The 565,088-nt window shown below is 40.1% G+C and overlaps 1 protein-coding gene across 2 annotated transcripts; it reads right to left on the reverse strand.

Annotated features, from left to right (window-relative positions):
* Positions 1-224,438: 224,438 nt before the first annotated feature.
* LOC127617337 (protocadherin-11 X-linked-like) lies at positions 224,439-458,094 on the reverse strand. 2 transcript variants are annotated; one of them, XM_052089326.1, is made up of 8 exons: positions 457,823-458,094; positions 450,621-451,202; positions 433,281-435,767; positions 352,742-352,801; positions 339,750-339,771; positions 317,044-317,054; positions 311,928-312,129; positions 224,439-224,836 (listed from the first exon to the last, which is right to left on the reverse strand). In XM_052089326.1, exons 2-8 carry the CDS (start codon positions 451,158-451,160, stop codon positions 224,439-224,441), a joined length of 3,720 nt encoding a protein of 1,239 aa, XP_051945286.1. In that variant the 5' UTR covers positions 451,161-451,202; positions 457,823-458,094. The 2 variants fall into 2 exon arrangements, with proteins under 2 accessions (XP_051945286.1, XP_051945287.1); XM_052089327.1 differs by lacking the exons at positions 224,439-224,836; positions 311,928-312,129; positions 317,044-317,054; positions 339,750-339,771; positions 352,742-352,801 and adding an exon at positions 424,246-425,956.
* Positions 458,095-565,088: the final 106,994 nt, after the last annotated feature.

Here is a 565,088-nt window from a genome sequence, read left to right on the forward strand (position 1 = left end):
CATTTAACCTCGTGCGACCACTGCCTCCTCATGCATACACTTCATTATGTTTTGTATTCACTATTAGTTATGCGTTAATTTAATTTAATTTAATTTAAACAGACTGCTCTCAGTTCAGGACACTCAAGGCTGTCTTTAAAGGGTTAAACTTTTGCTGCATAAGAAATGTGACAAAGCAACATGGCGTCGATCACAGCGGAGTTTGTCTTTGGGAGAAATGCCAACAAAACCAAATCTGGTAAGAACTGAAACATGTTTGAGTCAGAAGATTCTAGTTTTATGCAATAATGCCATTTTGAATATGTAATTGATTTATCGCGAAATGGCACACTGACCGTAGATGAGGACTACAGGGCTATTTTTCCTTTAGAAATTCTATATTCAACGTTCATTATTACAATGAGAATCAATGGGTGCATTCAAAAGATGGAAAATTTTGCTTTCAGAGGCTGAATGCGGAGTTAGGATGAAAATACGGCGCATTTCAAACTGTTCTGAGACCAGCGCAGACAGAAAGCACACTGGAGGTTAAGTCATTCAATAGATAGGGAACAAGGAAGTATCCTATAACTTTTCAAACTTTAAAAAAAAATAAAACTTGTGTTTATTTTCTGGCTGCAGATGATGTCTGCACCAATCAACATGTTTGGAAGACATGGGAAAGTGGTAATCTGTACACAGATTTATAATTTATAATGATAACCTTTATTTTAACATGTTTCGCAGTGATTGGATTATGACCATTACTTTGAATCAGAATAAATGATGCAAATTTCTAATAGGTAAAATGCTTCAGAAGTGGCTATAACTAGTTTGTTTTACTGTGTAAACTGAGAAAATTTAGAGTTGCCAAAGTAGAAAAGTAAAATCAAGTAAAATAATTTTGTTATATAATAAATTGTTTTTTTATTTGTGCTTTTCCTAATACACATTGTTCCAAAGCAGCATTACAGAAAATTTGCTGTAACGTCTCAAAATCTTGACTAACTCTCCTGGAAACATCATAAACTATTTGAAAAAAATAGACTTTCTATAGTTTGGTATTATTTAAAATTCCTCAACTTAGTCCTGCTGTCCCCATATGTGTACATACATTTTTAGGAAAACGATTTGCTCTTGAATTTATCATTTCTTTTGCATGTTTATTAGGGGCTGGTTACAAATCAAAAAGGGAAATAAAAAATGCACATAGCAGTCATGCAGGTCTCAGGAGGTTAAGAAAGCTATTTTATTTTCATATTTGGTCTTATAAAGCATTCATTTGAAAAACATACATTCATGCTATACAGAATTATCTGTACTTAATGCACAAAACATAAACAATTGTGGAATAAAAATGAAAAGGAATGGATCTAAAGAAAGGATCTAGATATGGGGTGTACAATTTCCCTTACACATTCATATGAATTTTAACCTAAAATCTAAGACTGTCACTATCAATTATTTTTGTAATTGAATATCCATCCATCCATCCATCTTCAACCGCTTATCCGAAGTCGGGTCGCGGGGGCAGCTGCTCCAGCAGGGGGCCCCAAACTTCCCTATCCCGAGCCACATTAACCAACTCTGACTGGGGGACCCCGAGGCGTTCCCAGGCCAGTGTGGAGATGTAATCTCTCCACCTAGTCCTTGGTCTTCCCCGAGGCCTCCTCCCAGCTGGATGTGCCTGAAACACCTCCCTAGGGAGGCGGCCAGGGGGCATCCTTACCAGATGCCCAAACCACCTCAACTGACTCCTTTCAACGCAAAGGAGCAGCGGCTCTACTCCGAGCTCCTCACGGATGATTGAGCTCCTCACCCTATCTCTAAGGGAGAAGCCCGCCACCCTTCTGAGGAAGCCCATTTCGGCCGCTTGTACTCGCAACCTAGTTCTTTCGGTCATGACCCAACCTTCATGACCATAGGTGAGGGTAGGAACAAAAATTGGCCGGTAGATCGAGAGCTTTGCCTTCGGCTCAGCTCTCTTTTCGTGACAACGGTGCGATAGAGCGAGTGCAATACCGCCCCGCTGCCCCGATTCTCCGGCCAACCTCCCGCTCCATTGTCCCCTCACTTGAGAACAAGACCCCGAGGTACTTGAACTCCTTCACTTGGGGCAAAACTTCATTCCCTACCTGAGTACGCACTCCATCGGTTTCCTGCTGAGAACCATGGCCTCAGATTTAGAGGTGCTAATCCTCATCCCAGCTGCTTCACACTCGACTGCCAAGCTGATCCAGTGAGAGCTGAAGGTCACGGACCGATGATGACATGAAGACAACATCATCTGCAAAAAGCAGAAATGAGATCCCCAGCCCACCGAACCACGACGCCTTCCCCACCTCGACTACGCTCGATATCCTGTCCATGAATATCACAAACAGGATTGGTGACAAAGCGCAGCCTTGGCGGAGACCAACCCCACATGGAATGAACTCGACTGCGTGCGAGGACCCGGACACAGCTTCGCTTTGGACGTACAGGGATTGGATCGCCCTAAGAAGGGACCCCCCACCCCGTACTCCCAGCAGCACCTCCCACAGTCTCTCCCGGGGACCCGGTCATACGCCTTCTGCAGATCCACAAAACACATGTAGACCGGATGGGCATACTCCCAGGCCCCCTCCAGGATCCTTGCAAGAGTAAAGATCTGGTCCGTCGTTCCACGGCCAGGACGAAAACTGCATTGTTCCTCTTCAATCCGAGGTTCGACAATCGGCCGAACCCTCCTCTCCAGCACCTTGGAGTAAACTTTACCAGGGAGGCTGAGAAGTGTGATACCCCTGTAGTTGGCACACACTCTCTGATCCCCCTTTTGAAGAGGGGAACCACCACCCGTTCTGCCACTCCTTAGGCACTGTCCCAGATTTCCACGCTAATGTTGAAGAGGCGTGTCATCCATGACACCCCTCCACGTCCAAAGCTTTCAGCATTTCTGGTCGGATCTCATCAATCCCCGGGCTTTGCCACTGCGGAGTTGTTTGACTACCTCAGTGACCTCCCCAGGGAAATAGAATCTGATCCCCCATCATCCTCCGGCTCTGCCTCTACCATAGAGGGCGTGTTTGGATTTAGGAGTTCTTCAAAGTGTTCCTTCCACTGCCTAATAACCTCCTCAGTTGAGGTCAACAGCGTCCCATCTTTGCTGTATACAGCTTGAATGGTTCCCCGCTTCCCCTCCTAAGGTGGCGGATGGTTTTCCAGAAGCACTTTGGTGCGGACCGAAAGTCCTTCTCCATGGCTTCTCCGAACTTTTCCCACACCCACTGCTTTGCCTCCCTCACGGCCGAGGCCGCAGCCCTTCGGGCCTGTCGGTACCTTGCAACTGCCTCTGGAGACCTCCGGTACAACAAATCCCAGAAGGCCTCTTTCTTCAGTCGGACGGCTTCCCTGACCACCAGTGTCCACCATGGTGTTCGAGGGTTACCACCCCTTGTGGCACCTAAAACCTTGAGGCCGCAGCTCTCCACCGCGGCTTCGGCAATGGAAGCTTTGAACGTCGCCCACTCGGTTCAATGTCCCCAACCTCCGCGAGGGATGCCTGAAAAACTCCGCCGGATGTGTGAGTTGAAGATCTCATGGACAGGGACCTCCTCCAAACGCTCCCAGTTCACCCAGCACTACTCGCTTGGGCTTCCCAGGTCTGTCCAGAGTCTTTCCCCACCCCTGACCCAGCTCACCACCAGATGGTGATCGGTTGACAGCTCTGCCCCTCTCTTTACCCGAAGTGTCCAGAACATATGGCCTCAGATCCGATGACACTATTACAAAATCGATCATCGACCTTCGGCCTAGGGTGCTCTGGTACCACGTACACTTATGAGCATCCTTATGTTCGAACATGGTGTTTGTTATAGATAATCCATGACTAGCACAGAAGTCTAATAACAAACATCCACTTGAGTTCAGATCAGGGAGGCCGTTCCTCCCAATGACGCCTTTCCAGGTGTCCCTGTCATTTCCCACGTGTGCGTTGAAGTCACCCAGCATCACTATGGAGTCCCCCAACGGGGCCCTATTCAGGACTCCATTCAGGGTCTCCAAGAAGGCCGAATACTCTGAACTGCTGTTCGGTGCATATGCACAGACAACAGTCAGAGTTTTCCCCCCCCCACAACCTGTAGGCGTAGGGAGGCTGACCCTCTCGCCCACCGGGTAAACTCCAACGTAGTGGCGCTCAGCCGGGGACTCGTGAGTATCCCCACACCCACCCGTCACCTCACATCCTGGGAAACTCCAGAGAAGAATAGAGTCCATCCCCTATCCAGGAGTACGGATCCAGAGCCAAAACTGTGCGTCAATGTAAGCCCCACCAGATCCAACTGGTAACGCTCCACCTCCCTCACTAGTTCCGGCTCTTCCCCCCCAGTGAGGTGACATTCCACGTCCCCAGAGCAAGCCTTTGCTGCCCGGGTCTGGTCCGTCGAGGCCCACAGCCTTCACTGCCGCCCATATGGCAGCGCACCCGACTCCCGCGGTTCCTCCAATGGGTGGTGGGCCCAAGGGATGTAGAGGGGGTTCCACGCCGCTCGGGCTGTGCCCGGCCGGGCTCCGTGACAAGCCCGGCCACCAGGCGCTTGCCGACGAGCCCTCCATCTGGGCCTGGCTCCAGACGGGGGCCCCGGGCTTCCTCCGGGCAGGGTTACTCCTCCTCTTGCCGTTTTATTCATGAGTCATTGTGAACCATTCTTAGTCTGGCCCCTCACCTGAGACCACTTTGCCTTGGGAGACCCTACCAGGAGCACATGGCTCCAGACAACACAACCCTCAGGATCATAAGGGCACACAAACCTCTCCACCACAATAAGATGCTGGTTCCCGGAGAGGCAATTGAATAATCTAACAATTTTTCTGATGATTAATTGAGTAATCAGAACAATTATTTAATAACTCATATTACATAAGGTTGTGGGGGTGAAGTCACGTTTGGCTAAAATGCATTTATTAGCATACGTTTTGATTTATTTTACGATTGAATAACCACAAAACTATTTTTACAAACAATATCTAAAGCCAACAGACACCCAAAGCATATCTAAACTGTAAGATGTATGTGGCAACTCATAATGTAATAACAAAGCATAATGTAACTGCACAAGCAAAAATTTTAATAAACATTCATAATGTAATAATTTTATCAAAACTGAATAATATTCTGGATGCATAATGTAATAAAGTTTTTTGCATAATGTAATTGGCTATTTTATGGGAAATCTATTACATTGTGAACACACTGTAACAACTCATAATGTAATCACAGTACATAATGGAAAAACAGCACCCAATGTACAAGTGAAATATAATGTTTATAAAATAATAATTTTCTCTCAACATAATAACATTATGAGCAAAAAAATTAACAATATTTTATTTGATGTAGTTGCAAAATATAATTGGTAATTACCTTAAGATAAATTTGTGCATATAAGGCTACACTGGCCTTTTCATTCCATCCAAACAGTTTTTAATTTAATTGATCACATTTTGTGTCATCGGAAAATAGTAATCTGTGACACTGTGACACAAAAATCTGTGAATTTTGAAGTGACAACATAAAGTTAGACCCTTGGTGTAAGATGACCCACTAAGAATTAGTCATAATCCTTTAATTTAATAATTATTATAACTTTATTATTATATATATTGTTAAATACTTCCATGCATTAGATGTACTTTTCAAACATCATCTCTTCTCAAAATTTAAAATCATGAAAAGTGGCCATCTTACACCACTACTGGGGCAGGATGGCCCCTATTAATAATTTTTCTTTTTATGCTATGACAACTAAATTAGGAAATATTTATATTTATTTCACTTGATAATATATTGGAAGATACATAATCATCTTGTACATGCTAAACTTATATCAATATTTGTTACAATTATATACAATAAAAGTAAATGAACATTGTTCTTAACCCCATCTTTCCCCAATAATATTCTGCATATTAATAATGTATTTTTAATTTGAACAATATGCTACTCTGTAGAGCTAAAGACATTATAGACCTAACTTTCCCGAGGTATACATAATGTTAGGTAACACAAGCTGTCTTGTAATCAGTGTGTGTGTGTGTGTGTGTGTGTGTTTTTAATGAAGGCTATACATTGTACACATTATTATTTTCTCACTCTGTTTTTCATTTATCAGTATTTACACCTTTAGTTATCAAATTGAAACAAAATTAATATCCTCTTTTTACTGAAGACTACAAGTGTCTTTGGCTTATGTATAAATACAAACATAAACATAGCTGAAACAGTGATAACGGTCCCAAGCACATCTGGTCCATTTCCATCCAGTGGCTTTTGGAAAACAATGCAAGGTGGATACATGCATTTGGCATTTGACATCATTCTAAACAATTATGAAGCAATTTGAGTACATATGAGATAAATATTTGAAAGTCTATTGTAAGAGCCACACTTCCTGCTGCCAGGTGGTGGTGCTATGACCTTGACCCAGAATAGTCTAATCCATGTGACAATCTAAATTATTATATAAATCGCACATTTCACATAGAAGGTATGAGACACTTCCTGTATCCCATTTTTCACCATTAATTTAACTGTTCAATATATACAAATCTGTTTCGCATCTTCAATGTCTTGGCTTAATGTTGTCTAAATGTGGTGACAATCTTATGAATCACCTAGGAGGAGTATTTTCAAGTTCAGAGACTGCAATATTAAAAAATACAAAATGTCCAACTTCCTGTTGGTCGGATCTAATGATTTTTATTATGAAAGTTGTCCGGCTTGATGAGAACTATATATGTACCAATTTTGGTGACTGTAGGCGAAAATGGGGTGCAACAGAGCCCTCCTACATGCCCATGAGTGAACATTTTCAGGGATATCCTGCCAGATCACTGGGGAGGCCCCTGTGATGGGCCGTTGCAGACCCCACCAACACGATCCAATGAAGGGCTCTCCCGTGTGAATGCAGAGGGATCTATTCACGTTTATCTGTATCGTGGGCTCTCCCGTTTGCGGCCCGGACCACTCCCCCATCAAATGCAGTGAGGGCCCCTCCCGTTCGAGCATAACAATCCCTCCAGAGCACAACTGCTCTCGCAGAGCTCATTTCCTTGCAGCCACAGATACCGCTACTGTTCCTTCAGAGTTTGAAACTGCATTCACTCTCAGATCTCTATATATCTTACACATCCCAGTTTCCTATCCCCTGGAACGGACCCTAGCGCGAGGCTGCCTCAGCATTTTGTCCATTTCCGGTTCATCTTTTGGGGGATAAGAGATTTCGTATAATTTCACATCTCCTAAATTTAAAGGCACGGTAGCTAAAGACTGTCCTGTTTACAGGCTTCTTTTAGGGGGTATTTGAGCTCGGGTCAAGTCTTGATCCTTGAGCCCTTCACCCCGGACAGCGAGCCACACGTTTACACTATCCTTCATACAGGATTACAATAACTTGCAAACAACTGAAACGTAGTTTCATTAACAAGGTTTGGGAGGAGCAAGTTCATTTATTCTGACCAGTCACACAGCCAGAGTAAGAGTATATAAACAGCTGCTTAACTATAAGTGGCATCAAGTGTTTCCGGCATCCCTCCACCTCCCCATCTCCTCCTATGAAGAAAGTTTGCATTACATTCAATTGATAATTCATTTACACAGAACAGAACTCAAATGATAATTTGCTGAATATAACCTTCTGAGTGTGTAACTTTAATCAAGTCCAATGGACATCTTTTTTGCAACATTATTTTGTGTTGCTTCTTACATTTACATTTATTCATTTGGCAGACGCTTTTATCCAAAGCGAATAACAAAAGAGGAAAACATATGTGAATCATCTTAAGGAGACAGTGGTACAAAAAGTGCTAAACTACAAAGATTCATAAGAATCAGAATAGTATTCAAAACAGATTAACGTGCAACAATAATTATTATATATATTTTTTTTGTGACTGGTTAAGTGCTCATTTTAAGTTGCAAGCATTCTTAAAAGCCTATATTGCACAACAATTGTGTAGATAAGTAGGTTTAGATTGCATTAAAATATGTTTTTTGCTGAGATCAGTGTGTCCCACATGATGATGAAGGGCTCAACTTTTCTCATGCATCAGGACACACAGCACCACGGTTGCAAGCATGTAGATGAGCTTACCGTGTGTGTGTGTCTGGTGGGTTTGTGAAAACTGGACGTCATCTGAAGTGATGTTTTTAGGTCCTGCGTTGTTTTTCAAATCTAAAGTGAAGCACTGTCACACAGCTGACACCACTTGTCGTTATGTGTTTGCACCCTCGTCTATGGACTGCATTACTTCCTCCTTATTTATGATTTGTAGGTGAGGATCTTTTTAATCGAGTATACAAATTAAATCAAGTAATCATGACAGCCCTACAAAAATCAGAATATTTCAGAATATTTATCATTATGTGTCAACTACCCCTTTACAATACTTTTAATGATTGGAATGGAAGTTGAGGGAAAGGTCTGAGAAAGATATTCCATAGTCTTGCTAAGAGATATATATAAAACCTATAGTATTGGTCCAGCATTTTTTTCCAGTATGCAAAATAAATAAACCTTTAAAATACTTAAAAAATGTTGTTTGTTACTCTTCAACAAATAGAACACTTTGAAGTTTGTTTACATGCAGGAGACATATTGTAGAACAAACAATCCAACAAAAAGGCAAAAATACAGTGTACATGATATGATATTAAAAACTGTATATCTGACAAAAGATAATGAGTAATTGCTGTCAAAAATGTCATAAGGGATTTGGTAAGAAAGGGAAGAGGCAGAGAAATAAGATTTGCTGAGCCGTCTCATTTGAAAATATCTTAATTGCTATTCATACAGAGTCTCAAAGGTACAGTATTTTCGGCAGTGCCAGAAAATGACATGCCGCATAAGAGGGAACTGCAAGCTTGCGATGCTCGTCAGATGTTTCAAGCCTGAAATAGCAGGTACTGTAGCTGTACTGAGATGATGCACTGATTGTCTTTAATTTTAACAAGATATGATGGGAGGAATGAACAGATAAACAGGCTTTAGCGAAGAAGAATTGAACCCATCCACTGATTGCATGTAGTGGCTTTGTGCTGTCTTTGAAATTCTGCATGTTAGACCTGTCCACTGACTTAAGATTATATAGACCCATCTTTTCATTGTCAAAATTAACATTTTTGTTTGTCTTCCTCAAAGGCAGGCTTCTGTTGTCAGGTAGACTGCTGCCAACTCGCTTGAGAGCCTAGGTTCAGCGTGCTTGTGGATTTTTCACTAGAATGAATGCAATTAGACTGCGTTGTGGGTGTAAATTGTCCCTAAACATAAACTATGACACGATTGAACTACTACACAATCAATCATTTTAATGGGCTTCAAATTCAAGGGGAAGCATTCTGTTATTCAGCAACTATATACACTACTACAAACATAGGAGAACTTCTACAAATATGAATGCTAGTTTCCTAGATGAGATCAAAACTGAACTTTTAACAGTGTTATGACTGACAAGCACATCAAATGCACCTGCATTATTTTCCAAGCATTTCTACTCATCCACAAAATCTGAACTGAAAATTCAACTTCAATGAAGAGTGAAAAAAATATGTCAACTTTGTCTTAACAAAACAGTGTTTTCATCTGAAGTGAAATATTAGACTGTCTTTCAATATCCTTTTAGGAATTAACGCGATGGAAAAAAAAATCACATTGAAAGTGATGACATTGGAGACAATGAAATCGAAAGACAATAAAAGCCTTTCAAACATAAGTTTTGTGTGAATTAATAATAGGCTGCAATTAAATCGGAAATGCTCCCCGGGCTGGAGTCATGAAACAGATATTATTAATTAAACAGCCTTCTAAATTGATACATTTTTGGTGTCTTACTCCAGTTTTAGAAACAGTGACAAGCCATGTGCTAGGATAATGTCTCAGGTTTTCAGAGCAGCCAAAAGTTTAAATAGCCTGAAAAAGGGATAAGCTAACAATTTATATTTATGTTGTAAGGTCAAGGTATGAGGTAAGAGCAAACCTAAAACAAAATTTAAGTTTACAATTTCTGCTTAAAACACATTCAAAAGGCTTTCATAAAGACAAATATAACATTGCTGTCTGGCACACTGAAGGTTAATCAATGCCAGAGTTGCAAATTAATTAAATATGATCTTTTACATTATTGAATCAGTTGATGGATCACACATAATATCATCTGAGCAGTTTTTCTGTTCTATAGAGCTACAAAAAGTGGAGAGAGCTTAATCACCAAATGTATAAGCATTCTTCTGAGACCTCATTGTTAGCTGCTTTTGTTGGTGAAGATGAACTACCCATGACAATGAAAGTTCTAGGCCATTAATTTGCCTGAATAAACGGTTACCTGCAATGTTTAACTGTTCTAAAATGACCTCTGGCTGGGTTTGTCTAGTTCCTCATAAATTCCCAGAGATATTCTGTTATTCTTGAGTTTTTCTGCCCTTGGCCTCCAATAGCCAGAGTTTTGACAATCAAAATAAAGTCTGATCAAGATTGCAGGTTATTCTGGTAAAACACCATCCACTAAGAGAATGACATGAAATGCAACCAATCACAGTTTGTCTTGTGTTTGGATGTGGTTTAGATGCAGGTTTATCTGAAATAGCTAATACCACAATAATAGACAGGTCTGGAAAAACTTAATGGAAGTTTATCAAGATTTATTATGATAGATAAGATGGAATCGTGAATGCTATAGAGGGCAACAGTCTAGTTCCGCAAGTAAAAATCACATTCAGTGTTTCCATAGGCGAATTGATTTTCAGCGATAACTTATAAACATTTCAAGACAGACCAAACTTGAGCTTTGAGGTTGTTCATTTATGGTATTTACTTCTGTTGAAGCCATCCATCTGCTTTATTTCAACTTCATTGTTTAAATAGCGTTTGGTAGCGGAATTCCATGAACCATGGCCAACAAAGCCTGCAAAATTTGCCTTTACCTTTAAACTACTTATCTAATTGTACATATCGGAATATTTTGCAATAAACATTATATATATTGTTTCTAATATAATAAACAATTATATTATATAATAATATATAATAATATAATTTATAATCAACAACCTAAAATCAATAGTTTGATTGTGGAGGCAAGAGCGTGGTCGAGTGTTTGTCTGGGGAGAGAGGAAGCGGTAAATAATTGCTGGTAATTGCTACTTCTATGTTCGCAGTGAAAGACTGGGAAATAAAAGGTGCCCAGTCCATAGTGTGTGAGAAAGAGAAACAGACACTGCAAAGCTGTGTGTGCACGTGACTGGGAGAGACACCTGAAGCTATTTTGTTTGTTGGCAATTGCCGTATTTGAATTGCCTTTGAAGCTTCACTGTTACACCTTATGCAAACAGGTTTATGTTTATGAGAATAAAGAGTTTTAGTGTAAGAGTGTCCTTAGTTGGAATCACCATTTCCTGCTTCCTCTTTCATTGAACCTTGTGACTAGGGATGCATGGATCGGTATCGGCTCCGATAATGACGTTTTTAAACGGATCGGGTATCGGTCCGACTAAAATGATCCAAATCCGATACAGAGTGTTAGTCATGTTCGTTGCAGTCAAGCTCAAAAAATGACATAAAAGAACCATTAAAACACAATTAAAGTAGTTCATATGATTTGTGCATTTTATTCAAAGCCACTTGAAGATGTGAGATAGCTCTGTGAATAACAAAAGACTGTGTTTTATAAGTAAATACATAAAATGCCAGTGCGTTATTGAATGGCGCTGCTCTGTTTACACACACACGCATCTATTTTTAGCCTTCAAGCAGTGCGCAATATATCACGAACAACATCTCAGATATAGATGCTCAATAGTTTGGTTCACTTATATGCATTTAGAAAGGCACCGGAGGTGATTTTTTACCAGAATTTGAATAAGAAGCTAATTATACTACTGTGAACTTTCATACAAATACACAAATACAGGACTTCCTGGAGAGTTCAGAATGGCAAAATAAAAGCACGAGAGTTTAAAATATAAAGGTGTCACAGTGGCAGAGATATGAACTCAGTAGCAGGGTTTAACATTGATGTAAACATTGTGAGTAAATCCAGTTGTGCAGAGTGGCAAACAGCAGGTGAGTATATCTAGATAGGGTATAGACACGATGAACAGATAACTCACAACAGTCTTATGGTACTTGCAGGCAATAATAAAGACAATGGTATGTTTGACATAAAAGAATATAGATATACTATCGATGAGAACAGACAAAGAGCGTGTGTAAAAGCAGGGTTATATGCAGTCAGGGCTAGACTGGTAATCTTGCATACCAGGGCTAGATGCCATGTAAAATCCAGGGCCGATTTCTCTTCCCAGTCCAGCCCTGTATGCAGTCCTTGATTAGCCACTAATGATATGCAGGTGCATGTAATAAAAACTCTGGTGAGATTGAGCGCTGACGGCAGTGAGGAAGGAAGCGAGACAGACCGGTGGATCCGTGACAAAAGGTGCACAATTGAGATATCTTACTGTTATTATATTTTATTATTATCATCATTTGTTTACAATTTCTAACACTATTTACAGTAAGTTGAATGAGTTCCAAAAAATAACTGTGTGAATGAAAAGTGAGCTAATATCTTACAACTAAATAAAAAATGTAAGTTGAAAAATTTTACAAAAAAAAAATACATAAAAAAATTGCTTCTTTCTACTGATGACTTATACTGGAATTACTGTTAATTTTGCTGCAACATTATCCAGTATACTAGTTAACAATAAAGTTTTTCTTAATATGCTACATTTATATTGAAATAATGTGTAGTTAGAGGTTTGTGTTTCTTTACATATTAAAGAGCACACCCAATTAGTTTCACATAATAATGTAAAGATATTCTAAACTGATTATGCAAAAAAACAACACTGGTATCGGATCAGGATCGAATCGGCCAATAATGATATTTCCAATATCGAAATCGGATTGGAAGAGAAAAAGTGGTATTGGTGCATCCCTACTTGTAACATTGATACATTCCCATTGTTGTTTATTCAATTACATCATTCGCAATGCTTCATGGGATTGTAGTTTATACTCTCATGAAAGACAGTAAACAGCCTTGTACCTTTGCTTTTTATCTGATTTTTAAATACTTTTTGCCTAAAAACAAAGTTTGTGATGTTGTGATTCACCTCGGAATCTGGTTCATGGCTTAGAACTCTTTTATGGATGATTTTATGAAAAGCCTATATGGAAAACAAAAAAGAATGGAAAAAATACTTACGGAACCCAGATGCTAAATAAGTGGGTGGGGAACTGTTGCACTCTACTGCCGGGTATTCATGCCACCATATTGTCTGCATTGCAATGCAGCATGGGATACTGAGTTTGTCATAGAAGCATACAAGGAGGAGCATAGAAGGCTCTAAAAACCTAGCACTTTCACTTTCCCAACACAGGAAGTGGTGAGAATGAGTGACAGACAGAATGGGAGAAGGCTCAAGTGAACTAACAAGTTTGTATATTCTTTGTTTGATGTCAGAAAACAGAGCTGATTCGCTTCATAAAAATAGCCAGCTCTGACGGTAGCGGCTTTATTCTTTTATTTTGTGATTATTTGAATGTTTGTAACATAAAAAATAAAGATATTGTGATGTTAAAAAGACTTTGAGCAGCTGATGCATTATGACAACAGCTTCAGTCCCTCTCTGTTACGAATGAGGACGGAGGCAGACAAAGGTTGAGGATCCAAATGCGGGTTTACTGATGAACAGACACAACAGGAGCAAACAAAACAACCACGATGGGTAAAATGAAAGCAAAACACAAAAACGCTGGAACACTGGAAACACGGGCATGGGAGCGAACATCAACATTCAACAAACGACCGAGAGTGGAAGGCAAACAGGGTTAATATGCACATGAGGCAGGATAATTACAAACAAGACACAGGTGAGAACAATGACAGTGAACACGAACGCTAACAAGGAGACTATGGAATTAAATAATGGACAAAAGTGAAAACTAAGGAGCAAGGTGAAACACGACAGGGTAATACATGACATAGCCCCCCCTCAAAGGATCGGATCCCAGACGATCCTAAAAACAAACATACAAAAAAACCAAAAAAACAAAACAGAATCGTCCAAGGAATGAGGGGGGGACTGGCAGACCACGGAGGGCACAAGGGGACACCAGACAATCCAGGGGGGGACAAGGGGCAGATAGGTAGACCAAGGGGGGCACAGAGGGCAGACAGGCAGTCCAAGGGGGCACAAGGGGCAGACAGACAGTCCAAGGGGGTACAGAGGGCAGGCGAGCAGTCCACGGGGGCACAAGGGGCAGACAGACAGTCCAAGGGGAGCACAAGACGGGGACTGGGTCAGGTGGCCTGGGAGCTGGCCACAGGACAGGGACCGGGTCAGGAGGCCTGGGAGGAGGCCACTGGACAGGGACTGGGTCAGGGGGCCTGGGAGGAGGCCACAGGACAGGGACCGGGTCAGGAGGCCTGGGAGCTGGCCACAGGGCAAGGACAGGTTCAGGAGGCCGAACCGTGGGAGGTGGAGCCGTTGCAGGCGGAGGCGTGGAAGTAGGTGCCGTAGGAGGTTCTAGAGGCGGAGACCTGGAAGGCTCTGGAGGCGGAGCCAATGGAGGTGGTGCCGTAGGAGGTTCTAGAGGCGGAGACCTGGAAGGCTCTGGAGGCGGAGCCGATGGAGGTGGTGCCGTAGGAGGTTCTAGAGGCGGAGACCTGGAAGGCTCGGGAGGCGGAGCCGAGGAAGGTGGCGCCGTAGGAGGCTCGAGAGGCTCAGGGTGCTCGAGAGGCGGAGGCCTGGAAGGCTCTGGAGGCGGAGCCGTAGGAGGCTCTGGAGGCTCAGAGGCCTCAGGGGGCGAAGCCGTGGGAGGCTCAGGAGGCAGAGCCGAGGAGGGTCGGGAGTCTTTGGGAGAGGAGCCGTAGAAAGCTCGGGAGGCGAAGCTCTGGAAAGCTCGGGAGGCGGAGCTCTGGAAAGCTCGGGAGGCGGAGCTCTGGAAAGCTCGGGGGGGTACTGGCTCTTGGACGGTCGAGGCTACAGGCGCTGGCTCAGGGACGGTCGAGGCCACAGGCGCTGGCTCACTGACATCGGAGGCTACAGGCTCTGGCTCACTGACATCGGGGGCTACAGGCGCTGGCTCACTGACATCGGGGGCTACAGGCGCTGGCTCACTGACATCGGGGGCTACAGGCGCTGGCTCACTGACATCGGGGGCTACAGGCGCTGGCTCACTGACATCGGGGGCTAAAGGCGCTGGCTCACTGACATCGGGGGCTACAGGCGCTGGCTCGCTGACATCGGGGGCTACAGGCGCTGGTTCACTGAACTTCGGGGCTGCAGGCATTGGCTGGTTGGCCGTGGTTAGCGGAGGCTGGAGAGCAGAGGCCTTTCTTCTCCTCCTCCTCCGGGCGGATGAAGTTAGCAGCGCTGGTTCGTTGACCACGGCAGGCGTGGGGGTTGGCTCACTCACCGTGGCTGGAGAGGAAAGCCCAGAGGCGGGAGCTGGGATCTGGAGAGGTGGTTCCCCAGCAGCGAACTCCTCCAAGATGAGTCCCAAGTACTCCCGCCAGGTGCAGTCTCCGGGAGTTCCCACCACCGGTGTTTGGGAACACCGAACCGGTACGCCACCTTCAGAGTGTGGTCATCCCAGCCGGTGCAACTGGCCACGTTGGTGAAAAAGTAGGAGAACTCCCGGACAGTCAAGTCCGCCTGTGTCAGCTCCATGAGGAACCCTGCTAGATCCATAGTTGGTCGTTCGTTCTGTTAGGAATGAGGCAGCAAGGAGAGAGGATCTAAATGCAGGCTTCTTTATTATTAACAAAATACAAAACAAACACAAAGGAAAAACCCTCGATGGGGAAACAAACATAAACTAAGAACTCAGGCAGGGAAACACAGATCAGGCTTGACAACATTCAACGAATGACCAGGAGTGAACAAAAAGCAGGGCTTAAATAACCAGGGAGTGATGACTGAATTAGACACAGGTGAGAACAATGAACAAAATGGCAGTGGTGATGGCAGGTGGATTCTGGGAATTGTAGTACATTTAACAATGACAAGTGAAACCCAGGGCAGACAACAAGGGAATCGTGACACTCTCTGCTGGTAAACAGCAGCATGAATGCAGATCACACCGGTTTGATCGAATGTGCGAAAGGGTTAATAGTTATAAAATACTTCAACAAATATCCTGCACATCTTTCAAACATTTCATGCCACAGAGCTGGCAAACTATGGCAAACTGAGTGATTAGTTTCTCCTCAAATGTGCTCATTCTATCAACCCATGTACCTTATAAACATTTACAAGCTTAATTTCCATGCAGATTAGCGCATCTGGCATAACACCAGGACTGTGAGAGGTTTGCGAACGTGCAATCTGAGGCTTAAACTTTTCTACAACAAATTTGTAAATGCCTTAAACAACAGCCCCCACATAAAAGGGGCCAAATTAGCTGTGTATACATTATTGGAAAAACACACAAAAAGATTATTATCACTCTTTATTGCATAATTTAATGCTAAACTGTATTAAACCACAGGACCACTCATTCAACCCCACTCATAATTGTGGGCCAAACCGCTTTGATATCTTTGAATCTTACCAAACACTCCAAGCACTGTACACCTGCACATCCAGGTGCAATGCAGGCCACTAACAGTAATTCACATTAACCACTGCCTCAAAATATTCATTAGATAAACACAGAAACCAGGGCAGAGGTGGCAGTGCTTAACCTTCGGATCATGGTCTATAGCTGCCAGCCAAGGGACATAAGTACTGCAGCACACCCAGTTAATTTAATCCCTTTTGGAACATTTTGTAGGTTACTTCACTGTGGGGGACTGCTTCACACAGTCTAAGCCCAAAACTTGCATGCACTGCCAAAAGGTCTGCCCACAGCAGCACATACTGCACCTGCCCGATCCAGGTTCTGAGACTGGATTTGAGCCTACTGCTGTTAACAACTTTTAAAGATGAATTCGATCTTGCCATGAAGTTCACAAGAACTCTGTGTGCTTTGCAAACTATGACATAGTATAGCCTACAGTTTAAGAATATGAGAAGGCAGATTCTCTTTAAATTCAGCCTCGGAGTGTATTTCCAAACCTGTCTTTTTTATGCATTTAACAAGCTTTACATCATTTAGAGATCCAAGTCATTGTGTGGATATTCAAAGCTGGACATTTTAATGATCAGACATTTTTGGTAAGGCAGTAATTCTAAACATCCCATTCAGTGGGTTCCAACTATCTGAGGGTTCCAGAGGTGGGCAGAACAGCCAAAATCAAAAGAACAATTACTTCAAAAACTTAATTACTCAAGTAGAAGTAAAAGTACTACCATAAATAATTACTTGAGTAGGAGTAAGAAAGTATCAAATTAAAAGAGTACTCAAGTAGAAGTAACTTTCACAAATGACATAATAGATGTTTACTCCCCAATATTCCATTACTTAATACACATTGAACATGCACTACAGGATTAATATTATTATTATTAATGGAAATATATATATATATATATATATATATATATATATATATATAAAGTGAATGTTTAGGGACTGTCAATGCATAGGGTTATCCAGTTAGGGATGTCCAGATAGATCAATAAATAAACTTCAATTGGTTCTAAATGCAGCAGCCAGAGTAACCAAGAAATATGATCATATAGCCCCATTTTATCATCGTTACATTGGCTACCTGTTAAATTCCGTATTAATTTTAACATTCTGTTAACTACGTACAAAGCTTTGAATGGTCTAGCTCCACAGTACTTAAGTGACCTTCTACCACACTATAATCAATCATGTCCATTACGATCGTAAAATTCTGGCCTGTTAATAGTTCCTAGAATATCAAAATCCCCAAAAGGAGATAGATCCTTTTCATATTTGGCTCCTAAACTATGGAATAGTCTCCCTAACACTGTTCGAGATGCAGACAAATTCTCTCAGTTTAAGTCTAGACTAAAGACTCATCTATTTAGCCAGGCATACACCTAATTTATCCTCCAACCCACAATTAGGCTGCTTTAGTTTAGTCTGCCGGAACCAGAAACCAGAAACTTTGATCATGATTTATAACTCTGCAATAAATTGAATGGCATCTATGCTTATTTTATTTTATTTGTTTCCCTGTCTCAACCTCGGGACTCCTATCCTTAGGTCACTAGAACCGTCTGGATCCAGCTCCATTCCTGCTTGATACCAGACTGCACTGCTACGTGTCGCTGAAGGATGATGACTAAATGCAGCCGGTGCCAGCCAAACATCACTTCAGACTTCAGAGGGTGAACTGATGCCAACTCCAACCATAAGACAAGGGATACTTCATATGCCATTGTCTGAACCTTAGATTTAGGATGGACAACACCTAACCTCACCGAAATTACCGGCCGGGTTGAACTGCGTTTCACATCCCTGATCTCTGCCTGCATCACCTCGGTCTATTGATGGGCTACGATCTTGAAATTGAATGCATAGACTATCAATTGCCAACAAAAGCCTTCGTCAGCCAATTAACAAGGACAATTGCACCTATGTGAACTTCTGCAGTTAATCCAGGCTGGACTTCAAAGACATTGGTCATTAATCTTACAGTTCAAACAAAATCGATGTTTAAACACAGCTTACTCACTGGGGTTATTAATACAATTATTATTTAATTATTTATTTTTAAACACGATTAACAATCGTATTTGATCTAATTACACAATAATGATTCATCGACATTATAGACATTAGTTTTATCGTCTGTTAATGTCTGATCTTCTGTAAAGCTGCTTTAAAACGATGTGTGCTGTGAAAGGCGCTATACAAATAAAACTGACTTGACTTGTCTACTGGTTTGGAACAACATGAAAAAATAGATAGTTTACCCAAAAATGAAAATTCTCTCATCATTTACTCTCCCTCATGCCATTCCAGATGTGGATGACTTCCTTTCATCTGCAGAACACAAATTCAGATTTTTAAAAGAATATTTTAGCTCCGTAGGCCAAAGATTTGATGCTCCAAAAAGCACATAAAGGCAGTATAAAAGTAATCCATAAGACTCCAGTGGTTAAAACCATGTCTTCAGAAGTGATATGATAGGTGTGTGAGAAACAGATCAATATTTGTCATTTTTTGCTAGACATCAGGGGGCTATATGCAGAGAATAATGTGAATCAACAAAAACACAAGAAGAATGTTAAAGTGATCTGTTTCTCTGTTTCTCATCCACACCTGTCACATCACTTCTGAAGATACTGATTTAACCACTAAAGTCTTATGGATTATTTTTATGATGATTTATGTTTGTTTGTTTAGCTTTGAAATGTTGCCACCCATTCACTTGCATTGTATGGACCTACAAAGCTAAGAAATTCTTCTAAAAATCTTCATTTACATTCAGCAGATGAAAGAAAGTCATACACATCTGGCTTTTCATAAGGATGAGTAAATAATGAGAATTGTAATTTTTGGGTGAACTATCCATTTAAGGGCTCTTGTCAGATCTGGATGAAACGAAGAGAGGCTTGGAAACATTCCTAGTAAATATTACAATGAAAACGTGAAAATGTCCCACAAAGACATTAAATATAATGCCTTCTTTTGCTATTTCATAGCTTTTAAAGTCCTGTGTGGATTCTTGTATCAGTGTAGTTACAGTTTTCAGTGTCGTAAGTATTTAGATCGTTAGTTCTGTACAGCAGTACAGCTGCTCTCTAAATGCAGAGTACGCAGACTATGTAGGACACCGACCCTGATCGTGGAACACTCGCTGTGTCTGAAACCGCCCCATCCACTACATAGTGCACTATTTTGAGTTTTCGCTATTTTGTAGGAGTGTCTGAATTCTGAGTGAGCCAATCGTTCCCAACTTTTGTTCACTCATTCTTACCCACAATGCACCATAAATTCAAGTGTACATTTCAAGTACACTCGATGATGGTTAATTTCCCACAATCCACCACGGGGAAGATGTACGAGCTGGGAGTTTACTGCTTCCTTCATGCTGAATGTCTTAAATTACTTTTTGACAAATCATTACTGGATTAAAATAACATAATAACATATAGATACAAAACATACAGATACATTTTAAAATGTACTCTTTATTTGATCAAATGTGTTTACTCTTTACATTAACTCACAGTATATATTAAAAGTGACAAACAGAATGAAGATTTATTGTATTAATATATTATTTAATAAGAATAACAAATAAGGCCCAAGTATTTTAAAATGTCATATGAGACGTTTCTGCATCAGCCCCAGAGCTCCGACACTCTAGTTCGAATTCGCTCATTTATTTCACTTACTGCTGAGATATAGTGCACTAACTGCCATTCACTCAATAGGAAATAGTGAATGAGTGAACGATTGCAGACAGCCATTCTCGTCACCAAGATTGCCTCATGCCCGCACATCTCACACGTGCGCACCTCACTGTGCACGCACAGAAATGCTGTCTGTTCGCGCTCCAGTTGTCGATCATGTGAATGGCAGTGATTTACGCTCAATTTGGATGTTTACATGGATTTATACAGTTAATCCGCCTGAAGTAGCTGTGATAGTTTCCGGTACCCCCGCAAGGGTGCAGAGTAAATTCATAAATACTGCTTATGGCATGCTGAACAAAGCGCATTGCAAAGCGTACTTATTTAGAAATGTACACTTAAAAACTGATGTCATAAGAGCCCAGTTACATTATCACCCTGAAAATGACCATCTCATTACACAGAAAAGATTGCGTTAGAATTAGAGCCAAAATTTACCTCAGTGTGCTGCCTGAAGTTGGAGCTGTGACTTTAATCTTGAAATATCAGTTTGTCTTGGTGTTAATTGAAGGCATTGCATGACAAAACTATTTTTTTTTTTTCACTGTGCAGCGCTAAGATAGTGTTTCACTTTGAAGAGTTTGATGCTGCTGCAGTGATTGAGTCTGTGACATCGGCTCAGCACACAACTGTGTGAACTGCTCTCATAAAAGTCCCATTCAATATTCTCTCAATAAATTACACATCAATTCAAATTAAACCCAGTAATGTAATGACAGTAACGCCACACATTGTAAAGAAGTAAAAGTAAAAAAATTATTAGAAATTGACTTGATTGAGAGTAAACAGTACCCACTTTTAAACCTCTAAAAGTAAAGTTTTCCCAAAAATTTTACTCAAGTAAATGTAACAAGTTACTACCCAACTCTCCTTTTTGTAATATACATGCATGGTAATTCAGTTAAGCAGTAATTCTCTGCTTAACTTGTCCAGAATTAAAGGGTTTATCAAAGCACAATGGAAATGTCTATGAACTGTCAGTTGTCAAAATCAATGTAAATATTACATGTTACTAATAACAAAATTTAATTAAAAACCATTAACCCTCACGTTCTGCTTGGCATCTGAGAGATCCAAAGGCCCTTTCAATCAGTTAACATTTTTGTAATACCAGCCTGCTGGGTTTAGATAGATCATATTACCATATTACAAGAATTTGAAGAGAAAAAAATAGGTACATTTTGATTTTACTATTATTACTTTTACATGTAGGCTACATGGGGTCTCTGGGTCTCCAAACATAAAGACATAAAGTAAATCTCAACAGAACATGAGGGTTAAGTGTTTATGTAGAAATATAATAAATTATAATACCCAAATGTATACACATTTTTGTGTGCGCGCGCAGTTTGTAGCTTATGTAAGCAAACAGCATGTTTCATTTTATGCACTGTGTATTCAGGATCACGACTATTTTCTTGACTGAATGTTCTTACACCACACATGCTTGTCCTTGAATGTAAACTGCCCACCATGGTTCTCACATGATCTTCATAAAACATCTCACAGCTACAGTCTCCCTCGACCTTTGCCCATTCGTTGCCCTTCGCAAAACACAAACCTGTATGCACATTAATCTTTTGCCCCACACAAACTAGAATTCTCTAGTAGCCCTTTCACTTAAACAAACTGAGACAATTCTCTGAAAGTCTGTAGAACCTTCAACAAGGACAACAAATACAGTATGTTTACTTCTGCATTATATTCAGTTTGGCACCTGAAAAGGGTGAATATGTCTAGTGCGCTAGAATTTTTGTATTAAAAAACCTATTGAAAGAATGAAAATTTCTACCCCAATAGCACATGTCTCTGAGAAGAAGTAGGACACCACTTTTTACCCTGACCATCTTTGTTCTAACAGTCCTGGGGTTGACTTCACATAGCCTCACACAGCAGTTCACGTGACACAAAAACAACCTTTGTGCATGCAATACTGGCAAATTTCAGATGGTCAATTATAATACAAAATCAAGTTGTTCTGAAAGTCCATAATTCCAAAAAATAATTAAACAGCTTTTACACATCAGCATAAGGACGTATTACTCAAGTGCCACCTCAACTTATTGGACCCCATGCATAAAACACTAAACAACCACACTATAAAAATAAAAGAGAAGGCATTAGAAGATGCAAATAAACTCAGAGAGAATGATTAGGTATGATGCTGTGGAGAGGGACAAATTCAAAGGCAAGCTGTGCCAGCCAATAGGGTACACTTTTTCCTGTCAATGCCTTTGGATTTTTCAGTAACGGTCCTATCACAGGGAGTTGAGCAAGAGCAACCATCACCCTCTGTGGCAGAAAAGATACTTTCATTGTGTTTCAAGCTCTAACAATCTCCCAGAACATGCCCTTCACACTGTTTTCAGGAAAAGCACCTGGATCACGCATAGACACTCGGTGAATGGGATACATAAAAGGTGTATCCTCAGCGTGGCATGTTAAGCTTTGATAATCTGCCACAGTACACACGAAACACCACTGCATAACTAAGCATCACAATCACACAGTACCTGGTTGGAATTTCAGATGGGCATGTAAGTGCAAAGCAGCAAACCTCTAAGCCTTTCTTCTGTTTCGGTTAAGGCACCTACACACTAGTTTACCCTGCAAATCCACTGATGTCTATAGGGATGGTGCATTGTGAGAAAAATTAAATCCTGTTTGTGAAAGTGAAGCTCCGTCACCCTGACCAAGTTGTGACAAAGTTAAGTTTTTACATAGGCATCCGTTGACCAACAGGAATCACAAAAAGGCCAGTTTTGCTTATGGAAATTAAATTTGCTGTACTTCCTGTCAGGATGACCTACCCATACAATATGTGAATTTTTTAAGGGTTGGGGTTTGGGGTATGGTTTTGGGTTAATCTAGCCCCCAAGGTGGTGACATATCTTGATAGATATATTCTGCCTCATGAAATGTGTGTTGTATTATTAAATATGACTACTTTAATCTACTAGTAGGTCATCCAGAGCAGGCAGGTCAGATTTTGAGAACACTGTCTCTTTACACACCCTCAAAGCACATCTTATACTGTACAGTATATTCATATCCATCAAACACTGTCAGAGCTATCTTTTGCGTGTAGGCGCCCTTAGAAATCATGCCTGTTGACAATGCCAACTCATGTCATTAACATCATATTCAAAGGCATCACAGCAATGTGTGTCATATCAATGCTAAGAACGTTCTTGGCACTCCAGAACAGCGCATAAATTACATTCAACATCTTGCGCTGGGTTGATCGGCAAGTGATCCATCTGTGCTTGTAACAACAGAAGCTCAATGCAACAACAAAATTCAGGGCAAGGCTTTCATCCAGCCTGCTCCCATAAGCTTAATAATATGCCATGAGAACTATGATGTAACATAAAGACACAGCAGTGAGATGTGCTGTGGCTTAGAAGGACAGACTCAACAGAGCTGATTACAGTGGATCATCTTGAATTCAACAAGCACCACCCAAATCTCCAGCGAGACTCTAAATAGCGTTTGACGATGGTCACAGAAACTAGAGAAGGTTTAAACCCTCTGTGTGCAGCAAACTCACAATGGCACTGATTGTGATCATTACAGCAGCTCCATAAGGCAAACCCACGGCAATTGGACATGATAAAAGTTTTCTTGTTTTTAAATGGAGTTGTCATGGCTGGCATTTATTAGAATACCACATTTATCATTGCCTTTCAACTTCACATACTGTGCTCTTTAATATTGAAAATAAACCATGGAGAGAAAGTACTCTTTTAATTGTAATATTTAAATATAATGTGATATTAATTTCTTGATTTTAGAACTGTTTACAAGCAATATCACACTTACAGTCATGCCACTGAATATCAGCACAGCTGTGAAAACAGCATTCCAAAATATCAACAATTTTGGAACTCAGCTTGTCCAATCAAATTGCAGAAGCGGAACTAGCTTCTAATCTAAAAAAGATTCTACTGTTGTGCTGAGAATGGATGCTGGGGATACTTTTGGATGGATACTTCTGTTATAACATGAACTGCACTTTTCACTACTGCAAGTCCTCTGCAAAACAACTTAATAATAGTAATTACACTACTACTCTATCAGTACATTACCGCAAATAGTCATTTTGCACTAGAATTCTGCTACATAACTGAAAAATAATGTAACTTTTCATTCAACATTTCTTACTAAGAATAGTGAGCCTTATCATTCACAATGTACACAATGTGTAGGGTTTTTATACCCCAACCATTGATCCCTATTGTTTTTGTATTTAGTGATTATAGCAGTGTTGTAGCACTCGAGATCGGTCTTGGTCTCAAGACTTTTTGAAGGTCTCAGTCTTGTATCAACCACATTTTTACTCTGAATTTTATTTCAAGACTGGTCAAGACCACAGCTGCGGGGATATCACTAAATGACCTGTGCATTATCTGATTTATTTGTTAACATCCTTACTGTGATTGGATGTATAACTTCCTGCTACAATTTTTGTTACTCTTAAAGGATTTCCCCCCTTCCCATCCCCCTTCACATGCATGCAGAAAACGGGAGAAGAAACTGTGGATGTCTGAGAGATGTCAGACAAATCTTCTGAAATACAATTTAGCTACCTAAACCAGTTTTTCCCAACATATGTGCCCACTAGTGTGCCATGAAAAATTATAAAAATCCTCAAAATAAATAAATACTGTTCCCCCCAGTATTTTAGTGAAGGCATAGTGACAGTAAAAGAGTTTTAAAGTTGCCAATTCAGTATATTTTCCATTAAAAAGTATATATTTAAAAGTATATAAAAAGTTTGAATATTTTGACCATCATAACATTATTGTTCTAACAATCTCTTGTCTGCTGTCAAACTCAACTCCTCACAAGCCCACAAAATAATGCTTCATCATCAAGTAGGTAAAACATTCAGTCAGTGAACCGAATGAATGAATAGAATACAACAGGTATATTGTTTTACTCAAAGACTAAAAGCTGTTTATTTGTGCACAGCATAGAGTTACAGATGTTAACAACAGATGAGGCTTACTTGACGTGTTTCTCTCATGAAACAAAAAAGAATATGATAAACTGTTGCATTCGATTTCTAAAAGCAAATTGTCCTGTTTTAAACAAGTCCAAAAACAGTTATTCGATGTGTAGTTTCTGAGATACTGTCATCTTCACGGATCGCGTTTGACATCTGAACCAGTGAATGGAGGCCGCGCGGATGCTCCCGGGTCCCAGTGCCTGCCGAATCCAATCGTCAGTGCGATTTATGTCCGTTTTTCTTTTTTCATTCAGTAATTCAGTAAATAAGTATTATAAAATGTATTTTCTGTGCCGTTGCAAGAATTAATTAGGAAGAACAAAATTGGAAAAGACACATTTTAGTTGTTGTTTTTTTTTTTCATTATCCAATTAGTGCTTTTGGCATCTGCAACCTCATTATACAGAGTATGTTACTTGCATTTTTTGCATAGCCGAATTTCAAACATTACGAGTTAACGCTACTAATACAGACAGAAAACATGGTCAAGTTCTTGAAAATGAAAACTATCGACGATGGATATGTGTGATAGTGGTGTGCCATGGGAGTTTTTAATCGTAAAAAGTGTGCCATGGCAGAAAAAATGTTGGGAAACACTGACCTAAACCACAAATAATGCGAAAAAAAAAAAAACGTCCAGAAGAAAACACAGAGCAGTATTTAAATTCTGCAATGTAGTGTTACCGAGACAGCTGGGACCACGTCAAACGTTGGCACTGAGAAAGCGAGTACAAAGAAAGGTACGCTAAGTGTAAGTGATGCTAGCAAAGCTAGCTTGCTAACGTTTGCAATCTGCCTCTTGCTGCATTCCATTAAAATCGGAAAGTTACTATATTGTTTAAAAAAGACAGAGAAAAGTAAAGACTTGAGTATAGAATAATTGTTTGATATATGCTGTATGATGGTTTCACACCATCATTGTGAACCACATTTCATCCAGAAAACCTAATGTGATGCTTGCACAAAAATTTTGTTTTAGATTGATGGTAAAACTTGGAAAAGGAGTGTTTAATAACGACGGTTAAGTTATGGTGACCATACGGCCTCTTTTTCGGAGCTTAAAAAGCCGGCCGGAATTTCTAAATGTGCGAAAATGTCCTGGATTCGGCTTTGGTTGCATTATGTTGTGCATCTGGTCTAATGCTTCATTGTGTGTGCATATGTATTTGTAAGTTTAACCACTCTTTGTAAGTCCCGCCTTCTCGCACACCAATTGTTCGATTATAAGAGGCTTGCAGCAACTATATTGGCCAAATTCCTGCCTGTCAATCTCTCCGTGAACCTGCGAAGCGCTGTTGTGTTCGGCATTAAACAGTTGCTTGACAGCAAATGACAGCTGTGTGAAAACAATGCCCAAACGAAAGTGCGTATGTATGCGTAGAATGTTTGATATGTAAAGCTGGTACTTATGTGTCAGTTGCTAATAAATGTGCTACTGATTTAGAAGCAAACACGTTCTCTGCGAAGTATAAAGGGTCAGCAAAAGGTAAAAGTTCATCAGGTAAATTCGGACTACTTTTTTTCGACCAGGTAAAATTGTTATCACATTGCTTCATTTTCCATGGCCATTCAAAATAATAGTGAATGAATAAAATTCATCTCTGCAATGTCTTTTGATTAAAACACATTTTTCATTGCATACACACACACACACACACACACACACACACACACACACACACACACACACACACACACACACACACACACACAAAACAATAATTATGGGTATGTAGATCTTTCAGATCAATTTGAAAAGTGCCTATGTTTTGCGTGTTCCACATTTAAGTGTGTCACGCATTGTGGGTCTAGCACTGGTCTGGTCTTGGCCTTGACTTGGTCTCAACCCCTCGTAGTCTTGGTCTTGTCTCAGTACACTCTGGTCTTGGTCTTGACTTGGTGTCGGTTTATGTGGTTTTGACAACAACACTGATTTATAGTATACAGTGTTTATTGTTTGCAGTATGAAATCTTGCTGTAAGTTGCAAGACTTAGACTTGGTGAAACAACATTTTGTTCCAACGTGTATTTGTATGTGGCTGAAATGACAATGAACTTGATATGTAATGTTCCCCTGAACACTGATTATATTAATCTAAAAAGCTATATCATGTCCTGAATTTCAAATGTGTCAGTTGCTAATTGGGAGTGGGTTGTGATTTTAATTAACCTTAATTTATACTTTAACATAGTCATCTTGTTTAAACAAAGATATATTTTCTCATTTACAGTTATTCTAAAAAGAACTATTTTTCTGTGGGCTAGGATGAGTAACATCATTACTTAGAAGGAAGCTGAACATGTCAATGGATATTTGCTTTCCACAAGATGGCAACATTGACTCATCTTGGAGCTTTTTATAATGTGCTAGTCTCAACGGAAGCCAAACCCTGACGAACCCTGTGAGTTTATGTTGCTATTCCACCTACTGTGAGAGCAGAAAGAAAAAGTGTTTGGTGTTGTTACTTTTCATATGTCCTTTATCACTTCAGGCTGCCAATATTTGCTAAGTTATTTTTATTCTGTTAAAGAAAGTAAAGCATTATTTAGATGTGAGTAAATCAAAGCAAAAGGAGTGATACAAGCAGCAAAATGTTACCACATGAATCTCCAGAGTACCTTGGTATCTAAATTGACGGCCTTAAAAAAATTAAATCAGATGTAAATTTCTTTCCTGTATTCTTCTCTTTCTCCAATCAATATTGAGCCAAGAATAAATGTTTCTTAGAATATATGGCAGACAGAATTAAACATGAATATTTCATATTTGAACTGCATGGGCTTCCCATAAATCATTAAAAAAAACACACACATGTAGTTTCACATCAGAATCACCTCAAAACTGCTGTGATGGGTCAAGTCTGGCTAATGTTAATATTTATTAATTTTACAATTTGCTTTTAATTCAGTATTCATCAGTATTTTTTGAAAGTGCTGGGTTAATAATTAATACAAATTTAGCTTGTATACCTCTGCTTAAAATTATATTGATCAACGCAGACTCCTTGAAACTTTTAAACTTTTAAATATTTCAGCCTCAGGCAAACTTTAACAGCATCTGGATCTACCAGTAGTAAAGGACATTTAGCATAGATGAATTTCTAAATTATTCAAACCAAAAATAATTAAATAAGTACATTTATAAAATCCTTGCAGGATGAAAGATCTGAAGACTTTAACAGTCAACACTGCAATCTGGCATGAAAATGTTCACATTTACAGAGCACAAAATGTTTCTTTCAAATATCAGACACCTCCCTCACAATCTTTTAAATATAGTCATATATAAAACTCCTCACACACGTATTGCTCATGTCATACTAATATTTTTAGTGTCTGAAACATTTCCTGAGCATGTCTTTTCATACAACTGAATGATACTATAATACAGAGTTCATATTACTTAGCTTAACAAAGATTATTCAGGGTTATTATTACATCGGAGTGATAAACAATGTTTTACATTGGCCATGGGCATTTCAAAGAGGGTCTTTTAGATAAAAAGGCTAAGGCAGTGAACAATGACTGCTCTGGAGGACTTTGAGGAATGTTGTTTTAGCAAAGTATTAAATGTAGCGAATGCATATAAGTTCATATATTATATTGTGAGTAATATACAATGCAGTGAATTGGTGGGTGATGACACTGAAACACAGACAAGCATTTCCAAAGTTTCTGCAAAATGAAGCACTTTATGATATGAGCAGGGTGGGTGGGGAGGTTGCAAGGATGGTGGCTTTGCAAGAAAACATTTCTACAAAACTATTTTATTTTCAATAGGGCTGGGATAAACGATTATTTTTTAGACGATTAATCTAGCGATTATTTTTCCGATGCATCGATTAATCTAACGATTCGTTTTTTTCAGTCCGATTCGATTTCGATTCGATTAATCGACTTGTGACAACACCGGTAATACCGGTTTCATCGGGGGTGGGGGTGTATAAAATGTTAAAAAAAAACATTTGCCGGGAGTTTGATTGACTGGCGATCTGATCAATCAGTCATAATACGCCATTTTTGTCCGACAAAGTAGTCAGGAGAGAGAAGATTAACTTCGGTGGATTTGAATTTGAATAATGGATTGTAGGCTACTGTACTGACATCTTTCCGCGGTTAATACAACAGTCCTTCTGATGTAGGCTACATTCATGTTTAGCCTATTTGATGCTATAAATTAATCAAGGAAAAGATGATCGGTTCACGAGCAGCTTTAACTGAGGCAATTTGTCTCGACACATTAAAGAGCCACAAAATAGTAGGCCTATTTATGGTTTAATTTTCTTTGAATGACCAAATTTGAAAGTTGAGACTTTATTAAATGTTACCTGCTTGGTCCTGTCTGTCAGCGCGTTGTCAGTGTCCTCTATGTATTTTTCACGACATTCATAGCTATAAGCGCATTATTAATAGCTATAAGCGAAAACTTTAGGTGTCGACAACGTATTATAGCCTACTCCAACATCGAGTGCAAAGTGGGGAGTTGAAAATAACTTACGGCGCTCTGTCATCTGCAGCTGCAACCGGGTGGCGCCTCTTAAGGTGCTGGTGCATTGCCGTGGTGCTAGAATGGAAGGCCATCTCCATTTTGCAAAGACGACATATCACGGAATTGTTTCCTTTTAAATTAAAGAATTCCCAAACTTTAGAGGAACGAGTGCATGCCGCCTTGCACTTCTGATAGTCTGAGGAGCCACTCGTGTTGCTACTACTTGCCGGCGCCGCCATCTTTGTTTTGGGTCTGACGAATCGACGCGCATATTTTGCGTCGACGTATTTGTCCCAGCCCTAATTTTCAATCATCAACCTGTTTTGCTGGATCCCTAAACATACAGTATGATGCTAAATAATCAACACTATTTTTATACTATTAACATTTTAACTATCTACATTTTATCGATAGAAGATCATGATTAGAGCACAGACATCAGATAGCAAAAAAATTGCTGCCAATTTCCTTATGGCATGACATTACATTTCATTACCTTTGGTCACCAGGACACAAGGCAAAGTGAGGATGCCAAGACATTTCATTTTATGCTCCATCTCATAACCTCCAGATGTTTACCTCTAAAACATTTCCACAGATACATGTAGAACTTAATGATCCAAAAATCGCCAGGAGTCTCACTCATGTAGAACAAGCCCTGCTCAGTTTTAATTGGGACTTTGAATTGCGATTGCAAGTTGAAGCGCTCCATGCATCAAAAGCTTAAAGAACAAGAATCTGACAACACATATTTTGTTTGCATGAAGACAGACCCTATTCACAAACCACACTTCATATAATTGTGAGTGGAGACAGACTGTGTCAAAGAGGTGAGTTTGCAGAGACCACACATCATCCACAAAATGTCATCCAGACTCCATAATTATTCAGTGCACTAAAATTAGACATCAGGATTGTCGCGACAAGGACTGAGGACTAAGGGCTCTTTGGGCAATATCATAATGCACTATTCCCTTGGATCATGCTTGTTATTGCTCTGACTATTGATTGCTTTTTTGATAATGCTGTATTCCAGTTATTATTAATATTAAATGCACCAATACAAAAATTCTGAGTTCTGGCAAACTTGCTGCAAATTAGCCACTCATTATTAACACATGCAAATGAGCTTTGCTGCAAACTCTTCACTGTTGCCAAAGGTTTGCTGCAGGTTCACCACTACCCGTGAAGAGCTGCAAACTTCTGGCAAACATTTGTGGCAAATGAAAATAATGAGTGGGAAATTTGCGGCAAGTTTGCAGCAAGATTGTCAGAACTCTAAATTTTATTTAGTTTCTTTCATTATTTTGCCACACAAGTTCAGTGATTTTATGACCTGAAACATACTCTACGGCATGTTTCCCAACCTTTTTCTGCCACAGCACTCATTTCACAAATGAAACATACCATGGCACATCACTCTCAAGTCATGCAGGTATGCTGTGTAATGAGGTCACAAGAGTGTTTATTGGCTAATGAAAAAACAACAAATTTGCTTCTTTTCTAATTTGTAGATTTGTTCTTGCAAATTAATTATTGCAGAGCCACAGCAAATTACAGATATGCAAACTCATGAAAGTTGAGAGAATCACTGGTCCACAAAATTGTTTTCCGGGGATTGTTTTTAAAAATTTTTTAGATTTAGATAAAAGCACCAATTCCAGCCATTTTAATGATTGAAGTAGAGCAAATTAACTTCAAAATTATGCAGAATTAGCTGCAAAAATAAAAGAGTATTTCTATGTCACAATTTTTCATTAAAATTTTCATTAAAAATGAAAATTTAAAAGTTAAAAAAAACTTATAATTGTTACAATTATTTTCTTTTTTATAAAAGTTATAATTGCCTTTTCCTTACACAAACTTAAATTGGCCTTACCCTGTTTTGTAGATGAGAAAAGTCAGCTGAATTACATTCTCAGAATGTTCTACACTTTTTTCAAGACTATAAACTATCAGAACTATTGGTGCAGTGTTCACTTTCAGAAAACGAGCTGTTAAACATTTTCCATCCATCCATCCATCGTCAACCGCTTATCCTGTGTACAGGGTCGCGGGGGGCTGGAGCCTATCCCAGCTAACATTGGGCGAAAGGCGGGGGACACCCTGGACAGCTCGCCCTGTTAAACATTTTAAAACTTTTAAATATTTTAAATCGAACTCTCTTTACCTCAGATCGCATTTGCTGCGCTTCTTCAGAAAATGTAAATTGCATTATGATGCTAAAATACATTTTAGATGACAATCAATTCAGTTGGTCATTAAAAGTTGCTGGACAAATATGCAAGACATAATGCAGTTGTGATGGCAATGCTTTATATTAGATGATTGAATAACCTTTTGAAAATCAAGAATGTATAATTTATGTAATCCCTGATATTACACAGCATCAGTTTTCGTCACTTTAATAGCTGTGCAGACAGCATATACACATCGATGGATGGTCCTTATACTAAGACTGAAAGTTTCTGCCAGTACTTGGTGCAGGTTGCCAGCTTGAACAGGGCAATGACGATTCGCTTTCGGTTCGGAACCGGTGGTAACCTGCGATAGGTACAACATCAGGACCAATATTACAGTGCTACCAGAAGGGCAACTGCTCCCTTTTGATTGCAATTCCTTCTCTTCTGAGTGCATTTATTTGTGAAATTAAAATGACAGTAAGATGGCTAATTTCAATGAATTGTCTCAATACTCTCCCCATTTTACCAAAACTTTGGTGGAAAAAAATTAGGGACATCTGGGAGGTGAATGGTACACAATTAGTGATATACACACATTTCTGTATGGAAACGGTTTAAGGTCAAATTTATTTTGCGATAGACCAAAACATATGCGAAGTGTTTTTTAAGCATGACGTCATCACGCATACAATTTTTATAGAAATAAGGCCATTTGAATGGAAACAGCAATTTTTGCTAAATTTGTTTTACACATTTTCACTTTGTCGACAACTAAACAGCACGAAAAGTGGATGGAAACTAGGTTATTGAATCATTTTGAGTTTATGAACAAAATCTGCCAAGAGACTAGTGTTTAAGCATTAAAAAAACAAAGCAGATCTATAGTTTTCCTTCAGTTTGAGCATAATTTTTAAGCAAAAAGACAACAATAATAGTAATCTATAAATCTAATAATAGTACGTTTCAATAATGTCTTTCTCTTTCAATAAACCTTGACTACAAATCTACTGACTTCAGTAGAATTTTTAAGAATTATCAACACAAAGCAGATCTATGGTATAATTGTCCAGATGTTTGTTTGTTTGTTTTGTTTCTCCCCAATTTTGAATGCTCAATTCCCAATGTGCTCTAAGTCTTCGTGGTGGTTTAGTGATTCATCTCAATCTGGGTGGCAGAGGACGGATCTCAGTTGCCTCTGTGTCTGAGACCATCAATCCTCGCATCTTATCACATGGCTTGTTGAGCGCATTGCCACAGAGACGTAGTGCGTGCCCACGCTATTCTCCGGCATCCACGTACAACTCACCACATGCCCCACCGAGAACTAGAACCACACATTATAGCAACCATAAGGAGGTTGCTCCATGTGACTCTGCCCTCCTTAGCAACCAGGACAATTTGGCTTCTTAGGAGACCTGGCTTGAGTCACTCAGCATGCCCTGGATTCAAACTTATGACTCCAGGGGTGTTCCTACAGATTTAAATAGCTGAGCATGAGTTTTATCAAAAAAGAGAACAATAATATCCTAATAATAATAATTTTGAGTTTCAATAATATTTTTTCATCATTGTACAGCACATTTAACAGGCGTCAACGCTCTGTTCAACTCCAGCGTCACGCTCTGCATTGCTTTGATTCCAAATGTATTTGGAAGAGAGAGAGATAAAAATGACAGTTGCTTTGATAGCAGAAAGTTATAAAAGGACTCGTTTATGTTTAGGTCTTAGCATTTTCTTGGTGAATGTAATTACTGTAGTTTAATAACTGGTCTCTGATACTCGAAAATGATAAGGTAATATTTAATTAAATTAAATTATGAGACATTCAATATCTTTTCACAAATTTTGACAGTTTTTAAATATTTCTTGTTGCTTTGTACTCTCAAAGACATTATTTGGGAAGCAAAAACTTGTGTGGATAAACACTTTGGTGTAAAGTTTTGCCACTTCATAGACTTCAATGCTGACATGAGTCATGTGAAAGCCCCTTAACGTATATAAACATCACTCACTTTTACACATTAATCCCAGCTCTTCTGCCCTTTTCTCTCCTTGATAAACAAGAAAGACGAAAGATGCCGAAGTGAACAAACAATATGCCCTTCTCATTCAGTCATTCGATACATGTCCCAGGTCATTCAGCTTGTTTACAAATGTGAAGTTTCACGAGTACCTCTTCTTCAGAGTATAAGCTTCATTCCTGTCAGACATAGATTCACGTTGCATGCGCTGCTGTAGCCAAGGGCATGATTGGCTGTGGCTGTAACCAATCAAGTGATCTGCCTCGGTAGGACAGCGGTTGCCAAGCACGCGATTGACTACTGCTGTAATCAATCAAGTGGAAGTCCGACCACTGATTATTTTATTTTATTTTTTTATGCATTTATTTATTTTGTGGAATTTTATAGTTTTCCAGGACACACCTGAAAATCTTTTGGCACAGTGGCTGCTCTACGCAGTACCTGAACACACATGCTAATAGCTACACAAGCTAGCTGTCTACGTTTTCACTAGTCACTGTGTTGTGTTTAGCATTACAAAACTGTCATCTTCTAGTTCAAGTTTTAGATTTTAGACAAACTACTGTCATGACAGACCAACAGGAAATCTTGCTAAGGAAGTTAGATTTACTACTTGAGAGTTAGGAAGTTAGAGTTAGAAGTACAAAGCTAGCTAGAGTATTTTAATAAACCTGATAGCACAAGTACATCTCCCAGTCTATTAGATGTGTGTGTTTAGATCTGGAAGATGTCTATTTTACATTCAGCAGATGTCTTTGAGACATATGGAAGACGTCTTTTTTTACATTGTTTGCTTATCTGCAATACGTCTATTAGACATATTGTATCTGTTTCCTCTCAGATGTCTATTAGACATTAGGAATGTTCATGAATCTGATCTTTTTAAGATGTCTAGCAGATGTTTATTAGATTGTGATGCTTTCCAGATCAAAATATATAAAACAGACATCTCGGGGATGTATGTGTGCTATCTGGGAATATCATATGTAGTTTAATGTCAAAGACATTGAAGATAACATGATTACCACCTTGAGCATTAAGCATTGAGACAAGATAAAAACATAGGATAGGTGTCCCAAAAATTATAATGACCTGGCTGGTCATGACCTCATATTTTTTTCTTCTGCAGAATGCAAACTAAGATATTTTGAAGGATATGCATGAGTATAATGCATGTACAGTTTATGTACATATAGGAAGTGTGAACAAGCTTCACTCATGAAAGTGCCAAGGAGACTGCGGATGTCAAGATATATAGTGAATAAGCACATGGATTAAACTGTTTGAGTCATATGAATTACCTCTATTTTGCCTTTATGTCCTTTTTGGAACTAAACGATTTTGTACCCCATTGACTTACACTGTATGGACAATACCATATCATATCCTTCAATATACCTTTGTTTGTGTTTCACAGAAGAAAGAAAGTCATACAAGTTTGAGATTGCATAAGGAATTGTACAAGTATATGATGAGAGAGTGAAAAAGTTTGGGTGAATTATGGCTTTAAGAATGTTTCACAGGATGGATGCTTGCAATGTGTTGGCCAAGCATTCAAACCTGCTTTTTAATACTTGCAAGTTTTCTAGCCTACCATGTGGTAAAATCACTGCAATGAATGGCCTGCTGTGGCTTTTTTTTTAAAGCACCTGTATGATTGCTTGGATTGGATTATAGTTCATCCATGTTTTCCAAAATGAGATAAAACTGCTCAGGTCCAAGGAAAATTAATGTTCAATAATTAAGGGAAAAAAGAACACCATTAATCAAACTGAGAATTTCACAGCAGCATCACATGACCTTGAAGCCCACCAGTCTTACCTTCTGTTTGTCAGTCCTCTAAAGACATAATGATTATTCCTCTTCAGCAAGCTCATGATGCTGGATGGAGTGGGTTTCGCTTGCTAAAGAAAGATTGCATGACTGGTAGCTGATGACAACCTAAAGCCCATATGCTACTGCCCCACCTCTGTTCAGCTGTTCACAATGGAGTTGGCTTTGAACAGCCTATTACATCCATACTGCAACAGGGAAAGCATTAAGCACCACCGGAGCACTTATTTTCAGATGGTGTGAGAGATGAATCATGCCATTATATTAGAGCTTAATAATTTCTCAGATGAAACTAATTAAGCCAGCTCACTTTCCTCCCTTCATTCACCAAACATGGCTGATAGCAAGGCCATTCCTTCAATACGTTTTGAAATACTAATGCTTCCACATGGAGGATGGAGAAGGGTTTGACCTCAGGCCCTTGCAGCATTAGATTACTAATGCTAATGAGAATCCTGCATTCAAGTTTTGCCCGTGTGTTCATCAAACACATCACACTGGCTTTAGTTCTTTAACGGAGTCATTCATCTTAGTCAGAAACTTTGGGCCTTATAGGTAAAAAAACTTGCTTGTCGCAAGGGAAGTTTGAATCAGTCCTTGTAAAAGGTGTCACTTTTTCATGTTAAAATATAATAATGTCCTATCCCTGATTGATTTGCAGAGATAACTATAATTTGGCCATTCGTCAGTTGGTTTTACGAAAAATGTAATCACTGTGTTGCAATCAAAACATTGCTCTGTTTGTTTTAGAATCTTTAACATTCTGACCAACATAATCACAAGTCAAGTTGGCAACGAGTATTCCAATATTTTGTCAGGAAGTCGGTAGAATGAGGCCGATGTCAATCAAACTTTCCCAGCAGACATTTTTCCATCAGTTCAAGTGTGTTTACCTTCTTCTGTGGTGCACCCGCTAGTGTGTTGCATCAGGAGGTTTGGAGACTTGGGTCCTCTCCATACGTTAAAACCAGGTAGTAATAGTTTATGCATAATCAGTGATGACCGCAATTCGAAAGTTCCATTTTCCTAAGATTAAATTTTTTCTTCACTGACTGTTAAGGTTGAAGGTAGAGATAATACAATATGCATTTCTCTTCACCGGATTACCTCATTTACAAATAAAAATTAACTTAACAACTCGCTTTTGGCACCACTCTGTGGGCATTTCACCTGGAAACTGGCGCTCACGCATGCCCTTGCACTCAATACACTTCCTACTTTGGCTGCTGGGGGCAGAGTTGAAGAAAAGTCAACCTACTGTTTCCAAATTTTACAGTGAGATCAGGTTACAACCGGTTCCGTCCCAAAAGCTGTCCCAGGATAGCAACAATGGCTCAACCAATGGTGTGACTTTGGGGCGGGACTGTTTAGAAACCGTGCTTGAAAATTTTTTTTGCAATTCTGTCTGGTGATGCTAGTGGTACAGAAATCACACTCTTCACCTTTGCATGTGGATCAACTGAGATTTTCATAAGGAAAGGTTGAATTAGTCCTCTTATAAATCTAATTTCATAATGAAAACAATACTTGAGATTGTATGTTATAAAACAAATCTACTTGAAATATCGAACCTGGTCTGCAGCACAATCTGTCATATCCTAATTAGAGCCAAGAGTTGAAAATATTATTATTTACACTCGCAGTTAGGTAGTAACTGTTCTCACAGCACCCACGCTTGTAACACGAACAGCGATTGCCAACATAGGTCCTGGTAAAGATTAAGACTGCTCAGTTAATTGATTCCAACACAGAACTGTAAGCATTTTCAAAAGTACCAAACACAACAACATTTATTTTGTTATGCACATATTAAAGTAACAAATATCTGCCCTACCATCCTACTCATATTGGGAGCACTGAGCCAAATGTATGACAGACTGCTTGAAGGAATGAATGCCTACTTAATTTTTCACAAGAAATGTCCACATCTTCTGATGGACATACACTTGGCTTGACCTTTCTCCAGCAGGAAGCATGGTTGTTATAATGTATGGAAAACAAAGAATAGGTGAGCATACCTGAGATATTTCCAACTTGTGCCTCTTGTTCTGTTGGCATAAAATCTCCTAATACTGCACAGCAATAAGCAGACATTTTCATAAGTGAGGTATTAACACTGAGGAAAAAAATGGTTGCAAATACAGACACAAACACTAATAATAATGTATTAGTTCTTAAGTTGTAAGAAGATATATTCATTTGCATGGCACTGTGAAAGAGAAATGGCAATTTTCATCCCACTTTTTAACACAATTTTGATGATACTTCTTCATTTCGGATCTGAATCACTGAATCAATCTTTATAATCTTCCCTGGTATAAAGAGAAGTAAAACACAGGATGGTTTGACTGTACTGCCACTGGATATAATTCAACATTGGTAAAAGGACAATAGTAATCACATTTTCACATTTGCCATATTTGCAAGTCACACTTGTGTTGAATGGATTTACAATAAATACTATTTGTCAAAAGCATCATAAAAATGTTGTGTGTCATATTGCAAGTCATTTGAAAACAGTTCAAATTCTACTGGCCCATTAAGCCCAAATAAGTGCTGTGTTTGTGCTGAAAAGTATGACTTAATGAATTAATGAATTAATTTCATTAATTCATTAAGAATTAATTAAATATTTACAGAGCACTGCTAATTTAGCACAATTAGTGCCTGGTTTAATTGGATTGCAGGTGCTTGGTAAATAAGATGCAGAATTTTGTGCTGTAATATTGCCTGAGTGTGTTTCAAGTTAGATATTTTTTGCAATATAATAAAAGTGGATTCTACAGATTTGAGGAGAAGTCTTCAGTTGTAATTACTTTCTCTGACATTCAAGATAAAGATAAGGATGCTTATTAGTTCAAAAGCAAAACATTTCTTATTAACTGATACCGTATCGCCATTGTCTTCTTGCCGAAATATACATACGTGGGCGGGCAATTGATTTTTTTAGGCATGACCATGAAACGGTGCTGCGTCCATTGCCATTTTATAGCTCCATGACCAAAACCAGGATAATGCTGCCTTCGGAGGAAGGATGAAAATATGGTGCTTTTCATACAGTTCGGTGACCAGTTCCTTAAGAGTTCCATTCATTCAAAACAGCTTCCAGTTAAGCCATTAACTGATTAGGCAGCAAGTCAGCTGCCTACGTTTTTGGATGTAGCCCGGATGTGGTTGAGGAGTCAATAGTGGAGGAGTGGGGAGAGACACTGAAAAAAAAAAAAAACGTTTGTTTGAATGGACTGGGGACAAAACGTTGTATATATTTTTTTGAAAAGATTCAACTGAATTTATCACTTACACTTTTGGTGTGAGATTTTCATGGTACGATAACGTCTCAGAAAATATCACGGTTTCACAGTATACGGTATTGCACAATTATTGTTATCAGCAACAATGACCCTTAAAGGAGTAAAAACTGAAGGTTTTTTTTTTTGGTTGAAAAAATGCTTTATTATAATTGAAATTTGAAAAAAAATTTTTTTATTGAAGTATGTGTAAAAAAAAAGTTTTCCCTTTTGAAAATATATAGAATAAATAAGAAATAAGAAATAAGTTATTATATTATTATAATAATTATTATAATAATACATTGAATCTGAAACATGATAAAAAACAGCATGTAACTATACCATGTTATGTAACTAAAGCATGAAAACTTGTTTGAGGCTATAAATGACCATTGAGGTGGGCAAGGTACAAGCTATTTTCACTTAAAATACTTAAGACATACTACTGCAGAAAATAATTACATGGCTGTAACTAATAATTACGTAGACCACATTGTATATAATCTATACATTCTATAACTACCTTAAGAAAAGAAAAACAAACCCACGTCTTGGAATGTGGTTCTGATTAGGTCAGGGAATTAATTTCAGTTGAACACTGTACCACAAGCTCTAACCTCTGGGGAAAGAAGTACTAAATGACACTAGATGATGTGATTATTTTTCTTGTAGCACAGTGTACCTCTAATCATAAAGCCCACTACAAACCATCTCAAATGAATCTTTTGGACAGGTGGCTAAACTTAAGGCCAGGTCCTGTTGTATTCTCTCTGGGGAAATTCTTGGACATGTAACAAAAGTCCTGAACACAATGTCAAAAATTACAACCATGACACATTACACTGGTCCAATACATTTTACATGCAACTCATTACTCAATGTTGCATGAACATATAGAATAATGCAAAACAGAACAGCTAAAATGCATTACTTCAGGAAAAGTAATGTAAGTAAAGGTAATGGGAAAAGAACACTGTAAAACCAAACAGTACAACTTAGATAAATAAAATGGGTTGTAATTACTCAAAAAAATAAAAACGTTCATTCGCCTTTAATTTTTTGTGTAATTAAAACGAAAGTGAAATTTTATGTTTACAGCACTTAAATGCTTTAATTTGTTTTTGTCAGTGCACTCAAATAGTTTTACTATACTCCCGTATGACGTCACGCACGTGCGTACGTGCTCCCCCTTCAACGTTAGCAGTTGCAAGTGCGCGAAAACACGCCATATTTTGTTTTGCGCGCCTCTGATGAAAATTTGTCAAGCTAAGTTTGCAACACGTGAAAAACTCGATCACATTTTATAAAAATAGAATAGGTGGTGATATTTTTCGATCGGTAATTTGCAGTGGTGTTGCCTGTGAGGACCTTTGATGAGAAACGTGGCATGCAGTTTTCTGAACCTGCTGGTGACAAACTTTTCTTCATTGTGCTGCCTTCCATTTTATTCCTCTTCTCTTTGGGCACGCTAATCTGGTAAGTTCCCTGTTTTATTTTCTGCAAATAGTTTTAATGTCTTAGCAGTTAATGTATTTTATGCATTTGCAAAGAGAATAAGAATGTCTCGAGACATTTTACTTGTTGAAGCAACTGTATTTAGTTATTTTGTTTTAGATATCAAACTTAAGTCTGTCTTTTTGTATCGGTTAATGTGCATCGGTTTGCACATTAAAACGTTCTCTTACGAGAGGTTCTCTCGTATTGCGTAAGCTAGCTTACGCTACGGGAAAGATTAATTTTTTCTGAGATATTGAAGCCAAAAAATTATCCTTAATTTTTGTATCCATTGTCAACGCAGTGCGGCAGCTGCAGACCTTGAGCGGGCTAGCTAGCGAGCTCATAGGTTGCTCTGCGGCAACTGCTGCAGCCTATAGACGAGCTTGGGCGAACTCGCATCCAATGAGAGGCGTCCGCGCGCTCACTGCATCAAAGCCCGCCAAAATGGCCGTGACTAGAGTGTATATAAGGTAGTTCGTAGGCTGGAACCCTGATTTTCATCTCTTCAGCGAAGCTCTTCGCATCGCTGACCTGGAAGCCGCGTCGCCGTTCGAGGGGCATCAAGCAAGCGTGGACAGCGCTAGAAGAAGCCGGCCGTCTCAGCCACCTTCAGCCATCCTGCGAGCTACGCCATCCGACGACGTATCCTTTTTATTCAGCAAGCTAGTTCTTACGAACTATTCACAAAAGAGTACGAGCGTCTTTTTCAAGATGCCTCGTTCCACTTGCACCTCATGTCGCGCCCTTCTCAGCACCGGAGACCGCCACATCATCTGCGCTCTCTGCCTGGGACTGGGACACGCAGAGCTCGCCCTCACTGAGGGCGGATGCGATTTCTGCCAGGAGCTACCGATGTCGACCCTGTGGGCTCGACTCGAAGCGCTCAAAGCAGAAGCCGCCACGCCGCCTTACATTCCAGCCGCGCAGAAAGAAGCGCCGCTCCCAAAGGCTGCCGGAAACTGTGGTTGAAGCGACTGCCTCGCCGGAGCCTCTCCCTCGAGCATCGTTTTCACCCTCCCCGCCCCCCCGGGACGCGCAGTTGCTGCCGAGCGGCCGCACTGCTGCCATCTCGGATGACGAGGTGGAGGATAAGGGCTGCTGTTCCATCATGGCTTCGGACAGCGAGGAGTGGTCAGGCTCCCAAGCCTCCTCCTCGGCCCAGGAATCCAGCAGGACCCGCGCCGGGTCGAAGGGGAGTTAACACGCCTCCTCACACAGGCCGTCGACCACCTCGGGCTCGAGTGGTCACCGCCCCTGAGCAGGCACCCAACAGACTCGACGGCTGCTTTCTTCAAAGCCATCGCCGCTCTACACCCGCGGCCCGGGCCGCTCCCTTCCTGCCGGAACTACACACGGAGCTTGCAAAGTCGTGGAACGCTCCTTTGTCGGCCAGGTCCCATTCCCACATCTCCACCTCTCTCGCGTCGGTGGACGGCGCCACCGAGAGAGGCTACTCCTCCATCCCCCCGGTCGAGGACTCGGTAGCAGCACACCTTTGCCCGCCCTCCTCGAGATGGCGATCTAAGCCTGTGCTCCCGTCTAAGGCCTGCAGAGCGACTTCCGCCGCCGGCCAAGCCGCATCTGCTCTGCACTCCATGGCCGTTTTACAGATCCTACAAGCGGACCTTCTTCGGGAGTGGGAGGTGAAAGGCAGACACCCAGAGGCTGTTACTGATCTACGAAGCGCGACAGACCTCGCCCTTCGCGCTACCAAAGCTGCAGCTGAAGCTCTAGGGAAGTGCATGGCCTCGCTGACTCTGACCGAGAGACACCTGTGGCTAACGCTAGCCGACATGGGAGAAGCAGAGCGCTCCACGTTCCTCAACGCACCGCTCTCTCCGACCGGTCTCTTCGGCTCCGCGGTGAGTGGCATTGTTGACCGCTTCTCAGAAGTCCAGAAAGCCACTCAAGCCATGAACCTCTTCCTGCCGCGTCGCGCTAGCTCCTCTGCAGGCCGCTCACGTGATCAGCCTCCTGCACGAGCCTCTTCACAGCGCCCAGCTCAACAAACTCAGACTTCTCAGCGTCGACAGGGCGGCCGCCCTCGATCGCGCTCAGACAGCCGCCGCAGACCGCCGCCCCCCCGCGGGCCTCGATTTAAGGTAACGCTGAAACCAGAGCAACCGAAGTCTTCCTAACTTTGTTGAACAAACGACGGCTCAGTCCCGCCGCGGCCGGACCACCGTCAAAGCTTTGCCCCCTGTCAGTCCCCTTCTCTCAGGCTACTACAGTGGTGAATTTAGCAGCCAACAAGCCGGTGACACTGCCCGCTTGCCTGCACTCAAACGCCGTTTTTATGGCGACCCAAATAAATCTTGTAAAGAGCAAACATGTCTTATGTGTAGAACATGTGCCCACAACCCAGTGTTCACCTCTACACACAAGCATAACACATTCCGTGCCCCTATCAGAGCACACTCGCATAAAGCAGTTACGAACCGCTCGAGCGTCAGAGTCAATGAAGGCGCCCACGAATGCGTGCGCGCGCCCATTCTCTGGCCGCTCTGTCACACGACCAGCCCTATGTGTAGAAAATGTGCCCACAATCCAGTGTTCACCTCTACACACAAGCACTACATGTCTCGTGTCCCCACCAGAGCACGCTCACATAAAGCGGTTATGAACCGCTCGAGTGTTAGAGTCAATAAATGCGCCCACGAATACGTGCGCGCGCCCATTCTCTGCCCGCTCTGTTACACGGCCAGCAAACATTCCTCTGTGTGTAAGTCCCGTGTCCATGACTATGCTTGCGCATCAAGTAACAGATGTGACTCTTTCCCCATTCATTCCAATCGGGAAGTCACTCACAAAACAGCCTGTTCATGCTGTCTGCGAGCAATCATGCATAAACACACTAAACGCGCTCACACATTTTGTTCAGCGCTCTGTGTGCGGCAATCAGAGCGAATTGGCCATTCACCCTCTAGCATTACGCTTCAAAGCGTGGGAAGCTATTCCAGGGATATCCAAGTGGGTGTTAAGCACAATACAACAGGGCTATTTGCTACAGTTCGATCGCCGCCCTCCTCGCTTCAGAGCGCGGCTCGAAACCACTGTGAACACGGAAGCAGCGTGCATGCTTCGTTCAGAAATAGCAAGCCTTCTGTGCAAAAGGGCCATAGAGAAAGTGCCACCCTCTCTGAGCGAGTCGGGGCTTTACAGCCGTTATTTTCTTGTTCCCAAGAAAGATGGCGGCCTCAGACCCATATTAGATCTCAGGGTTTTGAACAAGGTGCTTGCAAAAAGACCATTCAAAATGCTTACAATCAGGAAACTCCTCGCGCATGTGCACCAGGGGGACTGGTTTATTTCTCTCGATCTGAAAGATGCATACTTTCAGATTCAGGTAAATCCCCGTCACAGGCCATTCTTGAGATTCGCCTTCGACGGCCAGGTTTATCAATACACCGTCCTCCCGTTCGGCCTGTCCTTAGCACCCCGTACTTTCACGAAGTGCATGGATGCGGCGCTCGCACCCCTGCGGAGTCAGGGTTTGCGAATTTTGAACTATTTGGACGACTGGCTGATTATGGCACAGTCACATATGGAGCTTCTGTCTCTCAGAGCAGTTCTCCTCAGCCATCTGAACAGTTTGAGTCTTGCAGTCAATTGGACCAAGAGCTCACTACAGCCCAGTCAGACAATTTCCTTCCTTGGAATAGAACTAGACTCCGTGGCAATGACGGCTCGCTTATCTACACAGCGCGCGCGCCGTGTTCAGCGACTAGCCGCATCTTTTCAGATGAACAGCCTCACGCCTCTGAAGAAATTCCAGAGAGTGCTAGGTTACATGGCCTCAGCCGCAGCAGTACTTCAGCTGGGTTTACTGCACATGCGCCCGCTTCAGCATTGGCTAAACACCCGCGCATCTCGCCGGGCTTGGGCCACAGGCCGCCAGCCCATCAAGGTGACTCAGACCTGTATATCAGCTCTGCAGCCCTGGACAGTGGCCGAATGGTATCAGCGGGGAGTGACAATGGTCCGTTCGGACAACAGATCTGTGGTATCCTACCTAAACCGTCAGGGCGGTGTCAGATCCAGGAACCTCTTCCATCTGACGAAACGCATACTGAGTTGGTCCCAGTGCCACCTGCGCTCGCTGAGGGCGACGCACGTGCCAGGCCACCTGAACGACGGCCCGGACAGACTGTCCAGAGACAATATTCCCCCAGGGGAATGGTCCCTGCACGCTCAAACAGTCCAGACGTTATGGCACCTATTCGGCAGAGCAGAGATAGACCTCTTTGCGTCCAAAGAGAACTCTCACTGCCCAATATTTTTCTCAAAAAGCGAGGACGCGCTGGCCCAGGACTGGCCCAGACGCCCGCTTTACGCCTTCCCTCCCGTCTCGCTATTGCCACAGGTAATGCAGAGGATCAGGGAAACGCGTCACTCGGTGCTCCTCATAGCCCCGCGTTGGGAGAATCAGACATGGTTCCCGGAGCTTACGCAGCTTTCACTGACAGCGCCGTGGCCCATCCCAGTGAGAGCAGATCTCGGCACAATCTGGCATCCCCACCCAGAGCGCTGGGCGCTGCATGCGTGGGTGATCAACGACTACCCGTCGCTCTGCCAGAAGGAGTAATAAACACCATCATACACGCTAGAGCCCCTTCCACGAGAAGACTCTATGCGTCAAAATGGTCTGTGTTCTCAAAATGGTGCACCGACAGAGGCCTGGACCCGCGGACATGTGGGGTGTCGTCGCTGCTCGTATTTCTACAAGAGCTGCTGGATAAGGGCAGATCCCCATCCACGCTCAAAGTGTATGTGGTGGCCGTTGCGGCGTTCGCTGAACCCCTGCACGGCCAGTCATGGGGTAAAACGAGCTGGTCATCCGCTTCCTCAGGGGAGCTAGAAGGATGAACCCCCGCGCCCCCATCGGTTCCTATCTGGGATCTTTCTATAGTTCTCGAAACTATGAAAGCCCCCCCTTTCGAACCACTTCAGTCCGTGGATTTGAAATACCTTTCACTCAAAACCGTTTTTCTGACTGCCCTGTCATCAGTCAAACGTGTGGGAGACCTTCACGCGCTGTCTGTCAGCGCTGCATGTCTTGAGTTTGGACCAAGTGACTCCAAGGTCATTTTAAAGCCTAGACACGGCTATGTTCCCAAGGTGATCGGTACTCCTTTCAGAGCACAGGTCATTTCCCTATCGGCGCTGCCAGCACCCGATAGCGAACGCAACGGCAATCTCCTTTGCCCGGTCAGAGCACTGAGATTGTATACTGCGCGCTCCGCCGCTTTCAGACACTCTGAGCAGCTTTTCGTTTCGTTCGGAGGGCGCACCAAAGGTCTCGCCAGCTCGAAACAGACACTATCTAGATGGATAGTGGACGCTATTGCTGCTGCATACGCATCAAAAGACCTGCCATGCCCGTTGGGCATTAGGGCTCACTCCACTAGAGGCATGGCATCCTCGTGGGCATGGTCCAGCGGGATTTCCATTCACGACATATGTGTGGCAGCGGGATAGACTTCCCCCTCCACCTTTGTCAGATTTTACAATATGGAAGTGCCCGCTCTGCAGGCAAAACTACTAGCGGTTTAATACGCTACAGCTCCCCTGGTGAGCTGCACTGATGGGACACATTCCACACAGACGGCACCGCTGCTCTGTCGTTCCCTTCCCACTATGTGCTTATGTATTACACAATCAATGACCCGCATTCTTGCCGGCCAAATATTATTTCCCCACTCATAAGGGCTCCCCGGGTCCCCCTTAATTCCCTGGGGCTCATACAGTGGATGCTTGGCGCGACGGCGTTGACAATGGGTTCCCGTAGCGTAAGCTAGCTTACGCAATACGAGAGAACCTCTCGTAAGAGAACGTATCGGTTACCTAACGTAACCTCGGTTCTCTCTAGATGAGGGAGCAGTATTGCGTAGCCGGCCGTGCTCGCGCCACGAGCGACTTTTCGCTTCAGTCAATGAAAACCAGGGTTCCAGCCTACGAACTACGCTTATATGCACTCTAGTCACGCCCATTTTGGCGGGCTTTGATGCAGTGAGCGCGCGGACGCCTCTCATTGGATGCGAGTTCGCCCAAGCTCGTCTATAGGCTGCAGCAGTTGCCACAGAGCAACCTATGAGCTCGCTAGCTAGCCCGCTCAAGGTCTGCAGCTGCCGCACTGCGTTGACAATGGATACAAAAATTAAGGATAATTTTTTGGCTTCAATATCTCAGAAAAGATGAATCTTTCCCGTAGGGTAAGCTAGCTTACGCAACACTCGTTCCCTCATCTAGAGAGAACCGAGGTTACGTTAGGTAACTGATAAGTTTTCGGGCAACACATTTTAATTAATGACCTCAAAATGGTGGGCTGTGACTCAATTTAACTGGCACGCATGAATAGACAAGTAAATTGGTGGTTTTCATAGAGGTTTGACAATAATTTGATGCACTTTGTTCCATGTGTTGTACATTTTTTGTTAGGACAGGCATTTATAAAATTGTATTTAAATAGTTTGCCAAAGACATAGGCCTACCAGTACCTTGTATTATTTTTTGCCATTTTTGTTCTTGCTTAAAATGTGACATTTCAAAAAGCAAATTGTGCTGTATAAAAATATTTAAATTAAATGTTTAAGGTTTGAGAGTGACTGAGCATAATGCCTATTAAGTTACATAACTGATTAACGTCGTGTATTCACATATTTTTACTAGTATTTTGGCAAATATTACAACCTGATTAATTTTTCAATCTCTCTTTTTTCAGGCTAAAAGTGAAGCAGCTGGCAGTTAATTTTGGTATGTTTATGTCCAATTATTAATACACATTCATTGCATAGAGATGCTAAAAGGTGAATGAATATTGAGTGCACAACACAAATTGAAAAAAAAAAAAACAAATGGCATGGAAGTGCAAACTTTGTGCTGCAGTCTTTGATAAAAGGGTACAGGTGCTTGAACACTATCGTTTGCATCATGGCAATGTTTCCTCAATCAGCCCATTGCCATGTCTCTATGATGACTGTATCTGCACATTTCAGTCAATAAATGCGTTGAAAATTCACTTAACACGGTTGCATACTCAGTGAGACAGAAATCTTGAGCTCCAGACTCTCGTTTTCCTGATAATAATGTTATAATTTGATGTCTATATCTTCTTTTTTACTCACAAAGTGGTGGCACCCGTTGACTTGTATTTTATGAATCACCAAGGACCACAGGTTCAGCTAAAAATAATTTTTAGTGTTCAGCTGAAGAAAGTAACCTACATCTTGGGTGGTTGAAGGGTAAGTAAACTGACAGCACATTTTTATTTGTGGTTATTTTTCAGTGTGTCAGGTTTACACTTGTAGCTGACAGGTGAAGTTCAAAATGTTATTTTGCAGCACGTTTTTTTTTTCTCTACAGGATCACAAATGTAAACTGTATACATACCTTGGCTTAATCACTTATTCATTTGTGCAGATCTGTTCAGAGTTTCATAAAATTACAAACATCAACCTGAAGAACCACTTTTATGCCGTGTTGGACCAGCATGCTCCCCGTCTTCAGAGCTTGTTCAGAAAGAAAGCTGCTCACACAGGGAAAGTGTCTGAAGTACTGACCTCCAGGTCAGTTGGTTACACTTCTTGATGCCTGATATAGAAACTGCAGTGGATTTTTAAATATTTTGCTTACAGACATTTGAGAGATGCATAGTATTGTGTAGCTCTGCAGATTATATTCCATGTTAAATCAAGATTCTCATACTCGTGTCTCTAATTCTCACACTGAAGGAAAATGTGGACGTCCATGTAGGACGAGCTGCCGTCCTCCGTGCTCTCCCCGCCAATCTGCAAGAGGATGACTCCAACTTTCTCAAGACGTGGGATGTAAGTGTTGCACTGTTTGATTACCAACAATCTCACATCGCCATTCAGATGTCATCCTGGTTCTAGTTCCATGTTTTTTATATATTAATTACAATTGTAGTTACTGTATGGGATAGAATGGTTTGAAATAGATGTAAATATTTGTCACTTATTAGCAGTCATCCTTTGGAAGTTTAGAGTAACAGTTCTTTGTTCTTGTCTTCAGGTTGAACAATCTAATGAACCAGGCATTGATGACGTACCACTCGGTCTCCTCTCCGTTTGTGGCAATTCAACAGATGCCACATTCTTCTGCCCAGAGAAGATTGCAGTTGTACTTGAGGGTAACATGGTTATCGATTTTCCCACATTGGCTGATGCATTTGTCATGCTTTTTGGACTAACTTACGCCTTGGATCTAAGTTACCCAAAAGAGTTGGCCAACACATTTGACTTTACCCAGAAAGTCTTGATGGGTCTGGAGGATGGGAAGCTAAGGCCCAGAGTGTTGAGTCTTAAAAATGAGCTTTTTGCAGTGGAGTAACCTCAGTGTTTGAACAACTATTACAAAGTTATTTGACATTTCATTCTGTCACTTTTATTGCACACCATAGTGCAAGGAAATTATGATTGTTCAACATACAGTTTAAATGTGTTGCTGTTCAAGTTGTCAGGTTTGCACTGTATTGATGTGATACAGTACAACAGACAATGCAGTGCATTGCAGTTTACACTGTAGTATTCATATCTTTGATTTTATGTATGCTAATACACAGTACATTACATAGTACATAGATCATTATGTGCAGTTTAGTAAATCATTGAGCAAAATGTTTATGGCAATATTGGATTTTTACACTATTTTTCTATTGTGTAATTTGCAGAACAGTTTCTCAGTTGACTTTTGTAAAAAATTACTACCACAGTAGAAGTTCTATATACCACTCAGAGATGACGGTTAAAAAGCTTTTTTTTTTTTATATTTTTTTTTTATACTGTAATAATATAACTTGTATTAATATATAACTTTTATATTGTTAAGGTTACTGCTATGTGTGAATTTTGAATAGTGTTTCTACTTGACAGAAGTGTTTACAGCTGGGAGATATCCAGATATCCATATTGTCCACTTCTAAAAGTGATAGTTATCTCAGACCATTTCTGAAGGGCCTTGCACTGTATTGGAGTATTTCCAGTTGACAAACAATTTATTGTTGATGTTTTGTGGTTACTTTAATAAAAGAGTAACATGCATTTAAATTGTCTGTGTTAACCTGTTTTTATTTTATTTTATTTCAGAATGTGTTATAGTTAGTAATTTAGTTATTTGATGACGTAAATCTAAAATCATACAAAAAATTAATAAATTGAGTACTTTGTTTGAGAAATTAAAACTAAAATGTTTTTATGAAGGTAAAATAAATTGTATTGTTACAAAGAAATAAGTTCTTTAATTAATTTTAATAGGTTATGTGAACCCAAAAACTCCTTGTAAAATTACTTGATTAATAATGTTAAATTAACTTGTAATATCAAGTTAGTATCAGTTTACATTACCTAGTACCATTTACTTAAAAAATTATGTTTCTTTAACTTATAAAATTTAGTTAGTATCACTTAAAATTTTCGATGTAATCAGTTTCAACTATTTTTTTGAGTTATATTAACTTATCCGGTTTTACAGTGAACCTTTAAGTATTATGTGTGTTTGCAACAACACAAAATATCTCTGACAATCTCCAGCAGGAAGCACTGTTTGTTAGGAATTAGGAATTGCTTTGTCACTGAAAATGTATGTAATTATTTATTCGCTCACATGTAAGGGAGCATGAGACATTTTCTGTGTAAGCATGTCTGTCACATGCTAAGAAACTTTAGAAAAGACAAAAGAGAGCTTGAAAACTTTCTTTGGAATGATTCCTAAAAACTTGTTATTTTCTAACATCTCCAAAAGCACAACATTTTTCTTGTTTTTTTTTTTTACAATGTATATACATATATTATGAAATATCTAATGCATAATAAACTAATGCACAGTTTATTTTTGATAGTAATAATTCATCCTATGCAAATGATTATAGCCTGATGTAGGGAACTAAATTTATGACTAAAGTCTTTGAAGCATAAAAGCATGGTGAATTGATCTAATCAAAACACTGTATTAAGTGATTGCATTTAAAAGCGTTGTATTTATAGCGCTTGCATTTCCGGAGGCTGAAATTTAACATTTAGTATTTTTAAGCATTGAATATTTCATTTGGAAACATTTCACAACTAATTTCATTATTAAAAATTAAAAAAATATATATTCACCTTCCAAAGACAATGTCCAAAATATTAATTTCCTTTGAAAATACCATCAAGATTTTTCTAGATGGTGTTAATTCAGCCTGTTCTATTTCGCGTAACAAAACCTCCTCAAATTCAGTGGTTCAAATTTGGTTGGAAATTCAAACTTCCACATCCGAGAACTGCAGGAAAAGGGGAGTACTGATGCACAATCGCAACCTGGTGCTATTCGTTCTCACTAGTAGGTGGTGCAATGCGATTGGGTGTTGACTGCCGAAGACTAAAGCTACAGGTAGAGAGAACAGCCGTGTACGTTTTGATATATTTTTTTTCCTCAAAATTGTTCATGACTAGAAAACAGACATACATTTGATTTGCACATGTGAGTGGGCATGAAACGCGCCTTTCCACTGATTGGTCAACCCGCATCATTATCAGTTCTTAAATGCCGTGCAACAGAATAATTATCCACCGCTGCTCAACTTTTAATGCAACCACATATTATCTCTCTCATTAAGCAACTGGACTAATGAATGCCTGTGACACAAACCATACTAGTTTGGGAAGGTTCTAGACAGGGATTCATTCCAACTTTCTTCTGATTAGGCATGGGTTCTGCAAACCTTCATGTGCCAGATAATTATTAGTTATATGTTTTAGAAATGGCCTATTGATGTCCCTCGCATCTGCTTGCAACATTTCTTATCCTACTTCTTAGATACTCAGCCTGTTTTATTTAGCAGCTATCAAAATCTCTATCAAAAGTTGTGGCGAAGCTGCGCACAGGACCATGCAGAGCAGATGCATTTACTTTGTAGTGAAGCACAGACCAGTATGTGGAATACATTGGCTTTTAAATAAGATTGCGATACATTGTCCAGGTTATTACATAACTAAGATATTTGAATAGCTGAATGCTGAAGACATTACATACAATGTAGTAGGGTGATCAGTCCCGAATTGGAAACTTTTTTGTCTCATTTCACTTATTTGTCCATGGCTGGGTTTCCCGAGGCACTAAGTAGAATGTTAGTACCACTAAAGTAGTTAATTAATCAATGTAGGTACTTAATCTCTTTGCCGCATTTCCCAAAAAGCATCAAAGTAAAGTAAAAACTTTGTAAATTAAAGAGGGCTTTGAACCGCTCTAAAGCCATAAGTGCAACTTAGATGTATCTTTCTCTAATTTTTACAGTTTATCAGAGAATAAGGAACATTTAATAACTTTTATTGATATATTTGGATCATTGGAAAGCCATAGCCCGAAACAAGGTTTTGGGTGTGCCAAAATATGGGTTACATCAACAGTCTTTGCTCTTCCTTGCATTCCCAGATGTCATCCTCAAATTTTACCACCTGAATTTCTCAACCTGTATTCAACCACCTGAATATTGTGACCTGAATTTCACAACCTGAAATCCACCACTTGAATAATAAAAACTTGAATTTCACAACCTGAACTTTTTGGAGGTGAATTCACACAAAATACACAAGTATTTAAGATTAACAGCAAACATTTTCGATAATATCAAATTACACCCAGTCTTTTTCAAGATCATGAATTCTGAGGCTTTTTCAGATTCAAGTTCTGGTGATATAAAAATTATACCATACAATACATTAATATACTGTTGGCCTACAATTATTTGAATTTTTAAATCTAAATCTAACCAAAAGTCAAGTAGTTTTTGACTATAGTTCTTCCACAGAGGTGCTCATTGCTGTAGATTGGTAACATCTAAACAACATTTTGTTATCTGATAAAGTGGTAAAAACCTGTGCACCTCATGAGAGCTGCCAGCCAATCAGAATGGATTTTCTTACAGCTCTTGTAATTTATGTTGCAATTTACATCATGCTTGCTGTGAATGATTTGTGTCCATTTCCTGCTGTCTGAGACTGAGACTAACCCCAAGCACTGACCAAATTAAATTCTCAAATATTTTTGACAAAATTGTGTAGTATTTTACAAGTACAGAAACTAAAATATAGAGAGTGTAAAATAATCAATCCCATATCCATACCATACCTCTTTTTGAATCAATAATGACATACTTATATTACTATTAATATTCATGTTCCGATCAATTCTAGCCATTCCGATCAATTCTAATTCATTTCTGTAAGAATATGCATTTTCTTATTTCCTGCTTTGTAGTAAACACTACAAGAATAAATACAACCATTTTAATAAACAGTTTTATTAACATTCATTATTCATAATATTCATTATAATGTTGTTATATTAATTATACATTATCTGTCAACAACTATGAATAGTCTATTAGAGGAACACATGGCACAGTGTTTCTTCAAGAAACATGTTGAATTCAGTGTTACTGTGTCAAAGTTCAACATCTTGATAAAGGACTCGCATGCATGACTTGTTGGACAAACAAAATAATATTTTGCATTTTATTTGATTGCCTCTCAATTTCTTCTGCTCTTTTTTTGTGTACAGCTCATTAAATTATGGACTGCGTCTCTTGAGCGCTGCTACGTTATACAGAGCAGAGGGAAAATTACCTCCACCCAGAAGACATGTCCGAGATTTTGCAATAGTAAAGACGACATCAGACACATTTTACAAGTTCTTTTTGTTGCAACGCTGTCAATTTGCTATATTTGTGGATTTTCCAAGATAGACACAAAGCTTATTGCTCACATGTGAATGGGTTCAAATTTCTGATGGCAAGTTTTTAATTGCAGATGTGAGCGCACTGCGCAGCTCTGGGCTTTGTTTCACAAAAGCATCGTAAGTCTATCGCAGAAAACTTCTTACGATTCATCTTAGTGTTGCCTCCTGTTTCCCAAAGCCATCATAAATTAAGTCAGTGTTTCCCAACCTTTTTTCTGCCACGGCACACTTTTTGCAACTAAACAATTATTCGGCACTCCGCTATCCCACACAGGCTAACCATCTTCAATATTATTTATTTTCAAGAGTAGTGTTTCTTAGTAGTGTTTACTTGTAATGTTTGAAATTCGGTTTTGAAAAAAACATAAAATAAAACAAATAAGTCACATAGGTAGGCTACACTGTGTGCTGTCACAGGTGGCAAGAGCGCTAAATGGGTAATGAAAAAACAACAAATTTGCTTATTTTCTAATTTGTAGAATTTATTCTTGCAATGCCACAACAAATTACAGGGATGCAAACTCATGAGGGGGGAAAAGGTAAGACATTCACTGGTCCACAACATTTTTTTCTGGGATATGTTTTTTTAAAGATTAAGCTAAAAGCACCAATTCCAGCTATTTTAATGATTCAAGTTTATTCAAGTTTACAATTGAGCAGAATTAGATGCAAAATCAAGAGTATTTTGGTGAGGCTTGCTTCTGTTTCACAAATTTGTTCAATTTTATTAACTGATTAGTTCAGTGACCGCTTCTGGAAATGTCACTAGGTGGTGACAAATGAGCGTCTTATGTGCTATGAGTGAGTCAGTGAATCATTTTGAGTCGTTCATGACCTACATGAATCTACAAAGTGACTTATATAGTGTTTAAGCATTATTAGAACAAAGCAGATCTATAGTCTTCCTTCAGTCTGAGCATTATTTTTCATCCAAAAAGACCATAATAGTCTAATATTAATGAGTTTCAATAATGTCCTTCCTTCTCCTTAATTTGCATGGCTACAAATCTACTGCTGAGCACGGCTTTTATCAGAAAAGACCACAATAATACACAAATACTAATCATTTTGAGTTTCAATTATGTTTTTTCATCAATGTAAAGCATATGTAAAGAGTCGAGGCGTCAACGCTCTGTTCATCGCCAGCATCAAGCGCTGCTTTGCCCTCTACATGAAAAGAGTTGCAGAAAGCATCACAGAGGGGTGATTTTATGAGTTTGCCATGTAAAAAAGTGGGAGGTGTGCACAATAAACATTGAAAACATGTATTTGGAAGAGAGAAAAATATCTTATTGCTTTGATAGCAGAAAGTAATAAAAGGACTCGTTTATGTTTATGTTTAAGCATTTTCTTGGTGAATTTAAACAAGTTAATTTACTGGGGTCTCTAATATTCGTATATTATTAGGTAATATTTAATTAAAAGAAATTATGAGAGATTCAGTGTCTCTTCACAAATTTGGACAGTTTTTAAATATTTCTTGTTGCTTAGTTCTCTCAAAGACATTATTGGTGAAGTAAAAACGTGTGTGTGTGAAAAACACTTTTGTGTAAAGTGACATCAATTCATAGACTTCAATGTATTCTGCAGTGCTGACGCGAGTCATGTGAAAGACCCTTAACACGTATAAACATCAGTCACTTTTGCACATTAATCATTGTTCTTCACAATCACAAAAGTGACCGATTATGGTTTCAAAATGGCAGATTTCTCCAAAAGGTGAGGAGTTTGGATCCCTGAAATTGTTATTTTTTTTCATACATTTATTTATTTTGTGGAATTTGATCAGTGGCACACCTGACAATCTACACCTAGTGTGCCGTGGCACAGTGGTTGGGAAACACTGACTTTAGTAGGCTACTTGATAATGCTTGTTGATTTAGAGCTAAGTGTTCTGGGTTTCTCGATAACGTTGAAACTTAAATTTTTACGATCATCTTAATCGATGTCATTTGTTATTTTATGATAGATTAACACCTGTTTCCCAAACCAGCATGTAGATCGCTTGTTATAAAGTAGAACTTTCGTAGCAGGAGCTGTCCAGTCCAAAGGTGCTGATCACTTTGGCCAGTATATCCAGGTGTTTGTCTTCTCAAAATGAAAATAAGGTGGAAATGCTGACAAACATGCAGTTGTTTGTAACCTTAGTCGAGGTGCATTTTTTTTTTTTACCAAACCATTTCATTATTTCATTCAAGAAATGAGGCATCATTATGCATCATGCAATTTGTTACTGCCTTGTAAAAAGATTTGAACCAGCCATTGGAGGAAGGAAGAAGAGGAGAATGAAGAGAGTGAATCTCTCATTGCACACTTTCTCTCTAATCTCTTCTGTTAACTATATTTTAATAATTTATTAAGGCATATTTATTTAATTTTTAAACTACGTGGTCACATTACTCACATGTCTTCTTAAATCATCTGTTGAATACGAACATATACCGTAATTTCCGGACTATAAGCCGCAACTTTTTTCCCACGCTTGGAACCTCGCGGCTTAAACAACGACGCGGCTAATATACAGATTTTTCCCGCTTTCAAAAAAAAAAAAACATTCTGTGACGTGCTCAGTTTTTTGGCGGCATGAAGCTTTCATTAGACCAATGAAATTGCCGAACGAGTTAAGGTCAAACAACTTTTTGTTTACTGTTTAGATTAAATCGAGCGCGCTCAAACTTCCCATCATTCTGATTACGGTAGTCATTTTGTCACCCTCAAGACACGGAGAAATGCATATGATGCAGCTTTCAAGTTGAATGCGATTGATCTGGCTGTTGGAAAAGGAAATAGAGCTGCTGCACGGGAGACGTTGGAAACAGCAGCGTGATGAATTGACTCAGAAAGACAACTAAAGCTGAGGCTATTCAACTCCGACACCGAAGGAGATGACTTCAATGGTTTCATGCGCACAAGAGGAGGAAGATAGTGACCAATGACTTTCTTGCTAGGCTACTGTTTACTGCTAATTTTTTATTTTTTGTTACAAGCCGTGTGTGGCAGCGGGGTCGTGGTCAAGTGCCCGTCCGGGAGAGAAAAGCGGTAAGGGCGCTTACACCTGAGCTAATGTCTAACACCTGTGTCTAATTTCAGTAAGTGTGGGAGAGCGGCATAAAAAGGCAGCAGAGAGAGTGTGAGAGAGTGAGTGACAGACACACGTCAGTCTAGTGTTGGCGCATAGAAGACCAAGAATTGAGAAACTTTATAAAATTGATTGTAAACATTGCTGTGGCCATTAAAAGCCTTACCTGGAACGTCAAGTGCCCTGCTTCATGTGTCCTTCTTGGGAAAACTGTCACACTGGCACCAGTGTGACAGTTTTCAGCACTTGATGTAAGCGCCCTTACCGCTTTTCTTTCCCGGACGGGCGCTTGACCATGCCCCCGCTGCCACACCGTGTTTCGTTAAAGCCTATTTATTTTTGTTACAAGCCGTGTTTCGTTAAAGCCTGTGTAAAGTTAATTTGTTTCAATGTACCGGTAGGCACCTGTGGCTTATAGACAGGTGCGGCTTATTTATGTTCAAAATAATAATTTTTTTTTTAAATTCAGTGGGTGCGGCTTATATTCAGGTGCGCTCAATAGTCCGGAAATTACGGTAGTATTTCTATTGCCATTAAAATGATGTCAATTAAGACTAATATAATATTGTACTGTATTATGTTTCTTGTAAATTTATACCTATCACGTTGCACAGACTTCAGAGACTGCCTATTGATTTCATAGCGATTTTTCAACAATTTCTATCCTCTGAAATAATTTCCAATGTATTTCCAATGATCAAAATATATTAATCCAATGTGTTAAATGTCCCATTGTCTTTGAAAAACTGTGAAAGGCCAGAAAGATATTATTAAGTTGCACTTAATGGACTTAAGAGCGGTTCAAGAGCATTCATTTATTAAACCTTTTTACAAACTACTTAGATAACGATGCTTTTGGGAAATGTGCCTTAGAGATTAAAAAATACTTATGTTCTGCTAACATTCTACTTAGTGCTTCGGGAAACCCAGCCAAGGTTAATAATAATAATAATAATGCATAAAATAGATATATAAACAGATGAATAGATAAAATAAAATCAGAGAAAGCAGAAAAATGTCAATGACTTTTCTCATCATCTCCTCTTCATTTCTGACACCCAAGGGAGCACTGTTGTGCAGAGCCACATTTTTGTCACTGTTATCACCTCTAAGAGTAAAGAGCAGACCTCTCAATTGGTGAATGTCTCTAAAGCGCAGGTTCAACGTGTCTCCTTGTCTGGTGCACCGCAATAACAAAGTGAGTTATAATCAATGTCATTGGCAGGACTATACGGTCTCCACTGTGTTCATTGATCCTGGAAGCTTTCATCTGGACCCACAGAGCAATTTGTGAAAACTAAACATTACAAATGCACATAAATGCACACCTGATGAATGAAGCATTGATTGTGTAAAGAAATACACAATCATTCTGCACAAAACTATTGCAAAACAAAATGTAAATATGTAGGTAATTATGATGAATATACCTTTAAACATTTCCACAGAGGTAAATTACAAATGTTTATAAAGTTATGCACAAATATAGTGACGTTACTATGACGAGCAGCATTTCAATGGGTGACGTGTCATCAATGCTAATCACAAATGGTTTTGGTGGTGTAGTGGTCTAAGCACATAACTGGTAATCAGAAGAACGCTGGTTCGAGCCCCACAGCCACCACCATTGTGTCCTTGAACAAGGCACTTAACTCCAGGTTGCTCCGGGGGGATTGTCCCTGTAATAAGTGCACTGTAAGTCTCTTTGGATAAAAGCATCTGCCAAATGCATAAATGTAAATGTAAATAAACATTAATACATTTTTAAATATTTAAATTATTATAAACAACACATAAAAATAAATGCTGCACTAAATTTGCATCACGCTTTCTCATAGGCAAATCAAAGACAAACAAGTCAACAATAAACTAAAATGCTGTTTTTATTTTATAAACTGTCTATCTGCAGTTTAAAATCTGTGGTCAACTGCATCTTAATTAACAGGGCACTGACAGGGCACTTTCCCATGAGGTAAGGTTAAAGAGATCCAAAACGACTTTGTATAATGAAATTTGTGTTTATACACAATATACAAATATATTTGTGTGTGTATGTGACTTGGTGCAATGGAGTTCTTGTTCATTGCAAATATGGTAACGGCTGCCCCAGAAACCGCGACCCGAGCACTGCCTACACTGCACAAAACGTATGTGTAATGAGGGAGCGAGAGCTTTATATCTCTTGACATTTCTCTTAATATATGTACGTTGTTTTGCATTATTTTCTTTTCATGACATTGCTTTCTAAGCTGCAATTGCATTTAAGCACATAAAACTGTGCATTGATCATTTTAACAAAAAGTAAAGGTTAGAGTGGGCAAAGAAACACCGACACTGGACAACAGATAATTGTAAAAGAGTGCTTTTCTGATAACTATGGATCTTAGCTCTTAAGAGCATTCTCTACATGCGATTGTGAACATTCTTTCCTTTTTCTTGTGCATTTCCCAAACCTGCAATTAACACAAATGTGCAACTTTTAAGTGCTTCTTTGCTTTCCATTGTGAAGTGCTGACCATATAGTGCCGCCCATTCATAGATTTGTGCATAACTTTATAAATACTTGTAATTTAGCTAGCTGAGAAATTTTCAAAGTTATATTCTTAAATAATTAAACTAATTAACTGCATAATTAAATACATAGTTATGTAATTATTTTTGTGCTGGAAGCTACGATCTACTGTTTTTACACAATCACTGCTTTGTTCATCAAATATGCTTTTACAATATTTCATTTATCATCTGTGGGTCGACCATTGGGGTGCAAGCTTTCTTGGTTCAGTGAAGACTGTATAAAAAATACAAAGCGGTTATAACAATTATGGAAAGGAAAAAGCTGGGGCCGGCTTGACAAAACATGTAGACATTTATTGTTGCACCTTTCAGTTGCACACAATAAGGCCACTTTTTAGCAGTTCACAAAAGGTTTTCTTTTTAGCAACACCACACTAACACACAGATACACACAGACAGCTTCATTCATCTCTCTCTCAGGGGTCAGACGTGAAGATTCTGGTCTGTCTGCCTCTACTCTCTCTGTGAACTGGCCATCATTTTATTTCATCCGACTCTCACTGTGAACATAGAGATTGTAATTTGTCACAATATATCTCAGGTGGATGTCCTTACCTCTCTCTCCCCAGACGGACGCTCGACCACGCCCTCACCTCCACAGAGGTTAACATGTTAACAGCTGATACAGTTCTACACAGCAGTCATTGAGTCTGTCCTCTGCACTTCAATAACTGTCTGGTTTGGTGCAGCTACGAAATCAGACATAAGAAGACTACAAAGGACAGTTCAGTCTGCTGAGAGGATTATTAGTTGCTCCCTGCCTCCCTTCAAGAACTATACACTTCCAGAGTGAGGAAAAAGGCTGGTAAACTCACTCTGGACACCACTCACCCAACCCAGTACCTTTTTGAACTGTTGCCTTCTGGCCGACACTTCAGAGCACTGAACACCAGAACTGTCAGACACAGGAACCGTTTTTTTCCCTCAGGCTATCCATCTCATGAACAGTTAAATTGCCACATTGAGCAATAATTATGTGCAATACACAGTTTAAGTCTATTTATATTATCTAACATATCCTCTTCTGCCATTACATATAAAGGAAAAAAAAACTTTTTGCACTGTACATAACATATTGTATTTTATACTTTATATAACGGATTGTTTTAGATTTGCACTATGTATATGTGTGTGTGTATGTATGAAGGTGTGTGTCTGTGTGTATGTACGTATATGTATAATTATATATATATAATTATCTATGTCTTGCTGCTGTTTTTGTATTGTTTTGTATTGTTGTGCACTGGAAGGTCCTGTCACCAAGACAAATTCCTTGTATGTGTAAGCATACTTGCAATAAAGCGGATTCTGACTCTGATGTTGGCAGGCCTATTTCATGTGCACAACAAGGTGGTGGAAGCACTAACATAGGGTAAATGTACATACATTAACTGATTAAGCTTTACGTTTCTGCTTATTTCTTTTCAAATTGAAAAAAAGATGATCAAAACTGGGCTGTTCTCTCTACCTATAGCTTTGGTCTTCATCAGTCAACACCTAATTGCATTACACCACCTACTGGTGAGAAAAAAAAGCACCCGGTTGAGATTGTGCATCGGTACTGGAATTTGAATCACTGAATTTGAAGAGAATTTTGTCAAGCGAAATAGAACAGGCTGAAAAGTCGAAAAATCGAGATTATATTTTCAAATGAACTGAATATTTTGGAAACAAACTTTGGAAGGTGATATATATATTATAATTTTTTTTATATATATATTTTATTAGTTGTGAAATGTTTCCAAATGAAATATTCAAAGCTTAAATATACAACCATGTTAAATTTCAGCCTCCCAAAATGCAAGCACTGCACTTATAATAAAATGCATTTATTTTTTCAATTGGAGCAATTCACCATGCTTTTATGCTTCAAAGACTTTAGTCATAAATTTAGCTCCATACTGATGTAACCATTATAGGGGCAGTGGTGGCTCAGTGGTTGAGGCTCAGAGTTACTGACCAGAAGGTTGGGGGTTCAAGCGCCAGCACCACCAAGATGCCACTGTTGGGCCCTTGAGCAAGGCCCTTAACCCTATCTGCTCCAGGGGCGCCGTATCATGGCTGACCCTGCACTCTGACCCCAGCTTAGCTGGGATATGTGAAAACTAATAAATTTCACTGTATATATGCAAAAAACTGTGTGTATAATGTGTGACCAAAATAAAGGATTCTATTTCTATTTCATATATGTGATGACTTATATATATGTGTATGATTAATAATTTCTATAACTGATGATTATGATCTTTAATCTTGTATTATCCATGTTTAAATAGTTAGTCAACTAATATTCAGAGCAGTTATATTGTGTTTGAAATGTAAACGTTTGCCTTTCCATGAGTAAAACAATAGGTGAATTAATTTTATCATTATAATCTTTTGTATTTAAGATATAAAGATCATGACTAAAACAATGGCCTTTTTTGAGGTAGAAACAGAACCTTTATACACACAAAGAACTCATAAATCACCTTTAAAAAGGTGGTGAGAATGGACCACATGCCACTTCTGATTGCCTTAGAACCTTTTCAGCGTTGGACTAAACAGAGAGTGTTAAATGGCTGTGCCTGACCACCTCTCTCTCTCTCTCTCTCTCTCTCTCTCTCTCTCTCTCTCTCTCTCTCTCTCGCTCTCTCTCCTCCGTTCCTCCTTCCATCCTCTCTTCCACGCTGTCCTGCTCATCTCCAAAATGTAACCTCTCACACTTCGGCACTCAGAGTTCCGCGAGTTATCATCATCTTTCATTAACAATCCAGCATGCATAGTCCCAACATCTTCAGAACTTCAAGACCAACGAAGCACAAACTTCCACAAGCCAAGCCATAGGACATTAATGACTTCAAAAACAAACAAAAGTAAAATATATTATGTTTAGCTGAAAATGCTTGTGTTTCTTTAAAATAATTTTGGTGAACCATCCCTTTAAGGGTCTGTGGCAGGGCGGAGGGCGGGGCCGGGTTGTGATACTACACACCCGGTCTCGTCCTCCGCCCTGCCACAGGGTCCTAAAGCCATGGTGTAAGGACTCCATAAAGTTCATTTTCCTGTTACAGATCATTTCATTCATTCTGTCAAAACTCATTCATTAATCTGTGTTCATATTTGTCTGTATGTTAATTTAGTTTATGTTTTAGATTAGTCAATAAAGTGTATCTGTATTCAAAGAGATAACTGTTGTATATTTTGATAAATAACTCATCACTTAATTCTTAAGATCTACGCTCTGTGCTCAAACAATATTTCAACATATTTGTGATATTATTTTCAATGGCTATGAGAATAGTATTACTCTAATGAGTTAACCGATATGTCATACCTCTGTGGGTCACAGAGTGATCAGACATAAACCTTAATAATTTCAATATTCCCTGAATTAATCATAATTTACTGAGTTAAATTACTGACATAAATTATGAGCAGGTATGATGAGCATGTTGTATTACATATTTAATTGTGGAGAATTTTTTATCAGATTTCTAATCTGATAATTTGTCACTTATCCTACATTTATTGGTGGCCGAACGCAGTCCAGGTTCATAAAATAATTATTTACATAAAAATTCCTACAAAATGTAAAAATGTCATGTATTACATCAATAAATATCATGGCTTGATATATGTGTACACTGGCGGACAAAAGTTTGGAATAAAGTACAGATTTTGCTCTTATGGAAATAAATCGTTTCTTTTATTCACCAAAGTGCATTCAACTGATCTCAATGTATAGTCAGGATATTAATAACATGAAAAATTACTATTAAATAAAAAAAATGTTTTAGTACTTCAAAGCGATCTCATTCAAACATCCTCCATGTGCAGCAATGACTGCTTTGCAGATCCTTGGCATTCTAGATGTCAGTTTGTCCAGATACTCAGGTGACATTTCACCCCACACATCCTGTAGCACTTGTCATAGTTGTGGTTGTCTTTTCAGGCACTTCTCACGCACCTTACAGTCTAGCTGATCCCACAAATGCTCAATGGATTTAAGATCCATAACACTCTTTTCCAATTATCTGTTGTCCAATATCTGTGTTTCTTTGCCCACTCTTACCTTTTTGTTTTTCAGTTTCAAAAGTACAATTGGAGTGGTGGTGAAGGTTGTCAGAAGGTTGCTGGTTCAATCCCCACCACCAGCTCCAGGTTGCTCCGGGGGGATTGTCCCTATAATAAGTGCACTATAAGTTGCTTTGGATAAAAGCGTCTGTCAAATGCATAAAATGTAAACTGTAAATGTAAAAGTGGCTTTTTCTTTGCAATTCTTCCCATAAGGCCTACATCCCTGAGTCTTCTCTTTACTGTTGTACATGAAACTGGTGTTGAGCGGGTATAATTCAATGAAGCTGTCAGCTGAGGACATGTAAGGCGTCTATTTCTCAAACTAGAGACTCTGATGTACTTATCCTCATGTTTAGTTGTACATCTGGCCTTCCACATCTCTTTCTGTTCATACTGCTTATGAGTATTTACATCAATAGCAACGGTTCAGCAAGTGTCTCACAAAAGTGTTGTGGTTGAGCGTTTAATGAGAGTAGGCAAGGCAAGGCAAGTTTATTTATATAGCACATTTCATACACAATGGTAATTCAAAGTGCTTTACATAGAAGAGATTAAAATAAGAATAAAAAAAAAAAATAAGACTAATTGAAACAGTCGGACACACAGTGGCACAGTGCTCATTCAGTAAATGCACAGGTAAACAGATGTGTTTTGAGTCTGGATTTGAATGTGACTACTGTAGGAGCACATCTGATCTCTTCTGGAAGCTGGTTCCAGCTGCGGCTGGCATAATAGCTAAAAGCAGACTCTCCATGCTTAGAGTGAACCCTTGGTATTTCTAGCTGATGTGATCCTAATGATCTGAGTGATCTGTTGGGTTTATATTCAGTGAGCATATCTGCAATATATTGAGGTCCTAGCCCATTGAGTGATTTATATACCAGTAATAATACTTTAAAATCAATCCTAAATGTAACTGGGAGCCAGAGTAGAGTTGCATGGTTTCATTACCACAATGTGCAGTTACAATTAAGTGTTTTTTTTTTTTTATTAATCAACAAATGACTGTAGAGAACAGAAAAGTTATTAATAGAGATATTATTTAATGAAAAATGAATTGTGTGGATGTTGTCATTGGACACACAGTGCAAAATTTACACAGTGCAAAATTTTTACCCACCTCTACATTTAATAACAGTTCATTGTGACCAGAGTTGTCAAGCTACAAAAAGGACCATACAAGTTGTCCTAACAAGTCATGAGCCATATTCTGAGTCTTCTGAAGCCCTACTATAGCTTTCTGCTCTTAAATATCATGCTGTCAGTATATGGATTTGGAACTAAATGAGGCTTATGTAAATAATTAAAGAATTTTCACACATCTTTAAGTTGATGCAACCATTAGCTTAGCTGAAGTGCTTTTGCATCGCAAATGACAAAGAAGTGCCAAGCAGGACAAGAGTTTACTTACCTTCATTTTTCTTCAAAACATGTTTGTAGCCATTTCCTTTCTATTAAGGAGATGGTATCTAATAATCTATTGACAGAGAACACAGTATGAGAGTCTTACAATTCCAGTATTGCTTAATGAAATATCAGCAGGAGACAGAGAAAGCCTGCAGTGTTATGGTCATTTGATCAAAAGGAAGCGAGGGTATATGTATGATACAGCAAAGAACATTCTGTGCACATAATTTGGTTACACAATAAACCTCTGCGTAGTTATTATGATGTGTGAAAACCAAAGACAATAATGATGGCTAACAACTATAACAACTGTGTTTTTATAAAAATTCAAGATATTTAAATGCTTGCAATACACTAAGATTTAAAGCACACACACACACACAAAAAAACATTATTATACTCTGAGATGACCTATTTATTTATTTAGGTTCAGTAATGCCCTAACAGGTTTGACTGCTCGCTCACTCAAAAGACTAAATGATCTTCAAATATTCATAGAATATTGATTAGCTGGCAAAGTCAAACACGATATCTAAGATCACAGAGACGTGGGGTGAGATGCTCTATCAGCTAGAAATAGTTGTGTCACACAGAGTACATAACAGAGCTTCAAATGAGACATGGATGAGGCCAAGTCAATGGAATCCGCCATCTCTCTGGATTTAGGAGGCCATCCGTAGGCTGATTAAATGACTGAACGAACAACAACTCACTGGATGACTAATGTAAAGATGCAAATTATGAAAAATATCTCTAGCTAACAAAGAGACAAAATGGGTACATTGAGTACCATTTGGGGAGGCTTAGATTCACTAAATATATTCACCTTTAATCATTTACAACTACTTTTTTACAACTTTGTTAGGTGAATGGCTTATTTCCGGCATGACACATTTGTAACCTTCTCTGAGCTGTGGGACTCACAATGTGCTTGATTTGTTCCTCAACAGCAAGCTTGCACTTTAACTGCATCACTATAATTTTGAATGGATTTCCTCAATAGCTGTAAGAAAAAAAAAAAAAAAGATGCATTATTTTGCAGTTGCAAAATACATTTTGCAGAATGGATAAAAAATGTCAATTTTTTTTGACACAAAAAAAAATATTGTGTCAATATCAAGCATGTGAAAACACTCAACTGGCTTTAGATTACAACACTCCATATGTTATCAGCAACTGTGCAAAGTGAAAGATGTTGGATACATGCAAAACACACAATCAGTGCAAAAGTAATTCATGAATCAGCTAGACACTTCCAGGAGGGTGTAATTTCCATTTCAATATGTGATTGCAAAGGCTGTTGAGTGAATTGGATTGTTATTTTGTCTTTTTAGTGTTGTAGCAGACATTCTTCTCCCGACCAACTGTTGGGGAATAAAGACAATCTCAAACCTCTGAAAAGTGGAACAGTGGAAGTGGTTTGTTGATGGCACGATTGCAATAATTGATTAGGAACAGTACCTTTCATAAGACAATACATGGACAATATATTTTTTTTGTCTACTGAAATAGGGTATCTATTTTGTTTTGTTTTTCCTTCATCTGACTAATAATGCTTTACAAAATTCTCATTAAAGCTGTCTGACATTTGATAAAAATAATTCCAATCAGTCTCTAAAAAGGGGTTAGAAAGCTCATCCAAACTGTATCAATTTAAATGTATTTATACTGTATTTACAAAGTTTGAGAAAACTACTTTGTATTTCCAAAGTTGGTTTGGAAGTCAAAAGGTCGTTACCTTGACATAATCACACAATTTGAATGCAAATTCTTTCAATGTTTTATAACAAGTTATTTTTATGTTTCAGACAAATAATTTAAAAAAAAAAACTGCTATGTTGATTTTGTAAACTACAGATGTATTGTTTTTCTTGATCAAAATTTATATAATAAAAACATGATGTTATCTCTTTTGCAGACAAATGATGTACAATTTAGCTGGTACTTAAACAGATAAGAATCCCTGAATAGGGGCTTATTTATCTCAATGGTATGTACAACAAATAGGAGGCAGTGGTGGCTCAGTGGTTGAGGCTCATGGTTACTGACCAGAAGGTCGGGGGTTCAAGCCCCAGCACCACCAAGATGCCACTGTTGGGCTCTTGAGCAAGGCACTTAACTCCGGGTTGCTCTGGGGGGATTGTCCCTGTAATAAGTGCACTGTAAGTGGCTTTGGATAAAAAGCGTCTGCTAAATGTAAATGTAACAATCAAGACAGACAAATTTGCAAATAGCTTCAAAATAAACTAACAATAGTAAGAAAATTTTAATTGGAAATAATGAGATTTTAAAAGCAAAATGATACCAAGTGATTTGAATTAAAGGCTTCATATGTAAATATAATGCATGTGAAATACATTATAGAACACACGTGAAGCTAGCATGTAAAATATGAGCAAAACTGTTCTCTCTGAACCTAATGTCCCCCTTTGGAAAGTGAGCTTGAGCTTTCAAGCTTGAGGACAGAAGGTCTTTCAAGCCACACATGCACAGAGGCTTTCATGCAAAGCAGAGATTTTTGCATGCATTGTATAACTCGGGGCACTTGAAATGTTTAAAACTTCCCTTGATGTACACAAGACAACTATTGTCCCATTGGAAAGAACCAAAGGTGTACCTTTGTCACGTTGCTGTCAGAGCGAAATAAAGGGCTGTTTGATTTGGTTGTTGTGCTTATGTAAATGAACAGGTTTCTTTGAAGTGGCTTTTATCTTACTCCCTATAGCAGATGGGGATGAGAGACTTGACTCATTTGAGGATTACATGCAATGCATAAGAAAGCAAAGAGGAGGGGCAGTTGACACAGCAATGCCAGCCCAATTAAAAAGTATTTGTTAGATATTCATCATAAGTTGAGATACAAACTGTCATCATAACAAAAAGAAAGCCTGAAGAGTTTTCATACAAACGTAACAATCTGATACAAAAGTTGTTGACGGGGTGGGGGGTTAGCTGTCCTTTTCTGCATATCGCGGCGAAATTTTGTGCTCATTTCTGCATAATGCAGCGGCTCAATTTTGATTATCGTGGCCCATTTATCACGTTTCGCAGCCGACCCACTGGCCCGCTCGGTCCTCCTGCAGACCAGTCTGCCCCTGATAGGCCCAAAAGTGCATCGGCCCACAGGGAAAATGCCCAGTATGCCAGATTGCCAGTCCAGCCCTGACTACAGTAAGAGTGCGATCACCGTAGATACACTTAAAACTTCAGGTCTCACAAGATCAACCAACACACTTATCGCAACGAAATCGTCAGAATTCGTATGACTTTTCTAAATTTGGCTAATTTATATGATATCATGTGACTGCAATCATTTGAATTCACTACAGCAAATGTAGTCGCTGGACATCGTTTTCATCTAATACACGACAATGACTTGCTTCTGTCACACACAACAGCTTCCTATCATGTTTACACAGTCTACTGATTGGTTAAGTTTAGATAAGGACATTGGGTAAGGGCATAATATTAATAAGTCCTTAATGCCTTGCGCACGGAACTAGCACTCACTTCCTTATTAGAGATCCGGAATTTTCTTGTGATGAAGTCGTCTCAGTTTATGTGACCACATCATACGAGACCATATAAAATAGCCAACTCGTAAATTATGTACGACTTTTCGTGTGATTGGATTGTGATCAACATAAAAGCCTTCATTCATCCAACTTGAGCTAGAATGAAAAATGTTAAATGCATTATCCTCAGAACTTGTTCTCAAGCTACTTGGTCATCTTAAAATAGAATAGAGACATTTGGTCTTCAAGCAATTATTTATATGTTTTCTTCTGATATACTCAAGGCATTCAAAGACAGTCAATGATGTAATATTAAAGACCATGTAATTTAGCAGAAGGTGAATGAGGCCTGACGACAGTACCATGGCTGTGCTGTCTCTTCCATTTAATTTTCCATACCACTTCCTCCATCTAGTTAGGAGAAGTGAGTTTTGTTCTGGTTTGATACACCGTCTAATGAGAGGTACTAAGAGCTTGTTGAAATTGTTCTATGGTAATGCATTCTGAAGTCTTAGAATGTTGAATATTTTTGCTATCTTGTACAGTGTTTAATATATTCCAGAGCTTCTGACTTCTGCTCTCTTTCAACTTTTTAAATCAGTGCAGTCTAACAAGTGCAATAAATTTGACTATAAATTCCTTTTGAAGGCTCAGATGTTGAGCTGGGTATTTGGGCTCTTTCCTTCAATGTATTGTTATTTGGGTTAAAAGCTGTGCAGTATGGCAATATCATGAATGTGACAAATAGAATATTTCTGATAATGTGGATGAAATAAGTTATCCATGAAATAATTTGATCATTATTTTATACAAAATATGTTGCGTGGGAATATGTTTCATTTGAACCTTTTGTGTACAAAGTCTCTCTAATTTGTATTTAATTAAATGACAACAATGCTGTTCATTTCCATTACAAAGTTGACTTCGCACCAGTTAAATAAGTGAGTAATTCACAAAGAATAACAAAATGGTCCATTCATTGTGCCAAAGCATCTGTCAACAAGAAGTGGTGATTCGTCTCATTAGCCCACGTTATTATAGATGGTTGATGGTGAAACGGCACAAGAAAGCTTGTGAACAAGATCTGTGTCAGTGTTGGGGAGTAACTAAAAGTAGAGATGCAACTAACTTTAAAACTCCCTGAAAGAGCTTTGCGTCCTGTGTTGACACATAATGAGGGGAGGTTTGGGCAGGACATCTCAAATTGCTGATCCATATTCTTTTTGAATAACCAATGCTACAGTTCGAAGTGGCCTCCCAAAACTGATCTAAAAAGTTCTTTTTTTTTTTTAATAAGGTAACGTTATTAGCTAGATCCAGTTAGCTGCTTTATCTGCTCCCCCACCACCCCAGGCTATGTGCATTTGTTTCATTGAGCTCTGTCTTAGCATTCAATTCTGAAATTGTGTTTGCACCTTGATGTCTGATTGGATCTTTACAAATGCATATGCAAATGCAGCAATATCAGTCTTTGCTCCAGGCAAAATAAACGTGGTTGCATACAGAGGAAGGTGTGCCAACTATGTTCTCGCTGAGAAAACAGCACTCGGTGCAAGTTAAATCTCTTTATTTCTACACCTGACATGTTGGACCAAACACTGTGTATTTTCTCAGAGGGAAAATCAATAATGTGTGGCAATTTCATGAAATGTATATCCACAAGAGCCTATATCTTATTCACAGTGTTACAGAGAGTGGAGGATTTGAGAAGATATTTCCTAAAAAATGTCTCGAAAATGGTACCATGTATCACTCCGTGGCTGTGGACTTATGCATTAAGTGTAATCTGTGAATTTAAAAGTGAAATAGTTCACCCAAAATTCTTTCATTATTTACTTGTTACCCACATTTTGTTCAAAATTCACATACTGTTATATTTTCTGTGGAACACAAAAGGAGAATTATGAAGAGCACTTTTGTGGTTCTTTTATAGTTTTGGAGCATGGAAGAACTATAGGTGTATGGAAAACATTAAAATTAGTAATCATTTTCCTTTTGTTTTCCAAAGTAAGAAGTAAATCTTTTGGACAGATTTGTAAATAATAACTGATATTTATTTCTCAATTTTGAGAGACGATATTGAAACCTTATGAGTGTTCTAAACAGAAATACCTCTTAATTGACGTGTTTTTGACAAATCTGAGCAATGATGAGCATAACTTATCAATAGTTAGTGGATCAGCATGCAGTGTTCTCAAAAGTGTGCAGAAACATTCCATTTTCATTGCAGGTAGAGAAACTTTTGCAGAAAGAAGTCAAAATTTGTTAAATTACAGTTAAGCTATACAGTCAAGCTGTAAAGCTCTCAGATCTAGGCACAAATGCAAATGCATTTAATAAGACTGATCCTTCAAACTTTCATTTGTAGTCTCTGATCTGCACATCCAGAAACCCGATCACCATGATGTGCAAACTTACTTGCCCTTTATATCAGAGCTCACTCAGTGTGCACAGGGAAGACTGATCTGTAGGATCTTAAAATTTGTCACCAATGTCTTTTGTGTTGAAAGTAGTAATGATTATTTAATAACACAAGCTATTAATCTACAGTACCTTGACATGATCATTTGTTTCTCCTCTGTTTGGGGTTTTTAAGTGAATCTTGCCTGAGCATGGTATCAGTGTAGCTCATGATGACTAGTGCTAGGTGGTATGTGAAAAATATTTTAGCGATAATTGCCTTAAAAAATATAGCAATATCCGGTTACATCGTCAACCCACCAGCCGAGGGTCGTGAATTTTTTTTTTTGCTTTATGATTTTGCTTAAAAATTAAACAAAAGACATTTCTAAATTCAAATTGCACTTTAAACTAAATGAAAAAAGCATTAAAATAACAAAGTGATCAAAAAATCTTATTTAACCATCGCACAAGCCAGTGGCGCCTGCAGCTGTACGCACTGCAATCCGACTGACCTGAGAAATATTTACTCTCAGAATATTTCATCAATCATGAAATGTGTCCCGTATTTCTGTTGGCTGTTTAAAAGAACTAGCAATACCCAATTTGCAAATGAATCTTTCTTTTTAGTCAGTTCTTTTCAGTGAATTGGCCAAACAGGCTTGCAAAACGGTCTGAATCGATTCGTGATTCAGTATAATTCGAGAGAGCACTCTCTCACTAAATCATTTGGAGTGGTTTTTAACACAGTAAAACTGTATTATGATATTTATGAATACAACACTGGTTACAGTGTAAATTAACCTACAGTCAACTGAAACAAAAGGCTCTTTTTGAGAGGTAACTTTGAGAAACTTCAGCTAGTACTGTGTCACGTGAACTCAAACTGAACGTGTTTTTGCATCCGCCAGCACGGTTTTTCCAATAGTTTTCCATATTAGTATTCGCTAAATAGATAGATGTTTTTTGACAACAGTGTCCCGTTTCACTATGTTTTTAGAATATCAGTGGTATCACGGCCCTCTTGGAATAATAATAGATATGTTAACGAGGCATTTCCGTCAACCCCGAACTATCCAGACCACAGGTGAACCAGCTCACGTAACATCTTGGGAAGCCGCTTCTCTCCTCTCCTTCTCTTACGCCCCGTAGTTTTTGCATCAAAACTACGGGGCGTAAACGATCAGCAAATCAGATCTCAGTCATATAAGAGCCCTCCCTCAGTTGAGCCACTGCATCTACCACATCAGGAAAGCATGACCCAGTGCTGGAAGGCCATCAAAAGCATTGTCTCAAGGCAGCAGCTGATCCCCATAAGAATTAGCCTATGCTAAGTTCTCTATCATATTCATCAATTCATATTTAGAGGATGTTTTAAGGTCTTGGGCTTTCTGCTGCCAATATTGTCTGTTAATCACAACCCTCATTTGCATCAGTATCACATTCAAGCACCAATATTTAATTTTTTAGAGCAATCGGCTCCCATAGTTCATGGTTGGCGATCACGTGTTTCACAGCGTGACGGCCGTGGCATGGCGGGTAACTCACAATGCACGATTCAGTCTACGTGTTGCATCCCTATCTGGGAATCAACATCTATTATTCATGCATGTCGTGATGCACAAGTACATATCATCGAGGTCTATTACTCCATTCAGTTATGTTAAGATGATACATTGTTTTGTTGGTCGGTCCTATCACACGTAAATCACAAAATGTTTCTTGCTTCATACATCTACCAAATATGTTGTTGCACGCCTCTGACACCTAGCGGCAGGCTCCGCTCATAATATTCTGTTCTTTAATAGTTCATTTCACTACCAGCGCAATGCATTTGGCTGCCATTATGATCAGTCAAACAAAGGTGTGATTCATATCCACAGTAGGGATGGGTGGATCGATACTAAAGTATCGGTACTCTGATACTGATGCAGTATCAAGAATATCGACCCTCACACAAAAAAGATTGATTCCGAAGTTTTGTTTGTTTTTAACTAGTGAAGTTATTATTTAGATAACATGAATATTTATACACCTCATAATCTTCAAAGTGGAAATTTATATTAGCTATCGTTGCATTGCACCGGAACTCTTTTCTTTGCTCATCTTGACACACAGATATTCTAAAATACACTTTCAGCCACAGGCAGTGCTAACCCTTTCAGGCATAGTGCTCGTTCAAAGAGGTAGCAGTGCTTTGCTGATGTAATGACAAAAAAACAGCTACTGGAGTTATTCACACAAAGTAATGACAAACTTAGACGTGACACGTATTATTATGTGCTTGTTTGACCATTTCTACAGGTTATTTAATCTCAGAGTTGTTATAACATTGATAACGATCTATAATCCTCATGATACCCTTACAAAAACTTACCATGGATTGACTGTATTAATATTGTATTACCATATAAACCACAACTGTAGTAAACATGTTTTTTTCTTCTTTTTGCAGTAACTAAGGTTTTGATACTATTAACCAATGTTTTACTACAGGATTACTGTATATGGTAACTTGGTTTTAGTAATAGTAACCATATAATAATTTCTATGGTTAATTTGTAGGTTTTTTATGTAGCAAGTAAGTAAGGTTTATTTACTCATTGGATAAACCTGTGCCGGATTAATTTTTCACAGGCTCAAAATTTCAAAAGCATATTATTTGAATTCCGCTACAGTTCATTTTCCATATCGGCTGGTAAGACAAACCTCCTCATAATGCTTCCTACATTATTTCTACAACTATGTTTGCCAAAACTCATTATTTAAAAATCTATGTTTTAAGTTAAAATGCCTTTTGCTCTCCGATCCTTTCTCTGTTAATATATTTGTGGTCAGGGCAGCTTCCATTTAGCAGCAGGTAAGTAAGATTTGTTCTCTCTTGATAAACCATAGCTGATTAGCATTCTTGCAAAGCAGATACCGAATATTCAGTCGAATGAAGCTTTACATGTCATGGACTATGCGTAGTGCTGGTTTTTACAGGGTTTATCAGAGCTTCGAATTCTAACATCACATACCTTTTGCTTCACATATTTTAACCCCATTCAAAGCTGGGCATGGCGTCCTCCTCACCAAAGCAAACATCTAGATGCTTCAAAATTATACCCACTCACCCCTCTGACTGGCCCATTTCAGCATCATGTGAAATCAAAAATTCTCTGTCCAGCTTACAACTGAGTGTAGAAGTAGTCCTCACTTTTAATTCTTTGTCGGGAGGCTTAACTGGATCATTCCTATATTTTTAGCTTCTGTCCATACGCACCTGCGCTATTCTCTGCTCCTCTATTCCTGTCCTTTCACAGCTCCACATTGTATGTTTAAACCTTTTTGCCCCTACTAGATTCTGCTAAAGATTTAATAAGGGATGGTATTGCCCTGTCTTTGCTCAAAGCTTACGATTCCACTTGGTCTCAATATTCTTCATTTTGCAACTCTCACAAGACCCCGTTATTCCCAGTGTTGGTGTCAACTGTCTGTGCTTTTATTGCTTTCTGTTTTAATGTCTGATTATCGAAACCTCATCCATTAATAAAATGGTGGTGGGTATTAAGTTTCATGCTAGATGTCATTCACCTGAATTCCCCAGTCTTTTCTCCTTTCCTTACAGTTAATTCTAAGAGGTATCAGAAATTTCCTCTACCATTCCCGATAAATGGCTTCCTATCACTTTAGAAATCTATATATTATTTTCACTCTCAGAGCAGGTTGTTTTTCTAAATTCAATGACATTCTTTTAGAAGCAGTTTTTTTTCCCTCATGGCATTTCAAGGCTTTTTGAGGTGTGGGGAATTCACATCATATTTTCTATTTTTCCTGCCTTCTTGACTTTTAACCTTTCCTGATATATCTTTTTCTCCCCATAACAAAATAATAAAATAAAAAAAATACAATTTATTCTTAAACATTAAAATTCAATAGTTTAGATAATGGTTGCCGATATCAATATCTTAAATTTCTGATAATTACTTTTGTCCACACGCCTCGATGATAAATTATCTTCAGTCGCAGCCTAACGTTTCAGCTGCCTCCCCCTTATTTATTAATTCTTCGGAGGCCTCATGACTCGCCACTGGTTCACATCTCATCTTTCCGACACACTAATATGCTGCAGTCTCTCCCCTCGAGCATATTCTGACCATTCCTTCAGGATAGGAGCTTCTACAGCAGCTGCTACACGAGAAATCCCTGAGTTTTCCATTAAGACACAGGAATAATGGTCTTTTTTTGCATATGCATATGTCCTAACCTGCATTCAATCAACCAAGCTCAGCTCATAGTAAGCAATGCATCAAAGGAACAATTTTCTTACAATTCTGGTGATGGTAGAATCACACACACACACATGCATGCACCACGCACGCACGCACACACACACACACACACACACACACACACACACACACACACACACACACACACACACACACACACACAAACTGTATTCAATCAACCAATCTCAGCTCATATCATGCAAAGCATCAAATGTACAATTTTCTCTGGTGATGGTAGAATGACAAAAAAAAAAAAAGGTTTTCAACCCCTTCCTCATACTCCTCGAAGCATTGTTATCCTTTTCAAGGGTATTGCACAACAATGCTCCCCTCCCTCATTTCCCCCCAGCATTGTTGTCCTTTTCAAGTGTATTGCACAACAATGCTCCATTTCATACATTTCAAGCTTTGGTTATTCTTTTCAAGAATTTTGCATGACCAAATGCTTTCATTATCCTTTCAAAGGTTTTGCACAACCAATGCCCCCTTTCCCTTCATGTGTCATAAACATTGGTTACTCTTTACACAACCAAATATTTGCCCAATTCAGGGCTCATACATATCATAATCTTTGGTTAATCTTGTCAAGGATATTGCACAACCAAATGTTCACCCAAAATCATGGCTCTAAGCATTAGACTTCAAAACAATGCTCCCCTCCCTCTTTTCCTCGTAGCATTGTTATCCTTTCAAGGGTATTTCACAAACGATATCTCCAACCAACCACCCACAACATGGCAAAAAAAAAAAAAAAAAATTTTCCAACTTCTCAGCTATCTTTAACAGATTGTTTACTGCCAACATGAAGACCCGGTCGGTATTCCTTATTTTATTTTTCTCTCTCTTTTGGGCGTCCTAATATTAAAAGTATTTTTGGGATATCTCCTTGCCCCTGCCATCTTCCCCGGCATGATTTGATGGTTCTGTATAATGTGCCTGGACCATCAGATAGGGGCTTATACCAAAGTGACTTTACTTTATTATTTTATTGTTCAACAATAAATTGTTATTCCCATTATGCTATGCTGTCCTGAGTCTTTCTGGTAGAAATGGAAGCGTAAGCGGTAGTTCTGTTAGGGAGACTCGTGCGGTACATGTCATCGGTTCACTCATAATATCCTTTAACCAATCCCAGATCACCTCTTGTTTAAAAGGTCTGCCAACCACTCTGTTGCTGTCAGGTATCACTGTGGCAACCGCCTCCTCCCTACCACCATCAGCAAGGCTTCGTCTGATTCTTAAATTTGCCTGGACCGACAGACGGGGGATTACTCCAAATAGACTTTTAATAATTTATTGTTAATCAATTAATTGTTATTCCCTTTATGCTATGCTGTTCCGAGTCTTTCTTATATAAATGTATTACTGAACATGCAGAGTTTATTTCAAAATGCATGCTAACTGCATGGAAATAAAGTGAACTGAAGTCAAAGCACATCCTACGATGATCAGAGAACATTTACAGCATTCTCTTAGACATCATTATTCTTGCAACAGTTTTCAGATGAATGAAACAGAGAAAAAAAGAGTGAAAACTCTTTACATGCGCTGTTACCTGTTACAGCTCGCACGTGTGAACAAACAGCGAATCAGACACAAGCAGTATCTATGTTTTCATCCAAGTTGTGAATTTTATTTATTTCCAAATAAAATCTGAATATTACAAAAACAATGGGCAGATAAAGCCGTGTTTCCATTCCTTGAGTTCAAAAGAGAAAATCGTCACTTTTAGCGACTGTGTGACTCTTTTATTAATAAAATGCTCACGGTTTAGGACGCGCAGACAAAACACTTTAATAACTTGTTTCATGACTGGAAATGACAGGGTGTCACACAGTTCTGGGAGCACTTTATTTGTGTGCGTTCCTCCCTCATGAATTTGTGGTGTGGATCTATAAGTTATTATTAAAAGTATCAATAAACCTGCTCTTTGGGAAAAAGTGCAAGTTTGTGTTTAACTTATTTGCTCTGCTAACTCTATGCAGGCTTTGGATTTTTAGGACACCAGTATTTCAGAATGACCAGTTCAAAAATTCAGATGTGATGATTGGTCTGATGGTTCATTCAGTTATTAATGAATTATTCAGCCACATGATTTTTTAAATTTACATTTTGTATTCCTGTTAAATTCAACAGGAGTTTATTCTGTGTTTCCATCATAGTTTATGTGTATTTCTTCTTCTAAAAAATTTATCCACCTCAAGCGAGAGTATACGTTTTCCATGTGCATTTTATTTGCATCTTGATGTTTCCATCCATCAGATTTTATGCGATATCCTAAAATGCGCATAAAAAGCGTTGATGGAAACAGAGCTATTGATGGCTTTTCTTTTGTCTGTTCTAAAAATATAATACAGTGTCAAGCACATGTCTTTGTGACTAACAGCATTTCTTGTCATGTGTCACCTCAAGAACCTTGCAGCAGGTTGCCCGCCTGTTGCGGGTAGATGAGAAAAAATACCCACGCATGAAATACATTTGGACGAGGAGCTTGCAAACTGGATTCAGCCTTGTCACTTGGTGGGAGCTAGTTTCATATCCTGGTCACTGTTTAACATGTTTGCCAACTTCCCAGATCCATGGTTTTGCCATTTCCTGATATTGTCGATCATGGCTGTTCGGAATTGGCATCAGCATCTTTGTAAGACATCGTCGATATCCGATTACATTGTCCTATCGCCCAGATCTAGTGATTACCAAACGAACAAGAGGCAGCTGCTTCTCTGTCATAACAATAGCGCAGTTAACAAAGCTGAGGGGGCTTCATGCATAGTGCAAAAGCATTGCTTTTGACAAGTCAAGGAAAATTATTTGATTGATGAATAAAGTAATTTCCCACTTCTAATTAATACTAGTACTTGTGAAGTCATTTTGAGAGCAGGCAGGGATTTTATATTAATTCAGGGTTTCAGAAGAGGACAGGAATCCCACCAGACAGAGGGGGCAGGATCTCATTTATCAAAGTACACTCTAAATATCCATGACATTATTAATGGGTTCTTTGTTAAAATGAGGCAAAATGATTAAAGAGGTAGAGGAGGAATTATATCTGTTTGTACTTTACCATTTCCATTGATGTCTAGAGTCATGCTCAACATATCTTTGTGCCTCTCGCTTTCCACATCATTTTCTCGCCATTATAGGGCTTTTTTGCTGCTCATTACAATGGCAAAGAATAGGGATATAATGGCCTAAATTGAATCCGTACTGACACAGTTGACCTGATTCAATTTACGAGACTAAATCTGACTTTCTCTCTCTCTCTCTCTCTCTCTCTCTCTCTCTCTCTCGCACGCACACACGCACGCACACACACTTCACACACACATGCTGGTGTGGCTATCCTTATGAGGACTCTCCATAGGCGTAATGATTTTTATACTGTAAAAACTATAGATTCTATCCCCTAACCTTACCCCCAAACCTAACCCTCACAAAACACATGTTTTTACAATGAATTATGGGACTAGCAATGTCTCATAACACATTTGCATATACCTTGTAATACAGTTTTTGACACAACAACTTTTTTCAATTACTGTTCTCCCACACAAGTAGCTGAAATAAGATGAACTGAGTTTTCATCCTCAAGGACACTTCTATTTTCTATATAGATATTTGTAGCTCTGCCAAGTGTCAGAACTCACACTAAAGACTTTTTATCTGTATAAATCACCATCTGAAAATTGTCTTATTGGAGACCTTGAGAACAGTGTAGTCTACAAGAATTAGACAGACAGACAGACAGATCGATCTGATAGATAGATAGATAGATAGATAGATAGATAGATAGATAGATAGATAGATAGATAGATAGATAGATAGATAGATAGATAGATAGATAGATAGATAGATAGATAGATAGATAACATTCACTCCTAATCAAGTTATTTTTTTCATTCACTCCTAAACAAGTTATTTTTTCATTCATCCTTGAGGTCTAACAAACATGTGAAATGCATTTACTTCCCCATTAATATGAAATGTATACTATGAAAAAAATGTATATTGAATGATTTGACAAAATATTGTGATAATATTTTTGGCTATATCACCCATATCTAGTTACAGCTGGGGCTTTTCATTTTAAATGAACTATCAGTATTTTACATCAGCCTTGTTTTGTCAAGCTTTTTATGATATCCAGTCTCTCAGCAGCATCCATACTGGAAAACCGCACACAGAGTACACTCACCCACCTTGCTTTTTCTTCACCCCTTTTACTTACTGTATACCATTGCTTAACATGGGACGAGAATCAAATTTTGTCCACCTTTTGCTAGTGGTCTTTTCAGCATGAGGTGCCGATTGTACGGTATAATTTTGATGGCTTTGCACAAGCCAGGTTGGTGCAATGAATCATTGATTAAACATAATTTTAGTATGCCGCACTGCAGACCCCACATTGGGTTCAAATGGAGGAAAGGCAACTTGAAGTCCCAGATCAATATGAGCAAACCTGGGAGAAAGCTGTCAGGTTCAGGCAAAGGACTCCCTCCTGCTCCTTTGGGCTGAAGACTAACCTTTTCAAAAACAAGGTGATGAAGAACCTCATCACTTTTAATGAGGAATTAGTGATCCATAGCAAAGATGTCTGCTTCCTTTTGAGAAGTGCCAAAAGTACCAATGTATGTGTTAAAAGGTTATGTTTATTGTTTAGATATCTGTATTGTATGTCTAATTCATTAGAGTTGGTTTTGCTTTTTGAACAAGATTGCAAAGAAAATGCAATTTAGTCTGAGGAAATCCAATTTTTACCTACTACTGTAAGAAACCCTTGAAGCGAGTGCAGCTAAAACACACAAGGACATATTACATTTTTTACTGTCATGGTTAAAGGAAAATCTAAAGCGATCTGAGGAAATAGATATGTTATTTAATTTGATTCACATCATACTGAATATTTCATAAGAAAATGACAAATTGCTGTAATTGACAGAAACAGATTCATGGTTAATTAAAAATATAATTACATACACTTAGAGTAGCCATTTAGATTAAGATGAATTTGAAATCATTAGGCACACTTTGAAAACCAGATGTTCATTAAATCACTTTGTACTGGCAACATGGTACAATAGATCACGGTGATATGTGTGCTTAAGGTGCATCCGATCCCACAATATGCGATCTATTTTGTTAGCAAAAATAGCCAACTCTAGCTTTGAAAATGTAACATGTTTCCTGAGTGATACCAGTGTTTTTATAATTTAAACTTATTTATTTATTATTTATTCTTCTGTTAAAACTTGTGTATTTGTTAAGCTGTAAAGTTGTTTAAATTGTTGTTTATATGGCTGTATTAGGGTTTACAGCATTACAATGTAATGGCAACAAAGTTGCAACATTTGGTGTAGCTTTACACATAAAAGGTTAGTAAATTATTTTATTAAACTAAAATCATGTTAACATGCATGTTGTTTATGTCTTGTGGCTATACCTTTGAAACTGTGAGTATTCTAACATTAATCCCCATTGTAATTTTTTTAAGAAAAGGAGGGAAAGATCAAATTTGATTTTCTTTTTTTGTGGTACTCAACCTTATGCCACAAATGCTTTAATTGAGCTTAACATGTATTGAACACAGAATGTTCCTTCAATGCCATGCACTAAGTTTGCCATTATTTTTGTTCCAGATGAACAGTGCTCTGATAGCAATAATTAATTCATATCTTTCAGTAGATATTTATATTCTTTATAGTTTTACATAAAGAGCTTTCCTTAGCTTCAGTACAGTTAGCTTTGTTAGTATCTTGTAATTTAACAACTATTCTACCAAAAACCAGCTTGTATTTTAACAACTTTAAATTATGAGGAGCTTATAGCTTGACAAACTGCAGTTTCAAAATAGCTTTCCCAACCCTAAGTTTAACACAATACAAGACCAGCTACATTGGACATGCTTCTATTTGTCAAGCAACAGAGCATTTGACATCTGTCCTCAGACATGTGTCTCTGGTGGATGCTAATAATAATGGGGCATCTTCAATTAGCACCTGCTATTTAATTTATAAGGATGATTTAACAACTGCACAAAAGTATGACGTCCGAGCATAAATTCTATTATTTCCATGGAGACAAACAAGGACATGCAGAGATAGAGATTAACAACAACTTTACCCTCTTGCCGTGGGTGGTGTCACCAAGTTTAACATTCAGAGATCATTTATTTTCACCCATTTGGTTACCGTTAAAAAGGCAAGCGAGTCAGAGTGCTTGCATGCTGAAACCTGGACATTCCTCAGAGAAAAGTAAGCAGCGATCTGTGCAAATACTCCACAGAGGTTACTAAAAATATGATTACCTCTGTGCTTTCTTTAAAGGGCCTGTGCTGGTGTGGTGCTAAAGATCCATTATCAATTAATTTACATGCAGCACAAGTCTTGCTAGCATTCTATTTCTGTAGTACACCCAACTCTTCCGTTCTTGCTCTGACATTTTAGCTGCCGACACTGAGCTCATTGACACCTGTGTTATTATTCTCAATCAAACACACAGGGAGTCTGACTCATACTGCTTTATTTCCTTCATAAAAGCCAAAACTAAGTAATTTCAATTTTCCTGCTTTTATGATAAGTCCTAACGACAGGCTGCAATTTCCCATGTTTCACATTCACTGGCACCCACATCAATAAAGCAAATCTGTGTTCTGGTATTGATGTAGCCTCGCCACCTTCTGTACACAGGATGATGACTGCATTATTAAAGTGGAAGTGCTTATTAGCACACTGCTACAGCTTCTCAGTTAATACCGGTCCTCTAATTTAAATGGTTCAAGTAGCATTCCAACAATAGGTTTCTACGCTTGTCTTGTTTGCGCTGTTCACACAATGGTTGATGCTACTTCATTTAGAACTTTTCCTGTTAACAGTACAAAAGTAACCAACTCAATTTGAACTTATTTATAGTATGTTTGTATAAAGCAAAATCACACTTGCATTGTGCAATTGTACTGAATATCAACATAGCTGTGATTCGGCCATAGGCACACTCGCTCATGTAATCTTGTTAAATGGACAGAGATGGCAGAATATATGTGTTTTTTGCAGTGTTCAGTAATCCATTTAATTTTGAGTGTTTATGAATAATGAATGTACTTTAATATATTGGTGCCTAATATAAGCACATGAGTCATATACATTTTTAATTTGTGTTGTTAGTTATCCTATTACATTTAATAAATGAGAGCACGTCAATTAAGCACAGAGCGGTAGGTATTTTGGATGCCGTTTTAAAGCATGTACCTTTTCTCAACTCATCTGTAACCCAAGGTGTAATAACATTTGTTGCAGCACTGTTACACTTCTTCCATTAATAGCTGAATTTCAGCTCACACAAACAGGTGCAATTCTAGAGTCTGTTAGGGCCCTAGTCAAAAATTCCCAGGGGGCCACTCCAACAAGTGTTCATCACTATAATGTTTTAAATAATCTGACACCAACCAAAAATGTACAAAATCAAAAAAATATATATTTTTATTTCAAATGTTCACATTAGTAGAATTTCCAAACTATAAATATAAAGAACAATAAAAACCTAAATAAATAACTAAATGACTCCAGGTCAAAAGACCATTGAAATTGCTCTCTACTGAAAAAGAGCCAGTGTTCACATTAGTAGATTTATGTAATAAGTTGGCACAATATAAATATATAGAACAATAACACATCGTAAAACACTTAAAATAAAAACAATATAAACATAGTACAAAATATATATCTCAAAATGTAATCCTTTTCTTAGGGAACTTTACCAACATTATAAGGCCAGTGCTCATCAACACCCTTTCAGCATTGATTCTACAAATACTGCTTATGGGCCTGAAAGGACTCTCCTGGGACAAGGTTGACCTGAGATTTATGAGTTTTAAAGCTGAGAAGTTTCTCTATCCAGAGGCAAGAGTAACTGGAAGAGTTAATAGCAGACAAAGGGCAATGCTGAGGTTTCCATAGAGATCCAGAAGCTGTTCCTTGTAAATGTAATCAAGCATCTCTCTTGGGTAGGAAGATACATGATGAGGAAAAGCATGGACAGCAGCCCTGACCTCCAGAACCAAATCCTCAGAATCTATGTTATGTGGTGTTTTCTCCAGTTTCTTACAGTTTTCTGCAAGTTTGTCACTCTGAAAAGTCTCTGACATATTTTCTTTTGAGAACACAAAACCAAAAAGGCCATAAACATCTTCCAGTTTTGAAAATCTGTCATTCAAGCTGTACAGGGCTGTGTCCACTAGTGGCAGAAAAAACTCTCTGTTAAAGTGCTCATCTGGGGTGGATTGCGTTTCTTCCCTGCCCTCACACAGGAACAGCAGGGTTGTTTTCTGCTGTCTTTTTTCGGGAAATTTCCTGTCAATCTCTAGGTTTTCTGCTACCTCTTTAGCACCCGTTTCAGAATCAGCAAGTCCACTTTCTCTGAAAATTTTGAGATGTACACTCACTGCACTTATTTCAAGAGAAACACTGGGGCTCTGCAGAATCTTGCTGACGTGGTTGATCTGATACGATATATTTTACCAGATTACAGTGCACAGTACAAAACTCCAAGTCATGAGTTCACCCTTTATGCTGGTTGCTGTGGACATTGTCGCAGAGTCCTTCTTCTGCACTGAGAGGGTTTGGAGAGCAGACAATGCTTGTATGATCTCTAGCAGGAAGTAACGCACCACTTTCACACTGTCAATCCTGGCCTCTTATCTGGTCATTGACAAAGATTTTACTGTTAAGTGCTTTACATGTTCCTGTAAAACCTCCCAGCGTTGCACAGAGGAGCTAAAAAGATTTTACAATCTCTGGAGAACACCAGGGAAGGAGATGGAGACTACTTAATATTTGGCTGCATCTGCTACAAACAGATTAAGAGTGTGACTGCTGCATGTAACACAGTGCCTTCTCATTCACTTACAATATTCTATGTCTATGTCCCATCATGTTGCTCCCATTATCGTTGGACTGTCCACGGCAGTCTGCAATGTTCAAGTTGAGCTTGTCCAACTTCTCTAGAAGTGTCACACAGACCTTTTCCAGTGGTGTCTTGAACATCAACAAATTCTACGAAATGTTCAGAGATAGATGCACCAACTGATGGCTCGCAGTTCACTATTATCAGGATAACAAAAAGTTGTTCAGTGTGGCTAATATCAGGAGTACAGTCCATTATGATGGAAAAGTACTTTTTTTCACCTTTCTGACTATCTCTTCAATTATTTTGTCTCCAATTAGTGCTGTTATTTCATTTAGATTTTGACTGCTGAGGTAGTGCACCTTTGTATTTTTTGTTTTGAATCCTCCTCACATGTTCGTTCATCACTGGATCAAATTATGATATCAATTCCACCTGGGATAGGAAATTGCCATTATGTGGGTCAAATAGGACATTTGTACACCCACTCAAACGTAGTTCATTTTAGCTAGGAGACATATTATGGCACTCTGTGTATTACACTTTTCCAGTGCTGCACCTCAAGGTGTATCAATTCCCGGTTGATCTGATCAATGGCTGTCTTTGTTTTGAGCCTCGTCTGGAGTTCATGCCAACGCGTCATATTGGTAATGTGTGTTTTTGAATTCTCATGTTCCTTTACATGACTAACTAGGTTCCTCTAAAAAGTGCATTGTTCAGTTTTCCAAAATGTTTGCACGCAAAACAGAAGACTGAGTCTGTGCTAACTGAATACAGAAGCCTGAATGTATCCATGTTTGCTGAATCTTCTCCCCATTTTTCATGACCATTTCCTTTGTGAATCTAAGTGGATTTTTCTCAGAATTCTGGGGGAAAACTATATCTTTGACCTGTATAGGTCCTCTTGTTACTAATACGCATTGTTCAGTACGGCCTAGGACAGTTGGCCATAGTGCAGGGTTGTCTGATGTGGTCAAACCTTTTGTAGTGGTGGTAATACTGCTGCTTGAGGTAGGGGGTGAAGTATCATCTTCATGATGGGCAGGTGTTGCTGTCTCGCTGGTGGTTGACGTTGACAGAACTGATATGACAAAAAAAATCAGGGTATATATTGTCATAAAGTATGTTTAGAGGGCATGTGCCATCAATTAAAGTGAAATTTATTGAACTAAAAGTTATCAGTATCAGCACTCGGAAAAGGGCGCTTGATCTGCCTGTGTTGATGTATCTTCCTTCTCATGATAGACAGGAGGAAGAGTGGCCATTATACTGCTGGAGGTGGACATTGATGGAACTGATATGACCAAAAACAACAACAACAAACAAACAGGGTATATATTGTCATAAAGAATCTTTACAGGGCATTTGGAGAGGGCACTTTATCCTTCTCTTTTGCTGCTCTTAGAAACTTACATAATGATCCTGAGGATAGATAAGAAAGTGATATAATATCATGATACTTACAGTATTAGAGGAGCATACTTATAAAGTTAATTCCAAAGACTTTCACATTACATAATTAGAATTACTCAAGTTCTTACTTTTAAATGTTCTTCTTGGACATAGCTTTCACTATTCATAGCTTTCATAGCATTTATTGCTCAGCTCGGACACAGCTTTTATCAGTTACAGAAAAAGATATCGTCTAGCAGTTTTTTTTCCGCTCAAATCACTCCATTACATTTTGAGCCTTCAATAATGGCAATTACTGGTGTACCATACGAAAAGCCTGATCTAGAGATGGTAGATTATTAACAATGTTAATAATTATGGTCACATTCTTTCATCTTGTTAACTAGCAAGTTAACTTAGTCGAGTGCAGCACTAGACTCAGTCACTGCCAGGCCAGCAGAGCTGGACCCGCACTCCAAACCTCTCAGCTTTCATCAGTTACAGAATAAGGTATTGTCTAGCTGTTTTTATCCTAGGTAAGTAAACTAACAAATTCTTGAAAGAATAAATGCCATTAGTCCGCTAATGTTAGCTGAATGAATTGAAGTGTCTCCCCCATTAGTTAAGGCTAGACTAAATAACAGCATTCAGTTATTTATTGTTATACTTAGGGTGTGTTCAGATTTGGCAGGTTTGGTTCGATTAAAACAAACTCTGGTGCGATTGCTCTGTTAGTGCGGTTCATTTAATCAAGTGTGAACGTTGCCATCCGAACCTTGGTGCGCACCAAACAGGTGGAATGAGACCACCTGAATAGTGGGTCTCGGTCTGCTTCCAAATGAACTCTGGTGCGGTTCGATTGATATATGAATGCAACATGAACCATAGACGTCTAAACGGACCAATAACAGAAAGTAGTTTGCCTAATACTGACCTCAAGCATACCTGGTTCTTCTCATCATAGGAGCTACACACAGTTTGTGTGTACAACGGAGGAATTACTGCTGCTGTTTTGACTCCTTTTTACATTTTATTAGCTCTTCGTTTGTTCTCAGCTGGTAGAAATACCACCATATATACATATGCAAATCCAACAAGTGCATTTAGCCCAGCAGCCAGCATTGTTTTTGATGTTCGCCAAGTTCCGCCTCAAAATATAAAAGCTGTCCAATCGGGTTATGAATTTTTCCTGCTGCCTTCTGTTTCATATCTTTAGGTTCGGTGTTAAAAATGCCAGTGTGAAAGCTGAGCGAATCAGGACTAAATCTATCATTTTCTTTTTTGGTCCAGACCAAGAGAACCAAACTACAAGTGTGAACACACCCTTAAACTTAATTGTCATTATCTGCTCCACTTACAACTTGCTTTCTTTTTTCCTCATTCTCTTTTTCTCTTTCTTTTTTCACTTCCTGATGGATAAGACCTCTTAATTTCCTTCATTGATGTTGTTTTCTGACTTTGAAAATATTACGGCCGAAAATCATCCAAGTCGACGGGAATGACATGCAACGCCGTAACCAGGATTTTTCAAATACCGAGGTGTGTGTGTGTGTGTGTTTTCCGGTATCAAGGTGTGAACTGTTGAACTATAACCTATAGGTAGTTGTGGCTTCTTGTGCAATCTCTGAAACAGTGGAGATCCATTTGTAGTGTATGCATCCTCTGAAATGGACTTGGGTTCTCATCACTAACTGTAAATGATAGAAAAATAGAAATTACATTATCAGTTCAGTTGACTCAACTGTCAGTTGATACAACACCTGTACTGCAATGCATACATACAATACATAAAATAATACAGAATACCTTTAGCTTTCAGTAATTCAGTCTCACCTTTTATCAAAACAAGTAACCATTCTTCTGTGGCCAGAAGCATCCCACCTTTGCAGGACTCTTTTGGGATCCACTTCCACGTTTCTGTGGACATTCATGAGAGCAAAACCAGACAGCCTCTCGTCACCTGTAGTAGATCGAAGCCAGATTTTGAGACGACTTAATGCCGAAAAAGACCTTTCACAAGAGCAATTGGTGATGCAAAGTTCATCAGAGTAGTGGCTTCTGCATTTATATATTGCAGGGTCATTGGCTGCAAAACTTGAAACTTCTGACACAGTGAGTGTCACATCTTGACTGTCTTGGGAGGGCCCTTCACCTATGATTTCCCTCTTTTCTCCTTCTAACTCTTTATCCTCCTCAACTGCCTGACTTCTCTCTCCTGTCTCCTCTGTTGAATTTAACATAATAATAATAATAATAATAATAATAATAATAATAATAATAATAAAACAAGTCTAAATAACTGACAAATAAGTTATTGGTCAGTTATTTAGACTTGTTTATTATTATTATTATTACTTGTTTATTATTATTATTATACTGGCAATAACTGACCATAATATCATTCAACAATAGGTTATGTTTGGGCCATGCTTATTTAAAGGATAATATCCATCACTTTACAACACATTAATTATCCATATAATATTTAGCTTAATTGTCAGTGCAGATTAGCTAGCTGCAACTCCACTGGATTTCAGAATTTCAGTAGGATATAGGTTTGAATCTCATTGGTAGCCCTATTGCATCTCATATTGTAGGCTATTTGCTGCATAACCATTAACTTTCTCACTTTCCCTCCTTCTCTTGTCTGCTTATCTTCTGCTGGCTTTCCAAACGATAATTTAGTTTGTTGCAGCCTTTTCATTTTCGGTCATTGAATGAAAATCTCAGGCAGAAATTAACATGGCGTCAAGTTTATTTTGAACAATGGATTTGTGGGTATTGAAGTTTATGTGAGCTGTGCGAGACACTGCGTTGCGTTCTTTTATTTGGTTTAGGAAACACTCCGCTACAGCGTATCGGAGTATCTGCAAGTAGGTGTCACGTGACGGTCTGTTGATGCAAGGATAATTGTCTCGTTGGCTATTTTCACTTCACAATGAAACGACACTTCAAGGAAAAAATACCGAGGACATGACCTTGGTGTCCTCAATGGTAGTTACAGCCATGATGACATGGAGCCCCTTTAGGGAGGTTTCCTACTGAGACGTCCATTGTAAGTCGTCCACTGTCACTGTGGTTGCCACATTTTGAGACATAGCTTTGGAGTAAAGTTTGCCAGCCCTTGGGCCCCCCCCTAACAGCCTGGGCCCCCAAGCAGTTGCCTGAGTTGCCTGTTCGCAAGCTGCGCCTCTGCATACAAAGTTGTCCAAATAGGCTATTTAGTCTGCTCATCCAATTCAGTCTGAAGAAACAAAGGAAAACGTTTCCTAGTATTTTTAACATAATGTAATGCACTGTTCATTTATCAATGAACCCTTTTCACAATATCAGGTTTGAAACATAGATGTACTCTATATTGAGGTAAGCTTTTTTCCATTTTTAACATAGCAGTGAATGGGAGACCACAGAAAATATTGTTCGCTACAGTCCCATTTGCTATGACAACAAAATAAAACATTCATCATGTTTCCATGAGTTTCCAAAAGAGAAAGAGAGAGATAGATATGAGAGAGAGAGAGAGAGAGAGAGAGAGAGAGAGAGAGAGAGAGAGAGAGAGAGAGAGAGAGAGAGAGAGAGAATCAGATAGTGGTGGATAACAAAGATTAGAAGAGAGAAAGATGCCAAATGTTCTGTCTCTCAGTACATGTATTTATAACATAGTCACAGCAGCTGTGAGTTTTTTTTAATGCCAGGGTAATATAAGACAAAGAATACTGTTATAAAATGACACTAAATAATGAAAAATTTAAATATATAAAAAGTTTGCTCGATTAATACTGCTAAGAAGGTGAAAATGTGCCATCACAGTCTTTGAAATGTTTCCATAACATTGGAATAAAATAACGATTACTGTGCAGTTACAGTATATAAAAAGTAACACTGTATTATTCCATTAGCACTTCTATTCTTTTTTTAGTTAAAAACATAATGATACCATACATTGACATTCCTTATTAGCCAGAGAGCTGTGTTTTCCAGAAAACTAGACACACCAGTTTTTTTTTTTTTTTTTATATGGTGACTAACTTGGTCTTGTGCATGTTAACTTGTATCTTGCAATCATAGCAACATCTAATAGCTTGATCTGATTTCTAACCTAAGATTTCCAGCTGCTGTGACATCGCAATTGAAATCATGTGTAGAGCCAGTAAATAAAGTAAACAAATAAATAAAAATACAACATTATGCTGGTCACTTTTTCAATCTGAAAACTTAAAATGGTTACAGACTTTGTCGTGAAAGAAGCATACCTAATCAGGACCATCATCAGGGGGATGAGGCATTGTCCCATGCCCTGTGACAATTAGATTTTGGACCCAGATTTTCAGTACACAACAATTCATCACACACACACACAAACACACGCACGTGCACACCCATACATTTTTATCAGTATCTTCATGTCCAGAAAACATTCATAAAATCTAACTTTTAACAAATACTTCTCTCATTCAACTTTGCATCAGAGTTCATAAGTTTTTAAATAAAGAGTGACAATTTGCACTAGGTGCAAATAGCACCTGCCACACAGTGCAGCTCTTTGCACTCCAATAGTCTGGTGGAAACAAAGAAATTGAGACAATCTGTGTCTGTAGTCTCACTGCAGTGGCATGTGGTGTAATGACAGTGTGGATGTGCTTTTTTGTGCAGACGAACCCGGTATGATTCAGCCTTTTGCCTCACTTTCTCCCATTCCTGTCTCCACTCTTAATATTTCCTTTAATACTACTTATAATAATAAATAAAAATGTGTATAAAGGTTGATTTCCTCACAGTGATTTGGTCATGGTGAAGTGAGTTGAGGGAAAGGTTTTTCCAGCATACCATTAAAATTAAAATAAACCATTTTACTTGTAATAGTGTAGTAACCATGTTTTTTCACTGCAGTGCAAATTTGATCAAAAAGTGTAAATAGCATATTTTGCTTTTGAATACATATTGAGAGGTCCTAGTTAACAACTACATTTTTCATTCTGATCATCATTCATAATGCATTATTAATATTAACATCAGATTATTGTTATACGTTTCAGGATTAATGCATGCAAACATTTTAAAAATGAATGTTGGTCAAGAAATAACCTTTGTGTCAAGTAATACACTGTGGAGATTAAAAATGTATTTCAATATCTCTACTGATTCTGTTTTCTTTACTGTGTATCTTCAGGAGCGCTGCAAAGAAAACAAGTCTATCAGTGCTGTTTATTACAGCGAGTTATTCAAATAACTGCAGGTGAATATTTTCACAATATCCTATCTTCTTATTTTAATCATCTCAATAAAAAGTTTCTGCTCCTCCACATAAATTCACTACTTCTAATGCTGAGTAGCAACTGTTATATGCAATGTTTTGCAGCAAGTTTTTTTTTTCTTGATCACAGTCTCAGATCTTTTATGATATTTTCTAGCAAAAGCAAGAGTGGCCATCACTAGGTGGCAATGTAGTGACACAGGGAAATGAAGAGTGCACATCCTCCAGACCAAATGTATGTCTAGAGATTGGCAATTTACATCACCATACCATCTACATCATCTCCTCTAATTTTCTTAATCTAATTTGAGGCATTTCAAAACCATTTGTCAAATCACTTGACAGGTTCCTGAAAATGTTGAAAGAGCTTCCAGAATCGAAGATGCATTCATACACATTTACAAATAGCCTACATAACTTACATAAATGGATGTGCAACGTGTAATTTTCGCCTACATTAATCCATAGCTATCTAATGGTTAACTATCCTTTAATCACATGCAAAAAGTAGATATTTTAAAATAAAATGTAATCAGTGTCTTTCATTTGTGACTTCACAGGGAATATAGCTAAAATTCTCATCTCTGCATGGATCCTTTAAGAAATACCCATGGACAGCTGGTCTAATATATGCATGATGTTCTCACACTTCAAGCTTTTCCAATGTCTCACCAAGCTCTTCCCCTGTCAACATCAGGAACAGTGACAGGTCTCGGTAAGAGAGCTGAACAGGCAATGCATGTCAGACCTTGTAGTGATTTCTCAGGGAGCTCTTTCACATTAGCATTAAAGTGGTCCTAGACAAAAAGGTACAAACAGCCTGAAAAATATCTACTTGAAAAATGCATTATATGCCGTAAAAAGTATTTTGAGTCTTTTAGTGGTTGTTCAAATATATAGAAGGTAAAAGTTTCTAAATGTCATTTTCAGAAATGTGCACTATATCAGTGGAGTGTCTGGACGTTTATGATTCTAAAGGTAAGGAATTGCTACATAAAAATGAGCATACAGCAATGTCACTGTGCCACGCACACTTGCGGCATTAGAACTAAAGCCTTTTTGTGATCTGTGCATAGATGTCAATGTTGACAAGGGCCATAGACAGAAAATCCTTCCCCTGAGGGAATGCAAGCTTGGAACTATCATAAAGTGATCTGGCATAAAGCAAAATAAGGGGTTTGAGAAGGTTATCTGGATTACGTCCTCCTTCCGTTCACTTGCATTTCCTTATGTTCTATTTCACAGATGGCACCTCTGTGATGTCTAGAGAGTAAAGCATCCTCTCCCTCTGTTTTGGTTAGAGGCTTGTGGTGGCTTTTAACATATCTGTGCTACTTTACCCCTCGCACACTATGGGATAACACATTCTCCGGAATGAAAACAAGTAAAGCACATCAAAGTGCTTTAATAATGCAAATCCCATGGGACACTTTCTCCTATACAAAAGGAGCTCACAAAATATGAGGTGGCAGGGGAAGTTACTTCACATATCTGTGAACTGTGCTGCTGAATATTATTGGAGCTTGTAACCCGCACAAGAAGAGACAGTCACAATGTAAGTCAAACTGCGTTTTATTGCAGGCAGGCAAAAGTACAATCAAGGGGCAAATCCAGTGAAGAATGGTCAGGGTGAGCGTTAAATCGAAGCCGGGGAATCAAGATAGGGTAAAGGGGCAAATCCAGGAGAGAGTGGTCAACGAGAGCGTAGGGGGTCAAAGCCGGGGTAATCAGAATCAGCGAGACGGGACTAGAGGGAGCAAAAGACAGGGGAACAAGGGGAGCTCGAAAGCCGGGGAATCAAGAGGAAAATGACGAGACTAGTGGGAGCAAAAGACAGGGGAACAAGGGGAGCTGGCAAGCTAAGAGGTGAACAAGAGGAGGTCAAAACTAGACGAGACTAGCGGGGGGCAAAGACACGGGAAACTAAATACAATAACCAACAACCGTGAGACGAAAGGGTAGTGATATATATAGGGGCGAGTGCAGGTGTAAACCATGACAGGTGATGAGACGAGTGCAGGTGAAACTAATGTGCAGGAGTGCAGATGACGCGAGTGCAGGTGGTCATAATGTTCTGGGGGATTGGAAACGCGTGAGAAACTCGAGGAAGGGAGATTGCCTACGAGCATGTGAGCGAGTAGGAGCAAAGTGGGCGTGAGGGCTTGAGCGAGCAAAAAGAGCGTGCGAGCTCGAGGGGGCGGAACGAGTGTGGAAGCTCGAGGGGGCGGAGCGAGGGAGCGGGGTTCGTGACAGAGCTAAAACACCTTAGCTCCCCTCCATAAAATGGTTTGAACAGGATTTAATCAGCATGCAGTTATTTATAGCATATATACAGTACATTTATATAGAAATAAATTACAAATTTGTATGAATAAAAAATTTTTTGGGGAAAAACTAAGGACTGTCACAAAAAAAAACAAAAACAAAAAACGCATTTATGAATGGAACTACTTTCTTATGCCATGGATCAGGATTTTCCATTGCTCGTTCAAAAGATGCAAACAAGCCTCCGTTACGAATTCAAAAACGTCACTTCAGAACTAACAGCAAACGGCTTGGGCTGTTTCTAACAAGTCATTGGAGAAACAAGGATTTATGTGTGTGTTTGAGAGAGAGCGATTGAGCTTATGCGACTACCTGCATTTGTCACAACTCCCAAGCAGTAGCGAAGTGTTAATCATCTTGCTAAAGATAAAAGAATTCTGGTCAAATACATCCTATTTTCTCTGTGTAAAAATGGCCATCCGAGCAGGTTTGCTCGTGAGTATTTCGCGGTAGACTTTGCGCAAGAGGCACTTTAGAAACCGTTCTCTCCTCTGCCATTTTGAATATTTATATCTCCTTCCAACATGGAAACTCTTCTAAAAAGAAAGCGCCTTGAGTATGTTTTTATTTACTCCATATGTTTTGTCTCTCAGCTGTGATAAGTCTAAATGCTGAAGTTGTGTAGAACTGTATTTCCCAGCTGTAGTAGTGTAGTAGTAGTCCGATCGATCATGGAGTGAGAGGCAATGCCGTACACTTTAGTTTAGAAGGTCATGAAAACAAGCGGTATATATATTAACCATCCAAAAAATTACAAAATATAGAAAGTTCATTATGATTAGCCTATTAGGCTGTTTATCAGGGATTCAAAATCAACTTTTTGCCACACTTAAATTTACCATGCAATGATATTTCTTACCAGCTATGAAATGGGCATTCCAACATTTTTAATCAACAATATACTGTTGTCCCTATAACAATGGAATATTTTTGGATAATATTTCCTTGCATATTTGCTACAAACAGCACAGATCACCGTAACTCAGCATCATACATTAGCCAGAGTAGATATGAAACTACAGCTCTCCTACAAACACCAATACAATAGTTCACCAAAAAATTTTAAATTCTCTCATCATTTACCCTCATGCTATCCCAGATGTTTATGACTTTTGTCTGCAGAATTGTACATCTTACAATTGTAGATCTAGCCATTGATGATTTCAAGTTCGATTACACTTCCTAGTGCTTGATGCATTCGCAGAGCGCTAGTAAGTGTAACAAGCTTAAATTCATGATTGCCAAGGAGACTGTAGATGTCTAAATTTTTTGTAAAAAAAGGAGTTACATTTTGGTCTGTTCTCACTTAAAACCAATTGGATAGCTTCAGAAGACATGGATTAAACCCCTGGAGTCTTATGGATTATTTTATGCTGTGTTTATGGTTTATTGGTCACCATTCATTTGCTTTGTATGAACCTAAAAGGCAGAGATATATAAAAGATAAATATAAAAATGTTCTGCCAAAAGAACGTCATAAACATCTAGGATGGCATGAGAGTGAAAATTCATTTTTGGGTGTGCTATTCCTTTAATGTAAATGCCTCCAGGCTATGAGTTCAGTTGATGTCAGTAACTTTGTGGTAAAAAAAAAAAAAAAAAAAAAAAAATGAAATGTCTATAAAAGAAAGAGGAAGAAGAGGAGAAATATGTGAAAGAAAGAGAAAACAGTGGGAATGAGAGAGCCACTGATGCAAAGACAGAGCTTGTACTTGAATGATTGAGGTTATACAGGTGACCTCATAAACTAAAATCCATGGCAGCTTCCCAAGGTGAACGCTGAATTATGCTGTCATTAAAGGACAGGCTCTGGCAGCCAAGGTTAGTATGTAAAACATAATAATCTTCCTCCCTCTACCAGTCCGTCATTAGTTGTTCTGGAGTAGCAACATTTATCAAACCTTTGTGATAGCAATCTAGTAGTAGTAGTAGCTGGATAATAGATTCTAGCAAAGCTGATGGAATTGGATCTGCAGCTGCCAGTCATATTAGATCTACATTGGCATAAAGAATGATATCCAATGAGAGAATAATTTTCTCTTGAAATATCAACAACTCAGTGATAAAAAATTGACTTCTGTTCAACTCTCGAGTCATAGCTTTAACCATAGGGGACGTTCCCATCAAATCATTACTAGAGAAACCTGATGCTCATCACCCAATGAAGTGCTGGAATGTATATGAACCTCTCTGTAGTGTATAAGGCAAAATATTCAGAGCTTACAGAGCTGATCTAATGTTACAAGCAATGCAAGAGGGAATGTACCTCTCAGTCCCAACCACTAAAGGCTCTTGTCCTTCATTGATCTTCCCTGCTGACTGCACTGGCGGCACACTGCTGCTTTTCTCTGTCCCAAAGGCTTGCAAATGTGCTAATGGTATTGCCAACCCTAAATCTGCAGTGACTGGGAATGTGCCGACATGTTAAGCAATAATTCTTTCTGAGACATTTCAGAGGTCACACAGTATGTGAGAAATTATTACACACAAGATTTCCATAACAGCTGCAACACTCTTTATTTCATACACCAATTAGTACACATACAAAACTTATGTCTAAAAATCAAATTTGACATATTAGTTGGAGATGTGTGCATGGTTAAGAAAGCATTATAAATAGGTTAAACAGCTTTTTAAAAAGTGGAGAAAATGCTTCCAATATCTTTTGTTCACAACAACAGCTGTGTTCAATCAAAGTCTTCAGCATTTTGATGCAAATCCATCTGTCACTTGAAGCCAACATGCCGACAGGTAGCTTGAAATCCCCTCATTGAAAACCATGAACAAAATTATACAAGGTAAATATCTGACACAGAAAACATGAACTTGGGTTCACTTGCAACCAGGATAAGCATGATTTATTCCAACCACTATGCTGCAGTGAATTCATGGCTGCTGAACATGAAACCATCAAAATTCAAGAGATATGGGAATCCATGCAATCGTGAATTACATGCTATGGACTTTCAATGGTAGAGAATATCCCCTCATGGATTTCGCATGGAGTTCAAGTTTGGGGAATTGGCAGGCGAATTCGCCGCCTTGACCAATAGGAAGTTGCTTGGTTTTGCAGTGACCTCCATGTTGGTGGTGCTCCGTACACAGCTATACTGCATATTCGCAGTGGCGAGTTTCTTTTTAACTTCACTCTCCCAGAGTATAAAGGGCAGCATTAAAAAGAGGCTGCTTGGCAATAAGTTGTTTGATGGTTTCACATGTGCTAAACATCTGTTCACCATGATATAAGAGGTTGTTAGACTAATTGATGATGTATGCTTCTGCTGAAGCCATCAGTCAATGTTATTTTATCTTCATTTAAAAATTTGTGTTTGACAGTGGAACTTCTGGTGAAGAACTACACTACCCATGATTCTGAAGGTAAAGGATCTACCAATCAGAGTCTCAGTAAACATATAGAACTCAGCAACAATCACCTACTCACATGATATACTGTAAATGACGCAATCAAGTCAGTCTACCAACACTCTCAAACAACTTGTATATTTGCAAATATCTAAATACTGTACTTTGCAATAAAATCAAAATATACTGCTTTTATACTTATAATCAAACTTTATATCAATACTTTAATATTTTTTGCATCATCATTTTAAATTTCATCTTTTGTAATTCATAAGATTGTAGTTCATGGTTTGTGTGTTTTTGTCTGATTTTCAAATGTTTTTTTTTTTTTAACATTAAATCAAAGTTTGAAAATGTTGTTTTTAACCTCAGAGACGGTTGGTTATGTTCATGGCTTAAAATTCTCTCTCTTTTTTAAGGATTTTAGGAAATCACTAATGAAGTAATTAATTGGAAAAATACTTCTGGAACCAGGATGACTTAAAAAGTGGGTGGGCACTGTTGTGCTCTATTGTATTGTGTAGCAAAAACATTGCAATGTGAAATAAAGCAAAGGTCAAGACAACTTTGCCTTCTAACATTCATTATTTCCTTATAACAGCTGTTTGCACCATTTATATGTCACTGAGCATATGGAAATAATACAGCCTGGCAGATACAACCATGGCCTTTGAAGACAAATTTGATTTAACAATAAGTTTGATTGGAAGTTACATTCTAAAACAGGAGCCTCTACAGAACATTTATATAAAAAAAAAAATGTCTTATTGTTTTTAATGAATACAGTTTGGACCATTTTTGAACTACTACAACTATTAGAATTGATAATCGCCTTAATTAGCAGACCATCTCCAGTGCCAATTCAGTAATAATAATAATAATAATAATACATTCTGATCTGGAGGTTCCCAAAGGGGAAAACACATGATCTGTCGGCCACAATAGTTCTAGTTTACCACTACATACAGTGCATCTGGAAAGTATTCACAGCGCTTCACTTTTTACACATTTTGTTATGTTTAGTCTTATTCCAAAATGGATTAAATTCATTATTTTCCTCAAAATTCTACAAACAATAACCCATAATTACAATGTGAAAGAAGTTTGTTTGAAATATTTGCAAATTTATTACAAATAATAAAAAAAAACACATGTAAATAAGTATTCACAGACTTTGCCCAATACTTTATTAAAGCACCTTTGGTACCTATTACAGCCTCTGGTCTTTTTGTGGATGATGCTACAAGCTTGGCACACTTATTTTTGGGCAGTCTCTCCCATTCTTCTTTGCAGGACCTCTCAAGCTTCATCAGGTTGAATGGGGAGCATCGGTGCACAGCCATTTTCAGATCTCTCCAGAGATGTTCAATCTGGTTCAAGTCTGGGCTCTGGCTGGGCCACTCAAGGACATTCACATAGTTGTGCTGTAGCCACTCCTTTGTTTTCTTGGCTGTGTGCTTAGGGTCGTTGTCCTGTTGGAAGATGAACCTTCGCCCCAGTCTGAGGTCCAGATCGCTCTGGAGCAGGTTTTCATCAAGGATGAAAGATTAATTGCTGCATTCATCTTTCCCTCAATCGTGACTAGTCTCCCAGTTCCTGCCACTGAAAAACATCCCCATAGCATGATGCTACCACCACCATGCTTCACTGTAGGGATGGTATTGGCCAGGTGATGAGCCGTGCCTGATTTCCTCCAGACATGACGCTTGCCATTCAGGCCAAAGAGTTCATCTTTGTTTCATCAGACCAGAACATTTTGTTTCTCATGGTCTGAGAGTCCTTCAGGTGCCTTTTGGAAAACTCCAGGTGGGCTGTCATGTGCCTTTTACTAAGGAGTGGCTTCCGTCTGGCCACTCTACCATACAGGCCTGATTGGTGGAGTGCTGCAGAGATGGTTGTTCTTCTGGAATGTTCTCCTCTCTCCACAGAGAAACGCTGGAGCTCTGTCAGAGTGACCATCGGGTTCTTGGTCACCTCCCTGACTAAGGCCCTTCTCCCCGATCGCTCAGTTTGGCCGGGCGGCCAGCTTTAGGAAGAGTCCTGGTGGTTCCAACTTCCAATTACGGATGATTTAGGCCACTCATTGGGACCTTCAATGCTGCAGAAATGTTCTGTACCCTTCCTCAGATCTGTGCCTCGATACAATCCTGTATCAGAGGTTTACAGACAATTACTTTGACTTCATAGCTTGGTTAGTGCTATGACAGGTACTGTTAACTGTGGGATCTTATATAAAGACAGGTGTGTGCCTTTCCAAATCATGTCCAATCAACTGAATTTACCACAGGTGGACTCCAATCAAGTTGTAGAAACATCTCAAGGATGATCCGTGGAAACAGGATGCACCAGAGCTCAATTTTAAGTGTCATGGCAAAGGCTGTGAATACTTATGTACATGTTATTTTTTTATTTCTTTATTTTTTATAAATTTGCAAAGCTTTCAAACAAACTTCTTTCACGTTGTCATTATGGGGTATTGTTGGTAGAATATTGAGGAACATAATGAATTTAATCAATTTTGGAATAAGGCTGTAACATAACAAAATGTGTAAAAAGTGAAGCACTGTGAATACTTTCCGGATGAACTGTATATGCACATTAGGGTCATCCCACATAAAAGATAAAAATGCATCTCCCAAGAAGAGAATTGAACAATGTGCCATGAGTCATGCACACAATTAATTTTTTTTTTTTCATTCAGAGTGCTTAATTGATAATCACAATTTGGAATTCCCTGTGTAGCGGGAGCAAGCTGGTAGATCGCTGTGCAGTGTGTAAACCTCACTCTCCTGACCTCAAGAGGTGCGCTAGTGACTAAAACTAAATGCTGTAGCCATTAGCCTCCTTGTTAGCGCACCCGCCTCCCACGTTGGAGACGGTAGTTTGAGTCCCATTCAGAGTGTTGCGACCAGGGCTGGTTACACCTACATTTAACAAACTCTGCGTAAAAGAACTGATGACATCATTTTATTAAAGAATTAGTGCTGAACTATGCATTGTGCTGACACCTGGGATGAAATAGCTAAGCTGTGAATTAAGTCCCAAATCCCTTTGATTCCTCAAAGCTGCCTGCACATCATCATAACTGATTTTTGCAGGGACTGCCACCGCTGAAGTCGTACTATGTGAGAGTCCGGCTACTTGTTATAATCTGGTAAATTGGAAAGTGGAATGTCACCTTGTCTTTAGGTACCAGATAGCCTTCTGTAAAAATGTCATTTAGCTCAAGTAGAGATCACATTTAATTAGAAGAAGGGATTTAATGGCCATGCATCAAACGCTGAAAAAATAGGCTTTGGGCCAGACTCCATGAGCTCTTCACAACTCATCAAAATCCCCTGTGCCTTGGAGGTCAATAAGCCAACACAGAGCAGGCTTAATTAATGATGACCAAAGCGAACAAGAGAGGAGAATAGTAATGATCAGTCAGAATAACCTGAAAGAAACGGAAGAAATTGATTCAAGAAGGAAACAAAGTGTGTCAAATGTGTCAAAACATTGAGCTAATTGAGCTGAAATGTACCACACCCACTATTTATCTCATAAACTCATGCTGCAGTTCTGTAGGTTTCCCATGTTAATACATCCTTTGCTCGCTTCACTGATTTACTTGAAATGTTTCTGTGTATCAATTCGGGGGGGGTTCAAGGCATCTGTCAAAAAGTGGCAGCTAATTTCTTGATCCTTGTTAACCTGTCAGACAGAGTGCATATTTTTTTATCACTTTTATACCAGCTTTTGATGTAGAGTAAATTGGCTTTCATTAAGTTTCACAGTACAATCAATAACAACTACATACTGTAGGTGTCAAAATCAGTTAACACATGTCTACTTAAAAAAAAAAGTCACAAGAAATATCTCCTTCACAATGGCCTAGAAAGAATGGATTAAACAAACAGGAGGAAAATCTGATTGAGATGCAGTTAAATAGCTTTAATTTTAATACTTGATCGCTATCACTGTGTTTACTGCTGAAAGATTTGTGTGATTATGCAGCCACAACCAAAACACATTGATGTATGTTATCAAAGTAATAATAGTAGACATCTGAAAGCCTTAAATCAAGAATTGGATTAAAGAATCCCCTGCTGGGCCCAACACTCCAATACTTTACTCATAGCACTCTGAAGGACATTTCAAACATATAATATTACAGTAAAGTTATAACTTGCAAACAGAAGCAAAGACAATATCATAATCATGAAAACCTTTAGAAAGATAGCTAGCAAAACATTCTGAAATATACTGATTAGTTTCATCTCTACAAGACTACTAAAGATACCCAAAATAGTTCTCCAGAAAAAAACAAATCTAAATAAGGTAATTTCTCAAAAGTCTTAAAAATAATTCACCTAATTCATTTGATGCAAGGGCATTTTTACTCACAAACCACATAGCTTTTTTCATTTGCTTTGTTTGCCAATGAAGTGTCAATTACAGCAACCCTCTCCTGCAGGTTTATTGGTTGTTGGAATTGTGCCAGTTTAACCACATTGATTTTCAGTGCAAATTTTAACCGTGAAAAAAATGGATGAAGTATAATAAATAGCATCTTTGCAGGTTAGTGACAAGCTGAATGGATATTTTCAGTTCAGAACCACAGCAGTGTTGCCTGCTTTTGAAAACCAAAAGTTGTTCTTATATTGTTATGCCATATAAATTAAAACTAATAATAAACTTATCGTAAACCTAAAGCTTTATTATAAAACAGAAAGTTCCAATGTTAAAATCAGACAGAAGAAGCCATTTTTGATGCTGAAGTGAAATAGCTGTGTAACGAAGTTCAATGGAAAGGAGGAGGCGAGAACCGGCTTAGCAATATAAATTATATTTTAATTATAAACTGAAACAAAAGACACAAACACACACATGTCGGACATGTCCGTAAACGATCTCTCTCTCCCGCACAATCCTCCGCAGTCGGCCTTTATCCCTATCGGAGGCTTGATTAGCCTGATAAGGGACCGGGTGTGTAGAACCCCTCTTTCCCTGGGGGAGGGCGTGCCCGAAGCCCCGTTTGCCGGCAGGTCACCCCTGTCCGCCTGGATGAGGGAGGGGACATGGGGAGGGAAACAGAAATAATAAAAATGTGGGAGGTACTTCCTGTAACAGTGTAGTACCCCCCCAAAAAACACTGTCAAATTTAAACAAGACGGAAAAAGGCCAACACGAGTGGCAATGAGAGAGAAAGAGGAGAGAGAGATGAAAAAAAAATTACTTGCCAGTTCTCCGATACGCCATAGCTTTTTCCTCGGCCACATCCCCACCCTCTAATGGATGACAATCGCGCCTCTCCGGGCGGATCGGAGGCATTCCTCCAGCCCCTGGCGGATGGAACGCCCCACCGCATTCTTAGGGAACAGAAGGGGTCTCCCCCACCCCTGGCAGCGGTTCTCCCGCGCCAGGCGGCCGGGCTCCTCGTCCCCCGGCAGATTGCCACGGCTGCTCCATTGGGGTGGACGGTAGTGGTGAGAACTCTACTACGGTGTATCCCTCCTCCTTCCTGGGTTTTGGCACCAGTGTAACGTAGTTCAATGGAAAGGAGGAGGCGAGAACCGGCTAGGCAATATAAATGATATTTTAATTATAAACTGAAACAAAAGACACAAACACACACATGACGGAACACAACTCTCTCTCCCGTACAATCCTCCGCAGTCGGCCTTTATCCCTATCGGAGGCTTGATTAGCATGATAAGGGACCGTGTGTGTAGAACCACGACCCGGCCTCGCCCTCCACCCTGCCACAAGCTGATATTGTAACAGACAATAATGAGACAAACAGACCCAAGAGCAGAGGAACAATTCAAAGGATTTATTAACTGTAATAATGAACAGTCACTTGGTTGAGCAATGTAGAAAATCCTGACACCATCTGCAAACAGTGGGATGCGATCTCCAATGGCTTGCGCCTTGTAGTCGTGCAAGGGGCAATCCATGAAGAGAGTGTTCATAGGATGAGTGTGTGCATTGTGGAAGTCTGAAACAGATTTGACGTATCCTGCGTTGAAGCTTAGTGAGATGCAGAACAACATCCAGCAGAGAAGATTGAACTTAACTCCCGACATGCTGGTAGAGACTAGGTATCCTCCGTGGAAGTGCATGATCAGCGTTTTCCATGGAACTATCAGTGTTCCCACAGAATGGGGCAAGCAGCTACGAATCAACATACTGTACGTCCTGCATTAATGATAACCACCAGAATCACTGTCTAATGTGTGTCTGAGTGGGAGTTGCCCTTGGATGACAAGTGAGGTTGGAGGAGTGACCCCACATTAGGACGTGCGTCTGGGCAGATTGTGGAACATATAACCGGCCTGCTGGGCACATGGCGGGGGCACGGTGTTTTGTAGTGCCACACAGACTCCATCTCCCAAGATACCATGTCCACCATGCAAGTGGTGGGTAGAATGGTATCCAGTGGGTCAGTGGTGGTCTCGACCTTAAAACATCGAGATAGGGAGTGGAGCTTGACGTTTTTAGTGCCCAGCGAGCCTATCTCGATTTGAGGCGTTATGAATATACTCTAGGTTCTTATTATTTATCCAGACCACAAAAGGTAACGCTGAATCCTCTAACCAATGACACCACTCGCAATTCCGTTCAGCTGATTTTAAGTGGTGCGTAAAAAACACACGGATGCATCTTTCTGTCTGAGGGGGAGCACTGCGACAAGACTGCTCCGACGCCAACCTCAGACGCATCCACCTCCACCACAAGCTGACTTGCAGGATCGGGAGTAAGGAGGATGGGTGCGGTAGAGAACCTCTCCTTTAATTTTGAAAACATGGCCTCAGCTTGCGTGTGGATGTGAGGTCCGTCAGAGGTGTAGCGAGCTGACTGTGGTTCCTTATAAACCTCAGATAAAAATGAGCAAACCCCAGAAACCTCTGCAATGCATTGCAAGAATCTGGGGTTGGCCAATCAGAGACGGCTTTAACCTTAGTCGGGTTTGTGGTCACTCCCTCAGACATAACAATGAGCCCCCGGAACAGACTGACTGTGCATGAAAAGCACACTTCTCCACCATGAAGATCAGAATATCATCAAGATAGATGAGCACAAATCGTTGCATAAGTACAACTCCGTAAATAAGTTTGAAGTCTGAGGACATCAACTGTAAAGGATAGCAATTCACTGTGATGCAATTTTGTCCCTGATAATCTATGCAGGGTCTAAGCAAGACATCCTTCTTCTCCACAAAGAAGAACCCCACCCCTGCCTGCAAAGAGGAAGGGCAAATAAGACCGGTGCCAGAGAATCATTGATATACCTCTTCATGGCCTCCCTCTCAGGAGCCAAAATCGAATATAGCCATCCCTGAGGTGGTGAAGTGCCAGGAAGCAGTTCAATCGCACAATTGTATGGGTGAGAAGGAGGAAGGGTCACGGCGTGGGACTGGCTGAACACCACCCTCAAGTCATGGTATGTCAACAGTACTCCAGATAAGTCTGCCGGTTCATCCTGCAATGAAACACAAGACTGGACAGGGGGAACAGCAAAGTTAAGACAAACAATAAGGACTCCAAGCAAGAACAGTGTAGGTTTACCAATCTATGTGTGGGTTGTGCTTTACCAACCAAGGATACCCCAACACTACCAGTGCCTATGGAGATTGAATAATGTATTAGGACAACTGTTCCATATGATTCCCAGAGACGAAGGTGACCGGCTTTGTGGATTGAGTGATGACGGACAGCGGCGTGCCACTTAGGGTGTGTGTGGTGATGGGTCTTTCCATCTGGACCATAGGAAGTTGCCACTTAGAAGCCAAATCTAAATCCATAAAGTTCCCTTCAGCTCTGGAATCAACCAAGGCGGAAACCGAGTGACAGGCAGATCCAATCTGTAGCCGGGCTGGGAGAAGTGTCCGAAGTCCAGGGGGTTTTGTCCAAAGGTGTTGTGCTCGCCAGTATCCACTCTCCTACCGATGAGCGATGTCTTTTACCAGACAGGAAGCAGAGAGATGATCAGAAGCAGCATAGTAATAACACAGTCCATTAACGTAATGTCGCTGTTTCTCCCTGAGTAAGATTATAGTTATAGTGACTTGTATAAATATCGTCTAGAATGCTGTCGGAAAGACCATGCAGAAATCGATCCCACATAGCTTGATCATTTCACTCACAAGAAGCAGCTAGGGTGTGAAATTCAATCATATAATCTGATACACGTCGATCTCGAGGTAGTCCAGATAAAACCCTTGCCGCCTCCCGAACTTGAGCTGAGTGATCAAACACAAAGTCATGATAGGAAGCGCAGCAGGGATGTCTGTTGTTCCATATGGTAGTGCCCCATTCGCCAGCCCTTTTGGTGTGGAGTGTAATAAAACAGGCCACCTTCATCATATCCAAAACGTAAGTGGAGTGCTGTAACGCGAAGAAAAGGAATATTGCAAAAGGAATATGCCGCAGGTTTCAGCCTCACCTGAATACAGGTCTGGAGTGGGAATACGGGCTTCAAAGCATCCAGGAGCCAATGGATCTGCTAGAGCCGGTATTATTAACAGTTATTAACAAAGGATTTATTAACAGTTGAGGAATATAGAAAATCTCGACACCAGCTGCAGCAGCGGGAAGCGATCTCCAATGGCGTGCATGTTGTAGTTGCGCAAGGGGCAATCTGTGAAAAGTGTGTTCGTAGGATGAGTGTGTGCGTTGTGGAAGTCAGGAACATATTCTTAGAATCCTCTGTTGAAGCTTAGTGAGATGCAGAACAATGTCCAGCAGAGAAAGGGAACTTAACTCCAGACATGGGCAGAGACAAGGATTCTTCCATGGAAAACCAGCTGACACACAGCAATACTGGAAAACAAAATCACACCAGACACGTGGGCAACCAACAGATACATGAGACAGGACCAACTAGGCAGAGAGAAACAACAAATCAAACAACAATCTTGCAAAGATACTGAGAACATGACGGGCTTAAGAAGGGAGTGAATGAGGGGAGAACAGTTGTTGCTCGGCATGCTAATCAGTGGCATGATCAGCGTTCCACCGGGAACAATCAGCGTTCCCACGGAAACGTGATCATGTATGGTGGCTGCGTCTGCAAGACATGAGGGAGAGAAAATGACAGACATACATAATAAACCAACAAACTCACCAGAGCCATGACAGATATACTCGCACATGTGACTCCACATCGGTAGACGTGTATATTAGGGCAGTATATTGTATATTTTTATTTGTTATTAAGTTTTACACAACAAATACAGGAACATGTCTGGTTTTGAAATTTGATTGCCATGGTTGAATGATGTTGCTATTAATTTACTGTAATTAATATATATATATAAATATATATATATACACACACACACATACACTACCGGTCAAAAGTTTAGAAACATGTACCCCTTAGTTATTATATTTTTCTTTTTTTCACATTTTAGAATAATAGTAAAGTCATCAAAACTATGGAATAACATAAATTGAACTATGGGAATTATGCTGTGATGAAAAAAAATCCAAAATAAATAAAAACTGTGTTGTATTTTAGCACCTTCAAAGTAGTCACTCTTTGCCTAGAATTAGCAGAAATGTACTCTTGACATTTTCTCAAACACCTTCTTGAGGTATCACCCTGGGATGCTTTTTAAACAGTATTGAATGAGTTACCATCTATGATGGGCACTTATTGGCTGCTTTTCTTTATTATTTGGTACAAGTCATCATTTTACAAAACATTTTTATTTTAATTACATTTTAGTTTTATAATGAAATACATTAATATGGTGGCACAATTATATTTTTGTCTACAAAACAAATTTCAAACATTTATGCGTATGCCTTCAGATCAAAAGATTTTTAGGATTTTTAAGTTTCAAAGTTTTGACCAGTAGTGCACATATATATGTATATATTGGAATAATGTACAGATTTTGTTGTTTCAGAAGGAAATTGGTACTTTAATTCACCCAAGTTGAATTCAACTGATCACAAAGTACATTCAGGACATTACTGGTGTAAAAAAAACAGCACAATCACTATTTGAAAAAAGGAATTTTTGATCAAAGCTAGACAGGCCTCATTTCCAGCTGCCATCACTCCACACATTATCTTTGAGTAATCATGCTAAATTGCTAATTTGGTACTAGAAAATCACTTGCCATTATATCAAACACAGATCAAAGCTTGTTAAATGAAGCTTAACATTGTCTTTGTTTTTGTTTTGAGTTGCCACAGTATGCACTAGACTGACATTTCTTAAGGTCAATATAAGGTCAAAAATGGCAAAAATAAATAAATAAAAGAACCAGCTTTCTCTAGAAACTTGTCAGTCAATCATTGTTTTGAGGAATGAGGGCTATACAATGCTTGAAATGGCCAAAAAAACCCTGAAGATTTCACACAAAGGTGTACATGTCAGTCTTCAAAGACAAAGGACAACTGGCTATAACAAGGACAGAAAGAGATGTGGAAGGCCAGATGTACAACTAAACAAGAGGATAAGTACATCAGAGTCTCTAGTTTGAGAAATAGTCACTTGTCCTCAGCTGACAGCTTCATTGAATTCTACCCGCTCAACACCAGTTTCATGTACAACAGTAAAGAGAACACTCAGGGGTGTAGGCCTTATGGGAAGATTTGCAAAGAAAAAGCCATGTTTGAAACAGAAAAACAAAAAGAAAATGTTAGAGTGGACAAAGAAATAGACATTGGACAACAGATAATTGGAAAAGAGTGTTATGGATCTTAACCCCATTGAACTTTTGTGGGATCAGCTAGACTGCAAGGTGCGTGAGAAGTGCCTGACAAGACAACCACAACTATGACAAGTGCTACAGGAAGTGTCACCTGAGTATCTGGACAAACTGACAGCTAGAATGCCAAGGATCTGCAAAGTTTAAGAGCAAAATATTTACATTATTCCAAAATTTTGTATATTTTAATATATATATATATATATATATATATATATATATATATATATATATATATATATATATATTTGCTCTCTGTGAATTTCTGAAATATTAAAATTTGTTGCTAACAGAGAACTACAACTGCAATGTGAGGTTTTATTGCTTTAAAAGTCAGGCCGTAATAATTTTAAATGCCAATATTTCTAATAATATGTGTACTAATGACAAAAAGTATTTTGTCTTTAGTTTGAAAAAAACACCAAGTATTTAGTCCCCTTCTGTAAACGGAGGCTGTTCCTTGGTAAAAATTTCCCTTTTTTTTTCATTCAAAATGATGTCACTCAGCAATCAATGTGATGAGCTCCAACAATTGAGTACAAGTAACTCCGCTGGCTGTCAGGAGCATTAGTAATTGCAAGTTATGTAACATCAGTGGCCTCAAAGATAAAAATAAGACAATTCCTACTTTGATATTGAATTGTATTTTCTATAGCTTTAAGTGTTCAGATGAAATAAACAGTGTTCAAACATTAATAAGATAAATAAAATTACGTATTTGCCAGACATACTGTAAATGGAATACTTACAATCCAAACCAGGCCCTTACTCAAGACTGTGTGAACCAACCTGGGGTGTGTTTCATGTACAACAACATTACTCACAGCTTAACCACCATAGAACGATGCATCGTTAGATAAATTATTTGACTGTTTCCTGAAACCGTAGTAACTACTGTACATCGCACATCCATTGTTCGACCCACATAGAGCTGTTGTTAATGACTCTAAACATGGGGTGGAGTAATACGTTATATCAAATACGGATATCAAATTATAATAGCTCTTTTATACGTACACCAGAAAGCTGTTTAATGTATGAAAGCTGCCGAAGACACGCTAGCTGTGTACACTGTGTAACGGGAGCTGCAATAGTGGGGTTTCTCTCCACATCAGATTTCGCGGTTCCCCCGACACACTTGAGCACATGCACACTCTTCCAAAATATATAAAAGGCACTTCTGTGTAAACATAAACACATAAAAACTGTGTTCTCTGACAGAAACTGTATGTGAAAAAGTGGTTTCTCTTAACATCCTTTAATTCCTTAAATGGCTTGCATTCCCATTTACATTACATTTTAGAAAGCCACTCTCTGCCAAACCCCGGAATAAGCCATTTTCTTAAAAGCAAAGTCAAATGATGTGCACACAGCAGACTAACAAGAAAATATGGTATACTTCTAACCACAGGTAAAGATGCTGTTTGCAAATGTTTGTTGGAATTACAGATTCAGAAAACATCATCGTTGAAGGTAACGATAAAACCTGCTTCGATATTTGGCTAATGATGCTTTTGGGAAACGCACCACCGATTGGCACTTTTAAGCCCAAACCGACCCGAATCCGAAATCGCACACTCTCTTTATAATTTCTTCTCAAAGCAAGTCAATTTGTTGTAATATGCTGTATTTTATCTAACTGATGTAAGCAACATTTGTAACAGTATAGTAACAGTAAACATTTAAACAACAATTTTAACAAGGCACCGCAGCCCCTCAGCTCACCAGAGCAAAAGGGAAAAAACATTGCTGTGTGATGAATAATCAGTAATCATGTGTAAAAGTTCCACAAAACCCTCTTTACAACCATTGCAACTATTCAGAATGTCAAATCTTTGTGACCCCTGCATTAGATGCAGCACAACGAATAGAAGAACAAAATTCAAATGTCTCGAGAAGTTCTTGAAAACTAATTTTTAGCAGATAGAAAAATTTAAATTTTACAGTCTTTCTCTTATGGGAAAAAGGACTAAAATATAAGAGTCATGTTGCATTACACTGATTTTTGTCCAATCAAATAGTCTCTAGAATGAGATGGTCCCTCTCCCTTAATACTATCAGCAACTGCCTAGCAAGTTATATATCATGGTTCATTGCTGTGACATAACTAAAGCCAATTGGCAATTAAAAAAGGGTCCTTCGATATGTCCCACCCAAACATCCCTTTTAAATATGAAATAGGACAAAAAACTGCACTCATCAAGAAATGTTATGGGTCCTTTCAAAAGCTAACAGTATAAATAATAAAGTGAGGAAAATAGATAAAACAATACTTGCTTACAGTGTTTAAAAGTGGTTAATTCTGCATGGGAAGAAAGATATTTAAACTTTCCAGTTTGCCTTTTGGGTATTTTAAAATGACATTGAATCAAATGGTATTAAGCACATAAAGGGTGCTCTTTAAGATTTGGACAAGCACAAATAAGTGACAATAGAGTAGGGTCAGTGTAAAGGTTTCCATGGTAACTAACAACTCAAGACACCTTTCATAACAACAAATACAGGAACATGTCTGGTTTTGAAATTTGATTGCCATGGTTGAATGATGTTGCAACCTTGCAACAAGAGAATTAAATCTCTGCTTATTTATCTGAATGTCCATAACTAAGTTTATGTATTTTTCTGATGTTTCCAGGCCTCGCTTTCTTTAAGAAATTCCCTTTTTTTCAATAGATCAATACACAGAGCAATGCGAGGCTTTATTGCTTGAAAAGTCAGACCGTAATAAATTCAATGCCAATATTTCTAATAATATGTGCTGTAATGCCAATGAATTGTATGCCACTGTACCCTTCAGGATTTGTTTATATAGCTGTTCAAAAATAGAGAAAAGAAGCTAGGGCAATGTCTTTTAAACTATAACATGTCCACTGGACTCATTTAGAGTGTGTCATCGTTCAGCTCATATATTTTCCACATGTTGCATAAAAGAATAAAGAGGCTAGATATTTGCGGGTATGAATAAAGGAGCCCATGGCTGCTGAATTATGCAATAAACACAGGGTTTAACTCAACATCTCATAATATCTCCCTTTAATTCTAAAGGATCAAGATTTTCCATAATATAAAGCCAAACAGAGTTAGACAGAAATTTAAACTGTGAAAAAATTACTTTCATGTACATTAGATATACAGTTTTTCAAAACACAAGGCTGCCATCAAGGACGTTTTCATAACTCACCATGGCGTCTGCTCCTCACCGAGACACCACTTGTATCTGTAGTGATTGCAAGACTGCAGTAACTTACACACAGGATTCAGATACCACATATCCACTAGGTGCTTCAATTCTATTTTGCATTAGACATTGAGAGTAATATAAAATAACTTAATCAAATAGCTTTCTTATTTGCAGCCACCAAAACAATTTTTAGTTCTCATTTAACAATAGAATATTACAGCAATAGTTTACTCCAAAATGCATTTCTTTCATAATTGACTTTCCCTCGTGTCATTCCAAACCCGTCTGATTTTCTTTCTTATGGTGAATATAAAAGGATACATTTTAGAAGGAGAAATATGCAGGTCCACATTTTTAACACAATGACAGCTTAGGGACTCGCTTTAAAGATTGAAAAAAAAGAACCCAAAAGTATAAATAAAATGTAGTCCATGCAATCCATGCAATTGATGTGTCATATTCCAAGTCTTCTGAAGACATTCAATAGGTTTTGGTGAGAAACAACCTGAAATGTAAAAAAACTTTCAGTGAAAATCTTGACATCTGTTGCATGGTCACGAGCGAAGCTTATTACAGTGACATGCATCCTCACATGAGAGCTTGCGTCATTGTTGATGCTGGACCATGCAAGATCTCGTGTAAACACTCCCAGTGCCCAGGAACGTGCAATGCTGTTAATGCTTTTGTCATTCGCATAAGTCACATAGGTTTCTCTATTAACCCTTACTGAAGGTAATAGTGTAAATAACAGTAGTATTACCAGTTACTATAATATAATAAAACAGTATTTAACTGTAAGATGCATTGCATCATGGGCAATTTCGGTGACATCTCTCATTAATATCAGTAAATTACTATTTATCAAATTAATACAGTAAAAAACTGTAACTAAATATAGCAAATTACTGTCAATGTATATTGGGGCAAAACCCACTGCGTCTTTTCCTGAGGGGTGTACATCTGTCTGTGTTCACACTTGTTTTTATTAGCGTTATTTTTTTATTCATAAATCTAGGTAATTATTAGCATTAACACGCACAGGCAGACTCCGTTTGATCTCGGAGCATTTCGGAAAAATGCTCTTTCAGCATCTGGTGTAATGCTCAGTTTATAATGGATGACACATAGAGACAACTGCAGGTAAATTAATCGATGAAACTTGCCTCTATAATATTCAAAATTCTAACATTTGGTATTGGTAATAAGATAAACGTCTAGGTTACTAGTGTAACCCCCATTCCCTTGATGGAGGGAACGAGACGTTGTGTTGATTGTAATGACACAAGGGGCTTCTTTCGGGAGCCTCGGATACCTTTGAATATGAAAAATGCCAATGCCAAATTGGCGAACAGAATTTGCATGTCCCACCCCCAGACATACGGGTATAAAAGGCAGGATGTGCCTCTGTTCAGTCAGGCTCTGCACTGTGGAGCCTAGAACAAGGTTCGGCCATTATAGCGGCTTGGTACAGTGTTGTGGCCTAGACGTTCCCCTTCTGTCACTCACTCAACTTTATGTTGAATGTAGTTACACAAGGGGTCCCTTTTCAATAGCGCCAACTACACTGCCTGTGTTACGTGATCTGCTGATGCTGGTGCAGCAAGATGTAGCGTGCCAAAGGCACATCAGCATTAGACTGCATGTAACCCTCCCCAACGCCCCACTAAGACGTCATATTGTTTTTATTAGGTTTCCAGCATCTGACCAAGGATTCCCTTGAGGGGTGGGAACAAGCGAAGTGGTGAGCATGGGAGCAGGCCGTGCCTGCCTTTTCGACTCTATGTTTCTCCTCACAGAGTGTTAGATGTGGCTGGGGGCATCTAGCTATAATATGCATGTGTTCATTTCCAGTCCTATTCTTTCAGGGGGAAAAGACCCTGCGGAGACCACATCCTGCCCAGGCTGGGGGGAGGTGAAAAATGTGGCAAATACGTCACATGGATTTTCAGGCCACATGTGGAAGAGGCGCGGTGGTAGATCCTACCTAGCAGGGGAGGATTTGCTACAAACATGGCGACCAGGGGGCAGAGGGAACTGCCCAAAGGAGACTCGGGTCCTCTGGCGGGGGAGCACCTGTTCCGGTACAGAGTAGTTAATACCCGTAGTGGTTCTGGTTGGGAATTCCTCCACTGAATTCGTGGACCAGATGGCAAGGGAGGAAAAACTTTTTCAGTTCTGCCCACAATTATACCATTGATGTCAGGGCTTTGTGATGGCCACTCCAATACCTTGACTTTGTTGTCCTTTTTGCCATAGATTTGGAGGTATGCTTGGGGTCATTGCCAACTTGGAAGACCCATTTGTGACCAAGTATTAACTTCCTTGCTGATGTCTTGAGATTTTGCTTTAATATATCCAGATAATTTTCCATTTTCATGATGCCATCCGTTTTGTGAAGTGCACCAGTCCATCCTAAAGCAAAGCACATGATGCTGCCACCCCCATGCTTCACGGTAGGGATGGTGTTCTTCAGCTTGCAAGCCTCACCCTTTTTCCTCTAACATAATGATGGCCATTATGGCAAGACAGTAACATTTTTGTTTCATAAGACCAGAGGACACTTCACCAAATAGTTAAGATCTTTGTCCCCATATGCACTTGCAAACTGTAGTCTGACTTTTGTATGGTGGTTTAGAAGCAGTGGCTTCTTCCTTGCTGAGCAGCCTTTCAGGTTATTTCAATATAGGACTTGTTTTACTGTGGATATAGATACTTGTCTACCTGTTTCCTCCAGCATCTTCACAAGGTCCTTTGCTGTTGCTCTGGCATTGATTTGCACTTTTCACACCAAACTATGTTCCTCTCTTGGAGACAGAATGCTTCTCTTTTCTCCATTGTTCCTCATGATGGCTGCGTGGTCCAGTGGTGTTTATACTTGTATACTATTGTGTGTACAGATGAACGTTGTATCTTCAGGCATTTGAACATTGCTCCCAAGGATAAACCAGACTTCTGGATGTCCACAATTTGTTTTCTGAGGTCTTGTCTGATTTCTTTTGATTTTACCATGATGTCAAGCAAAGGCACAGACATTTACTTCTGACCCACAAGAAATTCTGTGGAGTGGTTAAAAAAATTTGTTTCAAACTAAGTGTATGTAATTTTCTGACTTCAACTGTACTATACAATAGTAATAATAATAATAATAATAATAATAATAATAATAATAATAATAATAATAATAAAATATAAATAAATAATAAGTGTGCAAAATTTGAAGTTAGTTACTGTACATTTTATATTTTTACAGTAATCTACTTTAGCTACCAATTACAGTAATCAGTAAATTACTGTACACAGCAATTGATAACTCAGCCATCTAATATGTTACTATATATGGTAAGGTCTAACAGTGTTGGAACAACATGAGGGTGAGTAAATTGTGACTGATTCTTTTTTTTGGGTGAACTTTTTCAAAGAACTGCCTCTTGGATTAGAGGCACATTGCCATTGTTTTGACAGAGTAGTTTTAAAGCCTAAATGGTTGCCTGATTTTCATTTAATCTACCTGTGATGCTTCATTGCATATCCTTTATGATCTCATTTTGTTTTAGAGTTCATGAATTGTGCCTCTCTGGTGGTATTTTCATTTACTGTGATCATCAAGAAATAAAATGAGCATGGTTTAATACACAACCTTGTGCTATTTCTTACTCATAACAAAATAGATTAGGCATGCGCAAAGTCTACCTTAATTAAAGCTAGACTTGCTAGAGTATATTTGGCATTTTGTGACTCAGAAGATAAAATATGCCTTTTAAAGCATGCACTCAGAACTACACACAAAAAAAAAAGAAAAATACAGGCGAAAGCAAAACTCTGTCTTACAAACAAAAACCTGTTGTGCTGCTCAACAAAGTCAAGTTACTCACTGAGTGAAGAGTATAATCTAAATGCAGTCCTGACAAATACAAATTTATCAAACTCTTTTGTGTTTCTACCTTAATCTCTGCCTGAGCTAAGTCACACACTTTTTTCCCCTAAACTCATCTGTCACCTCCTCAAAGTGCATATAAAATAACTTCACCACATTCTTGATCATGCGCTCATGAAGTATGTAAAGTGCACATTCCTGTCTGTCATGGACAACAAAGAGAAGCACTATAGCTAACTATAGATACTTTGTTTCTGAATTATAATTTAATAATAATATAGCCAACATGTGTTCAAATAGGGCATGTGTTTACCCTAAAATTTCCCCCATTCATTTTCTCCATTGCCATTTTAACATGAACAGCCTTGGTGATTACATGAGAGAAGACTCATTTCAGTAAATTGTGCTGTATCTTTCAACATACCCTCTGATGTTCATTTTTTTTTTTTGTTGTTTTGTTTTGGAGAGCGAGAGCATTGTGCCCTGCTATGTTTGGATTTCTACTGCAGTCTGTCATAGCATTAAAGAGCATGAATAAAACATTTATTGCTTGAATTTTGTGATAAAAGTGACAAATTGAAAGCTGAAGTTAAAATCATGTTTCTCATAAATCTACTTCTCACTCAAATGATGGAGCATGTCACATTTGTGGATATGTTGCTGTAACTGGTTATGTGCTTCCAATCTCCGTTAAGTGTGTGCAGATAATAATGAGACCAGATGCCGGATTATGAAGTCAAATTTGGCTTGTTTATTGGCTGCAGATCTGTGTGGGTTCCTAATGGATTGTCCCGTGAACTGTCTGAAGTTCAGCGTGGACTGACAACATGCAAAACCAGTGTTGCTAACTATTTCTCATGGGATGTGGTCAAAGGCTTGATATGTTCGCTAAAATAGCTAAATCACATGATGACGTAATTTAATTTGTAAGATGTCAAATTTACCTATGTGAACGAAATGGTGTATGAGCTACCGCAATTTTTTAAAGGTGTTGACTTAACAATTATTATTTAACTACTTATCATTTAGCTATCACTATTTGAACTTGTCAAACATTTGGACAGTAGGGAATTTCTTTTTTATTTATTTTATTTTGTTATTAAAATGCATTATTGAACAATGACAAAGTCCAAAATTATCCTAGCAATAGCAACCAGGGATAGGCAGCAGTGTAGGGGAGAGTGTGGCACAAACTAACGCAGGGCTAGTTGTAACACAAGTGGTTTAAACTTTAATGAGTGGTTGCTGAGATGAGATATTGGATATATGTGCAGGCTTTAATAAAAATTATTACAGTCAAACAACTAACAGTAACTCAAAACAACAACAAGAACTGACAAAGGAATGCAAAAACTAAATGGTATTTATACAAACAAAAGCTAATGAGGGAATGGAAAACAGGTGAGAGCAATCAGGAGGGGATGGTAGTGATGAAGGCAGTGCATACAGGGATATGTATTCTGGGAAAACACTTCAAAATAAGAGTCACAAGAAACATGAGGGAGGGACTGTGACAAACGTTTTCACACACTCTGGTTAGACAAAACTTAATTTGTTCACTTGTTGCCATATCAACACTGTGTAGATTTAAAAAAACAATGTGCCCCAATTACAAAACTATATGCAATTCCATACAGTCAGATATGTAATTTACAAAATTCCCCCGCACGCATGTGAGTGTGTGTGTGTCGGGAGTCCATGTGTGAGTTTTGTCATCAATCCATGCATTATTTTGGTCAATGCTGTGGCTTTGTCATGCATATATTGTCAAGTGTCAAAATTATTGCTATATTATATATGGAAGCTGTCCCCTTTTCCCCCCTATTATGGGCAGCCCTGTGCCCATGCACTGATGGTTTGAACTTTATCACTATGTAGAGAAGTTCACAACAGAGGATGCCATGTAAGTTAATTAGTAGTTTATTAGCCTATATTTAGCCTAAAATGATCCTTTTTGTCTTTGATTTTCCATATTTTTAGTTTAAGTTTGTTTATTTAATTACATTTTAGTCTGTTTTGTAGCTAAGCGGTGCTTACCTAGAAGATTGAAATATAAAAAAGGACAAAAAGAATATTCAAATTAAACAGTGCTCTTTCTGAAATTGTGGCCCCCTCAGAAATGACAAATGATAATTCAAGATGTTAATCATGGCTGATTTTACTTATGATCCATTTTTTTCAAGTGAAGCCAAGTGCATTTCATTATGTATCATTTTATGGGATACAGTACTTCACAGTGTGATTTACTGTATACTACAGATTTTGGAAAGCAGCATCAAGTATTCCATGCCTAAAGGGTAGTTCTATGTCAACTCAACCAATGTTTGGTGATGTTTTTTTTTTTAGAGGTATATATATATATATATATATATATATATATACCTCAAGTGTGCTGATGATTTTTGTTATTTTTTTATAACTGACTGACTAGAAATTTAGTGAAGCCTAATTGACCCTTTGCTAAGCTCCACCCCCCTTGGTTACGGTTGCTCACTCTGACAGGTTATGCCGATCTATAAAAGGTGATTTGTTCTTTTACCTAAAGGTGGGACTTCCTTTCTACGTCTGTTGAGAATTGGGCGTACCAATTTCTCCCAATGAGTTTCATAGAAGTGACCTGTCTCTGATAAATAGTTTCTGGCATAAGTGAAAAGAACTGATTATCATAGCACACTATTTTTGACACTGTGAACTGTATATTTACTATTACTATGACTTGAATCAATAAATAAATGAATGTTCAGTTATTAGCTTTAATTTTCCTTGGAGCAAATGTAGGTGTCGTTACAGATGTTATATGTTCATTTGATAAAAACATATATATATCTTTTTTTAAAGAAAGTAAAACACTGCAGGTATCCTCAGGGCGTTCCATCCGCTGGGGGTCAGTCTGACTCTGGTCTGCCCGGGGAGGAGCGGCTGCCGTCTGCCTGAGAGGATGGAGGAGTGATCAGGGACCAAGTGACGGCTCATCAGAGAACAGGTGAGTGAGTTTTTTTTTCTTCTCCCTCTCCTCTCTCTCTCTCTTTCGCTCCATGTTGGCCTTTATCCCTTGCCTATATTATTTAGTTGTTTTTACCCTCCTGCCTCGTCCAAAGTTGAGCAAGGTGGGGATGACCCGCCGGCTGACGGGGCTGGAGGGAGGGTGTACATCATGCCAGGGGCTCCTACTACTCCTGGCCTACTATGGCCTTCATCAGCTCAAGAGAGTGCCACAAGCCCCAGCTATCAGATTTCTGCACCAATTCCTGACAGTGGAAGAGCCTTTGCTGCTGGAGAGTTTGTCAAAGAGTGCCTTGCTGTGGTGCAGAAGCGATGTGTCCCTCTCAGATCTGGATCTTCTTGCAAATCAGCTTGTCAAGGTATAAATTTACCCGAATTATAGAGGAGATGGCACAAGATATCCATGATAAAATCAAGGCAAAAGCAACTACCTTTTCTGCCTTTTCAATAGCTTGCAACGAGAGCACTGATGATAACTGTTGATATTTATATGCGGAGAAAGTGAACATTTTGAAGTGACACAAGAAATGTAAGCACAGCGTAGTTCTTGCAGGGAGACTCAGGGCTGTACATCATTGCACCATTAGCTGGGTAATTCCTTGTCAATCACATTTAAGCAATTGCTTTAAATATCTGCTCACAATCTATTACATTGCTGTTTCAGAGTGCTAACATGGCAACCTCCACCACCACCAGTTGAGTCTCGTCCTGCACAGGGGTAGGCTCCTCGCCCCTGCCTCCTATCTCTGGCAGGATATGATGGTTCTGAGTACAACATCTTCGGACTGCCAGATGGAGCCTACACCAAAGAGAGACATAACTTTCTGTTTTATATTCATCAAATAAATCTTAATTTTCACTCAAGTCTGTGAGTCTTCCTGATAGAACTGGCTGGCAAGGAGACACTTTCTGGTACTACAAAAGGAGAGTATTAGATTATGGCTGTTGAGAGTGTGCTGAAAAATAATTAATTGAAGTGGGAGAATATGGCTGGTGGAGCCCCGGCAATGGTAAGGAGGAAATCTGGCCTTGCTATGTTGATGTCTCAGAAAGTCAATGAATGTGGTGGAAAAGTGGTGAGGTACCACTGCATTTTACATCAAGAGCAGCTATGTGCCAAATTTATCAGGCTTCTGGATGTGATGTGCGACGTTGCCAAAATGGTCAATAATATATGCTCCAAGGTGCTGTCTCACCAGCAGTTAAAGGTCCTGTTGGATGAGATGGATGCACAATATGGTGATGTGCTGTACCACCAGGAGGTTAGATGGCTGAGCCGAGGACAAGTTCTCAGATTTTTTGATCTGCATGATGAGATCAGAGATTTTCAGGCCAGCAAGAATGGAAATATTCAGGTGCCCATGGATAAGAATATGCACTGCTAAAGGATAATAAACTAATAACCAAAAAGAAAGTAATGAATTAAACAGTAAAACAAATAAATGATTTGTGACAGAATGGATAAATGCAATGCTGTTGAATTGAATGTTGCAATGGGAGAGAATTGTATGGGAATGCTCCTTACGGGAAACCACCTAATGGCTCTAGCAAAATGGTGATGAACAATGCTTATTTATCATTAAACAAATAATATACCTATTCTTTGTAACAAGCTGACCCCATGTAACTGTTATCTAAGCAAGTTAGAAAAACATGTGCTGCATGTATAAACTAATGCCAAGGTCTCTAGAAAGAGGTTTGGTAAGTTTATATTTATGTTCCACACTGTTGGGTGACCAGTCCGGCAGTAGAGATGTCTTACACTGGTGATGTGGTAGCGTGCAGTGGGAAGGGCAGAGTTGTGATCCAGTAGTCGTTGCCATGCTGGGCTGGAGGATGCTGAACTTTGGTTGCGCCAAGGGAGTCCTAAAAGAGTGGACTGGTCAGCTGGGTCAGTTGAATCTTCAGCAGTCCTTTGCAGGCTGGCTGTGTCACTGAGGAGCCATGTGGAACAGGCAATGTCTGCCGATGCAGAGGACCTTAGTGTACTGGGCTACGCTGCTGGAGGAGCCGTTAGGGTCAGATAAGGTCCCTCAATGCTGGGGCCCTTTTTCAGTTAAAGTGCAGCCGAAAGCAATATAAAAGGTTTTGCTCACAAAAGCCTAACCTCAAATATCTTGTAGTCGCTTTCCTCGTCAGGTCAGAAACTCAGGACGTGGTGTGTCTGTTGGTGTCTCTTTCCCCGTCGAGTTGGCAGAAAAAGGGTGTGTCTACCTGGGGGGCATATTTATCCCTTTCTGATGAGGAGGAGATTGATATCTGGCAACTTTCCGATCCTGGAGTGTGATTGGCCAGTGGTGTCTGAAGTAGCCAGGGTGTTGCCAACCCTAGTGTGGAGCTCATTTGCATAGCATAAAGTACAGTGTTAAAACAGTGTCTTTAATGTTTTACCCATGCATTATTTCTTTACCAAACCTCTTTCAAATTATTAAAGGCATTGTATGGAACAAATACCAAACACAATAAGAAATGGTTAAGTTATCATCCATGCATTCGTTTATCTGTTAATAAGTCTGTCCCATGAACTGTTGTATTAACAGTCAATAAACATTAACATAAACTGTGTTTTGCATGAAGATGGAGTGGATGTGTTGCAGTTTATATTAATTTAAGACCTCCAAACATGGCCCTCCACTGCTGCTGCATTCAGGATGTCCTGATGGAATTTTTAAGGCAGTTCATGCCTAAATCTTAGAAATGAGTTTGATGAGTTAAAGTCAACATTTAGTTAATTCACCAAGGATCCAATCACAGTGTGGCACATCTTTTTCCACACCGGCTGTTAGAGAGGGGCCCTGCCATAAACTGGTCCCTTGAATGTCATCTTAACTGATGTTCACCACACCATTTAGATGTCACAGAGTTGATCATGTCAGAGCCTTCAAACAAAAACTTTTGCCACTCAGAAGACATATCTTAACAGGTAACATTAAAAATTATATTCAAATATTCACAGTATTATTATGTCCAGTCATCTTATAATATTGTGTTAAAATTTCCTTATGATCATGGATTAATTTCCTCCTTTGGCCATTCATTTCTTCTGATTGACTCTCTCTCTGCTCATATATACATTCTTTCACTCCCAGTTTCACACTGTTCCTCCCTCTTTCTTACTCGCTCTCTCATCCCCACATACAGGTATTTAGCCCATTCACCCAGTCTTAGAGAGGCAGGCATGATGAGAGAAAATGTACCTGAGTGTGATGAGATTCTCAGCAACCTTGTCCAGGAGTTTGACAGGCACTTTGAGGACTTCAGACTCAATTCTGCTGACTTTGATTTATTTGCTCAGCCCTTCAACATCAGTGTGGACACAGTCAGTGATGAGCTTCAGATGGAACTGATTGAGCTTCAGTGTGAGTTCAGGTCTCTTCCTTTGACAGACATCTACAAATGTGTCTCAGCAAACAGGTACCCAAAGATGTGTAAACAGGCACAAGCACAAGTGATGCTGTCTCTTTTTGGCAGTACCTATCTATGCGAGCAGGATTTCAGTCTGATGAACTTAAACAAGTGTAAGCTGAGAAGCCAAATAACTGACTCTCACCTACTTTAAATCCTGACTTTGTCAGTAAGTCAGCTCCAGCCCAATTTGGAAAAACTTTTGAAAAATAAGGACCAGTTTCATGTCTCTCATTCGTGGTCAATGATATTGCAAACACTCAATACAGGTATGATATAACATTTACTTTTGCCCACAGCCCTCAATCATATTTTTGTCCGTTCATAGGGAAAAGTTTGGGTACCTCTGTCTTAGGGTTTCTTTTTTTATAGTCTGAATGAAAACGAGAATTAACAAAAATGTATTAACTAAATAAATAATAATAATAATAATAATAACAAATTAGACACTGGCTGGCTTCACAGCCTGACAATGGAGTTATGGTTGTATATGCTATTAGTTGTATGCTCTCGTTATTTTGCAGACAATGCAATTTTTTTTCAAAGCAACAAGTGTATTTGCATGGACTACCTTTTGACAAACTGGAGCGGGAAAGTGAAGTGGTAATGAGCACAGAAATTGTCCTGATTTTGTCTCCACCATTGCCGTTTTCGCGGCATTGGCTGATTATCCTGTCAATACAAAAATGCCTGCCTCTCACAAAGCCTGCACAGCCAAACAATAATAAGCAGTAACAAATAAATCTATTCAACATTTTTTTTTCACCTTTATTACTGTATTATTTTTAAGTAATGTGCACTATTTTAAAAACCCATCAACTTAAAGATATTTTGATATGACTTGATTTAAATAAATAGTGTAATAAACACTAAAAAATATTTAAAAGTATTGGTTGCTTGTTGAAAAGTGAAGTGGTGTTCTATAAGCTGTGTAAACATCAAATGGAAATGGAACATACATTTATATTGGACAAAATAATAATAATAATAATAATAATACAAATAATAATAATAATAATACAGATTGGGTACTTCACTTCCAAATGTATTTAGTCCATCACACACCACTGGTCTCCCTCAGATTTAACTAGCGAATTTTATAAGAGATTAGAGCCTTTTAGTTTCCACCAATTTACTCCACAATCTTTTAAAGGGATAGTACATCCAAAATTCAGTAAATGTTTACTCACCCCTGTGTTGTTTAAATAACCCCATATGACCTTCTTACTTTTTCTTAACACAAAACATAATTTTTTAATAAATGTTGTGCCTAGTGATGTCATACGGTGACCACATCTTCAAGCATCATTAAGGTTAAAAACTGTTTGATTTTGGCCAAGGGTGTTACACTTACTACTGTTCTGCTGAGGTCTCGCTCTCTTCAGTCTGAGGTCTGTCACTCATTCACACTGTTTCAGAATGGAAAAGACATGGCACATACTGCCACCATTCATCTTTCTCTTTGATTTTTCCAGTTCACTTTAGGTAAGCGATACCTCCAAAACACTGCAGTCTCCTGTACTCTCTGTCTGCCGGCTCCTTCAACTTCAAACTCTTCTGTCAGGGTTTGGAAGTTCTATTCTCTGGTTTGTGTGCAGCTGTGTTGTGCTTTGTTGTTCCTATCACTGCGGTGGACCTGTTTTTAGACAAAATGAGTTTTCGCTTGAACAGCCCATCTCGTGATGATCTTGGGAAGTATCACATTTCTCATGAAAGTGCACAGGAGTGCAATGGTCGGTGCAGATTTTCACTAAATAATTTGATTTCATTTTTTGACTTTACCAAATTTTAAATTTTAAATTTCAAGCATATATATATATATACACTCACCTAAAGGATTATTAGGAATACCTGTTCAATTTCTCATTAATGCAATTATCTAATTAACCAATCACAATGCAGTTGCTTCAATGCATTTAGGAGTGTGGTCCTGGTCAAGACAATCTCCTGAACTCCAAACTGAATGTCAGAATGGGAAAGAAAGGTGATTTAAGCAATTTTGAGGGTGGCATGGTTGTTGGTGCCAGATGGGCCGGTCTGAGTATTTCACAATCTGCTCAGTTACTGGGATTTTCACGCACAACCATTTCTAGGGTTTACAAAGAATGGTGTGAAAAGGGAAAAACATCCAGTATGCGGCAGTCCTGTGGGCTGAAAATGCCTTGTTGATGCTAGAGGTCAGAGGAGAATGGGCCGACTGATTCAAGCTGATAGAAGAGCAACTTTGCCTGAAATAACCACTCGTTACAACCGAGGTATGCAGCAAAGCATTTGTGAAGCCACTACACGCACAACCTTGAGGCGGATGGGCTACAACAGCAGAAGACCCCACCAGGTACCACTCATCTCCACTACAAATAGGAAAAAGAGGCTACAATTTGCAAGAGCTCACCAAAATTGGACAGTTGAAGACTGGAAAAATGTTGCCTGGTCTGATGAGTCTCGATTTCTGTTGAGACATTCAGATGGTAGAGTCAGAATTTGGCGTAAACAGAGTGAGAACATGGATCCATCATGCCTTGTTACCACTGTGCAGGCTGGTGGTGTAATGGTGTGGGGGATGTTTTCTTGGCACACTTTAGGCCCCTTAGTGCCAATTGGGCATCGTTTAAATGCCACAGCCTACCTGAGCATTGTTTCTGACCATGTCCATCCCTTTATGGCCACCATGTACCCATCCTCTGATGGCTACTTCCAGCAGGATAATGCACCATATCACAAAGCTCAAATCATTTCAAATTGGTTTCTTGAACATGACAATGAGTTCACTGTACTAAAATGGCCCCCACAGTCACCAGATCTCAACCCAATAGAGCATCTCTGGGATGTGGTGGAATGGGAGCTTCGTGCCCTGGATGTGCATCCCACAAATCTCCATCAACTGCAAGATGCTATCCTATCAATATGGGCCAACATTTCTAAAGAATGCTTTCAGCACCTTGTTGAATCAATGCCACGTAGAATTAAGGCAGTTCTGAAGGCGAAAGGGGGTCAAACACAGTATTAGTATGGTGTTCCTAATAATCCTTTAGGTGAGTGTATAAGAGATTATTAAAGCCTTTTAGTGTCCACCAATATACTACACAAACTTTTAAAGGGATAGTACACCAAAAAAGTAAACTTCAGTCAATGTTATAATCTATGCTTGACTTTTGGGTGAAATTTGGTGTGTGTATATATATTATACACTTTTACTTTCTTAAGTTGGAGATTAGCCCTTTTTCCACCATCAGGCCGAACGGTTGCATGGTACAGAACATTTACAGTAGCATTTCCATTGGAGCACGGTTTGGCATGGCAAGATTACAAATGTTCTTGGCCTGGAATTCTTGGCACGGTTAGCTAACCATACTCAACCGTGCTCTACGATGCTGGTATAATGGGTTCAGTACGTGCCGACTCAGTACGAATGCATCTTCATGATTTTATTATGATGGTTTAACTAGTAATGTAGCCTACATTTATTTTTATACACACCTTTATTATCAGGGAAGTAGATTACTAGCTCATTTAAACTAATAAAAAACGAAATGAATACATCAATATATTCTCATATTCTATTTTCATATAATACTTTGTCAATAAATATCATTTTAATCTAGTCTGGGAAATTTTACCTTTCTGCATGTTCGTGTCCTGTGGTGAACAAAAGCCTTTTTCTCTTTCCTTTCCTTTTTGTGACATGGTCTGTGTCTTTGCTGATTGTTAGCAGAGTAAAACAAAGGAAAAAGGCAGTCCTAAAAACTGGATATGCAATCACACTCCATAGCACAACACACTAGCTCCAATTTGTACCTCTCACACAGATCTGTTACGTACATTCTACTTATTTCAAGGCACCAGGGGGGAAAAAGAAAGCGTAACCATGCTAACTGACCTGAATCGGCATGGAACAGTACAGTTTTGTGACGAGAACCATTTGGCCTGATGGTGGAAAAGATGCCATTGATTGTAAAAAAGGACTTAAATATTGATCTGTTTTTCATCCACACCTATCATATTGCTTCAGAAGACATGTATTTAACCACTGGAGTCACATGGATTACTTTTATGCCTCCTTTCTGTAATTCTGAGTTCTGGTCACAATTCACTTGCATTGTGAGGACCTAAAGAGCTGAATAATTCTTAAACTAATTCTTAATTTGTGCATTGCAGAGGAAAGAAAGTCATACACATCTGGGATGGCATGAGGGTGAGTAAATGATGAGAACATTTTCATTTTCAGTGAACTATCCCTTTGACTAGAAAAACTGTCAATTACTTCAATGGTGAGGGCTGTTTTTTTTTTCAATTAAAAGACAGAAACTGGTAATTCAATGTCTGCCATTTAAATGTAAATAGTGAAAATGCTCTTTAAATTGACGGTGTTGTCTCCCTAATCAATGAAATAAATTGGATGATTTTCAACTTGTTTATGTATCGTTCGAGGCAAACTCTTTTTTAATACATCTTTAATAGCCTTGGGCAAAACTTGGTTTCTTTGATCCTCTGTAAGACTTTGCATAAAGGATCATAAGGAATTGTGCGATTAGGGTGATGGGAACCACTGCTTTTATCAAGTACATCAAAGTTCTTTTGGTCCCTATTAAACATATACAGTATATCTGTTTTTCTGGATAGACAAAATAAGGTAATGTTTGAAAGGACAGTTTTTGTATTATAAAATGTATTTGGTCATGTATTGTACATGCATATATTAATCAATATGTATATCTGAGCCGCATTTCAGTTAATCCTCAGATCATTATGCTTGTTAGTGTACTAGCTTCAGGCTAAAAGCTGATATGTACCACTCTAGGGGTGTTAAGATCCAGAACTCTCCTCAAAGATTGGATAAAAGCACGAGTTTAAAACTGCTAAAATGTTATGAATGTGTGAGGTTATACTTATTTCACATTATGCATTGTATTTAAACAGAATATGTTATATTAATTGTAGGATACTTCTGCTAAATCATGGTAAACTTTAATAATAAAATGCCCTTGGGGCCTGGGTAGCTCAGCGAGTAAAGACACTGACCTCCACCCCTGGAGTTGCAAGTTCGAATCCAGGGCATGCTGAGTGACTCCAGCCAGGTCTCCTAAGCAACCAAATTGGACTGGTTGCTATGGAGGGTAGTGTCACATGGGGTAACCTCCTCGTGGACGCTATAATGCAGTTCTCACTCTCTGTTCGGCTTGTGGTGAGTTATGAATTAATGCCGCAGAGAAACGTGTGAAGCCTCCACACGCATGTCTCAGCAGTAACGATCAACAAGATAAGATGAACGGATTGATGGTCTCAGACACTGATGCAACTCAGATTCGAGGCAAGTCACTACGCCACCACAAGGACTTAATAATGGTGGGGGGGGTGTGACAAGAGCAATGACAAAAAGTTCACCTCCCCAGAAACTGTTCATGTGTGGGTGGCTCTCAAAAGCCCAGAACTGTTGAGCGAACAACAGCAGAGATACCCTATGAAATGACACATGGCCCCACCAGCTCTTTAGAAGAGCATCCACATGAGTTTCTGTGTCTGCTCTTTAATTATTCTGGCAGCTGTGCTGAAAAAGATCACCATGAATTAATCCTCTATCACCTGGCCTGCCTATATCCCTCCTCATATGTGATATCACTTAAGGGCCTTTGATGAGCCACACTTTACACTCCAGAACCAAACAAGAGAAGAGCCCCCAGATGAAATGCTTTGTTTGTGTTGGTTTTTGCCTGGTCCTGGAGGATCACATTGATTCAGAAGACCCTGTCGCTCTCGGCAACAACATCTGCCTTGTGAGTGTGGGGCAAGTCCCTTTAGAGCAGAAATGGCATTTAACAAGACATGAGAGATTTGATTCAATGAGTGCACAATGTGGTGAACTTCATCACAGCAATGAATCTTTCCAAAGAGCTTATGGTGATGGCATTTTTTATTTCGGCTTGCTGTCATGCTCTCATTATGGTGTGATAACTATCGACAGAACCACTGTGTCTATATATATGTAAATGTTAAGCCTTTGAAGATTTATCTCAATGTGTATCATATGTATTTGTTCTGAAATTATTTAAAAGGGTGATTTTTTTCTTTCATTTTTTTTTTATAGGAAATTTGAACTGTGTATTAAAATCCAACATTGCGTTCACATTAACAATGGTGTGCATGTTTCTGACTGAGATTGTGTTTTTGCTCTAAAATGACATTTTTTTTACTCCTCTGATGGTTAGTTTTAGGTTTGGGGTTTGAGTTAGGGGTTAGAGTTTATAAAACCTGCACTCCACTTGACGGTATAACATCATTTACAACTAAAATTACAACTCAGTTTTGGCACCACTCTGTGAACATTTCATCTGGAAACAAGAGCTCACACATGCCTATTCATTCAACAACACTTCCATCTTCGGCCACTGGGGCAGAGTTTTGAATTTCGGTAAGCGAAGATCAATTTCAGGAGCAGAATTTTTGATATATTGTTGCTGAATTCAACTCATTGTGAATATATTTTAAATATCACCCAGCCCAAATAACAATATAGTATATAATAGGAATGTCCCGATACCAAGTTTTTGAGAAAAACAAATTCCTTAACTCCATATAAACATTTTATTTCAATTTTACCATCATAATGGTGTTTAAATAAATAAATAACAATTATAATCAAATGAAAGTATAACAATTAATTTTCAACGTGATATTGTATTATTTTTATCAAATTAAGTTATTTTATACAGAACCTCACATCACAATATTAGTAGTATAGTGAATTTTACATAATTATACAGTAGTGCTATATTTCTGTCATACATTAAATTGAGCTTTTATTTTTGGTGGAGATTTTATTTTGAAGTGTTTCTGTGTTGTTACGACCAAGGAGCTCTGACATTATGGTGGTAGCTTTCCACTCCGGAAAAGCTGGTCGCTACGTGACTCAAAGTGATTATTTAACCGCAAAGACTGCTATTTAATACATAAATATGTAGTCTGTATGTGCCTCATGTTAAAAAGTGAATAAGCGTTCTGCCAGCTGTCATCTGCTACAATTAGGGCATGCAATGCTCATGATGGTGTTTTCCGTGTATGAGACAAGGATCTCTAAAAGGTATAAGCACTTTGTGTCTTTATGCCTGCACAACACCGGCTCCACACTTTCACGAGCACTCACATTTAAAATGCTGCTCATGCAAATGATATATTTATCACATTAAAGCACAGCTTTTGCTGTTGAATAATCTCACAAGGACATGACATGATTTTAATTTGTGTGCTGAATGTTTATATAACAACCTTTGTAAATTAGATAGTAACGGAGCATTTTTTACCAGTATTGGTATCGGGACATCCCTAACATACCCCTAATACTTTCCAATGTGTTGTAGTTTATTATTCAATATAATGATCTAGTGATGAACAAAATGTCAAAGCATTTAATTTTCTGATATCACTATTCATTAAAAAAAACTAAAAAAGCTATGTTGTACCTGGTTTATGTGTAAAAAGAAAGATACTGGGAAGTATGCATGTTTTGCCAGAGAAACCAGACCTCAGATTTACTTTAGCTGTGTTAAGTCCAGAGCCCAAGAGAGCTGGAGTTTGAATGTATACTAGCATGTATAATTACAAGCTCTGCAACCATGTGAGTACACTACTAAATGCTGCTCGTGAAAGCCTGTCCTCTTGCATGACATCACAACAGTACACATGTCACAAGAGGGACTTTGAGACTTTCCTCAACTTAATGAGCCCCCTGACAGTCTTAACCTCATTTTTGTTAAATTGGCTAATTAAAAAGACATTTACGACACAAATAAAACCAGTGTGCATTAAATGAATACTGCTTCACTTGATAGACCTTTTTTTAAACAGAATAAATCCACTTCTTTGGACTCACAATTTCACAATAAATAGCAACCAGAGAGCACATTAACCATTGCAAAGGTGTAATAAAACAGAAAAACCAAGTTTCTTAAAGAACAAAGTAAATACATTTTAATGGGACATTAAACATGTTGACCAGTCCCAATGTGTTCAAACATTGCGGCACATGGGCATTAAGTGGTGGCATAAAACCAGCAAAGTTAGCTAGGTTACAACAAGGGTACACTATTGACAATAACACAAATATAATCATTGATTAAACGGAAACATGACACATAGCCATCATAAATACAGAAATATTATTTTCTTTACTATTATATGAGTTAATAACATACCTGTAATAAAATGTTTGCTGCAAAAACTGTGAATTGGAAACAATCTCCTCAGTCCAGTCAGCTCTGTTGATGGCTTGCAGCCACAGCCGTCTATGAGAGGCCTCAAATGAGTTTTTCAATTATGAAATCCAATAAAAGTGAAGCCCTTGGTTTTTGCCATTGTGATTTTGACAGCCAACCAAGCTTAACCAAACAGTTTAAAGATAACAGCTAACTTTTTGATGACTGTTGGGTCAGCTACGGTTATGGTTTACTGTTCGTGCCAGACTTTTTTTCGCCTGTGATGTTGGTGGTTATCAAATTATTGATCTATGTCAAAGGTTACAGTTTGATCTGTTGTGCTTTGGTAGTGTTTGTAATGCTTGTAATTTTGGCAACACCAAACTAAATTCCCTAAATTATTATTGTTTTTAAACAGGTTTCCCCTGGCCTGCCCTAACTCATAACATTGGTTAAGCCAATGTTGCTTTGTAGCAATGCTCAAACAAACAGAGTAATGCGTTGATAGTACTAGAGGCCCAATGTGTTAACACTTTCCGGGGAAATCTACCCACGAATGGTTTATATACATAGTTGTCTGTGCATATTAACGTTGATGGGATTTTAATTTTAACATAAAAAAACTATACATATCACCTTTACACCCTTGTTCCAGTACTTAGAAGTTGTCTTGTTTTGTAACTTATGTCAATCAACACATGTAGACCTGATCACATTAATTAAACTTGAAATGGTTGGAATGCTGTGAAATTTTCGTTTTAATACTCCTTTCTATTGTATGATCTTTTAGCAAGAGACCATTTACATTATGTGGCATTAGTGAAGGGATTAGGGAAGATGATTTATGCCAGCAAGACATTCTTCATTTTCACAAATTATTTTCCATTCCCAGTTGAACAATGGAGCACTGTCTGACCCTCCCTTAATCTCAGTGAACAAAAATGGCTTGCTAAACCATAACTTTGGGACCTTGTTATTCAGACCGTGATTAAACCAGTGCTCCTAAATTAACATGAGCTTGGATCTCTATTAATTCTCTGTATTAGCAGAGTTAATCACAATTTATCAGCCAATCAGTAAGCAATGACTAAAGGAAACACGATGGATATCCCTGATTGCTAATTTTCTCCAAAAAAAAAACATGAACACAAAAGAGGTAAATTACTGCACATACCCAGGCAATTATCCTTTCAGAATTTACTGTGTCCTCAAACAATACAGAACTCTTTAGGCTGCGCCACTAATTTCCCTGTACAAAAATAATATTAATTAATTAAATCTAATTCATATTTTATTTTATTTTTTTGGGCCCAGGGGATGTCACAAGCCAGACTAGAACTTGTGCTGTGTAACTTAAGCTGCATTCTCCAAACATTTTTATATTTTTATTATTTGGAATGCCCATTTCCCACTACTTTGTTGGTCCTCATGGTGGCACAGTTACTTGCCTACGTTTCCGAGACAGTTAAGCCGTGCATCTTATCACGTGGCTCATCGTGCATGACACCGCAGAGACTCCACATGTGGAGGCTTCACGATCCATGCTCAACTTACCATGACCTTCAGAGGGTTCTGGCTTAGTGTGCTATGTCTTTTAAAACTGGTCAGACTTAAGGTTTTCCACAGTGGACGATGAAAAATTGGGAAAAATCCCATAGACTTACATTGACGAAATGTTAAAACAGTTAAAATGGGCCAATAGAATGCTCTTTAATTCAAACTCCATAAACAAATTTTAAACAAACACACAAAATTACTTTGATATGCTATAAGTTGCTCTCTAACTCTCTCTCTCTCTCTCTCTCTCTCTCTCTCTGCATGATGGTTTATCTGACTATCTAATGACAGTCTGTCTGACTATATAGCTAGCTAGCAAGCTGGTTTTAGTCAAACTTCAAACTTTTAAAACTGTTTAATCGTTTATACACAGTTTTGTCAAGCCAAAGTTAATCTTGACCAATGTTAACTATCTCATTTTTGTTTAATTGTTTTCTTTTTTTTATTATCAACCTTTTGTTGTTTGCTGGTTTGTTAAGTGCAATCAATAAGCAAGGATAGGCATGATGAGAAGTCAGAATGACTGGCAAGGCCCTGACTACACTGGCCAGGTGTAGAGTGAGTAGGGACCTCCCTGTTAACACATGGCACACCACTTAGCCAGGGAGATTAATGGGTCTGACTGCTTGGCAGTGGAACGGCCAAGGATCAGGGAGTGTAATTGCGCAGGGGCAAGTATGGACATGGACAGCTGCGCATAGCAGGTGCCAATCACATCTCTTCATCCTTGCCATACCTCCAGTTGTTCACCCTAGGTAAGAGTATTGCAGTTCAAGCCATGATAGGATACCAAGATGAATATTCTGGGTGAAGGAAAGGGTGTTTTATCATCTATACCAAAAACAATTCAATGTAATAAAAGTTATATTTTGGTTAAATGTGGCAGAACACTTTTGGGAGTCCAGGCCATGTGTTAAGTCTAAGAGAATGTGTCTCTGCCACGTAAAATAACAAAAACTTCAGCATAAGCAATATTTTTATATTAGACCACTGCATATACATTTTAATATATGTTTTGAGATTGTTCCATGTGTGATAATAATGTTTTGTGTACACAAACCCACAAACTTTATTTAATACATAACTTCTTCACATTCAAAATGAATACATCATAATAGATATGAGATATTCACAATGAATATCTCATATCTGTATTCATGAAATCACATTTCTGCCTCTATAATGGAAATATAACACCCTGCTCATGACAATCTGCTTCTTGCTCTGGATAAACTGTTTTGATACCCAAATGCACGTATACAATAATATCACTGAAGTCCTTGTTTCCGTGACAGATGTTTAAGACAATATAAATTCATTGGTGACATTGAGATGGTACTTTGCTATTCAAATGAGCTCTGTCTCCTTTAATGCTAAACAGTTCTTGGATTGGCTGGAAATATCAGTGCCTCCATAAACAGCTGTGACCCCACGCAGGAAGTCAGACATCCCACTTCCTGTGGCAAGCTGTGCTGTTGGATCTCCTGGCCAGAGATGGCTTTCTAATTGGTGTCCTCTCACCTCTTTATACTGAGATGCTCCTGTTTGACAGTTCTTGGCAGCAGGAGCATTGTCCTTGAAGAACAAAAAAGTTGAATCAGAAACCTGTTAAAGTAAAATACTTTACCCTGAAGGTTTTTCAAAAGAGACACTGAAAAGGACAAGGAATAAAGCTGGTTGCCTTCTTCAAAGGAACAGAATCAATTTCAATTTTAAGAGATGGTTCCCCCCAAAATCGAATTCTGTCATTATTTAACCAAACTCATGTTGCTCCAAACCCATCTGATATGATCTCATCAGTGGAACACAAAAGGAGATGTTACATGCAATGTAGAAATAAATAAAGAGAGAAAATGCATAGCAGCACAGCACATTTCAACACATACTATCCCCAACTGTGTGGAGTGCTTGTAGTGCTCATTGCTAACCTGGATACAAAAAACTAATATTCTAATAAAGAACGTTGTCTTACTATTAAAGTTTTTTTTTTTTTTTACTAAATAATTGCTAAAAATACATTATTATTTTTAAAGAATGTTGTTTCTAGAGTAGCGACAGTAATGTCAACAACAGCAAAGTCACTATATAAACTCAATATCTCACTAGAAACAAATCTAAAATGTCAATAAAATAATTGTATCCAAAGGCTGTGAAGAAAGCAGGGAAGGTTGTCATCAAGGGGCTGTGTTTGATGTCAATCAAACTGCCCACACGTGGGTCAAGTGCAGGTGGAACTATCACCGTCTTTGCTGCCTAATAGGGGTGTAACGGTATGATCACAAAAATGACCACGATATTACGGTTTCACTGTATTTAGGTGCATTGATAATATTAAAAGCAGTTCGGTATTTGGTTATAAAATAGGCTATTTCTGATAAATACACCGATAAATATTTCAGTTTTAACCAATTCTTGAACATCAGGACACTCTCTTAATCCGACAAGTTAAAAAAAGAAACAAGTCAGATGATTACAACAAAAAATATTTTGTAATTTTTATTTTATTATTTATTAAATTGAATGGTAATCATTTGTGATGATTATTGCCCAGGTTAACACTTCAAATATGCATTTGCATGCATTCAGTAATTTGTTGCATTTGTGATTTAGTTCAATTCCACAATACCGACTGCAAATATATTATTCATGTGCAATTTATTTATTTTTTTGGCATTTTGTCCAGTACTGTCAATTTCTTGCATTCATATGGTCAATGTCAATTTCCTGAACACAAAACAACATGCATTTTGTAAACTATTTAGTACAATGTTTTACAAATAAAACATATTATTAGTATTATCAAACACATTGGCCTGCTGTTGCGTTGCATTTAGGCAAAAGAACAAACAGTTGGCACATCGTAATGTTGAACAAGGTTTTAAATCCGTTTGCTGCATTTGTGAATGTGACAGAAAGCATAAACATAACTTAAGCCTAACTAGTCATTACAAATCATGTAAAACTACATTGAATCTTGTGTTTTTATGAAACGGGCTATAATTTATTATACTGTATTTCCACATACATTCATCTCTGCAAATTCCATGGGATGGTGCTCACGGAGATTGTGCTTAAGGTTTGAAGTTTTTCCTGCCTGAGCCGATAATTTTTGCGGCAAACTTTACAGACTGGGTAGCCATCAACATTGATGGTGCTTCGTGGGTCTTTTACAAGTAATCCCAGACAGCGGAAATAAAGGTTCAGGCTCGCCCGGACATATCTGTAAATGTTGTGCTCATGCTGAACTTCTGATGTGCTCATGATGTGTAGTGCTCGCGACATTTGAGTGACAGTCTAATGAAATATGAGGAAAGCGCAATTTAAAGATTTATTTTATCTAGCTGTGCTGTGTAAATGTCACAGATTCTGTCTTAATTAAACTGATTAGGATTTTAGAAAAGTTCTGAAAAAATCTGTCTTTATCTTCGTGCAATACTGTCAATGAGAAGATTTCAACGGTATAATTACCATCCATTTTAAAACCGAGGTATAGTGAAACCTTGAAACAGCGATTAAAATGTTTTTAATTAGGTATATGGTGAGGCATTCTGAGTCAGTTCCCGCTTTACATTAGCTGCACAATGCACATCGTGTGTGTTCCGCTCATCTGATTGGCCAGGTATTTCGACTGCACCATTTACACAGCGGGGGGGATGGGGATCAGAATCAGATGACAAGGTGAAATGTGTTTTAATGATAACAATTAATGGATTATAATGTAAATGCATATACATACTATTTTCGGTGATATAAGTCAATAAGAAAATTGTTGTACTTGATCCCATTAAGGGTCCCCCCTGATGGCGGGCCTGCCTGTCAACACTCCCGTTTTTCACGGGAGTCTCCCGTATTTCACACCCATCTCCTGCCCCCCTCCCGTTTTGTTATATGAATAATCACATCAATTCCAAGGTTGTCCAAATGCCAGATCTTGTATGAAACGCATCCTACTCACACAATCGACACAGCATACAAAATTCAACCTATTAGTGACCTCAACCTGCCAACCTACAAACCATTTGCGCTTTTGATATTTGTGCAGGTAGTAGACGCGGGAAGTTGAATCAAGCATCACTGGTAGATGGGAGGAGAAGACTCAGGTGGTGCTCTGCCGAAAAAAACAAAATATAATGTAAATTTAACAAAAGCTGGACGGAATAATTTTATTTGTCATCTCAAAGTCATATCGACATTTTGCAATGTGTGTTGCACTGATTTTAATTTAGGACACGGTGGGAAAAATGACGTTACTCAGCACATTAAATCAAAACGGCTCTGCCATCCATTACGCATACATCACGGCTCTTCTGAAATCAACCTGCAGGGACACTTATGAGAAGCGTGAACATCTGCAGCACAGGTTAATACAGGTAATCCACTAAAATAATCAATAATCCTGCTCCAAATTGTGTGGTTTTTTTTTTTTTTGCACTTTCTTTGTCTTTTAAGACTTGTTGTGGTTTATTATCATGCAGTAGCACACTGACATAGTGATTGATGTATGTTGTCATGAAATCAGAGACCATCGCCTCCAAATCTGAGCACAAGTGATCACATGAGACACATTTAAGTGACAAGGTGTAAACAGCGATGTGTCTTGTCTGACCACATGTGATAGGATCACCTGAGTCTCATCTTAAAACCAGGTGTAAATAGGGTCTATGTCACCCCTCACTTTAATAATATGGAAAAAAAGAGGGTGGGATGTTGTTTACGCTTCACTTTGAGTTGTAAGACTCAAGATACCATTACTTACATGCCACAAACAAATAATTACTGATGACTATAATTATCACATAATTATCTATTAATTAACGTAATTGTCTGATCATGAAAAGACCAGGAGTAAATGCACTCCAAGAGAAGGATAGCAATCCATAAAACCTAGAAACTACCATGAAATAAAAATGTCATGGTTACTGTTGTAACCTCCATCCCCGAGGGAAGGAACGAGACATTGCGTCGAAGTAAGTGACACAAGGGGTCTTCCTGGGATGCCAAACGTACCTCTGAACCTGAGAAAAGGCCAGTGTGAAGTTGGCAGACAGAATTTGCATGCCCCGCCCCGGACATACGGGTATAAAGGGAAGCGGGGCAGCAAGTGCCAGTCAGGATTTTGCACTGAGGAGCCAATCTAGTGCTGTGGCAGGAGGGACAAAACGTCTCATTCCTTCCCTCGGGGAACGAAGGTTACAAGAGTAACCATGATGTTCCCCTTCTGTCACTCATTCGACGTTGTGTCGAAGTAAGTGACACAAGGGGTCCCATATAAAAACGCCACACACTGACCGTGTTAAGTGAACTGCTGAGACAGGTGCAAGCAAGCTACTGCGTGCTAGAGGCAACTGTGTCGCCTGCACGTAGCCCTCCCCAACGCTCCCAAAGAGGTGTCACATACAGACCTTAGGGGGGGAACAGGCACTACATGACTAGCATGGGAGCCAGCCCGGCAGCCGCGCCTCTCACATAGGATGTGAAGCGGCTTCCTCTTAACGCTATGAAATGTGTCGGGGAAGGCAGTCTTTCCCGGTCCTATTCTTTCAGGGGGAAAAGACACTGCGGAGGCCACATCCTGCCCAGTCTAGGGGGAGGTAACATGTGGCAAATACACCATGAGGGTTGTGAAGCCGTACGTGGGAAATGGCGCGGTGGTAGGTCCAGCCTAATGAGGGGGGACTCTACAAGCATGGTGACCATGAGGCTTGGTTGATCATGTCTACAACTGCAGGTGGTAGATCCACTAGATCTTCCGCATCCTGCCCAGGGGCCAGACATGGAGGTTTCAGAGGTCTGAGTGCGGATGCCAGAGGGTGCCCCATCCCTGAGAAAGAAGGTTCTTCCTCAGGGGAATTTTCCAGGGAGGTGCTGTCGCGAGGAGCGTAAGATCCGAGAACCAGGCCCGGGTGGGCCAGTAAGGTGCCACCAGGATGACCTGTTCCTCGTCCTCCCTAAACCTGGGGGAAATGCGTACTTGCGCAGCACCCGGGGCCAGCTGTGTGCCAGCGCGTCTGTCCCGAGAGGAGCTCCTGTCAAGAAGTACCAAGGCGGGCAGTGTGAGTTGTCTTGGGAGGCAAAGAGATCTATCTGTGCCTTGCCGAATTGGTCCCATATCAGCTGGACCACCTGGGGGTGGAGCCTCCACTTGAAGCAGTCTCATATGCTGAGGATGCCATATGTCTAAGTAGCCTCTGGAATTGTTTTAGAGCCCCGCTGTGCCGGTCTCGAAGAGAGCGAGGCACCTGAGCACTGACTGAGCGCGCTTGTTGGTGAGACGTGCTGTCATTGAGACTGAGTCTAACTCCATACCGAGAAAAGAGATGCTCTGAACCAGCACAAGCTTCCACTTTTCCCAGTTGACCTGAAGCCCTAGATGGCTGAGGTGCCTGAGCACCTGGTCCCTGTGAGCGCACAGTAACTCTCGAGAGTGAGCCAGGATGAGCCAGTCGTCGAGGTAGTTGAGTATGTGGATGCCCACTTCCCGGCGGGGCAAGAGCTGCCTCTGTGATCTTCGTGAAGACGCGAGGGGACAGGGACAGGCCGAAGGGGAGGACCTTGTACTGATACGCCTGGCCGTAAGAAGGGTCGGTGCCAAGGTAGAATGGAGACGAGGAAGTACGCGTCCTTCAGGTCTACCGCGCAAACCAATCTAGCTGTCGAACACAGGTAAGAATCTGTTTCTGCGTGAGCATTTTGAACGGGAGTCTGTGTAAGGCCCGGATGAGAACTCGCAGGTACAAGATTGGTCGCAACCTGTCGCTTTCTTTTTTTTTTGGGGGGGGTATGAAGTAAGGGCTGTAGAAACTCTTCTCCGTCTCGGCTGGAGGGACGGGCTCTATCGCATCTTTGAGGAGCAGGCTTGTGATCTCTGCTCATAAGGCGCTGGCTTTCTCGCTACGCACGGAAGTGGAGCGAACACCGCTGAAACGAGGCGGGAGCCGGACGAACTGAATCGCGTAGCCAAGTCGGATGGTTCTGGTCAGCCAGCGCGACGGATTGGAAGTGAAAGCCACACATCCAAACTCCACGCAAGGGGCACTAACGGGACGATTGCTTTTGACGTACCGTGGGGATGACGTAGCGCGTTGGGATGCAGAAGAGCGTCCTGAGGCTTGGGTGCTGAGAAAAGTCTCAAAGCACTTACCTTGCTCCGCACACCTGGCAGGGGGCGGGTTAGAGATTGAGGAATAGGTCCTAGAGAGGTGTCTTCAGAACTTGTCGCGGAGCAGTCGTGGGGCAGTCGCGGGGTCAGAGGCAAGGAAACTGCATCCAGGGAGCCGGGACTGTAGAGTTTTGGGGTGACTAAGGGAGTGAGGAAATCACTCTTTATTGAGTATATGGGTGCCGCAGCCCGAAGGTGGTGTGGCATATGAAACAAGGATTCTCCTCCCGGCCCTCCACTGGGGGACGGAGTGGTCTTGGTACCAGCTCCGGAGTGAACGTCTGACTGCCTGGGTCGCCCATCTCAGGAGCGCTTTGGAGCTTTCCTGGTCCTGGGCTGGGCCCAAGTGGAGGCGGAGCTACCTGTTGCTTAGCCTCAGGGGGACGCCCTCAGCAAGCAGGCATGGCGCGCTGGTTTGGCTGGTTTCACTGCCGAAAACTGCTAAGCAAAGTCTTTGACGGTGTCACCGAAGAGGCCAAGCTGGGAGACGGGGGCACTGAGAAAGCGTGCCTTGTTAACGTTGCGCATCTCAACCATGTTCAGTCAGAAGTTACGCTCCTGGACCACGAGGGTGGCTCTGAGAGCGAGGTCGGTGGCAGAGCGCCATTTCTGCAGCACGTCGGGGCATGCAGGGCGGAGGCGGCCTGTCCGGTGGCGCTTTAGACTTTCGAGGTCAGTGATGACGTCATTCTACAGGCTCTGGAGGAGAGAACCGGGCCGCCCAGCGATCCAGGGTAGTTAGAGTGGACGAGCAGAGGGGTCGGTTGCGGGCAGTAAAAGGTGCCCTCCACAACCACGTCAGCTCGTCATGCACTTCCAGGAAGAACGGAACCGGGGTAGCTATGAGCGGTGCCCTGACCCGAGGAACCGCTCGAGTAACCGTGAGGGGGGGACTTAGTTTTACAGTCCTGCCTCGCCGGCTGGCCGCGAGGCGAGCTGCACTCATCCCGAGCTCGGAAGGAAGCAAGCAAGCATGCCGAGGGGCAGGTGGTTCGTGGGGATTTACCCTGCAAAACCGAGCCCTACCAATACACATTTGTAATGAATACTGCAAAGATGACACTTTCTAAATATGCCAAATGTAAACATAAATACTCTGAAATAGTGTTCTATGGACATAGCAGTTATTGAGGTAGCAGCCAGGTGAAGTGACAATGACTTAAAGTGCAACTCTGGACATGTGCAAAAGTTGGATGGTGAACAGGTGTGTGTGTGTGTGTGTGTGTGTGTGTCAGTCCAGTTTCTGAGTATTGAGGAGTCTGATGGCTTGGAAAGAAGCTGTTACACAGTCTGGCCGTGAAGGACCGAATGCTTTGGTACCTCTTGCCAGATGGCAGAAGGGAGAAGAGATTGTGTGTTGGGTCATCCACAATCCTGGTTGCTTTACAGATGCAGCGTTTTGTGTAAATGTCTTTGATGGAGGGAAGAGAGACCTCGATGATCTTCCCAGCTGTCCTCACTATTCCTCTGCAGGGCTTTGTGTTCCGAAACGGTGCAAGTCCCAGGCAGTGATGCAGCTGCTCAGTATGCTCTCAATAGTTCCTCTATAGAATGTAGTGAGGATGGGGGTGTGGGAGATGTGCTTTTCTCAGCCTTCGAGGAAAGTAGAGATGCTGCTGGGCTTTCTTGGTAATAGAGCTGGTGTTGAGGGACCAAGTGAGGTTCTCCGCCAGGTGAACACCAAGGAATTTGGTGCTTTTGATGATCTCCACAGAAGAGCCGTCGATGTTCAGAGGAGAGTGGTCATTCTATGCTCTCCTAAAGTCAACAACTTTTTTTTTTTCCACATTCAGAGTCAGGTTGTTGGGTCTACACAAGTCCATTAGCCGCTGCACCTCCTCTCTGTATGCTGACTTGTCGTTCTTGCTGATGAGACCCACCACGGTCATGTCATCGGTGTACTTGATGATGTGGTTCGAGCTGTGCTTTGCTGCACAGTCGTGAGTCAGCAGAGGGAACAGCAGTGGACTGAGCACACAGCCCTGGGGGGCCCCAGTGCTCAGTGTGGTGGTGGTGGAGATGCTGTTCCTGATCCAGACTGACTGAGGTCTCCCAATCAGGAAGTCCAGGATCCAGTTGCAGAGGAAGGTGTCCAGGCCCAGTAGGTTCAGATTTCCAATCAGGTGCTGAGGAATTATTGTGTTGAATGCTGAGCTGAAGTCTATGAACAGCATCTGAATGTATGAGTCCTTTTTATCTAGGTGGATGAGAGCAAGATGGAGGGTGGTGGCGATGGCATCGTCTGTTGAACGGTTTGGACGATACACCTGTTTATACCCAATCGGATAGCAATCCCATTGATCAAAATGCATCATGTGAATTATCTCGTCTACAATAGGGGTTTTAAAATCCATGACCAGTGTTGCCTTGTTGTTTAAGATGTAGCTGAACATAATCACTCAAAACCCTGTCTGTTATGTCCCAAATATTTTTCTCAATTTTTTCTGTCATTTTTTCATCTGTTTATTCAAAGGTTTAAACCATCTGCTTCAACTGCCTTTGTCATCACCCTGTTTTCCTCTGAGAAAGTCCACTTGCACTACATTGTCTCACCTGTTTTATACTATCACATGGTGGATGGTGTCGTCCATTGATTGCTTCAGCCTTTTTTTTCAGGAATGAAACAATCTGTTCATTCTCAGTAGAATACTTTTTTAATGAAACACATAATACTGCTGCATTAAGTGTCTGGCAAAGTTTCAGTGTGTGGGTGCCAGAAGCTGCATTATGCTCCATTTTATACTTAAACAGTATTTTCTTGGCATGGGCTTGGTTGAAGGCATCGACTCAAATGTACACTGACATCAAATATGTCAAGTTCACAAAAAATTGGTAACATTTTTCTAACAATATATCATGTATCATTGGTTTCTTTATGAGTTGCCAAAAAAAAAAAATGCCTTCAGGTACAATGTGGTGATTTATAAAATGAAAATAATTGTTATTCTTTTATTACTTATAAGTATTTTAACTTAGATGGACTGTGTCTGTCAAAAATAGTCACTTGACTCATACAGTACATATAGTCTGGGACAGTATACCTCAGAGCTAGAAAATGGGTGAATGCATCTGTTAAACTGACAATAGTGAATAAATAAAACAAACTTTTTACTTACTCATGTGTGGGTGAGAGTGGCCACCTTTTTCTATTAAGACAAATCATTAGCAATTCCCATTGAAGTCCCTTCAGACTTTCACTACGATGGTACAGTAAAAATGTACAGTTTTATTATTCTTGACAGGCACACAGATTAGTTTTAATAAAGCTGAATTCTCGTATTGTTGTTATTAATGTATTGTTAACTACCCCCGCAAAGAGAGTAAGAGACTTTGTGAAAACTCTGTGAGATTTTCTTAGCCTGAGAATGCTTAAACCAAGATAATTCATTTTGTTGTGAGTCAGGCTGACTGTCAGGAAGACTTTGATAAGGAAACCTGACCTTCAATTAGACCCTAGAATGGTAATGCTGTGGGGAGAGAGTAGAAAGTAGAAAAAATGCGATAGAGCAAAAATCAATAGCTCATTTTCTCCTTTTTGTATAGGGATTTTGATGTTTGCCGAGATACAGGCTGACAAGACTAAAGAATAGAGTGTCCAATGAACTTGAACTAGGCATACAATTTGTCACCATCTCCAAAGCATGGAACTCAATACATTTCATTCACAATTTATAATTATGTGCAGTATTTTGCAAAGGTTTTAGATTTTTTTGTGAACAATCAAACAATACTACTACCTGCCAAAGAACACTAATCATTTTTGAAGTGAGTTCACTGATGTATTATTTCAAATATGTAGTCCATCTTTTTGAATCTTAAAAAGGACCATATTCTTGGTACAGTACCTGCATGAGCTTGTGTACAAGTATTATGCTGTTTTTTGGAAGACCATTGAAGAATGTATCCTGTAAAAAACAACAACAACAAAAATGTAAAGGTCTGTTATTTTTGTCCAATATAAGCCCACTAAGAGTGCAATAAAAATATATATTTAAGCAATATCTCATGAGGAAGAGTGCGATATGGCCCTATATCAGCACTGCTGTGATTCGGCCACTGCGTAGGTAAAAATAACAGACCTTTAGTTTTTTGGATACGTTTTTGGATAGACAATCCAATCCAACCCAAGACAATCCAAGTTATTGGATAAACAAGGATGTGTGTGTGTGTGTGTGTGTGTGAGAGAGAGAGAGAGAGAGAGAGGAGTAAGAGATGGAGTGTGTGTGATCACCTTTTGCCACACCCAATAGAGATGCTGTCAGCTTTCTGAAGATCAGCTTTCTCAGTGGAAAAATAGCTATCCAAGCGGTGGTAATTCTCCCTATTTCGCAGTAGCCGGTGCGCAAGAGTTATTCACTACAAAAACCGTTGTTCCTCTCCAATGTGGAAATGTCAGTAAGAAGTAGGCGCCTTGAATTCTGTAATTAATCAGTCTGTTGTGTTTTTCAGTTTTGATGAGCCTTAATGCTGAAGTCATTTAAAGTGTTTTAAAGCTATTTTCTAGCTTTAGTTGTGTAGTGGTAATTGGGTAATGGAGTGCGGTTGTATGTTATCACTGACTTTTGCGGATTCACTTCACATGACCTAACTGGCTCAATAGCTCATATTACACACAAAAATCAACTTTTGCCACCACCTGATGGCTAACATATGTAATGTAAAAAAAAAGACGGCATTTTGGACACGTGTGTGTAACGAATGGAGGCAGCGAAGACAGACGAGGAGAGTGGATCTAAATGCAGCTTACTTTATTAAACAAACAAACAAATAAACACAAAGGAAAAAAACCCACAATGGGAAAACAGGAACCTTAAACACGATGAAAATCACACTGAGAACTCAGGCAGGGAACACATACCAGGCCTAACAACATTCAACGATTGACAGCGGGGAGTGAAAACAACCGGGTTAAAATACATGGACATGGGAAAACGGGGGCCAATGAACAAACAGAACTCAAACAAGATGACAGGGTAATAAACAGAAACCAATGGCAAACTAACGAGGGCAGGTGAAAACAATGAACAGAGAACACGAAAGCTAACAAGGAAACTATGGAGCTACAAGGGTGACAAAAGTGAAAACTAAGGAACTACAAAAGTGACAAAAATGACAAACAAAGGGCAACAGTGAGACAAGACAAGGTATACCTAACAGAGCCCCCCCCCTTAAAGGAGCGGATTCCAGACGCTCAAAAGTAATAACACATAAAACAAGAAGAACCAATGTCCATTGACTGGGGGGGAAGCTGGTGGTGGGCAGACAGACCAAGACAGGCAGTCCAGGGGGCAACGAGGGGCAGACAGGCAGACCAGGGGGCAACGAGGGGCAGACAAGGGAAAGGGGCCGGTTCAGGAGGTCTGGGAGAAGGCCACTGGGCGAAGACTGGTTTGGGGGGCCTGGGAGGTAGTCGAAGGACAGGGGCCAGTCCTGGGGGCCAGGAAGTTGACCACGGGATGTGGGTTGGCTTGGGGGACCTGGGAGGTGGCCGCAGGATAGGGAACGGTCCGGGGGGGCGGAGCTGTAGAAGGCGTAGCCGGGGGAAGCCTTGGAGCCGTGGGGGGCGGAGAAGCCGCAGGAGGCGGAGCTGAGGGAAGCTCTGGAGGCTCAGGAGGTGGAGCTGCGGGAGGCTCTGGAGGCTCAAGAGGTGGAGCTGAGGGAGGCTCTGGAGGCTCAGGGGGCGGAGCCATGGGAGGCTCAGGAGGCAGAGCAGAGGGAGGTGGTGCCGCAGGAGGCTCTAGAGGTGGAGACCCGGAAGGCTCTGGTGGTGGAGCCGATGGAGGTGGTGCCGTAGGAGGCTCTAGAGGCGGAGGCCTGGAAGGCTCAGGAGGGGGAGCCGAGGAAGGTTTGGGAGTCTCGGGGGGCAGAGCCGTAGGAGGCTCGGGAGGCGGAGCCGTAGGAGGCTTGGGAGGCGGAGCCGTAGGAGGCTCGGGAGGCAGATCTCTAGAAGGTTGGAGAGGTGGAGCCCTGGGAGGCTCAATAGGCTTGAGGGGCGGGGCCCTAGAAGGCTCGAGAGACTTGAGAGGCGGAGCCCTGGGAGGCTCGGGAAGCTTGAGAGGCGGAGCCCTGGGAGGCTCGAGAGGCTTGATAGGTGGAGCCCTGGGAGGCTCGAGGGGCGGAGTCCTAGAAGGCTCGAGAGACTTGAGAGGCAGAGCCCTGGGAGGCTCGGGAAGCTTGAGAGGCGGAGCCCTGGGAGGCTCGGGAGGCGGAGCTCTGTAAAGCTCGGAAGGCGGAGCTCTGGAAAGCTCAGGAAGCTCGGAAGGCAGAGTTCTGGAAAGCTCGGAAGGCGGAGCTCTGGAAAGCTCGGAAGGCGGAGCTCTGGAAAGCTCGGAAGGCGGAGCTCTGGGAGGCTCGGAAGGAGGAGCCCTGGGAGGCTCAGGAGGAGGAGCCCTGGGAGGCTCGAGAGGCGCTGACTCTTGAACGGTCATGGCTACTGGCACTGGCTCTTGGATGGTCATGGCTACTGGCACTGGGACAGTCGAGACCACTGGTGCTGGCTCAGGGACGGTCGAGGCTACAGGCGCTGGCTCTTGGACGGTCATGGCTACTGGCACTAGGACGGTCGAGACCACTGGTGCTGGCTCAGGGACGGTCGAGGCTACAGGCGCTGGCTCGGGGACGGTCGAGGCTACAGGCGCTGGCTCGGGGACGGTCGAGGCTACAGGCGCTGGCTCACTGCTGGCGGTGGCGACAGGCACTGGCTCACTGCTGGTGGTGGCGACTGGCGCTGGCTCACTGACGGCTGAGGCGACAGGCGCTGGCTCACTGACATCGGGGGCTAATGCTCTGGCTAGTTGACCGGGGCTGACGCGGGCGCAGGCTCGCTCACAGTGACAGGCGTGGGCTCTGGCTTGCAGACCGGGGCAGGCGTGGGCTCTGACTCGCAGACCGGGGCAGGCATGGACCGGGAGGCGGAAGCCCGTCTTCTCCTCCTCCTCCGGGCAGACGATGTTGAGCACGCTGGCTCGAGGATCGCAGATGCGGGGCACACCGGCTCTGAAGCGGACGAGGTTGGCAGCGTGTAGGTCAGGACGGGCGTGGAGAGACGAATCGTGGCGGACGGGGGGAGTATCCTCGTGGGAGGAGCGTCATCCTCCAGAACGCCCACAGTGAGCGGCGATCCGCTGACCCGCAGGGTCTCTTCCACGAAACCGAGGAGCGTCCCGCAACGACTCGCCGGCGGCAACCACTCCCTCAGAGACTCGTTCAAGTTACCCCGGAAGAATGCCACCAGGGCGTGGTCGGGGAAGTCAGAGATGTGTGCCAGCTCCAGAAAATCCTGGATGTGGTCCTCCAAAGGGCGGTCCCCCTGCTTGAGGCAAAGGAGCCAGTAATTCGCCGAATGGGCTGCTAGATCCATGTGTGTTGGTCAGTCGTTCTGTAACGAATGGAGGCAGCGAAGGCAGACGAGGAGAGTGGATCTAAATGCAGCTTACTTTATTAAACAAACAAACAAATAAACACAAAGGAAAAAACCCACAATGGGAAAACAGGAAACTTAAACACGATGAAAATCACACTGAGAACTCGGGCAGGGAACACATACCAGGCCTAACAACATTCAACGATTGACAGCGGGGAGTGAAAACAACCGGGTTAAAATACATGGACATGGGAAAACAGGGGCCAATGAACAAACAGAACTCAAACAAGATGACAGGGTAATAAACAGAAACCAATGGCAAACTAACGAGGGCAGGTGAAAACAATGAACAGAGAACACGAAAGCTAACAAGGAAACTATGGAGCTACAAGGGTGACAAAAGTGAAAACTAAGGAACTACAAAAGTGACAAAAATGACAAACAAAGGGCAACAGTGAGCCAAGACAAGGTATACCTAACAGTGTGTAAGAGACGCACATACAGTAGCTCTTAACACATATGCACTGCTTAACACAAGCGAAGTGATACACACAGTGAAGCGTCCGAGTGCTGATGATGTCAGACCATAAGTGCTTGTGGAACGTCTCTCGTCCAATCAGATTTGAGGGCCGGAACTAACTGTTGTATATATATATATATATATATATATATATATATATATATATATATATATATATACAGAGGAAAAGCAACTTTAGGAAAGGCAAATATAATTAAGCTAATCAGTTTTAAGCACAGTGTTAAACACAGTGGCTCTGTAGCACAACATTGTCTTAACCAATGGCAGGGCCGGAGTGGCAATCGGGAAGCTCGGGAGAATTCCTGCTGGGCCGATAAAAAATTGGGCCGGTTTTGTCCGCATGTTGATTGATAAACTTTCATCGTATATCGCATAATAATTGCCAACAGTCCGTATATCCGGTATTTAAATGATCTGAATTGCGTTCCATATTATAGCGGATGCAGTCTTTATTTTATCATCTCACACCCAAACAAATGAGAAAGTAGCATGTGAGAGACGAAACTGATGTTGTTGATGTTGCACTGCTTCACTTGATTGCGAGGGAAGGATCATGGAAGATCCGTCGAGAACAGATACGCTAACTGAATGGATGAACATGCTTCAGCTACAAGATCATCACCATTTTAATACTCACTGCAGTCTCACAATCTCAATCAATTAATCTTTGAAATCTTCTTCCCTAGCAGTGCAGAATGAAAATAGCTAAATTATTATTTTTTTGTCACAAAATAACAGAATACTTAAAGTAAATGAATACAGATGCAACAGCACGACATATAAATGGGAAAATAATGGGACTTAAACTCAACGAAACACACTGCACATGAATTCCTTCAATATTGTTTCATGCGATAAAACCCTCTTAAAGAGACTTTGCCTTTGTCCTGAACTTTTACATTCCAAGTAAATGAAAAGTACAAATGTGTCATTTTTAGACCTTTATTTCACTCTTGTAGTTGTAAAATGGCACGTTTTTGAATGGCATGTAAAAATGTAAAAACAATCAGTCAACAGTGGATCTGTTACTATTTTAATGATCTAAAATACAAAGCAATGACCATTTAAAGTGTGAGCATGTACATCTTGAAATAGTTATAAACAGTTACAGTTCTACCGTGTTATTATGTGGCTAGATAGTCTTTCAAATAAACGTAATTTCTCTCAACATTTACTCACCCTCATGCCATCCCAGATGTGTGTGACTTTCTTTCTTCTGCTGAACACAAATTATGCTTTTTAGAAGAATTGCTCAGTTATGTTGGTCTTTTCAATGCAAGTGAATGGCGATCAGAACTCAGAAAGTACAAAAATCACATAAATCCAGCATAAAAGTAATCATACAACTCCAGTGGGTTAATCTGTCTTCAGAAGCGATATGACAGGTGTGTGTGAGAAGCAGATCAATATGTAAGTCCTTTTTTTACTATAAATTCTCCTCCCTGCCCAGTTGGGTGTGATAATATGTAAATCACCAACAACAGAAGAACTCTAAAGAGAGAAAAGGACTGAAAATGAAAATGAAAGTGGCGATTTATAGTAAAAAATGACTTGTTGAAAATGATCTGTTTCTCACCACTTCTCCTTTACGTACATTGAATGGACCAACAAAGCTGAGATATTCTTCTAAACATCTTCATTCATGTTCTGCAGAAGAAAGTCATACACATCTGGGATGGCATGAGGGTGAGGAAATAGCCCTTTAATATTCACTTATTTTGACAACACATACAATGAAGTCTTATGTCAACGTGAAAATCTTAGTGAATGCCGTATGTGGTATAATGACATGGAGACCTTAAATCATTTTCAAGTAATTGCATATCTCACATATTTTTGCTGTGTTATCAATGTTATCATCTTCACCTCCAAACCCCCATTTGGGTGTGGGCTGACTTGGACATGACATCCCAATCTGAATATGAATCCCACTCTGGCCCTGACCAATGGCGTTTAGATTTGTGTGAGATTATCAGTTTGACCTAACATGGAAGACGGTGAACAGTGAAACCTGAAAAGAGTAATTCTTTTTGGAATTTATTTTTTTAACCACCAGTGAAATTACACACTGTGGCTTTAAAGTTAGAGATCCATATTGTGTATGTACAGACACATGAAGTCTCTCAAGCATGCTTTCCCAATTTCCCTGCTGTGTCTGTCTTATGCTCTTCTGACTGTGTTGCCTGCTTAAACTCTACCCAAGAGAGCCAATGATGGAGATTGGTGTGTGATGTGTGTGTGTGTGTTTATGAAAAAAAAAAAAGCAGCAAAAACACTTAAATCTCTCGCAGAATGTACAATTGCAGGACATAGCAACACGTAAATTGTACTGCAATCATACCTCACTTTGCCCATGGCAATCAATTTCTCTTTATCTCCATAGAACCTGGGTGTTTTATTTATTTATTTATTTACTTGTTCTATCTTTAGGTGCATAAGCACACTGTATTAAAAGAGAATGGTTGCAAAGAAGTGAGGTAGAGAAAAAGATGTAGAGAGAGTCTCAGAGACACAGGTTCTGGTTCCATGGAAACCAAGAAGTAATCACGTTCACATAAACAATGATGTGTGATTGAAAGGTTGTGTTTTTGCCCTAACATTACGTTTTTACTCCACTGTTGGTTATCTTCAGGATTGGGGTTTGGGTTAGGGGGTTGAGTTATTTATGGTAAATATGCATTTATGGAAGTAAATTCATGACTAAAGTGTTTGAAGCATAAAAGCATTTTGAATTGCTCTAATCGAAAACATAAATGCATTGGATTTTCAGTGCTTGCATTTGAATGTTTCATTTACAGTGCATTTTGGGAGGCTGAAATTGAACATGGTTGTATATTTGAGCATTTTCATTTGGAAACATTTTACAATTCATTTCATTATATAAAAAATTCAACAATAAACATTCACCTTCCAAAGTTCATTTTCAAAATATTCAGTTCATTTAAAAAATAAATTCAGAAGGAATGATGTCGATGTTATACTATATCTACAGGTAAATTGTCTATCTTGGCATGTCTTCCGCATTCCTTCTCTTTATAAACTCTCATCTTCCTCTCTGACACCGAAGGGCGCTGTCACGCACACATAATTATGCATTGATGATCAGTTTGGGTGCTAAGTGCAGATCTCCACTTAATCTGTTAATGTTTGTATATTCACCTTATGTTAGTGCTTCCACCGCCTATTGTGCACATCAAATAGGTCTGCCAACACATTTGGGAAACGCACAAGAAACAGGAAAAAACATTAGCAACTTTGCATGTAGAGAACGCTCTTAAGAGCTAATGTCCATAGTAATCAGAAAAGCATGCAGTCTTTGTTTTTAATGATCAATGCACTTGGCTGGGAGCGCTCTCCTTTTCACTTTTAAGAGCTTAGAAGCAATGGAAAGAAATGGCATTCATTGAAAATGGTAAACAATTCCCAATATAGAATACATCCATCCATCTTCAACCGCTTATCCAAAGTCGGGTCGTGGTGATAGCAGCTCCAGCAGGGGGCCCCAATCTTCCCTATCCCAAACCACATTAACCAGCATTGACTGGGGGACCCTGAGGCGTTCCCAGGCCAGTGTGGAGATGTAACCTCTCCACCTAGTCCTGGGTCTTCCATGAGGCCTCCTCCCAGCTGGATGTGCCTGAAACACCTCCCTAGGGGGGTGCCCAGGGGGCATCCTTACCGATGCCCAAACCACCTCAACTGGCTCCTTTCGACGCAAAGGAGTAGCGGCTCTACTCCGAGCTCCTCACGGAAGACTGAGCTCCTTACCCTATCTCTATATCTAAAGGAGAAGCCCGACACCCTTCTGAGGAAACCCATTTCGGCCGCTTGTACTCGTGGCCTACTTCTTTCAGTCATGACCCAGCCTTCATGACCATAGGTGAGGGTTAGAGTGAAAATTGACCGGTAGATCGAGAGCTTTGCCTTCTGGCTCAGCTCTCTTTTCGTGACAACGGTGCAATAGAGCAAGTGCAATACCGCCACCGCTGCCCCGATTCTCCGGCCAACCTCCCGCTCCATTGTCCCCTCACTCGTGAGCAAGACCCCGAGGTACTTGAACTCCTTCACTTGGGGCAATACCTCCTTCCCTACCCAGAGTACGCCCTCCATCAGTTTCCTGCTGAGAACCATGGCCTCAAATTTAGTGGCGCTAATTCTCATCCCAGCCGCTTCACACTCTGAGAGCTGAAGGTCACGGCCCGATGATGACATGAAGACTACATAATTTGCAAAAAGCAGCGATGAGATCCCTAGCCACCGAACCGTACACCTTCCCCACCCTGACTACGCCTCGATATCCTGTCCATGAATCCACAGACACAGCTCTCGCTTTGGACATACAGGGATTGGATCGTCCTAAGAAGGGATCCCCCCACCCCGTATTCCTGCAGCACCTCCCACAGTCTCTCCCGGGGGACCCGGTCATACGATCCCGGTCATACGATGGGTATACTCCCATGTCCCTTCCAGGATCCTTGTACTTGTAGTGGACTTTAGGAGGAAAGACAGAGAACACAGCCCCATCACCATTAATGGAGCACAGGAGGAACTTGAAGCTGCTGACTCTCTCCACCTGTGCTCCATTGATGGTGATGGGGCTGTGTTCTCTGTTTTTCCTCCTAAAGTCCACTACAAGTTCCTTGGTCTTACTGACATTGAGGGAGAGGTTGTGCTCCTGACACCAGCATGTCAGAGTGTTCACCTCCTCTCTGTAGGCTGTTTCATCATTGTCAGTGATCAGACCTACCACCGTCGTATCGTCAGCAAACTTAATGATGGCATTGGAGCTGTGTTGCCACACAGTCATGTGTGTACAGGGAATACTGGGGTGTAGTGTTGTCAAAAATACCGGTACTCCTGTACCAAGTTGGTACTCAAACCTAAAAACATTTATGATACCAGAATTTCTGAAGGTACCGGAGTACTGGGTCTACCCGGTTCCCAATCAGAGTCGGGAACTTTCGAACGCTCACAACAAGCAAAAGATGACGACAAGCAAAGTAGCTGCTGCTGCGGAGTCTCAAATTGATCTTGTCGAAAAGTAAAGTGGAAAAAGCCAGGTTTGGAAATTCTTTGGATTTGAGGCTGATGAAAAGGGAAACATCATAGATCAGCAAAAACCTATTTGTAAACGCTGCTTTCACAATTTTCTGACGAAAGCAGGAAACACATCAAACTTAATAAAGCACCTGAAAGACAGACACCCAGATTTATTCATTTACGTGGAAAATAAAAAATTGTCGAGAAAATTTTTCATTGTCTAATAGTCGTTTGATCTCATTTAACGTAACATGAAATCACATTAAACTGTAATGATGAAGCGTGAGAGCAGCACTGCAGTTCACGCCTGACGAAGGAGAAGAATTACACAGATCACAGTCCAGATGCACTCTAAACTTTCACAGCTTCATCTTATGTAGATCCCAAAGTATTAGGGAATTATAAAAAAATAAATAAAAAAATTCAGAAGCACTCTCATTGTGGAATAAGCTCTTTAAAGGAAACATGCGTTACATCTTAAATGCGGTTATTTTAATGTGTTATATAACAAATTATAAAATAAAATGGCATTTGTGTTTGATTTGCCTACGAGAACACCTGAAGCAAATTTAGCGCAGCATTTATTTTTATTTGTTATATTATTATTATTATTTAGGTGACCTTGAGTGTCCAGAAAGGCGCCAAATAAATAAAATGTATTATTATTATTATTTCATATATTGTGCCACTAACAAAGCCACCTAAGATTTGCCGTTTTCCACATACCTCTCGTCGAAAATGAACTAGATACTCGTGCTTGCCGCATCCCGTGTGTAACGGCCTGTAGAACGTTCGCTTTCACTTGTCCAGTGTTGACAGCCTCAAGCCGTCGCAGCGCACTGCACACCCTGTGTAGACAAGGAGTGAGGTTTCCTTAGACAGCAACATTGATGATGCCAGACAATCGCCCAGAAGTCTGAAAAAAGGACAGGCTTGGGTAAAAGAGGATGGAGTCAGCTTATTACTGCTCATATGTGGCTCTTGTTTGTGTGTTGTATGTTAGCCTACTTCGATAGAGACAAAACATGATCAATTATCTGCTGAGCAGAACAAACAGATTCAGAGAGAAGCGTGACACCACCCATTTCAATTCAACAAAACCTTATCAATTTTCCATCCATCCATCCATCTTCAACCGCTTATCCGAAGTCGGGTCGCGGGGGCAGCTGCTCCAGCAGGGGGCCCCAAACTTCCCTATCCCGAACCACATTAACCAGCTCTGACTGGGCGACCCCGAGGCGTTCCCAGGCCGGTGTGGAGATGTAATCTCTCCACCTAGTCCTGGGTCTTCCCCGAGGCCTCCTCCCAGCTGGACGTGCCTGAAACACCTCCCTAGGGAGGTTTCATCCTTACCAGATGCCCAAACCACCTCAACTGACTCCTTTCAATGCAAAGGAGCAGCGGCTCTACTCCGAGCTCCTCACGGATGACTGAGCTCCTCACCCTATCTCTAAGGGCCGCTTGTACTCGCGACCTAGTTCTTTCGGTCATGACCCAACCTTCATGACCATAGGTGAGGGTAGGAACAAAAATTGACCGGTAGATCGAGAGCTTTGCCTTCGGCTCAGCTCTCTTTTCGTGACAACGGTGCGATAGAGCGAGTGCAATACCGCCCCTGCTGCCCCGACTCTCCGGCCAACCTCCCGCTCCATTGTCCCCTCACTCGTGAACAAGACCCCGAGGTACTTGAACTCCTTCACTTGGGGCAAAACCTCATTCCCTACCTGGAGTACGCACTCCATCGGTTTCCTCACACCTTATCAATTTTCTTATTTGAAATTTAACAGGAATATGATGATTATCCAAATTAGCTATTTGGCCTGTGACAAAATGCAGTTTATTATTTATTTTTTTGCAAACTATTTGTATTCTGGCAGATTTGATTGGGTTGACCAACCACCAATCCTGGTGGACCAGTGCTATTTGTCACAGTAACATCATTATATTTGTGCATAACTTTATTAAAAAAAAATTATTTACTTCCCTGGAGATCTTTAAAGAAATATACATCCTAATTAACTACAGTTGAAGTCAGAAGTTTACATACATATTAGCCAAATACATGTAAACTTAGGTATTCACAATTCCTGACATTTAATCTTAGAAACCTTCCCTGTCTTAGGTCAGTTAGGATCACTACTTTATTTTAAGAATGTGAAATGACAGAATAATAGTAGAGAGAATGATTTATTTAAGCTTTCATTTTCTTTCATCATATTCCGAGTGGGTCAGGAGTTTACATACACTTTGTAAGTATTTGATAGCATTGCCTTTAAATTGTTTAACTTGGGTCAAATGTTTTGGGTAGCCTTCCACAAGCTTCTCACAATAAGTTGCTGGAATTTTGGCCCATTCCTCCAGACAGAACTGGTGTAACTGAGTCAGGTTTGTAGGCCTCCTTGCTCACACATGCTTTTTCAGTTCTGCCCACACATTTTCTATCAGAATGAGGTCAGGGATTTTTGATGGCTACTCCACTTCCTTGACTTTGATAAGCCATTTTGCCACAGCTTTGGAGGTATGCTTGGGGTCATTGACCATTTGTAAGACCCATTTGCGACCAAGCTTAAACTTCCTGGATGATGTCTTTAGATGTTGCTTCAATATATGCACACCATTTTCCTTACTCATGATTCCATCTATTTTGTGAAGTGCACCAGTCCTTCCTGTAGCAAAGCACCCTCACAACATGATGCTTCACATTTGGGATGGTGTTATTTGGCTTGCAAGCCTCACTCTTATCCTCAAAACATAATGATGGTCATTATGGCCAAACAGTTCAATATTTGTTTCAATTGACCACAGAAGTAAGATCTTTGTCCCCATGTGCACTTGCAAGCTGTAGTCTGGCTTTTTTATGGCAGTTTTGGAGCAGTGGTTTCTTCCTTGCTGAGCAGCCTTTCAGGTTATGTTGATAAAGGACTTGTTTTAGTGTGGATATAGATACGTGTCTACATGTTTACTCCAGCATCTTCACAAGGTCATCATCCAGAGCGGTATGATGGCTGCATGGTCCCATGGTGTTAATACTTGTGTACTATTGTTTGTACAGATGAACTTGGTACCTTCAAGCGTTTGAAATTTGCTCCCAAAGATAAACAAGACTTGTGGAGTTCCAATTGTTTTTTTTTTTTTTTGGCTGATTTCTTTTTATTTTTCAATGATATCAAACAAAGAGACACTGACTTTTAAGATAGGTCTTAAAATACATCCACAGGTACACCTCCAATTCAGTACATCTCCTATCAGAAGCTAATTGGCTAAATTGACATAATTTTCTGGACTTCTCCAAGCTTCTTAAAGGCACAGTTAAATTAGTGTATGTAAACGTCTGACCCACTGGAATTGTGATATAGTCAATTAAAAGTGAAACAATCTGCCTGTAAACAATTGTTGGAAAAATTACTCAAGTAGATGTCCTAAACAACTTTCCAAAACTATAGTTTGATAATATTAAATCTTTAGAGTGTTTAAAAATTAGTTTGAATGACTTCAACCTAAGTGAATGTAAACTTCTGACTTCAACTGTACATAATTAAAAAAAATTGCAATAGTTTTTGTGCAGAACAATTTATTTTATACAGTCAATGCTTTGTTCATCATATGTGCATTTATGTGAATTTGTAATGTTTAGTTTTCACAAATTGCTCTCTGGGTCAAGATGAAAACATCTAGGTTATTCCAGGGTTATTGCGGTGCGCCAAACAAGGAGACATGTGGAACCTGCACTTTAGGGACACTCACCAATTGAGAGGTCTGCTCTTTACAACTAGAGGGGATAACGATGACATAAATGTGGTACTGCACAATGCATGGTGAGGGCGAGAGCGCCCTTGGGAGTCAGAAAGGAAGAGGAGACGATGAGAAAATTAATTCAAATTTTTCTTCTCTCTCTGATTTTATTTAATCTATTCATCTGTTTATATATATATATATAATTTCATTAATATTATTATTATTAACCTTGGCTGGGTTTCCTAAACCACTACGTTGGACGTTTGTAGCACTTAAGTACTTAAGTAGTACTTAAGGCACATTTCCCAAGAGCATCGTTATCTAGTTAGTAAAAACATTCATAAATGAATGCTCTTGAACCGCTCTTAAGCCCATTAAGTGCAACTTAAAATATCTTTCTGGCATCTGTCACAGTTTATCAAAGACAATGGGAAATTTAATAAATTGTTTTATTGTATATTTGGATCGGTGGAAAGCCATTGTAAACTATTTCAGAGGTTAAAAAAGCTGTATCGCAGCAGCGCTCAAGAGACACAATCCATAATTTAAGGAGCTGTAGGCCTACGCAAAATCAAGAGCAGGAGAAATTGAGAGGTGATCAAATAAAATGCTAAATGTTATTCTGTTTGCCTTTATCTAGATGAGTGACTTGAAGAGAACAAGCTTAAAGATGTTGATCTTTGACACAGTAACACAGAATATTTATTGTAGAAACACTGTGCCTTGTGTTCCTATAATAGATTATTCATGTCAGTAGTTGACAGATAATGTAACATCATAATGAATATAATATATAATGAATGTTAATACAAATATTTATTAAAATGGTTGTATTTATTCTTGTATTCTTTACTACAAAGCAGGAAATAAGAAAATGCATATTCTTTGGTGTGTTGGAGTTTCAGAAATGGCTAGAATTGATCTGAACATGAATATTATTAGTAATACAAGTATGTCATTATTATTTCAAAATGTGGTATGGTATGGATATGGAACTGATTATTTTGCACTCTCTATACTTTAGTTTCTGTACTTGTAAAATACTAAACAATTTAGTCAAGAATATTTGAGAATTTAATTTGGTCAGTGCTTGGGGTTAGTCTCAGTCTCAGACAGCAGGAAATGGCCGCAAACCATTCACAGCAAGCATGATGTAAATTGCATCATAAATTGCAAAAGCTGTCAGAAAATGCATTCTGATTGGCTGGCAGCTCTCATGAGGTCAAATAACAAAATGTTGTTTAGAAGTTACCAGGCTACAGCAATGAGCACCCATGTAGAAGAACTATATCTTGACTTTTGATTAGATTTACCAAAGCTTGCAAAAAACAACAACAAGACAAAACAAACAAACAACAACAACAACAAAAAAAAAAAAACACTTCAGAGTACTGCTTTAAACAGATTGTTAAAGTGATTATTTGTATGAGCTACCACTTTGTTGTATGTCACTCCACATTAAATAATAAAAAACATTTGTTGTGCCCCCAAAAGAAATAGCCTAGGGCCTCTCAATGTATAGAACCAGCCCTAAATCACTGATTTATGTATAGGTAGACATAGGCATTATTAAATTAATATGTAAGATCCAAATATTCCATTAATATGATTTGCTGGAACATATATTTTTTTTAATTAACCTTGTACCATGGTGAAAACTGAGCCTTGTTTATTTATTTATTTGTGTTTCCTGAACTATGTCAGTATCTGTGTATTAATGTCCAGTGCTGAAGTAAATAATAATAATAAAACATTTTTTTAAAAACACACTTCTACACAGTCGAAGATTTTTTAAATCAGAAATGTAAATGACAGACATAAAACATTTATAAACATTCAAATAATCGTATCTAGGCTAACAGTATATTCATTTCTAGCAGATATTATATAGAAATATCTTAATTTCTTAAAGTCAAAGCTCAGTTTTCAGCTTTTATTATGTTAGATAAAAAAAAAAAGAGCCTGAGATTGGATCCAGTAGCTTTGCGACCTTTGGCCACAATTTACACCGCTCGTTATTTTACATAGAGAACGTCTGTTTCCCAAAACAGCACTTAGATTGCTCATTATAAAGTAGAACTTAAATGCTTCGTTACGGGAGCTGTCCGGTCCAATGCTGAAACCTTGGCCAATATGTCTAGGAGTTTGTCTTCTCAACATGACAATAATGCAGAAATACAGACAAGCATGGAAATGATATGTAACCTTGTCACGACTCCGTAAATTAATGATGTTCACAGCATTTAATTAAATAAATAACGATGACTTTGGTAAGATGGGGTTTCAGATTAATGCTCAGTTTTATTGAAATTAGTGCATGTATGTGAATCCTAATGCTGCCAAAAAAAAATTTATTTTGCTGGAAACTAAATGCACACAGTATTGTCATTTTTATATTTCATATAATGCATCACACATTTATTTATTTTCCTGAATTAAGTTTTTTAATCAGTGAATGTAAAACTTGTGTAGTACTTTTTTTGTCAGATAGTGCAAATTGTCCCTTCATTTACCTGTGCATTTGTCTTCTGGATTTTGGAAAATAATTATGTAACATTCTAAAGAAATTTAATCACATTATATGACTAAATATTAAGCCCAATATTTGGATATATGAATAGGCCTACCAACTCCATTGATAAAAGTGTCATTAATTTGTTTAGACTAATAAATTAATTATAAATTAATGATTATGTAACACAGGGCTAAATAGAAAATAAATTTAGCGCTTCAAAATTTTTTCATTTGTGAATGGCATTTGTTGTTACAAAAAATATTACTTTTTTGTGTTTCAGTTTTTGACCACAGTTTTGACTTGGCACACCCAAAGCCTTGTTTCTGGCTATGGCTTTACAATGATCCAAATATATAAATACAAGTTGTATTGTACAAGTAAACGTTCATTATTCTCTGATAAATTGTGAAAATGTGAGAAAGATACATTTAAGTTGCGCTTATGACTTTAAAGCGGTTCAAAGCCCTCGTTAATTTATGAAGTTTTTTATTCACTACTTTGATGGGAAACGTGCTGTAGAGATTAAGTACTACTTTAGTTATACTAATGTTCTGGGAGCACAGTGGAGAAAATGTCTGAAATATGCGAGGCGAGGGGGTCTGACATGTGTTTGTGTATGTGTTAAAGCAGTGTTTCTCAACTGGTCTATTCGGACTGGGTCACGGACAGCAGGGAAAGAGCAATGCCATGGTTCTCCCATTGAAGATATTTCGCCGCCCGCCCAAGTGATAGACTATTTAGGACTGCCGACGCAGATTTAATGATAATCTCGCAAACAGCTAAAGCAGACATGGGCAACATACGGCCCGTGGCTCATTTATCGTAAAAGTGTTTTTATTTTTCATTGGATATTTCAGGTAACTTGCATTGGGACCTATCGCGTCTCCACAAGCGTTTGCCATGCTCATGGTTGCCAGATAAGAGACGAAACACCCCCAGTTTGAGATTTATACTTGCACAAATTGGAAATATTCCGCCTAATGTTATACTTATTTTGTGCAATCTGGCAACCATGCACGTCTTGCTTTCTCCTTTGAGCAAACTTGGCGATCTGTAGTGCAATATTCTGCTCAAGGAAAAGTGTTATACAGCTACTCTGTCCATTCTTGAGGCTGTTTGTGATGTTTGGTGCTACTAATTTTGCAGGTAAACCTTCTCAGTGATTAAATTAAATAGAAAAGTAGATATCGGCATCATTGACACATGGAGGGGTAATCATTGACATGTGAGCAAAAGCAAGCCAGAGATGAATATGTAAGTGTATTTTTTCAAAAACCAAATCAATGCAGAACATTGTATCTCAGAAGTAATGTGGCCCCTTCATGCACTACTTCAAGCCCTATGTGGGCCCCTTTACCAAAATAGTTAAAAATATTAATAATTACACACATCACCTTTACAAATTTGTTTCAGGATTTTACATGAGTAAAAGAAACTGTTATATTTTGACAAAATGTTTCAGTTTTATTTGAAATAATCTAAAGGTAGAATCTATTAGACCTCATTTTATATCAACAGTGGCAGTTTTAGTTAAAGATTCAAGATGTGTTTCAGCTAGTATTTCTTTTTCATAAATACATTAATTTATTATTATTATTACTATTATTTAAGACTAGCTACACTGACCAAACCATTGTAATGTTTCCATCTGTGTAATATATGTATATGTAATATTAGGTGACAAATGGGATAATAATGGGCTCATATAAGTGAATATGCTCTTTAATTTTAAAAAGGGGGAGAGAAAACATCCTGTACATTTTGTTATTGACATCAACAACAAAAATAATGTCACTTGATGCATGTCCTTGTACTGGAAATCCATGAACAAAACTATGCAACATAAAAGGAAATGCAACCCAGGATACATTAAGTACAGGTTATGTTTAATCTATGGCAGGTCGACACTTGATTTCAAATGTAAAATCTGTCCTGAAGCAAAACAAGTTGAGAAGCACTGAGTTAAAGGTACAGACAGGAGAAGTTTGGCCTCACTGTTGCGCTCCTACAGTATATGTTAACTGAAAATAATCATAGGACATTACTTTAAAAGCTCACACAGCTGATGTTATTTTTCATTTAGTAGTTAATTTAACATGTAAAATAACATTATTTATTTATAGAACGTTATAGTTACATGATATTTTTTATTATGTTTATAATTCTGTTAGCTTTCTTATTTTTTCTATTTATTTTATTTTCAAAAGGGAGACTTTTTCACATACTTCAATAAAATAAATGGTTTCAAGTTTCAATTATAATAAAGTGTTTGCTCAAAAATAAATAAATAACTAAAATAACCCTTCTGTTTTCACTGATAATAGTAATTGTGTAATACCGTATGCCGTGATACCTTGAAACCGTGATATTTTCTGAGACAGTTATCATACCGTGAAAATCTCATACTGTTGCAACCCTAGTTGTGACTGGATATTTTGAGGAGATTTAGGGAACGTCAACGTGGTGTTCATAAGCTGTAACAGCAAAGGTGTTACTGTTTTCACAGCCTTGCTTAGCCACCAACCACCTCCATAAAACTTCCCACAGCACATTAATGCACTGCAGCTAAGAACTGCACTGCTGAACTTAAGGCAAAGTTTCTTCTTGTGGCCCTCTGAAGGTGTGGTTTCACAACCTGCAGCAATTAAAGGATCTTGGTCCTTGGAATCCAGAATTTTCTTATGATGTCATCATCAGATAGAGAGTCAAGTGGGGAGAAATGTGCCTTTTGTTACACTACCTGACTTCTGTGTCACCTACTGTGCTCAAGCTGTAAGATTCTTTGTAAAACCGCCATTGTTGAGCATTTGATACACACAGATACTGTATTTATTAGGAGAGTCATTAACACACCTGCTCCTTATGCACCTGAGGAATGGATAGAAACAACTTGCTAATAATGTGCAAGTTTGGCTAATAATAATCTAAATTAACTAGTTAAATTTGAGTGTTTCATCAATGATTTGTGACAGTGATAGGGCACAGCTTAATTTGATTATCAAATTATTGTAGTAATCTGTTAATGGGTTTTTGGTTTTAAAATAGGCTGGTTTCATTCTGTTTTTAGTTTTCATGCTGTGGATTGGGAAAAATGAGAAGTGAGGCCTCTCTTGAGAATTCTCTGAGGATTTAAGTAAAGGATGTGTTTTATGTCATGTTTGGCTTTTATTATCATGGAAATTATCTTGTGTATTGAGAAAATCTTTACGTATCCAGCTTTAGTTACTTGACTGTTGAAGTGTATGTGAAGGTGGGTCATCACCACAGCAAAACATAAAGGTTTGTATTTCATTCATTACATAGTATTCTTAATCACACTAACAGTTTTTAGTTTATTAATGACATTATTCTTGCAGTCACGTCTAGCTAGTTAGCTTCTCTAACGATGCATTGTACTATGGTGGTAAAGCAGTGAGTTACATCATTGTATGGCATTTGCAGGGTAAACTTCAATAGTGGTGAATGAGAATGAATGGTAGATCACAGCAAATAATATTTTAATTTACCCATTTTATTCAAGAGCAAAATATAAAATCCACTATTACGTTTGAATGACTTTCCAGAAAAGGAAAAAAGCAGAGAGCGGTGGATTAAGACAGTAAAATGGGAGAAAATGCCATATTTACTGTCACTCACTCAGCAGCTGTAATATAAACCCCCTTGCAGCAGTGGTAATTCGTTTTTTAAAACAAATACCAGGGTAATATAACACAAAGCATAATGTTATAAATTGACAGTCAATATTTAAAAAAAATAGAACATAAACAAATAACGTGATTTACGCTGCGTCATTAAGGCGTCATCACATTCTGTGAAAAGGTCTATTTGAACCACTGAATTAGAGGAACGGGCTGAATTTTACCTGTCGAAAAATCTGGATGGTATTTTCAAATTAACTGAATATTTTGGGTTAAATTTCAGCTTCCCAAAATGCAAGCACTGCAAATGCAATGCATTTAAATGCAATCACTGATAATACAATACATTTATTTTTTCGATTAGAGCAATTCAACATGTTTTTATACTTGAATTTACCTCCATATGCATTCCTCTTTACTGTATTACATCATTTACACATAAAAAATACAACTCAATTGTGGTGCCTCTCTGTGGACATTTCACTGGAAAACTGAAGCACACAGGTGCCCAAACATTCAACAACACTTCATATTTCAGCCACTGGGGGGCAGTGATAAAAATTTCAGTGAATACAGAATGATTTTCAGCAGTAGAACCTACTGTTGCAGAATTCACAGAACATGATTAGTCTGTTTAAACATTGACATGTTTATTTGAGCATCCTAAATAGCCTAACAGAGCAACGTTGTCTCAACCAATGGCATGAGTTTGGGACAAGACTATTTTGCTATATATTCCGTATGTTCTAATGTGGCAGAAATCACACACTTCAGCTTTAAATAAAACTCAATTTCTCATTTATAGTGAAATGGAGTTGCAGCATTGGATCTCAGACATTGTTGCCATAAATATTAGAACCATGCTAGAGATGCTACAGCCCCTAACCAGGCTGCTGGATCTGTAATGAGTACTGAACCATGTGAATGTTATGTGGCATGTGTTTCGTCCCAGGATACAGTTGTTTGCAGTCAGAGGAATAGAGCTGAACTCCCTAAACACCTGCTTCATGACAGTTCTGCACCTCCCATCCAACTGGAGGAAGCTGTCTTGTGTGTTGCCAGATCCGTAGTGAGCAGGTTGCACTGCATCTTAAAATAAAGCAACACGAAGCACCACAACAACGTGAAAAATTAATCAGCCGCTACAAGGCTATGAATTTAAATGAAAAAGATGGTAAGATCTTTGCTGCTGAAGATAAAGAAGAAGAGGATAGGCTTATTGTGCAACAATTGCCCATTCCAATGGAGTATTTGTGGTGTTTTAACCAGCAAGTGGTGTTTTTAGATGGTCATTTTGATTTAATCAAATCAAAATACATTTTGAAGAACAAGTCAACCAGTGTTAGGAAGCAACTAACTTAACTTCTTTTTCAGTGGCGTGACATTAGCTCAACGGTTTCAAGATAGTGTAGCTTTTCCAGGAACTTGCTAATTCTAAAGGCTAGATTATTCTTCTGAATCAAACCTGTGGCGTAGGCTACACGCAGTGGCCAACGTGTTGGTGTGCCTGCGACATTCTGCCAAAAACTAAATGCTGTATAACTATGGATGGCATAGGCAGGCTAAATGCATGCAAATTGTGCCGTTGTGATTTAATGTGCTGAGTAACGTTATTTTCCCCCCCATGTACGATATTCAAATCAGTTTGCAAAAGGCATGGGCATTGTCAATATGGCTTCGAGATATGAAATTAAATTCTTCCATCCAGCTGTTGTTATATTTACATACACTCACCTAAAGGATTATTAGGAACACCATACTAATACTGTGTTTGATCCCTTTTCGCCTTCAGAACTGCCTTAATTCTACGTGGCATTGATTCAACAAGGTGCTGAAAGCATTCTTTAGAAATGTTGGCCCATATTGATAGGATAGCATCTTGCAGTTGATGGAGATTTGTGGGATGCACATCCAGGGCACGAAGCTCCCGTTCCACCACATCCCAAAGATGCTCTATTGGGTTGAGATCTGGTGACTGTGGGGGCCATTTTAGTACAGTGAACTCATTGTCATGTTCAAGAAACCAATTTGAAATGATTCGAGCTTTGTGACATGCTGTATTATCCTGCTGGATGTAGCCATCAAAGAATGGGTACATGGTGGCCATAAAGGGATGGACATGGTCAGAAACAATGCTCAGGTAGGCTGTGGCATTTAAACAATGCCCAATTGGCACTAAGGGGCCTAAAGTGTGCCAAGAAAACATCCCCCACACCATTACACCACCAGCCTGCACAGTGGTAACAAGGCATGATGGATCCATGTTCTCATTCTGTTTACGCCAAATTCTGACTCTACCATCTGAATGTCTCAACAGAAATCGAGACTCATCAGACCCGGCAACATTTTTCCAGTCTTCAACTGTCCAATTTTGGTGAGCTCTTGCAAATTGTAGCCTCTTTTTCCTATTTGTAGTGGAGATGAGTGGTACCCGGTGGGGTCTTCTGCTGTTGTAGCCCATCCGCCTCAAGGTTGTGCGTGTTGTGGCTTCACAAATGCTTTGCTGCATACCTCGGTTGTAACGAGTGGTTATTTCAGGCAAAGTTGCTCTTCTATCAGCTTGAATCAGTCGGCCCATTCTCCTCTGACCTCTAGCATCAACAAGGCATTTTCGCCCACAGGACTGCCACATACTGGATGTTTTTCCCTTTTCACACCATTCTTTGTAAACCCTAGAAATGGTTGTGCGTGAAAAGCCCAGTAACTGAGCAGATTGTGAAATACTCAGACCTGCCCGTCTGGCACCAACAACCATGCCACGCTCAAAATTGCTAAAATCACCTTTCTTTCCCATTCTGACATTCAGTTTGGAGTTCAGGAGATTGTCTTGACCAGGACCACACCCCTAAATGCATTGAAGCAACTGCCATGTGATTGGTTGATTAGATAATTGCATTAATGAGAAATTGAACAGGTGTTCCTAATAATCCTTTAGGTGAGTGTATATTCACCATCTTCTCCTACCATCTACCAGTGATGCTTGCTTCAACAGATATAATCTGCGCAACTGGGTTGTAGGTTGCCAGGTTAAGGTCACAATTGGGTTGAAATTTGTATGATGTGTCGATTGTGTGAGTAGGATGTGTTTCATACAAGATCTGGCAACTGGATAACCTTGGAATAATATATTGATGTGATTATTCATATAACGATGTTTGGGCCATACAAATTACTGAGTTTTCCGGGAGAAATAACAAAACGTGAAGGGGTGGGAGATGGGTGTGAAATACAGGAACTGTTGACAGGTATAATGGTAATGTCTTCACAAGGGCATAATAATGATCACTTCTGAATTTAATGCACCTTCACAAAAACAAAAGTCATCATAGATGTTTAACGTTACACATGTTGAAGATTGCCTTTTAGTTCCAATTTCACATAAATTATTGAACATGTTAATATATTACAAAACATTTAGTTAAATCTTAACTCATGTCTCCCATTGTGCAATATTACAAGTTATGAAGTAAATTCCCCAAGGAAAACCTAAGTAAGGTAGCACAAGCTGTTCATGTTAAAACCTTTGACTAAATACCATTCTACAAAATACAGTAAACAGTTTATTGTCTGAAAATATGAGTAAAGTTAAATAAAACTTAAGCGTTATGTATTTATTTGTTACAATAATATGTAGATTATTGAAGAACAGCTTGCTTCTGTAGTTAGGAACAACTTAGTTGCAGGACACTTATGACCTATCAGCAGTAAAAACATTGTTACAAGCCTGTCAAAACAATAAAAATTTTAACAGAGGCAAAAAAAAAAAAATTGTCCTTGGTTGTTGGCTGATATGATGTTCCAAGCTTCTTGGATAGTTTGCTACAGTTCTTCTATCTATTTAGGCTGTCTCAATTGCTTCTGTCTCTTCATATAATCTCAGACTGACACAATGTTCAGTGGGGGGCTTTGTGGGGGCCATGACATCTGTTGATCCCTTTTCTTCTGTTCTAATCTTTTCTCTTTGCAAAAGTAATGTTTCGGAGTCTAACATTTATATTTCCTATTGACACACTAAAGCTGAAGATATAAATAACCATCTTAAGCCAAATAACGTTTGCACAGTAATGTATATATTTGAAAACTTTTACCAACTTTTTTTGGAACTATTGTAAGAGACAGAATACAGTAGTGTTGTGGACTAGTTGCGCATATAGTACTTCTGTAACCCAAACACACACACATATGACGAGACAGTCACAATGTAAGTCAAGATACTGTTTTAATAAGTAAAAAGCAGGCGAAGGTACAGTGGGGAAAATCCAGAGGGGAGAAAGGTCGAGGAATGCGAAGTCGAGAGCCGGGGAATCAGGATAAGACAAAAGGGCAAAACTTTAGAGTGGTCACGGAAAGCAAGGGGTCTAAGCCGGGGGATACGATATCGAAAGCAGTGAATATCTACGAATAGAATAAACAAGGGGGAGCTAGGGGAACACTAGTGCTGGCAAAGTGAAGGGGTAACTAGACAATAACCAACGGGTGTGAAACGAATGTGCTGTGATATAAATAAGGGAACAAACGAGTGGTGCGGGTGAAGCGAATGAAGGGGTGATTGAGGCGAGTGCAGGTGTATTCAATACTCTGGCGATTGGGAGCGGGTATATGAGCCCGGGGGGAGAGATTGCGTGCGAGCGGGAGATCTCGAGGCATGAGATCGAGCGTGAAAGCTCGCGGGCTCCGAACGAGCAGGGTTCGTTACAACTTCATTATTTCAATCTAGGAGTAGATCGAGGATAGTTTCAAGAATAAAAACAATGGTGAGAACTGAGCTGAATGAATAAAACTTAGCCATTAATTTGACAAACTGTAGAGCTATAGTAGCAGTCCATAGAACAAAATACAGAAAATTCTTGATTTGAATAGAAGGCAGAGAACACCCCCTTCTTTCCATGTCCACAGTAGCCAACTGTGCTTTTGTAAAGCTCTCCACATTCAGCACAATTGGTCAGCTTGTATTCATCTCTGTACTCAGTTTTCACATTGATGGGGATAGACTTCCAGTCAACATTACCTGTAGAGGAAATAAAATAGATTAGAATATACACACGAGAGAGAGAGAGAGAGAGAGAAGGCACATCTTGCTGCCCAATATGTAGCAACATGCCACAACCTGAGGTACAGTGAAAGATCTGGAGACACACACACACACACACACACACACACACACATACACATACGCACAATGTGTTGTGATATGGTAAAGTAAATAATAATGGTAATTTATATATCATTGTTATTTATATATTACTAATAATTGTATTATATACTGTCCAAGTTATTGGACAAATTGCTTTATTTTATATGTATTTTGCTACATATATAGGATGCTTTGGCAACATTGTTTTTGAAACTTTCATGCCAATAAAGCCCATTTAATTGAATTGATATATATATATATATATATATATATATATATATATATATATATATAGAGAGAGAGAGAGAGAGAGAGAGAGAGAGAGAGAGAGAGAGAGAGAGAGAGAGAGAGAGAACAATAACATCCTATTTATTAAACCAGACAAATCTAAAAAAAAAAAAAAAGAACCCACCCCAAGTATACAAGATCATATATATCAAATTTGTACATACTGTCCAGCCAGGCAAAGTCAGCTTTTCTTTGAAAACATTGTTGACTAATGTTGTTGAATAACTAACTGTTGATACATTTTTTGTGAGAGTGAAAGAAGGGCTCCTCCATCTTCTTCTTCATACACAACATCAAGAAGAATCATCTGAAGCAACTCTGGCTACATCATGATAGACTACACTGAAAAAAGTCAGCAAACTGAGGTAACAATATTAATAAAATAAAACAGAGAATTCATACATCTGCTGTGACTTTTTTGTGATTCATTGCAGATGTATGAATTCTCTGTTTTATTTTATTATTATTATTATTACCTCAGTTTTGCTGTGACTTTTTTCATCTTGTAGATTTCGGACCAAAAAAACCCCCAAATTATTTCACTTATCGTTAAGGTGTGGATTTGACTTTGGGAAACTTGACCAGCAGTTATGTGCCACTTTATCCCGAAGCAGAAGTCGAAAGCAAAAGGCGGTCGACTAAGCAAGATAATTGTGCTATGAAATGTTTTATGCCAGAGCAGACATTTTTACTAACGAAATGCTCAATTGTACAATGGAGGCATGAAAGCAGAATGCTCTGCCTGCAAATTAGGACACACTGATCTGCAAGATCATACATGTTTATTGGTTTTGATGCAGGGAAATTTTTGTGTGCACAACTGGGCCTGCATCTAGCTGGCAGCTGCACTGACATGATGGAAAAACAACAAGAGACATTACTTATCTATTAATTTATTATCGAATAGTAGTGTAGCCTACTAGCTCATCTTGTGCTGCCAATTTCGAGTAGCACATCCTCCTGCTCTCTGGCAATGTTATGCGTACAATTCCAAAAGGAATATTTGCTAATTCTCACGGTCTCTCCACATTCCCTTTCGATTTCCTCATTCTTAACTTTATTTTTACTTTGCATTTATTAAGGCTATAAGGTTTGTAACTTCACTAAAACAATGTTTGAGCTTCATAACCTCAGGCCTATTGTTTATTTCGCAGATACCCAAACCAGCATATCACGAAGCGCGTTCTAAGTTGAGCGAGTGGCACTGAATGGCCTGAGAGAACAGAGTGAAATCTTCAAAAAGGTGCTCTCCGGTCAGGTGGAATTATCACCACTCCACTCAACACTCTGCTCCACTCCTCTCACATGGTCTGACTGGCACACAGATTTAGGCTGAGCTTCAGACACAAGGTACAACAAATTGAACTCCCACCATCCACCACCATCTCGATGAAAGGATGTTATATGGTAAGAGACCTAAGAGGACCCCACTGCATAGAGAAAGATATAATACATTTGGCCAAACCCTTCTGGGAGAATATCTAGTAAATAGATTAGCTTTTTGGTAAATCACACCATCTCAATATATACAGAAAACGAAATTAAGCTTTCAAAGAAAAGAACACATTCCCTACAATCAAACATGTAGGAGGTTCAGTGACGTTTCAGGATTCCTTTGCTGCTTCTGGCACTGGGTGCCTTGAATATGTAAATGACATCATGAAATCAGGTGAATAGCAAAGTATTTTGGAGTGGAATATCAGATTCAGTGTCAGAAAGCTAGATCTCCAAAGGTCATGGGGCGGCTGTGAATCAGTAAGCTTATCTATGGTTATAGGAAACACTTGATTGCAGTTAGTGCAACAATACTATGTTTTTGGCCATGACTGTACATTCGCTTGTATTAAGTTGTGCGGAATTCCGATGACTCACCCCTGAAAGGATACATTTCCCCTCCAGCATATTGTAGAAAGTGTAAATTAGTTGTAAAACAGTTTATAAGAATTTTTGTTGATATGCTTGAAAAATGAAAAGGAATATTTTGTTCAAAAACTCACCATGAGCATGAAGACAGCACAGTTATTGGAGGAATGCTGCATTGGAATTCCATGAGAAATGATGAATTAAGGAATGACAGTTAACCTACGCACAATATGCAAAACATTTATTTGTAAAATGTTTGTGTGATCTTTGATGAATTATCAACTTACCTTAAGATACTTACAGTACACCTCTGTCCAATGTCCAGGCATAATTATCTGAGCAATATTCCTATTAGATTAACTTAAATATGCAAAATTAACAACACACCACAACAATATATTTAACAACAACTAAGAATGTCTAGGTTACGAATGTAACCTCCGTTCCCCGATGGAAGGAACGAGACGTTGTGTCAGAGAAGCGCTACTAGGGGTCTCTCTTGAGCACCGAATATACCTCTGATCTATGAAAAAAAGCCAATGAGAAGTTGGCAGCTAGTATTTGCATACCCCGCCCCCGGACATACGGGTATAAAGGCGAGGCAAATACTAGAGTTCATTCAGGATTTTTCTGAGGAGCCGGAAATGGTCCGCCACTACAGCTGCTCGGCTCAGCGACGTGGCCGGAAGGACACAACGCCTCGCTCCTCCATCAGGGAGCCGGAGGTTACATTCAGTAACCTAGACGCTCCCTTCTGTGCTCTCTCTACGTTGTGTCGGAGAAGCGACACTAGGGGTCCAATTTAAATTACGCCATGCGCTGAGCCGTGTACGTGGTCTGACACAGGAGCGGGCAGGTGTTTTTTACGTGCCAGACGACCAGCTGTATTAGATTATAAGTACCATTCCCCAATGCCCCACAAAAGTCAGCGGAATCCTTTTGGTTACCCTGACAGGTGAACAAGGCGACGCTTGCCAACCTGGGAACGGGCCAAGCCTGGCTGGGCCTCTTTTCTCTCTATGTTTCTCGCATAGAGCAATAGAGAGCCGGGGCCCTTACACGCACTGAGGGAAGGGGGTCTTACCCAATTTCCTATTCTTTCAGAGGGAAAAGACCCTGCGGAGACCACCCCTACCAAGCCGGGGAGGTAAGGTGGTGAATACATCACATGTGTTTTTAGGCGACACGTGGAAGTGGCGCAGTGGTAGATCCAGCTTCAGCGAGGGGGGAGTTGCTACACACGGCGACCAGTGGGCAGCCGAAACTTACCCAAGGAAACCACGGGTCTGCTCGTAAGTGGACCGTATCGTGGAAAACACACACAGGGGGAGTCCGCGTGGGAGTCCTCACCCTGTGGAACACCTATTCCAGTACAGGGTAGATTTGAGTACCCGCAGTGGATTGGGTCGGCAAGTTCCTCCGCCGAACTGTGGACCCATGAGGGCTAGGGAGGAATCGACCAGGGATTCGGAGTTGAGTGGAATCTCCTGGGAAAAAAGACGCACAGTTTTACCTCAAGCGAGGGAAAGGGCGCTATATGCAAGCGATTCACCCGGCCAGCCCATCAGCGTGTTACCGCGTTCTACTGGCTCAGACCTGAGAAAACACGTGATGAAACTGACTCAGGATCGATCCCTGAGATTGTAGTATCTCGTAAAGGTGTTGGGTGTCGCCCAACCCGCTGCTCTACAAATGTCTGCCAGGGAGGTACCCCTGGCCAGTGCCCACGAGGACACAACACTCCTTGTCGAGTGAGCTCCGACCCGCAAGGGGAGGGGGGGAGGGGGGGGGGGGCACGGACTGAGTGTGATAAGCCAATTAAATGGCATCTACTACCCAGTGGGAAAGCCTCTGTTTGGAGAAAGCGTTTCCTTTCCGCTGTCCCCCAAAGCATACAAAGAGCTGCTCAGAGTGTCTAAAGCCCTGCGCATTACTCTTTTAAATAAAATCACTCTTTTAAGAAAACTCTTTCGAGTTTTATCTGTGCAGTCGAAGCACCCAGGGGCAACAATGCACAGCCGTGCACAGGAAAGGGGAAAGCCGCTGTTATGCGCTGTCAAATCCAACAGCATGCAGATCGTCAGAGGAGTACACGGAAACTTGGTGTGTGTGTAACTCGCAGCAGACTGCATACATGACCATCGGCTCCGAAGAAAATTTCTGAATGAACTCTAATATTTGCCTCGCCTTTATACCCGTATGTCCGGGGGCGGGGTATGCAAATACTAGCTGCCAACTTCTCATTGGCTTTTGTTCATAGATCAGAGGTATATTCGGTGCTCAAGAGAGACCCCTAGTGTCGCTTCTCCGACACAACGTGGAGAGAGCGACAGAAGGGGAACTAAAGTGCAACTAGCAATTTTTTTCATAAACAGTAGTGTACATGATTTTTGGAGAATAAAGATGTTAATTTCTTTTCCACTTCAATTTACTTTTACCAGTAACATTCTGCTTATTCTTTTTGTCACCTCAAACATAAAACATCATTATTCTCAAAATAACCATAATGATGGAGAAATGCAGAAGAATGCTGAATGGTTCTGAACAGAACTACCAACAGAAGAACTGTGGAACTTGAACAAATTTTTTACGTAAAGACCTGTACACTTGACTGTATATGGGATCACTTAGATCAGTCTTGCAAAGTGAATCAAGCTAATAAAGATGTTCCAGCTTTGGCCTAAATATCTGGAAGATGTTAACAAAACACAGAAAATACAGACACCTCTTCAACTGGCAATTATCTTAGAAGTCATGACTTCACGCAAATCATCCAACATGTTTTTCATTCTGCATCAACCTTATGCGAAATAAAGAAAACTAATTTTTGTCATAATCATACTTGTTTAAGGAAGAAAGAAAGATAGAATCTTTTTTTTTTTTTGGACAGATGGAGATACATTTTATAGATATAGGCAGAGACAGTTAGTCATATTAATTAATATATGAAAACACCATTTCTATTCATGTGATACATTTTTAAAAAGGTACATTTTTATATTATATTATATTATTAATATTATATTATAGCATTTATTCATAATTATAATAAACATTTTATATTTTAAAACTACATAATATATATGTAATTAATAATATAATATTATAATAAACTGACTTAATTGCGATGTGAATAGATGGCAGCATCCAAGCCTTTAAATTATTCTGAGAGACTTCTAAGCTGACGTGTGTTTAGGAGCTTTACTTTTACCATTAAATGTTCCATGAAATATTCATAAATGAAAAACATACAAGTCCTAAAATTAGAAACGATACGCTCATAATATTTCAAGAGTTGCACCTAATATTCTGTGTTAGGAGCCACGTTTAGCCATAAAATGTTTTTATGTGAATACGGGCCCAGGTTGTGTTGGAGCAGTGTTGGAGTTAAACTTTGCAGGGAAGAGGCTCTCTTGAAACAGGAATGAGTAACACTGATGACAGAATGATGACATTGTGGCTTACATTTGTATTGTTGTTCTTGGCAAATACTTTTAAGAATATTTTACCAGGTACTTAAAAGGATAATTCCCACAAATATGAATATTCTGATGTCATTCCTCGACCAAATAGGAATTTCTTGTTTTGATGAACACAGAAGATTCATTCACCCATTTCAGTCATCTTTGTTCTATACAGTGTAAATTAATGGTGACTGAGACAAACATTCTCACAAACATCTCATATGGCTAACCCTTGAACAGTTCAATGGTACCTCTTCAGTTTAAAGTTGACAAATTGCACTTAAGCTTAATAGATGAAATCCAGAAAGAGAGGACCTTGCTGCCAAATTAATTATAACATATATTGAAAATAGATATTACTATGGATAAAATCAAGATAGATAAGATAATATTTTGAATATTATGTATGTAGATTCTTAATATTATATTATGTATATTGTTACACAGGACCACATGTTATGAAAATTGACTTTTAAAATTCAGTTTTAAGTGTTTATCTTTACTCTGCAGGTCAGTAATTCCACTAGCATTTAACACAAATTATTTTTTTCCATTTCTGTTCTGTTATCAAGGATGCTGTAATGAGTGTGTGCCACGATGTGACGAGGCAAATCTAGATCACTCCAATGTCACACACTTCCAACATAGACTGTTTTGTTGATTATAAACAGAAGCAATTGTTTTATCATATCGCTCACTTATAGAAACACATTATAAAACTATTTGAATATTGCGCTAAAAGTTTTATACATCTTTAAATTCAGCAAATATGTGACAATGCACTTCCCTGGCTCACTGTGACTGACAAGAATCCAGTGAGCTGCGTGAGTTTAATACTACAAATATTATTACTGTTATTAATTGTTACTATTGAAAAGTAAAAAAAATAATAATAAATTGTTAAATGTTTTATGTGCATTTTTGGATTTTAGAAATGTTTGAGGGATTTGTTTTTCTTCACGGCACCCCTGATCTCTTCAGATGGCACCCCAGTTGGGAAACATCGATCTAGAACAACAAACCATAAAGAAAATATTAGAGTTGAAAGTTTTCAACATTTTCACTATACATTTATCAAATAAACACTCACAGGCAAATGAGCCATTGGCTCACCACAAAGAGGAGGAGTCCAAGTCGCTATGACATAAGTATTGGATCTCCACACTGATCCCCTAATGACAAAAACATACAGTGTTCACAGTATATGCAAGTGAAACTTTAAAAGTTTTGTATAGTTTTTTTATATGTACATTTCACCTGCAATTTCCCAATTTCTTCCACAAACTTTATGCAGCAATTCAAAATCTGTTGAGACACCAGTTCATATGAGACTGGAAATGGACGATTAAGAGAATTTAATTTAAAAGGCATTAAATATACTCAGTGTTGCTTCATCATCAAGTCCCAGTCCTAATGTTTGAAAATCATCTCTCATCAGTGTGGTGGAGAAATCACACATGCTACAGGGTTTTTCCGTGTGTCCAAAACAAATAAGATCTATTGAAAAAAAAATGTAATCTATATTCAGATATAGAAAATTGCATTCTTATTGTATTCAACTCTTATTGAACCAAAAACACTTTATCTTTTCCTCCACTGTTGTATTGAATGGGGCTTTCCACCAAGTTCTGTTTACCACATCTTCCAGTTGTGACACAGCTAGTTTTTTAATGTCATGGACTGGTAGATCTGCTGCCTCACTTGTGAAAATATTTTCACATGAGGTACCTATAAATAAAATAAAAAAATATAAAAACAATCACCTCAATTTACAGTTGGCAAAATAATAATAATAATTATTATTATTAAAATGCTAAATTAATAAATTAAACAAAACAAAGTTAAAATAATTTTGAAATACAAATAAAAAATCTTTACCTGAATGTGCTTGCCCAAGTATGTCCAAGAGGATCTGACTACTCTGAATGTCCTTTGTTAGCTGTTCTGACAATGTGTCATTTCTTTTAACATTCTAGTGGTGCAGCAGATTTCTCATAAAGAAAAGGTGGTGTGCTGGCTTCATGATATTTAAAAAGTAGTTCTCATTTGTGAAAACTGTTCAGCACACTGAGAATTTATATGTTCAGCCATATTTGGCATTAACTTTATCTCCTTTAATTTGTCACAAGAATCCTTTGTGTTCATCTTATGGAACTTATCATACAGGACATAGTGATGAGCCAGTTAAAGGATGCCCATTTGAGTCAGGTGCTGTCTTTTATTTGAGCCACTTTAAATGTACTTTGAGCTTTTCTAATGTTAGCCTCAGTTGGCTCCAGAAGTTGACCCTCGTGTGGACTGAAGGGAATCATGTCTGGCTTTCTGAGATTTGCATGTGTGGCTAATCCCCTTGCAAAATCATAAATGGTTACATTAGGAATATGTTTCCATGACAGGAGTATGTCTGTGAAATCCCTTGGACTTTCAGCTCTCATAAGGAACATTATGCTGTACACCACACCGCAGGGGCACATAACAGCCCACCCACCTAATTGAAAAAAATAAAAATTATCTGCATTTAAATGCTGCTTTAAACTAATTCCAATTATTATCATTTTGTGACTTGCACAATATTGAATCTTCCCCAAACCTTATGGAAGTTTTTTTTTCATACGATGACCTGCTTTTACATTACATGTCTTAATTTCATAATACAATCCATCTCAGACCCCTTGGCATTAAACCCACAAGACCGACACAGTCTCCAGACAGCAGCTACCTGATAATAAAAGTGTATCTTTAAAAACGACATGCTGTTCTTTGAAATTAGTTTAGGGTTTTGTCCTTATAACTCTCATGTGTATAGAACTACTTTCTTACAATGCTGATAGTTCAAAAACTTGACTGTTTCATAAGAGTAAAGAAGGTGGTCTCTCTCACATACATTGTACAGAGGGAGGATCTGTAATTATTACCATCATCTGTCCCTTCTCTCAGCACTATTGGGCAGTAGAGGCATGTGAAACTACTTTTGTAGCAGTGCGATAATTGAAAATTTAACAACACTTTGGAACGTCTGTCAACCTATCAGAATCAAGCACTTAGATGGCCCGTGGTACAGAAGAATGTAAAGCTTATAAGCAACAATACTAAAAATATACACAATCAGGAACAATCTTCTCACCTTCAGTGTCAGCAGCTCATCTACATGCTGTTCTTCATTGATGGGAAGTTCAGATGCAGATATGAGAATATGATGTATGGACCTTCTCTCCTTCTGTGTTTGGGTTGGACCGTAAATGGATTGGGGCTTCCACCTACCAAAAGGAGAGTTATAAATCTGCCATTTTTAAAGGAAATTGCAGAATACATTTTCTTTAACATACTTACTTTGAACTTGCAATAATTTAAAAACTATAAAGGCCTCCACATCCACTTATCAATTGAAGTTTGTTGGGGGTTCTTCGATTTCACTAGCTACAAACTTTAAAATATGGTTACAAATATGGTTAAAGAAGGCTTCAATATGTACACTGTGCAACATAATTGTTCCACATAGGTTGGCTGTTATGTAAAAACATACTGTAACTATTAGAAGAACACCTGGTGAGACAGGGCGTGGGAACAGGGCAAAGCCAATGGAAAGTTAGGGCCCTGAGAGGCTCGAGGGGTGGAGCCAATGGGGATGAGGACCAAGGCAGAGCCCCAGGGATGGAGGTCCCCGGTGGAGCAGAGGTGGGCCAGGACCATGGAGCAGAGGCGGGCCTGGACCATTGAGCAGAGGCGGGTCTGGACTGTGGAGCAGAGGTGGGCCTGGACTGTGGAGCAGTGGCGAGCTTGTGACATGGCATGGATCAGTCTGGGGCTTGGCTGAGACATGGCATGGAGCAGGCTGAGGCGTGGCTGTGACATGGCATGGAGCAGACTCAGGCATGGTGGTGACATTGCTTGGAGCAGGCAGAGGTGTGACATGGCATGCAGCACACTCAGGCATGGCTTTGACATGGCCTGAAGCTGACTCTGGCGTGGCTGTGACATGGCCTGGAGATGGCTCTGGCGTGGCTGTGACATGGAGCTGACTCTGGCATGGCTGTTAAATGGCCTGGAGATGACTCTGGCGTGGCTGTGACATGGAGCTGACTCTGGCATGGCTGTTAAATGGCCTGGAGATGACTCTGGCGTGGCTGTGACATGGCCTGGAGATGACTCTGGTGTGGCTGTGACATGGCCTGTAGATGACACTGGCATGGCTGTTATATGGAGCTGACTCTGGCATGGCTGTTAAATGGCCTGGAGATGACTCTGGCGTGGCTGTGACATGGCCTGAAGATAAATTTGCCGTGGCTGTGACATGGCCTGGAGCTGGCTGAGGCATGGTTGTGACATGGCATGGAGCAGGCTGAGGCGTTGCTGTGATTTTGACTCTTCTGAACAGCTGCCTGTTGGTTTGAAACAGGAACCATTTGGAAACTGCCTTGTGAATGCAGGACTGCCTTGATTCAGTACAAGGGCAATGCAAATGTAAACAACCACAATCCTTTCTTATCTACTATAGAATGATATCTTTGGCAAAAAAACTCCAAAAAGGTATAGTGCATGTATGATGGATCACCAAGGTTTACTTGACAGGTAAATGGGACACCCGGTTCATCTGATTTAGTCTGTTGATTTAAACATTGTGTTTTCTTTCTTCTGAAAACCATTACTGACGAAACATTTCTGTAAGGTTCTTTTTTCACAGAACCTAATTTCTCGCAGCAGATGAGCAATAATCTTCTGATTTCATATGACTACACTGATAAGTATGCAAGCAACTTCATTTAAAGTCCAAGACGAGACTGCACACATCTAGCTCACATGTCACCTGGTATGAATTTCCCCAAGTCTTTTTGATGATGTGCATTGGAATACAATGGCCTCTACATGATTTTGCCATGGCAAAGACTCCATTGGATGGGTCAATGCACTGACTCTGAAGATGGGACTGAGCAGTGATGTCAAAATCAATATTTGAATGAGCTCTGTGTATATGTCTTCGCAGATTGTTTTTTAAAATGCGTAGATTACAATTTGGAAAATTTTACTTTTGTCCTTGTTTGAATGTAACACATTGAAAGCTGGTTGATGCTGATGGAGCTGGCACCGTGCACTGAGGTGATGTCTGATCACATTGCAGGGGTGATTTCATGCACTGAGGCGCTGTCTGATCACATTGCTTGGGTGATTTCATGCACTGAGGTGACGCCTGATCACATTGTGTGGGTGATTTCATGCACTGGGGCACTGTCTGATCACATTGTGGGGGTGATTTCATGCAATGAGGCGCTATCTGATCATATTGAGGTGCTGATTTCATGCATTGAGGTGATATCTGATCACATTGTGGAGGTGATTTCATCATGTACTGAGGTGCTCTCTGATCACTTTGGGGGGCTGATTTTATGCACTAAAATCAGTGACAGTAGTTGTCGTTTGATTGCACACATGTATGTGCTTGATGAAATCTGATCTATTAATTATTGTTTGGGGCAGTAGCAGCAGAATATAACTACTATTTATATTTATAGTAATATTAATATTACTATTTTTTATAATTTGTGCTGTACATTTTTAATTTGTGCTGTACATTTTATTATATTCTGGCAAGTGTCAAAAAAGAAAATTTTATGTAATCTATACAGCTGTGTGACAGATATTTCCATATTTTCTAGGACCCACATATGCCTTAGTACTAATACACCTTTTCCTATAGTTGAAATATAATATTCAACTGATGATAAAAAAGCCAGTTCACATGGTCAAATACATCTTAAATGGGAAATACTTGGAGCTGCAGAGCAAAAGGCCACCTTATGATTTGTTTTAAAAACAAATAATAAGGTAAAAATGAACCCAGTTTTGACCTGCATAAGTGTTCTAGGATTAATGCCTCATTTAACATGCATATATTCCATGCACTAGCAATTAGCCATCACAATACAATACACATAGATCACAACTTAATATTAACTTGCCTTTAAAATGAACCCAGTGAAGCCTGTGGCTTTGTATGTGACTGAGAACCTTGTGTCTCTCAAATGGTCTGAAAACACTTTTTGTACAAAACAGACAATGGTACAACATTCCCACTTTGAAGGTGTCAATGTAAATGGAATCATTATGTCTTCTCATGGTTACGTGTGTTTTTAAATGTTTACAATTTTAATGAACATATCAAGACAAATACTTAACTTCATCATGTAACATTGCAGAAAATCTTACCGCATGTCCTACCTTCATGTTCGCGTACAAAATAACAATCAAAGGAAACGACTTATCTAAAATGGTCACGTGATTTTCAGCTCAATGTTTCATAACAGGTCCCAGCGAGAATCTAATTCCACCAATAAGACAACATTTCAACATGCCCCCTACCTGTCGACATGACCCCACCTTTTGATCTGCCTACTTCTCCGACCTGCAGAGACCCATGCTAGACAGGTAACAACCATCACTACGTGTAGCCTACGCCGTATGTTTGATGCAGAAATATAAATCGATCTTAACTAGTAGCGGTGTGGCTTGACAAAACACATCATCGTTGCTGCTTATCACATTGTATTGCGCTGTCAGCGTGAAAGCCAAGTGAGCCAAGACTATAATCGAATGCATTTTACTGGAATGTCCTCCCTCTTTCTCTTTGCACTGGGATGTCTGATTCATTTTAGTGAATTTTTTGTTCAAACAGTTAATAAATTATTCATTTTAACCTCAAAATGTTATATCATGTAACCTAAAAAATTTGCTTTATGTGGTATCTAAATTAACAGTTTTTATTAAAATAATTAAACAATAATGAGGGGGTTAGATCAAGGGGTTATATCAAATGTTAATAGATACTTGAGGTAATAATTTCAGCACCACTTTTTCAGTAAACCTGAAATATGTGCTTCATATGGAACATTTAAATAAAATTGTTTTATTTAACAACGCATTGTGATGTCACACTGTGGTAAACATTTGCATCTGATGGCCTCCACAACAGCACATCAACACCTAATCTCCCTGTGTCTCAATCAGTATATCGTGAACATGAATTCGGGCACTGGCAAGGGTGTTCATCCACTGAACATTGGGACGCTTATGACTCCATCACCTGCAACATGATAATTAGCTTGCACATTCAAGTGCAGCTGTAATTAATCAACAACATCACTGAATAAATGACAATATCATTCATTTTAATTGAAGATATTCAAATGTACAATATTAGTACAACAGATGAATGGCATAAATAAATCAATACAAATATATAGGAGTGTATTTTAAACCTTATTTTAACAACTCAAATATTAAAAATATTGTTTCACTTTCATGATAATTATGAAAGAAAGATTCAAACAACATCTCTTTTAAAGAGAAATTAAGGCTTGTACTTCATAGTTTTACACTTGTGCTCATCGCTTGAGAGACTTCAGAAGACATGATGACATTTCCGGTAAGGGAACATATTGAGCAGTGATGTTCCTGGCTTTTACGGTGCATTGTGGGATTTTTTTAGGGATTGAAGGTTTCAGTGCACTGGAACGATTTTGCAATTGAGGCAGCCCTAAAAATGACCGACTCCCTGATCGGTCCCCTGACTACTGAACTAGCGAGCTGATTGAGATGCACCCTTTATCTTATTACTTCCGTAGCCCCACCCAGTAATGGTGAGCAGTGAGATGACAAAAAGAAAGCAGGTTAGTCAAGAGCAGAGAGACAATCATAACAGTGGGGAGGATTTTCTCCACCTTTCTCCCCAATTTGGCGTGCCCAAATCCCAATACACTCTAGGTCCTCATGGTTGTGTAGTGACTCACCTCAATCCGAGTGGCAGAGGATGAATCTCAGTTGCCTCCACGTCAGAGGCCATCAATCTTATCACGTGGCTTGTTGCGCGCGTTACCGTGGAGACCTAGCACATGTGGAGGCTTCACGCTATTCTCCGTGGCATCCACGCACATCTCACCACGGGCCCCAACGAGAGCAAAAACCACATTATAGTGACATTGAGGAGGCTATACCAACGTGACTCTACCCACCCTAGCAACAAGGCCAATTGGTTGCTTAAGAAGCCTGACTGAAGTCATTCAGAACGCCCTGGATTTGAACTCGCGACTCCAGGTGCGGAAGTCAGCACTTTACTTGCTGAGCTACCCAGGCCCCCCGAATCACTCCAACAGTAAACAAACAGGTGTCCCGTTCCATTTTGGGCTGGCACTACTTCTGCCATAAACTCAAAGAAATGTTTCAGAAAGTTTGTGTTGACCTGCCTGGCGTAGACAGCCTCAAGCCATTATGTTGTTTCAATGGATGTGCTTGGTGTAGACAGCATGTCAGCATCATAAACAGTCATGACATTTGAAATATTAATGAATGGACCTGTTAACTTATGTTTTTTATTGAGTCCAATAGTGTTTTTTACTGTCCCATATCCTTTAGTGACAATTACTTGGCAAAGACTAATTTTATGACACTCGCCTTAATCACAAGACATACACATCCAGTTTATCATACTGCCATGGGTGCGATGATTTTAATATAGGCATTGATGTTGTTGCTGTAGATGCTGTCTTGAATTAATGAGTACCCCAAGTGATGTAGGATTATTGCGGAAGTAAATAATGGGGAGTTTACTACTTTTACTACTGAAATGGACATGGCTTTCAAACATCTACGTAACAGCCTCAGCTCTCCACCAGCCCTAGGCTTACCGAATTATGGTGAACCCTTTCATCTGTACGTGCACAAGGCAGCAAGCACAGCAGCAGTCCCATGGTGGAACATCAGACCAGTGGCATACTTTTCAAAAACCTTAGATGCAGTCGTCAAAGGCCTCCCTGCATGTTTGGGAGCGGTTGCTGCTACCGGCGTTGATGGTACAAGAGTTGTGGATGAACTACTGTACTATCTGTCCTAAGCCCTTATGTATCTCATATCAAATATGAATGCCACGTCCAGATAAGGTAAATAACTATTTTATTGTTTAGTCTAGTGGAAGTGTTAATTTGCTGAACAGTATATAATGATGTGTTGAACAATAAACGTGGAGGAAGGATATTATATACTCTGGTGTATGTGTGTCATGTCATTTCTCCCCTCATGAGGATCTGGATCGAGAACAGTGAATGCAGACCTGAATTGATGTAACCCTAGGCACCCCTAAAAATTCCTTACAGGTATATAATACACTTTGTAATACAAATCTAAATAAATCTATGATGCGTCATTTATTTAGTAAACTAAAACATCTCACTAACTTTTGTCTCAGATACGCTTGAAGATCAGAAATTGCATGCTTTTAACATCTATACTTTAAAACGGGTTTTAAGAAGAGAAGAATGAATCATAAACACGGGACGTGATGGTAAACTGTCCATTGTGCCAATGGATGGTATGCACATGAGGTTTGCCTTGATGTTGAGAGTGGCGTGGGAGCTGTACCTCAGTCATGGGAAAGATGTAAATTTCGGGACACATCATCAATAATGTACCTTTGAATCAGGGGGTGTTTCAGCCTTTCAACACTAGAAACCCTCATCAAAGGTGGCCAGCTACAGGGTGATCAAACCTGAGCTTGTGTCCCATGCCCAATCATGAAAATTAGGACTATGCAAGGCAGGAGGCGTCCTCTTCCCTGAGTCAAGCATAAGGCTGACCGCATACCTTCAGCCTCCTCATGGAGGGTTGTGACCTGGGTTTTCAAGTGGGTTATAGGGTGGGGGGATTAGTGAGTGGGTCATGTTGATGCTCTTTGAGCCCAATAAGGGTCCTTCCTTTTAATCCATATCCACTGACTGCTTCTTTCGGCCGCTTCAGAGACTGATCTAATTGTTTGTCGCAGAGCCTGTCCATGGATGCCAAGGTCTTTCAGCAGTCTGATGGTAGAAAAAGCCACAAAACCTCTGCATCCCACTTCAACCGGATAGACTTTCGCTTTCCATCCTCGTTGTCGAGCGTCTGCTGCCAGTTCTATATAGCGCAGTTTCTTGCGTTCATAGGCCTCATCTGTTGAATTCTCCCATGGGACTGTGAGCTCAGTGATGTAAACAGAATTCAATGAAGGGGACCAGAGAACCAAGTCTGGCCTAAGGGTGGTGACTGCAATTTCAGGTGGAAAGATTAGTTGCTGGCCTATATCGACTAGCATCTTCCAGTCCCGGGCCATCGCTAGCTGTCCAGCCTTTGGTTTGGTAGGGGGATGGTTGGGCTTTTTCTGTCCCTCTCGGATGAAGGTTGGGGCCATGATGGACTTGATTGCTCTCAGGGGCAAGGAGTTGGTGGCATTCCGCTGGCTCTCAAGAGCTGCTGCCAGACTCTTGAGGACCTGGTTGTGTCTCCAGGTGTAACGACCTTGTGTGAGGCTGGTCTTACAACCGACCAAGATGTGCTTAAGAGTCGCTGGAGTTGGGCAGAGGGCACAGGTTGGGTCCTCGCCATACCACTGATGGAGGTTTTTTGGAGATGGGAGCACATCATAGGTGGCTCTGATGATTAAGCTGATGTTGCTTGCCTTTATTTCCCAGAGCTCCCTCCAGCTAAGCTTTCTCCTCTCCAGGCCTTCCCACCTTATCCATTGTCCCTGCTTGGCAAGACAGACAGCCTTTGCACTTCTTTCCGCCTCCTCCTGATGGCGCACCTCCTCGACCACCATGTTCCTCCTCTCTGATGTTGAGGCACTACGCCAAGTTGGCTTGCTTGTCGTAAGGCCAAGGCCTCCTCTTCCCAACTGGACGTGCCCTACAATATCGCTGTGCCTCAGGGCTGACGTAGCTTGCTGCACCGCATCGGATGGTGTCCATTTCCATCCAGTTAACAGAGGTGGAACGGCATTGCTGATGGTCTGGTCTCTGGAGTCCTTCAAAGTCATCTGGAGTCTCACTTTAGAGCACTTGTACTCTTCGGTGAGGCTTGTGATAGGAAGTTCAAGGACCCCTTTGCCGTAGAGGCTGATGTTAGTCAGACAGCGTGGGACGCCGAGCTATTTCTTCACGTATGAAGTCATGGTTCGCTCCATCTTCTCCACAGTTGTTATTGGGAGCTCGTAAATAGTGAGTGGCCACATTACCCGAGGGAGAAGTCCAAATTCCTATGTTGTCCAATTGAGCTTCCCTGGCAGAAGGGTACTGTTGATGTTTTTTAGACTGTTGGTAATGTCCTGCCTTACTTGCTGCACTTGGTCTTTGTCCCTGAGGCTTGCATTGTACCATCTACCCAAGCTTTTGACAGGTTGCTCAGACACGTTTGGTATTGGGTCATCACCAATGCAGAACTTCACATCTTTAAGCTGTCCCTTAACTATTGAGATGCTTCGTGACTTGTTCGGTTTGATTTTCATCCGGGTCCACTTGATGTTCTCCTGCAGTTTTCCAAGTAGCCGCCTGGCACATGCTGCAGTAGTGGTCAGGGTGGTCATGTCATCCATGCATGCTCGGATAGGTGGAAGGCGAATCCCGTTCTTAGTTCGCTCACCCCCCACCACCCATCTTGAGGTCCTGATGATGACCTCCATGGCCATTGTGAAGGCCAGGGGTGAGATTGTACAGCCTGCCATGATGCCTACTTCTACGCGCTGCCATGATGTTGTAAAGTCAGCTGTTGTAAAGCACAGTTGCAGGTCTTCGAAGTAGGCTTTTACTAGACTAGTGACGGATGATGGAACATGGAAGAATTTGAAGGATTCCCAGAGGAGGTTATGGGGAACTGATCCAAAGGCATTGGCCAGGTCAAGGAAGATGACATGGATGTCTCTCTTGTCTTTCTTCGCCGCTTGGATCTGGTGCCAGATCATGCTGGTATGCTCCAAGCAACCAGAGAACTCAGGAATGCCGGCCTTCTGTACGGATGTGTCAATGTACTTGTTCTTCTCCAGGTAGGTGGATAACCTCCGTGCTATCACGCTGAAAAAGGTTTTTCCCTCAACGCTGAGAAGGCAGATTGGCCGGAATTGACTAATGTCTGTTGCATCCTTCTCCTTGGGAATTAGCACCCCTCCAGCCCTTCGCCACACCTTAGGTATTATTCCCTTCTGCCACACTATCCTCATGAGCCTCCAAAGATAGCGTAGAACATCTGGTGCGTTCTTGTAGAGCTTATACGGTACTCCATTCGGCCCGGGGGCTGATGCTGATCTTGCGTGCCGTACTGTACTCTCTACTTCCTTCCATTTTGGAGGACCAGTCTCCAGATTGAATTCAGGAGGTTGAATAGGTGGGATGTCATGTGGGATAACTATTTGTTCTTGCCTTTTTGGGTCATGGTTGACCTTTTCCAGATGTTCTTCCAGTTCCTGCTTTGGAATTTTCAGGATTCCGCTTTTTTCCTTAGCGAAGAGATCTTTAACAAACTTGAAGGGGTTTTTGTAGAACCTTGTTCTTGTGTGTTCCTTCTTCTTGCGAAGTTTCCTCAGGTTCTCTGCTCTTCGCAAGGTTGCCAACCGACACTTAATGTCCCCCTGGAGTAGCATGAGACCCTCTCTCTCTGCATCAGAGGCCTTCTTCCACTGCTTTCTCAGGTGCCTTCTATCTCTGACCAGCATTTCTATCTCCTGCTGCCTCCTGGATTTGACTGGTGCTGGTATTGCTTTGTCACCTCTCCTTGTGTTTACTCCAAAGCGCTCTTCTCCGTAGTGGTAGATGATGTCACCCATCCTTTCCAGCTTTTTCTCTGCTGTGCCCACTTGTTGCTCCAGGATTTTTGACAGATCGTTGTTGACTATCTCCCACTCTCTCTTTTCAACAGCTTTGGGCCACTTCACACTCGGTCTGTGCCCTTTGATCTTTGCCTCCTTGAAAAGTCTCTGTGGTTGAGTGGGTTCCTCCACCGGCATTTCTGTGCTTGTTTTATCATCCTCAGTGACAATGGTGCTGATGCTCTGCGAACTTTGGTTTTTATCCCATCGCTGTGCTTCAATCGACTGATTTGACTGGTTGCTTCATAAGAAGTACTGGTCAATGCGAGGCCATTGTTTCTGCTCTCTCAAGCACCCTCTCTGTCCTTGGTGGGTCCTCAACCCCCTGTATGATGTTTGTTTTGCCCAGCCACAGGTGCACACTTGAAGAGAGTGTCCAGCTGCTGCTGTGGTTGTCTCATGTGCCGTGTTCTTGCTCAAAGTCATGTCCGTTCCAGGGTCTGTAACCATGCTGTCAGTCAATGAGCCATCTTGCGCCCCTGCTCTCGCAGGCTCTGGGGGTATGTTCCTTTGTTCACCTTCTGTAGCATTTGGCGGGTGTCTCCAACAAACTGAAGCAGTGTCGGAGACTGCCGCCATGGGTAGCTAGCCCATGACAGCCCCAGTGGGGACTATTCCCTCCAGTCAGCTGTCTCTCCAAGCTGTCACACAGACTTTCCTATGTTGTCAGCTGTCCTTTCACAGCAGTCACTGGACAAGTCCAGATACTCAGAATCATAAACACGGGACGTGATGGTAAACTGTCCATTGTGCCAATGGATGGTATGCACATGAAGTTTGCCTTGACGTTGAGAGTGGCATGGGAGCTGTACCTCAGTCATGGGAAAGATGTAAATTTCGGGACACATCATCAGTAATGTACCTTTGAATCAGGGGACACCCTCATCAAAGGTGGCCAGCTACAGGGTGATCAAACCTGAGCTTGTGTCCCATGCCCAATCATGAAAATTGGGCATGGGACACAAGAAAAATAAACACTATTTTGTCCATTTTGGATTTCCGTAGTTTGACAACATTGTATCAAGCTGTATACAGTTTTCATTGATTCGTTGAGTTCTTAAGTTAGTTTTACAAGAAAGCAGGTTGTAAACAGGCTAAATATGTACTAGAAATGAAAAATAATAGCTTGATCAGCTAAAGTTTGCTATGCTTATTGTATCGTGTCTTAATAAAGAGTTTTGCTAGACACGCAAATTTCCTGGTTCGTGACTTTAAAGTTAGCAAATTTCTCAAATACATCTGCATATATTACTCCTTGTTTTCAGGGTTATACATATAAATATTTGGTACTTACTGCATCTGGATGGACCAACTCAACAATGTTTCAAATACACAGCCGCAATCACGTGCCTCCAGCTCTCTACTTCCATGTGCACACAAAGGTTACATGAGAGCTGGAAAGCAGCTGCTGACAAGACAGCTCAGGGGTACTGAATTGAGCCTGTATTTGGTGTTGTCAATACCATAGAAAGACAGGAATCATTCAGTTATATACAGTGTATTATCCTAACTTTAAAATGTAATGTTAAAATATTAAAATGTAATATGTTTTCATATCAACTTGAAACCCAAGCACTGGTACTTCTGACATTACAAAAAAAACTGATTTTTATGGCTGCTGGGTATCTTGATTATGTGTTAGCGTTTGGGATTTACAGAAAAGACAGACACAATAAATCAGCTTTTTAGTTGACTGTGGAGGTGGATGTGGTCGTGTGTCTGTCAGTGGGGAGAGAGGAAGCAGCAGGAGCCATCACCTGGTGATCATTGACTTTAAACACCTATGTCTCATTTCAGTGATGGCGGAGACAGGTTTTAAAAGGCTGGCAGAATGCCAGACCGGGAGACAGAGTTTAAGACCACACACACACACACACACACACACACACACACACACACACACACACACACACACACACACACAGAGACTGAAGCTGTATGCTGAAAAGCTGTTTGATTAATACAATTATTGAGGTTACGTTTGGTAACCTCACAAATACTCACATTTGGTGAGTAGATAACTTGGTGATAAATCTCAGCTTTGTTCCTAAGTTATCATTCAAGTGGAGACACAAGATAAACGGGCAAACACCATTAACCAGTCTCTCTCCGCCCACATCCGCGGCCATATTCTCTGGCCAGAAACCTCTCATGACGTACCCTCCACAAGAGCTACATCCACCATTTTGTGTGCACCACTCCTTACACACACACACACACACACACACACACACACACACACACACACACACACACACACTACCTTACTTTCATGTATTATAGGCTTATTTGTTACTATATCTAATCATGTTACTGTTTAGTTTGTAGTTGGAAGTCGGAAGTTTATTGACTGCATTGTATTGATTATTAATTGATATTACTGCATCAATAAACTTTGCTATACTTTAAAGAGAAGTGTTTTGGTATTGCTTTACACGCACCTGTGTCAAGGGCTGGCAGGGGATGTCAGTGCTCGGATTCAAGCCTTCATTTTTTTCCCTTTGAATGTCGATGTTTTCCGGATGTCGAATTTCCTTTGGAAATGACATGAGGGTGTTGTATATAATCCCTTAGACACTTCTATTAGCCAAGGGAAGCCATTAAGGGTTTTACTACAGTGAGCAAGGTTTTACTGTAATAACATTTTACTGTTACCATGAATACAACATGTCCCTACCAACTTTCAGAAGATCAGAAATGTCCGACCAACATTTGGGAAATTTTAATAGAAAATACTTTAACTTTATACTATGTTTTTATTTTAATATAAATGACTATTAAACTTTCTCTCTATAATTATTAATATATAAATTATAATCTGACGACTTCTGAAGCAGCGAATAAATGCATGAGGGGAGCGTTGTCACGTGACAACTGTTCTTTATTTCAGCAATTTTCATGCTGCACAAATCACAGTCCTTTGTGATTACTGCCTAAATGTTTCTTTCAAACTAATTTCTGGAGGAAACATGGGCAGATATCTAATTGTATGATTAATTAATAGAGTTAAACATTATTTGAGTTCAAATCTTTCCCGTGAAAGTAAAAAAAAACTGTCCTGAGTTTTGCATGTGGACCAGTTAATGAAGGATTCTGCTTTTATAGCCGATAAGTGCCCTCACATTTGAATTTCAATGACTGTGTCAGGTAAGGGGTAGATGGTGGGGCAAGATGTTTCTGTGCAGAGAACTGATTGTCATCCTAAATTAAGAATATTAGTGGTGGTTAGTAGATATAATGCCTATGTACATATTTGCGATATATATTGCAAATGAACTTGCATCAAGATTTTAATGCATCCATTTATACAGTTTAAAAATATGCAGAGTGCAGAAAATACTAGGCACATTTCTGTGTGTGAGTTCCGATTAGATCGACCTCCAGCTTGATGGCAATTTCTCATATTATGTTATGGTCAAATATGTACTTCTGCAATTTTTCTATATTGCAATAAATCTATGGTATCAAAATTCCGTCAAAAGTATTGTGGTCAAGGATCCAAAAATAATAAGCGTGAATCAAAAATTAATAAACGCAGATAAAAAAATTATAAGCGCAAATATAAATTAAAAACACTGATCAAAATAATATGCACAGATAAAAATAATTAGCACAGATAAAAAAATAATCTAAAAAATATCTAAACACTTTAAACAAACAGCAGAAAAATTAAAGCAAAGTAATCAGATTTGCAAACAATTCATGTTTTACTTGGTTATGTTATTGTTTTATGTGATCTCTGACAATTTTGCTTATTATTTTCATTTTATTGTACGCTTACACTTTATTTTTTTTTTGCTTTTGGTTCCAAGATCTGTGCTTGGTTTTCCAAAACTTGAGTAGAGTTTCATGTAAATCAGGGTGTTTTTACTAGCTGTACCAATGTAGCTGCAAGATCAACTTAATTCACTTTTCCATTAAATAAAATCCAAATCCTGACACCAAGGCCAATTAAAAGTTAAGCACTAAAAGGTGCACATTATTGCTGACACCAATATGCACACTTTGGAGTTAAGTAATTTACTTACTTACTTGAAGGTGTATATTCTGTTATGGAAATGTTTGTAAATGTTTCCTCCAATGTTGCCTGTATCTTTAGAGACACTCCCTAAATATGCAACTATTTGTGAATAAAAAACGTCAACTTTATTGCATTATTTATTGACTTGGGGACGCTTTGTCACTTGTTTCTGATTTCGCTGCAGTATTGTCAAAAAATAAACTATATGCAGCCATGTCAACCATACCAATGTAGGATCAGTACATAATGGCACATTCAGCAACATAGAAAAGTGGACCAAGTTGGGTTCTGAACTCGCAACTACATTGGTTACAGCTAGTAAAAACATGCATCAATCATCCACAACAACCCAGCCTTGCTTTTTTTATTTTTTAAATATGCAGCCAATAACCTACAAACAAGGACGTCTTAAATAATGCCTAAACTAAAGATTCTATTATCTAAAATCAGCTGACTCGATACATATGTTAACGGACTATGATAATGGCCTACTCAGACAACACATTGTTTGGTAGAGCTGGCAGAAAATACTCAAACAGACACAAGCAGCCAATCTATCAACCACAAATAAAAATATTTAGCAGCAGCCATCGGAGTTGCATTGCAGTGATGTCATCTTCCATTTTTTAATGACTGGCTAGAGGAGGAGCTGTCGATCAATAACTAGTGGACCAATAGGGCTGCAAAACGCCCCCTGATTTAAATGAAACTCTGCTCACAAGTTTTGGAAAACCAAGTGCAGAACTTGAAAACAAAACCAAAGAAAAATACAGTGTAAGCGTACAAAAAATATATAAATATGAGCAAAATTTTCAGAGAGCACAAAAAACAGTAACATAACCAAGTAAAACATGAATTGTTTGCAAATCTGATGACTTTGCTTAAATTTTTCTGCTGTTTTCTGCTGTTTTTCTTTTACCATGAGAGAAAGCCCGCCTGCCCCAATCCCACGGGATTGGGGCAGGCGCCGCGGGCGATGAAGGCGATTTGGGGACAATGACGGGCTCTGTTCACCGGGTAAATCCCCTCGAACCACCCGCCTCCCCGGCATGCTTGCTCCCATCTGAGCTCGGGATGAGTGCGGCCCGCTTCATGGCCGGCCTGCTGGTCCCTTGATGACGACAATCGATGCTGCATCAGAGAGCGTTACAGCGGCATCTGATGCTGATGACTCGTCTGGGCCGCCACCTTTGGGTCTGATGCACAGAGGTCCACTATGCTTTCCCGGGTACCGCGAGTGCGAGGCTGGACCGGAAACCCCCCCCCCCACGGCTACTTGATTGGTTCCGCGGGCATGTGCGCCGCGCACAAAAGGGCACCTTTTACTGCCTGGAACCGGCTTCCTCGCTCCTCCGCTCTCACTACCCTCGATGGTGGAGCGGTCCCAGACACCTTCCACATTGCATGCCACGGCCCCTCCTGCAACCAACACCAGGCCAAGGCACTTCAAACTTGCACTTGGGTAGGCCTGTTTTTGATGTGCTGCAGGAACTATGCTCAGGTCAGAAGCGCCAGCACTCGAACGGGCGATGGCCACCCCTGTGGTCCAGAAACGCAACCATGGACTGGAGCGGGTCGAAATACAGGCGACTTCTCGAACGCCCCCATCTCCCAGCTCCGTCCATTCGGCGGCACCATTGACGACTCCGCCCAGCAGTTCTCAGCGGTGAAGAAGCAGACGGAATCCATTTTACACATCCTGCCGCAAACCTGCCGCCAGGGGCCATGCCCGTCTGCTGCTGAGGGTGTCCTAAAACGTCTAAATGTGCTTTAAATATGCTAAAAAAAAACATGCTGCTCCGCCTCAACCAAGAGCTACATAAATCGCCAAGTCGGTGTGCAGTCTCGTCATACGTCACAACTCGTCCACCATCTCCTCCTTTGTAATCAAGGCAGGTTTCGCCCAGCGGAAAGTGGAGGCTCCACCCCCAGGTGGTCCAGCTGATATGGGACCAATTCGACAAGGCACAGATAGATCTCTTTGCCTCCCAAGACAACTCCCACTGCCCGTTCGAGCACACTCTTTGAGAAGAGCATCCTCGTGGGCACTGTCCCATGGTACCTCCTTAGCAGACACCTACAGACCAGCGGGCTGGGCAACACCCAGTACCTTTGCCAGATTTTACAATCTCAGGGTTGAGTCTGTCTCGTCCTGTTTTTTGTCAGTCTGAGCCGGTAGAACTTGGTAACGCGACACAACCGACCGGGTGTTCCGCTTGCACACAGCGCCCTTCATCAAGTGTATCCAGTGCGCCTTCTATCCTAGGTTCCCTGGATGTTCTCCTCCCTAGCCCTCTGGCCTTTGAATTCAGCAGAGCAATTTACGTCCAGACCCACTACGAGTCACAGGTGCTCTGTACTGGGGTTGTGCTCCACAGGCTTAGTTCCCTTTTCAGGAAAACTTCCTGTGATGTATTTCTCGCAGTACGGTCCCCCTGTCGGCAGACCCGCGTTTCCCTTGTGCAGCCCCGCTGCCCGGTCGCCGTGCATGTAGAGTTTCCCCTTATTAGGCTGGACCTACCACCATGCCATTTCCCACATACGGCTTCACAACCCTCGTGGTGTATTTGCCACTTGTTACCTCCCCCTAGACTGGGCAGGATGTGGCCTCCGCAGGGTCTTTTCACCCTGAAAGAATAGGACGGTAAAGACCACCTTCCCCGACGCATTTCATAGCGTTAAGATAGCCCCAGCCGCTTCACGACCTATGTAAGAGACATAGTGAGAGAAAAGGAGCAGCTGGCGGGCTTGCTCCCATGCTAGCCATGTAGCACCCCTCAGGGGTGCGGGGAACCTAAGGTCTGTATGTGACATCTCTTTGGGGGCGTTGAGAAGGGCTACGTGCAGCCGACACAGTTGCCTCTAGCACTCAGTAGCCTGCTCGCACAGCGACAGTTCACATAACACGGTCAGTGTGTGGCGTTTTTATATGGGAGCCCTTGTGTCACTTCATTCGACACAACATAAAGTGAGTGACAGAATGGTTACTGTTGTAACCTCCGTTCCCCGAGGGAAGGAATGAGACGATGTGTCCCTCCTGCCACCGCACTAGACCTACCACTGTTATTGGCCGTACCTTATTTTTCGGCTCCTCAGTGCAAAATCCTGACTGGCACTCACTGCCCCGCTTCCCTTTATACCTGTATATCCGGCAAATTCTGCAAATTCTGTCTGCCAACTTGACATTGGCCTTTTCTCAGGAAAACCCCTTATGTCACTTCATTCGACACAACGTCTCGTTCCTTCCCTTGGGGAATGGAGGTTACAACAGTAACCATGATGTTTTTTGAAACCCTTGAACTTCTAAACCTTAAGGTTTACTTAGAAAAAATGGCTATTAAGGGGCTTTATGCAACACTTAACTTGTTTTTCTGTTTAACTTATTTTTCTTCTGTAAAAACAATTATACTTAAGGTAAACTGAAAGGGATTATGATGTTTTACTTACAAACCCCTTAAATAACACTTTATGGTTATTTTCTGCAACTCACAAGGGTGTTCTTAAGGGAAAATTACACTTAAGGTGCTTTATGCAACTTGGCCCAAGTATTTTGAAAGTTCATATGTGACATTGTTTCTGCAACAGACCCAGAGCTTCGACGTTCGGTGTATGCGTCAGCGTCAAAATTCACTCACTCATTTAGTTCACTCACTGCTGAGATAGAGTGCGCTCACTGCCAATCACTATATAGGAAATAGTGAAAATGCCTCTCCTTGCCTCTCCAGAGCAGGCTGGTGCAGTGTGGGGAGGAGTGAAATAAGAGCTGTCAATTAGGACAGTTTTTATTTCTCGTTGTGGATCAGCTAATATGAGATCAAAGGCAGATATTGCGTGATTCACGTTCATGTTCTTTGTTGTTAATAAAGTGGATGCAATTTAAATTCTGTTGCTTTTAAATTAAAATAAATATAATGAACAAAACACTCAATGTACCTGTTATTAAATTCCCCAATAAGACGTGTCTTTCCATACAGTTTAATAAAGACAAGTATTTTAGATATTTCAGATATATGATACCAATCACATATCCCATACAGAGATTGCACTGTCAGAATGTTGGGAATATTCCAATATAATTTATACATATAAAAACATGATATTATAGATAAAACATATATAATAATATTTAATAATATTGTGTACTTACAGTTCACACAACTCGGTAAAAGCAACTGCACTGCCTCCCTGCTATAACTGAGGCTGTGTCGCTCTCGCAGGAGTATTTTTGATGTACGTGGTCATGATATTACAGCAAGTCAGATAGATTTCTAACCAGCATGCACCTGTCGGTGATCACTGGTGATCGGTTCTGTGCAGAACTTGCTCATCTCAAACGAGCCTAATGAAATTCTTGCTGTTTTTTTGTTCAAACATTGAATTGGATCATAAGCAGAGAACATGAAACACAAGTAGCTTACGGTCGCTCGCATGTTTTAAAAATGCTCTCTTTCAACAATTTTAAAATGTGTTTTTCACTGTGAAGTTCTAATTGCAAAATAGACTACAGAAGATGAAAGATTTTAAGCTTTAATTTGATACCAATTATGTGAACATTGATTAAGTTTTTGATATAATACAAAGCATTTGGTTTTAAGCCACACTCAAATGGCCCTCCTGTTGGCCAGTGACAGATAACAAGTTTAAAAGGGGCGTGTAAGACGGCATCTGTAAAACCCCAATTTTCACATACAGTCAACAAAATTGGCACACATATATTTCTTATCAAGCCGGACAACTTTCATAATTATAGTCATTAGGTCCGCCCAACAGGAAGTCGGACATTTTTTTATTGCAGTCTCTGAACTTTTAAATACTCCTCCTAGGGAATTTATGTGACTGTCAACATATTTAGCCAACATTATGCCAAGACATTGAAGATTCTAAATTGTGAACATATTTGTGATATATCGAAAGTTGTTGCGATGGCGAGGCATTCAATTATTGGTGAAAATGGGAAACTGGTGGCCAAAATTTGCTCATTAAGCGAAACCTTTTAACATACTTTGAAATAACCCTCTTGTGTTTACATTAATTTCTTCAAAACTCTTTAGAGTAATGTCAAGACACTGCTGATGGAAAATTGTCAAGGAATATTTGATATCGTAAATACTGTTGCCATGAAAATGCCTTAGTTGTTATTATTCCTTTCTTCATATATTTGGGTGTTTTTGAGGCTCTTGGCATGCTTAAAATTTCATGAAATTTTGAACACACCACAGCGTCATCAGCATTGGTGGGTTGGGAGGCTCTGTAGCACCCGCTTGAAAATGGGCATGTAAAGGGGGCTCTATAGCACCCCCATTTTCACCTACAGTCACCAAAATTGGCTCATTAAGCTAAACATTTTCAAAGACTTTTAACTAGCCCTCTTGTGTTTACATGAATTGCTGATGGAAAATTGTCAAGGAATATTTGATATCTTAAATAATGTCGACATGAAAAGGCTTAAATTGATATTATTCCTTTCTTCCTATGTTTGTTTTGTTTTTTTAATTTCATGAAATTTTGCACACACAACAGAGTCATCAGCATTTGTGGGTTGGGAGGCCCTGTAGCACCCCCTTGAAAATGGGCATGTATCAGGGTCTCTGTAGTACCCCCCTTTTCACCTAGAATCACTAAACTTGGTACATATTTTGTTCTCATCAAGCCAAACAACTTTCATACTCACAGTCATTAGCTTGCCCAACAGGAAGTCTGCCATTTTGGATTTTCTGAAAATTGCAGGCTCAGAACTTTTAAATAATTCTCCCATGTGATTCATGTGAGTGGCGCAATATTTGTGCAACATCATGCCAAGACACTGTAGATGCTAAATTACAAATGGATTGCTGATATTTCAATCCATAGCACCTTCTTTAAAATGGGCATGTAAGATGGCCTCTGTAGCACCACCATTTTCAGCTACAGTCCCCAAAGTTGGTATGTATCTATATTCTCAATACGTTCTCATCAAGCTGGACAACTTTCATAATTTTTGTTATAAACTCTGTCCAACAGGAAGTCGGCTATTTTGGATTTTTGGAATATTGCAGTCTCTGATCTTTTAAATACTCCTCCTAGGGGATTCATGAAACTGCCACCACATTTAGACAACATTATGCCAAGACATTGAAGATGCAAAATTGTGAAAAAAAAATGTATATATCAAACAGTGTTGCCATGTCAAGGCATTAAATTAATGGCGGAAAATGGGAAACAGGAAGTGTCTCACATCTTCTGTGTGCAATGTGTGATTTAGATCAAAATTGAGATGTATGTTTAGTCTTTAGTCTAATCACATGGATGTGACTATTTTGTGTCATGGTCATAGCGCCACCACCTGGCAGCAGAAAGAGTGGCTCTTACAACTGACTTTAAAATAATCCTTTTATATTAACCCAAATTTGATTTTTTTTTAATATAGTTTAGAATAATATAAAATGCCAAATGCATTTGTCCACCTTAGATTGTTTTCTGAAAGCCACCGGGTGGAAATGGAACCATGGTGCTTGGGCTCATCATCGCTGCTTGCAGTTGTATTTATTTTTGTAGTTTGTGTCAAAAAGCCTGTTATTGTTTTTTTTCCTCAGATTTCATAGATTTATCTCATCAAATTATGATATGTTGTTAATATTTTTTTATTCTTTTCTCATCTGTTTTACTTTTACAAGAAACTATTTTTCATATGTCCTCTTATTTAAGGGGAACTTCACCCCAAAATGAAAATTCGGTAACACTTTATTTTACGTAGTCCTTGCTACAGAGTAATTACTTAGTTAATTACTTAGTAATAAATGTTGTAATTACATGTACCAAAATGTAATTAACATGTAACTAAGTTATGGTACAGCCTGTACTTACAGATTGTAATTACACACATGTAATAGGCAGCTACTGTTACACATGTGTAACAAGCCGAGTCTGTTACATACGTGTTACAAACTTGGTACACTGTAATTATGTAAGAAAGTACTTAGTACCACACAATGTAACAAGAAGTACTTAAATATATTAGGCTACTTAGGTCTGCAGTTACACATGGCAAATGTGTACGTTTTGTAGCATTACATGTATGTAACATAAAATAAAGTGTATCAAGATTGTACTTGAGTGCAATTCATGTGTATCTACATACCTTATCCATCTTAAATAACCCACTAGTTCACCACTAGAATACATGCATTAGCTTCTTTATTACATTAAAATTACAGAAAATTACACAGGTATAAGCCATGTAAAATAAAGTGTATCAAGACTGTACTTAAGTGGACTTCATGTGTATCTACATACCTTGTCCATATGTACCTTAGTTTGAATTAACTCTCTAGTTCACAGCTTAAATACATGCATTAGCTTCCTAATTACATTGCTAATTATATGTTGTATTTGAAGGGGGAAAATAAATTTACAATTTGACTTGTCATTTTGATAATGTCACCTTTTGTGTGCAGGCAGGTGGATGGAAAGGGTAACCACATCAATTCAGCTCTACACTATTGAGTTAAAATACAGTATTCTGTAATTGTAATGTAGTTGGGAAGCTACTGCTTGTATTTATGCTCTGAACTAGTGAGTTTACCCAAACTAAGGTACATATGGACAAGGTATGTAGATACACATGAAGTCCACTTAAGTACAGTCTTGATACACTTTATTTTACGTAGCTTATACCTGTGTAATATTCTGTAGTTGCAATGTAATTAAGAAGCTAATGCATGTATTTATGCTGTGAACTAGTGAGTTTACCCAAACTAAGGCACATATGAATAAGGTAAGATAGAAATGAAGTCCACTTAAGTACAGTCTTGATACACTTTATTTTACGTAGCTTATACCTGCGTAATATTCTGTAGTTGCAATGTAATTAGGAAGCTAATGCATGTATTTAAGCTGTGAACTAGTGAGTTAATTCAAACTAAGGTACATATGGACAAGGTATGTAGATACACATGAATTGCACTCAAGTACAATCTTGATACACTTTATTTTATGTTACATACATGTAATGCTACAAAACGTACACATTTGCCATGTGTAACTGCAGACCTTAGTAGCCTAATATATTTAAGTACTTCTTGTTACATTGTGTGGTACTAAGTACTTTCTTACATAATTACAGTGTACCAAGTTTGTAACACGTATGTAACAGACTCGGCTTGTTACACATGTGTAACAGTAGCTGCCTATTACATGTGTGTAATTACAATCTGTAAGTACAGGCTGTACCATAACTTAGTTACATGTTAATTACATTTTGGTACATGTAATTACAACGTTTATTACTAAGTAATTAACTAAGTAATTACTCTGTAGCAAGGACTACGTAAAATAAAGTGCTATCGAAAATTCTGCTGTTCTACTGTAAATTCATATGACTTTCTTACATCCATGGAATTCAATGATATCAGGCAAAAATATTGCATTTTTGGGTGAACTGTTCCATTAAGTCTTCTTTGAAACTGGAAAAAAGCTAATTATAAAAATTATTATTATTATCATTTAGTTTTTAAACAATATTCTCATTATCATAATCCCTTTGAAACCCATTAGAGAATGTGCACCCAAAACATGTGCTTACATGCCTGTACATTGTACATTTACATGCCTGCTCTATGTACACTATAGATATGTATGTGATACACTAGATTGATTCTATAATAGGACTCTCTGACACATTTAACCATAACTTCATCATCATCAAAGAAATATTACTCCCTTATCTCTATGTCTTTGGAGGACTTCTCTGACATTTCAAAGGCTTTTGTCCAAGTACACCACACAAGTCAACTTAAACAACAAATCTCCAAGCCTCAGGATACATCAGGACTGAAAGCTGCCTAGATCTGCTGTTTTGTCCTCCTTGGAATTGCTGCTTCTCCCTACTGATCCAAAAAGGCAGCTTTTGGAGACTGTGGCACAAAGGCACTTGTGTTGCCAGGGAACAATAATAGAAAACTCTATTCCAAGTTCAAAGGACCTCAAGTCTGATATACTGTAGCAGTTTTTTGAAGGACTACACTCTATTTGCAGATATTGTAACACATATTTCATGGGCTGACAGGATGGGGTTAGAGCCCAAAGCTCTTTGCTGATAATCAGATGTTCCTGGCTCTATAGTGGACATTATTTCTTGTTTGTTTCTTTGGAGAGGGCATAATATTTCAGTCTGTAATTCAAAAGCATTTTTAATGTGTTTATATCAACTATTCAAAACTCGCCCTGCTAAAAATATCCAGTTTAACCAGCATGCAATTCCCATGCTGGTCTACTCTGGTTAGACTGGTCTAGGCAAAACCCAGCTGGTGAAGTTGATTGACCAGAAGTTGGGGGACCAGCATACAAAACACAACTTAAGCTGGTGACTAGCAATGCTGGATTTTTTAGCAGGGTGATTTGCATTACATGGTTTTGTATTCATGTCTGCCACTAACATCACTGTGTATTTGGTCAGGGAAGCACTGAAAAAAATAAAGAATTGTTTCGAAATTTAAAAAAAAAAAAAAAAATCTTCTTACCTAATTTGGGCCTGTGTTCTTGTAGCTCAACTGCACTAGCAATGACAAGGTCATGGATTCCATTCAGGTAACCAAAATAATGAAAAATGTGTACCCTGAATGAAATGAATGTTTAGGGGAAAAAAGTATCTGCTAAATGCTTTGCGATCTTTCAATTATAAATGAACTGCATCTTTTTGTTTCCTTTCTCCTGCTTTCTTGCAAAGTGTAAGATTTCAGGTAACTTGTTTGTAACTCTCATCTGTCAATGTGCTTTTGAATTTGTGTCCTTGGACTTTTTTTCTCTGCAGTTAAGAATGAAATTCCACTGGGTGAGAAAACTGTCTGTCTTTGGTCTTCACATTCTAATCATATCTAACTATTTAGACAATTGTATTATAAACATGTAATGGTTAAAACAACACTTTGAAAACAACACATTAAAGCAATAATGGGTATTGTTGTTGCTCAGAGTCCTCGCTGAAAAGATTCCTATTGTATATCATTTGAAAATGTACCCAACTGCTGACTCCCTTGTTGATTTTCCACAAGAAGAGAACGTTCGCACTCCATCTGGACCTGTTTCTGAGCCAACCAGATTTTTCGGAACTCAGAGGGAGGAATTGACGTTTCAAAAATGATGCTAAGCAAATACATGATTAGTCAAATGTGATTGTTAAACTATGCTCAGGGACAAAACTGATCTCTTTTATGACCCTCCCATGAGCAATTGAGGACAATATTTGGCAAGAGAAATATTATAGGTAATGAACTTTTCACACCCCTGAATTAAGTTCTATTGTGCATTGGCTGATACAATTAATACACATTTTAGTGGAACAATTTAAAACTAATTCCCCATTAATTAAAATTATTTTAATTGGTGTTCGTTTTATTGATACTGTTCTCTCTGTTTATTACTTTTTTCATGGCGATCTAAAATTGAAGATTTGTCTCTACACTTACATCAGTAAAAGCAATTATACCCCATATGAAACCACCTCTTTATTCCGTCTGAGGCCTGCTGCTGTTCTTTAAACTCTTAAGCGGTAATTAAATTTGCATGCAAGTGGGAAATTTCCAAACTCAAATTTGTGCACTTCAACCAAAATTGAGCATCCAATGCATATATTCAGAAATGTATTTATAAGAAAATATTTGAGAGCTGTTTTCTTAATTTTCTCACTCACCAATTTAAAAGCCCTTGCCACTGTGAGAAACGCTAAGTTGTGTACTCTTCACCATGTTCCTAGAAGATGAATCATTCTAGCTGATGCTATTTTCTCAGCAGCAGGCAATGAGCCCATCATTCAGACGGAGCTTAGTCTACATAGTACCATGGCAACAAGCCATGGGCCTGCACGGCGAGTTATGTGCTTCACAAAGGTTATACAAGAGGGTCATCCTCCTTTAGGCCCATGGAGACAGCACTGCAATATCACAACTGTCTACTCCCCCCCCCACCCCATTCTTCTCAACTCTCCTGCCAAATCAGTTATTCGAAGACTGGCTTGAAAATGTTTGAAAATACTACATTTGGAGGTCAGAGGGTGCATTGCTGTTGAAGCATTAGGATAATGTAATGAGATTATGTTCTTAGGATGTGCACACTGATTTACATGCACTTTTACCTTAGTGAAGAAATGGAATGACTAAATTATTTGCATCTTTACCTTTAGTCGTGTGCTGTTGTCATGCACAGTTGTACTTATAATAACTTGTACTTTTAGAGATGCTTAGAGAATAAGAGCATGCATATAGAGTGTTTATATATCATTCATATCTAATTTATCATTTATAATTGCATTTTATAAACAGATAAAACCCTTCAGGATCATTGTCTCCAAATGGCTTGATTAAATAAATATCTGCATGATATTTAATCATTTATTCTGCAATTATCTTTGGAATTGAACTGCACTATTAAAATTATATTTAACAGAAGACATTGAATTAATTATATATATTAATTCATTAGTTCATTTGACCACAATTCAGTTAATACTGTACAAACTATTTGCAATTGGATGTGATGATAATATATCCAATTTTAGTGTAAATTATGCTTTTGTTTTATTTTAAGAAGTATACTTCTTAACGACAGTGAAAATAGTAAATAATAATAATAATAAAATATATTTGTGGCAGGGCGGAGGGCGGGGCCAGGTCGTGATTATACACACCCGGTCCCTTATCAGGCTAATCAAGCCTCCGAGAGGGATAAAGGCCGACTGCGGAGGATTGTGCGGGAGAGAGAGATAGTTTACGAACATGTCCTTCATTTGTGTGTTTGTGTCTTCTGTTTGTTTATTATTAAAACATTATTTATATTGAAAAGCCGGTTCTCACCTCCTACTTTCCATTGACTTCTTTACAGTATTATAGTAAATTATTTAGCAATTTATGTTTTTTTATGTTAAATTTTATTTTGTTTATTTTAAGTTTATTGGATTGTTTTAGCATCATGTCTATTACCCTGATATTTTGTATGTGTGTGAGTAGTAATGTGCATTATTTTTCGTATGTTTACTAGCCATGATTGATGGAAATGCCAGCAATTATGAATTTTGAAGTCACCATGTGACCTATATTACCATCTTTATTATTTAGAAGGCAATCAATATATTTAAGGTACAATGCAGATTTAAGTAGTTAATGTCATGGTTACAAAAATACAGTTATGAAATTTAAAATAAAATTCCTGAAACATCTAGAATGTACTGTGAATGTCTGGCAACCACAACTGCCAGGTTATTTCTATTCTTTTCTTTTCATTTCTTTCCTTTTCTTTTTTATCACAAAAAAGGGTCAGGATAAAAAAGAAAAAAAAGAAAGAAAAGAAAATGTGCTTTTTTGATCTTCACATTTTCAGAGCTTCAAATTCATTGTATGTACCTACAAAGCTGAGATATTCCTCTAAAAATATTTAGGAAAAAATAAATATATATAAAAAGTCATCTGGAATGGCATAAGGGTGAATTAATTTTCATATTTTGGTGAACTATTCCTTTAATATTCATTTACCTTTAGTCCACATAATGTTGCCAAGTGCACTGCAGCTGCAGGGAAACACATTCCTGTTCAAACCCTCCCATCAACACCATAACAAAGGGATCTGCTGTCTCTAATTAGAGGAAATGTACGGATCATTATCCCATTGGCCAATTAGCATTATTTAAATCAGCCATTGCAATTGTCAGTCATTAATCAGCACATACCAAGGTCTTTCTAAATTATATCAAGCCTGTCAGCCCTCGCAGAGCTGATTTTGTAGCCCATTATGTCTACATCATTCAAACACCTGACCCGGTCCAGTTCAGTCTTTCTGAATGGATAAGACTTGCTAATTTATTGTTTTTTCCATCAATTCTGCTAACAACATTTAAAAGACTCTGTTATCTGAGCAAGGGCTTTTGTTAGGTTTCCTAGACATATCAAGCCACCAATTCATGAACATGTGAAATTGAGTGGCAGTAATATTGGACAACTAGGTGTTATTTTTGAAATGGAAATAACAAAATGTTGACAAGAAATATTGTGTGTGTGTCTATATATAATTAAAGATGTTACCATGTGTTACAAATGTAGAATTATTAAGATGTTACGATACAAAGCACATTTTGTTTTAACAGTGTACAAATATCTAACATATGCAAAGTTCTCAGAGCTTAACTTAATGTGTAATAAAATAATAAGAAACTTGAATTTCTGGAGCAAGAGGGGAAACAGCAGAAGAATATTACTGTACCTTTCATATAAGAAAATCAAATCTTCCCATCTCAAGACACATGTACTTCAAAACCACTGTGAACTTGATGAGCTCTTGCTGGTTTCTGGTCACAGTGCACCCCTTTACTTCTAGAAAACCGAATTGGCCGATGGCAAGACTGAGAAAATTGAATCCCATGTGTGAAGTAAGAGAAATTGAATCCTCTGTGTGAAGTAAGAGAGACTGGACAACAGAATACTATCACTGTATTGGGGGCAAGATCCAATGTACATTGAGCCTAATGATTGAATTAGTTTGACCTGTTTATATATATATATATATATATATATATATATATATATATATATATATATATATATATATATATATATATATAAAATATATCAAACCTAGTGTCAGGACGTAAAGACGAAATCTAGTTATACTGGTGCAGGTACTCTGTTCAGGGTTAAAGTTGCAATGCAAATAAATAAAACCCCAACATCTCTCTTTGAATAGAAATAAAATGATTTCTCTTTTAAGAAATTTTTTGTTAAAATGATTTATTAGAAAATGCATATGTGGGGTTCAATTAGCATAAATGCATATGTTTTCTCAATTGTATTTATTTGGTAAAAGCATACATCAGGCAATCATATTCTACTGTATAATGAGACTGTTGATGACACTGGGGGTTGGTCTTGGATGCCCCAAACACCTCTGATCTTTGAGAAAAGGCCAATGGGAATTGGCGCGTGGAATTTGCATGCTACTCCCCCGGACATATGGGTATAAAAGGAGCTGGTTCGCAACCAATCATTCAGGTTTTGCAAGGAGCCGAGACAGGGTCCCAGATATTTCAGTGGTAGTACAGCGTTGTGGCAAGAGGGATACAACGTCACGTTCCCTCCATCAGGGAACGGAGGTTACAAAAGTAGCCAAGACTTTCCCTATCTATCACACACTCGACATTGTGTGAATGTAGTGACACTAGGGGTCCCTATATGAAATGCCACAACTAGCTGAAATGTGTTACGTTGACTGCAGGTGCAAGCAAGCCGCTGCATGCCTAAAAGCAGGTGCAATCAGTCTACATGTAGCCTCCCCCAATGCCCCAAAAACGCTGTGTAGTTCCTCCCATCCCTGGTTGGGAGACGTATATACTATGGGAACAGGCCGCGCCAGCCACATCATCTCTTTTTTCTCCCCATAGAGTGAAACATTTTGGCTGGGGCCAAATGTATTCGTGTGGGGGAAGGTGTTCTTTCCCAGGAGGAAAAGACACCGCGGAGACCACATCCTGTCCGAAGGGTAGGTTAACATGTGGCAATATGTCACATGGGCTTACCAGCCTCACGTGGAAGAGGCGCCATGGTAGGTCCTACCCATAGGGGAGGAGCTCTAAAAATGCAGGGACCAGTGGAAAAGGAGCTCTGCCTAAGGGAGACATGGATCTACCGACAGGGAAACCGTACCAAGGAAAATACATCACAGGGGGTTACCACAGTTAACCAGCACAGGTGGAGCACCTACCCCAGTACAAGGCACCCTAGCACACGTACTGGGCCTGGCTACGAATTCCTCCAGCGAAATCGCCAGCCACAGGGCTAGGGAGGAAGGACACCAGGGTCCACGGACTCATGAACTCGCATAGAGGGAAAAAGGCACTGTAAGCAAGCGGTACACCCGGCCAGCTGCACCGGATAATTACCTGTTAGTACCTGACAACACAAGGGACGAAACTGGCTCATCCCGGAGATTATAAAATCTTGCGAGGTATTGGGTGTTTCCCAGCCCACTGCCCTGCAGATGTCTTCTAGAGAGGTGCAATTGGCTAGTGCCCAAGAGGACGTTACACTCCTCGTGAAGTGTCCTCATAATTCCAAAGGGCTGGCATGCCCAGGGCCTGATATGTCAACATGACATCCACAATCCAGTGGGCAAGCCTCTGTTTGGAGACAGCGTTCCCTTTCCGCTCTCCACCAAAGCTGACAAAGAGCTCTTCAGAGGGTCTAAAGCTCTCCGTGCAATCCAATTAGATGCGCAAAGCACGCACCGGACACAGCAATGATAAGGCTGGGTCTGCCTCCTCCCGGGGCAGTGCTTGCAGGCTCACCACCTGATCCCTAAAAGGGGTTGTGGGAACCTTGGGGACATAGCCCGGTTGGGGTCTCAAGACCACGAGATAGTACTCCAGACTGAACTCCAGGCAGCTGTCACTGACAGAGAATGCCTGTAGGTCCCCAACCCTCTTGATGGACGCAAGCGTAGTCAGGAGGGCAGCCTTCAATGAGAACACCTTTAGCTCAACTGATTCTAGGGGCTCAAACGGGGCTCTCCAAAGGCCCAGAAGGACCACAGAGAAATCCCACCAGGGGAAAGAGGTGCAGCTTAGGAGGATTCAGCCTCCTGGTGCCTCTTTTAGGAACCTGATGATTAGGTTGTGCTTCCCCAGGGACTTGCCGTCCACAGCGTTGTGGTGTGCCCCTATAGCGGCCACATACACCTTCAAGGTGGAGGGGGACAGCTGCCCCTCCAGCCTCTCCTGCAGGAAGGAAAGCACTGACCTGTCTACCTGTGCTTTGCTGAATTGACTCCAAATCAGCTGGACAACCTGGAAGTGGAGTCTCCTCTCTCCCCTGAGCATCATCCTCCACGACAGTGTGTCTGCTGTACGGTTGAGGTCGCCCGGGTTGTGATTGGAAGCCGCAAATTTTTTGAACAATTTGGATACCGCAGCTCCTTAGGCCTGCGGCGAAAACAAAACAAAAGGAAACACAAGATTCTCCTCCCAGAGGTAATTCTGGATACCAGCTCCAGAGTTCCAGCGGATATCTTCCTCCCTGGGTCATCCATCTCAGGGGTGCTTGGGGGCCTTCCTTGGACTCTTAGCGCCAGACAGTGAGGCAGGGGGTGTCAGCTTCCTGCGGGGGGCTCTACGCCGGGGCCAAACGGTTGGATTGGGCTGCAGATGCAGGGGGACGCCCTTGGCCGTGAGCAGACGGGTTGTGGGACCTTGAACCATGCTGGGGCAGGATATGTTGTATGGCCTCCATCTGCTTCATCACAGCTGAGAACTGCTGGGTAGGTAACTCAAGTCCTCAATGATGTTGCTGAATAGGCCAATCTGGAAGATGGGTCATTAAGGAAGTAGACCTTCTTGGTGTTCTTCATCTCATAAAAGTTCAGCCATAGGTAGCGTTCCTGAACCAAGCCTGCTCGAGTGCCCGCGCAATGAACTTCATTGCCCGGAGGGTGAGATTGGTCGCTGAGCGCAGTTCCAGCATCAATTTGGGTTCAGGACTTCCCAAGTGTAGCTCTTTCAATGCCTTGGCCTGATGTACTTGCAGGAGGGCCATGGCATACAGGGCGGAGGCAGCCTGTCCAGCGGCACCGTAGGATGGAGGGTGGAGCATTCAACTCCAGCCCGACACACGCAGTGAGAACACGAACATCCACGAAAGCTGCCTCAACGTGAATATGGCCCAGATATGTGACGCAGTGCTCGTGGCCATCAGAGGCGGAGAGATAGTGACCGCATCCAGGAATTACATACATGGAAAGGCATCTTTAAAAATACACTGTCCATCAGTGCAAACACTTTTAAAGGAAATATACTCTTTTATCTGCAAGAAAATATACTCTTCTAGCTGTCGAAGCATCCAGCGTCAATTGAGCAGAGGGGGAGAAAGCCGCTGAAATACGCCATATATACAAAAGCATACGCTTCTAGTTGTGAGGTGAATGGAATGGCAGTGGAACTCGCTGCTCAACACTGCTCGGCTCCGAAGAAAAAATCTTTATTAGTGGTTATGATCAAACTCCTTTTATCTTTTTTTTGTCCGGAGGAGTGGCATGCAAATTCCTCTCGACAATTCCCATTGGCCTTTTCTCAAAGATCAGAGGAGTTTGCGGCTCCCAAGAGTGACCCCCAGTGTCACTACATCGACACAACTTTGAGTGAGTGATAGATAGGGAAATAAGGCTTCAATTAATGTAATCTTAAAGACTGTAGACTTGCCCCACTAACAATGGCAGCAGAGACAGCATGGCCCTTTGTTCGATGATCGAAGGGGAGACATTGAACTCAGTTTCCCAGAATGCTTCACAGCCGAACAGGAAGTCCCGCCCATGGACTCAATCTCAAACGTCATTGGTCAAAATCAGCCTATGGCCGATGACGTCATCTTCTTAACAAAACTAGCGCTCATATTTGAGATCGCTCTCTCTGCATCCAGCCTGACTGCTACCTGACAGCTGCCTTGCTCCGCTCTAAAGAGACATATCTACACAAAGGAATTTCCCTCCTTCTGGACAAAGAGAGACCACGTTTTTCTAAACCTCACCATTTGGCCACGGTAGAGTAATATTAACTTAGCTTTGTTCCAGTCGTGTAGTGTACTTAACCGGTTCATTTCATCTTCACTGTGAGACAACAGTGAATTTATTTAGAAAACGGAAAAGGCCTTCTCAATCGTTTTCTCTCAACGTTGACTACCTCCCGCGTTTCTCTCGATCACCGGACCCGAGAAACAATGCAGAGACGCGTTTTTTCGCTGGCGAGCGTGAGACAAAGGACCGAATCCAGATTGTTTTCTCCTGACCGCTCAATGCAACAGGAATTCAACAGACAACCCTGCTGAAATCACACTGGATTTCACAAGTAAGGCTTGATATCTGGGCAGATTTAGTTTAGAAACTGTGACTTTTCTTATAAACCTAAATCATATATTTGATCGCTGAATGTTTGATGTTTTGTTTACATTTGTATGCTAACTACGATCGCTGAACGTTTGATGTTTTGTTTACAACTGTACATTTAACTACGATCGCTGATTGCTGTTTGGAGTTATGAGATCGTCATTTTTGGGGAAATTTTATTTTATTGAGTGATCTGAATCAACGATTCAATCACGCTGTTACCAGCGTGTCTCCTCTGTTAAATTGCATGTTTGTTCGCTCTCTCTCTCTCTCACACACACACTGAAATTCACGGAGCGAGCAGCACCGTGGTTTATGTATGAATCAGGCTGGTGTTTTTCAAATTCTCCTGCCTGTTTCGTTCAGTTGCTTTGTGTGCCTGCTCATTATCACCTACACGTGGTATTAGCTCTGTTGTGCTGGATCTGATCCAGCCATCTTGCTTTCCCTACAACTTCACATAATCGTTGGCTCCGCCCTTTCCTGCCTAGCCCTCCATTTTGAATTATCTCCACACGAGGAGTTTTGTCCGCCATTTTGTGTCTTTGTTACCGACTCGACACACACACACACACACACACACACACACACACACACACACACACACACACACACACACACACACACACACACACATACACTAGCATATAACTCCACCATTTAGTTAGGATTTCCACCTTATGTTTTTGTGTTATATTCATTTAGTATTGGCAGTGTTCATTACTGTTTAATTATAATAAATCTTGTTATAATATAACAAGTACCCCTGGTTTGTTTGTTTGAATTTTGTGTTGAAGCCAGCCTCTGCCATGTCAAGAACTCCTGTATTACTTCAGTATTGTTAAATTGTTGTTGTTAGAAGCCAACCGTAACCAGATTACTGTTGGATTCGTATGGCACTAGTTCGACTACCTTCTTCCCCTTTTTGATTATTTTGATTAACAATCAAAATACTCAATCTTCAGGGTAGAAATTTATGAGACTTGATCAGTCACTTACTATAATTTTTCTCTTGTCAAAGAATGGTGCCCCGAGGATAGAATTTAACGAATTAAATTATATTATTTAATTTAATTAATAATTAATAAACATTAATTATTAATTTATATCTGATAGTAAAACTGATCTAACCAACCTGTGAGCCCTACATAAATTGGTGCCCTTGTGAGGATAACATTGATTCTAATCAATGTTCTGTTTATTTTAATAATTGATAGTTATCTATGATAATTATTATTTATTGCTAATAAACACACCCGCTCCAAAACTGTGAGCCCTACAAGACAATAAAAAATAAATTGGTATTAAAAAAAATTATATATATTCCTGAGACAGTCTTGTTGAAATGCAGTGCAACATATATCTTTTTACTCAGCTTAAATGAAACCTCAGCATAGGAAAACTAATTTTCCGCATACTGTACTGCTTGAGTACTGAATTGGAGGGTTTACTTTAAAAATATAATTAAAATGTTTCTTAGCATACAAAGTTCACATGGATGGAGATCAGATGCCTCCAAAGCAATCTCTTCCATTTTGAATTCATTTCCTACATACTGTACAGCTTGATTACTGAATTGGTGGGTTTGATTTGAAAATTCATGGAGATCAGATGCCTCCGAAGCAATCTCTTCAATTCTGAATTATTCACCAGATATTATTCCAAAGGTCATCTTATAGTAATTAGTATCCTGTTGTAGACTAAACAGCCGCAAGGTACCTGATGGCCATTTTAATTACAATTTAAAATGAGCATGCTGTTTGACACTCTACCACGTTCAACCAATGGCCTTTGCAGATGGCACTTTGAAAACTAAGAGAGTCTCCACTAAAGGAACATATTTGCAAAGTTAACAACTGATCCTGAATTCAGATAGGAATGTAAAATAAGGTGTGACTTGTGTGCAAATGGGTACTTCAATCAATTTGAATTTGAGGCATTTTTCAACATCACAGTGGTTTGTCTCATACCAGTGCTGTGAAATTTATTGTATTTTTTGGCTTTTGCCAGGGAGAAATTACAAATGGCTTGCACAGTGTTTCAACGGTAACTTATTATTTGTCACCGCATGACTATACAAGTTTAAACTCTGTCTTCCAGTTATTTAGTTCTACTTTATAAAACAAAAAAACACAAACGTAGGGTCAACATGGCAATGAGACACTGCCACACTGCTGCAATGCCTTGGGCAACACACTTGAGCAGAGGAAAAAGTTTTGAGCAAGAGATCTTCAGTGATGATGTGATGACCCTACACGACCTGGATGAGATACTTTCTCTGTACACATTAGCCCCCACTTGTCAACCAAGGTGTCACCACATAGTAACCTCAAATCTAGCAACTCATTTAGCTTTTGCACTCAGATCACTGCATCCGTGTGGACTTACCCTGAACATGAGTTGACAGTCCATTGGACTCAATCAGTGTGGGCTATGGCATTAGAACCATCTAATGGTAAATAATAAAATAACCATGGTTTAAAAAGGCTGCTACAAGTGGTTGAAGCACACTAGTCCTCCATTTGAACTGCTATAACAAAACCAGGCTGATTAGCTCTACTGTGTGCTGGCCAGTCATGATTCATTCATCGAATAAAATGGCCACAGGGAATAATGCTGGCGAAGTGTGGAAGGGCTCACTTCATGTGTGACTGTAAGACCGCATCCATAGCCTCTTGGCCATCACCTTTTCTCATGTTCCCCCATGCATATCAGCCCATCGTCACAGCCACTCAGTGTCCCCACATGCTCTCTTTGTTCGCATACTCAAGAAATACAGTTTTTAAATATTTCAGTATTGACATAATTGTATTTTAAATCCCCTCTATAAAGTAGTTTTTGCACACAGATTCATGTTGCATAATTGTAATTCCACAATAATTTATTGTTATATTCTATTTGCATTGCAGTCTGAATGAAAGTATTTTTTTATTAATGAGAAAATTAAAGAAACTGACTTACCATATACAGTGAAAATTGCTATAAACAGGAGAATACGTATAATTTTGCTGTAACATACTGTAAAAACTGTATTTTTTAATGAAAAAATATGAAGTACCCTACAATTTAATGTGAAAATCAACAGTCACTACATGTATTTAACAGTAAAATAATGATTAAAATTATGTATTTAAAAAAAAAAATTTGTATTCATAAACAATGATTCACCTCCTAATGTATGGCAAGAAACTGTAAAAGGATCTTGCCAGAAGTCCCTGTGTGAAATGGGTGGCTGCTGTTTTGGTGGGTTATGTGCTTGTGTCATTCCAGCATACTGCTGTCTTTTATTTATGAAGGTCTAAGTGCAGCTTTTATTCAATAAAGGAAAAGTAACCAGAATCCACAAACATGACAATAAAATTGAGAAACCAAGAATACCAGGAACAAGAACAATCACTATCATTTCAAGTCATTAAAGGACAAGATCTGGCATAATGTAGAACAGCTGATAAATCGGGCTTGAATACAGACAAGACTCACTGGGTAATGAGACTATAACAAGACATACCTGGGAACTAATTGAGGCACATTGAACAAAGACATGCCATGAACTTGGAAATAAACTTCAAATTAAAAGACATGACACTAAACAGGTAAGACAAATGAACACAGCCAACCAAAAGTCATGAACCCGTTATTTGATCATATTTCATATAAATAGTTATGTAACTCTTTATTTTTATTATCATGTTTGTACATTATGGTGTTTTATGTTACATTTCATGTGTTTTTATAGTGTTGGTGGTGTAGTGGGCTAAAGCACATAAGTATTAATCAGAAGGTCGCTGGTTCGATCCCCATGGCCACCACCTTTGTGGCCTTGAGCAAGGCACTTAACTTCAGGTTGCTCTGGGGGGATTTTCCCTGTAATAAGTGCACTATAAGTCGCTTTGGATAAAATCGCCTGTCAAATGCATAAATGTAATTGTAAATGTTTGTGTTATTGTTCATACTGTAGCATTATTTTAGTGTCTATTATTTTGTTTTTCTGTGTGTACTGTCTTTAAACGTTTATTTGCCATTGTTCATGGAAAGGCCATTTTTGATAATTAAAATGTATTATTTCTATTATTATTATTATTATTTTTATTTTTTTACTTATACATTTATTTTACCAGGTAAATTCTTGAGATTACAAATCTCTTTTTTGAGAGAGACCTGACCAAAATGGCAACATAAAACCTTTAATAACATAAACATAAAATAAAATTAATATTAAATACACACATGTAAACAAACAAACAACATTTCTTAAAACAATATAAAATACAATATATATGGTCTTCAATTTAAAAAACCTTTATTTTTATGGTGGGCAGAGGTGGGTAGAGTAGCAAAAAACTGTACACAAAGAAAAGTGCAATTACTTTAAAAAATATTTACTCAAGTAGAAGTAAAAGTACTAACATAAATAAATACTTAAGTAAGAGTTAGAAAGTATCCAATTAAAAGAGTACTCAAGTAGTGAGTAACTCATAACTTTCACAATAATAGACGTTACATAAATTACATAATAGATGTTGACTCCCCTATATTCCAATACATAATACACACTGAACATGTGTTATAGAATTATTATTATTATTATTAATGAAAATTCTTTCATGATTCACCATCATGTTGTTCCAAACCCATATGACTTTCTTTCTTCCATGCAACAAAATAAGGAGATATTAGACAGAATGTTTGCCTGAATCACTACTTGCGTTCAGTGAATGTTTTTTCTCCATATTTTGAAAGTGAATGGTGACCGAGACTGTCAGTCCCTAACATTCTGTCTAGCATATTTTGTGATCCACATCATACAAAGCGTCACACTGGTTTGGAACAACATAATGGTAGGGAATTTATGACAGAATGTTAAATTATGGCTGAGCTATCATTTTAAAGAGATAGTTTACCCAAAAATGAAAATTCTCTCCCTCATGCCATCCCAGATGTGTATGACTTACTTTCTTCAGCAGAACACAAATTCAGATTTTTAGAAGAATATAGGCCAAAGGCTGTATATAGGCTGTAGTCCAAACTTTTGATGCTCCATAAAGTACATAAAGGCAGCATAAAATTAATCCACAAGGCAGAAGTAATATGATAGGTGTGGGTGACAAAAATATAAATACTTGTAATTTTTTGCAGCAGGGGGCTATATGCAGTGAATAATGTGAATCACCAAAAACACAAGAGGAAGAATGTGAAAGTGATCTGTTTCTCTGTTTCTCATCCACACTTATCACATCTCTTCTAAAGATACTGATTTAACCACTGGAGTCTAATGTATTACCTTTATGCTGATTTATGTTTATTTGTTTAGCTTTAAAATGTTGCCACCCATTCAATTGTATGGACCTACAGAGCTGAGAAATTATTCAAAAAATCTTAATTTGAGTTCAGCAGATGAAGGAAAGTCATACACATCTGGGGTGGCATGAAGGTGAGTAAATAATGAGAACTGTAATTTTTGGGTGAACTATCTCTTTAAGGGCTCTTTGTCAGGTCTGAATGAATTTGGACTGAATGGAATAATTTCTAGTAATTATTACAGTGAAAACATGAAAATGTCTCACAAGTACATTATTTATAATGTTCGAATTCGGTGTATACGTCAGCATCCGAATTCACTCACTCATTTAATTCACTCACTGCGACCGATGAACGAGTGAATGATTTCGGACACAGCCACTCTCTTCGCTATGCGATCGCCTCAAGCCCGCACATCTCACATGCACCTCGCTGTGCATGCACAGAAATGCTGTCTGTTCATGCTCCAGTTGTCGATCACGCAAATGGCAGAGCAAAAGGCATTTATTTACACTCAACTGTTTACATGGATTAATACAGTTAATCCACCTGAAGTAGCAAACATAGCTCTGCTGTGTGAACTTCCACTCTCTTAAAAGTCCTATTCAATAATATCTCAGTAAATTACACAGTAATTCAAATTAAAACCAGTAATATTACGACAGGAACACCACCCATTGTAAAGAAGTAAAAGTAAAAAAAAAATTATTAGAAATGTACTTGAGTGAGAGTAAAAAGAAGATACTTTTAAACCTACTCTAAAAGTATTTTATTTTCAAAAAGTTACTCAAGTAAATGTAGCATGTTACAACTCACCTCTGATGGTGGGTATTAGTATATTTTGAGGTACAAAGCAGAATGTATTATTTTTAAGTAAGTTGGTATATTAACAATACTAGTTTATGAAACAAACAGCACCAACATTTACATTTACGAATTTGGCAGACACTTTTATCCAAAGCGACTTACAATGCACTTATTACAGGGAAAAAAACCCCGGAGCAACCTGGACTTAAGTGACTTGCTCAAAGACACAATGGTGGAGGCTGTGGGGATCGATCTGACAACCTTCTGCTTACCATTTCAGTGCATTAGCCCAATACGCCACCACCACCATTAACATGGCAATCTTTTATGCCTGAAGCAATGTCACACATTTTTACAGCAGATTTCTGGCAACCACAGATGCAATTTTTTTAACCATAAATTTAAAATAACTTTTTTCCCCCAGTGAAGGTTAATTGAGCATAATCTTTTAAAGGGGTCATATAATGGTACATGCACTTTTTCAAGTTGATTGTACTGAAATGTGTGTTGGCTGTGCCCGTACACAACCATCCTATTATGATAAAAATCCATCCAGTGTTTTTGTTTTAATCTCCTTATATATTTTCCCCTGCCTCAAATCGAGCCGTTCGACCGTGTGACGTCACACGGTCGGACGCCCCTCCCAGGATTGTTGATTGACAGCAGTGTTTCAACACAGACCCGCCCTCGCTCGTGAGCGAGCTGTCAATCATAGTCTGTCATCATTGTTGATACACTGGAGCAGAATGGCGCCTAAGCGATTGTGGGTGTTCTGTTCTTCGGTGTAATAACGAACACAGCAGTCATTTTGATGTTCCTAAATCTGAACCGCTGAAGACGCAGTGGCTGAGTTTTGTTTACGATGGGAATATTCCCCACGAGCAACGTTAATGCGTTCATTTTTCACCAGACTGCTTTATAAACGAGGGTCAGTATAAAGCTGGTTTTGCTAAGAAGCTGCTGAAAAAAAGATTCGGTACCAACTATTTATATTCCCTCTGCACCTCCAGAAGAAGTAAGTGTAACGTTTTATTAACCTTTATATTAATCTTTGCAAATCGCTTGGACGCTTCACAATGAATGTGGCTAATGTTTACACTCAGGGTACATTACGGCATGTTTTCCATAACGTTACGACGTTCTCAATATAATTCATAATCCCACGTTTATAATGAACAACGCGTTATGGTTATTGTGTTATTAAAAACTGTGTACGCAGGTGTTACAGTTAACATGGTAACACTAAGTTACACCTGGTTTACTTGTATGTTACTGATTAAGAAGTAATGTCAAAAAAACAGTTATAACTGCATTAAGATGAATGGAACACAATACTAGCAAAATACTGTTTACATCTTGCAAATGCATATGATTCAAGACTATTAATACTCTAATTGATGTTATCTGATCACTTATTTTTGCTTTCGTATAGGCAACGGAGAGGCGGGGTGACCAAAACGCATTATCATTTAAAGTCATATGCACTGAAACGGCGTGCTGAAAACAGAGCTGTTTTTGAGCAGGTAAAATTAGTGTTTTCTTAAAATACTAATGAGAATTTTTAATAAAAGTATATTACAAAGTTTTCATTTAGACCCTAAAGATTCATATTAACTTGTACAAAAATGGCATTATATGACCCCTTTAAGAACACACTCACACATAGTGTACATGCTCATCAAGCATCAAAAATGTAAAGTCAGCAGAAAAAGATTATAACTAGGCAGTTCAGCAAACTGTTCAGGAACCTTTTGCTTGGATAATCTATTCATTTGCTTCACAAGGCTCCTTTCTTGCTCCCACCTCTATTTATCTTTGGTCCATTCCAGAGTTGCAGAACTGGCACATTTGAAGAGCACATAATGATGGTTATATGCACAGACTCACTATTTATTCTTGAGGCCACCTATGCGGCCTCTTCTCTGTCTCCTAAAATCTCTCAGGTGTGTTGCCTAACTCCTCTGAATAAATGCCTCTAACAGCTGTGTAACTGCTATTGTCTGTGCAGACAGACTTAATAAGAGTTCCCTCCACCTTTTCCTGCAAATAGACAGTATTTTATATGCACAATGTCCCTAATGGAGGCTGGTCTAGAAGGTTCATAACTGCATTTCTTTCTTCTTTTTTGTAAGTATTTTGCACCACCACCTGTTTTCCACATCAAGGCTTTTCAGTCCATAAGAATAGAATAGAATTAAAGAGGAATTCTCAAATGATAGGACAGACAACAGAATGTCTAAAGGTACACAATATTTAATGGCTCAAGAAATAGACAAGAAAAAACATTACACCAAATGTAAATTAGTGTTTTCTTTTTCTTTTTTATATTCTAGGAGTATTTTACAGGGTTATGTCAAGGTATACTTTAATTGTTCAACAGTGTTCTATACTGCTGGCACACAAAAGCTCACTTCTGAAGAAAGAAAGAAAGTGTGAACTACAACAAATGATGTTTAGATTACAAGCAGATTTTTTAATATATCAGCAGTATCATATTCTTTTCAGATTCTATACAAGATACATAGTGAGTACATACATTATCTGGCCAGTTCTGTCCCAGAATACATACATGCACACAAACACAAATGCACACATATAATAATATACAGTATGCATACAGTATGTATTAAATACATTACAACAGAGATTGTCCTCTCATTTTTCAGACATTTCATCGTTGTTGTCTTTTAGCAATAAATTCAACTATTTTCAGCAATTATTAACCACATTTCCTTTTGTTTACATATCCGGTATTTTAAAATCTGTTCCCCGGGGTAACTGCTAAGTATGTCTATGTACAATTTGCTCTTTCAGTCTTTTGTCATGATGAGAATTGATTTAATTTGTGTATTGAGGTATTGGCATTGTAATGCATTCCTCTCAGTGCAGGGTTCTAACTATAATGCAACCCAAGGGAGGTGACCATATGACAGCATAAAGCTACTGATTAGTGTCAGAACATGGGTTGAGTGCTCCACAACACAATCAGCAAGTAGAGGTCAACCAGAACCATATGCAAATGAATAGGCGTGACTGCTGAGAGGCTTTGTCATACTATTTTCCAATAATCTGATTTGGTAAATCCAAAAATATCAAAAGGAAAAGGAACACTTAATTAACAAGGTTGCTTACATTATACATTGGGAAACACACTTTTTAGAAAAGTAAGTGCGTGCTAGAGGGGCAGAATATCTAAGCATATTGAGACCTTTTATGCATTTATTTATCATGAATGCTCTTGTTTTCATTCTCTTTTTCTTTCTACTCACTCATTACTTGGTATAACTTTGGCACTAATGTAGTTGTTCCACTATACAAAAACATCCTTCAATCACATGGGGTAACCTCCTCATGTTCACGATTAGGTTATTGATCTCAATGGGGCATGTGGTAAGTTGTGCGTGGATCATGGAGAGTAGCATGAGCTTCCACATGCTGGGAGTCTCCGGGGTGTCATGCACAACGAACCACGTGATAAGATGTGTGGATTGACTGTCTCAGAAGCAGAGGCAACAGAGAATTGTCTTCCACCACCCCGATTGAGGTGAGTAACTGTGCCACCACGAGGACCTACTAAGAAGTGAGAATTGGGCATTCGATATTGGGGAGAAAGGGGGATAATTTTTTATTTACTTTTTAAGTATCCTTCAAGAACATCAATCAGTTAATGTGAAACCTTGAAATCCTTGCAGTTCTTAAAGAATTCAGAAATATATAATTTCTTAATTTACTAAACAGTTTTGTCACTTTTGCGTGCATATTTTAAACTATGTTTTATTACACTAACCACCTGCAATCCCAATCCAAAACATACAATCACGGTACTATACCTTCATTTTTGCAAAATGATTTTTACATTGCTCTTTGTACATATTGCAGCACTTTCTAATTGAAATTAACTGTAGTGTTTATTTCACCTACTAAAACAGATTTATTACCTCACACAAAATCACAAATAAAGATTATTATTTCATAAACACTTTACCCTGCTCCTCACAAAATGCTATCTTTGACATCTATACATTTTAATATAGTGCATGACTTGTAAGACCATACATTTTAACATTTCCATTATTAATTTTGCTCTTTCCTTTTTCAAACACTATCGGTTATGTTTAGGCTTAATTTAAAGGTTTAGGGTAGGGAGAGATCTTTGATGATTTAAAACTCGATGGAGCATTAACCTCAAAAACTTCATCTGTTTTTCATCTCACATTTGCTTTTAATGACATTATAGGTTAAATTTAGTTTTAAAGTAGAGGGGTAGGTTTTTTACTTATAACTTTATAGGCAGAAATGTAACTTGCTTTTAGCACTACACAGTGGAAATTATACCATTGAACAGAAAGGAACCATAAAATATAATTGAGCAAAAAGTATGCCACAGTCATGTCATTTCCAAGCAAAGTATAACAGATCATGCCAATCTTCCACAACCTTTAAAAAGACACAGGAATGCACACCTGTAGAGGTGCAAGTTATGGCATAAATAATGTATATAAATGTAAAACATAAAGAAAAAACATAATTACACATATTTTGTGGGTATGTTTGCATCGTTACACGATTCTCACGGTTCCTTTAGTGAATCGGGTGCTAAAACTATGCAAACTGCTTGTGCAAATATATAGTGCTATCAGTTGCTGCAATTCAATAGAAAATTCCCCTATTGTCTTTAATCATTGAAAGCTCAAAAGACATCCAAAATCAGTTTTTAGAACTTTGTAACTTTTAGTTTTTTTATGAGATTAATGAACAAAAGCAGATATTTTCAAGCTGTGGTAAGCAATACAGATACTAATAGTCCATGTTATATTGTCTATCAGTGTGTATTGATCTATTACATAGATAGTTACTGTTCATTCATTGTCACTAAATACACTTGTCCAATTGATACTGTCATATAGCAGACATGCAAGTGCTTTAGTGTCAGACCAGGGCACAGACCTTATTCCCACACTGCAAGTATTACTCTTAATCAAGTATCTTCAACATAATTTATATTGTTGTTAAGCGAACAGCTGCTGGAGTAATTATCAGTTATCTTGCATCAAAGAGCATCACACCAAGAGATGTCTCACATCGCACAGTTCTTTTCACTGGCACGTACACTTAACTAATGTTTTGGATCACTGGCCAAATTATTTCTGTCATCAGTATATAATGTACTAAAGGTAATGGTATTTGAAACCAAATAATGAACTGGTGTGATAATTTCACACAAAATCTGGCCAAAACAAAGGTGTTTTGAGATACTTTTGGTGGTTTGAAACAGCCCGCTAGCACATACTCTTTGGAAAACTTTGTAGCAGCTGCTAAACACCTTCATACTGCTATTGGTCCACATCATGGGTGGGTGTGACCAGGTGCTCCACATAATTTATTTCAGATATTTGATCCAGATCAGTTTTTCCATTCAGTCAAGATCAATCAAGAAGAACACACTGCACAGACTACCACCCCTGGAGTTGCAACTTTGAAGTGCTGACTGACTGACTGACGAAGTCTCTGAGTGAGGCAAGTCTCTTAAGCAACCAAATTAGCCCGGTTACTAGGGAGGGTAGAGTCACATGGTATTACCTCCTCGTGGGTGCTGTAATGTGTGGTGTGCTCTCAATGGGGTGAGTGGTGAGTTGTGTGTGGATGCCACGGAGAATAGTGTGGGTCTCCACACGCTACGTCTCCGCAGTAACACGATCAACAAGCCACGTTATAAGGTGCGTTTATTGACGGTCTCAGACCCGGATTGAGGCGAGTAAGTACACCACCACGAGTACTTACAACGCATTGGGAATTGGGCATTCCAAATTGGGGAGAAAAGGGGAGAAAATTAAAATAAATCTATAAAAAAAAGAACAACAAACTGATGTTCAGCATTGCCGAGCTGGTGCAAAGTACCTACATTTGTACTATCGTTAACACAGAGACATTTTCCAAGAACATTTTGTGTAATTAGCCTATAAAAGGAACCAAATCTACTCAAATATTTTTTAGTGCCCATTCACTTTGTTTGACATGCTGCTACATTCATGTTTTACATGTAGTCTTGTGCATCCTTATATTTTAATGCTCCTCTAAATACCTCCCCTAACGGTGTGGCTGATGTCTGAATTGTCACAGACCGTATACCGTTGCTTGGCTGTTTCAAACTTCTTTCTAGCTCTGAGCGAAGAACAAAGAAGAACTTTGTCACATGTATATTGGAGCCTTAAGGCAAAATGTTGCGGATTTCTCAACCTCTCAAGCCTCTTTGTGGGATCAAAATTTTTTCTGAAAGAAGCTGGTAATTGTTATAGTCAAACGTTTTTACAAAAATGTGGCACAATTCTATCCCGACCTGAAAACAATGTTCTACCTCACTTAGCAGTCATTTCATTTCATCCATTCGATACAGATCTAAACCTTAAGGCTGTTTCTTTGACATCATTACATAAATGTTGTGAAAGCTTATGCATCTTAAAAAGTTTTCAAAGAAGTATGCACCATTTAGGTAGCAAGCACACACTACATGCAAACACAAACAGTAGCTCATTATACTATTATAGAGCAGGGTTCTGCTTCTATAGCTGTTCTGGTGATTACTGATCAAAATAATTATACTATTGGGAGATTCTCATAATTGGTTCCATAGCACTTATTATGGTGCATAAATTATATATATAAAGAGAAAATCTTATTAGCAGAAAGAAAGAAAGAAAGAAACAAACAAAACGTCTCGGGTTATGACTATAACCCTTGTTCCCTGAGAAGGGAACGAGACACTGCGTCGTTGAAAACGACTCTTTGGGGAACGCTCCTTAGCGTGCGCCTCTGAAGTATGAATGAAACTATTCCAATCTTGATTGGTGTTGCGTCATGACGTAACATGTGACGGCATAACCGGATGCATAAAAGTGACGCCGGCACACATACACATTAGCCTAGCGATGAAGCAAGCCGCTCTCAGGCCTTGAGGGGCGTGGCAGGACGACGCAGTGTCTCGTTCCCTTCTCAGGGAACAAGGGTTATAGTCATAACCCGAGACGTTCCCTCCGAGGGAACTCGCGACTGCGTCGTTGAAAACGACTCTTTGGGGAACGAATGCCCACTAGGCCACGCGACCGAAAAAAGGCCTGCCCTAGGGTGAAACTGAACTCAGGCACTCAGCTAGGACGAGAGCACACGTGCGCCAGGCGTACTAGGGAGGTGCAGACTGTAAAAACCTGATGAAAGTGTGCGGGGTAGCCCAACCGGCTGCCTCACAGATCTCCTGGAGGGGTACTCCCGATAAGAGAGCCCTAGAGGACGCCATGCCTCTAGTTGAATGAGCCCTCACGGCCAAAGGTGAAGGCAAATTATGCACCTTGTAGGCCGAGATAATAGCCTGAACAATACAATTACTAATGGTTTGTTTTGAGGCAGGGAGCCCCTTCTTAGGTGACCCAAAACACACTAACAGTTGGTCCGACCTCCTCCAAGAAGAGGACCTCTCGAGGTAACGCTCAAAGCTCTGACAGGGCAGAGCAAATGGAGCCTCTCTTCTTCTGCCGACACATAAGGTGGAGGATGAAAAGCCTGCAGGACCGTGAGACCGTGCCGTGTTAGACGGCACCTTAGGCACATAGCCAGGTCTCGGGTGTAAAATGGCTTTAACTCCGCCAGGGGCAAACTCCAAGCAAGCTGGCGTCACTGCCAGGGCTTGAAGATCACCCACCCTCTTTAGAGAGGTAATAGCTAAGAGAAAAGCCATCTTGAACGCCAGGTCCTTGGGCGAAGCCGACTGAAGGGGTTCGAAGGGGGCCAGGGATAACCCTTCGAGAACCACCGCCAGGTCCCAGGCAGGAACCCTGGACCTGGTTGTCGGTCTCATCCTCCATGTACCACGGAGAAAACGAATGACCAGCTGGTGCCTCCCCAGAGGCCCATCACTCAGTGGTGCATGGAACGCCGAAATGGCAGCCACGCACACCTTGAGTGTGGAAGGGAGAGACCCGCAGAGAAACGATCTTGAAGAAACTCCAGAACTGAAGCCACCGGGCAGTTAACTGGATCTACTTCATGTTCTCTACACCAAGTGGAGAACACATTCCACTTGAGGCCATATAATCTCCTAGTAGACGGAGCCCTAGAGCTAAGTATGGTTTCAACCACCCCCACTGATAGACCAGCATTTAGGTACTGAACCCCCTCAGGGGCCAGACCCACAGTTTCCACAGCTCTGGACGAGGGTGGAAGACTGTGCCCCCGCCTGAGACAACAGATCCCTCCTCAGAGGAATCTGCCATGGCGGAGCTATCAGGAGTGAAATTATGTCTGAGAACCATACTCGGGCCGGCCACATGGGGGCAACCAGAAGTAGACTGATGCCCTCTTGGCGGACCCTTTCCAGGACTCCCGGGAGCAGAGCGATCGGGGAAATGCGTACAGGCGAAGCCTCGGCCAAGCCTGTACCATGGCGTCCAACCCCAGTGGGGCTGGATGTGAGAGGGAGAACCAAAGTGGACAGTGGGACGTCTCTCGAGACGCGAACAGATCCACTTCTGATGGTCCAAATTTGTCCCATATCAACTTCACCACCTCTGGATGAAGTCTCCATTCCCCGGGCCTCAGCCCCTGCCTCGACAGGATGTCTGCTCCCTGATTCTGAACCCCGGAATATACATTGCTCTGATAGACAGTATTTTCCCTTGGGACCAAAGAATTATCTGATGCGCCAGTCTGCACAGAGGGCGCGATCTGAGTCCTCCTTGTCGGTTCAGATAAGCTACCACTGATGTATTGTCCGAACGTACTAGGACATGGTAACCCTTGATGTCTGGAAGGAAGCTCCTCAGAGCCCTGAACACAGCCAACATCTCTAGACAGTTTATGTGCCAAGAATGATGATGGTCCTGCCACAGACCCCTGGCAAAGCGGCCGTCCATGACCGCGCCTCAGCCAGTGAGGGAGGCGTCTGTCGAAACGGTTTTCCGGCGACATGACGCTCCCAACACTGGCCCTTGGGACAGGAACCAAGGTTTCTTCCATATTAGCAGAGAACGAAGGCACCTGCGCGCTACTCTGATTATACTGAAATGGATTCCCGCTGGGGAAAACCCCTTGGCTTTCGGCCACCACTGGAGGGGCCTCATGTGTAGAAGGCCCAACGGTACAATGTTGGATGCCGCTGCCATGAGGCCCAGCAGTCTTTGAAATTGCTTTACAGTGATGGCCTGGCCTAGCTCTAACCCGGACACCATCGCCATAAGGGACTCGATACGCGCAGGAGACATGCGTGCCTGCATCGTAATCGAGTCCCACACAACACCCAGAAATGTTGTGCACTGGGATGGTTGTAACACACTCTTTTTGTGTTGAGTCTCAACCCCAAACTTCGAATATGGCCAAGGACGACATCTCGATGCCGAACCGCCATTTCTCGAGACTGGGCCAGAATGAGCCAGTCATCGATATAATTCAGTATGCGGATGCCCTGAAGTCTCAGAGGAGCAGGAGCTGCATCCATACATTTGGTGAATGTGCGGGAGAGAGTGCTAGGCCGAACGGAAGAACCCGATATTGGTAAGCTTCACCCCGAAGCGTAACCTCAGGAACCTCCTGTGACATGGAAGGATGGGTACATGAAAATAGGCGTATTTTAGATCTATCGTGACAAATCAGTCCTCGGATCTGATCTGACTCACGATGACAGGAATGGTAAGCATTTTGAACCTGAACCTCCTCAAAGGCCGGTTCAAAACTCTGAGATCTAAAATCGGCCTCAACCCCCATCCTTTTTGGAACTATAAAGTACCGGCTGTAAAGACCGGACTCCTTGTCTGAATGAGGAACACGTTCTATGGCCTCCTTCAGCAGCAGAGATTGCACTTCTTGTTCCATCACCTGAGCCTGCTCCGAACCACTGTAGTCTGCACCACCCCAGAGAATTTGGGGGGTGGTGCCCGAACTGCAGTCTGTACCCTGATTTTATTATATGCAGGACCCATGCAGATATGTTGGGAAGATGATTCCATGCCTCAACAAAATCTACTAAGGGAACCAGCCTCTCGAGGCTGATCTCGGTGTTTTTCGAGCACTGTTCTCGACTTCCTGAAGCGAGATACCGGCAGGGTTTAGTCGATACAGTTCTTGTGACCACAATTGATGTGTGTTTTTTATTTTTTGACGCTGAACGGCACGGTGTGCGTTCGCTGGAAATTGATGTGGCCCGAGCGTCAGAGACGGCGGGAACCGACACCGATTTCCTGAGGACTCCGCTGCGAGAGCAACCTCGGTTGCTCTGCAGCGGGGACAGCCCTCCGAGGTTCTACCACCTCGGTAGAACCTCTTTCCGAAGCTTCTACTAAGGGAACCAGCCTCTCGAGGCTGGTCTCGGTGTTTTTCAAGCACTGTTCTCGACTTCCTGAAGCGAAAGACCGGCAGGATTTAGTCGATATGGTTCTTGTGACCACCATTAATGCTTGTTTTTTTTTTTTTGACACGTAACGGCACGGTGTGCGTTCGCTGGAAATTGATGTGGCCCGGCGTCAAAGACGGCGGGAACCGACACCGATTTCCTGAGGACTCCGCTGCAGAGCAACCTCGGTTGCTCTGCAGTGGGGGCAGCCCTCCGAGGTTCTACCACCTCGGTAGGACCTCTTTCCGAAGCTTCAACTAAGGGAACCAGCCTCCCGGTGTTTTTCAAGCACTGTTCTCGACTTCCTGAAGCGAGAGACCGGCAGGATTTAGTCGATATGGTTCTTGTGACCACAATTGATGCTTGTTGTTTTTTTTTTTTTATATATATTTTTTTTTTTTTTTTGACACGAACATACAGTGTGCGTTCGGTGGAAATTGATGTGGCCCAAGCGCCAGAGACGGCGGAAACCTACACCGCTTGTGTGCCGCCATGTAAGCCCTACTTATTAAAGCAGATGTATCTCTGCAGGGCTTACTAGGCAGCGCCGGGTTTTAGCCCATATCCCGTGCCCCCAAAACATCGTTCTGTAATCAAACACTGGGGCTGGAGATACGGGACGAATCGCGGTTTACCCCACGATCTCGTTCTGTGGAGATCGGGAAAACGGCAAACCCCGGCGCTGAGGTTGTGATCTGTGCCGCAGGAAACGCACGTCTAATTTGCTTTCAACTTGCGTTCCCTGCTCATTTTGTGGCCAGCTGATATTCAGTCTGGCCACGGCACGCGTCATAACCTCAATCAGCTCCTCATAAGCTTGGCCAAAAACCGGCGTGCTTGGCTCACGGTCGATCCGCATCGATGCTGAGCATATCCACTTCCTCGGAAGCAGTGAGCTCAAGCATCGGGACCTGATCATGGGCAGAAGAAGCCGCGACGCGGGCTTCTGCACCACACACAGTAGGCTCGGGATCCTCAAACGAAGAATGAGAAAGTGCCGCAGCAGTCTCATTCTCATCTGCAAAATCCGCTGCGAACCCCGCGATCTCAATCGCCGCGCTGCCTCAACAGACGCGGGACCAAAACCGTGGGGAACGCGAGCCTGACCGTGCTCATCAAAGCACGCCAACCGGAGCGCAGCACTCTCATGGGTAGTGCTTCACAACTTTCACAGGCAGATCCCTCGAGAGCTGCCTGTGCGTGCTGCGCTCCCAAACAGTTCACACATAAAGCGTGCGTGTCCCTACCCGTAATGAAACGAGGGCAGGGGTGCACGCACTTCTTGAACTGTTCGGTGGCCATAATATTTTTAAATCAGACAAACAACACCAAATAAGACAAACAATTTCAACATAGAGCTTTGCTGAAGAGCTGAAAGCTAATGTGTATGTGTGCCGGCGTCACTTTTATGCATCCGGTTATGCCGTCACATGTTACGTCATGACGCAACACCAATCAAGATTGGAATAGTTTCATTCATACTTCAGAGGCGCACGCTAAGGAGCGTTCCCCAAAGAGTCGTTTTCAACGACGCAGTGCGAGTTCCCTCGGAAGGGAACTAAAACAAAGGATGTCTTTTTAGCCGTATCTGTGCCTTCCCTGGTTCGGCAAATGAGCTAAAGTTGAAAACAAGTTTGTTCATCATAATGGGGAGAGAAAGGGTGTCAGATGAATGGAAGCTACCAAAACACTGAACATAGAGGAAGGCCCTAAGCTCATGAGGGAGAGAGGAGCTAATATCAAAGTTCAAGAAGAAAATAAAACGAATACATAAAAGTTTCCACGTGTTAACACCGAGCAAGACTAATATTTGCAGAGAGGTTTAGCAGTGTCTGTGGTCTTGACAGAGTGTAAGCAGCACATTCAGGGGCTGGGAACTGGGAACTCTCAAAAATCACCAGAATAAAACAGAGTCAGGTGGAAATTCAACTGGAAACGATGCACCTCACCAAGCCAAAAGAAATATTGCAGTCACCCAGCGCTCACGCACAACACTTAACCTTAATGACTGTTTACATGCATCATAATATTCCAAATGTGGTTCGTAACCCGGAGTCAGTTTTACTGAGAATTAACTTTTATTGTTCTGTTTATGAATGCGAGTCTGTATTTGTGTGCAAAGCATGTAGACAATGACTAATGCTGCTAGTGAGCACCAAGTAAACTTGCTAACACCACAAGTGCCAGAATTTAAAGGAGTATGCACATATTCAAAATTATACCAAATAATTTCTGGAATATGCACATTAACAGTAGTTTTCTTCTTTTATCCTTTGGATAATCTAAAACATGATGTTTACATAAGTTCTTTACATAAATTTACATATGAATATTTGTGTGCATGTAAATGTATACAATTATTTCTTAAAATAGAGTACATTTAAAAGTAATTTGCTATGTCAAGTTGCATTCAAGAGGTGCAAAAAAAACTAAATAAAAGCTAAGATCATATATCATCCTTTTTGATCAACAATAAAAATTCATTAATTGGCCATTAACCTGTCATAAAAAAGACACATTCAGCATTTTTTTTTCTTTCTTTCCTTTCATTTCCTATTTTTAAATTTTTTAATTTTATACTTGAGGAGCTACTTTGGTCTATATCTACCGTTTGTCTACTTTACTTGTATTCAGCATTATAGAGGATAATGAAAGCTACTGTCCTTCACTTTAAACTGCCTTTAATCCTTCTCCAATATTTAAAAAACATCCAGCTTTCACGAAAGGTATCATAAATGCTAAAAATCATCCCAATCCATCAGTTTCTTTTTTTTTTTGTAGGCACTCTCTTTATGTCATGTTCTGAAGCCTACCCTTGCCTGGTGCTCATATCATGGTGACGTGGTGCTTTTACAGTTGATGCTCATGCAGGAAGGTGGAGGAGACTCCGCTCACTGACGTTTGTGGGCTGGATGTAGCAGAAAAGCTGGCTAGAGGGATGACCTTGATGGGATCCTCTTTCTTGCTGCAGTGTCTCTCAAGAGTGTTGTAGAATTGGGGCCGGTTGCTCCCTTTGTCCAGATCATCTTTGGGCACTGACCTGCCAAGGGTGTGATGCCCATCTGGAATGGTCCCCCGCACCCAGCTTTGTTGAAATCCAAAGGAAGGCAGAGTGGCGGCACCGGATGTCTGGAACTGGGTCAGCGCTGGCGGCATCCAGCAGCTGTCAGAATGACCCAGGATCAGACATTCCTGGGTACAGGTCTCTGAGGCTTCGGCGAGAGCCTTCTGCAGGTTAACTTCAATAGCTGTGGATAATGAAATGACATGTAGAGACTCAGTCAACAGCTCAGCACAGAAGAAAACTAAATCCTCTTTTCTCTTTTAAAGCACTTAGAAAGAAAGACAGATTTGTTGCAGTTATCGAACACTGACCTGTAAATGTCTGCTTTTTAGAGAAATAAAAGGCAGCGATAGATGTTTAATTAATCTAGTTTCTTTTCATTTAAATGGTATTCCCATGGCCTTATGTGTTTACCTACAATATGCAGTGAATTCCCTGTAGCTTAATTAAATCTCAAAAAAGCCTCTGCAGTTTGTGTCTAAGATTGGCTTTTACTTATTAAAGAATTAATGAACAGCTCAAAAACAATTACTTATTTTATCACTGCCTTTGTGACGTACCTTTTGTACGTTTGCATCCTTGCCTATTTGTTAGCATATTTGACACATATTAGGCAAAAAAAAAGAGGAACAAAATGTGATTTGCAAGAAGGAAAAGGACAGTAAACTACAGTCCTCAAACTTTCTTATTTCATTAAACCTGCTCTGACATCACATGTAAGATTTGCCAAGGAAAAGGCCTCACCATTGAGCCCCAGTCATAAAACCTGTCAACTCCAAAAATTTGAATGTAAAACAGTGCTCGAGGAGGTAACCAGGAGCCCTGCAGTGTCATATGTATATCTAAGAAAAGGAAAGCTTTGCCAGAACATTACTTCAGTCCTTCAGGCCCCCACGCCAAGCTGTGATGTAGAAATAATTTTGCATATTTGCGTAAGTAAAGATGTTAGCAACGATGTTAGGACGAGGTCTGGGTTTCCAGCACTACCTATTTGCCATGCTCGGGTTATTTATTTGATTCTATTTTTATTTATTTTTTTACAATAGTGAGGCAGTAGATTTAAAGCTTTTTAGTGTTCAGTATTACTTTTCAGCATATATATATATATATATATATATATATATATATATATATATATATATGCTGAAAAGTAATACTTATTATAAATACAGTATAAGCATAGTGAGCATCTTAATGTCACTGACCAAAAAAGTATCATGGAATTACCAGGATGTTTTTATATGTATCATGGTAATGCTATTGTATTTGTATAAATGTATAATGCCATGGTACCATGTTTTGTGGAAAAGTCTACCATTCAGTAGAGTGTAGCATGGTTTGACATGCTACACTCCATATAAAACCTTTTTAAATGGATTTATGCAATTTTTTTATTTTTATTATTATGTACTATGTGTAGTTTATTTAAAAGATTACATGGAATATTTGTACTTTACTTCTTAAATTCTTAACAGAACATTTAAAATGATCTGTTGTAGATAAAGGGTGATAAAAAATAGACCAGTCAAAGTACATTAAATGTACACATTACCGTATACATTCAAATATTTTACTGAATGTTGTAATCTAGCATCGTTGATGACAATATAATATAATAATTTTATTAATATTATACTGTTATAACATAACACAACATAACATTCTGTGTATTATATAATATTATATTACTGTTTTTGTAAGAGATACTTTGAATTTTGTGTGTCAGTAATTAATATCAGGGGACTGTACAGATACTGTAGGTACAAATTAAGAAACCTAGAAACAGACAGAGAGGAAAAGAAGTAGAGAACAGACTAGACATAAATAAAAAAAAGAGATGTGGCCATATCTTTCTGGTCGTACTCTGCTACAGTCTGCCTCAGAGCATTAGTGCATAAATCAGTGAAGCGGTAAACGTGTCACCTTTCAAAGGGTCACTAACTTCATTAAGGAAAAATGATGCTGCTCACTCACTCTCTGAGCAAACAGAATGAGCGCTGGCCGGGTTGCTCTCTGAGCCTGCTGTAAATCATCCCAGAGCTGCTTTGGAAATTGGAGGTGTCTTTCTAAACCATTGTTCTTTTGAGGTCCAAGCGCATCAAGCCACAGTGGATAGATTAATGCATGGAGGCAGACACAGTCCTAACACATTCACTCAGCACCATGTAAACACCTTTAGTGCATTTGCACAGCAGGAGAATGTGTGTGTGTGTGTGTGTGTGTGTGTGTGTGTGTGTGTGTGTGTGTGTGTGTGTGTGTGTGTGTGTGTGGTGGGTAATCAGCACAAACAGTGGAGAGTGTGTAATTACATTATGTTTGAAAGGTGCTTTGGAGTCACACTGCTTTCCAGTGTGCAGAGACACAGCACGAGCTGTCAGCGGCGCTATGTCAACAGCCAGGAGAGCTACTATTTTTGCATGTGATATTTCATATTAAACAGCTCCAAAGATGTCCATATCAGTTTCTTCTCCACAGGGACTTGTATTGCTTGACTGATGTGGGTGACAGCACTGAATGCTTTCGTCAGCCAGAGGCAGAAACTCACTCTGATGCTGTTTAAGTGCTTTTTGTATTCAGGGGGAATCACTAGTCTCCCGTCAACCTTTAAAAAAAGAATCAGACCCCACGTGCTCCAGTCTCCATATCCATAAATGTTTGTTGGAAAACCTAGCTCTTGGGGGAAATAATTTTAATTTCAACACAAAGGTCTCCTGCAGATGGCTATTTAAAACTGAATGTTGTATAGGGTAATTATATTTACATTATCAAAATAAATACTTTTAAAATGTCAAATCCATTTTCTCTGAGATTAATAGGGATTCTAATAACAGCTCACATTTAAAGCAAATTGTCTGTAGATCGAAACATTTCAAGAAATGGCCAGTGTTTATTGATTGAGGCTCCAGCTGATTCAGAATAGTAATTATGTCACGAACCCCGCTCCCTCGCTCCGCCCCCTCGAGCTTCCACGCTCGTTCCACCCCCTCGAGCTCCCACGCTCGTTCCGCCCCCTCGAGCTCGCACGCTCTTTTTGCTCGCTCGAGCCCTCACGCCCACTTGCTCCTTCTCGCTCACATGCTCGTAGGCAATCTCCCTTCCTCGAGTTTCTCACGCGTTTCCAATCCCCCAGAACATTATGACCACCTGCACTCGCGTCATCTGCACTCCTGCACATTAGTTTCACCTGCACTCGTCTCATCACCTGTCATGGTTTACACCTGCACTCGCCCCTATATATATCACTACCCTTTCGTCTCACGGTGGTTGGTTATTGTATTTAGTTTCCCGTGTCTTTGCCCCCGCTAGTCTCGTCTAGTTTTGATCTCCTCTTGAACTCCTCTTCAAGTTTCCCTAGTACCCCTGTCTACTCCCTTTGTTAGTTTACCCGCCTCCTGATTCTGATTACCCCGGCTTTGACCCTACGCTTTCCACGACCTCTCTCTTTGGATTTGCCCCTTTTATATTCTCCGATTCCCCGGCTTCGACCTCTCGCTCCCCTTGACTACTCTTCACTGGATTTGCCCCTTGATTGTACTTTTGCCTGCCTGCAATAAAACGTAGTTTGACTTACATTGTGACTGTCTCTTCTTGTGCGGGTTACAAATTACAGCGGTGCAAGACCTTGAACATATTTTCCATCTTCCCCAGCAAAACTTTTCCAGCATTGTCATCAGAAATTGGGCCGCTGGAATTCAGACAGCTCCCGTATGACAAACTGCTTATGTCTTGCCTTTTGTTCGCAGATCTCAGTTTAATTTTGCCAACTAAAAAAAACTAAAAGTGTGTCAATCTTTTTCCAACCTATTAAGATAACACAATAAAGAGTGAGCATTTGAAAGCTAGGTTGTGGAGATTGTTAAATGTGAAATCTCACTGTATACAAAGAGATACCAGATTGAATGAATACTGTCGGGGAACAATAAACAACAACAAATCTCCTGAAGTGTCCTGCAAAACAAACTATTAACACAATTAACAGTAAAGGCCATCTTAAGACATAGCTGGATTAAAGTGGCATTTGTGCAAAAAACAAACCCCAAACAAACCAACAACTGAAAACAATGTTTTTGACAGTATGGGGCACTTGTGGATGGAAATTCAAAATGAAACAGTACTTGCAATGCAAGGACAAGCTGAAGTCTGACAATGAACACAAATGACAGTTTGTGACGGGGCTGTTTAGCAAAGCAGCATGACCTGAATACAGTATATGTTGATGGGATTTACATCAAGGATGGCAGAGAGATGATTACTCAAGTCATTATGTTAACATGTGCAAACCCATTAATACAAATTAGATAGCTAATTGCATAAATATAATACATAATTTCTCTCACTTGCTCTCTCCTGCCTAAACATTATCTGGTTGACAATAGAGCTAAAGAAATCAGGCTCTGTACCACCTACAACACGTTTCTGCATGAAGCAGTGAGCTTTATGTCACAAGAGGGAATTCTGCCTTGAATTTTAATGAACACTTTGTAATTTTGCTACAAAAGTGTATTACAGGTTTCGATGTAGCTTTATTGCATGCAGAAATAGAAATGTCTCTGTGTTCTGTGTGAACAATCTTTGTTGAAGAGCACAAATGAAAGTTGCATGAGAGTCCGTGGCATCGGTTTAAGTGTTGTGCTTTTCCAAATGCAAATGATCAAGTAATGAGTCTTCGTTAAGTTCACTGAGCCAAAACATACCCTCGAAAGGGGGTACACGGTGGCATAATTGATCAAAGTTTAGCATCGTTTCAGCCATGTATGCAAATTTTACATATATTTAATTACTGCTCTTGATGTCAGTACAGCTGGAACCCTTGGGAACGGGAAAAGAACAAGACTAGAGAAAATATCAACGCAAAGTTAAGGATATTATTACAGTTTTATCATTTGACAACCTTCAGCAGTGCTGTACTTTTTTGCTCCACACAAAACAAATATGCAGATGCTATTTGCACCCTGGTGCAAATAATGGTATATGCTATTTACATCCCAGTACAAATAGTGGCAGATATTATTTGCACCCCAACCCTGGTGCAAATAATGGTAGATAGTAATTGCAGCCTGGTGCAAATAGTGTCAGATTTATATGAATACCCTGTCTTGTTCCACCGTTGCCCTTTTGTTTACCATTTTTGTCACGTTTGTACTCCTTAGATTTCACTTTTGGCCCTTTTGTAACTCCATAGTCTCTCTGTTAGCTTTCGTGTTCACGTTCATTGTTTGCACCTGCCCTCGTTAATTTGCCATTTTGCTTCTGTTTATCACCTTGTTATCTTGTTTGAGTTCTGTTTGTTCATTTGCCCCTTTTTCCTATGTTCATGTATTTATACCCTGGTTTTTGGTTCAGTCCTTGTCTATCGTTTTTTGTAGTTAGTGTTCCCTGCCCGAGTTCTCTGTTTGTTTTCATCGTGTCTAATTTTCAGTTTTATGTTTTATTTCCCCATTGAGGGTTGTTCCTTTGTGTTTACCTGTTTGTTTATTTAATAAAGTCAACACTGCATTTGGATCCGCATCTCCTCGTCTGCCTCGTTGCTCAAGCGTTACACAGATTCTATTTGTACCCATATTTAAATACTAACCTACATTATGTGGGCTTCAGTGCAGTGTGATTATTGTAATTATTTAGAGTCCCACAGACACACTACATTAATCCATAACCCTAAGCCTAACCCTAACCTTACCTTATGAAAAATAACCTTGGTTTTAATACAGTGACCATAGCTTCACCATGGTATTTTGTTGTACATTTACAGTAACCAAAAAAGATTATTAACAATGGTTCCTATGTTACCACCATATTACTTTAGTAACACCATGGTTATGTGCATTAAAACTATGGTTTCTGCATATATATGAATGCAAAAACCTAGATGAAACAAAGGACATTTGCTCCAAACCAATTCGATTATGTCAACCAAAACAAAATTTGAAAGACAATAATTGAGTTTGTAATTACACAGACTTTATCATTTCATTACACACCCTCTCCAACTCAACATCTAGATTGGCAAATGGATGGTCATTAATAATAATGGAGCTATTTGACCCCATGGGTGTTTTACAAGGGGAATTTTTCACTCAAGGGTGGGACACAACCATCATGCGAAATAAGAGGCCCACTTTCATTCTCATGAATCAAGGAAAGGCCACTTACTGCAGGCTAGATGCATTTCATCACCAGCTCCACTCCAGCACCACTCTCATATTTCATTGCTGCTTATGAGTGATTTACACTTTTACTTTTGCAGAGGAGATCCATATGATTTCATGGTGCTCTTTCACTGTTATATATTCAAGTCCCAAATGTACAGATGTACTGTTGGATGTAAACTGTGACATGCGTCGCAAAAATAAATTACAACTGGAGGCCAGGGGCATGCAACACTCCAGCAACTGCAATATGTTAAAGAAATTCCAGGACCCATGGAGCCATATAACACATTTTATGTACGTAATGGAGGGTAGAAGCATCTTTTAAGGTTCTGAGTGCTACTTTGTGCATTTGAGCAAATGAAGATTTCATATGCTAAAGCTTACTATCTGATAACTTGGTAACATGTGGTAACATTGATTCAAATACAATATGTATAAACACATTGGGACATTATTGTAACATTCTATGACACTTCAAAAATATCTGAATGAAACTCAATTAATAATTTATTCATATTTTTATTAAGCATTACATTTGAGGAAAATCACATTCACAATCGTGTTATTCTTATTAATATCAACCTAGATGTGATTTGGCTGTAGGTAAGGTGGCTGCAGAGTGAGTTTTTTTTTAAACAGTTTGTTTATAATGCATAACTGGCATTTCAAATACAAAATAGCCTGCTATTTTTTATGCTGGCAATGAAAATTGCTTGGTTACATTGTTGCAAACAACTGAATTGGTATTTCATGCAGAGAAAACTACAAAGCACAGTAATACAAACAGTGAAACGTGCTCTTACAAAATATAAACACTGTTGGAGTTTTTGTGTTTCTTGCCACAGTCGCCTTCGGCTTGCACACTGGGGTTATAAATAAAATGTATATTTTTAAATGTAATATTTAATTACTTATTTTTAAACACAATTCACAGTCGCTATAGATATTACAGTTTTATCTTCTATTAATGCCTGATCTTCTTTAAAGCTGCTTTGAAATGATGTGTGTTGTGAAAGGCACTATACACAAAAAATTACTTGACTTGAATGCTGCTTGTCCAATCAAATGACTGGACCGTAACACACTGTTTTATTAACAAATGTTAGCTAATGACTTTTTAATAAAGATAATTGTGGCAGCGGGGGTGTGGTCAAGCGTTCATCCGGAGAGAGAGAAAGCGGTAAGGGCGCTTAAATGCAAAATAAAAACTTCAGGGCAACACATGTGCAGTTCCTGTATTTGAATGAAAATCTGGCACAAAAGATGGAATGTTTCCACATGGAAAAGAGCAAGTTACAAATTGAAGCATCGGTTTTATGCCTGAGAATTGTTCACACTTCTATCTTCCCAATTCTCTATACTGTTTTATCATCTTTCACACCTGTGCAAAAGATGTAGTGTACAACAAGAGCATATTTGCAGTACTGTATCGAAGCCTGCACAAGAGTATGGCATTCAAACTAAGACTGTTGTCATACTTTCAGATGTATTCATCACAACAACAGTGACCTGTCTTTGTGAATAAAGATAATGAATACATTTCCTATTTTACTTGTTCAGTTATAATGTCTGCTAAAATTATGTAGAATTAAGACATCTAAATCAATGTAAAATACTGTGAAATGATTTATAGTAATTTATAAACCAATTTATTCCAGCTTTTCAAACCAAATCTAATTGACATAATCCTATATATATATATATATATATATATATATATATATATATATATATATATATATATATAAGAATGCTATGTTTTTCATGAGCCGGCTAGTATGAAATATGCCTACACTCTCAATAGGGTAGAGTCTGCTGACAGCAACTCCATATATTACATTGCAGCAAGGACAAAAATGTATTTGTTCAATCATAGCAGTCACAACAACTGAATCATAATAGAGAGTTTGCAGCTTTACACTTTACATATATCAAGCTGAGCTCTAAACAGTGAAAGCTAGGTAGTGCCCACATACAGTTGGGTCCAAAAGTCTAGACCACTAGTGAAAATGCTTATATTTAGATTTTTATTTCTTTCTATTGTTAATACACAATTTTTTATGAGAAACTAGTATTATTTAAATTATCAACATAGCAATCTGTGTGAAAAGTTATCATTGAAAAAGTGACATGAATTTAAGTATTTGGTGGACTTTGATTTAATGTTAGAATGCAATTCACATGTTTGTGCAAAACCTTTTGATCCATGTTTCCCTAGCATGATTTGATAAGACCTTGTACTCTGTAAAAAGTTGTAACATGCAATTGTTACCTTTAAGATCTATATCTACTTGATCTAACCCTTAAAAAGGTATTTCATTAGTATAACCTAATGCATTCAGGTTGGTTTTGTCATGTTAAATAACAGTTCGGATATTAATTAAACCACATAACTAAACGCTTTAGGTTGCCTGACAAAATAAATGTCAGTGTGCAGGGGACATTAACACGATCAATGTCACAATTTTGCTTTCTTTTGATTAGAGATTTAAAAACACTGTAGATCTGAATCAGAAATACTTCTTATCGATCTTGCTTTATAATTAAATATTAAAAATCATGAAACTTTGCTCATTTTAATGTTTAAGTGAAAAACATCCCATATTTTGTGGCATCCAAGACGATAAGACTCACACTTTTCTGTCTCTTCTTCCTCCCCCTCCATTCAATCACACTCTCTTCTCTATCCATGTTGTGTTTGACCCAATGCAACAAATAGTAATTGCGGGCAAAAAACAACATTTATTTATTACTTTATCCCCAAGTCTGCAGGAGAGGGTAGCCACAGGTAGGTAATTCCAACAAAAGATGGAGACCTTTTTTCCGACAACCATTTTCAGATAACAAAGAATATTATTGACTTGGCTAAGATTAAAACAGCAAAACAAATAACAGAACAAAATCAAGGACAAAGTGAACACAGAAAGAGGTTGTCCCCCGAACATGGCAGGTCAAACTCTCTCCACTGTCTTTTCTTTTGTTAGAGTTGATTAAAAACAAGCAATGGATGAAAGATTCCATTCGGTGCCTGATCTGGAAATAAATAAATAAAAACTAAAATCTCCACACTGCCACTCAAGCACTCAAAGATGCTGATGCATTATCTACACAACCCTCTCTTTTGGTTTTAAGGTGGGAATAAGAGGTAAAGGAAATGTAAGATTTCTTTTTTTTTTCGAGGGGAGAAAAGATTGGCCATGCTGAACTCTTCTTGCTACTTGACTTTTTCTCTCTTTTTTCCCCTCCCTTGTGGACTGATGGTCTTGATTGTCTGGTGTTCATTATGTCTTGTGCGGCCCTGCCTCTCATCTCCTCTCCTGTGTTCAGTCCTCCCCTCCATTAGGAAGACAAGAGGAGGGGGCTGCTAGCATCAACACAATCAGCACTGCCCAAACACCCAGCATGGGCTGAATAGAGGAGAGGTGCAAATACCATAACAATCAGCAATCAGCACTGATCATGATAATAACACAGAGAGTGCTACAAGATCCATGCTGCGCTTGCCCAGCCTGCCAAGAGGACTTATTGTGTACATGGACCGGCATGCGAAGAGAAATGATCAATTCAGCCACAAGCAAAAAGCAAAAATAAATAAACAAACATAAATAAATGATAAAACTTTTTTTTAAGCTTGCATATTAATTCTTAATTTATTATAATGCTGACTTAAAATCAGCTTTTTTCCATCAACATCAAGATTTTAGGATCGGATTGTTTGAATGTACAGCATATGACATTAATGTATAAGGGGACATGCATATTGTTGGTTCCGTGACTGGTCACCATTTCTTTTAGGTGTTTATCCATTTTTAATAAAATTTTTTGCCATCACTAGGTCATTTCAAATGGTCCTGCAGTGTTTTTAGGAGTGAATATGTGCACCCTGCCACACAGTGCAACTATTTGCACCCCAAATTGTCTGGTGAAACCACAGAAATATACGACAAACTAGTCAATAGGTGTCGCTGCAGTGGCATGGGGTGTAAAGATGGTGTGATTGTGTGCTGTTATAGTGACCTCGGTTTAAATACGCTTTTTGTCCCATTCTTTTTCCTTTTTTACACTCTTAATATTTGCTTTAATTCTACTTAAAATATTAGATAAAAATTAATATAAATGTTGAGGTCACAGTGAATGTCGAGGAGTGCAGAGAAGGGTTTGTTCTTGAGGCGGGGTCTGTCGATCGCATTCGTGGCTCCGCATCGCTTTTGTGTACATTGCATTACTGTATTACTGTAGTAATATTGTAGTAACCATGTTCTTTGGCAGAAAGCATAGTTTTCATAAAATTAACCATGGTGTTATTATTGTAATATGTTGTTAATAAAGTAACCATGGCTAATTTTAAGATTACTGTAAATTAACAAAATACCATGGTGAAACTGGTTACTGTCCAAAGTTATTTTTTTCTATGGTAGGTTAGCGTTAGATTTAGGGGAAGGGGTTAATGGATTGTGTATGTGGGAATAAACACAATAAACACACTGAAGTGATGCCCATAAACTGTATGTTAGTATTTACATGTGGGTGCAAACGATATCGGACACTATTTGCACTGGTGTGTAAATAGCATACACCAGGATTCAAATAGCATCTGCTTTATTTTTTTCACATAGACTCTCAATTAATATTAGTCAATGAAATGAACTAATGAAAATGCATGCATACTAATGATAAAATAATAAGAAATATCCTGTTGAAATAGATTTAGATGTAGTATATCGCGAGTGGTGGTGGCGTAGTGGCTAAAGCACAGGGCTGTTAATCAGAAGGTCGTTGATTTGAACCCCATGGCCACCACCATTGTGCCCTTGAGCAAGGCACTTAACTCCAGGTTGTTCCAGGGGGATTGTCCCTGTAATAATTGCACTGTAAGTCGCTTTGGATAAAAGAGTCTGCCAAATGCATTAATGTAATGTCAATGTAATATTGCACATCACACCAAACAAGAATATATCAATCTTTCTGTAACCTCAGTTATAAAACATTAGAATTTATATTCCAGGTTATGTCTTTCAGTATTCTAAAGTGGAACACTTTAAAGAATATAAGGCATTCAAATACATGATCAATACAAAATTTAATGTTATAGTATGTGTGATAATACATTATACACTTTCAATATTTGAAAAGGAAAATATAAGTATATTACAGTATACCCATGGTTACAATTATTTATGAAAAATATATAACAAATTATAATTTGAAATTAATGGCATTAATACTATAATTTTAATGCATTATATACAGTATACAGGCTCCATATCAATAAATAAATAAATACATAAATAAATAAATAGATTGACTAATTAATTAATTCATTGTTTTAACTTCCACCCACCAAACAAGCAATAAAAACGGAATAATTTACATATGCAGAGAAATCTCTCAGTACAATGAAATGTTCAATGGATAATGCTTTTTGAAATGTAAAAGGAAGGAAACAATTTCCTTGGGGTAAAATTTCCACCTTGTAGACGTTTCTCTTTTGAAGAGATAACAAAGATGGATGAAGCAATATGTGTGAGAGATTATGGGAAGCTTTGGAGGTAAGGGCACAGATAGAGCCATGCACTGCCTACTCAGAAACTCACTCGCCATTCATATCAGTTTGTAAAGCTGGGATGTTCTCCATGGTGGCTTATTTGAACTCAGTTACCATTGGTAGCCCTCGAAAATATGTTTTCAGACTTGACAAGAACACCTGCAAGGTATAGGATAATGATTTAGGGTGTTTTTGATATGTTTACTACAACACAGTTTCTGTGGGGAAATAAGATATCAAAAATGAGGATAACAGAAAAGATCCAAAAACTATGTTAGATGTCAAATACATGCATAATGGTTTGGTGTAATGTGCAGATGTACTGCTTTGAAAGGCTTTCCAACTGCAGCAAGAGTAGACTCACAAACAGGCAGACCACAGTTGGACTTTGACTCATAGAACAGTCTAGTACCTTCAGTGAATTCCTTTGGGATGGTATGGAATAAACTATGCCTCCGGATCTGCAATATATCTGTTAGTCACATGTGATTTGTTCTTTTCCCCTCAGCAATATATTTTAGTAACTGCCTCTATGGTCAGGCAGAGAGTGAGTACATGACATCAAAGGTGGGCCATCTTTCACGCCTATACTAACAGGACAGAAAGCCAGTTGCTGCCAGTGCTCATGGCCACGGAGGCCGTTCTCTAGTCGCTGCCAGCACTCACGAACATGGAGGCTGTTTCCCAGTCGCTGCCAGCACTCATGGCCATGGAGGCCGTTCCCCAGTTGCTGCTTTCGCTCACAGACATGGAGGCAATTTCCCAGTCACTGCCAGCGCTCACAGCCATAGAGGCCGTTCCCCAATTGCTGCCAGCACTCCTGACATGGAGGCCACAGAGTGGGCCTTTGACTCATGGAACAGTCTAGTACCTTCAATTAATTCCTTTGTGATGGTAAGGAATAAACTATGCCTCTGGATCTGCAATATATCTGTTAGTCATTTGTGATTAGCTCTTTTCCCTTCAGCAGTATATTTTGGTAACTACCTCTATGGTCAGGCAGATAGTGAGTACATGGCATCAAAAGTGCCATCTTTCAAGCCTTTACTGGCAGGACAGAAATCTTGGAAAATCATCTATCCTGGAAAAGAAATGTACCTGCAAATTATTGAATCTTTAACAATGGCAATGCCTGAGAAGTTGGGAGAGAGGGGATTAGCTGTAAGAAATATTTAATAAACAACCTTCAGGTTTTCTTTGTGTCCATGATATATCAATCAATCAAAGTTTATTTTTATAGCACACTTAAAAACAACAAATGTTGACCAAAGTGCTGTGCAAAACTGACCAACATGTAATAAATAGTATAAATAAAATAACACCATAAAATGACAGTGCACAATATATTACAATGACTCATAAGCAAGGGAGAACAGGTGGGTCTTTAGATTAGACTTAAAAAGATCTAAGGTTGGACAAGACCTAATCAATATTGGCAAATCATTCCAGAAGCGAGGGCCCATGACAGAAAAAGACCGATCACCCATAGTTTTAAGACAAGTCCTTGGAACACACAACAGTAGACTCTGAGACGATCTTAAAGTCCTTGGAGTCTGATATTGATAGAGAAGTTCGGAAATATAAAGTGGTGCCAGCCAATGGAGGCCCTTATATACCAACAATAAAACCTTAAACTGAATCCTGTATGAGACAGGTAACCAGTGCAGAGAAGCCAGGACCGGAGAAACACTGTCATATTTCCTAGTTCCAGTCAGGAGCCTTGCAGCTGCATTTTGCAATGTCTGAAGACGAGATAGTGATGCTTGAGATACACCTAAACACAGTGCATTACAATAATCCAGTCTAGAAGAAATAAAAGCATGGATTACAATCTCCATATCCTTTAAAGGGGTCATATAATGGTACATGCACTTTTTCAAGTTGATTGTACTGAAATGTGTGTTGGCTGTGCCTGTACACAACCATCCTATTATGATAAAAATCCATCCAGTGTTTTTGTTTTAATCTCCTTATATATTTTCCCCTGCCTCAAATCGAGCCGTTCGACCGTGTGACATCACACAGTCGGACACCCTCCCAGGATTGTTGATTGACAGCAGTGTTTCAACACAGACCCGCCCTCGCTCGTGAGCGAGCTGTCAATCATAGTCTGTCATCATTGTTGATACACTGGAGCAGAATGGTGCCTAAGCGATTGTGGGTGTTCTGTTCTTCGGTGTAATAACGAACACAGCAGTCATTTTGATGTTCCTAAATCTGAACCGCTGAAGACGCAGTGGCTGAGTTTTGTTTACGATGGGAATATTCCCCACGAGCAACGTCAATGCGTTCATGTTTGCGCGAATCATTTTTCACCAGACTGCTTTATAAACGAGGGTCAGTATAAAGCTGGTTTTGCTAAGAAGCTGCTGCTGAAAAAAGATTCGGTACCAACTATTTATATTCCCTCTGCACCTCCAGAAGAAGTAAGTGTAACGTTTTTATTAACCTTTATATTAATCTTTGCAAATCGCTTGCACGCTTCACAATGAATGTGGCTAATGTTTACACTCAGGGTACATTACGGCATGTTTTCCATAACGTTACGACGTTCTCAATATAATTCATAATCCCACGTTTATAATGAACAACGCGTTATGGTTATTGTGTTATTAAAAACTGTGTACGCAGGTGTTACAGTTAACATGGTAACACTAAGTTACACCTGGTTTACTTGTATGTTACTGATTAAGAAGTAATGTCAAAAAAACAGTTATAACTGCATGAAGATGAATGGAACACAATACTAGCAAAATACTGTTTACATCTTGCAAATGCATATGATTCAAGACTATTAATACTCTAATTGATGTTATCTGATCACTTATTTTTGCTTTCGTATAGGCAAGCACATCTGACGGAGGGGCGGGGTGACCAAAGCTCATTATCATTTAAAGTCATATGCACTGAAACAGCGTGCTGAAAACAGAGCTGTTTTTGAGCAGGTAAAATTAGTGTTTTCTTAAAATACTAATGAGAATTTTTAATAAAAGTATATTACAAAGTTTTCATTTAGACCCTAAAGATTCATATTAACTTCTACAAAAATGGCATTATATGACACCTTTAAAGATAAAAAAGGTTTTAATTTTGATATTTGTCGGAAAAATATTGCAGGATATTTTATTTTTTCCAAAAAATAAAACTTCTGTCTTAGAATCATTTACTTGGAGAAAATTAGACACCATCCATCTTTTAATATCTTTAAGACAACCCATCAAAGATTCTATTGCTGAATTATCAGTGGATTTCTAAGGCAGATTGTGGCATGGGGGGGTGTGGTCGTGTGTCGGACTGTGGGAGAGAGAGAGAGCGGTAAGGCTTGTCACCTTTTTTTAATTATCTCTAACACCTGTGTCTTGTTGTAGTGATACGGAGAGAGACATTTAAAGGGATGCCAAGTGTCGAGAGGGAGAGAGAGAATGAACCAGGAAGGTCGACAGACTGAGTGTGCTATTGTTGGAATATTAAAGGAACTAAGTCAGGAGTAGTGATGGCAGATTTAATGGCATCTGTCTTTGAAGTTAAAAACTGCAGAAAACCCCAAATCACAAACTCCCAAAGAAGCTTCAGGAAATGTAGGTTTTAATACTGCAATAATTGTATTAAATGGAAATTTCTTGAAATTAAATCAGATAAAAACTTATGTTTAGATGGCTTGAATGTTGATATTCAATCATGCAGTCTCTCAAAATTTCATATGACACTTGAAGCCTATCTTTTTTCCACTTTCTTTCTGCTTTCCTCCATTTCTGTCTGATCACCTGAGTATGTTCGTTTATCCAGGGCTGAACCCTGGGTTTAGGATTGTGACATTTATAAGGAGCTACAACGTCCAGCCTGGAGGTGGAGTCTCAATGGTGCAAAAGAAAGGACAAGAACGATAAGCAGTTGAAAATTGGCTAGATGAGGTAGAATTGAAAGAACGAACACAGCAACCTGATGATTTATGATTAGAGGCAATACCAAAAACAGTAATATTGAACATAATAGGCTTGTGGTCTGAAAGACAAACTTCTTCAATAACCACATTTGAAACTGGAAACCTGATGACAAAAACAATGTGTGACCTTGCCTATGTGGGGAACTTAAAACAGACTTAAGTAAAATTAAACGACTCAATGAGATACAAAATTTCTTTAACCAGGGGCTTACTCAGACAGCAAACATATTAAAATCACCAAGGATTAAGAGACAGTCAGAATGAGGCACCATACAAGATAAAAAATCTGAAAATTCAGCAATAAAATCCTTAGTGTACTTAGGAGGTCTATATATAAGAGCACAGAGAACTAGACTACACAGGTCCACTTTAAACAGCTGAACCTCAAAAGTAGAATATTGATTTGCCGGTAGCAAACAGCAATTTAAATCATTTCAAAAAATTAAGGCTACAACTCCACCTCGACCTGTGCTACTTGGAGAGCTCATAAATTTACAGTGACCAGGGGATGCTTCTGCTAAAGGAATCAAATCGCGAACACTTAACCAAGTCTCAGTCATAAAGAGAAAGTCAATGTAAAGGGATCAATGCAAAGGAGGAGGCGAGAACTGGCTTTTCAATATAAATAATATTTTAATGAGAAACTTAAAAGACAACATAAACACACACATGCGGACATGTCCGCTAATGATCTCTCTCTCCCGCACGACACCCTGCAGTCGACCTTTATACCTCGGAGGCTTGATTAGCCTAATACGGGACCGGGTGTGTATGATCACAACCCGGCCCCGCCCTCCGCCCTGCCACAGTCAAACTTATGGGCTGACATAAATTCATTGATTAAGAAAGTCTTGTTAAGGAGAGATCTTACATTTAATAAAGCCATCTTCATAGTGGTAGAATCATTGAAGGAAAACTGTAAGATTGAGATGACAACAGCGGGACATAACCCAGTGAACAGTGATTGGCGAAACTCACCCCCTCCTACTATGACTGTAAAATCTCTCTGATTTGGACTTCAGTGTTTGTTCTGAAAGCTCTGGAAAAACAGGAACAAGACAAACATTTCTCACAGCAAAAGCACGGTGCGATCTCCTCAAACGAACCAAGACACCACCACGTTTCCCTCTTCTCCTTTTTCATTTCCTTTTATACAATGAGCAGTCTGGAATGCAGCCAATATCCGCCGGCAGCAATGTCAAAGCCGGAGCATTTTGGCCTCTGGAATTCAAACTGCAGAGAACTGTCGTAGAGTGTTGAATATTGAGAATGATCTTGCGATCATGAACTAAATGCGAGGTAATTCCTTGAGCAAACACAAAGTAAATGAGAAACTATAAACAATACATGAAACATAAACACGACGGCTGCCTGCTGACAAGCACAATGGCGCCATCTTGGACCAATCTGCCCAATACCCTGTATCCCCTGTATATACCATAAACCCTGAAGTGATGCACTTTCTATTCAACATATGATTCAAGGAAGGTCCAGATTAAATTCTTTGAAAAAGAAGCTAAGAATAACTGTCACAACATCGGTCTGACAGCCCTCACCATTCTGATGTCTGTTAATGTGTTTTTTTCTGTCTTGTGTTTGAGCGCATGGATTTGTTGCATTTTCTGTCTGTCATTCACTCCTTATCCAGCCTGCTTGTTTCTTCTTGTCATGCCTCCTTGTTTAGTCCTCGTCATGTTGATTGTCTGCTCCTGTCCCTCATGTATGTTCATCTATATATTGTGCCTTCTTTCCTCTTGTCTTTTTAAAATCATTTTGTTTGTAAGTTTGATTGTTCCTATTCCAGTTTTGTTCCTCTTCCAGTCTTGTTCCTGTTTGCGGTTGGTCCTAGTTATTTTTCTTTATTCTAGTTTATGTCTTAAGTTTGTTTGTTCCTATTCCAGTTTTGTTCCTGTTCCAGTCTTGTTCCTGTTCACGGTCGGTCCTGGTTATTTGTCTTTATTCTAGTTTATGTATTGGTATGTTTTCTTTCCCTTGTGAGAATTTTGTGTTGCCTGTTTTTTTTTTTGTGTTGGTTTAATAAATATAAGTTTACTTTCACTCATACTTGTGCTTGGGTCTTTCTTCCTGCTAAGCATTCTGTGGCAGAGTGATTTGACCACAAATGGACCAACCAGAAATTCATTTTTTTAACATATTCTCTGGTTCGCCAAGAGCTGCCAAAAACAAAAATCTCTTTGGTCTCCGTCAGGGGAACCAGCTGGTGAGGGAGTATTCGCTGGAATTTCTAGTGTTGGCCTTGGGTTTGGGCTTCAACCAGGAATGCCTCAATGATCTCTTTGTGGCAGGCCTGGTTTAGCCCATCAAATCTTGTATTCCAGTTGAGGATGAAGAGGGGAGTCTTACCAAAACCATACAATTGGCTTTAAAGTGGGATTATTTTATCTCAGCCTGTGTCTTGGAAGGATCTGCCTCTTCATCGCAGCCCGAGGAAAATGATGCCCCTCACTGATGGTGGGTGCTGCAGCCCCTTTTCCCATCACTTGTAAGAGGAGGAGGAAGAGACGGAGCTCCACACCTGAGTCCATGGCTGCCTGCCAGGAGGCGATGGCCATTCCCCCTGCAGTGCTTCCGACCATCTGTAGGAGGAGAAGGAATCAGAGTAAGTCAACTGATCCCTAGTCGCTGCCAGCGCTCATGGCCACTGAGGTCGTTCACCAGTCTCTGCCAGCGTTGCCGACCATGGAGGCTATTCCACAGTAGCTGTCATCATGAACGACCACAGAGGCTATTCCACTGTCCTGTTCTCTGTGGCCATCAACGAGTCTATCCTGTTTTCTATGGTTTTCGATGGGCCTGTCCTGCTCCCTGTGGCTATCTAGGAGCCTGTCCTATTCCCTGTGGCCTTCAACGAGCCTGTCCAGTTCCCTTTGGCCGTCGATGAGCCTGTCCTGTTCCCTGTGGCTGTTGAAAAGTCTGTCCAGTCCCTTGTGACCATCGACAATTCTGTCCAGCCCCGGTGACCTCTGATGAGCCTGTCCTGTTCCCTGTGACCATTGATGAGCCTGTCCAGTTTCCCGTGGCCGTTGACGAGACTGTTCATTCCCTTGTGACTGTCGACAATCCTGTCCAGTCTGCAAGCAGCCTTTTGCTCAGTTCAATGGCCAGGATCTGTCAGACACAATCGACCAGTCTGTTGCTCAGCCCAGTAGACAGCACCTGTCAGACACCAGCCACCAGTCTGTTGCTCATCCCAGTAAACAGTACCCATCAGAAACCAGCCTCCAGTCTGTTGCTCAGCCCAGTAACCAGCACCCATCAGACACCAGCCACCAGTCTGTTGCTCAGCCCAGTAACCAGCACCTGTCAGACACCAGCTAGCAGTCTGTTTCTCAGCCCAGTAACCAACACCCATCAGACACCAGCTACCAGTCTGTTGCTCAGTCTGTTCAGACCTGTGAGGTCCCTGCTCAGTCTGATCAGCCCTCTGCGATCCTCACTAGGTCTGACCCAGTCTTGTCCCCAGCAGTTGTCGACCTGTCTGAACCAGTCCTGTCCCCAATGACTACCGACCAGTCGGTCTAGTCCTCTGTGACCGCCACTGACCGCACCAGCTGCTCAGTGACTTGGACTTTGCTTTGGTCTCTGGTTTCCCCTCAGGTTCCTCCCTGGTCCATCCAGGCCTCCAGATATTTCTTTGGCCCCGCTATGCCCTGCCGGTCCACATACAAACTGGCCCAGACCATCCCCCTGGTCTCCTCCACCCACCCTACCTGGTCTGTCATCTGTTCCTCGGCCTGGTCTGTCTGGTGTGGATGCCAAGGGGTGTCAGTTTTGTGTGTGTGTGTGGGGGGGGGGGGGGTTATTGTGTTTGTTTCTGTCTTGGCTCTGTTGTGTTTTCTGCCTTCCATGTGCTCTCCTTACCCTGCCTGCTTGTTTCCTCTTGCCACACCTCCTCATTTAGTCCTCATGTTGATTGTCTGCACCTGTCCCTCATGTATGTTCCTCTATATATTGTTCCTTCTTACCTCTTGTCTTTGTCAAATCATTTTGTTAGTAAGTGTATTTGTTCCTATTCCAGTATTGTTCCTGGTCCCAGTTGGTCCAAGTTATTTGTCTTTTGTGTTTATGTTTTGGTTTGTTTTCTCTCCCTTGAGAGTTTTGTGTTGCCTGTTTGTTTTCTGTTGTTTAAATAAATATATTTACTTTCACTCATTCCTGTTTTTGGGTGCTTCTTCCTGAAAAGCATTCCAATAACTTCATGGCTGTGGGAGAAATCTGTACAAGATTGCTATATTTTCCAACATTTTGTCTATGTAACCAAACATATTCACTATTCATCATAACAAACACATTACAAATAACACCTGCTTTCTTCAGACAAAAAGAATGTTAATTGCACCTGAAAATTTTGCTGACTTTTGTGAATAAAGCACAATCTATAACACACCCAATTTCCATGAAAAAAAGAAGGTGAGTTTGAGCTGATTTTTTTTTTTTATAGTGACTGAATTTAAATATGCACGGTGTAGCACTATGCCTGTGTAACGTTAGCCAGATGGTACGTGCTGTGCAGTGTGTGTGTGTGTGTGTAAACCTCACTCCCCTGACCTCAACAGGTGCACTAGCGACTAGAGACTGTAGCCTTTAGCCTCCTCGTTAGTGCACCCATCTCCCATGCCGGAGATGCCGGTTCGAATCCCGTTCGGAGCAGTTTTAGCCTGACCGGTTACAGCTGCACAGACCGCGGCTGGTTAAACTGAATTGCAGGTGGTTCAGAAGTGGTGCAACTGTAAAGTGAAATCACACCATATTTTCATTGAGATAAAGCTCTGATGGATTTGTGAATCATTTGTCAGTGTTGCTGTAAAACAAATACTTTTTAATGACTTACAATAATTTGTGACAGTAGCCTGGAGTTTGAAGCTTGAATTATTAAAGATGGTTTGAGGTTCCTCAGCGGGTGTGATGATTTCAATAAATCAAATTGTATAAAATGATTTTTTTTTTATTGAAGTTCATAATCTGTCATAAAATATTAACATTTCTTCTTCTCTGAGTTTCATCAAAAGTAAAAGAGACAATTGTTCTCACTTTCTTGTAAACAGAAAGAAAAAAAAATACTCATCCCTGCTCTTGATTCAACAGTCTTTTATGTCTCTGTGCATGCCTCCACTCTCCAGGGAATATAAGCTCTTTCAGGCATCAAGGGGACATGCCATCAGCTTTGAACATCTGAATATGTTGTGCCTTTGTCATTTATCATCTCTTTTTATTTTGAGGTAGTCCACAACAATATATGTGTCCTATTTCACTTTGTTGTTTGAGAGAGGAAGATAAGCTCATGTGCAAATATTTAATACCACAAAAATAACCTTTCCAAACACAAACATACACAAACATGTTAACCTATGCCCCTTACTTATGTTAGTACATTTTCTATTGTGCATTTTAATTTGGTTTTATTGTGCATTTGAAGATTGCAAGTGTACAATTATCATATCTCTGGTAACACATTATACTACCTTTCATTAATAAGTAATTGACAAACATTATATAATGCTTAAGCAAACAGTAGTTGTACATATAAAAATGAATATCCTAAATATGAAATGTATTAGTTACATTTTCATGACACTTGAAACAATTTGAAAATACAATTACTAATTAAGCATTGTATGAAGTAATATATCATGTTTGTTGATAAATTATAAATGAAAGATATTTTAAAGCATAACTAAAAATATTAAAGGGCACCTATTATGGAATTTTGAAAATTACTTTTCACGTAGTGTGTAACATAGATTTAAGTGAACAAAAACATCCTGCAAAGTTTTATATATGAAAGTTCACCATAAAAAAAGTTATTGTCTCTCAAAATTAGGAGTCGACTCTGAGTCAATGTAATGAATCATTTTTCCAATGAGTCATTTTCTTTTTCGTTGTGACGTCAAGACGAAAAATTATCAAATTGGCAGCTCCACTCATTGCGCACGCGAGACACCAGGGAAAACTTGAAAACATCATGTCGACAACAAGACGCTGTGTTCTGAAGTGCATATCAAAAGCGACCTTTTTTCACTGCCCAGGGACGAGCATGTGAAGAATCAGTGGCTAGAGTTTATATTTACAACTATACCACACAAGTATAGCCCGAACCTTGTGCTGTGTTCGCGTCATTTTAATGATGATTGCTTTATGAACATGAATGCTTTCAAGTGTGGATTCATGAGCGGTTGATACTGAAGGAAGGTTCAGTACCAAGTTTATTTGGATCAGCTTCCTCCTCGAATCACAACCTGTAAGTATTATTAATAATTGTTGCTTTTATGTGTTTTTTAGCATGCTTAATAAGTATTTTTGTGTGTTGTGTAAGTTACGCTCAGCGCAGCTTCTGGGTCTCCAATGTCAATTTTTTTTTAAATATGTGAAATGTTTGTCGATGTTATTGGAGTTGTCATAAAGAATATAGCAATAACTTGTAGTAATGCAGTGCTTTACCAATATGTTTATGCGTTGGGCTAACGCAAACAATAACTGATTGGGTGTTTACCACCGAACTTTGGGCTATGATCGCTAACATAAATCAACTCAAATTCCTTCTCTGATTTTGATTTTTTTACTACAAAGCGGTGATGGGCGTTCCGTTTCCGACAATCTCTGCACAGAATATACCAATCACAACTGACTGGGTCATCTGACCAATCACTGCAGATTAGCGTCACGCAAAGGAGGGGTTTGGAAAAATGAGTCGTTGAACGAATCATTTGGGAGTCGGTGAGCAAATCAGGTAAACATAAATGCATATTATAAGACAAGAAAAGTGTTTTTTGTCATTGCATGCATGTAAAACTGTTGTTGGGGACTCCCAAAACAATATTAGGAACATTTTAAATGCCAAAATAGGTGTTTTATTTTTAATATTTCACAATACAGTCACATTCTTCATTTGCACAATAGAACAATTATACAGTACAACACAAGCTTATACATAAAACACTTGATATCTTGGGATGACTGTATTATGGTATATGCATGCCTTCATATGAATATATTTAGCGTGTCCATATAGCAGACAGTTCCAGGGTTTCCTCTTCCAAAGACATGTTATTCCTCCACTCTCACTCCCTACACTGCACTGTCAACCTGTCAGACACCTGTCACCAGCACTTCTGCAAGGCCAGGAATATAGAAAGGATGCATGTTAGACCAGCATCTGATTTTGCACAAATAATCACACGATGCCTAGCAAGTGAAATAACATTCTTATTTTTGAAATATGCCATTAAAGCTTTGTTTTTAGATTCTGTGCTCAGTGCCATGTAACATATTTATATGGCAACGGTAAACATGTGCACAAGCAAATGCTCACACACAAATTCATAAAGAGTGTGACTGTGTAGACAGGTGTGGTAGAAACATATTAAAGCTATAAAAATATATTTTAGAGGGTCCACTTTGGGGTATGTAGTTATTTTAGCAACATCCAACCTAAATTTAGGTCAGAAGTGGGATTAAACAATATTTTATAGCTAATCAAAATGCCTCAAGCTATTGTTGACCCAAATGAATTAGAGCTAAAATAAATCTGTGTATCTGTTTTATTCACTGCAATGCAAGAGTAGCTACGTTGAAGCAATGAGTTAAAAATGGGCAGGGTGTGATTTATGGATTTTATTAAAACTGGACGATCATGTTTATAAAAGAATCAACAACTGTAGAACTAAATCATGTACAGGCTCTAAGATACATAGCTGCAAGAATGGGGAAATATTTTATCTGCCTGTTGTTTTGGTCCGATTCCAAAGGCAAATAAGAGAAATTTCATGGATTTAGCGTACATAAACCCTGACAGGATGATCATGACGCTGATGCAAAACCTGGCCATTTACCAAATAAATAAATAAATTAACAAGAAATGTTGATTTAAGTTGAAATGATTTGAACAAGTGAAAAGGAACAGACCTTGGAGTGCTAAAAGAGACATGACACTAGCACAGCAATAAAAAATTGGCTGTCAAGGGCAACAGCAAATATACAGATTAGCGGTCATTCTAAAAAAAAAATTATTTAGTGCAGAACCAGAGTGATCTGAATCAAGCATTCCAGAGAGTCCTATAATAGCTTAATTTATTTTGAGTATTAACAAAATTACAGGACAATTTGACCTCTCTGAAATACTTTGAACATTTACAATGTAGCTTTAAGGGTTGACTGAATGATACAACATTTAGGTATGTCCTTTGAAAGGCTGAAATATAAATATAATATTGCGATCAATACTTAAGCTAATTCAAAAGAGGCCGATGTACACCATGGTTCTGGGACTCAAAAGAAGCAGACACTCCATGTTTTTAGGAAAAGACACCCAGTCAGGATGAAGAGGGCTCAGAAGGACAAAATGTCCAGAGATTGTGAGGAATAGAAAATAGCCACAGGGCTGTGTTCAATAGACTGCCCAAAACCTATTGACCTCATTGCCTTGAGTTTTTGTGTATGGCCTGAGGCAACAGCTATCAAACATTAACACCATACACACCGGATTGTGTCTCTATCTACCCCAAGATAAGCCCTGGTAATTTGTCCTGCAATGCCAGAGGACTCTTAATGCACAGGGAGGGGGAGGGTGTCATCCGGTTCAAGGTATTTTCCTTTCCCCAGTTAACCCTTTTTCTGTCACATTTTATGGTTGGCATCTCTTACAGCTGTTCTGTCAAGACCCATTAGCGTGTCTTAGTAATGGCATGGAAAGACAGAAACTCCATCCACCAAATGCCATATGCTTTTGTCTTCATGTTGCGAAGCCAGGGACAGGGCTGAGCGTTGCTGCTTGTCATCAAAGCCAATTACATGGCATCAGCGTTCTCAAGGTCTCCACACAAGTCTATAGCGAAACCAATACCATGTGTATGATAATGACATTTCCCCCATATCAGGAAACCAAGACAATGTGCCCTATCCTCAGGCTCAAGGAGCAGGCAATTCTGAACAGACGGCTACTTTTCTATTACATTCATTATTTTATGGGATTTGTATTCCTGGTTTGAGAGCCGAGAGCACAGGCTTTAATTTGGAGGAAAGATTAGTTGCCATTGGTCAGCAAGACCAATGTAATTGACAAACTGTAATTTTCAAGGTGATCCCTTCATAATTTCTCACTTTTTTGATCTGTGCTCTCCAGTCTAATATTTCATAATTAGGTGAACCCATCAGGTAGACAATTTAATTTTCAATTAAAACTCTTCACCTCTCGTGACCTTGAGCATAACTGCATATAGACCAGTGCTTAGTATGGACCAGTCTAGGCACGATTTAAAAATACCTTTTTAATTTAGGTTGAACCCCTTAGCATCTTATTTGAATTCTTCTTCACCTTCATGGAGAGTGGGGGGTAAATTAAGGTGGACTGAGTAATATGTTAACATGATTTGGCTACAAGCAATATGAGTGAACTCATGATTTTGTTTTGGCTGTATATCACAAAACCCTTTTTCAAGTGTTTATTTTTAGTGTAGTAAAATTTCTATGTGTGCAATGGAATACAGTTCATTCATGTACACAACAGCTGTAATTTTTGAGATATTTGAGAGGATCACATCACCACAAAAACAAAAGTACTGAGTAACATTTAACAATAATTAGGTTATTTGAAATTTTATGAAATAATTAACAATAATTAATTTAATAAATTAATTAAAAAAATTTTTTAGAACGAGTATGAATACCGATACTTCCAACAGTGTCGGTACAGACACCTGACTTTACCGTTTACTATTTTTTTTATTATATATTTATATATTATTTATTTATTTTCAGAATTCCATATCAACAGTTCATTTAATTTTCATCTTCAACATTGTGTGTAAATACATTAATTTGTTAACACTTTAATCAAATTAAAATAGAACAATTATTGTTTATACAGTATACAATGCATATATTAATATCATGCCACAGTCGAAATCACTGAGATCAAATTTTTTCCCTATTCTGATGGTTGATGTGAACATTAACTGAAGACCCTGACCTGTATCTGCATTCAATTTATGACACACAATTGGCTGATAAGATAATTGCATGAATATTGTGTTCACTGAGTGTGTGTATATATATATATATATATATATATATATATATATATATACAGTATATTCTTTATATATACTGAATGTTATTGGTCAGCTGCCCACCAAAAATACAAGAAATTGTATAAAAGCATGTCACTTTACTTGATACCTCAAATACACAGGGGGAATTCACCAAGAATTAGCATTTTTTTTTTGTGGACAATACACTAACCGAATTACGCATATTGCGTCTGTTTGCACAATCTGATCTTAATTTGCATGGGGCAATTTGTGAAGCGACAAATGCATAAATGGACGCAAAGTCAAATATACAAAGTCAAATATACAAAGACATGTACGTGCAAGAGTGAGTGTATGTGAAAATTTTTTATATATTTGTTGTGATAAAAATAATCTCCATTAGGTTTAATTATGTAATAAATTAATCTACAGTACAACATCCTAATAAATGGTATCTGGATAAATATGGAATATACTGTATATTACGGAAGCGTATTGCATTCACTTGAGAAAAAAAAAAATCTACTCTGTTTTTCTGAATTAACCAGTTAATTATCTCAGAATTACGAGATAATTTTTCATGGAAAAAAGTTTTTGCTCTGTTTATCTGAATTAACGAGTTAATTATCTCAGAATTACGAGATAATTTTTCATGGAAAAAAAGTTTTTGCTCTGTTTTTCTGAATTAACGAGTTAATTATCTCAGAATTATGAGATAATTTTTCATTAAAAAAAATATTTTGTTCTGTTTTTCTGAATTAAATGAGATCCCTCAAAATCCTGCCAGGAGCTCTATTTTAGCTGGATTGCATGGAAGTAAACATGTCCCGCCTTTCAAGTTTAATCCGGTTTTATTTTACTTTGGGTCTGAGACATTGGGAGATACGAGAAACTATCGCGTGCGCACGAGATACTTTCGCGTGCGCACGCGTTACAGTTTCCGGTGTGTGTAGCCTATAGCTCTTTTCCGATTGCGTCATTGCCATCGTTCATTTACTCAAAGATACTGAGGATGCGCATGAATTTATAGAGATATATTTTAAACTTGGCCTTCAAAGACATTACTGTCTATGACATTTGTAATACTGTCATGGCTGAGACACGCTTTGATCTTCCAAAGGACACTAATCAAGCAATAGACTTGTACTTGCATTTAACACGAGAACTACCGGAATTCTATAACTACTAGAATGGCCATAGTGGTCATTCTGACCGTTCATACTAGACTGTACCAAAATGTCATGTCATATTTACATTCGAAACTTCTATTGAGGTTTAATATAAATAATCAAATTTGTATCTGTAATTAGCTATAATAGCAAGTTCTGTGGTTGTCGATGAACTAATATATTTTCACATTCATTAGAATTAAAATTTCGTGTCCTGGTGTTTATTATTAATATAACAGATTCATTTATTCATGGATTTTGATGCCAGTGGTGGCTGCATAGGATTGTTTCCAATTTCCAATAACTCCAGAGCGTTGTAAAGTCCAAAAGTCAACATGTTTTGAAAAAGGATAGATGTAATAATTTCCAAAATTCACAACATGTTTTTTTTCTAACGAAATATTCCGCCTCAATCCATGTTTGTTGGCGTTTAGACTTTCAAAACCCTTTTCACTGCGGCGGAAAAAACTTGCCGTACACAAAGCGAGGCACGCACCTTCCGGGGCAGTCTAGCAGCTAATATATAATATATAGGCCTATGTATGTGTATAGTCCAGCACTATTATATATTACAAAAAAAGATCGTATTATGTAGGACTATCTCATGTCAGCTTGACGCTCCATTTAATCCATATTATTCTATTTTATTCAATACATTTTTAGGGTGATGACGCCATAAAATATGACGACAGACATTAGAAGCTTCATTCTAAAACCTCAATAGAAGTTTCGAATGTAAATATGACATGACATTTTGGTACAGTCTAGTATGAACGGTCAGAATGACCACTATGGCCATTCTAGTAGTTATAGAATTCCGGTAGTTCTCGTGTTAAATGCAAGTACAAGTCTATTGCTTGATTAGTGTCCTTTGGAAGATCAAAGCGTGTCTCAGCCATGACAGTATTACAAATGTCATAGACAGTAATGTCTTTGAAGGCCAAGTTTAAAATATATCTCTATAAATTCATGCGCATCCTCAGTATCTTTGAGTAAATGAATGATGGCAGTGACGCAATCCGTAGTATCTCCCAATGTCTCAGACCCAAAGTAAAATAAAACCGGATTAAACTTGAAAGGCGGGACATGTTTACTTCCATGCAATCCAGCTAAAATAGAGCTCCTGGCAGGATTTTGAGGGATCTCATTAATTCAGAAAAACAGAACAAAATATTTTTTTAATGAAACATTATCTCATAATTCTGAGATAATTAACTCGTTAATTCAGAAAAACAGAGCAAAAACTTTTTTTCCATGAAAAATTCTCTCGTAATTCTGAGATAATTAACTCGTTAATTCAGAAAAACAGAGTACATTTTTTTTCTCAAGTGAATGCAATACGCTTCCGTAGTACGTACATCATTTAATAACTTAATTGATAAACTCTCATCACAGTGCTATGCCAGCACATATTGCATTTATTTACCTGAATTGCAAGTGGTACGTTAATAAGAAGCAGAATTTTGCAATGAAATACCCCACACTACTGTGGCACAACTGATTAGTGAGTTCTCCCCACATTCGCCCATAGCATGACTCAGATGTGAATGAAATTTTGCATAAATCTACAAACAGATAACATATAAATACTGCACAATCAATGACTCCATGAACTCGATGTGGTGCCAATCAACTGAATGTTTATTCAGCAAGCTCCAGCTTTTCATTTGGAAATCAGCAGAGATGTTGCAGTGAATCATCAGTCAATTGCTCTGAGCTTATAGAAAAAGATGATTTCTGATGATTCCCCCTCACCCTTAATGTGCCGAATAAGCTGTCAGGCAAAACTGAAGTCACATCCAAAAATAGCCTATTATATTCACTAAAATAGTCAGTCTTCATGGACCAACAAACTAAGAAATATCCAAGCTCTATCTCTCAACAACATAATACAAAACGAATCGATACAGTCTGCCATACATTTAAAAAAAGAAGGCCTTATCTTTAAACTTTAAATTACTGAAAACTTTATTTAGACAGTATTTGGGTGTGATGCGAGGTGAAAATATGAAACCAGAATAACATCACATAACTATTTTTTCTGCTGTGATTGTCCCACACAGAAAGAACAAATGACAAAAATATAGCTATTTAAATGTAGAAATGGACTATCTGAAAATCCTTACCTTACCACCTTCAATCAATACAACTATCACAGATAAGAGTCTTCATTTTCGATCCCCGAGCTCAGCAATAACATGAAAGTATGTGGTTGCAAACAAATTGTGACATTAATTTTGTACAACCCATTCTGTGGTCACAGCGTCCATATCAATGTGGTCTAGTATATTCCATATTGAAGACAATATATGTCTCTGCTAAATTATTGTCATTTCTTTTATTATTGTACGCAAGAATCACGTAATCAAATACATTGGCCATTTAGAGCATGACATATCCCTTCGCAGTGGTTTGAAAATGGTGCGCTTGCATACATGTTACCAAGATGAATTCATTGAGTTTGACATTTTTACATCTCCCTGCCTATTTCCCCCTCTCCCTCATTACATCATCAGAACCTTAAACCTGCTATGGCTGGTTCATGACCAGAATAATAGACTGAGATCTGAAAGCACAAATGATAATTTCAGTGGAAATGTGTTAATGTGAATTCATGTGAAATATAGCAGTGTAAAAAGTCATAATAGACATTTTGCACCCTAGAAATGTCAAGAACAAAGAGGACAGGAGTGACAAAACATGGATTCTCTGCGGAGGTGCAATATTGAATACTCTTTGCATGCTTTTTTATTTTATATGCCTTAGCTTAGACTGTCAGAAAATGAACTCTGGGTAACTGGCAGCAAAATCACAAAGAGAGAGAGAGAGAGAGAGAGAGAGAGAGAGAGAGAGAGAGAGAGAGAGAGAGAGAAGACAAATAAATTAATAAATAAAACCTTTTATTGCTGAAAAGAAAATAAGTCAACCAAGAGCATTAAAAAGACTAAAATGTTCACCTATTTAAGATTACATCTTTACAACTTTATTTTCCTTGCTGTTTTAAATTACTATCATCTTCCTTTTGTGCCCTTTGCTATGTATTTACTGTAAGGCTGTGGTTCATCCCAACACTGTTCTGCATGACTTGTGTAGGTTGACTGAAGCCTAGCCATCTCTCTGGCAAGCTGCAAACTAATTTACTAATTTGCTTGTGGCTGACCTGGGTGATTTTTATTTATGATCCATTAGTGAAATATATTCAGACATCAAACCCCACATTAAGGGAATGATGTAGAATTACATAGCTGAGCAGTGGATAAAGCTCACACTACACCCCAACGTTTGAAGGAGGACGGCATAGTGACAGGCATCCTTCAAAGTTAAAAGAAAAGGCAGAACATGGTTGGCTGGCAGGAGCATGCGTGGAGAGGAGCTTGCAGAAGGTCTCATTTATATACTGGACTGTGTTTCATACAAGGCACAGTAAAGTAGGACAATTTCCATTTATAGTGGTTGCACGCCATTTGCAGGTTTTTCCCCTGCCTTTTTATATGGAAAAATACTATACATTTGTCCATTACCTGTAACATATTGAGTGAGGGGACACTAGTGAGATGCTGTTTGGGGTATTGAACTTTGTAAATGGGCAAAGATTGCTTCAATGCGTCAAGTGTCAGCTCCTTATAAGATGAGAGCCAAGTAAAGTAAAGTCATTAAAAACTGCTCCAACAAGAGTTTCATCTTCATTTATATCGAATGCTGTAGTTGATCTTTTAAGTGATGGCCAAAGTCTGCACCATGTTGCTCTTCACTGATTTATGGAGCATCTGTTATATCATCAATCTTCATACCCAGAAGTTAATGAAAACAAAACTGACAAATAATGTTCAAACAGAATTAGCCTTCACATCTGTGAATTCACCCAAAATCATTGAACACACTGGGAATGAGCTGTGCGAAAAGCAGATAGAAAAATCACAGTCCCCATGTCTCTATACATCTTAACTATAAATAGACTGTAAACCCTGCATGGCCATGAGCTATAAATGCAGAAAATTGTATCAATATGCAAAATTATCAATTTTACTGAATATTTTAGTAGCATGTCTGTCTCTTTTGAAGACCTAAAGAAACTTCTGAAGTGAATAATGCTCTTTTTTTTGCCTGCATGTGTCAATACAACTTTGTGTGAGGTGTTCCTTGCTGTCTGCATAGCTCTGATAAGTGCAATTCACCACAGCAGTCTGTGTACACACGTTCACATTCAAATTGTTAATTAATTCATGTCATCATTTATTTGCCTTTGATGTTTTTTTCCTCCATTTTGAGTGAGAATGCAAAATGAAGTGAAAAATAGATGAGTGTGCTGACTTCTTTTCTTGTGCAGGTAGGTATATTTTTGGATGCAAGATCAAAAAATGAAATAAAGCAAATCAATAAGTTTAAATAAATAACTTTCTGAAAATATTATTGTTTGGCCACAATGAAGCGAGACCCCTGGCCCCCCAATATATTTGTCTCTGGAAGAGAGACTGGGGCTTTTTTATTTATTTTTTTACTCAAGTGAATATTTCTCAGGGTAGGTTTATGTTTAAAAGTCAATTCTATAAAGCCATATTGAAAAGTTAATTTTTTGCCAAGAAAAAATAACTTACTAACTTAATGAGCATACTTTACTGAGCATACTGAAGTACTTCCGGATCAGAGGACCATATACAAGTGTAAGGGACTCTCAGAGGGTTCCATAGGTACGTGCAATTATGTTAATTTAATGGCTTTTGTACGAAAGCCCAGCTATGCCCCCTGGAGGTATCCTTATGTATGTAACTTTATACATTTTTATCAAGCCTAGACAAGTCAAGACATGCCTGAACAAGTATCAAGGGGGCAGTCTACATATAGTATATAGGTGAAGAGACTGACTTGTTTTCATTGCACATTCTGAACTGCTGTATGTTTGTTGTTCCTGTGAGTGATTGGTTAAGAAACCACATACGATGGGCAAATGTCTCTAATACCTCAGACATGCAGAAATAATCCAAATAAAACCCTTCAGCTGGGACACTCTCTCTTGCTCCTGTTTCTCTAACCGGAAACTCCCACTACCATTTCTACTAGTGCTTAACCGAACCCTCTGAGCATCCCTTACACTTGTATACGGTCCTCCGAGCTGGAAGTACTTCATTAAAGATGGATCCTGATACTGCCAGCACAGCATATCCCACAGTCCGACCCCGCACACAAACAGAGAGACAACTTCCGGCCCATCTTGAGGATTATGAAGTCCAGCTCCCTGCACACCTGCTCTCAGCACCAAACTCAGCTGACGTCTCTTCACAGAGACATTCTAGGCATTCCTATAAGTCCATCTCCTCTGGTACAGCCTCCAACACTAAATCCAGAACATGCCACAGTGCATCAAGTAGATCTCCAAGACACGCTCTCTCTGATGTCCAAGCTGCAATGCTGGAGGAGAGATTAAAGGCTCTTGAACTAGAGGAACTGCAACGTCAGATCGAAGAGGACACTACAGCAGATAAGGAATCTCAGAGACTTGATGATCAAGCCAGAGAGGCACTCAAAGTCAGAGAAGCCTTGGCTAAACAAATTGAGACACGATGCTGTATCAAGAAAGTACAAAATGAGCTTGAGGTTGCCAAGCTAGTCACCTTTCTTCTTAAACAGGACACCCACAACGTGAGCAGATCTGGATTGCAATCTAGCATTGCCAGTAACTCACCTGAATCACTGCCTGAGGTAAGCCCACCTCATCACAGAGCTGCAACTAGTGATATCTTCATATCATCTGCCCAGGAAATGCAGGGACATTCCACACCACACCCTGTCATTCCTGCCTCCAAGGCATCAGTATTGCCTCCTCCAGCACCACATGTAGTGCTGACCACAGCCTTAGCAACTGAAGCTTCCTCCAGTGCCCATGACTTTACTTCATATGTGCACAAACCCAGTGTAGTGACATGGTCATCATCTCCTCTTGCATCAGATCAGTCCACTTCAGAGTCTAGAACTGCTTTCACTGACCCTTCACCCATTTATTCAGCTACAGTACAGTGCAGCCAACCCATCCTGTCACCATTCTATCCTACCATCAGATACATGCGGTCAGTGTGCCTCCTTCATTAGCTTCACCTCCAGACCCTGTAACCTTAGGGGCTTTAGCACATACTCAGCCACAACAAGTATTGTATCATCATGCTCAAATGGCATTCCCAGCCACTCATCCTGTTCTAACTCATGCCCTTCCATAACTGCTTCTGTCTATGGTGTCCCAAATCCTGTCATACTGACCTTCGAAACTGGACGTGAAAGTGACTTAGCACTGCTTAAAATGGCACTGGAAAATCTAATGAATAACCAACATCACTTAAGTGAACAGTACAAGTATCAAGTTCTTCCCAATGCTCTCCAACTTGCAAAGGTATGCATGCACAATCCCAGGCCATACACTGCTGCATTACAAGCACTGCAAGATAAATAAAGCCAATGGACTGCTTTGGCCCATTTACAGTAAAAATAGGATGACGAACTGAAAAGAGATGGGGAATAGTCTTCAAGTGTATGACCACCCTATTCCTCCATCTGTATCTACTTGAGAGTCTCGACACTGATGCCTTCTTGGTGTCTCTACGGAGATTTATAGCTAGAAGAGGCAAGCCTTTTGAGCTCTTCTCTGATAATGGTACCAACTTTTTATGAGGGAACATGGAGATAAAAGAGGCCTATGAAGCTATGGCACCTTGATTAAAGGACCAATTAGCCGAACAGAAAATCTCTTTCAGATTTATTCCTCCCAGTGCTCTGCATTTTGGTGGTATTTGGGAGAGGGAAGTAAAATCAGTGAAATTAGCCTTGAAAGTAATTCTAAAGTAACATACAGTCCCTGAAGCCATCCTCTGAGCTGTTCTCATTAAGGTGGAGGGCATCATGAATGCCAATCCTTTAAGCTACGTATCATACGATATTGCAGACTGTGACAGGGTGGAGAGTTCAGGCTAATCAAGCCTCAGCGAGGGATAAAGGCCAACTGGAGACTGGGACAGAGAGAGAGAGATTTTTGGGCAGCTGTCAGACACCTTTGTGTGTTTGTCTTTTCGTTTAAGTTCTTCATTAAAATATAATTTACATTGTCAAGCCGGTTCTCGCCTCCTCTTTCCATTAATCTGCAGCATCTCATCAACAGCAAGCTGAGTTCACCACTGTTCCACTCACCTCTACTGGCGATAAGCACTGCTGTTGGATCTACGGCGCATTTCCAGCTGGCATTCTCTCTCTGCACGCTGTGCAGTCTATGCCCCTGGGCGCTTCGACAGCGATTTCATTGAGTGTTCAAGAGTGTTTCTCCTCCTAAAAAGAGTTTATTTTCTCTAAAAGAGTTTGGGTTCCCACTCATAAAAGAGCAATACACAGAAGGCGTTGAACGTCCTTTTCAGGAGGCATCTTTTTAAAGATGTTTTTCCACCTCTGTGTATTTCCTGGATGCGATTGATTTCTCTCCACTTCTGATGGTCATAAAAGCTGCCTCGCGTGCCTGGGCTGCGATCACATGCAGGCAGCGTTTTATGAATGGTTCATGTTCTCAGTGCGAGAACATAGCCATGGCAACATTGCGGTCGCACTTTCTTTTCTCACGAGACAAAGCCACTTCAGCCATCCCCCGCATCGTTCCTTCTTCCCACGGGATTGAGGACGACCCGGCTGGCGATGAAGGCGATTTGGGGATGACGACCGGCTCGGTTTCCTGGGTAAATCCCCACGAACCACCCGCCCCCCGGCAAGCTTGCTTGCTTCCGTCCAAGCTCGGGATGGGTGCAGCTCACCTCGCGGCTAGCCGGGATTCTCCCTTGAGCCCCTGCAATTGGATGTTGACATCGCCGCTGCATCGGAGAGCGTCACAGCGGCTTCTGATGCTGATGACTCATCTGTGCTGCCACCTTTGGGTTTGCTAGCCCAGTCTGAGGCTGAGGCGCAGATGTCCGCTATACTTTCACAGCGTTGCTCATGTGTTGTGGCTACAAGCTGCAAGCTTCAAACTACCACCACAACTATCATTGCATATATACGCAGTCTGTAGTATCTCCAGACCTTCTTTTCTTTATTTACGGTCATGACACAAACACATACAAAAGACTGACGGAAGGCTTATAGGCTTACCTTATTGAATCAGGGTAAGGCAATTACATTGTTTGGAAGATGGAGTGTCGGTGTTCTTGCTCATTAATGACATTTTGTTAATTTCTAACAAATGAATTTTACATAGTGTTGCTTTAACATTTAAAAGAAATGTGACAACCTGACTTAATAGAATTGTGAAAACATACCCCATTCTCAATTTTTTCTTAAAATAAATACAGTTGTCCTTAGACCATAGTTTCAGTTACACTCTACTTTCTTTAAATAGTTGCCCCTTTCATTAATGCATCTGAATGAGATTTTAGTGTGCTCACTTGTTTACCCCACAACTATATATATATATATATATATATATATATATATATATATATATATATATATATATATACACACACAGGCAGCCAAAAGTTTGGAATAATGTACAGATTTTGCTCTTACATTCTCGACATTAATAATGTGAAAAATTACTATTACAATTTGAAACAAATGTACTTAAACTATTTGTACTTAAAAAAATACTCCACTTACAGCAATGACAGCTTTGAAGATCATTGGCATTCGACCTGTCAGTTGTCCAGATACTCAGGTGACATGTGGCTGTCTAGTCGGGCACTTCTCACACACCTTACATTCTAGCCGATCCCACAAATGCTCAATGGGGTTAAGATCCATAACACGCTTTTCAAATTGTCTGTTTTCCAATGTCTGTGTTTCTTTGCCCACTCCTTGGCAAGTCTTCCCATAAGGCCTGCACCCCTGAGTCTTTTCTTTACTGTTGTACATGAAACTGGTATTGAGTGGGTAGAATTCAATGAAGCTGTCAGCTGAGGACAAGTGAGGCGTCTATTTCTCAAACTAAATACTCAAATGTACTTATCCTCTTGTTTATTTGTACATCTGGCCTTCCACATCTCTTTCTGTCCTTGTTATAGCCAGTTGTCCTTTGTCTTTGAAGACTGTAGTGTACACCTTTGTATGAAATCTTCAGTTTTTTTTTTTTTTTTTTGCAATTTCAAGCATTTTATAGCATTCATTCCTTAAAACAATGATTGACTGATCGTATATATATATATATATATATATATATATATATATATATATATATATATATATATCGTATATATCATGACATTGGAATTTTAGTTGGGAGAATATCACTCAGAAAAAAATATCTGATTTAAGATGGTTTTTGTACTATGTGTAAGAAACCAACATACAAAATCACTGTAAAAATATATAGATGAATAAATAAATCTATGATTTTTGATTTTTTACTTAAAACAATATAGTTACAGAGATCCCATGACAACTTTGCCATTTGACAACCAGTGCCGGTCTCCCCTCTACTGTATATATAGAAATATATATTGGACAGTATCACAGCTGGACAGGCTCAAGGAAGTTTATATATAGCTACTGTCCAATACACTTGCTTAACAAGGATGCAGGCTCTCTCCCCTTCGCAGCATGTGAAAGGTGAAGGCCTGTTGCTGCTCGGAGCTCTTTGTTCAGTGCTTAGCTATTCAACACCCTGCTGAGCCTCTCTAGCCAGTTCTCAGTTTGATCAATGAAGATGAGTTTCTCACCCTAATGAAATCTGCACTGGACCATGGGTTTGTCAATGACTGCCACAAAAGTTCAGGCCATAAAGAGGTTGTTTTCCTCCTGCAGAAAAGCATCGGCCATTATGAGTGTGCATTAGTTTACACCAAACCTGAAACAAGAAACTCTATGAAAAGTTATGTCTTCAGTTTTAATTAGGTCAATAACTTAATGTAGTCTGGGTCCGAAAATCACTGGGCTAATTTAATTTGACCTCTGAACTAGTCAAGCCATTACCACCTGTTTAAAAACATAGCAAGGCTCGGCAGCACAGAACCACTTTCTAATACACATTGTGCCAGGTCAGGCACTAGATAACTGAGCACAACAATAATTATAAATCCATGTTTATCTTGGAATTTTTATTCAAATTCTCTCTCTCTCTCTCTCTCTCTCTCTCTCTCTCTCTCTCTCTCTCTCTCTCTCTCTCTCTCTCTCTATCTCTATCTATCTCTCTGTGTGTGTCCCTCCATTCGTCCATTGGCTTGCAGGGCAACCATTTGAAAAGCAATTTAATGCTGAGAGAGTGTAAGTCTTGCTTAAATGGAAAATCTCTTTTTTCCCAATACATTATTATTATTATTATTATTAATATATGTCTTTGTTTAAAGATGGCTCAATTAGGTTTCTACATCTCAATCATTGCATTGAACCCATAAATAATTAGCACCCTAGAGCCAAATCAAATTTGCATTCATGCATCTGATTATATTTGTTTTTATTATTTAGAAACACTAACAATGCATACAAATACAAATGAAAATATTTCAGAAAATTTTTAGATCTTCCTTAACATCCACAAGTAGAGGCTAGGAGTATCTCTTCTGCCGTTGGCATTCTCTCAACATTAATATTTGACTACTGTAGGAAAGAAATATTACAACACACAGGTATGAAAAAAGAAGCATCTCTCTCACTACCAAAACTAAAAATTGGTAAGGTGGTGTCAATTGCCTTCACATAGGAACAGATACAGGAGATGCATGCAGAAGCGTAAGCTGAATTTCCTTACTCGTCTCCCTGATATCAAATGCAATATTTCCCCATTATAGAATGGCACCCTTTATCCTCTCTACATTGAACAGCTGGCACATTGTGCAAAGGATAATTTTGCACATCAAATAAAAAAAAGGCTCAAACTGTGAACACATTGATGCTGCTCCAGCCTAGTGCGTCCAGCAGAGCTTCATCACATCCTATGACCTTTCAAAACACTCTTAAGAACTATATCTCTGCAAGGTTCAAATGCATTGAGAAGCCAGTGTGTTTTATGCAGTAATAGGGTCCCAATTGTATGAAGCATCTATTGCTGAAGAGGAGAAGGCAGACTCCAGTGGTTCTGTGTTAATGTAAGTGTTTGTATCTGCAGGGCTTCAGAGAAATGAAAAAGGAGAGAGGACAAAAAGCTACAGTCTGCTTTCGGCATTCAGATGAAACTGAAGTCTCTTGATCGATACAACAGTGACTCTATGTACAGTAAACATGTATCATGCCTTTTTATGTCCTTTACAAGTGATCAACCAAGTAATCTGTATTCAACTTAATGTCCTGTCTTATTGCCAATTCAGACATGCACTGTAAAGCTACAACAAAAGATATCTGAGTCCTTGAACAAAGTATTTTCCTCAACTTCTTCCTTTATTATGAACTGATTTCTTCCTCTACTTGATGACCAGTAGAGGGCAGATGAAATCTCTTAAAGATACATCTTGATATTCAATCAATTTTTATCAAATCCATTTTACACAGCATTGCTTTGCATACAGCTATATCCTACATAATGTTTTCCACAACCAAGTGAAAGATTGGAGAATGTTTCTAGCTGTTTATCAAATACTGGATATGTGTCTTTTCTCATTTTGCCACCTTTTAAAATGATGTTATGGGCAATCTGTCAAAAATAAGTCAAAAGTTCTTGCTTAATTACATTGCATCTGCAGAAAAAAAGGTGAACATGATTCCTGAAAACATGCCATGTGCAGCGAAGACAATCATTTTTCCATGCCAGAACACATCACTGTCCCATTTTAGAATGCAATTACCAGGTAATTTTGTGCTATTTCACATAAGCATATTTTGTGTGTATGAGCCTAAATAGAACATGTTATCAGTCATACAGTCTGTGGCACAGGTAAGTGTGGAATCCAATAATAGGAGGACAGGCTCTCTTGTGACATGTGAGAAAGGTAACACAAAGCTGTGAGGTTGTAAGACATCCATTTAAAGTGCTGTGTAGGTTATAGTACACAGGTATGTGTGTTTCTCTCCAGTTCCACCATGCTCTAGTGCAGGATGTGACAGCATGGCCCTTGGATGGAACTGGATTAATGGTTTGTGACAGCTTCGCCAGGCAGAATATGAAGTGACATTTTGCTGCCATTATGTAAGTGGAAACAGCTGTTATTTCAGGAGAGATTTTGGCTGGTTAAGGTCTTCAGCAGGCAGGACACAGAGTTCATATACCCCTCACCACCCAAAATATAATCTATACTGAAGGGGTGACAGGGGCTAATTGTCCAATTGAAAAAAACTTGTTTTCTCTAGCAGAGGTGTTGTATGTAGTTTTCACATAACTAGTTCAAACCTTTTTTAAATTAGAATCATTTTTGAGAATTCAGTAGCACATTCCAATAGCAAAATCATCAATTAATATATATGAGTAAACAAGGGAACATAATAAAAACACCATGGCATACATTAAGGCAAGGGTCAACTACTGCATAAGTGCCCAAATAAAACGTCTCGGTTACGTATGTAACCTTGGTTCCCATGGGGGAACGAGATGATGAACATAATGGCTATGGGACACCATCCAAGAGTCACATGGTCTGAAGCCCTTATACAATCATGACAATTTATTGGCTGATGGCATTTAAGCGACACCCCCTATGGAGCTACATCACAGGCTATACAAAAGTGCCATCGAGTCAGATGTTCTACAAAAGCCACGAGCTTGTGCAGCTGCCAGCTATGCAGTTCCCCTCATGGAATCAAGGTTAAGTACATAACCGAGACGTTCCCCTTCGTCGAACTTCAGCTGTGTATGACCGCTATGGGAATTAAATACATTCACGCCATGTGAAGTGTAGCTGCCAAATTTCTAAACCTGTGTGGCAAACATATAGTGGCACATAAACGAGCTAAAGCATCTGCATAAAAGGAATTATGAATATACTCCTGTTCCAACAGAGAGAACCTGGGAATGAGCAGCTAAACCCTTATCCAGATAATAAAATGTAACAAATGTATGTGGAGAGGACCACCCTGCCACCATACAAATGTCCTCCAAGGACACACCTCTAGCCAAAGCCCATGAGGATGCCATGTTCCATGCGAGCCCAAACATGGTCTTAACACAACCTTTGAACACCCTGGTACCCATACATACACTAGGGATTGACCAACAGGGCATGCAAATCACAAACTCTCTTAAAAAATGCTGTAATGGGTAGATGATGGGCAAGGAGAAGGCAGGAACCAGCAGAACAGTCAACATAAACTTGAATGACATAAACTCAACTTAAAAAAACATAAACACACACACAGTGGCCGTGTGTGTCTCTCTCTTTCGCTCTCCCAAACTGGTATCTCTGGCTCCCCTTTATCTCTCTCTTCTGCTGATTAGTTGACTCATTGCCGGCCTTGCACCCTCATCACAGATGCCAATGCCACTAGCAGTGCTGTTTTGAGAGTCAAAAATTGATTAGTAACTGTCAAGGTCTCGAACGAAGCACCCGCAAGCGGACCTAAAACAACAGACAAATCCATGGAACACAGAAGGGACGAAAATGTCTAAGCCTGCATACCCCGTGCATAAAGAGAGAGACAAGAGAATGTCTACCAATAGAGACTCAATTGATAAGGGCATGTTCAGATGCTATAGCAACAACATAGACATTAAGACAAGTAAAGTCAAGTCCATTTTATTTGTATAGCACCTTTCACAACACACATCGTTTCAAAGCAGCTTTAAAGAAGATCAGGCATTAATAGAAGATTAAACTGCAATGTCTATAATGTCAATGAGTCATCATAGTGTAATTCCATAAAATATGATTGTGAATCGAGTTTAAAAATAAGTAATTAAATAATAATTGTATTTATAATCCCAGTGAGCAAGCCGAAGGTAACTGTGGCAAGGAGCACAAAATTCCATAAGATGTTGGTTAATGGGAGAAAAATAACCTTGGGAGAAACCAGACTCACTGTGGGGGCCGAGGCAACCCCAGCCTAAAAAAGCTACTGCAGAAATTCCAGCACTGTACCGACAGGGGAGTGAACTGGATTTACACTTTGCGCTGTACACCAAGAAGCAAAAATACACCACTTAAATGTATATAGCCTCCTTGGTGATGAAGCTGTAAGATTTAGAATGGTATCAACCACAGTGGGGGATAACACTTCATTCAAACAGTGCCTACATTAAGGGGCCACACCCATAACTTCCACAAGTCCTGCCGGGGGTGCCAAATAGTGTCCTGTGCCTTAGACAACATGTTCGCTCTGACTGGAATCTCCCAAGGCTTACTTTCCAGGAGAGAGACCAGAGTTGAAAACCATTCGATGGCCAATACGCCACCACTACCAGAAGCCAAACCCGAACCTCCTGAACCCTCTACTGACCTGCGTGCAGCAGACTGATTGGTAGAAATGTGTAAAGACACGCTCTCAGCCACTGATACGTCAGCACATCGATGCCCAGTGGTGCCGGGTGCAAGAGAGAAAACCAGAGGGGACAGTGCGATGGCTCACTCGAAGCAAACAGGTCAATTTCAGCTCTGTCGAACCCATAATCTGAGGATGTAATATCCATTCTCCAGACATCAGACCCTGTCTGGACAAGAGATTTGTCCTCAAGTTCAACCGACCCAAAGCATGTACGGATCGTAGAGATAATACATTGTTCCGTGCCCACAGAAGAATGTGATTTGCCAGCCTTAACATGGCAGTCACCCCTCTCTGGCGATAGATGTATGACACCATGTAGCATCTGGACCAATCAGACACACATTTATTAATTATTTAATGAATAAGCCAACAGATGTCTCAAGACTGTAGCAAGCAGAGGCCCACGCAAGCTCTGTTTTGTCTGCTCCCCAACTGATCATTATCAAGCCTTTCCACTGTCTTTGCTGCCACTGGACCAGCAAAGAGTGGACCCCCAGTGACATTCCAAGCGGGGAAAGTTAACTGCATTCCAGAGTAATCTTTCCCCCATAAGAAATTGACTCAAAGCCCACAACAACAGACTTTTCTTCATCAAATTATAAGCAAACTATAAATTAACATGTATATCCCCAGGACATTGTGTATAGGATCATTACTGAACTTGTAAAGTGTTTTTTTTTTGTACTGTATACTGTTTTATGCATGCCTTATGACAGAACTACCAGATAATGTGCAGTTATTTCTGCTATGTTTCCAATCAAACGAATCCTTGTGTGACACACAGAAAAAAGTGGTATATATATAATTCTGATAGCATGCATTGTATGCTTGCTATATTAATCAGAGCATAAAGGGGCACACATTAACAACTTACCCCAATCATGCAAATGAGTCACCTTCCAAACAAAGGACCATTTCCTGACTGGGAATTGCACCTTTCTCATTGGTCAAGCCAGACTCGAGAGGAAGGACCTCCAGCAGAAGTTAAAAGGACATGTCCAGCCTCTTACTCTCTCTTTTCCCCTGGCTCTTTCCCCATACATTCTTGAGAGTTGATTCTGGTCTGCTTGTAAATCAATGTAAATTTAACAATTCGATCTCAGCTCTATGCAAAGAAAGAGTTATTTTTGTTTGGACACGAAAAATATATTTTCTGAGAATTGATAGACAATCAATACTGAGAGTTCACTGGATGAACAGATACATTGATTGTAATGTTAATTCAGCTACCTCAAGTTGATTCTTTTAACTGATCCAAATGTTCATAATTAATTATAACGAGTCATGATTAATTATTCATGTTTCCCTTTTAATGATATGTTGACTGTGTTATATATTGATAAATAATCTCATCCCTGTTTCTAAAAGATTTTGCTTCAAAGCTATACCTATATGTGTAGTATTATTGTCAATAAGCCATGAGAATAATATTACCCCAATAAGAGAATTAATCATCTCTTATTAAAGCTAATTCCCTACAGTAGAAATTAGGAGCTGATGCAATGAGACGTGGTATTACGATATTAATGGGGGAGAATTTAGTCAGAAAAATAATCTAGTTAATTGTCATTTATCTAAATTATAACGGTTATCAAATGTGATTGTTTCTATTATAAATTTCCTTGGAATGCATTGATGTTCATATGCATCGATGAAACAGTTTTCATTAGTGTTGACCCAGATAACAAATCACTGGTGTTGACTGCTATGGCGACAAAAGTTCACGGGAAGTCCTAAAGAGACTCGGCATGCGCAACCTGCCGATGTCATATTATAAACACAGTATGGCTAAGCTAATAGCATAACACAACACCGCCACACTAACCAGTAAGCAAAAATTAATTCAAACCCCTAAATATGCTACACACCACATTCTGTTGTCCGACCGGATGAGGACATGACTGTCCTGAAACTCCGGAAGGATAAATCTTAACGCCAGCTGCACCGTGAGCATCTCCAGCCAGTTTATGTGCCAATATTGCCACTGGCCCGTCTAGACTCCATTGGCTGGATCACCTTCGTGTACAGCGCCCCAACCTGTGGTGGAGGCGTCTGTCATATCACCTTGCGGCAACACACTTGTCCCAACATCATGCCCAACATCATATGGTGGGTCCATTTCCATGGCAGCAGAATTTGGTAGCACTCACACGTCACTCTGAAGGGATGAAGCACATGCATCAGTGGTTGAAGTTTCTTTGTGGCGTTCATCCAGCACTGAAGGGGTTTCGCATACAACATTCCCAGGAGAATGACAGCAGATTATGCGATCATGAGCCCCAAAAGCCTGTGAAATGTTCTCGCAGGGAGAACACGTCCCACTCTGAACATCACTTGACACTGGCATGTGGACATGAGCTGGAGAAAGGTGCACCTGCATCGCCTGCGAGTTCAGCTCCACACCTTGAAACAGAGTCTGTTGCCCTGGCAACAGGATGCTATTGTCTATTGATGTTGGGCAGTCAAAGACTCTGAGTGAGCTAACACCAACCAATCATCAAGGTAATTAAAAACATGGATGCCTTTAAGCCTCAAGGGCATCAGATCTGCATCCATGCATTTTATGAAAGTGTGTGGTGCCAGTGCAAGACCGAACAGAAGGATGTTTTGTTCCGGCGCAATCTGAATATGGAAATAAACGTCCTTCAAATCTGTTGTCACAAACTCATCCCCCAGATGTGAAGTTATTTGTTTCTTCATCAGCATTCTGAATTGACATTTCATTAGGGTGAAATTAAAATGTCTCAAATCCAGAATGGGCCACAATCCGCCATATTTTTCAAAACCAGAAAATAAATCCCAAATGGCTCCAGCACACGAAGCTCCAAATCTGGAGGCCTTAGAAGTGGAACAAGTGGGGATAACACCTCATGGTGAGAAATTGCAAGCTTCGACGAAGTGCCGATTTTCCTCATTGTTGGTCCCTAGTTTGGAGAAAAAACACATTGAAATTGCTCTGAAATTTACAGTGTCAATGACGTCCTTATGCGTTTGCTACTCAAAAGGGAGAAAAATAATCCTCACTTTGACGTGAGTCATTAGAAACAAACACGGGCTTAGACAATCAGTGCACTTAAGAAAAGAAAATCTGACTCAATGGCGTGAAAGTGAGCACCTTTATGGATCCAGTGACTTAGCTCCCTAGGTGACGTGTCTTAAGAATGGGCTTCAGACCATGTCACACTCAGACGGTGTCTCATAGCCATTATACAGCCATCAGTTCCACGAAAGGGAACCAAACGTTCTAACGGTGTTCTCAGGCCAAGGGAATTTTTCATAAAATAATTGTTTTTCTTATAAGATAATTGAGGCAATTGTCACGTTTCTACATATTTTTGGGGGAAAGGTTGTCATATGTGTTTTAAATGTAATTGTATACGATTTATTGCAACATTTGTTGGCTGAAATAATGGCTTATCATTTTTGTATTTTATCAGTTTCATTAATTATTTAATTTTATGTTTGAATTTTGGTATTAAATAACCAGTACTACTCCTTTTGCCCCGCCACTGAGAAATAAGGTTGGACATTTTCAATATTTTTTTTATTTATTAATAATTTTATTTATTTATTTATTGAAGCGAAAACATTAAGGTTTGAAGGGAAACTCATTTTCAAAAATAAAACCACCGTAAATGTGACATCTATAGTCCTGATTTTCTGAATATATAAAATTTATTAATTATACAAATAAAACCATTTGCTTTTTGATTGAAAGGACAGTAAAGAAAAGTCAACTATTCACAGCGCATATAAAATAACAGATGAAATGCCCCAAAAAAAAATAAATAAATAAATAAATATATATATATATATATATATATATATATATATATATATATATATATATATGGCATTTGTTTGGATGATGTTGATAACGTTCTGCATACATCTTCTTCCAAACACACCATTCTGTCTCTATAGGACAAAGAAATATAAAAACATAGTAAATGCTGCCTTCTAATTACACCCTTTCAGTATAAGTGAATGTGCTTTGTGCACAGAATACTCTGACAAAATTAATTGTCTTTATAAGGGATTAAGTGACTGTGAGGACAAACAGAGGAAGTGCAAAATTGCACCAGTGTACAGAGGCGAACAGTGTCTGCAATTAGATGTGCCATCTTTTCTCACCGTTCATGCACAAGAGCAGCTTTGATGCAAAACAAACAGAATTAGATGCTCTATTGTGATGCTTTCATGTTTTGACGTTAAATGTACAGACTATGTCAAAAAAACATTCTCTTGTCCAAATAAAGACAATAGGCTGTTTTGCATCTTTCTGCAATGTGTATTACATGGGCTTTATGTCTATTGTATTTGGGTCATTCATGTGAGGAGAATTGAAAGCTTGTGTGAGGAGTCACAAAATCCTATTTTTAGTGAGGATGAACAACAGAGAACATTAATGATCACTCTCCATTCAAGCCTTTGCTTTTGTTCTCTCTAACAGCATTCAGGGGAGTGAGTGAGCTTCATCAGTCTGCTTGTTGCATTGAGAATCTACTATAGTACAAAGCAAACTTCTGGTGAGAAGAATTCAGTAAGAAAACACACACATACATGGATACACACACATCTGCATGCACGCACACACACACACACACACACACATACATACACGTAAACTCATATATTCCAAATTGTATGCACAAGAATACACACATGGACATGTAAACTCAATATTTTTTTGGCAATGGGACGAAAATGGCATGGGAGCCAATGAATAATTTCTCTTCAAGATTCTGAAATAATGTGTGCATCCTAGAGTTCAGTGTCCTTGCTTAGGATTCAGCAGATGGAACCAGGGGATGGAGGTTATCAGGCATCTCATCTCCCTGTGGACTGTAATTCTGTGGTGACAATGTGCTATGGACCCTAAAGGCTGGCCATCTGCTAAAGTTTTCTCTCTCCTAAGGTGAGAAAGCCTCAACCTGGAAGTTTCAATGCATGCTCAGGCACTGCTCACACACACAAATACACAAACGCATGCATGCATACGCAAACACTTACAATAAAATTTAAACTTCGGAAAATATTAAATGACCCTGAGACATCTTTAAAATCTTTAGAAAGTAATAAAATCTGACATTTGTCGAGCTCTGCCAAGAGTATCAGATGACAGAAATTTTGGACAAGATTAACTGCACCAATTGAGAAAATTCAGGTCATTTGCAGGAAAGAAACATTTATTGTGAAAGAGATAACAATCAAGACCTCTTTGACCAATGTCAGGCAGACTGGGGGACAGCAAGATTCACACATAGATAAAAAGAAAGAAAGAAAGAAAAGGGAAAAATAAAGGAGGAAACATGAGAAATCTACCAACCCCCAGAGAAAAAGACAGGAAGTCATCCCTCCCTTTATTATATCAGCAGAAAGATTTATCTCATCTATGACTCCAGGTCTTTCGCTTCACCTCAGACCTAATTTTGGGAGGGATTTGTCATAGTTTGAAGCTTTCTTGAATTGGATGTATCAAAATGGTCTGCTGTGACGTTCTCTCCCAGTGGTAATAGAGCAATGGAAGAGGAAGTAAAAACATGGCATCATAGTAACAAGAAATAATCTAAAGTATAAATCAGTTGTGTTAACATATAAATGTAATCTTACCATCTGGCAAATTGGATTGATTTATATTGAAAAATCAGTTTCAGGTTTGTGTTATACACCGTCTTTTAAGGTTGGCTTGAAAGAGCCAACCTACTGATCTACTATTTAAACGTATTATTTATGGTGCTTTGAAGCAAAGCATCAGTATTATAATCACACATACTTATTATTTTTCTTCTTCCATAAAACTTTGGCACGTAACTCATCCCGCACCATTTGTTGAAGACCCACAAATTAACTCGTCCCGCACCATTTGTTGTAGACCCACAAAAGAAGTGCCAAATCGACCGGCCTATCGAGGATATCTGTGCTATGACTTTTCAAAGGGGTGGGATGTACGGTGCAAAAAACTTCCAGAAAAACCCCTCTGACACTCATTCCATTTGCCTTAGCAAGTCGTTTTTGACCATTACATGATATTGGGGGTAAGACCGGCCCAAATATGACTTATAGGGATACTATGGCAAGGGTCTCATCCATGAAATATTTTTTTTCCTATTATGACAAGACATTGAAATTTGTGGGATTGTATCTCCCAATCAGAATGTCGTAGAGATATGGGGGTGGGCTCATTTCTCTCTGAATTCCAATCAGTCTTTTAGTATTACCTTGTAAATGACATTGCCAAGCCCTAGCAATCAATTACAGTAACCTAGCAACCACACCCATATACTACCATTTTTAATTGCTCAGAAGGATATCTTCAGAACAGAATGCCATAGAGACTTGTAAATTGGATCTTTTGAGTCAGGTTAGCAAGAAACCAATAAGAATCTCTCTGGTCACTGGCTATCCACGCCCTAGCAACCAGCCCTATTGACTTCCATTAAAAATGGCTGATAGGGATATCTTCGGATCAGAATGTCCTTGAGACATCAGAGCTGGCTTGTTTTACTTGGGTGGGCAATCAGTCATCATGTGTTGACTTTGAAATTACTTAGCCACACCCTAGCAACCTTTTAGAGCACCCTAACAACCAAACCCAATTCACTTCCATTCAGAATGTCTCAGAGCGATATCTTCGGATCAGTATACCATACAGATTTCAGTGTTGGCTTTTTTGATTCAGGATAGCAAGCAGCCTTGTTATTATAACTCTGGTATATGCCTAGCAACAAATTGAGCTCACCCTAGCAACTAGGTAGCAAAACACTTATCTCTGCACCAGATCATCGTAGAGAGTTCTGGGTTGGCTCATTTGACTCAAGCTAGCAAGGTGCCTTTTGAAAATCACCCTGGTAACTGCCTAACAACCAAATGAGCTCATCCAAGCAGCCAAGTATCTAAGTGGTAAAACATGCTGGCAAAATGCTGGGTACATGCTAAAACATTATCAAAGACTAGCTAAGTGCTAAAATGTGCAGCAACATGCTAGTAATATACATTTAATAGTAGAACACATTCCCTGTTTTAGGTCAGGTATGATGAAAACTTTATTTTAAGAATGTGAAATGTCAAAATATTTGTAGAGAGAATGATTTCTTTCATCAGATTTCCAGTGGGTCAGAAGTTTACATAAACTTGATTAGTATTTGGTAGCATTGCCTATAAATGATTTAACTTGGGTTAAATACAAACATTTTTGTAGCCTTCCACAAGCTTCTCACAAGAAGTTGTTGGAATTCTGTCCCATTCCTCCAGACAGAACTGGTATAGCTGATTCAGGTTTGTAGGCCTTCTTGCTCACACACGCTTTTTCAGTTCTGCCAACAAATGTTCTATAGGGCTTTGTAATGGCCACTCCAATACCTTAACTTTGTTGTCCTTAAGCCATTTTGCCACAAATTTGGATTTATGCTTGGGGTTATTGTCCATTTGGAAGACCCATTTGCAACCGAGCTTTAACTACCTGGCTGATGTCTTGAGATGTTGCCTATATATATCCACATAATTTTCCTTCATCAAGATGCTATCTATTTTGTGAAGTGCACCAGTCCTGCCTGGAGTAAAGCACCCCACAACATGATGCTGCAACACCCATGCTTCACAGTTGGGATGGAGTTCTTCAGCTTGCAAGCCTCACCCTTTTTCCTCCAAACATAATGATGGTCATTATGGCCAAAACATTTTGTTTCTATAGACCGGAGGACATTTCTCCAAAAAGTAAGTTCCCCATGTGCACTGGCAAACTTTAGTCTGGCTTTTTATGGCAGTTCTGGAGCAGTGGCTTCTTCCTTGATGATGGAGTGGTGGTGGTGTGTGGAGTGGTGGTGGTGGCGTAGTGGCTAAAGCACAGGGCTGTTAATCAGAAGGTCACAGGTTCTAACCCCACAGCCACCACCATTGTGTCCTTGAGCAAGGCACTTAACTCCAGGTTGCTCTGGGGGGATTGTCCCTGTAATAAGTGCACTGTAAGTCGCTTTGGATAAAAGTGTCTGCCAAATGCGTAAATGTACTTGTCTACCTGTTTCTTCCAGAATCTTCATATGGTCCTTCACTGTTGTTCTGGGAATGATTTGCATTTTTTTCACCAAACTATGTTTATCTGTAGAAAACAGAATGCATCTCCTTCCTGAGCAGTATGATGGCCCCTATGGTGTTTATACTTGTTTATGTAAATGTAAAGTGTATGTAAACTTCTGACTACAACTCTATCTATCTATCTATCTATCTATCTATCTATCTATCTATCTATCTATCTATCTATCTATCTATCTATCTATCTATCTATCTATCTATCTATCTATCTATCTAATCTTCTGTCTGTATGTCTGTCTGTCTGTCCGTTCATCCATCTGAATGTCTGTAAATTATGAACCAACATACTAACTAACTAACTAACTAACTAACAAACAAACAAACTAACTAACTAACTAAGCTTTTAAATCTTTTTTAACTTTCAGAAGGCTCTTTCAAGTCAACCTCAAAATTTGTCTACAAACTTTATTTGTCTAGATGTACATTGTTGTGTATGCTCTTTCTCTCTCTGGAATCTTTACCTCTTGAGTTTATTGATTTTTTTCTAAACTAATCACAGCTATTTTAAGTAAAGTAGTATATAACAACAATGACTTCAAGAGCCATGTATGCTTCTTGTGACAAATCTATACTCTTATATCTCATGTAAAGGATTCCATAAAGACGATAGGGACATTATGCATCTCACATCATGATAAAAGTAAGCAATAGAGGATGAGAACAGAAATGAGCAATGATTTGGGGTCAAGAAAGATATAACAACATGAAAAACAGACTTTTGCAGCACCCTTAAAACAAGAGATAAATATAAATCAGCAGATGTAATAGAATGTTGTTTCTTGGTTAGTTTTTGATAATACTTGAGGTATTCATGTAGGGAAAAATACACTGCCATTTTAATGTCTGAAAAAAAAAACTTAAAATAAACGTGGTTAATAAATACAGTAAATAAATAAAGTTATTTTTTCATGTCAAAGACTGACAGTGACATTTAAAAGGCAAAAAAAATTATAATAAAATGTGAAATTTAAAAACGTGAATTTTCTTCCCATTACAGCTTAATATGTCAAATATGCAGTCAAATAACCATTAATTTCAATTGCAAAAAAATCAAACAAAAATGAAAATGGGTTGAGACTATCATATCATTGAGAGAGACATTAACATAATGTCAAGCTGACCACTATAATTTACAATGAGCTCAGTAAACACAACCTTGGGGGAATGTGGTTAAAACAATTAGGTGCCTGGCAAACCCTTTCACTGTTACACTGGGGTTGTTATTTTTGTCCCTCTCAAATAAATAATGACACATCATCAACAACAACAAACATTTCCCTTTTAACACTCTTTCAAACATTGTTGCACTGTTGTGGGACATGTGTACCTACATGTGTACCTGAAACCTTCCTGTGTGGGCCTGTTCTTTTATTTTTATTCAGGATGAGACCAATTAAAATCCATAGTAATCATAGCTGCTGAAATGGCCTGGTAAACCAACTAAGGGTGGAGGGTAATCACAATGTGCCTTATTTGTGGCTCCATTAATAGCAGTAACTGGCACAATGGCATGCATTACCAAACAGCAGCACAATTAAGAGTCATAATTTAAGAAAAGAGAGGAAAAGAATCTTTCAGACACAGACAGGCAACTTGAAGAGATGTGAAATTATATTACTATGTTTGTCCATCAATTTATCCTTTTAATGGGTAAATAGCTTGCCATTAGTCTGTGATATCATGATGGTAACTCGTCCAGTCTGAATAATTAGAATTGCTTTGGGAGACATGCAGCTAAAGCATTACTTGTTTATAAATGGCTCCAAGGAAAAAAATCCATGTTTCCATTGTTTCTCTGACATTGCATTTCAACCATTCAAATTCTAGTTTCAGGCACTCTAAACAACGAGGATGTAAATCAGCTGGAATTGCTGCACTTTGATAAACATATGTCTAGCAAATAAAATAAAACAAAACAAAAAAACAAACAAACACTACATTTACTGACAAAGAACAAAAGTGTTGAAACTCACAAACACCCTCAGATGCTGAGGGGTACACACTGTAATTTTTAGTTATTAAGAATTTGCACAAGTAGTCTGTGAATGACAACAGTCAACTCAATGAATGCTACTGCAATCACAGAGCTGTAAAACAACAGAACATGCCTTTTTTATTTAGTAGAAAAGAAAAAAAAATAACTTCTTACTTAATATATAGCGACATATGAATATAATACTTGTTACTTAAGATATAGTAATATATAAATAGGACCATTGATATATTTTACACTTTTGATTTGTTAAATAGCAAAGTTGGGGGCACTTATGTGTGATTAACCCTAGTTAGCTGAGAAAAAAATAAAAAATTGTCAAAATACAAACCCCCCCCCCCCCCCTTGTGTTTCAAGAAAGAACATTTGAAATTAGAAAGTTGGACAACAGTGCTGTACAAACAAAATCTTCCAACTGCATGTACTGTAGTACCCAGACTAAAGTCAACTGTTTTAACTAGTTTCTTCGAAATTATACAGTTGTTTTCTGAAATGCAGTCAGGCTGCAGTTTTAAAAAGTAGATAAAGTACATGTTTTGTGATTAAAGCAAATTGTTAGCCTAATTAAACACATTGAAGATGCAGCACAATTTCAGGGCTAATTGTGCCTGTTAAAACTAGATGGCGAGTGGTTGTATATGACAGGTTTTTGCACTAAAATTCCACAATCAAAGCCCACACAATTGTGTAGTGAATTAGTCTATGAGGTTTTTTGAACTAATACAAATCTCAAATACAATTACATCACACTTGAACAGTAAATTTACTATTAGACTGATATTGGACTCTCATTGGACTCAAGATGGCGCCGAGTATGGCTGCTGCGTTGCGAGCTCCGATACAACACTGCAGTTTATTTTTTGTTTTGTTTACATTTCTTTGTTTTTTTGTCTTGGATGTTGTCTGCCTTATTGTTTACGACAGACAAACGCTTTTGGACATTGGTTCTACAATTACACATCGAAAACTGGACTTCAAATTCCTTAATGCCGACCCGCTGTTTACAAACACGCCGGCGGAGCCCTTTGTCTGGGCTGCTCGGCCGTGGAAACGCAGAAGGAAAAGAGGAAAACGAGCCGCCGTTCTCATCAGAGTAAGACGTCGTGCAAATCGACCCCCGCTACCCAGTATACTACTGGCAAATGTTCAGTCTCTGGACAACAAGCTCTGCGAGCTGAGAGCGCGGATTACACTAGTACTGTAGAGAGCATCCTGACTGGCTGCATCACCGCCTGGTACGGCAATAGCAATGCCCACAACTGCAAAGCCCTGCAAAGGGTGGTGCGAACTGCCAGAAACATCATCGGAGGTGAGCTTCCCTCCCTCCAGGACATATACACAAGGCGGTGTGTGAAAAAAGCTCGGAGGATCATCAGAGACTCCAGCCACCCGAGCCATGGTCTGTTCTCACTGCTACCATCAGCCAGGCGGTATTGCAGCATCAGGACCCGCACCAGCCGACTACATGACAGCTTCTTCCCCCAAGCAGTCAGACTGTTGAACACTTGATCTATCAGGATCAATAATTAGCACTGCACTTTATTCATCTATAATCTCACACTGGACTGTCAACATATTCTCCTCAATTCAACTACTTATATATATTTCATATACTCCCACTTATTGTATATTGTGTATTCTATATTGTGTGCATTGTTTACTGTACATTGTATATAATTATTGTGTTGTGTAAGTATGTGTACATTTGATATGTAAATTGTGTTGTGTAAGTATGTTGTTTATTGTAATTGGTATATGTCTAGTCACTGTCATGACTGCTATGTTGCTCGGAACTGCACACAAGAATGTCACCTACTGTTGCACTTGTGTACATGGTAGTGTGACAATAAAGTGATTTGATTTGATTTGATTTGAACTAGTATGCCGGTTCTTGTCATAAAATGTAGCTTGTGACTAGAACAACTTTGTCTAATTTGAAAACTGCTGAACTATTATCAGTCTAATAGTAAATGCAATTAAGTTAGTAGCATCGCTATTTTTATTTAATAACTCCTCAATACTGCCTGTGCACTCTCCAACAAGGCAGTGCAAGTACAGTCTACCTACCAGCCTAACAAGAGACATAAGTCATGTCAAAGGTGCCACATCTATGCAGCTGAAAAGGTTTGCAAGAAATAATGCACAGCCATGCCATATTGCTACAGACAGATAATTGTGCTCATTTAATATTTATAATGAAACAAAAAGCATTATCATATAAGGTCACATTGTCTGAGACATTGATGTACTTATTATCAGGATTACACCGCAATGAACCTGATTACTATAGCGGCAACTACATCATTAAATGGTTTCTCTTTTAATTTTAAACGACAGAATCAACACACTACTGCACATTCTTTAGGGGTGAACTGAATACATTGTTTCAGTTGAACTGGGTGATGCAATCAGATAATGTAGCAATATATCACTGACATTACAGCTATCAAATCCATGCTTTTGGCAGGTTATACTCCAATCAATCATGTCAGGAGGACAGCTCTGAGGAAAACCTGCTTAAGCCCAGCAAGTGTAGGTGTGCAGTGAGGATCACAGCATGCACAAGCCAAGTAACAGTCAAAACCTGGTTATGGTATAAAACAGCTAAGGTCAGCGAAAGAGTCCAGCAATTTGCTTGATGGGCTTTTAAAACTACGCTCAATCTGCCTGAAGCTTCTCCAAAAATATCTCTGATGGATGATAAATTGATGCAAAAGAAGGCTGTGGTGAGATATATGTGTCCAAGGATGAATTAATAATAATAGTTTGTGTGTCAGTTTATAATGAAGGTTTGAAAATGCTTTGAACTAATACTGCTACTATCGCAACTGCTTGTTATTAAGCTTGTTACACAAGAAGAAGAAAAGTGGAAACTTGGAGCAAAGAATATGGCCCTTATTTTCAAAGAACACTCGTGGGCTGTCTAACAAAACAGTACCGTTAGTACCTACAAATGTCTGTGCAACTCCTCAGTGTATACCTTTAATTTTTGATTTATATATTTATTTTTAAACTACTGGCTTCTACTGTCCCAATATTGTAAGATAAGTGTGAATTTGGGAGTATTTATTTTGGCTGCCTGCACTGCATGGAGCTTTAATGATGAAAAGGGCATGACTTCAAAGAGATTAGCTCATCAGCTGATGCCAATAGAGGAACAATACTGCACCATATTTCTGCCTGGGCATTGTGTGTCTGAATACAGAGCTTTCTGTAATATGATTATATTGCACCATTTATTTCAGTCCTTTTAGCAGAAAAAGAGAAAGACTTGGGCTGTGACATCTATACTGCTAATTTTAGCAAAAGTAAATGCTGCAAAAATTATTTTCTTAAAGGTGCTTTTCATGGAAAATTTAGCAAAAAATGTTCCTACTCCTTTAAAGATATTAAAGAAATAAGTGTCCAGAGATATCTCACCGGTCTCTTTGAAAGCTGTAGACTTTGTAAACAGCAAACAAAAATGTGTGGACCACGGACATTTTTACCTGTCAATCATTTTGATAATTTTCATAGAGTTGTATTTGAAGCGGATCATTGAAGCTATGATTCATAATGTTTGTCAGTTGAGGACGCTACTGTGCAGCTGTTGAATTTGACAGCCACAGGAACAAACAATGCTGCTCTTTTTGCTCTGTTTTGGTCTCAATATTATCTTTGGAGGGCGTGTTTTGGAATGAGGGGGTGTGGCTAATTCATTCGCTCAGTCTCATGAAAGCTTCAGAACGCTAAAATAGCTTACAACACCTTTAATCTGTATCCTTTTAAAATACAGTATCAAAACATACTTAAAACAAGACAAATTTACTTGAGATGTACCCCACATAATTGTGTAAGGACTTTTTACATGCTTTTTAGAGAATATGACTTGAATTGAAATGATTTTCTTATCTCATTTGCAAACGTTTTTTTAAATCTTATTTTAAGCATAAAATCACCAAATTGTGATTGATTTATCCTTAACTTTTTTAGACATATTCTCTGAAAACAAGTCTTAATATATTATGCAATTTTGCTTCTCAAGTCAATTTATCTTGCCTGTCAGGATGTTTGGGTGTTTTAACTAGAAAACAAGACAAAAATACAGATTAAGAAATTGATTTTATTTATGTATTTATGTATTGCAGTTTGCAAATACTTTTTTCTGCCTTTCTAAAATCTTAACATACTAAGCTATGTCTTTAGGAAATGCAATTGTGGAAAAAATTCATTATAAATGAATGTTAAATATAATAAAATAAATAACTTAATTAATAAATGAATAAAAATAAAGGTTCTAACATTATGACTGTGTTGTGTTGGAATGGCATGCTGTGATGAATGAAATGTTCTGGTGGAGGTCAGCAGGGAGCAGCAGGACACATTGTTTTTAAACACAAATGTGCAGCTGGGTCCCTCGTTCCGCACAACTCCTCCCTGAACTTGTGTCTCGGAGCTTGTTAAAATGGCCAAGTCATGTGATGTGTTATTTTAACTGCTGTTCCCATACATCTGCCTCGGCGGCATCGTGAAGGCCCATAACGGCAGATTCATCTCTCACATTGTTCACAGAGTCATGATGGCCCGATACGAGCGCCTTGTAGGTGTGCTAAAATCACTCACAATGAAATCTGTCAACCCAAACAGATGTCTACTCTCCCTCCACTGCCATATGCCTTTTATCTCCCACTGGACTTGAGACTGCGATGGCCTTTGACAGTCTTTAGAAATTACTGGCAAATACTGAAATTTGATTTATGCTAGCCATGCTGTGCTGAACCTTAACTATAATTAATCAGTGATTGATGACATCAAAACTACAATGACACATAGTGCCAATATAAAGTGACTGTATACTGTAGGGCTTTTTTTCCACTATGCCATTTGGTTTATCACCTCTCTTAAATATCAGATGGTCATTAGTATCTGACAAGAATTATGCACGATATGCAAATATTTAAACCCTCGGGACAATTTTGTTCCATAATGTGCTGTCAATAAGATTCCTTACGAGGAAGGGCATCTACAAATCTTAACCACTGAAGTTGAAGTGTGTGTTTTGCAGCAAGATACAAAAAAAGTCTGAAATCAACTTAAATCAAATAGATCAATGTGTCATAGCCATGTATTGTATCAAGTGAGGCATTTTAATCATTAATTGGTTCCTTTCCTCTGTAAACCACATTGCTGAGGCAATATATATTCTGCCACCTTATTAAAATGCACATTGTAGTATAGCCTGTCTATATTATACACTGCATTCTAGAGGGAATTGGAAAATATGTTTCCTTGCATGCCAAAATCAATACTGACAGCATTTATATTTGGTTCTGTAAAGTGATCTCAAGTTCCAATTCAGAAAAAAAAAAATATCAAAGCAAAGATGCTATTTATCCATATTAATTTAGCTGAGAACCATATTTTAGAACACTAAAACTGGACACTGAAGAAAACAAAATAGATTTTGTACCCTGATATCTATGTAAAAAGGCCACACTTCAAAAGAATACAAACAGAATATGCCACAATAATAAAGTAAATTATACAGAACTATTCATTTTAAACACATCAGGGTCACAGATGACCCTCAGTGATTCACCTATTATGCAAAGTCCACAAAAAATTATTTAGTTTCCAGCTTGGCCTCTACTTTGTTTGACCTTTCTTTATTATGTCCGTCAATGTATGGATGAACTCTTCTTTTTTCCCATCCTGTCTCACTTCTTTACAAATGTCTTGTTCAAAGGCAAGCCAAATCAAATCAAATCAAATCCCTTTATTGTCATTCAACCATATACACAAGTGCAACAGTGGGTGAAAGTCTTGGGTGTGGTTTCAAGCAACATAGCAGTATGACAATTACTATAAAACATCTGATTTACACATAACACAGTTTACACATCTGTATATACACCTAATAATATACAATATACAGTATGCACAAAATAAAAAGACTGTACACCAAAAAATATAATAATAATAATAATAATAATAATATACAGTATACAAAATATTAGAAGACTGTATACAATAAAAATACACTGTATGAAGTGTTGTGTTGACATTCAGCTGTCGGTTGATAGTCAGTTGCCAGTGTGTTATTAAGAGAAGTATAAAATGTCCAGTCTGAGGCTAATGAAGTGTGGTGCTGATATATGTATCGTGATCGATCAAGAGTTCAAAAGTCTGATTGTTTGGTGGAAGAAGCTGTCATGTAGTCGGCTGGTGCGGGTCCTGATGCTGCGATACCGCCTGCCTGATGTTGGCAGTGAGAGCAGCCCATGGCTCGGGTGGCTGGAGTCTCTGATGATCCTCCAAGCTTTTTTCACACACCACTTGGTATATATGTCCTGGAGGGAGGGAAGCTCACTTCCGATGATGTGTCTGACAGTTCGCACCACCCTTTGCAGGGCTTTGCGTTTGAGGGCGGTGATGTTGCCGTACCAGGCAGTGATGCAGCCAGTCAGGATGCTCTCTACAGTGCTGGTGTAGAACCGTGTGACGATGTGGTGGTTCATTCCAAACTTCCTCAGCCATCTCAGGAAACAAACTCCATTTAAGAAGTTTTGTCTCCACGCAATTTCTAATCTTGACAGGTGGAGGATTCAGAAAATGGAATGAGTCTGAATTTGGAAGGGAGGTGTGTCAGGCTGTCTCGTTCTATTTCAAATTTTTTTTCTCTCAGCTTTGCACCAATTTCATATTTATGAGCTCGGCACCAACTCAAATTGCATGTCTTCTTTAAACATTTAACCAGCAAAGAGAGTGATCATACTCTTTGCTGAAATCCTGCTCAAATCCAAATGCAAATCCTATTCAATGAATGGATCACAGAGAAAGGATTTCACAAACGGCATTCAAAGAATCATCACTTTTATGATTGCTACACATACTTTGAGTTGAGTTTGAGAATGTTGCTTTAAGTTGATTATTATGTTCATACATATGTGTATTTCTTCTGAGCAAATGGCCCCTTAGAGTCTGAGTCTTTCAACATGTTTTGATTCTGTGTGGATGAAAAGGCATTGTGAAGGGAAGGCAAAGAGAGTCTTCTTTTCTGTTCTGACTTTACTCAAGGGAAGAAGTGCAACCAGACAACAATTATCCCAAACTCCTGTCCTATTATACCTCTACATGGACTTATCTTTGAGTACAATGAAGAATGCATCAGCCTCTCTCTCTGTAACTGTTGGCTTTAGTAAAGGTTCTCTGATGGCCATTATTTGATTGTGCACATGCTTTGAGCCAGTAATATAAAGCCAGACTTTTTCCTTTTTATTCTTTAATATCCATAGATCTGTACATTACAGCCTTTCTGCAATGTTTCATATATAATATATGGTATTGTTGATTTTAGTGGCATCATTTTCAACAGAGTTTTGTTTTAGCATGTTGCTAATTTAACAGCATCTGTGTATGAATATACACAGAACATTCAAAACAGTTTTCGTTTATCATTTTTAACAATTATTAAACAGTTTTAAAACTTTTTTATGTTTATAAATCATTTTCAGTATTAACAAATGTACTGTATGTATTCACTCAACAATTCAGTGTTTTTTTTTTTTTTTTTTGCCATTTTGGATTTGTGATGTGCACCTATGATACCTTAAAATACTGCCTACACAGACAGCTCACAAGAGTGGATGTATTTTACATTCCCTTATTATCTACATTATGACCAGTGCACTTCAAATGACTTATTTTGCTTAAGTGTTTACATTTGACCACTCTAAACACTTTAATAGGCCTCTTTGCTTTGAATATGAAAAGAAATGACAATCCATGTCTCTTCCCTGCCAGTCAAAACCATCCTATTGAATGCCCTAAAAAGGCACAGCTTAAAAGAGATAATCAAAGAATGAACAAAGGAAGCTCTCCTGCCCCAAACCAGCATCTGCATTTAGTCCTATTCAAATTATTCTATAGCCTTCCACAGAAACTTAACATTATAGTACTTTTGTGCTGTAACCAAATCAAATGAGTGAGGCAGAGATGCTTTGCTCTAAGAATTAATAAACCAAACATGAGTCTGTTTAATGTTAGGAAATGAGTTCCGAAACACAGCATCTTTTTGTTTAAAAATATTGTTTTCAAGTAGCTTGTTACTTTCTGTCTACACTGCACAATATAGTAAGCCATAAATGCATAATAAGCCAATAAAACAACTGTATTATTGTGTTGTGTAATTGTGCTCTGTTTAGCTTGGACAAAATCTCATACTATTTTGAAAGGATCTCCATATGATGAAAAATGAGCTTTGGGAAGAGCCAAGAATAGAGAATTGAATATACAGCAAGAGTGTAAATGCTCTAATGGGGTGTTTCTAGACGATTAAGAGTCACCTTTCGCATTTTAGATTTATTGGAAAAACATGCCATGGGAATTGTGCATCCGCTTTACTCTCCATGTCTTATTGGAGATTGATGCTGGCATAGTGGGCTAAAGCACATAACTGGTAATCAGAATGTCACTGGTTCGATCCCTACAGCCACCACCATTGTGTCCTTGAGCAAGGCACTTAACTCCAGGTTGCTCTGGGGGGATTGTCCCTGTAATAAATGCACTGTAAGTAGCTTTGGATAAAAGCGTCTGCCAAATGCATAAATGTAAAATGTAAATCACATCATTACGTGTAACATATTAAATAACCCTTGTATAGAAATTGGGACATAGTTAAATAAAAATAATAATGATAATGATAAAGAGAGGAGGAGAGGAAGCACTCCAAGCTATGTATAACTGCTGTGGAACCAACTAGCATAATATCTAGTGGAACCTTAGAATACCCATAACTATTAGAGGAGGTAGCGATCATTTCCACACACCTAATGTATTTAGGAGCAATCCACTTGAGATGGGCTAAATGCCATGCTTGATGATATAGCTTAACTTAACGCATTGTCAATATTTATTCACCACTGTGATGATGGTGAGCTTCTATAGCTGTATGTGGTCTTCAGCAACCTTAAGAATCGGCTCTCCGGTGTCACATATGTCAATTTGTCTGGTGATTTATGATGTTGACTAACTGAGCTGGTATCAACTAATTCATTCTGAGAGGGCCTGTACAGGATACTTGTCAGGCATCTACTTTGTAATGGGAAAAGCAGTAGGCAAGCAAAACCCTCATGAGGGAACCAGGAAAGATGAAAAAACAAGTGGGTCAGGCACTAGGCACAAGGGCATGAGTATGGAAGAGAGCATATGAAATCAATGCCACTTTCTTCAAGAGTTGCTTTTGCAGGATATCGAACACTACAAAATGTGTAGCAAAGCGGTGGATGACAGGGAGGGGTGATATCCTTTTATATTTGGCTTTGATTCTTTCATACTCTAGTTATGGCAGTCATTTAAACACATAACAGCTGACAAGTTTCATATTATCTCGCCTGCCATGATATACTTCTTCTGGCCTAAAGCGTGCAGAGTAATCACAAATTCTTGTTGTGTGTAGGCTTTGGTGACACCAGGTGCAAAGCAGTAAATGAGTAGAATTGTGTGATATCCTATGCACTTTTACACAACATTCCTGCTCTGTTTAATGACACCACAGCAAACAAACATTTGTGGCTTTAATGGAAACATTTCCCAAGACAAAATCCATTGCCAAACTGACTGTTGTCTATTCTGCATGGACATCCACAGAACAGCAAATAATGTATGTATTGCATTCTGGCGAAGGGCATGTTGTCACTGCTACTCTCAACCATAAATGCATTCATAGCACTGCTTTACACATTTCACTGCATACTACAGGTGTGTTTTCCCAAAGATAAGCCATTTTGCTCTAGGTAAACCTTATTATCTACCTAATATTGCAGTTTTAGATTTATCTTGAGTTAGCACTTCCTTTCCTTGGGGTCCCCCACAGGCAAATGAAACGGTGTTTGGCCCATTACTTGCTTTCTCATTACACTTATTGTTAGTAACAATGCAGCAAAATAAAGACTAAGGCACAAATTGTTATCTGTCGGAAAATGTCAGAGGCAGGACCCAAATGCAGAGTTGAAAATAAAAGGGAAATTAATTGATACAAAATAAATAAAAAACAAACCAAAACTCCCAAAATGGGGAAAAACTACCCTTAGGGGAAAACGTAAAGTATTTAATCCAGGGCTGGGGCAGAGGGTAATGGAGAATCAGAACCAAACGAACCAAACAGGAACAGGGCTGATAAACAGGACCAACATTAATTAGATCAACAAACAAGACCGACTGGAACACACAAGACTGGAAATAAGACAATCTGGCACTGGACAGCAAACACAAGGAGACTAAAATTGGGAGGGAAATCAACAGGTTAACAAGACAGGGCAGGTGTGACTAATAAATGGGCAGGTGTGGTATAATAATGGGGAAACAAGGAAGTGGTGTACGATGGGGTACGCGTTTGCTTCGCGATGTACGCTCAGGTTTCACTTAGTGTGAGAAGGCATGGCAAAAGCAACAGGCGACAAAAAGATGACAGGACACCTGTGCGAGAGTTCGGCCACACACACACACACACACACACACACACACACACCTGACATCTTAGACTGAAGCGATCGAACCTCAGCAAAACAAGAAGACAGCTTGCGACTTGGGTGCGCAAAGCAACGCGAGTGTGATGCGAGGCGCACCTGTGTTCGTGAGAGACAGACAAACTATTGACACGAGTGCATGCTGCCAAAATGACATAAGCACGATGCACTCACGTCAATAACAGACAAACATGGAGCATGAGTGTCCGGATACCGACAGACCTACTGGCACAGACCGAAACCGAACCAGACATGAAGTTTGGATCCAGACACCGTGCTACCGTCATGAAACAAGACGGACCAAAGAGCGCATGGCAGGGAGTTCAACTGAAACCATACTCTCACACAAAGACAGACAACAAAACACAAGACAGATATTGGAAAATTAAGCCACGGTCTTGACAGACCAAAACCCAGACTTTCAGAGTGACAGGACAGGACAGAACAGGACCGATAAACAGGAGAGGACAGACTTACAGGACCATGACAGTTATCCAGCATTATGCACATCTCCATAAATCAGTGGAATAGAACCAAGTTGTTTTAATGAAATGTTCAGAAAGAGAGATATTGCAGATTATCTGGCTAGACATGGAAAATCCCCAATGCAAGCAATAATCACTGTTTGTGAGATGGCCGAATCTTTAACCATCCTGAATGCTGAATATTTGGCTAGGGCAATTGGTGGGCTTTATACAGTACAGGCATTCTTTTATGGTTATGCACAGTGCAGCATGGAAGAGAACGTCTAGGTTACGGATGTAACCTCCATTCCCTGATGGAGGAAACGAGATGTTGTGTCGGAGAAGCGATGCTAGGGGTCTCTCTTGAGCACCGAATATACCTCTGATTTATGAAAAAAGGCCAATGAGAAGTTGGCAGCTAGTATTTGCATACCCCGCCACCTGGACATACGGGCATAAAGGCGGGGAAATACATTAAAAGGCTCAGCGACGTGGCCAACCTGGGAATGGGCCAAGACTGGCTGGGCCTCTTTTCTCTCTATGTTTCTCGCATAGAGCAATAGACGGGGGTCTTACCCAATTTCCAATTCTTTCAGGGGGAAAAGATCCTGCTGAGACCACACCTACCCGGCGGGGAGGTAACGTGGTGAATACATCACATGTGTTTTTAGGCAACACGTGGGAGTGGCGCGGTGGTAGATCCAGCCTCAGCAAGGGGGAGTTGCTACAACACGGCAACCGAAGGGCAGCCGGGACTGCCTAAGGAAAACGCGGGTCCGCTTCGTAAGGGGACCATATTGCGGAGAATACACACAGGGGGAGTCAGAGTAGGAGACCTCACCCTGTGGAGCACCTATTCCAGTACAGGGTAGATTGAGTACCCGCAGTGGATTGGTTCGGCAAGTTCCTCCGCTGAACTGCGGACCAATGAGGGCTAGGGAGGAATCAACCAGGGATTCGAGGAGTGGAATCTCCTGAGAAAAAAGACACACAATTTTACCTCAACTGAGGGAAAAGGCACTATTTGCAAGCGATTCACCCTGCCAGCCCATCAGCGTGTTACCGAGTTCTACTGGCTCGGACCTGAGAAAACACGGGATGAAACTGACTCAACCGTAAAGGTGTTGGGTGTCGCCCAAACCGCAGCTCTACAAATCTCTGCCAGGGAGGTACCCCTGGCCAGTGCCCACGAGGATGCAACACTCCTTGTTGAGTGAGCTCGGACCCGCAAGGGGGGCACGGCCTGGGTGTGATAGGCCAATGAAATGTCGTCTACTACCCAGTGGGAAAGCCTCTGTTTGGAGACAGCGTTTCCTTTCCGCTGTCCCCCAAAGCATACAAAGTGCTGCTCAGAATGTCTAAAGTGCTGCGTGCGGTCCAGATGGGTACGCAAAGCACGTACCGGACACAGCAACGAAGGGGCTGGGTCTGCCTCCTCCCGGGGCAGCGCTTGCAGGTTCACTACCTGGTCTCTAAAGGGTGTGGTAGGAACCTTGGGTAGTAGCCCGGTCGCGGCCTTAGGAACACAAGAGTGTCTTTCAGACCGAACTCCAGGCAAGTGTCGCTGACAGAGAACGCTTGCAGGTCCCCGACCCTCTTGATGTAAGCGAGCGCGATCAGCAGGGCAGTCATAAGAGAGAGGGCCTTGAGTCCAACTGATTCTAGCAGCTCAAAGGGAGGTCTCTGGAGGCCCGCGAGGACTACTGAGAGATCCCAGGAGGGGAACAGGCTTGGCCGGGAGGCATATAACCTCTGGGCGCCTCTTAGGAACCTGATGATTAAGTCGTGCTTACCAAGGGACTTGCCGTCTACTGCATCGTGGTGGGCCGTGAAAGCGGCGACGTACACCTTTAGGGTGGAAGGGGACAGCCTCCCCTCCAGCCTCTCTTGCAGGAGTAAGAACACTGACCTAACTGCGCACCTCTGTGGGTCTTCGGCCCGGGAAGAACACCAATCTGTGAACAAGCGCCATTTCAGGGCGTAGAGATGCCTGGTGGAAGGGGCTCTGGCTTGGTTGATCATGTCTACAACAGTAGGTGGTAGACCAGCTAGATCTTCCGCGTCCCATTCAGGGACCAGACGTGGAGTTTCCAAAGGTCTGGATGCGGATGCCAGAGCGTAACCTGCCCCTGAAAAAGAAGGTCCTTCCTCAGGGGAATTTGCCAGGGAGGGGCTGTTGCGAGGAGTACGAGGTCCGAGAACCAGGCCCAGGTGGGCCAATAGGGAGCCACTAGTGTGATTTGTTCCTCGTCCTCCCTGACCTTGCACAGCACCTGTGCAAGAAGGTTCACAGGGGGGAATGCATATTTGCGAAGCCCCGAGGGCCAGCTGTGTGCCAGTGCGTCTGCCCCGAGGGGAGCCTCTGTTCGGGCATACCAGAGCAGGCAGTGGGAGGTCTCTCAGGAGGCAAACAGATCTACCTGGGCTTTGCCGAATCGTTCCCAAATCAGCTGGTCAGACTGGGGGTGAAGCCTCCACTCTCCACTGGGCAAACGTTGTCGTGACATTGCGTCCACTATCACATTGAGTTTGCCGGGGATGTGAGTGGCTCCAAAGGAGGAGACGACGGGCGAGTCGTGACATGTGGTGGGAGCGTACGCCGACGTGGCGATTTATGTACGCTACCGCAGTGGTGCTGTCTGACCTGACTAGGACATGTTTGTCTCGAATTAAGGGGAGAAACTTCCGCAGGGCAAAGAAAACAGTCATCAACTCTAGGCAATTTATATGCCAGCGCAGTGGGGTTCCCTTTGCACACGGCGCCCCAACCCAATCTGGAGGCGTCAGTAGTGACCAGGACTCATCGGGACACCTGCTACAGGGGCACATCTGCCCATAGAAAGCAGAGGTCTGTCCAGGGTTTGAGTGTCTGGCGGCAGGCGGGGGTGATTGTCACACGGTGCGTGCCACCGCGCCATGCTCGTCTCGGGACTCGAGTCTGTGCTGAAGCGGTCTCATATGCATCAACCCCAACGGCGTGGCTGCGGCGGAGGATGCTATTTGCCCCAGGAGCGTCTGGAAGAGTTTTAGAGGGACCATTGTGCCCGGCTTGAATTTGGCAAGGCATTTCAGCACCGACTGCGCACGCTCGTTGGTGAGACGTGTGGACATTGAGACTAACTCCATGCCGAGAATGGAGATGCTCTGAACCGGGGTGAGCTTGCTCTTTTCTCGGTTGACCTGAAGCCCTAAGCGGTGGCTGAGGTGCCTGAGCACCTGGTCTCTGTGAGCACATAATACCCATATGTCCGGGGGCGGGGTATGCAAATACTAGCTGCCAACTTCTCATTGGCCTTTTTTCATAGATCAGAGGTATATTCGGTGGTCAAGTGAGACCCCTAGTGCCGCTTCTCCGACACAACGTCGAAGAGATCGACAGACGGGGAATGCACGCTACAAATAACCCTTATATTATAATCATTGCTGTATATTATTTGTATATGTCATTAGTTACTTTTGCTTTATTTTTGCATTAAAATATGCATTTTCTCACGGTCATAAGGACACATAATAAAAGATGGCTAAAATGAAATCTGATTTGCTAGTTCTATTTCATGCCTCCTAAATAAGGTTTTCTTTCTTTTATTAATCTGTCAAAATGGCAGACAGCATTTTGCAATTTTTTGGCAATTATATGCTTAAAAAATTTGGTTAATAATAAAAATACCAGATTAATGCAACTTCTGGATCCAATAACTTTGCATTCCAATAAACATTTGTGTGCTTTCCATCAATCTTTCCAACCATACCTGTTCTGCTGCAAACACTGGGAAACTGTATAAATTACCTAAAGAATTATTAAATACCAATTTTGTCAACTGTGCATTTAAATCTAGTATCTGTCTAGTCACCAAATGTTTTCCAGTTTCCAATGGAAGGCTAAATCCAAAAAAATATATGATGTATCAAAGAAAATGCTAATAATGTTAAATTAATAAGAGAGAAGCCACATATTTTTGCTTAGATTGAAAAACAATGTCCAGTAAATTAAAGAGATAAAATTAAAAAAATAAAAATAATAAGCTGTATATATATTTTGTTATCGATCAAAACATGAATGGATATTATAATATTCTCTTTGTTTTCCTTAATCGCCCACCCCTAGTTACAGCTTTGCTATAATACTCTACATACAAATACACTATTAAATGGTTTAGAAGTAGACGAGAGATTACAGGGTGGCAAAGCATCAATAGAATTACAAAAGTATGTGACTAATGCTGTACTCAGTTGAGAAAATCATAGCAATCAAAGCTTTATTATTTTATGTGAAATTAGGCCAGAGACATTTCTTTTGCAAGGCCATATGGGATTCAGCTCAGCAAGAGGTTCAACATTAACGTAAAGATATGAGATGAAATTAACTAGCCAAATGAGAAAAACGAATGAAAAGATCCGGAAATTTCTCAATATCTACTGTTAACAAACTGAGAGCAATACAGTGCGAATGAATGACATTTAGCAATTACTGCTTCTGTAGAAGCAGAAAAAAAAAAGATGAAATCGCTCCAAGGAGACAGCTGCAAGCCCTCTTGCATGATTTTAGTAAATGGTTTAATTTGATATAAATCATCATCAAGCTAGATAGGGGAATATCTCATTTACAAATTTTGTCCTCGTTTGTTAGTGGCATGGCACCTCAATTACCCGCCAAGCAGCTTTTTATTTATTCATGCGCACAAAGTCATGTATTCATAAGGATTAAGCAGCAACTCTCACAGAGACTGGGAGCCACAGGCAGCATATTTTAACAGAAGGGGAAAATCTGACACAGATTAAACCCTAAGTAGATGGGGGAGAATGGAAGGCCCATGGCTTTGTGCATTCATAGGTCAGTGCTTGGTCAGTTTCCCAAACAGAGCCATTCTGAGAAACCATCCTAACCAAGAAAAGACTTTAGGCATAAAACTTAAGACAGAGGATATTATGTGTGAAAAAAGACCTGGTCATGTACATTTGAAGATATTTATATCTGAACAAGTATGCATCTCTGTGAACAATATAATTAATTCCCAATGGCATGTATTATAAATGCAGAGAAAAAGGGGTGGTGATCCGATGTACTGATACTGTGTTGGAGAATACTGAGAGTGAATTGTTTATGTAGCTATTTGTGTGACTGATTTTTGCAATAAACCACATGAGCATGTTTTAAAATATAGTTCAGCTTGATATAAACCAAGGGACAACACATTCTTGTAATGTGAAAGTGAGGAACACAAAAATATTCCATTTGCTTTCATGGCTTGCACTCCTCAGGAGCGGGAAATCTTGCTCATACATTCTTCACAGCCACATTAGACACATTAATCAGGATTCGGCAACACCATTATGACAGGGCTTATCAAATTATCTGCCGGCACAACTGGCTGTGAGTGAAGAATTAGAAACACTAACTTCACTGAGGAATGCAATTTGCTTGGATATCGCGTGTCGGATGCTCGCGAGCATGGCGAAGGGCCCAATGGAGCGTTAACAGAATGGTCGCTGCATCCTTATTGGCTGTCTGTTGCGACAGATGTCCCCATGTCTCTGTGACTCCAGAGGTGAAGGTCCTTGCAAGCCATGACAGATGATCCGAAAGGTAAAACAGATGGAAGTGACTTTGGGACCATCCAGCTATGGGCAGTTAAGTTGAGGAATCATGGGAAGAATCATTCTAAAAAGCAAAGGTTGCTCGGCATACAGAAGTGAAGAGTCTATGCACATGCATACTCAGACTAAATCGAATGGGCAAATGAGAGAGACACACACACAACTCTTGAGAATGATTAAAAGTGTCCCCCACCTTTCAGCACAGGCAGCTATAATCAGACGTTCTGCTCCACTACACAGTATTTCTCAGATAGCGAAAAACAGGTGTACAGTATCCAAATATGTGATCCCATTCCATGAGCTCAAGTGTGTTTACCAGTGTTGATAAGAAATGAAGTGTAAAATGCCTAATTAGATACACCTTGTACAGCATGTTTGTTTGAGAATTATGAATTTGCAATAGCTTTGGCATAATGAAATGCCTACTAGCAATCTTAATAGGATGATTAGTCACAGGACAGGCCGGTTTGAAAAACGTGTGCTTTGATTTAGCGCTAAGCAGAACCATAACATAAGCAAAATGCCTCTCTCTGAAAAATCAGCCCAGCTCAACGGCGTCTGTGCTGTGGAAGACGTTACATTACTGATATGAATCTCAGCCGGGTTGTATTTTTGCTCCTCTAGGTCCTCTCATTATTAACTTATGAAACCCTCTCCACAGCAGATTTAAAAATGAGACAGCAATATGGAACCGGTACATTTCTTTGAAATAAGGGCCATACCATTCACTAGATAAACATGGGACCAGGTTTATGGGGTCTACCTGTGGGTTGCCATTGGAGACACTGTGTCTCTAGAAAGTCATGCATAATTAACCGAAATGGTAGAGCTTGGAGGTGTAAAAGAGATCTATGGGCTGAAAAACATCAAGGCGTCTATTATCAGCAGAGCAACTCACGTCTTTAGAATGCAAATCTTGTATTTCAAGGACAAAACCCTCATCAACTGGTGCAATGGGCCTCCACCATCCTCACACTAATCTTCAGCACTCTTGACATAACCTTCACACTGCAGCATGTGGCAGTCTAGTGTCATTTTTACATTTGCATTCCCTACACATGTTCTTAAGCACGCCTTTCCTCGTTTGGAGTTGCATTTTTACACTGACAGCAGGTCTGATCATCAATTATTATAGCTCACTTGGACTAATGGGCATATCTCCTGGTGTGTCACTCATAGCTTTGACCACAGGAATGAGTGAGAGAGAGAGAGAGAGAGAGAGAGAGAGAGAGAGTTTACCCAGAAGAGCAGTGCACCTGCATGCACAGTGACATTAGACATCAAAGTGGCAGAGGCGAATGGCCATGCCTCAAGACAACATCTGCCTCCATCTGTGACTGACTAGTTAAGCCAACAAAAAAAATCAAGGACACACACAGAGCCTCTGCTAAAACTACTGCAGACCTGCTTTTGAAATGTGCATTCTGAGGAGGAAATGCTTTGTACCTAAAAATATTTAAATTTAATAATCGCAAGCATCGGTGATGATGGTCATTTTTTATTTTTGGTACAACAGTCCTTTTAAAAGCTTCAAAGTGAGTCTTTATAACTGCTATTAAACTGAAAAGATGGACCAGAATGATGACTTCTTTTTTGGGTGAACTACTGTATGCCTTTAATGGAACCACACTGGATGGCTTTGGTTACCCAGGAGAACACTGTTAATGATTAATCAGAGTTTGTCAATATCCATGGTCAATGTTCCTTTAATTACAAAAGGGGGAACATGGCAAATACAGATTTATATACAGTATCTGTGGTTCAACATGGAAAAATCTACACGGTCTGGCAGATGTTGAACAGCTGAAACCCCTGGGAGTTACAGTTGCCTGGAATTAGAGCAAATCAATGCAACCAAGCAGGTGTGCAGAGGGTGCAGGGCATCAAAGACACTTGAGGCTGGTTGGTGTGGCAGCTAGAGGCACACTTTGGTGACAGGCTTCCTGGTGTTCCAGTGCCTGGAGGTCCCACAGATGCTTGGTAGAGACCATAGCAAATGTGATGAATGCACCAGCTCTTCAGTGTTCAGGCTATGTCACTGCCAGAGCTCCATGTTTGGTTTCAAGACCTCAAAAGCTCCAATCATATTTTGTTATCCCAAACACTTCCTGCCAGGGCAAGTCCAATCCATCCTCTGAGTGTCCCAAATAAGATCCTTCTTCCTCCACTCAGCAAAGCTCCCTTGTTCCCACACTCCATCTGTTTGTGTTGCCTCAAGCTCTCTCTGAAGTAATCCATTTGTTTTAGAATACCAATTTATCAAATAATCAGAGCTCACATTGATGACTGGACCACAGGGTGCCACCGAGTAATCCGATTTCCGCATGCGCGCGCACACACTCTTAGATTAGATCCCACTAATCAGTGTAAAGATAAAAGACTAGGAGCAAAACAAGATCTCATATTAGCTGTGTTGAGATTGTTTAGCTCCTGTCTTTGATAAATTGGAAATAGACTGAGCAGTGTTTTGCTTTCATAGGTAAGGTTTTGTTACAATTCATCAATTCCACCATCATAACTATCCAAGATGCCTTGGTATATGCCCTGGTTTACTGGGTAATTTGTAGCAGTTTGATTTCATGAATATGCAATACATAATTTTCACTAATACCAAATCCAAAATTGCTTCAGGATGTGTCGAAACTATGCTTTACTAACAAGATACAAATCAATGTGTGTCAATAAAGCTATTGCTACCAAAACTGCAACCCCTATAGGAGGCTGAGTCTGTTTAGCCTTAAAGGGACATATTGACGTTCAGTTATTTTGGTCAATAAGCCTATATAAGCAGACCCATGTTTATCCTTGGAGCTGTCTACATAAGAAAAATGAGAAAGGGGTGAGACCATGCATTTTAATCAATTCACTGTGGCATATTTTAGAAATGTCCCACTTCTTTGGGTAGATGCAACTGTCCTAACTTTAGATGCTGATAGGTAAGCATCCGTAATTTCAGCTTTTTTTTTTTCATATTACTTTTTATTTTCATTATGTCATATAGCAAATACCCCAGTTCTTTCATAGAGCCATACAGACTTTCACAGCAAAATAACCATATAAAATGTGTGTTTCTGCATGAGGGACTGGTGAATGTTTATTTAGGATGACAGACTTATAACAAAAGAGTCTGGTTCTGTTCACAAAGTAAATCAAGAGCATGAAACATTTATGTGTATCCAAGACATACATCTTGGCATTTAAATCGTACCCTACCGTTCATTGGCAATGAGTGTGGTCATTGAAATCATGCCTTTTGGGAGAAAAGTAATCAAGTTGGCATTTAGTTGATGAAGTCTTGAAGTCTTATGAACAGAAGTATCTTGGCCAAGTTTTTGTAATGAAGTTGGCCATGTATGGTCCATATGTACTCCTACGTACTGTAAAATGTTTGAAATGCTTTTGTTCATTGTTTTTTTTTTTTTTTTATTTCTATTATTTTGATTCTTTTATTAGTTTTATTCCACACATTTATACATGCTGGGTCTGTAAACAGCAGCATTGTTTAAATTACTGAAGTTTATCTTAGCAATTTTGCAAATGTGTGGATAACTCCTATTGTAGTGGAATACTGCACTGTAAAAAGTGATAGCCTGTGATTTTTAACTTAAGGAGCTATTTCTAGCTGATCTGACCATTAAAACATGCTTTGTTGATGTAACTAATGTAGTCAGGTTGATGTGTTCATTGCAAATCATACTTTAAATTTACTTTAAAGTTTTTTCAGCGATGGGAGTATGTATGCATATTTATTACACAGCTCTCTAGAATACTCGATTCTGATTGGTCAACTGGTCATCTAGCAATCAGATATTTCTCAGTAACAACTGCACATTCACATATCAGACCACTCGTCTGGGTATTGCGAGCAATCGTTCCTGCTTTTAGGATCACTGTGTGATATCTACAAGTAAGCTAATTAAATAATTTCAACTCCAATCAAAGTTTCATGTGCATTTATTTATTTATTTGGCAAGTTATCATGTAATTAGCTGTATAATGAGGAGATGGTCATTACTGACAGAATAAACACCAACAGAACTCTTTAGTTGAAGAAGAATTTTAGTTGATCAGCAATTTATTTCTTCTCACATAAATACATAATTTCAACACAAATCAATAATTTATGTCTGTGTATTTATTTATTTGACTAGTAGCCATGCAGTATGCTTCGCATTGGGGTCCTCATCACGCTGTCTGAGTTTATTTAGCAATAACAACTGGCTGACTGTACATTATCCCTTACTTAATTAACTTTCAGTTTATGAATTTGTATTTATTTCTTCCATTTCTTTTCCTTTTTAAGACCAGGTGATTTCGATGTTCAGAGTCAAACTACTTGTCAGAAAAATTAGACACATTGACTTGATAGCCAGTTGTTAGCAAGTGCTTTTGAACAGGGTCTTTGAAGTTCTCCAACAGAGTTCAGATGCAATCAAATGAGGCAGCTATTGATCCATCCTCCAAATCAGACACAAGACTTAGTGAACATGTTAACAAGCATGGAATAGCTGTTTTAATTGTAGGAGTCTTTGAAATCCTCATCCCAGTCAGGGGCTTGTGCACTGGGTTTCAATCCAGTACTTGTTTTCATGACGACAGTGAAGATTAAATGAGCCTCCAAGTTCCAAATAATATCCTATAGGACATATTTTTAGTGATTGTTGGATTTAAGGCAATTATGGATATTTTATCGACACTAGGTATCTGCTTCTCATTAAAAAGTTATTTAAACCCCCTTTATGAATGTTAATTAAAAAGCTTATCAAGATGATTTCCTCAAACCAATAAAAGCTTGTAGAAATTCTCTGTGTGTACTCAAACTAATGGAGTATTTTGAAGAAAGAGACCAAATTAACACTTACATCAGCCATATTTGGATCAAATTAATACATTTGGTTAATAATGTTTTGATTCTTTATATCATTTTCTATAGGTGGATAATGTGGAAAAAAAATAGGGCTGTCTACAGTTGTTTATGTTCAAAATTTTAAGATTTCAGATTTGCTGCTAAATACATTCTTTTACAGCTTTCTTGCATGACACTATCGTAACTCTGCCAGGGAAACAAAAGAGATTTCAGTGCTTTGACTTTACTTTCCAAATCAATAGATTGTCTCCCTAAGACAACTATCAATGGCATTTTAAGCAGACTAAACACAGGTTCCCCTCAATATCAGCTCAAAGAGCAAACTATTTCCTAAAACCCTGTTGGCTATGGATAAACAGATGAAACCAATCAAATCCCACCTGACCAAGGCCAGACATGAGACAGGTAAAGATAGAGGACCAAAAAGGCAAAACTGACAAGAAAGGATACAAATATACACTGATCAGGCACAACATTAAAACCACCTGCCTAATACTGTGTAGGTCCTCCTCGTGCCACCACACCAGCGGCAACCCACACCAGCATTTTGAGATTATATTCTTTTCACCACAATTGTACAGAGTGGTTATCTGAGTTACTGTAGACTTTGTCAGTTCAAACAAGTCTGACCATTCTCTGTTGACCTCTCTCATCAACAAGACATTTCCATCCACAGAACTTCCGCTCACTGGATGTTTGTTTACTCCATTTGGAGTAAATTTTAGAGACTGTGTGTGTGAAAATCCCAGGAGATCAGCAATTACAGAAATACTCAAACCAGCCTGTCTGGCACCAACAATATATATATATATATATATATATATATATATATATATATATATATATATATATATTTATGCCTTTAAATTGTTTAACTTGGGTGAAATGTTTTGGATAGCCTTCCACAAGCTTCTCACAATAAGTTGGTGAGTCAGGTTTGTAGGCCTCCTTGCTCGCACAAGCTTTTTCAGTTCTGCCCAGACCATTTGTGGGCAGAACTGAAAAAGCTTGTGCGAGCAGGGAGGCCTACAAACCTGACTCACCAACTTATTGTGAGAAGCTTGTGGAAGGCTACTGAGGTCAGGGCTTTGTGATGACAACTCCAATACCTTGACTTTGCTGTCCTTAAGCCATTTTGCCACAAATTTGGAGGTATGCTTTGGAGGTAATGCACCAGTCCCTCATGCAGCAAAGCACCTGCAAAACATGATGCTGCCACCCCCGTGCTTCATGGTTTGGATGGTGTTCATCAGCTTGCAAGCATCACCCTTTTTCCTCCAAACATAACGATGGTCATTATGGCCAAAGAGTTAAAACTACATTCATCTTTAGACCTGAGAGGTATGATGTCTGCATATATATATATGCAGATTCATACCGGAGCTAGTTTAATTTAAGTCAGGTCTAATGCAGAAGCTGGAAATGGGTTCCAAAACCCAGCACAAAATCATTCATTTGTTTGGCTTGAGAGAAGCCAAATTTGCAAATATGGTTTAGTTCAAACGTCCATCCCAGTACGATTACTGGTGTCCCATGAAAAGTCTATACCAAGCATGTGAGCAAAATAATAAAAATAATAAAAAGGAAAAAAGGATTTTTCTACTCCCTCTTTTTATTCCTTATATAGTCAACCATTCATGCATGCTGGACCAAGGATGAGATGACATTCTATGATGGTTGAAATAGAGGCATCACTTTGATGCATTTGTTTCATATTACAGCTTAGTCGAAGTGAGCTGTAGTGGTAGATATTACTCATAAATCAGTCAGAATATTGCTATTACGATGAAAGAGCACAACAGCTAAAGCAGCTTGCTTTTCATGATGTCTCAGCCTCAACTCACAATCAATCATTTGATACATATTTTTCATCTGAAGTATAGATATTACTCCACAGTTTTGCTCTCAGTGCTGAGCCTGACATAATAGAGACAAATGTAATGAAATTGAACCTAAATCAAAGTTGAACTCTTTCAGATTGGAAGTCTGCTACCTTGGTGGTAATTATTAATAATTTATGGACTTTGAGGCAGTTTTGTGCATTTAAAAAGGTCAACATTTTGTGTAAAAATGTCTTCTATAGAATTTTGATTGAGACATGAGATGTATAGTAATGTAGTGTAATTAAGCTACACATTCATTAGCTATAATTTAATTAAATAATAGGCCAAAATATTTGATTAAATAAAAATGTGTTTTATGCTGTGTTCCATCACTTATGCTGTGTTAATAACATAGTTTTACTTGCTTCACTTGAGATTGTCCAAAAAGGCCAACACAGCATCTGTTTATATGACTAACAGCACTATGAGAATTAGAGAGAGAGAGAGAGAGAGAGAGAGAGAGAGAGAGAGCATTTAATATCTAGGCTTAACCAAGCCTGTGCAGTTTTCTGTTCTAAATACTGCAGTAGAAAACAATAACAAAAATTACTTATGAAAGCACTTAGGGAAAGTATACAAAAAAGCTCTTACTCTAAAAGTGTATGGACATTGTTAAAGCTGTAACCTTATTATACTTAGAATGAAAAAAATGGATTGATTTATTTGAATTTATTTATTTATTTTTATAGTAGATTTAAATCTTAGAAAGACAAGACATAAGCTGGTCATATGAGGCCATATGCTAAAGATCACGAAATAACAAATACTTCACATAATCTTTAATTAAAAATTAAAGCAAATTTTGGTTTGAAATCACTTTAACAATAGCCATTGAATGAGCGCCTATGAATTCCATGGTGAAGTGCTCTCCTTTCCACAAAAACCTGGTGTGATAAGTGTTGTTTTATATTTAAGTATAATAACTTGTAGTTGCCAATTTAATGAATTAGAGCACTGTAAATAGATCACGCTCAGTGTACGTTACCAAATCGAATGCAACACATCTGTTATTCTGTGCACAAGATGACATTTTTGTAGTGAGCAGAGAACCCGTCTCACGTGTGCTCAGAAGTTAAAAAGCTGATTGAGGCCATCTGCACACTAGAGTTAGGCTAATGCTGCATCAGAAGTTAGAATGAGAAGTTAGAATTAGAATGCTGCAAAAGCATTGATTTCAATAGGGATGATGCATCAGAAGGACGAAGAGGGAAAACCCAAGAGTTTCCGATAGCGAAACTCCGTCATGCAAACAAAAGTTGAAAACATTAAACTTTTGCTGCAACGCACTCTGTTGTAGGCATCCGTTGACCAATGAGAATCTCAGAGAGGTGGGACTAGAAATCGAAAAAACATAGCAGACAAATTCAAACATCCTGTGTATTCATTCCCTGTTTTCTATTATCTTTCTCTGTCAGGCTAAAAAGATAATATAGCTTATCCGATCATAAAAAGATCAAGCGTAATTGCCCTCCAAGATAGATTTGAGATGGATATGAAACAGATCCCTCAAACCTCTGGAGGTGGAATGAGACACATTCCAGACAAAATTTGGTCAAGTGTAAATGAATTTGGCTGTTCAAGCCACACATGTAAACTTTACTCCACCCAAACAGCACTTTGTCAGCATATGGAAAATGCAAAACATACTGTAACAGCTGCTGATGAGTATTTGCACAGGGCCCATGTCGAGCAATAAATAACATATTGAGAAATGTATGAATGTTGTAGGAGAGACAAGAGCTTTTTTCGTCATTTATTCAATGCAGATCCCTGACGAATCTAAAACTAAACGTGCAACTGACGCACATGATGCATCTTACCAACGACAAGCCCAAGGGGAATGTGCAATGGGTGCAAGTCACTTGGAATCAAATTATGAATCACATCTACTAAAATCACTGCCCGGCATTAGCATAATCACAAAAGTGAAGTCTGTTTTATTTGCATATAATGTGGGAAATGAAGACACATTGATGTGGCCCAGTGTAAATGGAATGTGCTTATTCAATCGATTTGCAATCCATTCAGTAAAAACACATGTAGTGACCAAATGTATATGCCCCCTGACATTCTGCCTAACTTCTTCTTATGACAAATGACAGAAAAGTACAAATAACAGAATTAACATTTTTGGGTGTACTATTCCTTTAAGAACAATTTCCATGAAAATGGCAGATCAACAGCATGCTCTCTGGGTAATAAAACAGAAAGTGAAGAGTGAAATTCCATAGCTCGCTTGTTTGCAAGCTTCTTTTATTGGCTGCTCTGTTCCATTAGTCACTTGGTAGCCATACAAAACATTACGCATGAGAAAGTAAAAAATTGCTACCAGTTCTGCACCAGTCAGACGTCTGGGAGGGTTGTTTAGAATGTAAATCAACACACAGAGCACTGCTCCAGGAGTGTAGAACTATAAATATCCCTTGTGTAATTAATCTGACTTATTTGGAAGGAAACAATCTGACTCATGCAATTATGAAGCACAGCATTATGGCAAATTAGCTTTGTAGTGCACAGTACACACTTCTTTTTAAAACTAGACCCAACACTCTGAAAGTGATGCTCAATATAATTATACAATGTATTATATATTGACTTCCAATATTACCCTGCTCAATCAGAAAGAAGAAAAGAAACAAAGACTATTTGCACCAGCTGTAAAAAAGCACTGGCCACACAATAGCACAGATAGCTATTTGAATGTGCAACCACACAAAAATGTAAAAGAAGCAATTTGGATTTATAGCATATGTACAGCAAATACATATATATATATATATATATATATATATATATATATATATGCTATATAATCTATAATATGTTTCTAAAAAAAAATATATATATTTTTTTTTATTATTATTATTATTATTTTTTTTATTATTATTATAATATATGGTACTAGACAAAATCCAACTAGTGCATGCAAGTCGTTTCCACTGGGTGCAAACCGCATTTGCCACTATTTATATTCAGTGAAAATAGCATAAATGTTTCTTTTACATTTAGTGTAAATAGCATCTGTTAAAAACAAATAAATAAACAAATGTAAAATTAGAATCCAGTCAAAGAAATTACACTAACACTTCTTTGAAAGCCATTCAAACAATGATGAACTATTTTAATCAATTTTATTATTATTATTATTTGTTTCCTCAACAAATACTTAACCACCTGGTTTCCATGGCAGTGCTGATACAAAACATACTCTTTAATGCATTATACTGTTTGATGTTAAGTACAAAGGTTTGGCTGCAGCCTGAAGGGACATCTTAGATTTTAAAAATGTTAATTGTTTGAGAAGTTCTCTTTTCCCCTCTGCCAGCTGTTTTGGAAGGGGGAATTGGGAGGGTGTTGGCAGAGAGACAACAATATTCATACTAATTTTGCAACAGTGAATTGAGTCTTTAGTCTATCGGCTAGAGGCTGTGGCAAATTTTAGCCACTCAGAAGAGAGTGTGGCAAAAATGAGCAAACTATACTGGTGACAGTCTGATAAAGTAAGCCAGAGGAGGCAAAGCAAAAGTTAAATAAAATGAATTGCCTCCAGCCTCATAAATAAAGGTAACACAAATGTCATATGAACTTTATATTGAAAGCGGTTGGTTTAATAAAGATGCTGTTTTAAAGAGGAGCCAAGAAATATATTGTAATGAGAGGGCCATATCCGCTGCTTTTCTACCTGCCATTACTCAGGGCGAGCTGACACACATGACCTGCTCCACCACTTTTCAAGTGTAAAGCCTCTCAGGTCAGTCACTTTATTTTCTGTCTTCTCATCACCTTTTCCCTGGGTCTGCCACAGGTGCTCTCTGTTCTTTTTCTCAATCCCCCTCTGCCGTGATCTCTTTCTCTCTCTCTCTCTCTCTCTCTCTCTCTCGTTTTCACTCTTTACAAATTGAGACGACAAGATAAGCGATTGCCACAGCTACAGCTGCCTGCTGCTCATTGATAAAACCATATCTAATCCGTCTTGGGCTCCCTACGCCTCCAATGCACTCCTCTCACAGTCTCAGAGTCTGTCAACGGAGAGGGGGATCTATCTCTCTTTTTGAACTCTCAACCATGGCATCAGCTTTTATCAGTGACATTTTGGGCAAGGAAATGGGGGCTAAATTAATCGGTTGACTCCTGTCCTCTCAGAGTATACATTGGGGGTCCCACTATGCTTGAGGGAAGAACGTCAACTTTTCTTTTTTCTATTTTACACCATTTAGAGACATCCATCATCAGCTGATTATAAATAAATGACATGAGTTTTATCAATCTGGCTCTTGCACAATAGCAAATAATCTTGGGATAAAAGTGCATGATGTATTTTTCATTTTAAGCAGTGCTGGAATGCTCATGTTTATTCACGAGGCTGTCAGTTTGGAGGCTTTCAGTTTCTAAAATGCACACTAGGTTTTTCAGGCTATGCTTTGACAATGGAATAAATGATATATTTTGTGTACAAAGAATATGCTTGAATGAATGATGTAGAAGCGACTAAGTAGCAGTATGATAACAAGATTGACTTCAGAATTCCTGCTCGCAGTCCCTTTGATTTCTAGCTATCATTTGCCGTCTGCTGTAACTGAATTACCTGAGACCAATTTAGCCCCCGGAGAGGAAAAGGAAATACATTACAAAAAATGGTGTCCACTTTGCCAATTAACCCAGTTCCCAAATGACACCCACATTGTGCTCCCATTTATAAGGCTGATTTTATGAAGCCTGAGATGCATCCATCGCAGAATATTAATGAGCCACAGAGCAATCACTTAGCATATGCAAATCACTGCTTGTGTTATAGTTGGTTCCTTTCTACAGGGTGATGCACAGAAGCAGCCCATTACAGGATATTATATTATACAGCCTGTTCTCATTCCTCAGTGTAAAATTGGCAAGGATAGATATGAAAATGTTTGTAGAATGAATTATGCAAGTGATCCAAAGCATGCCATTTATAATGGTAAAGTTGCGCTTCACCATAAGAAAATATGCAAAATGTAGGGAAGCCAATTTCCGATTATTTGGATAGTAGTTTTTAATATGTTAAAACGTTGAATATTACATATTTGTATGTTGTTGATTTTTGTATTTATAATACTTCTATTAATTATAATAAATATGACAGTGAATGTATAACTTCATCTAGGCCTACAACTGGAACAACCTGTAAGTAATTATACTGATTTAAGTCTCACAAATCATATTTCCTGTGAAACATAGAGGGTTAGGTAATGATGGTAAATGACCTGCACTTATATAGCGCTTTCTTTTTACTTTAGAGGTTACCAAAGCAAACACAAACACTCATACACCAATGGTGTCAGAGTTGCCATGCAAGGTGCTAGCCTGCCATTGGGAGCAAATTGTGGTTCAGTGTCTTGCCCAAGGACACTTCGACATGTAGAGTCGTGTGGGCCGGAAATCGAACCGCCAACCCTGCAATTGGCAGCCAACCTGCTCTACCACCTGAGCCATAGCCGCCCACAAGTAAACAGGGGGTAACAGAAACAGTTCTCTGTTAATTTTTAGTCTGATATGAATGAAAGCTATGATGACTTGTTGTTCAGTAAGGGCGTCAGATGTTAAAGAGATTGTTCACCCAAAAGTGAAAATTCTCTCATCATATACTCATGCCATCCCAGATTTGTATAACTTTCTGTCTTCTGCAGAACCCACATAAAGAGATTGCAGTGGTTAAATCCATGTGTTCAGACACAATATGATAGGTGTGTGTGAGAAACATAAATATTTAAGTCATTTTTTTATCATAAATTCTTCACCATGCCCAGTTGGTGTGATATGCTTGAATAATCTGAATCACGAAAAACAGAAGAAGAAGAATGTGAAAGTGAATTGAGTGAGCAGGGAGGATAATTTATACTAAAAAAGGACATAAATATTGATCTGTTTCTCACCCACATGGGCTGTGTAATATGTCTTAAAACAATTATAGTAAGATATTTTTCAGCCTATTTACGATATTCAATATAAATCTTGATATTTATGTATTTGCTCTAAAATGGCTCAATAGGGTTTTTGTTTGTTTGTTTGTTTGTTTTATCAGAGGAACCATCATTCCCCTTCTGTCACTCACTCGAAGTTGTGTCGAATGAAGTGACACAAGGGGTCTTCCTTGGGAGCCTTGCATACCTCTGAACTTGAGAAAAGGCCAATGAGAAATTGGCAGACATAATTTGCATGTCCCACCCCCGGACATACGGGTATAAACGGAAGCGGGCATGTGTCTGTCAGTCAGATTTTTTCTTCGGAGCCGAGTGGTTGTGCATCAGCAAGCTGAGTCTCACTACTGTTCCACTCACTGCCACATTTCCAGCGTCGTTCTCCCTATGCACGCTGTGCAGTCCACACCCCTGGGCGCTTCAACAGCGCTTCTGTCTAAAAGAATGTTCTCCCTCCTAAAAGAGTTTTATTTCTCTAAAAGAGCTTATTTTCACTCACAAAATAGCAATACACAGCAGGCGTTGAACGTCCTTTTACAGGACGTGTCTTTATAAAGATGTCTTTCCGCCTCTGTGTAGTTCCTGGATGTGGTCGATTTCTCTTAGAGAGAACGCTTGCTTCCGTCCGGCCACCCTTGTGGTTCAGGAACATCACCTATGGCTGAACGTTGTCGAGATGCGCAACGTTGACAAGGTTCCCTTTCTCAACGCCCCCGTCTCCAAGCTTGGGGGCTCTGACTGTGTAGCCCAGCAGACGGAAGCGATCTCGCACATCATGCCGCGGTGCCGCCCCAGCGCGGTCCGCGCCCCGTCTGCCCGCCGAGGGTGTCCCCCTGCGTCCAAGCAACAGGCAGCTCAGCCTCAACCCAGGCCCAGCTCTCAGCCACAGCATCGAGCACCTCACAGGTGGCGCATGCCCCCCATCTCCAGGACTTCCAAACTGAGATGGAAGACCCAGGGAGTCAGACATTCACTACGGAACTGGTACCAAGACCACGCCGTACCCCAGTGGAGGTCCTTGTTTTTCCATACTGTTAATAAAAGACTGATTTCCTGCTGGGTGCGCAGAGCAAGGTAAGTGCTTTGAGTCTTTTCACAGCACCCAAGCCTTGGGAAATGTTTTTTGCCTCCCGACGTGCTATTACCTGCTCCCCCCTGCCATGAAGCCCCACATGGTACGTCAAAAGCAATCGTCCCTCAAGTGCCCCTCTTGCTGAGTCTGGTTGCATGATATTCACTGTCCAACCCATCGCGTTTGTTGACCTGGACCATCCGACTTTGCTTCGCGATTCAATTCGCCTGGCTCAAGCCTCGTTTCAGCGGTATTCGCTCCACCACCGTACTCAGATAAAAAAAAAAGGCAGGAAGGGTTTCTACAGCCCTTACTTCATCATACCCAAGAAAGGCGGTGGGTTGCGACCAATCTTGGACTTTTCAGTTCTCAACCGGACTTTGTACAAACTCCTATTCAAAATGCTCACGCAGGGACAGATTCTAACCTGCGTTCGACAGCTAGATTGGTTCACAGCGGTACCAGTACAAGGTCCTCCCCTTTGGCATGTCCCTGTCCCCTCGCGTCTTTTGATTATAACATAATGCGCCAGGTTGATTATAACATAATGCTGAATTATCATTATTAATCTGATTATTATATACTACATTATACAAAGTAATATACTGTATTTCTGTCCTGTTTACTTCAACTTCACAAGGAGCTTTTATTTCGACACAGAAAAGGCAATAGACCTTTTTCACATTCCGAGTTTTGAAACACAGAAGTAAACAATTGCAAGATTAACTTCGACAGCGGTGAATGGGAGACCACAGCAAATATTATTTTCACTTACCCATTTGCTCCAAGAACAAAATAAAAAAAAATCCACTATTGCATTTGAATGTCTTTCCAGAAGAAAAAAAAATTGTAATGGAAACCCCCTCGCAGCTGTGGTAATTCATTTTTAAAACTGATCCAGGGTAATATAACACAAAGCATAATGTTATAAACTTAGACTCAAAATAAAATTATACATATATATATCATATAAAAAAGTGTGCTAGATTTACACTGCTAAATAAGGCGGAAACACATCATAACAGTCTGTGAAAAAGGTCTACGTTTATTTGAAAGTTTACAATGTTCTGCATTTCATGAAACGCTGTAATCTCCTCCTTTTCTGTTATTCTGTGCTCCGCTTGTAGATTTGAATAATATCTTGTTGTGGTTACAAATGTTTGGAATTGCGTGAATGCTTGAACCTGTATTACTTTGATTTCACAATGCACGTGGACTGATCTAAGAGCATCGTCATGTGAGTGCACACATATCACTGCATCACCGGTTTGTTCTGAATCACACTGTAAAGAAGTTCAATGGAAAGGAGGAGGCGAGAACCGGCTTGTCAATATAAATTATATTTAATGCTTAACTAAAACAAAAGACAAACACACACACGATGGAAATGTCCGTAAATTATCTCTCTCTCAGTTGGCCTTTATCCCTCTCAGAGGCTTGATTAGCCTGATAAGGGACCAGGTGTGTAGAATCCCGGCACGCCCTTCGCCCTGCCACACACACACAGACCATTTATCTGTCTTGAAATCACAGCCTTTTGTGGATTAATAATCACAAATGATTAACTTGCCATTTTTATGTTATTTTGTTTAACTGTGCAGCCCTGAAGGATCATGAATATAGTCTACTGATGCGTAATTTATGAAACATAATTACCAAATGAAAGCACAATGAAATAATTGCGATATTGACCAATTTTACATTATCAGCAAAATGTTCTCGTTAATATCGTTAATATTCGTGATATTGCCCAGCCCAGCCCTACCCACACCTATCATATCAATTCAGAATATATTGATTTAACAACCTGATTCATCTGGTGTAATTTTATTTTACCCTTATGTGGATTTTGGAGGTAAAAAATGTTGCCACATATTCGCTTGCATTGTATGGACCTACAGAGCTCAAATATTCTTCTAAAAATCTTTGTTTGTGTTCTGCAAAAGAAAGAAAGTCATACACATCTGGAATGGCATATGGGTGAGTAAATGGTGAGAGAATATACAAAAAATATATATTTTTGGGAGAATTAAACCTTTAATTCAGTTACCACTCTGATGAATTCAGTGAATAATTTGTTCATGAGTCTTTTTACACAAAAAGGGCATTTAGAATAGCAGATATCCAGTAGTACCAAAATTTGCTATCGGTGAACTGATTTTTAAACATTGAAAAATGTATTGTTCATTAAGGAAAACTGCCACCTAAGTTTGCTTGTTAGCTGGCTAATGGTACACTGGTTAGTGGGTTTAACTTCTGAGAATGAAGGAAATGTGTTGTTAATCAAATGTACTTCCATGGTGCAAAAATAATAAGCTCTGTATCCACCGATCAGCCTCAACATTAATACCAACAGCATAATATCATGTAGGTCCCCCTTGTGCTGCCAAAACAGCTCTAACCTGTCGAGGCATGGACTCCACAAGACCTCTGAAGGTGTCTTGTGGTATCTGGCACCAAGACGTTAGCAGCAGATCCTTCAAGTCCTGTAAGTTGGGAGGTGGGGCCTCGATGGATAGGACTTGTTGGTTCAGCACATCCCATAGATGCTCAATCGGATTGAGATCTGGTGAATTTGGAGGCCAAGTCAACACACTCTATTTGTCACGTTCCTCAAACCATTCCTGAACAATTTTTGCAGTGTGGCAGGGCACATTTTGAATTAATGAATGAACCATTTATATAGCACTTTTCTGGCACTACACTCAAAGCACTTTACACAGTGAACAGGGGACTCTCCTCGACAACCACCAGTGTGCAGCATCCACCTTGATGATGCGACGGCAGCCATAGTACGCCAGTACGCTCACCACACACCAGATATTGGTCCTGCTGAAAGAGGCCACTGTCAACAGGGAATACCATTGCCATGAAGGGATGTGTGTGGTCTACAACAATCTTTAGATAGGTAGTACATGTCAAAGTAACACCCACATGAATGCCAAGACCAAAGTTTCCCCAGCAGAACATTGCCCAGAGCATCATACTGCCTCTACTGGCCTGCCTTCTTCCCATAGTGCATCCTGCTGCTATCTCTTCCCCAGATAAATTACGCACACGCACCCAGCCATCCACATGATCTAAAAGAAAATGTGAATCATCAGACCAGATCACCTTTTTCTATTGCTCCATGGTCCAGTTCTAACACTCACGTGCCCATTGTAGGCACTTTCGGCAGTGGACAGGGGGGTCAGCATGGGCACGCTGAGCGGTCTGCGGCTACGTAGCTCCATACGCAGCAAGCTGCGATGCACTGTGTGTTATGACACCTTTCCTTCATGGCCAGCATTAAGTTTTTCAGCAATTTGTGCTACAGTAGCTCTTGTGTGGGATCGGAACAGACAGGCTAGTCTTTGCTCCCCACGCGCATCAATGAGCCTTGGGCACCCAGGACCCTGTCGCCGGTTTACCGGTTATCCTTCCTTGGACCACTTTTGGTAGGAACTAACCACTACATACCGGGATCACCCCACAAGACCTGCCGTTTTGAAAATGCTCTTACTCAGTTGTCTAGCCATCACAATTTGGCCCTTGTCAATGTTGCTAAGATACTTACGCTTGCCCGTTTTTCCTGCTTCATGTGAAATTCAAGAACTGACTGTTCACTTGCTGCCTAATATATCTTACCCCTTGACAGGCGCCATTCTAATGAGATAATAGATGTTATTCACTTCACCTGTCAGTGGTTTTAATGTTCTGGCTGATCAGTTTATGTTACATCATGCCATTCGATATGTATATTAAAACATATATATTCCACAACGTCTCTGGGTGTCAATATGTATTTATATGAAAATATGTATTTGCATGCATAGAAAGACAACCATATATACTGTACAGTTTATCAGACATATATTTATATGAAAAACAGGGATTTAAATGCATGGATACTGCATGGTTTGAGAGAACACATTGCATTACCATAGACAGCAGGCCGGTTCGACAACAGATAATCTAAGCACAAAGATTGGTAACTATGTCTATGCAAATAGCTTGGCAGGGGTAAAGCCAAAGAAACACATTCACCCTCGCTTCAACATCGTACGTGTCACAGCTCTGTTGCAGTGTAGAATGGAAAGACATTTGCGCTTCAGCATATAAGACACTATTGTCTCATTTACAGACCAGACAGAGAGGATATCTGCAGGTGAATGTAAGCCAATTTATTTCAATCCTGTACTCTTGTTTTCATTGTGCTGCCTCTGACAACATGAATAACGTTATGGTAATTCACCCGTTTTATTGACATTCAAGTCAGTGAGAGATGAAGAGATGTGTGCTGATCACAGTCACCCCCACTGTATCCTGTTGATGATGCTGAAACGAACCCTGCAATCAAAGGATCCACTGGCCAGTCCTACAATATTCAAGCCATGATACAAGGGTTTTGCATCCCAGTGTTACAAAGATAATCAAACCAAATACTGCTTTATAAAATATGCAGTTTGAAGAAGATCTACCATGCTTACAGTCAGAAATTTAAGTCGGTCATACTAATGGCCACACAATACAGTGTATCCCAGCAGTAAATATTAACCAGCTCTTTTGCACCTCATTAAACAATAACAACTTGAGCAAATAAACACCCTCCCTAAACAAGCATTATTTGCTCCGCAAAGCACTATTACAGAGCAGTAAGTAGTCTGTGTCCTAAAGCTGTAAAAATTAAGATGAAAGGCATCAAGGCACATCCCAATCAAATGTTTCTGTAAAATCCTGTCTACTAAGATGCCAATATTTGGTAGTTTTTCTTAAGGCAGTATAGATGTACTTTGCTGCCAATTATATCCCAAGATCTTTTGTATGTGGTTCAGTGGTTGGTTAAAAGTCTAAAAATGTTTGGGGTAGTTGAAAGGAGTACATTTTTGGTTTATACTGTAAATGTTTTTAAAGCAACCTTATAGTACTGATCTATGAAGGTATCAATACGGTACCAATGAAGATTCTCTGATTCATTTAGATTCCAATTCACAAGCTCTCGATTTGATTCAATTAGCTTCTGATTTCGATTATAAATAATTTGGGTATATTTGAGTTACTATACAATGTCCATTATGCTTACTTATTAAAGCAGTTGGATGATTCTTAATATCAATTTCAAAACTACAACACAATGCACACACACAGGTAATGCTATATGTCACCTAAACGGTTTGATCTGTTAACAGGGTCACCCAGTGGTTATCTTGCAATCGAATGGTCAGTAACCATCAACATAATGAGCAAACCTGGCAGAGAGTAAAAGACTGATCTTGTGATTTTAGGAATCAATATTGTTTTTTTTTAAATGAAGATCACAATGAATTGGAAAATATATTTTTTTTTAACCAGTCCTACAACTTTATATGAAAAATATGCATTGTAGTCAATAATTATGTGCTTGATTAATAGTTGCTAAATATTACATTAATTTGTTTTTTGATCATTAGACATGGCGTTACACAGTGCCTTAGAAGCTTGTACTGTACTTAGGAGGTACCTTTGTATACAAAATGCTGCCTGATTTGTCTTTAACTGACTGGGCAGTGAGGTAACTGCCCCAAGTTTCGGACATAGTAACGGTTCACTTAGCAGTAGCCTAGGTTACTTGTGTCCTCAGCAGAAAATGTGCAAGTTAAGAACAGTGGTCTGCACTCACTGGACTCTGGGTCGGAGTTGCCGTCACCTTCTGTGCGGCTGTTCGGTGAGGTCTGTTCGTAGTACTCTTCCTGAGGGAAGCCCAGGGGCAGAGGCTGGGTGGTGCTGGCACCGCTGTTCAGATCCTGCTCTCCTAGCCCGCTGTCACTGTAGCTCTCCTGAGATCCATCCGGGAGGTGAAAAGTCACACGACGTTGCGTCTGCTACAACACACACACACACAGACACACAGCACTTAAGCTGAGCAGGCAATAGCTTTAGGCTCTTAGGCAGCAACAGGATGCATCATCTGGAATATTTCTTCCTGTGCATAAGGATAACGGCTTAAGACCTGCAGCCGAATGTGTTACTAAATGAAAATCATATTTCATGAAAGATCTTATTTGAACTCTGATGTCATGTTGGGGGACTATTTAGACACAACGGCTCTTTTAATAGCTCTGAAACATACTTCAGGAAAAAGTTGCATTGAGTTCAATGCAATTTAAACTGAATTGACAGCATTTGTGGCATAATGTTGATTACCACAAAAATACATTTCAATCATTAAATCTTTTCTGTAACAAAAATGCAAAAATCTGGGTTCCAGTGAGGCATTTACAATTGAAGTGAATGATCATTTAGATAGTTTAAAGGCAGAAATGTGAAGATTATAATTTTATTAAAGTACTTACATTAATTCTCTTAAAATTAGCATCAGCATTATGTCACAAATACTGTCAGTTGAGCTTTACTTGTATTGAACCCGGAAAATTCCTTTAACATTGATTTTCTGGAAGACTTCATGACCTTTCCTAATCTTATGAGAACAGATTATAACTGATTACTTAATAAGCATCAGATTGAGAGCCATGATACATAAAACATAAAAAGAAAAAAAAAACCTTCCAATGGATTATCACATTCTATTTTAAGATTGATGTTCACACTGTAAAAGCACACTTTGCATTTCTTTTAAGCGTTTCATTTGTCTTCAATGTGTTTTTGCCAGTGTCAAATTGACCCCAAACAGAAACCACATAACTTTATCGGATAACAGTCACAATTCTGGAAAATGTGTGCTAAAACAAACAGTTCAATCTTCAATAATTTCTGTCTACTGAGTTTTGATTAGGTCATGGGAAAATGTTATAAGAATTTGAGGGTAAAAGTGGCTAATTTCAAAATTACGACTACTATTTTTATACACACAGTACATCATTGGGGTCTCTGTGACCACAACCATAAGAACAGTAAAGTCAATCTCAGCTGAAAATTAGGATTAAGCACTCATGTACACTCACTTTTTGTCAGTGTAGATGTTAGAATTGTATTACCAAGTTACAAGCAAAAGTAGGAACAACAATATCACAAGCTTCAGTTATGAGATGACAGTCAGCAAGAATGTCAATCTATTATTTATCAGTTTTATGAAATAATTCCCATTGCTGTTTGAGACACTTGCTATACTCTATGCTGCACTGTATGGACAGTGTGACTGAATATTCTAGTCTCCGTTTGTCCCTTTAAGCATTGTGTTTCTGATTGATAGAGGCTGCCTACAGTCATGCAAACTGGTGATTCTTTTTCACAAGGCTCCACTGCTTTCGACCCACTGGCCCAATTTAGATAGCGGAGGAAGATGTGGATCAAGTAGCTTTAACCAAGCAGATCTTGGAACTCAGATCTTGTTCAAAGGAGGAGAAACTCTCTCTCTTAGGGGCCCGGGATTGGCATGTAAGGTGACATTTTAGCAGTCTCTTAATGTGCTGGCAGTAAGAAGATGGCCACAGGCAAGCACATCCTTTACACAAGTCCTTATAAAACAGGGCACATTTATCTTTCATTTCATCTAATGTCATATTGGGCTGTAATAAGAAAACATTAATTAATTTACTTTTTCATATTTTTCCCATGGATAGCCAATCTCTTTCAGTGACATTATAATGGCTAGAATGCAAAGCAGAATATAAAATATGCTAAATGGAAAAAAGGACATTTTATTGAGATATGGGGTTGCGCTTATTTTTATGCACGTTATGATTATTTCACAAAAGATCTGTTGAATGCACTTACATATAAGGATTTCATAGTGCATTTTCACTGGAAAAAAAATAAAGATAAATATCTATGCTATGAACTTGTATTCATTTGCTTTCCGTTGAAACCTTAGATCTAGATTAGAGAGTCAGTGGCTCAAAAAATGTATGATATTTAAAACAAAAAGAACAAAACGTCTCAGGTTACATGTGTAAACCTTGTTCCCTGAAAAAGGCGGAACGAGATGTTGCGCTGCTAAGCGCTACGGGGAACAGCTTTCGCTGTGAGCCGAGCTGAATTATGTGTGGAACACGTCAATGAACATTGACCGGAATTTATAGCCTCGGTTGATGTAATCATTAGATGCACCTGAGGCCAGGCTATAAATGGATACATCACCAGGTGTCGTCAGATACTTCTTTTTGAAGAGCAGTCCTGGGACGTCCCAGTGCGGCAAAGCAGCGCAACATCTCGTTCCGCCTTTTTCAGGGAACAAGTGTTACACATGTAACCCGAGACATTCCCTTTACAAAAGGCTTCACTTTGATGTTGCGCTGCTAAGCGCTACGGGGAACGCAATACCCACGCCGCCGCACTTGGGGCTGTCCGGACCCCTACGGTTGTGCAGTGTACTCACAAAAACGCGAGAGGTCTCAGACATGAGCTTGAGATGTCGACTCAAGGGCATACGAGCCCGGAGTAGCAAATCATCTAACCCATAAAGTTCGATGAATGTGTGCGAAGAGGACCCTATCGCACCACAAACTTGTCATAAAAACTGATGAATGTGAGCGGAGAGGACCAGCCTGCCGCATCACAAACTTGTTCAGGTATGAGCTGAGATGTCGACTCAAGGGCATGAGAGCCCGGAGTGCAGAACATCCAAACTAAAAAAGTCCAACGAATGTGTGCAGAGGGGACAACCTGCCGCATCACAAACTTGTTTAGGCATGGGCTGAGATGTCGACTCAAGGGCATAAGAGCCCGGAGTAGCAAAGCATCTAGCCCACAAAGTTCGATGAATGTGTGTGAAGAGAACCCTATCGCAACACAAACTTGTCATAAAGACTGATGAATGTGAGCGGAGAGGACCAGCCTGCCGCATCACAAACTTGTCCAGACATGAGCTTGAGATGTCGACTCAAGGGCATAAGAGCCTGGAGTGGCAAAACATCCAAACTATAAAAATCTAATGAATGTGTGCGGAGAGGACAACCTGCCGCATCACAAACTTGCTGCAGAGGGAGACCTCTAGCCAAGGTTTTAGAGGAGGAGAGCCCTCTGGTAGAGGACAGTGTTCTGAGTGGGAGAGAGGACGCTTTTCTTGGCGTTGAGCCTCAACCCCAGAGAAACAGATGAGCTAAGACGATGTCCCTGTGCTGAACTGCCAGTTCCTGGAACTGCGCTAGGATCAGCCAGTCGTCTACGTAATTCAGAATGCAGATGCCCCGGAGTCACAAGGAGCCAGCGCTACATCATGCATTGTGAATGTGCGGGTAAAAAGGGCTAGGCTGAGTGAAAGAACCTGACCCTGGAAGACTTCGCCCCCGGAAGTGAACCTCAGGAACTTTCCATGTTGTGGCAGAACTTCTAAAAGATGTATAGAAGTGTGTCATAAGATCGATGGTGACCAGCCAAATGAGTTGTAGGGCTTGAGACACAACCGTCTTGACAGGCATCATCTTGGACTTGAACACCCACGGGTAGTTCAAGCTTTAAGATCTAAGCCAGACGCCACCCCTCACCCTCCATGGGAAACGGGAAGTATTTAGTGTAATAACCTAACTCTCTCTCTGGAAGGGGAACACATACAATGGCCCCTTTAACCAGGAGATTGAGTTTTTATCCCCTAATTTGGAGCGTTTGGGGGTCTCTTTTTCGCGTGTCCAGTCCAATCTGGCAACCGCACGAGTAACAACATCGAGCAATTCCTCCGTAGATTTTTCATCGCGGACGGAAAGCTCGGAGGCGGGAAGAGAATTGCGATCCACCTCATGATCCGAAGAAGCGTCGGAACGCGCTTCGAGATCATGTGAAGGACCAGCTGGGTTTGGGGAGAGAGTGAGAGAAATCCGGTTTACGGTAGTGAGAACACGCCATTGAAACACGGAAAAGCGGCGAGAGAATTAAATCCTGACGCCCTTATAAGACCCACAGAAAAGAATATATCCGGCAGAAGTTTCCACGCTGCCAGGATCTCTGAGATGGGTATTATATTTTAACACTTCCTGTTGAGCGGTTGTCGGGTGTTTCGCGTCCTGAATAAAATGCAGGAACAGCGAAAACACCCAATTTTGACGGAAGCCTCTGCAACCCGAAACACCAAGAGGTGGCGGGAATGGAGGGGCTTCGAGGGGGTACCGGAGGGGTGAAGTGAAGCACGCGCCCGTCCCGAGGGAGCTACCCCTAATCTATGCGCAAGACTGTCAGGGTTTTCTCTTACTAGAATTTATAGTCCTGAGGTCTTGCTTCGGGGGCTGGCGAGGGCGGCGAGACTGTCCCCAATCCCTGGGAGGAGGAGCACGACTCGCCACGCTTTGCTTTTGAGCCTCCCTTCAGTCGGGACCGAGGTGGGTCTGAGGCTTGCTCGTCAAGCGCAGAACCCACACTCAGGTCGTCCAGGAGGTCAGCCTGGTACGCCTGAAAAACAGCATAGTGTGCAGAGCAGCACCATTTTTTTTATTTTTTTATTTATTTATTTATTTATTTTTTAGGGGTTCTCCATGAGCGAAAAAGCTCTTCATGGAGGTTATCAAAGAAAGGGAAGGGACCCATGAGGCGTTCCCTTTCTTAGACTGGAAGATAAAATCTATCCCCTAATTTGGAGCGTTTGGGGGTCTCTTTTTCGCGTGGCCAGTCCAATCTGGCAACCGCACGAGTAACAACATCGAGCAATTCCTCCGTAGATTTTTCATCGCGGACGGAAAGCTCGGAGGCGGAAGAGAATTGCGATCCACCTCATGATCCAAAGAAGCGTCGGAGCAGCCGAGATCATGTGAAGGACCAGCTGGGTTTGGGGAGAGAGTGAGAGAAAGGGATCAACCCGTCTCTTGCTCCTCAGCCAAATCCATGCACGAGCCCCACGAACGATCTTTTACGTGAGTGCTGACTCCGGAAGCAAGCGAGGCGAGCACGACGCACTCTGCCTGTTAAAGCAAATCGCAGTGCTCGCACCCGCCCTGCTGCAACGCGAGAGCAGCGTGCTCTTACCCCCAAACAAACAGCAAAAACTGATGTGTGCCGTCTTCAGCTATAGAGCGAGAAGAGGGGAACACGCACCGTTTGCGGATTTCATTCATTCTCTCTCTTTTTTTTTTTTTTTTTTTAGAAATATATATATATAATATTTTCCAAACAGAAGAGAAAAAGAACAACGTTCACTGCACACTGTCTGATTCTATCTCCTAACAGAGGAAAGAAAGTTTTGACAGGGTGTGTGAAACACACAGAAACAGAATCGCTCTGAAAAAAGAGTTTCTGACGACACCTGGTGACGTATCCATTTATAGCCTGGCCTCAGATGCATCTAATGATTACATCAACCGAGGCTATAAATTCCGGTCAATGTTCATTGACGTGTTCCACACATAATTCAGCTCGGCTCACAGCGAAAGCTGTTCCCCGTAGCGCTTAGCAGCGCAACATCAAAGTGAAGCCTTTTGTAAAGGGAACAACATCAGTCCAAGTGGCATGTGCAAACAAGCAATACTAGATATTGTCTCAGAACTTTACTTTTCTTTGAAAATTTTGTAATTACATTTTACCAACTGGTACAAAGGTCGTCTTTAGCGGATGTACAGTGTGAAATCAACATGATGTTTCAGTAGCAATTGACAACCAGTCAGTGTCCAAATACTTTTGTCTTCATTTTGAACAATGTTTTTTTTGTTTTATCATTTAAAATCTAACACACACACACACACACACACACACATTACTATATTTTATTTTATGCTTGAAACATTGTAAAAGCAAATAAAGAATCAAAAGTTAATCATTAACACATTCTCAAAAGCTCAGGGGAATTAAAACCAGGCTTTTTCAAATATTATGCTTCTGTCACTGTGGTACACAAATAAAAGCCTTATTGTCATTTGAAAAGGGAAGAAAAGAATGGCTGAAAAAAATAAAAATCTTGGCGCAGATCAACAGCATGTGCTGCCAAAAACACACATCTCAAAATTGTTTACCACTTTATTTAGGAAATATTGGTGGATTGGCAAAACTAAAACTTTACAAGTTTGCATTGTGACGGCAGAGCTGTGAAGGTTCAGTCTGTGTTACTGCCACCTCAGAGACTAATCCAGAACCGAGAAATCAAGACAAAGAAATCACTTTAATTATAGACTAATGCCTACTTTAACCCTCTGATGCATGGTGCCCACTAGTCTAAGAGGAAACAGATATTTTTTTCAGCAATTTTAATAATTCAGGATGTCTCATTTAAACCAGCGCTTTAATTGTAGTGTCAGAAAAGCACTATAAAATGTAAAGTTCATTCATTCATTCATTCCAACCACCTTTACCTATAATTCTGTGACTGTTCTCTTGATATGTCATTATTTCAATTTAATTTTTTTATTTTTGTTTGACAATATTATAAATGTGTCAGAGAGTTACATTACAGAGTAAAATAAATAAATAAATACAATAAATCTTTCTCAGAACAAATGTATAGGCTAAGGCAAACTGACCCAGTTTAGTTTGATAAAGTTATTTGCTTCGGCATCCAAAAGTTAGAAAATGTTTAAAACTAAATTTAATTAACCATTTAGAAATGACAAAGCAACCAAGGGAGTCAAATGTTACAGCTATATTGTCAATAGCTACCGTTTAATTATCTGAGGTTCTATGAGGTTAGTTTCTCTGTTTAATTATCAGGTTAGTTCGTTCATCTGCTGCCACAGAAAGCAGCCTCATGACCTAAGAGTGTTATGTTAGGTGGTTAATTTCTGAGCTGAGATGACAGAACAACAGATTGTCGCTAGAGAAATATGCCATCTATAATTCAGAGGTCATGCAATTACAGTAAGGAAAAAAACTGAACTTTTCATGATCCTATTTGAAGTAAAGTACTAAATCAGTTAGTTTGATTTCCCTCTGTAAACATTTTATTTGCAATTTTTGGAATGTTAGGAATAGCATGCAAATGATCACCAAATACTACAGGCTAATCAAGGCATGTCTTGCATTTTGGAAAAGAGGCCAGAAAGACTCATTACATACCTTACAAATAAAAATATAAAAATCTAAACAAAACTTGACTGAATCTTGAATGTGTTGGAATCACCTGCCTATGAGACATCATAATAATTTTTATCTGATCTCTCCTTTTACTGAATACTTAAAGGGATAGTTCACACAAAAATGTAAATTCTCTCATCTTTTACTCACCCTCATGCCATCCCAGATGTGTATGACTTTCATTCTTCTGCAGAATACGAATTAAGATTTTTCTCGGCTTTGCTGGTCCTCAACAATGCAAGTGAATGCTGACTAGAACTCCAAAGGTCCAAATATCACATAAAAGCAGCATAAAAGTAGTCCATACGGCTACAGTGGTTTAAACAATGTCTTCTGAATCGACCCAATAGGTTTTGGGTGAGCGTAGTGGGCTAAAGCACATAACTGTAATCAGAAGGTTGCTGGTTCGATCCCCACACTCACCACCATTGTGTCTTTGAGCAAGGCACTCACCCTCTGGGGTCTGAGGGTGTTTTGGGCCCTGGAGAAGTTTTGACCACCTTGACATTTGTGCTTTTTTCAGTTGCTTAAAAACACGTTAATGGCTAAAGTCTGATAACACTGTATTCAGCACAAACTGGGCTACAATAATATGTGAGCAACATGTGTTTACGTGTTTGTATTTTTGAGAAAATAATGTTTATGCATGGTTTTGAAAAAAATAATTTTTAAATAAGGCCATATAACACAGACTAAACATTTGTCCACAAGCCTTTTGAGAACTGGATCTTGTAGCCTAGCATTTTTGCTACAAAATGATGTGAAAACCATCCTGATCACTCATTCATACAAAACAATATAGTAATTGAACTTTTGTAAGACACTTTTAGTGTTAGAAAGGTCATATGCGAGGAGGTGTGAACTATAATGAATATTGATTGTAATTCACACCTGAGGAGACAAAAGACCCCTCCCCTGGGCCTATCAATGAGGAATGTGACAGAAAGAGAATGAATGTGAGGAGACTTAATGATCAAAATCAAGTTTTAAGTTAAAAGAAGTAATCTGACTATACATTTTCTTTACATAAAGACTTTACTTAATTTTAGACCTACACTACCATTTAAAAGAAGTCTCATCTGCTCACCAAGACGGCATTTATTTGATCCAAAATATAGTAAAATCAGTGATATTTTGAACTATTTTTACAATTTAAAAGAACAGTTTTCTATTTGAATATATTGTAAAATGCAATTTGTGATCAAAGATGAATTTTCAGCATCATTACTGCATTGTCACATGATCCTTCAGAAATCATAATAATATTTGCAAGCACAAGCTTTGTTGATGATAATGAGGCAGCATAAACACTAGTTAAAATATAATCTAAAAATTCATTTTATTTTTATATCATATTACATATCATTTTTATATCATACAGCATACAATTTAAATACCTGCTTTAGCCAAAACAGAATTTAAATGTAATTAAAACTAGCTTATTAGGACATATTTCAAATTTCAAAACTCTGAATCCTGGCTGGCAAGTCTGGAAACTGAATTTAATTGTTTTATTTAAAAGTAGATATTTTAAGACTTTCTTTAGACATATGTTTCATGTTTGTGTGATAAGTATTCACTGAGTTTCATTAAATTTTTGTGACGTGTTTCAGAAATATGCTTGTGAACCCAGAGACTGCTTACAGCTCAACCTTTTTATTTTCTTTATTTTACAAAAGCACAAGGATTTGTTGTTATTGTGAGTGTACACAAATAAAAGTAGACCCGGGGGGATTGTCCCTGTAATAAGTGCACTGTAAGTCACTTTGGATAAAAGCATCTGCCAAATGCGTAAATGTAAATGTAAATGAATTTATAACTTCTTTTTCACTGCACATCTTGCCATTGAAGTCTCTGAGCACAATCTTGATTTTAAGCTCGATTACACTTCCTAGTTGTGGTGGCGTAGTGGCTAAAGCACAGGGCTGGTAATCAGAAGGTCACAGGTTCTAACCCCATGACCACCACCATTGTGTCCTTGAGCAAGGCACTTAACTCCAGGTTGCTCCGGGGGGATTGTCCCTGTAATAATTGCACTGTAAGTCACTTTGGATAAAAGCGTCTGCCAAATGCATAAATGTAAATGTAAATGTAAATGTAGTTGCTTGACGCATGCGCAGAAATCTAGATGGCACTATAGGAAGTGTAATTGAGCTTGAAATTACGATCACCAAGGAGACTGCTGTCAAGATTTATTGTGAAAAATTAATTACATTTTGATCTGTTCTAACCCAAAAACGATTAGTTTGCTTCAGAAGACATTGATTAAACCACTGGAGTCGTGTGAATTACATTTATGTTGCCTTTATGTGATATTTAGACCTTCAGCGTTTTGGTTACCATTCACCACTGCAGAAGAAAGAAAGTCACACATCTGGGATGACATGAGGATGAGTAAATTATAAGAGAATTAACATTTTTGGGTCAACTATCCCTTTAAAAATCTGGATTTGATTTAAATTACCATTATGACCCTTAAGGGAAATTTATTGCAATTTAGTGTTGTAAAGATGACAACATTTTGTTATCCACACAAGCCACAAATATTACTTTAATGTTTCTAATTGCCCAGCACATTCCAAATCTATTGCCATAATTGATTAAATCCAGCTGTCAAGGACAATTTGAGAATGATCATAGCCACAACTCTCCACTATCTGTTACACATCCAATTGGATTGCAAGAGGCACATGAATAAGAAAGCAGGGGGGCAGGCAAGGACAGGCCATTTCAATGCAAACTTTTTTTCAGACATTATATCCCTAAATACCATCTATAGACCATTTAAAGGACTGGTAGTTGGTAACATCACTGTTCCATGAACATTTCCTGTTTGTAAAAACAGAGACCATTTAGCAAAGGTGCGCCACTTCTATTAAATGAATGGACAAAATTGGAATGCCCAATGGCAGCCAACGATCAATGAAAAAAATACAGCCTAATCACCACTGCCTTTAAACACAGAGTGTTCCTCAGGGGACCAGTCTCTACCTGCTGGCGTCTTCACAGGTCCAGGAACGGAGCTAGTGTCTAGCATTAGTTAGATGCATTGCCGGACACACACCCCAGAGGGAGATAGATGTGAATCTTGCGCCACATGCACCTTGGACCAATAAAATCTTTACTGCTTATTTGAAATATGTTCTTTTATTGTAATGTTGATCAACTGTTTTGGAGATTTCGGTCTTTCTCCATTCAAGTAGATATGAGCTGCACTGTTATGATGCTTGTGTACATAGAAAAATAGCTGCCCAAAATGTCCAAGAGCATTCCAAAAATGGCCACCGTGTGGACTTACCTTGAAAAAGTAACTTTGTTGAAAGGATTCCGAAATACGTTTGGACCATTCTAATTCATTTGTTTTGTTAAAATTTTTGAAATGGTCTATACAGACCAAGCCAAGAGTACAAACAATCCATATCTTGTTTTTTCAACTAGGTATCTGTGGACCATCAACACCATTTTGAGTGACAAATAGCCTAAGCCTAAGATGCACATCTATACACAGGGTTCATTTGAACTGTAAAAATATATATATTAAAAAAATAATAATAATAATAATAATAATAAAAAAATAAAAAAATAAATAAATAATAATAAAAAAAAAAAAAATAAATAAAAATATATATATATATATATATATATATGTGTGTGTGTGTGTGTGTGTATGTGTTTGTGTATTTCTGTAAAAAAACAAATTTCCTGTTAAATTTTAAAGGCTCACAGGCGCTGTGATTTATTAGGGGAATATAGGCATGTTGTATGGTTATCAGAGTGCAGAGACCGGGCTAGTTGTCACATGGGGAAGTTGTTAAAAGGGCAATATTTCTGTAATGATAAGTCAAAAGTCCAATTGAATAAATGTTTTCTTTTCCTTTTTAATTTTTTTTTTTATTTGCTATTTTAATTGCGATATTACAAATATTTTCCTTACATTTAAAAATAAATTTCAGTGTTCAAAAACACATTTCAAGAGGGGGGAAAAAAGTCTGTTAGTCTGAATCTTACTGGTACGTTAAAAGAGGAATTATGTTTGTAGATTAAATTGAACAAAGGTAAATTATTGTTTTAGTCAAACTGATATCAAACTTTTAAAATGTATGTAAACATGCCACTTGTCTGTATCATTCCAGTTGACTTAGTTTACAGCATTCCAAACAGGCTGTCTGTCTGTGCATATTTGTGACCCTCAAAATATGTACACATTCAAGGAAGTTCTATTTCTTTAAAGCTTTTTATTTTAAATATTTTTTCCCAAGCTTAATTCTCAGTGTTTGCATATAAACTGCAAATGCAGCCCAAACAATGCACCGTGCACCTAATTAAGCAACATCCAGCATTTCTTTCCAATTTATTTGAGCCTCTTAATGTTTTATATTTATTATGATTATTATTAATAATAATACTAATTATTATTATTATTATTTGTATTATTTTTATATATTATATTGATATAAAATACTTGACTTTACTCTAATATAATGTAGTCTGAACAAGTCTAATATCTAATATAGTCCATTAGGGTTATAACTTGTTTCCATGAATAGGAAATAACAAATATGTTAGCACTCATGCAGAGTCACCCTAAAAACTGCTGCAGCCTCTTCCCATCATATTAGCAGTGCAGATGCAGGCAGGGGTGATCTCCAACAGTGGAGTAGTGTGAAATAGCATTATGGTTAATTTTCTCATTTGCTGCTGCTCATGAACCAGTAAGGCACCAACAGGAATCTCTCCAGATCTGTGCACAAAGCCGCTCAGCTGAAAAACATATGAGCTGCCACTTCTCATTTTCACATGCACCCTGCTAACAAACTGAACATCCAATACATAAATGGCCACACTGACATTCTGTACTTTCTTTTGAATCTCATATGTTGTATTGACCAGTGTTGGGTAAATTACTCTAAAAAAAAGTAATTAATTACTAAGTAATAATTACATTTGCTACAATGTAATAATATGACTGTACTAATTACTCTGTCTAAAAAGTAATTTCATTACTTATTACTAATTACTTTCTAAAAAACTTATCAAGCTCTACCAGATGAAAATTACAAGAATAGACATGAAACTGGTCTTTTAATTATTTCAAATAAATCATATAAAATCAAATATTATTCATAAACTAACCTAAGAATTTAAGGGGGCAGCATTAAATTAGAATTTTCTTTTTTAACAATGGATGTTACATTTCGATTTTAAATACGCAATTTTATTATATAGAATTTTTCTATAGTATATACAGTATTTAACGAAATTACATCAGAAGAAACTGTAACGAAATTACTGAAAAATAAGAGTAATCCCTTACTTTAATTTAATTACAGAAATTAATTACTTAGTAATGCATTACACCCAACACTGGTTTTAATTATCCACTTTGACCCAAGTATTCAAAAACCATAAATTCAACCAAACTAATCATTAGTTGGGTAATAAATAAAACCACATGCTTCTTTCACCTAAATAAATGGAGTACATTCTACAAAAAAATAAAGATATCTGCTACAGAGACAAATGACCAGCAAGAGAAAAGGGCAGTGACAGACTTGTATGTTCTCATCAGTGAAGGTGAAAACATCTTTTTTTTTCTCATTTAGTTTCCAAAGGGCTCAGAAGAGTATGTGAGAAATGACATTGCATTTAGAAAAACAGAGATTAGTTGAAAGCATATTGCTTTCCTGGTTCTGCAGCTCACAAGTTTTTATGCACCTAAAATGATAAAAAAAAAAATTTTTGCAACAACGTTCAAGGGATTTGAAGTTTAAATGGATGGCAGCCTCCAGAGCAACATAATTAACTAAATGCTAAAAATTAGAAATTGCTCTAATCATAACTTTGTGCTCACTGACCCCGGGTTAGCACTTCATGATAATGAAAAGATCATGCATGCTGGGGCAGGCACTTCAGAAACAAAAACGATGATCTCAAACGCTGCCAAAAGCCCCTTCAGTGCATAAAGAACACTGAATCACAAAGCATTCACGAGTGACATTTTCTCAAAATAAATTACTTTTGATTAAATAGAAATCAGAAAACTGCTTGTAAAATCTGTCTTCATCCTGACACAAGGCGATAGAAAATTTGGATGACAAGCAACAGTCAATTAAGTAAGCATGTGATGCTAAGGCAATAAAATCATTACATTTAAATATCCTCAAATTTTAAGCAAAGTGGCGTGAGAAATTTGTACTGCATGAGATATTTATAAGAGCAGGTTTCTTAGAAGCACTGAAACATAAGGACCTTTCCAAGAACCTAAACTTGTATATATGATACACAGAGCTACATTACCAAAGGCCCCCGGGGCTTTATCTCTTGCGAGGGCCCTGTACACCACAAAAATTCCAAACAAAGGTACTAGTAAAATATTAACTAACACACACACACACACACACACACACATACACATATATATATATATATATATATATATATATATATATATATATATATATATATATATATATATATATATTTATAATTGCATAAGTCACACACACACACACATATATATATATATATATATATATATATATATAATCATACACATTTACATCTATTCTACTCTCTCCACGACCCCACACCGAGAGCCCTCCAAATAGTTGCCCCATTTTTCAACAAACAAATCCAAGTTACCCCATCTTCCAAATGACACCTCCTCAAAAGCTGCCACCCTCCCCATCTCTGTGCACCACTCCCGAAATGAGGGAGCCTCCAAATGACTTCCAGCTGACCTCCAACCCCTCAAAATAATCTGCCTGGCGATCATCACACTGAAACTGAGTATATACTGTTAAGATGCATACATGTTTTAACTTCAGGCAAAATATCCAAATAAATTTACACTAAGCCCTTAATAAGTATAACTTCTATGAGACTTCAGTAGCTCATCTTAAGAGAGTAGGTCAAGGTCATTGCCCTAAGCTTCAATATAAAGTAAATAAATAAAATGCAGATTATATGGCACAGAGTTTATGCCAGTGAAACTCTCTATGTGTCTTTTCCCCACATCGATGAACGGGGCGTTCATCACCCAAAACATAGAATCTGGGGCAAAATGAAACCCGAGTGCCCAACACGTCACACAAAACTCTGAACCTTCAACCAGAATTCCTGGATCTCAACACACCAATAAAAAACATGGGGCGTGTCTCCATACTATGATTGGCATCGCCAGCAGGTGGGTGTGTCTTTAAGGCCAAGGCTATACAATCTAGAGGGGGTCCAATAAAATCTATGTAAAATCTTGAATTGCATAAGGCACACCCTTGCATCTATATATGCAGACTTTACATTTTTTAGAATCCTAGCTCACACTCCCTCCTCTTGTACCAAGTTGAAATCTTTCTCCCATAATCTCTTGATAGAAGTTAAAGATCTGTCCCCCAGACTCCGAATTAGCAGGGAGTAATACACTGATGCCTCGTGACCTTTTCCAAAAGCAGTAATCACCGTTCCCAGAGCACCTGCCGCTTTGGGGAGTGTGTGCTACTCCCAAAAATAGTACAGAGCAGGTGGCACAGCTGTAAATACCTATAAAACTGAGATCTGTGAATCCCAAAATGTTGTACCAAACACTCCTCTCTCATATATTTACCTCCCTCAAAATCCACTCTGACCAGAAGAAAGGGGACTTCTTAATACATAAGTTTGTGTTCTGCCATATACTCAAGGCAACATTTAAATAAATGTCTGAATTTAACACTGGACACTTTTGTCCATACCGAATGCAAATGCGAGATAACAGGGTGTAACTTAACTTTTCCGATTAGTTTGATAGAAAGGCTTTGCAATGGCGAAATAGGGGCAAGAACTTCCTTTTCAATAGAAAACCAGGGAGGGGCTCTCTCAGTTGGAAGCTGCCAATGAGCCAAATGTCTGTGACCGAATGCAAAATAATAAAACAAAATCTTGGGTAAGCCTAGCCCATCTTTGTCAATCGGCCTATGTAACTTATAGAAATGTAATCTGGGACGCTTACTCTTCCAAATTAAGGACTTCGCTATGCTATCAAATTACTTGAAATAAGAGAGTTGGACATCTACAGGGACAGATTGTAGCAGGTAGATACATTTTGGAATACAATTCATTTTAATAACATTTACTTTCCCAATCAAATATAAATTTAATGAAGCTCACCTGCCCACATTAATGATTCTGTATAAATTTTGAGCAAAAGTGGATCCAATTCTGTGGCATAATATCTAAAAACTCAACGGCAAAGCCATCTGGCCCCGGTGCCTTGCCTGTAGGCAAAGCCTTAATTACCTCGCCGCAATCCTCCAAGGTTATCTCAGAATCAAGATACTTTTTTTGCTCAGTCAATAAAATCCCTTTATTGTCACTCAACCATATACACAAGTGCAACAGTGGGTGAAAGTCTTGGGTGCGGTTCCAAGCAACATAGCAGTATGACAATTACTATAAACATCTGATTTACACATAAAAAAGTTTACACATCTTTTTACACAAAACAATATAAAATATACACCTAATTATATACAATATACAATATATAGTTTTCACAAAATAAGAAGACTATACACAATAAAAATATACTGTAACCCCTCCCCCATGCAATCAGTGGAAATAAATATGAAATATTGTGTTGACATTCAGCTGTCGGTTGAATGTCAGTTGCCAGTGTGTTATTAAGAGAAGTAGAAAATGTGGGTCCAGTCTGAGGCTAATAATGTATGGTGCTGTTATATGCATCGTGAGCGATCAAGAGTTCAAAAGTCTGATTTCTTGGTGGAAGAAGCTGTCATGAAGTTGGCTGGTGCGGGTCCTGATGCTGATGATGCTTGTAGGGGACAAGTAAATACTTTGCAGCCATCCTTAACATCTATTCTCAATTTGGCCGAGAACATCAGTGCAAAAGTGACCTTCCGTTGATGCAAGAAAATGTTGTGGTTCTTCTAGGATAGCCATTCTTTACACCTCACCTTGCGTAACACAAGATCTTGATCAGATGATCTTGGAAATTTGGTCAGAATTTATTGGGACCTGTCTCCCTCTGCGGATCGCCACGCTGGATCCCTGTGAGTTCGCTCAATTTCCATCTTATGGCCTGTTATTTTAAGCAGTCATGGAAAAATCCCATCCAGAAATTCCACCATATTCTTACCCTCTGCTCGCTCAGAAATTCCAACAGTTCTGACATTGTTTCGCCGGTTCCGATTCTCAAGGTCTTCCAGCTTTTCCCAAACGCATTCCAAGTCTGCCTTGGTCCCTAGCAGATTAGCAGCTAATTCCCTCTCCGATGATTCCAGAAAATCAATCCGTTTCTCAATATCCAACACTCCTGTAACCATCTCAGTGAATTCGCCACACTTGGGTAAATTTTCCATGTCCATCCAAGCGTTCATTGAAAAACAGCCAATAGCACTTTTTGTCCATAAAACTGATACATCTGAGAAATATTGATATATTCTCCATTGTTTACATGCAATCTCACCTGAAAGAATTAACCTTTGTCATCGTTCTTCAACAAACTATGCAATCTGAGCTGCATTCATGTTGTAAAACTGTATATGATCTTATATATTAGAGTCCTGTAAACAAAATGAGCCTGTCTCCAAAGTCTATTTTTAAAAATGCAGTGTAGTTTTATTCATAATAGCCAGGAAGTGCGGTCAAATTTTGTGCCGTCTTGAAAGGCAGAGCCTTAATTTTACTCTGTATAATGGCAACAATTTTCAGACAAAAAAGCTTCCAGGAACCTCATTTGTTGATAGATCATCTTCAAATTTGAAATGTAACTTCTTTCGACTTGTGGCTTTGAGAATATTGTATTTCTGGGTTGTCTTGGCACTTTTATTATTATTTTATTAGATTATAAAAACATGTTCAGCACAACATATTTCCAATCCTATACACTTCAGCTTCTCTAACTTTAAAAAATAACAACATATATTAATTCTGATTAAAACAAAAACTTGGTAAATAAAGCCCAAAGTGTCATCTTTCAAAAGATACTACAACTGTGTCCATACTCCAAAGGGTTCAGAAAATACAACCATTGAAGTTCATGTATGTCATTTTCATGGTTTGTGCTCAAAAAGGGAGTGTATATCAACAGGTTAATGTTATGTTCAACTGCATTGAATTTAGAATGTACTTATTCATGCATTATCATGGATCAGATATTATACAAAGATTAGAAAGACATACTGTGCCTTATTTAGAGTCCAACAAACCCCATAAACAATTAATGCATTGAAATATTTGTGTTTGTAAATAAGCTCATAGAATACTCGTCTCTTTATTGTTGACATCAACATGTTCAAAAGAGCAGGCATTTTATTTATTTGTGATGTTGCAAGAATTTCATCATAACCCTGAAAGTAACAGAATGAACGAACAAACCAGCAGCTACAAAATTCAATTCTGTTGGAGTATATACTGTTAAGATGCATACATGTTTTAACTTCAGGCAAAATATCCAAATGAATCTACAGTAAGCCCTTAATAAGTATAACTTCTATGAGACTTCAGTAGCTCATCTTAAGAGAGTAGGTCAAGGTCATTGCCCTAAGCTTCAATATAAAGTAAATGCAGATTATATGGCACAGAGTTTATGCCAGGCTCTTGTTAGTTTCTGTGTAGCTTAGACACTTTGGCAGCAGGGTTAAAAGGATTAGGCAAAGACTGTTAATGAGGACAACTCTTCTCTGCTTCAATTATTGCCCAATAACAAAGCAACACATGCTTTAGTCAGACATGTCAAAACAAGGCTACAAACAGCATCATAGAGGAGTTCAATAATTACTTTACCTTGAACTTACAGTTTATAGAGTTGAGATACTGCTCCCAGAAATAGACTCATATTGATAAGCCACATCACACATATTTAACTTTGCAAAACTGTTTCTATGAGTTCTGCATGATGTGTCTGATTACATATTGATTTCGGAGGTAGAGCAGTGTGAGCCTGCAGTCAGCTATGATTACAGCATTAGCAGGTTGACAGAGCTTGTGGTGGAATACATTCTCTGCTCCATGTGAACCTGAAATCAGGACTTCACAGTCAGCCATTGACACAGAGATGAAGTCTTCTGTGCTTGTCAGGGAGAACTGCATTTCAAATGAAGCATCAAGAATTAACAATAAATAGTGACATGCCTCCAAAAAGGGAACAAAAGACGCCTGCAAGGCAGGAAAATAGCATTCCTTCCCGAGGGACTCCGTAATAGCTCAGGAAGAGATAACTGTGTTTAATTTTTAATCACTGATTGTGTTTTCTTTGTTTCCAGTATAATAAATGAGCAATTTGATATTGAAAGGAGAGCAGGAATGCGATTTTAAAGAAGCAACAGTGATAAAGAGACTAAAAGAGAGCATTGTGGGATGCAAGCATAAAGGATAAGTCTTTAGATGTGCAAGTGAACAGGAAGCAAGTATTCATGTCAACAAATCAACAATTCGCACAAAAAAGAGGGCCCACGTGCATTTGTGACAGAGGTCAGACACATTAGTGGAGCATACGGGATGGGCTGACTAATGTGGCCTGTCAGGTCTTCAAGGCTTCAGACAACATGGCTACAAAAGAAATCTGTGCTTGTTACAAGGGACAATAGCAGCAAAAAGCATCTCCTCACATGCCACAAACATAATCGCTCCAGTCATGAAAAACAACCAAGATTCATCAAGGCAATGAAATATTTAAACAGGAGCCTCTGGTGTTCTAATTTAATAAGAGATGTAGATTTCAACAGGATAAAACTTTATATATTCTGACACTGTTATAAGTGGAATGTGTCTGCACATTTTCATCTCCAGCCACCATTACATGATTGTCAAGTTGCGTTCCATGAGAAAACAAAGTTTGGGTATGGGATGACTGGTTTGCTTGCTTCTAAGCATTCACACATGCAATTTGGGATGTCTGCTTGGAATGTGTGCTTCAAGTCCTACACACCATCAGACAGACTTAAAATGCAGATTCATGTTTTTGGTTAGACAAATTATATTAATTGGAATATAGGGCTAAGCATAAAGCCTTGCTCAGCATAGAACAATCCCATAAACAGATTTAAAAAATAATGATTTCAGAGTATATTGTTACCAAAGAAATATTTATTTCTCATGCCTAACAAAGGCATTCCTTTAGCAATTATTTGGAACATTTAACAACCTGCTATGTTGCACAATATCTACCCACACTGATTTATCCGATAGAGGGAAAAATACATCTTATTTGTTTTACAATTACTTTGACAAACACAATGGAGGCTTGGGTTTGTGTTGCTGAAGGCAGATTGTATGTGTCCATGAATAAAGGTCATCGACAGGCTGTCAGGCAGAAAGGGAAGTATCCCAGACACCTCTTTATCTCGTCACATACTGGATTGGTTCATCAGAAGGCATTGAGATATCTCATCTTGTGAATTTATGCCCCTTGAATTATGTGGTTGTTCGTGAAGTCAAACAATGCCATGCGACAATCCATCTTGAGGATGAAAATAATAATCAACAAATTAATTAGCTCATTAGCTTAAAACCATGAATGGGACTGCACTTTCACTACAAGGAGCCTTTTCAGCAAGATATGCATGTGCTGGGAGTTAATGTGAGCTTTGCCCTTTGACCAAAATTTACTATTCAGATTTAATTGGCAGAGTAATGTGCAGACATATTTGGACAGACAAATTTGAACCTGGCTCATACACGTGAAGTTAATATGCTGGAATTTTTCTTCTTTGAAATCATGTTGCATTCATGCAGTCATGCAGAATAGAGACATGCTATGGAATGAAATCCAGCAACACACTTACAATGAAATTTCACATACAGTGGTGACCTTTTATCCTCATTTAATCACCTTTATGTTGCTTGAAACCCATATGATATTTCCAGAACATCTGAGCCTCAGTTCAAAATATTACTCAAAAGTACTATAAATGTGTCATTACAGTAGTATTTTCCAAGTCCTCGGAAGCAATATAGCATTGTGTGACTGAGGTTTAAGTAGTTATTTTCAAATCATATCTTAACACTCAAATATCACAAATTTGAACATTTACTTTCCATCTTAAGATGTGATATGTTGTGCCAGATTTAAATTATGTTAACATTCAATTTTAAAAGAATGTTAAAATATCTCTATAACAATTTAATGTAGAGTATTTCTACTAGTACATTGTGGGGATGGGGGTGTGGTCATATATCGGGAGAGGGAGGGCGGTAAGGCTTGTCACCTGCTGTCGTTATCTTTAACACCTGTGTCTTGTTATAGTGATGGCAGAGGGAGACCTAAAAGGTCGATGGATGCGACAGTAGCCATAGAGAGAGAAACAAGAGAGACTGTTCCTTCCTCTATAGCAGTAACATGTTTGTGTGTTTATGTGGCTTCTAAGAGACCTTTCTGTTTAAGTTTTTTTTTTTTTTGGAGTGATGTTGAAAAGTAATAAAATACACATTGACAGTTGGCTGTCTCCTGACTCCTCCATTGCTCAACTTACGAACCTGTTATATATACGTATTTACAATCTAAATATAATAGAACAATTTGCAGTTGAATCCACCTCCATATTTTGCGTCGTTCAAAGATGATAATACCTTAAGTTTGCAGTGGCTTTGATGAAGACATCCTAGCTGTAGTTACTGTATGGCTTTAGCTAATGTGTGAATGTAACAACAACAACGTTTTGGTGGAGCAGTATAAGATTTGCTATAGCAATGTTTCCTTTTACAAGACTTTCCTGAAACTAGAGTAATGTAGAATCCTCATGATGAAAAGAGGAATTATTTAGAAATTAAAATATGAATTATCTTTAATGGGTCAGATGATAGGAATGATCTTTAAATTAACCAAAATGATTTGCTGTCAGTCTGCCTGCACAGATCTGAAGGTGGACGTTATACGTTGTTGTTTATTTTGTGTATGGCAAAAGGCCGGGTCAACAACCCTGGTCTATCCACAACATGTACTGTATGCATGCACCTGAAATGTGGAGATAACTGCATTTGTTGGCACAGCACTTCAAAGAGCCAGTGAGCAATGGCAGGAAGACAAGAATCTGGCCTTTGATCATCCCCAGTTTTCTGATCATTAAAATATTGGATTAATAATTGATTAAATACACCAGGGCTTATTGTGTTGCATCTCGGAATCTCAATTTATATTAATCTTGTAATCACCTTTTCTTTAAAAAACAAATAAATGTACTATATAGACATGTCCCTGAGGTAAATTAGGTAGGTATCTGCAGCATAAAACTGTATTGCTAATTGTGAGATGGATATTGATTTACTTCATAGATGCAAAATCTTGAGTTCATATGCAATTTTTTTAGTTGAAGTTTTAATTCTGATAACAAAATTAGAGGATATCATTGAGTAGGCTTTTTTGAAATATCAGATCATATTTAAAATAAAATATCAGTCTTTAATTTAAGATAAATGACCGAAAAGTTTCCTTAACATGACTGCATTTAATGTCATGTCCTATACTACTTTTTGCATCATACTGCATTAAAATCTGGCCTTAAGTATATTCACAGTCAAGAATTGTGCTCAATAGTTCATTCACATAAACTCACCATCTTTTCGTGTCTGCTTCTCATTTCCTTCATTATAAATTCTGGTCATACATGAATAAACATGTGAAGCCTGCTCATTAGTAAGCCATATGTTTGAGGTGTTTTAAGTACTTAAGTACCTTGCGGCACAGTGCTGTTGTTTTAGATGTCCTTGCTGGGGTCATAGCCCTCTTGTGATGTCTGTGATGAGAAGGAAACATTCACTTTGGGCTCTCAATCCTCAATGGACTACTTGTGTAGTGTTGTCCTTCAATCGCTCTCTATTCCAAACCTGTCTCAGTTGATCTGGCTTGTTGAGGTGTTATTATGGGCTAATTTCAGACCAACCACCGAGCTGGAACAGCACTTTTGATAGCTGGACTAAGCTCACACCCCAGGGAATTAAAATCCCAGATATCCTTTAAAAGCTTATGTCTCAATAAAACCAAACACGTTGGCCAGAAAGCAAATTCGTATAAATTTCAAAGCACCCATGGACGTTGGACAAAACCTACAATAAGCAGAACCTTCTTCAACAGTGGTCAACCCTTCCATAAAGCTAAAATATATTGCTTATTTGCAGCCAATCACATGCAACATTGAAGACAATGAACTCGTCTTTTTGCCCTTAGGACGGAACTTATAGAAGACGAAGGGATGCAAAAATTGGGACAGAAATATTTCCCATATCGCTCCTATCCAAAAAAAGATGGGTGGAAAATCTAGTAATGTCATTACTTGTAATCACATCACATATCCTCAGTAATTTTATTATATCATCACAGTGTGAGATTTTCCAGCCAGATTTTGCTCTTATGGAAAGAAATTGTTACATTTATTTACCAAAGTTTCATTCAACTGATCACAATGCATAGTCAGAACATTAATAATGTGAACAATTACTACTACAACTTGAACTAAAACTTGAACTTAAACTACTTCTAAGAGTTCTCATGAAAAAATCCTCAACGTGCAGCAATTACAGCTTTGCAGATCCTTGGCATTGTAGCTGTCAGTTGTTCAGATACTCAGGAGACATTTCATCCCCACGCTTGCAGTAGCACTTGCCATAGATGTGGCTGTCTTGTCGGGCACTTCTCACGCACCTTATAGGCTCCATGACACTCTTTTCCAATTATCTGTTGTCCAATGTCTGTGTTTCTTTGCCCATTCTAACATTTTCTTTTTGTTTTTCAGTTTCAAAAGTGGCTTCTTTTCAATTCTTCCCATAAGGCCTGCACTCTTCTTCTCTTTACTGTTGTACATGAAACTGGTGTTGAGCAGGTAGAATTCAATGAAGCTGTCATCTGAGGACATGTGAGTCATCTATTTCTCAAACTAGAGACTCTGATGTACTTATCCTCTTGTTTAGTTGTACATCTGGCCTTCCACATCTCTTTCTGTCCTTGTTAGAGCCAGTTGTCCTTACACCTTTGTATGAAATCCAAATAGCTTTCAACTTTGTTTGATATAATGACAAGTGATTTTCTAGTAGCAAATTAGGAATTTAGCAGGATTACTCAAGGATAAGTTGTTGGAGTGATCGCTGCTAGAAATGGGGCCTGTCTAGATTTGATAAAAAATTACTTGGGGCTGTTTTTTACATCAGTAATGTCCTGACTATAGTTTGTGATCAGTTGAATGCCAATTTGGTGAATTAAAGTACCAATTACTTTCCAATACAGCAACATTTGAACATTATTCCAATCTTTTGGCCATATATATATATATATATATATATATATATATATATATATATATATATATATATACACTGTATATATAGATTAACTAACTTTATTACAAGTAGTTTGCAAAATAATTTTTTACAAATGAATGTAATAATATTAAACTTTTGCTCCTTTTATCATGAAGCTGTTGTCTCTGTTTTGTAAAAAAAAAAATATTTTATTAAAGCAATAAGCCATTTGAGTATGTCAGTTACCAAGAATTGAACACGGTTAAGTGGATTTTATGCACTCTGCTTTGAATTGAGCCTATAAATGCACCTTTACTGTAGTACCTATAATGCACATCCTCTCGTGGCTTACTGCTTTAATAAATACCACACTCACAATTCACTGATGAGCCAAAACATTGACAAATACAGCGCTGACCCACCAATGCATGGACTCAACAAGATCCCTGAAGGTGTCCTGTGGTATCATTCACCAAGACATTAGCAACAGATCCTTCAAGTCTTGTAAGTTGTGATGTGGAACCACCATGGATTGGACTTGTTGGTCCAGCACATGCCACAGATGCTTATTCGCATTGAGATCTGGGGAATTTGGAGGCCAGAGCAACACCTTGAACTCTTCACCATGCACCCCATAAGCCAGAGATGCTCTGACCCAGTCATCTGTCCATAACAATTTGACCCTTCTCAAAGTCGCTCAGGTCTTTACTCCTGCCCATTTCTCCTGCATTCAACATATCGACTATGAGAACTACGATTGACTACGATTATTCGCTTGTCATATAATCTACCAGATCTTGACATGTGGCCTTGTTAAGAGATGATCAACATTATTTGCCTCACCTGCGAGTACTACAAAGTCTAAATCTCTGAATTGTCTCTGAAAAATCTAAAAGTACAACTCAGTGATGTAGTCTGAAAAACAGTGTTCTCCTGGCCCTTCCAAAGCTTCAAATAGCTGCTCTCATGACTGGGGGCTCCTTGGCAGGAAGTGGCAAGTAAAGTGCTAAAACGGTGACAGGATGTTCAAGCATAAGCTGTCGTGGTACCTCAGCCATTCAGAACTGTCTGAAAGGCCTTGGACCTCCTCCTCAGCTGTTAAGTGGAGGTGAAGGGACCACATGACCTGCCATCAGACAGTTGCCCGAGGAGCCTTGTTTATGTGCCTATATTTCTGTGAAATACAGCACAGCTTTCAGCGTGTAATATCTCACTGCACCTTGTTCCAGTTATGCATGTGAACAACCAACCACCCACACACACACACACACTATATATATAGTTAAAGCATATACACACCTTCAAACATAGCAACATTACAAACATTAATAGAGCATATGTAGAGTAATGGGGAGAATAAGTTCAGGACATTATACCAATCTATACTTAATCTAATGTTGATTTGCTTGTGATTTACATACAAAAATAAAAAAAACCTTAATATTTAATTTGATTACTGTGCACATTGGCCGTGGCATTATATAGCCAACCTTATGCAATGTCAAAACATTTATTTTCATCCAGATTTGCATACATTTCTGACTGAGATCAAGTATTGATGACGGGAGAGTCAAACCACTCTGTAAAGTTTTCTCCAGCACGTCCCAAAGACTTTCAATGGGGTTAAGGTCAGGACTCTGTTGTGGCCAATTCATATGTGAAAATTATTCCTCATGCTCCCTGAACCGCTCTTTCAAATTGAGCCTGATTAATCTTGCCATTGTCGTCCTGGAATATGCCTGTGCCACCAGGGAAGAAAAAAATCCATTAATGGGTGTAACAATTAAGGAACGGAGGAAGTTGGGGCCGGCTTGACAAAACAGGCAGACATTTATTGTTGAACTTTTCAGCTGCACACAATAAGACTGCTTTTCAGCAGTACACACAAGGTTTGCTTTTCAGCATAAACCCCACTGACACGTAGACAGCTTTGTGCATCTCTCTTTCTCTTTCTCTTTCTCTCTCTCTCTCTCTCTCTCTCTCTCTCTCTCTCTCTCTCTCTCTCTCTCTCTCTCTCTCTCTCTCTCTCTCTCTCTCTCTCTCTCTCATCTGCCACTGTCTCCTCTCCTTAAATACTCCAGCTGCCCCTCACTGGAACGCGAGACTGTTGTGGCACACAGGTGGACCTCATTCACCACTTATCAATGATTTAATTTTATTGCTGCACAATGTTGCTGAGCCTTGACCTGACCAACTGAAGCAACCCCAGATCATAACACTGCCTCAAGAGGCTTGTACAGCCAGCACTATGCATAACAGGTGCAACGCTTCTTGTGCATCCCTTCTTACCCTGATGGGCCTATTGCTTTGGAATAGGGTAAATCTGGACTCATCAGACCACATAACCTTTTTCCATTGCTCCACAGTCAAATATTTATGCTACCTAGCAAATTTAAGTCATTTTGTTTCGATTAGCATTGGAAATGCTGTGTGGAAATGCTCTTACTTTCACTATTAAACATAGCCATGAGTTCTACTGTAGACCTTTTATGATGTGACTTCACTAAGTGTTTTAGTGAACTCCGATCATGATCATTCAAGGTTTTTTTTAATTTTCCCCTTCTGAAACAGAGTAAAAAAATGTCCACGACCACGGGATATGTCTTCCGACATGGCTGTTTAAGAAATGAGAAGCTAAACACTGCATTGTTTAGGGTTAAAGGAATTGTTGCCAGCTGAAACATATTAATCACTGCAATAACTATCAAATCATATGCTCTTAAGTATCTGCTTATTTAAATCCAAACGGTGACTTTTTTTTTTTTTTTTTTTTGGCTAGGCAGTGTATTTGCAAAAAGTGGTTGGGTAACTTTATGTTCAAAGTTTATGTTCAACAGAGCATGCTTAGTAATTCCTTATCTTGATCACTGTCAATCCCATTGACACAAATGTCCCAGAATGAGACACTTCATCTTTATGACATGCTTCACTAAGCTTTATTTTTAAAGCATAGGGGAGACAGGGGCAAGCTGTCAGATATAGGGAATCCATCACAAGGGCTAAGGTTTGGAGTCAAAATTGTAATGACAGAAATGTTATGTATGAACATCTTGTTACGAACTGTCTTAAATGAGAATATATTTTGTGAACTATGTCCTTCAAACTAAAATTCCAATATCCTTTTCCATATTGGCAGATTTATTTTATTGGTTAATTTAATTTGTGTGTGTGTGTGTGTGTGTGTGTGTGTGTGTGTGTGTGTGTGTGTGTGTGTGTGTGTGTGAGTTTGTGTGAGCGTGTATTTATCACTTTGTGGGTACCAAATGTCCCCATAAAGATAGTAAAACCCGAAATTTTTGACATTGTGGGGACATTTTGTCGGTCCCCATGAGGAAAACGGCTTATAAATCATACTAAATTATGTTTTTTGAAAATGTAAAAATGCAGAAAGTTTTCTGTGAGGGTTAGGTTTAGGGGTAGGGCTAGGTTTAGGGGATAGAATATAAAGTTTGTACAGTATAAAAACCATTATGTCTATGGAAAGTCCCCATAAAACATGGAAACACAACACGCATGTGTGTGTGTGTGTGTGTGTGTTTCATAACCGATTCACTGATTAAATTTAGCTGAAAAGCTCATAAGAGGCTATTTTTTTAATGTCAGGCTCCAATTGTGACAACCTCACCATATAGTGTGCTAACAAGCCTTATTATTTACTTTACTTTGTAACAGTTCTGAAAGAATGTTCCATTATTCTACTCCCCACCTCAAGGGGGAGCTATGGAGGTTTCTTTGGGAAGAGCTATCCTTTTAAGAGAGACAAGTAAGAGCATTTAGAGAGGTACTGGCATGGCTTTGAGTGTTTGCTCAACTGAGCCGTATGCAAGAAACCCTATTATGAGGAATCTTTTTGGTTCAACAGCTCAATGTAAGTTGTATATATTTTGTAATTCTATGTTTATTATCTGTGTCAATTACATATTTTGATTTGTATTTGCCTATTTGTTTAGAGGGTTCTCTTTTGGCTTCATTCAATATGGACACTTCTTCTGGACTATGTTGTGCTCTGATTCTACACCTTTGTTGATTACCCGGACTGGTGCTTGGTCATGATTTGAAACACTTTTTGTTGGACTTCTACTCCGGGACTTCTAATGAACTTTTGGAATATTGGAAACACTCGCTTCTAACCTGAACTGCTTGTGGTGTGGTGAGAAATTGACTATATTTCTGCCTGGACTCAAACATGTGGTGAACTGAAATGTTCTAACATAATGAAGTTGTGATTTTTTTTTTTTCTTTGGATGTGATGATTTGCTGACAATATTGCTGTTGTGTATATATCTATGTAGTTTGGGTTATCTCACAAAAACATAAATACAATTAACTCTACTCTTGGAAGAATGGATCCCCTTCTTTTAGTATGTGACCAAAACAAGAGTGTTACAACTTTAAAAGTAAAGTAAGTGTCGGTTACACAATTTCTCATAGTGTTTAAGGTTGTTTGTTCACACTTTTAAAGGTCAGCTCTGCCTAGCTTTTAAGTGTATTTAGGACACAGCAGATTTCTCAACATCTTTGAGACGGTTTTGCAAAAGGTGCAGAATTATCAATCCTGTGCTGCTCGTTAATGTCTCAGACAGTAGGGGTTCATAGTCAAACTATTCATGGGATTAATAACACTTTCACTTTTTTTTTTCTCATTTCAAGAATGTGAGCAAAGCTGCAAATTTTTACATCTAGCATCTGTTCCCCAATCCTTGTTTTGTCTGGTGGGCAAACACACAAGTACATTAGAGTCATATATTATAAATTCAACAAACACTCTAACTGGCCTTTAGTGGCTTTGTTTTATTCATCATCATTTAAAAACCCAAATTATGTACTCTAGTTTAGCAGAGAACATGTTTGCATAGCTCAATACAGTATGTCGCCACATGATCGTAGCTCAATATGTTGCCACCATAGAGTGACAGCTTTATCTGTGTTCTTGCAAATTCTCATTTAGCCCATTCAGGCAGGTTGCCTTTTCATCAACTTATTATTATTATTAAGTGGTATTCATTTCCCTGAACAATTCCAAGCCAACTCACACTTAAAGATCTGTATTGATCCTCATGGTACACACCATCCCCTTTTGATTTCATTAGGCCCAGTGCTGTTAATTACTGTACACACTAACCTTTCAGTGTTTCATTTGGACTGACAATTTGGGTGAATTAAAAAGGAGCTGAAAAACAGTGAAAAGCCAGACGTGTGGATCCCTGAACTTGTATGTCAAATTCCCAAGTGGCATAATAATTAAAAAAGTTCATCAATGTTCCCTGTGCTCATCACATTATGCAGAGGTTGGGATCACTGGTAATAGTTCTGGAGGATTCATATAGGAAATTAGACCAGTTTGATCTGGTTCTTCATCAAGAGAGCACGCCAAGTCCTCCCCCCAGAGGTATATGGGTAAACTGACACTTTTATTTTGTGAAATAGATGGAAAACACGTGCATCAGCAAAATGCATGACATGTCTAACCTGAGAATTTGCTTTTTGCTCTACAGAAGCATTGCTGAAGATTTGGTGGCAAGTCAGGCATTTCTTGCCATTACAACTGATAATAAGTTCATCATAATTGGCTTTTGATGCTTGGGAGTGTTGAATACTCAGCTTCAGAAGGGGAATGGATTGATTTCCTGCTTGCTTTAATTATGCATTACAATTCAATCAGGTACTTTCAACCAAATTCAAAGTGAATTTTCTAAAGCTGTCCCTTGAATGCAAGTGGAGTTAAAGGACATCTTCAATTACATTGTAAGATCTAACTTAATAATCAGATCTGACTGATTACATTAGTGCAAAGGGACAAGATGAAATGGGATATTTCCATATAATTTATTAAAATAGCGTTTTACGCTATACTTTAGATATACATAGAGTGAGGTCACTATCACAACCAACAATTGTTTTAAAAAGGTGAGAGATGGTTCCAATCCTTCCAGAAGGACTCTGGGAATGTCTTGAATAATACAAATAAAGTGGGAGAATAGTTCCCTTTGGCGTAAGCCCCATCCTACGGTTCAGTGCTCAGAATCTGGCTCAAATCATCAGATCCTACCAGAAGATGATGACGTCTGGGGAGAGGAGGCTACTCATATAGCAGGTCGGTATCTAAACATGATGATTGGAGGGTGAAAACAATAACAGCATATCGAAATGATGAAGGATAGCTGTGCAGCACTTTTAAAGCATAGGCTGGATTATGATAGCATGATATGGCTTAAATGAATAAATTATGTGATGATTACTACTAGTCTTCCTGATAGAATTATCGCTTAGGCATTAATTTGTAAACTCTGATTGGATGAGCTGTGGCGGAAGGTGTTGTAAAATTACTTTAAAATGCTAAAACGTGTGACCACACATCCAACAGTATTTTAATTAACCAACCAACCTTTAGGATAATGAACTATATTACTTGGCTGATTTATGATTATAAATAATACATGTAACACTCTATTAAACATCGATATTTTTCATCAAAGTGCTACTGCTACTTTTTATAGAGTCAATAAGTCACTCAAATATTAGCTTTAAACAACGAGAATGTTGCTTTATTTTTTTACTATAAAAAGAAGAACTTGGAGTGTCTGGGAAAAGATTCAGCAGCTGAGGGCAAGGTACTATTTTTGACTTGAGAGAAAACCCATTTGGAGCCTGAGTCCATGTTTAACTTCCCATCAGTTGACAACTCCTGCCCTCTACCCTCAATGCTTCCTGAAATCCCTCATCGAGTCTAAGGTCAAAACTCTGTGTACACGTGGCCTCACTATGCACCTGGCTTCCCTCATTGCTGATCAATGTGAAAAGAGAGAGTCATAAGGTCGTACAAGTGCAGAGCTTTGGCAGAAGGATGATGTGGAAAGTGATGAGCTAATATCTGCACCAACCTTCACTGTTAGCATCCTCAGCATGACATTTAAATTGTTAATGGTCTGGATTGTTCTCTCACTGAATGACTTGACACTTCCATTCATTCAGATTGGCATTGGCATTGTCCACAGCCGATAGTGTGTAAAGCCCACAGTATTAGGGCTCATGCTGGAACAAGAGGAGGATCACTTATTACTGTCACATAGGTCTTGCCTCGCAAGCAAGACCCCTGATGGTGACACTGATTAATGATGCTGGATAAGTTTGTGAACACAGTGGGAACCCCACACTGGTTCCATCTGAATCATATTGTAGCATATGGACACCATATGGATGCAAGTGTTTCCATAAATACGATGACCAACCATAGTGAATCTGCAGGGGTCATATTTAGTGCCCTTTTTTATGCTGTGCAAAATTTAATTATTATTTAAATGATTCCCTACGAGGTATCCACCAACAAAGTAGATTCTACATTTGAAAACATTAAAGGCTTTGCTGCATCATATCATTTCCATTCAAATTAATTAAAAATTGCAAATCCTCCATTTATATTACTTTATACAACAGTCAGAGATGGTCCTCTAATCAGTGCCACAGGTAATATTTAGTACAGCAGCAAGATTGCTAGTGTGATATTACTTAAAAGATATCCATGAAATCCGCATCTGTTTATTCTCCATGGCTGCACATTATACACATTATAAAAAAAGTGTAAAGATGCAATTAAAATTATTTAACAATGCCTAAATATAAAGCAGAATGCTTAGGTGTAACCTATACCGTTTAAAGCTACATTTCCCCCTTATTTTGGATATGAAACTCTCAAGTGTTTATTTACACTTTTGATACACTTTAAGGAATTGACTTGGCTTTCTTTCTCCAACATATATAGCAATTGTTATTGATTGTCAGGATTGATTTTAAACTGAGGGAAATAGATGCATACCCATGGTGGACTTAAGTTATTTATACAGAGAGAAAAACACTGAAGGGGAGATCCTAATAAGCCCAGACTAATTAACTCAATAACAGTTATCCATGTGCATCAATTCAAGCATTCATGGGCCTTCCAAGCCTCAAAACAGGAATTTTCTCATAATTTGAGCTCTTTTCTACACAACCATAATTGCAGTTGTCAAGAAAAGCCTGTTTGGAGGCTTTCAATAGTACAAATGAGGGGCAGCCTAGCAGAGAAATTTGTGCTTTGATTGCACACAGTCTTCATGAAAAACTGTCCCTGAATAGCAGGAAGATGAGATTGCAACTCATGAAGCTGCAAACGGAAAGACAAGGTCATTTGTTTTATCTTCACATGAAATGAAACTAAAGTAATAAAAAAAAGCTTTCAGCAAAAAAAAAAAAAAAAAGTACAACTAAGGATACGAACAGAGAAAATGTGTAAATCACTGCTTTTGGGCAGGTGACTTGTAAACTACATCAAACCCCATTTGGATGTTTTTTAGGGTTGTGATTCACCAAACAAGGATCAGTGTGTAAAAAATATGAAAGTGGAAATTCTGCCATAAAATGGCATTTGCAGTCAAATCACTTCATAAAAAGATTCCCACATTGGCCTTTCACTATGGATTTTCTACTCTAGGCACACTAAGCACATGGCAGGGGTATTACATACATCTGATGTTTCAAAAATGTTCTGGGATGGATGTGCTTGTATTTTGCTTGCCTGGCACTTGCTTTTGCTGTGTGGTGTAGCCTGGACTTTGGAGGATATTGCTTTATATTCTGAGAGCTAAGAGGTATCAACATTTTACAGAAGGCAGTGTGTGTCCAAAAAAAAACAAAAAACAACAAAACAAAACAATATTACAACATGACACGACTCACAGGAACCTTATTTAGAGGATCAGTACAGCCTGAGGAAGGTAAATAACAAAAAACAAATAAAATAAAATAAAAAGGGGGTATATGGGCAGTTGACCTTCTAATAAATATATTAATCCAGTCAAGTCATTTTTACTTGGAAACAGCATTTTACAATATGCAAAGTAGCTTTCCAGAAGTCATACAGTTATGTCTTAAATGTTTGAAAGCCCCAAGTGAACAAAGTTGTAGAAAATCATGCCTTAATGTCTAAAAATATGTAATATTTAAAAATATAAGTACACATTAAATTTCGTAATAAAATGTCAAAAAAATTTAAAATGTTATTGCCTCACATAGTACAAAAAACAAACAAACAAACAAACAAACACTTAAATTAAGAAAAACAGTATATATTTATTTTACAAATAACATAAAAATAAATTAATTAAAAATTTGAATTGATAGCTTTAAAGGTAAAATGGCAGCTTAGTTTGTACTGGCATGCTTTAAAACATCGTGAAGATGCGAGGGGACAGGGACATGACGAAGGGGAGGGCCTTGTACTGATACGCCTGGCCGTCTAACCTGAACAGTAGAAAGAGTTGGTGTCGAGGCAAGATAGAGGCATTGAAGTAAGCGCCCTTTCGTTCTTCAGCTGCGAACTAATCTTGATGCCGGACGCAAGTTAGAATGTGTCTTTGCGTGGGCCTTTAGAACTGTAGTTTGTGCAATACCCGGTTGAAAACTCGCAAGTCCATGACCGGTAGTAAGCCTCCGCTTTTCTTGGGTATGATGAAGGGCTGCAGAAACCCTTCATCTCGGCTGGAGGGTCCCGTGTAGGCGTCCTATAGACTCGTCCGAACCGGCCGGACGAACTGGCCGGACAGAGGGCAGCAGTCATGGGTGTGGAGGCGGGGGGTCCACGTCCGGGGTGCTGAGACTGTTGAACTGTGGCACCGAGTTGATGAGAATGGCATTTGCGGGCCAGGTGACCCATGGAAAGAGGAAATTGCTCTATAATTGAGAATGTGGGAACCGCAGCCCGAAGGGGTTGCGGCAAAGAAGATACCTTTAACTGAAGGTCTTCCTCCCAGACCTCCACCGTTTCGTTCCCTGGGTCGTCTGTCTCAGGAAAGCTTGGGAGCCTTTCAGATCCTCAAGGACGTTCAGGAGAAGGGGGGCGTACACTTCCTGCGGGGCGCTCGACGCTGAGAGCTGGGCCCAGGTTGAGGCGGAGCTGCATGACGTTTGGAAGCTGCAGGGGGACGACCTCGGCAAGCAGATTGAGCATGGCCCGCGCTGGAACGGTATGGGCATGTGGCTGTGAGCAACGCCCTGACCCGGGAAACCAATCATCTAGCCGTGAGGGTTTAGTGGGGGATTGAGGGTTCCAGTCCCACCCCACACTCACGGCGGTCCTGGCAAACATAACAGACATCTGCCACGTCAGGCTCAGACTGGACGAGCAGACCCGGAGTTGGCAGCACAGTCTATTCATCAGAATCAGACACCGCTGTGACGTTCTCCGATGAAGCAGCGAAACATCATCCAACTCGCGGGGTCTGAGGGAGTAAACAGACTGGCCGTGAGGCGAGCTGCTCTCACCTCGAGCCCGAACAGAAGCAAACTAGCATACTGGGGGGCAGGTGGTTCGTGGGTATTTACCCGGCGAAACCGAGCCCGCTGTAGATACCAAATCAGCTTCATCGCCAGCCGCACCGGCCCCAATCCCATAGGAAGGAGGCGCGGTGCATGGGGGGGCAGCTGAATTGGCTTTATCTCTTGAGGAAAGAAAACCGCGACCTCAACGTTGCCAAAAAAAAAGAATCCACTTGTACACATTCATTGTGTATTGTATGATATAAAATAAATATATATAAAAATGAACACAGGCAGGTCACAGCTGCTGGTAGACCATATACAAACTGGGGAACACATGAATTCCAAAATTTTTAAAATAGACATACATGTAAACATAAATTGACCATTTCAAATAAACATACCTGTAGCCTTCATTCAGAATGTAAAGTGCAATATAAATTAGGTTAGCTATCTATTCCTATGTAATGTTAAAGTGTGAAATCTGACAACAGCATTGCAAGCATGGTTAAACAGGCCCTAACTTTAGTGCATAGTGATTGGATATTTACTCGGGGAGGCGTTTCCTCATCTCAGTGCGTAGACTCACAGGCACACACAAACAGAGCCAAATAAAAGGCACAGTAACTATTTAAACGCAAAATCAAATTCACAACTGCGTATTGAACCATGGATGTCGTACCGAACGGTTCAATACTATATTGAGAATTGTGGCATCCTAGTTGTCACATTGTACAGTGCTAGAATTCTTTAGAACTCAATTCAGTCTTAACTTCTTCCAGAGCTTGTTTATATTAAGACTGACCTGACTGATTCAAGCCCAGTATACTACAATCCTGCATGGAAATTTGGAGTACAGACTACAAGCAAATGTCTTCTTAAGTCCTTATTATCAACCACTCTTGTGTCTGCTGTATGGGGAATGTTAACAATGACATATCACAGCAATAGCTCTGGATTGGAGAAACACCATCTAATGAGGTCATATGGTAGTTATATATTCTTTTTGTTCTTGAACAGCACAGCTTAAGTCTCCTTCCCAGCGTATACAAATTCTAAATAAAATGGCAAAGTATTCCTAGAATTTTTAAATTCCAGTCAGTGTTATGCAGTCATTATTTTGCACAGAGCACTAACATTAATTTAATGATTATCCTACCATCTGATTTTCATCCAGACCTTTTTAAAAAAAAGTTAATTCCCATCTGAAGACCAGAGCGATGGGTTTCAGGAAATCATACATTTCTTATTTAAAACCAAACTCACTCATCAATCCAGAAAAATCACCTTTAAATATTCCCTTGTCTCTTCTGTTTGACACCTCTTGGAATGGGACTGGTGATGCATTTAAGTATAGTACACAAATTATTGCCAAACGTGACAGTGAAAGTCCCATGAATAATAGCATGAAGAAGAGAGGGAGGAAAAGGTTGCATGAAGGTGAGTGGCATTAATTTGCTTTTAAGCTTATGGGAGATTCTTGCATGCTCCCTGCAATCAGCCACCCACTGTAAAGCTACAGCGCCATTCCTAGTGCCTGTGACACAGACTCATTACCATCTCACCCTACATGAGGAAAATGACTACCTTTCACAGATGGATCATTATACCATGTTGGAGGGAATACCTTATAGCCATAACTGTGTATAGAGCATAAGCAATAAAGGCTCCTGATGTTTTTGTTGTTGTTGTTTTTTTTCCTCAAATATGAAGATTGGCTTCCTTGTCAAAACAGGAATGAGACACATAATGAAATCCAGATCCATAAACAAATCAGGATTCCAAATGATTGATTAATTGCATGTTACGTTGTCTGAAGACTTCTTATTTTGAGACTAAATACAGAGGGAAAGCGAAATTAGAGCGCAGAAATTATTCCCATGGTAACACACACACACAGTTTTTCATTTTCACTGAAATATTTAGTACTTGACATGACTTTGATCAGCATAGAAGATCAGATGAGTATTATTGGAATGGATCCTCTCTAGCATTATCTTGATGCAGTATACTTCAAGTGAATTTTGATGTCCAGTACCAATTTTCTATGACCCCCCTTTTGATTCAATGTGCCCAATTTGTTGTTTGAAACTAATCTATCCAGTGGTTCCTACAAAAATACATTAAGATCTATAGAATGTTTTCATGAGTACAAAAAGTAGATGGCTCCATCGATGTAAACTTGCTAAACAACATTGATGCATGATGTGGTGAATAAGGACTGAAAAAATTGTTTATTTGCTGTTCTTAGTTGCTGGTTGGATTTAGAGGGGTTTTGGGCACTATTAAGCTAGCCAGGCTGGGACACAAGCTGACCGACTAGCTAGCTGAAGTCCAACTTGGCCAAACAATGAAACCAGCTTAAACCAGTAAATACCAGGAAACCAATTTAGGCTGGTTTAAAAATATATATATTTTTCCAGCAAGGAATGGCAGGTCTTATTTCTAACTTAAAATATAAAATGTCTAATATTAAAACTTAATATCTTATTTCACAATTTAAGTTTTTCATCTCAGGAAAATAGCATTCCTCCAGATCAAGACTCTGTTTTAAATTAGACTCGCTTCAGAAGAAAATTAGGTGAATTCTGAAGTTTTCTGCAGGATTTCCTCTGAGAGCCATAAGAACAAAGAAACATAAGAGCATTATTAAAAAGCTCAAAATACGAACTAAATGACCCCTCAGTGCCTTTTTCTCCATACAGCACAATCAGCAGATTACCTCCAACTGAATACTTCATGATTTTTTCATTTCCTGTCACAAAATACACAATAATGGTATAAAACCAGATTATGTTTGATGCTTCTATGTTACAATAAAGGTGGTTGTTGTATCATGTAACGTTAGACACAATAACCAAGTAGCAGCAAAAAGCAAATCATTTGAATCCTAATGGATGGTGTTGCGTTATAAATTATCGAGCTTATTCCAAGCAGAGCTTTCAAAAAATTAAGAGGTTAAGCTATGTAGTCAGGAGGCTAATGCATGGAAAAAGCCTTTAGACCCAAGCTGAACTAAATCCAGTGCTCACAATGACACCCCATTAACGGGATGGAGGACACCAGGAATGCCTGCATCTGAACGCTGAGCGGATTTCCATGGGGACAGGAGTCAAGCACCTTGGACTCCTGGGTACCTGCACACTGCCACCTCCACTGATTTGACAAATGATTCTAAATCAAAGGGCTGCACACAGATTTAGCTTAATTGATTAGACAGCATGCAGTAAAACCCCTGATTGGTTTAACTAAGATGAGAAAAAGTGCCAAGTTTCCTAGTATTGTGGGGGCGGGGGTTAACTCCTGCCTTCTTTTAAAGTATGACTGATTAATATTAAAATGCGTATAAAACGAAACAAATTCATTCATTAATCTTGTTCTAAAGCAATAAATCATGCAATCTGAGTGCATTTACAACTGTAATTCCAAAGGTCATTATTGCTTTCATCTCTTCATTAGTTGGGTCAACCACAGCCAGAGGGGCAAGTCTATGAATGTGGTACACTGTACACAGACCACACATTAATATGGCTGTAAAATAAAAATAAAAACGATCTGCCAATTAAAGACACCACATTAACACTGCTTTTGTTATTACCATAGGAGAACACAGCCAAGTCCAGGACCAACCCTGAAGAAAAAAGAAACAGCATAGCTTGTCACCAGAATACAGTTTGTTCTGTTTTGGATTTTGATGTGCTGGTGTCTCCTGCAAGCTTCTTAGCTAGCTAAACCAGTAAGACTTAGTCAACCAGCTTCACCAAATTTTTGCTGGTGAACAGCATAGCTATATTGGTCTAGCTGGAAACCAACAAGGTACAGTCATGTAATGACAGCAAGATTAGCATGTGAATTTAGCAATATTTACCTGAACTAATCCTACAAACAAAGCACACCACAGATGAATAATAAAAAAAAGCTATAAATATCCTAAATACAGATGCATGCACACACAAACCGCAAGAGTCCTGCAGCGCGGTGTACCTTTTCTCTGTTTGACATGAACATGCTGTGCTAGCTAGTGACAGGCTCAGCATAGCCCTGCACCCAGAGGTCACAACTGACCTTTTTAAGATTGTGAGTTTTTCCAGTGCTGCTACATGTTTGTCTTCAGATGTCCATCAAAACTTCCCCAGGCATCACGCTGGGGCCGCGTGTGGGTTCAGGCATTTTGTGGCTTGTCTTCCAGGATCACGCCCACTCCCTCCAGAAAGGTATATATGTAAGCAGAGACCCCTAACGCAAAGCACACTGCCTTGAGTTTTACATGCTACAAAGCTTAATTGCCACATGACTAGCCTGTTGTTGAAATGCTGGGAGGATTTCGATTTATTATCTGGTATGAATCATTTTGAAGATGTGCTTAGTCACCACCGGTTCTCCAAAGTTCAAAATATCAACTCCAGTAGGAATGTGGAGGAGTCATGATGCGAATTTCAAAGTGAGGAAATGGAGAGTGCAATGACACCCCTCATGGCTGCATCAAAATCTCTGGCGATTGCCTTGCTGACTTCACATAAACCATTTTTGCATATGAAGGCACCTCGTAAGGATGCTGGTTTCAGACAGCCTTCCAAGGCACCAACTGAGCATTAAACATAAAAGCAAATATTTAGTTACTGCAATGCTTAAATCACTCAAAATAGAGTCATACATAAAAATAAGTGACATTAATAAAATATTTCCTGCTCATTCAGATGCCATGCTTATTTATTTATTTATTTTACCAAAAAGCGAATGTTCACATGAAGGATTTTGGGAGATCACAGTCAGCAAAGGCTGGGTCTACAGTATGCTGCCATCAAAAACTGACCACACTCAGTAGACCGTGTGATGCAAATATCTTAAATCAGATGTGCCTTGAGGCCTTTCTGCCTCCATTTACAGCCTCCAAAGGCAGCATTTTTTAGCTTTTGAATGCACCCTGTGTGTCTGTTTGTATGAAGGGGAATGTTGGTCACACCATGCTTGGATGATGGCTTGTGCCAGGGTTCTGCATGCATCACACACAGGGAGGGAAGGGTCAAATTCTGCTCTCAATCTGCCATCTGTTTTGCGATCTCAACGGGGAGGCTTCTGTGATATGGCACCTCAGCATTCCACAGAGCCGCTAGGGTTTATTCAATGCCTTGATGAATAGAGTTTAAATACCTGCACAATATCAGATGGGGTCATCCATAGAATCTCCAGAAGTAGATGTGCCCACACTAATGCCAGACAAATGATCACTTCCCTCAAGTCAGGGCCATTTCATCAACGTTAAGTACCAAGGTGTGCCATCCTTCACATTTTAAAACAAGTCTGAAATTGGGAATCTCTCCACTTCACTATTGACCTACTGTGAATAACACTGGCTGCAATGAATTACCGCTGAGCGGACAAAGCACATAATGAAAGACATTATTGGGGAATTTAACAATGCTCAGGCCTCAGGGAATCCCAATATGTAATGTATGGCCTTTGGAGTACAATTGCTATGGAAACAAGAAGTCCTGGGTGACCAAGTTGCCCACCGGACACGTTAATCATCTTCACTCCAATCCTGGCACAGCAGAATTTGTCTAATGTGTCAAGCAGCAATTATGTATACTTAGTGCTCTCTCCACCCCCTCTGCCTTGCGCTCTCATTTTCTTTCTCCCTATATCTTTCTCTTCTCCTCTGCTTTCTGTCTAATAACTGGGCTTTTAAAAGCTCTGTTCATTAGCTCGCTTTCATTGTGAATGCATACAATACCACCAAAGAAAATAGGAATGGTCTTAGTACCACACTGTATGGAATTCCTATTATAGAAATAATATCCAAGCCATTACACTTTCATTTTGTGCTGAGTGACACACTAAGTTACTCCATTGCTCTCTTTGCATATTGGTTTGTGCAGATCACACATACTAATGGGAGGCAACAAGATATATTATGTTCTGCTGGTCGCAGGGAAACTGTAACGCCATCACAAAACAGTGGCATTTAAGGAGAGCTGACATCAACATGGGAATTGCAACACTCTCCATATTTCAAGGACAAAATAAACCAGCAGGTAAGTCCGAGCGCATCAGCACTGTATACAAAATGTTATTAGAGATGATCTCGACAGGGATGAACTGCACAGGCTTTTGTGAAGGACAGGTCAGCAATTAAAGCCCTGTTGTGTGCCAAGAGGCTCAGGACAAAGTTGATTGCCTTTTCATAAATCTTAAAATGAGCACCAGTGTGATTCTGGATAATGCAGGGAGACATAGTTTGCAGCTTTTCTCTTGTAGGATCAAGTCACATTAGATGGCACACAGTATATCAGGGGTCGCACACTTAATACTGTGGAGTTTGACCACTTGCAGACAGGCTGTCAGATGTGCTGATGCCTGTCTTTCACTGACTTTTTGAAGTCAGTACTCTTGATCTAGCCAGTCAACCAGAAAAGGACATGAGCACTTTGCCACATTTTGAGGTTAGTGGACTGACAATAGTGTGAGATTTTGCAATATAACACATTGTGTGTTTCTCACAGTGGCCAGGCAAAAAGCTCAAAAGCAAAGGCAGACGGCTTTTCAGTACAAAATGTATTTTTCTTTGTCCACACAAAGCACATGGCTGATTCTTGTCGGTGTTTTGATAAACTCCTCAGAAAAAAAAAAAAAAGCATGAAATCACAGATAATTATGTATCTTGTAGCAATAGTACGGTTTAATTCAGGGCCTTGTTTCCAATCAAAGATAAGGTACAAAAACAATAAAATAACAATTATTTGTAAAGGAATAGTTCATCCCAAAATGATTACTTCAAATCACTTACTCAACCTCATGTCATTCCAAACCTATATAAATGTTAGCCTTGGGGGTTGGGCTATCCCTTTAAATGTTATACAAGCAAAAACAAAATACATTATGAAATGTTCACAGGAAAAATAGCATGTCTGTTAGAAAAATGTTCATTGATACATGATCACCAAATATGTTCTATTTTTTAACAGAGATTTGCAACAATGTGAAGACTTTACTGCTTAATGAAAACACAATAACGTTAGTAAGACAGTGATTTACCTTATGTGGGCACGTGGCTGGGACAACAGGGAATGTTTTATCTGGAGTCTGGCTCTGGTTCTGCAAGAAAAACAAATTAATCTGTTAGTTGTTGTACTTAGAAAAACAAATGTTGCATTCAAGTGTATTTGCTATAAATTGCATGTGCTTTGTAATAAGGCAGAACAAAGTGACTGTAACATTGAGAAGACTATGATGTTGTGAGAACCCAAGTTCAGTATTTATTTACAAAGTCAAGACAACCAATCACAAGACTGAACTAATAACAAGATAAAAAGACAATATACACATTAACCAATGACATAACAGAACTGATAACAGGATAATAAGACTCATGAACATAAAACCAATGAGAACAAGACACATGAAACAAGAGAGGATCACATTAGGGAACGGGGGATCACATCACATGACACAAGACAATGAAACAGGAACATGAAATAAAAATAAATACATTTAAAATAAGAGTCAAAGACAAAGACACTATACAGAACATGTTACAGTGGCCTATTACAAACACTTATTGAGAAGAAATAGAAATGCCAATTGAGTGAATAAAGGTTAAGTTCATCAATTTCTGGTAGTGAAATACCTATTCCTGTGTCCACTCCACTCAAAACACCAGGATAGCACAGGCCTCATTACATATGTACCAGATCTCAAACAGTATTTCATTAGCCTATTACCATATTGTAAATATGCTGCTACATCAGGCCGATACATGAAAAGCAATACTAAAAAGGTTGCACGTAGGTAAGTCAACAAGGCAACAACAGATGGTCCTGCTGTTTGTGATTATGCATGATGCAAGGCCTCTACACACTGACAAAGGTAGCATAGGGGAAAGTGACCATCTTCAAGTGACCTCACATACATATGAGGAACAGTAGAGGACCAGTCAAGCCTTCGCAACAGGGGACAAACATCTCTCCCTAATACTTCTGGGATGCTCGGTTGATTCCAAGCAGGTGCTGCCAGTCATTGTCTCATATTCATTTATCTGTTCTTTGTAGGACTAATGCTTTCTGACACTAATAATGGGTTCCTTATGGTATCACCATGAGAGATAAAACATTGAGCGGTCCAGACTTCAACATATATATTTCATCAGCACTTAGTCAGCTTCAATGTGGTAACCTTACTTCACACCCGCTGGCTGGTAAAAGACACTACATGGTCAGCCCTAGGCATCTGAGATAATAGAAAGGGTTTGGTCTCATCTTGCAAAGACAAGACTTTTACTAGAGACATGGGCTGTATAATTCTATTCATTTTTTGTGCATTCAATCAAATATGGAATCACTCCTCTCCTCTTCAACCTGGCTCTTGTGCTCCTGGAGACAGTTTTTACTTTAATGAGCTTGTTTTAAACAATACACGATATGGTAACCTGAGCGGCGCTGGCACGGGAAGTCAAGTGTGGGGAGACTAATAAAGCACACATTTTCCTGGTTGCAAGGGCAGCTCAGAGGACATGTTTATTCAGAAGAGCTGCTGTCAGCATCATTCGCATTGACCTGTGTCTGCTCTACTTTGGTAAATCGAAACATCTGTTTAGCTCTCCATTAAGAAGAGTAGGATTTGAAGTCAATTGTGCCACATGGTTTTATAAGTGTTGATTTGTCTTAGTCATGTAAGCCACTAATGGAGGTTCTTACCACTGACAAAGATAACAAAAAAACAAAGTGAAAGAAACACTGTAAAAATATTAACAATGATAAAAAGAAATAAATATTGGTACGCTATAACATTTAAAAATAGTTGTCCCAAAATTGGAATATGGGTTAATGTGGTACATAATTTTTACCATTGATCTAATATGGCTATATTTATTGAATGCTAATTGGGTCCAATTCACTGTTGTTCGACTGGTAGAATATGGTGCTAGCAGATCATTGGTTTGATATCCAGAAAAAAATAAAATAATTATAATAATATATATATATAAATGCAAACATTACACAGTTGTTCACCTTCAAAATGTGTTTAACATATTAAGAATTTGTATTACATATAAAAGTTTACTGAAAGGCTCACTCAGTCATTTGTCTCCTCATTTAAAAAAGTTTTACTTCTTTAGAGGCAGGAGGCAGCCATGTTAGCATCGCATGACCAGCTAAATACTACTCACTTAATCTCAGTAACTGCCTGGTTATTGGACACATGTATTAAATTAATCCTGACTTACTGGGCATAGTGAATTTCTACAATGGCATTGGTAACTGAAAATTACTGTGTTTGAATGATGCAGCATCCACGCCACTAGGTGTCAGTGTAAGCCAAGGTAAGCCACTTCGACATCAAAAAATCACTGAGTGCATCTTTAATATTATTTTACTTAATATTAACTTATTAAAAATGTAATAATAATAATAAAAAAAGAGTTAACTGGTTCAATACAAGTTAACCTCAATCAAACGCATCTATGGCATAATATTGATTACTACTGAAAAAAAAAATAATCTTTGGACTCGTCCCACACTTATTAAAAAAAGCTACAATTGCAGTTACAGTAAGATGCAACAAAAGCGAATGAAGCTAGTCCCTAAATGTTAAAATACACACTTTTGAAAAATACAGAAACAAGATGTAAGTATTTTACTGTATGCATTAATATGATTTTAGTGTGAAAATATCAGCGATTTAAGCATTGTTACAGTCATGCATTCAATCATTTCATTCTAAATGCATGACTGTAACAATGCTTTTTGCTTTCTTTTCAAATAAACATGCAATGCACTGTCTGAACCCGTAACGTCCCAATAGAGTCAGCTACAGATTTTAGATGCAACCATTCACTAAACATGTTTTTAGCTGGAGAGACCTCAGTTACTGCATAGTACAGTGAACAAAATCTCTCAGGAAATATTGCATTTGTGTTAATTCTTTATTTTCTGTTTAATGTGTGGCTCAGCTGCGTTTAATTATTTAATCTGACAGGTATGGTGTGCGGAGTGTATTAACTTGTCCTGCATGTTTAAATAATATATGATTCCATTAAAATCTGACATGGACGACAGACACACACATGCCACTGGGGCTTAATTCATTCACAGGTACACACACGCACCATTATCAGGCAGTGTTGACCCAGTGTGTTTCGATGGAATGCCCTTTCTGTGCTGTGAAGCTAAATTATATGTTGCACTGAAAGCCTAGGCTATGCAAATTCTCCATAACTACACCGGTAAAAGCAGATGACTTGAATGGCCTGCTGTTATTACAGAGGGTGGTTAACTCTAAAATAACTGCAGATGAGTTGCTTTTTAAAAAAAATATTTCCTGTCAAAGTTAGTCAAATAAACAAAATACCAGAAAATACCTTCTTATTACATGTAACATCTCTGCTTCACAGCACGGATACATATACGTTTTTATCGGGAATCCAAATTGCTAATATGAAACCTCTGCTGTTCCTCCCAAAAAACAAGAAATTATTTCTACACCTCACTCTGCTGAATGTTCCTCTTGAAATGGTCATGATGAGAGAGAAATGAGAGAGAGACAGAGAGAGAGAGAGAGAGAGAGAGAGAGAGAGAGAGAGAGAGAGAGAGAGAGCATTTGGCTTCAAAGAGCCGTAATCTCCTTGCCAGCAGTGTTGAGGCTGACTGATGCTCAACATGCCATCGCTATAAATGGGTGATCTTTGAAATGACAGCCTCCCACAAGTACATCAAGACACTGAAGCTTCTTGCTCCTAGTGTGCTCATTTGCTAAGCAGTGTGAAGCCTCTTCTTTTAGACTGGTCTTGAGTGCTGGGAGAAGTCTCAATTAGACTTTTGTAATAAGACAGGTGTAGAGGCGGGTGTGTTGGGATCGAGTTTGCTGGATCAGTCTGTACCAGTGATTGGTGCTAAATTGGTTTTGCTTCAGGATCCATATATAACAATGGACATCAAGTGTCACCTAAGTGGGTATTTACACTTGGTCGCATCATACGTTTTTACTGATCAAATTGCTATCCTGTTAAATAAGCACATTTAATTTACACTTGGCCACATAAATGTGTCTCTCCCAAACGGATATAAATCCGATCTTCAATCCTTTCGCTATATGAAAATGAAACAGTTCACTTCCATTATTATGGTAATGCAGGGCAGTGAATATAAAGATGTTTCCAAGTGTCTTTGCTTAGTGCATGTGTGTCTGTTTGTGTGCACGCTGTGTAGTTTTCCTCCGGGGTTTGTCGTAGGTAAAATGTGCCATGTGCGTCATCTACACTTATTGTCAATGTTTCATTTCAGTTTTGTCAGCGATCTGAATAAAATAAATTACATAAAAAATTTCTGTTCCCCGTCTGTCGCTCACTTCGATGTTGTGTCGAAGAAGCGACTCTGATCTATGAAAAAAGGCCAATGAGAAATTGGCAGACAGAATTTGCATGTCCCGCCCCCGGGACATACGGGTATAATGTCCTGCCCCCGGGACATACGGGTATAAAGGCGGGGAAATACGTCTGTTTCATTCAGAAATGTTCTTTGGAGCCAATGGTCATGTATGCAGGGAGCTGTGAGTCACACACCTGTTCCTCTTACCACTGAGCGATCTGCTGTTGGATCAACGGCACACTTCAGCGGCTTTCTCCTTCTCTGCACGGCAGTGCAGTTTGCCCCTGGGCGCTTCGACAGCGCAAACTAAAAGAGTTGTTTGTTAAAAGAGTGATTTTTCTCTAAAAGAGTATTTTTCTCTAAAGAGCAATACATAATGAACGTCCTTTTCAGGACGAGTCTTTATAAAGATGCCTTTCCGTCCCTGTATAGTTCCTGGATGCGGTAGAGTGCTCTCTGCTTCAGACGGTCACAGGCGCTGTCTCTTGTGTCTGGGCTGCGATCATACCGAGGCAGCGTTTGTGGATGGTTCATGTTCTCACCGCAAGAACATGACCATGGCAAAGTTGCTGTCACAGCTTTCTTTCAACCGAAGGAACGCCACTTCGCTCCTTCTTCCCACGGGATTGAGGATGACACGGCTGGTGATGGAGGAGATCTGGGGATGGCAGAGGGCTCGGTTTCACCAGGTACACCCCCGCGAACCACCCGCCCCCCGGCACGCTCGTTGACATCCGTCTGGGCTCGAGGCAACAGCGGCTCGCCTTACAGCCAGCCTGCCTATCCTCTGGAGCCCCCCGAGCTGGATGAGCTCCCGCTGCATCGGACGCGGATGACTCGTCTGGGCTACCGCCTTCGGCCAGCACGCCCAGGCTGAGGCTGATGCCCAGATGGCCGACATGCTTGCCAAGGCCGCTGCAAGCATGGGGTTGGACTGGAACCCTCCATCCTCCCCACAGCTGTCGCGGCTGGATGATTGGTACCTTAGGTCTGCCCGCCGCTCACAGCCATGCACCCTCTGGTCCCTTTCTTTCCGGAGGTGAATGATGAGCTGACGACTGCATGGAGAGCACCCCTCTCCACTTGTCACAAAGCCCCTCGCTCATCCGCTCTCACTACCCTCGACGGCAGTGCGGCCCACAGGTACAGGTGGATAGGGTGGAACTTTGCCCAGTAGTTCTCCGCGGTGAAAAATCAGACGGAGGCCATCGCACACATCCTGCCCCACCACAAACCTGTCGCCATGGGCCATGCCCTGTCTGCTCGTCGAGGGCATCCTCCTGCGGCAAAGAAACGTGCAACCGTGCCTCAACCCAGGCCCAGCTCTCAGCCCCTGGTTCAATACAAGCCGCAGGAAGCACACTCATGCTTTTACACAAACACACATGCGCACACACACACACGCACACACACACAAAACTGTCTCCTTAGGCCATAATGAGCTTGCAATGTGTTTTTAAAGGATTAGCTGCATTCAAAATCACATTTCATTCTCTAGCTGAGCAAAACAAAGTAGTACATAGTAAACATGTTCATTTATTATTGTTTTGCAGGGGATTAAATATAATGCATGGACATTTAATCACTACTAATCTAATATCGTTGTGCATTTGCATGCATTTCTTATGAAATCTAAAGACAATGACTGGGATACAATACACATTGTATATGCAACTTCACTGACAAATGAGCTAATCAATTTCCCCTATTGTCGGTATGATAAAAATGCTATATTGATGGTGCTGGCAACAGAGAACCTGAAATAACCCACAAATAATTCTGTTTGCCTCAAGAGATAAAAAGCCTCAGGCTGAGAATTGGCAGGAGCGAGCACCAAAGTACTTTTCATCTTAAAAGCAATCTTAAAGTAAGGGGCTGACGTCCTCACATTAACTTGTCTTCTCCTATACACACCAGGTGGGGCAGACTCATCGCGATATCTGACGACTCCCATTTAGTGCTCACAAACAAGAGGACTGTTCACCCAAGGCAAAATCAGGCACAGCCTGGCACACTGAGGATGCTTTGGCCCAGCAACGTTCTCCTCTCACACACTAGGAGACTTTATTCTTGTTACTTCCTGGCTGACACTCAAGAGCACTGAACGTTAAATAATTTGCACACCCATCACACACTCTTGATTTAGTTGTCTCCCATTATGAATTGTGAATTATTTTGCTGTTTTTAAAAACCAAAAAATTTGAAAAATAAAGGAAACAACAACAAGACCCGCATTTTCTCCTCTGTGGGATTAAAAAAATGTCTGTTTTTTGAGGATTATCGGATGCTTTTGATCATGTGACTTCCATGTTTTTGATCTTGCTGCACACTTAAAAACACAAAAACCTTCTCTCTCCAGATCTAAGCAGTAGTGGCACCACATAATGTGAGAACAGAGTGATGACAGCTGAATAAAATAAAGAATGTTACAGGCCTAGAAATAGCCTAGTTTACAATGAAACAGTCAGAGTAACGCGTTAGTGCCTGTTACAGTTGTCAGATGTGTAATTTTTAATGCTGCAATGCTTATGCGTGCTGAATGTCTGCCTTTGGGTTGGTCGAATCATTCCCTATATCTGAATATCCCTATGCACACTGTGCCAAAAGCAGTATGTCAAATGAGTAGGTTGTCCAAAAAAATTAAAATAAAATCAGTATTCATTAAACAGTAGGCGAACAATAATCAAATGACCTACAGCATCTGCTGAGATTCTGAAATATGCAACCAGAGGACACTTTAATATATCCCATAAAGCCATGAGAGCTGGTGAGATGATAGATTTTAAAAGTAAAAAAATAAACTATGAGCCAAGTGGCTCTTTTCAAGTGAAAATTAAATCGTACAAAATAGTTTTTTTAAAGGAATGTTCCAGGTTCAATCTCAATGGACAGCATTTGTGGCATAAGTTTGATTACCACAAATAATAATTTCAGCTCGTCAATCATTTTATTTGTTATATAAAAAAAAAAAATGGCATTTACAGTAAGGCACTTACATTGGAAGTGAATGGGGCCAATTCAGAAACGTTAAAATAAAATTTATTTCAAAACTATAGTCACAAGATGTATACATTTTATGTGATAACATGATTTTAGTTTAATTAAATTACTTACTAATCTTATGAGGGTACAGTTATTTCCAATATTACAACTTTGTTGACATGATGATGCAATACCAGAAAAGTGTAAAACCTGTAGGTGTTTTGATCATACTAAAATCATGTAGAACATAAATTGTATTAAATTAAAATCATGTTAACATTTATATTGTGTTGTGTTTTTAATGCTTGTGTTGCATGAGCCTTACTGTAACTGCCTTTCTTTCCCCCAATAAACGAGGGCTGAATCTAAATGGTTTACTGTGACAGTCAACATTATGCTACAAATGCTTTCAACTGGGCCTACCTTGTATTGAAACCTGAACATGCCTTTAAAAACAACAACTTGCTTAAAATTTGAGTAAATTGCTTTTGTGGTTGTTGTTAGCAGTCATGGGGAAAAATGGATGTACTATGTCCGTGAATGTTTTTACACTACACACCTGCATACCTAAAGAAATTCTACTTCATCAGTGGTCAATAACTAAGATCATGATTATGAGATTCAGAACATACTATATGAAAGAAAGGGAATTTAGATGCAGCCATTCAGTTGTATTAGGTTTTTCTTCCTGCTCAAATTTTAGACATCCCCTTATATTAGAAAGAGAAATGGTACAGGGTTTCCAATGTGAAGTGCGGGCTCTCAACTCACAACAGTGTATCTGCCTCAGAGTCCCCTGGCACTGCTATCAAAGCACTTCTTCACAGTTGATCATTAGCAATTTAAGAGCCTTAGGCAACTCTGAGCCCTCAAACTGAGCAATATAATTTAGCGGCTGCCTCAGCCATGCAATCAAAGGACTGCACTGTACATTTATCATATTCAGGGCTTAAAAAGGGATATTTGGCTTGTGACAGCTATGGGACCAGTGAATTGAGAAACTTCAAGCCAGACTGTCGCATATTTTTGCAAACATATACAGAGCAAAAACAAGTTTTTTTAATTTTATTTTTATTTTGTTTCTCTTGGATCAAATTCAAGTCCTCTGCCAGATATGATCCACAAGTTATACACTGTATCTGCTGTTTTTAGACTTTGTGTGGTTTGCAAATAAGCTTTATTGTCACGAACCCCGCTCCTCTGCCCCATCCCCGCTTCGTCGCACACACACACTCCCTCGACCTCACTCCCTCGCTCCGCCCCCTCAAGCTTTTCACGCTCTTTTTGCTCGCTCGAGCCCTCACGCCCACTTTGCTCCTACTCGCTCACATGCTCGTAGGCAATCTCCCTTCCTCGAGTCCCTCACGCGTTTCCAATCCCCCAGAACATTATGACAACCTGCACTCGCGTCATCTGCACTCATCTCATCACCTGTCATGGTTTACACCTGCACTCGCCCCTATATATATCACTACCCTTTCGTCTCACGGTTGTTGGTTATTGTATTTAGTTTCCTGTGTCTTTGCCCCCGCTAGTCTCGTCTAGTTTTGATTCCCTCTTGAACTCCTCTTGATTACCCCCTTAGCTTGCCAGCTCCTCGTTCCCCTAGTACCCCTGACTACTCCCTTTGTAAGTTTACCCGCCTCTCTATATCCTGTTTACCCCGGCTTTGACCCTCGCTCCCCTCGACTACTCTCCCGGATTTGCCCCCTTTACTCTCTTTGATTCCCCGGCTTTTGACCCTACGCTACCCTGACCATTCTCCCTCTGGATTTTCCGTGCTGTACTTTTGTTTGCCTGCAAATAAACGCAGTTTTGATATACATTGTGACTGTCTCATCTTGTGTGTGTGTGTGTGCGGGTTACATTTATAAAGAATGAAATATTGCAAGGGAAGCAAACTTGTCTATTTTACACTGAATATACTAGCACAACAAAGACTACATATTTTAACTTTATTTATATTTGATGTATTTCCTAATGGAAATACCAGTAATTACAGCAAAAGAATAGCATTAAAACTGCAAGTTTAGGATCAGAGAAACTTAGTTGTCATGACACAACATTTCCTGTTTTTGTCGGCTGTGTATGAAAATCAACATATACTGTAATACACCATTACTGTAGCAATGTGTGGAATGGAATACTAGCTCACTACTTATTGAATACTGTGCTTTAAGTATGCTGCCTATTTTTTTATATTAGTTTTTCTGTAAATATAATGTCGATCAGAATGCATTATGCAGCAGTAAACGTTTTAGTGAGCATACAGCAATTCGCTATACTGCAGTTTGCTGTGTTGTATACTGAATATTTTGACAAAGTTAGAAGATCATCTGGGTATTCCATAGCACAGAAAATGTGCATACTTTGAACAGTATACATATTATAAATACAGAAATAGGAAAAGTAGAATGGTAGTATGCTATCATGAACATAATATATTTAATGTTTAAGGTACAAAACCATTACTGGGTTTTACCCTTTTTAGGGTACATATGTGTACCCCTAAGACACAAAATGTATTTTTTTTTTATTATTTTTTTATTTGATTATTATTATTTTAATTTAAAAAAATTCTCTATTGAAGAAAACATTGTACCTTTAAAGGTGCACATACACTACAATTCTATACCCAAAATGAAGTGCATAAAATGTCCCCTTGAGGGTACCAACCCAGTAATGGCCCTTATTCCTTAAAAATTATTTTACTTAAAGTGTTTTCAGTATGCAAATACTGTAGATGTATGAAATACCAATCACAATGTATACAGTATGCAAACTTGACATCTTTGTTTTCAGATTATCAATGCTGGAAGTTCAGTGTAAATCACTGGGATATTTAAAAAATTCAGTCTTAAAGCTTACTAAAACCAAACATGCCCAAATTGATGGATAGTTCTAAAATACATGTCTTCTTTCCAGGCAACATTGCTTTACTACTCACTGTCTGACACCATCATGAGACCAGAGGTTTGATACTAATTTATTAACATCAAAGCAAATCATTTTGGTCTTAATCTCCTAATAAATCCCCAAGTTCAAATACAACATTCACATGAAAATCTGCATGTTCTGCCCTGTAACACTTTATAAATAAAGAGTTGAATCGTAATGAATTAATCCTCTAACTTTTAAATATAGTGGGCAAGAACAGGCACACAGTGTAAGCAAAGTAATTTTAGCAGCACCTGGGTTATGATATAGCCTTAGCAGTAGCACTCGCACAGTTAACCACACTTGATAGACTCTTTTATTGAGGATTACAGTTTTTCAATGGCTGAGGACTAAGCAGAGCTTGTCAGGAAGATCCGTCACTGTTTGATGTATAACCACACAACTGAAAATACATGGATGCTCACAGTATGAACACAGTATTTCAGTTCTTCATGTGTCTCCTGAAATCAAATACCTCAGAACTGACATGCACCTAATATTAGTATTATTAGACCTAGTTCATTTGTGATAGCAGATTGCAACTAGAAAAATATACATTTGTATGCAGTTTTATGTTTTGTTTGTCTGTTTTACATTATTTTGTATGGGTACAGCGGTAGACTTTAAAATGTCTTTAACAGACAGTACCTCATGTTTGAAAACAAAAAAAATCTCTGAACAAGAATATGCTTTTGCATATCATGAATAAAAGTATAAATGGACTACCTTCCTGAGACTCCTTAGAGAGTGCTTCCAATCCAAGATAAAGGTGTTATGAACTAATCAAAATGATGTGCTTTATGTTAAATCTCACCTAGTATAAACAAATCTCATCAATATTATGCATAAACACTCTTCACTAGAGTCATGTGCATATACGAGCCATGCACATATTTGATTTGTGCCTGTGTGTTCAGCTTGTCTAAACTTAGTTCAGATTACCAGTTTGGTGTGCTGTCTTCTAAGAGTGTTTCTTGGCATGTGCCTAGTGGTGTCTCAGACCAATTTGTCATTCCAAGCCAGCTTTGTGTGTTGCCAGCATTGAGACCATGGCCATGCACAACTCTGATCCTGCCAGTACCAAGGAACAGGGTCAAGTGTTCCAAACACTTGACTCTGGGACAAATAAAGGATTCTGCATGCTGATCATCATCTATGAGGGGGAGCAACAGAAGAACCAGATTTGCCTAACTTCTTCTTCGCTCCAGAAAAGAGCTCATCCACTAGAATGTGTGTGACAAGACACAGCTCTCTCTGAAGGGTGACTTGTCTTGGCTGTGATTTAGTGTCTAATTTTTTAAAATGTTAACTGGCATTTGGACACACTGAATAAGTAATAGTCTTCAGAGATTCATGAAGAAACCAATACTTTTCAGTTGCCTCCGCTTCTTACAAATATTTTGATTATTGGATAAAAACACAGAAATCACAACATGACACGCTTGACCCAGCTTTGCTGTGTAGCCTTAATAACATGTCTTTAAAGAAAGTCTTGGTGTACTTATGTTTTGCTTTATACAAAGCTTAATATGAGCACTCAGAGGCTTAATTTGATTCACTTTCTGTTTTGTTTTTTAGGCAAAGTGGTTTATAAGCATATTGTTTGGTCGAGTCATATGTTGCTAAAGCCACAGTCACACTTGTAAGATAGTATAAGCTTATAAGATATAATATATCTCACTCACTGTATCCAAATGTATGTCAGACTCAAATGGACGAATAAGGATTTTAAAAGCAAAAGCAAAGTGATCCTCACTGACACTATAATGCTTTGTTTGTTCTACTTCATGTGAATCCTTGTTTTACTTGCATCCATTTTCCTTTCTTTATCTGCTAAAACACTCAATATTGTATAAGAACGTACCATGCGATCAAATTCTGGCAGTCTGACATGTCTAAGTACTGTCATTTCATGACATTTAACACCATAGCGGGACAGATTAGTACATTCAATTCAAGATTCAATTTTGGAACAAAAGATAAGCCTGTATGTGATGTGATATTGGTAACCCCACATGCAAATTGCAGCTTGTTAACTGAATTACATTGCAGTCAGCCAAACTGTTGATGGAGAGGTGAAATGGTGATCTTTATGTTGAGAAACATGAGTCAATACCCAAGGTGATGTGTGCATTTTTTAATACCGTAACATGCTTTCTCCCATTTTGCAGAGACAACTACATGTATAAGTAAGCCATTCGTTGGAGGATTTCCCTGAAAACACCTAACAATGTGGCTCTTTGTTTTTGAAAATTCTGAGCAGATCAATTATTTCAACAGTAGCTCAACCAATGCCATGACAGGACTACCTGTTTGTCCAACCAATGGTAGAGGGAAATTTTGATTAGGAATCTTATTTGAAAAGTTGTCATTATTTTTGCAATTCCATATGGTGACATGTTACTTCAAGTGATAAATTAATATTACATATTTAAAATCATTTCGGGGATCAGGGATTTTTTCAGGGATCAGGGATTAACTGAAAAAGGACTTAATTTCAATGCAATGTAAATCTTATATCAAGGGTTTTCAGCTGGTTTTGGTTATTGGACATGATCAAGTTGCGACCCAACATACAGTACTACCAAAATCATTCAGAAGTAAACAAAAAAGTATTTAACCTTGTACGACCCCGCGCCCACATGTGTGGACGTTGTATTTTGGCTTTTTCTATATGCAACACATAATTTAAATGAATTAAATCCAACTGAATATTGTTCACAAGATTCTACACTGTCATTTAAAGGTTAAACTTCTGGTGTACTGCATCACGTGGCACAACAGCATCACGTTGATTTCTAGGTACGCTCCTACAGCAGCAGCACCAGCAAAAGTGCCTCTCGTAAGAAACCTCTTTAAATTTTTAGCTTGAAACCTGTTTGGTTGTAAAGAGTAGCGTCTCTAGTTTCGCTTGTTATGCCATTTAAAAAAATCCATAAATTTTCTGTGCATCAAAGCACTGACAAACTTGAAGTCCACATATGTGGAAAATGGGATCATTTTCCCTCAAAAGTAAAAAAAAATTTAATATATTAATTATTTTGGATATTTTCAACTATAACATATCTGTGGGTCATTCACTTAATTTTAATATACAGTACATTTCACTATATTTTGTTATAACTTATATTCATTAACATAGTAAATGCATTCTATACAGTATTTCCTGTGCATTATCACTTCAAGAATCAATGCATTCATGCAAAAGCTGAAAAATGTTGATTTCAGAGGCTTATATGGAGTTATAAGGTGCATTTCTAGCTGTTCTGAGACCGGTGCAGACAGACAGAACACTGGATGTAAAGTCATTCACTAAATAGGGAGCAAGGGAGCAAGGGTAAATCCTGTAGCTTTCTATGCAGCATTCACTCCTGCATTCAAAATCTGACCAAAAATAAAATTTTAGGCTGCTGAGGATTTTGGGACCACTCAACATGTTTGGTAAACATGGGACAATGATAATCAGTACATAGACTCAGAATTTTGTAATGCAAAATCAGATTTTAACATTGTTGGCAGTGATTTGATGATGCTGGCTATTACTTTACATCAGGATTATTTATTCAGCTTTATAGAAAATCATCTGTAATGTCTGTAACATCTCAAAAACATGACTAAACAACAATCCTGGACACATAATAAAATATTTGATTAAAAAATCTGACTTTGTATAGGTTAGTATTACTTAAAATTTCACAATTTAGTCCCACTGTACACTGTAAAAAGTCATTCAGTGCTATTGTCCATATGACTTAATTTTAAAAACTATATTTATTCCAATAAATGTATTTATTTTTCTTTCTTTGATTTTTGAGTTATCAAAAAGTAAAAAGTGTGAATATTTTCGTAACTTAATATTTTCTATAATAAAATGAATTTCATTGGACTTCACCATAAATTGATTTTACAAAACGTATTTTAAAAGTTTTTATTGGACGTGTCAGACGTAAAAAGACACGACCAGCCCACCTGCAGCAACGGAAGAACAAGCCAGGGCAAATCCTTCACTCTCGTCTGTTCCAGAAGTTTATTCGAAGTCGAACTGGGTTTTCCAAGGAGACGGATCATTTATACTTCCCGTACCTCATGTAAGTATTGTTAAAAGTTAGATTTTAGCTTAATTAATGTGTTTGTGTTGCGCAATCTGCAAAGGCATCGCTCTGTATCCTGCAAACATTTACGCCCGCCAACTTCGAATGAGCTCCATCTCAAACAGTTTGTTAACTTGAGCCACATAACGTTACTGTATAAATCTACGTGTGTGCGTTGTATAATTAATGTTGTCTTTGTGTGATAGTTTAATGTTTCAGAGGTGTTTTTGTAATTTCTTCAAAAACACGTGGCTTTTTTTAGACATAGTTTGACAGTGGACTCACAGACACACACGAAACCACAGCTAGCTGAGTGATTATCGTCGGTTGGAAATCTATGTGCCAGAGCAGCAGTTACTTTTTCACAATCTAACCCAAACCACATTGATGGAGCAGACATTTGCCACGAGTGTGGGCACCGTTAGCTTGTGTGGATCAGCACATATACACCTACACCTCAACGGTGGTGCTCCAGGTGCAGGCACATTTCTCCTCATCCAGCGTGCTTCACACGTGTTTGTCCTAACATGAAGCTTTGTATTTGTCGGTCGCACTATGGCACATTAACACATCTCGGACCTACACACTTTGCAGTCATTCCACTAATATTTCGGTAAGAGAGGCCACATCGGTCGTAACAAGTTACAAGTCATTTATCTAACCATCACAATTAGTCCAAAGTTGTTTAATTATGTTAAAGCATAGTTCCTCTTTCACAACAGTGTACTCTATGCATAACTCGTAACCCAAATTTCATATTTTTATTGCTCTGTAATTATTGGGTTTTGAATAGTATATTTGTATTAACATTCCTCCTCCAAATATTGTAATTAGTTAACTGCCTGTAGGTGCTGTATGATAATATCATCACAAAAAATCAGTGGGGTTTTTACATGATGTTTCAGATTATTTTCTAAAAAAGTTATGCGATGAACTAAAGTTAATAATTTGTCTTGTTCAGCAGGATAATCTTAACTTGTATTTTAAGTGTATTTTTTTAAAGGGCTTTCATCAGGCTTGTATTCGAAAGGTGTAGAGGTAACTAACTTTTTTTTTTTCTCCCTATTTACAGATGGAATGGCCCTGTAAATTGTGCAGCACTGTGGTACCAGGAAAGAACGACATTTTAAAGCATTATAGACTGCATCATGGGACCTTTGGACACAGCCATGCCTTGCCTTGTATTCATATAGATTGCCCATGTTCATTTAAATCCTGGAGTTCCTTCCGCTCTCACCTCTCAAGATACCACCCAGAAGCTAAATCCTTCAACTCACCACAAGTAAGTCTTTCATTTACCTGCCCTTTGTGTCAAAACCCTGAATTTCACAATGAAAAGGGTTTTTTTGAACACATAGGTCATCATCTCAAGAATAATGAGACTGTTAAGTGTGTTTTCATAGGATGTGATCACCAAACAAATGTGTATGGGACGTTTGCAACACACAAACACAGGAAGCATACTCCACATACATCACAAGAATTCCAACCAGGGATTATCTGTGGGTTACCAGAGGAAGCACTTGATTTTGAATCCGCTGAAGTGGATGAGGTCCACAATGATGCTAATCATGAAGGCAGTAGCAGTAATGCAAACTATGCAGAGGAAGATGGAAGCAATGTAGTTGTAGAGTATATAGCATCCCTCTTGTTGAAATTAGAGAGTGTTCATAATGTTTCAGTTCGGTGCATTGATGAATTGGTTGATGATCTTCACTTCATAGCAAATTCTGCATGCATATCTTCAGTTAAAAGTATAATTGTTTCACATTTTATGAAAAATAACCAAACCATTGATGACACGATTGTTACATCTTTGGTGGAAGAATTGTGCAATTCCAATCCCCTAAGCGCAGCACTCAGTAGTGCTGGTCCTCTATCCTCATCGTTCAAGAGACAGAAGTATTATAAAGAAAAATTCGAAGTTGTTGAGCCTGTTGAGTATATTCTTGAACCAAATGAGAAGAGAAGTTTCCAGTATATCCCAATTCTTAAATCTTTGATTCACATTTTGGATAAAGAAGATCTTAGAGAAAAAGTTCTGAGTAAAGAAAAGGACAAGTCATCTACTAAATATGAATCGTATCAAGACGGTACAATATATAAAGATAATTCTTTTTATTCTGAAGAACTAAGAATTACGCTTGTACTGTACATTGATGACTTCGAAATTTGCAATCCACTGGGAACTTCAAGAAAGAAGCATAAGATTACAGCTGTATACTGTGTGTTTGGCAACATCCCACACTCATCTCGGTCAACTCTGAGCTCTTTGTACTTGGCCCTTTTATGTAAAGCAGTGGACATCAAAAGATTTGGCTATGAGGAAGTGCTTGCCCCTTTGTTAAAAGACATTGCTATCTTGGAGCGTGATGGCATCTACATTTCCTCGGTTGGACAAAATGTGAAAGGAAGTGTGGTTTGCGTTGCTGCAGACAATCTTGGGGCGCACTCAATTTGTGGATTAGTGGAAAATTTTTGTGGACCATTCATTTGCAGATTTTGTCTTGGACAGCGATCAGAATATCAGATAAAGGAGGTGAGGTCGGGTGCATTTCCTGCTCGCACCCAAGAAGCACATGCAGCTCATGTATTGACTGTCAAAGAAAACCCTGCCTTGACACATTGTTTTGGTGTTAAAAAGGCTTGCCCACTGACTGAAAATCTGAGCTACTTCCACTGTGTCACTGGCTATCCACCTGACATATTACATGACATTTTTGAAGGGATTGTTCCCTTGGAACTGGGTCTCTGCTTCAGTTTTTTCATTTCTAAGAAATATTTCACATTTAATGAACTTAACAGTGCTATTTCACAGTTTCCATATAAGTGGTCTGACAAAACGAACTCTCCTCATCCAGTCCCTGCTACCTTCTCCTCAAGAAAAAAGATTGGAGGAAACGCGCATGAATATTGGGCCCTCATACGACTGTTGCCATTCATTATTGGACACAAAATACATTTGAATGATCCAGCCTGGCTTCTGTTGATGTCTTTAAAAGACATTATTGAGCTTGTTGTGGGTCCAGTCCATAATGAGGAAAGCATTGCATATCTTGACTCAAAAATTTCTGAACACCGACACAGATTCCAGGAAGTGTTCCCTAATGAAGATTTAATCCTGAAGCACCATTTCTTAGAGCACTATCCTGCATTGATAAAAGCTTTTGGACCAGTGATAGCTTTCTGGACGATGTGGTTCGAAGCAAAGCACAGCCAGTTTAAATGGATTGTAAGGCATACTGGCAACTTCAAGAACACTCTCTTGTCCCTGGCTACAAAGCACCAGCTTATGATAAGCCACAACCTGCATTCCACAACAGTTTTGCCTGCTCTTAGTGTTGTAAGAGTAACATCAGTTCCAGTGGATGTCCTACATGTAAATGTTCAGGAGTCAATCAGGCATATATCTCCTTCTCAGTCTCAAGTTCAGCTGGCTGACACAGTCACCTATCAGGGAACGAGGTACTCAAAAGACATGATTGTGGCCTATGGTTCTACTGCAGGCTTTCCTGATTTTGCAGTGATTCTTCAAATTGCACTTATCGGGGAATGAGTGTATTTTATTGTGAGAACACAGATATCCTGGTTTGATGAACACTATCGTGGATATTATCTGGAGAAGACAGACCACATAACTCTAGTTGAGCAACAACACCTTACTGATGTATGTCCTCTGTCTGCCTATATTGTTGCAGGAAAGCAAATGGTGACATTGAAGCGCCACATCTGTCTCCAGTGTTGAGTATTATTGTACCTCTCTCTCCAGTGTTGATTAACATAACTCTCTGTCTTTTGTCTTCCTAGACATGGAGCAAACTGTGAGATTCCGGGTCCTCATCGATCATGAAATCAAGAAACTCACTCTCAGCAGTGGCATACCCTCAACTGTGGACGAGTTGGTTGCAGCTGTCAAAGAACATTTTTCCATCCCCACAGATATAAGTCTTCAATACAAAGATGAAGAATTTGATGACTTCTTTACCCTAACATCTACCAATGAGCTGAAAGATAAATGCACACTTAAAGTTATGTATGCACCGCTGAATTTGACGCTGACAGTTGTTCCCCAGGAAAGCACCTCTGATGCCTCTGATGTCAGCTCTTTATGTGAGAGTATGAGTCTCAGTGAGAACTCAGTGGATACCGTCATTCTGAGTCCCTCCCCCTCTGAAAGGCAGAGCCCATGGCCTGCTGTGTTTCCCATTCCAACCTTCTCACACAACACTGAACTGGCCTTAAGACAAGGAAACGAGATTTATTTAAGAGATGGCACCCCAATGACATCACCAAGTGTCAAATCAGACATCTTGGAGCGCCTGGCAGAGGCCATGTTTTCCTACACAGCTTACCCCAATGATGCCCAGAGATGTGCAGTGGCAGAGGCACTAGTTGCAAAGCATCCCTGCTTAAAGGAGCCTGGATCTTTTAATGGAATTTATGGGTGGCAGCAAAGCCTAAAGTATAAGTGTGGAAACTACCGGACAAAACGGAAAGCACTTGGAAGCCCTGAACTCATGATAAACTCACTGAGAAACAAGTCAAATGATGAGCAAAAAGCTGCTAAAAATGTCAAGAAACCAAAGAGGGCAAGAGTGAATTACTTGCCCTCACACCCACATGGTGAAACAGATGACACCCTTGAGAATCTAAGACTTGACCTAATTGCTGCCCATCAGACAAATGACTCTGCCAGGAGCACAAATGATATGATGGCCAGGACATACAGCTGGAGAAGACAGGAAGTGGTTGCCAAGTCTCCTGGTGTGGCAGAATTTAAGGAAAGATGGCCTGCCCTCTTCGGACCATTCCAGGTAAGTGACTTATCATTCAGATTTTGCTGACACTACTCACTTCTGAGAACTTTTTGGAAATTGTGATTTGGACATGAGATAGTAGACTAATCTTTAAACCCCCTTAAATAACAGTCAAACATTTTCTGTCTTACAGGTAAACGAGGAATTCCGAAGATGTACTGCGGTTCCCCTGGAAGCAACGTTTATGTCACAGCTAGACAAGCACACCCCAAAGCTCCTAGAGCTCTTTAGTGCCAAGGGAGGAGCAACTGGTCAACGCATCAATAACTTGTTGATGGAACTGTTACAGGTGGGGCAAAAGTGGTTACAAAGTTAAAATGTACAATATTAATCAAATGAGTTGTTTGTTTTTAGGTTATCTTGCTTATCTGGGTGTTTTTTGTTAATTGGACAGTTTTTATTTCTTCTAAATAGTCTCAAGTGTTATTACTATTAATATATTTTAATGAATACAAAAGAAAAACTAAAACAGACCTACAGTAATGATGGCATTACAGGGTTGGAGTGAATTTACCAACAAAATAATTTATTCATTATTGTTCTATTAACTAGGACCCAAGTGCCACTGCAGTAAAGAAGAGAGATGTCACTCTGAGATGCCTCTTTAAGTATATGGGAGAGAGTGGACAGGAGCTCATCTTTGATTACTGTAGTAAGTATTGTCTCAAAGCAGGTTTGGCTCAGTCTGGTGAACAGGTTTAAATTGTGCTGACTGTTAATGTGAACTTACTGAACCAGCATTTGGCAGGTAGTTGTGGAGTATTTGTTTTTCATCAACAAATGAGAATGTTTGTCTTAAATACTTTATCTTTTATCTCAAAGGGAGCTGCTGAGGACCTGAAAATGAAGAATATGAGCATCTATGTCTGCCGTGAGCCAGATGCAGTAGGAATCATCATTGAGGAAATACCAGTCCTTACCAATCTTGGAAATCTGGCCAAAGCATGCTGCTTCCTGCTTGGGTTGACATATGCACTTAATCTTGAGTATCCATCCAAGCTTTCCAAAACATTTGAGGTGTTTCAAAGACTTTTTGTGGGACTTGACACGCTCCGCCCAAAACCAAGCCCGAAGTTCATGACCCTGAAAAACAAGCTCCTTGCCTAGGCACTCAGACATAACTCCGTCACTCTGCACTAGTGAACAGCTGTTTTCTTTGTCTGTTCAACATGGTTATACATCGGACATAACGTTGAATCTTTCAGGATGTTGTTATGGTTTGTCCTTGTCATGTTTTATGCTATGCTACAGGTCATACTTTCTGGTGTGAGAAAAACGTTTTTATTTTATACACACAAAATAGACCTGCTGTGAAGCTGCACTTTAAAAACTGGTCAGTAGGTGAGATCAGTGAGTTTGACTAAAGATGTTTCAAAATATTCACACACACTGTGAAGGTATTATGCTAAGTTGAGGTCAGATGCTCATGTTTTTGACCTGTAATGTTAGTGTTAAAATGTTTTAATATTATGTACACACAGTAAACTATACTGTGAAGGTGTTCTTCTAACCTGCACTTTATAATCTGAGGTCATGCTTTACAGATGTTATTGATAGTTAACACTGTCCAGCTCATTTTGAATATGGCTTGTGTATTGTTACAAAAGTGCCTGTTGACTTCATTTTAAAATGTTATAACATACGGTGAAAAACTGTACTTTGAAGGTGTTCCACACTAGCCTGCACTTTATTTGCTGAGGGCATGCTTTACACACGTTATTGATTGTTTATACTGTTTCCAGCTCATTGCTACTGTTGTGGATATGGCAATGATTTAATAAATGTTGGAAATTGACATAATAGCAATTAATTATTTGAAGCCGTTTACACTTACAAAACAAAGAAAGGGCAAATTGGTCAAAATTAATAAATCAGAGGATATTAACTAGTATTTATTAATTTAAATGTTACCTATTTTAAATAAGTCTAATGTGTATAATATGCTAATATTTTTTACATTGATTGTACTCAATTTATTGGCTTTTTCTGAAAATGATACTTAATCTTTTCACATACATTTAAATGCATATTATTAAGTTATCCTTACTCAAAATATCAGTTAGTTCACTAAACTTGAAAAAAGTAGTTGGAAAATGTTGTCTTAATTTTATTGAGTTAGATCCAAGTAACAGTTTTTACAGAGTACAAATATGTGGACATAAATTCTTATGAAAATGAGTTGCTCTAGAATTATTATTTTTCTTGTTTATTAGCTGCTACTAGTTACAAATAAAAAAAGGAAATGGAAAATGCAAACAACAGTCACATGGGGGGGTCTCAGGATGTTAATATTAAACATTAAAACGTGTTAGGATTACCATGGACTACATAGGTCCAACAATATGCAAAATGATCAACAAAATTATTATCTGAACATGTTGATTTCTAAATGTCTTATCAGCCAATAATTCACTGCACAAAACACATAATGGTCAGCAAAAATCATGTTTATCCATGTTGGAAGTGAACCTGTATTTAATGTAGTCTAGGTTGTATTTTCTTTTACTTGGCATTGATTTGTTTTTGTTTTTTGAGGATGAGGGAATGTGACGCAACCTGTCTGTTTTGACATTTTCCTCTTTGGCTAGCATCTAACCAATTACAAATGTATTTTCCTAAAATATCGTAGAGTTCAATAGGACACACATCCTTTGACGTCACCTACAAGAGGTACAAGAAGTGTTTTCTCTTCCCTTTCAAAGGTTAATTAGTCTATTTATGTTGTAATTTTAACTATTCAGAATTACCTCAGTTGCATTTTATTATTTGCACTAAGCATTGTTTTTTCCATGCTGTCTGCAACCCTGCAGACCAGACCTGTGACTTATTTCAATGCACTCAACACACTCGTTCTCAGCAAACCAGTTGAGAGCCACTGCCCTATGTTACTGCACTCGTTTGTTAAGAGGATGAGTCATAATGTAGTAAATAAATGCAGGATCCTTTAACCTAAAAAGCAAAGCATTCTGAAGAACATGATGATTTTCTGCCAACCTAACAAGAATTGAATGCTTTATGATTAAAACAATTATTATGAAATATTCCATGCCCACAGGATTTACATGGAATAGCACAAGATGTTTCTTACAACATTTTACACATGTTGTATTACCCCGACCCCCACCCTCTTTGTGCTCATTTCTTTTTCATTTCCTTTTTGTCTGTACAACACAGATTTATCCAAATGGCTGTTGTATGTTGATGTTGGGTTAGTTCTGAGGATGAGACCAAATGTGCGGTGGCGATTGTGCACAGCCCAAAGGTACAGCCTTCAAATGAAGAACCGCTGGCAGCCTGTAGCTCTCTGGATTACAGCAACCTCCAGCACTAATAAAGAGGCTGTTTGAAAAGACAATGTAATGTCATCTCCATTTATGGCTATGTCCTTCATGATGATTAAACCAATTCTAGCAGAATACTCCCCTTAATCCTACAGCTCCAGTCAGAACTATCAAATCAGGGCCTGTGTGCTCAGTTAGTAGCAGGGCTTTCAACACTTTCACACATCAGTGCTTTTAACATAAACTCACGCATTTACAAAACAAGACGGTTAGCCAGCAGTAACAGGTGTGCTACTTGTATCACCATTTACTGAGCACTATAATTTTAGTTGGTGGGCTAATGGGTTTAGGTAAGGATAAGAGTAGGCTTTGTGGACATTTGTTTTCCATACAACACAAAGGATCAAATCAGGTTGCTGCTCTACCAAAGGTCATTTGTGGCCAGGGGCATTTGTGGTCTATTTGTTACTAGATGAACCTTTGACATGTTTGAGGGTAAGTGTTTATATTGATTCATGTTAGCAATGTCAAATGTCAAATATTGCTAAAGGAGGAAAACAGTTAATTGTTTAACCGAGCCCCTAGTGTTAACTTTGGTCTTAGGCTTTGTAGAAAGAACACTACTATACTGACACATGTATTCATGGGAATAGTTCACCCAAAATTGAAAATTCTGTCATAATGAACATGAAAATTCATGTAATTTAAAAACCCTTAAGATTTTTATGACATGTTTTAGTGAACATCTCGAGCCATCTTCTCAAACTTAATGGTAATGGATTGTGCCTTACTTCGAAGCTTAAAAAAGGACCCAAGATAAACATCAAACTTCATTGGTTCATGGTCAGTACATATATATATATATATATATATATATATATATATATATATATATATATATATATATATATATATATATATATATATATATATATACACACATACATTATATATGTGTGTGTGAGTGTGTGTTCATATATTTCAGTCTGTTCATCGCACAAATTGTGATTGTATTGCTTCAAAACATCTGGAATTTAGTGCATAAATTGTATTGATTACTTTTACTATAATTTATGGTGTTTTTGAGCTTGACAGACCGAATTCATTATTCACTAGCATTATATGGCAAATAAACAATGTGAAGAAAATTTAAAAAAAATAAACAAACAAAAAAATAAATTTTTGTGCTCAGGGAAAAGAAAAAGTCACACAGGTTTGGAGCGACATTAGAGTGAGTAAATTGTGTTTGTATTCCTATAACTATTGCTGACATTAGTGTGATTTAGATTGTACTCGAACAGCAACACACCTGTTGTGCCACCTAAAACTGTATATATTCATATTATACAGAGAAAAATAACCTTGTATGCAGGTTCTCAATTTTCAATCTTTGTTCTTGAGAATGAATTTATGAATTTTCTGATCTCTTCACAGTGTGAGTGTTCCAGAACAGTGGAATCCAGTGTATTAGGGATGATGATGAAACATTGTTTCTCTAAATCCCACCTCCCAAACAGGACATGTGGCAGTAAATCTCAAACCCCCCTCACCGTGCACCACCACTATTCCCATTTATTTCCTTGATTATTACAAAAGGAACAACATAGACTATGTATTACCAACATGTTGAGATTTATTTGTCTTTAGCTGCAGCACCACCCAGTGACACACAAATCCTTAATCCTCCCCCAAGATAATAGCTATGTAATCCTTATTCCAAGATGGAGCTGTTTCAGGAAAAAGACAGCACCAGCCAATACAGGCTCTGTCCAATATCAAGAGAGGTGAGCTCATTAAAATACAGAGCAATTAGGGAAAAAAAAGAAATGGCGCCCACTGCAAATGGTAAAGCATAAACAATATTATCATATTTCCCTCCATATGCGTAATAGTGGAACGGTGAGAAGGTAACCTACAGAGCACTTCAGCATCACCTTGCCCCCCCCATACGACGACCCACACACTCTGCAACCATAATGAGCACGCTCCCTGTATCTCTCCATCCTGATGAAATCTGATGTGAGAGGTGCTTGGCTTGATTCATTTGCTTGACATTATTCAACATTGTAATTAAGAGCACCGCATCCACTGATTGTTTTCTGCACCTTGCCAGCTAATAAAATGTAGCTTATTGTTATGGAAATCCATTTAAATAACAGAGATAATCAAAATAGCATGAGAAAATGCATCACCAAAGCTAGGAAAGTGGATGTCTTCTGATTCAAGCACTCTGCAGCAGAGTCTATTAAATGCTGTCAAGAAAGTAAATAGTTTTGCCACTCTGCTGATGTGGTGATTCCCAGTCCATCCAGCCCCAGTAGTCCAAGATCTTCACAAACTCATGATTGCTTAGAGTGGGCTTGAGTGATGGGCAGCCTCTATTTCTCCTTTTCACACTCGCTAAACCACACGCATCTCGTTGGATGTGAAGGAGGGCTGTTGGCGAGCATTTCTCCATGCGAGGCAGCCACTGCCAACTGCAGGCTCTAGGCCACCCTTCCCACCTTACATACAAGAACTCCCGCCCCCAGCACTGGGGACCCACTGAGAGGAGAATGGCGTACAAGCTGTGCCCACCCGTGTGCCATTGTCTATGTGGAGGCCGGCTTGGAGCCCTTGGCTGCAAGTACAGAGTGCTGCACTGGAGTGCTCATTATGGCTCCGTGGGGACTGTACTCCAGGGTACCAATGTGTAGCTGTGGAGCTCATTACGGCAGGCTGCCTCCGAACCTTTGCACCTACAAGAGGCACGGAGCCTAGAGAAGAGATAACAAAGAGGAGGGCTGCCAGATTAAACTTAATCAGAGCCACCTGTAGCCAGAACTGCTTCCTCATCATCCTCATCATTCCCGCTAGTGTAATTACAGCAATCACTTTTATTTCTGCAGCTCAGCCCGGGCCAGCGGCTTAACGAGGACATGTCAGTTCTGATCCCCTGATGTAGATTTTAAACAGAATGTATAATGCCAATTATGCTTTTAGCATGACATATTCCCTCAGTTCTACAGTTTATAGAGTATTTTATGAGATTTGGCTGGATTGGGAACTCGCTCCCATAGTTGACACTTCAAAGTGAAATATTGAGTGACACATAAATAAATAAGATGCTAGCAGAACAGTAAATGGAGAGGTACTTCAGTTATTGTGAGAGCGAATTTGATGCAAGAATCAATTTGAGGAAGATAAAATGGCACTGAACCTTTGTTTTAACTTGAAAATGATAACTTTTTTCTTTATATTTCTATCTACACTGTTGAAAGCACAACTGTCATCTTTATTTCTACCTGCTCTAACCCTTACAATTTACTTGTGCCGGTGTAACCTAATGTAGTCAGGTTGATTGAGGCAAAGTAAGTCACATATTTTACTTGATGCATGAAGCACATTTGTTTAGGTTAACTAAACTTTTTACAGTTTATTTTGCATTTGTCTTTTCAGACATTAATGCTGTGTCAGAATGTTTTATATAGAACATAAAGTCAAACACCACTTCGGTCCTCATATTGAGCTTGGCCTTTAAAATTAGTTTTTAATTATATCCACCATACAGATTCAACAATATGAGCAAAATTAAAAATAATGTACAGTATATTGTCAAAGTAATTCAATGGTATAATCCTAGTAAATGGAGAAAATTAAACAAGTATGATATATCAGCCTCAACATTAAAACCTCCTGCCTAATATTGTGTAGGTACCCCTCGTGCCGCCAAAACAGCACCAACCCACATCTCATAATAACATTCTGAGATGCTATTCTTCTGACCACAATTGTACCAACATGATGACACTGGAAGGCAGCATGCTGTTTTCCGAAATTCCGGTACCCTGTTGCCGATCCTACAACAAATATTTTCCCTCACGGCACAACTGGTAGAGCGTTGCGTCAGTTGCATGGGAGATCACAGTTCAATTCCCATTCAATTGAGGAAGTAATCACATTTGTATAAACAATCACGAGTGTGATAAGGGGGTTGCATTTTGATCCCTTACATTGCATTGTGTCTCTACTAATTGTAAAGATTAGATTTGGGTTTTGGTTGGGGGGAAGATTAAATAAAATAAGCATTTCTCTTCACTGTTTTACACCCTTAACAACTGAAAACAAATATTTTTACAGCTGGCTTCAGGCAAACTCTCCTTGATATAAATGGATGTCAAATTTGTTTATATGCTCTGAAACACATACCGCTTTAGACTCTGGGGGAAGTGATTTAAAATTCAGTCAACATTTACCAATTTCGGCTAATGAAATCGGCACACATTTGCCAATGTTTATGTGAGATCAGGCTAATTACACAGAGCGGTTATCTGAGTAAACGTAGACTTTGTCAGTTCGAACCAGTCTGGCCATTCTCTGTTGACCTCTCTCATCAACAAGGCATTTCCGTCCTTGAACTGCTGCTCACTGGATGTTTTTTGTTTTTGGCACCATTCTGGGTAAACTCTAGAGACTACCAGCCATGGTAGAGTTGCAGGTACAGAAATACTCAAACCAGCCCATTTGGCACCAACAAATATCCATGTGATTATCTAATCAGCCTATTGTGTGGCAGCAGTGCAGTGTATAAAATCATGCAGATACAGGATAGGAGCTTAAGTTAATGTTCACATCAACCATCATGTGGAAAAATGTGATCTCAGTGATTTGGCCTGTGTCATGATTGTTGGTGCCAGACAGGCTGGTTTGAGAATTTCGGTAACTGCTGATCTCCTTGGATTTTCACACACAACAGTCTCTAGAATTTACTCAGAATGGTGCCAAAAACACAAAACATCCAGTTGGTGTCAGTTCTGTGGATGGAAATGCCTTGTTGAGGAAAAAGGTCAACAGAGAATGGCCAGACGGGTTAGAACTAACAAAGTCTATGGTAACTCAGATAACCACTCTGTACAAATTCAGTGAGAAGAATAGCATCTCGGAATGATGTTTTGGCGGCACGATGGGGACCTACACAATATATTAGGTTTTAATGTTGTGGCTGATCGGTGTGTGTATATATATATATACATATATATATATATATATGTTATGAGTGCGGGAAGCAGGAGAAGGCAGACGGGTGATAAGGATCCAAATGCGGTTTATTTAAAAGAATAACAAATAAGCAAAACACAAAGAAAAGTCCACAAGGGGAAAAACTAACTCAAATACAAAGAACACACAGCGGGTAGAACAAACAGCAAAACATCCACAACGAAAAGGGAACCTCGAGCGAACAAGAACAAGAACAAGAACAACATCTCAACAAACACGAAATATAACCATACATCGAACGACAAGGGAAAAGGAAAACAACAGGGTTTAAATACACAAGGACACAATAAAGACTAAATGAGACACAGGTGAGAACAATGATGAGTGCTGGCAGAGATGAGTGCCGGGGATAGTGGGAAATGTAGTTTTTTACACGGACAGTGAGACTCAGGGCGGACAACAGGGAAAACGTGACATGGAACGGATCGGTGACGGGTGAAACGGAAAACACGGAGCAGACCACACGGAAACATGACATAAACGTGATGGGTGAGACACAGAACACAGGGTAGACAACAGAGGAACGTGACATAACCCCCCCTCAAAAGGACCGGATTCCAGACGGTCCTAAACAAAAAGACAGAAATAACAAAAACAAAAAATGACCAAGGAGTGAGGGGGTAGACCAGGGGGGAAAACAGACAGACGAAAGGGAGCACAAGGGACACAGAGACAATCCAAGGAGGCACAAGGGACAATTAGGCAGTCCATGGGGGTAAAAGGGGCACAGGGACAGTCCAAGGAGGCACAAGGGGCAACTGGGCAGTCCACGGGGGTACAAGGGGCAATTAGGCAGTCCACGGGGTTACAAGGGGTAATTAGGCAGTCCACGGGGGCACAAAGGGCAGGCAGGCAGACCAGGGAGGCCGAGAGGGCAGACAGGCAGTCTCTGAGGGTGTGTGAAGGGAACCAGGTCAGGTGGCCTGAGGGGCGTCCACTGGGTAGGGACAGGTTTAGGAGGCCAGGGAGGTATCGACCGGGCAGGGACAGGTTTAGGTGGTCTGGGAGGTGTCGACCAGGCAGGGACAGGTTTGGATGGCCCGGGGGCTGGCCACAAGGCAAGGGCCGGTTCAGGGGGCCTGGGAGGTGGCCACAGGACAGAGGCCGGTTTAGATAGCCCGGGAGCTGGCCACAGGGCAAGGGCCGGTTCAGGGGACCTGGGAGGTGGCCACAGGACAGAGGCCGGTTTAGATGGCTAGGGAGCTGGCCACAGGGCAAGGGCCGGTTCAGGGGACCTGGGGGGGTGGCCACAGGACAGGGACAGGTCGAGGAGGCCTGGGAGACGGCCACAAGACAGGGATAGGCTTAGGAGGCCAGGGAGGTATCGACCGGGCAGGGACAGGTTTAGGTGGGCTGGGAGATGGCCGTAGAGCAGGGACCGGTTCAGGGAGCCTGGGAGGAGGCCATCGGACAGGGGCAGGTCACGGAGGCGGAGCTGAGAGGGGTCCTGGAGACGAAACTGAGGGAGGCTCAGGAGGCGGAGCTGAGGGAGGCTCTGGAAGCTCAGGAGGCGGAGCTGAGGGAGGCTCTGGAGGCTCCAGAGGCTCCGGAGGCAGGGCTGAGGAAGGCGGTGCCGAGGATGGCTCGGGAGGCCCAGGAGGTGGAGCCAAGGAAGGTGGCGCCGTAAGAGGCTTTACGGGCAGAGACCTGGAAGGCTCTGGAGGTGGAGCCAAGGGAGGTGGCGTTGTGGGAGGTTTCAGAGGCGAAGACCTGGCAGGCTCTGGAGTCTCTGGAGGCTCGGGAGGCGGAGCCGTAGGAGGCTCGGGAAGCGGAGCTTTAGAAGGCTCGAGGGGTGGAGCTCTAGAAGGCTCTGGAGTCTCTGGGAGCAGAGCCGTAGGAGGCTCTGGGGGCGGAGACATAGAAGGCTCTGAAGGCGGAGCCAAGGGAAGTTCAGGAGGTGCAACTAAGGGTACCTCAGGAGGCGGAGCCGAGGAAGGCCTAGGAGACGGGGTTGAGGAAGGCGGAGCCGAGGATGGCTCGGGAGGCCCAGGAGGTGGAGCCGTGGGAGGCTCTGGAGGCTGAGCCGAGGAAGGCTCAGGAGGCGGGGCCGAGGAAGGTGGCGCTGTAGGAGGCTCGGGAGGCGGAGCCGTAGGAGGCTCGGGAAGCTCGAGAGGCGGAGCCCTGGAAGGCTCGAGTGACTTGAGAGGCGGAGCCCTGGAAGGCTCAAGAGGCTTGTGGGGCGGAGCCCTGGAAGACTCGAGTGACTTGAGGAGCGGGGCCCTAGGTGGCTCGAGAGGCGGAGCCCTGGACGGCTCGAGAGGCTTGAGAGGCAGAGCCCTGGAAGGCTTGAGAGGCGGAGCCCTGGGAGGCTCGAGGCGGAGCCCTGGGAGGCTCGAGAGGCAGAGCCGTAGGAGGCGGAGCCCTGGAAGGCTCGAGTGACTTGAGAGGCGGAGCCCTGGAAGACTCGAGTGACTTGAGGAGCGGAGCCCTAGGAGGCTCGAGAGACTTGAGAGGTGGAGCCCTGGAAGGCTCTAGAGGCGGAGCTCTAGAAGGCTCTGGAGTCTCTGGGAGCAGAGCCGTAGGAGGCTCTGGGGCGGAGCCGTAGGAGGCTCGGGAGGCAGAGCTCTAGAAGGCTCTGGAGTCTCTGGGAGCTGAGCCGTAGGAGGCTCTGGAGGCGGAGCCGTAGGTGGCTCATGAGGCGGAGCCCTGGACAGCTCGAGAGGCTTGAGAGGAGGAGCCCTAGGAGGCTCGAGAGACTTGAGAGGCGGAGCCCTGAAAGGCTCTAGAGGCGGAGCTCTAGAAGGCTCTGGAGTCTCTGGGAGCAGAGCCGTAGGAGGCTCTGGGGCGGAGCCGTAGGAGGCTCGGGAGGCAGAGCTCTAGAAGGCTCTGGAGTCTCTGGGAGCAGAGCCGTAGGAGGCTCTGGGGGCGGAGCCGTAGGAGGCTCGGGAGGCAGAGCTCTAGAAGGCTCTGGAGTCTCTGGGAGCTGAGCCGTAGGCGGCTTGAGAGGCGGAGCCCTGGACGGCTCGAGAGGCTTGAGAGGCGGAGCCCTGGAAGGCTCGAGAGGCTTGAGAGGCGGAGCCCTGGGAGGCTCGAGAGGCTTGAGGGGCGGAGCCCTGGGAGACTCGAGTGACTTGAGGGGCGGAGCCCTGGGAGGCTCGAGAGGCGCTGGCTCTTGGACGGTCCTGGCTACTGGCGCTGGCTCTTGGACGGTCGAGGCTACAGGCGCTGGCTCAGGGACGGTCGAGGCTACAGGCGCTGGCTCACTGACGTCTGAAACTGCAGGCACTGGCTCACTGACGTCTGAAACTGCAGGCACTGGCTCACTGACGTCTGAGACTGCAGGCACTGGCTCACTGACGTCTGAGACTGCAGGCACTGGTTCACTGACGTCTGAGACTGCAGGCACTGGTTCACTGACGTCTGAGGCTGTAGGCCCTGGCTCGCAGACCGGGGCAGGCGTTGGCTCTGGCTCGCAGGCCGGGGCAGGCGTTGGCTCTGGCTCGCTGACCGTGGCTGGCGTGGGCTCAGGCTCGCTGACCGTGGCTGGCGTGGGCTCAGGCTCGCTGACCGTGGCTGGCGTGGGCTCAGGCTCACTGACCGGAACAGACATTGGCTCTGACTCGCAGGCTGGGGCAGGCGTTGGCTCTGGCTCGCTGACCGTGGCTGGCGTGGGCTCAGGCTCGCTGACCGTGGCTGGCGTGGGCTCAGGCTCGCTGACTGGAACAGACGTTGGCTCTGACTCGCAGGCCGGGGCAGACGTAGGCTGGGAGGCGGAAGCCCTTCTTCTCCTCCTCCTCCGGGCAGACGAAGTGGGCCGTGCTGGCTCGTTGGCGGCGACAGGCGTGGGGGTTGGCTCGCTGACAGGTGAGGCGGGCGCAACAGGAAAGGCCATGGACGACTGGAGAGTCTCCACGGTGGGAGAAGCGATAGAACCCTTCACAGCAACGCCCACAGTGAGTGGTGAGTCGCACACCAGTAGGGTCGCCACCAGGAAGTCGCGGAGAGTCCAGCCATGCGTCGCTTGTGGCAGCCGCTCCTTCAGCGACGGATTCAGGTTGTCCCTAAAGAAGACCACCAAGGCTGGGTCTGGAAAGGCTGAGGCGCTCGCCAGACGGAAAAAGTCCTGGATGTGGTCTTCAATTGGGCGGTCCTCCTGCTTTAAATCAAGCAGACGGCATCGAGCTCGTAAAACCACTGGATCCATAGGTGGTCGTTCGATCTGTTATGAGTGCGGGAAGCAGGAGAAGGCAGACGGGTGATAAGGATCCAAATGCGGTTTATTTAAAAGAATAACAAATAAGCAAAACACAAAGAAAAGTCCACAAGGGGAAAAAATAACTCAAATACAAAGAACACACAGCGGGTAGAACAGCAAAACATCCACAACGAAAAGGGAACCTCGAGCGAACAAGAACAAGAACAACATCTCAACATACACGAAATATAACCATACATCAAACGACAAGGGAAAAGGAAAACAACAGGGTTTAAATTTTATTTTATTTTTTTTTTTATTTAACCTTTATTTAACCAGGAAAGTCCCATTGAGGTTAAAAACCTCTTTTCAAGGGAGTCCTGGCCAAGAGGCAGCAAAAACACAATCAATTACATTTATAAAGGTTATACAACACAAATAATTAAAAACATTTACAATTTAAACAGGTCAATTCAGGTTCTCTCAATCTGGACTTAAAAGCATTTAAGGAAATGAGTTCAGATAATTTCAAGTCTTTTTGCAAAAAGTTCCATGCAGAAGGAGCGGAGTAGACAAAAGCTCTTTTCCCCAGTTCTGTTTGGGCAAATGGAACAAAGAGCAGCAAGTGATCATTTGATCGCAATGAATAAGAACCAACACTTCTCCATGTGATTAAACTACTGATGTAGGATGGCAACAGACCAAGCATGGCCTTATAAAATAAAAATATGCCAATGCCCTGATCTCCTGTTGGACAACGATGGCCATCCCACTCTGGAATATAATTCACAATGATGGGTCAAATTTTTACAATTCGTAATAAATCTCAGAGACGCATGATAAACAGTGTCAATCTTATGCAGACATTGTGCTGAAGCGGTCCTATACACCAGGTCACCATAATCTAAGACAGATAAAAATGTTGCAGTGACTAGCTGCTTTTTTGCTTTAAAAGAAAAACAAAATTTATTTTGAAAGAAAAAAGACAGTTTAAGTTTGTTTCTTCACAAGGTTGTCTATACGAGGTTTAAAAGTGAGAGCATCATCAAGCCAAATGCCAAGGTACTTATAAAAATGAACCACCTCTATGACACTTCCAGTCAAAGTGAACACAGAAGGAGGAACTTTATAAACCTTCTTAGTATTACTAAACAGCATCAGCTTGGTCTTATCAGCATTGAGAACCAGTTTAAGCTGCATAAGCATGTGTTGAACCACATCAAAAGCTTTCTGCAAAGACTCAACCGCTTTAGCTGGGGACGATCCAAAACAATACATAATCGTGTCATCAGCATAGAAATGCATATTAGCATCCGACACATTTTGGCCCAATTCATTTATATACATAATAAACAGGAGAGGACCCAATATTGAGCCTTGTGGCACAATACATAAATACACAAGGACACAATAAAGACTAAACGAGACTCAGGTGAGAACAATGATGAGTGCTGGCAGAGATGAGTGCCGGGGATAGTGGGAAATGTAGTGGGCGGACAACAGGGAAAACGTGACATGGAACGGATCGGTGACGGGTGAAACGGAAAACACGGAGATGGGTGAGACACAGAACACAGGGTAGACAACAGAGGAATGTGACACTATATATATATTAGGGGTGTGACGAGACGCTTACTCCACGAGACGAGACATGACACGAGATTGGGTTCACGAGAACGAGACAAGACGAGACTTTTACACAATTTTTAAGAAATCCTCAATGATGAAATATATGAATGGAAAATAGTCTTTTATTCAACTGAAAATCACAAAATGCAAAACAATTTAGGTGCATTTTGAAATCAACTTGTAATGAATGTTATTTTACTTCTATTTTAATGAATTCTATGCAGTAAAGGACATGCAAACACTGCAAACTCCTTTCCACAAATCGAACATAAAAAAATATAACAGTATAAATAAAATAAATATATAAATAACAGAAATAACACTTTAAATGCAAACAGTAAGTGTATCCATAATCAAAGTACTGCTCTCTCAAAACTACAAGTGCAAACAGAAACAATTTTTTTCTTCAAGCATGAAAAAGATAAATTAACTACACAGAACAGCCTAAGATATGGTCATGTTCTTTTTCAAGAATATAAGCATGTCGACGGTTCCAGTGTGCGGAGGAGTCGCCGAAATCCCAGATTTTCCACCACAGAAAATGGCCTCATATCAGCTGCAATGAAAACGCCGATGTCTCTCGTTATTGCCGTGGCTCTTGCACTTGACGGTGGAAGAGATGCAAAGGTTGTTTGCCCTTTTAATGTTTTTGTCACAGGTGCAGCTAGTTTTAGTAGAGCGCTGTAGTAGAGAGCTGTGGTGGTTCTGTATGTGTTTTTGCATAGTGCTCGTGTTAGCCGCGGTGTACGGCATTATTTTCTTACAATGTTTACATATTGTGTTCGTCTTGTCTGTTACTCTTTCGCCGTTTCTTATTTCCGCAGGAAAACCAAAATGTTGCCACACAAATCATTTAAAAGTGGCAGGGGCATCTTCAATACTAAGTTCACCCTCACGCTCCATCACGCTGACATCACAACATCTCTCGAGACAACTTTTCACCTCGACGAGAAATCTCGTCGCGTTTTAATCTCGCGAGATCTCGTAACACGAGATCTCGTCACACCTAATAATCATATATATATATATATATATATATATATATATATATATATATATATATGTATATATATATGTATATATATGTATATATATGTATATATATATATATGTATATATATGTATATATATATATATATATATATATATATATATATATATATATATATATATATGATATATATATGTATATATATATATATATATATATATATATATATATATATGTATGTGTGTGTGTGTGTGTGTATATATATATATAATGTAATTTCCATGTGCACATCAATTTAATTACTAAACACCTCTTGTGGCACTAAAATGACATTGAAAATCTCACATATTTTAGCTCTGTCTTTTGAAACTGTCATAATAATTTGTCACATAAAGACTGATAGATGGATTGAAAAAGTTTCAAGGGTTTTAGTCTTCTCTCTTCAGATTCGATTCATTTTGCGATGTTCAGGTGGGATTAATGAAAACAGTGTGATGTGATTTGCATATCTGAATTTCTTCTGTGATTTCTCCTTCCTTGCACACCTCCCCTCAGGTATTGAAACATTTTGAAACATTCTTTGAAAAAACTGTCAAACGACTGTCTACTTACAGGGAATACAAAGAGCTCAGAGGAACAGTATGCCATAGTATGACATGCTCGAAAGTGAGGATACGCTGCCCTACCTCAGAAAAGAGCTTCTGCCAGTGAACTTAAAATGAAGCCAGCCTAATACAGAGTTAGCATTTGTAAATGGATGTTTAATCTATTTTACTGAGTGTTTGTTTAAGAAATACAGCTAGGATGAGTGTTTTGTGACACATTAAATAACTTTCTTTAAGTATTAAACCAATTATGTTGCTGAAGATGAGGACACACTGATATGTTATAATTTTAACCACTATTCCATTCTGTTTATAACCACTGATTAATTATAAAAGGAATCAAATTCAGTTAAAAAGTAATACAAAATAGAAACATTTTCACTAGAGGTCTCAGACCCCATTGAATGTATATACTGTCTAGAGAGAGATACTGTATTTAGACATGTCATGTATCTGTTCCCAGTCGAGACGTTATCTATACTAAAATGAAATTTGTCAGCAATGTAAGATAAGAAAATATTCAAAAGTATGTAAATGTATTCCTCCTCAAACATTGTTTCACATGTCCTCATTACGTCCATTTTGAGAAGATACTACTTCTCAAAACATGTTCTGTAAACATGTTTTGAGTGTAAACATGTCTGATCTAAATATAATGACAAAAACTTGGGGGAGTGGAGCCCTCCACAGCCTGTGACACTTCCAAACTGGAGTGGATGGGTCTATTCCCAAAAATGCATCATGAAAATCATATGCTTTATGGTAATCTAATGTACAGGTGAGAACATGCAGTGTTTCCTCGAATAAAGAACACATTTCCCATAATGTGCTCTGAATGACAATTAAAGCAAATGCATTCTTATGATTTTCAATGTGGATTCAACATATCCATTAATAACAGCCTTCTAATAAATGGGTCTGCATTGGTTTTGCCCACATAGAACATCAGGCAGAGAACTCGCTGTCTCACAGTGTGTGTGAACTTAAAAGCTGCAATGTCTCCTACATGTGTTGGGAAAATGTGGTTCAAAACGAGCTTTTCTTCCATTTTCCCCTTCAACAAGAAAAAAGAGATGAAGATACACAAAGCAGTGGCTTCTCTCTATTCTCTCCATGCTAAAGGAGCTTAGTGTATTTTATTATTATTTTATTTTATTTGTATATAGTTGCATTTTGCCTGCAATGAGGAGGCAACATGAAGTGAGAAAAAATACAAAAATATGTTTTTTAACGTGCTAAGAAACAATGCACTGGCAACCTTTTCATGGTCATGAATGGGAAAGAAAGTCCCTAGAGTATGACTGATAGTCTTATTTGATAGCTCCCTCTTTGCGCCTGTGTTGCTTTGCAATGCTGCGTAGGAGTCACTTTTAAAACGTACCATGTAATATCTTAGCAAATCTGTAGTTGAGACCTTTCAGTTTATGCTATTACACAGCCCTATCATAATCAAAACATCAAGGCTCACCCGTGAGTAATGATTAGAATCAAATGCAAATATACAGTACTTACAGCCAAAACAAACTGTCAATATCTTAATTCTGCAGTGACTATATTTTGCATATATCACACAGTTGGTTCTATCAACTGGCAGTTACCATGACATATTTTGTGATGGATTTGTAATAGGTTGGCAAATGCAGGTTTCTTTGAACTGAATTTTCCATGAGAAAGCTCAATACATAACAAAGACATTCATTGACTTCAATGATCCTTACAACTGAATCCAGGTCAGCTCCCAACACATTCCTAGACAGATGGCTTGCTCAAAGCTCTCTATGACCCTAAAAGGGCAGTGGGTTGAAACATGTCAAGGAATCTAAAATGTTTAGCAATTCAATGTGTGTTTACTAGAGACTTGAGCATTGCTCTGCAAAGACGATATGAAGGTTTGGCTTAATCTAGGTGAGCATTATGTTAATGAAATGATGTGCGACAAATGAAAATAATAATTCTGGAGACCCTAGACTCTTCAGAAATGAATGCTGCTTAACCTAATAATTTTCTACCAGCCATTGTCTCATGAACTGCATCCTGAGAAATAGTCAAGCATAAACACATAATGTCTGTTCTATTCAAACAAACACTTCACACACAAAAAACAATCAATGAAAAGCCCATAACACTAAAGAAATTAGTGTTATCTGCTAAATAGAGGCATTAAACGCAACTCTGGATTAATCAGAATGTTGGCTGTGAGTCACCTTCCCATAAAACTAGTCTCTCTCTTTCTCTGTCGCTGCCTGATGTCATGGAACTACAACAAAACAGCACAATGGTGATAGTCATTATCATTACTGTTTTATTAAGGCTGTGTATGCTGGCAGACGGTCCTAGCATTGTTTTGGAAGTTGATGGGCAGCAGGGGGAGGGATCTCTGCCTTAATTTGGGTCAATGTTCGGCCCGCATGGAATGGAGTGACATACCCCTGCCGGGTTTAATCGTGAAAATGCATACGTTTAATCTCTGTTCACTTGAAATAATTGGCCCAATTATTCACAATACAGAAAAAAAACGGGTTTGTCAACTTGGGCCCACAAAGACTTTACTCAGACACAAACATTAAAGGTGCATTTAGCGAGATGGAGGCCTCCTGTCGGGTTGAAAGTTTAGGCCCTAATTGCTTTAAATGCGAGTACATGCAAATGCTTTGTGGTGAGGAGAGAGAGCAGGATGGCCACAAGGGAGATTAAGGCAGTAGAGCTAGCCCACAGTCAAAGAGGAAAAGGAGACAGGCGCCACAAACAAGGAGCCGGCCAAGGATACCTCACTGCACCGCACATTTCATATTGACAAATGTGTTCTCTCAGCAAATACACTGTAAAACAGGGCAAAGCAACAGCTACTGATACTTCACGTAGTGTTGTGGTAAAAGATGCTGGTAGTTATTTAATCAGGGCTCATTTAAGGATTCGATACAAAAGAACCACATATGTCCGTGGAGGGAATCCAACATAATATTGCTTCAATGTTTATTACACGGTAATTGGGAATGCATATTGTTCAGGCACATGTATGCAGTTAAGTCCGTTCAAGTACTGTCGTTAAAATACCACTCAAGGAGGCAAAGGGGGCTTATATATCTATTATTGCACTATTGTTAAATATTCATCTCACTTTATGCATAACTGGTTGGTTACATTAAAGAATTTCAACTCAATTATTCAAGTGCTGATCAATTGCATGTAAGCATTGCACTTTATGTATTTTAATGAAACACACTTGTTCTGGAACTGCATGGCATTAGGTTAATAGTATCAATAGGCATGACTCCAAAAAGATCAACTTAAACTTGAAACATTGCTTTCTCACTACGCAATGAACAACACCTGAAAAGAGATAGTGCTTTTGCCTGTGAAAAAGAAATTACTTCCTCTTGTCCTTAACCTCCAATTAGGATGCTATCAGAGTAAAAATGGCTATGGCATATTTTCCACTCTATTCAGAGATAAGGACAGAACAAATACAATGAGGTTTCAAAAGCAACATGAAAATATTGGCAAATGTGTCACTGGATGTGTGTTACCACCAGGTTGTTACAGTAAATTTGTCACTGCTGTTTTTCGCATTATCCACATTGTGCATAAACCCCTTCCAATACATGTCATTATGCTGGTGAAATACATTGTGAATCACAAAGCCATCCTTTTCTTGGTAAGTCACTCTTCGATGTATTTCTTATTGTCCTCAGCTCATTATTGACTGATAAAAAAATGAAGAAAACCTGTATCTCTGTGGAAACACATCTTGTAAGAAGTTGGAAAAGAAAAGAGGAAATGGAAATATATTCCAAAAATATTTGGCGATATATCAAAGCCTAATATGTGTCTGCAAATATGTGTGGGTGGGATCTTTATTCAGTGGAGGTTAGGTCAGGCTAGCGCCAATGTGTGTTAATATTTAGGAAGTTTAATATTCGGCAGAATGAAACAAAGAAAACATGAATAAATTAGTTAAAATAGGAAGCCAGCCGATTGAAAAGTTTTAAAGGCCAATAGGTCAACTAGATATAGATGATTGTAGAAATGTATAATAGAATGCCTGTTGCCAAAGGGATAATTCATGCTCATTTCAAATAAAAAAAAGTTTAAGAATGTCATGTCTCAGAATGAAACTTCACTACAATAATTGATTGATCTTGATTGACCCCTAGCTCTGTAAGCTGGTCAGCTTCTCCTTTTAAACAAAAATGTTCTCAGTGCCATGGCTGCATTTTTAGATTAGTCAGAGTGCACTCCATTTCCACTGCTGTTTGCCAGTTATTTAAAAATATGAACCATAACAATGTTGTGCACTTAATGCTTAAGAATTAAAATAATATGCAAGAAGTCAAACACAAGCAAGAGTGCTGTTGTACTAAAGCTCAGCATCGCTATAATTTGGTGAAAAAATTATATAGAGTAATTTGTGGAAATAGTTCCAAAAGAACCCAAAACTGGATTGATCGTTGCGTGTTATACAAACAGTGAAACATCCCACAGTACATTCACAGAACAGTTAAGTACAGTTACACTAAGGCCATATTCACACAAATATATTTTTGGTTGAAATCAAATAGTTTTCTACTTTTACACCTCTCATCCACACATGAAAATTGCTTTTTCTTCCACTGAAAATGGAGTCATTCGAAAACGCTCTGTAGTCCTTTGAAAAATATGAGGTTAGGAAATGTATTAAACATATTAGTGTGGCTGTTCAGATTAGAGGGCTGGAACTAACTGATTGACAATTGAACACTGAAATAAATAAGTAAACAAATGCTTTCCATATGAAATAATGTCTTGCATACCATCTGCAGACTGTTTTTACATGGCAGCACTTACTCAAATAATGATAAATATCTACAAATATGCTTCTAGACTGCGGCTGGCAAACTGCTAGCTCAGATGAAGCATGAGTGTTGAGGGCACAAAACTGTTGGAAAATCACTTAGTCGTCAATAAAAGATCCCAGCTGGAAATGGATGTAAAGCTGTAAAGATGCACTTGTCTTCAACACAGCTTGAGCCTCAGCCAACCATTTTAGCTGGCGCCATACTTCTCCCCCCAGGTAATGCAATTAGGTGCCACTAATATATCAAGATGCTCTTCAAACGATGAAAGTCGAAGAGTGCCAATTAAAAAAAGAATAAAGAAAAAATTATCAATCTATCAATTTGAAATTTTTCATTTGAATAAATAAACCAATTTATAAATTGACAAAATTATAAAAATATAATTAAAAATATAATTATATTTTGCAATAAAACAGCACATTAATAAGTCATTTTTAATGCACATTTTAAAGTGCATTTTTAAAAAAGGCAATTGCTTTTCGTCATCCATTTGCCAATTGATTTTCATGATTTTTAACTTTTCCTTTTCTTTTTCCATTTGTCATTCCATACCTACTGAACCTGAGGGGTGCCAATTAAAAAATAATGAATAGATATATTTATTTGAATAAATAAACCAATGTATAAATGGGCAAATAAATATACACATTTAAATGTGCAAATATCCATTCGACAATCAAGTTTAAAAATGCCAATGGACAATTGACACGTGGGAGAAACCAATGAACTTTAGACTCAATTTTAAGACACACCCCCTCTCCCACATCCCACTCGTTGGAGATGTATGACGATCTGTCATTGGAAGGCTATTGATAGAGGTTTACGCGGTATATTGGGGCTTTTCCACTGCACGGTACAACTCGACTCAACTCGACTCTTCGCTTTTTTGGGGTTTTCCCCAAATACCTGGTACCTGATACCTTTTTAGTACCACCTTGGTTTAGGTTTCAAGTGAGCCGAGCCGATACTAAATGTGACGTCAAAATCCTGCAGATTACTGACTGGTCAGGGAGAAGAGCCACTACCACCGTCACTGGATTTCCAACATGCGACATCAACCCACTAGTTTTAAAGTTAGCAACATCGATAACAGTAACATTTGAAATGGCTGTGCACAAAACCACGCCATGGTCAATAAACGAGGTGCAGACGGTCCACTCGTTAGCGTTGAGCCAAACCATAAAGCCTCTCAGGAAGTGTCTCAGCTGTTGGCCACACACAGCTACCACCAGACCTACCAACAGTGATGGGAAAAGTAAAAAAAAAAAACTTAAATGTGACTACAGAACTATCAAGGAAAAGTGGAAGATGTTCGACCAAATGGACGAATATAACTCTAGTTGACCAGCTACTGGAAGCTTGCTTATAAAACAACCAGGCCAATTTAACTGTTACACTTGTGTAAAATCAACATGCAACAAATGCTTTATGCAGCACAATGAGCTAGTAGCTAACAGCTAGCGGTCGTGTTATTGTTTTGGTCAGTTTGTGTCGTGTGTAAGATGATGTCACGGCAGTAGAGGCGGCGCAACTATGCCGATCAGCCTATAATCCCACCCACGTTGAGGTGGCACTAAACTGCGATGGAAATGCAAGCTCAGAAAAGTAAAGTAAGTAGAGTTGAGGCGAGTCGAACTGTAACGGGGGCAGTGGTGGCTCAGTGGTTGAGGCTCAGGGTTACTGACCAGATGGTCAGGGGTTCAAGCCCCAGCACCACCAAGATTCCACTTGAGCAAGGCACTTAACTCCAGGTTGCTCCGGGGGGATTGTCCCTGTAATAAGTCACTTTGGATAAAAAGTGTCTGCCAAATGCATAAATGTAAATGTAAACGTGCAGTGAAAAAGTGCCATATGAGGCCCGTGCAAAAGAAATGGATGCGAGTCGTATCAGAAGTTAATGGTCACTTGTCGCTGCTGCAGTAAAATGTCATGTGTGGCCTTCCCCCAACGTGCACACAGGTACGTGTACAGGAAGGGAGCTGGTAACTGCCATGTGATCAACAGAATCCATCTGTGCCACTGACTGAAAACACGAGGCCACCATGCTCGTAGTCCACTGGCCTGAGATGCCGAGCAGCTGGAGAAAGATGCCGAGCCTCTGGGTCCTCAGATCCTACCTGAAGCAAACGCTTCTCTATGCAGCCAGACATTCCTCCTTTGCTCTGATCAAGTGGTGACACAATGCCCACTTGCAGTGATATCACATTCCACTTAAGACACTTTATATTCACCTTTTTAATATTTTATATTAATCTATTCTTGAAAGAATTGCCTGAGTATGATCGGAAAAAGGCGGACCAGCTGATACACAAAAGGTGAGCACACTGCTGAAAATAGCAGAGCTTAAACTACTGTTGTGTTTGACTTCTTGTCAAGCATTTTTCTCTTTGGAATGTTAATTTTAAAATACTGTATAATATCTACCTGCTCTGTACATGACTATTTATAATGTTGCAAATAAAGTCTGTGTTTCTTAATCTTGTGTTGTGCACCTGTTCATAAAATGTTTATTGACCATAACAGAAGCTTATACCAAAGTAAACACACTGTACATTGGCATTAAAGTGTTTTGTGAATTATTGCTACTTTTATCACATACCTCTTTTGCAATTGTAGTCTGGGTGTTATGGATTTAAAATGAATTAATTTACAGTTTAATTGTATCAGACTTGATATATGCTTTACATTTAATTGACACAAATAATGGCAACAAAAACGCCATAGATTTTTTAGGTAAAATGTCAAAGCTTTAGGCCATGGTTTCTTAAACTTTCTCGGCCCAAATTAGAAGCTTTGTGTTTACTTGGGACCCACACTAACAAAACCGTGCAATATGCTATTTGCTATAGCCTTTTGGTTAATGTATTCACTTTTCTATGTCTAAAACAATTGTGGTAATCATTATTATTCTTTCAGACAAAAAAGAAAAAAAAAAAAACATTTTAACTAATAATAAATATTGAAATATCCTCAAGTTCCATATCAACTGCTAATTGGCAGACCAAAAACATCTGAGACAGCACTCAAAATCTTCATTGCATAATGAATATTTTTGATTGTTCCAATTGATTGAGCTTGGAAAAAATTGTTACTTGAAGATAATTCATATCACAATGCAAAGATCTTGCAAAGAAACAGCTGGTGTTACTAGGCAATCAACCCATGCGTGAAACATATGCAGACTACAGCCAATCAAGTGTCTCACAACCGTAGTTATTTGAAGCGCATTAAAGATTTAACAATAGAGTAGAAAACTATGATTAAGACTAAAATAAAATAAAAACTCATTAAATCCACATCCTGAGAATCAAATAAACAGGAAACTGATTCATCAGTCTCTATAAGTCTCGGCAGAGTCACAGGCACTTTATAGCCCTTTAGAATTCAGCTGAGCCACTAACAACAGACCATGAGAAAAGAATCACAATGAGGAAAGTGGGAGTTCATATTCAGGGCAAAACAGAGAAGCTGTTAGAATGGCAGACCAGATAAACCTGAGCACTTTGGTTTACTGGCTGCCAAATGTGAGGCCCCCGGACCATTTTCTGAGTGAAATATGCAATGTCCAATTTGTTTCATCAGGTGAAATACTCAACACTATAATTTAATTTTATAATGTCATACTCGTTTGTGCTTTGCAAATCTGCATGAATTATTGTACTTTATGAAACAGATAGTTCTGACTCTAAATTCAGATTGGATGAACAATGTGCTAAGCTGTTTGAATGGCTGTAAATGGACACATGGAGAAGTTTTGTGCTGAATACATGTTAAGCTTAATCAACAGCATTTATGGAATGATGTTGATTACCACAAAAATAATTTAGTTTCACCCCTTGTTTACTAAAAACAATTGTGGTTACAGTAAGGCAATTACAGTGGAAGTGAATGAGGCCTGTCTGATTTTATAACTTTTTTTTTTTGTCAAGACAAGGACACACTTTAATCCTGGTAATGGAAAAAAAATGTACACAGATAAGGTTAGTTAATGATTTAATCACACTAAAATCATGTTAACCTGTATAATGTTAACATCTTGTGACTATTGCTTTGAAAGAGAGGGTATTTTAGCCTTTATGGACTAGTAAATGACTTACTAATGTAACCACAGTTTTTTCTTTTCTTTTTTTTTTTTAATAAACGAGGGGCAATTTGAAATTATGTTTTGTGGTAATCAACATTATGTGACAAATGCTGGTGATTTAGCATAACACGTTTTGAATCTGGAACATTCCTTTAATGCTGCAAAATTGCTTGACAACCAAAAACAGCAAACAAATTGGTATATGAACCATATTATTTAACTGAACAATAGTTTATTCTGATTATTATTATTAGCAAATATTACAGTTTGTTGAACATTGGTGTCTTTTATCAAATAGTTTTTGCTGTTGTTTCATAAAAAATTAAAATATATAATCCACAAGAGTCAGTGCGGTTTTACCACAGGTAAGTTGGTTTTAGACATTCCAGTTCAATTTGTGCCTAAGAACACCCCTTACTATGGTAAAATGACTGTAATTCACATTCTCTTGTTGCTTATTACCTCAATATATGTAAGTGTTAGAGTGGCTGGTGAGTGGGCTAGTTTATGAATACCAGCACTTTGTGCATCCTAGAGTTAAACCACAGCTGAGAGCTGAAGTGTCTAATCTAGCACTAAATCAGTAAGTGTTGAAAGTGGTTATCATTCCCCACTAAACACTTTTGTGTTCTCTGAAAGAAAGTGAAAAAAAAACGTTAAAAAATGAGAGCGATATATTGAAATGACATAAAATGACTTTGCTTCAAAGCCATCAAACAATTCATTAAATGGAGATTTACAATTTGTCTGATGCGTTTAATTAAGAGTTGCATATGTAGGCCGCATAGACCATGTAAACATAAGCAATTATGGTGCCGATAGGAAACCCTGCACTTCCTTTTCCGCTTTCTCTCTGTATGACTCGAATTATGATATAGCCTCAGGAGCATTCACTCAGACATGCGAGAGCAAGCAGGAGCCAGTGTTCATAGAAACAGCATAATCTCCAGTTAAATCTTTTTTCTAGAAGAATTAACCAGAATATCAAAGAGCAGAATGCAATATCACTAAACAAGAGGATGGGGAAACCAGATAACAGTTGTGTAATCAGCCAGAAGCAGGATTCTGTTCCCTTCAGGGTGAGTCTTGTAAAGCACCCCCCCACCCCCCACCACCTTCAAGTAATTCACATTTTTCCTGAACATTGTATAACTCTTTAAACACAAATTGATGCATCAGATATTCATAGATGGATGGAAATATGTGACAGAAAAATCTAATATTCCCTTGTCTAACATTTTCCTCCAATCTGATAAACAATACCTCCTAAACAAAACTTTACATAAAAATATTTGTGCTTCTCCTGGAAAAAGTATGCTGTGTCTTTAAGCTAAGAAATTAGTTTCCTATTTTGTTTCTAGTTTACGTTTAGGGGAGAGCACGGATAAATGTAACTTAAAAGGATATTTCACCCAAAAATTTAAATAGCTGATGTTGATCCATACAATTAAATGAATGGTGACTAAGACTAATATTATCCCTAACATCTCCTTTTGTTTTTGATGTGGGAAAAAATGAAGAAAGTCATATAGGTTTAGAACGAAATTAGTTTTTAAGAGTTAATGATGAAAAAGTTATAGTTTAAGGGTGAATTTTCCCTTAAATGCAAAATGCACTCACAATGGCCATCATCCACAAAAATTGTTTCAGTAACTAATTGACAGAGATATTTTTAAAAAACCTGTGTTATCCAACCTGGTCTCATAAAATGAGCGTTACACTATATACATTTTTGCAAACTGACTTTTACATGTCGCTTTCTACATTTTGCTGCGGTTCCTGGTAAAATGAACACTAGAGGCATTATAACAACTGTGCATTTTATTCATTGTCACACAAATCACAAGTACAATTGCTAATTATTACTTTATAAAAACATTTATACAAAAATCAACGTAGTGTCTATTTACACTAACTCCGCCCACCACTGCTCAGACCAAACTCAAGACAGCCATGACAGATTTAATTGGGATCAATTGCTGATCAAATGGAGGCGGGCATATTTGAAATTTTCACGATGGGGCAGAGACATTAAACTGGTTAACGGGTTAGACATTTAGTGGATTAAGAGATTAGATAAGTACAATTCGACTTGACTTGACTCTGCCGAGCCTAAATGTGATGTCAAAACCCTGCAGATCACTGATTAGTCAAAGAGAATCGTCACTACCAGCATCACTGGATTTTCGACACGGACCCGCTAGTTTTAAAGTTAGCTGCAGCGATAGCAGTATAAGGGCGTCCCCCTGCGTCCAAGCAACAGGCAGCTCCGCCTCAACCCGGGCCCAGCTCTCAGCCTCAGCATTGAGCACCTCGCAGGCGGCACATGCCCCCTGTCTCCAGGACTTCATCTAGGACTCGGAAGGCTCCTAAGCACTCCTGAGACGGAAGACCCAGGGAGTCAGAAGTTCACTCCGGAGTTGGTACTAAGACCACTCCATCCCCCAGTGGAGGGGCGGCAGGAAAATCCATGTTTTTCCCACATTGTTAATAAAAGAGCGATTTTCTCACTTACCGGGTCATCTAACACGCTGCTGTGCATGAAACTTGTCCGTATATATTTTCTCATCATCCAGGTTTACATTGATAAATTTGTCAGACGCTTTAATCCTCATCTACTCTTCCTCTCTGACACCCAATGGCTCTCTCGCCAGCACCACACATGCAGCCTTACTGTCACCGTTATGACTTTTTGGAGTAAAAGCAGGCCTCTGCTTTATTGGTGAATGTTCCTAAAGCATATCTTCCAAAAGTCTCCATATTTTGCTCTCCACGATAAAATGCAATAATATTCAATAAATGCTTGTAATTAGCAGGATCATAAACAGGGCCTCCACTGTCTTCCCTAATCATGGAAGCGTTTGTATTGAGAGGAATTTGTGAAAACGAAATATTACAAATGCACACCAGATTATGGAAGCAGATATTTGCACAAAATTACAGTAAAAACAATATGTAAATAAGCAGTTAATTAGGTCAAATTTTTAAGAAAATTTTTTAAATCTAATTTTATCGAGGTAAATTACAAATTGCAAAGTTACACACAAATCTAATGAAGTTACAGTGAAAAACAGCACTGCAACATCACATTTTAGCACTGTCACAAGACAGCAACTCTCTTAAGTAGCACTTAAAATGTGCATAAAAAATTACAAACGTTCATAAAATTGCTTGTAGATAACGCTCTAAAGCGCTAAGATCGATCGTTATTGGGAAACGCAGCCCAGAGCATTAATCTCTGACTGGATCAGACATAACAATGTATTATCATTCAACGATTCTTCATAATGCAGCACCAATACATTAAAGTACACTGGCAAAGCCAGATTAGGGTTAAAGCAAAGGCTTGTGTTAAAGTTATATGTGCATATCTCTCCTCTGTGGGAGCTTAACATTGAAAGGAATATCACGTCTATCTCTAGCAGTAAACAATGTTTGAATGACAGTGGTCCGCAGCAGGCACCTTAACCTTGGCCATCCTAAAACTTTAAAAGTAAAGGATTTTATTTTATTGCCTGGATTGTTCCTAAGCACAAAAGAATACTTTTGGTATTCACATTTGTTTTCCGATAACAGTTATTTTAAAGGAATGGTTCACCCAAAAATGAAAATTCTGTCACTATGCACTCACCCTCATGGTGTTCAAAGCCTCTATGACTTTCTTTTGTATGTGGAACACAAAAGGAGATGCTAGGCAAAACATTAGTCTCGGCGACCATTCACTTTTGTGATTTTTTGTCAATGTTTCTTTTCTAACATACTGCCAAACTTCCCCTTATGTATTACAGGGAAGATAGAAAGTCATACAGGTTTGGAACAACATAAGGGTAGGAGAATTTCATTTTTTGTGGGTGAACTATCCCTTTAAATTACATGACCATTTTAGAGCTACTTTCATGTCATAGAGCTAGTTTCATGTCATATTTGTGGTATGTTGGTTAAGAAATTTCTGAAAAACTAATTGCATTTTCATTATGATGTGTCAAACATGGGGATTAATAAAAGTCTAAAAACATCAAATTGTTGATAATAAAAACTGCTTTGTCCAGCTTTGTAGTTGCAGAAAGCATGTCTCCTTTCTCAGCCAGAGATGCTTAATAATTCATGCTTTTTAATTCATTTTAGGAGGCCTAGCCAACTAACCAGATTATAAGAAGTGACAGAAAGACTGAGTCAGATTAAATTATCCTCATCATGTGATTTGCTGCCTGAGAACCCCTCCCCCCTCAAGGTTCCCCTCCCACTATGCTTCTGTCTCTGAACCATGTGCAAATTAATTTGGCACTTGACGTTTGAAGCATGAGATGAAGAAAAATTCCCCAAGTGCAAAATCAAATAGATAAGAAGCAAAATTCATTACTTTGCTGAACATGTGTGTTTTGACTTGCTCCATCTGTCATGTCATCTCTTTATAGTTATGCAGTCAAGGACAGCTGGTTTTCAAAACACCAAACTGTCACTATCAAATATGCATTGACAGATTTCTAAACATCCATCAATGGGATCGGTGTGCTAGGCAATAATATAAAAGAGACGGACACTTGTGGTTTCCAATAGAGCATCATTGAGCTACAGCAGAGCTATACTGACTGCCCATTTTTTCAGCAGTCCTGGTTCCGGAAGAATGTTTCCCATTCATTTTCTCATATCAAGAGTTCTAATCCATGAACAACACAAAACAGCTGCAAGATGAATCACAACAGTATAACATTGTATTTGAAGCAAAAAAATAATAATTAGACTGTGCACTTAATGTATTTTATGAGGGAATAAGCTATGCATCCCATGCAGCATTGCGGATGATGTAGTCATATAATAAATCAATGGTACACTATGAAAATACTGACTAACAAAAATTAATTGGAAGTATAAAAACAACATGTTTTAGGTTCATGCACAATACTGAATATATATGCAAATATTTAAGTAGTTTGTAAGTGCAGGGAGACTGAATTTATAACGCAATTCCCAAAGTTTTTTGGCATTGGACAGTATCTGATGACTTTGTGACTTACAAAGGAGTTTAAACTCTAAACAACTCTTTACAGCAGGGCTTTTTAACTGGCAAAATTGCCAAATTGTAAATATTCTTTGGGACGTGTGGGCCGAACCAGAATCTTTTGTCAGCATCAATTACTAGCAGTAGATTACGGTTGTACAATAAAGAATACTATTGTTCACAACATAAAACACCACATTTTTCAGCTCTGTTAGTCCAAGTGAATGGGTGCAAAAATGTTGACACTCGAAAAAGCACAAAAAGGCATCATAAAAGTAATCCATACAACTTCAGTGTATTAATCCATATGTTCAGAAGTGATATAATAGGTTTGGGTGAGAAACAGTTTAATATTTAAGTCCTTTTTTGCTAGAAATTCTCCTCCCTGCCCAGTAGTGGGTGATGTGCATGAAGAATGTGAATAACCAAAAACACAAGAAGAATGTGAAAGTGATCTGTTTCTCACCCACACCTATCAAATCGCTTCTGAAAATATTAATTTAACCACTGGAGTATTATGGATTACGTTTATGCTGATTTATGTGATTTTTTGAGCTTCAATGCAAGTGAGCATTCACTTGCATTGTATGGACCAAAAGAGCTGAGAAATTCTTTAAAAAAATTTTTGTTTGTGGTTTGCAGAAGAAAGAAAGTCATACACATCTGGGATGACATTAATAGTAAATAGAAAATTATGAGAGAATTTTCATTTTTGGGTGAACTATCCCTTTAAAAAACAGATGGATATTCAAATTGGGTGAAAAGGTGAGTTTTAGTTTAAAAAGATTAGCAGTCAATCTTATATTCTGATCGTAGAATTTTTTTTTACACCATTCTTCTAAAATAATCACAGTTTCTATTCAAAGTTATAGTTGGTCACCGATCAATGTTTTTATATAAAACCTGACAAACAAACAATGTTATATCCTTTGATCTTCTCCCAGCTAAAAATCTGTCATGGGATTTTAATGTATTTCTGGATACCAAACTGAAACTAAAACTCCTACTCTATAGCTTAGATGTTGTTTATAGTACTTGCATGTTTCAGTTTTACATTGATGTATTGCTCATGCAGAAGCAGAGAGATATTGCTCTGTAATGAAATGATGTAGTCACTCAGAGATCTGTAGATGGTGAGAAAACTTGCACGGATTTTAGAAGATGGAGCAAAGCAGTGTAAACAGTAGTTTAGATATTGCCTTCCACAGTCTCAAGGGGTGGTCATGATATTTTGTTTTTCATGTTACCCTCAGGCATTGAAGCATTTAGTACCATGCCAATGAGGAAAATAAATAACAAAATAAATGTAAACTACTTTAATTATTCATCATGTGAAAAGGATTCAGGTCTTTAGTGAATAAAATCACATTGCATTGTGATGTCGCACAGTTCGAACAAACTACATTTATTATACGTTGGGTGCTTTTTTTAAGCTTTACTGTGAGTCATTATTATCTGCCATTGTACACAACTTTCATTCTGGCTGAACTATTTCTTTAAAAATAAAACTATGTTTTTAAAAAATAACGTCCATTTCCCTTGATCATATCTTTATATAGGAAAATATGTGTTCCATCACAGTAACCACTGACATCAATAAACTGTTCTGTGATGCCAGCTGCAGAAAAAAAAGGCAATATTCATCTGTTATACTACACCACACCACCACGGAATATTGGTCAGTGGCGACAGGACACTTTAAAGTAAAAAAAGCCTGACTTTGATGCCCTGATAGGGTACAGCAACAAGATGAATTGAGAGTAAACTCTTGTGTTGAAACTCAGAAATCTCACATTGCAGGCCATATTCTGCTGGGAACGTTCACAATGTGCTGCAACCTAGTGTCTTTTTTCATGAGCAGCCATCTTACTAATTACTCGACATGCCGGTTTTAGCACTGTGGTCATGACTGAATGCTTGTCTTTGGTAATTTAGTAAGCTGAATATGCTTTAAACATTCCCCTGTGAGTGTTATCAAGTTGATAGCAAATGGTTAGCCCCCCCATAAAAAAAAGATGGTTCCTCTTTGAGTACCCCAGCAAAGCCTCACCCCCGGTGTGCAGCTAAGCTCTGATGTTTGCATTGTGACGAGAACTACAAAAGACTCCCCAATGGATTCAAGCTGTGGTCGATTTGATCAGGGGGTCAAGCAAATGTTGTATGTCTGGGTGACCTTAATCACACACAAGTACAGGCAGGCTCCGGTTTCACTTGTGGGCCTTATTTCAGGTCACTGCCTCAAACCCAAAGGAGGGCACTGTCATTATCTCCAGCAGGAGAAACCAATCATCTACACAATGAAATGAGCTCTGTTCTCCCAATGCACTCAAGTGCTGTCCATCTTCCTGGACTGGACACATGTATCCTCTGTACGTGCTAATCTATGAAGTGAATTAACCATAAGGAATGTGACCTGGTCTGCTTGCCACTGCCTCTGAACTAAGCAGATTTACAGCCCATCAAACAGCATTGGTACGTTGAACCAACATCAAAAGCAGTATCTGGAAAATATGCATCATGTCAGTCATTATTGTTCATAATCGCTAACCATTCTGTTTGTACATGTTATTGACATTATGTGTGCAATAAATATAGTATGTTATGTAGATCAGTGGTCTTCAGCCAGTTTTGCTTCAAGACCCATTTTACAATTGACATCAATGGTGACCCAAAGGAATGTTATAAATTATCGTTACATTTATTATTGTATGGCACGTTGTTTTCTCAATAAATTTTTGAGGCATCAATATATTCACATTAGCTGATATTTAAATTAGAAGCCAAAATTGTGTGCTTTCCAATTCATTTGGTAATTTGGCCTTACGCTTAATGTAGTCTGCCGTGATAGCTTTGGGAGACCACAAGGGGGGATATAACATTTACTGTACTTAAGACTGAAGGATGGGTGTGGTGCAGGTGGCAGTCCAAAGTTGTGACTGTAGTCACCATACACACAAAATTTATGAAGATGTTTGTACTTCTTCAAGAATTAACAATGACAATGATGAGTTTGCAAGTTAGTGAATGATGTAACTGTGAACTGGTGTAACTGTGCAAACTATACAATTAGAAATGGCGATGTTAATTACACAATTTCTCTGTAGGTTTCATTGAAAAAGGTTTCAATTAAGCTGTCAAATCACTAAAAGACATTCTTGTTACTGAAAATGCATTGGGTAAGCTGTATAAAACATGCATATGCACAATATGTCAGCCAGTGATGGCTAGTGTCCATAATCTATGTGCTTTGCTAATGATTTGGGTCGAATTTAATGGAAAACTATGCAAGTTGTGCATGGTGGCACTGTACAATTTTGAGCTGCAGTTGGGTGCCGCCTTCATAAAAATGTAATTTTAGAATTTTAGAATGTGGCATGTCATCTGCCACATGTGTCCAGTGTGTGACTCCCTTTTAAGTTTCTCTGCCTCTCACACTTCACTAGAGTTGTTGAGAAATATTTATGAACAGAAAAAAACTATTGTGCAACTATTAGCCTTATTTATATCTAAATGCTTATATAGAACAATAATCATCAGGAATATTTTCTGATTATTGATGCGTGATTAAGGCATCGATCCCAAGCCTAGTGATCCAATGCAGTATAAAAATAATTTATTGTAAAAAATATATACAAATTTGAAACACTGAAATTAATTAATTAGACAATGAGTCATTAATGTTATTGCGGCAGGGCGGAGGGCGGGGCCGGGTCGTGATCCTACACACCCTTGTCCCGTATCAGGCTAATCAAGCCTCCGAGAGGGATAAAGGTTGACTACAGAGGAGAGAGATAGTTTACGGACATGTCCGTCATGTGTGTGTGTTTGTCTTCTATTTTAGTTTATTATTAAACCATTATTTATGTTGAAAAGCCGGTTCTCGCCTCCTCCTTTCCATTGATCCCTTTACACTTATATAAGCTTAATAGAAAAATTTACAATTTTGTTTTCTAAATTAGTTTCATGCTCTTGAATACACAAAACAAATTTTGGTTGGCAGTGCACAAACCATGCTAATTGTTGTTGAAAAATAACCCATATTTAATGAACTCTGGATTGTTTTCTTTTAACTGCTTGCATAGAATTTTTTTAGAGGATGTGGCATGTCCATCCATTTTGACACATCATTCTTAGTTTTCCCCCCAAGGACTATTATTTTGAAGTTTTGTATCTTCCTCTATGTCTGTCTTCCTGTCCATTGCCCTAATTGTATCCCAGGTGTTCCTAGTGATCATGTATATATATATATAGATATACAGTCAGGTCCATAAATATTGGGACATCGACACAATTCTAATCTTTTTGGCTCTATACACCACCAAAATGGATTTGAAATTAAACGAACAAGATGTGCTTTAACTGCAGACTTTCAGCTTTAATTTGAGGGTATTTACATCCAAATCAGGTGAACAGTGTAGGAATTACAACAGTTTGTATATGTGCCTCCCACTTTTTAAGGGACCAATAGTAATGGGACGATTCCATGCTGTTCCATGGCCAGGTGTGTGCTATTCCCTCATTATCCCATTCACCATGCTAGATATATACATACATATACCCTCTTGTTCTTTGTTCCTGTGTCAGTTCCTTGTTTGTATGTGGTGCATTATTAACCAGCATACTGCTGTAGATTTTGTGTTACTTTCTTTTTGTATGTTTACCTTCATCATTGTATCCTCTTCTTTTGTTTACAATTAAAGTTCTGCATTTGATCCTCACTTTCTTGTCTCTTCCCTACACAACCATGACAAAAGAACCAACCTTACATTATGTATCCAGCAGAACAAATTAGGAAAATTTCCCAAAGGTCCACTCCTGCATTTTCTTGACCGCTCAATGGAACTGGCATGAGAGATCCTTGTTCATTCTGGTTAGGACTTAATGACCCTGTGAGGATGCTGGTTGAAACTCTACAGAATTTTATCATTGAAATCAGAAGGGCAGACATTCTGCTCTCTGATCCCAGAGACCCCCTCGACAGAGGCCCCTCTGCTCCTAGCTCCAGTGGTCCCGGAGGTCCCCTCGACGGAGGCCCTTCCGTTTCCTGCTCCTCCTCCTGCGGCTCCGTCCGCTCCTCCTCCTGTTGCTCTTTCAGCAGCTCTGCCTGCTCCTCCTCCTCTTCCTGTGGCTCCGCCCGCTCCTCTTCCAGTGGCACTACCCGCTCCTCCTCCTGAGACTCCTCCAGCAGCTCTGCATGATACTCCTTCAGTGGCTCCACCCCCTGAGCCTGGATGCGGTAGAGTGCTCTCCACTTCAGATGGCCACAGACGCTGTCTCGTGTGTCTGGGCTGCGATCACACCGAGGCAGCATTTGTGGATGTTTCATGTTCTCACTGCGAGAACATGACCATGGCAACATTGCAGTCGCGGCTTTCCTTCAACCGAAGGAACGCCACTCCAGCCGTCCCCCGTGTTGCTCCTTCACACGGGATTGAGGACGATGCGGCTGACAATGGAGGCGATCTGGGGATGGCAGCGGGCTCGGTTTCGCCTGCTACGTCCCCGTGAACCTCCCGCCCCCTGGCATGCTCGTTAGACCTCCTCCTCAGTCACTAACCTGCCCCCTGCCGAGTGTGCGGAGCAAGGAAAGTGCTTTGAGACTTTTCTCAGCACCAGAGCCTTGGGACGCACTTTCGCCTCCCGACGCCGTACTACCTGCTCCGCCCTGCCGGGTACGTCAAAAATAATCGTCCCTTTAGTGCCCCTAGCACGGAGCTTGGATGCGTGGCTTTCACTTCCCAACCCGTCTCGCTGGCTGGCCAGAACAATCCAACTCGGTTAAGCAATTTAGTTTGCCAGGCCCCGCCCCCCTTCACGGACGTCCGCTTTTCCGCAACTTTACGCCCTGAAGTGCCGTTTGTTCGCTAATTGGTGTTCTTCCTGGGCTGAAGACATGCATGTGTATCTTCAGCGACACCTGCCTGGAGTTCGGTCCGGCAGACAAACATGTGATCCTAAGAGTGCGACCGGGCTACATGCCCAAGGTTCCTACCACGTGTGTCCGGTATCTGCTTTGCGTATCTACTTGGACCGCACGCGGAGCTTTAGACGCTCTTAGCTGGAATGCTGTCTCCAAACAAAGGCTCTCCCATTGGGTGGTGGACACCATTTCATTGGCCTATCGCACCCAGGCCTTGCCCCCCGCGATTCCAAGCACACTTGACAAGGAGTGTTGTGTCCTAGTGGGCACTGGCCAGAGGCATCTCCCTGGCAGACAAATGCAGAGCAGCAGGTTGGGCAACACCTAATACCTTTGCGAGATTCTACAATCTCAGGGTAGAGTCAGTCTCCTCCCGTGTTTTCTCAGGTTCAAGCCGGTAGAACTTGGTAACATGCTGATGGATTGACCTTGGATTGATCGCTTGCACCTAGCGCCCTTTCCCTCGGCTAAGGTAATACCTTGCCCTTTTTCTCCCAGGAGAGCCCACTCACTCGGCTCCCTGGATGACTCCTCCCTAGCCCTGTGGGTCCACAATTCGGCGGAGGAATTCGCCGACCCAATCCACTGTGGGTACTCAAATCTACCCTATACTGGAATAGGTAGTCCACAGATTAGGGCTCCTATGTGGACTTTCCTCCTGTGTGTATTTTCCGTCTCCTTACGAGTGGACCCGCGTCTCCATTGGGCAGTTCCCACTGCCCCCTGGTCTGTAGCAACTCCTCCCTCCGAAGAGGCGGGATCTACTACCGCGCCACTTCCCACATGTGAACTAAAAGCCCATGTGGTGTATTTCGCCACTTTTAACTCCCCCTCTCTGGGGCGGGTATGGTCTCCGCAGGGTCTTTTCCCCCTGAAAGAATAGGAAACTGGGTAAGACCCCCTTCCCACGATGCATGTAAGGGCCCCAGCCATTTTTGCTCTATGCGAGAAACACAGAGAGAAAGCGGCCCGGCTAGACTCGGCCCGACTTTTATGGGGCATTGGGGAAGGGTACATGCAGCCTGACACAGCTGGTCACCTTTGCACATGAAATACCTGCCCGCTCTTGTGTCAGCAGTACACGTACACGGCTCAGTGCATGGCATGATTTAAATTGGACCCCTAGTTTTGCTTCTTCGACACAATGTTGAAGTGAGCGACAAACAGGGAACATCTAGGTTAGGTATGTAACCTCTGTTCCCTGATGGAGGGAACGAGACGTTGTGTCCTCCCGGCCACGTCGCTGAGCCGAGCCACTGTTGTGGCCGGTAAATTTCAAGCTCCTCAGAAAAATCCTGAATGAAACAGACGCATTTCCCCGCCTTTATACCCGTATGTCCTGGGGCAGGACATGCTAATTCTGTCCGCCAACTTCTCATTGGCCTTTTTTCATAGATCAGAGGTATATTCGGCGCTCGAGAGACCTCTAGTGTCGCTTCTTCGACACAACGTCTTGTTCCCTCCATCAGGGAACGGAGGTTACATACGTAACCTAGATGTTCTTTTGCATTTAATAACATGCATTTTGCGTTGCTTTTTTCCTGCTATCAGCAAACATTTTGGGTCGTAACCCACCAGTTGAGAAACACTGATGTAGGTTATATGTTCCTTAAACTGTACTCTATTTGTATGAGTTGAAAGGTAAAAAAAAAAGGTACTGTATACAATAAAATAGAAAACATTTCACTATCACACACACATTACACAGGGAAATAATAAGGCTAAGCTTCTGTAAACTCTTAGTTTTCTTGATTTAGAACTACTGGGCTCTAAATCAAGTTAGACAGATTTGCCAGTCCATAGGCACTCTATGCTATCTTTTTTAATTAGAACAGATTGACTCTCTCATCAGAACAGGACACATGTGCCAAAGAAGGACTATGATTGATGCCACATCCCTCATTGATTATGATATAATTCAGCACGATTGCTTTATTGTGTCACCAATGTTGCTTTACACCTGAGATCCATGCCATGCAATCAAATAGAAAACATGTGATGCAAATACTGTACGCTTGAAGCTTGACAGCACTTTAGTCAGACTTCAAAAATGTGACAGCAGCAAAACGACGATGCGCTCTGGTGAAAGCTGAGGTGAATACATTTCACCTTTAAAAAGATCTAACTAGCCAACAAAAAAAAGAAGACAAGTCACAGTGAAATCTGAAAAAATCAAATGTAATTTGTTTAACCGATGAGAAGATTCTATTGCTCTATTCTAAAACCTAGTGAGCTGCCTATGGATGCAACATTTCAAGGCATCTGTGGCAGCGGGGGCGTGGTCAAGTGCCCGTCCGGGAGAGAAAAGCGGTAAGGGCGCTCACACCTGAGCTAAATGATAACTAACACCTGTGTCTAATTTCAGTAACGTGAGGAGAGCGGCATAAAAGGGAGGAGCGACGGAGCATGGGGAGAGAGAACCAAGGAAGACTGTCTGATGTGTGATAAAAAACTTAAGAATTAAAAACTTACCCCTTAAGTTGACGTTTGTTTCCGTCCCGTCCTTGAACTATTTCACAGTGGTGCAGAAACCCGGGACTATTTTTTTTTTTTTGGTTACGTAATGGAACCAAGTCGCCCCATAGAGTCCTCCCAGCTGGCGGAAATCCTCCAGTCCCTCGCTAATCTCCATCAGGGCCACCAACAAACCCTGCTTGAGCTCCGGCAGGATCAAGATCGGCGGTTCTTCGAGGTCATGCGGGCTCAGGCAGAGGACCGACTCAGCTATCCGGAGCCTCCTCAGCCAGGAGGCTGCATCAGCCCCAGCCGCGACCCCGAACACCCACGCTACGCTGCCCCGCCCATGTTACAGAAGATGGGGGTGGCAGATGATCCTGAGGCCTTCCTCGACCTCTTTGAGAAGACGGCTGAAATCTGGGGCTGGCCGCCTGAACAATGGGCAGCCCGGCTAATTCCTCTTCTGTCCGGGAAGCACAGCTCGCGGCACAACAACTGCCAGCGACGAGCCTCCTGGCTTATTCTGACCTGAAGAGGGCCATTCTGCAGCGGGTTGGTCGGAGCCCGGAAGAGAATCGCCAGCTCTTCCGGAGTATGAAGCTGGAAAAATCCGACCGCCCGTTTGCGTTTGTTCAACGGCTCCGGGACGCTTGTCAGCGGTGGCTGCTCGCGGGGGACCGCGACGTCGAGGGAGTTATCGATCAGGTGGTACTGGAGCAATTTACGCAAAGACTGCCCAGGAGAACGGCGGAATGGGTCCAGTGCCACCGCCCGGCGTCGCTGGAGGCAGCTGTGCAGCTCGCGGAGGACCCTATATAATCCTATGGCCGGTCACCTGGGGGAACGGAAAACACTTTTCCGTCTAATAGCCCGTTTCTATTGGCCGGGCATTGGCGGCGACGTCCGCAGGTGGTGTGCGGCGTGCCGCGAATGTCAGCTGGTAAACCCACCGGCCACCCCAAAAGCGCTTTTGCCCCCTTCCATTGATCGAGGTTCCTTCGAGAGAATTGGAATGGACCTCGCCGGGCCATTAGAACGGACGTCACGCGGACATCGCTTTGTGTTAGTCCTGGTGGATTACGCAACGCGGTATCCGGAAGCAGTGCCTCTGAGCAACATCTCAGCACGCAGTGTTGCAGGGGCACTCTTCAAGATAATCTCCGGTGGGGTTCCGAAGGAAATCCTCACCGACCAAGGCACTACTTTTATGTCACGAACACTTCGCGAACTTTACGAATTATTGGGCATTAAATCGATTCAGACTAGCGTGTACCACCCTCAGACGGATGGACTGGTGGAACGATTTAATAAAACACTCAAAAATATGATTCAGTAAATTCGTGCACGTAAGACGCTTAGGAATTGGGATAAGTGGCTGGACCCCCTGTTGTTCGCGAGTACGAGAGGTTCCGCAAGCCTCCACAGGGTTTTCCCCATTTGAGCTACTGTACGGACGACGCCACGCTGGGTCCTCGACGTCATCCGTGAAACTTGGGAGGAGGGACCTTCTAGTGCCAAAATGAAATTCAATACGTTCTTGATCTTCGAGCAAAACTCCACACGCTGGGGCAATTAACACAGGAGAATTTGCTCCAGGCTCAAGAACGCCAACGCCGGCTGTATGACAGGGGTGCTCAGCTACGGAATTTGCACCGGAGATAAAGTGCTTGTATTACTCCCAACATCAAGCTCAAAATTACTCGCCAAGTGGCAAGGACCGTTTGAGGTCACACGACGAGTAGGGGACCTCGATTATGAAGTCAAACGTACCGATAGAGGGGCGCGTCAAATATATCACCTCAACCTCCTGAAATTGTGGAGGGAAGAGGCGCCTCTGTGACGCTGGCAACGGTAGTTCCGGAGAAGGCGGAGCTCGGACCGGAGGTAAACAAAGCCTGCGATCCTAACACCCGGTTCTGTGTGGAGACCACCTCTCACCACGCCAACTCGCAGAGGTTTCCGAACTGCAAAAGGAGTTTGCGGACGTGTTCTCTCCTCTACCGGGCCGTACAGACCTCATACAACACCACATCGAGACCGAACCGGGCGTAGTGGTACGTTGTCGCCCTTATCGCTTGCCCGAACATTAAAAAAAATAGTTCGGAAGAATTGGACGCGATGCTGGACATGGGAGTAATAGAAGAATCTCACAGCGATTGGTCCAGTCCGGTCGTCCTTGTTCCCAAGAGCGACGGGTCTGTCCGCTTCTGTGTGGATTATAGAAAAGTCAATCGCGGTGTCTAAATTTGACGCGTACCCAATGCCCCGTGTTGATGAACTGCTCGATCGGTTAGGTTCTGCTCGGTTTTATTCGACCTTGGATCTAACGAAGGGTTATTGGCAGATCCCCTTGACACCAATATCCCGTGAAAAACGGCCTTCACCACGCCGTTCGGATTACACCAATTCGTGACGCTTCCTTTCGGTTTGTTCGGGGCACCAGCCACGTTTCAGCGCCTCATGGATAGGATCCTCAGACCGCATACTGCTTACGCCGCTGCGTATCTAGATGATATCATCATTTATAGCAATGATTGGCAGCGGCACTTGCAACATCTGAGGGCCGTCCTGAGATCGCTGAGACGGGCGGGCTCACGGCAAACCCGAAAAAGTGCTTGCGGTTGGGCGTGTGGAGGTACGGTATCTGGGGTTCCACTTGGGTCATGGCCAGGTGCGACCCCAAATTGACAAGACCACGGCGATTGCGACTTGCCCTAGACCCAAGACCAAAAAGGGGTGAGGCAGTTCCTGGGGCTGGCTGGCTATTATAGACGGTTTGTTCCTAATTATTCGGATGTCACCAGCCCGCTGACTGACCTTACTAAAAGGGAGCTCGGATCCGGTCCAGTGGTCGGAGCAGTGCCAACAGGCGTTACAGACATTAAAGCTGCACTTTGTGGGGGCCGCTTTTACATGCACCTGACTTCTCTCTCCTTTTGTTTTGCAGACGGACGCTTCAGACAGAGGGCTGGGGGCCGTACTCTCGCAGGTGGTGGAGGGAGAGGAGCCGGTGCTGTACATTAGCTGGAAGCTCTCCTTGAGGGAGACTAAGTACAGCACCGTGGAGAAGGAGTGTCTGGCCATCAAGTGGGCGGTTCTCACCCTCCGATACTATCTGCTGGGGCGGGCCTTCACCCTCTGCTCGGATCATGCCCCACTGCAGTGGCTCCACCGCATGAAAGACACTAACGCCCGGATCACCCATTGGTATCTGGCCCTCCAGCCTTTTAAGTTCAAGGTGGTCCACAGACCGGGGTGCAGATGGCTGCCGCTGACTTCCTCTCCAGGAATGGGGGAGTGGTAGGCAGGTCGGATGACGCCCGGCCTGAGTCGGGCGGTGGGGGTATGTGGCAGCGGGGCGTGGTCAAGCGCCCGTCCGGAGAGAAAGCGGTAAGGGCTCACACCTGAGCTAAATGATAACTAACACCTGTGTCTAATTTCAGTAACGTGAGGAGAGCGGCATAAAAGGGAGGAGCGACGGAGCATGGGGAGAGAGAACCAAGGAAGACTGTCTGATGTGTGATAAAAAACTTAAGAATTAAAAACTTACCCCTTAAGTTGACGTTTGTTTCCGTCCCGTCCTTGAACTATTTCACAGCATCATATGCATGCTCCTGATGTGAGGGTTGTGCCAAAAGGTAGATATTATTGGAATAGGATAATTAAGCTAAACCACCGGATCCCTTAGATCCTGAGGAAGCATTGCATGTATCCATTGCAGAGAAGGCAATACCATCAAAAACATATGGTGGAGAGGTGAGAGAAAGGTTGATTAAAAATAAACATATTTATTTATCATACAATACTGAAAAATATTGACAAAATGTTTCTCAGTGAAATATTATTTTTTTTTACCAGAATTGTGAGTGCTTTGTGTTAATATTCATTAGAGTATAATTTTACTGTGTAAGGAACATACAAATGTCAATCTCTGCTGAAATGAATGGCAAGTCGAGAAACCCACACTGTGGGTTATTTTTGTGGTGACAAATGTACAGCGTTCCAAATCAGCCACTTATGAGGTTCAGTGGAGGTCAGGATGCTGCCTAAGGCACCATTCACACGGAATGCGTTTTTTCATGGTTCGTTTTATTTTTTATAATTCTTCTATCTAAAAATGCGCTAGATGGACCTTTTTGAACGATGCATGCATTTAGCTGTTTCTGCAGGAGAACCCAAACATTTTAAATATTGTGTCAAGTTTCAAAGAAATTTAACTTTTAAAAATGCCTCTCGAGACACATGCATTCTGTTTTATTTGTGGAGCTGCATCTAGCTTTTTTTATAGAGCCAAAACATGTTCGGTCTGAACGGTCCATTAGAAAGCAGCTGCCTATGAAGACATTAGGCAGCGAGGCACCTCACTAGGTTTCGACAAAGAGCTTATCTCTCAGCATTTTCTAAGGTAGACTTCACAGGCTCAGTTAATTAATCAGTGTTGATTTCAAGTCTGTCTAACCCTGTTAGAGAATTCAAAACAGTTGTAACAAATTTCACTTCGATGCATGAGCTCAGCTGTTCATTTTAAGGGACAGTGGCTCACAGTTTTAGGGGGAGGAATAACATTATCTGTCCATGAGCTTGGCTTCTGCTTATTGAGATTTATCATGCACACCACCCATGGAACTCCAAAGGCAGCATGCCATGCAGGCAGATTGCAGAACAGCCAAATCCACATTTGCATTCAAACCTCCTAAAACATGGCAAGATTTAAAAAACGAGTGAAAACAATTTGAAAGTACATCTGCCGATGTATCTCTGCCTATAAAACAAATAAATAATGCAAAGTTTGAAACAACAATGACCACCGGAGATGTTTACTCATTGTTTGCTTTCAAAACATCAGTGAGCTTTGAAAAAAGAGGTGGTTTGGTCTAGTGATAACACAAAAGAGTTTGCTATCCGTAAAGTTTCTAAATGTGATACAAGCTGATATGTGCAAATAATAAAATGCTACCACTTTAAAATGTGTTAACATTAGTTAACAACATGCAATAACATGAACTAACAACGAACAATACATTTACAGGATGTAATAATCTTGGTTAATGTTAATTTAAACATACTGTATACTAATAATTGATTTAAATGATTGATTTAGATTATTGATTGATTTAAAAAAAAAGTTATATATGTTAATACGTTCTATTAGTTAAAGGGATAGTTCACCCAAAAATGAAAATTCTCTCATTATTTACTTAACCTCATGATATCTCAGGTGTGTAGACTTTTTTTCTTCACCACAACACTTTTGAAGAAAAATAGAAAAACATCTTAGCTCATTAGGTCCTTAAAATGCAAGTGAATGGAGATTTCTCTTTTGAAGCTCCAAAAATCACAGACGGTCAGCATAAACGTCAACTATATGACTCCAGCTGTTGAACTAATGTCTTCTAAAGCAATACGATCACTTCTGGTGTGAAAAAATATATAAAACCAGGTCTGAACTGTGTCTTTAAGTCAACGCATCCCAACCTGACTTTAGCTGATTTTCTGCATGCCCACTTAGTCAAGATTAAGTACTTTTTTTTGTATCCCCTTTTGTCCCAATTTGGAATGTCCAATTCCCACTACTTAGTAGGTCCTCATGGTGGCGGAGTTACTCACCTCAGTCCGGGTGGTGGAGGACAAGCCTCAATTGCTTCCACTTCTAAGAAAGTCAATCAACTCTGCATGTGGACACTCATACTACTATCCACGAACCACACACCTCATGCAACCTTGACAGCGAGATCCACTAATCGTGTCCATGAGGAGGTTACCATGTGACTCTACCCTCCCTAGCAACCGGGCCAATTTGGGAGTCACTCAGCACACCCTGGATTCGAACTCGCAACTCCAAGGGTGGAAGTCAGCATCAATACTTGACCACACTACACCAAAAGCGATCATGTTGCTTTAGAAGACATTCATTTAACAGCTGCTGTCGTATGGATGACATTTATGCTGACTGTCTGTGATTTTTGGAGCTTCAAAAGAGAGATCTCCATTCACTTGCATTTTAAGGACCTACTGAGCTAAGATATTTTTCTGTTTTTCTTCAAATATGTTCTGGTGAAGAAAGAAAGTCATACACACCTGGGATGTCATGAGGGTGAGATAATGAGAGAATATTCATTTTTGGGTGAATTATCCCTTTAATGCACTATGAACTAACATGAACTAACAATAAACAATTGTATTTTTATTAAATAATATTAGCAAAAATTAATAAATACTGTGAATAAAATATATTGTTCACTGTTAGTTCATGATATCTAATTAATTTCCTAATGTTAACAAATGTAACCGTATTATGTAGTGCAACCATTAAAATCTTAAAACACTTTGAAATGTGTGCATTTGGTTCAAAACGCAAACATCACTTTTAAGAAGTGCTTGTTCAGAAAAGCATTGGTTTCATTAAGGCATTGAAACACTATACTTTTATAGAAGTGTTCTTTAAAGGAGTGTAAGATTGCACCACAGCAAGTCATTTATCTTTTAGTGCCTCTTTGTTCTATTTATTTAGAAAATATATAAAATATTTCAAACACCCACCAAGTGTGACAAAAGCCACTAGCGTTTAGATGGAGGGAAGCAAAGAGTTTGGAAAGGTATTAAACAATAGCTTTCAAAGTGCTTACTAGGCAAGAGGAAAGCATCTGAAGGCATGCTGGGTCTACAGGGCAGCTCTCTGGGGCCGACAATCTGTAGGAACTGTATGCTTCCTGCTTGTACTCTCATTCCCCCGAACAGCATGCCAACCTCTCTTACATTTGACAGCCTGCAGCCAAATGTATTATAATGAATGCATAATGGCACAGACACTAACTTGTAATGAAATCTTCGCTGGTCTATTTTGCAATGTAATACGAAGCTGACATTTTGTTGACATTACAGATCAGTATTTTGTAGTCACAGCGCACAAGTCCAAAGTAATACAAAGTTTAGATGTCATAAATAGGTAATGACCCATGCTATGACAAAGCAAACGTTAACATTGTGAGTTTTCCATCCTGATATTGACATCTGCTGATGATCTATTCCAGCGAGTTAACTCTGGAATAATATCACTACAAGCTTGCATAATTGTGCTTAGAACTCTAATTTCTTTGACTCAACAGTCTGTCCATTCTCATCTTCCTTGCTCTGAGAGTCTGGCCGCCTGCTGCACAGACCGTGGAGAAGATACATATTACATGGGAGCACTGGTCATTCAGTCTGGCCCCTGATCACACATTTTAGTCCAATTAAAAATTAAATTAGAATTAGATTCATCATTTGACCACACTACACAATGTTGATCTTTTCTATTATGTGTTTTTATACGCCTTCTTTTTTTCTAGCACTAGTTCACCTTTAAAAGTGTATGGTATGTTCTCCTAGCTACATGACGTGAAAACATCAACCACACTTCTTGCACCAAGCTCTAATTAGACAATGCTATGGGCTAATTAAAGAAATATGTCCCAGTTGCACTGGCAATTCATCCCCCTGATGAAGGAGTCTGCATGGCAGAGGGTTAGGTGGTTAAAGGAATATTCTGTGTTCAATACAAGTTGAGCTAAATCGACAGCATTTGTGGCATATTAAATACAGCAAAAATTATGTTGACGCATCCCTCCTTTTTTTATAAAAGCAAATATCGAACTTACGGCGATTTCAGGCACTTAAAATGGAAGTGAATGAGGCCAAGTTTTGGAGGATTTAAAGGCAGAATTTTTAACCGTATCATTTTATAAAAGCGCTTGCATTACTTCTTCTGTTAAATCTTCTGTATTACGTATTTGAGCTGTAAAAAAATTTTAATTGTCAATTTTGCAGGATTACAGGGTTTATGTTACATCGTCATGGCGAATAATTTGTCAAATTGGAAATAATTTACACAGAAAAGGTTTGTAAACAATTTTATCACACTGAAATCATGTTTCATACATACTGATTATGTCTTGTTTCTATATTTTTGAAGCAGTAAGTATTTTAACGTTTACGGATTGCCTCTATTTACCTCCGTTGCAAGTGCATCACTGTAACTCTCATTTTGCTTTTTATTTTTAAGAAAGGGAGGGACAAGTCGATTTTATTTTATTTAAAATGTTGTGTTAATTAGCATTATGCCTGTCAATTGAGCTTAACTTGCATTTAATATTCCTTTAAAAAGCAGGGATACATAAACTAGTGGCTATATGTATTGGTGTGCGCAGAATTCTGAAATAGCTACTCTTTAGCATTAATTAAAAAGCAGATATGAGAATAAGTAGATTAAATAGAACAAAATATAATAGAACTTGAGTGTTGAAAATTCTGTAAACATTATATATTTCAGTATTCCTTTTATTTATTTTGTATGTCGTATTTTATTACAAACGCTCTATTCTCTTCCTAAGAAGCTATTCAGACTAGGCTTAGAACCAATGACTATATTTGCAGTGCAACAAACTTAAGCTTTATTGAGGGACGGCTCTGTTGTGGGGCTATTATAAAGTCAACAAAGTAACAACAGTGCTGAGCAAAGTGTTTGTCCATTGTGTGGTCAAACAATGTTCAGAGCAGGGTTCAAAAGCCTGCCCTAATTGTGTCTGACTCTAGAGACATCTACTCCATGACAGCTATGTAGTGTCAATTCCATGGCAGACAACAGCTGAGAGTGTCTGAAGCTTAGTGATTAGCACTCTGCCCAGTTAATTTTAGCAAGGTTTGGAACAGGACTAATCAGGAATTAAGAGTCAGCATCCACCCTAAACCGCCTTCTTTATGCCATCACAAGGGATACTTTCATGATGAAAAAAAAAGCAATTGTCTGCTGTCTCCGATTATCCTCAGGAAAGCCTATAATCTGGCTGAAAGTACTTAAGGAGTCAAGCAGCAAAATAACAACATTGATTATCATCCACTGTTCTTTTTTCTTTTTTTCTATACATGGGTGAGGAAGTTTGGTGGTTCCAACCCCCTCTCTCTACCATCTGCTTCAGCAAATGTTAAGGCTGGGTAAATACCCCTGAGTCCTCTGTGCAAACCAGATTACCAGCTATTCTAAGATGGGGCCAGGCTCTTATCGTCTTCCAATCTCTTTTGCAAACGTAAATCAAGAAATCTGTGCTGGATTACCTGGATTACAGTGCTTCTGAACTGTGTCTTTAAGTCAATGCCTTCCAACCTGACATTAGCTGATTTTCTGCTTACCCACTTAGTCAAGATCTCATGCGAATGTCCTCCAACACTCAGCTGGTCATCAATTCCACGAAACACTCTTTCCTAGACACAGTAAGCCCAAAAGATGGAGGAACAGTTTTCTTGATTAGGCAAAAGGTCTTTTTTTTTTTGTACATGATTGACGAAACTTGAATGGCTTTGTTCTCATCAATTAAATGCTTCAAAATAAAATGTATGAACCAAGGTTTGCATGTAATGACAGTGCATGCCAAAAGTACTTTTTAAAACAGCACAAACATGAAATCAATTTACCAGACAATGGTAGTGAGTGACTGTTGTGCTTTGCATTATACAGTACAATGCTGCAGGAGTGGTGAAAGTGGTAATCTTAATTATAGTATGTTAATATATATATTAAAGAGTCCAATAATGTCATACCATTTACAAATAAATTCTGCATTGTGAATGTTGTGCAAGGTAGTGCATTGACGTGGCATACAAAAGTTACCTTGCTAGGATGACTGCAGACAGAATGAAAAACAAGCTCTTGAAATTGAATTTTTATCCCTTGTTTTAGAAGAACATATTTCAAAGAAAGCATCCTTGAGAAGATTAGTGAATAACAACGTTCTTAAATTGAATACTGAAAGCATTTAATCAGACAGCAGTGTACTTATTTAGAAGCTTTATGCATGTTTTATTTTAAAAAATGTTCCTGTGTATAATAAGCCTATACAACCTGGCAATCCTAAACAAACATGAGTGACAATCAAGTTTCAAAGCTATTCCTAATCTACCGAAGTCAACAAACCACTATAGGGCTTTAAAGATTTTTGAACGTTAGTCATATTGAATTTAGAATGATCTCTTCTAAATCATATTAGGATATTATTGTCTCTAAGAGACACAATTTCAAGTAATCATCAACGAGATGAGATGTTCTAATCAAACAAGGCACAATACTCTTAATTCTATATGGAAAGAAATGTCTACATGCATAATATCTACATGATATTAATGATTAATATCCTTAATCAATAACATTAAATTAATGTTCCAGGTTCAATAGAAGCTCAATTGACAGCATTTGTAGCATAATGTTGATTACCACAAAATATTTTCGACACAGACATCATTTATTAAATAAAAGTAAAAGTGAGGCTGATGGTATAATGGAAGTGAATTGGGCCAGTCTGCAACAATTAAAATACACACTATTTCCAAATATAGCCATAACTTGTGAACATTATGTGACGACATAATTGTAGTCATATTTGTATTTATTTTTTTAATAAGGGATGAGTCAGAATTATTTGATGTTAATCAACAGTATGTACACAAATGCTATAGATTGAGTTTAACTTATATTGAACCAGTAACTTCCCTTAAATCTAATTCAGCTCAGGGCAAATGTATGTAAATCTATGCTGACTAAAATAGTCATTACTATGTAACTTGTGAATATTTATACTGTTGTACTTTCAACCAATAGGCAAGTTTTTAACAAGCCATGCAGACAACCAGTGTTTTTTTAACCCTGCAAACTGGTTTGATTTTTGAGTACACAAAAGGTATATTGCAGCTGCAAAAGGATGATTGAATTATTCAGTTTGGCAGATATTTGGCAGCAGGAGTGTGAAGCACAGCCTTGAGTGCAAATATCAGTGAAAGATCATTTTCATATTTCCTCCACTGCTGCACAGAAAATGCATAAATAGCACTACATAGAGATAATAAGCAAACCCTTGGGGCTTGGACACAATATTCTCAGTCTGCAGTAACTAGTAATTCCCCAGTGTATGTGATCATTTATAACGACGGCCCGCCTATCCTGTACCATCAAATTCCCGGCCCCATTCTGCCCCTCTGTGTGATGTAATACTTAGGACATAGGATATGATCGATATGAATTATAAATACGATCTCAAGACATATGTTTTGTTGCACTTTCTCAGCAATCTGATCCTAGTCTGTCCTCCTCAAGATACATTTTGTCATTCTAAAGTCCACATGATTTATTAATTCATGAGCTCTCTTATGGCACTGTATACTCTCATAGTCAGCACCTGCTGGAGAGGTACTTTCATGGGCATTCAGAGTGAGGTAATGCAATTCCTTTCTGGTTTCACTTTCATAGTGATGTACCTTGCAGTGTAGCTAGTTTATAAATACCAAGTTTCCTTAAACTGAGCAAAATGCAACTTTGTATTTATTTTTAGCAATAATTTATGTATTTATGCATTTATTCTTTCCCATTCAATACAGAATAGCAAGAAAACAAAAATTAAGCAAAACGTTTGAGGTGACGCAAAGGCAAAAACTTTCTGGGGTAACACTTCACAATTAGGTTTTAGGCCTATATGTTAACATTAGTGTATGCATTCGGTATCGTAATCTAACAATATCCATATAGCTTTCTTCCTTGGAACACAAAATGAGACGTAAAACCATATTTTCAGTCTCAGTCACCATTTAATTTAATTGCATCCTTTCACATACACTAAAAAAGTGAATAGTGAGAGAGAATGAACATTCTACTTCTCTTTGTTTTGTTACATGGAAGAAGGACAGTTGAGTGCATATTTTATATGTGTGTGTGTATATATATATATATATATATATATATATATATATATATATATATATATATATATGTATATTTTGTAATTTATAATATTTACAGTATTGTTCAGTGTTCATGTTAATTTGTAATGCATTAACTAATGTTATAGGTGAATGCATCTTTAAAAAAATTGTATATATAATATATGCTGTATGTAGTATATGTAACATTAACCAAGATTAATGAATGTTGAAGAAGTAGTGTTTATTGTTGGTTGTTAACTTTTCATTTCATAATGTTATTATGCAAGGATTGTTATAAAAGTAAAGTGCAATCAAAGGGTTCAAGTGGTAACTGAATACAACCATGTGCTCCTGCATTAACATGTTCAAGGTTATTCTGAGCAAATGGGTCAATCCTTGATGCACCTCCATTATTGAGGCTGTTACTTTACAGACTCCTTTAATCAGCCCCCTTATTGAAAATTGCTTTATTAGATTATGAGAAAACGTGCAGGGATATGTTCGCTTTGTGTGCACCACATGGAGCCATTTAATCCACACCATGCAGCTAGCATTTGCACTTGACTCAATGGGAATTCTTATGGGAAATTCTTAAATGCTTTCTAACAAATAATACTGCACATTTAAGATCAATGCTACAAATGAAGCAGTGCCACACAAAACTCCTTTCAGCTGTCATAGTAAATTTGAAGAATAACCATGGCTAAATTACATATCTTTAATAAACACAATTTTCCAGAACTCCAGATGGAGACCAATCTGTTGGAAAATGTTTGCCCTTTATTTAAATCTAAAGAACTAATAGACATTATAACATAGCTCTCTGGAATGCTTGATTCGGATTGGAACTAAATTTGGCATTCTGATGTCAACATTTTTGTATAATGAGCGCACATTTGTTTTCATATGTAATGAATAAAATCATGCAGATACAGGTAAGGACCTTCAGTTAATGTTCACATGAACCATCAGAATGGGGAACATTTTTTGATCTCAGTGATTTGATCACGTGGCACGATTGTTGGTACTAGACTCTGTAACTGCTGATCTCCTGCTATTTTCATGCATAAGAGTTTTACTCTAAATGGTGGAAAAAAGAAAAAAAAAAGCATCCAGTGAGTGGCAGTTCTGTGGACGGGAATGCCTTGTTGATGAGAGAGGTCAACAGAGAATGGAAAGACTGGTTCAAACAGACAAAGTCTACGTTAACTCATATAACAAATGTACAATTGTGGTTAGAAGAATAGCACTACTGTGTATGTGCGATAAGTAGTTATCTTAAATGCTTGTTTAAGCTTGAATGAGGAAAAGCTGTGTATGAATGGGCAAATGTATTTTAGTGATGGCTTTCTCATTCAGAAACAGTACTTATTGTGTAGTTTGCATACCAACAGTCACGAATGTACATAGGATTTAGCACATTGAGAGTTTACATTGAGCTATTAATAGCAGGCTGACATTTGCATACTCTTAAAAAAAAGATACAAGCTCATCGTTGTACATGTGCACCTATTTCCTCTAATCACCAAAGACATATTTCCCTCATGGGAAATGATTAGCTCTCCAGGCTTGCAATATAAAGTAACTTTGATAAGCAATTACATTTTTTTCATTGCCTCTAAATTCTCCTTTCTTTCATGTGAACCTCTGGAACAGCTGGTTTGAAACCACCTACGCTGGAACAATGGCTGGCTCTTGGGCCTACTCACAAATGCACTTTGAGAAAATATACATGTAGGTGTGTGATCAAAGAGCCTTTAAATGCACCTTCTTGTAAGACTAAGCAGTTACAATTTTTATCGCATATATATTTGCTGAGAAAACCCCTCATATAACAATAATTCAATATATAATGATGAAATAATTATACATAGTTATATTTAAATATCAAAAAATATATATATATATATATAAAATCATATATATATATAATATATGCTGTATGTAGTATATGTAACTTTAACCAAGATTAATAAATGTTGAAGTATCGTTTATTGTTGGTTGTTAACTGTTGCATTAACATATTTTAATGTATAAACATAGTGTAGTGTTGCCTTTTTCATAATGTTATTTTATATATATATATATATATATATATATATATATATATATATATATATATATATATATATTCAGAAAATTAAAATGCATTACATTCTAGTCGCAGAAGAGTTAATCATTGATAACACAATACAAAAAGCGGCTTTAGAATACAATGTAATGTTTACTACCATATTATTGAACATAATCCAATCATTGACATACAGTTCACAGCAATCCATTTCACAAGTGAATTTGTCAGTCAGTTCGAAATTAATTATGAGGGCTTGTTTAAGGACCCGTCAATTTCAACAAGTGTCAGACATGCTTGTGTAGCATCTCGGGTGCATTGCGTCATAAACATAACATTTTTAGGTCACTGTGTAAAGCTAAATATAGTTTAATACTTAGAACACATCTTGAGATCCCTTAGTTAGAATTTGCACTCCATCAAATGTTTTGAATGCAAGAACGTAACAAATGTCTGTTTTGTGCTGTCTGGTTGTTTTATTTATCTATTGAGATCGTTAGGAAAATATGGACATGAAATTGTTAGATTAATAAATGATGCATGGCAGTGTGCAGTACAATGCAAAATACTTTAATAAACTTCCAAAGCTCAAACATACATAAAACAGTTATATACAGGTTACTTCACAAGTTGGCAAATCAAAAGGTGAATACAAAGGTAATGTAAGGTGCTTCAAAATTTAGGACAGTGATGTGTCCATCTCCCTCACATTAAAATGTCTTTAAATTTTTTCTCTCTCACTCTTTTTAAATGGCATGTTTAATCATTCACAGAGTCATTCTGTGTTTCGAACTCGAGAGTAATATGTTTGACACCATTAAGACATCTGATACCTCCGCAAGAGTAAGAGGTTAAACATTTGGGCCCAAAGACACTTCTACAAGTCACTCCATTGCCTAAAAGGAGAAAATTACTGCTTGAACAAAAGTGCTATCCACTGAAGCAATTTTTAGTGCAGTATTACAATGTAATATTCATTCAGGGCATAAATGCCTGGCTGTTTTACAAAAGACAGCTTTAATTGTGGGATACTTATCAAGACCTTAAAGTGCTTAGATTAGGTGTTTTACTGTAAATGCATTGCTGTTGTTAACAAAAAAAATCTGAATAGTACACTTATTTGTTATCTGTCTTAGATATTTTATTTAATTCTTCTTGGTTGTATGAATACATATCATGTCAGTTTCAGAAAATACAAACACCCAGGTGATGTAACTAAAACCTGCCATCTCATATGACAGATTGCCGGTGGCTTTCTATTCAAAGTCATTTAAATACATCTCACAGGTTATATTGGCTCTGCTTTTTTAAGGCTGACTACAACAGACAACATATAAAAGGTCAGACCCAGTGTCCTTTTCTACTGCGTATGAGGCAATTCTTTGATCCAGGAGCTCTGTTTCCTATGATTGAAAGTTATCAAAGCATTAGGGCTCTATTAGAATCTTCTGCATCCCGTATTCAGAGGCAATCAGTGACACAGTTAAAGTCTACCATGAGTGTTTGGTACCTCCTATGGAGGGCCATGCATTTCAATGTTAGCCACATGATGATGAATATTGGGACAGAGTCATTGGGCAAAAAGAACTGTGGCAATCAATGATGAGGTGTACACTGTATCATGGCCTGAATGGTCAAAGTAAGGCCATGTGCAGCGTGAACTGCAGAAATAACAAATCTGTCTATTAGACACTGCATCTGTTAAAGCACCGAAAGACCAAATTAAACAGAAACAGCAGGTGAACAAAATATAAGAAAATAAACAACCACCAGGCACATCAAAGTTTCACCAAACTTTGTTGAATGTGTCAATCAAGAAATCAAAATCAATAAATAGACACAGACAACAAGGACTGTGCAGCATATACATAACTACATATACATCCTATACAGAGGTCTTTGCCATATTCATATTCCGTTTGGATAAGCAGATTGGAAAAGTGCTATCGAGGTGTCTCTCGTACCCTATTCAGTGAAACCAGTGAATGACGACAAAAAGGGTATAGCAAAACATTTCAAACCTCCTATGAATCACAAGCAGAGAATTAGACGAGATTCGAACAGGCAACGAGATGAGTTGTCTCGGTTAATTAGTCTGCCAATACTCTCTAGGTCTCGTTTGAGGCTGGAGAATCTGTACAGTTTGCGTTTTCACCTCTTCAGCCAGTTCAGCCTTCCTCTCCCTCCCTCCCTCACTTTAGGAAATGGCAGCTAGAGATTGATTTTTATCCTGTGGGAGCGAGCTGTACCTGTGCCACAGAGTGTGCCATAGAGTGGTGGTTTCAGTGCCGTCTCCTGTAATATAGAGAGACAGACAGATATAGGGAGATTGTAGTTACAATATCATCTAGGTAGCTAAGCTGCATTATGTACTAAGTAAGATGACAATGAAGTAATCTCTCTCTAGACATATACATTCTCATGCATACATGGAGAGAGAAATAGCATTCTTCAAGGAACAAATTAAAGGAGGTATGATTTTTTTTATTTGATTTACCTTGAAGAATGCTGGGTGTTATTATCAACTGGTCAGAGTGCATGCAGGTACACCAATTTGCATTTTTGCTTAAATATATGCTGTTACATCCACCACAGTACAGCAACACTCATTCATAGGTGACAACAAGAAGCTATGTCACTATTACAGGATTTCTTTTTATAATTATTATTATTATTATCATTTAATTTTTTAGAAAGTTTTCAGTGGTTTGATATTAGCATTTGAATAAGCCTATCAGCATAACTGTGATACATTTCATCCTTATGAAAGTTCCAAAGTGACTTGTGGCATATGCAATGGGAAAAGTCAATTAAACATATTACACTTATTATTCTGAGTACTCTCATTAACATTGGTGATGTAAAAACTGAGATATCAAAGTAGTAAGCAAATCAAATATGGCTCTACCTCTGGGCAAATCTATTAATGGGGAAATATAATGTCATTTTGAAGGAGAAGTATTTTGTTAAATAAGAATGAGATCATATTTAACAAAGCGTGTGGATTTTAAATGAACATGCAGAATTTATTTATTTTCAAAAAGACTAAGGGATGAGATGGACATGAATTGCTGATGGGTTAAACGAGCAAAAAAAATTATAAATCACCTAGAGTTTGAAACAACTACAGATAATCAATAGAGAGAGAGTAATCCAGAAGAAACAAGCCATGTTATGTTCTAAAAGAAGTGATCGGTTAGAAATCTAGACACATCTGCACCATACCAGACATGATTCAAAATTGAAGTGGATTAAGAAATACTGAAACTCTGGTGGGTGAGAGCACAAACTGTGGACTCAAGGACATCCTCTCCCATATTTTATGTTTTTGAAATGCTGAATGTACTATGAAGCCTGATGCAAAGATGTGTTTGAATGTGAAGCCCTGCAAGTCTGTGAGGGAGGGCATTTTCATACCAATGCTAAAGGAGATGTACAAGAATTTGTTCGACATGGGTTAGCAAGTAACAAAGGTATACAAATACACCCCTGTCCTGAGTATAGATACCCATATAGCTTTTGATTTTACTAGCTTTATTTATTTATTTATTTATTTAAGTTTATTTAGATAGGGACAGATACAAATAACATAGATAAACTTTGACAGTAATCTGATGCATGTATCATAATGTTTTTAGCTATAGCTAATTTGCAACACTTGTCCCTTTCTTGCATCGTCATAGCCTTGCAAATTATAACTCAAGTATGGTGGTATTTACTTGATCTGCCATAACTAAAGTGTGTATTGAGACAGACGTCCCTCCTCCCAACACCCATCATCAAAGGGGATTGACCTCTAAAATCGAAGTCTGAGAACATGGCGTGAGAGACATAAAGACGGAGAAATATTGAGTGAAATGGATGGGAAAGTGGTTCTAGTGGTGCACTGAATCCAGAATGGACCTCTAATGGTATTATGAGCCATATGGCCCATAAATATTTTGTATTTTGACAAGCTTTTCTGTGATGCTGACATCATTCTCAGCATTGCATTGCCTTTCATCTACTAGTGTTTCCCCGGAGAAATGCATCTTTAAATGGTCCTACAAATGTTCTGTCTCGTCTATCCATCATGGCAAATACAGACATGATGTTTTTCAGCAGAGATGAGGTTGAAGTTAAGTTATGCTGACAGTTGTGTCACTGGCTTTATAGCTGATATCAGACTTCAGAGTTGATGCACCAAATATAGGGTAAATGGACAAGAGACATGATCCGTTATGCAAAATTCAGTACTTCAGCATCCAGTGTCTGTTGTCAGTTAATGGTCCTGAGCATGTTTTTATGTCCTGGTTCACAATGACTAAGCAAGTATAAGCATTAAAGCTAATGGATAATATGTTAGCAAACATAAACATTACCCAAAGTATGGAATGCTTAGTTTTAAGTAAGGTGCAGTAAACAGTGCACTTTACTTAGGAGATCTCAGCAAGAAACATCAGTAAGGTCAGTACACTTTTAAATGTATTACGTTACCCTTCTCTCTCAAATTTCATCAGACTCTCGCCTAATATGCAAAGTCATTTTATGAGTGAAAATGTTGACTATATCGAGACTACATCAAATATACTACATATCAGGGAAATTTGAACTAATATGATGCTTGAAAATAGACCTCAATTTAAATTTTACAACTCAGTCAGTCAGATATTTGTAGCACAACATCTGTATGTGACCTGTAAAGCTGGCACTTGCTTGTCAATAGCAAAAAAGTCTGAAAATACAATGAACAAGAACACAGGTGAGGGGAGAAACAAGCCCTGAATCTCTATTCACATATCATCCATACTAAATAATAGGAATGTGCACGAAGCTGAATACCTTATTCAGAAAGGCACGAATAATGACTTCAAAACGAATAATGGATTTATCTGAATAATATATATCAAAATATATATATATATTAGTTTGACTGATAATCCAAGAAACAAGCATAAAGTGACATTGAAAAATGAACATTCTAAATTACAACGAATTTATGAATCTGTGCAGTCAATATTTCTAAAGTATAAACCTTATGAATGAAAATACAGGGTGTGATTTCAGATCGGATGGCTACGGCCTCTACTCCGTTTGCGATCTCTATAAATTGTGCATGTTTGGAGCTTGTCAAGCGTAATATTAACAAAGATACAACATCAAGTACACTTTCCAATTCTTGAAATGTCAATGTTAATGTATCACACGATTCACACGTGATTCTGATGTATTTATTTATAGCCTAAACCTAAGCACAATGTTAAATTCCTGACCTGAAGTGATAATTTCCCATTTGAGCTTGTCTAGCCGTCTCTTAAGGTTGACCACTTTTATATTCACATCAGCGATTAAGGTAATTATCTGGTTAAGACTTTATTCCAAAAAAAGTTAAAATGCTCCATAAAGGTTTAAATGCTCCATATAGTATTCATCTATTTGTAATATTCCTGCTTGTTGCTGTGTCTAGTTTCGAAGGCTGTGTGCTAGCTAGGATACGTCCTTTGAAGGCAGCATTATACCAAGTGTCCTCCTTTAAACAAGCCTCATTTAAATGAGACGGCCTTCTTAGGACAAACGAAAACAGAACTTATCATGGTTGCTATGACAGCACGCCACTCTTTAACAAGCACGAACGCTTTGACTGAGAAGGAAACAAACGTAATTTTAGAAGGGAATGTATGAGGTCAATTAAAGGAGCGTTATAATGATGTAGAGAAAAAAGAAAATAGATTTTACAGGTGTACTTTTAGTCTATAATACATTATTTTAATTATATATTACTATAATTATACATTGTGATGAGGAGGAGGGCATGGCCGGGCTGTGATGTCCATAGCCGGCACTGAATCAGCGGGAGAGTGAGATGCACGTGGCCGCGAAGTGTGTATGTGTCCTTATGTTTTAGGTTGGTTTAAGTTGGTTCTCGCCTCCTATTTGACCATTCTTATACATATTATATACTTTTGTTTTTGACAAATTATGTGGATTTCCATTGAATCAAAGAATTGTGGGTTGTGAGTGCCCACGAAGGATACGCTTCATGCATCCTCTGAATTCCCGTGAAAAAAGGTTGCATTCGAAGGCTGCATTCGGAGTGTCTTACTCGCTTGTCTGAAATGAGACTCGATGACGTATGCGGCCAACAAATGCGATCTCAGGAGGACCCAGCCTTCGAAATGAGACACAGCTATGTATAACAAAGAAACTGAAACTTGCTCTGTCTTTTTTCTTCTTGTTATTCTTTAAACTATGCTAAGTTTTGAAAAAGCTCTGTATACTGTAAATCTAACATTATTATTATTATTAACTAAATAATGTGTCCTATCGTAAAAAATTCCTAATATACTTACAAGACTTTCACCTGTTTGTAGGCTATATTGATTTCTTATATTTCTTTTAATGCTTGAATTTGTATTTATTATTCCCTGCAAAATGTGTGCTTAACATTTCACATTTTGTTCCACACCTACTGCCTCCAGTATAATGTTGTTTTACATGAACAGACCCACACACGGTTCTATCTGAATACAGAGACAGATACAGATAATTTTGTCATATGCACAAATACAAATACAGACACACATAATGGCTTCCCTGCACACCCCTACTAAATATATGTGAAAAGCACAAAACGTCAGCTCAAGGAGAGTTTGTCATAAACATTTGATCTTTAAAGTAGGCTATACCTGGGCACAGCAGGAGGACTTAAAATTGTGAAGTGTAGTAGTATAAAGTTTTTTTGGCATTTACTTTTTTCTTTTTTTAATAATTTTTCTTTTCTTTTTTATCCTGCTGTATTATATTTTATGGCCATCATTAAACACATCAATTTTGCTATTCACTAAGTGTAAATATATATATTTTTTTAATAATATTCTAACATACATTTATTCATTCATTAACAATATGGTCACCCTGCATACACAATCTGATCCAAAATTGTGCTCAAAGAAAGATTCAATTTCAGTTTGAAAGGGATAGTTTTCAATATCCCATGTTTGTGTGTGTGTGTGTGTGTGTGTGTGTGTGTGTGTGTGTGTGTGTGTGAGCGTGTATTTATCACTTTGTGGGGACCAAATGTCCCCATAAGGATAGTAAAATCCGAAATGTTTGACCTTGTGGGGACATTTTGTCGGTCCCCATGAGGAAAACAGCTTATAAATCATACTAAATTATGTTTTTTGAAAATGTAAAAATGCAGAAAGTTTTCTGTGAGGGTTAGGTTTAGGGGTAGGGTTAGGTTTAGGGGATAGAATCTAAAGTTTGTACAGTATAAAAACCATTATGTCTATGGAAAGTCCCCATAAAACATGGAAACACAACATGTGTGTGTGTGTGTGTGTGTGTGTGTGTGTGTGTGTGTGAGCGTGTATTTATCACTTTGTGGGGAACAAATGTCCCCATAAGGATAGTAAAACCCGAAATTTTTGACCTTGTGGGGACATTTTGTCGGTCCCCATGAGGAAAACAGCTTATAAATCATTCTAAATTATGTTTTTTGAAAATGTAAAAATGCAGAAAGTTTTCTGTGAGGTTTAGGTTTAGGGGTAGGGTTAGGTTTAGGGGATAGAATATAAAGTTTGTACAGTATAAAAACCATTATGTCTATGGAAAGTCCCTTAAAACATGGAAACACTACGTGTGTGTGTGTGTGTGTGTGTGTGTGTGTGTGTGTGTGTGTGTGTGTGTGTGTGCGTGTGTGTGTGCGCGTGTGTGTGTGTGTGTTATTTCTACAAAACAATGTGACATGGGATATTAGTTGGATACATATGTTTTGCTTGGACAATTTAAACTTTTTTTTTTTTGTCTCAGTAAATGAAGAGAGAGAGATTATGTTCAGGGCAATTAGACTCTGTTCATTATTATGCATTTAAAGGTCTAACATCTAAGACCAAAAAAAAAAAAGAATACATAACTATAGCATTGAATAGTAAGAATGTTATGGAGTGAACTTAGAGTGTTTCACTGGGCATCCGCCAAACTAAATGAGATTATTGGACTGTTTTGCTATGTCGTTACCACAAACATTTCGACAAGAAGCTGATGCAATGTTTCAAAATGTTCAACAAATATTTCAAAACATAAAGAACCTGAACTGATAAAAATCCATAAAGACAACTTGGCAGGGCAAATTACAAATGTACCCTGAATTATGTGTCTTTCCATAATCTCACTATGTAAGAAGGCTTATGTATAATGCACCATGGTAGAGCGTTGGTTTTAACTGCATTCTAAAATAAAGGCCTCATGGTGGAAAAGGAACATCAGCTATGTGTGGGTGTCACCTTAAATTACCATGCACACAATGTATCTGAGTGGATATACTGTAATTTGTAAGAACTATGCAGAGGGGGATTTTCTCCAATAAGGACAGGAGCTCAGAGAGGATGACATGATATTACAGATGCAAAAAAAAAAACAAAATCAACTGTGAATGAATGCTAAACATGCTCAGAAATGAAAAATAAACTGTATCCTATCAGCATCTACATGCATAGTCTTGTAGATAGTCTTGTTTGAATCTGAGCCTCTGGAGTCAGGCCAACAAAGAACTTATAGCTTTGACCCCTGTCCTGTGCTTTCTAGCCTGCCCAAGAAAATGGCTATGCTGCAGACTCCTTGTCTGGTCATTAAAATGCATGCAGTTGATAGGTAAAAAATGAATGGTGTTTCAAGCTATTAGGGAATATGCTTCTATTTAAGTCTCTCATCCCCACAGCTCTACCTTCACCTTGATCTTCCTGACCTACAATCGCACAGCTCAGTCTTCCACTCTGCAAAAAAAGACCTGTCACTGCAGTAAGGCCACCTCTCTCCACCCCAATTTATATTTATGTCCCTCACCTGCTTTTATTTATTATCTACTTTGCATTTGGCACATCTCCTCTTGAGCCATAGACTAGAATACTAGTATTCAAATGAACCTTTCTCTCATTAATACCAGCAATTTTCCTCAGAGATAACTTATAATGTTTCTTTTGGACAGAGTAATGAATTCTGTTTAAAAATAATCAGCTTTTTCCCAACTATCTTACAAGTCTTGGCTCTAATGAGTTCTATCAAGCATTTATATGGGAAACAATCTTTTCAGCAGTGTGCATCTGCTCAGTTGTGCCTGTGGAATGCAACGCTGTCTATCTTGTTTGATTTTCTGTCAAGCATGCATGGTTTTGGGATGTCAATCAAGAAGAAACATTGCAGTAATCTCAGTGCTGTGAGCTAGCACTTTTTCACTATTAATTTGTGTGCCTAATAATTACTCTTTAGAATCGAATGTCTCATTGAGAAAAAATAAAAAAAAACAAACAACATATTCAAAGCTATATAACATCTCACACTAATTTAACTGCCACAGTTTTCCTCAAGTGTACAGTGTGCCTTCAGTTATTTGATATCAATTAATTCATAATTATTTGAAATATTTCCTAATATGAGTACATTTCCAAAAGAACAACAACATCCACATTTTTTAAGTTTCATCTTATTCATCTGCATATTAAATTTTGTCACGTTTGAGATTTGTGTGATTAAAACTTAGCACATGCGGCTACCACCCTCCATTCCACATCTTTCTAAAAGAAGGACGATACAAATGGGAGTTGGAGCATCGATTCAGTTAAGAAAGGAAGTTGTGAAATACCTGTCTGGTGTGGATTTGTCTAGGCCCTGTGAAGCCCCCTTGACAGCTGCACTCTGAAACGCTGTAGGGGTCGGAGCTGCTGGAGGAACATTTGGAGAGTGAGTCACAGCCCACCACGAATGTGTTGTCCAGAGGGAGTTCCTGAATGACATGATGCTTCTTGGGAGCCACAGGAGTCTCTGGTTTGATCTGGAATGTTGTCTGAGGGGAAGCTGATTTGTAGTGCTTGGCTAAATCAGGGCTAGCAGGTTTAAAGGTAGTCGGTGTGGTAGCCCAGTTATACTTTCCCATTGTCTGCTCCTCATGTTCAACAGGGAGATCTAAGGTGCCATTGATGTGCTCATGGGTAGGATCATCAGACTTGTGTTCCTCAATCGTTACAAAATTTAACAGCAAACTCTTTGGAGATCTCTTCTTCTTTTTCTTTTTCTTTTTAATCTGCCTGCCCTCCTGGTTGGGTGATACCCACTCGCCACTCTGTTTGCTCTTCTGGACAACTTTGTGTCTTGGTGTCTGTCGACAGCGTACCAAAGCGGTCACAAAAATGACCAAGATAACAGTCATAGTCCCAGCAATTATGGCAATAACAACAATTACATAGCTATTGGTTTGAGGTGTCACATGGTTGTCCCCAACATTTCGGTCCAAAGGAGTCTCCAAGCTCTTGCGTAGTAGCTCTTGAATGAATGTGGCGTTAGAGATGGTATCATTGACAAACAAATAAACAAGGGCGACTGCATGCAAAGACTCAGGCTGTCCTAAATCTTTGACCTTTACCACCAGCCTATGAAGACCTTGGTCTGCAGCTACAATCTTCTCCTGTAGAGTGATATTTCCTGTTGTTTTGTCAATAGCAAACAATCCTCTCTGTGACCCTCCGATAATACAATACTGCAGCTCAGCATTCATGCCAGTGTCATTGTCAATGGCAAACACTCTCGTCACCACTGACCCAGGACTGGTGGCCGAAGGAACTAGATCATAAGAATAGTTAGAGGAGGGAATGACAAACACGGGCCGATTGTCATTTACATCAACAACATTTATGGTGACCTTGGCATATGAGGTGGTTTGCATTTGACCTGCATCCACAGCCTTTACAACAAAAGTGTAGGAGCTTTGTTGCTCCCTGTCAAATGTTATGTTTGGTTTGATCACCCCGGTTTTGGGGTCGATGATGAAATTGTCCTTCCCATTTATGATTGAGAGAGTCACGACCGCATTGTCACCAGCATCTGCATCCGTGACAGTGATCAAACCCACTGTTCCATACAAAGGCAGGTTTTCAGGCACATAGAAGTTGTACTCAGGATGGGTAAAAGCTGGGCTGTTGTCATTTTGGTCTTGGACTATTAGCTTCACATTTACATTGCTCTGAAGAGAGGATGAACCATTATCCCTGGCAATGACTGTGAATGAATACTTCTCCTGTTTCTCTCTATCCAGCCTTTTTACAACAGAAAGGATCCCAGACCGTGGATCTACTTTAAAACCATCAGGACCATCTGGGCCAAGACTATAAATAATAAGGGCATTAGAACCACTGTCTGCATCCGTGGCACTGATTTTTATCAACTGAGTGCCAGGGTCATTGTTTTCCGGAATGGACAGCTGGATTTCTGTCTGAGGAAAAACTGGGACGTTATCATTCTCATCCTTAATTTTAATGAGAACCATTGCTGAAGTGTTCAAAGGAGGTTTCCCTGAATCAGATGCAACTATCCTAATTGCATACTCACGAGTCATCTCATAATCTAAGGGTGCTGCCGTTTCTAACAGAAACTGGTCGTTGAAGACTGGCTTGAGCCTAAAAGGTACATCATGATCAGTGTAGCAAGTCACTTTACCATTCAGATCAGCATCTCTGTCTGTCACAGTAATCAGAGCAATTTTTGTGTTTAGAGGGGCATTTTCAGACAGCAGCACAGTGCCATTAACGAGATTCATTATGTAACGAGTATCTATAGAAGGGACATTGTCATTAATGTCTGTTACATTGACTATCACAGTAGCCCTTGAAGGGGTTGAGCTTCCGTCACTGGCCAGCACTATAAGCTTGTGGACTGGGTTGACTTCCCTGTCCAGTGGCTGCTTGACAGTAATCAGTCCGGTTGTGCTGTCAATAGCGAAATGTCGTTTGGTGGCAGGGGAGATTTGGTTGCTGAAGGAGAATTGAATATGAGCATTGGATCCCAGATCAGCATCTGTGGCATGAAGGTGTGTGACAGATGTTCCCATTGGGGCATTCTCAGGAACATTCACCTCCACCTCGTTGTCCTTGAACACAGGTCGATTGTCATTGACATCTGACACAGTCACTTGCAGAATGGCTGTGCTGGACTTTGGAGGGGTGCCACCATCCTCAACTTTAATTTTCATCACAAAGGTGTCCTTCGTCTCCCGATCAAGGCTCTGCTGAACTATAAGCTGGGGCCATTTGTCTCCCTCTGGGGTCTCGATGATGTCCAGTCCGAATTCGCTTACACTCTGAAAAATACAGATGATACAGGTTTTGTTAACTGTTTGAAGTAGATTAATCTAGAACAGTACATCTTTGAAATGTACAAGATTAAAGTGTTTAGATAAATCTTAGTAAGAGAACATATGCAGTTAATAATTGTGCTAGTTGAATCTTTCTTCTATTTTATTATTATTCTTTTTAATATTACTACTACTATTATTACAATATATATATATATATATATATATATATATATATATATATTGTATATATATATATATATATATATATATATATGTATATATATATATATATATATATATATATATATATATATATATATCATTATTAAACAAATATATTTGAGAATGTTTGCTATGACAATGTCACCATTAACTAATATAATATCATTCTGTAAAAACCCAAATATGTTTTAGCCAGTAGTTTATTTTGGATTTACACAGATGTTTGCTCTAGATCCAGCATTAAATGGTGGGGTTAAAGTTCTTTAATCCAATAAGGGAAGGCATAAGGCCTTAAAATATTTACTTGAAAAGCTTGTCTGGGGGATATGATCTTATAAAGTAAAGACTTATGCAAACATTGGGTCTTCACACAGTAAACAGTCCCATATATGTGCAATATGCAATGCACAGAGCTGTTTCCCTCTCCAAAGTAAAGAAGTCTAAGATGTGGTAAGCAATCAAAAATTGTTTGGTGGAGAGGAAATTACTTTGAGTCAATTCCTTATTTGCTTGGGTGAGCATACATCAATGCACATGTTCCTGTTTGAACTATTAGAGCGAGCCTTGTATTGACCCTCATGGCATACTAAAAAAATTTTTTATCTCTTTCTGACCTTTGCTCACTCCTTCATTAAGCAAGCTTGTCTTAAATTTTTGTTTTGCTTTATTTCCTTACAAATTTTAAAATCAATTGCCATTTTGAACGAAAATTGTAGATTCGGCATTTAAAACATTTAACGTAGAAACTCGCCAACCAATAAAGTTAACAAAGACACACTACTGCATCTCATAGCAAAGAAATAATGAAACAAATTGCAACACACAAACTTGTTTTACCTGACTAGCAAGACTTGGATTTAGTGCATGAAAGGGAGTAACTTCAATTACGAGAAGAAAAAAAAACAGCTGAAAAGGGAGCCAAAGATATAAGCTTCCATTTGAAATATAGTGCAAGACCTCCATAGATTAAAGGAACACAAAAACACCTGAACATTAAAAAAGAGTTTCTCCCAGAAAGGAGCCAAATCTAGGCAATAGCAACACCTGAGGAAAATGAAAACAAAAGCATAAGTAATCCCCATGAGAGACCATCTTTGACTGTTTAAATAATTTCCTTCCTACAGAAACTAGCCTTAATATTTATGATTACATATCAAGCTACATGGTAATGCTCAGCCTTGCACATATTCTATATTTCCAAGGGTGGCAAGAGATGGAGACAGTGAAACAGAGCTCCGTGCCTGAATGAGAGTCAAGCACATTTGTGAAACAAAGAGGCTCTTTGAAGCTCTTTCAGTCAAAAACATTTTCATGCTAGAACAAGAATGCAACTTCCTTCAGAGATAAGCATCCTGCTGCACATATATCTTGGATAGAGTACTCTATCTAGGCACATATTTCAAATGTGATTACGATATATGCATTCTCCATGCTAAGGGTAAACTTGAGTTATTTAGTCTGGCCACTGTTTATTGGCACATTGTGTGTAGCCACATAGCAACTGTAATGGCAAAAGGCAATTTCCGTATGTTGAGTTAACAAAGTATGCATTGTACATGCTACAATCACGTAACATATCTTCATTTGGTGATTCTTGGCACACTATGTGCTTAGACCATCTGTTGTCTTCTCTAAGTACTATATAAATTCTTTCTAGTACAGCATTTTGTAAGGTTTTAAAGGAAAATGTGTTACTATTTTGTAGAGGTCGACCAATAGTGGGTTTTGCCAATACCAATAATTAAGGTGGGAAAACAGACCCATAGCCGATTAATTGGCCAATAGTTTTTCAAATGTATTAATTCAAACTTTCCACCATGTAAAATAGTGCTGAACTTTAAGTAAGTATTCCTTTCCATGGTCAATACTTTAATAAATCTCTCCCACACTGGTACATTCTTCAAAGTCATCTGTAATTAATTAAAATATTAATTGAAATGTTACAGGTCAAATGTTCAGCAGTAACATAAAACACTACCTTACAAAGCCAAATAGAGACTGTATGCTTCATCACTACTGACAATATTTATTATATTATTTTATTGTCATATTAAATCTATAAATGGCATACAAGAAAGGGAGAGAGAGAAAGGGATAGAAATAAAATCAATTAAAGTATTTTCTTTTTAAAGGTAATGTTATAATAGCATTGTCTATAGTACATGTGTCCTCAGATGAACACATTGTGTTATACAGTATATCAATGAGCCCTCTCATCAAAATTGATTTCAGACGGATCTATCATGCTCTTAAGTTTTTTGTACATAAATACATCATAAAATTAGGAAGTTTGGACAGAAGTTAATTTTTTCAGAACAGAGAAAACTTTAGTCAAAAACCTATAAAATGGAAAACTATAAAAAATTATCCTGTGCACGTTCATTCACATACTGAGCCGTGCTCGCATTTGGTCTTCTTAAGCAAACGCATGGCCGAGACAAACAAAAACTCAGGCAGCATATTCACATAAGGTTGGCATAAATTATTGGTTTACTACTAATAATTAATGTATAAATTAACTTAGAAACAAAACTTCTTTGTAGCAATCTTGTTTATAATCTGACTGGAACAAACAGGAAAAAATGGATTTGCACGAATTCATGTTACATTTTTATTATTATTATTATTATTATTATATAAAACAGTGTTTAAGAGGAAAGGTAAGCAGTTTCCATCCTTGACTTAACATTGTTCTAACTGACCATATTGGCAATGCAATTCTTCAGTGCAGTGATTAGTTATAAACAAATGAATTATCAAACCACCTTTGGTTGTCTGAACTGACTGATCTATTGTACCATGACAATAATAATAACATGCAATCTATACATACTTTTTTTCTCTGTTAATGTTTTAAACCCGTGTTTGAAGTGCCCGTTTCAATCAAATAGCCTAGTCTCATTGCACAACAAACTCCACGTGGAGTCAGTTATTGTTTTTATTTAACTTCTAGAGGGTGTCATTATATTGTTGAACCAATGAGTTCAGACTGTACAACCCTCCAGTGCCAGCCACAGAAAAATTAAACCAGGAGTTGATTTTATTATTTTTTTTCTGATAGCCGATAGTTAAAATGTGATGTGGATTACAGTTAATCTGTTATTGCTGTAAACAAATGCATGGTGACCATAAGGCCATTTTTAACTAATTAATGTTCCTTAATTTTTAGTAAATTATTTCAATATATAAGAAAAAATATACAATTTTTTTTCCCTAACATTCGCCAGGTGCATGAAAAATCATCTGTTATTTCACTTCTATGGTATTTACAGTTACATTAAGGGTGTAAATCGTCAGTTCTCTTACGAGAGGTTCTCTCGTATTGTGTAAGCTAGCTTTCGCTATGGGAAAGATTCATCAAACTGCATACCTTGAGCGGGCTAGCTAGCGAGCTCATTGGTTGCTCTGCGGCAACTGCTGCAGCCTATAGACGAACTTGAGTGAACTTGCGTCCAATGACAGGCGCCCGCGCCGTCACTGTATCAAAGCCCACCAGAATGGGCGTGGCTAGAGTGCATATAAGCGTAAGTTCGTAGGCTGGAACCCTGATTTTCATCTATTCAGCGAAGCTCTTCGCATCTCTGAACTGCAGAAGCCGCGTCGCCGTTCGAGGGGCATCTAGCAAACTTGGACAGCGCTCGAAGAAGCCGGCCATCTTCACCACCTTCAGCCATCCTGCGAGCTACGCCATCCGGGCGACGTATCCTTTTAGAGCAAGCAAGTTCCTCAGCGAACTTCACAAAAAGAGCAACGAGCGTCTTTTTAAGATGCCTCGCACCACCTGCGCCTCATGCCGCGCCCTCTCAGCGCCGGAGACCGCCACCTCATCTGCGCTCTCTGCCTGGGACTGGAACATGCAGAGCTCGCCTCGCTGACGGGCGGATGCGACCTCTGCGAGGAGCTTCCGATGTCGACCCTGCGGCTCGACTCGAAGCACTCAAAACCGAAGCCACCTTTCGTTTCGCCACGCAGAAAGAAGCGCCGCTCCCAAAGGCTGCCGGAACCGGTGTTAGAAGCGACTACCTCGCCGGAGCCTCTCCCTCGAGCCTCGCTTCACCCTCCCGCCCCCGGATGCGCAGTTGCCACCGAGCGGCCGCACTGTTGCCATCTCGGATGACAAGGCGGAGGATAAGGGCTGCTGTTCCATCATGGCTTCGGACAGCGAGGAGTGGTCAGGCTCCCAAGCCTCCTCCTCGGCCCAGGAATCCAGCAGGACCCGCGCCGGAGTCGAGGAAGAACTAACGCGCCTCCTCACACAGGCCGTCGACCGCCTCGGGCTCGAGTGGTCACCGCCCTCTGAGCAGGCTCCCAACAGACTCGACGGCTGCTTTCTTCAGCGCCGTCGCCGCGCCGCTCCCTTCCTGCCGGAACTCCACGCCGAGCTCTCTAAATCGTGGAACGCGCCTGTCTCGGCCAGGAACCGATCCCATGTCTCCATCGCTTCAGTGGACGGCGCCACCTAGAGGGGCTACTCTTCCATCCCCCCGGTCGAGGATTCGGTAGCAGTACACCTTTGCCCGCCCTCCGCGAGATGGCGGTCTAAGCCAGTGCTCCCGTCTAAGGCCTGCAGAACTACTTCCGCCTGTGTTGGCCGCGCCTATGCCGCCACCGGCCAAGCCGCATCTGCTCTGCATTCCATGGCCATATTACAGATCCTCCAAGCAGACCTTCTTCGAGAGTGGGATGAGAAAGGCAGGCACCCAGAGGCTGTTTCAGATCTAAGGAGCGCGACGGATCTCGCCCTTCGCGCCACCAAAGCTGCAGCTCAAGCCCTAGGGAAGTGCATGGCCGCGCTGACTGTGACCGAGAGACACCTATGGCTAACGCTAGCCGACATGGGAGAAGTTGAACGCTCCACGTTCCTCAACACGCCGCTCTCTCCGTCCGGTCTCTTCGGTTCCGCGGTGAGTGGCATTGTTGACCGCTCGGAAGTCCAGAAAGCCACCCAAGCCATGAATCTCTTCCTGCCTCGTCACGCTTGCTCCTCTGCAGGCCGCCCACGTGACCAGCCTCCTGCACGAGCCTCTTCACAGCCCCAGCTCAGCAAAGCCAGACTTCTAGCGTCGACAGGGCGCCGCCTAGAACGCGCTCAGACAGCCGCCGCAGACCGCCGCCCCCCCACGGGCCTCAGCCTAAGATTGCACTGAAACCTGAGCAACCGAAGTCCTCCTAGCTTTGTTAAGGAAACGACGGCTCAGTCCCGCCGCGGCCGGACCACCGTCAAAGCTTCGCCCCCTGTCAGTCCCCTTCTCTCAGGCTATTGCAGTGGTGGATTCAGCAGCCAACAAGCCGGTGATACTGCCCGCTTGCCTGCACTCAAATGCCGTTTTCACGGCGACCCAAAGAAATCTTGTGAAAAGCAAACATGTCTTATGTGTAGAAAATGTGCCCACAATCCAGTGTTCACCCCTACACACAAGCATTACACTTCCCGTGTCCCTATCAGAGCCCACTCACATAAAGCAGGCACAGCCAGCTCGAGTGTTAGAGTCAATAAACGCGCCCACGAATCCGTGCGCGCGCTCCTTCTCTGCCCACTCTGTCACACGGCCAGCAAACACCTCTCTGTATGTAAGTCCCATGCCCGTGACTATGCTCGCAAGATCACTTCACAGATGTGACTCTTTCCCCATTCACCTCAATCGGGAAGTCACTCACAGAACAGCCTGTCCCTGCTGTCTGCGAAGCAGTCATGCATAAGCACAGTAAGCGGCCACACATTCTGTTCAGCTCGCTGTGTGCGGAAATCAGGGCGACTTGGCCATTCACCCTCTAGCGTTACGCTTCAAAGCGTGGAAAGCTATCCCAGTGATATCCAAATGGGTGTTAAGCACAATAAAACAGGGCTATTTGCTACAGTTCGATCGCCGCCTCCCCGCTTCAGAGCGTGGCTCGAAACTACTGTGAACACGGAAGCAGCCTGCATGCTTCGCTCAGAAATAGCAAACCTTCTGTGCAAAAGGGCCATAGAGAGAGTGCCACCTTCTCTGAGCGAGTCGGGTTTTACAGCCGTTATTTTCTTGTCCCCAAGAAAGACGGCGGCCTCAGACCAATATTAGATCTCAGGGTTTTGAACAAGGTGCTCGCAAAAGACCGCTCAAAATGCTTACAATCAGGAAACTCCTCGCGCATGTGCGCCAGGGGGACTGGTTTATTTCTCTCGATCTGAAAGATGCCTACTTTCAGATTAAGATAAATCCCCATCACAGGCCATTCTTGAGATTCGCCTTCGACGGCCAGGTTTATCAATACACCGTCCTTCCTTTCGGCCTGTCTTTATCACTCCGTACTTTCACGAAGTGCATGGATGCGGCGCTCGCACCCCTGCGGAGTCAGGGCTTGCGAATTCTGAACTATTTGGACGATTGGCTGATTTTGGCACAGTCACATACGGAGCTTCTGTCTCACAGGACAGTTCTCCTCAGTCATCTGAACAGTTTGGGTCTTGCAGTCAATTGGACCAAGAGCTCACTACAGCCCAGTCAGGCAATTTCCTTCCTTGGAATAGAACTAGACTCCATGGTGATGACGGCTCGCTTATCTACACAGCGCGCACGCCGTGTTCAGCGTCTAGCCGCGTCTTTTCAGATGAACAGCCTCACGCCTCTGAAAAAATTTCAGAGAATGCTAGGTTACATGGCCTCAGCCGCAGCAGTACTTCAGCTGGGTTTACTGTGCATGCACCCGCTTCAGCATTGGCTAAACACCCGCGCGTCTCGCCGGGCTTGGGCCACGGGCCGCCAGCCGATCAGAGTGACTCAGACCTGTATCTCAGCTCTGCAGCCCTGGGCAGTGGCCGAATGGTATCAGCGGGGAGTGACGATGGGAGCTGTATCTCGCCGAAAGTCATCTCGACAGACGCGTCCAACACGGGTTGGAGCGCGGTCCGCGAGGGCTCTCCGGTTTTTGGCCTATGGTCAGTTCAGGAAAAGCTCCTTCACATAAATTGTCTGGAAATGATAGCGGCCGAGTACGCACTGCGGCGCTTCCTCCCGGTCATTCAGGGTCACCACGCCCTGGTCCGTTCGGACAACAGATCTGTGGTATCCTATCTAAACCGCCAGGGCGGTGTCAGATCCAGGAACCTCTTCCATCTGACAAAACGCATACTGAGTTGGTCCCAGTGCCACCTGCGCCGCTGAGGGCGACGCGACGTGCCAGGCCACCTGAACGACGGCCCAGACAGACTGTCCAGAGACAATATTTCCCAGGGGAATGGTCCCTGCACGCTCAAACAGTCCAGAAGTTATGGAGCATATTCGGCAGAGCAGAGATAGACCTCTTTGCGTCAGAAGAGAACTCTCACTGCCCAGTATTTTTCTCGAAAAGCGAGGACGCGCTGGCCCAGGACTGGCCCAACCACCCGCTTTACGCCTTCCCTCCCGTCTCGCTATTCCCACAGGTAATGCAGAGGATCAGGGAAATGCGTCACTCGGTGCTCCTCATAGCCCCGCACTGGGAGAATCAGACATGGTTCCCGGAGCTTACGCAGCTGTCACTGACAGCCCCGTGGCCCATTCCAGTGAGAGCAGATCTCCTCTCTCAAGCTCGCGGCACGATCTGGCATCCCCACCCAGAGCGCTTGGCGCTGCACGCGTGGGTGATCAACGACTACCCGTCGCTTTGCCAGAAGGAGTAATAAACACTATCATACACGCTAGAGCCCCTTCCATGTCCAAATGGTCTGTGTTTTCAAAATGGTGCACCGACAGAGACCTGGACCCACAGACATGTGGGTTGTCGTCGCTGCTCGTGTTTTTACAAGAGCTGCTGGATAAGGGCAGATCCCCATCCACGCTCAAAGTGTACGTGGCGGCCGTCGTGGCGTTCGCTGAACCCCTGCACGGCCAGTCACTGGGAAAAAACGAGCTGGTCATTCGCTTCCTCAGGGGAGCTAGAAGGATGAACCCCGCGCCCCCATCGGTTCCTATCTGGGATCTTTCCGTAGTTCTCGAGCTATGAAAGCCCCCTTTCGAACCGCTTCAATCCATGGATTTGAAATACCTTTCACTCAAAACCGTTTTCTGACTGCCCTGTCATCAGTTAAACGTGTGGGAGACCTTCACGCGCTGTCTGTCAGCGTTGCGTGTCTTGAGTTTGGACCAAGTGACTCCAAGGTCATTTTAAAGCCTAGACACGGCTATGTCCCCAAGGTGATCGGTACTCCTTTCAGAGCACAAATCATTTCCCTATCGGCGCTGCCAGCATCCGATAGTGAACGCGACGCCAATCTCCTTTGCCCAGTCAGAGCACTGAGATTGTATACTGCGCACTCCGCCTCTTTCAGACGCTCTGAGCAGCTTTACGTTTCGTTCGGAGGGCGCACCAAAGGTTTCGCCACCTCGAAACAGACACTGTCTAGATGGATAGTGGACACTATTGCTGCCACGTACGCGTCAAAAGACCTACCATGGCCTCCTCGTGGGCATGGTCCAGCGGGATTTCCATTCACGACATATGTGTGGCAGCGGGCTGGGCTTCCCCCTCCACCTTTGTCAGATTTTACAATCTGGAAGTGCCCGCCCTGCAGGCAAAACTACTAGCGGTTTAATACGCTACAGCTCCCCTGGTGAGCTGCACTGATGGGACACATTCCACACAGACCGGCATCGCCGCTCTGTCTTTCCCTTCCCACTATGTGCTTATGTATTACACACACTGGCCCGCAATCTTGCCGGCCAAACATTATTCCCCCACTCACAAGGGCTCCCCCGGGTCCCCCCACCCCCGGGCTCATGCAGTGGATGCTTGGCGCGCACGGCATTGACAATGGGTTCCAGCTAGGTTAAGCTAGCTTACGCAATACGAGAGAACCTCTCGTAAGAGAACGAATCGGTTACCTTACGTAACCTCGGTTCTCTCTAGAAGAGGGAACGAGTATTGCGTAGCCGGCCGTGCTCGCGCCACGAGCGATTTTCGCTTCATTCAATGAAAACCAGGGTTCCAGCCTACGAACTTACGCTTATATGCACTCTAGCCACGCCCATTCTGGCGGGCTTTGATACAGTGACGGCGCTGGCTTCGTCATTGGACGCAAGTTCACTCAAGTTCGTCTATAGGCTGCAGCAGTTGCCGCAGAGCAACCAATGAGCTCGCTAGCTAGCCCGCTCAAGGTATGAAGTTGCTGCACTGCGTTGACAATGGATACAAAATTAAGGATAATTTTTTGGCTTCAATATCTCAGAAAAGATTAATCTTTCCCGTAGCGTAAGCTAGCTTACGCAATACTCGGTCCCTCTTCTAGAGAGAACCGAGGTTACGTAAGGTAACCGATTCGTTTCATCACAATAAGATCTTGTATCGGTTCTCTGAGCCAGCAATCCAATGTTTCCCGATACCTCAAAGTCTGCCACGAAACAGTCTGCAATCAATATTACGTGCTTATATTGCACAATCAATCACACTGATTATGTGAAAAATGCAACCAAAATATAATTTTCATATTTTATTGAGCTCTCTGAAAAGTGCAAATCCAGTATCCACATTGGGACATCCACAACATAATAAGGTACTTCAGTTAATTCAAAAAACAAAACAAATACACAAAAATAGTCATACAATCACATGCAATTGATCACTGTAAACACTACAGTGACAATATGTCGTATCTACAACAGTAAAGCAAGTCTTTCAATCCAAAATACCCATGACAGGAGAGTATGTGCTATCCCTGTTTTTTTCTTAGCTACAACTTCAATGGTTGTATTGAAACAAATCTGTTACAGCTTACTGTAATTAATGTTAGTAAGGGTGTTGATGTAAAGATGTGGTGCAGCAGGGCAGGCATTTTCCCTCGTCAGCACTGGTCAGAATATCGGGGCTTTTTAGCTGTTTGACATGGTTGAATTGCTCCAAAGTGCTTTAAAAGCGAGAATTCTCATGTTGAATTCAAATGGGTTGCATGCGCCGATATTGAGGGAAGCCCGATTTAATCACTCATGTGTGCCGCTCTGCGCTATCCGGTCACCAGAGCTCACAGACCTGTTGCCGCACACGCACACAGATAGAGCAGAGCACAACTTCAATCAATTCAATCACTCCGCACACATCCATGTCCCACATAAGAAGCATATTTAGCACTTATAAAGCGAGATGGATATCATAATGATGCATCACAAGATGGAAATGAGTATGGACATGGCTGGCATTAGAGCGTTAAAAATAAAGGTGCATCTTAAAAAAATATACATCGATCTTTACGTATTGTTTCGATGACATCACATCGTTGGTTAATTGACTGATGCATTGATCCAGATTGATGGATCATTAGACCCCTAAGTTATATGCTAATGTTAATTTATAAATATATATTTCATTGTGTATATCATTAAGCATTATTAGGGTTCAAATGTATTATTTACCTATATAATTGATTAATCATTTTATAATAACATTTGCCCCTTTATTATATGTCATGGCTGTTACCAATGCTAAAACTTCAACCTGGTCTCATATAATGAACATTACTTAAAACACTCGCGTCGCGGACGTCATGGCTTCAACCCACTGCTCTCTGAAAGCGTCATGCCACTCGTCATGCCACTAATTCCCAACTTTTCTTCACTCACTCCAACCCACAATGCACTCTAACAATGGTTAATTGCCCATAATCCACCGCGGGGAAGACATACGAGCTGGGAGAGGGAGCGCGTGCAGGAGAAAGAGAGTGAGCAAGCGGGTGAGAGAGAGGTGCCAGTTTAATGCTTCCTTCACTCCTGCAATGTTTAATTTCATGCTAAATATATTAAATTACTTTTTGACAAATCATTACTTGATTAAAATAAAACAATAAAATATAGAGATGCAAAACATACAGATACATTAAAAAAATCTTTTATACAGAGTTTTTCCATTAAACTGAAGAATTCTTTATTTAATATATAATAATATAATAATATTATTATATCTCAGGTGACTACGCAGTGTAAATTATAATTATGCAGATATAAATATTTGGTTATAACATGTAGGTTATGATAACGTTGGTGCTGTTTATGGTCGGACGAGGGTGCTATGTGCCCAGAAATGCTACCAAGCTTGTATTGGAGTTTAAAGATACTTAAGTATAGCAAATTAATACAATAATGTACATTTGATAAAATGTGTATACTCTTTATATTAACATATATATTAAAAATGACAAACAGAATGAAGATTTATTGTATTAATATATTATTTAATAAGAATAACAAGTAAGGCCCAGGTATTTTAAAGTTCATTGTGATGTTGTTTCTGCGACAGCTCCAAAGCTCCGATGCTCTGTGTATATGTCAGCGTCTGAATTCGCTCACTAATTTCATTCACTCTCTGCTGTGATAAAGTGCACTCAATATAGGAAATAGTGAATGAGTGATTGCGTGAACGATATCGGACACAGCCATTGTCTATTAGTAGGTTGGAATAAATATGGTGGAGAACCTCTAGCAGGCAGAGGTGTCAAGTCTTTATTCCCCTACATCCTAAACTCAGCAAAAGAGGCCTGCACATAGATCAATTTGAATTAATATTTTAATTGCATTTCTTTAATGGATTTAATTCATTTCTTACATAAATATTTTTTTAGTAATATTCACTATTAAGGTTTCAGTTTTGGAACCCCCCACTGGACATTTCACTTGAAAACTGCAGCAAAACGTGTAATGAAGTACATAAATTCAGTTTTGCAAAAACGTTGCAATGCTCACGAAAATTTCATGAGACCAGAATGTAAAAATTTGTATTATTAAAATGCAAAGTCTTGGAAAAGAACTTTCAAGGTCAGTTAAGAGGAGGAAAAAGCTCTTTGAATGTGCACGTTCACATGTCTGAAATTAATTCACATTGTGCATTAGAATCTTCATACCATCTGATCCACAGAGCCTTTTGAAAGACACATAAGGTGAATCACTTTGTAATGAGTCACAGACTGACAAGCTTTATTTAACCCAAACCCAATTGTCTAGGGTGCAATCAAAAAAGATATGCAAAAATTAATGTTGGTTATAAATAACCCAAAGAGAGCAGTATTTTGGCAGTAGAATTTGTATCAGCTGTCATCAGTTTGCATAGTACGACCTGACTTTTTCAGCTTTACAGACTGGGTGAAGCATCTTCTGTACAAATCAATGAGTTGACCTTCTACTCAAAATGCAGAACTTAGCATCAACAACTGAGAATCTCTGCAGAATATTTCAGATCCATGCACCAATGTATTGGAGTTGGAATTGTCTGAACATTTTGCCACTGATTGTAATCAGGTTTTTGTCTGAGGCCAAGAGCTGTGTCTTTGGTCCAACTCTGAGCCAAAAAGTAGCCACAAATGAAACCTGAAACCAAAGGCTTGTAAGCAACATGATTAGAACATTATCCTCCTTCACAAGCATCCACTATTGTCCAGAACACTAATTGAAATCAGTTTGCCATTGCCACTCAACCTCAAGGTTTATGCACTTTGTACAGTACATTTACCCAGACTGGTTCTCATGAGTGTAAAACATGCAAATATTTGGTTTTAATGAGTAACCATTGCCTTTGATAGCTTTCTTTCTTGAGTTAATTGTAATCATTATATGATCTTTATTTCTACAAGGGTTTCCTGGGAAACAAACCTTTTCTGGACTAAAAGTGGAAGAGCCCAGCAGCACATTGGTAACAATGACTTTGGTTACAAAGAGTATGCTATCTTTCTCTATACTCAAATGTAAGCCTTTTTGGTGCACAATTCATAGGCGCTTCTCATGACATGCTACTTGTCAGTCCTTGATGATTAATGCATTATTCGACTGGCTCTTCTCATTGTCTCGAACTGAAATATCTGAGAAGTGAGAGCTTAAAAAATAAAACAAAGTTTTTAGCTAAATTATTTAAGCCGAGCTAGTTTCTCTTCCATATCAAATCAGTATCAGACACAGATGAAACCAAAAAATAGTCATTAATTATTCAAATGAAATGATAACAACTTTAGTGCTGACCTTGACTCCCAAAATAAATAATCCAATGTAGACTTTGCTGAAATGAAAGTGCTTTTGAAAGATCTTTTCTTACGTTTTAACTGTACCACTGATATAAAATAACAATACAGAAGGTCCCAAGGTGATTAACATTTTTAAAAAAGGCTTCTAAAGAGTATAACTGGTTTCTTAATGTGAGGCTAGAGGGCTTAAATGGTAGGGTAAAAATAACAATGAGTTGGGTGGAACCCACGACAGAAAAGTCAATATCCTCATCCCATGAGCCTGATCTGATCCACATACCTCCAGATAGGACTTGTAAAGAGGTTCTCTTTAAGTGATAAAATCTCTTCTAATGGAAAGCACTCCTCCAGCCATGCATGGTATTACTTTCTGTAGGCTGACCTTGATAGTGTCCAGGGGTGCTTCTGTGCCTCGTTCCAGGTGACATGGCAACACTAATGCTGATGGAACAATTAATATGGCACCGCAATTAAAACCAGGGTAGGCAATAAGGGCCCTCTGTGTCATAAGCGAGGGCTTCCTCCTTAGGGGACATGACTTGAATGAGTAAAGAGCAGAAGAGGGATTGCTATCAGAGCTCTTTCAGATCCGAGTCTATTACTATGTGCGGAGCAGCTGTGCCACACAATGCTAATCGTGTAGCTCAACGCTGAGAGTGAGCTTGTCTAAATCATTACTGTGTGGGAGCTTCAGATATTTGCACCCTTCTAGGATCATGAAAACACAGTCCAAGATTCACAGCCAGATGCTACTCGTGGGATGATTTCGACAACCTTAGAGGATGAAATATATCCTCTCTTTCCATTTCTGTTTTCTTCAATCTGCCCCCAGCAAACTCACATGTATGATTCAGAAAAAAAAAGAAAAAAACACAACACTTGCAGATGAAGAATACGTTAAATCTTCTGAAGGAGGCTGTACATAATCATTGTAATTTTAAGTGGCACTGCACTGGTCATTTTCCAAGCACAAGCAATTGAGCGCTGCAGCTAAGAAGCCTTGGCAGTGAGAGGCTCTTTAAAAATGCAAATTGGTAACTTAATCAGACATGGAAAGCAAGGATTCCACTAATTCTCAAAAGAAAAGGTACAAATTACTCTTTCACACTTTAATGACAGTCATGGGTTCTTTGTTTCACACTGTATTGGAATTTCACACTGTATTTGAGTTTTAATTAAAATACAGGGCAACATTTCTAGGGAATACTTGTTCATTCATTGAACGATGTTATTGAAATTTTCTAGTTTGCAACTGACAGCCCAGACAGTGAGTTCACTTACAAATTCTGTTAGGTTATGGACCCTATGATATAAATATATGACAAATATAGAGTAAAATATGCTAAATGAAATTCACATGCAACATATTAGCCACTGTATATAATTTGTTTGAGTGAATATATTATCCTACTTTCCAGTTTAGGCAAACTATATTAAGCCACTGAGGATATTATGCTAGTTTCTCAGAAGACATAAATTAGTTGAAGAAATTACTATTCTGCAAATTGCTCATATCCATCTTGGGGCAATTAACAACTTACCTTAAACAAAACAGACTAAATTGTGTTTAAAACCTTGAGCCAAAAAGTTTTTTATGGCTTATTTTCTATTTTTATTCTAGATATTAAGGACACATTAAATTCAATGTCCATCATAAATCAAAAGCTGAGTGTTGAACTCACCTTGACAAGCTCATAGTGCTGAATCCCATTGATTCCTATATCAGGGTCAAATGCAGAGGGGACAGGGTAGCGGCTGTTGATGGCTGTGTTTTCGGGAATAGAGATGTTGATGACTGTAGATTGGAACAGCGGGGCATTGTCATTGATGTCTTCGATAAGGAACCGGATCTTGACCAGTCGGAAAATCTCATCAGGAAGCACGGCGACCTCAATTTCAAAATAACAACGCTTCTCGTTGAAGACTCCAGAACAGAGCTTCTCACGGTCAATGCGGTTGGCTGTGGTGAAAATCTCTCCCGTGCTCGCTTCTACCTTCACCAAAGGTACATCACCTGTCTTGTAGACAGGTTTAAACTGCAGCGCAGAAGACAGTTTAATGTCTGGATCGAGGTTTAAGTTGATGTCATTGCGCAGGTTTCCAATGCGCACATTCTCCGGCTGCTCCTCTTTTACTGTATAGTCCTTCTCTTGAGCCCGGCACATCAAGAATAGGTAGGTGAGTAAAACCACCAGAACATGGGCCTCACTTGCCAAGTCCATACTCAGAGTAGGTGATGTACTCTCTTCAATGATCTGCAAAGTCTGGTACAAGAAGATAGGAGGGAAAATGAGAAAGAGGATTATCTTCACTTTAATTTAGCTACAAATAGCCTTTTACCCCATCTCATTTGATTCTTAAAACCTTTAGCAACTTAAAGGGATAGATCAACCAAAAAATAAATTCAGTTGTAATTTACTTACCCTCGTTGTTTCTTCCAACTCATATTACTTTATTTGTTCTGTGGAACACAAAATAAGACATTAGGCAGCATGCTAGTCTCAGTCACCATTCACTTCCATCTTTTTTCTACATATAATTTAAGTGAAAGGTGACTGAGACTGAATTCCTTTTGTGTTCCTCAGAAGAAAGATAATCGTGACTTGGAACAACATGAGGGTGAGTAAATTATGACAGAATTTATTTTCTTTTTCAATTAAAAAAAACTATCCATTCAACAAAGCAATACAAATTATTCTCAACTCTTTGTTGTTCAATAGCTAAACCTTTTGTTTTAATTATTATTATTTTGTTTTTTTACATAATGGAAAAAGAAAGGGCACAAGTCCAGTTCTCTTTATCAATCAAAAGAATACAAAATAATTTTAAAATGCAGCATCAATTTGTATTAGAGAGACTCTTCAGATGATTTGAACAATTATTGTTCCATTGGTAAAACACAATACACTGCATGTTGTCAGAATAATTATACACGTAGATAATTTGAAAAGCCAATATGTAATTTTAGTACAAGTAAGAGTTTTATGATTTAAAGTTTGGCCATAACCAATTGTCAATATCCTTCACAAGAATAGAACAAAGCCATAATTAAAAGCACCAAGACATGATTTATGAATCAGCATTTTAGCGCTTGTTGCCAACTTGCTCGATGCCCACTCAAATCCTGTCAGGGTATTAAATAAACAAAAGTAGCCAGAGGGCAGAGGCATTCACCATGTGCCAACAACTCAACTAGGTCACTGAAAACTGGTGGGGGAGATACCTAACACTTCCAGACTCTGGGTATTGTTAGTTTACAGAGTTCTCCATGCAGTGCTATTTCTGTTTGAATACATTGGGAGCTCTCTAGTGTCCTTATCTAGAAATCCAAACTGAGTTAATGTTCACCTTCGAAGGAAGTAATGGTAACTTTAAGAATCTTAAATAAGTTTGAGTCCAAAAAACTTCTGCCAAAGTTTAGACATTTTATTTCTTTTTAAAGTAGTGATATCAAATATATAGCAAATTAAATATTTAGATATAGGCTAGCTTGTTGCTATAGTGACAGAGAAAAATCACAGCTCATAGCGAAATATTTAATAAATTGATATCCTGGAGATATTCTTAACAATAAATCACCATTATTCAACCTATTAATGTGTAATTTGTACATGCCATGAGGATGTTTGTTTGAAAAACAAAGCAAAACATGATCATGTAGCTTGGAGATTCACACATCAAAAATTAATCACAGAAGATGGCTTCTTTAAAAATATTCTGAACTGAAGGTCCTAATTTCTTTGCAGATGGCAAGTACATACAGTGCTTGTCTGAGTCTCTGCAGTGTGAGACTGTTCCGTTTTTCACAGTTAACAGTCTTAGGCTGCACTGCAGGGACTTATTAAAGGTTTGTTGAGCAGACGAGCACCATTCACGTAATTTACATGACAGTGATCAATGGCCATCTTCTTATTTGCCCACATTCAAAGACAGTTATGTTGTTCTTTGAAAGAAAAAAAAAGAAAAAAATTATGAAAAAAAAATAATTTGCTTTGCTTTTGAAGATTGTACCAGTTTTGGTCAGTGAGAGAGAAGCAATTACTATTCACCTACTGTACTCTGATAAGCTCGAAAGAGTCCAAGGCTGTATCCAACAATGCATAATGAAGAGGACTGACTGACTAAGGAGTGCAGTGCAGCGCATTGATTATCTACATCTAAATAACTGCAACTTACATTTGGGGATGCACCGATCCAATAAGCTCCAGCTCCAGTAAGTGAGGTCTGGCATTTTGAATGGTGCTCAGTCTTTTTTTTTAGGGTGGGGGGGGGGGTTGTTGGTAGTGCCGGAAAGTTGTTATGGATCATGCGTGATGGATGCAGGATGCAAGTGGGGTCCGACTTGGGGTGGCATGTGGGGTGGGAAAGCTCACCCATGCCACCCTTTTGTCCCCACCCTTGACACCAGGGAATGATTCTTTCAAACTACACTGTACATTGATTTGCAAAAGTTTTGAGTTTGATCTTTTGCAATCTTCGAAAACTACCAGTTGTTGTTTTTTTGCTTTGTTTTTTAAGTGATTAGATAGAATTAGCTAGGGAAATTGTGCTTGCGGGTATAACTGAGACTTCCTCCCTGCTTGCCCTGGGTTTCAGTGATCTATTCTGAGCAGCGGACCATGGTTTACTTTTCACACAGTATGCAGAAGCCTCTGGAGCCAGGAGTGAAAAGCACACAGGCTTTAGAATGTTTTACATGACAATGTGATGGACAGGCCTGTTTTTGATTTTGAGCTGAGCTGTCACGGAGGAAAATTATTTTACACGTCAACAGCAAGTTTATACTGAATCTTTGTCTGTATAAATGAGCAGGGACTGAATGCAACTGAGGTGTAAAATCTATACAGTTCCATCAGATTAAATTATCAAATTTCATTAAAACGGTAATTACAGCTAAATTATATTTCAAATAATGATTAAGAGCTCTTATGGAAGTTAAACTGGGACAACTGCCTGAAGCTTGTCACTTCCCACAATCTTATCAGAAGTCAATCATCTCTCTTTTTAATGGTTTAAAGGAACCCTGCGTGTGTGTGATTTTTTGACATTTCAATGTCTTGTTTGAATGTGCCCTTCACCTACTGCCATCAGCAGATGGATACCCATCGGCCCCCTGCCAGCTCTTTGCCAGCCTACCTGCTGTCCTTCCTGTGTAGTCAGGATGTCACCCTTCACATCTACAGAGTATGACTTTAATAATTTATTCAGCCTTTATGTATCATGAATAAATCTCTTGCAAACATTAAATGCATGGCAATGAATGAATGGTAATGAAAAACGTATTGGATTATTATTAAATATATACTGCTGTTGTTCTTATACCGCACGCAACATTATCATATTGTTCTGTTGATTTTTCACTTATATCTGATTAAATATTATATCAGAATATTTCTGAACAGACCATAAAGTTAGGATTGTACTGAATATTAAGAGACTTGTGAATATGTACATTAGCTCTAAGGGCGACTACACTGATCCTTAGGACTTATGATCAATATAATGATCAATAGAGAGATATTAACATCCCAAAAATGGTTGCCAAACATAATTGATAAACAGTAGTAAATGCGATGGAGTCGATTTATGTATGTATGTCAGCAAAGATTATGCATCCAAATAGTCATGACTGCCATTTTTCAATAATTTGTCAAGCAGTTCAACAACTAACTTCAGCATGGGGGGAAAGTGAGAGTGCTTTTGTTTACATAAAATGGTACGCCATTAATCATGGTCAAGATATTTTCTCTGCTAATTTAAACCATAAATAATCATAGTAAAAGTTTGATTTAATTCCTAAGACCAACATCAGGCAATTTATTGTGGGCACTTTCAGTGGAGCAACATGTCAGTTGTTGATATATCATTCTCCTAAACTGATTTTATATGGACAAACATTGCAAAGTGCATAACATGCCACAAAGACCCTAAATCTAAAGTCCAAGGAACAGAAAACCATAAAGGATAGTACTTGGATTATGATGCACCCTTCATTTGATCCCTTTCCCCTCTATATCAAATACATTTAATATTTCCATAATTTATAAGTGAAAACAAAATACAGGTGCAAGGGGTTATTACAAATATAAATGGTAAAATGTATCATGGACAAGGGCCTGAATCTCTATTTTGTCCAATTTATGACTTATTTTGTCATGTTACATAATAGTTATGTATTAATATAAAGTATCAACATATATTGTTAAGAGCATAATACAAAACACTATTTGTTTCCATAACTCTAAAATATGCATTTTCAGTTTAACAAATTATATTCAGTTTTGCTAAAAATAAATAAATAAATATAAATAATAATAAAAAAGACACTGGCAGTGACTGTAAACAGTTAAAATAATACAATCTATGTTAATTACTTTATTATTTAAATATTTAAAGTAGCTAGTCAAGCACAATTTTTATTACAATGCAAAACAAGATAAATAAATAAAACTGCCAATAGAGGGCACTGAAGTGGTAATTACTGTTTGAAAACCAAAACAGTTAAGTCATCAATAATTAAAATATTTAATTTAGAATGATTGCACAGTCAGAAGGCGAACTCTTATTCAAAATATGAAATAAAGCAGCACCACTTTATATACTGTGTCATTGCGTCAAGTGTAACCACCTTGAGCAGTACTGCAGCGCAGTTTCAGTATTTGGCATTCCAGTATTTTTTTAATATTTCAGTATTTATTTAGTAGCATGTTTGTTTGTTTGTTAGTTTGTTTTGTTTTTCAAATTAATATTTATGAATAATAAATTATTCAATTTGTATAATTATTATTATTTTACCATGCCGAGGATAATTGAAAAACTGCTATTATCTTACGGAGACATTGGTTTTCACTCAAAAGCAAGTGTTGTTACTCACCAATGATGATGGCCAATATTAAAAATAATATTGAAATGTACATTAAAACCTTAAAAGTCTTTCCCTATGTGGCTATAATCAACTGTTGAAAAAGCTTTTGCCAGTGATGTTGCCTTATTGTTCATCAGACAACAGTATTACAACAATAAGTGTTTTGTGACATCCCAATTCAAAGATAATAATGTATCTTACACTTTCATGTTGGATGGTATCACTTACATCAGCAGTGTATGATGTAAATTAGGTGATTTAATGCACTTCAATCACAGTTAAGATTATTGTGTGTTACTGCAATAATATATTTAGAACTGAATAAGTGAATACAAAATACAAGCTGACCGAAGTGTTACATTCAGCAGAAAATTTAAGTGGTACTATTAAGTTTTCAGGTGAAAAGCTGGCCATTTTTTCCTCATGTGCAGAAAAACTTTTTTCACAAAATGTTTTCAGAATCCATTCTTGGGGCTCAAGTACTTTCCACACTTCATGAAGAGTTGTGATTGCTGGTAAAATAGTGCAAAAAAATAAGTTAAAATGAAAGGCCTGTTGATTTGCTCCTCAACAAACAGACTTACTGAATATGAAGATGAAAAACAGTACCATCATTTTGCCTTAAAGCTATGAAACACTTTTTTGTGTTTTGGAAATTTGGAAATTAACAAGATTTGACAATTATACCTGTCTTCAAAGGTCATCTGATTATTAAATTAGTGACAGAGTTTGAACAAAGTGAGCAGAATGAACTAGGCCATGATCCATAATAGAAGAAATACTGAATTGGGGCAGTTACCCTAATAAAAATGTACCATATTTTTATAATGTATAATAATATATATATACACATACATACACACACACACACACACACACAATTACGGTATCTCCTTCGAAGGGTGCAAGAAGCCATTTTAATGTGATTATTTTATTTAAACCTCATTATTTTATTAATAATAATAATAATAATAACTTTATTATTATTATTATTATTATTATTATTATTGATGACAGTGGTGGCTAATATCAAGTTACCACAGGTTTATTGTAGTAACAATAGCTGTAGTAACTATGGCATTCAAGTGTTACCATGGTACGTTTTGTAAATGAAAGGATCAGTGTTGTATAAACAAAGTTTCTGTTATCAGCTCAATGCCCTCGCCAGGCACACCGGTTAAGAAAATGACGCATCCTGCATAAGCTTCATGCAGCCACCGACTTCATCTGAGGTGCTTCTCTCTCTCTAGAGCTGGATACTGCTGTATATTTTGAAGTAACATGTGTAACGTGTGATTTTGTCGTTGCCTTAGAAGATACTATAGATTATATTCTCTATTTCATTCAGTTTCTAGATTATTACAAAACAACAATCGTCAGAGAAAAGAGAACGCTTCAGAAGTTGTTGGATCGTGTCCTAAACCTAAAGTGATACAGGTTTCGAACAGTTGCTATGCAGTTATGATTCACGTATTAACACACGTTCTCTCAATACAAAGCGTGCAAAGCCATTTACCTAGATTTGCGTAAAATCAGACACATGTTGTTTGTTTCTTTAGATTTCGTGTAATAAAACCAAGACATGATCGAAACTGGCAAACTAGACGGTGCTTATTCAAACGGAATGAGCGCGGAGTAAAGTAAAGCCGGCTGTAGGCAAAAAAATATATAGCCTAGTTTGCGTTACATAAATTTCAATTTATTTGAAATACATTGTAATATATGTATTTCCTTGAGTTGCGAAAGCCGTTATTTTCATGGGTGATAATGACTTTTGCGCGAAAAGGCCCTTCGACTTTGGCGCACATTTTTTCCTCAAACATTGCTTACGTGGCTGCAAGTCTATGCTTTAATTCATGTTGTTAATAGAGGCATTAAAGTAAGTAGGCTAGGCTATAACCGGCTTGGTTTAATGAAGTTACGGAGCACATACAAATTCTACTGTTTTTTTATTATTATTATTTGCCAAAAAAAAAAAAAAAGAAAACATAAATGATCATAAAAGAAGATGCGTCTTACCTCGGATGTATCGGTGAATATGGAAAGAACTCTCAATTCCCGTCACGTAGCGGCATCACTGCTGGAGGAGATTAAGTGCCTTGAAGCAGACTGAAGAAAATCAGAGAATCAAACACCTTAACGCAGTAGCCTACTGACCAGTCGGTATCCAATTAAAGAAAATGCTCCATGTCCGAGGAAAAGTCCACGGTCCGCGCGCGAACAGCGAACAACGTTTGTGAACGACTTTTCGAAGAGACGATGTAATTCCTCTTCAGATGTCTCGCGCTTAATGCTGCTTGAACCCCACGCGCAGAGATCGAGACAGTGGCGCTCCAAAAAAAAAAAAAAAAAAAAATGGGGGTCTGTCTATGTGCAATACTTCTTATTTCAGTTCACTAACAGTCTTCATTTGAAACCCTGGGAACTCTCCTCGTATGCACTTGAACTGTTTTAGTTCAGTTATTTTCCCCCCTCTCTCTGTGCGTCAAGTGCATTAATTAAAACGGCAAAATAAAAACTTGTTAAACATTGAAAACATCCTCAGACACATTCTTTAATGTCATCCCCTGGTTTGGCAGAGTGATAGAGAGCAAAATGTCTACTCTGAAAAAAAATATATAGTCATAGACTGTAAGTGCTTGCGTTCCCCAACGGAGTTCGTGGAAAGTGTGCCTGTAGGTACAGCATCACTTACACCGACTGAGATAGGCGTTTCGCTGGAGTTGTACGCAGAGCTCAGGCAATCTCAGTTGTATTGTATGAATTCTGTCCCTTAGTATTGCCCACCTCTCCACCTCCAGTTGACATCATCGCGGAAGGAGGAGCCTTCGATACATTTCACACCCTTCATCATCTTAAAGCTGCACTGCTGTTAGAGTCAGAGCCCCGCTCAGATTCACCATCGAAAAATATCTCACCCTTGCCGCTACTCGCCTGCGAGGAAAAGGGGGCACTGTTCGCTTTGGTTATAGACATCATATTTCTGCTTAAACAATAATGTGAAACTGTCTCATTAATTTGGCATTTGAGTTGGTGTTTGTGTGTGTGTGTGTGTGTGTGTGTGTGTGTGTGTGTGTGTGTGTGTGTGTGTGTGTGTGTGTGTGTGTGAGCGTGTATTTATCACTTTGTGGGGACCAAATGTCCCCATAAGGATAGTAAAACCCGAAATGTTTGACCTTGTGGGGACATTTTGTCGGTCCCCATGAGGAAAACAGCTTATAAATCACACTAAATTCTGTTTTTTGAAAATGTAAAAATGCAGAAAGTTTTCTGTGAGGGTTAGGTTTAGGGGTAGGGTTAGGTTTAGGGGATAGAATATAAAGTTTGTACAGTATAAAAACCATTATGTCTATGGAAAGTCCCCATAAAACATGGAAACACAACATGTGTGTGTGTGTGTGTGTGTGTGTGTGTGTGTGTGTGTGTGTGTGTGTGTTGGGGCTATGTCTATAAACTGTACTCCCCAGGGCCACCGCTTCCATACATAGATTACAGCTATGCCGTAAACACAGGGCACCAAGCTTCTAAGGAGCACCATTATAGGCTGCCCTATTAATTAATTATTATTAAAGGACTCGATTGCAGTAACAGAACACTCTCTCTGTCAGACAGATCATAATGTCCACTACAGTAGACAGATGTGTAACTTTCTGTGTAACTTTCTCAAAACACATAATTTAAAATATATGAGCTGAGTAATTTCTGTGCCACAAGTGTCACCTAACGAAATTGCAAAAATACGCATTGTTTTCAAACTGTTCTTCAGAATAACTCCTTCATTTGCAATTTTTTTTATTAAAATAGAGCCCCACCCCAAACTTACACCATTGATTGAGCCAATGTTGTTGTGTCAGGCTAGAGGAGTCACTTAAAGGGGTCATGACATGCCTTTTTTTTTTTTTTTTTAAATATTCCTTGAGGTTCACTTATAATATTAGTAGTTATTCTTTTTTTTACAAAAAAAGCATATAGTTATAAAACATGATCATTTTCCACCTTCTTTCTGACACTGTCAAAAATTTTTTGTTTTTGTGCTGCTTCTCCTTTAAGACAACAATAAATGGCCACTGTCATGATTGGCTGTCTGCTCATGACTGACTTGCTCTCTCTTGGCCATCTCACTCCTCACCATTGCTGGGCAGGGCTACAGAAGTGATAATGTAAAGTAGTCATTGATGTGTTGTTGTGGAGGCAGTCAGATGCAAATGTCTACCACCGTCACAGTCAGAGACGCAGGCCCGGACTGGCCATCGGGAGCACCGCGACAATTCCCGCTGGCCTGGCGACTAAGTTGGCCTGCTGCCAGCCAGCGTTTTTTTTTATATTACTACCTTTACCAGTGATCATTTTTGAATTCGTCATTCAATAAAATTATTAATATTAATAACAATAAAAAAAATCATGAATCTGTTAGTCTTGACTGGCAAATCTACGATTCGACTTTACGCCTCAGACAAACGGTTAAACAGAAAATGCGAGCAGCACCCGTCTAACGTTACATTCGTGGAGAAATCAAAACAAATGAGTGCACACAAAAAACTCACAGAAGCAATGTATTGAGGTAAAAATTCTAATCGTTGTTTTTTTATTTATAACATATGATTTAGTTTAAAATAACACAACTAAGGGAGCTGTTTTGCTGAATATTAACACGATTGAAAATGTTACATTTAATTTATTGTTCAATAAACAAGTAGCGTAGTTAATATTTATTATTAAGTTACTTACATTTTAGACACAAACCATATTAACTGTTTTTGTTCTATTTCGCGTGGTGTATTGTTGCTGAATGATTCAGCGTTTTGAACGAATCTTTTGTATGAATGACTCACTAATTAAGACAGTCACTTGCCGCCACCTATTGGCGGTTTAGTTTAATGTTTAAGTATTGCATTTTTTTATATTCAAATATTTATTTAAAACATCAACCTCATAACATTATTTATTGCAGTTGTAATTGCGGTGCACAGGACGTTATGTGCAGACCCATTTGATATTAGGACTGCTTTACTTCTAGGTTGGTTGTTCATGTTTTTATGTTATGGTCATACTGTGAAATAAATGTAATTTTTTTTGGGGGGGGGGGCGGGGAACAAGGTTGTCCGTGTTCCAAAAAATTGTGACAGGGACACCTGAAATTGTGTCCCAGTCCGGCCCTGCAGAGACGTGACAATGTGGAGGAAGTAGAGAACGAGTCATTTTGGCAGCTTGGTTTCAACAAATTCTCTATTGCTGGGAGGAGGAAGTTTTTAGTTCTGAAACATACATAATGTTTTTATAGTACAATGGTCTCTTATATGTTAAAATATCAAGGAACATTTATGTCAAGACCCCTTTAAAACAGAGGAATGCTGAAAGTGCCACAGAGCAGCAGTGTTTACACTTTTTGTGGAAATCAATCTACAGTATGTCAATATGTCTATATTGTTTTTGTTCATAGTGTGTATATTTGTGTTGTCTACACTGTAGCCTGTGTCTGATTTTATTTTATTATTGTGTTTTTTTGTATGAGTAAGCACATCGTGAGCAGTGTACAATCCTGAGTCAAATTTCTCGTATGTGTACACATACCTGGCAATAAAGCTGATTCTGATTCTGAAAAAAAAAGTACTAATGGTTTACTTATAATTGATTTAGCATGAGAGGTGAGAGAAAGACTTTGAACACAAAACCAATAACACAACTCAGCTTTTATAATGCATGCTCCAGAGGGTTAAAAAAAAGGTGAGAGTACTACGCTATAATTTGCAGCTGAAATCGTTATCAAATTAGTCGAAACATTTCAGAAACTAACATGAAGGGGGCTATGTGAATGATGGGTATTCAAATTATGTGGGCGTAGCTGACATAATTCAGCTGTGGGGTCCCTGAGCCAGCAAACGATGGGCCTTAGATGAAATGGGGCAGGGGATTTCTTTGAAAAGTAATGATTAGCCTCCTAAAACATGAAGGGATCATTTTTTTAAAGTGGAAGATACATGAACACCCATGCCCCTTTACCTTATGCATTTAAACCAGAATTAAACTTTAAGAGCACACACGTTAATTCACCCATCTAAAAAAGCACAATCATTTGTCAGCACAATCCAACACTTGCCACTGCCAGGGATGGCTGAAAATCTTGCAGAGTCTCACATTCAATAAAGGTCACTCACACAACATGTACACATTGATCTTCCCATTAATCTTTACACCGCTGCAATGTAACAAATCACAGTCTTTGACTGGACCCCTCAAGCTAGCTTTTCTTACCAAAAGCCTTAACCTTAGTAACTTCAATCATGTCCTGATGGTTCACCTCACACAGTTTTAAATGGCCACTCTCTCATTAGAGTGTGATGTGCTCTAGATGGAAAGTTGACATTAAATAAAATCCACATTCAATACATGTGTAAAGTTGTATGTTTACAATGAACAGGGTTGGGGAGTAATGAAATACAAGTATGTAGGAAATTTGGTTGATGTTGTTGCACACAGCATAGATTAAAGTGCCCGCGTACCTCCACAATTATATGAAGGAACAGTATGTGTGAGCTAGGAGTTAAATTAAAATGTCCTTATTCTACATTAGTATGTAAGGAAATTTATAATGGAATTAGACAACCATTATAAATAATCTTATAAAGATAAATGACCAATAACTAGATTATTTGTTTGAATAAATTTCTCCAAAATTAAAAATCGCAATAAAACTTCTCGTTGTATCCGCTCACAATTTCTATTGTAAGGAATTAGCTTTAATAAGGGAATTATGATTAATTAACTTATTGGAATAATATTACACAATTTATGTACAGAAATCTTTTAAAAACAGGGATGAGATTATTTATCAAAATACACCACAGTCAAATTATATTTGAATACAGACAAACTTTATTGCTATTCTAAACATAAAACTAATCTTACACATACAAGATGAAACAGGTTGGAGAGCAAAGTGACAGAATGATCAATACAGTGAAAATGAACTTTATGGAGTCTGTTGACAATGCCTTAAGAAACATTTATCCTCCTTTGAGTCTAAATCAATTTGCAGTCATATTACCCAAAGTATTCACCTAATACACCAGCAGTTTGAGCAAAAGCCTGGAGATGTACTTCCGTGTCACTGCGTTTCCTTGCATTGCGTTTCCTTGCGTTGCTTGGTTCTTTGGCTCTTTGTCGAAAGTTTGTTTACATTTACATTTATGCATTTGGCAGACGCTTTTATCCAAAGTGACTTACAGTGCACTTATTACAGGGACAATCCCCCTGGAGCAACCTGGAGTTAAGTGCCTTGCTCAAGGAGCTGGCTGTGGGGATTGAACCAGCAACCTTCTGATTACCAGTTTTGTGCTTTAGCCCACTACGCCACCACCACTCGTTTCGTTGATGTTTTGGACTCTGTTATGATAGCGAAGAGTTATTGTCTGGAAGAAGCAAGGCCTTCTGCAATGAGGACTTGCGATTCCCGTTGGGTGTATGAATCGTACAGCAGAGAGTGAGAGGCTTCCTTGGGACTTTTTCCTTGGAGCAAGACAGCCGAAGAGAAGAGATCAAGAGACTGTTGCAAGAGCAGAAGAGTCCAAAAGAGAAGAGGGAGTTCTTCCTTGTGTAGGAAAGTTTTGAACTGATATTGGCCGCACCCCAAATGTGTCCTGAGCCAATCAGAAGTGGCTTTTCAGAGTCACACGGTCGACTGGTTTGTCTATTTCCCAAAGTTGATTAATGATCCTTTGTGGAGGATTCTTACAAACGTCCGCTCAAATGCATATTTAATTATGAACTTTTAAATGTGGAATGTGATGTGTTCATTTGATGGCTTTGTTCGTCGATAATCCTACAAGTAACAGGAATAATGTATTCCACTACAGTGTCAATTTAAATCATTGGTATTTAGAATACAGCTACATTCAAAAAGTATTTTGATTACAGAAGTGACTACTTTGCAGTTTATTGTCATTTGTTTCATTTAATATTTACTTTTTTCAGATGGAAAAAATTTATATATATATAAATGATGCGATCCAAAGTGCGTTTGAACAGTGGTGAAACACTTTCTTATGTTACATTCATACAAGCAGACAGAGAAGTTTGAAGTAAGTTTGAAGCACAAGAAATAGAAATAAACCTTGTGTTAATTGTCAGCTTTACGCTAAGCTAAAATGCTAATTCTAGCCATTTCATGCATATGTTATCAGGCACGATCATCATTTTTTATCAAGAAAATTCATGTTGGATCATAATTTCATTTTTCTAGTAAGACCTTTGATATTAGGGCAAAAATTGCATTCTTAGTAATAATTTTTGTATTGTTTTCCTGTAAAAATATAAAAGAAATCCTTAAAACAAGATACATTTTATTTATCTTTTTATAGAAACAACACTGCATAAGAAATTTAGGTTTTTCAGAGATAAAGTATGTTTAATGTGTGTATTTTGTCTTACTGTACTGGCAGAGTTTTTATAGTCAAAACAAGTGAAAATATCTACCAGTGCTGAAAAAGTAATCCAAAGTATTTAGAACACGTTACTGACCGTGAGTAATCTAACGAAATATGTTACATATTACATTTTGCAGCATGTATTGTGTAATCTGTAGTGGAATATATTTAAAAAGTAATCCTCCCAACCCTGATAATCAAGCAGTATATTTCTAGAATTCTATTTATTTTTAATGCATATTTTATCATTGTGTTTAATATCCCATTACAAGGCATTTTTCAGTACTCAAAACACAAAAGGAAAATGTCTCCTCAAATGGTTAGCACAGTTGTACTAATTTACACAATCTACTCATGGTCACCTAAACCTTTGAGGAATCTGGAGTGTCCGGGGAGCTCCTCTCCCTCATAACAGTAATGTTGCTATTCCAGAGCTATCCCTAAAAAGGGTCTGATCCTTTCATATTTTAAGATTCATGCTTCATCTCATTGAAGGACTTCTCCAAGGCATGTTAAAGAAATGCAAATCTGAAAGCCTTAAAGCAATATGAAAGGCACAAAATACCTAATGAATTATTCAAAGGGCTATTTTGCCACCCTCAAAATGAACTTTTAGAGAAACCAGCTATGCATTTCTGATAGGGCTTGAGAATTTGCCAAATGCACAAAGCAGTTTAAATGTCATGGCACCCATCTAATCTTGGACATTGTTTTATTTCTTGTTGTGATTGGACGAGGTAATATTTGTGAAATAGCATACAATATGCAAATAAAATTTGTATAACTTAGAAAAATGTAAAGCAAGAAGAAATAATGACGATTTCATAACTTCTTCATAAAATTAGTTTGAGTCATTCCAAATGTCCTTGTTGTGTTTGCTATTTTTATAATTTAATAGAACTGAATGCCAGCATTTTCAGATAGCTGTTCTCCATTGTCTCAGGTATGATAATCTAATGATTAGTGACACTAGATACCAGTGTCTGAGTTTTCATGTCCACATAAAGGACAGAGTTATACAACTGAATTGTGTGAAGTGTTTGCTTTGCACTCAGTAATTAAAACCTCTCAGCTTTACCTTTTCAGGTTCATAATGCAACATCATATTAATTTGCAATGTACAAAAAGCTGTACAAAAATATTCTGCTGTTTATTTGGATTCTACAGCATAATTAGGTTAATATCCAGAATATAGTATATTGGAATTTTCAATGGAATGTCCTTAGTATTTGTAGGTATTTGCAGATGAAGTGTGGTTCTAGAAGCATACTGTTCATTTTCATATGTTTGGATTAATACTGAAACGTACCATATCAATGTATTAAGAGAATTTATAAAAACAGTTTGAACAACTGTTGAGGTTCATAGAATATTGAATTCATAGGTGGACTATTGTATTTATGAGATTAAGTTTAACACTATTTATAGTATTTAGCTCATTAAAATGGTTAGTTCACCCTAAAATGAAAATGTTCTCATCATTTACTTGCCCTCATGCCATTCTTCTGCAGAGCACAAGCAAAGACTTTTGGAATAAAATCTCTGCTCTGTAGGTCCATTCAATGAAAGTGAATGGTTGCCAGGCCTTTGAAGCCAATAAAACAAACAAAAAAACAGATAAAGTCATCATAAACATAATCCATCAAACCCCAGTAGTTAAATATATGTCTTCTGAAGTGATCCAGTTGGTTTTGGGTGAAAAAAGACCACAATGCAACTTATTTTTCAATGTGTATTTTGACAGCAGTTTCTTTGTCTTTATTATGATTGTGCTTAGAGACTGCAATGGCAAGCTGTAATGTGAAAAATTTGTTATATTTTGGTCTGAAGTGATCCAGATGGTTTTGGGTGAGAACAGAAGATTTTGATTCAACCACTGTAGTTTTATGGATTACCTTTATCTCTTTTTTGGAGCTTCAAAGACTTAGCCACCATTTAGTAGCATTGTATGGAGTTATAGAGCTGAGATATTCTTCAGAAAAATATTCAGTGTTGTTCTGCAGAAGACAGAAAGTGATACGCATCTGGGATGTCCTGAGGGTGAGTAAATTATATTAAAGAATTAACATTTTTGGTTGAACTATTCCTTTAACATTATAATGCTTTTACTCAATTCTTTGTGATTTCGTCAGAACCATTGTGAAAACACACAAACAAATCAGATAATGAGTAAAACATATATGATTTTTTAAACATAAAATTGACAGTTTTTGCTCACGAGAGTTCTGTTATGTTGTGTCTAAGTATTTTTTTGATAGTGTGTAACGATAATGCCACCTTCGGGTCGGCCCACTCAGTTTGAGGCTGATGCTTGCCTGGGCCGGCGTGAGCGTGGGGCTGGACTGGAACCCTCCGTCCTCCCCTCAACCTTCGCGGCTAGATGATTGGTTCCTCGGGTCAGGGCACCGCTTAGGTGGACAAAACGGTTACGATGGGCACAGGTGCACAGAATGCGGCCACCTGGCGGGATCGTCCGACACTCCCCTCCAAGGCCTGCAATCATCCCTGACAGCGAAAGCATACGGTGCCCAGGCCAAGGCTCTAAAAGATCTCCACTTGGGTAGTCCTGATCCCGACGTGCTGCAGGAGCTGCGCTCAGCAACTGACCTCGCCCTCCGGGCCACGAAGCTCACAGCGCGGGCACTTGGACAGGTGATGGCCACCCTCGTGGCCCAGGAACAACATATGTGGATGAACATGGTTGAGATGCACAACACAGACAGAGCACGCTTTCTCAACGTGGCCATCTCCCAGCTTGGCCTATTCGGCGACACTGTCAAGGACTTCGATCCAGCACATCATACCTCGGCGCCGTTCCATCTCGAGCCAACCCCCGTCTGCTAGCCGAGTGCATCCCCTTGCAAGGCTGCTCCACCTCAACCCGGGCCCTGTGTAGAGCACCCCGCAGGACACAGATGCCTTCTGCCCACAGATCACTCTAGTGTTGAGCGATCTTCTCCATTGTCAGGTCGTCCTATCATCAGCCTGTGAGATCACCAATACACGATATTAACGGGTGGGGGGAGGGGCAATAATTTACTTATTTGCTTATTTATCATTGTCCATCATTTTGCGAACAAAGATGGAGTTGGTGATAAAGAAAAATGTCACGTCACTTATTTGCCAATATTTCGTTTTTAAACCAGACACAAAAGGCGAGCCTGTGGATATCACACAGGCAGATTCCTCTGAGGAAGGACCTCCTTTCTCAGGGATTGGGCACCCTCTGGCATCCGCGCCCAGACCGCTGGAATCTCCACGTCTGGCACTAGGATGGGTCGCGGAAGATCTAAAGTTTCCTACCACCTGCTGTCGTAGGCACAATCAAACAAGCCAGAGCTCCCTCTACCAGGCAGCTCCATGACCTAAAATGGCATCTGTTCTCAGCTGGTGAATGAGACGCTGTGTCCCTCTTGCCACAACACCGTACCTACCACTGTAACGGCCGAAACTTGTTCTCAGCTCATCGGTGCAAAACCTGACTAAACAGATACACGATTCCCTCCTTTTATACCCCTATGTCCGGGGGAGGGACATGCAAATTCTGATTGCCAATTGTCATTGGCCTTTTCTCAAAGCTCAGATGCAACTGAGGCTCTCAACAGAGACCCCTAGTGTCACTTCACTGACACAACATCTCATTCCCTTCATCAGGGAACGGGAGTTACAACAGTAACCTAGATGTTCTGATTTGTTAAGATTATGTCTCTAAAGTTACACTTAAAAAAGTTAAAGCCATAAAAGTCTTTATATTTTAAATGCTGTCAGTCCATTGAGATTGTATATTTCAGTGTCTTTCTCAACCGTACAAAAATATTTTTTACACTTTACGTATGAATATGTATGAGAACATCCTGGAATAGTATACTTTATATGAAACAACTTCATAAATTAAGCCATACATTTTCAGTGTTATTCATTCTCAGATTTCAGCTATCTGGGGAAATAACTTACACCACTACTTTTACATTTTAATCAGTGGTGAAGGGAGGTTTCCCCTGGCATAAAACACATGGGCAATCAGATCTTCCCATGGGCAATCAGATCGAACCAACACATGTAATCAAGATTAAAACAGTGTGTTGATTACACCTTTCGTAGTAAATTCTAAACTAATGTTTTAGTGATTACATGGTTTCTTTAATGTGATAAAAAAGTACAATGTATAATATGAAATACTGAAAAAAATAAAAATAAGATGAAATGTCTAGAGTGACTGTGGCAGCGGGGGCGTGGTCAAGCGCCCGTCCGGGAGAGGAAAGCGGTAAGGGCGCTTACACCTGAGCTAAATTATGCCTAACACCTGTCTCTAATTCCAGTGAGCACGAGGAGAGCGGCATAAAAGCAGACACAGAGCCTCCAGTCAGAGAGAGATGACAAGCCAACTCAGTGCGCTTGTATTACATTGTGGGTTGTGAAGAAAGAGAATAAAAGCTTACCTTGCGCTGAACACCTGTTTCCTGTCCCCCTTCCTGTGGGAAGCGTTACACTGGTGCCGAAACCCGGGAATTGTTCATCCAAGTATGGAGATGGGTCGCCCCGTAGAGTCCTCCCAGCTGACGGAGGTCCTCCAGTCCCTCGCGACACTACACCAGAGCCATCAACAATCCCTGCTTGAGCTCCGGCAGGACCAGGATCGCCGGTTTTTTGAGATCATGCGGGCTCAGGCAGAGGACCAGCACGCCATCCGGAGCCTCCTCAGCCAGGAGGCCGCGCCGGCCACAGCCGCGACCCCGGACACCCTCTCCACGCTGCCCCTGCCCACGTTACAGAAGATGGGGGTAGCAGACGATCCTGAGGCCTTTCTGGATTTGTTTGAGTGAACGGCAGAAATCTGGGGCTGGCCGCATGAACAATGGGCAGCCCGCCTAGTTCCTCTCCTGTCCGGGGAAGCTCAACTTGCGGCTCAACAACTGCCGGCAACTAACCTCCTGGCCTATACAGACCTAAAAAGAGCCATTTTGCAACGGGTCGGTCGGAGCCCGGAAGAGAATCGTCAGCTCTTCCGGGGCATGAAGTTGGAAAAGTCCGGTCGCCCGTTCGCATTTGCCCAACGGCTCCGGGACGCCTGTCAGAGGTGGCTGCTCGCGGGGGACCGCGACGTCGAGGGTGTTATCGATCAGGTGGTACTGGAGCAATTTAGTCAACGGCTGCCCCGGAATACGGCGGAGTGGGTCCAGTGCCACCGCCTGGCGTCGCTGGAGGAAGCCGTTCGTCTCGCAGAGGACCATCTGGCGGCGATCCCAAGGGCAGACGAGCCCTCTTCTTCGTCTCTCTCTCTCTCCCCTTCCCTTGTGTCTGCCCCTGCCCTCGCCCCCTCCCCTTTGGTCTCTTCTTCTGTTCTCTCCCCAGGGCCCGTTCCTGCCCCGCGCAGGCGTGGAGGGTTCCAGAGACCAGCTTCCCGGCCTTGGGAGAATGTACCCTCCCACTCCCCGTCTTTCAGCCGCTCTCCTCCTCAGGTGGGGGCGCCCGCCAGCACAAGTGCGGCCGCAACGCCTGGGCCGGCCTGTTGGAGGTGCGGAGATCTGGACCAGTTCCGGGATCAGTGTCCACTGATGGAGGTGGGGACGGTGGTGCGGGTCTCCGACGTCCCGCAGGCTGCCCCCTATCGGGCTGGAGCATACCGGATTCTGGTAAGGATCAGGGGGGGTATTTACCAAGCTTTGCTGGATACCGGCTGTAATCAGACCACCATCCACCAATGCTTGGTTCAACCCGGGGCTTTGGGTTTAGCTAAACTGTTGAGGGTGAGGTGTGTGCATGGGGATGTTCACAAGTATCCCATGGTGACTTTGGTGATTAAATTCAGGGGAAAAAAACATAGTGTGGAGGCAGCGGTTAGTCCCCGCCTCACCCATCCGCTAATCTTGGGTACCGATTGGCCAAATTTTAAAGATATTTTAGAGGGTATTTTTGCGGATGGGTCCTGCATAAAGAGGTGTGCGGTGTGCGATGCTTTGGCAGGGAGGCGGAGCCGGGGCCGTCCTCGGCTGCTCGGAATGACGAGGGAAGGGGCGAGGTGGCCGCCCCTCCTCTCAGGGAATTCCCTGAGGGGGACTTCCCTCTAGAGCAGTCGTGGGACGAAACCCTTAAACATGCTCTTGACCAAGTGAGAGTAATTGATGGTCAACAGCTCCGGCCGGGCATCGCCATTTCTTACCCATATTTTGCCTTGATTAGAGATCGGTTATATAGAGTGACGCAGGACGCTCAAACAAAGGAGGAAGTAACGCAATTATTGATTCCACAGAGCCGCCGGGAAATGGTTTTCCAGGCGGCTCACTATAATCCTATGGCCGGTCACCTAGGGGAACGGAAAACACTTCTCCGTCTAATAGCCCGTTTCTATTGGCCGGGCATTGGCGGTGACGTCCGCAGGTGGTGTGCGGCGTGCCGTGAATGTCAGCTGGTAAACCCACCGGCCACCCCAAAAGCGCCATTGCGCCCTCTACCATTAATCGAGGTCCCCTTCGAAAGAATTGGGATGGACCTCGTCGGGCCATTAGAAAGGTCAGCACGCGGACATCGCTTCGTGTTAGTCCTAGTGGATTACGCGACGCGATATCCGGAAGCAGTGCCTCTGAGCAACATCTCCACACGTAGTGTTGCGGGGGCACTCTTCAAGATAATCTTCCGGGTGGGTATTCCGAAAGACATCCTCACCGATCAAGGCACGACTTTTATGTCACGAACACTTCGCGAACTTTACGAGCTCTTGGGCATTAAATCGATTCGCACTAGCGTTTACCTTCTGCAGACTGATGGCCTAGTGGAACGATTTAATAAAACGCTCAAGAACATGATTCGTAAATTCGTACACGATGATGCTAGAAATTGGGATAAGTGGCTAGACCCCCTGTTGTTTGCAGTACGAGAGGTCCCGCAAGCCTCCACAGGGTTCTCCCCGTTTGAGCTGCTGTACGGGCGACGCCCCCGCAGTGTCCTTGACGTCATCCGCGAAGCGTGGGAGGAGGGACCTTCTAATAGCAAAAATGAAATTCAGTTCATTCTCGATCTTAGAGCAAAACTCCACACACTGGGGCGATTAACACAGGAGAATTTGCTCCAAGCTCAAGAACGCCAATGCCGGCTGTATGACAGGGGTGCTCGGCTACGGGAATTGCACCGGGGATAAGGTACTCCGTATTACTCCCAACATCGAGCTCTAAATTACTCGCCAAGTGGCAAGGACCCTTTGAGGTCACACGACGAGTAGGGGATCTCGATTATGAAGTTAAACGTACCGATAGAGGGGGCGCACGTCAAATTTATCACCTCAACCTCCTGAAATTATGGAGGGAGGAGGAGGCCTCTGTGACGTTGGCCACGGTAGTTCTGGAGAGGGCGGAGCTCGGACTGGAGGTAAACAAAAACTACAATCTTAACACTCTGGTTACTTGTGGAGACCAACTCTCACCGCGGCAACTCACAGAGGTTTCCGAATTACAAAAGGAATTTGCGGATGTGTTTTCCCCTCTACCGGGCTGTACAAACATCATACAGCACCACATCGAGACCGAGCCGGGCGCGGTGGTGCGTTGTCGCCTCTATCGCTACCCGAACATAAAAAGAAAATAGTACGGGAGGAATTAGATGCGATGCTTGATATGGGCGTAATAGAGGAATCCCACAGTGATTGGTCCAGCCCGGTTGTTCTTGTTCCCAAGAGTGATGGGTCTGTTCGATTCTGTGTGGATTACAGAAAAGTCAACGCGATGTCTAAATTTGACACGTACCCAATGCCCCGTGTTGATGAACTGCTCGATCGGTTAGGTACTGCTCGATTTTATTCGACCTTGGATTTAACAAAGGGTTATTGGCAGATCCCCTTGACACCAATGTCCCGTGAGAAAACAGCCTTCACTACGCCGTTTGGATTACACCAATTTGTGATGCGGCGATTGCGACTTGCCCTAGACCTAAGATCAAAAAGGGGGTGAGGCAGTTCCTGGGGCTGGCTGGCTATTATAGAAGGTTTGTGCCTAATTATTCGGACGTCACCAGCCCGCTGACTGACCTCACTAAAAAGGGGGCTCCAGATCCGGTCCAATGGTCAGAGCAGTGCCAACAGGCATTTATGCAGATTAAAGCCGCACTTTGTGGGGGGCCGCTTCTTCATGCACCTGATTTCTCTCTCCCTTTTATTTTGCAGACGGACGCTTCAGACAGAGGGCTGGGGGCCGTAATCTCGCAGGTGGTGGATGGGGAGGAGTGCCCAGTGCTGTACATTAGCCGGAAGCTCTCTTTGAGGGAGACTAAGTACAGCACCGTGGAGAAGGAGTGTTTGGCCATCAAGTGGGCGGTCCTCACCCTCCGGTATTACCTGCTGGGGCGGGCCTTCACCCTCTGCTTGGATCACGCCCCACTCCAGTGGCTCCACCGCATGAAAGATACTAACGCTCGGATCACCCGTTGGTATCTGGCTCTCCAGCCCTTTAAATTCAAGGTGGTCCACAGACCGGGGGTGCAGATGGCTGTCACCGACTTTCTCTCCAGAAATGGGGGGGGGGAGTGGTAGGCAGGCCGGATGGTGCCCCGGCCTGAGTCGGGCGGTGGGGGTATGTGGCAGCGGGGGCGTGGTCAAGCGCCCGTCCGGGAGAGGAAAGCGGTAAGGGCGCTTACACCTGAGCTAAATTATGCCTAACACCTGTCTCTAATTCCAGTGAGCACGAGGAGAGCGGCATAAAAGCAGACACAGAGCCTCCAGTCAGAGAGAGACGACAAGCCAACTCAGTGCGCTTGTATTACATTGTGGGTTGTGAAGAAAGAGAATAAAAGCTTACCTTGTGCTGAACACCTGTTTCCTGTCCCCCTTCCTGTGGGAAGCATTACAGTGACATTTAAAGGTGCTTTGTTTTAAACTTTTCAATCTGATATAATCAAATAGGGCTTTCCTCTATTCATGTCAATGTTACTAGCCCCCCTACCGAATCCATGACTCATTACTAACGGCATGAAGAGAAATCATTGGAGTAAAGAACACACTAATATACCTTATCAGTCTAGCACAGCTGGGCAGAGAACGGTAGGGAGGTAAATTGCAAGGTGTGCTTCAGTATATTAACATTCAAGTTCTTTCAGAGAGGATTGATCTTTCTTCCCTATAAAACATTATCATGCCTCTGTATTATCCCACCTGCCTTTAAAGAATGACTTGTTCCTTTCCTCCTTCCTCTGGGCATTCATTGGCCCCTTAAAAGTCCTGTCATGCTATGCAAAGGCATATTATTATGACAATCAAAGTTAATTCTCTCTTGACCGGGGTCAAATAAATGGGTATTCATGTAATGTGTTGTATATTGACCTGTATTTGTTATTAGCTATTATTAGTCATTTAAATGTATGTGTGCGTTCTATGTCAGTCTGCAACTGTTGTTATCTCTACTACGATGATTAAATTATCAACTTTAATTTAATTCTTTGAAATGAGAGAGGGAGAGAAAAAAATTATTCTTATACATAAAAAAGACCCTATAGTAATGATATTGAATGTCTGCATATATGAGACTGAAATAGTTGACACTTTCATCCTTCACTGGCTAGTCACCATCATCTATTGGACACGATGAACAAAGACACGGAGGTGTTTGAGGTTGAAAAGAGTTCCATATCTTGACCTTTGCCTTTAAACATACAACATTCATGAACTCAGTTCAACCTAGAGGAATAAGCTGACATTCAAAAGAAATCCCCTTTCAGGCAGGATGATCACCTGCGTGTCATTTCACTGTGGTGGAAAATGGCAAAACATAAACAAAAGTGGGCAGTAATACGGTCAGGATCATAAATAATAAAAGCCTTTGGAATCTAATGAAATATGTAAGGTTTAGGCCATTTAAACTGGATACTGTCTTTTTTACAAGAATGTATGAAACCCATTCTGCTTAAAAAAGAAAAAGAGAGACCGAGAGAAGACAAAAGTGAGACAGACAAAAAATATATATTCGTGTTTCCAAACGTCGATGACTGCTTCTATCAGGGGTGAGCTCTAGGGGTGTGCATCCACAAATAAGGGGATAGTCTGAAATAAAAGATTTCAGTTTGATGCACACCAGTCTCACAAAGCTCTCTATTATTGTCAGCCCATGGCAGCTCTGTGTCTTGCAGAGCTGTTGTACGGCTCATGGAAGAGTCAATTGCACAGACCATGGGGTTTCTCAGTTAGTTGAGACGAAGGGATTCACTGAATGCTGGTGTTCAGTGAATTACCAGGCATGAACTAGCTTGGCAATGGCCAGGGTCAATGATAGTTGTCTATTTGTGAGGAAGTCAAGGTTGATTGTAATCATGGTGTGGATCTATGCCATGTCCTTGGGGAATATTAGGAGGTGAGGGGGGCAAGGAGACATCTGAAAGCAAGAATGCAGTCCTAAAGCCTGCTTCCACAAATCCATGACAGCTACACTTGCATTATGCTGGATTTTTTTCCATGATCCTGTTTGCACATTAGAGGATACATCTACAAAGAGCCTCTAAGACTAATGAAGGGTTTTCGATTGATGTACATGTATATTTGAGGAACAAGTTATGGCATGCCAAGGACACCCAAGGCCATCAACACCCACAACTGTCCAAGTTACTGGACAAGACCTTTAATGGGAAAAAATATATTTAAATATTATACAACATGGTCCTCTAATAAGATTTGACAAGCACCATTCTAAAAGTGTTGATGTTTAGTATAAACTATTTGTATCACTCCACGTGAGGGCTTGAAATTACCTTTATGGCTCAAAATCCCCTACCCCACAAAATGTAGTAAAGGTAAACTGGAAACTGTAGCTTCATCCATTTGTTTGTACAATTTATTTAAATAAAAATGATATTAAAAAATGAGTTTAGCAGGACACAGGCCTAATGATTTCAGTAATCTCCTGGAACATCTGAAGGCAAACTTGGCCAGTTAGAACAGGAGTAGGATAGAAAAGGAGGAAAATGTTGTCAATAATTTGTTCATAATTCATCCAGACTTTAAACCCCTCACAGAAATATTGAAAAACTTAAACTTTCTTAAACTTAAAAAGTCTAATAGATTTGCCTTAATACATATTACTATAAATAATATAAACAGCACGATGCTGCTAATAGTAGTTGCTTTATAATTTTTATATATTTTTTTTTTTTGTAGAGACAAGTATCTGCAAGCCATATCTAGTGATACCTGTTACTAATACAATTTACTATCACTTTGATTATAATCATATTTCTTGTTTCCTGATTGTCTCAGATTATTTATGCTGTTACTTACTGTAAACTGTTACATTGAAGAATATGCTCAGGCAAGAAAGATAACATATTCTCATAACATCATTGAAAAAAATTATTTAGTTGCAGTAAATGGAGATTCAAAATGTTGAACAAGTATCTGCCTCTTTCCCACTGATATTTATCAAAACTTCTCACAGCAATGTATTGAATAATATGAGAAAGCTGAAGCAATATGCAAAGCAGACATAATAATTTTGTATGTCATGTAGTAAACACATTTATTCTAATGAAAAGGAAAATGCATTCAGTGAGAAAATGAATTGTCTTAAATATGTGTCTTTACAGAAAGCAAAAAGAAATGTCTCTCAGATTCTGTGATGTATTAGTCAGTTCATACATCAAGAAGTGGAAAAATACAGCTTATTACTGTTTGCACGTCTTGCCATGAATGAGAGACACTGTTTGTCCTGTGCCTTGCATTTGAATAAGAAATACTATTAATGCACTGTAGTCATGCTGCTCATCCACATACATCACCGCATGCAACATCTGCTTTCTGTGACAGAACAGAGCCGGATCAATTTGTTGTGTGCATGCATAACTTAATTTATCACATTGTCCCCCCAACCCAGAGATTTCGGCTGAAACACACACTCACGAATCCTACACACACTCAAACTCTCAAAAACATATGCACAGAGAGAAAAAAAAAGAAATAGAGAAAGAAAGAGAGAGGGCTACAGCAAGATATAAAGGAAATAGAGCGAGAGGGAGAGAGGATAAAGGAGAGAGTGTGACAGCAAGAAAGAGCATTCAAAGAGAGGAGGGGTTACATTAAATAATTTTTGTCTTGATGAATCATGTTTGAAAAATAAAGGCATTTGTTTGTAGTGGCTGTAAATTGCAAAAATGCATTAATTTAAGCAAAAAGGCCTCATGTCTTTTCTGAGGCATAGGCTTTGTTTCTATGGAGTGAAACCAATCATAAATAATATGCTTTTCATTATCTGAGAGAACTCATGAATTTAAAGGGCTAAGTAAATGGAGGAAGGAACTTATCAAGTGCGAGACAGAATGGTGGACATAATGAGTCTATTACCAAAAATAAATTAATGGTGACCCATACATTTTTTGTATATTTTTTTTTTGTTGCACAAATCCCATGCATATTTGTTATGAGACAATTACATTTTGGATATACCATTACAGCATTATATCCCCCTTTTTACAGCAAAAATGAAATATTCCTTAGACTGGTGACACACAAGATAACATCACAAGGACACTTTCAACTGCATGGTGAGAAGAAAAGTAAATAATCTTGTAATAATCTTAAATAATCAGATTAATTCGCACTAACAAAGCCTACGTTAACTCAGATATCCGCTCTGTACAATTGTGGTAAGAAGAATGGCATCTCAGAATGCTATTCTGAGACGCAGGTTGGTGCTGTTTTGGTGACACGAGTGGGACCTACACAAGACTAGGCAGGTGGTTTTAATGTTGTGGCTGATCGGTGTGTACATACATACATACAGTATATATATATACGCATTTGTGCATTTAACTTTCTTACATGATGGATCAGAATCTGTCGTTGCTGGTTCAAACCAAATGATGCCTCGATCCAAGCCTCTCAAAAACATAATTGTAGAACTAGCATCATGTCTTGGGCTGTTTCTAGCAAGTTATTGGAGAAACATGGATTGATGGATGTGTGTGTGAGTGAGTGAGTGATTGAGAGAGAGAGAGAGAGAGAGAGAGAGAGAGAGAGAGAGAGAGGAAACGCGTGTGCGTTTACTTGTGTCTGTCTGATGCCACTCACAAGCAGAGATTCTGTAGTGTGTTAGTCAGCTTTCTGAAGATGTAATTTTTGTCAAATGTACCCTATTTTCTTTGTGGAAAAATAGCCGTCCAAGTGGGTGTATTCTTCCTTTTTTTTGGTAGCTGGTGCACAAGAGTCATTCACTATAGAGATCGCAAAGTCCTCCACCATTTCGAACAGTATGTCCTCTCCAATGTGGAAACTCTGGTAAGATGTAAGCGCCTTGAGTTTGTGTAATTAATCAGTCTCTCAGCTGTGAGCCTTAATGCTTAAGTTGTTAGTTTAAAGCTGTTTAACGCTATTTCCAGGTTTTGTAATGTATTAGTAATCCAAGAAATCACAGAATTCCGATGAATGAAAATACTGACTGATTGGTGATGCATGTCTCCTCAGATGGCTCATTTACACACAAAAATTGTCTTTTGCTGTTACCTGCTGGCTAAAGTCTGCAATGTCACAAAAATAAATGTAAAGAGACACATGTAGCTTTTTACACATACTGCTCTTACACTTTCATTTAGTTTTCGCATGAGCAAAAGTGGAGTGATACAAACAGTGAAGCGTCCGAGCGCTGATGTTCTGAGACATCAGTACTCATGGAACGTCTCTTCTCTAATCAGATTCAAGGACCGGAACTAACCGTTGCATGAGTATATATATATATATATATATATATATATATATATATATATATATATATATATATATATATATACACACAAACTGAGTTTTTGTACTTATTTGAAGAATGAAAAATGGTAAAATTAAAAACGGAAATTAAATAAGGTACAATAAAATACAACCAGTAGCAGATCCTGATATATTGCTGTGGCAGGGCGGAGGGCGGGGCCGGGTTGTGATCATACACACCCGGTCCCGTATTAGGCTAATCAAGCCTCCGAGGTATAAAGGTCAACTGCAGGGTGTCATGCGAGAGAGAGAGATCGTTTACGGACATGTCCGTCATGTGTGTGTTTGTGTCTTTGTTTAAATTTCTCATTAAAAATATCATCTATATTATCAAGCTGGTTCTCACCTCCTCCTTTCCATTGAATAGCGTTACAATTGCCTAGGGCAGCAATGCTCTCTGAGGAGGCACGACAGGGTACCTGCCCGGCCGCCCCAGCACTGAGCTTGCAAGATCGCGATGAGAGAAAGGTGTCCCAAAAAGTGCCGCCTGCCCCCACATAGATCACGATGGGAGAAAGGTGCCCCAAATTTTGCCACCCTGTCCCCGCACAGCTCGCAAGATCATGATTTGATAAAGGTGCCCTGACAGGCTACTCAGCCTTAAAGGCTCTTTATATATTCTTACATTATGAACAAACATAAGATAACGATGATCAACAGTAGGCCTATGGGTAGGCTCCACCATGACACAGGATCTTCTTAGTGATCTTGTAATAATTAGTATCAACCATGTGATTGCTGGGCAGATATGACAAAGTCATTGATAATTTTGCATCAATGAAAACTAGGAGGGGATGGTAACATTTTAAATAAGGGATTAGGTTTAATAACACAAATTAGCAATCTGTTATAATTCTGCCATTTACTTTATTTGTTGACTAGTTGTGCAATTTAAGTTATATATAGTTTCTTAATATCTATATTAATTATCTGGTTATCAGGGGTAGAAATAGTACTGAAAAATCATACTGAAGTAGAAGTACTGTTACTTCCCAAACAATTTAGTGTGAGTAGAGTAAAAGTATCTATCCTAAAAACTTCTCAAGTAAGAGTAAAAGATAAGCTCATTTAAAAGTACTCATGAGAAGTGAGTATTTAGTACAGAGTTGCAAACCTGTGCCCCATTATAATGAACAATGTATGCCAACTTTTAAAATACATCACTTATTTATGATAGACACTACATTAATCTGATTCCAAAAAATAAAAGGGAGACCTGATAACAGAAATTAAGATTAAAAAGTTATTTTCAAAACACTGATTACCATTTTAAATAGTAATGTATGAAACAACTACATTAAAATCAGTTTATGTGTGGGGTCTAAAGTTCCCTTAATGATGACAGAGCATTATTTTTGTGCATAAAACATGTTGAAACAATGCAAGGAATGGAAAAAAATGCTGCATAAGCAGGATCACTTGCCACGTCATGTTCTGCACAATAGAGCAGGTAGAGTAGGCATGGCAAAATTTGTTTGGTACAGGGGCTACATCATGCTTAAAAAGGATGCTGTCTTTATGTGCTTTTTGGAGCTTCAAAGTTCTGGTCACCATTCACTTACATTGCATGGACCTACAGAGCTGAAATATTCTTCTAAAAATGTGTGTTCTTCTGAAGAAAGAAAGTCATGCACATCTGGGATGGCATGAGGGTGAGTGAATGATGAGAGAATTTTCATTTTTGTGTGAATTAATTATTTAAGTAGCACATGGGGGGCCACGTTGTCCTTTGACAATGTTCAACATTTATTTAGGTCTTGTAACTTTTAAGCCCAGAAATAGCTGCATTCTCATTCTAATGCATGATGCACAATTTACTGAAGTTTGTGACTGGTGGAATATTCTGCCTGAAGTAACTTTTCTATCAGGCATTAGAAAAAACACGATAAAGGCTAAGCATAATTATAAATAATTTTATCATCTCTACTTTCCCTGGAAATGTATAATACAAATTTCTACTCTCTCTACATCAGGGGTCGGTATTATTAATTATTAAAAAATATCATGGTTTTATTGTATTACATTAATACTCAAGTATTAAATAATAATTGTATGAATAACCCCAGTGAGCAAGCTGAAAGTAACTGTGGCAAGGAACACAAAACTCCATAAGATGTTGATTAATGGAGAAAAATAACCTTGGGAGAAACCAGACTCACTGTGGGGGCCAGTTCCCATCAGGCTAACATCATGAATATAATGTAAATATTACTTATGTATAGTTAAAGTCATGGTTTAAAATTATTAATCTAAGTAAGAGTTAAGGGTCAGTGTTTAAACTCAATTTAATGAGTTTTAAAGTGTCGATTTTGTTTGAACTGTAAGATTAATGACCCATGTCTTTGAAGTGCAGCCTGGATTAACTGCAGAAGTTCACATAGTTGCAGTTGTCCTTGTTAATTGGCTGATGAAGTCTTTTGTTGGCAATTGATAGTCTATGCATTCCATTTCAAGATCGTAGCCCATCAATAGACCGAGGTGATGCAGGCAGAGATCAGGGATGTGAAACGCAGTTCAACCTGGCTGGTAATTTTGGTGAGGTTCGGTGTTGTCCATCCTAAATCCAAGGTTCAGACAATGGCATATGAAGTATCCAATGTCTTATGGTTGGAGTTGGCATCAGTTCATCCTCTGAAGTCTGAAGTGATGTTTGGCTGGCACCGGCTGAATTTAGTCATCATCCTTCAGTGACACGTAGCAGTGGAGTCCAACACGAAGCAGGAATGGTGCTGGATCCAGCCGGTTCTGGTGACCTCAGCATAGGAGTCCTGAGGTTGTGACAGGGAAACAAATAAAATTAAAGCTGCAAGCAGCGATGAACAGGCCCTCGCACCCTGGTGCACGTTGGGGCTGCTGTACCAGGGGAATGTAATTTTTGTTTTGCATTTTGTAGCACTTAAATGTTGTTAAGAGTGTATCACAGTGTAAAACATGTAATTTCCTGTTGCCAGTAAGTGACGCTATAACTAAAACTGAATATTTTCATATGGAAGTGTTCAGGCTGGGACTCTTATAAAACATGTGAAGTTTGGAGCAGATTGGACACCGTATGTTTGAGTTACAACAACTTCCTTTTTCATGGCGAAACATCAAAATATGCCAGGCCGCCACGGACACGCCATTCAAAGAAAACTCAAAAGCTTCACAATTTAGCATCGCAAAGGCCTTTAGTTTAGACTGACCGAATATGATGTCGATCTGATTTAATCTCTAGGAGTTTGTTAAAGTATGAGGCCTGGAAATGGCAAAAATCACTATGGCTGACTTTCTGTTAGGATTAGGATATGTTTCTAAGAAATTTTTTTTGCACGTGTTGAAATGTTAAATATGCCCACTGATTGTCTTATGTGTAGGTAAAGCATGGCATGAGGGCTGCTTCATTGAATTTTTGTAGGTGGCGCTACCGAGCCATTTTGCCGCAATTAATTCCAAAACCAGTATCAGATGTAAAGTTTCCTTACTTTTGAGATGTTTGCAAAGTTTCATGAGGCATGTTTAGGCCTCAAAAACCTGTTTCATATTGAACTTTGTCAGGCCACCACAGACACGCCCTTGAAAGAAAACTCATCACCAAGGCCTTTAGATTAAGACTGAATAAATATAATGTTGATCTGATTACATTTCTGGGAGGAATTTGTTAAAGTACAAGACCTGGAATTGGCTGTTGCCATTAGGTTGCGCTATGACTATAACTGAATATTGGCACGTAGATTAATTCATTATCAAACATGTTATAAATTACATTTCTCTGAAGCGTCTCATAAATTTAAAATGTGACAGGCTGTGGATTCAGACTGTAGAATATGCAGTGTACAATCTTAATTTTACTTTTTAGATTACCCTATGGCGTTATAAACGAAATCGGCACACTTACAAATCGTTGCTGGAGCTCATTATCCTGCCTCAAACTGTTGTCAAGCAACGCCAAATCTTCCTGGGTGTCTAGGGGGGAGTAACAGATCCCCTGGCAGGGATAACTCTCCAACAGACACATTGGCACTAAAATGTTGTAGCATAGCGTCCATTTTGTTGTCCATGCTACGCACAACATCGCCAAACTTACATTTACATTTACATTTATTCATTTGGCAGACGCTTTTATCCAAAGCGACTTACAAAAGAGGAAGAACATCAGCGAATCATCTTAGGGAGACAGTGGAACAAAAAAGTGCCATATTACAAAGTTTCACTATCATCAGGATAGTATACAAAACAGATTTAAGTGCAACAGGAATGTAAATAATATATATATATATATATATATATATATATATATATATATATATATATATATATATATATTTTTTTTTTTAGTGACCGGTTAAGTGCTTTTGGAAAAGATGTGTTTTTAGCCGTTTTTTGAAGATAGAGAGTGAGTTAGCTTCCCGGATTGAGTTGGGAAGGTCATTCCACCACCGTGGTATGATGAAACTGAAAGTCCGGGAAAGTGTCCAAGACGTCGCAGCATTAGGGTCTGATCTGCACCTACAGGGGTTCCCAGAATAAAAGAATAAAGTAGTCAGTCCTGGTCCTTCAACTACTAAACTATGACATTTATATCTAGGTCTACTACATGTACAGGTGGCCCCAATGGGAATTAAACCAACAACCACAGGTGTTGTTTGCAAGTTGTACCTGATTGCCCAGTGCGAGCAAACGCCTTCAACATTGTCCCAACTTGCTTCACCTGCTCTATAAGTGAGCCGCTGTCACCTGGGAAGTAACAATATATTGATTAGCAATACACTAAATATAATAATAATATAATATAACCACAATTATCATACCAGTAACTTTCTCTGTAATTTCTATCCACAGTATGTTATGCATGGCATACAAGTTCATAATGAAGAACCTTTATGATAACATCAATTTCATTTTTTTTCTTTGAAGCAGAATATTTGTTTGTAAAAGGGGAGGAAAAAGAAAATAATGAAATATTGGTATACAGATTTTGGTTGATCTATCATACTGTACAGTGAAATTTGCTATTGTTATATCCCTACTCACCTGAAGGACGGATAGATCAGGCAAATCTCCAGTCAGGCCTTTGTAGAGTGTGCTTCTTTGAATAACATAAAACTTTCATGAGTGGGAAGTTGCATATCCACAGGTATTTTAATTCAAACATGCAACATATTGTAATAAATCTACAATATTCAGCCTTTACCTTACACCCTAGGTTGTTTCTCTACACTTTTATTATATTAAATACTTATTTATATAGCTTGTTCACTGTATAATCATGATAGCCTAATACTTATAACACAAGATTGCATATTAAACAAATGACTGAGTTGAAAACTTGAATAAGAACTCATTTTACCCGGAGGGGACCAGCTAGGGAGACTTACCTGCCTACAATAACTGTTTTCATTTGAGTTACATTAAACATGAATAACCTTAGCCATCGGGCTATTAAAGTAACAAGCCCATAACTGCGGTCTTATCAATTCTAGCTTCACCATACACTCAAACTGTGAGGTTTCTCCGTTTTCCTCATGGACCTGTAACACAATGCCCTGACAGTGACTTCACCTGTGCCCTGATCTTTATTAGAAACTGAGAGGAGAGCAAGTTAATACAATTGATATTACAATTATCACAAAAATTAGCAAACAGTCTGCTTTAAAACTAAGAAAAAACAAGCTTCTATACTAACGTTACATTAAAAATGAACACGTGGAGAACTAGCTTAGCCACTATCTGCCGGCACACCACATTAGATTAAAATACTTACCCTGGTAGTTGTGCAGATAACTCGATATGTAGAGTTTAAAGCCCTTGTCCCTCTTGCTTGTCGGAGCAGGGGACCAGGCATCAACAATGCGATGAACATCGCTGACGCTAATTTTCGTAAGATCATGGAGACATCGAGTAAAAACAGACATTTTGGGCGACGCGCAAGTAAACCGTAAAAAGATATGCCGACTTCTGGCGACATCGGAAGTTCATCACTACGCTTGTGCACGTAGGCTATTCAGTACTCCACAGTTCACAGTCTTTGTAATGTGTTTTAGCAATTTTTATCTCCTTTTTTAAGATTTTTTTTTTATTGCCTTTACAGGGACTTTAACACTTTCTTAAACATTTGTACAGGTCATAATTGCAAATGAATCCCTTACCTGTAAAAGGTAAAATAACAAAAAAAAAAATTGAGGTTGGAAAAAATGTAAAGACATAAACGAAATTTCTGCGCAACTGTGAAACCAGAGGATAATTTAGCTTTTTCATCGAGTTTATCCTTCACGTCAAAACGGGGATTTTCATGTTTATGATAGATATCACCATGGTTGCAAATTAATAAAAAAAATATAAAGTACACCCAAGATTTTGGCCATGTTGCAGATATCTTTCACTGTTCACTGATACAGGCATTGGTGAAAAGTCTAACTTCATCAATTTATTCTGCTAAACTGTTCATACCATGAATTAAATATCTATTTTAAAACCTAATCAGAATCAGAAAGATATTTATTGCCAAGTATAAGGAATTATTTTTGGTTTATTGGTGCATGTCTCAAATGTGCATCAATCAAAGAAATGTAAACAATTTTCACCTAAGTGCATAAAATAATTCAATATATTTTACATATATTACTGTATAATCGCTTCAGAGTTTCAAAGTAATTTAAATGTCATTTCCTAAACCTTACCTTATCATGGAATCAAGAGTCAAGACTATGTTATAAACCGTAATGGCTTTGGAGCAAAAAATAATAATAGCCAACATGGCTGGTCGATTTTGAGAGTCTAAGCTGTCCTTGTATTTCAAAGTGGCTTGCCGCCGGCCGCGGTCGATTAGCCCGAGGCAAATGCCAGAGAAAATGAAGCAGGCGGCCCACCAGCTTTTCGCGGGCGGCATCTCGCAAGAAATGGGAGTGACGAATTCGGCGGCAAACGTTTCATCCCCGCCAGTGGGACGCACCTATAGCCGACAGCTTAGGGTCGGCGGCAAAAAGAAGCTGTGCGGACATTTTTTGCTATCTGGGGTATTGCTAGCTAATGTTTATTTAGCAACTTTCACAGAAATTTGCTTAAAATTAGAGGCTAGCTGCATGTCCGATGAACTCAGACGGTCATGTCATTTGTTTCCAGAAATAACTAGCATTACTCGTACAAAAAAATGCTTCGTAAATAAAACTTTTGACTTTCAATAGATAATATTGACAACACATGTTAAATAACGTGTCTTACCTTGAAAGATAGCCTCAGTTTTCAATTTGAAGCAGTAAGTCTAACTGTAGTGTACTGAGTTTTGTGACTATTCCAACAAACCTTATGTTGATTTAAGTGAAAATGTTTTTTTTTCTTGGGTATTTCTGTTGATCTGTTTAAATTATCTTTATTTAAGAGAATGGGAAGAACTTGCATATGCAGTTGTTTAAAAATAATATTTTTGTATTTAAAAAAAGAGAAGTGACGTCATTCCACTTAAGTGTTGGTTCACCAATCGGATCTCGCTCTGGTTCAGAACAGCTTTGTTTGGACTTGAGTGAGTCAGGTATGTTGTTACTGAACTCTGTGATTAAGTATTCAAATATAAGAGATTGAGTTCGTTTTCTTGTTAATACTTGTACATGAAGTGTTGTACAAGTGGATTGCGTCACTGAAAGTATTTTATTGTCATTAGCTTTAGTTATATACCTTTTGCGTTAATGAGCTCTTAATGAGTTTGGTTATATTCCCGCCCGCGCGCCATTTTATATTTGGGTTTCTTTGATAATGGGTTACAAAAGATAACATAAAATTGTGGATAACGTTCATAAAACACCATGCAGCTGACTTTTGTATGGGTAGGGCCTATTTGTTGTTTTGTGCCAAATGTATGTATTTGTAACCATATGTATATTTGAGATGTAGAGTTAATGCAGTTTAAAGTGTTAAGCTATGTACACACTGCCAGCGACTTTATCGCTGCAGGTCGCCAGTGGCTGGCGGTGAAGTCGCTAGTTGGTGTTCCCACTACTGGTTGCCTAGTAACGTTTATAAATGACATTCACGGATGTCATTCCATTGCTGTTGACAGCGAATCTCTTTTCTTGCCACTAAAAACAAACATTTTGTAGGGAAAAGACTAAATATAAATGGAATCAGTACATAAAATGCTTTATATCAAAGATGAATGAGAAACAAGGCGTGCTGTTTGCCAGAGCGGCTGTTTATCTGCTGGCGAAAATGCAAATGTCGGTCTGTATGGGTCCATAAAATCCCCGCGATCTCAGATACACCTTTCCACGCAGTATTTTTCTTTAAAATGTCCTTGTACGTGGGAAGAGACATATCATAGAGCACTGGAACATTTCTAACAGCAAGAATTAGCCTTTCATCCATCTTTCCGTTACTGCAGGAGCTGAGAGAAAGAGAGAAGGATCACGTGAGCTCTCCCGTCGTCTCTGCTATTGGCTGTCGCTTCCGTTAGTCGCTCCAAAGTTGAACTTTTCTCAACTTTGTCGCGTCGCTGGACACGCCCACATCTAGCGCCAACGGTCGCGACAGCTCGTATCGCCGGAAGTCGCTGTGCTCGCATTGAAAATGAATGGTATTGAGTCGCTGTCGCGCGCGATGTCGCTGGCAGTGTGTACGTACCTTTAATGTGGGGAGGGGTTCATTTTTCTCTTCTCACACTCCTCACAGAGAGATTGCGGAACTGATGGGGGGTGTGTGTGTGTTTGTGTGTGTTTCTCCTGTCCTCCGTTAAATAAACTGCAGGTATATAATATACAGCAACCAAGATGTTACCACTATACGAACACATGATATAAGAAGAATTTGAATCGGAATGTAATTTTATTTTCAGCAAATTATATATATATATATATTTTTTTTTACATTAAACCTTTTCATTATATTGAGATTGTTTTATTGAATATTGGCTTTTCTGGAATGTATGCATTTGTGTTTGACATGTCGTGAAAATTATTGAGAAGAGTCATGTTTAAAGAATTAATTTGATGTTAGTTCAGAACAGCTTTGGACTTGAGTGAGGCAGAGAGAGATTGCAGAACTGAGGGTGTGTGTGTGTAATTCCTGTCCTCTGTTAAATAAACTGCAGACATGGTCCACCAAAGACAGTGGTGTCGGTAATTCCTTTGTGGTGTGAGTCGAAGTCCGCTATACAACACTGGAGTAAATCTTGCATGATATCCCCTCTGTCTCCTCCCAAAAAAATGAAGAATGACGATGATGACGACGATACATTTATTATTCACGCCCAGTAATCCCTTAACCAATCACGCGTGCCTTTAGTTTATATTTGTCATGAGTATCTGGGCAGATTTCAGAAATAAAATCGGTGATTGGATGGCGATGACACTGAGACATGAACCATGGGAATAATTGTTCCCAAATCTGAACGCACCGGCTGGAAAGGATTAAATGTTCTTAACAAAGATTGAATCTGCACCTCAGTTGATGTATATATTGAGTGGGGACGCATTGTTTTCATTTTTTTTTTTTTTTTTTTAAGGGATTTGACTGCAAAAGACCTCAACCAACTCATGAACTCAGTCCCTGCCCATTCTGGACTCCGACTCAAAACTGTTGGAAATCATTCAACAATGGAGCTTGGATGCCCTCTATAGGACATTTCTTAGAATTACTAGACAGTGGATTAGCCATGGGTTTTGTTGTATTTTTACATTTCAGTCGATATTTTTACTATATTTTATTTATCTAAAATGTAATAAATATGTTTATTAACATTAAACTTTAAAATTCTGCCAAATACCAAAAAATATGTGAATATGCACAAAAATAAGTGATTACATTTAATGCATTGCCATGCCAACAGTATTTAAGATATCAAGAATACCTTCGGAATTTAAAATGTGCAATGGCCTTGACATTAGTCTATTTTTTTTTTTTAAGCAATTCAGGCGAACATAATAGGGAATGTCTGTTATAAGTGACACACTTGCTTCCGCCAGTTGGTGGGGCTACGACCGTGACCCACAATAGTCACATCAAAGTGATCAGCCCACTAGGACAAATATTTGGCTCAATTTTGATGTTTTTAATTTTCTGCACGCAGAAGATATGAGACTTATCCTTTTTCCATTTGTTTACGTTAATTTGTCGCTTCGCCATGGCAACACTGTTTGATATATCAGAAAACCCTCTGTAACTTAGCATCGTCAATGTCTTGGCATGATGTCGTCAACATTTGTTGCCTGTACCATAAAATCCCTGGGAGGATTTCAAATTCCACAGTATGCCTTTTTCAAACAATCCAAAATGGCCAACTTCCTTTTGGGCAGAACCTATTACTGTGAGTGTGAAAGTAGGCTTGATAAGATCTGTATGTGTACAAAGTTTGGTAACTGTACCTCAAAAGGAATGTGCTATATAGCCCCCTGAACATGTCCATGTTCTAGGTGGTGCTGAAGAGCCCCTTCTGCTCCAGACTCCAGTGGTTAAACTATGTCTTCAGAAGTGACATGATATGTGTGGGTGAGAAACAGATCAATATTTAAGTCTTTTTAGTAGTCTTATGGATTAATTTTATGCTACCTTTGTGAATTTTGGAGCGTCAACATTCTGGTCGCCATTCACTTGCATTGGGGGCGCCATGTCTATTCTCGCCTTCTACCATGTAAGCCACAACCACCACTGAATACAACAAATGAAATACGGTAGAGGCTAATGTCAAAAGAAAATACAAACAAGGCATTTGTCTACCCATATGCTTCAGCATAGATACTTAATACATGCTTATATCATTCACAGCATTTTATGCATTTAACACAAGCTTAAACTCTAACAGTATTTTATGCATTGAACACATGCTTAAATCACTCAAAGCATTTACATAACCAGGCTTTAAGGACATGTATTGCAGTTTGAAATGTCATGTTCTCGTTACATATTTTACACATGTTTGGAAAACACTCTGGGCAATAAATCATTAAATACGATATGATTAAAGGGGCATTCAGTAGTTCTCTACCTAGCATTAGCATTGCTCTTCTTTGTGTACTTTAAGTACCTATGTGACAGTGGTGTTAGATGCTGTACTGCCTTCTATCAGTTTGAGGTCATTTGTAAAGTTATGTATTACTACTATAATATAATTGCTTTGCCTAAAACAAACATCAGAATTCAAGCGAACAGACTTCTATAGTCTATTGTGCATCAAATCAATAATCTTTGGAGACTGTCTACATTTCACGTTTTTTCTAAAGGAAATGGTGGTGTAGTGGGCTAAAGCACATAGTTGTTAATCAGAAGGTTGCTGGTTCGATCCCCACTGCCACCACCACCATTGTGTCTTTGAGCAAGGCACTTATCTCCAGGTTGCTCCAGGGGGATTATCCCTTTAATAATAAGTGCACTGTAAGTCGCTTTGGATAAAAGCGTCTGCCAAATGCATAAATGTGAATGTTCTAAAGACATTTATTATCTTTATTAGAGAACTCCTTAGTGTGAAATAAACCTCAATTATCTAGTGATAAAGAATGTCATGGTAAAGGAAAGATTAGAATTGTTTTTGATGTTGAAATTTAACATGTTCATGAATACTGTATTTGAAGAACTTGTTTCATTTCTAAGCAAGCAACATCATGGTTTACTCAAAATCCACAACAATCATTGTGCCACACTGCTAAACGAATGAAGATGTATGCCATTTCATAGAAGTGGATGTATATGGGCACCCCTTACTATAGCTGTGATAGCAAAGAAAATACAATTACACATTGCTTTCTAGTTACATTTGTAAACACTGATGAAAACTGTCCATTACTAACATACGTTGACTACACACGTGATTGTAAACATTTTGAGGGAAACTTGTATGAGTTTTCTGTAAATTCCACTGATACTATTTGAGACAGTGGTCTAAAAATTATAATTTCTTACCTGTCCAACAAAAAAAAGCAACATTGTCATCGCTACTTGTGTTTTTCTCTGTCATAAAATCTTTCCACGTAGTGTATGCCGTAGCAATATTTACTCTAGTTTTTTTGACTTTGTTGGTCTTTCTATCTTCTTCTGACCTTTTTCGCTTCTTTGTCAGCATAGCTACTGAATCTCCTTTTGTCTCCACTTCTAAAGTACAATAATAAATATGTTCCATTGGCTGAAGTCTGAAACCTGAAACCATAGATTATGCCTATGTTTTCAGATGCAGCCATTGTGTTCTTTTCGCGTCACCAAACAACACTGCACTAAGAATCTATCTACATAGACGGCAGCCACTGTGCACAAGGATTCTCTTCTTCGATGTTTAGAGTAACGCAGCGGATCATGTGATTTAAACATGGCAAAACATACTGAAGGGGTGACCCACACCATGTATGATAAAAACACTTTTTTTATATTAAATTATACATTCTTCATCTCATGATAGTGAACACCATTCAGATCACTCTTCACAAAAAACACAATTCATTTGTTAATGTGTAAAACTTTCAAATAAGCCCCCGATTACTGAATGCACCTTTATTTCGAAATTTACATACCCAGTTATCACTTGTGTGCACAGAACGTGATCAAACTCCACACATGCAAACCATATGCATCCTTCAAAAATAACCCATATCAAACACTCAATATTTACATACAACTCTTCTGAAAATATATTTAATGGAATTTATAATCATCTTGTGTAAAATGTGATATTTACCCAAAGAATTCTTAACCGATGAACAAAACCGGGAGCTCTCCTGCACAATGTATGCTCTCACATTCTAACCAGCACGCATGTGTGTAACACAGTGGGCGTAGCAAACTCCGGTGTCGCAACGCTCAGGTCTTTAAGTCCCACGTCCAATTTATGACTAGAGTTAAATTACATGACATTTCTCCACTTGTATACAGTACTATATTATTGTTGCATTGATTACATTAGTTAAGATCAACTAAATTATGCACCTCTATTTTCAAATGACAATTTGTTGAAAAATATTTATATATATTTTCATGTCCCTTGAAAGGACTTTACTTTTTCATTCAAAATTAGCAAAGTAATGACAGTTAGAACTGAAGTACGACTGAGCTTATGTACTGCTCTAAAAGTTGAGTTAAGTCACCTGCCTTAGCATAATTGATTTTAAATGCATTTTAATGTGTTGAAAATTCCAATCTTAATGACATGTCTTTGTAAGGTCAGGGATCAGACTGGCCTTGATCGTAACAAAAGCTGGTGAAATGAATGGCATGCAGCGACTAAAGATTCCCCATCAGTCGATCTTCTGGCCTGGAATCCCTGTCAGCTAATGAAATTCTTTGTACTTTAGGGACAGATGAGATGACTGTGGCCACACTTACAAACAGTTGCATGACAAAATCAGCATGTGAAAATTTTTTGCTGCAGTGCGCTGATATAGGTGAAACAAAACATTCATTACTTGCGTAGTAAAGGATCAGCCATTATTTGATGCCAGATGGTCCAACACTTAATGTTCAAATCACGTTTTGTTGCATTTTCCAAACCGTGAATGAGCTGTGTACACAGACATTGTTTGACGAGGAGAATTGAAGGCATGCAGTGTAAACTGTCACCGTCTAATGCAGGAAACAGAATTCAACTGAGGCAGTTTTTGCAGGAAAATTTTGTCCCTGAGACAAGCCTCTGAGCTGTAGGTTTTGCGGCTGAAGAAAGCGTAATTATTGCGATGCGTGCTGGGATTGAGATGGTAAAAGGTCTTAGGTGAGGGAAGAGATAGGTGAGAGAGAGGGAGAGGACTTAGGTTTACTTGGATGAGACAATTTCTCTTCAGGGTTTTGGTGTAATTTAGGTTAAGCGATGCTCCTCCTTTGACAATTTCAGTGAAGGCTCTATGTAATTAACCTAGAAATGGAACGAAACCCCAACTCAACTCTGAGCTTCAATAGAACGCTGCCATCATCTTTTCCAACAATTCAATTTCATCCCCTCCCTTGTTCTCCATTGAATATACAATTTAATGAAATCATAATTTGGCTACAACTCTTTATGGACTCAATCCTTTTAGTACAGGCTAATATCCATTGAGTTTTCAACAACTTTATTTGATTGTCTCTTTAGATGGTGCTATTGCTGTTTCAGTGTACTGTATGATATAGCCAATTTAACAATACATGCTATGCAACAGCGTATTTATTTATATATATATATATATATATATATATATATATATATATATATATATATTCATGCAATGTTCCAATAATTCACACTCCCTAGTAAGACATCTTAACACATTGTAATTACCACATGGTACTAAGGAGCAACAAGATCTGTAATATAATAAAAGTTATTTGTTGATTCATTACACATGCATGAGTTATACATTATAGATGAGAGGATTGTCAAAGATGTTTCTGCTACACTATTGATTCATCATTCCTGAACCAGTTGAATTACCATGTAAGACTAGTCTCAAATCTATGTTCCATTTTTTTTTAAATTTTAACATACCGTAATTTCCGGACTATAAGCCGCAACTTTTTTCCCACACTTTGAACCTCGCGGCTTATACAATGACGCGGCTAATATATGGATTTTTCTCGCTTTCAAATTTTGTAGAAAATACAAAAAAACATTCTGTGACGTGCTCAGTTTTTTGGCGGCGTGAAGCTTTCATTAGACCAATGAAATTGCAGAACGGGTTACGGTCAAACAACTTTTTGTTTACTGTTTAGATTAAATCAAGCGCGCTCAAACTTCCCATCATTCTGATTACGGTAGTCATTTTGTCACCCTCAAGACACGGAGAAATGCATATGATGCAGCTTTCAAGTTGAAGGCAATTGATTTGGCTGTTGGAAAAGGAAATAGAGCTGCTGCAAGGGAGACGTTGGAAACAGCAGCGTGATGAATTGACTCAGTGCAAAAAGACAACTAAAGCTGAGGCTTTTCAACTCCGACACCGAAGGAGATGACTTCAGTGGTTTCATGTGCAAAAGAGGAGGAAGATAGTGACCAATGACGTTCTTGCAAGGCTACTGTTTACTGGTCATTTTAAATTTTTTGTTACAAGCCGTGTGTGGCAGCGGGGGCGTGGTCAAGCGCCCGTCCGGGAGAGAAAAGCGGTAAGGGCGCTTACACCTGAGCTAATGTCTAACACCTGTGTCTAATTTCAGTAAGCGTGGGGAGAGCGGCATAAAAAAGCAGCAGAGAGTGAGTGAGTGAGTGACAGACACAGTCTAGAAGACCAAGAATTGAGAAACGTTATAAAATTGATTGTAAACATTGCTGTGGCCATTAAAAGCCTTACCTGGGAAAACTGTCACACTGGCACCAGTGTGACAGTTTTCAGCACTTGATGTAAGCGCCCTTACCGCTTTTCTCTCCCGGACGGGCACTTGACCACGCCCCCGCTGCCACACCGTGTTTAGCATGTTAAAAGCCTATTTATTTTTGTTACAAGCAGTGTTTCGTTAAAGCCTGTGTAAAGTTCATTTGTTTCAATGTACCGGTAGGCACCTGCGGCTTATAGACAGGTGCGGCTTATTTATGTTCAAAATAATAATTTTTTTAAAATTCAGTGGGTGCGGCTTATATTCAGGTGCGCTCAATAGTCCGGAAATTACGGTACTTTCCACTTTAGGAATCCAGAAACGGTCAGCCAATACCTACAACTTATGCAAATATTTTCTTCAAAGAGGAATAACTTTTACACACCAACTTTGTAATATGGAATGGCAGGAATTTGTGGCTTTTTGTGTTTGTGGCTTTTGGGAATTTATAAATAAGGCTAGAACTAGGTGAGAGAGAACACAGGAATCTTGCAGGAAATACAATAGAGATATTAAGAGGCAGAGGATACTGTGTATGGTTCTATACCTTAAACAGTTAAAAAAATTTACTAAACCACTGATTTATAATATATAACAGGATTGCTGATAATGTCATTACAGTGAATCCACTGCGCTGCCATATTGCTATGCCAAAACATTCCAATGTGCCTATTGACTTAAAGGAACATTCTGGGTTCAATACATGTTAAGTAAAATTTGCAGCATTTGTGGCATAATGCTGATTACCACCAAATTTTTTTTAGATTTGTCCCTCATTTTCTTAAAAAAAAAAAATTCAAATCGTGGTTACAGTGACACAAATGGGGGGCTTACATTAATAAAAAATAGCACTTACAGTGTTGTGAAAAGGTATTTGACCCCATCCAAATTTGAAAAAAAAGCAGACATTTCAAACAAATTATAACATAAAACAAATGCAGTCTGAGTAAACACAAATTACAGTTATAAATGATAACGTTAGTTATTGAAGCAAAAAAGCTATCCAATGCCTGTGTGAAAATCTATGAAACTTCATTCATAATGGGGTTCAGATGGACTAGAAACACCAAGGCCTTATTACTACCAGCCCTGTTAAATGTCCCGTTACATCTGATGTAAATCAAACAGAATTCCAGAGAAAGAACATCATACCTATGGTCAAGCATGATGGTAGTAGTGTGATGGTGTTGGGATGCTTTGCTGCTTCAGGGTCAGGGCGACATTACCATGTTTTTGGATATACCAACACCTGGGAGCACCCTGTTAATACAATGGTATATGAATGTGGTAATTTAGCAAAGTACCATGGTATTTTTTAATTACCTTGAAGCACCAGGTAAATACAGAAGTATGTGAACATGGTAATCATATGCCAAATTACCATGGTAGTAACATGGGTTTCTTTGAAGTACTTTGAAGCATGCAACTACAGAATGGTGCATAAATAGTTGTATATCAATTTACCATGGTATTGCCATCTGATGCCATCAGAAATCACATCTATGTGCTCAAACACACACACACACACAAAATTTGGCCTCTGATGATATATCCTGTAATTCTGTGTCCTGCTGCTGTATTACTGTATTGCATAGGCTAGATCAGTGGTTCTCAACCTTTTTTGAACAAACGCCCCCCTGACCTCTTCATGATCCTCTTAACGCCCCCTAAAAAAAAAACAAAAAAACAAAAACACTTCAGTAATACTATTACAGCCAAACAATTGCAACACTGATACCTGAAGCCTGAGTTTTTGGTAAAAAAAAAAAAAAAACTGAAACAGAAGCCTCAAGTTGAGTAATATTGTGTTTGGAAAAAAATGCAAAAACACATGGATTGTTTGAAAGGTATTGCAAATGTATTTAGAAATTCAAACAAATTCAGGCTCACACACAAATTTTTTTAAGATGAACCAATCACGTGAACAATAACGTAACTAACCTAAATGGCCAATGAAAAAGCAGCGGTCGTTCGCGCACTCAATTAGGCAATATATACTAGGCTTCAAATTTGAATAGCCTACAACACGAATAGACGACAACAGCTCCGCCACCTGAACTGAACCGAAGAAAAAACGACGTCAAAAACAGCCACTTTTTTCAATTAATTACGGTCATTAGTGTGAGCCCTGAGCACTAATTATGCGCCTAATTATGTATTCCGCTTTATGTACAGAAAAAGCCGCTCCTCTATTTTGCGCTGAAAATTCTCCGCCTCTTAAAAGTATGTGTAACTTAGGAAGTGGCTCTCCTGGCATATCCTCCTGTTGAAGTGGCAGCAGTAATCCGAGTAAGACGAAGACATAGGCTAAGGAGAAGAGCTGAAAAGATTTTTGCGCAGGCCGCCTGTTGAGTACCTCCTGAGTAACGCCCCCCATTTGTGCCTGAACGCCCCCCTCTCTGCTGCATCGTTCACACCGCCCCCCAACACTGTCCAACCGCCCCCGTTGAGAAACGCTGGGCTAGATGAATATATAAGTGAATAATTTATGTATGCAGAGTTTTATACGGAAATGTGTAAATTAAATTAAATTACATTTAAATGACTATATAGGTTTGTAGAGGTAGTAGTCTAGTATAAATTAGGGCTAGGCAATAGGACGATGTAATCATATATCGACAATGTCTTACAAAGATACCGATGCTGATTCCGAACAGAAATGATCGACAATAGCTTATCAGGAAATGGCAAAACCATGGATCTGGGAAGTCGCCAAATATATTAAACAGTGTGAATCTATGGGATCACAATCCTGTCAAAAGTTTTGTGGTCACGGATCCAAAATGAATAAGCGTGAATCAAAAAATAATAAGTGCAGATCAAAAAATAACAAGCATGAATCTAAATTATACAAACACATAAAAAAAAACTACAGAAAAATGTAAGCAAAGTCATCAGAATTGTTGGTGATATTACAGATTTTCTTTATGTGCTCTCTGGCAGTTTTGCTCATATAAAAAAAGAAATTGTATGCTTACACTGTATTTTTCTTCGCTTTTTTTGTGAGTAGAGTTTCATGTAACTCAAGGGGCGTTTTGTGTCTCCATTGATCCACTGGTTCTTGATCGACAGCTCCTCCTCTAGCCAATCATTCGCAAAGGGGAGGTGATTTCTATCTCTAGACGATAATATTGGCCTACTTGGACAACACATTGTATCCTAGAGCTGGCAAAAATACTCAAAACCGACACAAGCAGTGTATCCATCAACCACAAATAACATTATATTCAATTACCTGTGATTGTCCAGGATTTGCCAACTGATGCGCGATAGAGCAGCAGCCGTCGGAGTCACATTGGAGTGACAATCGCTTTGGATAAAAGCATCTGCCAAAAAAAAACAAAAAAAGATTTCTGATGACACTGCTTTAATTTATATATTAAACACTTTTTATTAATATTTTATTCAAGCTTGTATTTTTTTTTTATCTGCTGTAGGGTATCCAGGTCAGGTTTGGGGAATGTACAATTAATTAATGATCGTAATCAATGATTAATCATACGTGTTGACCTAGATACCAATACATACAAAAACGCCCCAAAAAGGGCTTATATAGTCCAAGAGTCTGCTTCAAATATATATAGATAATTAAACACAACTAATTATAATTAATTAGGAATATACATTATATGCAGACAGGCTATATTAATTTTAATAAACCCTCAATGGAATTGACCCGTAGGCTACCGCAACCAGTCAGTTCGTCCAGCGAACCACTTTGCTAAATACTCTTGATCAATTCTCCAGAAGGTTTATTCTTAGTTATAAGCTTACTCATCAAAGCATGTTAACTTACTTTGATAATATCAGCTCGTAGCTTAAAATCGCACATTAAAGAGGCTTTGTTTTATGACCAACACACACAGACAACCAAGCGTATAATTGGGTTTAATACAAAGAACTAGGATATATCACAAACTTAACAAACATTTAACATATAATAAACATAAAATAAACAAAATAAACACAGTAAGGGAAAGTAAAGAATTATTAGAGGTATGGCAAACTTATTTCAACAATTAACCCTTTGGAGCCAGCAAGGAAATTACACACTGTGATGCATTTGAATTTCAATGGAATAATACTTGCAAAAATGGACCTATGTGTGGCTGAGCAAGGCTGCGTGGATGTCGCATCTCCGTGGCGTCCTTGAGATGGGCTTTTCTGTCGGTGTTTCCAGAGCGTGGATTTGAAACTCACTTGGAAAGAGAGTTGAAGGGTTGTTCCGAGAAGTTCGACGTTCAGCAGAAGAGAAGAGAGAGGGGTGCCGGGGAGTCCAAGGGGAAGGGAGGAGAGATGAGGTAAGTTGGGAGTTGGGAGCAGCCAAGAAGAAGGAAGAGATAAGAGAGCGAAGGGCCAGTGTGGATGCAATTTATAACCTTAGAAAACGTGTCCCACCTCTCATTGGCTCGACCAATAAGAAGGGTGGAAGTTCCAGGCGGGAATTTGGTTTATTGCTTTTTGTTCTATGGGTGCTCCTTGGTGTGCACCCTGGAGGGGTGGTAGCCAATGAAGAAACTAGGAGATATTCTTGTAATACTAATATGTTGTTGTTATCGACATATCATGTACACAGTCATTTCGATCTTCAAAATACCAAGTTATAGAGACCAAATGTGCCACACATATGATTTCGGTTAACCATAGTATGCAAAGTCTGAAACATTAACCCATTAAGGTGCGTACACACTGCCAGCGACATCGCGCGCGACAGCGACTCAATACCATTCATTTTCAATGCGAGCACAGCGACTTCCGGCGACACGAGCTGTCGCGACCGTTGGCGCTAGATGTGGGCGTGTCCAGCGACGCGACAAAGTTGAGAAAAGTTCAACTTTGGAGCGACTAACGGAAGCGACAGCCAATAGGAGAGAAGACGGGAGAACTCACGTGATCCTTCTCTCTCTCTCTCAGCTCCTGCAGTAACGGAAAGGTGGATGAAAGGCTAATTCTTGCTGTTAGAAATTTTCCAGTGCTCTATGATATGTCTCTTCCCACGTACAAGGACATTTTTAAGAAAAATACTGCGTGGAAAGGTGTATCTGAGATCGAGGGATTTTATGGACCCAGACAGACCAGCGTTTGCATTTTCAGCCGCAGATAAACAGCCGCTATGGCAAACAGCACGCCTTGTTTCTCATTCATCTTTGATATAAAGCATTTTATGTACTGATTCCATTTATATTTAGTCTTTTCCCTCCAAAATGTTTGTTTTTAGTGGCAAGAGAATGATCCAAGATGGCGGCGCGGTAGCACGCAGCGGCCACTCCGGATCCACAATGGTGCTATTTTTGTTAAAAAAGCCTGACTTTTGCAACACATGGACATCGGAGCAACCAGTGTTCGTGTCTACCATCGCCAGACACTACTCAAATATAAGACTCATGCAAAAACCAAGCTGCATGATGACCTGCAGGAGGCGCTACGCGTACTCGGCTTGCTGCGGAGACCAGGCCTCCAGCCCTCGGCATCGCCTGATGCCGGTGGCCGAGGAGAGGACGTCGTAAGCGGTGTCGAGAAAGCGAAGCGCTGAAAGAGGGCGGGGGTCCATGCTAGGCTAAAAACAAACCCTAGCCGGCCGGCTCTCCCGTCTATCCTGCTCTCAAATGTTTGCTCCCTGGACAATAAACTGGACTATATTTGAGTGAGTTTAGAGACTGCTGCGTCTTTGTTTTCACGGAGACGTGGCTCAGCGACAGAGTTCCGGATGCCGCCATTCAGCTAGACGGGCTCGCCTCGTTTCGTGCCGACAGAAATACAGCTCTCTGCGGTAAGACTCGCGGTGGTGGCTTGTGTGTTTACATCAACACGGAATGGTGCAAGAACTCTATGCTAGTCTCTAGTTACTGTTCATCGCTGTTGGAGCTTGTGACTGTTAGATGCAGACCTTTTTATCTACCACGGGAATTCACCACTGTTTGCATAACCGAGTTTACATTCCCCAGCGCTAACGCTAAGGAAGCGCTCTGTGAACTGTATGGGGCTATGAGCTGAACTGCAGAACGCTCACCCCGACGGACTGTTTAGTGTCGCCGGAGATTTCAACCATGCAAATCTCAAGACAGTGCTCCCTAAATTCCATCAGTATGTGGACTTTGCAACGAGAGGGGCGAACGCGCTTGATCTTGTTTACACAAACATCCCAGGCGCGTACCGGGCGGAGCCCCGCCCCACCTCGGCTACTCAGACCACATCTCTGTTATGTTAATTCCAGCATACAGACCGCTCGTCAGACGCACAAAACCGCTTCAGAAGCAGGTGAAAACCTGGCCAGCAGGAGCCATCTCTGCTCTTCAGGACTGTTTTGAGTGTACTGACTGGCACATGTTCAGGGAGGCTGCAACATATGGCGATTCTACCAACTTGGAGGAATACACAGCATCAGTGACCAGCTACATCAGCAAGTGCATTGATGATGTCACTTTCTCCAAGACCATCACCACACGCTCCAACCAGAAGCCGTGGATGACTGCGGAGGTGCGCATGCTGCTGAGGTCCCGAGACTCCGCCTTCAGAGCAGGCGATAAGGCAGCCCTAAGAACAGCTAGGGCCAAACTGTCACGGGCAATCAGAGAGGCAAAGCGCGCACACGCCCAGAGAATCCACAGTCACTTCCAGGACAGCGGTGACACGCGGCGCATGTGGCAGGGCATCCAGGCCATCACCAACTACAGGACAACATCAGTTGCCTGTGACAAAGATGCCTCCCTTCCAGATGCGCTGAACGACTTCTACGCTCGGTTTGAAGTGCAGAACGACGTGATGGCGAGGAACTCCACCCCTCCTCCCAACGACCAGGTGCTCTGTCTTACCATGGCAGATGTGAGGAAAACTCTACGTAGAGTCAACCCACGGAAGGCTGCTGGACCAGACAACATTCCTGGCAGAGTGCTCAGAGGATGTGCAGACCAGCTAGCAGATGTTCTTACCGACATCTTCAACATCTCTCTGAGCAGCGCCGTTGTTCCAACGTGCTTCAAGGCCACCACCATCATCCCCATGCCAAAGAAGTCTTCAGTGTCCTGCCTCAACGACTACCGTCCCGTCGCACTTACACCCATCATCATGAAGTGCTTCGAGAGGCTCGTCATGAGGCAGATTAAGACCCAGCTGCCCCCTCACTAGACCCACTGCAGTTTGCGTATCGTTCAAACCGTTCAACGGACGATGCCATCACCACAACCCTCCATCTGGCCCTCACCCACCTAGACAATAAGGACTCATACGTTCGAATGCTGTTCATTGATTTCAGCTCAGCATTCAACACAATCATTCCCCAGCACCTGATTGGAAAGCTGAACCTGCTGGGCCTGGACACCTCCCTCTGCAACTGGATCCTGGACTTCCTGACTGGGAGACCTCAGTCAGTCCGGATCGGGAACAGCATCTCCACCACCACCACACTGAGCACTGGGGCCCCCAGGGCTGTGTGCTCAGTCCACTGCTGTTCACTCTGCTGACTCACGACTGTGCAGCAATGCACAGCTCGAATCACATCATCAAGTTCGCCGATGACACGACCGTGGTGGGTCTCATCAGCAAGAACAACGAGTCAGCACACAGAGAGGAGGTGCAGCGGCTGACGAACTGGTGTAGAGCCAACAACCTGTCCCTGAATGTCGACAAAACAAAAGAGATGGTTGTTGACTTTAGGAGAGCACAAGGTGAACACACTCCGCTGAACATCGACGGCTCCTCTGTGGAGATCGTCAAGAGCACCAAATTCCTTGGTGTTCACTTGGCGGAGAACCTCACCTGGTCCCTCAACACCAGTTCTATCACCAAGAAAGCCCAGCAGCGTCTCTACTTTCTTCGAAGGCTGAGGAAAGCACATCTCCCAACCCCCATCCTCACTACATTCTATTAGAGGGACTATTGAGAGCATCCTGAGCAGCTGCATCACTGCCTGGTTTGGGACTTGCACCGTTTCGGACCGCAAAGCCCTGCAGAGGATAGTGAGGACAGCTGAGAAGATCATTGGGGTCTCTTTTCCCTCCATCAAAGACATTTACAAAAACACTGTATCCATAAAGCAACCAGCATTGTGGACGACCCCACACACCCCTCACACAAACTCTTTACCCTCCTCCTGTCTGGCAAGAGGTACCGAAGCATTCGGGCCCTCACGGCCAGACTGTGTAACAGCTTCTTCCCCAAGCCATCAGACTTCTCAATACTCAGAGACTGGTTTGACACACACGTGTCCTGAGTTGCACTTTAATAACTGTCACTTTATAACTGTCTGCTACCTCAGTAACTGCTATGTGCATAGAACATTATCTCATAGTATGTTATGTTTACATTTTTAGAAACTGTCATCTTTTTGCACTACTGAGTACTGGTCGGCGCTGCACTGTCTATTGTCCTGTTCATTGTCAGTAATTTGTTGTACTGTCCTGTACTTTTTGCACATGTTTGCACGTGCACTTTATATAGGTATATATAGGTAGTTTATATAGGTATTTTATTTCGTTGTGTAGTCTCATGTAGTCCTATGTTGGTCCTTTGTTGTTTTTATGTAGCACCATGGTCCTGGAGGAACGTTGTCTCGTTTTGCTGTGTACTGTACTAACTGTATATGGTTGAAACGACAATAAAAACCACTTGACTTGACTTGAAAAGAGATTCGCTGTCAACAGCAATGGAGTAGCATCCGTGAATGTCATTTATAAACGTTACTAGGCAACCAGTAGTGGGAAAACCCACTAGCGACTTCACCGCCAGCCACTGGCGACCTGCAGCGATAAAGTCGCTGGCAGTGTGTACGCACCTTTAGAGTTTGCAAGAAAACATAGACCAAACAACATAAAGGGAAATCATGAGATAGAACATTAGATCCATGTCAATACATTTATCACATGGATATATATATATATATATATATATATAGAATATATAGGATTAAAAGGGTTCATTTCTCCTTCTCAGTAAGAATTAAGTGAGAATCAGCAATCTCTGCACATTCCTTTGGAGGTCGTAAAAGTCTCCCTTATTTTGGGCATGAGATGTCCCTTTGTCCCGTCAAGGCTCATTTGCATGACCGGGTCCGGCTTTGGCTTGAATGACTCAAAAGATGGTAAAACATAGCAGAACACAATTCTAAGGTGATCTTATATTCAAATTTAGCTAGGACAAGTCGTAAGGTTTAATTTGATACCAAGAAACGTGTATTTGGGACACTTAAAAGTGGATATACACTCTTAGGCTATTAAATATACGGCCTCAGAGTTTTACTACACAACTAAACAAATTTCAACTAGTTTTGATCTATCATCAGAAATACACAACGTACAGGGATTACGCATATTTCCTTAAGAATAAACATTTCTAGGTTTTAACTGAAAGACACACACACACACACACACACATTTTTACATTCAAAGTCTCACATGGCTTTTCTCACATGGTAAAGCACGCTGTGTGAGGCGAGTCACATGGGAAAGGGGCTTGTCAATAGCTGGAGTGTCTCTTTGTCAATAGCGCATTGTGCTGTGGAGACTAGTTGGCGCTATTTCAGTGATTAGGGGAGTTTTAACAGTGGGTTCTTTGTTATTCAGAATGATTAGTCCATTGATTCCTCCAGACGCTACACTGCACTAATTATTTTGATCTGTGCTCATTATTTTGATCTGCACTTATTATTTTGATCTGCGATTTGTTTAATTTTGCGCGTATTATTTTTGATTCACGCTTATTATTTTGACTCACAATTATTTATTTTGTGGATCCTTAACCGCAAAACTTTGGATGGGATTTTGACAACATATGAAACTAGCACCCACCACTTCTATAAAAGGAGTGTTGCAGCAAACACACATTCAGATTTTCTTCTTCAGAGCCGAGCAGACACATTCACTGAGCTGAATTCTTCCTGCCTTTCCATTCATCTCTCCTCTGCCGAAATCTGCTGGTTCTACGGTGCATTGCAGAGGTTCTCCCCCTCACACACTACGGTTGTGTCGAGCAACACCCCTATACGTAACTCCTGACTCGGTCCTTCTACCTACAGGTATGAAGCGGGTTCGGTTTGACTGGGGGCGACATTGGGACATCAATGTTACCCTCTCCACCGGGTATTCCCCCTCGGACCTCCCACTGCTCGTCACGCTCGTATGCTCCGACCGAACTCTGGAGCGAGGTTGCTGGTCCGTCTTTCACCGGACCCGCGACCTTGTTCGGCGCTCGTGACAAAGATGAGTTATCAATCGCGGTATCGGAGAGCGGGCTCGTCATGCCTGACACTGAGGACTCGGTTGGACTCCCACCCTCGGGTGTGGTAGCTCAGTCGAAGGCTGACGCGGAGCTGGCGGCCATGCTTGACCGGGCAGCCACAAGTGTCTGGCTGGAGTGGAACCCTCCGCCCCCCCCCCCAAACCCTTGCGCCTCAATGATTGGTTCCTGGGGCCACATTCCGCTCCCGTTCCTTTCTCCCAGAGGTGCATGAAGAGCTCACACGTTCATGGCAGGCACCTTTCTCTGCCCAAACACAGTCCGGGAGCTCATCCGCTCTCAGTACCCTCGATGGTGGGGCGGCAAGGGGCTACACAGCGATTCTCCAATTGGACCAAGCGGTTGCGGACTTCTTTTAACGGTAGTGTAGGTCTAAAATTAAGTAAAGTCTTTATGTAAAGAAAATATATAGTAAGATTACTACTTTTAACTTAAAACTTGATTTGGATCATTAAGTCTCCTCACAGTCATTCTCTATCCCTCATTGATAGGCCCAGGGAAGGGTCTTTGTCTCTCACGTGTGAATTACAATCCATATTCATGATCATTCACGCCTCCTCGCATATTACATTTCAACACTAAAATTGTCTTACAAAAGTTAAATTACTATATTGTTTTGTATGAATGAGGGATCAGGATGGTTTTCACATCATTTTGTAGCAAAAACTCTAGGCTACAAGATCCAGTTCTCAAAGGTCTTGTGGACAAATGTTTAGTATGTGTTATATGACCTTATTTCAGTGACTTAAAATTTTAGCTTTTTTCAAAAACCATGCATAAACGTTATTTTCTCAAAAATACAAACCTGTACATACATGTTGCTCACATATTATTGTAGCCCAGTTTGTGCTGAATACAGTGTAATCAGACTTTAGCCATTAATATGTTTTTAAGCAACTGAAAAAAGCACAAATGTCAAGGCATGTCAAAACTTCTCCAGGGCCCAAAATACCCTCAGACCCCAGAGGGTTAAGCATATGCTTAAAAAGGTATTATGTTGTATTTAGCAAGCATGTAACCACCTAGATTATATATGGAATAGACCATTTACAGCCAATACATGCAGTTTACTATGGAAATACATGTTTTTTTAAAGCTCATAGCGCCTCCTATGGTTTGATCTCAGTAAAAGTCTGCATGCTTGTTTAGAAACATATGTGGCATGTGCTCACCTAATTTGTGCTCACTTAATTTGAGTTTTTGTTTAGGAATTAGTGCTTATTAGAACTTATTAGGCTTATTAGTACACCACGGCCATTTTCTAAATGACATTGTTATAGCTACTTTTTTTTTTTTAATTATTGACCTAGAGAATCCAGAGAATTGTACTGCATTGGTTTTAGTACTTGTGCTTTTTCACAACACTGCATTATATACAACCATTAACACCTACAGAAATCGTGATAGCACCACCTAGTGGCTGATTGTTTTAAAAACTTTGCACAATCCTTTCAGACCAAGAGTCAAATAAGTTCACCAACTTTCGTTCCAATTGCCAGAGTACCCCCTGCTGGACTCCCTAATGCTTCTTCCAGCAGCAACATTAGTTTTCCCTGGAGGTCTCTCTTATCAAATGGTTTGTGAACAAAACACATTTTAAAGGTGCACTCAGTAATTATTCCCCCCATTTAAAAAGCTTTACTCTATAGAAATGTATTGTAATTTTGAAACCTGTATAAAATCCTGACCACTCACATGATATGAGGACACTAGTCACATCAGTAACCTTTTAAAAGCTGTTTTATTTAACATGGGGCAGGGGTGCCCTCATGGGGGCTACCATTGTAGAATCACATGACCAGTTGAATACTACTCGCTTAATCTCAGTAACTGTCTTGTTATTGGACACTTACTCTTGGATTAAATTAATCATGGCTGATTGTGAATAGTGAATTTCTGCAATGGCATCTGTAACTGAAAACTGTTGATTTTTAAATATGCTGCATCCACGCTACTAGGTGTCAAGTCCAAGATTACATGGGCAAAAAGTTACGGAGTACACCTTTAAAACTCAGAAGTGTAACCTCTTCATTAGTTTTCCTGGTTTTATTGAACACTTCTATAAACAACCCGAATTGCTTGACGAGTGAGGTTATTATTATTATTATTAATTTTTTTCCTGTCTTGACATATTTCCTATTGAAACAGGACATTTGGGCAGGATATGTTGAAATACTCCACCCTTCTTAAAATAGCCAATAGGCTTTCATCACATTACCACGTTACTGTTCATTTTCAAAATGGGTATCTCATTGCAGTTTCCAGGTGAATGAGCACTAGCAAGTAATTGTCACATGCTAGATGGAAAACGATGTCTGGCGACCTCATTGGCTGTTGTGAAGTTCATACGAATTCATATGAATGCAGTCGTACGATATCACATAAATTAGCCAAATTTAGAAAAATCAGCCTAATTTAGAAAAGTCGTACAAATCCTTATGATTTCACTGTTAGAGTGTGATGTTAAAAACACTGTATGGTCATCTTTAAATATAAATAATAAAATATATTTTAATAATTGCCTGTGTATGATCGAGAAAATGCGGACTAACGGTCAGCTAAGGATACATAGAAGGCACGCGGCCACACCTTTGTGGAACAAATGGTAGTGTTTTATCTAATTTTGTGTATTACGAAAGTGTCTCTTTCAAATTAAAAAAAAAAAAAATATATATATATATATATATATATATATATATATATATATTAGGGCTGTCAATCTATTAAAAATTTTAATCGAATTAATTACATGGTGTCCCAATTAATTAATCATGAATAATCACATACACAAATATTTGCTGAAAAAGCCCCTCATATAACAATAATTAAATATATAAAGATTATACATATTAATATCAATATATAATTATACATAGTTATCTTTAAATATTAAAATTATATATATATATATAAAATTATATTATAATAATAAAAATATTCAGATCGTTAAAATGCATTACATTCTTGTGGCAGAACAGTTAATCAATTGATAAGACAATACAAAAAGTGGGTTTAGAATACAATGCATTGTTTACTATCATAGTATTGATCATAATTAAATCATTGGCATACAGTTCACAGCAATCCATTACACAAATGAATTTGTCAATCAGTTGGAGATTTATTATGAGGGCTTGTTTAAGAGCCCGTTAATTCACACCTGCGTCAGACATGCTTGTGTAGCATCTCGGGTGTGTTGTGTCATAAACCTAAAATGTTTAGGTCACTGTGTCAAGTTAATTATAGTTTAATACTCTAAACACATCTTGAGATTCCTTAGTTCGCATTTGCGCTCATTCAAGTGTTTTGAACGAAAGAACGTAACGCATGTTTGTGTTGTGTGTCTGCTGAATGTTGTTTTCTTCACTGTATAAACTGTGCATTGCTCATACAGCTGAAATTTCACTTACTGCCCTCTGGAGTAAACAAGTGGTACTACAAGCTTACATTTCTCAGGAATCTTCCCTATTATGGTCCAGGGGCAGTGCGATTAATTGCGTTAATTATTTTAATATATATTTAATATATACATTCCACACCAACCTGCTGTGTACATCTGTTTATAATATCACAAATAAAGTTTGTGCTTATCTTCATAAATATGTTTATTGACTGACAGTAGTTATACACACAGTAAACACACAATGTACACATTCTTTTATCACATTCTTCTTTTACAATTGTAGTCTGGGTCTTATGGATTTAACATTTTGAAATTTAAGGTGTTCTTTTCCTTTCCTATTCCTTCAGGGGGAAACACACCGCGGAGACCACATCCTGCAATAAGGGGAGGTCAACATGTGGCAAATACGTCATGTGGGCTTACCAGCTGCACATGGAAGAGGCACAGGGGTAGGTCCTACCTGAAGGGGAGGAGCTCTACAAACACAGTGACCGGAGGCAGAGAGGGCTCTACCCAAGGGAGACGCGGGTCTGCAGATAGGGAGACCGTACTGCAGGAAATACATCACAGGGGGCTACCAGAGGTAAACAGCACCTGTGGAGAACCTACACCAGTACAGGGCATGCTAGCACACATACTGGGTCAGACAAGGAATTCAACTGCCAGAGGGCTAGCAAGAAAAGACATCCAGGGTCCATGGACTCCTGATCTCGCATGAGAGAAATGAGTGCACATCTTTGCCTCATGGAGGGGAAAGTCACTGTACACAAGCGATACGCCTGGCCAGTTGTCCCGCACACTTACCTGTTCGTACCTGACAATACACTGGACAAAACTGACTCAATCCGAAGATTCTAAAATCTGAGGTTTCTGCCGCTAATACGGGGCAAGCACGTCTTGATCCGATCAGACAGCGCCGCTACGATAGCGTACATAAATCGCCAAGGCGTGTGCTTTCGTTATATGTCACAACTCACCCACCATCTCCTTTGGAGCCAGCAATGGACGTCCTGTCGCAACAAGGTATGCTCAGCGGAGAGTGGAGGATCCACCCCAGGCAGTCCAGCTGATTTGGGAACTGCTCTGTGAAATTGTGGTGAGAAGAATAGCATCTCAGAATGCTATTCTGAGATGCAAGTTGGCGCTGTTTTGGCAGCACGAGGTGGACCTACATGTATTTAAGGCTAATAACTCGTTGTTTAAAGTGTGGGATGAATGATCTGGAACATGTGTGGATTAACCTACAGCAGTGCTCCTTTCCTTATTACCCCCTTCAGAATTTATTAACACTTCTGCAGCCTAACCTTGCAGGAACCAGCTGGTTTCGAGATGTCTTTTGGTTATATTGTCATATGCATTGTAAAGTCTTTAAAACTACCCATTTTGTGTTACCAGGTGAGTAGCCTAGTTGTTAATTAATTTGATTTCTTTTTCAGCACGGAATGTCAAAAGTATGGCAAAATATTTATCCATTATTATTTAAGCAACTCAAGAGAAAGCGTACAGTAATCTCCTAATTTATTTTTGGCCTGCAATGCAGACAACATGTATAATAAATAACATTACCTAAATTTCAACATGTTCACATACTTTGAACTCATTCGTGATGCTACAGTAATTAACAAAATACTTTGAATCCAGAAATTACATTGCTTGCATTGCTTTAGTTTATTTATGTAATGTATACTTAGCATTTTGGCAGTGTACTTACAGAACGACACACACACACCAGTGCAGAACTATAAATGCAAACCAAAGTGTTGGACACTTACCCTACACCACAAGTCTGATACAGAACTATGAATCGGCCTTTAGTTCAGCTGAATAATTCAAAGAAAGAGATTAATGGTGCTGGTCCAGGAGCCCTATTCATGATTCCATCAGGCATACATTCTAGCAGGTTTGGGAAAGCCTAATGACTACTTCTCAAATTTACCTTTAAATCTAAACTGTGAAGTTTTCCACAGAAATAGGGTTAATCCTGAAAAAATTTACAAATTAATTAATATGTTTTCCAGTCCATGTCACTCACAACTAGATTAATATGATTTTTATATATTTTTTTTCATTATATTTTTTTCAGTTACTGAGTTGAGAACAACCACGTGGTTATATTACAAAAAATAAAAAGATAAGAAAACAAAAAGAGCAGTAAACTTGTACTGAAATCATTATCATTCCTCTCCTAAATAAGACTTAATAAGGTTTATTCAAAGTCAGATGACTGTCCAATTGTCTGAAAATTATGGCATTTGGAACACTAAAGTCATATGCCATGAAGTACATATTAGCCTTAAAACCCTAAGCCCTTAAACTTTTACAATTACTAGGCACAGGTTATCATTAGACACATTGGAAGCCCTCTCACTTGGCCATCCAAAACTAATGGCATATTGCTCTCCCATGGTCTGTGGCACAAATTAATCTTCACATTAAAATTATAGATGTGAAATTATATAGCTAGTTTTCTTTAGTGTTGATGAATGCATTATCATCTGTAGAATGACCTTTGAGATATCATCACAAGCTTGAGGCTTTCCTATTCTGTCATTAGTGCCAAAAGAGTGACAAGTTCAGATGAACATGTGCACAGCTCTGCACATAGGAGTAGCAGTGCCACAGTATGTACATTATGACCTCTGAAATGGCTTAAGCAACACTATCAGATTTTGTGCTGACTTCACAAGCTATTTCTACTCCCACACTTTTGTATAAGATCTGGACCATAAGCTTTTATTGTAAGTTCAAAAATATAAAATACAGATATGGCTGTTATGCAGTTCCGAGATCTTCATAAGTTATACCCTGTGTGCCCAGGTTTCCTCTTTATAGAATAACATCTATCTGATTTTAAATATGATATGATATGATACATATACCCTCATGAATGTAGGAAATAAGCCACAACATTCCAGAGGCTCTTAGTCACAGACAGTGAGACTGATGCAGCAAGAGTTTGAACACAACTGTAGGTATTGCTTCTGAGTGCTATCAGAGGAGCCCTACTTAAGCTGGCCCTTCTGGGACTGTTGTCTTATTCTTAAAATCACTTTAGCCTCTTTTAATTTTCATTCAGCTTTTAAGGAATTAAGTAATGCTCAGAGGAATGCTTACAATGACATATATATATTTTTTTTTACAAGAGCCATACCATAGATGTGTACTAAATAAATCAGAATTTATAACAGATGTTCACTGTCTGTCACTCACTCAACGTTGTGTTGAAGTAGTGACACTAGGGGTTCGGTCTTGAGAGCTCCAATCACCTTTGCTTTATTCAGGAAAGGTCAATAAAAAATGGCAAGTGGAATTTGCATGCCGCTCTCCGCACCGGACATACGGTTATAAAAGGAGATGGACCACTCATTCAGACTTGTTCTTCGGAGCTGAGCGCACATGTGTTCACATACGTGCCATAATTCCAGAGGCACATATCAACGGTCACCCTCGCATGATCAAGTGTTGTGCTTCCCCTGTTCCACAGGTGTAAAAGGGTATATTCAAAAAGTGTATAGTTTCTCTAAAAGAGCTCGAACAAATGATTGGTGTCTTTATAAAGATGTTGTTTCGCCTTTGTGCTACTGGGTGTGGCTGTTGTCTTGAGTACTTTGCAGCTTTTGTGGATGGGTCATTTTCTCACTGTGAGAACATGCCCATGAGAATGTTGCGATCACGGCTCTCTTCCTTCTTCGTGAAGCAGAGAGCCACCATGGCTGCTTACCGACCCGGTCCATCCTGCATTGATACTCAGGTGGCTGGTTCGGAGAGCGCCGTGGGCAATTTGGATGTGGATATGGGAGTTTCTGCGCCAGCTCTGTCCCCGCAGACCTCCCATCCCCCAGCACGCTCATGGCAGTGCACCTGTGCCTGCAGGGCGCAGCCAACTGCAGGAACCGACCAAGGCTCCATTCCAAGGTGAGTATGATTTCCTTGCTGTTAGTGGAAAAGGCTTACAATGCCATGGGACAGGCCGCCTCCACCTTGCATGCCATGGCCATCCTGCAGGTATATCAGGCCAAGGCGCTTAACCCTCTGGGGTCTGAGAGTGTTTTGGGCCCTAGAGAACTTTTGACATGCCTTGATATTTGTGCTTTTTTCAGTTGCTTAAAAACATATTAATTGCTAAAGTCTGATTACACTGTATTCAGCACAAACTGGGCTACAATAATATGTGAGCAACATGTGTGTACATGTTTGTATTTTTGAGAAAATAACGTATGTATGGTTTTTGAAAAAACAAAAATTTTAAGTAATTGAAATAAGGCCATATAACACATACTAATCATTTGTCCACAAGCCTTTTGAGAATCTGGATCTTGTAGCCTAGAATCTTTGCTACAAAATGATGTGTAAACCATCCTGATCCCTCATTCATACAAAACAATATAGTAATTTCACTTTTGTAAGACACTTTTAGTGTTAGAAAAGTCATAGGCGAGGAGGCATGAACTATAATGAATAACGATGTGATTCACACCCGAGGAGACAAAGACCCCTCCACTGAGCCTATCAATGAGGAATGTGACAGAAAGAGAATGAATGTAAGGAGACTTAATGATCAAAATCAAGTTTTAAGTTAAAAGAAGTAATCTGACTCTATATACATTTTCTTTGAATAAAGACTTTATTTAATTTTAGACCTACACTACCATTTAAAAGTCTCTTCTGCTCATCAAGACTGCATTTATTTGATCCAAAATAGAGTAAAATCAGTGATATTGTGAACTCATTTTACAATTTAAAAGAACCGTTTTCTATTTGAATATATTGTAAAATGTAATTTGTGATCAAAGCTGAATTTTCTGCATCATTTCAGCAGTCTTCAGTGTCACATGATCCTTCAGAAATCATTATAATATTCTGATTTTCTAATATGGGCATATTTACATCACATTTGACACATTTACACTTGAACACATATTTGCAAGCACAAGCTTCCTTGATGATAATGAGGCAACATAAACACTTTATATTACATGTTGGAAAGGCGGAGCTTAGAGAGCCTGTCAATCAATGGCATTATACAGCGGAACGAGGCAGACGAAATACATGCCCGTGATATGTGCTAGATAGCTTGTTGTGAGTGTTAAAGTGTGCGTCCATGAGTGACTGTAAGTGATTATTTCCCTGTTATATGTTCTGATTAATCCACAGATCATTTCATGAATGTTAACGTGATGTTTATCCGCTGATATGGAGTGCATTGGGATCTGGTGTTACCCGTTATTTTAGTGTCATCTGCGCTGTGTTTCCACATGTTCAGTGTTCAATTATATCTGACTCCTGAGGCAATAATATTGCAGAATATGTCGTTATAAATGTCACTGTGTTGATGATGACTAGAATTAATCTGTCATGTTCATATAAATGAGGTAATTAAGTGATGTTCATTGCCGATCAACGGTTTACTTTTGTTTTTGTTTTTTTTATTGTTTACATATTAACGCCATATCAGCATGTTGTGATGAGCGTTATTGCACTACAAGCTGATATTCCTATGTTATGTTATGTATATTGTTATTGATTATTACATAATCTCTTGTTATTTGTTAGAGATATAACAGTACAGAGATGGTATGTTAACCTATTTCTTTGTTTCTGTTGTAGAACCACACACACACACAACCACACACCTGTTCAAATACTCTCCTATACCCTAATATCAACCTGACTACCTAAATATGCAACCTGTCATGTGCCTGTGACTTGTGGCTGTTACTATGTAAATAAACCCCTTTTGAATGGAACCTGACTGTTTGAATCCTATCCTGTGTTCTGACCGACACGCCAGGAGGCGAATGGATAATTAGGAACCTCCTTAGTATACTGCCTTTGTTCCTTCCCCAAGCTATCAAACAATACATATCATATTTATATCATACGGCATACAATTTAAATGCCTGCTTTAGCCGAAACAGCATTTAAATGTAACTAAAACTTGCCTATTAGGACATATTTCAAATTTCAATACACTGAATCCTGGCTGGCAAGTCTGGCAAAGGTCCCACTAGTAAAATATGTTCATGTTTATATAAAATAGCATGTCAACTAATATGTAAGTAAAACTAAATGACTTACACATCCGAAATTGTATCCTTTCTGAGGGAAAACGTTAACTCTTTGTCACTATTCAGGAGTTTCCTTGCCTGTGTATTACACAATCTTCCAAATGCGCAGAAAAGTTAATTAACTTGTTGTTTTTAACACACAGTCGGGGGCGTTTACCATTTACGTTGATCGCCTCAGCACATTACCGTACGAATAGCGCCCTCTGCCCGTGGGTGTGAGCACATTAATGATAATTAGTTGAGCCAGGAAAAACTGTACATCGCTTTGTTTCATACAGATTACATTGCAGGAGAATATTTGTTTTAAATTGTAATTGTATGATAAGCATTCGTGGAGTTTCAGTTCATTATTGTGACGTGTTTCAGAAAACAGAGACTGCTGAAAGCTCACCCTTTTTATTTTCTTTATTTTACAAAAGCACAAGGTTTTGTTGTTATTGTGAGTGTATACAAACAAAAGTAGACCCTTTATAGTCTCTAATGATGTCATAAACTTATCTGTATGCCCTAAAATTATGGAGAATTTTATGTTGTTTCCGCTGTAATGACGAACAAATCCAGCAGGACGCGCTAACGATGTCCAATTTGATGGTCCAAGAGCGACACCTGTGGCTCAACCTTCTGGAGATGCGTAACGCAGAGAAGGTCCACTTTCTCGATGCGTCCATCTCCCAAGAGCCTTCCTCCTGCAGCTCCCCCAACATCGGATCCCACACGCCGGCCTCTGAGAAGAAGATCCTATGGCAGGAAGGCAGCACTGCCTGCTCATCAGCTGGTCACCAAGGATCCAGGACGGGCTTCAAAGTGGCCCTGATACAGGTGACCCAGGGTCGAGGTTTTTGACTCTGACTGGCCTGACCCAGTTAAACATACTTACTCTACTCCCGCCCCCGGCTTTTACTTTTGTCAGTAAAAGAGCAGTTTCCTCACTCCCAGGGTCATGGTTTTCGGGGCTGCTTGCCGTCCGTGCCAGCCACCGGCTACCGTTGCAGGCTCACGGGGCACCATGCCTCCCCCGGATGGGGCATCTGCTTCGCTGCTAAACACCCAACCCTGGCGTGATAAAATCAATCGTCCCCTTGCTGCCATCGACCTGAAGGATGCGTACTCTCACGTATCGCTCCTTCCTCGACACAGACCCTTTCTTCGGTTTGCTTTTGAGGGACGAGCATACCAGTACAAGGTCCTCCCTTTCGGTCTGTCCCTGTCTATCTTTACCAAAGTTGCAGAGGCTGCCCTGGCCCCACTACAGTAGAAGGGGTTTCCGATCTTCAATTATCTCATCAACTGATCCTAGCTCACTCGCAAGATCTATTGTGTACACAGGGACCTCATGCTTCAGCACCTCGACTGACTGGGGCTTCAGGTCGACTGGGAAAAGAGCAAGCTCTCCCTTGCACAGAGCATCTATTTTCTCAGTATGGAGTTGGACTCGGTCACCATGATGACATGCCTGATGAGCAAGCTTACGCAGTCAGTGCTTGTCTGAAAACCTTCAGTTGGAGAGTTGCGGTGGCATTGAAACAATGTCAGAGGCTCCTGGGGCATAAGGCATTCTCAGCGCCGGTACTCCCCCTCGGGTTGATGCGTATGAGACCGCTTCAGTACTGGCTTCTGACTTGAGTAACAAGGTGGGCATAGTGCCACGGCACTCAGCGTGTGTCTATCATGCCACGGTGCCGACATTCTTTCAGCCCTTGGTCAGATCTGGCATTTCTACGGGTAGAGGTTCCCTTAGAGCAGGTTCGAGATGCGTTGTCGTCACGACGGATGCCTCAAATTCAGGATGGAATGCCGTGTGCAATGGGCAGGCAGTGTCAGGGCTCTGGACAGGGCCTTGCCTGCAATGGCAAATCAACTGCATGGGAGTTGCTGGCAGGATTGCTGGCCCTGTGGAGGCTTTGGCCGTTGATTCAGGGCAAGCACTTGTTGGTCCGGACGGACAACACAGTGACCGTGGCATACATAAACCACCAGGGCGGCATAAACTTACGTCACATGTCGCAACTCACCTGCCGCCGCCTCCTTTGGCGTCAGCAGACATTGAAGTCTCTGCGAGCCACTCAGCTCCCTGGCATCCTCAATTATGCAGCGGTAACACTCCATGGAGAGTGGAGACTCCACCCCTAAATATTCCAGATGATTTGGGAGAGATTTGGGTGGATGCAGGTGGACCTGTTCGCCTCCGAGTGTCCTCTCATTGCTGTCTTTGGTACTCCCTGTCCATGGCTCCCCTCAGCACAGATATTTTGGCGCACAGCTGGCCTAGCTGGTCACAGCTGTTTATCTGTTTTGGAGGAGAGCAGAAGGGGACAGCTGTCTCCAAACAGAGGCTGGGCCATTGGATTGTGGATGCCATTTCATTGAATTATCAATCACAAGACCTGCCATGCCCCTTGGAATTTTGGGCACACTCCACTGGCGAGGGGTGCCTCTCTAACAGACATATGCAGAGCAGCGGGTTGGGCTACACCCAATACCTTTGCGAGGTTCTACAACCTGCGCATAGAACCTGTTTCGACCCAAGTGTTACGAGGTAACAACAGGTAGGCAGGGCATCTGGTCAGGTGTATCGCTTGCATTAGCGTCTTTCCCCTTTCTAGGTGATAATATGCACTGTCTTGCCCACAACAGTTTCCCGCAACTGAAATATGGAAGCCTCTTTATTAAGCACTGTTCGGTGACTAACTCGGTAGACGAGTAACGCCGCCAGGCCCAGTACTCATGGTATGCCCCTTTTCAGGTGAGCCCGTGTACTTCAGGTGAGCTCACCTGGAGCAGGTGTTTGGTGAGAAATTTCTAAATACAAAAATCAGGATTGGCCACCGCCTGTAGCCTAATCGGGTAAGTGCCTCCTCCCACCCTTAACGAGACCAGGGGGACGCTTTACCTAACTCAGTGGAAGGTCATGACATGGTCGAGCGCTCAACTCAAGGCACACAGCAGCTTGCCTGTGTCCGTTCCTGCATAGCTCTTGACACGTTTTGTATAGGAACCCCTAGGTTCACTACATTGACACAATGTCCAGTGAGTGACAGACAGGGAACGTCTTGGCTACTGATGTAACCTCTGTTCCCTGATGAAGGGGAATCCGATAGCGATCCGATCAACAACGAAATTTGTAAATGAGGACGATGTTTTCGTTTTTGGGGAAATCAACCTACGGATAGCTTCTAGTTGTCGCTGCATAATAAGCTTGGAATGAAGAAAGTACTGTATTTTAACAAAGAAAAAAATAAGATACCTCACCTTTAAGGTTTAACATTTTTAAGGCTCTCTCACACTTAGTATTTGGCTTTATAACACTATAAAGATATTGAGATAAATAACTTTGCTTGATCCTGAGCTAAATTTACTGTTTAATATGTCAATTCCAACAGTGAAGTGTGGTGGAAAGAATATTTCTTTTGTGCTGAGTCCCTATCAGCTGCAGAATGTACCGTATTGATTTCATGTCTTGTGACCATAGAAAGAACAGCTGAAAGTGATAGGCTGTAGCTCAGCTTCACCGTGACACAAGCTGCACTTGGCAGCTGTCACTCATTCAGTGCAAAGAGAAAGGAGATTCTTACAATATAAAGACACCAGATCTAAATGTTTTAGAATTAATTAGATATTTTAGTAAATTAAACCATTCTGGCTGTGTAATAGATTTCAGGAATTTCATAAATTACTTGGCTACTCTTCGAACCCTTTCATTTTGTGCTCCCAATTTTATTATCGGAGTTGCAATTTCTCCATTCCATTTCAAGAAGCTTAATTTATCCTCAGTGTGTTCTGATTCACAAGCTTATTTATTTATTTATTTTGTTTAGTTGGCCACCATTAGCGACAGAGGAATCGTTTTGTTTTGGTCAGTTCGTTGAAACAATGCAGTAATACATTTCACCCTATTCACCCATCATCCACGTCCACACCATTAGCTTCGCATACAAAAAGCTGATAAATAATAGTCTGTCATAATCACGGAGGAATGACCTTAAGTTATTTTTGTACTCTGTGTCAGCGCTTTGAAAAAATTATGCAGATCAAACATGACACAGCTGGACTGTTTGTTTCTCCATCAAAACGTTTGTTTAAAAGGATGCAAATGATTCCCTGTCTGATTAAACTTTTCTTGAGAACCATTTTATATGACTATTTTTACAGACAAGCTCCTTAAGTTGTTCCCTCTAACTTGTATGAGCAATAATGGAACCAATTAAATTTTTGTCATCAAAGAATCAAATGGCTTTTGTTTGAAGTGTGTATTTCTGAGAATGAGGTATTGGCTTGTAGCTATGTTTTTGGTGCAGAGATTTGCATAACAGCCCTCAGTCTGGTAAGTTTTGAGCGGATTGTGGCTGGAGAGGAGTTAGGATGTGAGACAAAATGAAAGCCTCGGGGGAGAAGGTGAGCCTCCGTATGTCTGGGTATGAAAGGAGTAAATCCGACTTGGTTGGTAAACAGAGGCTCTGGGGACTGCTTTACTTTAGCAAGTGAGCTACTGAGGAAAAGATGTGGCTCTCTGTGATTCTAATAGAGTAAAGCCCATTTAAACCAGCCAAACACAATGACAGGAAATCATACGCAATGCCAATGCATTTTTTTTTATATAAAAGGATGAAAAAAGGGAAACATTATGTTTAGTGTGAGCAGAACCGACGTAGCACACACCTGAACTGATGTTATTTGAATTAGTAGATATTTGTAAAGACACTGAAACATATTACGTATTTTAACATATTGATCACATTATTATCCTCTACCTCCCTATAATCACTATCATCTTTACACTATCACCCCACCCCCCCACCCCCCAACAAAAAAGGAATTAAAATTGGGATTAAGGTGAGGATTAGCTGCAATAAATGCATATATAAATGAATAAATATCAAAATTCCACACCCTGTCACATTCATGACGCACTTTTTCTAGTCACCACCAAACCAGGCAGTTTAATCAGCTTTGTTTTGCACATTTGCGGATACATTCAAATAAAGAAAACGGATAGAAAGAATACAAATGAAGAAGAACGTCTGTAAATGCTGTACATATGTTAGACTGGGCTGCAGCATGTGGAACGGACGGCTTGAACAGATAAACATAGAACTTGTAGAAAGGCTTCTTAGTCAAGCTCCAGTGATGAAATGTTGGATGTTTTCATGCCCTGCAGTCAAAAAATACAGAAACAGAGCTAGACCTGCATGAGCGAAAAAAATTAAATTAGCCACCCTTACTGAATGCTTGATTTGAGCAGCTGTTATAAAATGGATTGTTCTCACTGAATGAATCATGATTGAATTTGTAATAAAATAAGACACTATACACACACCTGTGATTGCAACATCAATTTAATTCTGTATTAACGGTATAGCTTAGCCAAAAATGCAAATACTACCTTCATGTCATTCCAAGCCTGTATATCATGTGGCAAATAATTGGAGAATTTTTCAAGACTCTTTACATAGCTATTTTTCATGTGACGTTTCAAAAGAATAACAGCTGTCAAGCCAAAATTATAATCCATATGTCTTTATTTCAAGTCTTCTGGAGCTGTAAAATAGCTTGGTTTGAAGAAGTTTGGCATCATTAAGGTGGCACACTGTCATTTGGGACTACGTTCATGTTTTGGGATTTTTTGGACATTTTTGGAGCATCATCACTACAATTGGTAACACTTTACACTAGCTCATCTACAAATGCATTATACATAATTGAAATGCAGTTATAACTAAATGAATATAAGGGGTGACTCGTGTGATTCTTGCCAAATAGTGAGCCAATATAAACTCATGTTATAAATGCTAAACATTTTTTACTTATTAATACTTATTTTAATCAAAATAATAAAATGTAAAATATTTTGATTTTTGTCATGATGCACCAAAAATAGACTTCTATAGTGAGACTAAAATATGTTATGTTTGCGTTTTGTCACTTTCATGTCACAATAAATGGTGCTTCTCCTAGAGGTGACTTACAAACAGTTTTCTGTAAAAACACTATCCAGGACTTGATGCTATTTACGGCAATGTATAATTATTCAGTATTCTCTCTTATTTGTAATATATATATATATATATATATATATATATATATATAATATATAGCCATCCTAGGTGTGTATGACTTACTTTTTTCAGCAGAAACCATTCGAAGAAAAATATAAAATAAATTCTCCGCTCAGTAGGTCCTTAAAATGCATGAGGATGGTGATCAGACATTTGAAGCTCCAAAAATCACTGACAGTCAGCATGAATGTCTTCTAAAGTGATACGATTGCTTTTGGTGCGACAAAGATTAGTACTATATTGAAGTACTTTTAAACTATAAACCATTGCTTCCAGTCAGCAGCTGTATGCGCATTCACGAGAGCACAGTTCTATGGTCTCTTGTGTGACGAATTCACGTTCGCATATTACGGACGTAATCACAGTTTTTTTCTCTTAGTTGAGACATCCAGGATAAGCAAACAATCATGCCATTGTAAGCAAACATATACAAATACTGATCAAGACAAAACCAACAAAGCTTCTGTAAAGCGTTCCTCCTACTCAGTTGTAAACAGTGCTGCTCTTCCCGGGGTGTTGCACATGCGTCAGTTCTTGCATGAACATGGCAATGCAATTATTTCACATGTGCATACTGCTGCTGACCGTAAGTGACGCTTTATAGTTAAAGAAGTACTTAAATATTTATCTTTTTCACATCATATCACTTTAGAAGACATTCATTTAATTAATATGGATGATGCTTATGCTGATGGTCAGTGATTTTTGGAGCTTCAAAGGTCTGATCACCAGCCAAATGCATTTTAAGGACCTACTGAGCTAAGATATCTTTCTATTTTTCTTCAATATGTTCTGCTGACGTCATTCACACCTGGGATGGCATGAGGGTGAGTAAATGATGAGATAATTTTCATTTTTGGGTGAACTAACACTTTAAAGCTGCCCTGCTTATCTTTGTGCTCTCTAGTGACATCTGGGGTTTAAACCTAAAACATTTAACGTCAGTTGTGATGCACCACTGCTCTTTTGCATGGATTCATTTTAGAGTTTGAGAATATTTATCTGAAAAGCAAGAGTCATGATGTACTATTTTCATATTGATATTATGTTATTCTTTTAAACATTTATAACCAAGATATAATTTATTTTGAGGAAGATAAACAACACTGTAAATACATTTTTTAAATATGATTATTCAAGTGTTTTATCCACTACACATTAATGTTTGTATTGTACTAAACATGTCGATTTAAGAAGTGAAACTCATGATACTGCTGATATGAGTTCAATTGAAGACACTTATTTTATGTTAAAATCACAGCCTCAGTGGAATGCAATGCAAGTGAACCGTAATACTACAACAGTAGGTCTATGCACGTCAAACAATACGAATACAATCTAAAAACACAAAACGAGGCTTCAATAATGTTGGGGTTGAAATAAAATGTAACATTGCTGGCAGTGAGAGACAGACAAAGACGATGTTGATGTGAAGATGGCTCGTGCAGCAGAGGCAGGTGTGGGCCTGGACCGTGGAGCAGAGGTTGGTCTGTGACATGGCATGGAACAGACTGAAACTTAGCTGTGACAGGGCATATGGCAGACTGAGTCTGCCCTGTTACATGGCATGGAGCAGATTGAGGGTTGGCTGTGACAGGGCATGGAGCAGACTGAGGCTTGTCTGTGACATGGCATGGAGCAGACTCAGGCATACAGTAGCTGTGACATGGAATGGTGCAGGCTTAGGCGTGGCTATGACATTGCATGGAGCAGGATGAGGTGTGGCTGTGACATGGTATGGAGCAGGCCGATGCGTGACATGGGATGGAGCAGACTCAGGCATGGCTGTGACATGGCATTGAGCAGAGCCATGAGTGGCTGTGACATGGCATGGAGCAGGTGAGTTGTGGCTGTGACATGGCATGGAGTAGACTCTGGATCTGGTGCAGAAGGTAGCACAAGCTCTGCGACCATGACGTGGGACCCTTGGTTGGCGACCATGATATGAGACCCTGGCTCGGTGACCATGATGTGTGACCCTGGCTCGTCGACTATAATGTGGGATGCTCGCTCGGCGGCCATGATGGGGAACACTGGCTCGGTGGCCATGACGGAGAACTCTGGCTTAGTGGACATGACGGTGGATGGCTATGACATGGCAGTCACTGTGTGAGTGCATAGTTCCTCCTCAGCCACTCCTACGATGAAAGATGAACCGCTCAACTGTAGGGCTAAATCAATTAACTGAGCCAGATTGAGAATAATTCGCCCATCAGGAGGAGACCTGGTGAAGATGGTGATGTGAAGAACCCAAGTGCAGTTTATTTATAAACATGAAATCCAAAAATTCTGAACATAACATAAACTTGACTTGACATCCAAACAATGTTACATAAACAATACCTGACAAAGGACCATGGCAAACATGAGGGGTTAAATACAAGGACATGGATAACCACATGACATAAACAACCAATGACGAGACTGAACTAATAACAAGATAACTAGATACTAATACATAAACCATTGACATGACAAGACTGATAATGAGTTAACAAGACAATTAACCAATGAAAACAAGACACATAAACATGGAGGGAAAACAGGACATTACATGTCCAGAGAACCACATGACATGAACAGAAACTAAACTTTCAAAATAAATTACATGAACACAAAACTTGAACAAAATGTGACAAACTTTATTGACCATGAAAATAATAGAAATTTGCAATACAACAATTACAAAAAACATTCAATCGTTTCTTTGGCAGTAAATGTATAATAGAGATTATACACACTAAACCAATCAATATACATTCCTGTACTATGAAATCGGTACATCATAATTTGAGATGAGCATGCATTCATGGGGATTTTCCTTGTATCTATAGTAACTTTTAGATGAAATTTTAAATTGTCTACTCTATTTAACAGAGTATAAAAGAACAATGGAAAGTGACAACAACTTTCCAGTTGCATTTCAGTGACTGGGGTAAAAGATATAAGAAAACAATGCATGCACAATGACACACATACTTAGGGAACCTCGACACTGCAGCAATGGCATAAAACACATGAATATTTGTCAACATGTTGTAGTAACTTTACCTGAAAAACTAAACTTGTAAACGCATCACGATTGGTAAACACATTAATAACGTTTGATTCATTAGAGCATGACAACCAATGTAAGCTTCAACAACCCAACCAGAAAACATATTCAAGCATGATGGCAGCTAAACAACTTTGCCAAATAGTCAAAAACTGTACAAAATCCATTAGGATAATTATTTCACACTGCAGCTTCATAGCTGTTGAACTCGCTTCCTGCTTCACTGACACTAACATGTGACCTGAATCACGTCACAGCCAGACATGATGTAAACATGCAAGTAGAAATGACGTATGCCTGCAATTTTCACATTATATGTTACTAGTGTTGGTAGCTCATTAACAAATGGTTCACAATTGTCCACTTTACATTAAGGTACACTTCCATAGCTTATTAATGTTGGTAAGTCATTAATACATGTTTCATGAGTATGTGCACTTTCATAGATTACTAATGTTTGTAAGTCCTTAATACAGTAAATGGTTTATGGGTCACAGGTCAATGGTTGTCCAGCTTGCATTGATACCATTTTAAGGTATACATTTATTTAGATGATTTATAATGCATTTGTTGATGAGTTCTTGATCATTAAAGAATGTCTTGTTACTGTCATAACCTCCGTTCCCTGATGGAGTGAACAAGACATTGTGTCGATGTAGTGACACCGGGGTCACATTTGGGAGCCCCAAACACCTCTGATCTGTGAGAAAAGGGCCAGTGTGAATTGGCGAGTGGAATTTGCATGCCACTCCCCCGGGCATACGGGTAAAAAAGGAGCTGGCTCGCAACCACTCATTCAGGTTTTGTGTTGAAGAGCTGAGACAGGGTCCCGGATATTCCAGTGGGTAGTACAGCATTGTGGCAAGAGGGACACAACGTCTCATTCCCTCCATCAGGAAACGGATACTATGAGTAACCAAGACGTTCCCCTTCTTTCACTCACTCAACGTTGTGTCGATGTAGTGACACTAGGGATCCCTATATGAAACGCCACGACTGCTGCACTGTGTTACGTGGACTGCTGATGCAGGTTCAAGCAAACAGGAGCATGCTTAATAGAAAGTGCACCGGTGGGCACGTAGCCTTCCCCAATGCCAAAAAAGCATTGTATAGTTCCCCACTTCCCTAAGGGGGGGAAGAGACATATCTAGTATGGGAGCAGGCCGTGCCAGCCGCCTTTTACCTCTATGTTTTCTCTCCACATTGTATTTAGTTACTCTGGGCCATTTCGAGGTAGTTGAGGATGCGAACGCCCACTTCCCTTAATGGGGCTAGGGCTGCCTCTGTGACTTTAGTGAAGACACAAGGCGACACGGAAAAGCCATGGGGGGGGACCGTGTACTGATATGCCCGGCCCTTAAAGCAAACCATAGGAAGGGTCTGTGTCGAGGCTGAACTGAGATGTGGAAGTACCAATCTTGAACCAATCTTGATGCCGGACGCATGCTAAAATGCATTTCTGTGTCAGCATATTGATCGGTGCTTGTAGGTACAAGATTGGCCGCAGCCAACTGCCTTTCTTCGGTACGATGAAGTTAGAGCTGTAGAACCCTTTCCTTATTTCGGCTGGATGAACAGGCTCTATCGTGCCCTTGCGCAGAAGGGTCACGATCTCCGCACGCAGGGTGGTGGCGTTCTCACCCTTCACCGAGGTGAAGCGGATGCTACTGAACCGGGACAGGCACCTGACAAAATAAAATAAGTAGCTGAGTTGGATGGTCCTAGCCAAACACTGCGATGGGTTGGAAAGCGCTACCCACGTGTCCAATCACCATGCGAGGGACACAAAAGTGGCAATCGCATCTGCTGTACCTGTGGGTGGGGCCTCACAGCAGGGGGAGCAGGCGCCGCCACGTTGAGGAGGCTTGCTTTGTCTCAAACTAGTGGCTGTGCTGAGGGGGCATTTTTGACCATCTTCGTAGCTCGTCACTACTGCCTGGCCATGAATGTGAGTGTGGTGTGTGCAGTCGGGCACGTGAAGGAAGGGGACCCACATTCGCTGCATCCAAGTCGCAGGTACTCGCTGTCCAGTCACCGTGATAATGCCAGTTGTAAGCACCGGCTGTGTGTCCCAAGTAGTAAGGAAAATGTGGGCACCGCAGCCCATTTAGGGTGCGACGAACATAAAACAAAAGGGAACACACGATTTACCTCTGGCCCTCCACCAGGGGATGGAGTGGTCCGGATACCAGCTACAGGGTTCCAGCAGACTTCTCCCTCCCTGGGTCGTCCATCTCAGGGGTTCTTTTGAGCCTTCCTCGGGGCCGTGAGGTGGGGGGGGGGCGTCCGCTTCCTGCAGGAGGCAAGATGTGTTGTATTGCCGCCGTCTGCTTCTTCACCGCCGAGAACTGCTGGGAAAAGTCGCCAAATAGGCCAATCTGGGAGATCAACGCAAAGAGAAAGCAAACCTTGTCGGCGTCCCTCATCTTGACCAGATTCAGCCATAGGTGGCACCACCAAGGTGGACATCTCCTGCCCGAGTGCTCGTGCCGTGACCTTAGTCGCCCAGATAATGAGGTCGGTCACCGAGCGCAGCTCCTGCATCACATCGGGATCAGGACTACCCACGTGCAGCTCTTTCAGTGCCTTGGCCTGGTTGACTTGCAGGACGGTCATGGCATGCAGAGCGGAGGCGGCCTGTCCAGTGGCACTGTAGGCCCTGGAAGGGAGTGCCAGGCATTCCTGCCAGGTGGCTGAGTTTGAGGGCAAATGAGCATGCTGTGGAATGGAGGTCCACGGGGATTTACCCGGCAGGGCTGCGGCCATTGGAGTCTCCAAATCGCCTCCAGCAACAACCGTGCTGTCCCCGTACCCGTAAGTAGAAGTCCCGGCGCGGGGGGCAGCTGGAGCGGCTTTCCCCTGGAAGAAGGAAATCTATGACCGCAACGTTGCCATGGTCATGTTCTCAAAATGAGAACATGAACCATCCATGAATGCTGCCTCAGATTGTTCATGGCCAAGACACGTGAGGCAGCGCCCATGGCCGTCAGAGGTGGAGAGATAATGACAACATCCAGGAATCACACAAAGACGGAAAGGCATCTTTAAAAAAAGTAAATGTCAATGTGTTTGCTCTAATAGAGAAAATATACCCTTTTGCAGGAATATATACACTTATAGCACTGTCGAAGCACCAAGGGGCGAACTCTGCACTGATCATGCAGAAGGAGAGAAAGCGACTGGAATGCGCTGTATATGCTTCTGTAATTAGAGGTGAATGCACCGGCAGTGGAATTCAGCTCGCTGACACACAACCGCTTGGCTCTGAAGAAAAAATGTGAAGGAGTGGTTGCGAACCAGCTCCTTTTATACCAGCATGTAAATTCCACTCGCCAATTCTCATTGGCCTTTTCTCAAATATAAGAGGTGTTTAGGGCTCCCAAGAGCGACCCCTAGTGTCACAACATTCACAAAACATTGAGTGAGTGACAGAAGGGGAACCCCTTTACAAAAAAAAACCTTAATGTAAAGTGTTACCCTATGATCTGTTGTTGTTGCAGTAGAAAAGTCCTGTATAAAGATTCAAAATTTCTTATTGGTGTTCTATGGATGAAATAACAGTAAACTGGTTGGGTGAGTAAATAATAATGGAATCTTCGTTTTTGTGTCAACTATCCCTTTAGTGCTATAATTTTTCTAATCTTTTTTCTAAAAAATATATATTTATGTTGTTGTTTTTTCTTTTGTTGAACGCTTCATGCCTAACATCACATGGCGAAGTCACTGTAATAGAAGCTGTTGTGGTTTAGTGCTTTATTTTAATATATCTCCGATGGATGGCGACTGTTTACACACAGTCAAAATATATTAAGAAAATACAATAAAAACAAGTTTGTTTATGGGCAAACAGTAAGCTCCATTTATAATCATTTGATTTAACAACATGTAGCCTATATATTATGTGACCAACTAGCATGATTAACATGTTTTTAGACTACACTTCTCTTTCTTTTTGTTTTTTTACTTTTAATGTTTTACATGAGAAGAATATCTGTAATTTGTCTTCATCAGCCTATATGGACACCCCCTGTTACACAAAGTCTAGTCTGAGGAGGATCAAATCAACTCTACAATTTTCAGAAATGACAGATCCAATTTTATGTACGTCCCTGCAGCATTCCCTAACTGTTGCTGTGTTGACCCCTCACCCATTCAATGGTGCTCTCTGAGGTACAGCTGGAGTTGTGTTAGATTGCGTTTTATCCATTGCGTAAACCATCTTCTAGCTTTGTCAGTGGCATAACTTTAATAAATAAGGAGTGACAATATCAAAGTGTCTGAATTGCCCCTAAATTACACGCAAATTGATCGGCAGTCACATAAATGAATTAATTTGTTTTACTGATGCTTATGAGAACATCTTTGGTGCACGTTTCATTTAGTATATTTTATAATTGCATTTAAATCAAAATTCTCATGCATCAGTTTTCCCTATACATTTCTGTTGTCACACTTTCTTCTTGAAATCCACTCCTCTAATCCATTAACAGTGATTGCTACCCCTATTGGTCACAGTCACCTCACTGACCTCATGTTGTTCATTATGAATACATCACAGAATACCCACGCATCTTTGTTCATTATTACTGAAAGAGTCTGTTAGGTTGTTGTTTTTACCAGACCTTGACTCTCTGGACTAAAATTATTAAACCAAATATCACAATAATGCAATACTGTTTTCTTTTTTTGTTACATACTTATGTTTCTTTCGGGTAGAGACCAGGGGCGAAGCAGTCATTTTAAAAGTGTTTTTTTTGGTGGGGAGACAGCTGTCAGTAGGTGACTCGCAGACACAACATTTACAGTGCAGTAGTTATATATTAATATAAAATTATGATATAAGTATTATATGAAAATATATGTATTATATACTTGTAGTATTTGTACTATTTTATAGATTCAAGTATTGCAAATTAAGTGCAAAATGTAGCTAAATTAGTCAAAATAGAAATTGTTAATCCTTTAAGTTTGTATGTCTACAGATATACAAAGAACAAAGCAAATCTATCATTTTCCTAACATTTGTCAACTGCACACCAAGATAGAGTTAAAAAAAACTGAACTACGGTAATATTACAAACATAGCTTTACCTTTTTAATACAGATTCAGTAATCTTCTTAAATTGGCAAAAAGAAACGATCAAACTATGACCTCACAAACAATGTGAAAAGAATAACTTAATGAAGACTCGGGCACTGATATAAACTCCACTTACAATGTGTGCTTAAAATAAGGATTGTCCTTTTTTTCTGCAGTGCATTTCACATAATGCTGCAAATCAAGAACGATATGCCAATAAATAACTTGTGTGTATAAATAATTGTGTGTGCTTGTGTGTACTTCATCTCTAGATTATTAATATAGATCAACATTAATGCAGATAAAAAAAACATGGATAAATGAGCATTGTTGAAAGCAATTTTGTAGAAATGAACAGAGCCATATTGATTAGACTGTCTGACTGACGGTCTATTACGTAAGGGTTGTTTCGACAAAATGCAAAGAATACTGTATACAAATCCACCATTTTGACAAGGTATTGGTTTAGCTTGGAAAAGGGTGGGGGACCGAATCACTTTTTGTAAAAGAGTACATCCCCCCTATCTGCTACGCCCTTGGTAGAGATAATACTGCATTAGTTACTTGTAGAAGTTTTTTTTTTTTTTTTGGTTTGTTTACCATTGATCCACATAATCAGTAACAGAAAACAAAACAACAAAGAAGAAAATTTTACTTTTGGGACAGCCAATTTCAGTGCCCCAGATTTGATGGTGACTATTACTCACTTCGCTCCCCTTAATCTCACGAGACACATTCTGGCAAGAATACTTGTCAAATGACATGTAATAGAAAGAATGGTTTTGCTTGGGGAAAAACACAGACGTCCTTTTCTTTTTTTATCAAACCTTTAGATTATTATTTGATGTTGTACAATTAATTTTTCACCAAGCAAAAACTTTATTTTTATAACCTTAATAGTTTGCCCAATCATTCCCAGAATAAGTCAGATGACAGAATACGTGGTAAGACTTGATGTACCGTTGTTATTATTCACTGATTAACTCATTAGAAAAGTTGTTTACACTGTTGCTTGTATAGCAGATTGCTGGCTGCTGCATATGTATTGAAAACAGAACATGATCAGAGGGCTGTCTCTGAGCATAAAGGTCAGACGGGACATAATGCACATACAGAAAGTAAGGAGAAAACATAGTGTAATGACACTGAAGCAAAAATGCAGCAAGGGAATCTGTCAAGGAATCAAAGTGCTGACAAGTTGACGGGAAGGATTGAAATGCAGAAAACGCACACAATATTTTTTCAGAAAACATGGGATGGAAAAGACAAGTGTAATCAAATTCAGTGAGATATTTTTGAACTTCTGCCCACACAAATGTTTAGTGCTACACACTGTATGTAGGTACCGCCTGGTCTGACCCGAGGGTCTCAAAGGTCAGAGTCATTCCTCAGTTTTGACAGTTTCAGTACAGCACACTTTTGCTCTACGTAGTGTGGCGAGTGAATTTATTGATGTTTTTCTTTCTCTTTCTTTTGTTCTTTTTTTCTCCTTTCTTTCTTTCTAAGCACTGGCAAAGCTTTGTCTAAAAAGATTTTATTTAACTTCTATCACTACAATGAAAAAACCCCCCAATAAAAACAGAGCTGTCCCTCCTCATATAACATATAACATCCATTGTCTTGGGTGGGCCTAAATAGAACTGGGTTGGCAAAGTAGCTCAAAGGTGCCAGATTGCAGTACATGTAACTTAAAATGTAACACATGGATGCATCATATGCTCAAACAAACCTAAAAAAAAATCTAACTTCCTTTATACATATATTGTACATTTACATAACTATTGGGCATGATACTGAATGGAATGCAGGAAATACACACACATCAGTGGTCAACAAATAGACACGGAAAAGTGGCATGACTACACTATGAAACAATGTGATACACATACAACTTCTAAATAATAAATACAGAATTACCAAATTTTACAAAACATTATTTGAGCATCAATTTATTTAATCAATTACAGGGGTTCCCCTTCTGTCATTCACTCGACGTTGTGTCGATGTAGTGAAACTAGGGGTCTCTCGGGTATTATACGGGTATAATAGGAGGGATACGTGTGTCTGTTCAGACAGATTTTTTCTTCGGAGCCGAGCCGTTGTTTCAGCGAGCTGATTAAAACCAACAGCTGTTCCACTCACCTCTAAAGAGCATACGCTGTCAGAAATAAGGCACATTTCAGCAGCTTTTCTCTTCTTCTGCAAGCCAGTGCAGACTATACCCCTGAGCGCTTAAACAGCCCTCTAAAAGAGTATACATATATTTCTCTAAAAGAGTAAACACATTGATGTTGAAGGTCTTTTTAAAGACGTGTCTTTTTTAAGATGCCCTTCCGTCTTTGTGTCATTCCTGGATGCGGTCATTACCTCTCCGCTTCTGACGGCCATGGGCGCTGCCTCTTGTGTCTGGGCAGAGATCACACAGAGGCAGCATTTGTGGACAGCTCATATTCTCTCTGCGAGAACGTGACCATGGCAAAGTTGCGGTTGCGGCATTCCTTCTTCTGGGGGAAAGCCACTCTATCTGCCCCCTGCGTTGCACTTTCTACCCACGGGAGGTAATTTTGGGTATATAACGGGCGCGGTTTCGCCGGGTAAATCCCTGCAGACCATCCATTCCCTAGCATGCTCGTTTGCCCCGTCCAGTTTTGAGATGAGACCAGCTCGCCTTATATCCAGTCTGATGTCTCTTTCGAAGCCCCCGAGCTGGATGAAAGTTTCATCGAAGTAACGGAGAGCTTCTTGTCGGACTCCGACGCTGAAGACTCAACTGGGCTAGCGCCTTCGGGTGTGCCGACCCAGTCTGAGGCCGACGCCGAGCTGACCGCTATGCTTACCTTGTCCACCGGGAGTGTCGGGCTTGACTGGAACCCTCCGTCCTCCCCTCAGCCCTCGTGGCTAGACGATTGGTTCCAGGGTTTGGGGCGCCGCTCACCGCAACTGCACTTAGGCACTTAGGTAGTCCTGATCCTGATGTGCTGCAGGAACTGCGCTCGGCAAACGGCATCGCCCTCCGGGCCACAAAGGTCACGGCGCATGCACTCGGACAGGCGATGGCCACCCTTGTGGTCCTGGAACTCCATCTGTAGCTGAATCTGATTGAGATGCGGGACCCCGACAAGGCTCGCTTTCTCAATGCCCCCATCTCCCAAATCAGCCTATTCGGCAACACCATAGAGGGCATTGCCCAGCAGTTCTCGATGGTGCAGAAACAGACGGAGGCCATTCAACACATCTTGCCCCGCCGCTGCTCAAGATTCCATTTTCCGTCTGCTCACCGAGGGCGTTCCCCCTGTACCCCTGGGCCCGGGCCCAGCTCTCAGCCCCAGCGTAGAGCTCCCTGCAGGAAGTGGATACCCCCATCTCACGAACCACCTCTCGGACCCAGAAGGCTCCCAAGCGCTCCAGAGATGGGCAACCCAGGGAGAGAAACATCTGACACAGAGCTGGTATCCAGGCCACTCAATTCCCCAGTGGAGGGCCGGGTAGAGAATCTGTTGTTTCCATTCCTTTGCTTGCCGCACCCCCGACGGGCTGCGGAACCCACATTGTCACAAAGGAAGCAGTTTCCTCACTACCTGGGTCACTTAGCCAGTACCCACAACTGCCGTTTTCACGGCGATCAGACACCGAGCACTTGCAGTCGGGCCCCCATGAACTCGGACCCTCCGCCTTCATGTGCCCAACGAGGCAAGTGCTTCGAGACTCTCCCCAGTACAACCCCCTCAGGACGAAGCAACACTCCCCGACGTGAAGTTGTCTGCTCCGTCCGCCATGAGACCCCACCTCCAGCTACGTCACACATGATTTTCCCCTTGGTGCCCCTCGCCCGGAGCTTGGAAACATGGCTTACACTTTCTAACCCATCGCGGGGGCATGCCAGTACCATCTGACTCAGCTATGCGATTCTGTTCACCAGGCACCCACCCCGTTTCAGCTGCGTCGGTGTTACCTTGATGCAGGGCAAAAACGCCTCCCCCTGCATGCGGAGATCGCAACCCTTCTGCCTGTCCCTCCAGCCGAGGTGGAGTGTGTCCGGCATCACGATTGGCTCGACTTGAAGGATGCGTACTTCATGTCTCAATATTACCCTGTCACATACCCTTTCTACGGTTCGCTTTTGACGGCCAGGCGTATCAGTACAAGGTCCTCCCCTTCGGTCTGTCCCTGTCCCCTCGTGTCTTCACGGAAGTCGCAGAGGCAGCTCTTGCCCTGTTAAGGGAAGCGGGCATTCGCATACTTTACCTCAATGACTGGCTAATCTTAGTGCAATCTCGACAGCTGTTCTGTGCGCACAAGGACCTGCTGCTCACGCACCTCAGCCGTTTAGGACTTTGGGTCAACTGGGAAAAGAGCAAGCTCTCCCCGGTTCAGAACATCTATTTTCTCGGCATGGAGTTAGACTTGATATCAATGACAGCGCACCTCAAAAGTGAGTGCGGAGTTGGTGCTGAACTGTTCATTCAGAGTTCATTCAGACCGGGCACAGCGGTTCCACTGAAACAATTTCAGAGGCTCCCGGGGCATATGGCATCCTCAGCAATGGTCGCGCCGCTCGGGTTGATGCATAAGGGACCGCTTCACCACTGGCTTCATACTCAAGTCCCGAGATGGGCATGGCGCCATGGTACATACCGTGTGACCATCACCCCTTCCTGCCATCACTTATTCAGCCCTTGGATAGACCTCTGTTTTTTACAGACAGGAGTCCCCTATACAGCAGGTGTTCAGACACGTCGTAGTTAATACGGATGCCTCCCAGTTTGGCTGGGGTGCCGTGTGCAACAGGCATGCAGCCACTGGCTCCTGGATGGGGCACCGGCTGGGTTGGCACATCAACTGCCTAGAGTTGCTGGCTGTATAAATTGCCCTGCACAGATTTCCGCCATTGATCCACGGCAAGCACGTGTTGATTCGCTCTGACAACACAATGACTAACGTACATATATCACCTGGCCTGCGTTCACTCTCGTTGCATGTTGCATCTCCTCCTTTGGAGTCAGCAGTGGCTGAGGTCGCTGCATGCCACTCATATCACAGGCAACCTAAATACCACAGCGGACGCACTGTCACTTCAGGAAATGCTCAGCGAAGAGTGGAGACTCCACTCTCAGATAGTCCAACTGATTTGGGCTCGATTCGGCAGAGCACAGGTTGATCTCTAAGCCTCCCAAGATTCCACACAGTGCCCACTCTGATGCTCTCTGACAGAAGCCCCCCTCAGGACCGATGCGCTAGCACACAGCTGGCTGTGCAAATACACATTTCCCCCAGTGAGTTTACTTGCACAAGTCCTGTGCAATGTCAGGGAGGACGAGGAACAAGTCATTCTCGTGGCCCCCCACTGGCCAACTTGCACTTGGCTCTCGGATCTCATGCTCCTTGTGACAGCACCTCCTTGGCAAATTCCCATGTTTTTCTCGATCTGAAGACCCACAGTGGTGCGCAGCCGGGTCAGTGCTCTCATTCCTGCAGGAGAGGCTGGAGAGGTGGCTGTCCCCCTCCACCTTCAAAGTTTATGTAGCCGCCATAGCGGCTCACCATAATGCAGCAGATGGTAAGTCATTAGGGATCATCAGGTTACTTAGACGTGCCTGGAGGCTAAACCCTCCTAGGCCATGCCTGTTCCCCTCATGGGATCTCTCCATTGTCCTCTCAGGTCTTCAGAGAACCCATTTGGGCCACTAGAATCAGTTGAATTAAAAGAAATCTCCTTGAAGATGGCCCTCCTGATTGCGCTCACTTCCATCAAGAGGGTTGGGGACCTGCAAGCATTCTCTGTCAGCAACACTTGCCTGGAGTCCGGAAGACTATCATGTCATCCCGAGACCCCGAACGGGCTACTTGCCCAAGGTTCCTATGACCCCTTTCAGGGATCAGGCAGTTAACCTGCAAGCACTGCCCCAGGAGGAGGTAGACACAGCCTTTGTGTCCGGTACATGCTTTGCGCACACCTATTTGGATCGCACACAGAGCTTTAGACACTCTGAGCAACTCTTTGTCTGCTTTGGTGGACAGTGGAAAGGGAACGCTGTCTCCAAACAGAGGCTTGCCCACTGGATCGTGGATGCCATTGCCAGATGGCTGTGACCGCCCCCTTGCAGGTTCGAGTACACTCTACAAGGAGTGTGGCATCCTCGTGGGCACTGGCCAATGGCATCTCTCTAGCAGACATTTGCAGAGCGGCGGACTGGGCAACACCACTGGCTGGGTGTATCGCTTGCACATAGTGCTTTTCCCTTCCCCTGAGGTGTGCTCTACTCCCCCAGTCAAGTCGACAAGTCACTGACCCTGGGTGTCCTTCCTCCCTAGTCCTCTGGCTCCAAACTCAGTGGAGGTAGTTCGCAGCCAGACCCACCTCAGACACTGACTTGCCTGCATTGGAATAGGTGCTCCACAGGTTCTGATTATTCCAATATCTCCTGTGATGTATTTTCCGCAGAACGGTCCCTCTTGTCGGCGGACCTGCGTCTCCCTTGGGCAGAGTTCCCTCTGCCCCCTGCTCACTGTGTTTGTAGAACTTCTCCCCTTCGAGGCAGGACCTAACACCATGTCACTTACCGTAAGCCCATGTGATGTATTTGCCACATGTTAATCTCCCCTGCTGGGCAGGATGTGGTCTCTGTGGGGTCTTTTCCCCCCCGAAACAATAGGATTGGAAAAGGACGCCTTCCCCAATGTTTGTTATAGCGTTGGATGGCCCCAGCCGCACCCAACACACTATGGTGAGAAAATATAGAGCGAGATAAGGCCGTGGCTGGCACGGCCTTCTCCCATCCTAGTTAGGTCTCTTCCCTCCCTCAGGGATGTGAGATGTTGGGGAAGGTTACGTGCGGTCCGATGCACCTGCTGTTTTCGCACGCAGCAGCTTGCTTGCACCTCCTCAGCTCAACCTGTCTGAACAGACGCACACTTCCCTAATTTTATACCTGTAAGTCCAGGGAGGGGCATGCAAAATCTGTTCCGCTCGGTTACGATAGTAACTGAGACATTCTCCAGTCACCTAAAAATTGCCTTGGCAGGCATAGGAATAATAATAATAAAACATTTTGACCTTTGGCCTACTTTAGACTGACTTTTAGGGGGCCTGTATCATACGTTGAACCACAAAAATCATCAGGGCTTTGAATTGGCTACAGTGATCATTTAATCGCTCTTCTATAAATCAACAACATACCATTCCAGAGCTAACAGAGAGGTTCAGTTGAGCATTTAATCTTCCTTAACCAGCAGTTTATGTTTTTCAAGGCACTGTGGTTATTTTTAGGAATTGTCTTTAGTCTGTTTTTAAAGTTGTGGCCATATATCACAAGAGTTTGATTATTTCCATTAAGTCTATTTGTTCCTTATTAGTTTTCCTGTACACATTGTGTTTTGCACACACATCTTGCCGATATCCAATTTTCAGGAACTCAACTGTTTACAGCACCATGCTCCCATGCCCTGATTGTGTTTCTAGAGAAGTTGATTGACAGCAACACAGCCAATTAGATCACACTTAAAATAAATTAGATTTTTTTCCCCTTTGTTATTAGGATTTGTTTGTAATCATCAGACTTTCAAAAATCTTAATTTAGAACATACACATTTGCAAAGGTGCAACAAAATACTACATTTATCATATTTAATTGAACACACCTACCTACCTACCTCTCTTGGAGCTTTGGTTCATTTGGACTATTCATGTACATGAATAGTTCTAATAAACGATTGCCTGATTCACTCGAGCCACTGTGATTTTTTTTATATTTTTTTATGTGAAACATTTATTTATTTGTGTTTATCACCACATTTCTACTCAGCAATATAAAATAAGGTGTTTTGATTTTATTTGTTGTATTTATTGCAAATGTATGTTCAATTTAAACCGGTTACCTTAATGAGATACATTGCAGCTCTACATTACTTTTGTGCCACACAATTTGGTTCTGAATCCAATTATATAAAAGCATTATGATACTAAAGTCTGAGTGTACTGCACAGCCTCTCCTGGCCTATTGCTTTAATTTACAGATTTTTACTCACAGATATTTGATAAAACTCTACTCTACAGTCTAATTGTACTGTTCTAAATGGCTCATGCATGCTCAGACGTGTATTTCCTATCTGCAGATGTAGTTGTTCAATGAATATTCATTCAACTCTTTTTAACCTAAGAGAAAATGGTTTCCCTTTTTAATGCATGGTTTCTGTGTGGGAAATTTCTTTCATGTCTGTTTTATTTGCCATGTAATGGAAAGCTTACAATTCACCATAGTAACCTCATTCAATTGGTTTTATGTACCTTGTGTTATGAGAAGCAGGCTGTACAACTAAGGAGAGAAAGGTCAAAACAATCCTCTTCTCCACAAACAATTTCAACAATTTGCCTCAGCAGCTCAAGTTTTCAAAGTATGTTCCCTATCAAAAAGCTACACTTTGATGCTGCACTTATTTAGCGCTTTGGGAACAACTTTAGGCATGACTAGCTGTGAATATGTGTGCAACACGTCAATGAAATTGACTAGAATTTATAGCCTCTGCTGATGACATCATTTGATGCACCTGTAGCAGGGCTATAAATAGATGCGTCACAGGTGCATCGTCAGACCTCTTTTGTCTTCAGATCACTCTGTGTGTGTGCTTCTTGACTGTCAGAACTTTCTACTTTCCTCTGTTAGGAGTTAGAATTGTTAGGCAGTGTGTAGAAACCTTACTCTTTCTCTTTTCTTTAAAAAAGAAGAAGAAAAAGAATGACTGATAAACAAATCAAGCGGTGTGTGTTCCCATGTTTACACTCTATAGCTGAAATGGACATACACCAGTTTTGTTTTTTTGTTTGGGGAAGGGCATGCTGCTCTTGCGTTGGGGCAGGGCGGGTGTGAGTATTGTGATCTTTTTACAGTCAAAATGCTTCACATTCGTCTCGCTTACTTCCAAGAGCCAGCGCCCACTCTTTCATTAGATTAGATTAGATTAGATTCAACTTTATTGTCATTGTGCAAAATACAAGTACAGAGCCAATGAAATGCAGTTAGCATCTAACCAGAAGTGCAAATAGCAATATGTATATATAGTCCTTCTAGAGCTCAAGAACAAACAGTCCTTCTAGTCATGCTCCCCCTCGTAGAGACTGGGGGCCAGCTCGTCGCCCTCAACAGCCCCCAAAGCAAGACCTCATGGCAGTCATTTCTTAGAAGAAAAAACCCTGACGGTCTTGCGCCAAGCCTTGTGGGGGTAGCCCCCCTTGGGTCAGGGCGTGTGAAGCATTCACCTGTACCTTCCCAATACCCCCATGAAACCTCTCCATTCCCGCCGCCTCTGGTGTTTCAGGAGTTAGAGGTTTCCAGCAAAAGGTTGAGTGTTCTGTTGCTTCCTGCCTTAGACCATGATGTGGAATACTCAACATCCCCTCAACAGGAAGTGTCAGAATCGATGCCCATCTCAGAGAACCTGGCAGTATGGAAGCTACTGCCAGGTGTTTCTATGTGGATTGTGGGAACAGTAGAAAAAGGCTACAGAATGTGTGGTCTCCACTACAGTTAAACCAGAACAAGCATGTCTACTGTGGAAAGAACTGCAAAATCTCTTGGTCAAAGGGGCCATAGAACATGTTTCCCTTCCAGAGAAAGTTTCAGGTTACTACAGCAGATACTTCCTGGTTCCCAAGAAGGGTGGGTGGTTGCGTCCGATTTTAGACCTTTGAGGTTTGAATCGCTCAATCAGGGCGTTCAAGTTCAAGATGCTAACGGTCAAGATGTCTCAAATCCAACATCACGATTGGTTGGTCACGATCGAACTCATGGACACATATTTTCATATAGAAATTCTGCCACAACACAGGAAGTTCGGGGGCGAAGCATTCCAATATCGGGTTCTCCCATTCGGCCTAGCCCTATCACCCTGCACATTCACTAAATGCAGCATGCAGCACTGGCTCCTTTGCGACTCCATGGTATCCGCATTCTGAATTACATAGATGACTGCTGATACTAGCACAGTCGCAAGAACTGGCAGTTCAGCACAGGGATATCGTCTTAGCTCATCTGGATTCTCTGGGTCTAAGACAACATCAAAAATTACCACTCAGTAAATTAACTATCTGGGCGTTGTATGTAATTCGATCATGATGTGGGCACATGTGACCGTTTCAGTTGTGGCTCAAAGCCAAGGAATTTCATCCAAAGGCCAGTCCCCTAAGGCAGATAAGGGTTACGCGCCGCTTCGTACCATTTCTATGTGGTTCAGACCCCGGTTCCTCACTTTGGGTCCCACTCTAGGTGCGTCTTGCCATCGCAAATTGCTAAAGACAGATGCCTCCCTAACGGGCTGGGGTGTGGTCTTAAGCAGTCGTCCAGCTCAAGGGGAATCATCAGCTCGATTGGCACATCAACTGCCTCGTTGATGTTGGTATTTCTGGCCTCCAGTATTTCAGAGGCTGCCATGTCCTGTGCGGGTGGACAACACAGCAGTAGTCTCTTACATAAACCATCAAAGAGGTCTATGTTCACAACAGACTGGTACGGCAGATTCTACTTTGGGCCCAGGGAAAGCTCCTGTCATTCAGAGCAGTTTATATCCCTGGATGCCTGAATGTGGTAGCAAATTTACTGTCTAGACAGAAAATACAGACGGGGAGTAGAAAATCCACCCCAAGGTAGTGGAACAAATCTGGGTGAGATTTAACAGAGGGGAAGTGGACCTCTTTGCCTCCCAACAGACAGCGCAATGTCCCCTCTACTTCTCTCTGAGTCATCCAGCCCCCCTGGGTCTGGACGCGATGGCATATACATGGCCCAGAATGCACCTGTATTTGTTGCCTCCGGTTTCTCTGCTCCCGGGAGTCTTGGTCAGAGTTTGACATCAAGAGTCTTGATTCTTACTGATAGCGCCACATCAGCGCCGAGTAGGGTATAGTTCTCGGAGATAATGTCTCTCCGCGACGGCTTGCCTTGGGCGATTCCAGACAGGAAGGACCTTCTGTCCCAGGTGCAGGGGACAATATTTCATCCCCAGCCCGAGCTGTGGAACCTTCATGTTTGGTACCTGAAGGGACACTGGGCTTTCACCTGAAACTATCGAGACCATTCTAAGTGCTAGGGCTCCCTCTACTAGAAGTTATGCAAATAAATGGGGTGTCTTTGAATGATGGTGCAGTGCACATAATGCAGATCCAGTTAACTGCCAGATTGCTTCAGTTCTGACTTTCTGCAGGAAAATGATCAGCAGGCACATGCCCCGACACTCTCAGTGTTTACGTGACCTCTCTATTGGCTTGCCACGCCTTGATTGACGGGGTGCCATTTAGGCCGTGAGACAGAGGGTTGATTGGTACCATTTTGAGGGATTAAACCGCATGGTGATTTTTGTGTAGGTATATGACCCTGTATTTGAAAAATGTGTGATAGCATTAGATTCAAGTTAGTTTTTGGTTACGGAGGACGATTTTCGAACATATGTCAAGAAAAAGGATAAATGAAATTTGACTTGGTGGCATTTTATGATAATGTCTGTCTAATGCCAGAGATTTGCCACATTTTTGCTTTATTAATGAGGTATTGAGGAAACAGAGTTAAAGGTTTCCAACCCAACATATATGCCTTTGAGAACAAGTAAGCGGTAGGGTCCGTGCATACCATATTAGATCATAGCTTTGTGAGAAGATTAACTGTTTAGTCTGGTATTGAGAAGGTTTTGGAACATGAGTAAAATAATTTATTTACAACAAATTTAACAGGAATTAAATGAACTATACCATTTACACAAAGAATGCAATAAATGCTACTTAACCTCTTACCAAAAGATGCATTGTTTTAACCCACTGTACTACTTTACTCTTTGATTTGTGGCATAGTACACATTATACATTAGTCATATCTAGTAAGAATGACTCTCCATGTCCACTACATCACCATTGTCATCATGACTTTCATCAGTGTCTGAAACACATGCTTGATTCTCACAATCTGGCTGCCTACACATATCCGTGCACTTGAGTCCATTTGCAACACAAACACATTTAGTAGTGGACACACAGTGCTTTGGACAGTTGCAGGCCAATAAATCTAATAGAGCTTCAGGTGCTGGTTGGCCATCCATCCACTGAACTACCAGCTGGTCAACTCCTCCCACAGACTCGATCTTCCATCCACGACCAACAGGGCTAGGTGCTTTTGGGTCCCTTTCCAAGCATCTCCTCCATAATGCAGCCTGGTAGTTAGCTCTTTGGGCATGCTTCACTAAGCAGTCTCGGCATGGTGGAAGCTGATGGCTTTCTATCTCACCCCTCTTAGCGCAAAAGAGACGGTATCTCAGGTCATTGACCTTTGTCATTGCTGCTTTTGGGGAGTAGATTTGGCATGTGAAAGTTTCCAGTTTGTCCATTAATTCAGATGGGAGGTCCAGTTCTGGCCAAGCTCATGGAATGTGTTTTGGACACTTTTGTCTGTGATCAGGTACTTTAAAGCACTAGCTTTACCTCTCCCAGCAAAAGCACTGACAGTGTCGCATCGTGTATATGCATGCATTCCAATAAGAGCTTTGCAGACTTCTGTTTCAACTTAGGTTGCCACTCTCCTGATGTCAATCAGCTTTATCCTTGCCCTTGCTCCACATTTTTGGTACAAAGGTGCCCCAATTGTGTCATGGAAAGCAAGGCACATGATGAAAACATATGTGTCCTCTGTGCAGATAACAACAGCTTTATACCCCTCTTCAACTGCATGGGCAGCATGGAGAAGGCGGCGACCATCAGCTGCTTCTTGTTGACACTGGAGAGTTGGGAATAACTCACTGCCCTGAGCCGTGATTTTAAAACACTCATCACCGACAGTTGCAAAAAGAGTTTTATGTTTGAGTAGTTCCCTGTATTTGGACTTGCTCCACTCCTTCACTAAGAATGAAATTAGGTTAGTTTTGTTACTGACTTGTGCCAGAAAACGCCTCCACTGTCTCACTAGCTGTGTATCAGTGATACTCATCAAATGGTGTCCTGTCTCTTCACCTCTCAGTGGTCTCTCACTATTCTTGATGGAGTTCTGTTTGTATGTATCAAAAACAACATCTATTCTGCTGCTCTGTCTACCCTCACTCAGTGCCATGGAAAAGACTGTCTTGGCAACATCTCCAAAGGTGGCTTCATCACCTTTGACTCTTTGTACCAAGTTCATGCCATCTATCACTGTAGCGGAGTCTTCCGGGACTTGTTCTGCCACTGACACATTTTTCTGCAGTGAAGTGGCTAGAGCAGCTTTGTTTGTCTTTCGCAATAGCCCATCAGGTGTGGAAAGGGCCCAAGGCAATGGCCCAAGAGGATGAGAGAAAACATCCTCCATCTGGAGGCTGCGACTCTGAGCCATAACAATGATTCGTCCAAAGAGAGATCTGTCTGCTTTAAGGACAATTGTTCTCCCACTCGACTTGAATTCTTTCTTTTTGCACATGGTGCTGAAAGTTTTCAACTTGTTGGCTTTTATTGGATCATGGAACTTCTTCATTGGTGGATCTGCTTCAAGTCTTTCTTCTTTGAAAGCAGCATATCTTTTCTCCCCTACTTCAGATGCCATCATGAGGTCAGCTGCTATGTCCTTAGGAGCAGTCTTAGCAGTAGAGATGCTGATGAGGTCTTGGTTGCCAGCAAAGGGGTTTACCCATCCCTGAATGAGACTAACAATTGCTGACACTGCTTCCTCATCCTTTTTTATTCTTGATTGCTGCAGCTCTGCATGCTGAAGTTGAGATCTGTTGCCTTGGATCATGTCTCTCAAGTGACCAAGGAAGGCACTACGGTGTTCAGCTGTGATGTAGTACCTTTTGACAGCTCCTGCTTTCAGGCTGAATCCAGCTGTGCCACCAGGAGTTTGGGTGTCTTTACTGACAGTTACCTCTGTGGTTTGATCTACTGGGATTTTGCCAAAAGGATTGCTGCTGGATAGTTGCACTAAAAAATGCCCAGCCTGAAATGCCTGGTAGACTTCAGGATTCCTCTCTGGGAGATTGGTCATCTCAGCATAATATGAAGACAGATATCGAGCGTAGTTCACCTTATCATAGGCGAAACACCATGGTAGGAGTACTCTAATTGCATGAAGATGCAAAGTCCAATTTCCTTCACGTGAGGATCGTAAAAGACCAATGACTACATCCTCCACAAAATCCACATATGACATCCAGTAAGCTGAGAGTTCTCCATTGCTGTGGCGGAGGTGTTCTAGGAAATCCTGCCACATGGTTAGTAGCTCAGAAAAATGTGGACTGTTCAAAACACTACTGAATGTCTCCTGATTCAAACCACTGGCCAAAGCAACTGCCTGCTCTAAAACGGAGTTGACCACATCATGTTTTTCCCAATTGTTGGTCTCTAACTGATTAGTGAATTCTGACCATGCCAGTCTCATCATGGCTTCATAAATGCACTTGTGTACTCTGATTGCACGGTTGTAGTGTTTCCCATCCATCACCCCACTTATGGATCCCTCAGCAACTATGCCGGCTTCAATGCAAATATCCCTCAGGCCACCATCCTGAAATATCTTCCCAAGAATAGACAATGCATTGCAGATAGTGTGAAATGTCCCCATTCTCAAGATGATACCACAGAATTGTTCTTTACGCTTCCAAGCAATTTCGGCGGCTTTTGCATAAAGGGCTTAGTCTAGGACAACTACCACTGAATCCAAATGCAACTCCTCACGAATGAGGTCAGACTGCTTAAGGATCTCATACACAGTGCTCATTTCAGTAGCTGGTGCATTTATAGTGGGAAGGTATGCTACAACATCCTCTGAGATTTCTACTTTGTCACGTGTCTTGATGTTGAAACCAGTCCAGCTAGGGACAATTTGATCTTCAGCTTGTGACTGTCTCGTAAGGATCCACACCATGTTTTGCACTGAGGCAGTCTGGCTCGACTCTTTCATCTCTTGGGCATGGTCATTCCGGATCATGAGGGGATGTGGTCCAACACGTGCTCCAGCCACATAAGCATCTAAAGTAGTATGTTCAGCCTCAATTGACCTCTGCTTTAGCTTTTCAACTCGTGGAAGTTCAACGCTGGGCAGATGAGGACCATACACCTTGGCCTGTACTGCTATGCCATTGACCCTGTGTGATGTCCCCTTTCCAGTGAGTGTCTCCTCTAGTCGATCAATATTGTCCCATGCTAGATTGGTGAAGACATGGGCCTTAATGGATGCTGGAATGACTGCCTTTCGGTTATGTCCTGCTGCTAGTTTTTGCAGACACAAGGCAGTATCATTTTCTTCAAGTAGTGAGTATGATACTCTGTGACCAAGGTTGTTCAAGATGTGGATAACATCTGTGTTTCCAGTTAATGTTTTAACAGCACTAGAAAGCAACACATGCTTTGGGGGTTTCTTCTGTCCACCAGTGACTGCATATATGATGTCCTGGCTAAAAGACTGCACAAGTGTAGCAGTCTTTTGTGACTGAGTTTTTGTGTCTGGGTCTCCTGTTAGAAGACCAACAAGGAACCTTTCCAGGTGACTTGGTATGGAAATGAACCCACAGTTTGCAATGTCAGATGGATGAATTGGCCATGGTGTAGGTGCTGCCTCTTCTCTAATGGCTGATCTAATGTGTGATGATGCCTGGTCTATTATCTTGTTTATATGTGATGACTTGCTTTTCCATACACTGAGTTCTTTGCACATAATCTGGTTTTCTATAATGACACTCTGCAAAGATACACCCTCAGGAACCATCATTAACTTGCCTTTATCATCTGAGAATATGAGAACTGAGTCTTGGAACTCAGTTTCCAAACTACGGCAAAGGTGTTTCTTTGTGGACTCTTTCAGAGTAACACCTTCAGATTGCACAAATGACTCTAATTTTGTAGTGAGGAAAGTGAATGGAACAATCCTGTTGTTAGGAATAATGTCACTTCTTATGAAATGAAAAAGGTTAGCAAAGGCCTCCTTTTCAACTTTTTGGTACATCTCATCTGATTCATTGACACTCCGTTGCATATACTCTGGCCTCTGTCTTGTATAATCTTTGTAGCATGAAGCATGATAATGGGCTTCTGCAGCAACTATGTCTCTACTTGTCACTGCCAATATTTTTTCATCTCTTTTCTGCATTGCACATTCTCTCAACCTTTGGTCTGCTCTCAATTCCACTGCCTTGACAAGTTTTTCACGGCTTTTGCAGACCTTCAGAAATTTGTTCTTGTTACAAAAGATACATATTGGCTCATACACCCTTGATTCTGTTGATGATCTCACTGGTCTTTTGCTCAGAGTAGAACTAGTTTGTGGGTCATCATTAGCACAGCTGGTGCATGCCTTCTGTTTCAGAATATCTAAATGTCTTTTCATTGTAAACAAGCTCCTGCATTTTCGATGATAGTAGATTTTTGGAATCTCTTTCTCACCAAGGGACTGTGCAGCTTCTAGGACTGCTGTATGATTCATCACTTTTGCAGCTTCAAGTAAAGATAACCAAGATTCATAAGTCTGAGGACATACTAAATGAGTATCAGAGCCTGAGGAAGCATGGTGTATGGTACACTTGTCTTCTGGCATTCCCTTCTCCTTTTCCATGTTGAAGTGGATAGCACCACCACTAAGCCTGAAACAGCATAAAACATTTGATTATCACACCTCCAGAAAAGTACTTGACCAAAATTCTCAAGTAGAATTCCGTGAAAAAGTCCAAATCAGAAAAAGCATGGAATCAAAACATAAAACAAAACAGCCATATCACCATAAACTGTTGTTCAATAGAACGATTTTTTAAACGATTTTCAACTCAAAGTTTCTCAGCGCCACAGAGGCCTAGAAAGGTGGTTGATACATAATGTTAAAGCCCCGACACTGCCTCTTCCAATGCAAAAAACCACAAGTCTCTATCACATCTGGTTCCAGAAAAATACAACCATTCACCTAATCGATCTGGTAGAGCTCTTTTTTTTTAAGAATACACAGCTAATTATAATGATGGACAGGTGATTACCTACTCAATTTCTGAAAAGCCACTGAATTTTGGTTCTGTTATTGATGGTCTTCAAGATCCTACACTCTGCAAAAGAAGAGAACAACCGTTTGGATTATAGAAGCATTTTTCTCTCTTGTAGTCACTGAACACCTTACCTTGAGGTAGGATGATATAAGTGTTGATTTCTAATGAAAGCTACCATGGATCGGATGCTATCACACATTTTCCAACACTAGAGATGTGTACATTCATGAAAATCAAAAAGAAATGTTATCCCTCAAAATGGTACCGGTAGCCCAAATTTGGGGTCCCGTCTCATGGCCTATGGGGAGACATGAGACCGCGACTGAGACCTCCTGCTAGGACCAGGATCCCTTCATGGGACTTAGCAATAGTCCTTGAGGGTCTGGTTGAGACTCCCTTCGAACCTCTAATGTCAGCATCTGATAAACTTCTGACTCTCAAGATGGTTTTACTTATGGCAATTACTTCTCTAAAAATAATTGGGGATCTACAAGCTCTGTCTGTCTTGCCAGCCTGCTTAGATTTTGCCCCAGGAATGGCTAAAGCAATTTTCTCAACTATTATCCGGTCACTCTCGAAGCCTTCTGCTCCCCGCCGTTTACAATGCCGGAGCAGGAAAGACTTCACAGACTTTGTCCAGTCCGTGCCCTTCAGACTTATGTCCACCGCACTAGCCAGTAGCGTAAGTCAGGGCAACTATTCGTTTTCCATGGGCAGACAATGTCGCATTGGTTGACACTATTGCCCTGGCCTATGAGGCGCGCCAGTAGGTATCAGGGCTCACTCTACCGGAGGGATCGCCTCCTCTAAAGCCTTGGCTAGAGGTGTCCCTCTGCAGCATGTTTGTGATGCGGCAGGCTGGTCCTCTCCGCACAAATTCATAAGATTTTATAGTTTGGATGTTCATGCCACTCCGGGCTCTTATGTCCTTGAGTCAACATCACAAACTCATGTCGTGATACTCACCGGCATGGTTATTCTTGTTCCCAAAGCGCTAAATTAGCTTTTTGATAGGGAACATCTCGGGTTACTTGACTGTATCAGGGAACAGGGGTTACAGTTAAGTAAAAGACGTTCCCTCTCAATCCTTTTGAGGTTCTATTAGTTTTCAAGTTCCCCAAGATTTATTTATTTAAAGTCCAAAATTACCAGGTAGTCCTCTAGATGCAATCTCAAATTAATTTACTACCCCTTTGCTTTATATTGTGTTCTCCGGAGATGTGCATATTTAAGCATGGTGTAGGTAAAGATGACTTGTAGGATTTTTACTTCCTTGATAAATTTCACACTTACCTAAAGCACTAAAGCTGTTGCTGGCATGACATTTATGATCATTTGCTACCTCTAATGTGATTAACGTCACCCATATGAATAAACCAGGCATTATTTTTATTTAGTATTTTTTTTGTACAAAAACCACAAATGTCAATTCTGTCATCATTTACTCACCCTGATGTTGTTTCAAACCCATTTGATTTTTCGTACATCCATGGAACTCAAAAATAGTTATTAAGCAGAATGTTAGCCACTGTTATTTCATTAGTCACTTTCATGTTGTATTGCTCCTTCCATACAATTAAAGTGAATGGCGGTTGAGACTACTTAACATTCTGTCTAACATCTCCCATTGTGTTCTACAGAAGAAAGAAATTAATCCAGGTTTAGAACAACATGAGAATAAATTATGACATAATTTAGATTTTTAAGAGAACTATTTCTTTAACAAAGTCATGTTCATCATTGTAAACAAAACTATTTAAGATGCCAGTTGCAGCCATACATGCAAATGAAATTAGTTTACTGCATGCTGTTCCCTTTCCAAATGTACAATCAATTACATTTCCCAAGCCTCCCTTCCTCAATTTCCCTTGTCGGCCACCTTAATATTATTCAGATCTTGCCGATGATACCTAATAGGCAATATGAAAGTCAATGATATTTTGGGAAGGAAATGATTACTATTAAAACAGAAAAGAAAGGAGGGGGAGATAATGATGACTGAAATAAAAGTTATCTTTCCCAATTACTACAGGCTTCCTTAACACAGATAAAATGACCAGCCAGCTCTCTCTAATGCTGATGAGATGGTGGTAGTTTTCTTTGCTCCCCTTGCCTCGTTCATCTTGTTTTTGAAAAATTTGTTAACAAAAACTTGTACAATGGCCTTCTAAGAGTGTTTCAGATGCAGGGGCAAGCTTGATTGTTTGTTAATCAACACAAATATCAACACAACCTGAAAATCTTAAAATTATTGTATTATTATGATTGACTCTCGAGTAACATGTTAACGACCTGTAACGTTTACTTAAATTTGTATAATTTTTCTGATGGTGTGATATATTTGTTTAAAAAGGACATCACTTCTGTGAGAATCATGCAAATATAGTATATGTTTATCTTACCATGCTATGTTGGCTGTAATCATAAACTTGTCCAAAAATAATTTTCAGGTACTCTGTAAACACAGACCTGCCTTGGGGCACAGCAGTATTAAAAATGATCTTTATCCTGAAAATAGGGGGAGGGTTACTGGTAGACCACATGCAATAATTCCATAAAGATTTCAGCGAGTACACAATTATGCCCCTTTGGCAAACAGGTCTTTTTTTGGGCTTGCTGCTGATTATCACATTTATCTAGATGTCTGTGAGCACCAGGGGAAGCTAGTCCAGAAGTTTACTACCTGGCAACAACCTCTCGTGGGACATCCCACACCTGCTGGGCCCTAGATGTGCACCCTCATGTTTTTTCATGTTCTCTGCAGGGTTCTGGCCTGCAGAGAACTCCCACAGGGTTTTCCCATTACTGCTGGGAGAGAAACAGAGAGAGAGAGAGAGAGAGAGAGAGAGCAAAAGTATCTACTATTATACACCATGAAGTGTGTACAGTGTATTTCCCAGTGTGAGGGTGCTGAAATGTTCCTGTTTTTGTTGATTAGTTGAGCGTTATTCACAATGTTTACTATGGAACTGATTCATTATCATTTAAAAGGTAATACATGGACTTCTGTTTCTGCACTGATAAAAATGGCTGCAAAAGTGTTGTTGTTGTTGTTGTATTGAATAAGGGAAGTGAATTGAGGAACTCGATCGGAGATTATAAATTCCAGGAGACCAAAGTTCTAAAAAAAAAATGTGCTGGAAGAATGCCTGAGCAGGGCTGTAGGTAGTCCTTTAAAGGAGACCTATTAGGCCCCTTTTTACAAGATGTAATATAAGTCAAATTTCAGCTCAAAATACCCCACAGATCATTTATTATACAATGTTGCAAATGCCTCTTTTTGGGTGGAATCAAAAACACGCTGTTTTCGTGTGTGTCTTATTAAATTCAAATGAGCTGCTGCGCCCTGCCCCCTTTCCGGAAGAGGGCTGTGCCTTTACAGCTCATGCTTCGGATACTACAGCAACAACAAATCAGAACCAATATGACAGACAGCGTAAATACCTGAGTTCAGCCATATAAGTATGAATATATATGTGTGTGTGTGTGTGTGTGTGTGTGTGTATATCTGTTCTCCGTAAATACAATCAGAGACGATGGTAACTTTAGCTGCATTAGCTATGTGTAACCCAGGTTACCAATAAGTGTTGGCAGGGACAGAATAAACTTCGAGTTAAATGAAAGATTTTGACACAGCACATATAAGTTGTAAAAGGATTTATTAATGATATAAAAGTGGAAAAACATAAATATGAATATTATAAAATTGTTCAATAATTATTACCTTCTTTTGGAAGGCCTCCAATTAGATCGTGCTTTGAGTGACGTCATGTGAGCTTCCGCTATCGCGGGACTTTGGAAAGTAGTGCGTACTAGATTTTCCTTTTTCCTCCGTGAATCTGATGAGAGCAGATGGTTGTTGCTGCTCCGGGAGACTTTAAGCTCTAAATCCAGCGAAAACTGATGATTCAGAGAGAAGCCACGTGTGTGAGATTGACGTTTTGGAACATTGTCATCTGGAATTTTCCTGTTCTCCAGATGCACATTGTATGTGAGTTCCTTGGCCAGGTTTTTTTGTTTTTGTTTTTTTTGTTAATCATTGATGTGTTTTATTTCCATGTGAATGCTGGAACATCCGTCTGAGTGTGATCCATCCTGTGGTATTCGAGTGAACTGCGAGTCAATCCTGGAATGTGAACCGTCTCAACTCCTCTTTGGATGTCTTACAGTGGAGTTGGACTGGCGAGCCACCAAGAACGAAATCTTGTTTTACTGTGAAAAGAGAAACCGAAACTGAATTGTTCACCTTTGAATGGTAGGACAGAACTGTGCATTTTCTAATCGTTTCATCAGGAAGATGATTCCAGAACTGAACTGAACAGTTCATGGACTGTCTGAACTGTCTGAACTGTTTGAACTGTTGAACTGAATTAATGAACTGATTGGGTTCATTGCAGAGAAATTTGATTCTGGATCATTTGAAGTGTGTAAAATAGCTCAAGGATGGGCAAGGAGGAGGTGAGAACCGGCTTGTCAATATAAATGATAATTTAATGAAAACTTAAACCAAAACACATAAACAAACACACACGACGGACATGCCCATAATTCTCTCTCTCGAACCATCGTCACCGGCCGCCTTTATCCTCGCTAGCCTCATCAGGCCGATTAGGGACCGGGCGCGCGATATTCTGATCGGCGCGCCCCCTCCGCTCCACACTCCTCCCGGCGTTATCTCAGGCCGGGTGCCACCGGCATGACGTACACCCCCTATCCCTGGGGCGGGGTGTATCTTGCGTCCCGCGTGGTCATCCCCGCCTTCCTCACCCTGGGAGGAGAGGAGGGAGAAAAAAACAAACAAACAACAAAATAGGCGAGGGAAAAGGCCAACACGGTGCGAAAGGGAGAGAGAGAGGAGAGAGAGAAAAAACTCACTCACCGGTTCTCCGATGTACCGTCGCGTGGTCCTCGAACACTCCTCAACACTCAGGCGGACGACAGCCGCTCCAACCCCGGGCAAACCGGTGACACCTTCGACCCCCAGCGGGAAGAACGCGCCTCCGCTTTTCTGGCGGCAAATGGGGACACTCCTCCGCCCCTGGCAGCGGCTGTACCGCTCCGGGCGGTCGGAGAGATTATTCCCTCCTCCCCTCGCGGACGGCGGTCTCCCTCGACCCCTCCGCGTCTCGGGGGATGGCAGGGCACTCCTCCGCCCCCGGCAGCGGCTCCCTCGCTCCAGGCAGTCGGGTTATCCAGCCCCCATTTGCCCCGCGGACGACGGCCGTTCCCCGCATCCGGGCGGTCGGCTACTCCGTCACCCGGAAGATGGCAGCGGCGCTCCCCAGGGTGGACGGCAGTGTCGAGGACTCTGCGACGGGCATCCCTCCTCCTTCCCGGCTTTCGGCACCAATGTAAAATAGCTCAAGGATGGGCAAGGAGGAGGCGAGAACCGGCTTGTCAATATAAATGATAATTTAATGAAAACTTAAACCAAAACACATAAACAAACACACACGACGGACATGCCCATAATTCTCTCTCTCTCGAACCATCGTCACCGGCCGCCTTTATCCCTCGCGCGCCTCATCAGGCCGATTGGGGACCGGGCGCGCGATATTCTGATCGGCCGCGCCCCCGCTCCACAACGTGTTTTAAGTGAAGTGAGCGCAATTGTGTATTGGTTGTTTTGTTTATTTTATTTCATTTGAATCTGGGTGAAATCCTATGGTGAAGATTTACAGTGAAGAAAAGAAAAGTGAATTAGAGGGTTAACTAGAAATTGATTTCACTAATTGTTCTTATTAGTGGTTTGTGAAACTAGGAATTTGAACAAAGAATTAATTCTAAAGAAGAGGAAGGGACAAAATTAATAATTCTGAATTAGTTTTAACTTTTCATGCATTAAATCTCTTTGTTATATTGGTCTACATAAAATCACAATTTGTTAACTTACCTGTTGGTCTGAGTGTTCACTGCTGCTGCATCATCTCTCTCCTCGAGCGAATCTAAATCTTCTGAGCCACTGGTCCATTAGTGAGTTTGATGTAGTGAACTTGTCATTGGGTGCGGGTTCAGGTTACATATGGAATCAGCTAACAAGCACATTCGGAAAGGCGATTTACAAACATTCACAAAATAAAGTGCAATACTTACATCTTTAGGATATAAAGCTGGAACACGAACAGTTGGTCCCGTACAAAGTGTATAAGAATGCACCAGACGTCCTGAGGTTCCTCTGGAGGCTTATGAGAACAGCTTGGCAAAAGAAGATAATACCCAAAGTGTGGCGTAGGGCTGGCGTCTTCCTGATCCCTAAGGAGAAGGATGCAGTGAACATCAGCCAATTCCACCCAATCTCCTTACTGAATGTCGAGGGTAAAATCTTCTTTAGGGTTATTGCCCAGAGGATGGCCGAGTACCTGCAAAGGAATGCGTACATCGATACATCTGTACAGAAGGCAGGAATATCAGGGTTCTCTGGCTGCATGGAACATTCCAGCATGATCTGGCACCAGATCCAAATGGCCAAGGTGGAGAAAAGGGACCTCCATGTAGTCTTCCTCGACCTTGCCAATGCATTTGGCTCTGTGCCCCATGAACTCCTGTGGTCTGCCTTGAGATTTTTCTACATACCGGACACCATCACAACCCTGGTGAAGTCGTACTTCCAGGATCTGCAGTTCTGCTTCACCACCTCAGAGTTCACCACCTCATGGCAGTGCCTGAATGTAGGTATAATGGCGGGATGTACCATTTCTCCGTTGGCAGTCATAATGGCAATGGAGGTTATCATCAGATCCTCAAAATGGGTTGCTGGTGGACAGCGAGTCGACTCTGGCTTCCGCCTCCCTCCACTCAGAGCCTACATGGACGACATTACAACATTGACCACCACTGTCCCATGCACCAGGAGACAGCTCAGAAAACTCAAAGAGAACATCAGCTGGGCCCGTATGAAGATTAAACCATCCAAGTCACGCAGCATCTCGATTGTGAAGGGAAAACTCTCTGACCTGAAATTCTTCATCTGAGATGACCAAATCCCAACAGTGTCTGAGCAGTCGGTAAAAAGCCTTGGAAGGTGGTATGATGCAAGCATGAAGGACAAAGACCAGGTGCAACAGCTGCGCAAAGATATCAGTAGTAGCCTACAGTCCATCGACAACACCCAGCTACCTGGAAAGTTAAAGGCTTGGTGTCTGCAGTTTGGTCTCCTACCCCGGGTGTTGTGGCCCCTAGCAATGTATGAGGTTCCAATCTCAACAGTGGAGAAGATGGAAAGAGTAGTCACAGGCTACTTAAAGAAGTGGCTCGGAGTTCCACGATGCCTTACCACCATTGGCCTCTATGGAGATGGTGTCCTCAAGCTGCCCCTCACCAGTCTAACAGAGGAATTCAAGTGTTAAAAACCAGGCTCCAGATGACACTGAATGAATCTCCAGACCCAGTGGTGAGTAACAACGCGCCGACTTTGGCAACTGGGCACAAATGGAGGCCAGGAAAAGCAGTCCAGGAGGCAACAGCAGCCCTCAGACATGCTGACATTGTGGGTCATGTTCAGCAAGGGAGAGGAGGCCTTGGGCTAACTAGCCACGCTGCTTGGAGTAAGGCCACTGCACCAGAGCGGCGGAAGATGGTAGTGCAGGAAGTACGCCATCAGGAGGAGGCTGCAAGGTGGGCCAAGGCAGTCTCTCTTGCCAAACAGGGACAGTGGACTCGATGGGACAGTGTGGAGAAGAGGAAGTTCAGCTGGAAGGATCTGTGGGCCATGGAAGCGAGGCGGTTGAGCTTTTCCATCAGAGCAACATATGACATCTTTCCAACACCAATTAATCTTCACCAATGTCAAAAATGCTAGCTGACATTGGCCGGCAACTTGTGTTTCCTCCGGAGATCGCAACCACCACCCTAAGACCTGACATGGTGCTCTGGTCCCGTTCGCTCAAGAAGGTCTTCATCATTGAGCTCACAGTACCCTGGGAGGACTCAGTAGATGAGGCTTATGAGCAAAAACATCTGCGCTATGCCAATCTAGCTGCTGAAGCACGGCATCATGGCTGGAACACAGAAGTCCGACCAGTGGAGGTGGGCTGCAGAGGTTTTGTGGCAACATCTACAACCAGACTGCTTAGAGACCTGGGAATTAAGGGCCAGAGCCAGCGTTCGGCAATAAGAGCTGTGTCGGAGGCGGCAGAAGGCAGCAGTCAGTGGCTCTGGATGAAGAGGAGAGACCCCAGCTGGGCCCCGAAGTGAGAGGGCCAGGAGGTATGCGGTCAACAATGCTTGACTCAGGGAGGAGGACACCCCTGCCATGCATAGTCCCATGGGATGTTGGCTATCAACAACAAGGCAACTCCTATGACTAATTGGGAATGGGACGCAAGCATAGGATTGATCACCCTGTCGCTGGCCGCCTTTGGGGAGGGTGTATAGTGTGAAAGGCCGAAACACCCTAGAAACCAAAGGTACACTACTGACGATGCGCTCCCCAAATTTCACCAGGCTCACTGTTCATGAACTCTTGGAAGTGCTTGCACAAGGATAGTAACATCTCATCCTGTGTTCTTGGAATCTATGGAATCAGCTAACAAGCACATTCGGAAAGGCGATTTACAAACATTCACAAAATAAAAAGTGCAATACTTACATCTTTAGGATATAAAGCTGGAACACGAACAGTTGGTACTGAGCCATGCTTGATAATAAAGATTTTAGAAAATCCTGCTTTATATTGACACTCATTCACAAAGCAGTTCAGTATAAAATGATTTGCACAAACATACACACATTTTTGTATTTTTTGGGGCACATTTCCTTCAAAAACAAAACTTGTCCACTGCATCTTCAGTGGCTCTGATGCCGGGAGTACATGAAGACTGTTATGTTCACTTTTACAGCTAACAACAGAACACTCATTACGCTTACGAAGTCGAGACATTATTCTTCTCACTGTATCTGCTTCAGCGTGGCAAAAAATACACACAGCGTGTGGGTAGATCACTCAGGGGAGAATCGATGATGATGGGGTGGAGTCAATCACCAGTTGTAGGCGAGGCCTGCTCTTAACGCGATGTCATGTTAGAGCAGAAATGAAAATTCATTTTGACACAGTTTTTGATTAATAGAAATAAGTAAGAGGAGTGGGTGGACTTTTAACATTGTAGGTTGGTTGTGTACACACAATGCCGACTCACATTTATGTTCAAACACCATGTACAAAAGTAAATTTTGCATTATAGGTCCCCTTTAAGTCGGACCAGATGGCATGTTTTAGAGAAGCAGTCTACTGATACTAATATACATGTGTGACCCCCGGAGAATGGAAGGTCGGTACAAAACCTGTTCCCAGATGTGATCATGGTCTTCGAGGTACTGCCAAGGGATGAAGTTTACCTGCTGGAAGTTGACAAGGTGCTTTGAAAATTGCACAGTCCGGACATGCCCGCATGTGGTTGTTCACATCATGCAGCTGTTGTGAACGCCAGTATTGGTTTCGGATTGGTGCAAGTGTTTGTGATACTCTTGGGTGTCCTGACCCGGGAGAGGAATCCAACCAGTTGAGGAGTTTGTGATGAAGGGAAGTTGGTGGGGGGCAGGACCAGTAGCTGTGGCTCTGATGATTTGTTCATCGAGATTCCATTGAATGGAATTCCATTGAGCTTACTAGGATTAATGTAGGGAGAATGGGTTCAGGGGAGGAATATTTAGGATCCTCTTTAGTGTTCTTTGAACCTTTTGATAAGTGATGGTAAATTGAAATTGGCTAAAGAAGAGGACCCATCAAGCTTGATGACGGTAAAGCCTTTCAGCTGAGCATAGGTACTCCAAGTTTCGATGGTCTGCAATTACTCTAACAGGAAGTGGTCTCCTTCTAGCCAGTGTCTTCATTCTTAAAGTGTCATCTTTACTGCAAGCAACTCCTTATTTCCAATATCACAGTTCTGTTCTGCTGAAGATTTGATCATTTCTTTAAAAAGGCACAAGGGTGCAGTTTGGGGAGAGTGCCATGCCTCTGCGACAATACAGTCCTGTAAAAGGATATAAACAGGCAAGGAGGAGGCGAGAACCGGCTTGGCAATGTAAATAATAGATTTAATGATAAACTTAAGACACAAACACACACATGACGGTCAGCTGACAGTAAATGATCTCTCTCTCTCTCTCTCTCACTCTCGTCGCACCACCTTCTGCAGTTGGCCTTTATCCCTCTCATCAAAATCAAAGGATGAGGTCTGTGGTAGAGTCTTCAAGAATGAGCAGTTTAAGTGTCTCAGAATGAAGGGCGCTGACTTAAAGGTTAAAGGGTTCTGTCTGAAGGGTAATAAGCCCAGAGCCGATGGGTTTTCCCTCTACATTGTGATGCACAGCCTCCCTTGGAGATGGAGTTTGTTGAGGAGTGATCATGCACTGAAGTTTCAAGCTGAGCCTGAATCCAGAAGGGCATTAGCAGAGATTGAGTGAAGAGGAGTAGATGTTCTAACTCTTAGTATGAATTGCTAATTAAACACAGAGATACAATGCACAGAGCTTACCACGAGTCGAGGTGGGCGAATGAGGCAGGTAAAAAAATTTGATCTTCTCTGCTACAGTATAGACACAACCACTGTTCTTTTCTCCTCATTTGCTCCACTGGTGTCAGCCAGATGGAACCGAGCTGCATCGTTTCCTCATCAGATGGTGTGGATGAAGAACTGGGTTGGTAAGAATTGAACAGATCTCTTCTTACATTTTAATATGAATAGAAGTGTTGTTCGTTGATGCAGGAGTTAAGATGATTATACATGTGAATTGAGAGCTGAATAATCTGTTCAAGCCCAATGGATTAGTCTTTCCCAGCGAGTTGCAACTGTAGTGTTTTGTTAAGCCCCTGGCAACAGCTGGTGTAGGGTGCTACTGGTTGTTTAGATAAATTTTACTATCAGAAATTTGTCATAATGAATAATTATCAATTATGAATTACTAATTAAATTAAATAATATAATTTAATTCATTAAATTCTATCCTCGAGGCACCACTCCTTGATAAGAGAAAAATGATAGTAAGTGACTGATCGAGACTTATCAAATTGCCGTATGAATCCAACAGTAATCTGGTTACATTTGGCTTCTAACAACAACAAAATAACAACACTGAAGTAATAGGGGAGTTCTTGACGTGGCAGAGGCTGGCTTCAACACAATATTCAAACAAACAACTAGGAGTACTTATTATAATATAACAAGATTTATTATAATCAAAAAGCAATGAACACCTCCAATACTATATGAATATAACAAAAACATAACATGGACGTCCTAACTAAATAGTGGAGCTATATGCTAGTGTATGGATGGATGTATGTGGGTGGGTGTGTGTGTGTCTAGATTCAGTAACAAAGGAAACAAATTGGCAGATTAAACTCCATGAGGGGAACTAGTTTCAAAATGGGGATTAGATAATAAAGGGCAGAGCCAACGATTATTTGAATGTGGAGGGAAAGAAAGATGGCTGTATCAGATCCATGAGCTAATACCACATGGGGATGGAAATTAGCAGGCACACAAAGGAACTGACGAAACAGGCGGGAGAACTTGAAAAACACCAGCCTGAGTCGGACATAAACCGTGGTGCTGCTCTCTCACTGAATTTCAGTGTGTGTGAGAGATAGAGAGAGAGCGAACAAACAGGAGTGCATGCAATATATGGAGGATAAATGCTGGTAACAGCACGACTGAATCACTAGTTCATATCACTCAATAAACAACATTTCACCCAAAATTTACGATCTCACAAATAAAACCACGATCAGTTAAACATACAAGATTATACTCAAAACATCAAACATTCAGCATCAAATATAAGATATAGTTGTACAAGAAAATTCACAGTTTATAAACTAAATCTGCCCAGATATCAAGCCTTACTTGGGAAATCCTGTGTGATTTCAGCAGGGTTGTCCATTTGAAATCCTGTTGCATTTAGCGGTCAGGAGAAAACGATCTGGAATCGGTCCTTTGTCTTTGTTAAGAATGAGGCAGCGAGGAGAGAGGATCTAAATGCAGGCTTCTTTATTTATTAAACAAACACAAAACAAACACAAAGGAAAAACCCTCGATGGGGAAACAAACATAAACTAAGAACTCAGGCAGGGACACACAGATCAGGCTTGACAACATTCAGCGATCGACCAGGAGTGAACAAGAAACAGGGCTTAAATACACAAGGACAGGATAATACAAATGATAAACAGGTGTGAACAATGACACAAAATGGCAGTGATGACGGCAGGTGGATTGTGGGAAATGTAGTTCGGACAAAGACAAGTGAAACCAGGGCAGACAACAAGGGAATTGTGACATAACCCCCCCTCAAAGGAGCGGCTTCCAGACGCTCCTCAGAAACAACCAAGGAGTGTGGGGGAGCAAACAGACAGACCAAGAGAGCACAAGGGGCAAACAGACAGACCAAGGGAGTACAAGGGGCAAACAGACAGACCAAGGGGCACAAAGGGCAGACAGGCAGTCCAAGGAGGCACAGGGGCAGACAGACAGTCCAAGGAGGCACAGAGGGTAGGCAGGCAGTCCAAGGGGCAGGGACAGGTTCAGGAGGCCTGGGAGCTGGCCACAGATCAAGGACAGGTTCAGGAGGCCTGGGAGCTGGCCACAGGGTAAGGACAGGTTCAGGAGGCCTGGGAGGCTCTGGAGGCAGAGCCGAGGGAGGTGGCGCCATAGGAGGCTCTAGAGGCGGAGCCCTGGAAGGCTCAGGAGGTGGAGCCGAGGGAGGTGGCGCCATAGGAGGCTCTAGAGGCAGAGGCCTGGAAGGCTCTTGGGGCGGAGCCGAGGGAGGTGGCGCCGTAGGAGGCTCTAGAGGCGGAGGCCTGGAAGGCTCTTGGGGCAGAGCCGAGGAAGGTGGCGCCGTAGGAGGCTCTAGATGCGGAGCCCTGGAAGGCTCAGGAGGCGGAGCCGAGGAAGGCTGCTCTGGGGGCAGAGCCGTGGGAGGCGGAGCCGTAGGAGGCTCGGGAGGCGGAGCCCTGGAAGGCTCGAGAGACTTGAGGGGTGGAGCCCTGGGAGGCTCGAGAGACTTGAGGGGTGGAGCCCTGGGAGGCTCGAGAGACTTGAGTGGTGGAGTCCTGGTAGGCTCGAGAGGCTTGAGAGGCGAAGCCCTGGAAGGCTCGAGAGGCTTGGGAGGCGGAGCCCTAGGAGGCTCGGGAGGAGGAGTTCTGGAAAGCTCGGGAGACTTGAGAGACGGAGCCCTGGAAGACTCGAGAGGCTTGAGTGGCGGAGTCCTGGTAGGCTCGAGAGGCGGAGCCCTGGAAGGCTCGAGAAACTTGAGAGGCGGAGCCCTGGGAGGCTCGAGAGACTCGGGAAGCGGAGCCCTGGAAGGCTCGAGAGACTCGGGAGGCGGAGCTCTAGGAAGCTCGAGAGACTTGAGAGGCGGAGCCCTGGGAGGCTCGAGAGACTTGAGAAGCGGAGCCCTGGGAGGCTCGAGAGACTCGAGAGGCGGAGCCCTGGGAGGCTCGAGAGACTCGAGAGGCGGAGCCCTGGGAGGCTTGAGAGGCGGAGCCCTGGGAGGCTCGAGAGACTTGAGAGGCGGAGCCCTGGGAGGCTCGGGAGGCGGAGCCCTGGAAGGCGGAGCCCTGGGTGGCTCGAGAGACTTGAGAGGCGGAGCCCTGGGAGGCTCGGGAGGCGGAGCCCTGGAAGGCGGAGCCCTGGGTGGCTCGAGAGACTTGAGGGGCGGAGCCCTGGGAGGCTCGAGAGACTTGAGAGGCGGAGCCCTGGGAGGCTCGAGAGACTGGAGAAGCGGAGCCCTGGGAGGCTCGAGAGACTCGAGAGGCGGAGCCCTGGGAGGCTCGAGAGACTTGAGAGGCGGAGCCCTGGGAGGCTCGGGAGGCAGAGCCCTGGAAGGCGGAGCCCTGGGTGGCTTGAGAGACTTGAGGGGCGGAGCCCTGGGAGGCTCGAGATGCGCTGGCTCTGGGATGGTCGATGCTACAGGTGCTGGCTCTGGGTCGGTTGAGGCTACAGGCGCTGGCTCACTGACGTCTGAGGCTACAGGCACTGGCTCGCTGACGACGGAGGCTACAGGCACTGGCTCGCTGACGACGGAGACTACAGGCACTGGCTCGCTGACGACGGAGACTACAGGCACTGGCTCGCTGACGACGGAGGCTACAGGCGCTGGCTCGCTGACGACGGAGGCTACAGGCGCTGGCTCGCTGACGACGGAGGCTACAGGCGCTGGCTCGCTGACGACGGAGGCTACAGGCGCTGGCTCAGGGACGGTCGAGGCTACAGGCGCTGGCTCAGGGACAGCTGAGGGGGCAGGCGCAGGCTCGCTGACCATAGCAGGTGTGCACTGGGGAGCGGAAGCCTTTCTTCTCCTCCTCCTCCGGGCGGGCGAAGCTGGCAGCACTGGCTCTTTGACCAAGGCAGGCATGGAGGTTGGCTCGCTGGCAGGCGTGAAGGGACGAACCACGGGCGAATGGAGGGTTACCACTGTGGGAGAAGAGGCAGGGTTCTCCTCGACGATGCCCACAGTGAACGGCGAGGCGCAGGCCAGCAGAGTCTCCTCAATGTACGTGCGGAGCATCCAGCCGCGCGTCGCCGGTGGCAACCGCTCCTTGAGCACACTGTTTAGGTTGGCCCGGAAGAAGCCCACCAGGGAGGAGTCTGGGAAGTCCGTGATGCTCGCCAGCTCGAAGAAATCACGGATGTGGTCTTCCACAGGACGGTCCCCCTGAATGAGGCTGAGCAGCTGGCAGTTGGCTCGTAGAACCGCTAGATCCATGGAGGTCGATCGTTCTGTTAAGAATGAGGCAGCGAGGAGAGAGGATCTAAATGCAGGCTTCTTTATTTATTAAACAAACACAAAACAAACACAAAGGAAAAACCCTCGATGGGGAAACAAACATAAACTAAGAACTCAGGCAGGGAAACACAGATCAGGCTTGACAACATTCAGCGATCGACCAGGAGTGAACAAGAAACAGGGCTTAAATACACAAGGACAGGATAATACAAATGATAAACAGGTGTGAACAATGACACAAAATGGCAGTGATGACAGCAGGTGGATTGTGGGAAATGTAGTTCGGACAGACAAGTGAAACCAGGGCAGACAACAAGGGAATCGTGACAGTCGATTCCCTTGTTGCCATTTTGATTGGGTAAGGCCCTACACTGGTTATGAGCGCAGGTAAAGTGTGAAATCTTAGGGCATATTTGACCTTGTCTGAGATGGGAGAGCTGCTCACTGGCAGTGGGATGTCCGAGAACTTCTCACAAATGATAGACGAAGGCATTGGCAGACTGAATTCCCGGTCCTCCCTGGCTCCAGATGGTGGAACCCCACTACAAGGTCTTCCCAGAAATAAGAGAAATAATATAGGCCACCTTTGATTTTTCTGTGGGAAATCAATCGGGCTGCATCTCAAAAGCTAAGAAACACTGGAGTAGAAAGCCGCTGCAATGCTCAGGAGATCCAGAATGACATGCTGGAGTAGCCAATGGATTGAATGAGACAAGGCTGGAGATGGATTAGATGGTGAAGTTGAGGTAGGATCATGGTGGGGAGAAACAGTGGGTCCTTTTTCATCATGTGAAGAGGAAGGAGAGGCAGGCAATGCTAGTAGTAAGTGGATTGGATTTTACAAAGCATGTTGTCGTGTGGTTGTAACATCTGCCTTTTAGTGGTGAGGGATTTTTGGAGAACCGGATCCTGCTGGGTTCCTGTTGTCAGTCTAGTCATCTGTCACACTACAGAAGACAGACACAAAGAATGTGTTGAACCCAAATGCAGGGACTTTATTGAAGGAAAAGCTCACAAAAAAAAAAAAAACAACAACAAGAAAAGGCAAAAGAAAGTAGAGAAACCAAAAACAAAATATATTTCACAGGGAGAATAAATCCAAATACTTAGAAGAGGGAGAAGAGTATGTGCAGTCATTGAAGAGATTAGACAACAAATGAGCTGAAGCATGGAGAATAAGTAGTGTTGTGGTTGATGATATTGGCGACAGGTGTGGTTGATGATTGGGATAATGAGTGGCTCAGAAGGAAATAGATCGGGTAATAAGAAATAGAAGAAATAGATCGGGTGATAGCAGGAGAAGGGCAGACCAATGGAGGCGTGATACCATCTAAATTAATTTAATTTATGCAAACAATTTGGAATTAATTATGCAATGATATTGATGATATTCTCTAAGCAAATTATGCAAATTATGTTTTCACATGATTTAGGCAGTCACATGACATAAATCATGTTGGAATTTATTTGGTAAATTTGTATCTTCTTATCAAATAAATATGTGTCCCCCTTAAGTGAGCATACATAGGCCTATTTTTATGCACATTTTGGATATTTTATTTGGATATATCCATCCAGCATTTTTTATGTGGTAATCCAAAATATCATATAAAAATTGCATTAAAATGATTTGGATGGAAGCACTGAAACTCTTTTCAGCACCTTATTTTTATGCAAATTAACCACATAATGGATTGTACCTTGTTCAATGGATTTTTTTGTTGGTGTATATTTTATCTTTATAATTACAGCAGTAATTCATCAAATCATGACCAAACGATGAAGATAACATTACAACTGAGCATATTGTTCAGTGCAATGCACTTTTGCCATTTTAATGAGCCAATTAAACTGTCTGGATCACAGTGGTGCAGCATTGCTGTACAGTTCCAGTACAGTGAGTCAAATCGCAGTAATCTACTGCACCTTCCACAACCTATCACTCAGAACTGGCTTGCAAGATTTGTGGGTGCATTAACACCATTACCTGATTTGAACATTTCCTTAACCTTGCTATTAGCAGGCACAATTTGAGTAATTATTTAATCATTTTTGGAATCATTAAAAATAAATTAAATCTCTGAATTAAAAATAAATAATAAATAAAATAATGAGGTGTGGATTCACTCTCACACATGAGTTAAATAACACTCAATTTATACATGTCTAAAATGTCTACATTGTGATGCACATATGGAACTAGTGCTATGCATCGATGAATGCAGATGGCCATAGCATATTTGTTAAGTCTTTTCATTATCGTCATGAAAATAAACTTTTCAAAAAGCCCTAAAATATCAGAACTCAATGCTGTGCATTCAGAATTATGTGTCAATTTATAGTAGCTCACAGCTGTACATAATGTTTGTGTTTGAGAAGTATTTTATGCAATGGCAAAAATGCTTGATCTTACATACATTTTTGTGAAATAAATAAATATTTAAAATGGCTTTGCAATAAAATGAATCAATCAATATAATGGCTTTGCAATGAAAGAATCATAACAAAGTATGTAAATACATTAATATGGCACTATACATGTTTTACAGGCAAGGTAAGTGTAACGTGTAAAGTGTAACATTCCGTTTTATTAAACTGTAACAAGTGGTCAATACACAATTGGTCTCTCTTCCAAGGTGTTCTTGGTCTGAAAACATGTTGCTGCTCTACATAAACAGCCTTGACAGTATATACAGTATCAACCATCAACTCACCCCCCAAGTCATTTAACTCACATCTTGCTCTTTTCTGTACTCTGTGCATATAATCTTGTATACTTGAATTCACAGACAGGTTCAGGTAGATTGAGCCCAATGTGAAAAGATTTCTGAGGAGATTTCAGTTAAAACAGAACATCAGAACATCAGAACATCAGATCCCCAAGTGCTTCGGTTCAGACAACCGAAGCACTTGTCTGAAAAGCTTCCTGCTTGTATCTGCCTCTTGATGGGGACAGGGCCCACATAGGTTGACATGTGTTGGAGACTGGCCAAATGTTTGCTCTATGGAGTTCACTAGATGCTAAGAGAAATATCCAGGGTCTGTCATTTGCCGTGAATGTTGCCTAAAGCGACCTAGAGGCTCTGGTTGAGTAAGACAGACATTTTGCCCACAGGCCATTTTGCTTCCCTGGTATCCCATCTTATTTTTTCTTATTACATGATCTAAAGTCTAATGCGTAATAAGCTGTTCTCTCAAATTTAAGTTGTGTGAGGATTTGTGCTGGTAAGGGATGTATTTTGATTTACACTGTATTTTTCATGATGAAAACAAATTTCACTTTCATCTTTGCATCACTTTCAAATAGGCAACTAAATACAAATTGCACACCTTACAAATAACAGTTTCTCTTTGCTAAATAAATATGTTACACACCCATTAGAACAGAACCCTTATGTGAATGTGTAATGGGAACCAGCTAGTATGTGATAGCTGTGTGGTATGTGTAAACCTCGCTCCCCTGGACTCAAGAGCTGTACTAGCAACTGACGCTGGAGGCTGTAGCCTTTAGCCTCCTCATTAGTGTGCCTGCCTCAAATGCTGGCTGATGCTGGTTCGAATCCCGCTACAAATGAACATCCAGTAATATGAGTTTTACAAGATTTTTTGATGCTACCCATGCAAAACTCGCTGTCATGATGCTAGGACATTATGGGTGGTTGTTAGGGCATTTCCATGTGATTCCTTGGGTGTTCTCAAGTCAAAATAGCCCTAAACATGTCTCCATGATATTTTGGTCCCTAGCTACTGTACATATACTGACTCGGGTCCCTCATATACTGTAATTTTTCTCATGTTTCCTCATCCACCAAGTGAAAACCAAACTGTAAATCTGATCTCATATAAAAGTAATACATCGTCTCTATTCAAAACAGCAACATGATTTAGGGTATCATTCATGCTTTTAGCACAAACAGTGTGGGACTAGTTATACACCAAAGTTGAATGTAAAAAAAAAAAAAAACTTTCACAAAGAACCTCTTGCAAGTGATAATGTCTGTGTTCATGCTTCATGTGCGCAGACTTATGTTTGGGGCAAAGAAAATACTGCATACAAAATCAAAAGCCCATCTCATTTTTGAATCATGATTGAAGGAGATGAAGAGTCTGGAGCTGCTCTGCTGGATGGCTTGCAATCAATGTGTGACCAATAAATTCCAAGCAGAATTCCATGGAAAGTCATCTGTCTGTGATCTTAAACTCAAAAGTCCTTGACATATTGTCAGAAAACATGGCAATAAAAGAGCTTCCACTAATTAATACATATAAGATTTCACAGCTCTAAGCTATGTGAATATTAATGAAGGATTAGGATTGTAAAATTGTAAGAATGCAAAGGCTTATATTAGCTCACTGCTGTGATCGGATTTGAGAAGTATTGAAAAACGTCCATGAAATGGAAGTCTACTCATTTCACTGTTCAAAATGTCACATTGCTGATCGGTTTTAATTGAAAGAAGGTGTCTAGAGTGTAAAAGTGCATTTATCCAATCTGCCATAAAGCAAGAACTTTGAGGCCTAAAACTTGGTCCAGCATTTTGGGTCCAGTGTTTTGTCTATTTGGGTGGCCTGGTGTGGCCAGTAGTGTTGTCAAAAGTGCCGGTACTTCGATACCAAGTCGGTACTAAAATAAAAAAGATGTAATGATACCAGTGTTTCTATAGTCCCAGTAGTTCAGAGCACCGACTTATTTTGTGACTGACACACAACTGCTTTCAAATGCACACATGCTTTTTTGAGCATGTGATTCTCCTTTTACACAGAAATTGACAATTAATCAATAAAAATTGTGATCTGTCCTAATTAGGGCACTTCATTTTAACCAGAATTTCAATGGATGAGCTTAATCATGGAAAAGCAAACAAACATAGTGACCAATAGTGACAGCTTGCTCACATGTGACATTTATTGACAGTGTTGGTCCGTTTTGAAATGTTGCTTTGTGAAAGTGAACTGAACAAAGATGAAAATGCAACAATATAACAATTTAGTCCCTGTTTCGGAAACAAAGCAAACAGTCTACAGGTTTTAAAATGCCCTTATTCTGCATTCGGGATGAGTGCTATAAATGAATGTGTGAATCATACTGCTCATACCCAACTCCACAGACATAATTGAGAATAATTTGCATTGTATGAGATGACAAAGCAGAGCACTAATCCACTGTAAAGCCCATATTACATGTACACTGTATATTTACATAATTCAATTACAGCATATGCGCTTTAATGATCACACTGGGCATGTAGCATACTGTTTATCCATCAGAAGAATTTAAGCTTCCATCAAAACCACATGTCAAAATAAAAGCCAAGATTCAAGCTAGGTTCCTAAAATTGAAGAAATACATTACAAAAATACACACATTACAACTGTATAGTAAAATTTAATATTCACTGTAGTAATATTAATATAATAGTGAATAATGATAATAATAATAAAAAAAAAAGTTATTAATTAATTAATATATCACAAGCAAGAGTGCATTTGTACTGAATAAAAGTTTGTTAAAGAATACAATGGTGTGCTAAAATGTTTAAGAATTAATTTGATTAGACACCATTTTAGTGATGAAATTAAATTAAACATTAAAATAAGGCATTCTGGAAAATTAATTAATAAAAAAGAATTCAGTATGGCCTTACTTAAAAACACTAAAGCAATGCATGCTTAATGAGAAACAATGGAAGGAAGCATGCATATCTTTTAATTTATTATTTACAATGCAATTTAACTTTAAATGGTCTTAAGGAGAGTGTTCAAAGCACATTGCCATATTAGCATAATTTTGATGTGGTATCAAAATTTTTTTGAGAACTGTAAAATGTCACTGGTATTGACAACACTAGCACCTCAAAATTATAAACAATGATTTATCTTCTCTTAAATCAGAAGCAGAACCTTTAGTAATCCAAAAAGAGGCTAGGTAACAACTTTATTGGAAAGCAGTGTTAACTTAACATGACAAACTTAACAGGAATGGACTTTGTCTATCTAAAATAAAGAAAACATGTGAGTACCCTTTTTGATGTAAAATAAAACCCACAATTTTTACCCTTCCTCATCCAGCTTGCAGTGGTGGACAGTAACAAAGTAAATGTAATTCGTTACTGTACTTAAGTAGCTTTTTTGCGTATCTGTACTTTACTGAAGTATTTCAATTTGGGGAGACTTTTACTTTAACTCCACTACATTTCAAAGTCAAATATCTTACTTTTTACTCTACTACATTTTCAAAATCAGTCATTCCTTTTTATTTATGAGTGGATAAAAACGTAACTGGTCAAACGAGCCACCAATCACAGTACAGCGCGCGTGCGCGCTTTGTTTTGAACTTGCCTT

This window comes from Xyrauchen texanus, chromosome 23 (genome assembly GCF_025860055.1).
Source record: "Xyrauchen texanus isolate HMW12.3.18 chromosome 23, RBS_HiC_50CHRs, whole genome shotgun sequence".
Classification (NCBI taxonomy): Eukaryota; Metazoa; Chordata; class Actinopteri; order Cypriniformes; family Catostomidae; genus Xyrauchen; species Xyrauchen texanus.

Excerpts from the sequence above, each read along its gene's own strand:
- LOC127617337 (XM_052089326.1), bottom strand. The coding sequence starts at position 451,160 with ATGGACTTGGCAAGTGAGGCCCATGTTCTGGTGGTTTTACTCACCTAC. Across the intron at positions 435,768-450,620 it reads AGCACTATGAGCTTGTCAAG|AGTGTAAGCGAATTCGGACT; the intron begins GTGAGTTCAACA and ends TGTATTTTTCAG. Across the intron at positions 339,772-352,741 it reads CAGCCACGTGCCCACATAAG|AAGGGGATCCATTCTTCCAA; the intron begins GTAAATCACTGT and ends ACATACTAAAAG.